At 44.9% G+C, this 530241-nt stretch overlaps 3 protein-coding genes across 6 annotated transcripts; 2 read left to right on the forward strand and 1 right to left on the reverse strand.

The window, feature by feature from the left end:
- Positions 1–36480: 36480 nt before the first annotated feature.
- MYO19 (myosin XIX) lies at positions 36481–301095 on the reverse strand. 3 transcript variants are annotated; one of them, XM_073666532.1, is made up of 24 exons: positions 300635–301095; positions 269222–269360; positions 254236–254384; positions 234339–234452; positions 233329–233461; positions 227829–227898; positions 217897–217999; positions 193437–193533; positions 181372–181448; positions 180116–180206; positions 174874–175039; positions 141515–141588; positions 133884–134005; positions 109401–109514; positions 105035–105211; positions 82891–83034; positions 78343–78450; positions 66793–66863; positions 53847–53944; positions 44672–44811; positions 44441–44570; positions 44262–44347; positions 42839–43171; positions 36481–38514 (listed from the first exon to the last, which is right to left on the reverse strand). In XM_073666532.1, the coding sequence occupies exons 1-24, from the start codon at positions 300674–300676 to the stop codon at positions 38407–38409; spliced, it is 2886 nt and encodes a 961-aa protein (XP_073522633.1). In that variant the 5' UTR covers positions 300677–301095; the 3' UTR covers positions 36481–38406. The 3 variants fall into 3 exon arrangements, with proteins under 3 accessions (XP_073522633.1, XP_073522634.1, XP_073522635.1); XM_073666533.1 differs by lacking the exons at positions 254236–254384; positions 269222–269360; positions 300635–301095 and adding an exon at positions 238752–238876; XM_073666534.1 differs by lacking the exons at positions 36481–38514; positions 42839–43171; positions 44262–44347; positions 44441–44570 and adding an exon at positions 52463–52488 and having other exon boundaries at positions 44692–44811.
- On the forward strand, positions 300344–328132 carry PIGW (phosphatidylinositol glycan anchor biosynthesis class W). The gene is made up of 2 exons (XM_073666535.1): positions 300344–300973; positions 323611–328132. Exon 2 carries the CDS (start codon positions 323611–323613, stop codon positions 325120–325122), a length of 1512 nt encoding a protein of 503 aa, XP_073522636.1. The 5' UTR covers positions 300344–300973; the 3' UTR covers positions 325123–328132.
- A 50043-nt stretch (positions 328133–378175) lies between these two features.
- Positions 378176–424233, forward strand: GGNBP2 (gametogenetin binding protein 2). 2 transcript variants are annotated; one of them, XM_073666537.1, is made up of 13 exons: positions 378177–378378; positions 388451–388531; positions 390250–390503; positions 392248–392346; positions 396134–396247; positions 397335–397544; positions 400179–400353; positions 400531–400725; positions 414036–414189; positions 420288–420413; positions 420519–420664; positions 421707–421913; positions 423626–424227. In XM_073666537.1, exons 1-13 carry the CDS (start codon positions 378286–378288, stop codon positions 423827–423829), a joined length of 2058 nt encoding a protein of 685 aa, XP_073522638.1. In that variant the 5' UTR covers positions 378177–378285; the 3' UTR covers positions 423830–424227. The 2 variants fall into 2 exon arrangements, with proteins under 2 accessions (XP_073522637.1, XP_073522638.1); XM_073666536.1 differs by having other exon boundaries at positions 378176–378378; positions 420288–420664; positions 423626–424233.
- Positions 424234–530241: the final 106008 nt, after the last annotated feature.

The following is a 530241-nucleotide window of genomic DNA, read 5'->3' on the forward strand; positions in this document are numbered from 1 at the left end:
CTTTGGTCTTGATAAAAACACTGTGGACCTACACCAGCAGATGACATGGCTCCCCAAACCATCACTGATTGTGGAAACTTCACACTAGACCTCAAGCAGCTTGGATTGTGGCCTCTCCACTCTTCCTCCAGACTCTGGGACCTTGATTTCCAAATGAAATGCATAATGTACTTTAATCTGAAAACAACACCTTGGACAACAATCAGTCCAGGTCTTTTTCTCCTTGGCCCAGGTAGGACGCTTCTGGCATTGTCTATTGGTCATGAGTGGCTTGACACAAGGAATGCGACATTTGTAGCCCATGTCCTGGATACGTCTGTGTGTGGTGGCTCTTGAAGCAATGACTCCAGTAGCAGTCCGCTCCTTGTGAATCTCCCCCAAAAATTTGAATGGCCTTTTCTTAATCCTTTCAAGGCTGCGGTTATCACGGTTGCTTGTGCACCTTTTTCTACCACACTTTTTCCTTCCACTCAACTTTACATTAATATGCTTGGATACAGCACTCTGTAAACAGCCAGCATCTTTAGCAATGACCTTTCATGGCTTATCCTCCTTGTGGAGTGTGTCAATGACTGCCTTCTGGACATCTGTCAAGTCAGCAGTCTTCCCCATGATTGTGGAACCTACTGAAACAGACTAAGGGACCTTTTTAACCCCTTCCCGACATGCGCCGTACATGTACTGCTCTGCGGGAGTTGCGTTCCCGCAAAGAGCAGTATATGTACGGCGCAGTGATCGGACGGACTCACGATGAGCGCCGCGATCACATGCGGGTGTCAGCTCTGTGTGAGAGCTGTCACCCCCCCCATCCCCAGCACCACCCATGATCAGTGTTAGCACCGATCACGGGCGTTTAACCCCTGTGATGTCGCTGTCAATAGTGACAGCGACATCGCAGAGGGAGTGAGCTCCCTCTGTGATCCCATCAACACAACGCGATGTGATCGCGTTGTGTTGATGGTCTCCATGGTGACCCCCGGTCTCCATGGTGACCCCCGGTCCCAAGATGGCCACGGGGTCCTTCAGGGTCATGCAGGAAGGTGGCCTGTTAGCGCCTGCTCAGAGAGCAGAAGCTGAGACGCCTCCTTCCTGCCTGTCATACGCTGATCTCATGCTCTGCAGTGCAGATGCACTGCAGATCAGCGATCTGCCAGTTTGATGATAATGTCCCACCCTGGGACAATGTAAAAAAGTAATAAAATATTTAATAAAAATTATAAAAATATATTTAAAAAAAATATCACAAAAAAAGAAATTAATCCAATATAATGTATTTATCTGTGTAAAAACAAAACAAAATAAAAGTACCCATATTTGGTAGCGCCGTGTCCTTAACGACCCGACCTATAAAACTGTCCCACTAGTTAACCCCTTCAGTGAACACACTAAAAAAAAAAAGTGAAAAACAAGGCAAAAAAGGATGCTTTATCATCATACCGCCAAGCAAAAAGTGGAAAACGCGATCAAAAAGACGCCTGTAAATAAATGTTACCACTGAAAATGCCATCTTGTTCCGCAAAAAACAAGCTGCCATACAGCTCAGTCTGCAGAAAAATAAAGTTACAGCTCTCAGAATAAAACTATGCCAAAATATTTATTTCCAGTACGTCCCCATGACAGCACCGTAGGAGGTTAAAAGCCCTCCCATCCCCAACCTCCTCAGTGTTTTTCCTGTCCCTACACAGGACAGAGAGTGCAGGAGGAGCGCTGGTACAGGAGCACTGAAGAAAAAGTTTTTACCTCTGGGGATCGGGGGGGCCGTGGCTCTCTCCTTCCCGCCATCAAGCAGGTCCTGGGCCGACACTCCCTGCCGGGAGTCCCTCAGCCCTCCGGTGTGCTGGAGCCTCCGGGTGCCGCTTCCCCATCGCCGGGGCTCTCTGCATCCTGCTCTGGGCGGGTCTGGCTTCTCCCGGCTCCAGGACCGCCTGGCGTCGAAACCGGAAGTCCGGAGATGACGACTTCCGGTGGTGGTCGCTCGGGAAATTCAAACCGCGGTTAGACCAGACGCCAGGGAGCAGGAGAAAATGACTGGACGACCAGGTAAGGGATAAGAAGGGGGGCTGGGGAGCAGCATAGGCAGGTTTACAGCTTTGGCACCCCTGGCAGTACAATGGCTAACGTGTCACACCCTGATACCCACCCTGGATCGTCCCAGAGTCATGTAAGTGTACCATTACCCTTTTTTATATGGCTAATGGGACCTACGCTTACCAGGCCCTCCATATATATATTTTATAGGATGTCCCTGGGCAGTTACCACTTCCTTCTGAAAAAAAGAAGGATATGGGGAAAAAGGCCACAGTAAAATCCAAGAGGTGCCTGGATTGTAACATCAAACTTCCCGACTCGTATACAAAGCGTCTATGTGCTGAATGTAGAGCCTCCATGCTAAAGGAGGAGCACGGGCTTTATTAAATGAAATGCGCAGTATAATTAAAGAAGTAGTTCAGGCTTCTATCACGTCTCTACAGCCCCCAGGTTCAGGAGTCCAGGAAGTTCCGGGACCCAAAAGACCCAGAGAGGATATAGCACCATCTTCTGAGGGTGAAATCGACCCATCTGGCGACTCTGACAGTGAAACCATTAGTCTACCTCAGGGCGGGGAACGGAAAAGATATATGTTCCACTCAGATGGTATGGATATTCTTCTACGAGCCGTCAGAAAGACGATGCAAGTAGAGGAGACGGAGAAGAGCAGTAATATTCAGGATGAAATGTTTGGTGGTCTTAAAACCCAGAAATCCATGGTTTTTCCTGTTAATGCTCATGTGACGGACATGATACTGGAGTAATGGGAAGATGCAGAGAAGAGACTCTCTATACCATGAGACTTCCGCGCCCGACTATCTTTTGACCCAGAGGACACTGTTCCTAAAATTGACGTCCCAGTGGCTAAAGTGGTCAAGAAAACTTCTATCCCCTTTGAGGACTCATCAGGACTTAAAGAACCTATGGATAGGAAGGCGGACGGACTTTTGAAAAAAGCCTGGGAATCTTCGGTGGCAATCATTAAATCTAATATCGCTGCTACATCTATTGCCAGATCCATGAGAATCTGGCTAGAAGAGTTAGAGAGTCACCTACGGGATGGCACACCGAGGGAAACTCTCCTTCAATCATTGCCCCTGTTAAAGATGGCAACAATTTTTTTGCCCGACGCTTCGGCGGAATCGGTCAGATTTGCGGCCAGAAATAATGTGCTTTCTAACTCGGCCCGTAGAGCTGTTTGGTTAAAAACATGGTCTGGAGATACAGCTTCTAAGAACAAGCTGTGCTCTATTCCATTTTCAGGGCTCACAGTATTCGGACCTGTACTAGATGACATTCTAGAAAAAGCGTCCGATAGAAAGAAGGGCTTCCCCGAGGAGAAAAAGAAGGAGCAGCCCTTTCGTAAACCCTTCCCCTCCCGTAAATATAACACTCAGAAAAAAAGGGGGGTCCACAAGCTGGAGTTTTAATAAGGGGAACAAAGATAGGAAATACCAGCCCAGTACTAGCTCCTGTCCAAAACGACAATGACTATGTCAGAGTGGGGGGGCGATTAAAGTTTTTCATAAACAGTTGGCATCGGGTCACTCAAAATCCCTGGATACTAACAACTATAGCACAGGGTTACAGGATAGAATTTTCTCAATATCCCCCGCAAAAATTCCGCCTGACAAAGGGTTCCCCGTCCTCTCTTTCCCGTCTACGGGCAGACATAGAGAAGCTTCTACATCAGAGGGTTATTGTGCCAGTTCCGGAACACGAACAACATCAGGGCCATTACTTCTCTCTGTATTCAATTAAAAAAAACATCAGGGGAGTTCCGTACAATAATCAACTTGAAACCCCTAAACCGGTGGGTCCGTTACAAAAAATTCCACATGGAATCAGTAAGATCAGCCATTCCTCTAATAGACACAGATGCGGTAATGTGCACCCTGGACCTCAGAGATGCATACTACCACCTGCCAATACATTCCTCAAGTCAGCAATATTTGAGGTTTGCACTACCATCAGGCAGTCAGATTCTACACTACCAGTTCCGATGTCTTCCCTTTGGCCTGTCATCTGCTCCCAGAATCTTTACGAAGATCATGGCAGAGGTGGTGGCCTATATACGACTCAGGGATATTACCATCATTCCGTACTTGGACGACTTCCTGGTGGTGGCAGGATCTCCTCTAGGTATGACGCAACATCTCAAAGTTGTCCTATGGACATTTACCAACTTGGGTTTGATTGTGAACAAAGGAAAATCCAATCTTATCCCCAGTACTTCACACATCTTCCTGGGAGTCCAGCTCGATTCCCGAAGGCGAATGTCTTATCTCCCGGAAGACAAAATGCTCTCAATTCCACAAAGGTTTCGTTCCTTTTCAAGAGAGAAGAAACCTTCAATTCAAAAGGCAATGAGTATTTTGGGAATTATGATATCATGCATCACCTGCGTCAGATGGAACCAGTTCCATTCCAGGTCTCTACAGAAATGCATCCTGGAAGTGACAGACGGACATCAAAATTACCTAGACAGGAGGATGTCTTTGTCCAGCGACGCCCAGGACTCCCTACACTGGTGGCTCGACCAGAAGAATCTACAGACGGTAGTGCAGTGGATTCTGGAACCTTGTCTTTTAGTGACCACGGACGCAAGTCTCTCAGGATGGGGAGCTCGAGTGGGAGATTCTTATCTCCAAGGAACATGGTCCACAGAAATTCAGACCCGATCATCAAATTTTCGGGAACTACAGGCGATCTTGGAAGCCCTACAGAGAAGCCGGGCTGTCTTAAGAGACAGACATGTAAAAATCCTGTCGGACAACATTACGGCAGTCTCCTTCATCAGACATCAGGGCGGACCAAGACATCCACTTCTCCAGTCCCTGACCAAAAGGATATTCTTAGGGATAGAGAAAATAGTGAGCTCCATTTCAGCAGTTCACCTTCGGGGATCTGACAATCAGGAGGCAGATTATCTCAGCAGGCGTCAGATGAAGGCTTCAGAATGGAAACTGAAAGAAGGTATTCCAGCAACTAACTCCTAGATGGGGTCAGCCGCACCTAGACCTTTTTGCATCCAGAACGAATGCAAAGACAACATCTTTCTTCTCTCTCGACCCAGGAGATCATCCTCTGGCAGTGGATGCTCTCTCACAATATTGGAGAGAAGGCCTAACATATGCCTTCCCACCTGCCCTTCTAATTCCGAGAATGCTGCGGAAAATTCAGGAAGATCGGGCGACAGTCATAGCAATTGTCCCGTTCTGGCCAAGGAGGAGTTGGTTCTCCCTTCTACGTCATCTAGCGTTGGAAGACTCAATCATTTTATCATTTCAGGAGGAGCTTCTGACGCAAGGTCCACTGTTGCATCGGAATCTTCAGCAACTCCAGCTCTCAGCCTGGCTTCTGAAGGGGAGATCCTGAAGAATAAGGGCTTATCCACCAGAGTGATCCAGACTATGCAGGCTAGTAGAAAACCTGTAACTCAGGCCATATATAAAAAAGTCTGGAAGACCTTTTGTCAGTTCCACAGGACGTTAGACACCTCTCAGCCAGACATCCCTGCGATCCTTGATTTCTTGCAGGCAGGATTTGGCGCAGGTCTTAGACCAAGTACCTTGAAGGTGCAGATTGCGGCACTAGGTGCTTTCTTCGACAGATCATTGTCCGCGCATCCCTGGATAATCAGGTTTGTCAAGGCAATCCAGAGACTTAGGCCTACCCAGAGAATTTCTTCCCCTCCGTGGAATCTGAATCTTGTCCTGAGAGTCCTTTGTAAGCCTGCCTTGGAACAGTTAATGAATTGGGAATAAAGAACTTGACTCTGAAAACAGTCTTCTTGGTGGCAATCACCACGGCTAAACGGTTGGGTGAAATCCAGGCTCTATCTATTGTCGAGCCTTGTATGCAGATTCGGGATGATTGCATCATTCTGAAGCTGGATCCAAGTTTCTCCCCGAAGGTGGTGTCATCAATGACCTTAAACCAAGAAGTGGTTCTTCCATCATTCTGCGAAAACCCTAGGAATCAGAGGGAGGAAGAGTTCCACCATCTCGATGTCCGCAGAGCAGTGTTGGCCTATTTGGAATCCACTCGGAACTGGAGATTAGACTCTAATCTTTTTATACAGTTTTGCTGTGTGCCCACGTAGCGTTTTTCAAGCGTTTATGCTGCGGAATTTCCGCAGCGGAAACGCTTGAAAAACGCTAGGTAATCCGCACCCCATGGTCCCCAAGGGGATTCCGCATGTTCTATGCACATGCTGCGGATTTTTCCGCAGCGTTTATGCTACGTACAAAAATCCGCAGCATGTCATTTAATTTTGCGGAAGTGCAGCGGAACTCCCGCCATTGACTTGCATTGAGACGCACAGAAACCGCGACTGTACATTTGTACAAGCGGCTTCTATGCGTCTCTATGTGCGGATGGTACCCAGTTCTGGAGGAGAGGAGACTCTCATCCAGACCTGGGTACCATTGTACCTGTAAAAAAAGTATAAAATAACAAATAAAGTTTATACTCACCTGTCCGGCGGCTTCTCTCTGAATGCCGGCATCGCTTGAGGACCTGCGGTGACGTCACAGTCATGTGACCGCAGGCCCTTCACCGCTCTGTCTCGCGATATGCCGGCAGCCGGGAACCAGACAGGAAGCAGCGCTGCAGCCACGCCGGGGCCTCGGGGGTGAGTATAGCTTTATTTGTTTTAATTTTTACGGTTCACACTGTATAAATCCATGCTGTTTGCATGGATTTATACAGTGTGACCTAGTTGTCAAGCACTTTCCAAGTGATGCTATCGCCTGGAAAGCGCTTGTCAATCTGCATGCGGAAACGCATGTGAACCCGCATGTGGATCCGCATGTATTCTGCAGGAAAAACGCATGCACAATCTGCATGCGTTTTTTTCTGCCAGGGAGATGCAGAAATGCTGCAGAAATTTTCTGCTTCATTTCTGCATCGTGTGCACATACCCTTTGGGGGGGAAAATAGAGGCAGGAAGGCTTCAAAACCATCCTTAGCTAGATGGGTTACATCCATGATTAATCTAGCATATCTTTCAGAAAGACAGCCTCCCCCTGAAACTATCAAAGCCCATTCCACCAGAGCAATTTCCACCTCATGGGCAACTAGAGCAGGGGCTACCATTGAACAGATATGTACCGCAGCCACATGGTCAGGACAGACTACTTTCTGCAAACACTACAAGCTAGATGTTCTCTCACAGCAGAGATCTGCGTTTGGTAGGAAGGTACTTCATGCAGTTATCCCACCCTAAGCTATGAGTTCTTGGGTATACTCCTATGGTGCTGTCATGGGGACGTACTGGAAAACCGGAATTAGTCTTACCGGTAATGATGTTTCCAGGAGTCCACATGACAGCACCCTTATTTCCCCTCCCTATATTGCTACTGTATGTGATTCTAACATATGTCTAAGCAAGTCTAAAAATAAAAATAAAATTTTGTTGTACCCAGCCAATGTGGTTCTTGGAAAATCACTGAGGAGGTTGGGGATGGGAGGGCTTTTAACCTCTTGTGCTTCCTGTCCCTACACAGGATATGGGATTACTCCTCCTACGGTGCTGTCATGTGGACTCCTGGAAACATCATTACCGGTAAGACTAATTCCGTTTTTTTTCTATAAAATATTTTGTGCAAAAGCGCCAAAACACAAAAAAAAACTATATTAATGTGGTATTGCTGTAATCGCACATACCCAAAGAATAAATATGCCCTATCAATTTTACCACATGCGGAACGGCATAAAAAAATCCCTAAAAAAACAATTCCTGAGTTGCTGGATTTTGTTAACTTGCCTCCCAAAAAAAGCTATAGAAAGCGATCAAAAAGTGGCACGTGCCCGAAAATGGTACCAATAAATATGTCAACTCATCCCGCATAAAACAAGCCCTTACCTGACTCTGCCAAAATATAGAAAAATTATAACTCTCAAAATAGGGCAATGCAAAAACTTGTTTTTACAATAAAAAAAGCATCTTTTAGTGTGTGACAGCAGCCAATCATAAAAACCCGATATAAATCTTGTATCGCTGTAATCGCACCGACCCGAATACTAAAGTTGTATAATCACTTATACCACACGAGGAAAGGCGTAAAAAATAAAACCAATTCTTCACATGCTGTTGACTAATTCTTTGTGCCTCCCAAAAGATTGCAGTAAGGCTTGGCTCACATATAACAGGCGCTCTGCGCGGAGCGCTTACACCGGGGTTTCCGTGTAAACCTCTGAAATATGTGATAAAGACGGAACCCCCGGCGGAAGATTCCCTGTAATGAGTCAGATGGAGGCACTGTGGACGCCGTAGGACCTGTGATCCCACGGTGTCCGTCTTTTTATTGGGCGTGCATAAAAGTGCCGTCGGCCACAGTTCTGTGCACTTCTGAAAAGAAGGACGACACTGAACAGAGGTCAAACGGAGTCCAGACTAACTCTGCTGCCTCATTATAGTGAAGGATCTCTTGGGGATTTCATCTAAATCACCTCACTCGGCGATTTAGATGGAAACCACGATATAAGTGCTCAGCGTAGAGCGCAGGAAAAACATGATCCAAAATGTTGTGTAAAATGTTCCCAATAAAAGCTTCAACTCCTTTCACAAAAAAGCCCCCACTCAGGTCCGTCATCTGTTAATAATATAGGGGCTTCCACATTAATGGTAGCACAAAGGCTCTGGAAAAACTAAATGGCTCCTCACCCTCCAAAAGAAATCCAGCGAATTCTGCGCTCCCAAATCCAAATGTCCCCCTCCATTCTGAGCTCCAGTGTGTGTCTAAACCACAGTTAACGTCCACATGATTGGCATTCCTGTAGCAATGAGAGCCTGCCTAATTTATGGGTGCATGTCTCCAGAAGAACGAGCTGGGCATAATGTACTGGTCACTACAGTGCCAGTTTGCAATCTTCACTTAGCAACATCCACTGCTGCTTGTTTCTGGAAAACACCAATAGAGTCAAAATCGTCAATACACCTGTAGATACCTTCACAAAGGGGTATAATTTCCAAAATCGCGTCACTTGAGGGGGATTCTGCTCTTCTAGCACGTAGGGTCTCTGTATATGGAGTCCGCAAACTATTCTAGGAAAATCTGCGCTCCGTCTCTCCCGACTCTCACAGTGTGGCTAAGCAGTACTGTACAGCCACATATGGGGTATTTCTACATTCAGCAGAAATTGTGGACAAATTTTGGTGCCATTTTTACCCATTTCCCAGTGTGAAAATGTAAAATCTGAGTAAACAAAATTTTTGTGGTAAAAATGTGATTATTTATCGGTCGACCATGACAGAACCACGAGAGAGGTGATCCGCCCACCAAGGCCAGGAAACCTACAGGCTTAAAAAGGGTGGCCCTCTCTTCTCTCCTCAGATTGGCTTCCTGTCCTTGATGGAGGGAACCTCTGATAGGCTTACCTGTGAAGATGTCCGGAAGAAACGTGCTGTCGAGCTGCGCCCCTGTCTGGGATCAGCGGCTCCAGTAACGTCCTGTGCCCTGGGCTGTGGGAGCTGCGCCCCTGTCTGGTGTGGCAGCTCCAGCCAGATGGATCGTGATGACGGAGGCTGCGCCCCTATCTGGGGACGGCAGCCCCAACTTGAGGTGGGCACAGCATTGGGGGGCTGCTCCCCTGTCTGGGGTTGGCAGCCCCAGACCTGCGCGCAGGATGCTGGGGGAGCGGCACCCCGGCCGGGGTAGGGCCGCCCCTAGCAGCAGGTGAACGCTAGCTGGAGCAGGCAGCTGGACGGGGAAAGCGCCTATTACAGGAGCGGTGCCTGTATGATCAGCGCCGCTGGATGCGGCGGCGCTGCTTGCTTCTGGTCTTTGACTAGGCTAGGGCGGGGCCTGATGCCGGGTGGTCATGTGACCAGACAGGAAGTCCGGTCCACATGCATGCAGACGCCGCGTGAGCGCTGCATTCTCCCCTCCAACCAGCAGATGGCGATGTAATAATAAAAAAAAAATAGGGGAAATTAAAGGGAAGTAGATGCTCCTATTTAAGCGTCCAGATATCGCTGCTCTAGGCTTCCCAGCTACTTCAGAACTCTTTTGTTAATAGGTTCTGAAGACGAGCAGCAGCAAATCCAGCGGCCGCCACTTTCTCCATCTCAGCGGTCGTCTGGGGAGCCCCAGGAGACACGACGCCCTCGAGTCACCAGCAATTCTCAAACTGCAGGTAGACTAACCCTGTCTCGCCATCATGGCTCTAACAAGACGGACGAATTTGCAGCCCCTAGGGACGATCCCCGGCTGAGAAAGGTTCTCCAGCTAAACCGGTACTGACTATTTGAGCTCTGTGCAAGTGATCTTCGAGAAAGTTCACTTAGGTAATAAGGTGTCCCTTCTTCTTATCCGTTTAGGGGAAGAAGTGTACCTCCAAAACCAAACACAAGCAATGTGCGTTATGCGAGGCCCTATTGGCGGACTCATATTCCAAAAGACTGTGCCAGTCCTGCATAAACCAAACTTTATCGGATGAGACCCCTAGTTTCGCCTCAGGCTTAAAAACCCTAGTTAAATCAGAGGTGAGCAAACTCCTCTCTAAAAAGTCTAATAGGAAGGAAGCTAACCATGAGGTTTCCCCAACTCCTGATTATTCCCTATCATCGGCCGAGGTGGTGGACTCTGATGATTCATCTTCTTCATCTTCCTGATCCTCGGATAGTGGTTCATGCCAGCACTGCTTTCCATTAAATGAAGTTGACGGGTTGGTTAAAGCAGTCCGCTCAACCGTGGGCATTACGGACCTCAGACCAGAGAAGTCAGTCCAAGACGTCATGTTCAGATGACTGGGGCAGAGGAAGAGAAAATGTTTCCTGTTTAATGATAAACTTCAGGGTCTAATCCATAGAAACTGGCAAAAGCCGGAAAGAAAGGGTTCTCTCCCCTTATTCTTTAAAAGAAAGTACCCCTTTGAGGACTCGGCCTCCTCCCCCTGAGAGAAGGCTCCCAAACTAGATGCAGCCATAACTAAAGCTTCTAAAAAGTCATCTCTCCCCTTTGATGATATGGGGGCCCTTAAAGATCCTCTGGACAGAAAAGCGGATGTGTTTCTCAAAGGCACCTGGGAGACAACCGCTGGGGCTTTAAAACCGGCAATTGCTGCGACTTGCACAGCTAGGTCTTTGATGATATGGCGAGATCAGCTGGAATCGCATTTAGAAAACAACACATCCAGGAAAGAGATCTTGTCTAGTATCCCACTCATGCACGGGGCAGCAGCCTTCCTAGCGGATGCTTCCGCGGACTCTGTTAAGTTAGCTGCTAGATCGGCCGCCATGTCTAATGCAGCCCCCAGGGCTCTGTAGCTCAAGTGTTGGCCGGGTGACATCCAGGTTAGAACTAGACTGTGCTATACCTTGCGAAGGGGAACATCTCTTCAGTCCAGTCCTGGATGAAATCCTAGACAAAGCAAGCGACAGGAAGAAAAGTTTCCATAGCCTGTCCATGCCTGACTATATAAGCGCTCTTTTCGCAGGAGATTTGTGCGCAAAAGGCTACAGAGAGACCAGGATAAATGGGAAGACTGTAAACCAAAAGGTAGAGGTCTTCTGTTCAGTACGTCTTCTTCCACTCGGGAGCCCCAGAAATCAGTCAATGACTCGTAGCCCAGGTAGGGGGTAGGCTGACGGGCTTCTTACCTGCCTGGACAAAGATTTCAGCCAGTAACTGGATCCTTAATTTGATAGGTTCGGGTCTGAAATTCCAATTCCAAGCCATTCCTCGTGGAAGGTTTATCTTGACCCCGGTCCGTTTCTCTATATCAGAACAACTCGCTCTTCAGGAAGAAGTACTGGAACTTGTTCAAAAAGCAGTCCTGGTGGAGGTCCCAGCGTCCGAAAGGGGGTTGGGATTTTACTCCCCTCTCTTTCTGGTCTCTGAGCTGGACGGTTCTTTCAGGTGTATTATACATTTAAAAGCCCTGAATAAATTCCTGATAGTCCCCACCTTCAAAATGGAATCGATAAGGTCAACAATAAAATTGCTGTTTCCAGATTGTTACATGGTAGTTTTGGATTTGAAAGACGCCTATTACCATGTATCTATCCATTCTGATTATCAGAAATATCTTAGAGTGGCCATGGTTATAGATGGGGTCATCAAGCACTTTCAATATAGGGCCCTACCGTTCGGTTTAACCATAGCCCCCCCGGGTATTTACCAAAATCGTCGCAGAGGTAATGGCTCATGTTAGAGAGCATGACATATTAATTATCCCTTATCTGGATGATTTCCTGATAGTTGGTTACTCGGCCCTTCAATGTAGTAAGCATCTAAAAATAGTGATCTCCATCTTAGAAAATCTGGGCTGTGTCCTCAATTTAAATAAATCTAGGTTAATGGCCACAAAAGTTCATAAATTCTTAGGAGTTATGCTGGATTCAGATTCTCAGACATGTTACCTCCCTGAAGCCAAAAAACTAAGGATCAGGGATCAAGTAAGAAGGGCAGTGTCAAACCCAGTCATGTCCCTGAGAGCTGCGATGTCCCTGTTAGGTACCCTGACATCTTGCCTTCCCGGGGTTCTGTGGGCTCAATATCACACCAGGGTTTTACAATGGGATGTACAGCATAATGAAGTTATGTTGAAGGGGCGCTTGGACGAGAGGTTTTCCTTGTCTCCCCGGTCAGTTGAATCCTTACAGTGGTGGGATAATGAAGTGAACTTATCCAGAGGGGTCCCCTGGGTTTTTAGAATAACCCGAACAATTACTACCGATGCCAGTTCCAGTGGGTGAGGGGCCCATCTGGGAGATATGGTAACCCAGGGGTCATGGTCTAATTCGGAAAAGAGTCTCTCCTCCAACGCTAAAGAGTTGCTAGTGATAGACAGGGTAGTCAATTATTTTCTAGTTTTTCTTCAAAATCATGACGTAAAGGTTTTCTCTGATAATAAAATCGCAGTAGCTTACGTGAACCACCAAGGGGGTACACGATCAAGATCTCTGATGAGAGTGGCGGATCATCTCTTTCATGTCTCTGAATGCCATCTTCGTTCGCTAACAGCCCTTCATATAAAGGGAAATGAAAATTCAACGGCTGACTACTTAAGCCGCTATACCCTGAGAAAGGGGGAATGGGAACTAAATCAGGACATATTCTCCCAAATTGTCCAAAGATGGGGACCTCCAGTAGTGGACTTGTTTGCTACAAAGTTAAATCGGAAAACTCAGCTCTTCTGTTCCCTGGATCCCAAAGAAAAACCCCTGGCAGTAGACGCTCTCCAGATACCTTGGGGGTTCAGCCTACCCTATGCCTTTCCCCCGTTAACCATTCTTCCTATTGTTATCAGGGAGGACAAGGCGAGAGTTTTGCTGGTCGCACCTTTTTGGCCCAGGAGGCCCTGGTTCTCATGCCTCAGGAGCATGTCTGTGTCAGATCCTTGGGTTCTACCAGAAGGTCCGGATCTCCTCTTCCAGGGTTCAATAGTCCATCCTCAAGTGTCTGGCCTCCACTTGACGGTATGGAACTTAAAGGGGAGCTATTAAGAAAAAAAGGGATTCTCCCAAGGCTTAGTGACAACCTTAATGTGTAGCTGTAAGCCTATTACAACCAGAATTTATGCGAGAACCTGGAAGAAGTTTTTATCTTTTTCTGGTTCCTGAGTCGGTGAGGAGGCTTCAATAAGTAAAATTCTAAAATTTCTGCAAAAAGGTCTTGAGTTAGGGCTAGCCACTAGCACCCTGAAGGTTCAGGTGTCCGTCTTAGGCGCCTTATATAGCTGTGATCTGGCGAGTAATTATTGGATTTCTCATTTCATTAAAGCCGCCTTTAGGTCCAGGCCCATTGTCAAAAGCAATTGGTACCCTGGGATCTAAATTTGATCTTAAAGTATTAACTGGTCCACCCTTTGAGCCAATAGTTAGCCACTCTTAAGTCCCTCTCCTTTAAAACTGCTCTTCTGATAGCTTTAACATCTGCTAGGAGTGTTAGTGGTATTCATGCCCTGTCTGCAGCCTTGCCCTTCACTCAGATGGTGGATGATAAAATAATTCTTAAACATTATCCTGCCTATCTCCCTAAAGTAGCTACCCGTTTTCACAGACTCCAAGAAGTAGTCCTACCCTCCTTCTGCCCTAATCCGGGTAACGGGAAAGAAGAAGTTTCATACACTAGACCTAAGGAGATGTGTAATTAGGTACCTCTTGTTCACCATAGAGTTTAGAAAAGACAGTTTGTTATTTATATCCTACCAAGGTGTTAGGAAAGGCTCTAAGGTCACAAAGTCCCACCATAGCTAGATGGATCAGGGAGGCTATTTTCCTAGCTTATACATCCAGCGGTGAGGAAATACCACAAGAATTGAAGGCTCACTCCACCCGGGCAGTGACGACCTCCTGGGCGGAGAAGATGGGTGTCTCGATAAAAGACATATGTAAGGCTGCTACCTGGTCTTCTCCGTCTACCTTCTATAGGCACTATAGACTGAATTCAGATGTTTAGTCTGATCTCACTTTTGGGAGAAGGGTGCTCCAAGCTGTAGTCCCTCCCTAAACTTCTTGATCTCTGTAATTCTCTCGTGGTGCTGTCATGGTCGACCGATAGTCATAAGTTACTTACCGGTAACGGGATTTTTCGGAGACCATGACAGCACCCTTATATTCCCTCCCTTCACATTGGTGGGAGCACTCCTTGTTTATTAATTTTCACTCTTAAGTTGGTGATTTATAGAAATGTTGATTTATCATGTTTTGCTATGTCTAATAACCTGGTGTTCCTCTCTATGCTCTGTAATCCAAACTGAGGCGAGAAGAGAGGGCCGCCCCTTTTAAGCCTGTAGGTTTCCTGTCCTTGGTGGGCGGATCCCCTCTCTCGTGGTGCTGTCATGGTCTCCGAAAAATCCCATTACCGGTAAGTAACTTATGACTTTTTTCTTCAATGCCCAATGGTATAAAATTATGTGACACACCTGTGGTGTCAATATGATCACTGCATCCCTAGATGAATTCATTGAGAGGTGTAGTTTGTAAAATGAGGTCACTTATGGGGGGTTCAGCTGATCTGGCACCTCAGGAGCTCTACCAATGTGACATGGCACCCTCAAACCAGTCCAACAAAATCTAAACTCCAATATGGTGCTTCTTTCCTTCTGAGCTCTGCACTATGCCTCAAAAGTAGTTTTTGACCTCATACGGGGTATCTGCATACTCAAGAAAAATTGCACAACAAATTTTGGGGTCCGTTTTCTCCTGTTACCCTTGTGAAAATGCAAAATTTTGTGTTAAACATTCTTGTGGGAATTTTTTTTATTTTAACGACTCAATGTTGTAAACTTCTGTGAAGCACTTGGGGGTTCAAAGTGCTCACCACACATTTAGATAAGTTCCCTGAGGTGTCTAGCTTCCAAAATGGTGTCACTTGTGGGGGATTTCCACTGTTTAGGCACATCAGGGGCTCTCCAAATGCAACATAGCGTCCACTAATTATTCCCGCAAATTTTACATTTGAAAAAGTCAAATGGCACTCCTTCCCTTCCGAGCGTTGCCATGCGCCCAAACAGTGGTTTTTCCCCACATATGGGGTGTTGGCTTACTCGGGAGAAATTGCACAACAAATAGTATGTGACAATTTCTCTTGTTACTCTTATGAAAACACAAAATTGGGGGCTGAAAAACATTTTTGTGGGAAAAATGAGAAAATTTGATTTTTACGGCTCAATGTTATAAACTTCTGTGAAGCACCTGGGGGTTCAGGGTGCTCACCACACATCTAGATAAGTTCCCTGAGGGGTCTAGTTTCCAAAATGGTGTCAATTGTGGCGTGTTTCCACTGTTTAGGCACATCAGGAGCTCTCCAAACGCGACATAGCGTCCACTAATTATTCCAGCAAATTTTACATTCAAAAAGTCAAATGGCGCTCCTTTAGTTCCAAGCCCTTCTGTGTGCCCAAAGAGTAGTCTTCCTCCACATATTTGGTATCTGCGTACTCAGGATAAATTGCACAACAAATTGTATGATGCAATTTCTCCTGTTACCCTAGTGAAAATACAAAATTTGGGGCTGAAAAAAAAACAAAACATTTTTGTGGAAAAATGTGATATATTAATTTTCACGGCTCAACGTTATAAACTTTTGTGAAGCACCTGGGGGTTCAAAGTGCTCATGACTCATCTAGATAAGTTGCCTGAGGGGTCTAGTTTCCAAAATTGTGTCACTTGTGGGGGGTTTCCACTGTTTAGGCACATCAGCGGCCCCCCAAATGTGACATAGCATTCGTTAATTATGCCAGCAAATTTTACATTCAAAAAGTCAAATGGCGCTCATTCCCTTCTGAACCCTGCCGTACGCCCAGTGGTTTTCCCCCACATATTGGGTATTGGTGTGCTCAAGAGAAATTGCGCAACAAATTTTGAGGTCCATTTTCTCCTGTTACTTTTGTGAAAGTAAAAAAAATGGGTCTAAAGTAACATTTTTGTAAAAAAAAAAAAGTTAAATGTTTATTTTTTCCTTCCACATTCCAAAAATTCCTGTGAAGCACCTGAAGGGTTAATAAAGTTCTTGAATGTGGTTTTGAGCACCTTGAGGGGTGCAGTTTTTAGAATGGTGTCACTTTTGGGTATTTTCTGTCATAAAGGCCCCTCAAAGTCACTTCAAATGTGATGTGGTCCCTAATAAAAATGGTTTTGTAAATTTTGTTGTAAAAATGAGAAATCGCTGGTCAACTTTTAACCCTTATAACGGAAAAAAAAATTTAGTTCCAAAATTGTGCTGATGTAAAGTAGACATGTGGGAAATGTTATTTATTAACTATTTTGTGTGACATATCTCTCTGATTTAAGGGCATAAAGATTAAAATTTTGAAATTTGCAAAATTTGCACCAAATTTCCGATTTTTTCACAAATAAACAAGTCATATCAAATAAATTTTAGCACTATCATGAAGTGAAATATGTCATGTAAAAACAGTCTCAGAATCACCGGGATCCGTTGAAGCGTTCCAGAATAATTACCTCATAAAGTGACAGTGGTCAGAATTAAAAAAAAAAAAAAAAAAATTGGCCAGGTCAGGAAGGTGAAAACAGGCTCCAGGGTGAAAGGGTTAAACACATTGGAAGCCTTTGCAGGTGTTTAAGTATTCTAATTTACTGAGATAATGACTTTCGTGTTTTCATTGGCTGTAAGCCATAATCATCAACATTAACAGAAATAAACACTGGAAATAGATCACTCTGTTTGTAATGACTCTATATAATATAGGAGTTTCACTTTTTGTATTGAAGAACTGAAATAAATTAACTTTTTGATGATATTCTAATTTAGTGACAGCACCCTGGAATTAATGGTGCATTAAAATGTTACACATATTGGCACAGTAAAACAGTGTCCAATCTTAATTTTTCACTAGGGTATGTTATCTCTGTGCATGTTAGATTCCCTAACAAGAACAAGAACTAATTGAAGGAAAACAAACATGGTGCTCCATAGCAATTAAAAAAATAACATAATAAAATAGAGGTGCTGGCTGAAGTGCAAAGTCAACTTTTATACTGGTAAGTTAATTTTTAACATTGCCCAATGTATTACTCATACCTTTAAATAGGATTTAGGATTGGTTTGTTCAGATGACTATTTGTTTTGCTTTTTTTTCTCTTTGTATGGACTGAATGTTCATCTGAAAAAAATTTAAAAATATGCACTAGTCTCTTCCGTATTTTGAATGACTTGCGCATCCAGTCCTATGGTTGTGCAAAAAAAAAAATTGATTCCATGCAAATCAAATGGATACATTACAATCATTAACAAGTAAAATAGTTTTTGGTCTAATTTCTTACAAGTTCTGGGGCAAACGTAGAGGATGAAATACTGGTCAGCCATTTTTTGGTGTTCCTCCAGAAGAGGTTAGAACAAGGATCTACCAGTGCTCTTAAAGCGCACCTGTCAGCAGGATTGTGCTCAGTAACCAAATACACTGTCAGGTGGGCGACATTACACCACCAGATAGAGCCCGCCCCACAGGCCGCCCCGAAGCACGAGCATATCATTATCTCCAAACTGAAAGTAAAGATTACACAAGAACCACAGGACGTATTTCATCAACAAAGGTATCATTTTAATCAGTGTAATATTGAAAAAAGGGGTTAATGGGCACTAGTCTCCAGAGTATTGTGACTGGCTGGTTGGCTCAACTGTGACAGGAATTTCCTGATGGTGCAAAAGCCGTCAAATATTCAAGCAAATAAGAAGAAAATAGAAAGGCAGCAACTCACTGATCCTGTTGCAATTAAAAGTCCTTTAATCCAGAAAAACTGCTAATCTAGTAAGCGGTACATTGCAAGGCAAGAGTGAGCAGTGCGGGGAGAGGGGAAGAGGAGGACGGCTGTTTCACACCTCTGTGGTGCTTCTATGGGTCCAATCTGAGGTCAATGAGTGGGTATTTCCTTTTATCAGGACATGACACACGTGCATAATTAAAAACAAAATGTCCATGCAGATTAAAAACATCTCAAGTGCAATAAATACTAACAAGGTCATTATTACTACAGAAAGACTGACATGTCCAATTTGTGTGTTTTATCTGAGACCTTTTTACATGCCTCTTTTAATAACACTAGGGGATACCCACTTGTTCAGCAGCTTGTTGGCAAGTTCTTCCGCTTGTTCATCAAATGTCACATCTGTATTATTGATCTTTCTTAGTCTAAGAAACTGACCGTAAGGCATACTTCTTTTCGTATGCTGTGGATGGGCGCTGTCATAATGAAGCAACAAATTGGTTGCTGTTACTTTCTTAAAAGTTTTGGTGTTAATGTTGCCATTAACAATATTAATTTTCACATCCAAGAATTCTAGTGAATCTTTGCCGAACACTGATGTAAACCGCATATTGTAGACATTATTCATATTTAAATGTTCAACAAATTCCTGAAATTGTTGTTCGTTACCATCCCATATAATAAACATATCATGTACAAAAAGATGGTACGCTTTTGTGTTTTATAAAAATATTATTGGTACTGTAAATGTGATAATTTTCAAAAGCAGCAAGGAATAAATTAGCTAGTGTACATGCTATGGGAATACCCATTGCTGTGCCTGTCGTTTGTAAAAAAATAAACAATCAGATTTACTTTGCTTTTTCTTTTTTACACCGTGTGGTAGCTGGCTTGGCTGAGGAGACTACTGCTCCCCCCAGCCACGCCGCTCTCGCTGTTATCAGCCAGGAGCGGCGGTCGGATGAAAGTAGTAGTAGTCCTCCTCTCCCGACTCTGGTACCACCCACAGCGCGTTTCCGCCGCGAATTTGCCGCCATTGGCTTTAACTGAAACGCATCAAATCAGCAGGTATAAATATTATACCTGCAGATTTGATTCAGTTCAATTATAGTCAATGGGTGTGAATTTGCGGCAGAAACGCCCGCACAATGGTCATGCTGCGGTTTTTACCGCAATGGTAATCCAGAGTGGAAATTTCCACATCATGTGCACAGCACATCAGGATTACCATTGTAATACCTAGCAGACCGATTAACAAGTGTTTTCGCAGTGGAAAAACCGCCACGAATGCACATAGCCTAATCCAGAAAAACTGCTAATCCAGCAAGCGGTACATTGCAAAGCAAAAGTGAGCAGTGCGGGGAGAGGGTTGTTAAAGAGCAAAAGGCAATTAAAGATATCTGCAGTTGGAAAGATACAATTATATGCAAAGCAGACAAGGGCAATAACTTAGTCCTATTAACAAAGGAATAAAGCAAGAAGTTCTCAGACAATTAGCAAATGAAAATACATATGTAAAATTAATTAGTGACCCTATGATTAAATATTTATCTCAGCTTGGAACTTTACTGAGAACACATGTTGAACACAATGCTATTTCCAAAAAAAACAGCAGAGAAAGTGATACCAGAACTCCCTATAAAACTGCATTGGTACCACATCCCAAAAATTCATAAGTCATAACCCACCCGACCTATTGTGTCCAGGATAGGATCGATTACTGAGCCACTTTCAAAGTATACAGACTGGTTATTAAAACCTTTCTTAGACTAAATTCCAGCTTATATTAAACACACAGATGATTTTTTATCAATCCTTGGTGAAATTGATTGGCAAGAGGGATGGAATTTAAAAACAATTGACATAGAAAGTCTTTATACACGAATTCCCCAAAAAACTAGCACTGAAGTAATAAAAAACTTTTTGCAAAATTCTGAAATGGAAAGTAAGATGATAAATTTCATTGCAGAGGCTCTATCCTAACACACAATGCATACAAATTTGATAATGATTGTTTTTTATTAACGACCGGTACAGCAATGGGTATTCCCGTAGCATGTACACTACCTAATTTATTCCTTGCTGTTTTTGAAAATTATCACATTTACAGTACCAATAATATTTTTACAAAACACACAAAAGCGTACCATCGTTTTGTAGATGATATCTTTTATATGGGATGGTAAGGAACAACAATTTCAGGAATTTGTTGAACATCTAAATATGAATAATGTCTTCAATATGCGGTTTACATCAGTGTTAGGCAAAGATTCACTTTGACATTTGATGAACAAGCGGAAGAACTTACCAACAAACTGCTGAACAGCGGGTATCCCCTAGAGTTATTAAAAGAGGCACGTAAAAAGGCAGATAAAACACACAAAGAACTAATTAGAAAACATAGTAATATAAGGGTTAATCGAGACAGAACTGACATAAAATCTAAGAGATTTATCTTTAATTTTAAGTATAATGCCAATACAACCCTCATTCAGAATGCCGTTAGAAAAAAATTGTCATTTCATCGGTGGTGATCATGATTTACAAGAAATAGCTGGGAATAAACTGATTTTCTCCTACAGAAGGAGTAGAAATTTGGGGGACATACTATCGCACAACAGATTTATATCAAACAACAAAAATACATGATTAGATAACCATAAGTTGACTGGGAATTACAAATGCGGTAGTTGTTCGTACTGTAAAATGCATATTACAGGTACAAATATATGAGTAGGTTCTAAACTAAATATGTAGTATATGTTTTATTATGCCCTTGTCAGTTCTTCTATATAGGGAAGACTATACGCCCACTTTTTATTAGGTTCAGAGAGCATTTTAAGTCTATAACAGGAAAGGGATCACTGAAATTAATTAAACACGTCAGAGAATGTAATAATGCTGACCCATTTTGCTTACGATTTGCAGGTTTGGAACACGTTAAACATCTTACTCATGGAGGTAATCACAAATGATTGTTAGTCAGAGAGGGTACGTGGATATTAAATGCCGATGGTCAACTAGGGCTAAACGATAAATTGGACATGTCAGTCTTTCTGTAGTAATAATTACCTTGTTAGTATTTATTGCACCTGAGATGTTTTTAATCTGCATGGAAATTTTGTTTTTAATTATGCACATGTGTCATGTCCTAATAAAAGGAAATGCCCACCCATTGGCCTCAGATTGGACTTGTAGAAGCACCACACAGGTGGGAAATGGCCGTCGTCCTCTTCCCCTTTTCCTGCACTGCTCACTCTTGCCTTGCAATGTACCGCTTGCTGGATTAGCAGTTTTTCTGGATTAAATGACTTTTAATTGCAACAGGATCAGTGAGTTTCTTCTTATTTGCTTTAATCAGTGTAATGTCGCCCACCTGACAGTGTATGTAGTTTACTGAGCACAATCCTGCTGACAGGTGCTTTTAAGGTCCAGATATCAGCTCTGGGTGCTTTATACAATTATGATCTGGCCAACAACTGGTGGGATATCTTGATTTATAAAGTTGAGCTTTAGATCAAGACCAATCCCAATTCCAAAGATTCTACCTTGGGACCTAAATCTGGTGATTACGGCTCTAACCAAACCTCCATTTCAGCCTATAGATTCAGCATATGTTAAGATCGCTACTCTAAAAACTATCATCCTCCTAGCTCTGACTTCAGCACATAGTTAATGATATTCAAGGCTTGTCTGTTTAATCCTCCGTTTACACAGGTCCTAGAGGATAGGGTAATTTTGAAACCATACCCTGTCTTCCTCCCTGAGGTAGCCTCTAAGTTCAATAGAAGTTGGAGAATTGTGCTCCATTCCTTCTGTGCTAACCCTAGGAATCTTAAGGCAGAGCAACACCATGCTCTGGATGTAAAGGGAAGTCTTAAAAAATATATATCTCGACCACAGGAGCCTGGAGGAGATGGCAATCACTTAATTTCCTTCCAGGGCCCTAGGAAAGGTCTTAAAGCCTCTAGAATATACGTGTCAAACTCCAGCCCGTGGGCCAGATCTGGCCCATGGGGTGGTTATAGTTGGTCCCCGACACCAGAACCGCCACCCCTAAATGGGGCTATTATTCTGTATGGAGGACTATGTGGAGCCCATTATACTGTATACTGGTTGGCCCGCGACTTTGCCCAGGTTTTTCATTTTGGCCCTCTCTGTGTTTGTTTAACATCCCTGCTCTAGAAGCACACTAGCTAGATGGATTAAAGAGACTATCGAGTTAGCATATTCCACAATAGAATGGTTCCAGGAGGCCTGAAGACTCATTCTACTAGGACTATTTCATCCTTCATTTTCATCGGACAGCAGACCCGGCGTCAGTACCCAGGCAAATGCCGGGGCCCTGAGCAGGCGAGGGGGCCCACTCACCGTCAGGCACCCCGACACGCTATCAGACCCGTGAGTGGAGGAGAACGGTGCCAGTGCCCGTGCCAGTGCCCGCACCTGCCCCCCCACTTGCTAAGGGCCCCAGCACAATACTTGCATGCCCTGCTGCGGAGGCACGGGGAGAGGTATCTTCCGCGGCTGCTGCACTGTGACGTCTCAGGTCAGAGGGCGCGATGACATCTTTCCACCGCGCCCTCTACTGAGCAGTCACAGCGCAGAGTGGGAAGACTGCGATGCAGCTGAGGAGTCCAGAGCAACGGCAGCAGGTGAGGAGTGGTGTGTATTTTATTTTATGTATGGAGGCATGGGGCATTATATGGGGGCCCAGGAAGCATGGGGCAAAAAAGATTCCAGCTCCAAAAAGTTATATTAAAAATATTCCAAGTTTTTATTACATCATTTTAAAATCTGATGAGGTCATGGACATGGACATTCACATAGCAACGCGTTTCCAATGCCAACTAGTGTTCTTTGTCAAGCTTTAGCTTGACAGGGGCACCCTGCATGGGACATTATATGGGGGCACAGCCTGCATAGAGCATTATATGGGGGCCAGTATTCCGTATGGAACGTTATATGGGGGCCAGTATTCTGTATGGAGTGTTAGATGGGGGCCAGTATTCTGTATGGAGCGTTAGATGGGGGCCAGTATTCTGTATGGAGCGTTAGATGGGGGTCAGTATTCTGTATGGAGCGTTAGATGGGGGCCAGTATTCTATATGGAGCATTTTATGGGGGCCAGTATTCTGTATGGAGCATTAGATGGGGGCCAGTATTCTGTATGGAGCGTTAGATGGGGGCCAGTATTCTGTATGGAGCGTTAGATGGGGGCCAGTATTCTGTATGGAGCGTTAGATGGGGGGGAAGTATTCTGTATGGAGCGTTAGATGGGGGCGAGTATTCCATATGGAGCGTTTTATGGGGGCCAGTATTCTGTATGGAGCATTTTATGGGGGCCAGTATTCTGTGTGGATCGTTTTATGGGGGCCAATCTTCTGTATTGAGCATTTTATGGGTGCCAGTATACTGTATGGAGCGTTATATGGGGGCCAGTATTCTGCATGGAGCATTATATGGGGGCCAGTATTCTGCATGGAACGTTATATGGGGCCAGTATTCTGCATGGAGCGTTATATGGGGGCCAATATTCTGCATGGAGCGTTATATGGGGTCCATTATTCTGTATGGAGCATTATATGGGGTCCATTATTCTGTATGGAGCATTATATGGGGTCCATTATTCTGTATGGAGCAATATATGGGGCCCATAATACTGTATGGAGGACTATGTGGTGCTCATAATACTGTATGAAGGACTATACTGTCCAGTCTGCACTGTGCGCTGCGAGGATTCGCCGGTTTCTGAGCTATTGTAGAATTTACTATAGATATCACTCATGTAATGTAAGAAGTGAAATCTTTGGCACTGTACTATCCATATTTCTCTGCGGTATCCGTGCATCATGAATCGTGGTATGTGTTAAAGGGGCCAATGTGACTTTTTTTGCCCAGGGCCCACAAAGACCTGGAGCCGGCCCTGTCGAACAGATATCTAAGGCAACGATGTGGTCTTCACCTTCCATAGACACCATAGGGCTTGATCTGGGATCTTCTGCTGATCTATCCTTTTGTGAGAAGGGTTCTACAAGCTGTGGTCCTTCCCTAAAATTGAATTTCTCTGTAAATCGCTCCGTGGTGCTGTCAAGGGTGATAGGAAAAGACATAAGTACTTACCAGTAATGGTATTTTCCAGAACCCATGACAGCACCTTTATATTCCCTCCAATCACTGGTAATGGGTGATCACTTATTTCCTTTATGGTGTTGGTTTCACACAGTGCTTGGGGAAGCAATTTATTGTTGATGATTGATGTTGTATATAAAGGCTGTACTCTCATGCTCTGTAATCCAACTGATGTGTGGGAGAGACTTCGCCTCTTTATTCTGTAGGTTTCCTGTCCTTGAATGGGGGATCCCCTCTCTCTGTGGTGCTGTTATGGTTTCTGGAAAATCCCATTACTGGTAAGTAATTACATATTTTCTTGCCAAACCTGGACAACACTTTTGTTTTCAAATATTTGTATTGATTTTTATATTATAATAAGGTAAGAATGGGTTAACATAGGAGAAAAAAATTGGGAAGTTAGGGGGTATTGAGTATATGGGGAAATAATACAGGAAGCAGTATACATAAGTTGGATCAATCAGCATAATAAACATTTTTTAAACAATCTGATTATACAATTAACATTAAACCAGTTTAATCAGTTTTAATCAGTGGACTCATTTATTCTTAGTTTTGGAGTAAACTTATTAATCCATAAATTCCATCTTAACAAATATTTGTTTGTTTATCCCTTATTGCAAAATTGTATTCAAACGTGTTGTGTATCAAAATTCTATCTATTATATCTGTTATATTGGGAAGGTTAGGATCTTTCCATTTGGTTGCGATCAGATATTTAATTGTTAGTTTGTCATAAACTACTATGTGTTGAAGTTTGCTTGGTAGATCCTCTATACCTACTGAGAATAAAACTAATTGAGCAAGTGGGACATTAACATGCATTAATTTAAAGAAGAGATCTTGTACACTGTGTGCAGAATTATTAGGCAAGTTGTATTTTAGAGGATTATTTTTATTACTGATCAACAACTATGTTCTCAATCAACCCAAAAGACTCATAAATATCCAAGCTTAATATTTTTGGAAGTTGGAGTGGGCTTTTTTTAGATTTGGCTATCTTAGGAGGATATCTGTTTGTGCAGGTAACTATTACTGTGCAGAATTATTAGGCAACTTAATAAAAACCAAATATAATCCCATCTCACTTGTTTATTTTCACCAGGTAAATCAATATCAGTGCACAAAATTTAGAAATAAACATTTCTGACATGCAAAAACAAAAACCCAAAAAATTAGTGATCAATATAGCCACCTTTCTTTATGATGAAACTCAACAGCCTTCCATCCATAGATTCTGTCCGTTGCTTGATCTGTTTTCGATCAACATTGCGTGCAGCAGCCACCACAGCCTCCCAGAAACTGTTCCGAGAGGTGTACTGTTTTCCCTCCCTGTAGATCTCACATTTTATGATGGACCACAGGTTCTCCATGGGGTTCAGATCAGGTGAACAAAGGGGACATGTCATTATTTTTTCTTCTTTTAGACCTTTACTGGCCAGCCACGCTGTGGAGTAGTTGGATGCATGTGATGGAGCATTGTCCTGCATGAAAATCATGTTTTTCTTGAACGATACCGACTTCTTCCTGTACCACTGCTTGAAGAAGTTGTCTTCCAGAAACTGGCAGTAGCTCTGGGAGTTGAGCTTCACTCCATCCTCAACCCGAAAAGGTCCCACAAGTTCATCTTTGATGATACCAGCCCATACCAGTACCCCACCTCCACCTTGCTGGCGTCTGAGTCGGAGTAGAGCTCTCTGCCCTTTACTGATCCATCCTCTGGCCCATCAAGAGTCACTCTCATTTCATCAGTCCATAAAACCTTTGAAAAATCAGTCTTAAGATATTTCTTGTCCCATTCTTGACGTTTTATCTTATGTTTCTTATTCAAAGATGGTAGCTTTTCAGCCTTCCTTACCTTGGCCATGTCCCTGAGTATCGCACACCTTCTTCTTTTCGATACTCCAGTAATGTTGCAGCTCTGAAATATGGCACAACTGGTGGCGAATGGCATCTTGGCAGCTTCACGATTGATTTTACTCAATTCATGGGCAGTTATTTTGCGCCTTTTTTGGCCAACACGCTTCTTGCGACCCTGTTGGCTATTTGTGATGAAACGCTTGATTGTTCGGTGATCACGCTTCAAAAGTTTGGAAATTTCAAGACTGCTGCATCCCTCTGCAAGACATCTCACAATTTTGGACTTTTCACAGCCCGTCAAATCTCTCTTCTGACCCATTTTGCCAAAGGAAAGGAAGTTGCCTAATAATTAAGCACACCGTATATAGGGTGTTGATGTTATTAGTCAACACCCCTCCTCATTACAGAGATGCACATCACCAGATTTACTTAATTGGTAGTTGGCTCTCAAGCCTATGCAGCTCGGAGTAGGACATGTATAAAAAGTATCATGTGATCAAAATACTCATTTGCCTAATAATTCTGCACACAGTGTATATCTATCCACATCTTCCCCAAAACAGGACAATTCCAAAAAATATGAGATGTTCCCAATCACTCCACAGTTCTTCCATCAGAGGGGATAATGAGCAGGATAAATTAAACTGAGTTTTTGTAGAGTATAATACCACCTTGAAAAGATTTTATAATGCGTTTCTTGTAGTGTTGTTGCACAAAATGTGTTGGCATATGTGATGTCAAGAGCTTTTAAAAGATGGTCATTATCAAACTTAAAATCTAACTCCTCCCAAGCTAGTATGTTTGATCCTTTAACTAAAGAGGAATCTTCATTGAACTGTTGGTAGATTATTTTCTTTGTTTCCCAGAAAGGTGCAGTTAAAGGATTATTTAGTAAATTAGTAATTGTTAGGCTATGTGCCCACATAGCGCTCTTGTAGTGTTTTTGCGGCGTTTTTACGGCTGTGAAAATGCTTGTAAAACAGTCTGCCATGCAAAGCAATGTGAATTCGGATGTGCTGTGCACATGATGCGCTAATTAGCGCGCCGAATTCGCATTGCGTTGCAAAACGCAGCATGACCATTTCTACCGCAATTACGCAGCAAATTCGCGGCCACTGAGAAAAATTGAAACGCAGCAAACACGCAGGTATAAGGATTAAATTCAATGGCCACGAATTTGCGGCGTAATCGCGGTGCGTGTGGTACCCGGGATGAAGAGGAGACTACAAGAAATAAAGTTAAAAATAAAATAAAATAAAAAAATTAAAAAGTTAAAAATTAAAAAAACCTGTATACTCACCTCTCCGGTCTCCTCCCGGCCGCGTCCTCTCTCTTCGGCGTCCCGCGGCGTACTGGCAGGACCTGCGGTGATGTCATTTAATCAGCTGATGGTCAGCGGTCAGGTGATAGTCGCGTGATCGTCAGCGGTCAGGTGATGGTCGCGTGACCATCAGCTGACTAAATGACGTCACCGCGGGACACCAAAGAGAGAGGACGTGGCCAGGAGGAGACCGGAGAGGTGAGTATACAGGTTTTTTTTATTTTTAACTTTTTAATTTTTAATTTTTTTTTTTTATACTATAGATGCAGCATTTAAAGCATCTAAGTTGGTCACACAACATAAATCCATGCCAGTTGCATGGATTTATATTGTGTGACCAACTTGTCAAGCACTTTTCCAAGTGATGCTCAAAATCACTTGGAAAAGTGCTTGAAAAAACGCATGTGAAAACGCTGAAAAAAGCTTCTCCCTGGCAGAAAAAACGCATGTAAATCTGCATGCGTTTTATTCTGCCAGAGAGGCAAAAACGCTCTGCATCAAATCTGCATCGTGGGCACATAGCCTTAGGGGGAATTTCAATGAGATAACTCTTTTCTTAAAAAAAAAAAAAAAGAAAGATAATGACTTGCCAGTTACCAAGTTCCTTATCCGAGATCTTAAATTCCTGTTGTAAATTTTGAAAGGGAATTAGTGAGTCACCCATGACAATGTCTTTTATATTAGTGATAACTTGTTTTTTTCCATGATGAAAGATTTAATTTAGGGATCAATATTTCTAATACCGCTAAAGGTATAGTATGTAATTAGGAAAAAGTTTGTCCTTTTTTGGGCATTTCTTGAAGTTGTTTCCACCTCATTATGGTTGATTTCAGAAGTGGGTCTTTTAGGAAGGGGAGAGATTTATCAAATGGGCTATAATTAATGCCATAAGAGGTTTATCCTTCATAAGGGACTTTTCAATTGTGACCCAAGCAGATTCTTCATTCTCATTTGTCCATTTTTGACTCAGTTTAACAACACTTGCTAATAGCCATGTAAATTTGGCAGACTAAAACCGCCTCTTTTTTTCTCCTTAACTAATATAGACCTTATTGTTCCAGATAAATCTTACTAGTTGAGTTTGTGGACTCTGAAACCAAATTTTAGGAATAAATATTGGAATGGCTCTCAGTACATATAATAGTTTGGTTAGTACTATTGTTTTGTAGGAAATGATTTTGCCTATCCAGGAAAGTGCAACCTTGGAAATATTCAATAAATCAGATTGAATAGTTTTCTGGGTATTGGAGAGATTTTCTTTGATCAAATTTGAAAAGGGGGAGGTCAGTTGGATTCCAAGATAAGAAATTTTCCCTTATCCCCACTTAAAGGAAAATTCTTTCTTTATGAAATTTTGTAAGTCTTTATCTATTTTGACTTTAAGTATTTGAGACTAAAGTATCTAATAGATATCTAACTGAGTTTAGACGGTCTGTTAAAAAGATTAAGATGCCATCAGCAAAAAGTGTTATTTTATATTGTTTTGAGTTGAAACACACCCCTTTAATTTTTTCATTCATCCTTATACTCTCCGCTAACGGTTTAATAAACATTGCAAATAAGGTTGGTGATATTGGACAACCTAGTCAAACTAAAGTCGCTAGACAAGATCTTATTAACAAAAATCCTTGAAGATGGAGAGGAGTATAATCCAGTAATTTAATTAAATGTATGGCCCTTAAAACCAAATTTTCTAAGAACTTTAAATAGGAAACCCCAATGGACCCTATTGAATGCTTTCTCAGCTTTGAGGGCTAGGAATAATGGTGTCTCTTTCTTCTCCATGAAAGACAAAAGATTTAATGTCTTCCTTGTAGCATCTGGGGTATGCCTACCAGTAACAAACCCTACTTGGTCTTGATGTATTCGGTTAGAAAGGATATTCTGATTTCTAGTAGCTATTGTTTTTGCCAAGATTTTTGTCTGAATTTAGTAATGAAATTTGACGATAGTTTGCTACATCTTGAGGCTCACCGGTATCATAGTAATGATAGCTTCTAACATTTCTTTAGGAAGAACCCCTTCCTTAGATACCTGATTAACTTTGTCAAATATGGGACCAATTGTTGAGCATGTAGTCTATAATACTAATTTTGAAGTCCATCAGGTCCAGGAGATTTGCCTTTTTTAAGAGAATTAATTGTATCTAAAATCTCTAATTCGGAATAAGGGGCATTTAAATTAAGTAATTCATCTTGTTGTAATGATGGTAATTGAATATTGGCCAAAAATTTGTTAATTAAACTTTTGCAAGGTTGTTGAGTATCTGTATCATCTTTTAGATTATAAAGGTTTTTATAAAATAGAGCAAAGGCTTCCGAAATATCCCTTGGATGTTTACATATTTGACCCTTGACGTTCCTAATTGTGTTAATTCTAGTTTTATTTCTCAACTGTCATACTCTATTCATAAATAATTTAGAAGGTTTGTTATTTGAACGATAGAAGTTTGTTTTAGCTGACTGAACAATTTTATCATATTCTTCCGATAAAACCGTTTTAAGTTCAATTCTAAGTTTAAAGATTTATTTATGTAAATTACAAAGAGGGTTGTCAATTAGAGTAGTTTTCAATTCTTTAATTTTTTTCGAAATGGAATCTATTTTTTCCCTATTAAATTTTTTATGTCTGCTATTCAGCTGAATAAATAATCTCCTAACAGCATTATGAGCTAACCATAAAGTATGTTTGGAAATCTCTTGTGTATCATTTTCCTTAGAAAATACCTTATTGAACTATTATATCTCCTTTTTAGATTTAGGGTAGTGCATGATATGTGTTACACCTCTAGTATTTCTCGTTTTTAAAAGGAGGGCCTAATCTGATACCAAAGGGTGACTGGGGAGTGGTCCGACAAGGATCTTGGCTCAATATTGACAAAACTAAATTTAGGTAGCGTGAGTAAGCTTGTCAATACTAGGTCAATTTGGGCAAAGGATTTATGTCTATCAGAAAAATGTGTGTATTCCACTGAGGATGAGTTCAGACACCTGAATACATCGAAAATGTCTTCCTTAGCTAGCCATGGATCAAGCGTCTGGCGAAGTTGCCTTGATTTAGTCGAAGAATCAAGGATACCACTAGGCACAATGTTAAAGTCGCCAAATATCACCAAGTCACCTTTTTGATGATCATGAATTATCTTTAATACCTTATTCAAAAAGGTGATCTGACCATTATTTGGAGCATATATATTTACTAATGTAATAGTATTGCTGTTTATCTTGCATACAAGAATGGTATACCTTCCATCCTTATCATTAATTTCTGATAAGCATTCAAAGGAAACTGAGTTTTTTATACGGATAATAACTCCTACTTTCTTTTTAGTATGTGAGCATGTAAGAGTACGGAAAATTTTTATTAGTAAATTTAGGGGAATTAATTGAGGAAAATTTGTAGCCCAATGATATCAGATTTAGAATTATTTATTACCTTCCATGTCATAAATCTTTTTGGTGGGCTATTGAGTCCATTGACATTAAAGGAAAGAAAGTTAAGGCTCACATCATATCTTATATCGATTATGACTTTCAAATAAATATACATATTGCTCAAAAATGTATAATCTTGTTTATCTCATTCAATGATCCCTACTTTGACCCTACATCTGAAAAAAAACAAAGAAAAAAAAAAACATTGAAACAGTAAGCAAACATACACTAAAGAACAAGTAAACCGCCTCCCCACATTTCCAGAGGATCCTGTTGAAATAAAAGTCTGGTTCACCTCCATTGGTGACGAGAGTCCTGGTAAACCAACATCAGAGCTTTGTGTTGGAGTTGGAAAATTTTTTAATCAACACTCCTAAAGGAGATTTGTAATCCACAACGAGATCGGTTGAGATAGTTTGAGTTAGATCATATAGTATCTATATTCAAATCATTCAGTATTTTTAGTCCTCCTTCTGGACTCAGAATCGGCGTCATTTTCCCTTGATGCATGAGCAGGATTTTGGTGGGGGATTCTCAATGGTAGGATATGTTCTTTTGTCTAAGAATTTGCATAATTTTCCTGAAGGATTTCCTTTTTAGTGTCTCTTTTGAGAGATCTGTCTACACTTTGAAAGCTTGATATGGAGCTGGAAGAGTTTTGTTTCTTTTCAAAAAACTCCTTAGTAGATCTTTTGTTTGAAAGAAATAGATCTTTAGTTCACGTCCCTTGGTATATCAGTAGGCAGAGACTTCGGTTTTGGCAAGCGGTGTGCCCAATCAATGGTAAGGTCCAGTTCAGTAAGTGATGAAATTGCTTTTTTAAATATATTCTTTATGTGAGATTGTAAATCCTCGTTCTGGACAGTTCTGGTATGCCTCAGATCTTCAAGTTGTTGCGCCGGTTACGGTCTTCTAAGTCGGCTATCTTTGCTTTCAGAGTTTGGATATCGTCTTTCATGTACTTTGTCCTTTGAGATTATTTTAGTGGTTTTAGCAAAGTCTGAAAATTCCACTTCAGTACATTCTACCCTATAAACGAAAGATTTAAATGAAGACTTCATTTCGTCTAATTGTTGTTTAATATCCACATTAATTGAGCCCCTAAACGCAGTTAATATGTCTCTGAAGAAGTCTTGAGTTATAGGTTGGTTAGTAGTATGAAAACTTAATAATGGGTCAGGTGTTGGTTCCGATCCTTTAATATCTCGCCTAGGTCTCTGTTTATCCAGACTAGCGTTGGATGAGGAATCAGGATTCGAATCTGAGTCAAAGGTTAAAGCTGTGGTTCCTCTGCCTTGCTGTTTGCTAGACTCCGGTTCCTTTCTTTTTTTGTTTAGGAATAACAACAAGGTAGACCCAAAAGAATCCTCACACTTCTCTGATTGTTATGACTTATCTATTTGGCTAATCTGAGTCACCATTTTTGTCTCACTATTTACACGTAATGTCGTAATTTTCTTATAACCTAAAGGAATTTTACTAAGAGTAGTTAAGCCTGCCTGAAGCAGTTTCTTGTTGGCCAATTTATCTGTTTTTGAGAAGCCATCCTGAGGTAGCATATTCTCCAAACTTTAAAATATTAAAGTTTAAAATCTTAAGTGTATACATCAGAGACTAATATCTGTGACTTCATTTGTATCTATATCAGACTAGGAAATTAAGGATGTGACTAGTGATGAGCGAGTATGTTCGGTTAACCCTTTCGGCGAATGCTTAAGAAACAAGCATTCCTCACAAGTATTAAAGCTGTCAAACAGTCGCAAATCATGCACACAGGAGTGATTCAAACATATCACCGAGTACGCTGAAGATACTCTGTACTCGCCCGAGCATACTCGCCGAAAGGGTTAACAGAACATACTCACTCATCACTAGATGTGACTATATATTTGACCCAATTTAAAAGACTCTTGGTATTTCCTCTTAGCACGCTGCAGATTTCCTGTCGCCAATAGAAATTCTGTGCTTTGTACAAGTTCTGACCAAAGTTTAATAAATAATGTAGCTAACACCTGTGTACTCTGATAACATCCTTTAGGGTGATTATATACGTGCTTAATGCTATATCCGTAAAGTAGGTTTAAATCCAATAGAACTTAGTTGATGGTGTTAAATAGCCTCACTTACTAAGGCTTATAAACTGGTAAACCAGTAAAATCCTTTACAACTTTGTGAGACCAATTAGGAGTAAGTATCCTCTTTTAATAGAGACCATCAATCTGTGCTGCCTTGCTCAAGATGACAATGTCCCACTTGCCAACATAATAGGTTCCACTTCAGCAGACTTAAAAGTGATATCAGAAGAAGTTTGAAATGAGTAGGAATCAAGTCCAAGGAATAATATCCCTTGTTAATGCACCACAATCTATTAGTAATAGTGTCAATATAAACCTTTTTTTTACTCTTTACCAAGCTTAATGTTGTACTATTGATGATGCTGCTAAGAGTTCCTTCAGTGTTCCAGTAATCCCGCCAGGTGTGAATCCCTCCAATGCCCAGATGATCTCTCCTGAGGCATGAAGATGTCCACACTGAGTTCCTGAAGGGCTCAGAGTCAGATGAAAGGTCATTCTCACAGGGCTCACATTCAGCAATTTCTCACCATTCTGTAGTGATGTGCACTGGCAATATCCAGCCGTGATACACTCAATCCATCACTGCAGTCCCCAGCAAGGCAGGCAGAAGTCTCATTGACACTAGGAAGCCACTCAGCAAGAAAGGAAAAAAACCCTCTCCCTGCATAGATTCTGTGCAGAAAGAAGACACTTAAGTCCAGGGATCCTGGTAGTCCACAATCTAGCTTGGGAGATCTTGCTGTGCAAAGGGATCTTTGGTTGGGAAAATGCCACTCACTCTTCACAGTGCAGAAGAGGCCCTGCTTCATGCTGTAGGCCAGAGAGCTGGGAAATGCCATTCCTCCACACTTCCTTCTGTGCTGCTGCTTGTTGTTTTCAGTTATGAGTCATAGGAAAGGGGACCAGAAAGGTCCCAGACTTTCCAAAATCGATCCCAAGGTGGTCCAGGGTAGTTCAGGTGCTTCTTTGGAGATTTTGGTGCCAGTAGGTACCAAAACTCGGTCGCTTTTAAGGCTCTTCAGTGGGAGCTCAGACAAACATGTCTAGCATGTCTTGAAATCTCAACCACGCCCGTGGACAACACTTTTGAATAGTTTATCCAACCACATACAATCATCTTACATGCAGCTGTTAATCATATACAAAGCAGAAAAAGTAGTAATGCCTTACTAACCATCTTCTGCTGTTTTTTCCAGTTTCCATTTCCTGACTGTCCAGTGTCAGCGAAGTTGCATTTACCCAATAGTGTTGAGCACAGTGGCGTCGATATGTTATAGGCAGTAATGTCCTATCACGTTATCACTGGAACTTCGTAAACAAATACTGATGGGTGATCAGAGCATTCTTCACACAAACGCAGGAGGAGATTGGTTAAAAAAAATAGTATCGATTGGGAAAAACCCATTCAATATAAAAAAAAAAATTCTTTGTATTTCAATATAATAATGCAGTGTAGTTGCTTATATTTTTTATTTAGCCCAATAATCTTAATTCATTATGCTTTTATAGAGTTTTTATATAGTAGTTCGCAGCTTCATTGCGCATGTGTAGCGCCCCTGAGGGTTCGACCGCCACAGGGATACTGCACTTCTCTAATGGAGTGTAGTGTTCTTCCTTTGAGGTAAGAACAGTGCGATGGTCAGGACCCTTCTTCCACATCCAACACCACACTTCTCCCACCAGAGGGGGCTAGTAAGCACCAGGTGCTGCCCCTACTGGAAGTTGGAAGACTGGGGAACCAAAAGATAGGGGAACCAATTAGTGGGTGAGGGTGGAGGATTCACATTTTAGTGACACTTTAAATTTCATATTTAATACACAGCCATCTTGGTTCATGGTCCCTTTTGATGGTTCTTTGATCGTTCTTCTATCGTGACCTTCCTCCCTGAGAGTGGATCCTGTGTGGACCTGCAGAGGATGGAGGCACGGCCCTCGTACCCTGGTCTTGGGTCGAGGAGCAGGTTGCAGATAATGAATGTCTCAGCCCGGTCAAGGACCATGACCAAGAAGGCCCGGAGCTTAGGAGTGTAGCTCCACCGCAAATGGATCCCGGGGAGGATGCAGACATAGCGGTATACGCCACCTGTCCTCGCCTATCTGATCTATTCAGAGGGATTCCGGCTGCAAGAGGGGTACCGGCCCCCGACACCTGACCTTGCTACTCTACGTCCTGGTCAGGGAAGTCCGGTAGGCCCTGAGGATCCCACCGGGTATCGGAAGGAGCGGAGCTGCCACCCGTACCCTTTTTCTGAGTGAAGTTCAGAGGGAGACCCGGTCTATCTACACACACAGACAGGAGAGGACCCGGTCTGAAGTCTAGGAACACTCAGGTGCAGGGTCCTGATTGAACACTGGACTTACTCGGAGGTTGTCGGACCCCCCCGTCTCTGGTGACCGCAGAACTCCGCGAGGAGCAGGGAGAAGCCTTTCAACTGCAATCTCCACCGTGAGTAAAAACCCTGGAAGTTAACCCCTATGGCCTCCAGACTCTTTATTCTGCATTACACCGCACTACACAGCACCAGACCTTCTAGACTACAACCCCCTCCATCCTGTCCCTCTGCCCTGAGGCCCTGATCCGCCTGTGGGGAGTAGTAACAACGATGGCTGCAATAACACCCTGCCTCAGCGGACTGCAGCAGCGCTGATGGCCTTCACCAGGTGCCACAGGTGGCATAGTCGAGATCAGCCACTCAACCCGGATAAGCCCATACAATCCTTTTTAGTGTGACAGCCCTGGGCGCGGAGTGGGTCCGGGCCACGGCTGCACCCCATCTACAACACAGGACCCGGCTCAGAGTCCCCCATCTCCCAGGGTAGGGCTTCAGGTGTCACACACATGCGCTATGACTCTTTGTTCCTCACGCCTGCGCAGTGAGGCTGTGTGATTACAAGCTTTACTCCGCATGCACTATGTTCTCGCGCGTGTACAGTGAGTCTGTGTATTTCGCAGCTTCATTGCGCACGTGCGGAGAACATAGCGCATGCGCAGTGAAGCTGGTAACTACACAGCCTCACTGCGCACGCACGGGGAACATAGCACGTGTGCACTGAAGCTGGTAATCACACAGCCTCACTGTGCAGGAGTGGGACCAGCGGCCTGACATGGACAAATGCGCATGCGCCCCACAATAATAGCGCTTGCCGGATGCAATATTCAAATAAATTGGCGGCGCCAGCAGTGAGTGAATGCTGCGCCGGCCCATGACTGAATATGAGAATCACACCCCTATGACTGAACGAGCAGGTAGGATCTAAGTATATTAAACATTATAAAATCATTATAGCTGCACCAATTTTAATGAAAAAAGTTCGTTAGCGATGCACATTCAACACTAACAATGCTATGGGGGCAGTGTAGAGGGTAGCTAGGACCTGACAGGTTCCCCTTTAATTCCAGGATTGTAAAAGTGGTTGGTATTTAGCCACCAAAAAATGTAATATAAAGTATAAAGTTTAATAGTTCCTTTACTTTATCACCAAAAACATTTTTTTTTCTATTTTCATTAGCAGCCTATTACATAAAACTTTTAAAATACCTTTATAAATACTGATATATGTACACACACACTAAGTCGGCAACATTTCAATATGTGTAAAAATCTACAAAGACCTTTGTTCACACAGTATGGTTTTGTTTGGATTTGTTTAGCTCAAAACCTATGATTTTTGATTACTTGTTAGACATACTGGAATACTACAGTATTGCAGTATATAGAGAGGTTTCATAGGATGATTAACATGGCAGCCATATGGGCATTCAACAGGCCCCAAACTGCCACAACAACCCAGTGATTGACAGCAGCATTTAAATGATTAAACAGAAGCGATCAGGGCTAGCACAGGTCGCTATTGTCCATCTTCTAGGCTTTGGCATGGGCTCAGCTCCTGAGCCATTCAATGTATGCAGACCCGATGTAGAATGTATGTCAGAATCTTAGGTCAGAAAGGTGTTAAAATCTATTGCGGGTTTTGGATTAAAAAAAGATAAATATCTGTCATGGATAATAAATTCCCTACTATACAAGTTTCTTAGACTGGAAGAAGCCATATCCAATCTTTGACTCATCACTAAAAGTTCTTGGCCCTGATTCATCAAGACTTGCAAGAATATTGAATTGCAAAAACATGCTTGAGTCAGACTGCTCCTGATTTATCAAGAGGGGCATGTCTCCTAATGAATCAGGAGCATCTGACAAATGGCACACACCTCACCACTTACTGCAGTTGGGGACTGGAGTAAGACAAGCAGCATCTCCAGCCAGAGCTCTGGAGTAAAAGCTTTGATGAATCGGGCCCGTTGTGTTAATACCTGGAGTATTTGCAGTCATCCTGTGTAGCACAGTAAGGTAAATTGTGCTATTTAAGGTGCAATAGTAATTTCAGGACGATATACAGGAAAGAGCCATAAACTCATGGTCCTAAACTGGCAGTGAACTGTTAACAGTGTGTGTAGGCATATGGATTAAAGTGACAGTATATTTACAAATTAGGTTAGTGTTATTAGTACTGCTGTCAATAAAATACAATAGTGTTTAAAGGTTTGCATAGGACAGTGTGCTGCCAAAAATGATTTTTAAGCGAGCTTAAAAATTATTTCATCCAATTAACGCTTCTTTATTGTGTGATTGATATCCTGTTTAGAAAGGCTGATTATTTGGAAACAAGCATTACTAGGAACACTAATTCACAATAATCAGCCTTTGCAAATGCACCCTAGCTCACACTAGCGTATAAAAACATTGGTCCCATTCTCATCCAGAAAAGTGGGATGATTTTTTCTCACTTGTTGTCTGTATGCAATCAGTTTTTTTCTCAGCAGCTATTAATCTTTTACAGGACAATTTACAGTTTCTAATGCTACAGAATTGTAATGTATCCGTAAAAATCGGAGGTCACTCTGATGGTCCGTATGGCATGCAATTTTTTTCTTGCACTCTCCGACTATTGAGTGAAATCTCAGCAGGCTGTGATTTTTTTTTTCTGATGTCGAATATAGCTCAGAAAAAATGTACAGATCTGCATTGCCTCACTGAATATAATTGGTCTGAGTGCAATCCAATTTTTTTTTTTATCGGATTGCACCCGTTTGATTTATATGCAAGTGTGAGTGAGCCCTAAGACTGATCATTAGTGCAACATGATTCATGATAAATTGGATACTAATGTAGTGCAGATTCAAACCTATAACATGGTAGTGTCTTTTCTGCCATACAATGTAGAAAATAAAGCAGTTCTGTGTAGAACACGTCTTTGTACATGACATGGCAGCGCAAGCAAAGATAAAATGATCACTCAAAAGTGCAAAAGCACAGGCTTTAAAATCCTTGAAAAGTACAGGCTATGCAGCAATAGTTTTGTTTCTTCCAATCTTCGTCATTTTACTTTTTCCAACAAAATGCCATTAAATCCACAGTTGAGAGCATCTGGACATACGCTGGCAAACTGTAGTGGAGACCTCTTGTAGTGAAACTTTACAGATCCCTTAGAATAAAAGCAAAAACAATAGTTTAAATTAATAAACGAAAGTTATAGGCACAATAAAGTGATGCACGATAACAGATTTTTATATGATGATAAGGTAGTTATCATGCCTGAATTGCTATAAATAGCATTTAGAGCAACCACGTGGATCATAGCCAGTAATAATCTGGAAATGATTCACTGAATGCTGGTCAGTACAATAACCAACCAAAAATAAGCCTGGTCGTAATATACATGTAACTAGAAGGTAAAAGTGGAAAAAATGAATTCCACAAGATTACCAAGGGTGCTCTGCAGTATCTGTCATCAATATGTTAATGTAACACACTTACCTGTCCTATTCCCCTCAGCTCATAGTGCTGCTCGGTCTTGATGATTGATAGGAGCGTACTCCTCTACTGCTGGATAGGACACACACCATCCATGAAGAAGCCAAACAAAGGCTAGCTTTACACGTTGCGTTTTTGCAGTGTTTTTTTCAGCAGGCCAAGCCTGCTTTTTGGTGTGGATTAATGTGTCATTTGTCTACAGTAGATGTTAAGTTAGTTTTATTCATTAAACATTCTGCAAAAAAGCACTGTTTTGAAAAACTGTGAACAGTGCTGTGAAAAAAAGCTGCAAAAACACTGAAATAATTGACATGCTGCAGATTTAAAAAATGCAGCAGTTTTCCAATTCAGTCAGAAATAAAAAAAGGACAAGTGTGAGTGAGATTTCTGAAATCTCATAGCTTTTGCTGGTACTGGAGAACCAGCTTTCAATTTGTAGAAAAAAAAAGCAACATGTGACCACAGCCAAATAGTTAACATTTTCTGCTGGGTAGTGTGTATAGCTGCCCAGCTGTTATGTGTTTCAATGCTTTTCATTCGGTCATGCTCGTCAGCAGAGTACACCACGTTTAACCTCTGCAAAGTTTATTTCATTTATGTATATTAGAGCAACACAAAAAAAACAGAAAAAAAAGGCAAACTTGACATAATTTCACACAAAATCACAAATATGGGCCAGACAAAATTGTTGGCACCCACAACTTAATATTTGGCTGCACACCTTTGGAATAAATAACTACAATCAATCGCTTCCTATAACCATCAACAAGTTTCTTACACCTCTCAACTGGAATTTTGGACCAGTCTTCTTTTGCAATCTGCTCCAGGTCTCTCATATTTTAATGGTGCCTTCTCCCAACAGCAATTTTAACATCTATCCACATGTATTCAATGGGATTTAGATCCAGACTCATTGCTGGCCACTACAGAACTCTCCAGCGTTTTGTTTCCATCCATTTGTGGGTGCTTTTTGAAGTATGTTTGGGGTCATTGTCCTGCTGGAAGACCCATGACCTAGGTCACAAACCCAGCTTTCTGACACTGGGCACTACAATGCGACCCAAAATCTTTTGGTAATCTTCAGATTTCATGATGCACACAGTCAATGCACCCAGTGCTAGAGACAGCAAAACAAACCTAAAACATCTTTGAACCTCCACCATATTTGACTGTAGGTACTGTGTTCTTTTCTTTGTAGGCCTCATTCTGTTTTCAGTAAACAACAGAACGATGTGTTTTACAAAAAGCTCTCTCTTGGTCTCATCTGTCCACAAGACACTTTCCCAGAAAAAAATTGGTTTACTCATGTACATTTTGGCAAACTGCAGTCTAGCTTTTTTATGACACTGTGTCAGTAGTTGGGTCCTCCTGGGTCTCCTGCCATAGTGTTTCATCTCATTCAAATGTCGGCCGATAGTTTGCGCTGACACTGATGCACCCTTAGCGTGCAGGACAGCTTGAATTTTTTTGGAACGAGATCAGGGAATGCTTGTCCACCATCCAAACTATCTTGCGTTGTAACCTTTCATCAATTTTTCTCTGCCATCCACGTCCAGGAAGATTAGCTTCAGTGCCATGGGTTGTAAACTTCTTGATTATGTTGCACACCGTGGACAAAGGAACATCAATACTCTGGGAGATGGACTTGTAATCTTGAGATTGTTGATATTGTTTACCAATTTTGGTTCTCAAGTTCTCAGCCAGATCTCTTCCTTCCATTCTCCATGCTCAGTGTGGCGCGTACACACACACACACCCACACCCACACCCACACACACCCACACACACACACCCCCACCAAAGATTGAGTCAACTTCTCCCCTTTTTATCTGGTTTCAGGTGTAATTTTCATATTGCCCACACCTGTTACTTGCCACAAATGAGTATGAACAAGAATCACAAGCTTGAAACAACGTTGTTTACCCACAGTTTTGGAAAGGTGTCCACAATTTTGTCCAGCCCATTTTTGGGGTTTTGTGCGAAATGATGTCCGATTTGCCTTTTTTTCTCAGGTTTTTTTTTTGTGTTGCTCCAATACACACAAAGGAATTAAACATGTAATTGCAATCTTTTAGAGAAATACTTCATTTTCTGAAACAATTTCAAGGGTGCCAACACTTTCGGCCATTACTGTATTTTGGGCAGAATCATCTTTAACTCAGTTAAATATGCAAGCTTTACTTGCACTCAACCTGTAACTAACACATCCATATGTTATCCATAGATAACACATCCAAATGAAAAAGGAGAGATGTGTTATCTTGACCATTGATGGACATGTTTTTCAAATTGTACATCTTACCAATGGTAACTGAAGGGCCATAGTTGGCATGGCCTAGAATGAAGTGTTGAAATTCAGATTATATCTCATAATAGAGAAGGATTTGTTGCATTTATGAGAGGGCCTAACCAAGTAAAACGGAATAGTGAATCCGATCCTGGGAAAGAGAACAGGAACAACTTAGGATCTGGACGGTCCAAGTGTGATATGATCCATAGAATAGGTTGAATTGAGAAGATTCTGCATTGTTAAACAAGGTCTATGGTGTTGATCAGCATTTCCCTGAGTTCTCTTTAGTGTATATTAATTTTAACAAGAGCACTAGGCACTTTATTTTATGTTGTTCTAATTAAAAGTTATGTTTTAAAGTTGATTTCTGTGCTGTGGCAGTCACTATGTACTTCCAATTGCTCATTTTGCCTTTCTACCCAGTTAACGTAATTCTTCTCTTTTCTCTGCTTGTGTGAAAACAGGAAGTCTCTTTTCCCTGCAAAAATCATTCTCCTCTTCAACTCCTGACCCATCTGCTCTGCTCCTCCCCCTGCCAGAAACTTTGGCAGTGATGACTCATACATTGAAACTGACCTCCTGTTTCTACATAGAGCCTAGAAGGATTCAGCTAGTTTAATCACATGTGATAGACCTAATGGAAAAAATAATTATTAACTGGGCAGAGGGGCAAAATGAGCAATTGTAAGTGCACAGTGCTATATAATATGATGATTGCAATATATTAAGAGGATAAAAATGTTTTTGAGTGCTTCTTTAATTGATATGTGTAAATGTAGCATGAATCTCTACGATGTCACTTCCATTACCAGTCTTCTAGATGGTGTTTTTGGTGTCTGATGAAAGCAATAGTGCTATTATGTATGGAAAAAGGGTTAAATCGCCAAGATTGAAGGATTGTTTTCTTGTTTCTACAGGAGAGCACAGATTCCCAGCTTCCTGCTTGCGGGAGTATGGTACGCTCCTCATAATTAACAGGTCAGACCTACTGCATGGTTGTGCCACTTGATCCAAACGGTGCTTTCTCACATGCTGCTAACAGATGGAGTTTTGTGTCTGCAGCACCTTAGGAGGGCAGGGGCTCTGACACAGGTTGGATCCAGCAGTGGCTGGTAACCTATGCAACGATAGTAAACTTAGGAACTAAAAATTCCCCCGTTCTTGACAACTGGGGGGATATTTAATAAGAGTTTAATTGAAAGGTTGCTTTTTTTTTTACAATTATTCCCATTTCAGAAGTTGAGACAACACTTTAGTATTTTCCAGCACTTTGTGGTATAGAAGCTCTTTTGTGAGACCAGTTGGCCTAGCCTTCGCTACGCTCAAGCATTAAACCGCTTAAGGCACTCATAATGCTCTCGTTGGTCTACCAGTTGTTCTTCAAAGGACCACTGTATACTTTAAACACCCCTATAGACAATGCTGTTTTGGAGATGCGGTCATCCAGTTGTCTAGGGATTATAATTTGGCCCTTGTCAAATTCACTCAGATCTTTACACTTGCCTATTTTTCTTCCTGTAAACATGTCAGCTTGAAGTGCTGACTTGCTGTTTACCTTATTGTATGGATCGAACCCCTTGAAAGGTGCCATTGCTACAAAATAATCAATATAAAGTCATTAACAGGTGAACTACTTCTGTGCAGCATGAAAATCAGATATTACTATCTTAGTATACATAATGAAATAAATGAAGGAAACGAATACCTGAGGTAGTGCTCGGATTGATGTGATGCCACGCTCGGATTGATTAGCTTTCACGCTGTATCCATTCCTTCTATTCAGTGTATGTAGACATACTAATAACTGAAGATGCCTATTAAACCCATCAGTCACACCCATGTTTCTGACAGGTGGTGCTCGAAACAATGCAAAACCAAAAATCCAAGATTGTGCAACAAAACAATACTCCAGCGGTTTGCTTTGTGCATAGTTTTTATCTGATGAGCCATTGGCTTTTTGTTCCACTGACAATGTTGGACTTTCCATAATATCTAAAATGTCATCCAGCTCGTGTGCAGATAGTACTTCCATCCGTTTCTGTGAAAAAGCCCAAAACAAGAATTATTTTTGCATCATGAGAGCAAATTTTTAGATTCTACTGACGGAAAAAAGAAGTGCTTGACCTCTTCCTGCTACAGCTCTTTTTTGTTGTGTTTTTTTCTCCATCTTCCAAAAACCATAATTTTATTTTTATTTTCCTGTTGACATAGCCAGATGAGGGCTCATGTTTGTGAGACAGGTTATAGATTTGAATGACACCAATTAAATTTACCATGTAATATACTGAAGAACTGGCGAAAAAACTATTTATGGGATAAATGGAGAGAGATAACCCAATTCCCCCTTTGTTGCTCAGGTTTCATTCTTAGTGTTCACTGTGGGGTAAAGATGACATGATAAAGCAGATTGGTCACGAAGATACATAATAGAAACGGCATACATTATTAAATAGATAGAACTCATGAGAATGGTTTATTTACTCTGAAAATCAATGTCAGGATGGCTGCATAAAATGGACTCATAAAATGATCATTTTAATATAAAGCAAGGAAAAATTTCTAAGGGATGCAGACATTTTGACATGGATTTCCAAAGTAAGTACACAAGCATCACCGGGTCTGAGAGATCCAATTAAAAATGTATGCGGTTTGTAAAATCTGGAGACAAATCTGCTTTTTTTTTATTCTGTGGGGCAAAATAAAGTTGGATTGGGCTGCCATATTCTGAGACACACAACTTTATTTTTCTGGTAATTGAGCTGTGTGGGGTCTTGTTTTTTTTTCAGGGTAGGCTGTAATGTTAATTGGCAGCATTTTGAGGTAAATAATGATGATTTGCAGTCATCAGAGTTCATTGTCTGAGATAAATGTTTTTGTTTTTTTTAATAAATCACATTTATGGACATCGCGATACAAAATGTGAGGATTTTTTGTTCATGACATTGGAAAAATTACTTAAATTCTTTTAATTGTAACTATTTTTGAATGATGGACAGAATGTCACCACTGCAGAACTAGCAGGCCCAGTTGCTAGAGCACTGGAGGATGACAACGAGTAGTTATATTGTGGGTTATTTCTGTATTTTGTACACATTCCCTACTCATAGCCATTTTTTTAAAATCCTTACCTTCCACTTTATCCATGCTCGCTTGATGATAGAAGCTGCCTTCTTGATTTTTTCAATGTGCTTTCTTGTAAGCCAGCTTCTAACCACTGTGTGGATGTAGAAGAATAATATAAAGCCAAATTAATAATAATAACCGACAGCTGACTAGCCAAATCCAACCAACCATTACATTACTTTACCTGCTTGGATAGTTATGGCTGCAATTCTTTGTCTACTCAGTTTTCTATGTGTGTATTGTCTCCAACAACACTGAATAGTTAATGCTCTTTCAGAAAGTGCTCTTGCTCTTCGTTTTTCAAGTAAATCTACCTGATAAATATTAAATCGGATTCCTGAAATAAACCGGTCTTTCAAAGCACAATTACAAATCTATTTATTTACATACAAGAGAAGAATGTTTATTTTCTTACCATAAAGTGCGTCAGAAATACTTTTGTGGTACCGCAGTGTGCCAATGTATTACTTGATGGATACAGTTTCGACAAAACCATGTGTAAAATGTTTTGTGATTTCAGCCTTAATTCATCCCCATCAACGACTAGCGGAATACCTGCAAGGAGGAGAAAGTTGTGAGATTAAATAATGAAATAATTAAAGGGGTGGTCTGAAACTAATACTGATTTTAATCCAAAACGTCCGTCTATTTATTTTAATAATATAATAGTTTTTCTAATATGGTTATATTAAAAAGTCCCTACCCCTACCTCTCTTATTTAACCACTTTATTTTATTTTTTTCACCCATTTCCGTTTTGATGATTCATTTGAGATTTCCCAGTGCATGCTGGGATCCTCAAGTGGGATGTCATCAAGGGGCAGGGGCTCCGGTCACCGCGGCAGCTTCTGTCCCCATCATGAATTGAAGCATTATCAGTGACATTCGTTTCAGGTGCTGGGCTAGTCCCTTCTGTACTGAGCATGCGTCGGTTGTCAATTCTTAGCAATCTTAAAAGTCAATATCGACCCTTTAAGAGGGCCTTGCTACATAACTTCAGGAACCCAAACTGGAAACTCCATTTGCACGCATGTCTTTCTGGGTTTTTGCCCCTCATCAGTGCAAAGCAGGAGAACTGACTGGTTGGTTAGGTGAGATGATTTGACAGTTTTTCTAAGGGTTAACATTTCTCCTTATAGAGACTTCTAGGCCATGCAATTCCCCCTGAGAAATTATTTATGCAAATAGCTTCTCCACAGAGGAAGAGAGTAGGGAATCTAGATATTGACTTTTAGGATTGCTATGTTCTTGAAGTTGCACTAGAGTCCCTGCTCTCTTCCTGTATGAAGAGGTTATTGCTAGTGATGAGCGAGCGTGCTCGCTACTACTCGGTACACGCCTGAGCATCTCACTGCTCGAGATGCTCGGCGAGTATTTTCGGGATGCTCGGGTCCCCGCCCTGAATGTTTGATGCTCTTTAGAGCGCCAATGAGCATGCAGGGATTGTCTGCCACTCATTGTAATGCCGTAGCCATGCTGGTTGTGGCATTACAGTGATTGGCTGGCTGCACAGCGTCATCAAGTCTATATAAGACCTGGTGACGCTATGCTAGTCACAGTGTAACCTTCAGAGAGGTAGAGTAGGGAAAGGTGCTGCTGTGTGAGGGACAGAATTGGCGGTGTAATTTTTTTTATTTGTTTTACACGTGGTTGCTGCCAATAACAGTAAACTACAAGGCTGCTATTTAAAACCGTGGTCGTCCGTCAGACGTATCACATATAACTGCTGTACAAATCCAGCCATTTGTAGTGACTGTGCAAAATATTATCTTCCATTTAAAATGGGCAAGGTGCATGGCAAGGGACGGGGAAGTGGACGTGATGGTGCATGCCGAGGCCGTGGGCAAGCTGAACTTGTGCCACAACAAACACTCACATCTTGTCGCCTGACCTTCCTGTCCCAATTAGGCTGCGTGCCCACTATGCGTTTTTCAAGTGTTTTTGCCGCGGAAATTCCGCAGTGAAAACGCTTGGTAATACGTGCCCCATGGTCCCCAATGATAATCTGCATGTGCTGTGCACATGCTGCGGAAATTTCCGCTGCGGATTATCATAGCGGAAAAATACGCAGCGTGTCCATTAATTTTGCTGACACGCAGCGTAATTGCCGCCATTGACTTGCATTGAAACGCATATTATCCGTGTCAACACATTTGCACATACGGATATTATGCGATTCTATGTGCGGATGGTACCCGGGTTTGGAGAAGAGGAGACTCTCATCCAGACTCGGGTACCATAGAACCTGTTAAAAAAAAAAGTTAAAATAAAAAATAAAGATTATACTTACCTTCCGATGGCCCCCGGTGTTTTCTCCGCTCCATCTGGTCTGTTGTATCGGTCGCGGTGGTGTGAAAGGACCTGCCATGACGTCATTTAGTCATGTGACAGGTCATGCGACCGCTGACGTTGGCGGTCGCGTGACCTGTCACATGACTCAATGACGTCATGGCAGGTCCTTTCACACTACCACGACCGATACAACACACCGGACGCAGCAGAGAAAACAGCGGGGGCCATCAGAAGGTAAGTATAATCTTTATTTTTTACCATTTCTGTTCTTTTTTTTTTTTTTTAACTATTACTTAGTCACACTATATAAATCCATGCTGGTTGCATGGATTTATATAGTGTGACCAAGTTGTCAAACACTTTTCCAAGTGATGCTAAAATCGCTTGGAAAAGCGCTTGATAACCCGCATGCAAAAACGCTTGACAAACTCTTCCACCTGGCAGGAAAAACGCATGTAAAATCCGCATGCGTTTTTCCTGCAAGGGAGAAGCGGAAAAAATCTGCAGCATTTCTGCATCGTGGGCACGTAGCCTTACTAGGGGACTGCAGCACACCACTATTGAACCCAGAGCAATGTCAAAAGGTTGTTGGTTGGATAGCAGATAATGCTTCCAGTCACTTTGCCGCTACCACCACGACCCTGTCTTCCACACGGTCAAGTCTCAGTAGCCGTGAGTCTGGACCGCATATTCCTCACCCTGATCCTCCTTCCTCAGACTATGCCGAGTGCCGGAGACAACTGATCCCACACTTGGACACTCCGAAGAACTGTTCACTATTCCATTTATAGATTCGGGCCTCTCGTCCCGCTAGCTTCAAGCGGGGCAAGAGGAGATTGCATGTAGCAATGCCCAAATATTTGAGCAGCCACGGTAACAAGAAGGCGACGGTGGGAAAGTGCAATTACTGTCACAAGAGGTGGATGATGATGAGACACAATTGCCAGAAACTCAGGAGGAGGACCAGAGTGCGGAAGTGGAAAATGAGGTGGTGGACGATGAATTCACTGACCCAACCTGGCAAGGTGACATGTAGAGTGAGGGCAGCAGCACACAGGGGGAGGGAGTTGTAGCACCACAACAGGCAGGAACGAGCAGTGTGGTGGCCTCAGACACAAGGTGGGCAACCGTTCCCCGGAACACCAACACGAAAGATGTTGCCAGTACAACTGTTAGGTCTTCCCGAGTCTGGTTGTTTTTTAAAGACTCTGCAGATAACTCCAAAAAGGCCATTTGCAACATCTGCCAGGTCATCATCAGTAGGGGTAGAAAAACTATCAGCCTGACCACCACCAGCATGCTCAGGCACATGATAGCAAAGCACCCGACTAGGTGAGCCGAATGCCAGGGTCCAGAAACAGTGTCTGCGGGTGACACCACTGCTTGTTCCGCTGTTGTGTGTGCAATTCTCTGTCCATGGCACATGCAAAGATGCCTCCCGCCCTGCACCTGTCGTTGCACACTTGCAACTACCACCATCAGCAACCACGTCTACGTCCTTGTCCCGGGGCAGCGTTCAGTTCAGTCCTTGGAACGCAAGCGCAAATAAGCAGCCAACGCCCCACTGCTAAACTCACACATTGCGCGAATGCTTGCGCTCGAATTATTGCCTTTTAGGCTCAACAAGACGGAAGCTTTCCGCAACCTGATGACGGCGGCCATCCCTCGGTACTCGGTCCCCAGCCGCCACTATTTCTCCCAGTGTGCCGTCCCCCTATTACACAAGGACGTATCCCAGAGCATTAGCCGTGCCCTCAACAATGCAGTTACTGGGAAGGTCCACCTAACCACGCAAACGTGGACAAGTGCTTATGGGCAGGGATGGTACATCTCGCGGACGGCACACTGGGTTAATAAAGTGGAAGCCGGGACCCAGTCGGACCTTGGGAAGGAACACGTCATCCCGGCGCAGAGGATTGCGGGCCCTGGGTCAATCAGGGTTGCCCCCATGTTCTACAGCTCCTGCACCTCCTCCTCTTCAGCCACCATCTCCGAAATTACCACATCAGTCAGAAGCTGTAAGCACTGCCTCGGCCAAGCGGCAACAGGCTGTGCTGAAGCTAATATGCTTAGGTGGCAAACCGCAGCACACCACTGAAGAGTTGTGGACAGCTCTGAAAGAGCAGGCAGATCTGTGGCTGCCACTGCTGAACCTACAGCCAGGCATGGTCGTGTGTGACAATGGCCGGAACCTGGTGGCGGCTCTGAAGCGAGGCGAGCTCACACACGTACCATGCCTGACCCATGTGCTCAACCTAGTGGTTCAGCGGTTTCTCAAAACCTACCTGGATCTGCTTGTCAAACTACGCCGCGTGTGTGCCCATTTTAGAAAGTCAGCTACAGCTCCTGCCGCCCTTGCTGTGCTTCAGCAGCGTTTGCAGCTTCCAGCTCACCGACTGTTGTGCGATGTCCCCAAGTGTTGGAACTCAACCTTGCATATGCTGGGAAGGATTTGTGAGCAGCACAGAGCAGTTGTTGAGTACCAGCTTCAAAATGTCCGTCGGTATTCAGGTCAGACTCCGCACATAAGAGCTCAGGAGTGGACATGGATGTCAGACATCTCTGCCGTCCTCCAAAGCTTGAGGACCAAGATGGTGAGCAGCGATGATGTCATAATTAGCGTCACCATCCCGCTTCTCTGTCTTCTGAAACGCTCTCCGCCTGCAATGAATCCTCTTTGATTGTGAGCAGAGCACAATGAGATGGAGCAAGGAAGCATACAGGGTGATTCCACCCAGCCCAGCCTCATCTCATCCCAAAGTGGATTGGGTGACAATGAGGAAGAGGAGGAGGAAGAACAGGAGCTAGTTTCCAGCGATATAGACGGTACTACCCACACAACTGTCATGCCGTCTCTTCAGTGTGGATGGCCAGAGGACAGGGAGGAGGAGGAGAGCATGGTCAGTCGTCCTCTTGGTGAGGACACGGAAGTCTTGCCTGTTACCAGTCTGGATCACATGGCTGAGTTTATATTACGCTGCCTTTCCCGTGACCCTTGCGTTTTCCAAATTTTGGGAGACAGACATTACTGGTTGGTGACACTTCAAGTCCCACGCTACAAGGAGAACTTTCTATCTCTCATTCCCGCGGTGGACAGGTCTACTAAAATGGTGCCGTACCAGAAGGCCCTTGTTGCAGAATTATTTAAAAAAAATTGCATTTGAAAACGCTGGCGGCAGGGGTCACAGTTCGTTGGCCAAGCAAGGAGTACAGGCGAGAGAGACACAAATACGATCCAACAGAGGCAGGGGAGCACTGTCAAAGGTCTGGGAGAGTTTTCTCAGACCCTCCCATCGCACAGGCCCTGATGCGCAGGGGCTATTCTCACAAGGAGGGATAATTTTACGAAGATCCTGAAGGAGTACCTTGCCGACCGTACCTTGGGTACCCAAGCTGGACCCGTGGCATGAACTTGCTCTCTATGCCTTGGAGGTTCTGGCCTGCCCTGCAGCTAGCATTTTGTCAGTGGGTTTTTAGTGCCGCTGGGGGAATTATAACTGATAGGCGCATCCACCTGTCAACTGAAAATGTTGACAGGCTGACTTTCATAAAAATGAACAAGGGCTGGATTGTGCCAGACTTCTCAACACAACCGAATGATAGCAGCTGGACATAAACTCAAATCCAGTGTCTTTTTTTGGGAGGTCTATTCCCATACACCTCTTGACACCCAGACATGGGTATACACTTCCTGATTTTGTCTATTTTCTGTTGTTCTCCTCAACCACCATATCACCAGGGTGACCGTGATGCAACACCCACATAATTTTTTTAAGGGTGTTTATAATGCCTGTAGGAAATTTTTTTAGAGGCCTATCGCTAACATTCTGTATGATATACATTATGTTCATGTATACACCCCAGGGGTAAATGTTTATCAGCTAATGCACTGGTGAGTGAAGGCCAACTGCTGGCCGTTTAAGAATAGTAAGGGCCTACTGATGAAATGAAACAGGATGTGTCTGATTATGTCTCACGCACCACATGGCCAGATAAGGTAGTAAAATGTTAAAATGACATTTACTGGTAAATGTTTTTTTCACCGTTGAAAGCAATGCAAAAACGCATCAAAAACGCTACGTGTGAACATAGCCAAAGGTGTGGAGGATCATTTTTGTTTTTGGTTATTTATTTTGCCTTATATACAAGTCATTACCCTGGAAAGGATGTTCCTTAACATTTTTCCTAGGAAAATCAATTTTGGTTTCGTTTTTGACTGCTTTATTGTGAGCCCGTAAAAGTGGCGTGATACTCTGACACCATTGTTTACAGCAGTGACCTGCTCGCTCATCACTAGTTATTACCATAATATTAGTCATGATTTCAATTATTTTAAGTATGCGAGTTGTTTTTTAATCTTATATAGATAAATATATCACTTAGGAGATATTTTATATTAGACTTTGCATCACACTACCCAAAAGTGTTAAAAATATGGAAATGAAAACATAGAAAAAGGGATAAGTGTACTTATAGAGGTCCTGTCACTTTCAATAAATGTCATTTTTTTTCCTGGACAAAATGCGTCTGTCCTCCTGAATCTGGAATGATGAGGCACAGGAACAAAAGAAAAAAACACCAGAGACATGGCCCACTCTTCCCTGTATAAAAATCTAGCCTTTTTTAGCCAAGTGGACATGGTTTTCAATTCTTCTCTCTAAGAGTCTTCTTGAGAACCCCTTACCAATTGGCTAAAAAGACTAGATTTACAGTATATACAAGGAAGAGGGGGCCATATCTCAGGAATGGAGAGGCACAGGAACAAAACAAACTATTACAAATTGGGAAGAGCAGTAACATTTACACCAAGTTAAAAAAAAAATATTTATTGCAAGTGCCAAGTCTTCTTTAACCTGTTCATGGCCGGGCCATTTTTGGATTTTTGGGTTTTATTGTACAGATGCTTTAAATAAAATTCCTTGTTTGGGTATTAAAATAATTGTTGCTTTGTTTTTGCAGAACATGAGGCTTAATATTTTGTCATTTTTATATTTTTTGGCTGATATCGGGGGAAAGTATAAAGAAAAAAAATAAATACATATATTTTTCACATTTTTTATTTATTTTTTCTTGATCACAACAGACCACTAAAAACATTATAAATTGTATTCCTCTTTCCATAGAAATTATTTTTATATACTGGACATATTTTTTTTTCAATGGGCGCAGGGCTAGATTCAGACTGTAGGTGTGTCTTTTTTAAGTTTTGTCTTATTTATCTTTTTTTTTTTTTAATTTAGGAATTTATTTTTATTTGTTTTGCACACTGTGCCACCCATAAGGTCTTATAAGACCTATTGGTGGCATTTGAAGACATTAATGCAATTGTTTTATTGTTTATTTCCCCTGTAAAGGGGACTGGTATATTACTCCCAGTTACAGGAAAAGTCTCTTCTCTGCACAGCAGAGCTATGTGGGCTTCCTGGGACCCAGAAGCTCATGTTCTCTTCCTATAATCACAATCTTTGGGTCCAGAGGAGGTAGGTTCCTATCTGTATACACAGCACTTGTTCAGCAATTGAGAAGGTAATAATAAATCATGTCTGCCTTATCTGCAGGGCGCCTTGATGTGTCTGACAGCCAGCTTCCTGCCTATGCAGCAGCTATATTATGCAGTGATATTTTCCAAAGACATTACAGAATAGAACGGGGACTACCTGCACGTTTATAGTCTATGGGTGGTCCTGACGTAGTTAAACTATAACATTTATTCAATTGACCTAAAAACTATTATCTGAACATAAAAATATGTGCCTCTCCCCTCGCAGGATACAAGGGTGCAACTGTGTACCCCCTTACTTAGATCTTCTGGCTGAATGTCCAAGTTTATTCTAACCAATCCAGCCATGACACAAAGTAAAAACGAACAACACCACAATTTACAAGTGTACACTACATATAAGGTAGACAATTACCTTGGTTTAATACACTTTTATAAATTCTAGATCCAGAGTTGCAAACAGTAAAGTGATATACATAGAAAGAGAAAAGGAGACAAAAAGAAATGTGAAGATATGAGAAAGACAGCGGGTAAGATAACAGTTACACAGTATATGTTTAAAGGGGTTGTCCACTACTTTATATGATCCCCCAAAGTATTCTCCCGGGGCCCATAAGTGTTTCTCTAAATACCTTGTGGTGTCTTTTCTGCCTGTGAGCGGCGCTATCGCTGGTTGCTCACAGGCATCATGTGACCCCCGGCTGCAGCCTGCTCTGACATCCGCTGATGTCACATCAAGTTCCGGCTGCAGCTGAGGGTCCCTCTTCCGCATTCCACCGGTGGCTGCTGGGTTGTGGGCGGGGTAACCCCGCCCACAGTCCCACGTCCACCGCGGGGACCGCGTCACTGATGTCACGCCTCACTTGACATGACATCAGTGACGGGTCACGTGATGCCTCTGAGAGGCCAGTGATAGCGCCACTCACAGGCAGAAAAGGCACTGCAAGGTATTTACAAAAACACTTCTGGGCCCCGGGGGATACATTGGGGTGTTCATATAAAGTAGTGGACAACTTCTTTAATCTTCACTTTCTAGTAAATCCTGAATTTTATACATAAAGCTGTGAATATACTATATGTGTGGTCTCCCATATGCATGCCCAGCTGTCAGCAATTTTGACCCTTCAAAACTGCTGACAATGCAATATAGAGGACGAGAAGAACAGTGTATACATACCTGAGGTGATGGCCACGCAAGTATAACTGAGAAATTACGGTCGCTGGCATCTGTAACCCCAAGTGCCAAGGCGGTGTGTGTAGCATGTATGCAGAGTAAAGCTCGCTGCTCATTTACAGCCTTACTTCACACCAAATACTGGTATTTTAGGCCTTGTTTTCACTAACATCACAATGTGATGGTATCCACCATGCAACAAACTCCATTCATTTGTAATCGGTGCCATCGATGGTTCTGACAAGTATTGCGCTACACGCTGCTCTATTCTGGCTATCAAAATGGACAGAAAGCCTTAGTGGCAATATATTTACATTGGGGCTATGTTCATACGATTGGCAAATTAGGAAAATCAACAAAATGGGCAACATTTTTCATACTCGTGGCCTCATATCTGTGCACATAGCTCCTTTTGGCATTCAGTCGTTTTATTCAGTCATCCCCTTACTTTTGGCCCATTCCAGAGAAGTAGGACATCTCACAGTGCAGTCTCCCAATCTTTGCTAGAGTAGGACTATACTAGCAATCTATTCTTACAGCTTCATACTCTAAAGAATAATACTGCAATATGTATACTGCAAGAACTAACATATTAATTTACATGACATCCCAACTGGGAAATTACCGTGACTTGCAGAGTTTTTTCTCATTTGCTTCTTTTCCATAATATGCTTAAAGGGTGTAATTATCTCATAGCGTTTTACAAAGCTTTGGAAGGAAATCCTAAAAGATGAAGGAAGATTGCAAGTGTTAGTACTGTTCAATGTCCAACAGATGGTAAAAGAGAATTTCCATAGAAAGTTCAACTTTTAACCACTTGCAGGGAATTTGTCACCAGGTTTTGCCACCTAGTCTGAGAGCAGCATGATGTAGGGGCAGAGATAATCATTCCAGGAATGTACCATTTACTGTGCTGCTCAGTGTAAGTGGTGATAACTCTGGAATGCGTCAACATATCTGTGATTCGGAGACTGTTTTTTCGTGACATATTGTACTTCATGATAATGGTAAAATTTCTTCGATATGACTTGCATTTATTTGTGAAAAAACTGAAATTTAATGAAAATGTAGCAATTTTCAAACTTTTAATCTTTATGCCCTTATACCAGAGTTATGTCACACAAAATAGTTAATAAATAACATTTCCCACATGTCTACTTTACATCAGCACAATTTTTTAAACAGTTTTTTTTGTTAGGAAGTTAAAAGTTGACCAGCGATTTCTCATTTTTGTAAACAAAATTTCCAAAATAATTTTTTTAGGGACCACATCATGTTTTTTGGTGACTGCGGTGAATTTAGGTTGACATGTTTTGCGTTTTTTTTTATTTGAAAATATCTGAAATTTGACGATTCTTTTTTTAAATAGCAATTTTCAAACATTTCATACTTACCATATTCCCTTAAACAAAATGGTCAAACCACAAAAAAAAATTGAATAAATAACATTTCCCAGATACCGTTATGTACTATTCCTCACCCTCATTTTTCAAATGTCTATTACGTTAGAGGGGTTCAAACTTAGTAACAATTTTTCATTTTTTTTTTTCAAGAAAAATTACAAATTCTATTTTTTAAGACACTACTCGGGTTTTATTTGAGGGGTCTACACATTACAAAATCCCCAAAAGCGATAACATTTTAAAAACGGCAACCCTCAAATTATTCAAAACTACTGTCAGGGAGTTTAATCCTTCAGGTACTTCTCATAAATTAATGCAAAGTGGAATGAATGAAATTATTTTTTTTTTCTGCTAAAATATTGCTTTAATTCCAATTTTTTTTCATTTTCACAAAGCATTGGCTGGCTGGCAAATTTTGGCCTAGGGGACAAGCATACAGCAGTGGCCCATGAGCAGCGGCACAGCCTCACTGCACAGGAGCGGGACCAGCGCCAGACATGTAGAAATGCACATGTGCTCCACAATAATAGCGCTTGCCGGGAGCAATATTCAAATACATGGGCGACACCAGCAGTGACTGAGTGAGACAATCACACTTCTATGACTGAAAAACGAGCAGGTAGGACAAAGAATATATGATGTTATAAAATCATTAAACTACCACCAATTTTAATGAAAAAAGCATTAACAAAGCAATGGGAGCAGTGTTTATAGTAGATAGGACGTGACACGTTCCCTTTAAAGCCAGAGATGTCAAATTCAAATACACAGAGGGGCAAAGTTCAAAGTTTGGACAAAGTCACGCACCAACCTTGATATTTATTAAAAAGTGTCTACAATTGAGGAAGTTTTTCTTTATCAAATATAACGATTAATTTAAAAATTATAGTGGAATATTATGCTTTTTACTGCTTTTACATAACATATTATATGGCCCAATGGCCTAATTTAAATGTGTAATTTAACACAGGATAAAAATCCTTGAATGAAACAGATAATAATGTATGATGCAAACAAAAGTGCCCCCAAACACAGTATGATACCCCACAGTGAATTCCTCCACACTTACAGTATGATGACCCTACTGTACTTCTCTCCCTTAATCCCCCCAACAAAGAATGGGCCCCACATAATCCTCCATACAGTATAATGGGCCCCACATAATCCTCCATACAGTATAATAGGCCCCACATAGTCCTCCATACAGTATAATGAGCCCCACATAGTCCTCCATACAGTATAATAGGCCCCACATAGTCCTCCATACAGTATAATGGCCTCACATAATCCTCCATACAGTATACAGGCCTCACAATCCTCCATACAGAATAATGGGCTCACATAGTCCTCCATACAGAATAATGGGCCCCACATAGTCCTCCATACAGAATAATGGGCCCCACATAATCCTCCATACAGAATAATGGGCCCCACATAGCCCTCCATACAGTATAATGGTCCCCAAATAATCCTCCATACAGTATAATGGGCCCCACATAGTCCTCCATACAAAATAATGGCCCCACATAGTCCTCCATACAGTATACAGGCCCCACATAGTCCTCCATACAGTATAATGGCCCCACATAGTCCTCCACACAGAATAATGGTCCACACATAGTCCTCCATATAGAATAATAGGCCCCACATAGTCCACCATACAGAATAATGGGCCCCACATAATCCTCCATACAGAATAATGGCCCTGCATAGTCCTCTATACAGAATAATGGGCCCCACATAGTCCTCCATACAGTATAATGGCCCCACATAGTCCTCCATACAGAATAATAGGCCCCACATAGTCCTCTATACAGAATAATGGGCCCCACATAGTCCTCCATACAGAATAATGGGCCTCACATAATCCTCCATACAGAATAATGGGCCCAACATAGTCCTCCATACAGTATAATGGCCCTGCATAGTCCTCCATACAGAATAATGGCCCCACATAGTCCTCTATACAGTATAATGGCCCCACATAGTCCTCCATACAATATACAGGGCCCCAAACAGTCCTCTATACAGAATAATGGGTCCAACATAGTGCTCCATACAGAATAATGGGCCCCACATAATATTTCATACAGTATAATGGGCCCCAAATAATCCTCCATACAGTATAATGGGCCCCACATAGTCCTCCATACAAAATAATGGCCCCACATAGTCCTCCATACAGTATACAGGCCCCACATAGTCCTCCATACAGTATAATGGCCCCACATAGTCCTCTATACAGAATAATGGGCCCCACATAGACCTCCATACAGAATAATGGGCCCTATATAATCCGCCATACAGAATAATGGGCCCCACATAGTCCTCTATACAGAAAAATCAGCCCCACATAGTCCTCCATACAGAAAAATGGGCCCCACATAGTCCTCCATACAGAAAAATGGGCCCCACATAGTCCTCCACATAGTATACAGGGCCCCACACAGTCCTCTATACAGAATAATGGGCCCAACATAGTGCTCCATACAGAATAATGGGCCCCATATAGTGCTCCGTACTGTATACACGGCCCCACAAATGGCACTTAAGAAGATCCACATCAATGGGAATTTTTTAATAGAGACTCATAGGTCAATATAAAACCCATGCAATTGATTGTATACGGTGTGGATGCAATAAATGGCAGACCATTCGGATGAGAATCACAAAGAGAAAGGAGAACCACCGAATGTCAGGTCCAAAAATCAATAAAACATTGGCTATATGTAAAGGACCACCCCTGACGAAGGACGCTCCAGTCTGAAACGCGTGTCGAGGTTGAGCCGCGATCCCTCCATTTGGACCCAACAACCAGGTATAGTCAGTTAATTTGGCTTCCTTCCCTGCTATTTTGTATGAGTACTATCCCTTTATACAGCATATCCATATGTGAGGATAGATATTGTCTACATATACCATAGTTGGTTATGTATGGTGCCTGGTGACTCCACTACTTATTTACTTACCTGAAGCACTTTTTATGCAACATTGGTAGCATTATTACTATATCCAGTGTCATCATATATATCATTATGCACCAAGCACTGCCATCTATACGATAATGGTTAGACTGACTCTGACATACTCATTATTATTAGCATACATCGGTTTATTTTGGGATAGAAATTAATCATGTCCATTGCAACCATTGTATATCTATCTATTGTGATCTAATTTGATACTGTCTATTTGATTGTCATATTGATGTTGCATTTACATTTCAGTGATTGCGGACAATCTTGTGCCTGTATTACCACTATGACCATTTTCTTACATATAGCCAATGTTTTATTGATTTTTGGACCTGACATTCGGTGGTTCTCCTTTCTCTTTGTATACACGGCACCGCATAGTGCTCCGTACTGTATTCACGGCCCCTGCATAGTTCTCCATACTGTATACACGGCCCCCCGCATATTCTCTGTACTGTATACACGGCCCCGCATAGTGCTCCGTACTGTATACATGGCCCCGCATGGTGCTCCGTACTGTATATATGGCCCCGCATAGTGCTCCGTACTGTATATATGGCCCCGCATGGTGCTCCGTACTGTATACATGGCCACGCATAGTGCTCCGTACTGTATACATGGCCCCGCATGGTGCTCCGTACTGTATATATGGCCCAACATAGTGCTCCGTACTGTATACATGGCCACGCATAGTGCTCCGTACTGTATATATGGCCCCGCATGGTGCTCCGTACTGTATACATGGCCCAACATAGTGCTCCGTACTGTATATATGGCCCCGCATAGTGCTCCGTACTGTATATATGGCCCCGCATGGTGCTCCGTACTGTATATATGGCCCAACATAGTGCTCCGTACTGTATATATGGCCCCGCATAGTGCTCCGTACTGTATATATGGCCCCGCATGGTGCTCCGTACTGTATATATGGCCCAACATAGTGCTCCGTACTGTATATATGGCCCCGCATAGTGCTCCGTACTGTATATATGGCCCCGCATGGTGCTCCGTACTGTATACATGGCCCCGCATGGTGCTCCGTACTGTATATATGGCCCAACATAGTGCTCCGTACTGTATACATGGCCACGCATAGTGCTCCGTACTGTATACATGGCCCCGCATGGTGCTCCGTACTGTATACATGGCCCCGCATGGTGCTCCGTACTGTATACATGGCCCCGCATGGTGCTCCGTACTGTATATATGGCCCCGCATAGTGTTCCGTACTGTATATATGGCCCCGCATAGTGCTCCGTAGTGTATACACGGCCCCTGCATAGTTCTCTGTACTGTATACACGGCCCCCCGCATAGTGCTCTGTACTGTATATATGGCCCCGCATAGTGCTCCGTACTGTATACACGGCCCCTGCATAGTTCTCCATACTGTATACACGGCCCCCCGCATAGTGCTCTGTACTGTATACACGGCCCAGCATAGTGCTCCGTACTGTATATATGGCCACGCATAGTGCTCCGTACTGTATACACAGCCCCTGCATAGTTCTCCATACTGTATACACGGCCCCCCGCATAGTGCTCTGTACTGTATACACGGCCCCGCATAGTGCTCCGTACTGTATATATGGCCCCGCATAGTGCTCTGTACTGTATATATGGCCCCGCATAGTGCTCTGTACTGTATACACGGCCCCGCATAGTGCTCTGTACTGTATATATGGCCCGCATGGTGCTCCGTACTGTATATATGGCCCAGCATAGTGCTCCGTACTGTATATATGGCCCCGCATGGTGCTCCGTACTGTATATATGGCCCCGCATAGTGTTCCATACTGTATATATGGCCCCGCATAGTGCTCCGTACTGTATACACGGCCCCTGCATAGTTCTCTGTACTGTATACACGGCCCCCCGCATAGTGCTCTGTACTGTATACACGGCCCCGCATAGTGCTCCGTACTGTATATATGGCCCCACATAGTGCTCTGTACTGTATATATGGCCCCGCATAGTGCTCCGTACTGTATATATGGCCCCGCATAGTGCTCCGTACAGTATACACGGCCCCTGCATAGTGCTCCGTACAGTATACACGGCCCCGGCATAGTTCTCCATACTGTATACACGGCCCCGCATAGTGCTCCGTACTGTATACATGGCCACGCATAGTGCTCCGTACTGTATACATGGCCCCGCATGGTGCTCCGTACTGTATACATGGCCCCGCATAGTGTTCCGTACTGTATATATGGCCCAGCATAGTGCTCCGTACTGTATACATGGCCCAACATAGTGCTCCGTACTGTATATATGGCCCCACATAGTGCTCTGTACTGTATATATGGCCCCGCATAGTGCTCCGTACTGTATATATGGCCCCGCATAGTGCTCCGTACAGTATACACGGCCCCTGCATAGTGCTCCGTACAGTATACACGGCCCCGCATGGTGCTCCGTACTGTATACATGGCCACGCATAGTGCTCCGTACTGTATACATGGCCCCACATGGTGCTCCGTACTGTATATATGGCCCCGCATAGTGTTCCGTACTGTATATATGGCCCCGCATAGTGCTCCGTATTGCATATATGGCCCCACATGGTGCTCCGTACTGTATATACGGCCCCGCATAGTGCTCCGTACTGTATACATGGCCCCGCATGGTGCTCCGTACTGTATACATGGCCCCGCATGGTGCTCCGTACTGTATACATGGCCCCGCATGGTGCTCCGTACTGTATATATGGCCCCGCATAGTGTTCCGTACTGTATATATGGCCCCGCATAGTGCTCCGTAGTGTATACACGGCCCCTGCATAGTTCTCTGTACTGTATACACGGCCCCCCGCATAGTGCTCTGTACTGTATATATGGCCCCGCATAGTGCTCCGTACTGTATACACGGCCCCTGCATAGTTCTCCATACTGTATACACGGCCCCCCGCATAGTGCTCTGTACTGTATACACGGCCCAGCATAGTGCTCCGTACTGTATATATGGCCACGCATAGTGCTCCGTACTGTATACACAGCCCCTGCATAGTTCTCCATACTGTATACACGGCCCCCCGCATAGTGCTCTGTACTGTATACACGGCCCCGCATAGTGCTCCGTACTGTATATATGGCCCCGCATAGTGCTCTGTACTGTATATATGGCCCCGCATAGTGCTCTGTACTGTATACACGGCCCCGCATAGTGCTCTGTACTGTATACACGGCCCCGCATAGTGCTCCGTACTGTATATATGGCCCGCATGGTGCTCCGTACTGTATATATGGCCCAGCATAGTGCTCCGTACTGTATATATGGCCCCGCATGGTGCTCCGTACTGTATATATGGCCCCGCATAGTGTTCCATACTGTATATATGGCCCCGCATAGTGCTCCGTACTGTATACACGGCCCCTGCATAGTTCTCTGTACTGTATACACGGCCCCCCGCATAGTGCTCTGTACTGTATACACGGCCCCGCATAGTGCTCCGTACTGTATATATGGCCCCACATAGTGCTCTGTACTGTATATATGGCCCCGCATAGTGCTCCGTACTGTATATATGGCCCCGCATAGTGCTCCGTACAGTATACACGGCCCCTGCATAGTGCTCCGTACAGTATACACGGCCCCGGCATAGTTCTCCATACTGTATACACGGCCCAGCATAGTGCTCCGTACTGTATACATGGCCACGCATAGTGCTCCGTACTGTATACATGGCCCCGCATGGTGCTCCGTACTGTATACATGGCCCCGCATAGTGTTCCGTACTGTATATATGGCCCAGCATAGTGCTCCGTACTGTATATATGGCCCAGCATAGTGCTCCGTACTGTATACATGGCCCAACATAGTGCTCCGTACTGTATATATGGCCCCACATAGTGCTCTGTACTGTATATATGGCCCCGCATAGTGCTCCGTACTGTATATATGGCCCCGCATAGTGCTCCGTACAGTATACACGGCCCCTGCATAGTGCTCCGTACAGTATACACGGCCCCGCATGGTGCTCCGTACTGTATACATGGCCACGCATAGTGCTCCGTACTGTATACATGGCCCCACATGGTGCTCCGTACTGTATATATGGCCCCGCATAGTGTTCCGTACTGTATATATGGCCCCGCATAGTGCTCCGTATTGCATATATGGCCCCACATGGTGCTCCGTACTGTATATACGGCCCCGCATAGTGCTCCGTACTGTATATATGGCCCCGCATGGTGCTCCGTACTGTATACATGGCCACGCATAGTGCTCCGTACTGTATACATGGCCCCGCATGGTGCTCCGTACTGTATACACGGCCCACCATAGTGCTCCGTATTGCATATATGGCCCCACATGGTGCTCCGTACTGTATATATGGCCCCGCATAGTGCTCCGTACAGTATACACGGCCCCTGCATAGTTCTCCATACTGTATACACGGCCCCGCATAGTGCTCAGTACTGTATATATGGCCCCGCATGGTGCTCCGTACTGTATACATGGCCACGCATAGTGCTCCGTACTGTATACATGGCCCCGCATGGTGCTCCGTACTGTATACATGGCCCCGCATAGTGTTCCGTACTGTATATATGGCCCAGCATAGTGCTCCGTACTGTATACATGGCCCAGCATAGTGCTCCGTATTGCATATATTGCCCCACATGGTGCTCCGTACTGTATATATGGCCCCGCATATTGCTCCGTATTGCATATATGGCCCCACATGGTGCTCCATACTGTATATATGGCCCCGCATGGTGCTCCGTACTGTATACATGGCCACGCATAGTGCTCCGTACTGTATACATGGCCCCGCATGGTGCTCCGTACTGTATACACGGCCCAGCATAGGGCTCCGTATTGCATATATGGCCCCACATGGTGCTCCGTACTGTATATATGGCCCCGCATAGTGCTCCGTACAGTATACACGGCCCCTGCATAGTTCTCCATACTGTATACACGGCCCCGCATAGTGCTCAGTACTGTATATATGGCCCCGCATGGTGCTCCGTACTGTATACATGGCCACGCATAGTGCTCCGTACTGTATACATGGCCCCGCATGGTGCTCCGTACTGTATACATGGCACCGCATAGTGTTCCGTACTGTATATATGGCCCAGCATAGTGCTCCGTACTGTATACATGGCCCAGCATAGTGCTCCGTATTGCATATATTGCCCCACATGGTGCTCCGTACTGTATATATGGCCCCGCATAGTGTTCCGTACTGTATATATGGCCCCGCATAGTGCTCCGTATTGCATATATGGCCCCACATGGTGCTCCATACTGTATATATGGCCCCGCATGGTGCTCCGTACTGTATACATGGCCACGCATAGTGCTCCGTACTGTATACACGGCCCCACATGGTGCTCCGTACTGTATATATGGCCCCGCATAGTGCTCCGTACTGTATATATGGCCCCGCATAGTGCTCCGTACTGTATATATGGCCCCGCATAGTGCTCCTTACTGTATACACGGCCCCTGCATAGTTCTCCGTACTGTATACACACCCCCCCGCAGAGTGCTCTGTACTGTATACACGGCCCCGCATAGTGCGCCGTACTGTATATATGGCCCCGCATAGTGCTCCGTACTGTATACACGGCCCCTGCATAATTCTCCGTACTGTATACACGGCCCTGCATAGTGCTCCGTATTGTATATATGGCCTCACATAGTGCTCTGTACTGTATATATGGCCCCGCATAGTGCTCCGTACTGTATATATGGCCCCGCATAGTGCTTCGTATTGCATATATGGCCCCACATGGTGCTCCGTACTGTATATATGGCCCCGCATAGTGCTCCGTACTGTATATATGGCCCCGCATAGTGCTCCATACTGTATACAAGGCCCCTGCATAGTTCTCCGTACTGTATACACGGCCCCCAGCATAGTGCTCTGTACTGTATACACGGCCCCGCATAGTGCTCCGTATTGTATATATGGCCCCACATAGTGCTCTGTACTGTATATATGGCCCCGCATAGTGCTCCTCACAGTATAATGGCCCCATATTAAAAAAATAAATACTCACCTCTGTCATTCCAACACTGATTCCTACTTACCTGTGGGCCCACGGGCCATCCCCCTTTCACTAGTGCCGCGGCCACTCTTCTCTGTGCGCGCCCTCCCAGCAGGCTGCGCTCTCTCCCAGCAGGCTGCGCACCCTGATGGGAGGGCGCATGCGCGTGCAGAGGAGAGTGGCCGCGGCAGTATTGCCGTCAGGTGGTACAGTTTGGGCAACTCGGCCGAGGCGATGGCTGACGGCCGGGTGGCCCAAAATAGCTGCTGGGGGACTAGCCTGAGGGGCAATTGCCGCTCTGCCCCCTGGCCCAGCACGCCCCTGTTACAAGAGGAGTGGACCAAAATTCCTCCTGACATGCGCAAACCTCATCATCAACTACAAAAAACGTCTGACTGCTGTGCTTGCCAAAAAGGGTTTTGCCACCAAGTATTAAGTGGTGTTTGCCAGAGGAATCAAATACTTATTTCTCACTGCAAAATGCAAATAAATTTATCTAATTTATACAATGTGATCTTCTTGATTTTTTTTTTTTTGGATATTCTATCTCTCAATGTTAAAATTAACCTACCCTTAAAATTATAGACTGTTCATGTCTTTGTCAGTGGGCAAACTTACAAAAACAGCAAGGGATCAAATAATTATTTTCTTCACTGTATATACACACACTGTGGCTGGTGTGGGGTGTGAGGGGAGTGGCAGAGGAGTGGGGCACAGGAGGCAGGAGCACTACTGCAGCTCCTGCGTGTGCCCACTTCTAAAGAAAATTAATATTCAGTGCTCCCCACGCCCATAGGTATGGGGAGCACTGAATATTCATTCTCCTCAGTAGCCAGCACACAGTGTAGCTGCAGCGAGGCTCCTGCTGCTGCTGGGTGATCGCGTGTGCCAGCTATTAAAGAGCATGAATATTCACCCCCTCTCCAATCCCATGCTCTTTAATAGCGGGCACACGCGATCGCCCAGCAGGAGCCGCGCTGCGGCTACACTGTGTGCCGTCTATTAAGGTGAGTGAAGTCACTGCTCCCCACGCACACAGTCCCGGCGTGGGGAGCAGTGACTATTCCGGCAGATCATCTCACCTTGTGAGGGCGAATGGCAGTGACGTCATGCGCGGCTCATAAGGTGAGATTAGTGCTGGCAGCAGAGCAGGACGCAGCACTGGAACACAGGAAAGAAAGGGGAGTAGACGTGTTTATTTTTTTTTTGTGTGCAGCGTGATTAGGATGAGGGATACCATGCATATCAGGATGGGGATCAGGGGTACCATGCATACCAGGATGAGGGGTGCCATGCATACCAGAATGGAGATCAGGTTTGCCATGCATATTAGGATGGGGATCAGGGGTGCCATGCATACCAGGATGGAGATCAGGGGTGCCATGCATACCAGGATGGAGATCAGGGGTGCATGCATACCGGGATGGAGGGGTGCCATGCATTCCAGGATGGAGATCAGGGGTGCCATGCATAACAGGATGGGGATCAGGAGTGCTATGCATACCAGGATGGGGATGGGGGCCACGTATAATAGGAAGAGGGGGCCCATATATACCAGGATGGGGGATATTAACAGAATTGGGGGGCATTACCCCTATAACAGTGTCAGCAACAGACCCCCTCCCCCTTAATAGTGCATCATGACCATATTTTTTGCTTACATTTTTTTTCTATTTTCCTCCTCTAAAACCTAGTTGCATCTTATGGTCCGGTGCGTCTTATAGTCCGAAAAATACGGTAATTTATTTTTACATGTAACTTTTTGATAACTTGTTATATATTTTTCTTGTGTAGCAGTATGATGAAAAAAACACCCAGTACTTATGTTTTTTTATTATTTTTTTTGTACGGTTCAAACACAGTTTAAATAATGTCACAGTTTTATAGCTCGGCTCATTTGAGATATGTCAAAACAATTACTGTTATAGGCAGGAATACAGCCGGTATCTGGCGGATATGATGCGGTCTTAATTCCTAAGCCTGTTCTATACTTAGGGACATAACATTGTGCATACCTGTACGTTCAAAGTTGCCAAGAGGTTAATGACCACCATATAAAGGCGGTCATTAGGGGTTAAAATCATAGGGCCAGATTCCTCAAAGATTCATTCATCAGAATTCTGGCATAAAAGTTTTGAAAAGTCTCAAAATTTATGTGCAACTCCCAGTTGCGACTTTTGGCATTTTCACAGCAGTTTATCACAGCTCCAACAAAAATGGGCAGAGTTGAAGTGGGACGGAGGAGCGGTGAGGGCGGGATGCTACAGCTCGTATAATTCATGACAAGTTGTGGAATTCCCTACACCAGAAATCTCTCACTCCAGTACCTGACTGGAGCGAGATTTCTGGCATAGCGCACGTCACTCGTCAGATGCTCCTGATTCGTGAAGATGCGTGCAACTCTCCATAAATCAGGAGTGTCCGACTCAAACATGCCCCCTCATCAAGACCAACGTGAACAATGCCAGTGTTGATGAGTCAGGCCCACAGTTTATTAGTTGTGGCTGAGTCCAATATATTTACGAAATGCAGGCTCCCACAGTCTGACTGACAGTTTTCTTCCCTTTTTGTTAATAGGAACAAATATGACAATAAAAGCTTGGTGAAGCTCCAGTCTTAAAAGGAATCTGTTACCATGTATTTGTCATCTAATCTGATAGCAGCATAATGTGGAGACAGAGACCCTGATTCAAGCAATGTGTCACTAGCTGGTCTGCTTGCAGTACTTTTAATAAAATCACTATTTTATCAGCAGGAGATTATCACTAGAGGACTGGTAAACCTGCTGCCATGTAGTCCTCCATTGTCATAAGCTCTGTATAACTCTGCCTCCACTGTTCATTGGCAGCTTTCTGTCTATGCACAATCTACACAGAAATCGGTCAGTAGGGTGGGTGGGGTTATACAGAGCTCAGCATTCAGAGATAAAACTGTGATTTTATCAAAATGACAGAATGCAGTCCAGTAAGTGACACATAGCTGGAATCAGGGTCTCTGCTCCTACATCATGCTACTTTCAGAAGGCATAGCAAAATCCTGGTTATGGATCCACTTTAATGAATACATGAGACTCCTGCCTTACAATGCTCACATCACACTGCAACTAAAATTGTGAGCTTAGTCAGAATATACTATTTGATTTCAGGAGAAAAGCACAGTGCCGCAATAATTGCGCAAAGATAGCATTACCTGATTGGGAAGCCGGCTGCACTTATATGAATGGTTTCCACAATGCCACATGCTTCTAGTTGACTGAGTACCTAAAACAAATGAATTTAGAGCGTGTTAGAAACAATACAATTATGAACTTATTTTAGAAAATAACTGTCACTACTTAAGTTACAATCAATATTAAATCACATTATGCAATGATGCATTGATCCTATGGAATCTATGAAAGGAGCTTTTACCTATTACTGTATATTTAATGTTGCATAGGGATAAAACCGTTGCGGTTACCATGAAAAAATTCCAAGGATGCTGCACTTTTCCCAATGAGCAGGTATCCAAGTTAATATCAGTAGTCACGGTAGTTAGTCACAGAGAACGCTTTTCAAGGTATCATTAAATCTAAATAGACATAGGTACAACTAATCACAAATTCCACATATTTTCAGTACAGGTCAAAAATGTTTGCAGATACCAATAAGAACATGGAAAACCGTTACATGAACAGGTGTGTTCATTGTGGATTCAGACTGAAGGACGCAAAACCATGAGGGGACACATATGGAAACAAGGAGCAAAGAAATGTGTGAAATAATCCAAAATGTGTGTACGACCTTAGATTCGTCTCTTTTACTCTGATGACAGCTTTAGACACCCTTAGCATTCTCAGTGTCATCAGGTAGTCACCTGGAATGGCTTTCCAACAGTCTTGAAGGATTTCTCAGAGATGCGGAGCACTTGTTGGCTACTTTGCCTTCACTCAGCTGTCCATCTCATCTCAAACCATATCAATTAGGTTAAGGTTGAGAGATTGTGGAGGTGGTGTCATCTGACACAGCACTCCATACCTCCTCACTTTCTTGGTCATATAGCCAAAACAGCAAACACACTCTAAAGGTCGTTGATTCCACACATGAACTCTTGACAAGACTTACCTGTACATTGGATGTCATTCTAGGTGAAGCTGCGTGAGAGAATGCCAAGTAAAGCTGTCATCAGAGTAAAAGGGTGTACTTTCAGGAATTTAAGGTTTAACACATATTCTGGTTTGTTTCACAAATGCTTTTTTACTCCATTTATATACGTGTTCCTTTGTGATTTTAGTCTGCAGTCTGAATCAACAATGTGCAAATTCCAAAAAGAACAAGGAAAACCATTGCTTGAACAGGTGTGTTCAAACTTGTGACCTTGTATACCCCAACCAAATGTGTAAAACACTGCCAAAAACATGGGCAGGGTCAAAGGTTAAACAACCATAAATATTCAAAATGACATAAAAAATGTAAAATAAACACAGTAGAATAAAACACAAACATAGCAAAAACATCTGGTTTGACATTGGAAAATGCCCTTGATGAAGCTGCGCCCCCTACACGCATTAACACCCAACAGAGATGACGGCAACCCTGGCACACGCTGCAAGCACGTTTTCTCCAGTAGTGCTCAGGTGTGCCGAGCATAAGCAGAAGACTTCTTCCACTATAAGTTTGTGCTCAAAACTTATATCTCAGTTCTCCATTTGGCCAAACAAGCCTATTTCACCACCCTCATCACATCAATATCTGACAATCCAGAACAACTCTTCGAAAATTTCCACTCCTTTCTGTGCCCTAAAGCACAGTCCCCTGTCACCATCCTTTGTGCTTACAATCTGGCCAACCATATCAGTCAGGGCATTTTTGTCCAAACCCCTCAGAACTTGGATCCCCTTCTCTCCTGCACCTCAAGTTCACTTTCCACCTTTGAACCTGTCACAGAAGAGGTAGTTACCAGGTTCCTCGCTTCATCTCGCCCTACAACCTGCACCAGTGACCCTATTCCCTCGCATATTCTTCAGTCTCTCTCCTCAGTTGTCACTACTTACCTTAATAAAATATTTAACCACTCTTTTTTCTGCTATCTTTCCCTCCTCATTTGTTGTCATAACCCCTCTATTAAAAAAACATCCCTGGACCAGAACTGTTCTGCTAATTACAGACAGGTTTTTAATCTCCTCTTCATCTCTTAACTACTGGAATGCTTGGTCCACTCTCAGCTAATCTGCTATCTCTCAGATAACTCTCTTCTTGACCCTTTACTATCTGGTTTCTGTTCTTTGCACTCTATTTAATCTGCCCTTACTAAAGTCTCTAATGATCTATTAACAGCTAAACCTAATGGGCACTGCTCCCTGCTGATTCTCCTGGATCTCTCTACTGCATTTGACACTGTGGACCACAAGCTCCTCCTCACTTTGCTCCACTCTATAGGCCTCAAAGAAACTGCTCTGTCTTGGTTCTCCTCATATCTTTCAAACTGCTCCTTTACTGTATCATTTGCCGTCTCTTCTTCCTCTAATCTTCCCCTCAGGTCACGTTCACACGTTCAGTATTTGGTCAGTATCTTAAATCAGTATTTGTAAGCCAAAACCAGGAGTGGGTTAAAAATGCAGAAGTGGTACATGTGTTTTATTATACTTTTCCACTGATTGTTCCACTCCCGATTTTGGCTTACAAATACTGATCAAATACTGAACGTGACCTTACTGTCGGGATTCCTCAGGGTTCAGTTCAAGGCTCCCTCCTCTTCTCCCTATATACTGTCTCTATTGGACAAACCAACAAAAGAATTGGTTTCCAGTGCCATCTATATGCTGATGACATCCAATTACACACATCTTCTCTTGACATTATCCCCACCTAATACAAAATACCAGGGATTGTCTGTCTGTGGTCTCTAACATCATGTCCTCCCTCTATCTGAAACTGAATCTGTTCAAAACTGAACTGTTCATGTTTCCCACCTCTACTAACCTACCTATACCCGATATAGCAATTTCCTTGGGTAGTTCAACCATAACTCCCATGCAGCACGTTCCTTGTCTTGGTGTCATATTTGACACAGAACTTTTCTTTATTCCCTATATCCAATTGCTCGCTCATGTCACCTGCATCTAAAAACATCTCCAGAATCCGACCTTTTATTACCTTTGAAACTGCAAAAACTCTTACTGACGCCCTTATTCATTCTCGTCTGGACTACTGTAACTCTCTACTAATTAGTCTCCCTCTTATCAAATGTTCTCCTCTCCAATCCATCCTGAATGTGGCAGCCAGGATCGTATTTTTGTCCAGCTGCTACCCCAATGCCTCCACTATGTGTCAGTCATTGCACTGGTTACCCATCCAATGCAGAGTACAATATAAAACTTATCGCTCTCACTCACAAAGCTCTCCACAGTTCTGTATCACCACACCTCTCTTCACTCATCTTGGTCTATCACCCCACCTGTGCTCTCCATTCTGCAACTGATCTAAGACTAACATCCTCCATAATCCAAACTTCCCACTTCCGTCTCTAATACTACTCTCATGCTGCGCCAGTTTTCTGGAATGCACTACCCCGGACAATCTGATTATTACCTAGCCCCCACATTTTTAAGCGTGCTTTAAAAACACACCTCTTTAGACAGACTTATCACTTCACTTCACTAATGTAAATCTTCCCTGTTCTCCCTTCTAGTTTTTCTTCTGAATCTAGTCACTCTTATTCATCTGTCTCCACATCCTCCATGCACCCACATTTGGTAACTATACTTAGACAGATGATGGCTGGATCATACATGACAAGCACATCCAACCCTTGGTGTCTCTACCATTTCCTCATAGATTGTACTGTAAGCTTGCCGACAGGGCCCTCACTCCTCCTGTAACTGTTGAACTATGTGTTACTTTGTAATATCTATATTGTCTGTACATGTCCCCATCATTGGTAAAGTGCTGCGGAACATGTTGGTGCTATATAAATATAAAGTTAATATTGTTTGTAAATATTGACTGTATATAATATCAGGGGCGGACACAGACTGTAGTGGGCCCCTGTGCAAGAATTTTTTTTGGCCCCCCCCCCCTGCCCTTCATAGGGGGCATGAAGGGCCCCCCCCCCCCGTGCATCTCTCATCCCCCCGTGCATCTCTGATTCCCCCCACTCCTAGTTAATTAATTGTATTTAAAAAAAATAAAACTTGTTATACTTACCCCCAGGGCCGGCTCCAGGTTTTTGTGGGCCCTGGGCGACAGAGTCTCAGTGGGCCCCTTTAACACATACCATGATTCATGGTGCACAGATACCACAGAGAAATATATATATAGTACAAGGTCAAGGATTTCACTTACTACATTACATGAGCGATATCTATTGTAAATTTTACAATAGCTCAGAAACCGGCGAATCCTCACAGCGCACAGTGCAGACCGGACAGTATAGTCCTCCATACAGTATTATGGGCACCATATAATGCTCCATACAGGATACTGACCCCCTTATAATGCTCCATACAGGATACTGGTCCCCATATAATGCTCCATACAGGATACTGGTCCCCATATAACACTCCATACAGGATACTGGTCCCCATATAACACTGCATACAGAATACTGTCCCCCATATAACGCTCCATACAGAATACTGACCCCCATATAACGCTCCATACAGAATATTGGCCCCCATATAACGCTCCATGCAGGCTGTTCCCCCCTTATAATGCCCCATTACACGAGCGATATCTATTGTAAATTCTACAATAGCTCAGAAACCGGCGAATCCTCACAGCGCACAGTGCAGACCGGACAGTATAGTCTTCCATACAGTATTATGGGCACCATATAATGCTCCATACAGGATACTGACCCCCTTATAATGCTCCATACAGGATACTGGTCCCCATATAATGCTCCATACAGGATACTGTCCCCTATATAACGCTCCATACAAAATACTGACCCCCATATAACACTCCATACAGAATATTGGCCCCCATGTAACGCTCCATGCAGGCTGTTTCCCCCTTATAATGCCCCATGCAGGATGTCACGCCCCCCTCCCTTATAATGCCCCATGCAGAATGTCACTTCCCCCCTTCCCCTCTTATAATGCCCCATGCAGGATGTCACACCCCCCCACCCCCATATAATGCCCCATGCAGGATGTCAATTCCCCCCTCCCCCTCTTATAATGCCCCATGCAGGATGTCACCCCCCCTCCCTTATAATGCCCCATGCAGGATGTCACTTCCCCCCTTCCCCTCTTATAATGCCCCATGCAGGATGTCACTTCCCCCCTTCCCCTCTTATAATGCCCCATGCAGGATGTCACCCCCCACCCCCATATAATGCCCCATGCAGGATGTCAATTCCCCCCTCCCCCTCTTATAATGCCCCATGCAGGATGTCACCCCCCCTCCCTTATAATGCCCCATGCAGGATGTCACCCCCCCACCCCCATATAATGCCCCATGCAGGATGTCAATTCCCCCCTCCCCCTCTTATAATGCCCCATGCAGGATGTCACTTCCCCCCTTCCCCTCTTATAATGCCCCATGCAGGATGTCACCCCCCGCACCCCCATATAATGCCCCCATGCAGGATGTCAATTCCCTCCTCCCCCTCATAATGTCCCATGCAGGATGTCACACCCCCTCCCTTATAATGCCCCATGCAGGACGTCACTTCCCCCCTTCCCCTCTTATAATGCCCCATGCAGTATGTCACCCCCCCATATAATGCCCCATGCAGTATGTCACCCCCCCCATATAATGCCCCATGCAGTATGTCACCCCCCCATATAATGCCCCATGCAGTATGTCACCCCCCCCCATATAATGCCCCATGCAGAATGTCACCCCCCCATATAATGCCCCATGCAGGATGTCACCCCCCCTCCCTTATAATGCCCCATGCAGGATGTCACCTCTCCCCCATATAATGCCCCATGCAGGATGTCACCCCCCCATATAATGCCCCATGCAGGATGTCACTCCCCCTCCCTTATAATGCCCCATGCAGGATGTCACACCCCCCTCCCTTATAATGCCCCATGCAGTATGTCACCCCCACATATAATGCCCCATGCAGTATGTCACCCCCCCATATAATGCCCCATGCAGTATGTCACCCCCCCATATAATGCCCCATGCAGGATGTCACACCCCCCTCCCTTATAATGCCCCATGCAGGATGTCACCTCTCCCCCCATATAATGCCCCATGCAGGATGTCACCCCCCATATAATGCCCCATGCAGGATGTCACCCCCCCCCATATAATGCCCCATGCAGGATGTCACACCCACTCTCCCTCCACCATATAATGCCCCATGCAGGATGTCACCCCCCCATATAATGCCCCATGCAGGATGTCACCCCCCCCCATATAATGCCCCATGCAGGGTGTCACACCCACTCTCCCCCCACCATATAATGCCCTATGCCCCCATACATAAAAAAAAAAAAAAAAAAATCAAATACTCACCTCGCTTCTCACCTGATGCTGATCCGGACTCCAGCATCGCCCGCTGTGTCAGCTCAGGAGAGATCGCGCGCGGTGTAAACATATCACCGCACCCTCTGACCTGAGACGTCACAGTCAGAGGACGCGGAAGATGCTGCGGAGGCACGGGGAGGGGTAAGTATTGTGCCGGTGCCGTCACATGACCGGAGATGTCCCTGCGCTCAGCATGGGGCCGGGAGCCCATGCTGAGCGCAGGGACATCTCCGGTCATGTGACGGCAGGGGGGTCCTGCGGGGGGGCCCCATGAGGAGACGCACAAGAGGGGGGCCCCAACGGGGCTCCGAGGGGGCCCTGACCGGCCGGGCTCCATGCTGGAGTCAGGGCAGTCATGCCTTGATGGCGGCCCTGCTGGAGGGGCCCCCTCTCCCTCGGGGGCCCCCGTTCAATGAACTGGCTGCACGGGCGGTAGGTCCGCCCCTGTATAATATCTTACATAAAACGGTCTCAGTTGTCTGCCCTTATAGCAAATACAAAAATGCTATCTAAAGGGCAAAATTACGAAAGTGAAGGACTGAATAAGGGATGTCATTTCTGCTGTCAATGGCAAATATAAAAATGCCATCTTGATTAAGAGCAAAATTAAGAAAATGCAAAAATGAAACTGTAATGGTGGAATTGACATTACCTAAAGTAACAAAAAATGCTATCCTCATTACAAACAAAAATAAGGGAGTGAAGAAATGAATGGATGAACAAAATAGTGGTATTCATGATGTAACTTGAGCCCTTCTTTTTGGCAGAAGGTGACATACTGAATAAGGGTAAATCTTAGTGGATGGAGCTGCATAAAAATATGGTGATATACTATGGTGAGATACGTTTTCAGGTTGATTCTGAGGCTATGTGCCCACAATGCAGAAATGCTGCAGATTTTTTCCGCTTCTCCCTGCCAGGAAAAACTCATGCGGATTTTGCATGCGTTTTTCCCGCGAGGTAGAAGCGTTTGTCAAGCGTTTTTGCATGCATTTCTGCATGCGGGTTATCAAGCGCTTTTCCAAGCGATTTTAGCATCACTTGGAAAAGTGCTTGACAACATGTTCACACTATATAAATCCATGTAACCGGCATGGATTTATAGTAGTGTGACCAAGTTAGTTAAAAAAAAAAAGAATAAGAATGGTAAAAAAAAAAAAAAAAAAAAAAAAATTATACTCACCTTCCGATGTCCTCCCGGTGTTTTCTCCGCTCCGTCCGGTGTCTTGGGCGGCTCGCGGTGGTGTGAAGGACCTGTCATTGAGGACAGGTCACATGACTCAATGACGTCATGGCAGGTCCTTCATAACACCGCGACCCATAGAGCAGACCAGACGGAGGGAAGAAAACACCGGGAGGACATCGGAAGGTAAGTATAATCTTTATTTTTTATTTTAAATTCTTTTTTTCACAGTTTCTATGGTACCCAGGTCTGGATGAGAGTCTCCTCTCCCCCAGGCCTGGGTACCATCCGCACATTGAACCGTGTGATATCCGCATGTGCAGATGCAGTGATGCGGATGTCACGCGGTCCAATGCAAGTCAATGGCGGCGATTACGCTGCGTGTCCGCAAAATTAATGGATATGCTGCGTATTTTTCCACAATGATAATCTGCAGCTGAAATTTCCGCAGCATGTGCACAGCACATGCGGATTATCATTGGGGACCATGGGGCACGTATTACCAAGCGCTTTTTAAGCGTTTTCGCTGCGGAAATTGCGCAGCAAAAACGCTTAAAAAACGCATAGTGGGCACGCAGCCTGAATGTTACAATTATGGGAAACAATCAAACATGCTGAGGCTCTTAATTCTACAGTATGGACTATGTTCAGGAAAAATCTTGCAGGTAGTTGGGTTAGAAACTTACAAGGGAGGAGGAAATCTTGTGAGGACCGGAGATTATGTGTGGGAAGGTATCGGGAGATTCGTTTGGAGATGTATGGAGGAGACAGATTATGTAAGGCCTTGTAAATCAATGTTAGTAATTTAAACGGTATTTACCATATAATTGAAAGCTGTCAAGGGATTGGCAGAGGCAGAAGAGAAGCAAAGGGAGAGGTGGATTCATTCGGCAACAGATTTGAGTTGGAAGAGGCAGGAAGTGGTAAGGGCTTGAATGTGTGGTTTGAAGGACAGAGCAGATTCAAGGGTTATACCCACACAGCGGACTTGTGATACAGGAGAAAGTGTGATGTTATTTATTTCGGATTTGTCCACATTAAGTTTTGGAAAGCATTATAAGATGGATATAGCTGATATACACTCTGGGATTCTGGACAGCAAGGAGGTGACATCTGAGCCAGAGAGGTAGATGAGTGTTGGTAGCATATAAGTGGTAACGAATGTCATGGCACTTTATAATTTGTATCAGGTTGAAGGTATACATGGAAAAGAGAAGAGGTCACAGGACAGAGCCTTGAGGAACACCAACAGACAGAGGGCGGGATGAGGAGGTAGTGTTGGAATGGGAGATGCCAAATGTGCGGTTACTGAGGTAAGAGAATATCCAGGAAAAGGCAAAATCTTTGAGGCTAAGGGAAGAGAGGATCTCTATTTAATTAGGAGAGATTGGTCAACTGTATGTGGAGTGGGACAGATGGAAGCCATATTTTATCTTGCCAAAGACTGTGTTGGGAAAGGAGCTTAATGTCGAGATACTATTCAAAGAGTTTTAAGGCAAAATGGAGAAATGATTTGGGGCAATATCAGGGTGAAGAGGTTGGATCAAGGGATGGATTCATCATGATTGGTGAGATGGTTGCATATTTGAAATAGGAAGGAGGACCCCCAGAGTTTAATGATAGTTTGAAGTGATGGGTTAAGGCTGGGATATGCATGGTAGTAACATTCGGGAGGTAATGGGATTAGGTCAAACACACAACTGGTGAGGTGTGACTAGTACAGCAAATTAGCAAGCTTTCCTGTGGTGATGGTAGGAAAGACGGTTAAGGGGGAAAAAGATTGGTCTGTTATGTGGAGGGGGTCTCTGATGTAGTTGATATTGTTTTTGAAGTGTGAGGCAAAGTCTTCTGTTGAAATGAGGGATGTGAGTGGGAGTAACAGTGGGTGGAGAAGTGAATTAAAATTATTTAATAATTGTTTGAGGTTGTGGGATAGATAAGATATGAGAGATGTGAAGTAGTTCTGTTTAGCAGAGTTGAGAGCAGACTTGAATTTGAAAATTGCTTGTTTGTGACAAAGTCTTCCTGTGAGTGTGTTTTCTTCTTCCAGGACTGGTCTACGACCTTGGAGGATTGTCGGAGTTTTTTTATGAGGTTGGTGTGTCTGTGTTATACTGAGAAGATATGGTAGACAATGGTTGAAGAGAGTCCAAGAATGTGTGAATGTCTAGGCTTGAGAGGTTTCTGTGGGGGTGTGCTAATTGTTGGGCTTGGGAGGCAGTAGAAGAGCCCTGTTGATGAGAATGAGAGTAGCTGGTGATCAGCTAGGGGAAGAGGTAAGATCATGATGTCAGATAGAGAACAGAGTCGTGTGAAGATCTAATGATGTCTGTCCTTATGGGTGGCTGTGGGAGTCCATTGCATGAGACCAAAGGATGAAGTGAGTGACAAGAGTTTGGAAGCTGCTGCTTGGTGGGTGTCAATGGGGATGTTGTAATCAATCATGATGATGGTGGGAATATCAGCAGAGAAAGTGTAGAATATGACACATATTTTTTAGAGAACTTGTGCACACAAGGCAGTCAAACTGGGGCGTGCACCAAATAAAACAAACAGGATAATGGGGGTGGGACAGACACCATAGTTAGAGTGGCATGTTAGCTCAGATTTTACAGAACCACCGGCATCATATTGTTAGTGGCATGTCACAGTCAGATAATGCTGTACGCGTTTATATCCAAATAAAAGTACCAAACATCAGCAATGAATTATAGACGTCTCACTGAGTGCCTCGTATTGAAATAAAGCAAAGGAAATGTTTTGAAATAGAATAGATCTAGAAGAAAAAAAATAGCTTCACTCAGCGTAAAGTATATTATTTTTAAAAAAAAGGTTGAACCAAACACATATACAAACAATACTTCACGAAAGGATGCAAATAGTAAAATGTTCTTTAGAAGTGACTAATAGTGTTTGAAAAACATTCTGTCTAAACAAGAAAAGCCATTAAAGGGGAATTATCATGTCTTTAAATTCCTTTAAAGGGAATCAGTCAGCAGGTTTTTGCTATGTAATCTGACAGCAGCATGATGTAGGAGCAGTGAACCTGATTCCAGCAACTTAGTTTACTGGGTGCAGCAGTTATGACAGAATCACACTTTTCTCTGTTGCAGATTTAGCAGAGCTTAAATGCTGAGCCATGCATAACCGGGGCCCACATCACTCATTAGCAGCTTTCTGTGTACAATGTATATTGACATAAAGCTGCTAATCAGTGGTGGGGGCATGGTTGGACAAGGAGACACAAGGCAGTTTGTCTCCCAGTGATGATCTCCTGCTGATAAAACAAGGATTGTACTGAAAAAGCAAAATACAGCCTAGTAAGTGACACATCGCTGTAATCTGGGTCTCTTGCCCTACATCATGGTGCTCTCAGATTATATAGCAAAAACCTGGTGACAGATTCCATAGCAAAAATCTGGTGCTAGATTCCCTTTAATTAGCTACACAACATGAAAATAAGCAAGTTTGCAGTTGACTTGCTTTTTTTAGGCAGCTTTTATCTTTTACAGTACATAACTCATTTCCATGGAGCTTGGCCTCCAGACCCTGGCTAGTAGCATTCCAGGAGGGTAGCTCCTAACATACTAGCCACCTCTCTACAGCACACTGATTTCTACACAGCAGTTAGCTGCTCACCTTCCTCTCCATCCCTACTCTCCCTCTCATCTTCTGAAGATATGCAGTTATAAATCACCTGCCTGGCAGCTTTCAGAGCAGGTCTGTTAATCTTGGTTCTCTGCTCTCCCTGACCAGAGCTGTGTGCTCCTTCAAATGTTCAGTTATCTTTATGTGTAAATACAGTGGTAACAGTGCACACACTCCCGAACAAACCACTGATAGCTGAATGTGTTACAGCAGAACTTGTGCTGAGCTTTATACAGTAATTCTAATACTACAGTTCTACATTCATCAGAGCTGTCACTCAAAGAGGGATGCTAGAAACCAGGAAGGAATATGTAAGGAGACTGCAGAGTTGTCTGCTGCTCAAGAGACAACTTGAGAATACCCCTTTAAAGTAATCAAATCAGATACTTTGTTGCTCAAAATAAAATACAACTGCAAGGTGTCTTTTTGACAAAGATTTACCTCTTCATTCCTGAACACCATCGCCTTGCAGTCCATATTTGGTTTAATACATCGAATATAGTGTGGTGTTGTTTCATGCAAAATATTCATCAAATTCTCTAATGAACCCTTAAAGAAATAAATTAGATCACTGGTAAATGAGGTTTAAATATATTCAGAGAATTTAAGGGAAGAAATCTTTCCTTAGCACAATGTTTAATTGTTTCTTCATTAAAAATAAATATTTTTTTTATGTTTAACGTTTTTGTAAAATATTGTAAAACCCCTAAAATATTAGAATGGTCACTGAGAAATCACAAAAGACTGACACTCTAGAACACCTGTTCTCGAAATATTACTTTTTAGCTTGTGCTGGGTAGACTGGGAGCTGGGGAAAATAACACTGGATCATATTACTGACCTCAGATGATGAAGATAGCTTAACACCTCCTCACCTTCCCTGCACAGTGACTGTTACATGTCACAGAGCAAGTCAAATCAGTCATTTTTCAGGTGCTGTGGCCACTGATACTTGGCACTAGTTCAGTATTTGCAAACCGGTGGGGGTTGTTAAGCTGGTAAATATGGGCAGGGTCTTGGAGTGATATCTAAGAAATCATGCAGAAAACCATGTGCTGTGGCAGAATGGGAGTGATGGAACAATGGATTTTTTTCGGTGTGCATCTTTTATAGAGATATATTATTGTTGGTTTAGGTTGATTACATGCATAATCTTCCTGCTTCTTGATTTGTTACTTAGAGAGACTGAAGTACTGAATATTTAGATCACAGGTGATTATTTCTTTAGCGGCTAGTATTTATTCATATATAATGTACTTTGAAAAAGTATTCATACCCAGTGAACTTTTCCACATCACGGTGATGTACAGTGTTAGTTTTCCGAAATACATACGTTTTGCATTTAGCCGAAAAAGTTCTACTGAGACCAAAGTAAAACTTTCTGGGCTAAATGCAAAATGCTATGTGTGGCAGAAAACTTACCATGCCCATCGCCTTAAAAACACCATCCCCACCGTCAAACACAGTGGTAACAGCATCATAGTGTGGGGATGTTTTTCTTCAGTAAAAAATGTAGAAAAAGTTCATGGGGTATGAATACATTTTCAAGGTATTGTACAGTACAGACCAAAAGTTCTCATTTAAAGATTTTTCTGTATTTTCATTACTTTGAAAATTGTACATTCACACTGAAGGCATCAAAACTATAAATTAACACATGTGAAATTATATACTTAACAAAAAAGTGTGAAACAACTGAAAATATGTCTTATATTCTAGGTTCTTCAAAGTAGCCACCTTTTGCATTGATGACTGCTTTGCACACTCTTAGCATTCTCTTGATGAACTTCAAGACCTTCAAGTATTCAGACCCTTTGCTCAGACACTCATATTTAAGTCACATGATGTCCATTTCTTTGTGATCCTCCTTAAGATGGTTCTACTCCTTCATTGGAGTCCAGCTGTGTTCAGATCCTGTGACAGCTGGAAGCAATGAATGATGTGCTGATGGGAGCCAAGTAGCAGTACCCGAGAATGGCTCTGAGACCTCCTTCACATGTCCGTGATGAAACACGTGAAAAAAACGGTACTAGTGCCATCAGTGTGTTCGTGTTTAACATCCATGTGTCATCAGTGTTTTTCCGGCATGGCTAAAGAAAGAATTAAATTACAAAGCTCCTCCTATACTTTGCGATGTGAAACACATTCAGCACATAGATACCATCCAGGTGCTGTAAAGTTTTTCTTGGTCCCATAGACTTGTATTGGCCGTTGTCATCTGTGCCGCCGGAAAAAAATGGGCATGTATCTGTGTGTTTTGCACAGACACATGATTCATGTAAAAACATGGACATGTGCATAGCAGCATAGATTATAATGGGTACGAGTGGTATCTGTAATGCACACGCCCGGACTGACTGGCGTGTGCGTGTATATGTAGTGATTCCACTGGACCGTACCGGAGAGTGAATGCCTGGAGGGGCGTAACTAAGTATCCACCCGATCCAAGGTCGCACGATGGCATACGACGCCAGTTCACCAAGGAGGGACCAGGTGCTACTCCAGGTCAGACCCCGGACACGGCTGTTGACCCACACCGGGGAAAACAGGAACTGGCAGGTTAGGCTGGCACACAGACTGGTGGGTACAGGCAGACACGGCAGGTATGCAGACGGGTGGATGCTGGCAAGCACGACTGGTATCCAAACAGGGAGGTACTGGCAGGTACGGCCGGTATGCAGGCAGGTGGATGTTGGTAAGCACGACTGGTATGCAGGCAGGGAGGTACTGGCACGTACGACAGGTTGGAGCACAGAGTGGATAGGACCCAGTACAGACTGGGACTCAGGAACAGAACCGCAGATGCGGTGGACAAACACAGCAGAGTGAGGCCGCCCGGAGCGGCGAGCAAGAGCAGAGCAAGACGAGATAGCCTGGAGCGGTGAGCGAGAGTAGAGCAGGACGAGGCCGCCTGGAGCGGCGAGCACAGGGTAAGAGCAGAGCGAGACTGCCGGAGCGGCGAGCAGAGGGTCAGAGCAGAGCGAGACTGCCGGAGCGGCGAGCAGAGGGTCAGAGCAGAGCGAGACTGCCGGAGCAGCGAGCAGAGGGTCAGAGCAGAGCGAGACTGCCGGAGCGGCGAGCAGAGGGTCAGAGCAGAGCGAGACTGCCGGAGCAGCGAGCAGAGGGTCAGAGCAGAGCGAGACTGCCGGAGCAGCGAGCAGAGGGTCAGAGCAGAGCGAGACTGCCGGAGCAGCGAGCAAAGGGTCAGAGCAGAGCGAGACTGCCGGAGCAGCGAGCAAAGGGTCAGAGCAGAGCGAGACTGCCGGAGCAGCGAGCAAAGGGTCAGAGCAGAGCGAGACTGCCGGAGCAGCGAGCAAAGGGTCAGAGCAGAGCGAGACTGCCGGAGCAGCGGGCAGAGGGTCAGAGCAGAGCGAGACTGCCGGAGCAGCGAGCAAAGGGTCAGAGCAGAGCGAGACTGCCGGAGCAGCGAGCAAAGGGTCAGAGCAGAGCTAGACTGCCGGAGCGGCGAGCAAAGGGTCAGAGCAGAGCGAGACTGCCGGAGCGGCGAGCAAAGGGTCAGAGCAGAGCGAGACTGCCGGAGCGGCGAGCAAAGGGTCAGAGCAGAGCGAGACTGCCGGAGCGGCGAGCAAAGGGTCAGAGCAGAGCAGAAACCGCAGGAGCGGCGAGCAAGGCGGAGCAGAGCGGAAACCGCAGGAGCGGCGAGCAAGGCGGAGCAGAGCGGAAACCGCAGGAGCGGCGAGCAAGGCGGAGCAGAGCGGAAACCGCAGGAGCGGCGAGCAAGGCGGAGCAGAGCGGAAACCGCAGGAGCGGCGAGCAAGGCGGAGCAGAGCGGAAACCGCAGGAGCGGTGAGCAAGGCGGAGCAGAGCGGAAACCGTAGGAGCGGTGAGCAAGGCGGAGCAGAGGGGACAGGGCCCTGTTCACACGGAACAGACAGGAAGGGAAAGGCAGAACCAGATACACACTAGATACTTGCAATGAAGTAGCAAGTGGACACTAAACTCACAAACGAAAGTACTGCGACTACGAGTAAGAGTTTGGAGCAGGTTCAGACTCTGCAGAAAAAGGGAAGGGACGGACATATAAACAAAACAGGTAAAAGGTAGGAGAGTGTACAGACAGGAACTGAGTGTTCGGACAGAAACCGACACTGCAGCGAGAGACAGGAGCGAGTCTGGGTATGCGGCCCCCAGAGAGGCGGGACAAACAGGCAAGGAGCGTGTTCAGACTGGCCTAGAAATACAGCCTCAGGAAGGCGGACAGACAGGCAAACAAACACAGAAACAGATCTAGGTATGCAGCCCCTAGAAGGCAGGATGAACAGGCTAAGAGCGTGTTCAGACAGGTAGCTGGCTAGAGTGCACAGACAGGACACAGTTCAGACACGGGAACTGATACCGTAAGGCAGGGAACAGGGAAGGACCTGGCACGTCAGCAACCAAAGGCCAACTGACAGAACAAGATGCTCAGGCAAGGATTCCAGGAAAGAGCTGGGTTAAATACCAGGTGACAGACAGCAATAGGCTGAGGACGCACAAGGGGTGTGCCCGCAGCAGCTACAAGAAGCCGGAAGTGATCGGGCGCCGCCCTTAAGCAGAAGAAACAGAGGCAAGCAGACAGCATGGAAGAAAGCCAGAGTGATAGTCTGGACTGGAAATCAAGTGCGCGCTCTTGCACAGTGGGAGATGGACCACTATGCAAGGACGCCGCCAGGTATGTTACAGTATCTGGGAAAAAAAGGCATACCACAGGTACTGGAAACACGGACATGTAAAGGAGGCCTAAGGCAGTCAAACGGTCTGAAAATAGCTGGTCTATGGTGGTGATAGGGGCTGTAAGGTGATCTAAACATGGGTCATCAATAGCCATGGACAACACATTTAAGCTCTCACCCTGCAATTTTAATGTCATATATCTATTCAACTACTTTACTTTTGGTAATAAAAAGTTGTTCTGTTAATTTCCCCATAATTTGCCCTTTCTCAAACTGGCATACTCTGACTGCATAGAATGGAGAATTAATAACGAACCTTAAATTTGGAAACAACTGTCACAGCTGATATTCTGTTGTGTGCACCAACATCAACATGGTTAGTGACTATTGGAAACACCTTTTGAAGTAGTCTGTCCTTCGTCTCGTGCAAAAGTTGAATAAGTTCTGGTGGAACAGGGTCCTAGATAAGGAATACAAAAATTACAGATTTTAAACAGGCTTCAACTACTGTACGGGAATATATTTCAGAGCAAATAATGACTTAAAAAGAAACGTTACTATGAAATTGAAAAAAAAAAATCTGTTTCTTAAAAAAAACTGCCAAAGAATGAAAGAAATACAGCAAGTCGAACAATATGATTGCACAAAGCATCTTCTTGCAATAGCCTTCACAAATCTAGGTGGAAGTTTCCCACAGTAATATAGTAAATTAACAATATCCAGCATTTAAATCCTGAGTACCTGGCTTACTGGAGCAGTGGCTCAGGGCAAAACTAAAATTTTATTCTATCTACAGCCACTCGCTTCCAATCATTGGAGCGGGACAGAGAGTGGTCACAGTCACTACACGGTGAGTGCGGCTGTAATCATCTCCCAGCACTTTGACAGCCAGTTCTGAAGAGTGTGTGCGGTGCATGTGTGCAGAGCTGGCCGTCAATCTAAGTGTAGGAGAGTGCTTACAACTGCCTACACGCCGACGTCAGCGGTCGTGTGACCTGTCACATGACTAAATGACGTCAGGCAGGTCCTTTCACACCACCGCGACTCATACAACAGACCGGACGCATCGCTGAGGAGACCGGGGGCCATCGGATGTATAATCTTTATTTTAAATTCTTTTTTTTAACAGTTTCTATGGTACCTGGGTCTGGAGGAGAGTCTCCTCTTCTCCAAACCCGGGTACCATCCGCACATTGAACCATATGATATCCGGATGGGCACATGTGCTCATACGGATAATATGCGGTTCAATGCAAGTCAATGGCAGCAATTACGCTGCGTATCTGCAAAATTAATGGACATGCTGCGTATTTTTCCGCAATGATAATCCGCAGTGGAAATTTCTGCAGCATGTGCACAGCATGTGCGTATTATCACTGGGGACCATGGGGCACGTATTACCAAGCGTTTTTTAAGCGTTTTCACTGCGGAAATTCTGGGGCAAAAAACGCTTGAAAAACGCATAGTGAGCACGCAGCCTAACAGTTCTCATATTCTCCAGTCACATACACATGTCAAAAATAACCATAATAGCAAAACATTAAGTGCTAACACATGCACAAGGAAAGAGGTCATTACTTATCAGTAATGGGATTTTCCAGAACTCATGACAGCATGATAGAGGGGATCTACACTTCAAGTACAGAAAACCTACAGAATAAAAGGCCCAATCCTCTCCCACACATCAGTTGGATTATGAAGCATGAGAGGACACCCTTTAACAGTTATATACAACTTCAAACATCAACACAAAATTGCTTCCTCAAGCGCTAGTGAAACCAACACCATGAAGGAAACAAGTGATCACCCATTACCAGTGACAAGAGGGAATATAAGGGTGCTGTCATGAGTTCTGGAAAATCCAATTACTGGTATATAATTATGTCTTTCCCATCACCCATGGCACCACGGAGAGATTTACAGAGAAATTCAACTTTAGGGTGGGACCACAGCCTGTAGAATCCTTCTTCTAAAGGATAGAAGAGCAGAAGATCCCAAATCAAAACTATAGTGTCTATAGAAGGTGCACGGTAAAAACCACATCGTTGCCTGACATATCTGTTCGATAGAAATATCTGCTTTCTCCATCCAGGAGGTTGAACTAGGCTTAATAGAATGAACTTTCAGGCATCCCGGGACTGCTCTATTACTTGCAGTTTATGCTAATTTGATAGCCTCTTTAATCCATCTAGCTAGTGTGTTTCCTAGGGCCATGGACGAAAATGAAAAGTGACTGCCATCTTCTCAAAGCTCCTGTGGCTGAGATATATTTTATTAGACTTCACTTAATATCCAGAGTATGGTATTGCTCTTCCTTAGGATTCCTAGGGTTAGCACAGAAGGAAGGGAGCACAATTCCCTGACTTAGAGGCTACCTTAGGGAGGTAGGCAGAGTCCAGTCCTACTCCTACAGGAGGATTTAGATAAATTGGGGAGTTGGGCCAAAAAATGGCAAATGGGGTTCAATGCCGATAAATGTAAGGTCATGCACATGGGAAAGAAAAACAGCAGTCACCCATACATATTAAATGGGAAACCGTTGGGGAAATCTGACATGGAGAAGGACCTGGGCGTCTTGGTTAATAGCAAATTAAATTGGAGTGCCCAGTGTCAGGCAGCAGCTGCGAAGGCAAATAGAGTCATGGCATGCATCAGAAGAGGAATAGGGGCATATGATGAGAACATTGTTCTTCCTCTGCATAAAGCGCTGGTAAGGCCGCACTTAGAATATTGTGCACAGTTCTGGGCTCCGGTGCTCAGGAAAGACATATTGGAGCTAGAGAGGGTACAAAGGAGGGCGACTAAGGTAATAAAGGGAATGGAGGGACTAGAATACCCAGAGAGGTTGTCAAAATTAGGCCTATTTACATTGGAAAAGAGAAGGCTTAGGGGAGACCTCATAAACATGTATAAATACATCAGGGGGCAGTACAGAGATCTCTCCCATGACCTGTTTATACCAAGGATGGTGACAAAGACGAGGGGGCACACTATGCGTCTGGAGGAAAGGAGGTTCCTGCACCAGCATAGAAGGGGATTCTTTACGGTCAGAGCCGTGAGACTCTGGAACTCTCTGGGAGAGGAAGTGGTGATGTCCAACTCACTTAATGAGTTCAAGAGAGGCCTGGATGCCTTTCTTGAGAACAATAAAATTACATCTTATGCTTAGTTAATTAATCCAGGGATTTAATCTGACTGCCAGATTGGTGTCGGGAAGTGAATTTTTCCTCAATGATGTAAATTGGCCTATACCGCATGGTTTTTTTTTGCCTTCCCCTGGATCAACGCTGCGGAATAGCTGCAGTGCACAAGAAATAGGCTGAACTGGATGGACGCTTGTCTTTTTTCGGCCTTATAAACTATGTAACTATGTAAAATCACCCTATCCTCTATGACCTATGTAAATGAAGTCAGATAAGCCTTACCCTAAAAACTATCACCCTGATTAATCTATGAGTTCAAATGGAGGTTTTGTTAAAGCCCTAAGCATCAGATTTAAATCCCAAGGTGGCATATTTAAAATGGGGATTGGCCTTGATATAAAACTTGCCTTAATAGACCAAGATATCCACCGTCTGTTGGCCAGATCATATATAAAGTACCCAGAGGTGAAACCTGGACCTTTAAGAGTACTGGTAGGTAGTCCTTGTTCTATCCCCTTAAGGAGGAACTCCAAAATTTGACCGGTATTCCATGCTCTACGTTTGCCCCTGAGCTTGTCAGAAATCTTCTCTAGGTTCTACTGTAATTTTTCCATGCATTAAAATGTAAGTTAGCCAATTGACAATGCAGAATTGGACCTTGGAACAACAGATCTGGGGTCTCTAGTAAGACCCATGGCTCGGTGGAATGACATCATCTTCATCCATGAAATCCAAGGCCTCTCAGGCTAAAATGGGGGTATCAGGATTACTCTTGCTTCATCTTCTCTGGCCTTCTTCAGAACTGCTGGGATTAACATCAAGGACAGAAAGGCATAATCCAAACCAAACCCCACTCTGAACAGGAAGGCATCCACTACTTTCGGACATCCAGAATCCAACTAACAGAATTTCCTTACCTTCTTGTTCTGCTTATTTGCAAACAGATCTATGACTGGAAGCCCGCATAGGTACACTACTTGATTGAACACTGTCTGATTCAGAGACCACTTCCCCTGCCTTATCTGGGTGTGGCTCAAAAATTCTGCTCTGCAATTCTCTTCACTTTTTATGTGCAGTGCTGCAGAGGTTAGCCTCTGCCACTCAAAAGATCTGATCAGACACTATCATTAGAGAACTGGACCTGGTTCCCCTCTGATGGTTTATGTAAGCAATGGTTACCTTGTTTTCGGACAACATTCTTGTGGTGACCTTGTATGGATGAAAAGAGCTTTTTTTAGGGACAGTTTTACTGCCAGGAGCTCCTTTAGGTTGGAGGATCCTGCGTATTTGAGCCTATGACACTGCTGGAATGCAGGAGGTTAGAGTTCCTAACAATGGCATTGCCTTTCTTAGAGTTGTGGCCAGATTGTTTATTAATTTTAACACCTTTTCCTTCTCCTCTGGGAGATAGCATCTCTGATTCACTAATTTCCAGGAGAAGGCCCAAGAAGATCTGCACTCTTTTGGGTTCTAACCTTGATTTTTTTTTAAAAAATTGAGCAGCCAACGTAATTATGTCAAGGTATCCCTGATCTTCGCCAACTGGGAACTGCAGTGCTTGACTGTTTTGACCATGATCAGAAAAAATGTTGAGGTAAGGTATCACCAATGCCTCGTTCTCCCGTAGATGAGCTGACATCTCTGCTACAATCTTTGCAACCCCAAGGTCTGATTTCCCCTTTATACTGAGAAAAATCCTCATAAACCTATGATGTTCCACGTGAATTGAGATGTGATAGTACGCATCCTTCAAATCCAGGACTACCATATAGCAACCTGAAAATAGAAGTTTTATGGCAGAGCTTCAGGAATCTATTTAGCTGTCCCCCCTCCCCACACCCCGGAGAACTCCAGGCTTTTGTCACCACAAAATTCTGCAGTGGAACAGCCAGAAACTAGCTGCAGGTCAAACTCCACTATACTGACAATCCATATGCACAATAAAATTTGCACCCAGGCAGAAAAAAAGAGAAAAAGCCTTCATCCCATCTGGAGTATAGAGTCACTGTGTGGGTTTTTTGCCATCTGAGGAGCGTCCTCCAAACATGAATCCTCTACTTTTTTTTTTTTCCTGGTCCCCCTACTTGTGTTGGTCTCTCGGGGGCCTTCTCCGGCTGTATCTCTTTCTCCGTAAGGACCTCCTTTATGATGGAATTACTAAATTAGAGAAGCCCTTTTTTATTATCACCTGCTTTCTCCAAGATATCATCCAACACTGGTCCAAACAGTTATTCTCCATGACAGGGAATAGAACAGAGTCTAGACTGAATGTCTCCTGCCCAGCATTTCAACCATAGCACTCTACGGTTCGCACTAGACAGAGCCGCAGACCTAGCCGCCAGCAGCACTGAGTCTGCTGAACCATTAGCCAGGAATGCTGCTGCCCTATACATCACAGGGATAGTGGATAAGATATTTTCCCTCGCTGTTTTATTGTTTAGTTGACCTTCCAACTGGTCAAGCCAAAACATCAGGGACCTGATCTTATATCTAAGGCGAAGTTAGGGGATTCCTCACATATAGTTTTCTCTATACAAGACTGACATAGCTTCTTCTATATGCAAATTGTCTCTTCAGAGAGGAAGAGGACTTGAATGCTAGTGTCACCTATTGTAAGAAGCAATCCTACACTTTGATAACCTTGCCCTGCACAGTGCACATTCCACGTTCTTGGTTTTTGTCATACACTTCATAGACTTTTCTTAACAAGGAAAATGATAAGAAAACTAATTACAAAGTGAACATTCACGAAGGTCACTCACCACTCAGGAGCAGTTAAGGTAGAGGAAGGAGGAATTATTTCTTCTGAATGATCTCCTCTGAAGGCTGTGGATTCATCCATATTGCTGGCACAATCCACCTTCCCGGCACTGCTGCTGCCGCCCTTGACTGCTATTGCCGCTATCAGCTCTTGCTGTTCATAGGCGGATTATAATGAGGGCAATCCGGGCTACCGCCCGGGACCCCGAGCCTGCAGGGGGCCCGCGGCTCCGGGCGGGGTGTCTAATGCCGGATTGCCCTCATTATATGTGCGGGCCGCCGCGACACATACCGGTAGCAGTGGCAGGAGGGGGGGCCCCGGACCGCTCCCCCAGCAGCGGCCGCCGCTACTTCTTCATCGGCCGGGCCAGCACTGCAGCAGTTAACTTCCCTGTGCTGGCCCGGCCGCATCACTGCTAGGAGACACGGCCCTGTGCGCGGCCGTGTCTCCTAGCTGTGACGTCACGCAGTGTGCGCCCGGCCTGCACTGCTGCAACGGAGAAGTCAGAGCAGGCAGGAGGAATGGAGCCGGGGGCTGGTGAGTCAATGTGTGTAGGTGTGTGTGTGTATGTGTGTGTGTGTGTGTGTGTGTGCAGGCAGATATCATTGTGTGATGTCTGTTTATATGTATTTTTGTGTTTCAAATGTGTTTATGCGTGTATGTATATGTCTGTATATGTTTGTGTGTGTGCGTGACTGAGTGCGGCCTCCTGCTGAGTATAGTTGGCGCCGTGCGGCCTCCTGCTGTCTCTGGGGGGGGGGGGCGCCGTGCGGCCTCCCACTATGTATAGATGGCGCCGTGCGGCCTCCCGCTGTGTATAGATTGCGACGTGCGGCCCCCTGCTGTGTATAGATGGCGCCGTGCGGCCCTCTGCTGTGTATAGATGGCGCCGTGCGGCCCCTTGCTGTGTATAGATGGCGCCGTGCGGCCCCCTGCTGTGTATAGATGGCACCGTGCGGCCTCCTGCTGTGTATAGATGGCGCCGTGCAGCCCCCTGCTGTGTATACATGGCGCCGTGCGGCCCCCTGCTGTGTATACATGGCGCCGTGCGGCCCCCTGCTGTGTATACATGGCGCCGTGCGGCCCCCTGCTGTGTATACATGGCGCCGTGCGGCCCCCTGCTGTGTATAGATGGCTCCGTGCGGCCTCCTGCTGTGTATAGATGGCGCCGTGCGGCCTACTGCTGTGTATAAATGGCTACGTGCGGCCTCCTGCTGTGTATAGATGGCTACGTGCGGCCTCCTGCTGTGTATAGATGGCTACGTGCGGCCTCCTGCTGAGTATAGATGGCGCCGTGCGGCCTCCTGCTGTCTCTGGGGGGGCGCCGTGCGGCCTCCCGCTGAGTATAGATGGCGCCGTGCGGCCTCCTGCTGAGTATAGATGGTGCCGTGCAGCCTCCTGCTGTCTCTGGGGGGGGGCGCCGTGCGCCCCCCCGCTGTGTATAGATGGCGCCGTGCGGCCTCCCGCTGTGTATAGATGGCTACGTGCGGCCTCCCGTTGTGTATAGACGGCTACGTGCGGCCTCCCGTTGTGTATAGACGGCTACGTGCGGCCTCCCGCTGTGTATAGATGGCTACGTGTGGCCTCCCGCTGTGTATAGATGGCACCGTGCAGCCTCCCGCTGTGTATAGATGGCTACGTGTGCTCAATATTGAGTCATACAATTAATGTAAGGCTATGTGCCCATGATACAGAAATGTTCCGGATTTTTTTTGAGCGTTTCTGCATCTCCCTGGCAGAAAAAACGCATGCGGATTTTACATGCGGATTGTACATGCGTTTTCCTGCCAGGGACATGCGGATGTGAAGAGTTCTTCACTTGCATTTCCGCATGCGGGTTGACAAGCGCTTTCCAAGCGATTTTAGCATCACTTGGAAAGTGCTTGACAACTTGGTTACACTATATAAATCCATGCAACCAGCATGGATTTATATAGTGTGACCGTAAAAGAATGGTAAAAAATAAAAAATATATACTTACCTTCTGATGGCCCGTCACATGACTAAATGACGTCACGGCAGGTCCTTTTCAGACCATCGCAAGCTGCCGGCAAGCCAAGACGCATCGGATAAAGACACCGGGGGCCATCAGAAGGTAAGTATAATATTTATTTTTTATTTTATTCTTTTTTTACAGGTTCTATGGTACCCGGGTCCGGAGGAGAGTCTCCTGTCCTCCACACCCGGGTACCATCCGCACATTGAAACGCATGAATTCCGCATCTACAGATGCAGTGATGCGGATTCCATGCGTTCTAATGCAAGTCAATGGCGGCGAAAACGCCGCGCTTCCGCAAAATAATTGGTAATGCTGCGGATTTTTCCGCAATGATAATCCGCAGCGGAAATTTCCGCAGCATGTACACAGCACATGCGGATTATCATTGGGGAACATGGCAGACCTTCTACCAAGCGTTTTTTAAGCGTTTCTGCAGCAGAATTGCCGCTGCGGAAACGCTTAAAAAACGCATAGTGGGCACACAGCCTAAAAAAAAATATTATAATTAATATTGTGCCAAATTAATTTCACGTGAACTATCACATGATCTATCACAGGGGATCATGTGACATGTCACGTGATAAATCAGGTGTGTGTGTGGGGTGTGGGGAAGGGGGGGGGCCCGCGCCTTCTAAACTGCCCGGGGCCCTTGCTACTCTTAATCCACCCCTGTTGCTGTTGCCACCACTTCTCCCGCTGCTGCCGCTGTTATCGCTACTCAGGAGGGTTCTAAGAGGCTGTTATCCAGCCGCTTCCCAGCTGCCCCGAGCTCCCCCCATATTGTTTCCGAACTTAGTGTGGACACTCAATCAACATAGCATAGTGCAGCCCAAAACTCCTGGACGCAAGCGATTCGCCAGTCTCAGCCTCACAAGCAGCCGGGATTACAAGCGCACGCCACTGAGCCCAGCCCGATTGGGCGCCTCCCACGGAGTCACCCAGAAGTCACCATCACCGGCACACCTTTCATCAGGGTGCGCCTCCAGACAGGTAGGCCCTAAGGATGTGAAGACTCAGGACAATGCGACGGCCGGCATATGCATATACTCATTATGCCGCTACCAGCGTTCACACATCAGCTGATTTCCCCCAGGGAACCACTGTCGGGCCTCCAGGACCCCCTTCTCCAGCCAGATCAGTACCATACCGCTACCCAGCAGGCCTGAGTAAGTACAAAATCTCATGGGCTTTTTTCTTCAGGACAATTCCAGGATGTAGGTTCCCTTCCTCAAGGACAGGAAACCAACTGATGCGTGGGAGAGGCTCCGCCCTTTTATCCTGTAGGTTTCCTGCCTTTGAAGGGTGGATTCCCTCTTCATGTGGTGCAGTTATGGGTGATAGGAAAATTCAGCTATAATAATGCTGAATATACAGTAAGTGCATATGTCCAACTATTCTTGTATTTTTTCCGAACAACATAATGAAATATTATGGTCAGTCTCAAATTTTTTTTACGAACATAAACCAATCTTCTTTAAATAACCAAACCTCCATGTCACATCATTAACATAATGCCCAATAATAAAAAAGGAAAATCAAAAAGAAAATATACAGAATATATCTGAACACAAAAGCAGAATATGAAACAATATATAGGCCCTTCAAAGTCATATCAAATGAGAAGTTATCCATAAAAAAAATTGATTTTGTAAATTTCCATGAAAAAATAAAAAAATTTGCTGCTAAACTTTTAAGTATTCTAAGATCTAAAAATAAAATATTGTTGAAAAATTATGCTGGTGGAATGAAGACATATAGTAAACAGGGCTGTGGAGTCGGAGTCAGTGTCCATTTTGGTGGATTCAGAATATAATGGACCGACTCCAACTCCTAAAATATATAATAAATTGGGTATAGTGGTACAATGCAGGATGTGCTGTAAATGTTTTCATAAGACTTTGGGAAAGATGAAATGTCCTATAAATGTCTGTCCTATTCCTGATCTAAGGATGTCGGCTTTTAGTTGAGATGAATGTGTGCTGCACTTTATGTACATGCTCAGTAGTGAGGCAGTGTGTAACATACCTGGCGGCGTCCTTGCATGGTGGTCCATCTCCCACTGTGCAAGAGGGCGCACTTGATCTCCTGTCCAGAATGTCTCTCTGGCTTCCCTCCATGCTGTCTGTTTGTGTCTGTTTCTGCTGCTTAAGGGCGGCGCCCGATCACTTCCTGCCTTTTGTACCTGCTGTGGGTCACACCCCTTGTGCGTCCTCAGCCTATTGCTGTCTGTCACTTGGTATATAGCTCAGCAGCTCCCTTCTATCCCTGCCTGAGCATAGTGTTTCCTTCAGTGTGTGCTTGCACTCTGAAGGTGCCAGGTCCCGTCTCTTGTCTCCTGCTTTTTGTATCAGTTCCCGTGTCTGAACTGAGTCCTGTATGTCTCCTGCTTTGCGGTATCAGCTCCCGTGTCTGAACTGAGTCCTTTCTGTGTTCTCTTGTCTGTCCTGTCTGAACACGCTCCTAGCCTGTTCCTCCTGCCTTCTAGGGGCCGATTACCTAGACCCGTTCCTGTATCTTGTCTGACCTGTCTGAACACGCTCCTTGCCTGTTCGTTCCGCCTCTCTGGGGGCCGTATTCCCAGACCCGCTCCTGTATCCCTCTGCAGTGTCGGTCTCCTCCGTACACTCAGTTCCAGTCTGAACTCTCTCCTGTCCTTTACCTGTTTTGCCTCTATGTCCGTTCCCTTCCTTTTTCTGCAGAGTCTGAACTCGTACCTAACTCCTGCTTGTTGTCTCTGCAAGTACTGTGTGAGTATCTGGCTCTGTCTTTCCCTTCCTGTCTGTTCCGTGTGAACAGAGCCCTGTCCTCCCTGCTCAGCCTTGTCTGCACTCTAGCTGTGCTTGCCTGTAACCCTCTGCCTGTATTGTTCCTGAGTCCCGGTGTGTACTGGGTCCTATCCCGCCTGTGTTCCTACCTGCTAGTGCCTCTCTGTCTGCACTCTAGCTGTGCTTGCCTTTACCCCCCTGCCTGCATACCCGCCTGCCTGCATACCAGTCGTGCCTGCCTATACCCACCAGTCTGTGTGCCAGCCTACCAGCCTGTTCCTGTATTCCCCTGTGTGGGTCAACAGCCGTGTCCGGGGTCTGTCCTGGAGTAGCACCTGGTCCCTCTGCTCGGTTCCTCCTTGGTGCACTGGCGTCGTATGCCGTCGTGCGACCCTGGTCGGATCGGGTGAATACTTAGTCACGCCCCTCCAGGCATTCACTCTCCGGCACGGTCCAGTGGAATCACTACCAATCACACGCACACGCCGCTTAGCCCGGGCGTGTGCATAACAGCATGCTCAGGCCATGGTTCCCGTTGAGCCCCACGGCCTTCGCTCTTTGAGAAGTTTTTCCAGCGAATACATGCATTAAAATAAATAAATAAATTTTTTTCCCCCTTTAGCTGAGTTCCAGGCGAATTACGCACCCGTCCAGATGGATCTATCAGCTCTCGTTCCTGCGGATCCGCCACGTTACTATGGGGATCCAAGACAGTGTCGTGCATTTGTGGAGCAATGCATGCTACACTTTAAGGCCTACCCTCTCTATTTTCCTTCCGATTGGGCTAAAGTGGCCTTTATGATTGACTACCTAGCGGGTGATGCCTTGAAATGGGTCACCCCCCTATGGGAAGCATGGGATCCTGTCATCCTTGACCTGCAGGCCTTCCTGGTGGCCTTTCGTATGGTCTTCGAGGACCCTAACTCTGAAGCCCCTGCTGAAGCTTCACTTCCCAATATCCCGGAGCAGCCCCGACGGGTAATGTGTGTGGGTAGCGCAATAGTCCTCCAGCCCAATGAGACTACTGCCCACCCAGAATCCTCACAGGGTGACTACGCTTTCCGGAATACTTCTCTCAACCTCAAGAGGCAGTCCAGACGTGCTAGACTTAGAGGCAAGCCGTCACGCCAGGGTCTGTCCTCCCTGAGACCTCCTGACCCCAACCTTGAAGTCCCTACTGAAGCTTCATCTCCCTGTATCCCGGAGAAACCCCAATGGGTAATGTGCGTGGGTAGTGCACCAGTTCTCCTGGCCGAAGAGACTTCTGCCCATCCAGACTCCACACAGGAGAACTTCCTGCACCCGGCATCAGATGCTTCTTTCTCTTTAACCGGTGTGCATGTCCAAGGATGCTCCAAAGCTGTGGTTACCTCAGAGTCTGTGCACCTCTACTACCTGGCGGAGGATCCCCTGTTGCCTCCTGAACCCTCCGGGATACCACTCGATGACAAATGGAGAGAGACTTCTCTACACCCGGTACTCAATACTTTGTCCGCTTCGTCCTGTGAGCCTGACAATGGGTACCCCAAAGTGGTAGTTACCTCCGAGTCTCTACACCCCTCCGACCAGGCGGAGGATCTCCAGTTGTCTCCTGAACCCTTCGGGGTGCTACCTGGTAGCGAAAGGACAGAGACTCTCCTATACTCTGTACCTGATACCTCGCTCGCTTCGTCCAGTGAGTCCAACCTAGTGTACTCCGAAGCAGAGGTTACTCCTGAGTCTCTACACCCCTCCGACCAGGCGGAGGACCTCCAGTTGTGTTCAGAATCCTTCGGGGTGCCACCTGGTGGTGAATGGACAGAGACTTTCCTATATCCTGGATCTGATACCTCGCTTGCTTCGTCCAGTGAGTCCGACCTAGTGTACTCTGAAGCAGAGGTTACCCGTGAGTCTCTACACCCCTCTGACCAGGCGGAGGACCGCCAGCTGTCTCCAGAACCCTTCGGGGTGCCACCTGGTGGTGAATGGACAGAGACTTTCCTATACTCGGTACCCGATACCTCGCCTGCTTCCTCCAGTGAGTCCGACCTAGTGTACTCTGAAGCAGTTGTTTTCTCTGAGCCTCTGCACTCTTCTGACCCAGCGGAGGACCTCCAGTTGTTTCCTGAATCCTCCGGGATACCACCAGATAACAAAGAGACAGTGACTTTTCCTCATTATGTACCTGATAACCCGTCTATTTCTTCCTGTGAGCTTGACAAGATGTACCTCGAAGCAGAGATTACCCTTAAGTCTCTGTCCCCCTCCAACCCAGTGAACGACTGGTCCTCGAATTCCCTGCGGAAGATTCTGGCAGGCCTGAAGAAGAGGGGGCGTAAGGGGGGAGGTACTGTAACATACCTGGCGGCGTCCTTGCATGGTGGTCCATCTCCCACTGTGCAAGAGGGCGCACTTGATCTCCTGTCCAGAATGTCTCTCTGGCTTCCCTCCATGCTGTCTGTTTGTGTCTGTTTCTGCTGCTTAAGGGCGGCGCCCGATCACTTCCTGCCTTTTGTACCTGCTGTGGGTCACACCCCTTGTGCGTCCTCAGCCTATTGCTGTCTGTCACTTGGTATATAGCTCAGCAGCTCCCTTCTATCCCTGCCTGAGCATAGTGTTTCCTTCAGTGTGTGCTTGCACTCTGAAGGTGCCAGGTCCCGTCTCTTGTCTCCTGCTTTTTGTATCAGTTCCCGTGTCTGAACTGAGTCCTGTATGTCTCCTGCTTTGCGGTATCAGCTCCCGTGTCTAAACGGAGTCCTTTCTGTGTTCTCTTGTCTGTCCTGTCTGAACACGCTCCTAGCCTGTTCCTCCTGCCTTCTAGGGGCCAATTACCTAGACCCGTTCCTGTATCTTGTCTGACCTGTCTGAACACGCTCCTTGCCTGTTCGTTCCGCCTCTCTGGGGGCCGTATTCCCAGACCCGCTCCTGTATCCCTCTGCAGTGTCGGTCTCCTCCGTACACTCAGTTCCAGTCTGAACTCTCTCCTGTCCTTTACCTGTTTTGCCTCTATGTCCGTTCCCTTCCTTTTTCTGCAGAGTCTGAACTCGTACCTAACTCCTGCTTGTTGTCTCTGCAAGTACTGTGTGAGTATCTGGCTCTGTCTTTCCCTTCCTGTCTGTTCCGTGTGAACAGAGCCCTGTCCTCCCTGCTCAGCCTTGTCTGCACTCTAGCTGTGCTTGCCTGTAACCCTCTGCCTGTATTGTTCCTGAGTCCCGGTGTGTACTGGGTCCTATCCCGCCTGTGTTCCTACCTGCTAGTGCCTCTCTGTCTGCACTCTAGCTGTGCTTGCCTTTACCCCCCTGCCTGCATACCCGCCTGCCTGCATACCAGTCGTGCCTGCCTATACCCACCAGTCTGTGTGCCAGCCTACCAGCCTGTTCCTGTATTCCCCTGTGTGGGTCAACAGCCGTGTCCGGGGTCTGTCCTGGAGTAGCACCTGGTCCCTCTGCTCGGTTCCTCCTTGGTGCACTGGCGTCGTATGCCGTCGTGCGACCCTGGTCGGATCGGGTGAATACTTAGTCACGCCCCTCCAGGCATTCACTCTCCGGCACGGTCCAGTGGAATCACTACCAATCACACGCACACGCCGCTTAGCCCGGGCGTGTGCATAACACAGTGGGGTCGGGAGTCAGGGAAATTGAGGAGTCGGAGGTTTGGCTTACTGACTCCACAGCCCTGATTAGTAAATGTTATTTAGAAACTTTGTGTGCGGTATGACAAAGATTAAAAGTTGCAAAAGTGCAAATTTTCATGAAGAAAAGAAAAGCATATTGACCTAAATTGAACAGTAGCAAATCATAATGGCCCCGATTGATCATTTGCAAATTGTATTTTTCAATTCACTTTTCTTTTTTGTCTTGAGGAATTAGTTGCCGTATTTGGTTTCAAATTCATCAACATGGCATACACAATTCATAAATTTGGCACCAAGTCAAAAATTTAATTTCCGGCTTTGAATCGTTTTTGCAACTTTTGACACCAAATTTGCATGTTGACGCCAAAAGTCGCGAAAATCTGGCACACTCAAAAATATCATGACACCCACAGGCCCTGTTACTTCAAACACATAATATGATGGCCTCCCTTTTTTGAGCTGGGCATTACATTTATATAGCTTGCCATTGCTGGGTGTCCAGAGTTCGGCCCCGGTCCTGCTCAGTTCTTATTCACATTGAGGTAATTTTTGACACAAGGTTTTAATACTAGAGGTTAGAACCGTCCCAATTGGGTACACCCTGGCACTGGTGGGATGGCTTTTAAGATTTTTTTTGATCAAAAACAGTGTTTACTAAAGTAATGGCCAGTGTGAACATGCTCCTACACAATGAATGTATAACAATTTAAGGTATGTGCCCTCGGTCAGGAGCCGCCTGCGGCTCCAATGCTGCAGAGTAGCAGTGTTTTATGCAAATGAGCGACAAAATTATTATTATTTTTTTTTACATTTAATCTATGGGGAAAGTCCACTAGCGGACCCACAAGAGAAATTGACATACAGCAGGTCTGAAAGACGTGCCGCATGTCAGTTTCCGTGGGTGATCCGCATGTGCCCAGAGACGCATAGTGGACATGGGATTTCTAGAAATCATATCCACTATGCTATAACATCTGCCCGCTGCAGGTTTGACACTGCATAGACTCGCAGCTTCAAACCCGCAGCAGCTCCTGATTGTGGGCACATAGCCTTAGAGTCCAGTTAATTTCTTTCGGTTTTGCTTTAGGTTCTTACACTCAGTGCACACTAGGGTATGGCCTCCCTTTTTTTAAGCGGGGCATTAAATTTATATAGCTTCCTAGTGCTGGGTGTCCATAGTTGGACCCGGTCCTGTTCAGCCCTTATTCACACTGAAGTAATTTTTGACACATGGTAAGGTTTTAATACTACAGGCTAGGACTTTCCCAACTGGGTAAACCGTGGTGCTGGCGGGATGATTTTTACGTTTTTTTTTTTTTTATATATATATATATATATCTATCAAAAACACTGTTTACGAAGTACCCTATGTTATTTATATGCACTATTGCTTTTACTTACTTATAGTAGGGTATATGTTAATTTTGTTTCTATCTTAGTTTTGTCATAAAGTTTAACAGTTAAAAGTGGCGGTAGCTCTCGGTAGGCCACCCCAATATGTAAGTAGGCCCAGCACGACCGCTCCCTATACCAATACCAGTAGCTGTGCTACTGGCTACATAAGAACATGGCCTCAGAGACACATGATGGACAAGGCTAAAAAAAGCACTGTTGGAGATATGGTTATCAATTCACAGACAAATTATTTGCAAACGAAAACTCCCAAAAGAAGTAGGAACGAACCAAAAGGGTAATAGCTAAAGACATAGTGGTAATTCCACAAGAACTTTGATTTTTATATGCACTATTCCCTGAAAAAGAATCATGTTCATGAAACAATACCAAAAAAAATATGCACAAAACATTGTATCCTGTCTATAGTTTGCCCGAGAACTTCTGGGTGTTGTATAGTTCTTCTTGGAAAGTATTTATAGACAGATGAAACAAAATTGCAACTTTCAGCACAAATGTACAACAGCGCTATGTCTGGAGTAAAAAGAAAACACCTCATCCCAACTGTGAAACACCGTGGAGGACCTGGACTCTGATCGAGGGAACAATGAATTCATGGGTATATCAAAACATTTCACAGGAGAATTTAAACCAATGTAAATGAAAATGTAAAAAACTAAGAAACATAGCGATATATCCTGTCAGAGAGATATGCTTTTTATGGTTCTATTTTCTTATGAGCCACTTCTTCCCTTCTACCTTTCCCCAGCATTCTGAACTCAATCACTCTGAAAAATATCTAAAATCCATCTGGCTCAAAACAAGATAAACTGCCAGCAACTGAGGGCTCAGATTAAGGTTGTGCATTGATGTCTGGGGAAGATAGGAGAGAGGAGCAGAGAGAGAAAGAAGCAGAAAGAAGATGATGCAGCTTACTAATAAGGGTTAAATCGCACCCTAGAACTGGACTCAGAGAAACAATGCTCAGTACTGCTGTATAATGCCACTTCAGAACATGTGTTGCATAAAGAAAGGAAATGCCTCAATTCTGTACTGTTCACTCACTAGTTCCGTAACAACTAAAAATAATAGTGAGAGCATACAGAGGGTGAAAAATGCAGTCTACAAGTCATATAATGGCAAGAAATCGTGTTATTCTTCATATAATAGCTTATTCTGAAAAGTCACATGGAACGATTTATGTGTGCTAAAGAGCACAGTCCATGAACGTACACTGAAGAGAAACTGGGTGATGCAACAAGATAATTACCCAAAGCACACAAGTGAATCAACAATGGATGAAAGAACATTTGTTTTGGAATATACTAATCTTAAAAGGAATCAGTCAACATAATTTCACCCCCCTCACATGTAGCTCTTTGGAAGACAAGTCCAGCATTACCTTACAATGGCCATTCCGTTCCTCCTCTATTGAAAAATCATCATTTGAATTGATCTGCAGATTAGGCTGTAGATCTGGCCTCTGTCACTCCAGCTCTATTCTAGTGCTGCCTCCTCCTGCTTGACTGACGGCCTCTATGCTGTGTGACTTCAGGCAAAGGTGCAGTCAGTCAAGCAGGAAGAGACTGAGCAGGAAACAGAGGTGCAGTGACAGAAGCTTCAGCTCTACCATAGCCCTTCAGCCTCATTTGTATAAAAATTCAAGCACTGATTTCTTTTTATAAAAAATACTGCATCTTTCAAGAAAACCATGATTTTTATGCAGGTCAGTGCTCCATCACATGCATTAAAGTACTCCATTGCTTGGCCAGACAGTAAAGGCCATAAAGATTAAACCTGTCCCGAACCCTACTGAGAACTTTGTGGGCCCTTCTTACACAGGAGATTTAGGGTATGTGCACATGTTAATTATTTGCAGCAGAAATTTCTGTCCCATTTCTGCATCTTTCGTCAGGAAAAACAATGAGTAAAATGTGTGCATTTTTGCCACATTTTTGTTGCTTTTTTAACGTGTGCTTTTGTTGCAGATTTTTCCAAACTCATTAGAATGGGTAAAATCTGCAGCAAAAATGCAGAAAGAAAATTTAAATCTGCAAGGAAAAAATAAGCAACGTATGCTGTGCATGAGAATTAAGGAATCTCATTCACTTTGCTGGTACTAAGATATCCTTCAGGTTTTGTGACAAAACTAAGCAGAAAAAAGTAACAAAAATGCAACGTGTGCACATACCTTTACGGTGAAGAAAAACAATACACCTCTATGAACAGTGTCTGGGAGGCTGGGGTTGGTACTGCCCAAAAAAACTGATCAGCAACAGATTAAGAATCTGACAGACTCCATGGATGGAAGTCTTAAGATGGTATGGAAAAGAAGGGTGGTTATATTGGTCACGGATTTTCTTTTGAAATGTCAGAAATGTATTTTTGTACATTTTGAGTTGCTTGGTTATTATTATAATTTTAACAGATTAAAATAAACAATTGAGATGGGAAAAATAACATTTTTCATTTAGTTATGTAATAATTCTACACACTAATAGATGCACATGTAGATATTGTCCTAAGAAAGACAAAATCTCATTGTTACTTTCTTAAATATACAGGTTCATTAACCTTTTGGATTGACCAACAGCAGTGGCGTTGTTCAATAAGTAAATGAATCATCAAAATTACAAAATTTCCTAAATAATTTTGCACAGCGTAGAACAGGGGTCCTCAAAATTTTTAAACAGGGGGCCAGTTCACGGTCCCTCAGACCATTGGAGGGCCGGAATATAGTTTTTTTTAAAAAAAATATGAACAAATTCCTATGCACACTGCACATATCTTATTTTATAGTAAAAAAAAACAATACAGGAACAAATACAATATTTAAAATGAAGAACAAGTAAAGTTAAATCAACCGGTATTTCAATAGGTAGGTAACTGTACCCAATAGGCAGCATAGGTCCTCAATAGGAGGTAAATGTCCCCAATAGGCTGCATAGGTCCTCAATAGGCAGGTAAATGTCCCCAAGAGGCAGGTAAATGTCCCCAATAGGCAGCATAGGTCCTCAATAGGCAGGTAAATGTCCCCAATAGGCAGCATAGGTCCTCAATAGGCAGGTAACTGTACCCAATAGGCTGCATAGGTCCCCAATAGGCAGCATAGGTCCTCAATAGGCAGGTAACTGTACCCAATAGGCAGCATAGGTCCCCAATAGGCAGGTAAATGTACCCAATAGGCAGCATAGGTCCTCAATAAGCAGGTAAATGTCCCCAATAGGCAGCATAGGTCCTCAATAAGCAGGTAAATGTCCCCAATAGGCAGCATAGGTCCTCAATAAGCAGGTAAATGTCCCCAATAGGCAGCATAGGTCCTCAATACGCAGGTAAATGTCCCCAATAGGCAGCATCGGTCCCCAATAGGCAGGTAAATGTCCCCAATAGGCAGCATAGGTCCTCAATAGGCAGGTAAATGTCCCCAATAGGCAGCATAGGTCCTCAATAGGCAGGCAAATGTCCCCAATAGGCAGGTAGATGTCCCCAATAGGCAGGCTGTTTCCCCCTTATAATGCCATATGCAGGCTGTTCCACCCCTTATAATGCCCCATGCTGGATGCCACCCCCCATATAATGCCCCATGCAGCATGTCACCCCCCCATATAATGCCCCATGCAGCATGTCACCCCCCCATATTATGCCCCATGCAGCATGTCACCCCCCATATTATGCCCCATGCAGCATGTCACCCCCCATATTATGCCCCATGCAGCATGTCACCCCCCCATATTATGCCCCATGCAGCATGTCACCCCCCCATATTATGCCCCATGCAGCATGTCACCCCCCCCCATATTATGCCCCATGCAGCATGTCACCCCCCCCATATTATGCCCCATGCAGGATGTCCCTTTCCCCCCATATAATGCCCCATGCAGGATGTCACCCCCCATATAATGCCCCATGCAAGATGTCACCCCCCATATAATGCCCCATGCAGGATGTCACCCCCCATATAATGCCCCATGCAGGAAGTCACCCCCCCCATATAATGTCCCATGCCGGATATCACTCCCCTGTCTTTATAATGCCCCATGCAGCATGTCACCCCCCCCATATAATGCCCCATGCATTTCACCCCCCCATATAATGCCCCATGCAGCATGTCACCCCCCCATATAATGCCCCATGCAGCATGTCACCTCCCCATATAATGCCCCATGCAGCATGTCACCCCCCCATATAATGCCCCATGCATTTCACCCCCCCATATAATGCCCCATGCAGCATGTCACCCCCCCATATAATGCCCCATGCAGCATGTCACCTCCCCATATAATGCCCCATGCAGCATGTCACCCCCCCATATAATGCCCCATGCAGGATGTCATCCCCCCCTTATCATGCCCCATGCAGGATGTCACCCCCCCATATTAGAAAAAAGAGAGGGGTCGCTCACTGGTCTATTCGGGTGCTCTGAAGAAAAAAGTAATCTCAATTGCAAAAAGAACTTCGGCACTCCATACATGAAAATATAAGAAATATTGTATCTGGACTAATGTCACTTTGAAAAATGAAGGTTTTTTGCGCATAATTTGGCCAATTTATGTGTGCCCATCAACCACGACAAGGTCACCTTCGTATGATGGGAAACTACGCTACGCTACCACTGGATATGCCACTCTTGGGCTGTAAGCCTGTATGGACAATATGTCTCTGCTTGGGCTTTTAACCTACAATGTATGGGCTGGTAGAGCTAGTTAAAACCACCTGTGACTGAATGGGAGGGACACATGGTCAGAAAAAAGGCTGTCAAACTTCTAATAGTGTGAACACGTACCTGCTGCAATGCTCCAGGAGCGGGATCCCAAAAATGATTAATAGAAAAAAGAGAGGGGTCGCTCACTGGTCTATTCGGGTGCTCTGAAGAAAAAAGTAATCTCAATTGCAATTTTTTTTTCTTCAGAGCACCCGAATAGACCAGTGAGCGACCCCTCTCTTTTTTCTATTAATCATTTTTGGGATCCCGCTCCTGGAGCATTGCAGCAGGTACGTGTTCACACTATTAGAAGTTTGACAGCCTTTTTTCTGACCATGTGTCCCTCCCATTCAGTCACAGGTGGTTTTAACTAGCTCTACCAGCCCATACATTGTAGGTTAAAAGCCCAAGCAGAGACATATTGTCCATACAGGCTTACAGCCCAAGAGTGGCATATCCAGTGGTAGTGTAGCGTAGTTTCCCATCATACGAAGGTGACCTTGTCATGGTTGATGGGCACACATAAATTGGCCAAATTATGCGCAAAAAACCTTCATTTTTCAAAGTGATATTAGTCCAGATACAATATTTCTTATATTTTCATGTATGGAGTGCCGAAGTTCTTTTTGCAATTTAGATTACTCTTTTCTTCAGAGCACCCGAATAGACCAGTGAGCGACCCCTCTCTTTTTTCTATTAATCATTTTTGGGATCCCGCTCCTGGAGCATTGCAGCAGGTACGTGTTCACACTATTAGAAGTTTGACAGCCTTTTTTCTGACCATGTGTCCCTCCCATTCAGTCACAGGTGGTTTTAACTAGCTCTACCAGCCCATACATTGTAGGTTAAAAGCCCAAGCAGAGACATATTGTCCATACAGGCTTACAGCCCAAGAGTGGCATATCCAGTGGTAGTGTAGCGTAGTTTCCCATCATACGAAGGTGACCTTGTCGTGGTTGATGGGCACACATAAATTGGCCAAATTATGCGCAAAAAACCTTCATTTTTCAAAGTGACATTAGTCCAGATACAATATTTCTTATATTTTCATGTATGGAGTGCCGAAGTTCTTTTTGCAACCCCCCCATATTATACCCCTTGCAGGATGTCAATCCTCCGTATAATGACCTATGCCTCCATACATTAAAAAAAACCAAAAAAAACCAATACTCACCTCACTTCTCACTTGCTGCCGCTGCTCTACTCTGGTCTGGACTCCAGCGTTGTCGGCGTCTTCCAGCTCAGCGCTCCCTGTGACGGCACTCGGGAGGGCGCGGTGTAAAGACGTCACCGCACCCTCTGACCTGAGACGCCACAGGAAGCGCAGAGCAGGAAGACAGCGGATCTGCAGAGGCACGGGGAGAGGTAAGTATCCGGCTGCCGGGGCCCTGAGCAAGCGGGGGAGAAGGGCGGGCGCTGACACCGCTCCCCTCTCCTCCGCCCATAGCCCGGCGGGCCGGATAAAAGTCCTAAGCGGGCCGCATGTGGCCCGCGGGCCGTAGTTTGAGGACCCCTGGTGTAGAACAATAGCGCTGGTCACTGTGGTTAATGACAGGTGCTGGCTCTATAACAGTGGGCCTCCACTGAGTACAGACCGGGAACAGTGCCTAATCCTGCTTCATAACCCTGAACCTGTAACAAAATAGTTAATTTATAAAAGAAAAAAAAATTGAAACAACAATTACTCATTAAATGTGGCAGCAGAAGATTCGGCATATCGCATAGAAAAATGTGTGTCGTCATACACAAAAGAGGATTATCAAATATTTGGACCTCAAAATGCTGTTTCAAAACGCTCATACTACTTCAGCAAAAGTGTGAACAAGTGTCAATCTGTTGGCATGAAGTATAATTTTTAGAATGTCAAGAGAGATGTATGTGTTGTGTTAAATTTTCCTATTGTTACAATTTATTCAAGTACTGCCGGAACAGTATATAATACCTCAGAAAAAAAAAATCACTGGTGGTTTTGCTCAACAGGGAGACATTCAGTAATTGGTCATATTTTTGGTTCTTTGAATATACATTTATGATTTGACATTTCTGAAATTTAAAAAAAAGCTGACATTTCCACAGTATTCTCACCTTATTTTTTTCTGACATTTCTTCAATTTGATATGTCACTTTACCAGCATAGTGTGATATAACAAAGTTAGGACTTTTACTGAATTTGTCCCGGCCAAAGCACATACTTTGTGAAAGATTTACTTCAAGTCGAGACTGGAGCTGGAGAGCATCTGAAGGCCGATTCAAGCGACATTCCTGGAAAAATGCAAAAACCTCATTTAGCCTTCCTATTCGTATGGTAGACTACCATGCAGCAAAGATGCAGTCACCCAGAAAACGCCTACGTTAACCCCTTAAAAACAAGGTACATTTTGGCCTTAATGATGAGCCTTTTTATTTTTGTTTTTACATCAATGTATTCCAGAAGCCAATATTTATTTTGTTTATTTTAACCAACATAGCCATACGAGGGCATTTTGGAGTACATTTAACTTGCTAACTCTGATTACCAGTTAGATAAAAACAGCAATTCTGTCATTGTTTTTTGACACTTAAATTTATATTAATCACTTGCATCATAATTAAAGTGTAAGCTCTGTGGGTCAGCATGACTATGGCAATATATACAGTTAGGTCCATATATATTTGGACAGAGACAACATTTTCTAATTTTGGTTCTAGACATTACCACAATGAATTTTAAACAAAACAATTCAGATGCAGTTGAAGTTCAGACTTTCAGCTTTCATTTGAGGGTATCCACATTAAAATTGGATGAAGTGTTTAGGAGTTTCAGCTCCTTAACATGTGCCACCCTGTTTTTAAAGGGACCAAAAGTAATTGGACAATTGACTCCAAGGCTATTTCATGGACGGGTGTGGGCAATCCCTTCGTTATGTCATTCTCAATTAAGCAGATAAAAGGCCTGGAGTTGATTTGAGGTGTGGTGCTAGCATTTGGAAGGTTTTGCTGTGAAGTAAACATGCGGTCAAAGGAGCTCTCCATGCAGGTGAAACAAGCCATCCTTAACCTGCAAAAATAGAAAAAACCCATCCGAGAAATTACTACAATATTAGGAGTGGCAAAATTTACAGTTTGGTACATCCTGAGAAAGAAAGAAAGCACTGGTGAACTCATCAATGCAAAAAGACCTGGGCGCCCACGGAAGACAACAGTGGTGGATGATCTCAGAATAATCTCCATGGTGAAGAGAAACCCCTTCACAATAGCCAACCAAGTGAACAACACTCTCCAGGAGGTAGGCGTATCAATATCCAAATCTACCATAAAGAGAAGACTGCATGAGAGTAAATACAGAGGGTTCACTGCACGGTGCAAGACACTCATAAGCATCAAGAATAAAAAGGCTAGACTGGACTTTGCTAAAAAAAAAACATCTAAAAAAGCCAGCACAGTTCTGGAAGAACATTCTTTGGACAGATGAAACCAAGATCAACCTCTACCAGAATGATGGAAAGAGAAAAGTATGGCGAAGGCGTGGTACAGCTCATGATCCAAAGCATACCACATCATCTGTAAAACACGGCGGAGGCAGTGTGATGGCTTGGGCATGCATGGCTGCCAGTGGCACTGGGTCACTAGTGTCTATTGATGATGTGACACAGGACAAAAGCAGCCGAATGAATTCTGATGTATTCAGAGCCATACTGTGTGCTCCGATTCAGCCAAATGCAGCCAAACTGATTGGTCGTCGTTTCATACTACAGATGGACAATGACCCAAAACATAAAGCCAAAGCAACCCAGGAGTTTATTAAAGAAAAGAAGTGGAATATTCTTGAATGGCCAAGTCAGTCACCTGACCTCAACCCAATTGAGCATGCATTTCACTTGTTAAAGACTAAACTTCAGACAGAAAGGCCCACAAACAAACAACAACTGAAAACCACCGCAGTGAAGGCCTGGCAGAGCATCAAAAAGGAGGAAACACAGCGTCTGGTGATGTCCATGAGTTCAAGACTTCAGGCAGTCATTGCCAACAAAGGGTTTTCAACCAAGTACTAGAAATTAACATTTTATTTACAATTATTTAATCTGTCCAATTACTTTTGGTCCCTTTAAAAACGGGGTGGCACATGTTAAGGAGCTGAAACTCCTAAACCCTTCATCCAATTTTAATGTGGATACCCTCAAATGAAAGCTGAAAGTCTGAACTTCAACTGCATCTGAATTGTTTTGTTTAAAATTCATTGTGGTAATGTCTAGAACCAAAATTAGAAAAATGTCTCTGTCCAAATATATATAGACCTAACTGTGTATATATTTGTATATATGTATATTAGAGTTTTATTTATATTTTACTACTTTTTCACAATAAACTTTGAAAAAAAATGTTTTTGTATCATCATATTCTGAGAGCCATAAGATTTATGTTTCTGTCATCAAAGCTCTGTGAAGGAAATTTTTTTGCGTGACAAGTTGTAGCTGTCATTGGTACTATTTTGTGGTACATACAGTCCTGCTCATGGTTATTGGCACCCATGAAGTTTAAGTACATAATGTGGAATATCTCCTTAAAAAAATGAATGAAGTGAAACAGTTTTTTTGTATAGAGCACTCGTGTTAAATACAAAAGAGCAAATGATAATCAATAATTTAAAACAAAAAACAATGGGAGGGAAAAAAAGAAAAACCTAAAGCTTGCTGTGCACTGGTATTGGCATCCTTTACATTAATTTAGAATGGAAACACATTTGACTCCCCTGTGGTAAATCACAAAAGAGCTTTTACTGTGATTGTCGGTGCCCATGTGACATGAATTAACCAATGAAAGATGACTTCAGTGTTTTAAAAAGCCACATGGTAGGCCCTGTTCCTTTGTCACAACGGTGAAGACAAAGGAGCTGTCTGAGGACATTAGAACTGCTATTATTAGCAAACACAAGACTTCCAAAGGGTATAAGGCCATCTCCAAATACCTTGGTATCCCAGTTTCAACAGTGCGCAATGTTATTAAGTTTCCCAAACATGGAACCATCAAGAACCTCCCTGGACGTGGAGGATAAGGAAAATTGACAAGAGAGGTCTTCGAAGGTAGGTGCGAAAGGTGGAAAAAAACACCACGTGAAACATCCAAACACCTGAAGGTCAACCTAGAACAGTCTGGGGTCATGGTTTCAACAAGTACCATACGCCGCACACTAAACCAAGCAGAGCTTTATGGGCGAAGGTCAAGGAAGAAACCATTGCTGAAGAAAAGATATAAAAAGAACAGACTGATCTTTGCCAAAGAGTACCTTGACAAATCACAATCCTTCTGGGAAAATGTTCTGTTGACAGATGAAACAAAAATAGACCTTTTTAGAAATGCAAAGCAATGGTTTGTTTACAGACGGCACAATGAATCTTTTAAGGAAAAGAACACCTTACCAACAGTGGAGGATCCATAATGTTGTGGGGTTGCTTTGTTGCATCTGGTACTGGAGACCTTGACCGTATCACAGGAATCACGAAATCAGATAATTATCAAGAGATGTTAGAGCATAATGTCCTATCCCGTGTAAGAAAACTTGGTTTGAGTGAAAGATCATGGGTCCTCTAGCAAGACACTGACCTAAAGCACACATCCAAAAGTACACCAGAATGGTTAAAAAAAAGAAAAAATGGACTGTTTTAAAATAGCCAGCAATGAGTCCTGGCCTCAATCCCATTAAGAATCGTTGGGGTGAGCTGAAATCTGCCATTGGGAAGAAGAACCCTGCAAACATTCAAGAGCTTGAACAAACTGCAAAGGAAGAGTGGGAGAAAATTCCATCTGAGAACTGCAAGAAGCTTATAGATGGCTGCAAGAAACATTTGGAGGCTGTCATCAATGCCAAAGGGTGTTCCTTTATTAATTAGGGGTGCCTTTATTGCTGCACATACAGTTTATTCTTTTTCTTCTTTGAAATTGCAAAATGGAAGTGGAAAAAGAATGTTTTATTGTTGTATTACTTTGAACCACTAATTAAAAAATCCAGAGGATATAACTTTGGTACATTTCCATTTATTTCTGAATATATTGTACAGTCTATGAAAAAAATAAAGGGGTGCCTATAATGGTGAGCAGCACTGCATGACTTTTAGATCACATTTTATTACATCTTCTGGAATTTGGAATGAACAAATCTAGCATTTTTTTCCTTTTCAAATACCATTCATGATTGGGAATAATTGGCAAGTCAATTTTAATCCATGGATTGATATACTAATGACAATATCAAATGTATACAGTTTTAGTTTTTGCTAATTTTGCACACACAAAAAACAACTTTTTTTTTCTGCACCATATTCTAAGGCCATTACCTTTTTATATTTTTCATAGAAAGCGTTGTATGAGGGCTATGAGGGCCTATTTATTGCTACACTAAAAATCATATAGTCATGTAAGTAAAGAAGAAAAAACGATATGGCATACATAAATAAATGCTTTGTTTTATAATTACCTCATTCAGCAGTGAAAAAATACTAACTGGATTCCCTTCGATAAGTTCCACGCAGCGCTTATTGTCTTGGTAGCTGATAAAAGACCATTCAAGGCCTTCTGATGCATATTCATCCTTTAAACATGACAAAACATAAAATTTAACACTAAAATATTTATTAAAGCAGTAAAACATGTTCTAGATACAAAACCACATATATTTTAAGAACCAGGTACCAGAAAATGATATACTATTCCAAAATGACGCCTAAATATGAGCTGCACAACAATCATTTTCATGTTCCAATAGTTTTTATTATTTTATTTTAAAGGGAACCTGTCACATCCTAGTTGCTATGTACACTGCCCCATTGCATTGTTAGTGCTGCAGAGCCTGCTTTCGCCTTTGTGACCAGGCCAATTTTTTCAATTCTGACTAGTGTCACTTTATGAGGTAAAATAACCTCTGGAATGTTTCAATAGATCCCGGTGATTCTGAGACTGTTTTTTCATCACATATTGTACTTCATGATAGTGGTAAAATTTGTTCGATATAACTCGCGTTTATTTCTGAAAATGACGGAAATTTGGTGAAAATTTGGAAACTTTCATAATTTTCAAACTTTTGATTTTTATGCCTTTAAACCAGAGAGTTATGTCACACAAAACAGTTAATTAATAACATTTCCCACATGTCTACTTTACATCAGCACTATTTTTGAAACATAATTTTTTTTTTTTGTTAGGAAGTTAGAAGGGTTAAAAGTTGATCAGCAATTTCTCATTTTTTCCAGCAAAATTTACAAAACCATTGTTTTTACATACCTCATCACATCTGAAGTGGCTTTGAGGGGTCTTTATGACAGAAAATACCCAAAAGTGACTCCATTCTAAAAACTGCACCCCTCAAGGTGCTCAAAACCACATTCAAGTAGTTTATTAACCCTTCACGTGCTTCACAGGAATTAATGGAATGTGGGAGGAAAAAAATAGCATTTTACCTTTTCCCATAAAAATGTTACTTTAGCCCCAAATTTTTCATTTTCACGAGGGTAACAGGAGAAACATGCAACTATATTGTGCGATTTCTCCAGAGCGCGCTGATACCCCATATGTGGTGGAAAACTACTGTTTGTGCGCATGGCAGGGCTCAGAAGTGAAGGAGCACCGTTTGAGTTTTGAAATGCAAAATAGCTGGAATCGATAGTGTGTTTGAAGGGCCCTGGAGATGCCCAAACAGTGGAAATGTGGCACCCCAGAGGTCTGGTTGCCACAGTGATAGAAATATTACGTCTGAGAGCAAGTGGGAGGTTCCCTGGTCAGGAGCCCTTGAACACGCAACACCTCCTGTCCCAGACCAGATAGGGTAGGAACCTGCCCTATATAAACTGGATCTGGGGCGGGGTTAAGTCAGTCAGAGCCTGGAGTTTGTTCCAGACACAGGGAAAGTAACAGCGAGGAGCTCTGTAGGAGCAGGAGCTGAAGACCAGGGACTTGAGCTAAGCGGAGTTCGTCCTGTCAGAAGACGCCAAGAACCGGACACAGAAGTCCGAGGCTGTGGGACTTATATATACCCAGCAGCAGAAACCCGCTGGTAGGGGATTTCAAGTCCTCTGGCCATAGAAGCCCGGAGGCTCAGTCACGAGCAAGGGACCAGCACCGCCATCGAGGAGAGGGGGCTATCAGAAGGCCCCAAGTCACCAGCCATACGGGTGAGCACCACACAGTACACTCAGGGACGTGGGCTACTTCCACTCGCTTACAGCAAGGTAGCCAGGAAGAGTGCAGTTAGACGGGGAGGCCTACAACTCCACCTGGCCAGGGGAACTCCAGTTTGCTCACAGACTGACCAGGCCTCTTATGCTAGCCAGTACTCCCGGGAGGGTCTGCCTTATCATCAGTAAAGACCCTGAACTGCACTGCAAAGCCTCTGAGTCGTTCCTGCTGCGCCCGTGCACCATCACTCCCATCATCCACACTCACTACCCTGAGGCTAAACTCCTCCCGTGGGGAGTTATACTACACTCTGCTGCCCTCACAACATCAGCCTCAGAGGTCGGTCCAGCAGCGGCGGTTCTTATTGACCGCAATCCACGGGTGGCGTAGTCGGACATTGCATTATACTGATACAAAGACTGCCACAATATTGGTCTGGCCACCCTGAGCCACGGGACCGGGTCGCCACTACTACTCCCAGCATTGCCCTGAAGTCCGGTCCCGGGTGCCCCACGGCCCAGGGGGTGAGTCAGCTTTTTGGCGTAGTCGGCAGGATTGTGACCAACCCGCCACAAACAGGTATTGTGTGCCTGAAAAGGACTTCATACTTACCTGAAAAAGAGTTTTCCCGCCGTCCGGAGCCGTTTCCTGCCATCTTCAGCCGTTTCCCGCCATCCTCGGCCGCTTTCCTGCCATAGGGCGTCATCTTCGGGACGCCGCGTGGGAAGAAGAGGGGCGTGGACGTTCAAACCGCGCGAGACCTGAGGCCCCGCCCTACACACCAACGCTGCGCAAGGTCCTGGAAGGAGAGAGAGCGACGCTGACGTCACCAGGGCGGGATGCAAGGTCCTCGCCCGGAGCAGCACCAGCGGAGCCGCGGCCTACGGAAGAGGATCGACGGAAGGTAGGCCACACTTAACTAGGGGGGGAGGAAGATGACGGACACGGAGGGACCCTCTACCACCAGTGCGGCCACGGCCGCAGTAATGCCCTTCACCATGCCATACATCCCCGGAGCGGCCTGGCTGCCCCAATACTCAGGGGAGTCGCATACCCTAAGTGACTTTAAAGAGAGACTGTACAGCCTATTTAAAGTATACCCCCTGACGGAGGGACAGAAAGTGAGCATATTGATAGACCAGTTAACCGGCGCAGCCCAGCGTGAAGTAAAGTCCTGGTCAGTCCGGGACAAGGAGACCGTAAAGGAGATCTTGGCCCGTCTGAAGGACACTTTTGATACCCGCACCTCAGCCGAGATCAAAATTAGATTTTATGGGTGCAAGCAGCGGGCCCAAGACAGTATAAGAGACTATGCTTTGAGTTTGCAAGAGGTCCTGGGAGCCATTAAACAGGCAGACCCTGACAGTGTGAGGAATTCAGATGAACTGTTAACTGAGCAATTCATTGAGGGTCTGCTATCCAACGCCCACCAAACCCAGTTACGTGCAATGGCCTTGCAGAACCCTGGTTTAGACTTTGCAAAGTTCAAAGACAGGGCCATCCGGGTGCTCCGAGAACCGGCACCGGGTAGCGCTGTAACCCACCGGCACCCTATTACCTATCATCAGGAGGCGGCACCCTTGTCTACAGAGTCTGTAGGAGCTGGTGCGCAGGCTTTGGATAACAACCCGGCTACAGACCTGCACTATCAGGTCCAAGAGCGGACTAAAAGCGTAGCCGCGCTAACCAGAACTGTGCAGTCTTTACAGGTCTCTCCTCCAGGAAAGATCCAGCTGGCGTCCGGACCGGAGGACGTCCCGTGGCGTCGACAGAGGAGGATCCCAACGTCCAGAGGAAGACCCAGCGACAGATACAACGAGGACGGACAACCCATCTGCCGCCACTGCAATCAACCCGGACATATGGCAAGGTACTGTCATTTAAAAGGGCACAACCTGGGGCAGAGGGCCAACCCCCAGGCATAAGATCATCGGGCCCCTCAAACTGGCGTGATAAATATGTAGGGGGACGTCCAGTCTTGCCTGTGGTACTGGATGGCATTCCAATGAGTGCCCTACTAGACACCGGGTCACAGGTAACTACCATCCCTTATGTGCTCTTTAAGCGGTATTGGAATGACTCTGACATAACCCGCTACCCAGATGACGACCTGAGTATCATCGCCAGCAATGGTCAGCCCGTGCCGCAGGTGGGATTCAAAGAGGTGACCATTAAGATCGGTAAAGTCGAACTGGCGGCACAAGGACTGATTATTGTGGACATTGACCGTCATGAGAGTCACCCTAAAATAACCTTGGGGACTAACGTGATTGAAAATTGTCTTGCAGAGATAATTCTCATTTTACAGCAGGTTGCCAAGAACGCCAGTTCCAGCCAGCATCTCCAAAAAGAGATCCGTGCACTGATGAAACGGCAACAAGTGGAACTATCTGGTGGTGAGATTGGTAGCGTGAGAATGTGTGACCCGTTCCCTATTGCCATGCCCCCGAAAAGTGAGATGATGATCTGGTGCCGGGCAGCTATTGGTCTAAGAGGTAGAGACTACCAAGCAATGGTGGAACCTGTTTACTCAGACAGTAGGCCCACCATTTTGACAGCACGGGGGGTGGTCGATGTACGCCATGGGAAGGTACCAGTCCGCATCATAAATATCGGGGAGAGAGAAGTATACCTGCCCCGGTATACCACGCTAGCCAAATTGTTCACCATAAACCAAAATTCTGTAAGGGCCGTGGAACCCTTGCCTCCATCTCAACCAGAGGAAGGTAACGGCTCTAAGAAACAAATGGAGGACTGGTGTCAGCAACTGCATTTGGGTACTGACTCCACTCCCTCACACCAAAAACAGGGAGTCTACCGGGTGGTTCTGGAGTACGAAAGAGTCTTTAGTAAACACCCGCTAGACTTAGGGCGAGTAAAGGGGGTAGAACATCACATCCCCACAGGAGACCATCCACCCATAAAGGAAAGATACCGACCGGTACCCCCTGCACACTATCAGAATGCAAAGGGGATGTTGCGGGACATGAAGGAGGCTGGGGTAATCAGGGACAGCTGTAGCCCCTGGGCAGCTCCACTAGTTCTAGTGAAAAAGAAGGACAACACAATGAGAATGTGTGTAGACTACAGAAAGGTCAACCGTATCACACACAAAGATGCGTACCCGTTACCTAGAATAGAAGAATCTTTAGCTGCATTAAAATCTGCTAACTTCTTCTCCACTTTGGATCTTACTAGCGGGTACTGGCAGGTTCCTGTAGCAGAGGCAGACAAGGAGAAGACTGCCTTCACCACCCCGATGGGTCTCAGCGAATTCAACTGTATGCCGTTCGGGCTCTGCAACACACCAGGAACCTTCCAGCGGTTGATGGAATGCTGTCTGGGACACCGGAATTTTGAGACGGTCCTGTTATACCTGGACGATATCATCGTTTATTCCAAAACCTACGAGGACCATCTGAAACACCTGGCAGAAGTGTTTGACGCCCTGGCAAGCTACGGCCTAAAGGTGAAACCCTCCAAGTGTCACCTCCTGAAACCAAAGGTGCAGTACCCGGGACACGTGGTGAGTGCTGACGGAGTGGCTCCCGACCCCGATAAGATCACCGTGATTAAAGACTGGCCAAGACCCTCCAGCATGAAGGAAGTGCGGCAGTTCCTCGGGTTGGTAGGCTACTACCGAAGATTCATTCCCGATTTCACCCAAATGGCAGCCCCTATGCAGGACCTCCTGATAGGTCAATCCAGGAAGGCCAAAAACCAGAAGCCGCTCTTCAGGTGGGAAAAGCTGGAAGAGGAGTCCTTCCGCCAGCTGAAGATGGCCCTCACGGGGGATGAAATCCTGGCGTACCCTGACTACGGCCAGCCCTTTATCCTCAACACGGACGCGAGTAACATCGGGCTAGGAGCCGTACTGTCCCAGATCCAGCAGGGGAAAGAACGGGTAATCGCTTACGCCAGCCGAAAACTACGGCCCACAGAGAGAAACCCTGAGAATTATAGCTCATTCAAGCTAGAGTTCCTGGCAGTGGTGTGGGCAGTGACCGAACGTTTCAAGCATTACCTTGCCTCTTCCAAGTTCACCGTGTACACGGAAAACAACCCGTTGACACACCTGGACACTGCAAAACTTGGTGCCCTGGAGCAGAGATGGATGGCCCGCCTGTCCAACTATGAATTCACCATCAAATACCGGGCGGGACGCTCAAATGCCAATGCGGATGCCCTGTCCAGAATGCCAAACTTACCGGACGTAGGGGAAGATCCAGAAGAACTGGAAGTCGTCGAACTCCCTGCGTTCCACCGTCATGGGATTACCCAGTATTCCCACCGTGTGAGGGACAGGCGCTCTGCTACGTTCAATCCCTTACCCTACTACAGCTGGGCGGAGACACAAGACAGTGATCCCGCAGTCCGTCTGGTGAAGGAAATGCTGACACAGGCTGATGCCCGTCTTGACCCAGACGCTCCGGAGGAGACCAAGCAACTGTAGAAGGAGAAAAGTAAACTGTTCCTTTACAAGAAGAAGCGGTGTCGGAGAATGGTCAACTCTAGAACACATGAGCTGACCTGGCAGGTAGTGGTCTCAAGACGAGACACGGCTATGTTTCTGGAGGCATACCACGACGGAGCAGGACACTTCGGATGGAAGAAGCTGGAGTTCTTGTTGCGTGGACGGTTCTACTGGGTAGGCATGAGAGGAGCCACCGAGAGGTGGTGCAGAGACTGTGGCCCGTGCAGCCTAAGAAGAAAAGACCGTGCCAGCCAGAAGACTCCCCTGCAGCCCATCATCACCAGGCAGCCACTGGAACTGGTAGCCCTGGACCATGTGAAACTGGCTCCAAGCAAGTCTGGGTACGTCTACGCCCTCACCATCGTAGATCACTACTCCCGGTTCCTGGTGGTGGTCCCTGTCAAAGACTTAATGGCTCAAACAGCAGCCAGGGCCTTCCAGCTGCACTTCTGCCGTCCACACGGGTATCCGGAGCAAGTGCTGACGGACCAAGGACCAGCCTTCGAAGAGGAGGTCTTCCAAGAGTTCTGCAATCTGTATGGCTGCAGGAAGATAAGAACAACGCCCTATCACCCTTAGACCAACGGACTATGTGAGAAAATGAACCAGGTGGTGATAGACTTGCTAAAAACGTTGCCCCTGGAAGAACGCAGTCTGTGGCCTGAAAAACTGCGTGATCTGGTGGACTTGTATAATCACATCCCCGTAGGTTCCACCAACTGTACCCCGGCTTACCTAATGAGAGCAAGACCTGGTAAGCTGCCTATTGACCTGGATATGGGAGTCCTGACACCTGAGGACACCTCGCCAGAGGCAGACTTGGATACAGAACGGCAGCAGCAGTATCGGAAAGTACAGGAGAGCGTCGAGCGAAGTCTGTCTCAAGCAAGAGAAAGGCAAGAGAAGGCTTATAACCAGCATGCTCCCGCTGTTCCCCTGGTACCTGGAGAGCAGGTCTTGAAGAGAAAGAGGCGGCTCCACAAGTTGGACGACCAGTGGGAGAAGGACCCGTACACAGTACTGCCTTCAAGTCATGATAATCCAAAAGTCTGTGTAATCAGTAAGGATGGAGGAGAGACCACAGCCATTGTCTCCAGAGACCACCTGAAAACGTGTCCCGAGCAGCTGCAAAGCCCTGACGAAGATCAAGAGAACCCTCAACCCGCAGAGGAAAGGGAAGAAATGATCAGTACCGTACTCGGAGACTTTCCCCGGTCCTGGACTCAAATCAACAACGCAGTCGTGGTACCCGTCCTCACCTTTCTCCAGCCAGCCCCTCAAGGGCCTACAGAAGAACAGGGAGTGTCAGAAGAGCAGCCAGCCCAGGAGGCAGAAGAATCCATACCAGCAGCCCAGGAGAATCAACCCTCTGCTAGTAGTGAGCCTGCCGTGCCCCTAGTAAGCCAAAGAGTACGCAGAAAGCTGCCAGGCCTACCCGCAACACCTCCTATACACTGTAGTGCAGAACCAGATAGTGGGTTACGTAGGTCCACCAGGAGCACTAGAGGACAGATGCCCGCTCGCTGGAGAAATTAAACTATAATGTGAATTTACCTGTAAACTACAAATGTTGAAAATGGTTTATGTTTGCTGCCGGTTTATTAATTATGTTTCTCTAGTTATCCTGCAGGTTTATTTGGACTGACAGGTTATGGACGCTGAGTAACCGGAACTATATTGTAAATAGTTGCACCTTGTGCCTGTTGCGAAGACGGCCACGGAAGAAAAACCTGTCTGGCGTGGCCCCGTGTGGTCCAAAGTAGTTCGCTTCGCCTTGCAGCCACGCCCAGGGCCAACGTTTGGGGTTTGCTTTGGACAGGTCCCCTACTCTGTTCTAAGACTTCACCTTTGGTGATATGGACACCCGGTTACGGAAATGCCGTGACCATCAAAACAAAATGTACTTTTTCCTGTTATTGTTTATACCCTTGTATTTGTGTTTTTCTTAAAAATGTGTTTAGTCCCGGAGTACTAAATTTAACTAGGGGGGAATGTTGCCACAGTGATAGAAATATTACATCTGAGAGCAAGTGGGAGGTTCCCTGGTCAGGAGCCCTTGAACATGCAACACCTCCTGTCCCAGACCAGATAGGGGAGGAACCTGCCCTATATAAACTGGATCTGGGGCGGGGTTAAGTCAGTCAGAGCCTGGAGTTTGTTCCAGACACAGGGAAAGTAACAGCGAGGAGCTCTGTAGGAGCAGGAGCTGAAGACCAGGGACTTGAGCTAAGCGGAGTTCGTCCTGGTAGAAGACGCCAAGAACCGGACACAGGAGTCCGAGGCTGTGGGGACTTATATATACCCAGCAGCAGAAAACCGCCGGCAGGGGATTTAAGGTCCTCTGGCCATAGAAGCCCGGAGGCTCAGTCACGAGCAAGGGACCAGCACCGCCATCAAGGAGCGGGGGCTATCAGAAGGCCCCAAGTCACCAGGCATACAGGTGAGCACCACACGGTACACTCAGGGACGTGGGCTACTTCCACTCGCTTACAGCAAGGTAGCCAGGAAGAGTGCAGTTAGACGGGGAGGCCTACAACTCCACCTGGCCAGGGGAACTCCAGTTTGCTCACAGACTGACCAGGCCTCTTATGCTAGCCAGTACTCCCGGGAGGGTCTGCCTTATCATCATCAGTAAAGACCCTGCTGCGCCCGTGCACCATCACTCCCATCATCCACACTCTCTACCCTGAGGCTAAACTCCTCCCGTAGGGAGTTATACTACACTCTGCTGCCCTCACAACATCAGCCTCAGAGGTCGGTCCAGCAGCGGCGGTTCTTATTGACCGCAATCCACGGGTGGCGTAGTCGGACATTGCATTATACTGATACAGAGACAGCCACAATATTGGTCTGGCCACCCTGAGCCACGGGACTGGGTCGCCACTACTACTCCCAGCATTGCCCTGAAGTCCGGTCCCGGGTGCCCCACGGCCCAGGTGGTGAGTCAGAAACAAGTGACCCCATTTTGGAAACTAGACCCCTCAAGGAATTTATCTTGATGTGTGGTGAGCAACTTGAACTCTCAGGGGCTTCAAAGAATTTTATAGTGTTGAGCCGTTAACCCCTTTCTGACATGGGGCGTACTAATACTTATCTGTGCCATGGCCCTTATGGACCAGATATGTATTAGTACTCCCTGGCGATTTCGCCCACACAGACTTTGCGTGTGTGATCGCCGCCGGGTGTCAGCTGATTGTCACAGCTGACACCCGGTACTTTGTGCTAGAAGCGGTCCTGCACCATTCCCAGCACATTAACCCCTGAAATGCTGCGATCAAAGTCGATCGTAGCATTGCTGGAGCAAGGGGAGGTAAGCGACGATACTTAACTCCTTTCCTGTATCCAGCACCGTCTCTGCCGGGTCCCGATGGTTGTCAGGGTGACCCAGCTATCATCAAGACAACATCCGTGTCACCAGACAGCAAGAAGTTACTCTGATCGTGCGAAGTGCGCGATCAAAGTAACTTCTCTCTGTGCAGCACTGGGATGCAGCTGCATTCCTATGCTACACAGCCGATCAGACTGAAAAAAGTGAAAGTTCCATAGTGGGACAAAGTATAAAAGTTCCAAAAGTGTCAGAAAGAGAACAAAATTAAAAAAAAAAAAAAAATTGTAAAAATAAAAAAAAAAAGAAAAAAATAATCCCAAAAAATAAAAATATATTCTACCCATAAATAAATATTATTCTGAAAAAAAAAACAATAAAAGTACACATATTTGGTATCGCCGCATCCGGAACGACCTGACGCATAGTTAACTCCTTTAGTGAACACGGTAAAAAAAAAAAAAAATAAAAAAAACTAAGCAAAAAACAATGCTTTATCATCATACTGCCTGTAACGGGTCTGGGAGGCGGAACCTCTGGGCTACTATACAAGGGAGCGGTCCTTGTAAGGGAGCGGGTGGCGACCAGGCAGGCAGTCACAGCAGGTGACCGGGACAGTCTCTGGGTGTACGGGCAGGAGGTCACGGCAAGTGATCAGGGCAGTCTCTGGAAGAACGGGCTGGAGGTCACGGCAAGTGACCGGGGCAGTCTCTGGAAGAACGGGCTGGAGTTCACGGCAAGTGACCGGGGCAGTCTCTAGGTAAAGGGTAGGTACGACCTGTGATGGCTGAACCTCCAGGTAGGCTAGCAAGGCAGATGGAGGATGTGTGCTCCCAGGTGAGCAAGCGAGAGTCTCTGGAATAGCAGGTGGTCACAGCACGTGACGGCGGAGCCTCCAGGTAGGCAAGCAGACAGGTAGCGGAGAAGCGCTCCCAGGTGAGCGGGCAAGAGTCTCTGGAATAGCTGGTGGTCCCAGCACGTGACAGCGGAGCCCCCGGGCAGGCAAGCAGGCAGGTAGCGGAGAAGCGCTCCCAGGTGAGCGGGCAAGAGTCTGGAATAGCTGGTGGTCACAGCACGTGACAGCGGAGCCTCCGGGCAAGCAGGCAGGTAGCGGAGAAGCGCTCCCAGGTGAGCGGGCAAGCTGGTCCATAGACAGACTGACCGGAGTTGTAAGGCAGACCGTCGGACCTCAGGCAAGCAGGCAGGTAGCTGATGTGCGCTCCCAGGTGAGCGGGCAAGTTGGTCCTTAGACAGACTGACCGGAGTTGTAAGGCAGACCGTCGGACCTCAGGCAGGCAGGCAGGTAACAGGAAATCAGGCAGGATTAGGACAGCAAGCTGGCAGGAATCTGGCAGGTAACTGGCAACGGGACCTGAGGGCTGAAGCAGAGTAGAACGGTGCAACAACATTGCTCGGGCACCTCCATTTTGGAGGAGGTGCCTTATATATGGTAAAGTCCTCCGGCCATTGGCCGGGGACTCCTTAGGACGGCGCGCGCGGCCCCTTTAAGAGGGAGGGAGGGCGCGCGCGCCCTAAGCACAGTGGCCGGGAAGGAGCGCGCGCTGCCAGCAGAGCGGGAGAGGGACGCCGGGCACGGAGCAGAGCGGTGAGGGGAACAGCGTCCCTGCCTAGCAGAGGGCAGGGACGCCGGCACTACACTGCCAAACAAGAAATGGAATAAAATGAGATCAAAACTACGAATGTAAATAAAAATGGTACCGCTGAAAACGTCATCTTGTCCTGCAAAAAACAAGCTGCCATACAGTTCCATCAGCCGAAAAATAAAAAAGTTATAGCTCTCAGAATAAAGTGATGCAAAAAAAATATTTTTCTATAAAATAGTTTTCATTGTGTAAAAGCGCCAAAACATAAAAAAAAACTACATAAATGTGATACCGCTGTAAAACTACTGACCTGAAGAATAACGCTGTGTTATCAATTTTACCACACGCAGAATGGCATAAAAAAAAAAAAAAAACAATTCCGGATTTGTTGTTTTTTTTTTATTCTGCCTCCCAAACATCAGAACAGAAAGCGATCAAAAAATGTCACATGCCTGAAAATGGTACCAATAAAAACGTCAACTCGTCCCGCAAAAAACAAGCCATCACATAACTCTGTCAGCCGAAATATGGAAAAATGATAGCTCTTAAAATATGGCGATGCAAAAACTAGTCTTTGCAAAAAAAAAAGCGTCTTTTAGTGTGTGACAGCTGTCAATCATAAAACCAGATATGAATCTGGTATCGCTGTAATCGCACAGACCCGAAGAATAAAGACGTCTAATCACTTATACCGCAAGAGGAACAGAGTAAAAAATAAACTCTAGGGTTAGGGTTGTGCTAGAGTTAGGGTTAGGGTTGCGCTAAGGTTAGGGTTGTGTTAGGGTTGGAATTTTTTCAAAAGTAAAGAAAAAAAATGATGACGATATGGCGACTAGGGTTGAGCGCAAGTGCTCACTACTTGAGTTTGCATCGGGTGCTGGGGTATGCACAGAGTATCGCGGGTGCTCGAGTGACATGCTCGAGTCTCCGCCCCATTTGCTTCGCGGCCAAAAAAACCTTGCGGAGATTGCCTGCCATGCACGAGCGATCCCAGCATGTTTTTTTTTGGGTGTCTAAAAACCGTGAAACATGCGGAGAGGGGACTCGAGCATGTCACTAGAGCACCCGCGATACATGGTGCATACTTGAGTACCCGATGCAAACTCAAGTAGCGAACACTCAAGACTAATGACAACTTATTCAATATAATGACCTAATGTTATCAATTTCTGTGTCGTACCTCTGGGTTTAAAATGTTCACTATACTTCATGATAAAATCCTTGAGGGGTGTAGTTTCAAAAATGGGGTCACTTGTAGGGGGTTTCCATTGTTTAGGCACATCAGGGGCTCTCCAAACGCAACATGGTGTCCGCTAAGTATTCAAGCAAATTTTAGATTCAAAAAGTCAAATGGTGCTCCTTCCCTTCCGAGTGCCCAAATAGTGGTTTTCTTCCACATATGGGGTATCGGCTTACTCAGGAGAAATTGCGCAAAATTGGGGGCTGAAAAACATTTTTGTGGGAAAAATGTGAACATTTTATTTTTGCGGCTCAATGTTATAAATGTCTGTGAAGCTCCTTCACTTCCGAGCCCTGCCGTGCGCTCAAACAGTGGTTAGCCCCCATATTATTGCAAAATTGGAAAATTGGCGTTCTCAGGAGAAATTGCACAATAAATTTAGGGGGCCATTTTTTCCTGTTACCCTAGCTAAAATAAAAAAATGGGGTCTAAAGTAACATTTTTGTGAAAAAAAATAAATGTTCATTTTTTTCTTTCACATTCCAAATATTCCTGTGAAGCACCTGAAGGGTTAATAAATTTCTTGAATGTGGTTTTGAGCACCTTGAGGAGTGCAATTTTTAGAATGGTGTCACTTTTGGGTATTTTCTGTCATAAAGGCCCCTCAAAGTGACTTCAAATGTGATGTGGTGACTAAAAAAATAGTTTTGTAAATTTTGTTGGAAAAATGAGAAATCGCTGGTCAACTTTTAACCCTTCTAACTTCCTAACAAAAAACTATTTTGGTTCCAAAATTGTGCTGATGTAAAGTAGACATGTTATTTATTAACTATTTTGTGCGACATATCTCTCTGATTTAAGGGCATGAAAATTCAAAGTTTGAAAATTGCAAAATTTTCACCAAATTTCCATTTTTTTCACAAATATACGCAAGTCATATCGAAGAAATTTTACCACTATCATGAAGTACAATATGTCTCAGAATCAGTGGGATCCGTTGAAGCGTTTCAGAGTTATTACTTTATAAACTGACAGTGGTCAGAATTGTAAAAATTGGCCTGGTCATTAACGTGCAAACCACCCTCAGGGGTAAAATCTAAAAAAAAAAAAAAAAAAATAAAAATTTTTTTACCACAAAAATGTTGTTTTAGCCCAATTTTTTATTTTCACACAGGACACAGGAGAAAATGGAAGCCAAATTTTGTTGTGCAATCTTTCCCGAGTACACCGATACCCCATAAGTGGTGGAAAACTACTGCTTTGGCATGGCAGGGCTTGGAAGGAGCGCTATTTTGGCTGGGATAGGTTGCGAACACCATGTCACATTTTAAGAACCCCCGACATGCCGAAACAGCACATCCCCCACATGTGACCCCATTTTGTAAACTACACATCTAAAGGAATTCATCTAGGGGAGTAGCCAGTATTTTTAACCCTCAGGCGATAAATAAACTTGTATAACATTGGGCTGAGTAAATTACTCTTTTTTTCCACTAAAATATTGCTTTGACTCCAAGTTTGCAATTTTCCAAAGGGGTAATAGAAGAAAATGTTACGCAATTTCTCTTGAGTACATCAATACCCCATAAGTGGTCGAAAACTACTTTTCAGGCACAATGCAAAGCTCAAAAGGTAAGGAGCGCCATATTACAGTGCAGATTTTACTGTTGTGGTTTGCCGGTGACATGACCCATTTGGGTAATACCTGAGGTCCCAGAACAGCGGAAACCTGAGATAAGGGACCCCATTTTACAAACTCCACATCTCAATTAATTCATCTAGGGGAGCAGTGATCATATTGACACCACATGTGACATTTATACCATGTGAAATGTATACCATTGAGCGGTAAAGAAAAAATAATTATATTTTTACCACAAAAAAATAGTTTTAGCCTCAGATTTTACATTTTCACACAGCGCAATGGGTAAAAATGGTGCTGAAATGTGTCAGACAATTTCTGCTGAAGGTGGCAATACCCCATATGTGGCTGTACAGTACTGCTTAGCCACATGACGAGACTCGGGAGGGACGGAGCGCTATTTGATTCTTGGAGAACAAATTATGGTAGAATAGTTTGCAGATATCATATACACAGCCCCTAAATGCTAGAAGAGCAGAATCCCCCCTCAAATAACCACACTTTGGAAATTAGACCCCTCTGGGAATTTATCTACAGGTGTAGTGAGGATTTTGACTCCATGGGTGTTTTCCCGAAACAAGCAGCAGTGGATAATGCTGAGTGAAAATTGCAAACTGCTGTTGAAGTGACCAGTATGTTGTGCCCAGCTCGTGCTTCTGGAGACATGCACCCGTCAATTAGGCGGGCTGTCATCGCTACAGAAATGCCAAACATGTGGACCCTAAATGTGGTTTAGGCATTCTGTGGGGCTCAGGAGGGAGGGGGCATTTGGATTTGGGAGGACAGAATTTGCTGAATTTCTTTTGGGGGGCAAGGACCATTTTGCTTTTCCAGAGCCTTTGTGCTACCAGTAACGGTGAAGGCCCCTATATTTCCATTAACAGATGATGGACTTTGTGGATTGAGTTGAAGCTTTTATTGGGAAGATTTTACATAACATTTTTGATCACATTTGTTTTCATTATACATCCTCCTTACTTAAATAGGACCCACTTTTTCATTAAAGCCATGCCTCCTGACAAAGCCGTGAGGTGAAACACACGTTGAGGCGCTAAGCAGATGCCTCCCCGAGCTCCATATTTTCACATATCATGACCCAAGGTATTGTTATCATTTATCAATATGAGATCATGACTTTGACCTTGGCAGTCTTATGCATCATTGTAGGGCATGATGTTGTTTGATTATATTCAATTCACTACATGTTGCTTGCCATGTTAGCATATCCTGCATACAGCCATCATTTATGGGTTATACTGTCACTGACAACTAGATTTTGATATATGCATTCTATTTAGGTATCTCCTGTTGGTGCTCCACACTATTATATTTTCTGAATATCACCTCCCTGTGCTATTCAGACATTTCTTGGGGCTATCCATTAAAACTTGATATTATATTGCCAAGTCCTTACTTTTTTGCATTGTCTATAGCCACTAGTTTCTGTTATGTGGTCAGCACTACAGGTTGATATTGCTATGTACATCTGTTATATATGCTACTATTCTATCATCTATTGTTGCTTCATATGTGTATTTTCATACACTAGCCCTCTTGTTTTCTTACTATATAACCTTTTCATATATTTGATGGTCTAGTTATCCTTTGGAGCTCAATTTGGGATTTTCATGTCTCATATATGGGGTTTATTTTACATTTCCCCATATTGCTTTTTAGAAGTACTACTTCCTTATCCATGTGTATTGTCTGTATTATATGATATTTAATATTTTTGTAATAAACTTGAATATATTTCTTCATCCTTTTGGTTAATCGTTTTTTTTTCACAAATTGATATATATAGGATATCTGTGCATACTATTCCTTTATCAGAAAATAACCATTTTCGGTTATGTTGGTTGTTTGAGGATTACCGTATTTTTCGGCCTAAAAGACAAAATTTTGGAGGAAAATGGGGGGTGGGCGGTATATATATATATATATATATATATATATATATATATATACCCCGTGTGGGGTGTCGGGGGAGCGGTAGCGGCAGAGGAGCGGGACACAGGAGGCAGAAGCCGCCTGCTGCAGCCTACACTCTCCCAGCTGCTACAGAAAATGAATATTCACTGCTCCCCACGCCCATGGGCTTGGGAAGCACTGAATATTCATGCTCTTTAATAGTGGCACACATTGTATCTGCAGCGCGGCTCCTGTGGCTGCAGGGCGATCACGTGTGCCCGCTGTTAAAGGGCATGAATATTCACCCCCTCTCCACGCCCATGATATATATGTGAGAGAAGAGAGAAATGATGTCCCCGAGCACACCCCCTTCAGTATTTCCGCCACACCCCCCAGACCTCCTGCTCTGTCCCCCGGCCCTCCGTGTCATCTTTGAGGGAAAAAAAATGGCGGACACACGCGCAGTGCACCCGCCAAAATCTGCCCGGTCAGCACCCGGCAACAACAGAAGTATTTTTCCTATTTTGATCACTGTGAAAGACCCTAACACAATGATCAAAAGCCAATTAGCATGTCACCCCACCTGTGTCGTCCCCTTGGTCAGATTATTTTTTTTTTATTTTAGAATTTTTATTTCTTTCATTTTTTGCCATTAGCGTTAGGCTTAGGGTTTTTGCAAAAGTTTTAAAAAATAAAAAGATGGCGATATGCTTATAAGAAAATGGCTAACAAACTGTGGGTCCAATTTTTGGTGTTTTGTCTTGCAAAAGTGAGACATTTGGGGCTAACGCAAGATTTTTGTGAATAAAATGAGCTTTTTCAATATGACGACCTAATGTTATCATATTCTGTCGCACCTGTGGGTTTAAAATGCTCACTATAACCCTGGAAAAAATCCTTGAGGAGTGTAGTTTCCAAAATGGGGTTAGTCGTGGGGGGTTTCCACTGTTTAGGCATATTAGGGGCTTTCCAAACGCGACATGGTGTTCACTCGAGATTCCAGCTATTTTTGTGTTCAAAAGGTGCTCCTTCCCTTCTGAGCCCTGCCATGCGCCCAAACAGTAGTTTACTCCCACATATGGGATATCGGCGTACTCAGGAGAAATTGTACAACAAATTTTGGGGTCCATATTCTCCTGTTACCCTAGTGAAAATAACAAATTTGGGGCTAAAGCAAAACTTTTGTGAAAAAAAAGTAAAATGTTAATTTTTCCTTCCACATTCCATTAATTCCTGTGAAGCACCTGAATGGTTATAAACTTCTTGAATGTGGTTTTGAGGGGTGCAGTTTTTAGAATGGAGTCATTTTTGGGTATTTTCTGTCATATCACCCCCAAAGGTAACTTCAAATGTGATGTGGTCCCTAAAAAAATGGTTTCGTAAATATTGTTGGAAAAATTAGAAATTGCTGATTAACTTTGAACCCTTCTAATTTCCTAACAAAAAAAATGTTTCAAAAATTGTGCTGATATAAAGTAGACCTGTGGGAAATGTTATTTATTAATTATTTTTGTTTTTTGTGTGGTATTACTATCTGGTTTAAGGGCATAAAAATGAAAAGTTTAAAAATTACGAAATTTTCAATTTTTTGGGTCAATTTTTCAATAATTTCATAAATATACACAAATCATTTTGACCAAATTTTATCACCAACATGAAGTACAATACGTCACGAAACAAACAATCTCAGGATCACTGGGATCCGTTGAAGTGTTCCAGAGTTATTACCACATAAAGTAACACTGGTCAGATTTAAAAAATTTGGCCTGGTCATTAAGGTCAAAATTAGATCCATCACTAAGAGCTTAAATTAGCCCCAGAGTCCAGTGTGAATTTTGCAAGATTTCAAATTTTTATTTTTAATACAGATTAAATTATGAGAAGAAATAACATTATCACGTTTGTTTTTTTAAATACATTTAACACAAAATACTGGATTTAAACAATACCTCATTTTCTGATTACATATTCCCTTTACATAAAAGTGTCCCAAAACAACTCTCTTTACGAATAAGTATCAGATACAAAGCAGTAAAAGGAAAATCTAATTCCTTGTCATACAGTGGTGTGAAAAAAGTGTTTGCCCCCTTCCTGATTTCTTATTCTTTTGCATATTTGTCACACTTAAATGTTTCAGATCACAAAACAAATTTAAATAGTAGACAAAGATAACACAAGTAAACACAAAATGCAGTTTTTAAATGAAGATCTTTATTAGTAAGGGAAAAAGAAATCCAAACAAACATGGCCCTGTGTGAAAAAGTGATTGCCCCCCCTTAAAAGATAAATTAACTGTGGTTTATCACATCTTTGGGAAGCAGAGTTCAATTTCCCTAGTCACATACAGGCCTGATTACTGTCACACCTGTCCTCAATCAAGAAATCACTTAAATAGGACATGCTTGACAAAGTGAAGTAGACCAAAAAATCCTCAAAAGCTAGACATCATGCTGCGATCCAAAGAAATTCTGGAACAAATGTGAAACAAAATAATTGAGATCTATTAGTCTGGAAAAGGTTATAAAGCCATTTCTAAAGCTTTTGGGACTCCAGGGAACCACAGCGAGAGCCATTATCCACAAATGTCAAAAACATGGAACAGTGGTGAATCTTCCCAGAAGTGGCTGACCACAATTACTCCAAGAGCGCAGCAACGACTCATCCAAGAGGTCACAAAAGACCCCACAACAACATACAAAGACCTGCAGGCCTCACTTGCCGCAGTTAAGGTCAGTGTTCATTACTCCACCATAAGAAAGAGTCTGGACAAAAAACGGCATGCATGGCAGCGTTCCAGGACGAAAACCACTGCTGAGCAAAAAAAACAAAGGCTTTTCTCAGTTTTGCCAGAAAACATCTTGATGATCGCCAAGACTTTTGGGAGAATAGTCTGTGGATTGTCAAGAAAAAAGTTGAACTTTTTGGAAGGTGCATGTCCCATTACGTCTGGCATAGAAGCAACACAGCATTTCAGAAAATAAACATCATACCAACAGTAAAATATGGTGGTGGAAGTGTGATGGTCTGGGACTGTTTTGCTGCTTCAGGATCTGGAAGACTTGCTGTGGTAAATGGAACCATGAATTCTTCTGTCTACCAAAAAATCCTGAAGCAGAATGTCCGGCCATCTGTTCGTGACCTCAAGCTGAAGTGCCCTTGGGTTTTGCAGCAGGAGAATGATCCAAAACAAGCCAGCAAGTCCACTTCTGAATAGCTTAAGAAAAACAAAATTAAGACTTTGGAGTGGCCTAGTCAAAGTCCTGACCTTAAACCGATTGAGATGCTGTGGCATGACCTTAAAAATGCGGGTTTGTTCTAGTAATTGGCTGAATTACAACAATTTTGCAAAGATGAGTGGGTCAAAATTCCTCCAGAGCGTTGTGAAAGACTACTTGCCAGTTATCGCAAACGCTTGATTGCAGTTGTTGCTGCTAAGGGTGGTCCAACCTGTTATTAGGTTTAGGGGGCAATAACTTTTTCACACAGGGCCCTGTAAGTTTGGATTTCTTTTTAAATTAATAATAAATACCTTCATTTAAAAACTGCGTTTTGTGTTTACTTGTGTTATCTTTGTCTAATATTTACATTGGTTTTGTGATCTGAAACACTTTTTCACACCACTGTACACAGGACAGATTTATTACAAAAATTACATTCATCCGATTGTGGCTTGCATTAATATACACATATGCTGCAGAAACAACCTCATATACAGTGAAGGAAATCATTATTTGATCCCTTGCTGTTTTTGTAAGTTTGCCCACTGGCAAAGACATGAACAGTCTAGAATTTTAAGGGTGGGTTAATTTTAACATTGAGAGATAGAATATCCCAAAAGAATCAAGAAAATCACATTGTATAAATTAGATAAATTTATTTGCATTTTGTAGTGAGAAATAAGTATTTAATCCCCTACAAACCATTATGAGTTCTGGCTCCTACAGACCAGTTAGATGCTCCTAATCAACTTGTTACCTGCATTAAAGACAGCTGTCTTACATAGTCACCTGTATAAAAGACTCCTGTCCACAGACTCAATTAATTAGTCAGACTCTAACCTCTAAAACATGGGCAAGACCAAAGAGCTTTCTAAGGATGTCAGGGACAAGACCATAGACTTGCATAAAGCTGGAATGGGCTATAAAACCATAAGTAAGACGCTGGGTGAGAAGGAGACAACTGTTGGTGCAATAGTAAGAAAATGGAAGAAATACAAAATGACTGTCAATCGACATCGATGTGGGGCACCATGCAAAATCTCACCACGTGGGGTATCCTTGATCATGAGGAACATGAGAGATCAGCCTAAAACTACACGGGGGGAACTTGTTAATGATCTCAAGGCAGCTGGGGCCACAGTCACCAAGAAAACTATTGGTAACACATTACGCCTTAAACGATTAAAATCCTGCAGTGCCCGCAAGGTCCTCCTGCTCAAGAAGGCACATGTGCAGGCCCATCTGAAGTTTGCCAATGAACACCTGGATGATTCTGTGAGTTATTGGGAGAAGGTGCTGTGGTCAGATGAGACAAAAATTGAGCTCTTTGGCATTAACTCAACTCGCTGTGTTTGGAGGAAGAGAAATGCTGCCTATGACCCAAATAACACCGTCCCCACTGTCAAGCATGGATGTGGAAACATTATCTTGTGGGGGTGTTTCTCTGCTAAGGGCACAGGACTACTTCACCGCATCAATGGGAGAATGGATGGAGCCATGTACTGCAAAATCCTGAGTGACAACCTCCTTCCCTCCGCCAGGTCATTAAAAATGGGTCGTGGCTGGGTTTTCCAGCAAGACAATGACCCAAAACATACATCCAAGGCAACAAAGGAGTGACTCAAAAAGAAGCACATTAAGGTCATGGAGTGGCCTAGCCAGTCTCCAGACCTTAATCCCATAGAAAACTTATGGAGGGAGTTGAAGCTCCGAGTTGTCAAGCGACAGCCTCAAAATCTGAATGATTTATAGTTGATCTGCAAAGAGGAGTGGACCAAAATTCCTCCTGACATGTACGCAACCCTCATCATCAACTGCAAAAAACGTCTGACTGCTGTGCTTGCCAACAAGGGTTTTGCCACCAAGTATTAAGTGGTGTTTGCCAGAGGAATCAAACACTTATTTCTCACTGCAAAATACAAATAAATGTATCTAATTTATACAATGTGATTTTCTTCATTTTTTTTGGATATTATTATGGTGGAGCGGTGGTTACTGCAGGTTGTAGGCTTGTCGGAAGACGTGGGTCTGTAGGTTCCTTTTGAAGGTTTCCACGGTAGGCGAGAGTCTGATATGTTGGGGTAGAGAGTTCCAGAGTAGGGGGGATGCACAGGAGAAATCTTGTATGCGATTGTGGAAGGAGGAAATAAGAGGGGAGTAGAGAAGGAGATCTTGTGAGGATCGGAGGTAGGGCGCAGGTAAGTACCGGGAGACTAGGTCACAGATGTATGGCGCAGACAGGTTGTGGATGGCTTTGTATGCCAAGGTTAGGGTCTTGAACTTGCGTCTCTGGGTAATGGGGAGCCAGTGAAGGGATTGACAGAGGGGGGAGGCTGGGGAGTAGCAGGGGGACAGATGGATTAGTCGGGCAGCAGAGTTTAGGATGGATTGGATGGGTGCGAAAGTGTTAGAAGGGAGGCCACAGAGTAGGAGGTTGCAGTAGTCGAGGTGGGAGATGATGAGGGCATGCACTGGTGTTTTTGCAGAGTTTTTGCTGAGGAATGTGTGGATCCGGGAGATATTTCTGAGCTGGAGTCGGCAGGAAGTGGAGAGGGCTTGGATATGTGGTTTGAAGGAGAGATCAGAGTCCAGGGTTACACCGAGGCAGCGAACTTGTGTTACTAGGGAGAGTGGGCAGGTCAGATGGGGGGGGGGGGTTTGAGTGAGGTGGGTGGGGGAAAGATGATGAATTCAGTTTTATCCATATTAAGTTTTAGATATCTGGCAGAGAAGAAGGATGAAATAGCGGACAGACATTGTGGGATTCTGGTTAATAAGGAGGAGATATCGGGTCCAGAGAGGTAGATCTGTGCGTCGTCAGCATATAGGTGGCACTGAAAGCCGTGAGACTCTATGAGCTGTCCCAGGCCGAAGGTGTAGATGGAGAAGAGCAGGGGTCCTAGAACTGAACCTTGGGGAACACCGACAGATAGGGGCGAGATGAGGAGGTGGTGTGTAAGTGGGAGACGCTGAATGTCCGGTCTGTTAGGTATGAAGAGATCCAAGATAGGGCCAAATCTGTGATGCCAAGAGAAGAGAGAGTCTGTAGTAAGGCAGATGACAGGTCCAGTATGAGGAGGACAGAGTAGTGTCGCTTGGATTTGGCGGTTAGTAAGTCGTTGGTGACTTTAGTCAGGGCAGTTTCAGTGGAGTGGTGCGGTCGAAAGCCTGATTGTAAGCGGTCGAAGAGGGAGCAGGAGGAGAGGTGGGAGGACAGTTCAAGGTGGACATGTTGTTCCAGTAGTTTTGAGGCATATGGGATGAGGGATATGGGGCAATAGCTAGACAGAGAGGATGGGTCAAGGGAAGGCTTTTTGAGAATGGGTGTGATTGAGGTATATTTGAAACATGAGGAGAAGACACCAGTTGTTAGTGACAGGTTGAAGAGGTGGGTTAGGGTTGGGATGAAGACTGTGGAAAGGTTAGGGATTAGGTGGGATGGGATTGGGACGAGGTGGTGAGGTGTGATTTGGAGAGTAAAGAGGAAACTTGATCTTGTGTAATGGTGGAGAAGCTGGTTTTGGAGGAGGAAGGTTGGATAGATACGAGGAGGGGCTGTGGGGACTTAAGGCAAAAGCTTTGTCTGATGCTGTCAATCTTCTTCTTGAAGAATGAGGCAAAGTCTTCGGCTGAGATGAGAAGGAGGAGGTGCTGGGGGACGGAGGAGAGAATTGAAAGTGTTGAATAGCTGTTTGGGGTTGTGAGACAGGGATATGAGAGATAAGAAGTAAGTTTGTTTTGCTGCAGTGAGTGTGGACTTGAAAATAGTGAGGGATTGTTTGAATGCGATGAAGTGCTCGTTGGAGTGGGACCTTTTCCATCTCTGCTCAGCAACCCTGGAGGCCCATCTCTCAATGTTAAAATTAACCTACCCTTAAAATTATAGACTGTTCATGTCTTTGTCAGTGGGTAAACTTACAAAAACAGCAAGGGATCAAATAATTATTTTCTTCACTGTACATGTATAGAATGGATTTTTCAGTTGCAAACATTTCTGATACAAATCTAATAAGAACATACCTGGAAATAGTCCTCTCTACTGACAGCATCTGAGAAGCCATGTGAAGTAATAGAATTTCCTGAATTTCATTTGGTTACACAGTGATATTATATACAGTAACATCGTACTTCTCATTCTTATTCAATTACAGCAAGATAATATACATTGCTGATGGGGGCACATGAAAATGCATGAGTTCTGAGAAAACTGCTTCTTTCTCCACCAGAGCTTAAGGCTGTGTGCCCACTATGTGTTTTTCAAGCGTTTTTGCAGCCCAATTTCCGCAGCGAAAACGCTTAAAAAACGCTTGGTAATACGTGCCCCATGGTCCCCAATGATAATCCAAAAGTGCTGTGCACATGCTGCGGAAATTTCCGCTGTGGATTATCATTCCGTAAAAATCTCCTGCATGTCCATTATTTTTGCGGAAACGTGGCGTAATTGCCGCCATTGACTTGCATTGAAAGAACATAATATCCGCATGACTACATGTGCACATGCGGATATTAAACGATTCAATGTGCGGATGGTTCCCGGGTCTCCAGACCCGGGTACCATAGTACCTGTATAAAAAAAGGATTTAAAATAAAAACATTATACTCACCTTCTGATGGCCCGCGGTCTTCTCTCTGGTGCGTTCTGGCTCCCTGGTGGCTCACGATGGTGTGAAAGGGCCTTCAATGACGTCATTTAGTCAGGAGCCAGGACGCACCAGAGGGAAGACTGTGGGCCATCAGAAGGTGAGTATAATGTTTTTTTTATTATTTTTTACCATTTTTTTTTTTTAACTATTAACTTGGTCACACTATATAAATCCATGCAACCAACATGGATTTATATAGTGTGACCAAGTTGTTAAGCACTTTTCCAAGTGATGCTAAAATCACCTGAAAAAGAGCTTGATAACCCGCATGCAACAATGCATGCAAAGACGCTTGACAAATGCTTCTACCTGGCGGGAAAAATGCATGTAAAATCCGCATGCGTTTTCCTGCCAGGGAGATGCAGAAAAAATAAGCAGCATTTCTGCATCGTGGGCACTTAGCCTCACATTCACTCTCAAAATTATCAATTCACAAGTAAAATATTTAGTGAAGACAGATTGTTAAATTCCTGAGATAGGAGATGACCGTTGCTGCCGATAAGATTCTATGTAGGCGAAAAAGAGCTCAGCTTGTAGCTCTTCTCACCTCTTCTACCCTTCCCTCGACACAGAATCTTATTAGTAGAACCTGCCATCTCCTATCTCAGAAATTTAAATTTCTGTCTTCATTGAATATAGAATATTGAGAATGAATGGAGGAGAAAGAAGCTAATTTCTCTGATAACATATATTACGTTTCTTATTTTGATGTGTACTTTTGATCTATGAAATAAAAATTAAAATGTCATTTATACTTTGAGTATCAGTCTATTACAGTAAAATAGTATTTACCTGTTGGGCCTTCATGTAGTGAGATACAAAATGCTGTTGAAGTTTTTCATTAGCGTAGTTAATGCACAACTGTTCTAAACTGTTTTGTGGAAAAGATTCAAATCCGTATACATCAAGCAAACCTGGGGTGCAAATAAGAAATAACATCATGAAAAGGCTATTTTGCTTTACATCAATTCAGCTTACATAATTAAGTTCCAGGGCGACCACAGTAACCTTGAAAATATTGTAACCAATAACTCTTAAGAAAACTAGTAATTGCTTACAAGTGGTCAATGAATTTAAATATTTGGGTATTAATGTAACATCTAAAGTCATTGACTATGAGAAACTAAACCTGAACCCAATACTAGCCAGATTCAAGTGTAAACTGGACACGTGGTCTAAATTGCCACTGTCAGTGGTGGGCCGCACTAACTTGGTCAAGATGATCTGGATGCCACAATTGCTATATGTATTGCATAATTCTCCAATATGGCTTCCCCAGAGATATTTCCTTAAAGCAAACAGCATGTTCAGGGACTTAATCTGGGGAAAACAAGCTCCAAGAATTAAACTGGAAACTTTGCAAAGAGATAAAACAATGGGATGGCAACTCAGCTCCAGCATATTCGTGGGTGGGACCACCCTGGAGGGGGAGCGGGGGCTCAACGTCTTCTACTCCAATCACATTTTAAATCACTCAGACTCTATGAAGCATTGGAGGCTCACAAATTCAAGACACCCTCTTGTAGAACCCAAACTACGCTGTTAATACACAAACTTTGGTGGGCAGTGAGGAAATTACAGGGGATACAAGGGATCTCACAATTTACATCACTGTGGGAAACGCCATGGCTCCCTAACCTATATAAATTGGAAGGGTTTAAAAATTGGAGTCTAAAAGGACTAGAAAGATTCACTCATGTTTTAGCGGGAGATTCACTCAAGGAGTTTTCACAGATACAAAATGAATATGGACTGCCCAACACCGAATTTTATAAGTACCTTCAGTTACGACATGCATATCAGGCAGAGGGTCTTGTGCTAAATAATGGAGTTCCTCAAAATGCTATAATACAGAGAATGGCTAGCTCACATAATTCTGGGGGGCTAATCTCATTGCTTTATAGGGGTCTGCTGAACCTGGTATTAGCAAAACACCCCATAAGATCAAAAGAAAAATGGGAGGGCTTGATAGGCCCTATTGAAGAGGGGCTGTGGTCTGAAATACTGGAAAGAGTTCCCCAGTTATCTCTGAGTGAGTCCCATAGATTCTCCCACTTACAGGTGCTGCACCAGTCATATAGAACACCCCAATTTCTCCACGATATAGGGCTTCGACCAGACTCCCTATGTGCTAGATGTAAAACATCCCCTGCTAACATGCTTCATATGATGTGGACCTGCCCTGCTCTGGAAAACTTCTGGCGGGATGTAATAGCGATCATTGATAGAACATACTCTGTCGATTCAGATCCCTCACCATTAGTATGTATACTGGGATATATAGAAGATCTGAGCACTGACGAACATGGCAAAATAGCGGTGGCACGCATGTTATACATGGCTAGGAAACTAATAGCCCAACATTGGTTATCAGAGCAGGCGCCCACGGGGACGGAATTTATAAATAAGATTAATTGGTTATTAAATCTGGAAAAAAGTATATATCTGAAAAGGAAGGCCATATCCAAATTTGAAAAAATATGGGCTCCATGGATTGACGGCTCCGGCCTAGCATCCAGAGAAATGCATAGATTTCGACTTGGTCTGCTATGATTGATGTATAGATTACTTGACAGGTGCAAAATCCTACATTGGGCTGCTTTAGACATGTATATAACTGCTCCAAAGCAAGAGTTAGATACCCCTTAATACAATTGCGACTATTCATACTGTAAGATTGTTAATTTGCTGTGGACTGAACTGTGGAACATTTAACTCAAAATGTTTTGTTTGAAAGGGCGATGTGTTGTGGGGGGAGGGATAGAATAGGGACTGGGTCCCTTCTTTGGTTGGGATGTTTTATTTGTTTTACTGTTGTGTTACAAAAAAAGTTTTAACAATAAAAAATATTTGATTTAAAAAAAAAGAAAACTAGTAATTGGATGTCAATCTGTCGAATTGAATGTATGCTGATCGGGGGTGCACCATTCCACAAGCCCATCGGCTACCCTGCAATATGATCTGCTGAAGACCCCTGCGACTACCGTTAAAATACTTCAGTTGAAGGCTAACATGTAACATAGTTTTTAAGGTTGAAGGAAGACTAAGTCCATCTAGTTCAACCCATAGCCTAACATGTTGATCCAGAGGAAGGCAAAAAAAAAAACATGTGGCAAACACTAAGCTCCATATTGGGGAAAAAAATTCCTTCCTGACTCCATACGACAATCAGACTAGTTCCCTGGATCAACGCCCTATCAAGGAATCTAGTATAAATAACCTGTAATATTATACTTTTCAAGAAAGGCATCCATGGCCTTCTTAAATTTTAGTAGTGAATCACTCATTACAACATCATGCGGCAGAGAGTTCCATAGTCTCACTGCTCTTACAGTAAAGAATCCGCGTCTGTGATTATGATTAAACCTTCTTTCCTACAGACGTAGAAGATGCCCCCTTGTCCCCGTCTCAGGCCTCAGAGTAAAAAGATCAGTAGAAAGGTCTTTGTACTGTCCCCTCATATATTTGTACATAGTAATAAGATCACCCCTAAGCCTTCGGTTTTCCAAACTAAATAACCCCAAGTATAATAACCTGTTTTGGTGGTGCAGACCCCCCAGTCCTCTAATAACCTTGGTCGCTCTTCTCTGCACCCGCTCTAGTTCAGCTATGTCTTTCTTATACACCGGAGACCAGAACTGTACACAGTATTCTAAGTGTGGTCGCACTAGTGACTTGTATAGAGGTAAAATTATGTTCTCCTCATGAGCATCTATGCCTCTTTTAATGCATCCCATTATTTTATTTGCCTTTGCAGCAGCTGCCTGACACTGGCCACTAAATAAGAGCTTGTCGTCCACCAATACACCCAGGTCTTTTTCAGTGACAGTTTTGCCCAGTGTTTCACAATTAAGCATATAATTATACATTTTATTTCCTCTGCCCAAATGCATTACCTTACATTTATCCCCATTAAAGCTCATTTGCCATTTATCAGCCTAAGCTTCTAGTTTACATAGATCCTCCTGTAATATAAAATTGTCCTCCTCTGTATTGATTACCCTGCAGAGTTTAGTGTCATCTGCAAATATTGAAATACTATTCTGCATGCCCCCTACAAGGTCATTAATAAATATGTTAAAAAGAAGTGGGTCCAATACTGACCCCTGTGGTACCCCACTGTTAACTGAGACCCAGTCTGAGTGCGTTCCATTAGTAACCACCCTTTGTTTCCTATCACTGAGCCAGTTCTTAACCCACTTACATATATTTTCCCCTATCCCCATTGTTCTCATTTTATGTATCAACCTTTTGTGTGAAACCGTATCAAAAGCTTTTGAAAAGTCCATATACACAACATCCACTGCATTTCCTTGCAACATCCACTGCATTTCCTTGGTCCAGGCCGGAACTTACTTCTTCATAAAAGCTGATCAGATTAGTTTGACAGGAACAGTCCATCGTAAACCCATGTTGATATTGGGTCATGAGGTTATTCTTCTTCAGATACTCTAGTATAGCATCTCTTAGGAAACCCTCCAGGATTTTACCCACAGTAGAGGTTAAGCTTACTGGCCTATAATTTCCAAGTTCAGTTTTTGTCCCCTTTTTGAATATTGGCACCACATTTTCTATACGCCAGTCCTGTGGTACAGACCCTGTTATTATGGAATCTTTAAAGATTAAAAATAATGGTCCATCTATGACTGTACTTAATTCCTGCAGTACTCGCGGGTGTATCCCATCCGGGCCCGCGGATTTGTCAACTTTAGTGATTTTTAGATGCCGCCGTACTTCCTGCTGGGTTAAGTAAGTGAAATTTAATGGAGAATTTTTATTATCACTGATCTGTCATGCGATTTTCTTGTGTAAATACTGTTGAAAAAAAAAATCATTTAGCATATTGGCTTTTTTCTCATCCTCATCCACCATTTCACCCATACTATTTTTAAGGGGGCCAACACTATCATTTTTTAGTTTCTTACTATTTATGTAGTAAAAGAATATTTTGGGGTTATCTTTACTTTCTCTTGCAATGAGTCTCTTTGTCTCAATCTTTGCTGCCTTGATTAGGTTTTTACAGAATTTATTTAATTTTCTGTATTTATTTAATGCCTCATCACTACCTACTTGCTTTAGCTCTCTAAATGCTTTCTTTTTGTCACTTATTGAAACCCTTACAGCTCTATTTAGCCATAGTGGTTTCCTCCTATTTCTAGCATGTTTATTCCCATAGGGTATATATCGTGCACAGGTCCTATTCAGGATGCTAATAAATGTCTCCCATTTGCTTTTTGTAGTTTTATGTCTCAGGATATCGTTCCAGTTTATTGCACTAAGATCATCTCTCAACCGTTGGAAATTTGCCTTCCTGAAGTTTAGTGTCCTTGTAACCCCTCTATTACACATCTTATTAAAGGATAAATGAAAAAATATTATTTTGTGATCACTATTACCCAAGTGACCCCCAACTCGTATATTTGATATGCAGTCTGGCCTGTTGGTTAATATTAGGTCTAGCAGTGCCCCCCCTTCTTGTTGGGTCCTGAACCAGTTGTGAAAGGTAATTGTCTCTCATAGTTGTCAAAAACCTATTACCTTTGCTTGAACTACATGTTTCTGTCCCCCAATGTATTTCAGGGTAGTTGAAGTCCCCCATAATAATGACTTCTCCTTGAGTCGCTGCTTCATCTATTTGCTCTATAAGGCTATTCTCCGCTGCTTCCATTATTTTTGGAGACTTATAACAAACCCCTACCAGTAATTTATTATTTTTTCCCCCTCCCCTTATCTCCAACCACAGGGACTCTACATTTTCACATTAGATTCTCATATATTCTCACGCAAGATGGGTTTTAAGGATGATTTTACATATAAACCCCTCGCTTGTTTGTACGGTCATTTCTGAACAGACTATAGCCCTGTAAATTAACTGCCCAATCATGGCTCAGATATCCCCACCATGTCATAATTATTTTCCACCAAAATTAATTCTAATTCCTCCATTTTGTTGGTGAGGCTTCTGGCATTAGTGTACAAGCATATTATGTACCTTATTCCTTCTTACTATATTGACTTTTCTAACCCCACCCCCAATTTCTTTATTTGTGCCCAGGTCACAATCTGCACTATCTTCCCCACGTATAAAATGAATACACCCCTCCCAATCCCTAGTTTAAACACTCCTCCAACCTTCTAGCCATTTTCTCCCCCAGCACAGCTGCACCCTCTCCATTGAGGTGCAGCCCGTCCCTAGCGTAGAACCTGTAGCCAACTGAGAAGTCGGCCCAGTTCTCCAGGAACCCAAACCCCTCCTTCCTGCACCAATTGCTGAGCCACTTATTTATCTCCCTAATCTCCCGTTGCCTCTCTGGCGTGGCACGTGGTACAGGCAGTATTTCAGAGAATACCACCTTGGAGGTCCGTGCTTTAAGCTTGCAGCCTAATTCCTTGAAATCATCTTTAAGGACCTTCCACCTACCTCTAACTTTGTAATTTGTGCCAATGAGCATCATGATCGCTGGGTCCTCACCAGCCCTTCCCAGTAATCTGTCAACCCGATCAGCGATGTGCCGGACTCAAGCGCCAGGTAGGCAGCACACTGTTCGACGATCCCTGTCTTTGTGACAGATTGCCCTATCTGTTCCCCTAATAATTGAGTCCCCCACTACCAGCACCTTCCTGGCCTGCCCTGCTCTCCTATTTCCCCCCTTACTGGAGCTGACACTCCTCCGGCTTTCAGAGGACATGCCTTGCTGCAGCAGTGCTACCCCTGTACCGACACCCCCCCTCATGTGCCAACTTTGCAAACTTATTGGGGTGTGCCAGATCAGGACTAGCCTCCCTGGCACTCTTCCCTCTACCCCCCACCTTCTGACTGTCACCCAGCTAGCTGCCTCACTGTCCTGCAGCCCCCTACTACCACCGTCCCCCACATCTACCTCAGTGAGCAGCAGACTCCTTTCCATATTGTCAATGGATCTCAGTGTTGCCAGCTGCTCATTTAGATCCAGTACCTGGGCTTCCAAAAGCACAACGTGCACACATCTCGCACAGCAGTATGCACCCACGACTGGCTGTTCAAGGATTGCATACATGTGGCAAGATGTACATTGGATAGCATTGTCAATAATGGAGCTCATTTCCTAATGGGGAACTAGACAGAAATGTTAAGTAAAAAGAAATGTAAAGAATTAATAAAATACAGACAGCAATTCAGTCCAAACTCCTCCCTTCCAAACTCCCTGAATCCAAAGTCACACACTTACTTCCGTTTGCACTTACGCTCCAGTCACACTCAGCTCGTTCACACTCGCTAAGGAAGCAGATTTAAAGAGGTTTTTTTTTTTCCCCCTTTAGCAGCAATCCAACCTACAGCTCAATGCACTTCATAGGAGACTGTGATTTTAGCTATGTACTAAAATACTCCGGGGTTCAGGTCCCCTAAGAAAAATTAAAATAAACACCTTTTTCTCCATTAAAAATAGAAACTTAACAAAAAATGTGGTATTGCTACATCCGTAAAAGTCTGTTTTGTCAAAATCTAAAATTAATTAACCTTATTGGTAAACACCGCAAAGATTAAAAAAAAATTCCCTGTCACTTTTTTGTCAGCTCGCTATGGAATGCACTGCACATAGGGTAAGCTACTTAGCTTATCAGAAGAACTATACTACATTTCTAATTGGAGGTATTTGCTAATATTATTATACTTACTACATATTGGGATAGGATCATGGAGATGCGAATACCATTTTAACTCTAAAATTCATTTCAACAGCCCAAAATCTCCTTGCAGGTGCTGCAATTGATTGCTGCAGAACTACAAAAAGTATCCCTTGATCTACACAGTATGTCTTTACAATTAATTGACAAAACACATATTTCAATTGGAACTGTGCAACAGTTTACTTGTCCAGTGGAGGCACTGCAGAGGAATTCAGGACTTACAGCTGGATTCCCAACTAGCTTACAGAAATTGCTATCCCTGTCGTCATGACTCATGAACCGTTCTAAAAAACGGCATTGCTCAAAGCAGATAACTCCTTTAACGTTACAGAATAAGATGACATCATCACAGTCATGGCCGAAAGTGTTGAAACACTTGAAATTGTTCCAGAAAATGAAGTATTTCTCACAGAAAATTGTGCCAGAAAAGGGTGTCAGCATACTTAATTCTGCTCAATAATAAGTGATACAATTAATATAATATAAAATAAATATAATGAATATATAATATTAATATTGAGCAGAATTAATGTCAGCTTATTGGTTCGGCCTCCACAATAGTCATGGTCTCTCATGTGGCCCCTTGGAAAAATTAATTGCCCACCTCTGACATAGACCATCATAGGTACAAGTGATATCCATGAAAACATAGAACTAGTACTAGGAAAACTGAGGTCTGAATGAGGCTTTAGACTGATACCAGGTAAATGTAATTTGGTTTCAGAATGTTTTCGCATAAATACGGTATACTTTACCTATAAAGTGCTTCCATCTTCCTGATTCAGAACATATGCTTTCATTTATTGCACTCACCAGCCAGTCAAACAATCTGGGAAAAGAAAACAAGACCAATATCTGTTTTTAACAACATTTATATTTTTAAAGCCACATAAAACAATACTGTGCTTACATGCCATTGTAATTATGGTGAATTAATTCCACAGATCCCCAACGCTCAGCAGGTCTATAAGGGCTCATTCAGACAACAGTGATATGTTCACTTGTGCAAAAAAATGGACAGATTTTCATTAGTGTTTTGGATCATATTTTCATCAGTGTTTAGTCAGTTTTTACCATCAGCAGTTTTTTTTTTTGCGCCCAAGAAAGGTTGTCTGAGTTTTTCAGGGGTCCATAGACTTGTGTGAACCGTGACTAGGATCAAAAACTGGGATATGTAAACAACCGCATGGACCTTCATTAAACCAGTTAGAACGCGTACATGAAACACTGTTGTCTGAACAAGCCCTCCGATTCCTGCTTCATTCACATGTTTTATGAGGTACCTGATTGTGTGCACTAAATCTTCTGTTGTGGGCCTCTATGCTGGAGAAACAGGACAGAAAAGGTCTCATTCCACAAAAAAAAGATCCATTTAGCTCAGGCTCATTTTTTTTTATGTCTGGGGCACAAATTAAAACATATGAAAGTTAACCCCTTTCTCCTACAGCCAACTTTCATCTTTCTTCCCACTCTACAAAGAGCCTAACTTTTTTTTAAATTATTTTCCACTGACAAAACTTTGAGAGGGTTTTTTTTTGTTTTGTGGGATGAATTATAGTTTTACATGACAACATTCATTTTACCATACAATGTACTGAATAATGGGGGAAAAATACAAGTGCGTTGAAATGATGTAAAAAAACAAACAAACAACAAAAACACTATTCCGCCATTGCTTTTCAGCCTTTTTTCACCTTCCTGACCAGGCCAAATTTTTCAATTCTGACTAGTGTCACTTTATGTAGTAATAACTCTGGAACGCTTCTATACATCCCAATGACTTTGACATTGTTTTCTCTTGACACATTGTACTTCCTGATACGTGTAAATGTAGGTTGATCTAACTCGCATTTTTTTTTATAAAAAAAAAAAAATTGGGACAAATTTTGAAAAAAATCGTAATTTTTGAACTTTGAATTTTTATTCCCTCAAAACAAATAGTCATACTGCACAAAATAATTAAGAAGTAACATTTACTTCATGCTTACGCTATGGCAGCAACATTTTTTTAAATACTTTTTTTTGCTGTTAGGAAGTTAGAAGGGTTAAAAAAAATAGCAGTAATTTTTCATTATTCCAACGAAATATACAAATCCTATTTTTTTTTTAGACCACTTCACCTTTGAAGTGACTTTGAGGGTCCTATATGTCAGAAAACCCTCAAAACAAGGCCCCACTGTAAAAACTGCACCCCTCACAGTATTCAAACCACATTCAGGAAGGTTGTTAACCCTTCAGGTGCTTCACAGAAATAAAATAATGAAAGAAAATAATGAAAAATTACGTGCTTTCCCATAAATGCGAGATTTTGCTAAATTAAATTCTCACTGCACAATAAATAACGGGGCAGCACGGTGGCTCAGGGGTTAGCACTGCAGTCTTGCAGCACTGGAGTCCTGGGTTCAAATTCCACCAAGGACAACCTCTGCAAGGAGTTTGTATGTTCTCGCCATGTTTGCGTGGGTTTCCTCCGGGTTCTCCGGTTTCCTCCCACAGTCCAAAGTCATACTGATAGGGAATCTAGCTTGTGAGCCCCAATGGGGACAGTGAAGATGGGGTCTGTAAAGCGCTGTGGAATTAATGGCGCTATATAAGTGAGCAAAATAAATAAATAAATAACAATCCTGAAAAAAAAAGAATAATTATAAGCATTTAAAGAGACCAGAATGGGTAAAACACATAACTTAAACACTTGCTAAAAAGGAAAAAAATGTATATCAAATAGAAAGAGGGGGGCTTATCTATAGAAGAATATAATGCTGTCTGCAGGGAATGCAATGTAAGCGTTAGAAGACCTAAAACCAGTAATGGAGTGAGGCTTGCAAGGGAGACTAAAAGCTACAAAAAATGAGGATTTTGGGGGTATGTCAAAAGCAAAAGAAAAGTCAAAAGATGCTATAGGATGTTGAGAAGGCCAAACTTTTAAATTCCTATTTGCATCTGTATTCTCTAGGAAAGCAAATGTTAGATCAACTGATCTTCACTGTGCTATAGAAGGAATAAAATAATTCACGCTATCTATAAATACAGAGATGGTGAGGGAACACTTAGCTAATTTAAATGAATTTAAATCTCCTTGTCCAGATGAATTACATCCTAGGGTACTGAAAGAGATAGCCTAGGAACCACTAGCCAGAATCTTTGAAAATTCCTGGAGAACATGAGAAGTCCCAGAAGATTGGAGAAGGGCAAATGTTGTACCTATCTTCAAAAAAGAAAAGAAGATGGAGCCAGGAAATTACAGACCAGTGAGCCTTACTTCTATACTAGGAAAAATCTTTGAACAAATGAATAAACAGCATGTATATAAGCAGTTGGATAACAATACAGTAATTAACCACAGCCAGCATTGGGTTTGTAGTAAACAATACATGCCAGACTAATCTAATCTCCTTCTATGATGGAATCACTGATTGGGTGGGTCAGGGATGTGGTAGATATAGTATATCTCGACTTCAGCAAAGCATTGGATAAAGAATCTCCTTATTGAATCACCTTATTGAAAAAATGACCAAGCATGGGATTAACACGGCTACTGTTAGGTGGATTCATAACTGGTTTAGGAATCGTACTTCTTCAAGAAATGCAATAAATGGTTGCACATCCAATTGCAAGAGTGTTTCAAGTGTGGTACCATAAGGCTCTGTCCTGGCCCCAGTGCTGGTCAACATTTTTATTAATGATCTAGATAAGGGAACTGAAGGTAAACTAATCAAATTTGCAGATTATGCAAAGCTAGTAGGGATAGCTAATAGTGATGAGCAAACGTGCTTGGATAACGTGTTATCCAAGTATGCTTGGGTGTTATCCGAATAGCTTGTAGAGCTCGGATGATATGTTCGAGTCCCTGCGGCTGCAACACATGCGGGGATTGCCTAACAAACAGGCAATAGAATGGAATTTAACAGGGAGAAATTTAAGTTGCTACATCTGGGCAAGAAAAACAAAAATGACATCTACAGAATGGGAGGAATAAAACTAAGCAACAGCACATGTGAAAAAGACTAAGGTATACTAATAGATGACAGACTAAACATGAGTCAACAGTGTGAAGCAGCAGCAAAAAAGGAAAACATAGTTCTGGGATGTATTAACAGTTGCACAGAGTCTAGATCATATGAAGTAATTATCCCCCTCTACTCCTCCTTGGTCAGACCTAATCTGGAATATTGTGTCCAGTTCTGGGCACCACATTTTAAAGAAGACATGGAAAAACTGGAGCAAGTTCAGGCAAGCGCTATCAGGATGGTGAATCATGATGTTGACATTAGACATAGAAAAAAACTTTGACTCTATTTCATGGCTCTATCGCTTTCAAATACTAAATAGATTTGGGTTTAATCATAGCTTCATTTCAGTTTTACAACTTCTATATGATACCCCCATTACATATTTAAACTACAAAACCATCACCTATATACATTAAAAGAGGTACAAGACAAGGCTGCCCCCTTTAACCTGCCTTATTCGCCATTGCCATGGAACCTTTGGCGGATGCCATTAGAAACCATCCAGACATTAACCCCTTTCTGACGTGAGGCGTAATGATATGTCTCTGCGTTCTGGACCTTAATGACCAGGTACGTATTATTACGCCTCACATTTAATGCGGAGTCGCGGTTATAGTATTAAAATTCCGGCGCCATGTTACCTTAGGGTAGATGGCGTCGTCATCCTCGGGGGTGTCACCGTTCCCAAGCAACTACAATCACTGTGATTGGCTGTTCAATTCTGAACAGCCAATCGCAGCATTTCTCAGGGTTTCAGGAAATCAAATTGCCTGAAACACTAATGTCCAGCCTAGGATCAGTGATTTAACAGCACCGATCTTAAACTGGAGCCTGACAATGCCAGGTATCGCCTGAGCTCGCTCTGATTGGTGCAGTCGATGATGACATCGATCACACCAATCAGAGTGCGTGACCGCCCTGTAACCGCCGTCTGACTGCCCTGCACGTCCTTGTAGTAGCTGAGGATTTGTACAGGGAGGTCACGCAGCTTTTCTTATTTTCTAGAAGCCTGTGACACCATAATCCCTGCTCCTGCTGCCTGTGAAGAAAGGAGAAGAGACATCTGTAAGTAGCTCCCTGCCTGATCTCTCCTCATCCACCCCAATCACCGTTTCCCTCCTCTCCCTCCTTTGTGCCACCGAGCGCTGATCAGTACTTGATTGCTTGATTTTTGGCAGGTTTTCTCTTTTCATGCGTCCTGCAGCAGCCGAGTGATCAGTGATGCAAACCACTGATCAACGTCTGTGCTCGCGGTTTTCCAGGACTTTTTTTTGTCCCTGTCCCTCCCCCCACTTTGCACCAAGTCCGCGCGAGAAACCAGCATTGATGCAAATCACCGATCAGCACTCGTGCTCTCTCTTTTACACTTTTTTTCCCCCACTGTGGTCACGCTGTCCGATCGTGTGCCTTGTGGTGCTACAGAAGCCTGTGACTCCACAATCGCGGCTCCTGCTGCTACAGAAGAAAGAAGACATCTGTAAGAAGATCCCTGCCTGATCTCTCCTCATCCACCACAATCCCCCTCCCACTTCTCTTTTTACCCTCCTCCCGACCTACTCTTTCTGCCACCGAACGCTGATCAATACTTGATAGCTCGATTTCTGGCAGTTTTTTGTTCGCAAGTCCTGCAGCAGCCGAGAGCTGATCAGTGACGCAAATCACCGATCAGCACTCGTTCTCGCTGTTTTACACTATTTTTTCTTAGACTTTTCTTTTTTTTGTACAGGGCGGTCACACTGTCCGATCCTACGCTGTGCTGAGCCTTGCGGTGCCACAGAAGCCTGTGACACCACAATTGCTGCTCCTGCTGTAAGTAGATTTTTTGACCCCTCCTCATCCACACCAATCCCCCTCTCCCACCCGTCCATCCTTCCTACCCCCTATTTCTGCCAACAAGTGATAATCAGTACTTGATCGCTCGAATTTTGGCAGGTTTTTTTTCGTGCTTCCTGCTCGGTGACCACGGAACACTGATCCACACTCGTGCTCGCAGTTTTACACTCCCCTCCCCCCCTTTGCGCCACCTCCGTGCGCTCAGCCAGCAGTCGCCGAGCATTGATCAGTGACACAGTTCACTGATGCGCACTCGTGCTAGCTGTTTGCACCACGTCCGGTTGTTGTTTTTTTCTGAAAGAAAAAGATAAAAAAAGGCAGTTTACACCAAACACACTGACACACACACACAACTGAATAAAGTACTGACATACAAACACACACCACATACAAAAAAATGTCCCGTTCGTTCCAAACCCGCTATTCAGTGGAGGAGGCATACGCTGTCCTTGCCTCCGACACTGACAGTGAGAGAGAGAATTCCCACCTTTCTTTATTTTTTGAACTTATCGTCCTCCTCAGGTGATGCTAAACAGCCACGAAGACACAACAGGACAGAAGATGAAACAGCACCAACCCATTACTGACCCCGTATGGACCTTGTCCCCCAAAACTTGTGAGCCACTGATTCCTGATTTTGTGGCACAATCAGAAATCAAGTTTGACACCACCGGCCTCACAGAAATAGACTTTTTCTAAGTCTTTTTCTCTGAGGATTTTGTAAACCTCATGGTGGGCCAAACTATTTTGTACGCTCAACAATTTTTGCCACAAAACTGCTCTTCATCATTTTCTAACTAGACTCCTGTAGACGCAATAGAAATGATGACGTTTTGGGGCCTGGTCCTTCACATGGGGATACTGAAGAAGCCAGAACATCGGTAATACTGCAGTGTTGTCATTTTGTATAACACTCCAGTGTTCCGAATAGTTGTGACACCGACACGTTTTAAGACCATCCACAAGTTCTTGGTTTACGATAATGCATGGTGTCCTGCACGAGATGACCCAAACTTTGATCATCTTTTCAAAGTTCGGCCGGTCATCGAGCACTTCAACAACATGTTTGCTGAAGTGTACGAGCCCCAAAGAGACATCTGCGTGGATGAGTCCCTAATTCATTTTAAGGGGAGGCTTGGATTATGGCAGTACCTGCCCAGTAAGAGGGCCAGGCATGGAATTAAGCTGTACAAACTTCAGGGTACACCAACAAGTTTAGGGTTTATGAAGGGAAGGACTCCCGGATTGAACCCCCTGAATGCCCCCCTGTCCTGGGAGTGAGTGGGAAAATTGTGTGGGATTTGGTGCACCCACTGCTGGATCAAGGTTATCACCTCTACGTGGATAACTTTTATACCAGCATCCCACTCTTCAAGTCACACTCTGCAGTCTGTGCGCAAAATCAGAGAGGTCTCCCGAAGACACTATTTGGGCAGATGCTCAGAAGGGGTGACAGCAGAGCCCAATATAGCGACCACCTGCTGGTGGTCAAGTACAAGGACAAGAGGGATGTCCTTCTCTTGACCACCATACACAGTGATGGCATAGTGACGGCAACACCCCCCACGCTATACGAGGTTCCTCTGCACAGGTCGCCAAACCAAACTGTGTAGTAGGGTACAACAAGTACATGGGGGGAGTTGATCTCTCTGATTAAGTCCTCCAGCCATACAGTGGTTTGAGAAAGGCCAGGGTGTGGTACAAGAAGCTGGCACATCGTACATATGACAATGCACAACGCTTTCCTGCTATCACGATGTGCAGGCCAGACTTCTACGTACCTTCAGTTCCAGTAGGTAGTGATCAAGGCCCTGATATTTGACAGTTGTGGAGGAGCGGGGCCCAGTACTTCCGGAACTGAAGGACCTCGAATCGTACCAGGCCAGCATTTCCCGGGGGAGATCCCTCAAAGTGGAAAAAAAGGTAAGTCACAAAGGAGGTGCCAAGTATGTTACAAAAGGGGAATACGCAAGGACACCATTTATCAATGTGACACCTGCCCAGACAAACCTGGCCTGTTTATGAAAAAATGCTTCAGACTGTACCACACATCCATGAACTACTAAATTCAGTTCTGACTTACACAACTGACGTACAGTACAAACTAAAAGTTTGGACACACCTTCTCATTTAAAGATTTTTCTGTATTTTCATGACTATGAAAATTGTACATTCACACTGAAGGCATCAAAACTATGAATTAACACATATGGAATTATATACTTAACAAAAAAAGTGTGAAACAACTGAAAATATGTCTTCTATTCTAGGTTCTTCAAAGTGGCCACCTTTTGCTTTGATGACTGCTTTGCACACTCTTGGCATTCTCTTGATGAGCTTCAAGAGGTAGTCAGCGGAAATGGTTTTCACTTCACAGGTGTGCCCTGTCAGGTTTAATAAGTGGGATTTCTTGCCTTATAAATGGGGTTGGGACCATCAGTTGTGTTGTGCAGAACTCTGGTGGATACACAGCTGATAGTCCTACTGAATAGGCTGTTAAAATTTGTATTATGGCAAGAAAAAGCAGCTAAGCAAAGAAAAACGAGTGGCCATCATTACTTTAAGAAATGAAGGTCAGTCAGTCCGAAAAATTGGGCAAACTTTGAAAGTGTCCCAAAGTGCAGTTGCAAAAACCATCAATCGCTACAAAGAAACTGGCTCACATGAGGACCGCCCCAGGAAAGGAAGACCAAGAGTCCTACCTCTGCTTCTGAGGATAAGTTTATCTGAGTCACCAGCTTCAGAAACCGCAGGTTAACAGCAGCTCAGATTAGAGACCAGGTCAATGCCACACAGAGTTCTAGCAGCAGACACATCTCTACAACAACTGTTAAGAGGAGACTTTGTGCAGCAGGCCTTCATGGTAAAATAGCTGCTAGGAAACCACTGCTAAGGACAGGCAACAAGCAGAAGAGACTTGTTTGGGCTAAAGAACACAAGAAATGGACATTAGACCAGTGGAAATCTGTGCTTTGGTCTGAGGAGTCCAAATTTGAGATCTTTGGTTCCAACCACCGTGTCTTTGTGCGACACAGAAAAGGTGAACGGATGGACTCTACATGCCTGGTTCCCACCATGAAGCATGGAGGAGGAGGTGTGATGGTGTGGGGGTGCTTTGCTGGTGACACTGTTGGGGATTTATTCAAAATTGAAGGCATACTGAACCAGCATGGCTACCACAGCATCTTGCAGCGGCATGCTATTCCATCCGGTTTGCGTTTAGTTGGACCATCATTTATTTTTCAACAGGACAATGACCCCAAACACAACTCCAGGCTGTGTAAGGGTTATTTGACCAAGAAGCAGAGTGATGGGGTGCTACGCCAGATGACCTGGCCTCCACAGTCACCAGACCTGAACCCAATCGAGATGGTTTGGGGTGAGCTGGACCGCAGAGTGAAGGCAAAAGGGCCAACAAGTGCTAAGCATCTCTGGGAACTCCTTCAAGATTGTTGGAAGACCATTTCCGGTGATTACCTCTTGAAGCTCATCAAGAGAATGCCAAGAGTGTACAAAGCAGTCATCAAAGCAAAAGGTGGCTACTTTGAAGAACCTAGAATATAAGACATATTTTCAGTTTTTTCACACCTTTTTGTTAAGTATATAATTCCACATGTGTTAATTCATAGTTTTGATGCCTTCAGTGTGAATGTACAATTTCCATAGTCAAGAAAATACAGAAAAATCTTTAAATGAGGTGTGTCCAAACTTTTGGTCTGTACTGTATGACAACCTGACGAACGCTACACAACTGACGTATGACACTACATTACAAAATTCACATATCAGGAATCAGTAGATCAGTTCAAAAAGGGGGCACTTGTTGGGCATTTCCACTGTTTGGGCACATCAGAGGCTCTGCAAACACGACATGACTCCCACAGATCATTTCATCAAATTCTGCATTCCAAAACATCACCCCTTCCCTTCCGAGCCCTAATGTGCACCCAAACAGTAGTTTTCTACCACATATAGGGTATTAAAGTACTCAGGAGAAATTGTACAACAAATTTTGTGGTCAAATTTCTCCTGTTATCGTCGTGAAAATGAAAAAATTGCGGCTAAAAGATCATTTTTGTGGAAAAAAACACTTGGGGGTTTGAAAGTGCTCACCACACAACTAAATAAGTTCCATAAGGTGTCTAGATTCCAAAATGGGGTCACTTTTGGGGGTTTCCACTGTTTAGGCACATCACGGGCTCTCCAAACGCGACATGGCGTCCACTCTCAATTATAGCGAGTTTTGAGTTGAAAACGTCAAAAGGTGCCCTTTTCCTTCCGAGCACTGCCGTGCACCCAAACAATGGCTTTCCCCCACATAGGGGGTATCAACGTACTCAGGAGAAATTGCACAACAACTTTTGGGGTCCAATTTCTACTGTTACCTCTGTGAAAATAAAAAAAATAGGGGTCTAAAGTAAAATTTTAGTGAAAAAAAGTTAAATGTTAATTTTTTTCCTTTCACATTCAATTAATTGCTGTGAAGCACGTGAAGGGTTAATAAACTTCTTGAATGTGGTTTCGAGCACCTTGAGGGGTGCAGTTTTTAGAACGGTGTAACTTTTGGGTATTTTCTGTCATATAGACCCCTCAAAGTGACTTCAAATGTGGTGTGGTCCCTTAAAAAAAATGGTTTTGTAAATTTTGTAGTAAAATGAGAAATCTCTGGTCAACTTTTAACCTTTATAACTTCCTAACAAAAAAAAATTTTGGCTCCAAAATTGTGTTGATGTAAAGTAGATATGTGGGAAATGTTATTTATTAACTATTTTGTGTGACATATCTCTCTGATTTAAGGGCATGAAACTTAAAATTTTGAAAAGTGTGAAATTTTCTACATTTTCACCAAATTTCCGATCTTTCACAAATAAACTCAAGTCATATTGAATGAATTGTACCACTATCATGAAGTACAATATGTCACAAAAAAGAATCAGTGCGATCTGCTGAAGCGTTCCAGAATTATTACCTCATAAAGTGACAGTGGTCAGAATTGTAAAAATTGGCCTGGTTATTAACGTGCAAACCACCTTCAGCGGTAAAGGGGTTAAGGGATTTGCATCTAAAAACAAAAATTATAAAGTAAGTCTATTTGCTGATGATCTATTACTGTCAGTCAAGCAACCTTTAACCTCATTACCTAACCGGTTTTCCTTGCTAAATACTTTTGAGACAATATCTGGATTGAAGGTTAATGTACAGAAGTTAGAAGCTTTATTTTTAACTATGCCTCCTCAGGAACAAGATCATAATATTTCATAATATGGCTTTACTGAAAGAGACCATTATCTTGCCTACTGTATTTAGGCATTAACCTAACCTTCCACAAATCACCCTTATTTAAATGGAACTATACGCCACTAATAGAAAGGTTCATAAATGACCTTGCTAAATCTTACGTCTATATCCTGGTTGGGTAGAATTCACTCAAAAAAATGGTTTCCCTACCAAGATTCTTAGATTTATTCAGATCCCTCCCTATCCTTAATCCCATAAAAACCTTCACTAGATTACAGTCTATGATCTCTAGGTATATTTGGCAGGGAAAAAGGCCCAGAATTCGATTGCGTACTATGTTTTATCATACAAGGACGGGTGTCGTTGTCACTCCCGAATTTTGCTTTATACTATAAAGCAGCTCAATTAACTACAGTAACCTCCTAAAAGAGACCCCCTAGATGGATACGACTAGAATCATCCTTAATACCTCCATGTTCTTTACCAGGTTTGATGTGGTCATTGAGTCCATTCCCAGTAGATATGGCAGAAAAAGCTCCATTTACACATCATTCCTTATATCTTTGAAGAATTAGGTTTCTTTATAAATTGCAAACTAGCCCTTCCCCCTTACTGGCATTATTTAACAATGTTCATTCTGGGACTAGAATCAGGAACATTTAAATGGTGGAAGATGAAGGGAATTAAAAATCTGAAACATATATGGTCATTCAATAACAAGGTCCTAACTAGACAAGAATTCATTCATAAATATAATTCACCAGTTGGAGAGTGTATGCATATAAACCAGGACCTTTAATTTGCTAATATTAATACCCATAGTGACCCTATAAAACTATTCGCACTCTTGGAACGAACATATCTAAATGACCGTTTTGAAGAGGAATAATTTCTTCACTTTACTCGCTTTTCAATTCTCCACCTGGTAATAAGGCTAAATTTATGGAACAATGGGAAGGTAACCTAATGTGCATAATGTCACAAAAAAAATTGTTACCATTGTTGCGACACAATATCGAAGGGAAGTACTCAGACATCGATGTCAGAAACATCTCTTAAGGTCTTACACAGAGCTTATTTTGTACCAGCTAAATTAAATAAAATATATCCTAACGTATCAGATAAATGTTTTAGAGGTTGCAATACTTGAAACATGGTGGCTCTGTCCACATGTAAAAGCCTTTTGGATACAGGTAAAGGACTTAATTTCAAGTGTTGCGTAACGGCCCATCCAGTGTAGTCCTACTGTTATGTTATTAGAGAATAAACCAATGGGGATCTCCAATAAAACTTTCCGCCAAGTAAGTTTTATCACTATGGCAGCTAGAATTCACCAAGCTTTAAAATGGAAATCTACAGCCTTATCAATACATATGGTTAAAGACAGAATCAATAAGAATATGTTATTTGAAAGAATTGATGCTGACAAAACGGACTCACTAGAATCTTTTTTGAATATATGGACACCATGGATGGACTCCCAACCTGATCAAAGCTTAAGTCAGACCGTACTTGTATCTCCATGATGATTACAATTCTAGAGATTTTTCGCTCTATAAATTTATCGACTTATCAAAACTCAATAATAAGATAATTGATTGTTGATACCCTTTTTCCTTTTTGCCCCTCCCCCAAAAAAATAGTTTGTACTGTACTTGTCTATTCTTATAATACGCTTATGTTATACTATCATTTATCTCATTCTCTTATTTTATCATTTACAACACAAAAAATGTACATTTTATATTTAGAAAAATATATTCTGACCCCCTGCGGGAGAATTATGTTTTGCTAATTAGTTAAATTCTTGTTAACATCAATAAAACACTTTTGAAACTAAAAAGATCACGGAGTGAATCAGAAGAGGCATAGATCCCTGGTCAGAAGACCCACCGCTTTACAAATCATTAATAGGAAGCATTAAGTGACAATTTGTATTGCTCCTAACTCAAAAACTGGCATAGAAAGTTGCAAATTATGATGCACATCTTCTAAATTCCAAAATCTGCACTTTTTTAACCCCTTTACCCCCGATGGAGGTTTTAACATTAATGACTAGGCCAATTTTTACAATTCTGACCACTGTAACTTAATGAGGTAATAACTCTGGAAAACTTCAACGGATCCCCCTGATTCTTTGACTGTTTTTTCGTGACATATTGTAATTCATGATAGTGGTAAAATTTCTTCAATGTGACTTGCATTTATTTGTGAAAAAAATGGAAATTTGGGGAAAATGTTTAAAATTTCGCAATTTTCAAACTTTGAATTTTCATGCCCTTAAATCAGAGAGATATTTCACAAAAAAATAGTTAATAAATAACATTTCCCACATGTCTACTTTACATCAGCACAATTTTGGAACCAAATTTTTTTATTGTTAGGAAGTTATAATGGTTAAAAGTGGACCTGACCATTTTTCCAACAAAATTTACAAAACCATTTTTTTAGGGACCACATCACATTTGAAGTGACTTTGAGGGGCCTTTAGGACAGAAAATACCCAAAAGTGACACCATTCTAAAAACTGCACCCCTCAAGGTGCTCAAAACCACATTCAAGAAGTTTATAAACTCTTCTGGTGCTTCACAGGAATTTTTGGAATGTGGAAGAAAACAATGAACATTTAACTTTTTTCACAAAAATGTTACTTTAGACGCCAATATTTTTTTATTTTTGCAAGGGTAACAGCAAAAAAATGGACGCCAACATTTGTTGTGCAATTTCTCCTGAGCACGCCGATACCCAATATGTGGGGGAAAACTACTGTTTGGGCGCACGGCAGGGTTCGGAAGGGATGAAGCGTCATTTGACTTTTTGAATGTAAAATTTGCTTGAATAATTAGAGGACGCCATGTTGCGTTTGGAGAGCCTCTGATGTGCCTAAACAGTGGAAACCCCCCACAAATGACACCATTTTGGAAACTAGACCCCTCAGGGAACTTATCTAGATGTGTGGTGAGCACCTTGATCCCCCAGGTGCTTCACAGAAGTTTATAACATTGAGCCGTAAAAATAAAATTTTCACATTTTTCCCACAAAAATGTTTTTTTTTGCCCCACAATTTTGCATTTTCATAAGGGTAACAGGAGAAATTGCACCATACCAGGTGCTTCACAGAAGTTTATAACATGAAGCTGAGAAAATAAAAAAAATCAAACTTTTTCCACAAAAATGATGTTTTAGCCCCAAATTTTTTATTTTCAAATCAATAAGAGGAGAAAATAGACCCCAAAAACTTTTGTGCAATTACTCCTGAGTATGCCAATACCCCATATGTGGGGAAAATACACTGTTTGGGCGCATGGCAGAAGAACTGTGTGACATTTTGAACGCAAAATTGGTTGGAATTGAGAGCGGACACCATGTCGCGTTTGGAGAGCCGCTGATGCGCCTAAATAGTGGAAACTCCCACAAGTGACCCCATTTTGAAGGGGTATAGTGAACATTTTAAACCCAGAGGAACGACACAGATTTGATAACATTAGGTCATCATATTGAATAAGTTGTCATTAGTCTTGAGTAGAGATGAGCGTTGTTCTACTCGAACTGTTCGCCAATCTCAAATTCGAGCTGTTTTGGGCGGTGTTCGAGCCGTTCGGCGAACACGAACAATTTGAGAAAAATTCGGCTGTTCGAGGTTATGTTCGATAACTGTTCGTGCACCAAAATCATAACTGGATTTTTTCTCAGTAATGATGAAAATTAATGTTAATACGCAGTTTAAGTGTACAGCGGGGTGGGGGGAGGGGCAGGGGATGGATCTCTGCAGGAACAATGAAGATCTCCATTTTTTTTTTCTCTTTCCCGCATTTACAGTGGGGAGGTGCAATCTGTCAGCCTATCAGCAGCGCACACACGGAGCGAAGTGCTTTTTTTCACACAAGCAAGGGCATGTGTCATTGGCAGTGTATGTCACATGTCCTTGCCCTATAAGACCAAGCCATTTTCCCCGTCGCCACCATTTTCTCACTGCTGCAGCTGCGTGTTAGACGGCACCGCTGTTGCTGTGTGCGCTATACCTTGTTAATTTCAAGCCAATTTTCGCACAAATCTACAGATAGCTTGGGAGTAGGGAATAGTTGTGATTGCAGTCCTTTTAAGGACTACGTTACAGCATTTCCTACGACTTTTATCAGGCAGGTTTGTGCTCTTAAATAGATAGATTGTGGGAGTAAAGACTAATTGTAATTGGAGTCCTTTTCAGGACTAGGTTACATCAGTTCCTATCAGTTTTTGCCAGGCAGGTCTGTGCCAGTGCTGTGCAAGTTTTTTTCACAGCACTTGGCTGAATCTAGCAAAGCTAATCCTTTTTGGCCTATTGCAGAGTGTGTTAGTCAGTGGAGTAGCCTATCTGTGTTGCAAGATATACCACCTGTGTATAGAATACCAATTTTTTTACTGCACCTAGTGAAGTAAAATCTTTTGGGCATAGCATCATTCTATTAGTCCATCTATACTGACCTCCATCAGGTTGCAAATTGAATATAATTTTTTTCTGCATCTAGCTCTGAAAAAATATTGGGCTTCTCGCTGTGTGTGGGACTTGTTGTATTAGTCCATCTATACTGACCTCCATCAGGTTGCAAACTGAATATATTTTTTTCTGCATCTACCTCTGAAAAAATATTGGGCTTCTAGCTGTGTGTGGGACTTGTTCTATTAATCCATCTATACAGACATCCATCAGGTTGCAAACTGAATATATTTTTTTCTGCATCTACCTCTGAAAAAATATTGGGCTTCTAGCTGTGTGTGGGACTTGTTGTATTAGTCCATCTATACTGACCTCCATCAGGTTGCAAATTAAAAATAATTTTTATCTGCATCTACAGTACCTCTGAAAAAATATTTGGGCTTCTAGCTGTGTGTGGGACTTGTTCTATTAGTCCATCTATACTGACCTCCATCAGGTTGCAAATTGAATATAATTTTTATCTGCAACTAGCTCTGAAAAAATATTTGGCCTTCTAGCAGTGTGTGGGACTTTCTCTATTAGTCCATCTATACTGACCTCCATCAGGTTGCAAATTAAAAATAATTTTTATCTGCATCTACAGTACCTCTGAAAAAATATTTGGGCTTCTAGCTGTGTGTGGGACTTGTTCTATTAGTCCATCTATACTGACCTCCATCAGGTTGCAAATTAAAAATAATTTTTATCTGCATATACCTCTGAAAAAATATTTGGGCTTCTAGCAGTGTGTGGGACTTTCTCTATTAGTCCATCTATACTGACCTCCATCAGGTTGCAAATTAAAAATAATTTTTATCTGCATCTACCTCTGAAAAAATATTTGGGCTTCTAGCTGTGTGTGGGACTTGTTCTATTAATCCATCTATACAGACCTCCATCAGGTTGCAAACTGAATATAATTTTTTTCTGCATCTAGCTCTGAAAAAATATTTGGCCTTCTAGCAGTGTGTGGGACTTGTTCTATTAGTCCACCTATACTGACCTCCATCAGGTTGCAAATTCAAAATAATTTTTTGTCTGCATCTAGCTCTGAAAAAATATTTGGCCTTCTAGCAGTGTTGGGACTTTCTCTATTAGTCCATCTATACTGACCTCCATCAGGTTGCAAACTGAATATATTTTTTTTCTGCGTCTACCTCTGAAAAAATATTGGGCTTGTAGCTGTGCGTGGGACTTGTTCTATTAATCCATCTATACAGACCTCCATCAGGTTGCAAACTGAATAAACATTTTTTCTGCATCTACCTCTGAAAAAATATTTGGGCTTCTAGCTGTGTGTGGGACTTGTTCTATTAGTCCATCTATACTGACCTCCATCAGGTTGCAAATTGAATATAATTTTTTTCTGCATTTAACCCAGCCAATAGTTTTGGCCTAATACCACAGTTTGGCCACTCAGCTCTGCTCGGTTCCCATCCATTGTTTTTTTGTGCAAACAACTCCAGAGTTGTGAATTAGTTAACCACCAAAATGAGTGGAAAAAGGCCTGCTGCTGGTGGAAAGGGGAATAGGCGTGTTGGGAAGGGGAAAAAAGGTTGTGTCCGTGGGGTAGGTGTTAAAGCAACAGTAACATCTGCAGAAGAAAGACCATCTTCCAGCCAAACTAAAATGTCTACTTTTAGCGGACAATGTGATAAGATCCCTTTCTTACGGCCACGCCAATCGCTACAAATTCCAGATGTGGCACAAAAACAGCAGGTGCTTCAACGGATATCAAGTGCTCCTTTAAGTGGGCTCTCCTCCACATTAACTTCAACATCACAAATACTCCAGTCCTCAAAGGTGTCACCCCAATCGCACTTGCTTCCTCACAGCTCCCAAATCTCCAGCTGCCTGTCTGAGTATGAGGTAGAACAGATGGTTGAGTCTGCAGAGCTGTTTACTCATACTATAGCCTGGGAATCAGAGGTCGACTCCAGCGCTTCTGTGAATCCAGACGAGGAAATGATCTGCACTGATGCCCAGAATCTTTATGAGTCGGATCCAGGACCAGACGCAGAAGGTTCTGACCATAATGTAGATCCTCATTCCCAAACTGTAACTCCTGTTGGTGGAGACAATGAGGAAGACGATGATAAGACTCAAATACCTGATTGGAGCGACAACTTTAGTTTTTTGTCAGGGCAGGAACAGGTTGGCTCTGAGGACGACGGGTGTGATAACGCACAGGGTGATGATGATGAGGTTGGAGATCCCACTTACTGTCAACCCACAGTCAGCCAAGAGATGAGGTCAGCAGAGGAGGTGGAGGAAGATGCTAGTGACGACGAGGTCAGGTTGCGCCTTCCTGGACAGAGACGTAGTACTGGAAGTACGTCAACAACTGCATCCTCAAACACAACTCTGCCTCTCACCACAAGTTGTGGTGGCTCTTCAGGTCGCATGGGTGCTAAGCCTTGCATAGCCTGGGCATTTTTTCAGATCGATAAAGATGACCCAACTCGTGTTATCTGTAACATTTGTCAGCAAAAGCTAAGTAGAGGCCAAAAAATACATAGTTTGAGTACTTCATTCATGAACCGGCACATGGACATGAAGCATAAGTTGCAGTGGGAAGCTCAGTGTGCTACAATGCGGCCTAGCCGGCCGGGCCAACCACTGTCTGCCATGTCTTGTGCATCCGCGGCCTCTTCATCCTCTGTGACTGGGGGGACAGCAGTCACACCTGTTTTGGGGCGCAGACCTGCCACCTCTTTACCCGCAACAGCCAGCGTGATTGGCAGGTCATCATTTTCTTTGGAGGTGGTAACACCAGCTGGTGTTGAGCGCTGTCCGACATCGATAGCACCACCTTTGGATCAAGGCAACCTAACATGTCCGCCTGCATCTTCCTCACAGACCGGCAGTTTGCCGGGGACACCCTTATCAACCCCGTCTAAGCACAATAGCCAGCCCTCGGTCCCTCAGATGTGGACAAGTAAAAGACCATTTCCTCCTAGCCATGAGAAAGCTAAGAGGTTGAATTTCACCATCTGCAAGCTCTTGGCTACAGAAATGCTGCCTTTCCGCCTGGTGGACACAGAGGATTTTCGAGACCTTATGTCCGTCGCAGTGCCCCAGTACCAGATGCCCAGTCGGCACTACTTCTCAAAGAAAGGTGTGCCTGCGCTCCACCAGCATGTCGCACACAACATCACCGCTTCTTTGAGAAACTCTGTGTGTGACAGGGTGCATTTCACCACAGACACTTGGACGAGTAGGCATGGACAGGGGCGTTACATGTCGCTGACTGGGCACTGGGTAACTATGGTGACAGCAGGACAAGGGGCTGCTGTCCAAGTCTTGCCGTCCCCACGAGTTGTGCGTCAATCCTCTTTATGTCAAAGTTCCTCCACTGCTTCTGCCTCCTCAACCTCCTCTCGGTCTTCCACCTGCACCCAAAGCCTGTCTGGTCATGCCACAAGCTTTCTAACTGCGCAGAAGGGATCCTGCACACCTCCTTACTATGCTGGCAGTAGGGCTCAACGTCATCAGGCGGTTTTTACATTGAAATGTCTGGGAAATGTGAGTCACACAGCTGAGGAGTTGTGGTCAGCTCTGGAGAACCAATTTCATGAATGGTTGTCTACACTGGACCTGAAACCAGGGAAGGCCGTGTGCGACAATGCTGCAAACCTGGGTGCGGCCCTTCGCCGGGGCAATGTCACACACGTGCCTTGTATGGCTCACGTGTTGAACCTGGTTGTCCAGCAATTTTTAGCCCACTATCCCAGACTAGATGGCCTTCTGCAGAGGGCACGGTCGCTGTGTGCTCACTTCCGCCGTTCGCATCCCGCAGCTCAGCGACTTACATCTCTACAGAAGTCGTTGGGCCTGCCACTTCACCGGCTAAAATGCGATGTGCCTACCCGGTGGAATTCAACTCTGCACATGTTGCAGCGACTGTGGCAGCACCGACAAGCCCTGGTGCAATACGTTCTGACGTATAGCCTGGGCCAACGAGATCCAGAAGTGGGGCAAATCACGCTGGAGGAGTGGTCTCAGATCAGGGACCTATGCACCCTTCTGCACAGTTTTGAAATGGCGACGAAGATGTTTAGTGCTGACGATGCCATTATCAGCATGACTATTCCGGTGATTTACATGCTGGAGCACATGTTAAACAGAATTCGGAGTCAGGTGGTGGCACAAGAGGAGGTGGAGGAAGTAGAGGAGGAGGAGTTGTATGCGGAAGGGCTAACATCTGCAAGGTCCAGACGGTCGGCAGCACCGAGGCGGCAGGCATGTGAGGGTGGGGGAGATGGTTTTACCAGGGCGCATGGTAGCAGCCAAACTAGTGAGGAAGGTGCAGGAGCCCAGGAAGAAGTGGAGGACGAACTGATGGAAGACTCATCAGATGAGGGAGACCTTGATCACATTTCTGTTGTGCGAGGTTGGGGGGAGAGGACAGAGGAAGGAAGCATGATTGTTACCTCGCCACCAACACAACAGGGACTTGGTGCTCCTGGATGCGCAACACACATGAGTGCCTTCTTGCTGCACTACCTGCAACATGACCCTCGAATTGTGAGAATTAGAAATAATCCTGACTACTGGGTTGCCACACTGTTAGATCCCCGGTACAAAAGTAAATTTGCAGAAATTATTCCTGCCATAGAAAGGGATGCACGCATGCAGGAGTATCAGCAGAGACTGTTGCAGAATCTTACATGTGCTTTTCCACAAAATACCAGTGGTGCACGTAGTGAATCTCACAGTTCCAACTTGCCAACCGTGGGACCGTCAAGTGTTCAGCACTCAAACCGTAACAGAACCACAGTATCTGCTGGTAACATCAATTTTGCGGAATCATTTCACCACTATTTTAGCCCATCCTTTGCAAGGCCACAGGAGACAAGAAGTCTGACACATAGTCAACGCCTAGAGACGATGGTACAGGAGCATCTCCAAGTAAACATTGAAGCCATGACTGTGTCACTGGACCCTTGCTCTTTTTGGGCTTCCAATCTGGATAAATGGCCGGAGCTAGCCACTTACGCCTTGGAGATCTTGTCATGCCCCGCAGCCAGCGTTCTGTCTGAACGTGTGTTCAGCGCTGCTGGTGGTGTGCTGACAGATAAGCGCACGCAGCTCTCCACTGATAATGTAGACAGACTCACGTTCATAAAGATGAACAAATCATGGATCCGAAACGACTTTTCTACCCCTGTGTCATCCTGGTGAGAGTAAAAGCTTGATGATTGGTTAAAATCACCCTACCAACCGTTTTAAGCTTTCAAATTACTAATCATGTTTATCTGTATCTTGGCTGGAAAATAATTTGGGCTTTGTAGCAGTGTGCAGCACTGATTCTATTAGGCCATCTATAATAAGCTCCACCAGATTTAAAATTACTAATCATGTTTATCTGTATCTTGACTGGAAAATAATTTGGGCTTTGTAGCAGTGTGCAGCACTGATCCTATTAGGCCATCTATACTAAAGCTTCACCAGATTTAAAATTAATAATAATTTTTAGCTGCATCTAGCCCGGAAAATAATTTTGGGGCTCCGAGATGCGCAAGATACATAAGTGCCTTCTTGCTGCACTACCTGCAGCATGACCCTCATATTGTCAGAATTCGAAGTAATCATGACTACTGGGTTGCCACACTCTTAGATCCCCCAAACTTTTCGATCAACCTTTTCATTTTAATAAAGACCAAAAAAATGGTCATTTTTGAAATTATAAGCATTAGCAGGTTGTTAGAAACTGAAATCAAACAGTTTTCAACTCAAAACTTTATTCTAGGTGATGTTACATTTTCACATAGGACCCCTTGTTCGAAAGGAGCTTCTGAACTCTCTCGTCCATTGAATTTGTCAGGTTTTGGATGGTTTCTGCTTCAATTGTTTTGCATGAGGACAGAATACCCTCCCAGAGCTGTTGCTTAGATGTGAACTGCCTCCCGCCATCATAGACACTCCTTTTAATGATGCTCCAAAGGTTCTGAATGGGGTAGAGGTCAGGGGAGCATGGGGGTCACACCATAAGTTTGTCCCCTTTTATGCCCATATCAGCCAGAGATGCAGATGTTTTATGTGCAGCATGAGATGGTGCATTATCATGCAAAAAAATGATCTTGCTGTGAAATACACGGTTCTTCTTCTTGAACCATGGCAGGAAGTGCTGTTTGAGAAAATCCACATACATTATGGAGTTCATCTTTAGCGCCTTCAGGGATCCTAAAAGGGCCGACAATCTCTCTCCCCATGATTCCAGCCCAAAACATTACTCCACCTCCTCCTTGTTGGCGCTGTAGCCGTGTTTGCGTGGGGTGTCCATCAACCAGCCATCCTCCACTCCATCCATCTGGACCATCGAGCGCTGCACGGCACTCATCCGTGAACAAAACAGTTTTGAAATCAGTCTTCGTGTAATGTTTGGCCCACTGGAGCCGTTTCTGCTTGTGTGAAGTGGATAGAGGAGGTCGACAGGATGGCGTATGCACAGCTGTAAACCTCTGAAGGACACTGCATCTTGTTGTTCGGGGGACGTTGGAGGCACCAGCAGCTTCAAAAACTTGTCTGCTGCTATGACAAGGCTTTTTTGCCGCTGCTCTTTCAACCTGACGTAATTGCCTGTAGGAAAGAGTCCTCAATTTGCCCTTATCAGCACGCACACGTGTGTACTGTGAATCAGCTACATACTTCTTGATTGCCAAGACACTTCATCCTGATCATCGCACAATGTTGATTGTAGTCATGCCTTGACCTAAACACTCCACAATTTGTTGCTTCTCAGCAGCCGACACATCCTTTTTCTTTCCCATTTTGGCAGAAAATGTAGGCTGCTTAATAATGTGAGACAGCCTTCTTAAGTAGTCTTGCCTTTCATTGGACACACCTGCCAAACTAATTAGCACAGGTGTCTGCAATTGCTTACAGTGATATAAAGAGCCCTGACACACATCACCATCAATGAGTTTAACTGACAAACAAACAAATTCTTCCCTTATCACTCCTAAACACTTTTTGCATAATAATTTGGAACACAGTGTACATGTGCTTTTCCACAAAACACCAGTGGCTCACGTAGTGAATCTTACAGTTCTAACTTGCCAACCGTGGTCTGTATGGAGTTGTTCAATAAAGGGCCCAAAATTAAGATAACATAGATGGGAGAGGTCTCTATGAATAGGAATTCCTAAGTATTTGATACCCTGTGAGGGCCAGGCAAAGGGAAAGTTGGACTGGATGGAATCCTATATGGACTTGGGGAGGGAGACATCGAGGGCCTCAGACTTCGCTGCATTGATTTTAAAATTTGACCATGTAACAAAGTGATCTATTTCAGCCATAACAGCAAGGATGGATATATGTGATTGAGTGATATATACTAGGACATCATCAGCAAATAGAGAGCACTTGTACTAGGTGCCTCCCACCTCAATCCACCTAATATTGGGGTTATGGCGAATTGATGAGAGCAGGTGCTCCGTCACTAGGATGTATAAGAGAGGGGACAGAGAACATCCCTGCCTTGTCCCATTGGTGATTGTGAAAGGTGATGAAAATGTTCTGACGCGCCCCCTGGGCCTTGGGACACCCGGAGCCGGACCCTTTTTGGTGGATGCTGGTGGTTGTAGTCTCTGTGGCGGCGACCCGGTTCCGTGGCTCAGGGCGGTCAAACCAGTGGCGGAACTATTTATGTGGTTTTGATGTTTAAATGTCCGACTACGCCACCCGTGGATTGCGGTCAGAGTGAACCGCCGCTCCAGGGCAGACCGCTGAGGCTGGTGTTGTGGGTGCAGCAGAGCGTAGCATAACTCCCCACGGGAGGAGTATAGCCTCAGGGCAGTGTATGCGGAGGATGGGGGTGATGGTGCAGGGCAGCAGCAGTAACGACACGGAGTCAGTGATGCAGTCCAGGGCCTTTACTCACAGTTCTTATTATCCAGACCACGTCTGCAGGTAACGGCTGCCCACGTCGTACTGTGCTCACCAGGTGAGGGGCTCAGACAACTCCCAGATAACTTTGGAGCGCTTCACAGGACCCCCTTTGTGTGTCCTTTGTCTGGCCTTTCTTACCAACCCTTCTGTCCGGCTGCCTCGGGCCTCCTCTTGGTAAACTTGGCGCCAGTTTCCCTGACCCTATGTGGTGCCTTCCTAGCGGGTGTAGCGAGGGGCTGCGCCACATAAAATGTCACAGCCTCCTGTTTCTAGCTGAGGGTCATTTCCTGCCTCCACTAGTTTCGGGGACCGGTCTCCCCCTTTGGCCTGACCCCTCCACGCAGGTGGATTCGGGCGTGTGGTGGCGACTCGCCCGTCCGCACCCCTGGGATCCCTTCGTTCCTCGTTCCTGGAGCCTTCTCCGCTCCTCTTCCTTCCTTCTCCCTCTTCCAGGCCTGGGCCTCTGTTACTAGGCCCGCCTCCGGAGCAGAGCTCATGCAGAGCCCCTGCTCCCTGCCACTTCTGCTCAGACTTCTCTGCACTGAACTAAGATGGTGCCCACCTTTTATACTCCCTTCTCAATGCACCCAGGAACTGCTTCCTCCCTGCTCCTGCACTACAGGGTTCCCCTTCCTCAGTGTTCCCTCCCCCCACTCCAGCCAGGGACAGGGACTGTCGTGCCCATCTCAGGGGCATATTGGTCGCCCTGCCCCACGGCAATGTGGTGTAATGCATGCAGGTGTCGGGTCCTGATCCACACTACATCCTTACCTGAGAGTGAGATATCACACCTCTGGGTGAGGTGCAATACCTCTGTAGCAACCGAGCCCTCAGGGTGCTACAGTTCCATTTATCTTCAGCCTAGGTGACGTATTGCGATACAGGGCCGTGATTTTGGCTATAAAAGGGTCCCCTAGACCCCTACCCCAAGCTTTTTAAGAGAATCATATATGGCGTGCCAGGAGACTCTATGGAATGCTTTCTCAGCATCCAACGAGAGTATCTAATTACAAATTTTTAACTGCATCTAGCCCAGGAAATACTTTGTGCCTAGTAGCAGTGTCTGCTAGTCAGCGGATTATCCCGGCTGTTAAGCAAGCTACACCACCTGTAGTTTGGACACTTAATTTTTTCAAAGGAAATGCTTCGGGACCACGGGATACTCAGTGAAGAGCATCAGGAGGCACCCCAAGGCATAGGGGCTGGGACTGGCAGTAGGATGCCTTGCGGTGGACAGCCGAGCTCGATCCTTATAAAAGCTTTTTAACTGCAGCAGCTTTAGTGGACGCTACTGGAGCTGGAATTATGCGGCTGCTGGCATGAGACTTGCCCTCCAATAGATCCTTGTAAATGGATTTAAAGTGTATTCATTCAAATTAGAGAGACAATTTAAATTAAAAAGCTTAGAGCTGCCTCCACCACAGGGGGGCTCGCTCGACCCACCAGGGGACAGGCACCAGTATTGGGAGAGGGGGGCTGGCCGTCAGGGTTCACCGCGGCTCTGGCACAAACCCGGCGACGCGGAGGTGGCACGGGCAGGAGCGGACTGAACGTGTCGGCTTCTCACTTTTTGGATTTTAGAAGGGCATGACATGCCTATATCTGTGTCTCCCCCTCCTTTTACTCCTCCACCTCTTTTCTTTTCGCATGACTATATGTACTTGTCACTTTTCCATGTGTTAGTTGTGTCTTCTGAGCAGTTTGTCAGCTTTTGGACACCTTTGAAGGTGTTTTCTATGTGTTTCTATGTGTTTTTGTTTGCCTGCCATTGGTTTTAACGGTGTTCGAAGGTGTTCGACGAACAGTTCGGCGAACACACGGGTGTTCGACGAACCGAACCGAACTCGAAAACTACGGGGGTGGCTCAACACTAGTCTTGAGCGCAAATGCTCGCTACTTGAGTTCGCATCGGGTACTCGGGTATGCATCATGTATCGCGGGTGCTCGAGTGACATGCTCGAATCCCCACCCCACATGTTTCATGGTTGTTAGACACCTAAAAAAAAACATGCGGGGATTGCTCGTGCATGGCAGGCAATCCATGAAATGTTTTTTTGGTCACGAAGCATATGGGGCGGAGACTCGAGCATGTCACTTGAGCACCCGCGATACTCGGTGCATACCCGAGCACCCGATGCAAACTCAAGTAGAGAGCACAAGCGCTCAACACTGGTTACCATATCGTCATCTTTTTTTTTTTCTTTACTTTTGAAAAAATCCCAACCCTAACCCTAGCACAACCCTAACCCTAGCACAACCTTAACCCTAGCACAACCCTAACCCTAGCACAACCCCAACGCTAGCACAACCTTAACCCCAGAGTTTATTTTTATGCCTTTCCTTGTGCGGTATAAGTGATTAGATGACTTTATTCTTCGGGTTGGTGCGATTACAGCGACGCCAGATCGCCCAGCACCGCTTGTTTGCAGGCGCGATCGTAGCGCGCGTAATAGTACGTAGCTGGTCCACAAGGCCCAGGGTGCAGCTACTTACTATTATGGACGTCGCCATAAAGGGGTTAAACTTTCTCCACTGCTCACTGAACTTTTCAAATGCGGGCAGATCTTTTAATCTACTCCAAAAAGTGGCACAAATTATAGTCCAAATCTACATCAGCCCATTCCTAGCATAGGCTTTTATTTCTGGTGCACACACAGAATGCAAAACGTCTAATTTATTAAAAGATATATGCCCTTTAATAAATCAGGCACACCTTACGCCTGTGAGTATTTCATAAAGACTGTGGTAAAATGCTGCACTATAAGAGCAGTGAAACTATGGAAATAACATTATTAGTAATATGTACTAGATTATGAGAGATGGGCTGTTGATCAAGGGATTTATTCTGAATTAGAGTAGAGAATTAATTTTTTGAAAATTGCCACTTGCCGCTCTGAAAGGGAACTTGTCACCGGCAACCATAAGTTAAATCAGGTTTTTATGTTGAAAGTTTTTTGTTTTTCAATTCTGGCAGTTTTTTTCACGTATATCACAATCTCTTATTAAAAAAAAAATTAAAAATAGAAATTGCACATTGGCGACTGGGGCTATTTTAGACTTCAACTTCTTGTTTCAGGAAATTCACATGTACATTAGCAACAATAGACTGACTCAGACCCTCTCTTTTGTATTGACGTGTCTAATGAGCATGTGAAAAAGTCATGTGTTATTTGTCATTGTAATCCTGCTTCTGATTATAATGAGCTTGCTGAAAACTCTTCGTGAAAGGACAAAGAGGTATGAGTAAAATGTAAAAAATTCGCTTGGAAATGGTTTCCAAACCCCTGTTTTACCCAAGTCTATTGGCCTGCCTGTGCTGCTCTAAAGGCCCTGTCACACATAACGAGATCGCTAGCGAGATCGCTATTGCGTCACCAAAACTGTGACTCATTAGCGATCTCGTTATGTGTGATGGGGCCTTAAGTGGTTTTCTTATCATAACAATCTACTGCATAACACTAATCCCCAGAGCTAGTGAGCAAAGGCAGAGCTCCTGTCACATTGCTCGGCGGCTGCTCTAACCTACAGCACTATGGGCCCAAATGCTTATTCCATTCCTATTTTACATGTCGACGCCTGTTTTTTTTTTTGTCTGTTTTTAATGTTCGCCATTTTAACCAGGGTTTATTGCTTCCAGATATTTTCAAACAATTGCGTTTTTTTTTGTTTAAAGATGAAAAATGTTAGCAGAAATGTACTCCACAAACCTCCTGAAATGATTTTATGCACATCTGGATTTTTTGGTGAAATTTTTGCAACATTTTAAACGAACATGTGAGTATAATATGCTAAAAGGGTCACAAAAAAGGTTACAGACAAATACAAAGAGCATTTATGATTTTGAACAAAATTTATGAACTAAGTGCACCATTTTTAAGCATTTGGCACAAATAAATCAACAAATATGAAAAAGAACAAATTATGAATAGGGCCCCATATCTTTACGTGCCAGTAAAGAATGCATTTAATGTGTATTAATAAACAGACTCTAACTGCCCCCTGAATACTATAATGAAAGAATTGGATTTGCATCCATACGCACACTATGTATCACAATAGGGGTGAGGGTGAGAAGGCATAGTGAGAACAGGGTGCTTGTGGAAGTACAGTGATGTGAAAAAGTGTTTGCCCCCTTCCTGATTTCTTATTCTTTTGCTTGTTTGTCCTATTTGATGTTTCAGATCACAAAACAAAATTTAAATATTAGACACAAGTAAGCACAAAATGCAGTTTTTAAATGAAGGTCTTTATTACTGAAAAAGAAATCCAAACCTACAGGGCCTTGTGTGAAAAAAGTGATTGCCTCTCCCCTGAAAACATAAATTAACTGTGGTTTATCACATCTTTGGGAAGCGGAGTTCAATTTCCCTAGCCAGACACAGACCTAATTACTGCCACACCTGTTCTTGTGTTAATACAGCCTGTGAAGATCTGAAGTTGTGGGTGGTAAATAATCATCTAGGCAGGTTAACGAAGCAACAATATTTTAATCCTCACATCCATGGTAATACAACAACTCCAGGTAAATGGCCAAAATACAGTTCTCTCAGTCCTCAAGTTTCCAACCTGGGATCAGTAGTTCCACTGACTTTGTGCCAGGCAAACTCACTGTCTCCCAACTTTTGGTTGGCCCACAGATTTCGTATCTCCAGCCAGTATAGTCTGTTGCCACAGTCCACGATCCTCCAGATGACAGTTAAAATGATGGAAGCACAGATAACCAGTAGCAACAATCCTTTAAGAAAGTTTAAATCCCAGCGACAGATCCCACAACTGTAGCACTTTCATCCAGTCCAGTCGGTACTTATCTCCAAGACTCCATATACCATCAATCCATCCATGTTCTAGGACCTCAGATTAGATACCCTCTCTTCGACATTATTTAACCAACCCCTCGCTAAACATATGTCTTCTTTTCTACTTCACTGGGACCAGCGCTCTGAATGGGCAGAACTGCTCTCACCCTCCCCTCCAAATCTAAGTGTGCCATTAGTGGAGGTATTTTTCTCAGGTCGAACCCATCACCTTGGTCTGCATGTGACGCTCCCTGTGGTGACGACTCGCCTGGATTTACTTTCAACACCCACACAATGGGCTTAGTCGCTGTTTGAATAATGGTTTATGGCCTCTGAGATACTGATGAGATTACTGGAATGCTGGACACTTTACAATTAAAATTAGTGTACATAAGCTGATGAGCGAGCAGTGCATTAATAAAACACAGCAAGCAAATCTCTAATAAAACACAATAATATCGATGGAAACGGAACTCCGTGCTGGAAAACTCTCATAGTCTTTAGTAAGTTGGCAGCTCCTCACACAGTGTATCATCTATCCACCAGGAATGGAGAAAAATACTCCTCAGTAAATCAGTTATATGCAGCAAAAAGTATATAAAACCTAATTTTTATTATTTTTCTGACTAGACAGCACTCTACACGGTCATTGCAAGGTGTAATTGCCATTGCAGCACCTAACGATCTTTTTAGTTTAGTATACCTATTACGGTGTACTTTACCCCTTATATGAAATTGGACTTTGTGTCCTTATATCCCTAAGTACACTCCCCTGATGAGGCCTCGACATTGAGGCAGAAATGCATTGGGATTGAGTTTTTCTTATTAGGGTTATTTTTTGTACATAGGTTACACTTGGGTACTGCTCTTATGAATGCGGGAGACTTACAGGGCACGACAGGGTATGTAAGGAACATACAGTTGTGCTCAAAAGTTTACATACCCCGGCAGAATTTTTGCTTTCTTGGCCTTGTTTCAGAGAATATGAATGATAGCAAAAAAACTTTTTCTCCACTCATGGTTATTGGTTGGGTGAAGCCATTTATTGTCAAACTACTGTGTCTTCTCTTTTTAAATCTTAATTTCAACCTAAAACATCCAAATGACCCTGATCAAAAGTTCACATACCCAAGTTCTTAATACCGTGTATTGCCCCCTCTAACATCAATGACCGCTTGAAGTCTTTTGTGGTTGTTGTGGATGAGGTTCTTTAATTTCTCAGATGGTAAAGCTGACATTCTTCTTGGCAAAAAGCCGCCAGTTCCTGTAAATTCCTGGGCTGTCTAGCATGAACTGCACGCTTGAGATCTCCCCAGAGTGGCTCAATGATATTGAGGTCAGGAGACTGAGATGGCCACTCCAGAACCTTCACTTTGTTCTTTTGTAGCCAATGACAGGTCGACTTGGCCTTGTGTTTTGGATCGTTGTCATGTTGGAACGTCCAAGTACGTCCCATGCGCAGCTTCCGGCCCGATGAGTACAAATTTGCCTCCAGTATTTGCTGATAACGTGCTGCATTCATCTTTCCTTCAACTTTTACCAAGTTTCCTGTGCCTTTGTAGCTCACACATCCCCAAAACATTAGCGATCCACCTCCGTGCTTTACTGTAGGAATGGTGTTCCTTTCATTATGGGCCTTGCTGACCTCTCTCCAAATGTAACGTTTATGGTTGTGGCCAAAAAGTTCAATTTTGGTCTCATCCCTCGAAATTACCTTGTTCCATAAGTTGTGAGGCTTGTCTCTGTGCCATTTGGCATATTGCAGACAAGATACTTTGTGTCATTTGCGCAGTAATGGCTTTCTTCTGGCGACTCGACCATGCAGCCTATTTTTCTTCAAGTGCCTCCTTATTGTTCATCTCCAAACTGCCACGCCACTAGTTTTCAGAGAGTCCTGAATTTCAGCTGATGTTATTTGTGGGTTTTTGTTTGAATCCCGAACAATTTTCCTGGCAGTTGTGGCCGAAATTTCTGTTGGTCTACCTGACCGTGGTTTGGTTTTTACAGAGCCCCTGATTTTCCATTTGTTAATCACAGTTTGAACACTGCTGCCTGTCATTATCAAGTCCTTGAATATTTTTTTGTATCCCTTTCCTGTGTTATACAGTTCAACTACCTTTTCCGTAGATCCGTTGACAATTAATTCTTTTCTTTCTCCATGACTCACAATCCAGAAACGTCAGTAGCTGGATGAAAGATGCAAGAGTCTGTCTGGATCCCAGAAATTCACTCAGCTTTTATGCACACACACTGCTTACAAGCAAACAGGTCACAGGTGAGGATGTTACCTTTAGTAGTCATTCAAACCCATTTGTGTCAAATTATGTGCATGTTATCAGGCCAAAATAACCAGGGTATGTGAACTTTTGATCAGGGTCATTTGGATGTTTTTGGTTGACATTAAGATTTAAAAAGAGAAAACACAGTAGTTTAACAATAAATGGCTTCACCCAACCAATAACCATGAGTGGTGAAAATTTTTTTTTTGGTATCATTCATATTCTCTGAAACTAGGCCAAGAAAGGAAAAATTCTGCCGGGTATGTAAACTTTTGAGCACAACTGTATATTGTACCTCGTTTCTCTATTTTTCCAGTCTATGTGCCGAGGACCCACCTGGAATCATCATAGTAGGCGAGCGCATGATTTTTTTAATGAGCACTGGCACCTTGAGCACTTTATTATGTTTTGTGTGTGGTATAGGATTTGATTATTTTAATACATGTACTAAAAGTTGGTTTTATATACTCTTTGCTGCATATAACACACCTGTAATCAATCAAGAAATCACTTAACTAGGACCTGCCTGACAAAGTGAGGTAGACCAAAAGATCCTCAAAAGCTATACATCATGCTGTGATCCAATGAAATTCAGGAACAAATGAGAAACAAATTAATTGAGATCTATCAGTCTGTAAAAGGTTATAAAGCCATTTCTAAAGCTTTGAGACTCCAGTGAACCACAGTGAGAGCCATTATCCACAAATGGCAAAAACATAAAACAGTAGTAAACCTGCCCAGGAGTGACCAGCCGACCAAAATTACCCCAGTAGCGCAGCAAAGACTCATTGTCGCAGTTAAGGTCAATGTTCATGACCTTCCTATAAGAAAGAGCCTGGGCAGAAATGGCATGCATGGCAGAGTTCCAAGACGAAAACCACTGCTGAACAAAAAGAACATAAAGGCTCGTCTCAGTTTTGCCAGAAAACATCTTGATGATCGGCAAGACTTTTGGGAGAATACTCTGTGGACTGACGAGACAATGGTTAACCTGTTTGGAAGGTGTATGCCCCATTACATCTGGCATTACACAGCATTTCAGAAAAGGAACATCGTCTGGGGCCGTTTTGCTGCTTCAGGACCTGGAAGACTTGCTGTGGTAAATGGAACCATGAATTCTGCTGTCTACCAAAAAATCCTGAAGGTGAATGTTCAGCCATCTGTTCGTGACCTCAAGCTGAAGTGCACTTGGGTTATGCAGCAGGACAATGGTCCAAAACACACCAACAAGTCCGCCTCTGAATGGCTTAAGAAAAACAAAATTAAGTCTTTGGAGTGGCCTTCTCAAAGTCCTGACCTTAATCTGATTGAGCTGCTGTGGCATGACCTTAAAAAGGCAGTTCATGCTTGCAAACCCTCCAATGTGGCTGAATTACAACAATTTTGCAAAGATGAGTGGGAAAAAAATTCCCCCAGAGCACTGTAAAAGACTCATTGCCAGTTTTCAGACCCCTTTAAATTTTTCACTCTTTGCTTCATTGCAGCCATCTGGTAAATTCTAAAAAGTATTTTTTTCTCATTAAAGTACACTCTGCACCCCATCTTGACTGAAAAAAAAACAGAAATGTAGAAATTTTTGCAAATTTATTAAAGAAAAACTGAAATATCACATGGTCATAAGTATTTAGGCCCTTTGCCCAGACACTCATATTTAAGTCGCATGCTGTCCATTTCCTTGTGATCCTCCTTGAGATGGTTCTACTCCTTCATTGGAGTCCAGCTGTGTTTAATTAAACTGATAGGACTTGATTTGGAAAGGCGCACACCTGTCTATATAAGATCTCACAGCTCACAGTGCATGTCAGACCAAATGAGAATCATGAGCTCAAAGTATCTGCCCAAGGAGCTCAGAGACAGATTTGTGGCAAGGCACAGATCTGGCCAAGGTTATAAAAGAATTTCTGCATTAATCAAGGTTCCTAAGAGCACAGTGGCCTCCATAATCCTTAAATGGAAGAAGTTTGGAACCACTAAAAGTCTTCCTAGACCTGGCCGTCCAGCCAAATTGAGCAATCGTGGGAGAAGAGCCTTGGTGAGAGAGGTAAAGAAGAACTCTAAGATCACTGTGGCTGAGCTCCAGAGATGCAGTAGGGAGATGAGAGAATGTTCCACAAAGTCAACTATCACTGCAGCCCTCCACCAGTTGGGCCTTTATGGCAGAGTGGCCCGACAGAAGCCTCTCCTCAGTGCAAGACATATGAAAGCCCGCATAGAGTTTGCTCAAAAACACATGAAGGACTCCCAGACTATGAGAAATAAGATTCTCTGCTCTGATGAGACGAAGATAGAACTTTTTGGTGATAATTCTAAGCGGTATGTGTGGAGAAAACAATGTCCTGCTCATCACCTGGCCAATACCATCCCAACAGTGAAACATGGTGGTGGCAGCATCATGCTATGGGGGTGTTTTTCAGCTGCAGGGACAGGGCGACTGGTTGCAATTGAAGGAAACATGAATGCAGCCAAGTACAGAGATAGAGGATGAAAACCTCTTCCAGAGTGCTCTGGACCTCAGACTTGGCTAAAGGTTCACCTTCCAACAAGACAATGACCCTAAGCACACAGCTAAAATAACAAAGGAGTGGCTTCAGAACAACTCTGTGACCATTCCTGACTGGCCCAGCCAGAGCTCTGACCTAAACCCAATTGAGCATCTCTGGAGAGACCTGAAAATGGCTATCCACTAACGTTAACCATCCAACCTGACGGAACTAGAGAGGATCTGCAAGGAAGAATGGCAGAGGATCCCCAAATCCAGGTGTGAAAACTTGTTGCATCATTCCCAAGAAGACTCAGGGCTGTACTGGCTCAAAAGGGTGCTTCTACTCAATACTGAGCATAGGGTCTGAATACTTATGACCATGTGATATTTCAGTTTTTCTTTTTTAATAAATTTGCAAAAATTTCTACATTTCTGTTTTTTTCAGTCAAGATGCGAGCAAAGTGTACTTTAATGAGAAAAAAAATGAAGTTTTTAGAATTTACCAAAATTGCTGCAATGAAACAAAGTGAAAAATTTAAAGGGGTCTGAATACTTTCCATACCCACTGTATATCTTGTTATTGCCTACAAACACAAGAACATATCTTTTACACTTGAAAGTTAACAAAAAAAAAAGAAAAATAATATCATCATTAGACAGTATATTTACAGTTATCACTCTGATCACAATTCATTACAAAGAAAAAAAAATAGAGTCAAAAGTTAAAAGTTTTTAATAATGTTGGAAATGATTTTAAGGGGTTTTCTGGGAATAACCTTTCCCTCCCCATTACCGTTATATAAAATAATAAAATCATCCTGCCCAGGTCCACCACTATGTCTTCGACAATGCCGTGGACTTTGCTGACAAGCTTCAGTAGAGCCGTAATGACTACAGAGAAAAAAGGTCCTGCAGCCAATCACTGGGCTCAGTCACTCTACGGATGTAGACACCATGAGACATTAAGCCCATGCAGTGGTCATATATGCTGACAACAAAGACCATGGCAGCCCTGGAGACCAGGGGAGGGTGAGTAACACCTTCATTTATTATTTTAACCTAATGAAAGTGGATGTGGAGTTAAAAGTTATTCCCAATAATTTGAGTTTATCGACTTTTTAACTCACCTAGCATAGATCGTTTTGGCCAGACAATCCCTCCTTGTTTCACACTCTGATTTCTTGCATGGCTTCTTGAAAACTTGTTTCCCAGCGGTAATAGTGCGGAAACATAATCTTTCCAGTAGTAGGTCAGGAGGAAGTTTTAACAGGTTTGAAGCTGAGTTTACAAATTCTAAAACAAGAGAAAACAATATATACACATCACATACATGCAGTGTGAAACCTGTATTTTCATGGAAAGCCGTGATGTCAGTAAAAGACATATGAGTATTGCAAATATACACAGACATCTGTAAAGGTAAACCTGCATGTTAGCAAGATAGTTACTGAACGCCAGACGCAAAAAACTTCATGAACTGTTAAGAAACAATACATTGGATGGGGTGCTTGATTAGTGGACACTATTACACATTTAGAGTTATGCAAAAAATCACCTATTTCATCAGGTAGAAGAAATTTATATATAAAAAGGATACATTTCTTTTCTAATTCCAGAAACAATTTTTTCAGGTTATGACTAGTCAGTCAAACAGAAATGTGTGGGTAAACCCCTCAGGTAAGTCCACGTCTCCTGTTTGGTTATAAAGTGATAATGAAGGCCTATTCTCAGGACAGCTCATTAATGTGAGATTGGTGGGGGTCAGTGTATGATAAGCTTATGCCAGGTCTCTTGGTCCAGAAGCACGCAGTGTACAGACACAGTCTACATGTGCGTCTAAACTAATAAGTTCCTTCTTACTTATTAGCCTCAGTTCATATTCATATTTTTGAGTGTTTTGTACCTATATCTTGCTTTAGTAAATGAAAAATTAAGAATACTACCATAAAGTATAACTTATATTAATTTATGATTTATTTAAAAAAGTCAAGTTTTTTTTGTGTGAAAATAAACATCAGTGCTAATCATCAATGAGGTAATCTGGTTATTGGAACATCATTTTTGGAGTTAATTTTCACCTCCTGCGAAATTCTCCTTCCCCTCACAGCACTCAGTTTGTGACATGTAGATAAGTAAATTACATTTCCCCATAGACCTCAGGTCATGGCACAAGACTACATTCATCCATCCATCTAGTGCTGTCCCTTGTTTTCTCAGACAGCACACTGGCCCATAGAGCCTAGACCCTTAGATCAGGAAAACTGCATTGAACTACTCTACCCAATTTATTATATATTTTAGGAGTTGAAGTCGCTCCATTTTATACAGCCTCAGATTCCGACTCCACCAAAATGGGCTCCACAGCCCTGTCCATGAGACACAGACAAAACTAGGAAGCTATACTTTGTACTTGTAGTTTTTTTCTAGTTACCTAACAGATATGTACATTGTTAAAGGTGCATTCACACATCCATGTGTCCGAGTACTGTTCGATTGTTAATCGGACAGTACTCGTACTTGTACATTCAGACATCTGTGAAAATCATGGGTCTGAAAAAAATCTATGAGCTTGTCCTATTCTGATCCGATGTTGAGAATTATAATAGGACACACTCACTGGGTCTGTGTGCGGTCTGATAAAAATAAATTGGGCAGCACCCCGACATTCACATCAATGTGTGAATTCACCCTCAGTTTACACAACTATGCTTTTGATCCGAGTGCAGTCTGTAAAAAAAACATCAGCACCTGACAGCATTAAGACCAATGCTATTCGATGGGGTACTACAGCATGCACTAGTTTTTTCCGTATGTCAGATAAAACTCACCCATTCAAGTCAATGGATTCACAAAAAAAATAATCAGATGCCATACAGAGCCTCAGTATAGCATCCAATTTTACGTATACATTGCAATACGATAACATAAGAAAGTGGAAATGGACTTCTAAATGATTAATAGCTGTTGTAAAAAAAAACAATGGATTGCACATGGATGACAAGTGAGAAAAAAGTCTAAGTCTTCTGGATGAAACTCCAACAATTTTTTATATGCTCGTGTGAACTTAGCCCAAGAGTCAGTGGATAAAAAATGTTCATTCAGTCTACCTGCTTCAATGAGAAAAAAGGGATGAGAAAAAAAGCTGAAGCTACTAGGAAGGTAATAGGATGATACCGGAGAAAAAAAGAGTTCCGCGTCCCTCGTATGGTAACACTCACATGTGTTATGTGGAAATGTAGCCCAAAGCTATGCACACATGATGGTTTCTACCTGAAAAGCACTAAGTAAACATATGCATAACAATGTAAGAATGACTTGCTCTGCATATGTTCAGGATCTATTAACAGCTTCAGGCTTCCAAAGCTGCAAAACGGTTGCATTCTTCTGCCAGCTTCCGCTTGGAGGCCACTCATTATTGATGCATACAATTAAAAAAAAATGCCAGCAGCAAAGCCACTGCAATTTACAATGCAAAATACATATACTTTGGTAATTAATGCTTATTACCTCAAAACGTCGTGTCAGTATGGTATGTGGCTCTATACGCTGAAGATGCTTTAACGTGATCTCTGCTATATCTATCTTGCTGCATAGTGAAACTGGGGAAGGATTCACAATTTTGCACTTAGAGTGACTATTAAATGTGCTATGTTGGCTTGTATTTACATGAAAATAATATAAATCATCATTGAGGAAATAATGCCACATTGTGTTATTTATATTGTGAAAAGAAAAGAGTTTGGAGAAATCCTTATTTACATGTAGTAGTTCCAGTAGTGCTCTATAAGAGTCATTGGCCATTATTGTTGGACTTTAAACTGAATCTGTCAACAGGATTTCACAACTCAGTCTATTTATATGAGAATGTAGTTCTTTCAAAGACAAGTCTAGAAATACCTTTACATGGCCAGACTGTTCCCCCATTACTGACAAATCAGCATTTGAATGGATATGCAAATGAGGCTGAAGATCTGAAGCCTCTGGCACTCCAGCTCTATTCCCCACACAGCACCACAGCATACACTCAGTCAGTAGAATCAACCCTACTAAACCGTGTATATGGGAATGGAGGTTATAGGAAGCTGAATAAAATGATACTTTGATATTTGAAATCCGATGTCTTATTCAAGAGAAATCCATGTTTTTCTTATATGTAAATGAGCTGTTTCAGGCTATGTGCCGGACACTGATCTGCATGAGAATCGGCTTTCAAAAATTAATTTTTAATAAATAAAGATTTTTGGTATGCACCATAAAATCTCTTTCTCATATTCTTCATTGGGGGACACAGAATCCATGGGTTAGTCTGCTGCCACCTGGAGGCTGACACGAATAATACATCCGAACAAAAGAAAATGGTCTCCTCCCCAGCAGACTATACCTCGCCTGGTAGCATCAGACCTTCTCAGTTTAGTGAGAAAAGCAGTAAGATAAGCAAACAGAACTAAAGCATTAAAGGAAAATGATCCAATTACACACCGAGAGAAAAACAGCGTAAATGCATGCCCGACTGGGCAACCAAGGGTGAGTGCTGGGTTCCCCAATGTAGACTACGAGAAAGAGATTCCATGGTGAGTACCAAAAATCTTTATTTCTCGGACACTTCATTGGGGGACACAGAAACCATGGGATGTGCCAAAGCTGTTCCAGGGGTGGGAATGAAAATACAGTTACCACAGAAGTTTTCCACTCCTGCTTAAGGTGGTCAGAATAAGCTCTTTATTGCAAGTTACCTGTAGGATTCGCCCAAGTGGAAGATCTCAGCTGGAGGGTCTGTCCTACTCAGTAGAAAGAGTAGCATCTAGGTTCCAAGGTTCTCTGCTAGCTTCACCCGACTGGTGGTCAGTATATGAGGGACCGGGGGGAAACTGTTAGATGCTTCAAAACTGCAAACCAGGACAATATCACCTTGGCAAACTCAACACCCACTGAGATGAAGTTATGGCCAATTTAGAAATGGAGTGCACAAATGATGACAAAGGTGCAGGCAGTGCCAGAAGCATGAATCACCACGGACCTCTGAAAACCTCTGCTAACCTAGAGGTAATCATGGCAGTCTGGTGAGCACAATCTCTCCCAATTTCGGACATCAGGAAAGGGGGAAAGAGACCGTGATTGCATCCCAGAAGTTACAGACGTTGACCTGGGCGATAAACTGATATAAAACCACTTAGGTAGCCTCTGTAATCGGCTGTGCAGATGCTGTACAGCAGGTGGGTGTAACAATGGGCAGTGGTCATAGTGCTAAGGGTGGTAGAGACCCCTGACAATAGTTTCACAACTGCAACCACGGTCTAGGTACAGAAGAGCTGGGGACCCATGCAGGAATAAGGGGATATCCTCATACCCAGGTCACAGTGATCCCCTGGGCAGCAATCAGCAGAGGATGAGGGAGGTAGCAGCAGCACAATAGGCTAGGCTTGATCAGAGGGAAACCCGACTTTGCAAGAGATGCTAGCGTACTACGTAACCAGGGCAGGCTGGAAAGTTGAGAATGCTTGAGGTTTTCTCTGGACGCCGACCTTATGAGAGACTGAAAAGGCAAATGGAGTACTAGAAAAAGCTAAGTGGCGATAGAAGAGAGGAGCAGTTGCTGGGACATTGCAAGCGTCTGGTTCCCAACATCAAACAGCATACCTGGCTGAAGTGTCGCTAAGTTCTGGGAACGCGATGAGGCCCAACAGTATTGTGACCGCGGGGGACTAGGCTGGTCGGTGCGTAGAGTCGTGCTGGAGCATGCAGAGGACCGATGAAAGAACCATCCTGGGTGAATACCCAAGGAAAATGGCTCTGCCCATATCGCAGGAAGAGGAAGGGGATGCAGCAGGAAGGGGCGGGGTCCATGACAGGAAGGGGCAGGGCACACTGCCTACTTATTGGTCAGAGGGCGGGCACATGCCAACCCCATTGATTGACCAGCGGTCGGGGCCCGACGGCTGCATTGATTGGCTTGGAGTGTGAGAACAATGATCAAGCTGATGATAAAAATATAGAATGTGAATAGAGCAAGACTACACCTAAGTTTGAATAAGTTCGAAATCGCCCATAGCTTGAGCATACACAGGGCTGCGAGAAATCAGAAAAATTGTTAAGTCCTTAAGGGGTCACTCATAAGTCATCAGTAGGGTGCATTCTAACACCTGCGCAGGTCTCGGTAATTGCCATTACACGCTGGAAGGAGTTGTGCAGTTCAGCTCCATTCACAGTTTACATCCCACTACAGCGGGAGCGGACAACAGCTCTAAATCCCAGGGTGTCTGGTGATAACCTGTAACAATCTGATACTGATGATACTAAATATAGGTTAGCAATATCAGAAGTCTGCAAAGCCTCTTTAGGCCACAAAATGTTAAATTAAGAAAATGTTACCTTTTGCAGCAGTTAAAATTTCACATGCTTGGCTTTCATCCAACGATTCAGAAAAATGTAAATTTCCCATATGCAAAAGTCCAGATAAAATCTATGCAAAAAAAAAACAAACAGAATGGTTTGTTTCTTAACTTTAAATAGTTATCTTGACTAACTAAGTCACAGGATATTACTAGAAGATTATATAATTTACTAGCTGGTTGGGGCCTAGATCTGTGGTTACTTTATCCTACGGACCTAGTGATTGGATGATCAACCAAAATAATGCCATTTGCTAGTAATCCCAATTTCAATCTGATCTGCAGGCAACATATTACAGAGCAGGAGGAGCTGAACAGATTGGGAAAAGAATCAGTACAAGGGCAGGTGCAGATGACCGTACGTTCTCCATCTGAGAAAAAAGGTCTGATTATGTTAATTACATTTTGATCAGACTCTGATCAGAGAGGGATCAGTTTTTTGGGACATAGAGATTAAAAAAAAAAAAAGTTTTTCCATCTTTTCCATTTAGGCTGTGCATGAAAATTGGATCACACTCAGATATCACCCAAGTGCAATTCAATGTTATCTACGGAGCCATAGACATTAATGGGCGAGTGGCATCCGATTATCAGATGCAAATAGCGCATGCTTCAATTTTTTTCCTTGTACCAAGGAAACAAATTGGACATGTGCACTGTCTCATTGAATAACATTGGTCTGAATGGAATCCGATGTTTTGACGGATCACATTCGGACCGAAACTACAAATTGTTTGCACGAGCCCTAACTTTTTCTTATTCACTAAAATCCCTGCTCATTGTGGAATTTGCAGTCTCAGAGGTGATCCTAATCAGTGATTGACTGCTATCGCTGAATGCAATTTCAATTAGTAAAATTATGCTGAATCTTTTCATTTTATACATCAATCTGTTCAGCTCTCCAGGCTCTATAGCATGCTGCACATAAACTGCATTGCATTTCCAAGCTAACATGTTCCCTTTAAAAGCATAAAGGGTATTAGACAAAAGCTCATAATGAATAACTTAATCCACAATACATTAATGTTGCTCATTTTGCACTCCTCTGCTGTGGGCCCCATGTTTTAGGACCCCCGTCTGTGTTGTCACAAACTAAAATATTGGATTGGCCCCTCTGCTCAGCAGTTAAGTGTAGAAGTAGGGCACCAGCTAATATTCTTCCATATACACCAACAAATTTTGTCCTTGACCCTCATAGTCCTTTTAGATAAGTTAGTTCATGAAAAAGTCACTAACCTTAAATATGTTATTTTGCGCAGAAAGCTCAATTCCCAAATGTAACATGGCCGTTTTAGTGGATTCAAAGCAATCCTCTGAAAAAATTAGAGAACAAAATGTTAGCCAGACTCCACACAATTACATTTATACAGCTAAAGATTGTTTAGAAAGTTGGATAAAACTCCCCACTAATACAGGGGTCCTGGAAATAGAAACGCAGAAGATGTTTGAGGGTTTCGCACAGACAGGTGTCTTATTCTCCCTGAACAAAATGATAGCTAAGAAAATGGTGCATTAGTGACAATAATCGTATAATAGTCAATCAAGCTCTCTGTAGTCTTTCGAATAAAAGGAAATGCGCATTTAAATGCCTAAAGAGGACCTGTCACCAGGTCAAATGTGGCCAGTTTTATTTGGTGCAAATTTCACAGTCTTTAACAGGGGGGCATGGCTCATACATTTTTAGTTTTCCAACAACAGAGCTTCATGACTTTGTATGGTCTCGTTTTTACAAGAAAGCTTGGAGTTTTCATTGGTAGAATTTTGAGTATTTTTTAATTATAGTGAATCCCAAAGTTTAGGAGGCAGGATAAACAAAAAAAAAAACAGCTATTCTGGCATTGTCACATATTCACTTTATTGTATCGCTCATTAAGGATTCTTAATAGTGGTTATATATATTTGGTCTAGTAACATTACCCTTTTCATATGATGCACAGACGCTTTGTACCTATAAATGTGGACGCCTATTGTGCAGCAACACCAGTAGCATTTACTAGTAACAAAGTTACTAGAATGCAAAGAGAGCAATACTCCAAAATTAATACCACTGGGCAATGTCCAACATGACATCTCAGAGAGCAGTTCCAAGACCCATACCATTTTTGACTTTCCAAGTTGTCCTGTAAAAAATCATGAAGTTCAATTGATAGGAGTTTTCATTGGTAGCATTTTGAGCACGTCAATTCCTTTGAATTCCATATTTTTTGGAGGGAGGGCGAACAAAGAAACTGCTATTCAGACATTTTCATAACACATTCATTTTATCATATCGGTCATCAAAGGTAACCTGTCATGTAAAAAAAAACGCTATTAACCTGCAGATATGGGGTTAATCTGAAGGTTCATAGCCCTCTGAAGGTGGTTGGAGCCCACACTGAGAGCCCCACAGCATTAGAGTCGGCTGTCAGTACGTCCAGAGTTGCGGTTACAGCCACTGCTCATTATGCAGTAAGCAGTGACTAAAGCCGTGCCGGCCGCTGCTCCATTAATTGAAAACCCGAGGCTGCTGGGACCAATGATGTTAATTTCCTTGCGGCAGCGGGGATCTCAGCACGGCAGATACACAGTTTCAAAGTGCTATTAACCTGCAGATGAACCTCCTATCTGTAGGTTAATCGCATTTTTTACACTACTGGATCCCTTTAAGGATGGTACAATAAAATTTATGTACGGTTTCATTTTTCAGTAAAAGAGAGTAAAAATATTTGTTCATGCCTCTGCTTAGTCATCAACTATCTTCGGCTACATTATCACAATGAGTATTGGTGAGCTTTTGATGCGGCAGATTTTCTGCAGCATTTCTGCACCTACTAGGTAAATTCGGTTACTTGTGAATTTTTTTTATCATTGCATTTTTTACTGCATTTTTTTTTCTATTCATTTTTATTTCTGCGGTTGTTGTCTCATCCTTGTATGTCATGTCTTAAATAAAGCTGCTTTGTTTGTGATACCTTCCGGTATTTGGCTTTGACAAAACTTTATTAATACAGTCATGTTGTAGATTTGAAACACACACCGCAGGTGAGTTTACGATGCTAAAAAAACAACCCCAAAAAACAGTGGCTATGGAGATTTCTATAAATCCCATCCAATTTACTGGAACTGTAAGGCGCTGCGTTTTTTATGCATCAAAAATACTCAGCATTAAAAACTCATCATATAACAAGCTTTTATGTATGCCACATGTGTTGGCCCCAACAGCCATAGAAACCAATCGACACATGCACTTGTGTCGCGATGGAAAAATAAAGTTATGGGACTCAAAAAATGGCAATACATCCATTTTTTTTTTTTTTTTTACTAAGTTTGGATATTTTAACCACATATAAAGTGGGGAAAATAAGTATTTGATACACTGTCAATTTTGGAAGTTTTCCCGCCTACAAAGAATGGAAAGGTCTGTAATTTTTATCGCAGGTACAATTCACCTGTGAGAGACAGTCTAAAAATAATAGAAACAGAAAATCACATTGCCTGAGTTTTAAATAATGACATTGCATTTTATTGCATGAAATAAGTATTTGATCACCTACCAACCTGCAAGAATTTTGGCTCTCACAGACATGTTAGTTTTTCTTTAAGAAGCCCTCCTACTCTGCACTCATTACTTGTATTAATTGCACCTGTTTGAACTTGTTACCTGTATAAAAGACACCTGTCCACACAATTAATCACACTCCAACTTCTCCACCATGGCCAAGACCAAAGAGTTGTCTAGGGACACCAAGGACAAAATTGTAGACCTGCACAAGGCTGGGACAATAGGCAAGCAGCTTGGTGAGAAGGCAACAACTGTTGGCACAATTATTAGAAAATGTAAGAAACACAAGATGACTGTCAATCTTAATTTGTCTGAGGCTCCATGCAAGATCTCACCTCGTGGGGTAAGGATGATTCTGAGAAAGGTCATGAATCAGCCCAGAACTACACGGGAGGACATGGTCAATGACCTGAAGAGAGCTGGAACCACAGTCTCAAACATTACTATTAGTAACACACTACGCCGGCATGGATTAAAATCCTGCATGGCACACAAGGTCCCCCTGCTCACACCAGCACATGTCCAGGCCCGTTTGAAGTTCGCCAATGACCATCTGGATGATCCACAGGAAGCATGGGAGAAGGTCATGTGGTCAGATGAGAGCAAAATAGAATTTTTGGCATCAACTCCATTCGCTGTGTTTGGAGACAGAAGAAAGAGGAGTACAACCCCAAGAACACTGGGAAGCATGGTGGCGGAAACATCACACTTTGGAGGTGCTTTTCTGAAAAGGGGACAGGGTGACTGCACCGTATTGAAGGGACGATGGATGGGGTCATGTATTGCGAGATTTTGGCCAACAACCTCCTTCCCTCAGTAAGAGCTGTAGGGGTTTTACTCACTTGGGTGCGACAGGAGGAAAACAGAAAGCATGTTCCTATAAAAGTTCAGGCTGGTTTATTGCTTCATAAATCCAGAAGCCAAAAGGAAAAACAAACAGCCTTTGGTTCAGGCAAACAAAGTAAAGTGTCCTTAGCAGGTCTCTGCTCAGCCAGGCCATTGTGGCACACAAGCAGGGTAGTATCCAGTATCCTGGCTCGGTCTGGAGACAACCTTACACAGGAGGCCTTCTTCCTCCAAACACACAGACCATGTGTCAAACAACCGCAACCATTTTAAAGGCTGTTAACCACAACCAGAGGTGAAGTATGTGTGCAGCTGGACCCGCCCAACTCTCCTAGCTACCCATCACCCGGTCCCATGTGCACCAAACGATCCTCTTAATGCTTACATGCACTAGAAAAACACTCTGGGTTACATCACAGAGAACAGCCATCTCTGTGACACTTACCTCCCATCGACTATGCGACCATTAGCCACTTTATATATCTCCCCCTCTGCCTAAAGCTGTGGGGCTTGGCACCTTCTACCACTAGACAGGAGATTCTCGAGAGGGCATCGGCATTACCATGTAGCTTCCCTGCTCTATGTTCTACATGAAGTTGAAATCCTGTAGAGCTAAGAACCAGTGGGTGACCCTAGCATTTTACCCTTTGTTTCCCTCATCCATCTGAGTGAGGCATGGTCGGATACGAATTTAAACTTACGTTCTAACAGATAGTACCGTAATGTGTCCACCGCCCACTTTATGGCCAAGCACTCCTCCTCTATGGCCGAAAAATTCCTTTCACATAGGACAGCTTCCTACTCAGGTATAGAACAGGGTGCTCCTCTCCAGGAATCACCTGGGAAAGGACTGCTCCCAAACCAACATCTGAGGCGTGAATTTGGAGTACAAATTCTTTCCAAAAGTCGGAGGCAATAAGGACCGGTTGCTTACACAGACCCCCTTTCATTTTTTTGAAAGGCCGTCTCTGCCTCTTCAGACCATTTGGCCATTGCCAATTTCGTCCCCTTAAGGAGGTCAGTCAGGGGTGCGGCCATCATGATGAAGTTTGGGATGAATCTCCTGTAGTATCCCACGATCACCAGGAAGGCTCAAACTTGTTTTTTTGACAACGGTCTCGGCTAGGTTTAGATTGCCTCCGCTTTACTGATTTGGGGTTTGATCTCGCCTCTACCCACTACATATCCCAGGTATTTGGCTTCTTCTTTCCCCATGGCACATTTCTTCAGGTTTATTGATGCCTTCCTTAGAGCATCAAACACCGCCTGGACCTTTTACAGATGACTCTCCCAGTCTGGGCTGAAGATAACAATATCATCCAGGTATGCTGCGGCGTATTTTTTATTGGATGCAAGGATTCGATCCATGGCTCTCTGGAAGGTTGCAAGGACCCCCTGCAGTCCAAACGGCATCTGGACATACTGGAAGCATCCATCCGGTGTAGAAAACGCAGTCTTCTCCTTTGCTCCCTGTGCCATGGGGATCTGCCAATATCCCTTCATCAAATCCAAGGTGGTTATGTACCTTGCTGGCCCAAGTCTCTCAATCAGCTCATCGATGTGTGGCATGGGATATGCGTCGAATTTGGAGACCTCATTCAACTTCCGATAGTTGTTGTAGAATCTCCATCACCCATCGGAATTTGGGACCAAGACAATCAGGCTCGACCAACCGCTCTTGGACTCTTCAATGACACCGAGTTTCAGCATACGAGCCACCTCTTTGGAGATCAACTCTCGTCGGACCTCCGGTATCCGATAGGGCTTCAAGTTTACCCGCACATGTGGCTCCGTCAGAACCTTGTGTTCTATGACCCTTGTGCAGCCTGGCAATTCAGAGAACAGATCCCTGTTCTTCTGCAGCAGCTCCCGATACTGCTGCTTTTTGGGCCTTTGTTACCGTTTCCGCTATTGTGACTCCTCAAACCTCACCTTCTGGTTTGACCAGCAAGCATGGAGCTTCCACAGCCTCTCTGTCTTGCCATGGCTTGATGAGGTTGACATGGTATATCTTGTACGGCTTACGTCGTCTCGGTTGATGTTCACTTCACCAACTTTTTCCACCACCTCATATTCACCAACTTTTTCCACCACCTCATACGGCCCTTGCCATTTGGCAAGGAGCTTACTCTCCACTGTAGAAATTAGCATGAGGACTCGGTCTTCCTGATTGAATTGTCTCACTCAGGCTGACCAGTTGTAGACCTTGGCCTGAGCTTCTTGTGCCTGGAGGAGGAGTCCTTTTACAATGGGCATCACTTTCACAATTCTGCTGCATCAGTGCAACATGCTCGATGACGCTTCTGTGGGGCGTGACTTCGGCTTCCCAGGTTTCCTTTGCTAGATCAAGGAGACACTGCGGACGTCGGCCGTACAGGAGTTTGAATGGCGAGAACCCCGTAGAGGCCTCTGGAACCTCACGGATGGAGAACAACAGATACGGTAGGAGACAGTCCCAGTCTCTACCGTCATTTTCTATGGCCTTCCTCAGCATACTCGGTGGTATACCTAAGATGGTACACTTAAGTCCTCAGTTGGGAGATTTGCAGGACTTTGCATAACTCCCTCATCACCTTACTCATGAAAGGTGTTCCCTGGTCGGTCAGGATCTCCTTTGTTAAACCTGTCCAGGAAAAAAACGTGGACCAATTTGCGGGCAATACTCTTTGCGGAGGAGTTTCCCAGGGGAATTGCTTCAGGATAGCGTGTGGCATAGTCCAGGATAACCAATATATATTGATGCTCACGAGCAGATTTAACCAGGGGACTGACCAAGTCCATGGCAATTCTCTCGAATGGCACTTCAATAATGGGCAATGGCATGAGGGGACTTCGGAAGTGAGAGGTGAGGGCGGTTAACTGGCACGTAGGGTATGACCTGCAATACTTCAATATTTCATGGCGAAACCCGGGCCAATAGAACCTCTGCATGATCAGCTCCTGCGTTTTTTCCGCCCCTAAATATCCCCCCAAGATATATGAATGGGCCATGTCCAACACCTTCCATCTACTGGGACCCGGCACTATTAACTGTTCCACCAGCTCCGACCTCACTTTTGTGACCCGGCAGAACAATTCCCCACTTATCATAAAATAGGGAAACCTTGTGTCAGCCCCCGGCTCCAGTCCATTTATGACCGTGACATTATTGAAGGCTTCCTTCAGAGTTAGGTCCCTATGTTGGGCAGACCCAAAATTCTCGCTGGTCACCCCTAAATCAGGAATGTCAGACTCAGGGGACCCTACCTCCTCATTCCCCACAAGGACACAAAAAGGAAACCTGTCAGACTCTGGGTGTGGTGATACCTCATCAGGGTTAACTGGTTTCCTATCTGAGCCAGCGAAACCGGAACCCTTTCCCCCAGGGCTGTAGTGTCGGAGTCGTGGAGTCTGAGTCGGTGTACATTTTGGTGGCGTTGGAGTCGGTATAAAATGGACCGACTCAAACTCCTAAAATATATAATAAAAATTGGGTACAGTAGTTCAATGCAGTTTGCGGAGAATATTTTTTTCATAAGAATTTGGGAAAGTTATGAAATGTCCTATAAATGTCTGTGCTATTCCTGATCTAAGGGTCTAGACTTTTAGCTGAGATGAACCTGTGCTACAGTAAATTTATCACTTAAACATGAGCCATGTATGAGGGAGTCGGAGTCGGTGTCATGGAAATTGAGGAGTCGGAGGTTTGGCTTACCGACTCCACAGCCCTGCTTCCCCTACAGCTCCAAAAACAAACAAAAGTACCGGCCTATAATAATAGGGTGCAACAAGTCCTGAACGACGCCGACCTCGTGGGACTCAGTACCGTAGGCCGTTTCAATGTCCACCCTGGCCATAGGGTAGTCCTTAGCTTCACCATGAATGCAGCATACGCAGACTTTTTTCCCTCGGATCAGTTGGAGAAGAAAGGAGGCCCTCACAAGGTTCACCAAACTCCCGGAGTCTAGCAGTGCCGTTACCTGCCACCCATTCGTCTTCACGGGACACGCTTGTGGCCCCTTGCTGGGTGGACAGTTCACACTGCAGGCTGGATATGCATAATATGAACAGCGGCGTACCATGCAGCAGTCCATCTGCTCGAGGGTCAGGGGACAAAGGGCTACTATATGGCTGGGCCGTGGCACCTACAGCAAATAACCTCACCCATAGGGACTTTGGCCATTACCTTCCCCTGTTCCTTTGGACCTTGGACACCCCACCCCCTTTTGGACCCCCAGTATAGAGTGGGCTGCCTTCCCAAGGAACCCTCAACCCGCTGGTATCTCTCGACAAGTCCAACCAGTTCATCGGCATTCGTGGGATCACCCTGGGCAACCCAAGTCTGTATTTGCCTCGGCAGGGAGTGCACAAACTGGTCCATCAATCCGCTCTACCATCTGCGCAGGCGTAGAGGGCTCCGGCTGCATCCGCTTCTGGACCAGGTGCAGAAGGTCAAACATTTGGGAGCCAGGGGGTGTGTCCCGGTGATACGCCCAGCGGTTGACCTGCTGGGCCCTGACAGATATAGTCACCCCCAAGCGTGCCAGAATCTCGGTCTTTAGCTTGCCATACTTCTTAGCGTCCTGCAAAGCTAGATCATAGTACGCTTTCTGGGGCTCCCCGTCAGGTATGGCACTAGCACCTCTGCCCACTGCTCTGGCGGAAGTTTCTCCCTCTCAGCAACCCATTCAAATACAGTTAGAAAAGCTTCCACATCATCCCCTGGGGTCATCTTCTGCAAGGCCCGTCTTACCGCCTTCCGGACGTGGGAGTCATCAGCCAGACCTGGCGTTGGGGCGCTCGTCCTGCCCTGGATGGCGGTTGCCAGAAGCTACATCTGCTGCCGTTGCTCCTGCTGGTGCTGCTGGATCCGCTGTAACAACAGCCTGTTGGTCTCCTGCTGGTGCTGCTGAAACTGGTGTTTCAGCAGGCCCTTCATTTTTTCCGGCGTCGCTTGCTAGCTTGTGGCAGACATCACCCAGGACATGCAGTCCTTTTTGTAGCAGTCACACGTATCTGCTGGGAACGCTGCATGCATTCTCCACCAATTGTAGGGGTTTTACTCACTTGGGTGCGACGGAAGGAAAACAGGAAGCAGGTTCCTTTAAAAGTTCAGGTCAGTTTATTGCTTCATAAACCCAGAAGTCAAAAGGAAAAACAAACAGCCTTTGGTTCAGGCAAACAAAGTAAAGTGTCCTTAGCAGGTCTCTGCTCAGCCAGGCCTGTGTGGCACACAGGCAGTGTAGTGTCCAGTATTCAGGCTCGGTCTGGAGACAACAATACACAGGAGGCCTTCTTCCTCCAAACACACAGACCATGTGTCAAACAACTGCAACCATTTTAAAGGCTGTTAACCACAATCACAGGTGAGGTATGTGGGTAGCTGGACCCACCCAACTCTCCTAGCTACCCATCAGCCGGTCCCAGGTACACCAAAAGATCCTCTTAGTGCTTAAGTGCACTAGAGAAACACTCCGGGTTACATCACATAGGACAGCCATCTCTGTGACACATACCTCCCATCGACTATGCGACCATTAGCCACCTTACATACCTCCCCCCTCTGCCTAAAGCCGTGGGGCTTGGCACCTTATACCACTAGACAGGGAATTTTTGAGAGGGCATCGACATTGAAGATGGGTCGTGGCTGGGTCTTCCAGCATAACAATAACCCGAAACACACAAGGCATCAAAACTATGAATTAACACATGTGGAATTATATACTTAACAAAAAAGTGTGAAACAACTGAAAATATGTCTTAAATTCTAGGTTCTTCAAAGTAGCAACCTTATGCTTTGATAACTGCTTTGCACACTCTTGGCATTCTCTTGATGAGCTTCGAGTGGTAGTCACCGGAAATGAGCATCAGCTGTGTTGTGCAGAAGTCAGGTGGATACACAGCTGATAGTCCTACTGAATAGACTGTTAGAATTTGTATTATGGCAAGAAAAAAGCAGCTAAGTAAAGAAAAACGAGTGGCCATCATTACTTTAAGAAATGAAGCTCAGTCAGTCCGAAAAATTGGGCAAACTTTGAAAGTGTCCCCAAGTGCAGTTGCAAAAACCATCAAGCGCTACAAAGAAACTGGCTCACATGAGGACCGCCCCAGGAAAGGAAGACCAAGAGTCACCTCTGCTTCTGAGGATAAGTTTATCCGAGTCACCAGCCTCAGAAATCGTAGGTTAACAGCAGCTCAGATTAGAGACCAGGTCAATGCCTCACAGAGTTCTAGCAGCAGACACATCTCTTCAACAACTGTTAAGAGGAGACTTTGTGCAGCAGGCCTTCATGGTAAAATAGCGGCTAGGAAACCACTGCTAAGGACAGGCAACAAGCAGAAGAGACCTGTTTGGGCTAAAGAACACAAGGAATGGACATTAGAACAGTGGAAATCTGTGCTTTGGTCTGATGAGTCCAAATTTGAGATCTTTGGTTCCAACCACCGTGTCTTTGTGCAAATCAGAAAAGGTGAACGGATGGACTCTACATGCCTGGTTCCCACCATGAAGCATGGAGGAGGAGGTGTGATGGTGTGAGGGTGCTTTGCTGGTGACACTGTTGGGGATTTATCCAAAATTGAAGGCATACTGAACCAGCATGGCTACCACAGCATCTTGCAGCGGCATGCTATTCCATCTGGTTTGCGTTTAGTTGGACGATCATTTATTTTTCAACAGGACAATGACCCCAAACACACCTCCAGGCTGTGTAAGGGCTATTTGACCAAGAGGGAGAGTGATGGGGTGCTACGCCAGATGATCTGGCCTCCACAGTCACCAGACCTGAACCCAATCGAGATGGTTTGGGGTGAGCTGGACCGCAGAGTGAAGGCAAAAGGGCCAACAAGTGCTAAGCATCTCTGGAAACTCCTTCAAGATTGTTGAAAGACCATTTCCGGTGACTACCTCTTGAAGCTCATCAAGAGAATGCCAAGAATGTGCAAAGCAGTCATCAAAGCAAAAGGTGGCTACTGTGAAGAACCTAGAATATAAGACATATTTTCAGTTGTTTCACACTTTTTTGTTAAGTATATAATTCCACATGTGTTATTTCATAGTTTTGATGCCTTCAGTGTGAATGTACAATTTTCATAGTCATGAAAATACAGAAAAATCTTTAAATGAGGTGTGTCCAAACTTTTGGTCTGTACTGTATATACATATATACATATACACACATACATACACACACACAATCTATAAGAGTTTGGTATCACCATAATTGCGCAGACCTGAAAAGCCATGGTGCCAGCTTATTTTTACCACACAGTAACTTGCATTTTCTTCACAATTTCACTCCACTAGAATTTTGTTCCCCTGCTTTTCAACAAATGATATGGTAAAAGTGAATAGTGTCATTTAAAACTACAATTTGCTGCCCCAAAAAAAAGACCTCATATGGCTATATTGATGCATAATAAAAAAAAATGAAAGCACAAACAAGCTGGGTGCTTAAAGGGTTAAGTATAGCCTCTAAGTCTTCCATATACTGATGTCTATTAGAACCTCACAAAAAAAAAAAAAGCTATCAAATAGTTGCATTTTCGCTCAAAATGGTACCTGTGGAAACTAGAGCTTGTCCAGCAAAAAAAAACAGTCCTCACACAGCTCTGACTCCGAAAAGTTAAAAAATTATGGGTTTTGGAATATGGCAACTAAAAAGTGATATGTTTTTCTGCATATATGTACTAAAGCTTAAAACAAATTACATATATATGTTTTTTTATTGTAATGATATTGACCCACAGAATAAAGTTAACATGTCAATTGTACTGAGTAATATAATAATTTTTATTTCTATAGCGCCAATATATTCCACAGCACTTTACATTTGAAAAGGGACTTATACAGACAATAAAGACATTACAGAGTAACACATAGTTCAACAGTTACAGGAAGAGTGTGGACCCTGCTTGCAAGCGTACAATCTATGAGGAAATAGGGTAGACACAAAAAATTGTAAAAAGTGATTGTATTGTATGGTTCAGCCATCAAAATAATAAATAGGGTATTCACATAGCGCTGCATGACCCGGTCACCAGCCAGTATGTGTACAAGTACAGATACAAAGTGCTATTAAGTGCATGGAGGGCGGTGTAAACAGATACTACGAGGGTCCTGGTTTGGAAGAAAATTTTGTAGGGGCAAAAAGGGGATAATTACGTAAGTGTGGTGAAGCAATAGGCCAGTCTAAAGAAAGGCATTTTTAGGCCACCATTAAAACTGTGGGTATTGAGAATCAAAATGTCCTGGGTAGTATATTCCAAAGAATTGACGCAGCATATGAGAAGTCTTGGAGACGGAAGTGGGAGGTTCAGATTATTAAGGATGTTAGAATTAGGTCATTAGCAGAACGGAGTGCATGGGTAGAGTAATAGAGAGCGATGAGGTAGGAGATGTAGGCGGTGAAGTAGGTTTGTTTGGAGAGGTGAAGGGCAGAGTTGTACTTTTAAGAATAAACGTATACTGGATGAAATGATTAATTGTGTTAAAAAGATACCAAATAGTAATTAAAAGTGACCAAAAATGTACCACAAAATTTTGTCAATGAAATCAACAGCTTGTCATGGAAACAATAAGCCGTAATACATCAGTGCCAACAGAAATGTGTAAAAATTATGTCTCTAAAAAAATGGTGCAATAAAACAAATCTTTTTTAATATGTACTTCAAAATAGTGCCTCTGTCTGCTCAACCTGCAGAAAGCATACACCGCTAAGTATATATTCACATCAAGTTTCAGCCACACATTTGTGACTGTTCAGGGCTACGTCTGAATCCCATTAGTTGACGAAAAGGAAACAAAAGATAATGTCTGAATTGCACAACAAATAAAAATAAAATGTTTTGCTATTAATATGTTGCCCTGGTCCTAGTGGGTCAATGGCTCATGTTCACACCCACCAAGCATTGTGGAGACAATCATTAGTCTTACCCTCAAGCAGTTTCTCAGAATGTGGAAGCCAGGAAAACTTTACATCCTCTGGAAGATCCCAGTGTTCTCTTTCATGTTGAGATGCACCTTTCACAATCTGAATGAGATCAATTATTACATATTGTATGTAAGTAAATTTTAATTAGACATTTTCACACACACCTACATTATTGGTTCAAGACTATTTGTATTTCAATCCTATTAGTGGTTCAGTATTTGGTCAAAGAACATTATTCTTTTATGCACTTTTAATGTAGCTTCTTTAGACCTATAAGGGTATGTGCACACGACGTCTTTTAGACTACAGAGTACCTGTCAAGTTTAAAAAGATGCTGCTATAGGAAAACGCTGGCAGTGTTATTCCTGAAGCATCTTTTCTCGCGTCTTCACTGTTGGTTTTTGCGCCAACTTTTTTTTCTCCATGTATAACATAGTGAGCGCGTTCCAAGTAGAAGCTTCCTAAAGAATGATCAGGTCACTTCTTTTAATCGTGTCATGCTTCAAAAGCTGCAAAGCGGTTAAAAGAAGCTCAAATAGACTGTGTTTTGACATTTCAATGCATATGTTCATTCTTTAGCATTTGTAAGTGCTTTTTCAGGAGGGTTTCAGAATGGATCCACCTGTAAAAGACATTTGCGTGAACATATAATAAATGTGAATGACTAACTATAAACGAGTAGCAAGAAATGATTAGCTAGAAATCATCTTAAGAAAAAAATGCATAACAAATGTCATCGATGCAGCAACATCAGTAACATTTACTAGTAGCACAGTTACCAGAATACAAAGACAAAGCAATTCTCCCAAATTATTACCATGGTACAATGTTTTTTTAGAAAAGTTACAAGAAATTGGAGCTTCCACTCTGTCTCCAGGATTCTTCAATATGGTTTATTAAAATGCAAAGATAAAAACACAATGCGTTTCGGCTAGGTCAGGCTTCATCAGGGAAATAGCCAGCTATTTAACTGATGAAGGCTGACCCAGATGAACCACGTTGTGTTTTTATCTTTGCATTTCAATAAACCGTATTGAAGGATCCTGGAGACAGAGTGGAAGCTCCAATTTCTTGTATTTTTTCTAAAAAACAGTTTTGTTGCATTGGAATCTCTTGAAGGACCCTCCACGGTTTATCAAGGTGGCAGCAGACCGCTAACAAGGATTTATACAAAATACACGCTATCCTAGAGTTGTGCCTGTATGCACAACCATATAAGGTGAGTAAAATCTTTAATTTGCTACCAATCATGATATAATCTAATACTACGCTTAGATAGTGCTCCCTTGTCTCCCTTGTAATCTAGGTTACATCCTGTACCACAGTACAATGTCCAACAAGACAGCTCAGTGAACAATGTGTACTCTACATGTGGTGCTCCCAAAAAACCCATAAGCACAGAAATCACACAGGAAATGAAAGTTTTGGGAAAAATTTGCTAAACCTGGTGAATTTAAATTTCAAAAGATTTGATTATTTCGACTGTATCCAACACTTTTTCAATCACTTTAACGCAAACACAGCCTTAGTAATATCAAAGTGCCCTCCAAATATATGGCTATGGTCAAACATGTGGTATACCATGGTAACCAACAGCCTGTTGTCACGACACAGCTGTCGGGTGACCAGGGGCTCCTACCCTGTCCCTAACACTAGGGGGCTCCCTAGCTTGCCCTATTCCCGGGATACCTCTGAAGGTGAGGATGCCAGGGCCTCCACCCTCACCCTAACTCTTGAGTAAGCCCTCAGTCTGTTCACTTTCCAAACCCAGAGATGGGGGCGCTACTTTGCACCGTAGTACACCAACCCTGACAAACAGGGTTGCACAGACAGGGGTAAACAGAAAACTTCAGGCACACGAAATATTCACTCACATATAACAGACGAAAGTACCGAAGTGTGAAGGTAGGGGAATAAACCAAAAATGAAGAAGGATAAGGAATTACCAAGCGTACAAACCAGACTACAGTCACAAATAATTCCTTCAACTCTCCTTCTCATAAGAACTCCTCTCCCTCCGTTAGCCATGCAGCAAAAGCTAGCTCTGACAAGGATTTGTATCAGAGCCCAGATTATAAAGGGAAAAGGAGTGGCTAACCGAGCTCAGCTGTGAGCACAGGGAATTCCAACATGGCCGCTTTGCCCCTGTTCTGCCGGAAGAAATAAACACACATTTAAAATGACGGAGAAGTGCTTCTTCTCAGAGCTGGAGTAGGAGCCATCCGACGCTAAGGTCCTCTGGCTCCAAACTATCGCGGAATCCCCATGACACCTGTTTAATAATGCACAGCACTGACCAACTTTTCATGCATTATAAAATTTAAAAAACAGTCCAAACATGAACCCTTTTAATCAGACCTGGGCAAAGTGCGGCTCGCGGACCGAGACAACTGAGGGGCTGAACACACACCGTGCCCTCCCTTGCCTGTCCACCACCGTCCACTGTCACTGCTGTCCGCATCCTCGGGATGCAAATGAAGTGGTGGAGGAGGGGCCACCGACCTCTTCTTCCACCAGTCTGCGTGTGAAACAGCTGACGCGATGACGTCACTTCATGGCATCAGCTGTGCACTGTGGATAGTCAGTGCATCGGAGAGAGTATAGGCACAACGCCGGGGGAACGGGAGCGAAGCGAGTATGTGGTGTTTTTTTAATGTGTATGGTAGGTTTGGCGGGATATGGGGAGGCTATGGGGCTCTCATGGTGGACATGGGGGGGCTATGGTGGGGTCGTCTCATGCTGGACATGGGGAAGCTATGTGGGGTCTCATGCTGATCATGAGGAGGCTATGTGGATTTCATGCTGTTCATGGGGAGGCTATGTGGATTTCATGCTGTTCATGGGGAGGCTATGTGGGTCTCATGCTGATCATGGGGAGGCTATGTGGATCTCTTGCTGATCATGGGGAGGCTATGTGGGTCTCATGCTGATCATGGGGAGGCTATGTTGGTCTCATGCTGATCATGGGGAGGCTATGTGGGTCTCATGCTGATCATGGGGAGGCTATGTGGGTCTCATGCTGATCATGGGGAGGCTATGTGGGTTTCATGCTGATCATGGGGAGGCTATGTGGGTCTCATGCTGATCATGGGGAGGCTATGTGGGTCTCATGCTGATCATGGGGAGGCTATGTGGGTCTCATGCTGATCATGGGGAGGCTATGTGGGTCTCATGCTGATCATGGGGAGGCTATGTGGGTCTCATGCTGATCATGGGGAGGCTATGTGGGTCTCATGCTGATCATGGGGAGGCTATGTGGGGCTCATGCTGATCATGGGGAGGCTATGTGGGGCTCATGCTGATCATGGGGAGGCTATGTGGGGCTCATGCTGATCATGGGGAGGCTATGTGGGGCTCATGCTGATCATGGGAGGCTATGTGGGGCTCATGCTGATCATGGGGAGGCTATGTGGGTCTCATGCTGATCATGGGGAGGCTATGTGGGGCTCATGCTGATCATGGGAGGCTATGTGGGGCTCATGCTGCATATAGGGAGGTTGTGTAGGGTTCGTGCTATATATAGGGAGGCTATGTAGGGTTCGTGCTGTATATAGGGAGGCAATGTGGGGCTCCTTCTGTACTTATGGGGCTATGTGGAGGCTCATGCTGTATATGGGAGGCTATGTGGGGGCTCATGCTGTATATAGGGGGGTTGTGTGCGAGTTCATGCTGTAGGGGGGTTGTGTGGGGGCTCTTATGGTATATAGGGCCTGTGTGTGCACTCATACTATACAGTGGGGAAAATAAGTATTTGATACACTGCCGATTTTGCACGTTTTACTGCCTACAAAGAATGAAGAGGTCTGTAATTTTTATTGTAGGTACACTTCAACTGTGAGAGACAAAATCTAAAAATAAAAAAACAGAAAATCACATTATATGATTTTTAAATTATTAAATTGCATTTTATTGCATGAAATAAGTATTTGATCACCTACCAACCATCAAGAATTCTGGCTCTCACAGACATGTTAGTTTTTCTTTAAGAAGGCCTCCTACTCTGCACTCATTACCTGTATTAATTGCACGTGTTTGAACTCGTTACCTGTATAAAAGACACCTGTCCACACACTCAGTTAATCACACTCCAACCTCTCCACCATGGCCAAGACCAAATAACTGCCTAAGGACACCAGGGACAAAATTGTAGACCTGTGCAAGGCTGGGATGGGCTACAGGACAAAAGGCAAGCAACTTGTTGAGAAGGCAACAACTGTTGGTGCAATTATTAGAATATGGAAGAAACACAAGATGACTGTCAATCCTCCTCGGTCTGAGGCTCTATGCAAGATCTTGCTTCGTGGTGTAAGAATTCTGAGAAAGGTCATGAATCAGCCCAGAAGTACACAGGAGGAGCTGAGCAGAGCTGGGACCACAGTCCCAAGCATTACCATTAGTAACACACCACGCTGGAATGGATTAAAATCCTGCAGGGACGCAAGGGCCCACTGCTCACACCAGCACATGTCCAGGCCCATTTGAAGTTCACCAATGACCATCTGGATAATCCAAAGGAGGCATGGGAGAAGGTCATGTGGTCATATGAGACCAAAACAGAACTCTTTGGTATCAACTCCACTCGCCGTGTTTGGAGAAGAAGGAGGAGTACAAGCCCAAGAACAGCATCCCAACCGTGAAGCATGGTAAGGAAAACATCATACTTTGGTGTTTTTTTCTACAAAGGGGACAGGACGACTGCACCGTATTGAAGGGAGGATGGATGGGGTCATGTATCACAAGATTTTGGCCAACAACCTCCTTCCCTCATTAAGAGCATTGAAGATGGGTCATGGCTGAGTCTTCCAGTATGACAATGACCTGAAACACACTGCCAGCCAACTAAGGAGTGGCTCCGTAATAGCATTTCAAGGTACTGCAGTGGCCTAGTCAGTCTCCAAACCTGAACCTAATAGAATATCTTTGGAGGGAGCTGAATCTCAATGTTGCCCAACAACAGTTCCAAAACCTGAAAGATCTGGAGAAGATCTGTATGGAGTGGCTCAAAATCCCTGCTGCAGTGTGTGCAAACTTGATCAAGAACTACAGGAAACGTGTGACCTCTGTAATTGTAAACAAAGGTTTCTGTACCAAATATTAAGTTCCGTTTTTCTATTGTATCAAATACTTATTTTATGCAATAAAATGCAAATGAATTATGTAAAAATCATACAATGTGATTTTCTGGATATTTTTTTTTAGATTCCGTCTCTCACAGTTTAAGTGTACATACGATAAAAATTACCGACAACTTGCAAAATCGGCAGTGTATCAAATACTTATTTTCCCGACTGTATGTGAACTTTTTCTATATCAATTTAATCTCTTTCATTCGCGGACTCCAACTCTTTTCTGTAGTCGTTTGAACATATCTGTAACATACCTGGCGGCGTCCTTGCATAGTGGTCCATCTCCCACTGTGCAAGAGCGCGCACTTGATCTCCAGTCCAGTTTGCTAGCCTGGCTTCCCTCCATGCTGTCTGTTTGCCTCTGTGTCTGCTGCTTAAGGGCGGCGCCCGATCACTTCCTGCTTTTTGTACCTGCTGCAGGCATACCCCTTGTGCGTCCTCAGCCTATTGCTGTCTGCCATCTGGTATTTAACCCAGCTGCTCCAATGAATCCCTGCCTGAGCATTGTGTTCTGTCAGTTGGCCTTTGGTCACTGATATGCCAGGTCCTGTTTATGTTTCCTGCCTTCGGTATCAGTTCCCGTGTCTGAACTGTGTCCTGTCTGTATTATCTTCTAGCCTGTTGTCTTCTGCCTATCCTGGAGGCTGTATTTCCAGGCCTGTGTGAACTCGCTCCTGCCTGTTCGTTCCGCCTTCTAGGGGCCGCATACCTAGACCCGCTCCTGTATCTTGCTGCTGTGTCTGTGCTTGTCTGAATACTCTCCTAGCCTGTTTTGTTTTTCTCTATGTCCGTACTTTCCCTTTTTTTGCAGAGTCTGAACTCGTACCTAACTCCTGCTCGTTGTCACTGTACTTCCGTTTGTGAGTTTGTGGTCCACTCGCTACTTCTCTGCAAGTACCCTGTGGGTATCTGGTTCTGCCTTTCCCTTCTAGTCTGTTCCGTGTGAACAGAGCCCTGTCCCCACCGCGTCTGCGGTTTTCTCTTTGCTCAGCTCTGTCCACCGCGTCTGCGGTTTTCGCTTTGCTCAGCTCTGTCCACCGCGTCTGCGGTTTTCGCTTTGCTCAGCTCTGTCCACCGCGTCTGCGGTTTTCGCTTTGCTCAGCTCTGTCCACCGCGTCTGCGGTTTTCGCTTTGCTCAGCTCTGTCCACCGCGTCTGCGGTTTTCGCTTTGCTCTGCCCTGTCCACCGCGTCTGCGGTTTCGAATTTGTCTCCCAGTCTGTACTGGACCCTACCCAGCCTGCGCTCTAGTCTGCCTGTTCCTGTATTCCCCGGTGTGGGTCAACAGCCGTGTCCGGAGTCTGACCTGGAGTAGACCCTGGTTCCTCTGCTCGGTTCCTCCGTGGTGCACTGGCGTCGTATGCCGTCGTGCGACCTTGGTCGGATCGGGCAGATACTTAGTTACGCCCCTCCAGGCACTCTCCGGTTCATGGCACAGTGGAATCACTACATAAACACGCACACGCCAGTCAGTCCGGGCGTGTGCTTTACAATATCTTGCTAAAAATTAACCATTATGATCGGCAATTACAAATCATGTTTATTTCTCAAGAAAAACAGTTACTTTTGTTGCTTGAGAGTTAAATACTTGTTTGATGGCGTCACTTATTATTTGCAGTCCATGAGTGTCTTTTTCGTTCCATCTCCATATCGTACTCGAAACTCCTTGACTACCAACAGCAGAAATGGTTTCTGTTCTTCATTTGTTGTGTGCAACTTGTTATATTCTTCCATCAGTGCTACTCCTCGTTCTGCAGTATCTTTAGTCACTCTCATACCACTGACTGTTTTCTTGGCAGCCTGGTAGCCTTCATCTGCAGACCACAGATCTTATACATATGTGGACAGGAACACCGATGTTATGCCGGTGATGCTAAAGAACCTGTAGGTTTTCTGAGTGACAAAGGTATTCCAGGTTCTTAGTCACAACTGATGCTGAATAGACAGTTATCTTCTTGGGAGGATGTCCTGAAGCTGGTGTTTGTAGGGCTGTCACAATCAGACGTTTTGTGTCATTTAACACAGCATCATCAAACAATGATAGAGTGATCAGTTCCTTGAACAAGTACCATAAGTGTTAGGAACTGACCTGGGTTGGAGTAGTGGTATTGCAACCATTAGGGGCAGCACCTGCAGGTAGCATAGTCAGGAATAGCCAGAGGTCGATACACAGGAACAGTAGTATAGGATTGAAGGATAAGCAGGTTTTGTAGTCAGGAATAGCCAGAGGTCGGGTCAGTACACAAGAACAGCAGTATAGTTTGAAGAATAAGCAGGTTGCATAGTCAGGAATAGCCAGAGGTCGGTACACGGGAGCAGTAGTATAGTTTTGGATGAGGCAGCATGTGAAAGGAGAGCTTGACTAAGGGCTGGGAGTTAAATCTCGTATGGAAGGAGGTGCCAGGCCAGGTTTATATAGGGTGTTCAATCAGGAAATCACAGCTTCAAGCCAATCAGGAACAACACAGGCACTAGTATCTGAGTTGGCAAGGAACTGTCCAGCAAGCTGAATAGTTCAGAGGGAAGAGCTGCCGCCTGGTGCACAAGAGCTGCTAGGTTCGAGTTCTGAGAGTAGTCCCCTCCTTCCAAGATGGCCTCTGGACATTTCAGGTGCTGGCTTCTCTGATGAAAGGCTCTTGTAAGTCTGGGTGCATGGACGTTGCACTCTAGCTCCCATGTATTATTTTCTGGTCCGTAACCCTTCCATTGCACCAAATATTGTAATCTTCCTCTAAATTCAAGAGTCCAGAATTTTATCCACAATGTACACTTCTTCATCATGGACTATTTCTGGTGGAGGAGGTGGCTGAGTTCTTCCTGGAAACGGGTTCTCACTGAATGGTTTGAGCAAAAATACATGGAACACAGGATAAATTTTCAGGCTGTTGGGAAGTTTTAAACGGAAAGCAACTTGGTTAATTTATGCAGAAATTTGAAAAGGTCCTATGAATTTTTGGTCCACTTTCAAAGACGGTACGTTCATTTTCAGATATTTTTGTAGATAGCCAAACCTTGTCACCGATCTGAAGGATAGGAGGGGCTTTGCGATGTTTATCTGCTGTTTTTTATAATCTTCTTGGGCCTTTTGTAACATCTCAGTTAGTTGTTTCTGAGCTTCCTTCAACTTTGTCAGTAACAGCAGGAACCAAAGTATTAAATGAAAGATTAGGAATAAATACGGGATGTAAGCCATTAGCAAAAAATGGACTTTGGGATGTAGAACTGTGTTTGAAGTTATTATAAGCAAATTCTGCTGTTGGTAAATAGTCTACCCAGTCATCCAGCAAGTAAGAAATAAAACAGAAAAAGATACTGTTCGAGAGTTTGGTTGTTTTTTTCAGTCTGGCCATTGGATTGTGGATGGCAGGCAGCAGACAAATTGACAGTAACTCCTAAAACTGTGCAGACGTTTTTCCAAAATCTTAATGGAAACGGAACACCTCTATCAGAATTTACATTGTCAGGAATTCCATGCAGTCTAAATATCTCTCTCACCATTAATACTGCGGTTTGTTCAGCGGTAGAAATCCTTTTAGTTGGAATAAAATGAGCCATCTTTGTGAGCCGATAGATAACATTCATTTCTTTGGAAGGAGGTAGGTCCATGATAAAATCCATTGAGATTGATCTCCAAAGCCTGGACGGAACTGGAAGAAGTTGAAGGAGCCCTAAAAGGAGAAGATGGTGGCGTATTGTTCCGTGCGTATGTTAAACAGGAGGAAACATATTTTCTCACATCCCTCCTACAATAAGGCCACCAAAAAGAACAAAGCAGTAGTTCTTGGGTTTTCATGACTCCAGGGTGTTCAACTAGTTTAGAATCATGGACAAGTTTGAGGACTTCAAGTCGAGAAGATTCGGGGACATATATTTGGTGGTTCTGTATTCAAAACCCCTCCTGAAATGAAAGATCAACATCTTTAGAAGGATGATTAAGAAAAAAGTCAGTTTGGTATCCATCTTTAATCTTCGTTAAAAATTCTTTAGTGTCCAGTATTCCCAAGAAATGTTTTGGATGAAGAATGGTATAGTCAGTGTTAGAACTCTCCTGAGATTCAGTAGATATTCTGGACAGAGAATCATCCTTGCAGTTTCTTGAACCATTCCAATAAGAAATTATAAAATGAAACCTGGAAAAAAATAAGGCCCAACATGCTTGTGTTGCAGACAACCTCTTAGCTGTACGGATTAATTCTAAATTTTTATTGTCAGTAAGGACAGTCACTGGATGATTGGCCCCTTCCAAGAGATGTCTCCATTTGGAGAAGGCGACTTTAATAGGTAAAAGTTCTTTATTTCCAATGTCATAGTTCTTTTATGCAGAAGACATGGTATGAGAAAGGAATGCACATGGATGAAGCTGCATCTTTTCTCCAACAAGCTGTGACAAATCGGCTCCCACCACAGAGTCAGAGGCGTCTACTTCGACAACAAACAGCAGTTCAGGATTGGAATGGACTAGTAATGGTGCAAAAGTAAAAAGAATCTTTAGTTTGTCAAAAGCCACTTGTGCCTCTGGAGACCAGAAAAATACTTTGGTTTTATTTGTGAGTAAAGCAATTGGTAAAATGATTTTTGAAAAGGTTTTAATGAATCTTCTATAGAAATTTGCAAATCCTATAAAGCCCTGGACGTCTTTTAAATTTCTTGGGGTAGGCTAGTAAACTACCGCTCTGATTTTACTGGGATTCATGCTTAAACCTTCTGAGGAGATGATATATCCCAGAAATTGAGTCCTGGTTTGTTCAAATTCACATTTTTCGAGTTTGATATAGAGAGGATTATCCTGTAGATGTTCCAGGACTAACTGGGCATGCCTGTGATGCTCCTCCAAGGTATCTAAAAATATAAGAATGTCATCAAGATAAACTACAACAAATCCATCCAAGAAATCTCAAAAAACATCATTAATGAAGTGCTGAAAGGTGGTTTAGGCATTACTAAGGCCGAAAGGCATAACCAGGTATTCAAAATGTTCATATCTAGTTCTAAAGGCAGTTTTCCATTATCTAAGAGGGGCTAATAATCTCATACAAATTTGCCCCGGGAGATTAGAGTTTGGTAAAAATCTTGGCAGAAAGTAGTTTTTCCAGCAACTCAGGAATTAAGGGGAGTGGGTAGCCATTTGTAATAGTAATCTTATTTATTTCTCTGTAATCAATACATGGCCACAGAGTTGAGTCCTTCTTTTCTACAAAATACAAAGGTGCTCCAGCTGGCGAAATGAAGGTTGAATGAAGCCTCTCTCTAAATTCTTACCTAGGTACTCTTTTAGTACTTTCAATTCTGGTTCAGAAAGATTGTAAATTCGCCCAAATGGAATGAATGCTTCAGGATGCAATTTAATGGGAGAGTCATAAGAACGATGAGGAGGCAGTTGATCGGCTTTCTTCTTACTGCAGACCTCACTGAACTGCTGGTACTGAGGTGGTAGTTTATCACAATTCTGATAAAAAATCTCGGATACTTGAATTTGTTTGAGAACAGGTAAATTAGAATGGCAATTGTTCTTACAGTACTCAGAGGGAAAGGTAATGGTCCTCGATGTCCAGTTGATAGAAGGGTTATGAGTTGAAAACCAGGAAATTCCTAGAATAACTGGAAATTTTTGCAGAGAAAATAAGATGAAAACTAACAACTTCATCCTCAAATTCCCCAAATTTTGGAATGGTATAATGAAATGGTTAATATCTGCAGAATGGAGGAACTTTCTGCTGACTATAATGGATGTGCTGATAAATTCCGGAGTATCTAGAGTGTCTGGATTCTGTTTCAGGACTCATCAGAGTTTCATAGACTGTTTGAGAGCCCGATGAATTGGCGAGCTGGATTCGGGTTGGTGCTGGGAACTAATCAGAGAGTCTAAATGAGCCTTAGTATATGTTCCCCTTTTCCTCTTCCATCCCCTAATCCTTCCCTCCTTTCTTCTTTCTTTCTCTTCTTCATGTTAATATCTATTTCTAACTCAATAAGAAGAAATTATACTAAAACTAACAACTTCATGATGATTTGGTTCAACACAGATTTCAAGCTCAATTGTCTCGTGAGTAACAGGTCCAGAAGATAAAGGTGATCCATACATAGTTGATCCATACACAGTTTCCATATCCATTGACATGGATTTAGTCTTACTTGCAATGTTATTATCAAGTGTAAATTGTAAGTCCATGAAATTCCCTCCTGCTCCAGAATCTAACATGGCAGAGCATTGTATTTTTTGGCTCCCGATTATGACATGTATGGGAACGACAAAATTGCTCTTTGCCTGTATCCTGCATTACAGATGAGATGGTATGCATAACTGGATCTGGTCGTTCACAAAGGTCTAAATTGCTTGCCGTTTTGGCATTTGTGAAAGCTATAGTCCTTTTATTAGGACAGTTAATGGCAAAATGTCCATACCCCCCAAAATAGAGGCATAAAATTTCTGTACACGCCTCTCCTTCTGTACTGCAGACAGAGGTTTTCGAATGACATCAATTTGCATAAGTTCAGGCACACTTTCAATTTCCTATTGTTTTTTTGCTGATTGGGTAAAGGAGTAGTTAGGGTTGTTTCCAAATACTCAGTGTCTTTCCTTCATTCAGTGAGTCTCTAATCAATTCAGATGCACAACTGAATAATGCCCTCTAAATTATCAGGGGTCTTGACCCTTGCAAGTTCATTCTTTATTAGCTCTGATAATACTCGTCAAAATTGACTCCTCTGGGCAGCTAAATTCCATGTGGTGGAATTTTAAGGTATATTCAGATACACAGTGCTGCCCTTGACATAGATTAGGCAACTTGGTTTCAGCTGTAGCACAAAGATTCGAGTCAAACACTCGATCCATAGCGGTGATGAAGTAAACCAAGTAATTTAGGAGGTCACAATTCTTTTCCAAACAAGGTGAGACCCATGCAAGAGCCTCATCAGGCAGGAGATTAATGATGATCATAACCTTTTTACCTATCACTGGTAAACTGAGAAGGTTGCATCTGGAAATAGATACGACATTGGCTAAGGAATCCAGGGTAATGAGGACGATCCCCACTGAACTTTGCGTGCAGTGGCATGCGTGCATTTGAATCTGGGCCTGAGTTGCGCAAATCAAGAAGTTGCCTCTGCAACTCAATCATTTCTTTTTGCTGACTCAACATCTGTGTTTGCAACTTAGAATTTTTTTCTTGGTATGTGGCACCAAAATTCTGAAGTTCAGAAAATTGTTGTCTCAGAGTGCCTGCAACAGACTCCATATTGTGCACGAGATTATTCTGTTAGGAACTGACCTGGGTTGGAGTAGTGGTATTGCAACCACTAGGGGCAGGACCGCCACGTAGTGTAGTCAGGAATAGCCAAAGGTCGGTACACGGGAGCAGCAGTATAGTTTTGGATAAGACAAAAAGGTGAAAGGAGAGCTTGACTAAGGGCTGGCAGCTCAATAATCTCGCAATGAAGGAGGTGCCAGAGCAGGTGTATATAGGGTGTTCAATCAGGAAATCACAAGATGAAGCCAAATTAGGAACAACACAGGGTGGAGCCACTCAGGAACAACACAAGTATTAGTATCTGAGTTAGCAAGGAACTGTCTAAGGAGCTGAATAGCTCAGAGGGAAGAGCTGCCTCCTGGTGCACAAAAGCTGCTGGGTTCGAGTCCTGACAATAAGTGTCTTTTCATCTTATTCATCGTGACTTCTGACACTGAGTTGTTCTGTTCCTTGTACAGATAGATGTCCTTGAGCGGCTGGAGATCAACGCATGGAGCTGATGGTTCTGGAAGCGCCACGCCTTCAGATAGATCAAAACAGTGAACTGACAGATGTCTGTGATAGCCTTTTTTTCCTCATTTGTCAGCATGAACTGACTCCTGAACATCCACATTTTCAATGCATGGATGGCCTCTGCCTTCCATCTGGCTCTGCGCAGTCCAGCTGGAGCGCTGAATTCCTCTAGATGGTACACCACCAAGGAAAATGATTGTTAACTCCAATAATTCTCGGTATTCTTCGCGGGATTGGTACTGAAGCAGTTGCATCTTCGCAAAGTCTATGATTTCAGCTGCAATGTGGAAAACTGCTGTTGGCATGATCTGATCTGATAGTGCTGTCTGAAAGGTAGTCAAGTGAATGATATGGCAGTTGTTCTTGAACCTGCTTAAGATCATTTTTTCTGGACCTTTCGAAGGACCAAGGCAATGAACAACCACTGCTTCCAGCAATATTTCTAGAATATGATGGCGGTATGCAAACCACAGCATGTCTATGCCAAGCTTCTGCTCTAGAAGTTTGCAGGCGCTGTTCCTGAAACCCGTGTTGACAGATGTGATATCAAACACATGCACTTCACATTGTCAGTGACATTCCATGTCAGTGCTGCAGCATAAGCAGCATTAGCACAAGCTTCACCTGATCCTTTGGCAAGCTTTGGAACTCCAAGCAACTGATCAATAACTCCAGATACCAGAATGGGAAGACGATCTACAGTTTTCCTGCCGCTGATGTCTTCTAAGAGCTTTCCATCCTAGTGAATTGTTAAAGGTACAGTTGGCTGAAACTCCGGTTTCAGGTTTAGAGCTATTGTCTGATTGCATTTTATTCTTTCTTTATGAACTGATGAACGATTTACATAGAAATCTGCAGGATCATGGCCAAGGTGCCGAATGGTTTGTGGAGAATTAATGCTGCATTTCTGTCACTAACTTTGACCACGTCAAGGCTTGCTGACAGTTTGTCATTTACTACACTGACTCTTCCTCTTTTGGCTCGTTTTGCTGACAGCAGTACCTCTGATGTTTCATCGTCTTCCATATCTGTATCTACTTCATCAGATAATGACTGCAGCACCACCTTTTCCTCTCTAGCACTTCTTTCTTGTCTCTCTTTCTCAATTATTTTCTTGTAATTTGTCTTTCTTCAAAATGTCTTTGTTTTTTCTCAAACTTTTTGTCAACACCTCCAATTTTTCCATGGCACCCAGTTTGTCTCTCAACTAGCAAAAACTCCTTGTCTTCAGGTATTCTTGTCATGTCCATAGCTAAAGTTTTCTAAACCTGTGTTCCATTCTTCCTCCTTCATCTTCAGACTATCCAAATGTTTAGTTTTGTTTTCTTTGTTTTTCTTCAGCTTGTCATATTCTTTGAAGAGACCTTCCACTTTTTCAACCACGTTTTTTCAGTCTTGTGGAGATGCCTGCCTTTGCTCAAGAACATCATTAGCTGTTAAACTAGCTGCATCACAAACTGTTTAGTCATTTTCTTGTAATAGTAGAACAGTGACATAACCTCTCATAGGTCAGGACTGATTGGCAGAGCAAGCTGGAGAAGGAGGGTGTTATTAAGATCAGGCTATATTCACCAAAATTTGCGCTATTCTGCCACAACCAGATTTTTTAGAAGAGGTGCAAATGGGATTCGGCCATAGCAGAAACACAGAAAGTTTGACGGTTGGTAAAATCCCTAAATCTGTGTGTATCTGGCTGAATTTTTTTCTGCATTTTTAGTTTACATACAGAAATAGAATCAAGGGGTGCCTACTGAAGAAAACACATTTTCGAAAGCAAGGACCACCCTAGTTTTAGGGCTTTCTTCATTTCTCCATTGAAGAGTTGAAAGATCTAACTTATTCTCACTATTCTCAACCCCTTCCTGACCAGGCGATTTTCTATTCTTGTGCTTTCGTTTTTTCTCCCCTTATTCCAAGAGCCATAACTTTTTTCTTTGTCTGTCGACAGAGCCGTGTGAGGGCTTTTTTTTTTGCGGGATGAGGTGTACTTTTGAATTAAATCATCCAATTTATCATGTTATGTACTGGAAAGCAGGAAAAAAAATCCAAGTGTGGCTAAATAGCAAAAAAAGCTCAATTCAGCAATTCTTTTTTATTTTTTTATTTACAGCTTTCATTTTACAGTAAAAATGACCGGGCAATATGATTCACCAGGTCAGTACGATTATGCAGATAGCAAACATGTATAGTTTTTATCTTAACCCCTTTCTGGCCCAAGGCGTATTAATACGTATCTGTGCCCTGGGCCTTATGGGCCTGATACGTATTAATATGCCCTGGCGATATCGCCCGCACACAAGCGGTGCGGGCGCGATTGCCGCAGGGTGTCAGCTGATAGTACCGGGTGTCAGCTGTGACTATGTGCAGGGAGCGGTCCCCCACCGCTCCCGGCACATAAACCCCCGTAATGCTGCGATCGAAATCGATCGCAGCATTCCGGTGGCAAGAGGAGGTAAGCGTTATACTTACCTTCTCTACCGGCGTCCAGTGGCGTCTGAATCCGGTCCCGGATGTTGCCATGGTGACCCAACATCATCATGACAACATCCGGGACACCAGGAGGCAGGAAGTTCCTTTGGTCATGCGCAATGCATGACCAAAGCAACTTCTCCCTGTGCAGCTCTGACAGGCTGCATAGCATAGGGAGCTGCTGCTCTCTATGCCATGCAGCCGATCAAGCTGCAAAAAGTGAAAGTTCCATAGTGGGACAATGTGAACAAGTAATAAAAATGTCAGAAAGTGAAAAAAAAAAAAAAAAAAAAGAAAAATATATTGTACCCATCAATAAATAATCTTATGAAAAAAAACAAAAAAACAATAAAAGTACACATATTTGGTATCTCCGCGTCCGGAACGACCTGACCTATAAAATTGTCCTGCTAGTTAACACGATAAAAAAAATAAATAAAAAATGTCGAGAAGGGCTACAGGAACATTCTTCGCACAGATGAAACCAAGATCAACCTCTACCAGAATGATGGAAAGAGAAAAGTATGGGGAAGGCGTGGTACAGCTCATGATCCAAAGCATACCACATCATCTGTAAAACACGGCGGAGGCAGTGTGATGGCTTGGGCATGCATGGCTGCCAGTGGCACTGGGTCACTAGTGTTTATTGATGATGTGACACAGGACAGAAGCAACCGAATGAATTCTGATGTATTCAGAGCCATACTGTGTGCTCAGATCCAGCCAAATGCAGCCAAACTGATTGGTCGTCGTTTCATACTACAGATGCACAATGACCCAAAACATTGTCCATCTGTAGTATGGACAAAAACTACAGATGGACAAAAAAACGTTCCTGTAGCCCTTCTCGACATTGTTACAGACTGTGGTTCCGTGACCCACAAAATGGGAGGGGTCAAAAACTAGTCACATCCTACAATTTTCGATTGTGATTTTCCTCTGTTTTGGGATTTGTGGAGCAAGAGGTACTGCCTGGTAGCTCGGCTGACAACCAGGTTACAGTGATGCCATGGCCGACGAGTTGCCACTGTCTGTACGGGTTGACAATAAGGATGTGGAAGGATCCTCTAAAGTCAATATCCCTGAGCAGAAGGTGTCTAGAAAAAAATTTTTGGAACCACCCAAACTCAGGGACTTGGGTCAAGAAAATACTCGAGGAAAAGTAAGGGTTGCTTCCCTAGAGCTGGAACTATTTCATGAAAATCTGTGCTCTAGGACGCAAACAGCGCTCCTTCCCTTCCGAGTCTCGCCATGTGGCTAAGCAATACTATTCAGCCACACATGGGGTATTGCCACGTTCAGCAGAAATTGTGTCACAATTGTTGTTGCCACTTTTACCCATTTTCCCGTGTGAAATGTAAAATATTGGGCTAAAACAAAATGTTTGTGGTAAAAATGTAATTATTTTAAATTCATTGCCCAATGGTATAAAATTCTGTGACACATCCGTGGTGTCAACATGATCACTGCACCCTTAGATGAATTCATTCATAAATGTAATTTGTAAAATGGGGTCACTTATGGGGTTCTGCTGTTCTGGCACCTCAGGAGCTCTTCCAGGGGGTCATGGCACCCTCAAAACATAACAGTAAATGTGCCTGAAAACTATTTCCCAATCACATGTAGAGTATTGGTGCACTCAGAAGAAATTGCACAACAAATTGTACTGTCCATTTTCATCTATTCCCTTTTGAAAATTAAAAACTTGAGGCCAAAGAAAAAATTTTAGTGGAAAAAATTATCATTTTCCTCCGACTCAGCCCAATGTCATACGAGTCTGTGAATTGCCTGAGGGTTAAAAATGTTCACTACACCCCTAGATGAATTCCTTAAAGGGGTTGTATCCCCCCGGGACCCCAAAGACTTTTTGTAAATACCTTCCGTTGCAGATAATGCCTGTGAGCGGCGCTATCACTGGCCGCTCACTGGCATCACGTGACCCCCTGGCTGCAGCCTGCTCTGACATCTGCTGATGTCACAACATGTGCTGGCAGCAGCCTGGGGTCTTTTTCTTCCTGGTTCCACGGTGGATGCCAGGCTGTGGGCGGGGTTATCCCCCCGCGTCACGCCTCACTTGAGCGGCCACCTATAGCGCCGCTCACAGGCATTATCTGCAACGGAAGGTATTTACAAAAAGTCTTCGGGGCCCCGGGGGGATACATTGGGGGGGAGTAATCTAAAGTAGTGCACAACTTCTTTAAGAGGTGTAGTTTCCAAAATAGGTTCACTTGTGGGGGGGTTCTTCTGTTTGGTTTGTCAGGGGCTGGTCAGATGTGACATTGGCTTCGCAATCTATTCCAGACAAAATGGCATTCCAAAATACCACCTGTCACATGACTAAATGACATCATGGCAGATCCTTAAACACCACCGCGACCGATACAACAGACCGGACGCAGCGGAGAAAACACCAGGGGCCATCGGAAGGTAAGTATAATCTTTATTTTTTTTACCATTCTTATTCTTTTTTTTTTAACTATCACTTGGTCACACTATATAAATCCATGCCGGATGCATGGATTTATATAGTGTGACCAAGTAGTCAAGCACTTTTCCAAGTGATGCTAAAATCGCTTGGAAAAGAGCTTGATAACCCGCATGCAGAAATGCATGCAAAAACGCTTGACAAACGCTTCTACCTGGCAGGAAAAATGCATGTACAATCCGCATGCGTTTTTCCTGCCAGGGAGAAGCGGAAAAAATATGCAGCATTTCTGCATCGTGGGCACATAGCCTTAAGTCCAGAACCGTCATGAAACAACCCAGAAACAAAATTTTCACAGCTGTCTTTATTGTTTCCATTTTGAAAGTCGGAATTTTTAGAAATTTGTTCAGTCTCTTCAAGTTTATAATAGTCCTGAAAAATTTGCCTGGTTTCCTCCCCCAAAACAACGGGGAGTAAAATTCTTCCCCTCTTTCTTGAAGGGGGACTTCCTGTAGTACGGCATTTATTACCAGACCTAAAACTTCCTGCTTTAGGAATACCTGCTCTATGTTCGAGAATCGTAGGGGAGTCACTATGTAGTTTGGTTTTGGGACAGAAAGAAACTCTAATCTTAGACCTGCCCCTATCAGATGTAAAATCCACGTACTGTTGGAAATCTTTTTCCCAGGCCGGGAGAAACAGGGATAATCTTCCCCCCACCTGGAGAAAAGCCTCATTGCGAAGGCTTTCTGTCGTCACGGGAAGGGTTATTGAACATGAAACCCCTGTTCCGCTGTTTCTTGTCTTCCCACCTATCCTGGTTTTTAGGGGGCTTCCTTCGAATGAATTTATTTCTCCGAAAAGATGATTTATAGGAACGGATAGAGGAGATATGAAATCGTTTTTTATTATCCCCTGCCTTATCAAGTATATTGTCTAGGGTCGACCCAAACAAAAACTTCCCCTCACAGGGAATAGAGCAGAGTCTGGACTTTGCCTGAAGGTCTCCTGGCCAACATTTGAGCCAAAGGGCTCGACGAGTGGCGTTGGAGAAAGCTGCCAACTTGGCCGCCAATCTAACTGAGTCGGCGGATGCATCGGCCAAGAAAGCAGCCGCCCCCCGGAATTAAGGGAATGGTGTCTAGAATTTTTTCCCTAGACACTTTATTCTGAAGTTGAGTTTCCAACTGACCCAACCAGACCATCATAGACCTAGCGGTGCAATTTGAGGCAACTGCGGGCTTTAGACCCCCCCCTGCAGCTTCCCAGGATCCTTTTAGGAAAGTGTAAGATTTTTTATCTAAAAGGGTCTTTTAATATTCCCATATCTTCAAAGAGAAGGTCAAATTTTTTGGACGCTTTAGCAATGACTACGTCTAGCTTCGGGGCTTTCTCCCAGAATGAACAGACTGGACCATCGAAAGGATACTTTCTTTTTGGAATAGATATACTTTTCCTCCCAGGTCTTCTCCATTCCCTTTTAATTAGAGTGAATCTTGTCATTAAGAGGAAAAAACCTACGCTTTTTCTGATCCAGCCCGCCAAACATTATGTCCTGAACGGTTTTCTCTGGCTTAGGGTCAACTAGTAGTGGATCTAACCGCCTTAACCAGGCTATCAGTTTCTTCTACAGGGAAACAATTACGACCTCTGCCTTCCTTTTGGGATGAGAAGGAGGAATCTGAGGAATCTGCATCAGATTGTTCCCCTTCTGGAGTATCAGACCCAGATTCCGGGGATAAATCTCTAGACCTCCTAGTTTTTTTTTGCCTACCCCATAAGGACTTAAAGGTACTTTCCACCTCTGACTTAATTATTGATCGCAGTACAGAGGCAAATCTAGGTTTTTTTTTCCACAGAGTGTCTGCTGTATCCATGAATTGCAAAGCCTCTTCACCCACGTAACAGGTAATTCTTCACTGCAGAGCGCACAGCTTTTATGCATGGTCTTGCTAGCACTTTTCCCATCTAAAAATGAGAGGGAAAGGGGCTAATTACAATATGAGGTTTCACGGAGATCACTTACCAATCCGATGCAAACAGGGGTACTGGTTTAGGAGGAGGGATCACATCCGCCATGGACTTCCCTCTGCTGGATGGGGACTTGATCACGGTGGAATCAGAGGCTGTGCAGGCGTGATCGCCGCTGGGTGTCAGCTGATTCTGACAGCTGACACCCGGCACTCAGTGCCAGGAGTGGTGCCCGCAATACTCCCGGCACTTTGACCCCCTAAATGCTGCGATCGCTGCATTTAGCGAGTGAGCAGAGGGACAAAAGCCCCTCTACTCTTGGACTGGAGACCCCGCAACGTCATTGCAGGATCCCGATGTCATCATGATGACATCCAGGTCACCAGGCACTAGCAAGGTAGTTTGACCATGCGCAGTGCAGTATCGGCAGGGCTGACAGGTTATAGGGTATAGCAGTGATCCTGCACTGCTATACCTTATAACTGCGATCAGACTGCAGAAAGTGAAAGTCTCATAGTGGGACTAAGTAAAAAAATGAAAAAATAGTTAAAAAAGCTGTTATAATATATATATATATATATATATATATATATATATATATATATATATATATATATATATATATATATATATATTACCCATAAATAATTCTTATTATGAAAAAAAAACAAAAACAATAAAATAACACATATTTGTTATCACCGCGTCCAGAACGACCTGACCTATAAACCTATCCCACTAGTTAAGCCTTTTAGTCAACACGGTAAAAAAAAGTAAATAAAAAAACAAGCAAAAAAACAGTGCTTTATCATCATACTGCAGAAAACAAGCCAAGCCGCCATACAGCTCCATAAGCCGAAAAATAAAAAAGTTATAGCTCTCAGAATAAAGCGATGCAAAAAAAATTCTTCTACAAAATAGATTTTATTGTGTAAAAGCACCAAAACATAAAAAATCTATATAAATGTAGTATCAATGTAAACGTACTGACCAGAAAAATAAAGCTGCCTTATCAATTTTACCACACGCGGAACGGCATAAAGCAAAAAAACAACTCCTGAATTGTTGGTGTTTGTTTATTCTGCCTCCCAAAAATCGGAATAGAAAGCGATCAAAAAAGTAATGTGCCCGAAAATGGTACCAATAAAAACGTCAACTTGTCCCGCAAAAAAACAAGCCCTTACATGAATCTGTCGGCCGAAATATGGAAAAATTATAGCTCTCAAAATATGGTGATGCAAAAACTAGTCAAAAAAAAAGTTTTTAAGTGTGTCACAGCTGCCAAACATAAAAACCCAATATAAATCTGGTATTTGGTGATCCCACGGTGTCAGTCTTTTTGTTAGGCGTGCATAAAAGTGCCGTCGGCCACAGTTTTGTGAACCTCTGAAAAAAAGGACACCGCTAAACAGAGGCCAGACGGAGTCCAGAGTAAGGCTGGTTTCACATGTCCTGATATTTCTGGTACCGGAAAAGTCAGTACCGGAGATATCTGTGTCCGTGTGTCCATGTGCACCTGTGTGGAAACTGTGTGCCGCATCAGGAGCACACGTACCGGTGCCTGGGAATCAGCGTGCAAGTAGCGCTGTATGCTATCCTCATCATTGTCCTTTGCTCTAGCTGATTGCAGAGCCGACAGGGGACAATGTTGAGAGTAGTATTCTGCTCCAGCTGTGTCCTGGTGTAAAAATAAGATTAAAATAAAAAAAATCCTTATACTCACCTGTCCGAAGATGTCTCCTGGTGTAACCCATCTGACCGCTCATGCCAAGGAGCTGGGGAGAATGAGGAGCAGGCCCAGGAGTTGAGCTCAGAGAGCGGTATCCTGTCACTCACTTGAGTGAGGATTCTGCTCTTCTAGCATTTAGGGAATCTGCATACTATTCTAGGAAAATAGTGCTCCATCGTGTGGCTACTGCACAGCCACAAATGGGATATTTCTACATTCAGCAAAAACTCTGTTACAAATTTTGGTGCCATTTTTACCCATTTTCCAGTGTGAAAATTAAAAATCTGGGGCCAAAACAAAACTTGGTAAAAATGTAATTATTCTTTCTTCACCGCCCAATGGTGTAAAACTCTGTAAAGCACATGTGGTGTCAACATGCTCACTGCACCCCTAGATGAATTCATTGAGAGGTGTAGTTTGTAAAATGGGGACTCTTGTTGGGGGGGGGGGTTCTGCTGTTCTGGCACCTTAGGGGCTCTGCCAATGTGAAAAGGCACCATCAAACCAGCCCAACAAAATAACATAATATAAACTCCAACATGGCGCTTCTTCTCCTCTGAGCTTTACACTCTGCCTCAAAAGTAGTTTTCAACAACATATGGGGTATAGGCGTGCTCAGGACAAATTGCACAACAAATTTTGGGGTCCACTTTCTCTTGTTACCCTTGTGAAAAATATTTTCTTTGGGCTAAAATAACATTTTTGTGAAAAAAATGTGATTTTTTTTTTACTTTCACAAGTCAACGTTATAATTTTCTGTGAAGCACCTGAGGGTTCAAGGTGCTCACCACACATATACAAATTCATTGGGGGTCTAGTTTCCAAAAGGGGGCACTTGTTGGGCAATTCCACTGTTTAGGCACATCAGGGGCTCTCCAAACGCGACATGACGCCCGCAGACTATTCCGTCACTCCTTCCCTTCCGAGCCCTGACGTGCACCCAAACAGTAGTTTTCGCCCACATGTAAGGTATCAGCTTACTCAGGAGAAATTGCTCAACAACTTTTGGGGTCCAATTTCTCCTGTTACCTTGTGAAAATAAAAAAATTGGGGCTAAAAGGTAATTTTTGTGGAAAAAAAGTGAGCCATGCCATGCGCCCAAATAGTGGTTTTCCCCCACATATGGGGTTATTGGCGTGCTCAGAAGAAATTGCACAACACATATTGGGGTCCATTTTTTCCTCTTACCCTTGTGAAAATAAAAAAAAATTCGGTCTAAAGTAAAAATTTTGTGAAAAAAAAGTTAAAATGTTCATTGTTTTCTTCCACATTCCAAAAAATCCTGTGAAGCACCTGAAGGGTTAATAAACTTCTTGAGGCTATGTGCTCATGATGCAGAAATGCTCTGGATTTTTTCCTGAGCGTTTCAGCATCTCCCTGGCAGAAAAAACGCATGCAGATTGTACATGCGGATTGTACATGCGTTTTTCCTGCCAGGGACATGCGGATGTGAAGCGTTCTTTACATTCATTTCCGCATGCGGGTTAACAAGCGCTTTCCAAGCGATTTTAGCATCACTTGGAAAGTGCTTGACAACTTGGTCACACTATATAAATCCATGCAAACAGCATGGATTTATAGTGTGACCTTAAAGAATGGTAAAAAACAAAAAAATAAATCTATACTTACCTTCTGATGGCCCTCGCAGTCTTTATTCGCTCCGTCCTGGTTTGCCGGCAGCTTGCAATACACTGCGCAGGTCAGTGCAGGTCCTTCAGTCCACCGCGATCTGCCGGCAAGCGAAGACAAGCGCACCACGGGCCATCAGAAGGTAAATATAATATTTATTTTATTCTTTTTTTTTTACAGGTTCTATGGTACCTGGGTCCAGAGGAGAGTCTCCTCTCCTCTAGACCTGGGTACCATCCGCACATTGAAACGCTTGGATTCCGCATGTACAGACCCAGTGATGCGGAATCCAAGCCATCCAATGCAAGTCAATGGCGGCGAAAATGCAGCGCTTCCGCAAAATAATTGGTAGTGCTGCATTTTTTTCCGCAATGATATCCCGCAGTGGAAATTTCCACAGCATGTGCACAGCACATACGGATTATCATTGGGGAACATGGCAGGCCTTCTACCATGCGTTTTTTAAGAATTTCTGCAGCGTTTTTGCCACTGCGGAAACGCTTAAAAAACGCATTGTGGGCACACAGCCTAAGTGTGGTTTTGAGCACCTTGAGGGGTGCAGTTTTTAGAATGGTGTCACTTTTGGGTATTTTTTGTCAAAAATGCCCCTTAAAGTCACTTTAAATGTGATGTGGTCCCTAAAAAAATGGTTTTGTAAATTTTGTTGGAAAAATGAGAAATCGCTGGTCAACTTTTAATCCTTCTAACTCTCTAACAAGAAAAAATGTGATCCTAAAATTGTGCTGATGTAAAGTAGACATGTGGGAAATGTTATTTATTAAGTATTTTGTGTGACATAACTCTCTGATTTAAGGTCACGAAAATTCAAAGTTTGAAAATTGCAAAATTTTCAAAATTTTAACCAAATTTCTGATTTTTTCACAAATAAACGCAAGTGATATCTAATAAATTTTAACACTATCATGAAGTACAATATGTCACGAAAAAACATTCTCAGAATAAGTGGGATCAGTTGAAGCGTTACAGAGTTATTACATAAAGTGACACTGGTCAGAATTGTAAAAATTGGCCTAGTCATTAACGTGCAATCAGCCTTTGGGTGTAAAGGGGTTAAAAGCAGTGACCTGACCATTCTATAGGTGTTTTAAGGTCTGAAGACATTCTATTCTTTATAATACAAGTCAATGGAAAAGTTCAAAGGATGCCTGAAAGACACCAGTAAAAAAGACCCTACAGAAGCGCTGGAGATAAAGCAGGCTGTCGAAAATGTTGAAAAAAAATGCTACGGAAATGAACAAAAAAAAGTCACGTGCATTTACCTTAATATTTCTTTCTAAGCTTGTTTTAAGATCAAACCAACCTTACAATCTTAAAAAAAAAACGAATTCACAAACCTGATAGAAGATATGAAAGTTCCTTTCTGAAACGTTTTGATGCGCTATACGTGTACTCTCTAGAAGGTAGGTCTGGATACTGGCACCAGTAATTTGTTGGAGGCTTAAAAAAATAAATAAATAGCAGATTATTTCCCGTTGTACAGGATATTTAGTGATATGAAAACATCTGAAGTAACTTTAGAGCAAGAAAATGGCTCATACAAGATCAGACCTTTAAGGAGAAGTTGTCAGCTTGAAAATGCTGTACAATCCAGGGGCAGCATGTCATAGAGCATGGAAAGCTAAGCAGTGATAATCTATTTGCTGGAAAAGATTTAGGATTGCATCTTGTTTTTCCCACTTAAATCCCTGCTCATTTTGAGCTTAGCAGCCAGTGGGTGACAGCCTTCCGTGTACGCACACTTACACAGAAAATGCTGTCAGTCACTGATTAGGGCCGCCCTATTGACTGCTATGAGGCAGGGATTAAATAAATAAAGTACACGTTATCCTGAACCTTTGCTACAAAACTTGACATCACTCCGCTCAGCCTTTTGGGTTGAGTCACATGCTGCCTATAGATTGCACAGCATTTCCAAGCAGACAGGTTCCATTAATAATTCACTGTTACACCTGCACTAACAAATGGTTCAGAGCAGACTAGATCAACAACTGCAATATAAATATGGAAGATCTTTACTGCTGCGCGAGAAGCCGGAATCAGCACATTATTTAGCTCAAGCAACTCCCAAAATATATTTAGGTTTCTGTTTGATTTCTGACAATTTAAAAAAAGTGAAAGTTTTAGGCTATATTCACACGCAGCATACATCTGCATTTTTTCTGCAGGTGTCTGTCCCAAAATATGCAATAACATCTTCTATGATTATTGAGTTTTGCTATGTTTCTTTTACACATTATCCACTTTATTTGATACACTTTTTGTACATTTTTGTAGTACAGAAAAGACTTAATTCTCCACTTATAAAAACAACTGCTTTTTTACATGCATTTTTAGGCTCCCTAGAGAAAAAAAACTACAGAATTTAATAGCGTCTCATAGGCATGAGTTTTCATGAAATCACATCCCCTTTGCTTCGGACAGTTAAATGCAGCAGATTTGCTGCACAATAAAAAAGCAGCTAACACTAGTTAGGAGCATGGCCTTAAACCTTAAATCAGGTAAATCTCATTCATACTCAATAAACATACCTTCGTTCCCAATGAGCCTTGCTATTGTCAAAAAAATCACAGTATATGGTGCTATTACATTTACACATGCAGCCACAGCTAATAATATATGGAGCAACACTTGCAAAATAATGTTTTCTTTGTGCATCTCCAAATGAATCTGGTGCATCTTTGGCGGTACATGCTGCAGGCATTACAATCGTCACCTCCTATGAGCAGGCATACATTTGTGTAACAATTTGCACAATTTTCTAGAGCAAGTATTAAAAAAATATATATATATATATATATATATATCAACCAGACTGATGGCGAACCCATCCTTTCTGCTTAGCCATGCCCATTTTTAGGTGTTACATGGCAACTTTGTCAACTACACAGATCGCATGGCCAAAGATCACAGAATGCTGTTGTAGCGTAATGCAAGTGAATGGAGTCGCCTAGCAAGCCACAAGGTGGGGCAATAAGCAAGCTGCAGAAGGACAACTGGATCCAACTTGATGTCGCGGCACCTTGTAAGCCACAAGGAGTCCCTATTCACTTGCTTTATGTGGTGATTAGTGTTGAGCATTCCGATACTGAAATATCGGGTATCGGCCGATATTCGCGGTATCGGAATTCCGATACTTAATTCCGATACTTTTACAATATCGAATACCGGAATCGGAAGTTCCCATAATGCCTGCGCTCTGCAGTGTCTCTGAAGGATGACAAGCTGGATGGCAGCGCTCAGCTGCGATCCAGCCTGTCATCAGAATGCCATCCCAGCGTGGGAGAATTCTCCTGATTGTTTAAAAGCCGGCGGGCGGTAAAAAGCCGCCGGCTTTTAAACAATCACACAGCCCCATACTGCTTCCCCGCAGCCTCCCACTCCGATCCTCCGCTCCCCTCGCCACCTCCCATCCCGATCGTAAGTTAGGACCGGGTGGGGAGCGCAGCACCAAGGAGCGGGGAGCGAAGGACCCGGGCGGGGAAGCAGGCAGTGAAAAAACTTCACCGCCGGCTTTCCCGTTCTGTGCTGCGCTTTCCCGCCGGTTATTTCAAATGAACAGCTGAGGTATCAGGTGATGCCGATCAGCTGTTCATTTGAAGTCGCCGCGGTGCCCTCGGAGGGTTCATGTGAGTTCATGCTTCACTGCATTGCATGAACTCACATGAACTTTCCCACGGTCGCACAGGTCAGCCTCACCTCCCAGACCGGTCATGATTGGTGTGTGTGGGTGTCTGTGCGGGTGTGCGCGGTGTGTGGGGTGTCTGTGCGGTGTCTGCGGGTGTGTGCGGTGTCTGTGCGGTGTCTGCGAGTGTGTGCGGTGTCTGTGCGATGTCTGCGCGTGTGTGCGGTGTCTGTGCGATGTCTGCGGGTGTGTGCGTGCAGGCAGACATAGGCCGATGTGACACTACTACTCCCATCGGCCTATGTCTGTCCCCCGTCCACTCGTGCCAGCAGGATCAGCTCAATGGGAGCAGTAGTTCCCATCAGCCTGATCCTGCTATTTAAATTGCCCTACTGTGTCCCCAATAAATTTTAAATACATGTCATTGGTGGCCAGTGGTTACCTACAATAAATTAGTTCATACATTACCTGTCCCCGCCGATCGCCACCTAAAATAAAGTAAAAAATAAAAAACTACACCTATACTCACCTAGACACCTAATTCCCCGAAGCCTTCGATCTCCTGTAATAAAATATAAAATTATAAACCACAACCTTATCCTTACCCCTCCGTAGTAGTCCACGAGTGTCCCACGATGATCTCCAGTTTAGAGCAGCCACATAGAATGTGACCGCTCTGAACCGCTGCCGCCGCTAGAATGATGGGGCCGTAAAGCAGCCCCGTCATTGCATAAGTGGGTTCGCCGGAGTTCAGGCAGCGCTGCTCCGGTTAGCTCCTTTACGGCCCTGCTGTATCGTGAGAAATTCCCACGGTACAGCAGTGCCGTAAAGGAGGTCTCCGGAGCTGCGCTGCCTGAATGCACTCCGGTGACCTCAGTCAGTGGCTCCCGCTGCCGGGAGCGGACGTGTTCCCGGCAGTGTGAGCTTACAACAGCCATGCACAGCTGTCACAATCTCCAGATGTGACAGCTGTGCATGGGAGATCAGCGCAGGAACGTGGACAGTTAACTGTAGTGTGTTTTTTATTTTTAACACTTTGTAGGTTAGTAATGGGGGTGTCTTATAGACGCCCATCATTACTAACCTGGGCTTCATGGCAGCTGGCGCTGACATGAACCCCAGCCCCATTACCCCCTGCCACCGCACCAGGGCAGCGTGGAAGAGCGAGGCTAAGTGCCAGAATTGGCACATCCTATGGATGCGCCATTTCTGGGGCGGCTGACGGCTGGTGTTTCTAGCCTGGGAGGGGGCCAATATTCATGGCACCCTTCCTGGGCTATTAATATCAGCCCCCAGCTGTCTGCCTAGCCTTTGCTAGCTATTAAAATAGGGGGGACCCCACGTCATTTTTTTGGGGGGGTCCCCCATTTTAATAGCTAGTAAAGGCTAGGTATTCAGCTGGGGGCTGATATTAGTAGTCTGGGAAGCTCCGTGGGTATTACCCCCTTCCCAGGCTTCAAACATCTGCCCCAGCCGTCTGCTTAACACTAGGACTACTGGACTCGTGACCCCGACTAGAACTACTGAAAGGAGTCATTTTGACTCCTTGCTTGTTTTCGTTTATTTTTAGAGTTTCATTTGTGGTTATTTATTAATAATTATATTTTTTGTAATGTATTATTATTGTGAGATCCAACAGTAATGCTTTTGATTGTTTTTTTTCTGCTTTTCTTATTTTTCTACAGAAAATAACAATAATTATAATAGACGTTTTTCAAACATTTTTTTTTATTCAAGTGCACACATATAAACAACAACTGAAGAACAAAAAGCAGAGAAAATGTAGGTGGAGGAGCATAAAAATGAAAATATGGCGCAGAATTCACCTTCTAAACATTTGGTGTTTCGCATTTTAGGCATTGCCTTTGATTTATGGCAGTACATTGCCCACACAAAGACTTACCACAAGTCTTACAATTTACGACAGATCTATTTTTCTTGCACTTTTCTTTGATCTGGCAAAATTTTGTTTGAACCATCACTTCTGAGCATGTAGAAACTTGGGACGTGGAACCCTTTTCCCTATCTGTGACATAAGGACCACTCAACTCTCTCACAAGCGTTTGCAAAAATGCCTTGCGTGACATTTTTTGGTGGGTAATCTCCTTGAATATTATCCATGCATTTATACCCGCAAAGTCTAAGGCATTTTCAAATGCATGAACAGGCCATCTCCTTGTGCATGTTCGTGTGGTATATTTTCGTGCCATCTGATCCACTACATCTACTCCATATTTTGTTTCATTGTAAAACTTTACCGTTTCTGGAGTTTTTTTAGCGGAATCAGACGCAACAACAACATCTGGATGTATGGAACTCAAAATGACAACATTTTTGTTGGGCTTTCCTTGATATACTGTAAGTGTAAAATTGTCTTCATTTCTAAACACTTTAGTGTTGTACAATTCCTCTTTCATGGATTTTATTTCTTTAGGCACTTCTCGCCTTATCTTGTTCAGTGTTCCCACGATGGTTGTTCCTTTGCTTTTTAGCTGTTTAGCTAATTTTACTGAAGTAAAATAATTATCGGTTGTAACCTTGCGACCTTTTTTCAAAAACGGGTCCAATAACTTCATTACCACATGGTCAGCTAAACGGTCCTCAGCACGGCGTGTGTCATCTTTGCCTAGAAAAGGGAAGCCATTTGCCAGATATTTGCTCCTCTTATCAACAGCTAGCCAATATTTGTGGCCATATTTATCTGGTTTGGAAGGCATGTACTGCGTGAATGGACACCTAGTTTTGCTTGGGAAAAGTTGCTCATCCACCGTTATGTATGGGCCAGGTTTGTAACACGCAATACAATTTTCAATAAACCTGTCCCACACAGTAGAAAATAGAGCAAACTTGTCCGTTTTCAGTCTCTCCGATCGAGTAGATTTCTCATCAAATCTGAGAAACCTCATAATTTCAACAAAGCGGTCCCTAGACATTGTCGCTTTGCAAAACGGTATTCCCCAGTCATTACACCAAATACTGCTAATCGAGTGACGGTTCGTGCCAGATATTCCACGAGCATAGAATATCGCAATGAATGCATCTAGCTCCTCATCAGATAGAGTAAACTGTAAATTATTGTTCCTGCATGCTTCTGCAAGCGTACAGTTCTTTATATGTGTCAATACACATTACACAGTAATACAAGCAGGTAAAACACAAGGAAAATGTGAAAAGTTGACATGTAAATTGAACTACATCTATATGAACATCAGGGTAAATAAGACAGAGTGAAAAAATTATGCACAAAACTTTATAGCAACATTTAGTGACAAAAGGACCTCAAAATATAGTAGGGAGTCAAAATGACTCCCTTCAGTAGTTCTTGGTAAATTTTGAAAAAAACGCGCAAATTTTTCACCAAAATTATTTATTCTCACAAAATCTTTTTTCACATCATATTTGAGGAAAAGTCACCGAGTTTCAAGCCGGAATTCTGAAAAATGTAGTCACAGAAGAGAAATAAAAAACGAAAGGAGTCAAAATGACTCCATCAGTAGTTCTAGTGTTAACCTCCGCTAGAGACTAAAATTATGGGGCATCCCACGCCAATTTTTTTTTTAAATAAATCCTTTATTTTAACACTAAATGACATTTGAGGAGTTAATAAAGATGCAGTCCCTAAATTATTATTTATTTTTTAATTAATTTTTCCCAAAAATTTTGACGTGGGCTTTGCCATATTTTTGTATGCCAGCCAGGTACAGCATCCAGCTTCTATGAACGCGCCATTTTCTGGGGTGGCTGCGGACTGCAATTTGCAGTGGGGGGGGGGCCCAGAAAGCTTGGGTCTCCCTGCGCTGCAGATTCCATCCCCCAGCTGCCTAGTTGTACCTGGCTGGACACAAAAATAGGGAGAAGCCCCACGTATTTTTTTTTTTTTAATTATTTCATGAAATATTTTTTTTAAAAAAGGGCTTCCCGATATTGTTGTGTCCGGCCAGGTACAAATAGGCAGCTGGTGGTTGGGGGCAGCCCGTTCCTGCCTGCTGTACCTGGCTGGACACAAATATAGTGCGAAGCCCCACGTCAATTTTTTTTTAATTATTTCAGGAAATTCATGAAATAATTAAAAAAAAATTGACGTGGGGCTTCGCACTATATTTGTGTCCAGCCAGGTACAGCAGGCAGGAACGGACTGCCCCCAACCACCAGTTGCCTATTTGTACCTGGCCGGACACAACAATATAGGGAAGCCCTTTTTTTCTTAATTATTTCATGAATTTCATGAAATATTTAAAAAAAAAAATACGTGGAGCTTCACCCTATTTTTGTGTCCAGCCAGGTACAACTAGGCAGCTGGGGGCTGGAATCTGCAGCACAGGGAGGCCCAAGCTTTCTGGGCCCCACCCGCTGCAAATTGCAGTCCGCAGCCGCCCCGGAAAATGGCGCGTTCATAGAAGCGCCATCTTCTGGCGCTGTACCCAACTCATCCAGGGCCCTGGTGCGGTGGCTCACTGGGTAATAAAGGGGTTAAGGCCAGCTTGGCATTATCAGCTGGCCCTAAGCCCGAAATTCATGACCACCATGAATTTCTAGTAAAGTATTTAAAAAAAACACAACACCCAGAATAAAGTCCTTTAATTGAAATAAAGACACAATTCTTTATTGTTCTAAATTAAACTATACTTACCATCACGCCCATTCCAGCTGAAGCCAACGATCTCCTGAAATAAAAGAAAAATAATAAACCAACCTCATCCTTACCTTCCCATGGATCCCACGACAGCTTCAGCTCTGCTACATCGAGATGACAGGCTGGACCGCAGCAGAACGCTGCCATCCAGCCTGTCATCCCGCAGACACTGAGAAGCGCAGACACTGAGAAGCGCAGGCATGCTTGCGCTCCTCAGTGTCTCTCTGTGACGTCATCCAGATGAGCCGAGTTCATGTCCAATGAACTCAGCTCACCTCATGCACGTCACTGACAGCGTGGGAAAATTCTCCTGCACTCAGCGCTTCAGCGTGAGAATTCTCCCACGCTGTCAGTGACGTGCATGAGGTGAGCTGAGTTCATTGGACATGACCTCACCTCATGCACGTCACTGACAGCATGGGAAAATTCTCACGCTGAAGCGCTGAGTGCAGGAGAATTCTCCCACGCTGTCAGTGACGTGCATGAGGTGAGCTGAGTTCATTGTCGGCTCATCTGGATGCCGTCACAGAGAGACACTGAGGAGCGCAAGCATGCCTGCTCTTCTCAGTGTCCGCGGGATGACAGGCTGGATGGCAGCGTTCTGCTGCGGTCCAGCCTGTCATCTCGATGTAGCAGAGCTGAAGCTGTCCTGGGAACCATGGAAAGGTAAGGATGAGGTTGCTTTATTATTTTTCTTTTATTGCAGGAGATCGTTGGCTTCAGCTGGAATGGGCGTGACGGTAAGTACGGTTTAATTTAGAACAATAAAGAATTGTGTGTTTATTTCAATTAAATGACTTTATTCTGGGTGTTTGTGTTTTTTTTTTTAACTTTGACTATGGGGTTAGTAATGGGGGTGTCTTATAGACGCCTCTCCATTACTAACCTGGGCTTGATGTCAGCTGGTATTATAAGCTGACATCAACCCCAACCCTATTACCCCACTGCCACCGCTACAGGGCAGTGGGAAGAGCGAGGCTAAGTGCCAGAATTGGCACATCCTATGGATGCGCCATTTCTGGGGCGGCTGACGGCTGGTGTTTCTAGCCTGGGAGGGGGCCAATATTCATGGCTCCCTTCCTGGGCTATTAATATCAGCCCCCAGCTGTCTGCCTAACCTTTGCTAGCTATTAAATTAGGGGGGACCCCACGTCATTTTTTGGGGGGGGTCCCCCATTTTAATAGCTAGTAAAGGCTAAGTATTCCGCTGGGGGCTGATATTAGCAGCCTGGGAAGCTCCGTGGGTATTACCCCCTTCCCAGGCTTCAAACATCTGCCCCAGCGGTCTGCTTAACCTCCGCTAGAGACTAAAATTAAGGGGAACCCCACGCCAATTTTTTTTTTAATAAATCCTTTATTTTAACACTAAATGACAAGTACAGTAAGCAACACTGTCACTGTACTTCATATATATGTGACTGACATGTTTCTATCTATCTAATCTATGTATGATTCTCTATTCCTTCTATTCTAAATTGTCGGGTACAGATGCTGAATTGCCGGCCGGCTTTCTTAAAGAGACGGTGCATTAAAACACTATTATTTTTTTAAATAAATCCTTTACACTAAATGACAAGTACAGTAATCAACACTGTCACTGTACTTCATATATATGTGACTGACATGTTTCTATCTATCTAATTTATGTATGATTCTCTATTCCTTCTATTCTAAATTGTCGGGTACAGATGCTGAATTGCCGGCCGGCTTTCTTAAAGAGACGGTGCATTAAAACACTATTATTTTTTTAAATAAATCCTTTACACTAAATGACAAGTACAGTAAGCAACACTGTCACTGTACTTCATATATATGTGACTGACATGTTTCTATCTATCTAATCTATGTGTGAAGCTCTATTCTGTCTGTTATAAATTGTCGGGTACCGCTGCTGAATTGCCGGCCGGCTTTTTTAAAGAGACGGTGCATGAAAACACTAATATTTTTTTTAATAAATCCTTTGCACTAAATGACAAGTACATTAAGCAACACTGTCACTGTACTTCATATATATGTGACTGACATGTTTCTATCTATCTAATCTATGTGTGAAGCTCTATTCTTTCTGTTGTAAATTGTCGGGTACCGGTGTATGCGCTTTTCGCGTAATACATTCTACATTATTCTTAGTTGTTTTACTTCATGTAGAATTAACCTACAAGGAAAGAAAGGGTTTATTTTCATTCCGATATTTCTGTCCCATTGACTAGCATTGGTTTCCGGTATCGGAATCGGCGATATCCGATACTTTTTGGGTATCGGTTCGATCCAATCCGATACGATATTTCCTGATATCGGAAGGTATCGCTCAACACTAGTGGTGATGTAAGAACAGCAGACAGCAATCTTTGGCCGAGCGACGTGTGTCATGGCCAGCAGTGCTGTGCAGTCCCAACCTTAAAGGGGTTGTCCCAGGAGTAAAGTATATTTTAATGAATAGATCTTGAAATAAGTTCCACAATTGGATGTGATAAAAATGTTTTTCCTATGCTGATATACTCTTATACATGTGCCTCTGCTGTGTACTGTGTGATTGCTGTGTCTGATCGTACCACATCTGGCCAGGGGAGAAAGCATAAGCCACTTATGATAATACAGACGGCACAGCAAGGGCTCGCAGCTGCTGCTTTCTGAGTTAACTATGTGAACAAATGCTTAATTTTTGAAACATATGCTTTATGCTGTTTTGAAGGCCAAGTATTGATGTGATTTTAGATTTCTCTTTTGTTCATTCACTATTTTGCTAATTGATCAAAAATAAACCAAATAACATTTATTTTTTAATGCGGTTTCCAATTCGCAAAAGTGTATATATAAATATGTGCAAACGTTTTAGGCAGGTGTGGAAAAAAATGCTTTAAAACAAAAAAAATAGAGCAATAAATAAATGACAATATAAAAAAAAAAACTCCAAAATGATAATTTCTCTAGTCTTAAATGGATTAAAAGCATATACAATGATAATTATATACCGTAAGTTTTATATATTATGCAAAGAGAAGTTGAATTACCTATTCAACTGAAGCTGAATATATTTTCCAAACCGGCTGCTGTTATTGTTCCTTAAGGTGCAGGCATTACCTAGACAAAAAAAAACACAAGAGGAAATTAAAACTGGTGAACTTTCCATTACGTCAAGAAATCCATCTTTAACTCAGGATCATGATAACACAGTCTTACCCTATGTATGTGCTAGTAGCAGGGCATAAGAGCTGTTTGCAGTGGCTCTATTAACTCCTTACATGCTGTGGTCAAGAGTGAACGTGACATGTAAGGAGTTTGACAGAGGGAGATCACTCTGCCTGTCACGCCATTCGCTCCCTGCAATGTGTGAGGAGCTATGTGTTATTGCCATAGCAAGCAGAGCCCAAACACTGGCCTTCAGACAACCTGAAAAGTCGTGCCGGAGGAGCAAGCTGGATAATGCACTGCACTACATACATGTCACCCCCTGGGAGATATCAGACCTCTACTATGGGCATACAGGGTATAGAAAAGTAAATCGATACATACCTGTATGGCCCATAGTAAAGGTCTGATTGCAAGGAAATGTAGTTTTATAAAATCGCTTTTCACATGCTTGGCGTCCGCCAGACGCCAAAAAATCCCCGCATATCTATTTAGTAAGCCCAGAAATCCCCGCCTATCATAAACTTTATGTTTTTTACAAGTTTATGCTCATAAACTTGTAAAAAAACTCATGAAAGAATAAAGTTATGTTGAAACCAAGCACACCATTGTTTTTCTTATGATATTATCAACAAATTTGATGTGTCACATGACCCTCTTCCCATTGAAAAAAATAAAGTTGGATCCAAAATGGCCGCCGTGGTCACCACCCATCTGGAAAAGTTTTCCCCCTCCCATATACTAATGTGCCACAAACAGGAAGTTGATATCACCAACCATTCCCATTTAATTTAGGTGTATCCATATAAATGGCCCACCCTGTAGTGACAGTTAGCTAGATGCCAGTGGACGTAACCATGGATATCTAAGGTCCTGCAATGCCTGCACATAAGGAAAGAGACATTGGGAATCAGAAAAACTATACTACATTTCTAATTATAGGTATTTGCTAATATTGTTAATGTTATATCTACTACATATTGGGACAGGATCTTGGAGATGGGAATACCCCTTTAACAAACAGTGGACCCTTGACAATGTGTCAGCATTGCCATGCAATTTTCCCGGCCTATGCTCTACATGGAAGCTAAAATCTTGAAGGGCTAGGAACCACCTGGTCACTTGGACATTGTTCCCTTTCTTCTCGCTCATCCAACACCCACTTGATGGCCAAACATTCCTTCTTCACTATGGAGTAATTCTTCTCACAAGATGTCAGCTTCCGGCTTAAATACATTATGGGGTGCTCTTCCCCGTTCATCTCTTGTGATAGAACAGAACCCAGCACAGTATCTGATGCATCCGTTTGGACCACAAACTCTTTAGAGAAATCTGGTGCTAACACTGGCTGTTTACACAGGGCTTGTTTTAGTTATTGGACGGCAGTCTCAGCTTCTGGAGACCACTTAGCCATAGCCGATTTTGTCCCTTTAAGGAGGTCTGTCAAAAGGGACGCTATCATGGCGAAGTTCGGGATGAACCGGAAGTAATGGCCCACGATGCCCAGGAAGGCTCTGACCTGCTTTTTTTTTAGAGAGGTTGTGGCCAACGCTGGATTGCTTCAACTTTATTTATTTGGGGCTTTATCACGCTTCTGCCTACGACATAGCCCAAATATTTGGTTTCCCTCATGCCCATGGCACATTTCTTCGGGTTGATGGAACACCCCACCTTCCACAGAGCATCGAATATCGCTTGGACTTTACTCAGATGGCTTCTCCAATCCTGGCTGTAGATCACGATATCATCCAGATAGGCTGCTGCGTACTTCTTGTGGGGAGCTAGGATCCGGTCCATGGCTCTCTGGAAGGTAGCTGGGGCTCCTTGCAACCCAAATGACATCCTTGTGTATTGGAAACATCCATCTGGCATTCAGAAGGCAGTCTTCTCCTTGGCATCTTGGGACATGGGTATTTACCAATATCCTTTCATGAGGTCAAGGATTGTAATGTACCAGGCCGGTCCTAACATATCAATCAGTTCGTCTACCCTGGGCATTGGGTAGGTGTCGAACTTCGAGACCTCGTTAAGTTTCCTACAGTCATTGCAGAACCGCCATTCTCCATCTGGTTTCGGCACTAAGACTATGGGACTGGACCAGCCACTCTTGGACTCTTCAATGACTCCTAGATCCAGCATGCGCTTAACCTCCTTATAGATTACCTCTCAGTGGGCTTCAGGAATCTGGTATGGCTTCAAATTTACTCGGACATGAGGCTCTGTAAGCACCTCATGCTCTATGATCTGAGTACACCCTTGCAGATCCAAGAACAGGTCCCTGTTCCACTGTAGCAACTCGTGGCACTGTTGCTTTTGGGCACGTGACAGCGACTCTGCCACCTTGACCTCTCCCATATTGGCTTCCGACTTCGCCACCAAACACGGAGCTTCCACGGGCTCCCTATCTCGCCATGGCTTAATCAGGTTGACGTGGTACACCTGGTAGGGTTTCCTTCTCCCTGGTTGGTGGACTTTATAGTTGACATCACCAACTTTTACCACTACTTCATAGGGGTCCTGCCACTTAGCCAGGAATTTGCTCTCCATTGTATGTACCAGCACCAGTACCCGATCTCCAGGGTTCAAGCATCTCACCCTCGCCGACCTATTGTACACCCTCGACTGTGCCTCTTGTGCTTTGAGGAGGTGTTCTTTTACAATGGGCATCACCTCTGCAATCCTCTATTGCTTTTGGGCCATATGTTTGATCACACTCCTGTAGGGTGTAGACTCCGCCTCCCAGGTCTCCTTGGCTACATCCAGGAGTCCGCGGGGGTGTTGGCCATATAACAGCTCAAACAGAGAGAATTCAGTAGAGACCTGTGAAACTTCTCTAATGGAGAACAGAAGGTACGGCAGTAGACAGTACCAGTTTCTACGACCTTCTTTAACATGGCCTTCAAGGTTTTATTAAACCTCTCCACTAAGCAATCTGTCTGGGGGTGGTAGACTGAGTTGTGTGATCTTCAGGGTCCTGCATAACTCCCTCATCACCCTTGACATAAATGGGGTCCCTTGGTCCGTTAGGATCTCCTTAGGCAACCGGGGAGGTCAGTTGGCAAGTGGGACATGACCTACAATAATTTACAATTTCTTGGTAACAACCGGGCCAATAGAACCTCTGGAGGATCTTTTTCTGGGTTTTCTCTATAACCAGATGAACACCCAACACATGTGTATGGGCCATATCTAACACTTGACGTCTGTACAGCCATGGCACTAGTAACCAGGGATGTGGAGTTGGTGGTGGAGTCGGTGTCCATTTTGATGGAGTCGGAATCGGTATAAAATGGACCGACTCAATCTCCTAAAATATATAATAAATTGGGTACAAGTAGTTCAATGCAGTTTGTGGAGAATATTTTTTTCATAATAATTTGGGAAAGTTATGAAATGTCCTATAAATGTCTGTCCTATTCCTGATCTAAGGGTCTAGACTTTTAGCTGAGATGAATCTGTGCTACAGTAAATTTATCACTTAAACATGAGCCATGTATGAGGGAGTCTGAGTCGGTGTCATGGAAATCGAGGAGTCGGAGTTGGAGTCGGAGGTTTGGCTTACCGACTCCACAGCCCTGTTAGTAACTACTCGATTACCTCCCCTCTGAGCTTGGTGACCCAATATAGTAACTCCCCATTTATGGCAAAGTATGGATATTGGGTGTCAGCCCCCAGTTCTTGAGCAACACCATTAAAAACTGTTACATTATCAAACGCCCCTTTTAGAGTTAAGTCCCTGAGCTGGGCGGTTCCAAAGTTTCCTCTGGACACCTCCAATTCAGGGTTGTTGGCTTCCGGGGATGTTGCCTCATCCTCATTCCCAACCAGCACACAAAAGGGAAACCCATCTGCTGCGATAAGGTTTCTTTTGGTGCAACCTGGTTGTTGTCTGGACAACCTGGCTTCCTCCCTCTCTCCCACAAGTCCCAAAACTAAGCAAAGTCCAGCCCTATTATAACTGGGTGTAACAGGTCCTTGACTATGCCCACCTCATGGGACTTGGCGCCACACATTTTGTCTCTATAACCACTCGGGCCATGGGTACAACGGACGCCGACCTTTTTCCCCAGAACCAGCCAATGAGGAATTGTGACTCTTACTAGGGTTACCAAACTCCCCAAGTCTCCAAGTCCCCAAGTCCCATTCACTGACACGAGGCATGCTTGCGGTCCCTCGCCTGGTTGAGGGACAACACTGCAGGCAGGATATGCAAAGTACGAACAGCGCCGTGCTGTGCTGCAGTCCATTGGCTCGTTTGTCATAGGTCAATGGGCGGCTATGTGAACTGGGGTGTGACATCTGCAACATACTATGTTATTGGGTGGGACCTTTGGCAGCAACTCAGACCTTTCCTGGGCTCTAGGACACCCCCAGATGTGGCTCTAGTTCCCCTCTTTTGGGTGTCCGCCCCCTTTGGGAACCCCAGTATGGAGAAACTACGACCCCTGGCTTTCCCAACTCTCCACTGCCTGGTACCTTTCCACCAACCCCACCAGGTCATCGGCCTTACGGGGATCTCACTGGGCCACCCAGGCTTGCACCGACCTCGGAAGGGAGTGGATGAACCTGTCCATGACGACTTTCTCCACCATCTGTGCTGGGGAGGAAGATTCAGGTTGCAACCACTTTTGGAACAGGTCTAGGAGGTCGAACATTTGGGACCGGGGAGGTTTGTCACTGCAATAAGCCCAGTGGTGCACCTGTTGTGCCCTGACAGTCACACTCACTCCCAAGCACACCAAGATCTCCGTTTTTAACTTGGCGTACTCTTTTGCGTCCTCATGAAAGAATAAAGTTACGTTAAAACCAAGCACACCATTGTTTTTCTTATGAAATTCTCAACAAGTTTGATGTGTCACACGACCCTCTTACCATTGAAAAAAATAAAGTTTGATCCAAAATGGCCGCCGTGGTCACCACCCATCTGGAAAAGTTTTCCCCCTCCCTTATACTAATTTATCACAAACAGGAAGTTGATATCACCAACCATTCCCATTGTATTTAGGTGTATCTGTATAATATAACCAATGTAACCTGACGGCAGGCTGGGCTTTATAGGTGCACAAACATAGTAGACAATGCCATCAGCACACCACGATTCATCCTGTTGCTGCAAGACCTGCTCCATACACACAGCGCAGTTTCCCATGTAGAGAACTTACAAAGTATTTGCCTAAGTTCAGCAGATGATACTAAACGTATTGCTTACAGCTATTAACACATAAGAAAACACAATTTCTTTGGTGTTACTTTGCTTTACCTTGCATTTCTTAGGAGTTAATATAATACTGAGCACAAAAGTATTACTAATATAAATTACCATAATTTATTACATTCACTGAAAAATATATACACACAAAGCCAAGATAAATGCTTGTTTACCGAAAGCTTCCAAGACAGGATTAGAATCAAGCACTCGACTCTCTATTCTCTCCAACATCTTGTGTGATCCCTGTAAGATGCTAGGAGGAGCAACTGCTGTGTAGAACTTCATTAGGCATCGAGTTGTCCATGTCTATAACACAAAATACAAAACATTGCAAACATTCCATTTAATCTTACTTACATAATTTGATTTTATTAGATGTAGGGGGATGTAGGGAGCTCCAAAAGAGAGCCAAAATGTATATTATAGATTTGAAGGGGTTGTCCGGTCCACAACAATAAGTCTGCAGTTACTCTGTGTGACTGCAGACTTATGAATCCCCCCAGGGCAAGCACTGTGCGCTGCGGGGATTTGCCGGTTCTGAGCTGGGACCGGTCGGTATGTATGTACTTGTATGGAGCGAGGCTGCGTCGTCTAGTCGGCCACGCCCAGTTGTGCGTATGGAGCAATGCCACGCCCACTAGACGGGGCCTGGCAAGGAGTATGTATAACACATACATACCCTTCGGTCCCAGGTCTGAAACCGGCGAATCCCCGCAGTGTACAGTGCATTCACTGGGGGGGGGATTCGTAAGTCTGCAGTCACACAGAGTAACTACTGACTTATTGTTTTAGACAAGACAACCCCTTTAACTCTTCCTAACATTTACGCCAAGTGTATTGACCAGCACTCTCCTTTAAAAGTGTCCTTTACAAGTATTCCAGCACTGCATTATGCTTGTCCCTGACCGCCCTGCTGCTTGCAATGTGAGGTACTTCATACATGTGACTATTACATCCATCAACTAGTCTTAGCAGTCATGTGTTGTACATACCAGTATTACTGCTAAGGCCTGTGATTGGCTGCAGCAGTAACTTGAACTATGTAAATGAAGCCAACAAATACCACCTTGGTGACAGGCCTGGCACAGCGGGGGATTTGAAAGGTTGAGTTATTTTAGTACACTATACCAATCAATGGCTGCTAATAAATATATTTCATAAAATCCTTTTAAAGTTATTTTACCTTTCCTGCTCCACTTTCTCCAGTAACAATAATAGACTGGTTTATGGGATTTATCCGATTTTGGACATTTCGGTAAGCTTGTTCTGCAACAGTAAAGATGTGTGGTTTACTGTTCTGAAAGAAATTAAAAACGGACCATTAGATGGTGTAAAAATCTCAAATTAACAAACCATAAAAAGAGTTAAGCTAAAAGTATATATAAAATATACATACAGTGCCTTAAAAAAGTACCGTACTTGTACTTAGAGAACTTTTCCACATTTTTTCATGTTACACCCACAAACTTAAATGCATTTTATTGTGATTTTATGTGATATACCAACACAAAGTGGAAAGTATTTGTAAAGTGTAAAGGAAATGATGCCTGGTTTTCTAATCATTTTAAAAATATAAATCTGAAAATTGTGACGAGCATTTGAATTCAGCCCCCTGTAGTCTGATACCACTAAATAAAATCCTCAGTGACCAATTGCCCCCAGAAGTAACATAATTAGTAAATGGAGTCCATCTGTTTGTAATATATTCTCAGTATAACTACAGCTGTCCCGTGTAAGCCTCAGAGGTTTGTTTGAGAACATAAGGGAAAAAATGAAAGAAATTAACTGGAACATAAGTTGGTATGCATGCAACATCTAGGGGCATGTTCAAACTGACCACTAAACAGACAAAACCTAAGATAAAAGCAAAATGAGCAAATACCCTGCAATAATTAAATAAATACCAATAGTGCATGAAAATAACATAGGGTACTTAGCTAACTTTGTGTTGCTAAAAAAAACGTAAAAGCCATCCAACCGCGTCCAGGTGACCCTACTTGGGATGGTCCTAAAGTCTAGTATTTTTTTGGACACCAGAAGGTAATATATGTCTGCATTATAGCACTGAATTATGATTAATACATATGGATATAAGTAAGATCTATATTATTCAGGGCTTATGACTACCATATCTGAGGCTATATGCACATGTAGCGTTTTTTATGCGTTTTCGCGGCGGTTTTCCAGCGGCGAAAACGCTTGTTAATAGACCTGCCATGCATAGCAATGCTAATCCAGATGTGCTGTGCACATGATGCGGAAATTTCCGCTCCGGATTGGTATTAAAAAACGCAGCAGGGCCATTTACAGCACGATCTCGCGGCGAATTTGCGCCCATTGAGGTCCATTGAAACGCAGCAAACCCGCAGGTATATGTGGACTTGCTGCGTTTCAATTAAAGTCAATGGCCGCGAATTCGCAGCGGAAATGTGGTGCAGGTGGCACCGGGGTTGGGGAGAGGGACTACAACTCCTCTCATCCCGACCGCCACTCCCACTGCGTCAACCCTGCAGCGGCTCCTGACTGTGGCCATGTACCCAAACTCACCCGCAGAGTGTCAATTTCTGTAGCGGACACGCTAGTCTCCACTGCAGATTTTGACCGATTGAAGTGTCATATGAGGTGGATTCACATGTACGGACAACAAAAGTGCGGCATTAGAACACTGCATTTTGGACGCAACAAAAATACACTGTGTCCAAATTGCTGCTGAGTGCTGATCGGGGGGACCGAAAGGCTAAGGAACCAGCTCTGAGATGTTAATTATGGCCAGGGACCATGTTTGCAAATGGCACCTTCCCAGGCTAAAAATAGCAGCTCACAGCAGCCGCATAAATTACATGAATAGAAATGCTAATGAAGATTGGGTGAATGGGACTAGCTGACACCTAGCTCTTTTGTTTGGTTATGACAACGTGTCAATCAGACCTTTTCATGACCAAACTTAATTAAAGTAAAGTAAAGAGTTAAATAAACACACAGACACAGAGTAAACACTTTATTTGAAACACAACAGACACATTCTTTAATCATTCAAATTAACCAATATACTCACCCCAGTTCTGATGGTAATCCAAGGTTTAAGCAATGTCCCACCAAATAACTTTATTTAGCTCCAAAAAGCATTCATTGATGTACAAAAACGCTTCAAAAAACGCATTAAAAAATGCATGTAAAATCAGAATGTGTTTTTCCTGCCAAAGGAGATGCAGAAACGCTCAGGAAATTTCTGTTTCAAGTACGCATCATGCGCACATAGCTTTAGAGGTATTTTTAAATCTATCCCTATTACTCAGCACTATGCACAATCTATGTTTGGGATATATCTTTTTTTTCTATTTCAGGTCTGATGGGTCAAATATACAGTCATATGAAAAAGTTTGGGCACCCCTATTAATCTTAAGCTTAATGTTTTAAAAAAATTGGTGTTTTTGCAGCAGCTATTTCAGTTTGATATATGTAATAACTGTTGGACACAGTAATGTTTCTGCCTTGAAATGAGGTTTATTGTACCAACAGAAAATGTGCAATCTGCATTCAAACAAAATTTGACAGGTGCATAAGTATGGGCACCTCACCAGAAAAGTGACATTAATATTTAGTAGATCCTCCTTTTGCAAAAATAACAGCCTCTAGTCGCTTCCTGTAGCTTTTAATGAGTTCCTGGATCCTGGATGAAGGTATTTTTGACCATTCCTCTTTACGAAACAATTCCAGTTCTGTTAAGTTTGATGGTCGCCGAGCATGGACAGCCCTCTTCAAATGATCCCACAGATGTTCAATGATATTCAGGTCTGGGGACTGGGATGGCCATTCCAGAACATTGTAATTGTTCCTCTGCATGAATGCCTGAGTAGATTTGGAGCGGTGTTTTGGATCATTGTCTTGCTGAAAGATCCATCCCCTGTGTAAATTCAACTTTATCACTGATTCTTGAACATTATTGCCAAGAATCTGCTGATACTGAGTGGAATCCATTCGTCCCTCAACTTTAACAAGATTCCCAGTGCCGGCATTGGCCACACAGCCCCAAAGCATGATGGAACCTCCACCAAATTTTACTGTGGGTAGCAAGTGTTTTTCTTGGAATGCTGTGTTTTTTTGCCGCCATGCATAACGCCTTTTTGTATGACCAAACAACTCAATCTTGGTTTCATCAGTCCACAGGACCTTCTTCCAAAATGAAATTGGCTTCTCCAAATGTGCTTTTGCATACCTCAGCCGACTCTGTTTGTGGCGTGCTTGCAGAAACGGCTTCTTTCGCATCACTCTCCCATACAGCTTCTCCTTGTGCAAAGTGCGTTGTATAGTTGACCGATGCACAGTGACACCATCTGCAGCAAGTTGATGCTGCAGCTCTCTGGAGGTGGTCTGAGGATTGTCCTTGACTGATCTCACCATTCTTCTTCTCTGCCTTTCTGATGTTTTTCTTGGCCTGCCACTTCTGGCCTTAACAAGAACTGTCCCTGTGTTCTTCCATTTCCTTACTATGTTCCTCACAGTGGAAACTGACAGGTTAAATCGCTGAGACAGCTTTTTGTATCCTTCCCCTGAACAACTATGTTTAATAATCTTTGTTTACAGATCATTTGACAGTTGTTTTGAGGAGCCATGATGCCACTCTTCAGAGGAGATTCAAACAGGAGAACAACTTGCAAGAGGCCACTTTAAGTAGCTTTTCTCATGATTGCATACACCTGGCTATGAAGTTCAAAGCTCAATGAGGTTACAAAACCAAAAAAAGCGCTTTAGTAAGTCAGTAAAAAGTAGGTAGGAGTATTTAAAACAAGAAAATGATAAGGGTGCCCATACTTATGCACCTGTCAAATTTTGTTTGAATGCAGATTGCACATTTTCTGTTAGTACAATAAACCTCATTTCAAGGCAGAAACATTACTGTGTCCAACAGTTATTACATATATCAAACTGAAATAGCTGTTGCAAAAACACCAATTTTTATAAAACATTAAGCTTAAGATTAATAGGGGTGCCCAAACTTTTTCATATGACTGTATGTAGAAATAATGACTAATGTAACATTGATACCTCTTATTCTATTGCCCTAGGATATTGAGTTTTATGTTATATTCCCTTTATTTGTAATGTTATCACCTGCTTTTATTATATGTGTATATTTTATATGGATTAAATAAAAATAAACTTTTTAACATATGGTAAGTGTGGTCATACTTGTAAGTTTTGCATCATATCCTGTTGGTGACCACTTTTTTGTGATTATTATTCCTCTAGCCTACTGGCTTGCTGACATTTTTTGTAGGTTTTCAGGTAAAATGAAGGCCAAAAAACCCCAAAACATAAAATGATGAGATGGAGAACGAAGATCTTGATGCAGTAAGAAAATATGTAATTTAATTTTGATCCGGCAAGAAAAGGTCCAACAGTTCGACCAACATCAGTCTTTATCAAGGACACAATAGGCATAAATCAGATTAGAACAAACAAGCCAGCAAATTTTTCAAAGGATATCATGTAGTCAAATGCACTAAGGTATGTGGAGTGGAGACTTGTATTGTAGAGGAGCCAGGTAGCCGTGGGTAGGTAAAAACATTTTAAATATGTGAGAATAGGTAGTTACCTGGAAGTTTGGCTGCAGGGACAAAATGAAATTGGATTCTTCTGGCTTCTTGACTGACATCCTACTCCATACACACTGCAGGACAGAATGTCAGTCAAAGACCAGGATTAGAGCGCGGACTGTTCATAGCAATAGTCTTAATGACTGGAAGCAGGGAGAATATAGCTTCATTTTATGCCTCTAGCCAATTTTGCACTAAGATAGTCAAATAAACATAAAATTATATTTACCCGTAGATTACCACTATGCCTGTGGGAAAATACAGTTTTCTCAATCGCCTCATTGGGTAACACAGAAACCATGGGATAGGCTGCTGCCACCTAGAGGCTGACTCTTATTATTACATCATGAATGAAAATTGGCTCCTCCCTAGCAGACTATACCTCGCCTGGTAGCATCAGACCTCCTCAGACCTGTTCCAAAGGTTTTGGCACGTTACGCTAGGGTTTTTTAACCTTCTCTTTTTGCATTTCAGATGGATCGAAGGGGTAACAGTGTAATTGTGCAGTTTGTTTTACCCCGCATAGTGACGAAGAGTACAGCCTGCAAGGTGAAACCTGTGTCCTCTTTCATCGAAGTGGCTGGACCTTGTACCAATCGGCGATCATGTACTGGGGCAGTGGTCCGCTAGCCCAGATGTCTCCTGCCCACCAGCTCCTCATAGCACGTATGTTGCATGGAGCCAAAGATGGAAGTTCCTAGATCTTCAGGACGGTATGAGTACGTCCCTTTGAGGCATCCCATCCTTCCTCCATCCTCCTACTTTCCTTACAAAAATTAAATAAATAATAAAAGAAAGAAAGGGGAGGAAAAGGATATCTCCTTGTGTTGAGAAGAGGTGGGTGAGGTGACTCGAAGGTTAGGGGAGAGAAGGCCATGGTTTGGGGTCAGATTGGGGCTGGCAATCCGGCTGCAATGATTTGGGCTATAGCTGGGCTTAATGTAGGTGGATATGTGCAGCATGTTTTGTGCTGCTTACCTAGGCAGGTGTGTGTGGCAGGCTGTAGGGCCACAGCGTGTTCAGGGCAGTACAGCCAGTGCTTCAGCTGGCCATTCTCTGTTGGCTGAGGTTGCTACCACTCTGCGTTGATGTCAGGGAGGGAGTGCAGCTTCCGGTTTGAGCAGGCTCGCCCTCCAGGCTATTAGCTTCAGGCGGTCTGTCAGTGGGAGCTCAGCCAATCCAGATGTGAATGCTGCGCCCACCCTGCTAGCCCCACCCCTTACAGTTCCGGCTGCGCCATCTTTTGATAATTTATTCTCAGAGGGATGCCGGACATTGCCGCCCTGCATTCCTTCCTCTCCCTTGGACTGAGGCGTTGCTACTTTCCACTTAAGGAGACTCCTAATGTCACCACCAGCTGGTGTTTTATGTGGGACTTCGCCTAGGAAGCAGGTCTAGGTAGTCTGTTCAATCTGTAGCCTATTGAGTCACCTACAGTATACCCTCCCCGGCTTCTCTTGCTGATGTTTGCACAGGGGACCCCTGTAGTGGGTAAGGGGAGTGTGCCACCACCTGGAAGGGGCGCATTCAGTGACAAAAATAACCAGGGCTTCCCAGACTCTGGCTATAGTTGTGGAAAGGTTACCAAGGACTACTGCTCCCAGGATTGAGACCGTTGCGAGTGAGTCAGACCCACCAGCATGGCTGATCACAAAGGCGATCCAAGCAACATCGATTCAGTTCATCGTCAAGATCTCGGTCCATTCCACGGGGAAGGCGCATGCTATCTCTCACCCCCTCTCAAGGGTTACATTCCCCTCAACAGTCAGACCCTAGTTCAAGCTCTGAATCTGTTCGGGATCCCCATCAGGTGGGTAAGTTAAGGTAGATGGTAGAGAGTCTTGTTTAAGCTGTGGACTTGTTGTCACGGGTGTGTCAGAGGTGACAGACAGTCGCCCAGCAGTGGTTTGCAGGAGATCTCCACGTTTGGCAATGCAGACAGCTGAAGCAGCATCACGTCCTCTCGGAGTCTTGAGGCCGTGTGACCAGTTGAAGTTCTTCTAAAGCTAAGTTGTTATTCCCCTGTGTTGTCTTCCCCTTTTGTCTCTAGAGTGCTAGCGAAGGTTGACTAGTGCTCATCTCCTTCCACCCCCAGCTATAGCCTTACACCAGGGACAGTAGGGCGAGGCACGTGATCGGCGACAGCTGCGGAGGCTGCATAGGGAAGTTAGGGGCAGACAGGGTGACACTTGTACAGATTAGGAAGTCACTGCTTCCCCCTTTCCCTAGTGTCTGGGCTCCCTTTCCCCTCTGTGTTGCATTCACACCTGGCGTGACATTATAACCGGCCGAGCACGTTTTGGAAAAAAAAAAAAAATGACACAAGATTGACATTTTTTTTTTTCCTTTGGGTGTTTTTGGGAGTGCACCTTTTCTTCCGTACTCCCTTTAGTATGGGATCAGTTGCAGAGCTCGCAGAGCAGTTCCGCTGTCTGTCTCTGGAGGTGAATGACCTCCGCTGTGAGGTTCAGCAGCAGTATCACCGGTTACAGGCCGCCAATGTAGGGGTTTCAACTGGTAGACCTGTCCAGTCTGAACCCAAGGTTGACCTCCAGGACAGGTTTTCAGGAGGTAGAGACAGGTTTTTTGTGTTTAAAGAGGCATGCAAATTGTACTTCAAACTTCGTCCCTACTCCTATGGTAATGAGGAGCAACGGGTTGGTATTGTAATCTCTCTACTGCAGAGCGATCCTCAGTCATGGGTGTTTTCGTTACCGCAGAATGACTTAGCCCTTAAAAGTCAATTTTGTGAGGGGCTTACTGAAAGGTTGAAATATGCCTTGGCTGTATATGATACCCCTCAGTCCTTGGAGGCTGCCATGTCTTTGGCCATACCTCTGGATAGGAGCCTTCGGGATAGACGGGTGCAACCTTCTTCTCTGGGGCCTTCTTGTCGGGGTTGTATACCTTTGCCAAGGGAGCGGTCTGGGGATGAACCAGTACTGGGGGAGGTGGAGGAACTTATGCAGTTAGGGGGTGTCTCTACATCATATATCTCCACGGAGATTCACAAGAAAAGAGGCGTATGTTTTTATTGTGGGAAAAAGGGACACTTTGTTGGGACCTGTCCTTCAATTTCTTTACAAAAGAAGACTCGTTTAACTCTTAGTAGTCTGGAGTTGGATAAACAAGGGGTGCATTTGTGGCCAAACTGCAGTTCCCACTTTGTCCTGACAGCAGAGGTGGTGCTAGAGAGCAAAACAAAAAAAATGTCTGTGTTTGTTGATAGTGGAGCCGGGGTCAGAATGGTTGATGCTGAGTTTGTGAAAACTCATAGTCTTGCTTGCTGTGCTTTAGCTGAACATATTCCCATCTTTGCCATTGACTCGGCACCATTTTTGCAGAACGCATTTACTCCGATTGTACATAATGTAAAACTGAGGGTGGGGTCAGTTCATTGTGAAATCATCCCTTGCTATGTTCTGGAAAATCTCCCTACTCCGTTTGTTTTAGGTATCCCCTGGCTTGTTAAACATAATCCGCTGGTGGATTGGCAAACCGGGTAGATTAATGAATGGGGAGATTACTACCATGAGAACGGTCTGAATGTTTCTATTGCTGCTGTCTCTATGGGGATACTGCCTGCTTTTCTGTCTGGTTTTGAGAACGTTTTTTCTGAAAAGGGGTGTCAGGATTTGCCTCCTCATCGTTCATATGACTGTCCTATTAACCTGACCCCCAGAGCTAAACTACCAAAGTCCAGACTACATAATATTTCTGGCCCTGAGAGACAAGCCATGAAGGTTTTCATTGCGGAAATTCTGGAGAACGGACATATCAGACCCTCATCTTTGCCCATGGTGGCAGGGTTCTTCTTTGTGAAGAAAAAAGATGGCGGTCTACGTCCCTGTTTAGATTTCCGGGAATTAAATCAAATTACCATCCGTGATCCATACCCTCTTCCTCTGATTCCTGATTTGTTCAGGCAGGTTGTGGAAGCTAAGGTATTCTCCAAGTTGGATTTAAGGGGAGCCTACAATCTGGTTAGAATCAGAGAGGGGGACGAATGGAAGACAGTGTTCAATACCCCGGAAGGTCATTTCGAGAGTCTGGTTATGCCTTTTGGCTTGACCAATGCACCTGCGGTATTCCAGCATTTCATAAATGATATTTTTCATCATTTGGTGGGGAGGTTTGTGGTAGTCTATCTGGACGATATTTTGGTTTATTCACCTGATTTTGAGACCCATCACGGGCATGTTAAGCTGGTGCTCCAGATATTAAGGGATAACAAACTTAATGCCAAACTAGAAAAATGTGTTTTTGCTGTTCAGGAGGTGCAGTTTTTGGGGTACTTGTTGTCATCTTTAGGTTTTCGGATGGATCTGGAGAAGATCCGTGCAGTCCTTGACTGGGAACGTCCAGAGAACCTGAAGGCCCTACAACGTTTTTTGGGCTTTACTAATTTTTTACAGGAAATTCATCCAAAATTACTCGGTGGTAGTGAAACCCCTTACTGACATGACTAAGAAGGGGTCTGATTTTTCCAACTGGTCAGGGGTTTCCCTTCAGCCTTTTTCTTCCTTAAAGAATCATTTTGCTACTGCACCTATTCTCAGTCAACCCGATGTTTCTCAACTCTTTATTGTGGAGGTCGATGCTTCGGATGTCGGGGTTGTGGCTGTGTTGTCTCAGGGTCGTCCCCTGGTAAATGGCGTCCATGCGCCTTCTTTTCTAAAAAATTGTGTTTGGCTGAGAGAAATTATGACGTGGGTAATAGGGAACTTTTTCCGATCAAATTGGCGTTTGAGGAATGGCGACACCGGCTGGAGGGGGCTGTCCATCCTATTACTGACCATAAGAACCTGTCATATCTCCAGTCAGCTAAACGTCTCAACCCTAGGCAAGCCAGATGGTCCGTTTTTTGACTATGTTCAATTTTGTTGTCACTTTTCGTCCAGGGGTCAAAAAAGTCAAGGCTGATGCTTTTGACGCGCCCCCTGGGCCTATGCTGTGCTGCTGTGCAGGGGGAATACCCGGAGCCGGATCGCTGGGGGTTGTAGTTCTCCGTGGCGGTGACCCGGTCCGTGCCCAGGGCGGTCAAACCAGTGGCAGTCTTAATGTTGTAATAAGTGTCCGACTACGCCACCCGTGGATTGCGGTCAGTGGGGACCGCCGCTGCGCTGCCGACCGCTGAGGCTGATGTTGGTTGCGCAGCCGAGTATGGGATAACTCCCCACGGGAGGAGTATTGCCTCAGGGCAGCTAATGTGAGAGATGATGGGAGTGATGGTGTGAGCGTCCCAGTACTAATGGTGCTGGTGCGGCGAGGAATCACAGAGACGTGCAGTTGCAGTTTTCAAAGCTTTACTCACGGTTGTTATTCTGGTCACTTGTGCACATGAGGGACAGCCTGAGCCGTGCTGCGTTCACCAGGCAAGGGACTCGGTCAACTCCCAAGCAATTCCAGAGTGTGGTTCAGAGCTCCCCTCTCTTCCTTTCTACTGGCCGTCCCCACCAGGGACCCACCTTTGTCCAGCTTCCTCGGGCCTTCTGTTGGCGAAACTTCTCTCCGGTTTCCCTGACCCTATACGGTATGCCTTTCTGGTGGATGTAGTGAGGGGTCGCACCAAGATGTGGTCACAACCTCCGGTTTTGGCTGAGGATTAGTCGCCTCCACCAATTTGGGTTCCGGTACCCTGCTCTGCCAACCCTTCACCCTGTATCTCCTGGGCATATGGGGTTCCTTCTGCCTTCGTGTCTCTGGGCCTTTCTCTGTGTTCCTTGCTTCCTTTCGCCTCTGTTCCAGTTCCTTTCTTACTTTCCTTTCTGTTCCTTCTCCTCTCTCTCTTTCTGCTGTTCCTGGCCTCACTCCAGGCCTGGCTCTGGAGCTGGGCCCAGACTGAGCCACAGCTCCCTGTCAGCCCTCTCTGGCTGAGCTCCTCTCTGAACTGACCACTGACCTAAGATGGTGCCCACCTTATATACCTCCTTCTGACACCCGAGCCCAGGTGACTAGCAACCAATGGGCTCCTACCTATGCCCAGAAACCCACCCCTATCTGCTCCTACACCACTGGGTTTTCCTCCCCCTCCCCACTCCAGCCAGGAACAGAAGCTGTCGTGCCTGCACTCTGTCTAGTGGGAGCACCGTTGGTCTGTTCCTCGGAAATGGGGTGTGTGTGGTGCATGCAGCTAACTGAGCCCTGGTCCACACTCCATCCTTACCCGGGAGTGGAATACCACACCTCTGGTTCGAGGTGCAATACCCCTGTAGCAGCCGAGTCCTCGGGGTGCTACATTCCCCCCTGGTAAATCACAGCACGTCCTCGGGCTGGAAAAGAGCAAAGACAATTTAAACATACAAGTTTTTAGAATGCATTCGTATATAAGACAATAACTTTTCACCCATCCCTTTATGGGAGGTATTCTTCTCTTTTTAACGTTACTTGGTACTCCTTTTCATAAAACATCTTGCTAATGCCACTGGAACTCTTTTAGCATATAAAACATCACATAAAACATTTGCATTATTATTCTAGCAGCATATAAAACTTTTCAATATAAAACTTTTCCAAGTAGAACATTCTTGAGCTCTGGCCGCTGTGCAACTTGTGACCAGAAAAAGGTGCAACAGTCCATTTAATCCTGAGGTAGACGTTGCGGTTTTTGTATAAAACCAGTAGGGGGCGCTTTAAGAAGCGCAACTATTTACAAGGGATTGGCCGCTCTCAGTCCTCGGCCAGTGGGGATAAGGGAGTGGCTGCTCACAGTCCTCAGCCTGGTAAAGGATATTGGGGTAACACGCACACAGGAAACTTTTTATCAAGAAACAGTTCCACACTAGTCCCAACGGGGACCACACTTCAATCTAGTAACAGTTCTTGTACCCTAACGGGTAACTATATACAGTTCCACTTTACCGTTTACTGGTAACGGTGTCCTCCTCGCTCTTCCGGGTAATCTTCTGGTCCGTCCGGATCCTCAGTGTATTCCGTGTCTGGGCGGTACTGCAGTTCCTCCTCTGTGAGCCGGTGAACATGGAGAGCATACAGTCCCTTTGCGCCCTTGTGCCGGGTGTAGGTGACCACGTCGCCGGGGTACAGGTCACGTCCGTGATGTCCCTCTGGCAGGTGGCTTTCGACGTCCCTTCTCGTGACGAAGACGTCGGTGTCAGCCTCCGGGTCTCTGATGAAGCCCCAGCCATGCTCCAGCTGGAACTTGACTACGTTCCCGGTGGCTCTGGGTCCGCGGATGGCGTGGGTGTCTTGTCAGGCCCTGCGCTTCTGCTCCGCGGTCCTGGCCTGGAGTCGCTGCTCCCTGATGCGCCTCTGCCGCCGCTCTCTCTCATACGTAGCTAGCTGCTGACGGCAGCACTCCAGGCGCTGGGCTTCTTCTGCCCGGGTCTCCTGGGTGAAGCCCATGAGGTTCTCACCAGTGGGGTCCCATGCAAACTGGGCATCCTCCGGCAGGGGTGGAGCGATGTTGGCAGGCTCCGGGGCCGGGATCAAAAGCTCACTCAGGGGTCGCTCTTTCCGGAGACGGGGGTTGGCGAACTCCGGCGGCCATTCAAAGGGTAGCCCGTCCGGGCTGGTATGTTGGGCATACAGGTCCGCGCCCAAGGATGGCACTATGGGCTTCGGACGGGTGGCAGCGCCCGGGGGTACTCGGCCTTGCGACCAGGCCGGTGGTCGCTTGTTGGTCGCGCACGGGGGTGGCACCGCCAAGGTAGGGGGCGCTGGTGAGGCAGCGGCGCCCGGGTGTGCTGGGCCTTGCGTCCTGGCCTGTGACGTCTCACGCTGTACGGCGCCAGGGTTCAGAGGGCACAGCGCGGGGCGGGGCGTGACGACGGTGCTTGCTGCCTGAGGCCTAGCTGGTGGCGGTGGAGGCGTGGTGTCAGGTACGGTCCCCGGGGCTTCGGGTCCCGCAACGGAGGGTGAGCGCAGGCTGGTGTTCCCCGGGCTTGGGGTGGTGGCGTCCCCATTACCTGCCTCGGTCTCCGTGGCCTCCTCCGCGGCGTCATCTGCAGCTGCCGGTCCCTCTTCTCCGCGCCCAGGGGTCAGCGCGCTGCCCGGTCCCGGCGGAGTCCTCTGCTGGTCACCTCCGTGCTGCTGGGCCATCTCCTCTCTCCACCCGGCAAACACATCCCGCTGCGCCCGGACCATTCTCCTGTTCAGATCTTCCAGCGCTGCGCGCACACGGTCCGGGTTTCTAGGCAGCTGGGCCAGCAGTTCCGTCAGGCTGCAGGGTGGTTCAGCTTGCAGCAGGCTGCGGGCCAGGGTGCTGGTGGAGTTTTCTGCTCCCTCCATCTCCGGGTGCAGCAGGTCCAGACTGATCCAGGCCGCACCCAGCCCCTCAGTTTTCTTTCCTATCCGCCCCCATGGGGGTTGGTCTTGAGGGCATCTGCTGACAATCACCTTCAGGGGCAGCCCCCCCACGTTGATGGACATCTCCATTGCTGCATTCATGGCTGGTGGGGGCGGGCTCCTTCTTTGGCGCCACTCTGGGACCTGGCCCACGATAGGAGGCGGCTTCCTGCTGTCCTTTGGTGCGCACATAATGGCGTCCGCTCTGCCAGGGCGGGAAAAACGGATGAAGATGGCGGGAAACAGTCCAAGATGGCGTCCGATGGCGGGAATCGGCTCCGGATGGCGGGAAACGACTCCGGACGGCGGGAAACTTCTGGAAATGGCGGGAGACTTCTTTTTAAGGTACATGTGCAGTTTTCTTCAGGCACGCAATACCCGTTTGTGGCGGGTTGGTAATGATCCTGCCGACTACGCCAAAGTTGACGCGCCCCCTGGGCCTATGCTGTGCTGCTGTGCAGGGGGAATACCCGGAGCCGGATCGCTGGGGGTTGTAGTTCTCCGTGGCGGTGACCCGGTCCGTGCCCAGGGTGGTCAAACCAGTGGCAGTCTTAATGTTGTAATAAGTGTCCGACTACGCCACCCGTGGATTGCGGTCAGTGGGGACCGCCGCTGCGCTGCCGACCGCTGAGGCTGATGTTGGTTGCGCAGCCGAGTATGGGATAACTCTCCACGGGAGGAGTATTGCCTCAGGGCAGCTAATGTGAGAGATGATGGGAGTGATGGTGTGAGCGTCCCAGTACTAATGGTGCTGGTGCGGCGAGGAATCACAGAGACGTGCAGTTGCAGTTTTCAAAGCTTTACTCACGGTTGTTATTCTGGTCACTTGTGCACATGAGGGACAGCCTGAGCCATGCTGCGTTCACCAGGCAAGGGACTCGGTCAACTCCCAAGCAATTCCAGAGTGTGGTTCAGAGCTCCCCTCTCTTCCTTTCTACTGGCCGTCCCCACCAGGGACCCACCTTTGTCCAGCTTCCTCGGGCCTTCTGTTGGCGAAACCTCTCTCCGGTTTCCCTGACCCTATACGGTATGCCTTTCTGGTGGATGTAGTGAGGGGTCGCACCAAGATGTGGTCACAACCTCCGGTTTTGGCTGAGGATTAGTCGCCTCCACCAATTCGGGTTCCGGTACCCTGCTCTGCCAACCCTTCACCCTGTATCTCCTGGGCATATGGGGTTTCTTCTGCCTTCGTGTCTCTGGGCCTTTCTCTGTGTTCCTTGCTTCCTTTCGCCTCTGTTCCAGTTCCTTTCTTACTTTCCTTTCTGTTCCTTCTCCTCTCTCTCTTTCTGCTGTTCCTGGCCTCACTCCAGGCCTGGCTCTGGAGCTGGGCCCAGACTGAGCCACAGCTCCCTGTCAGCCCTCTCTGGCTGAGCTCCTCTCTGAACTGACCACTGACCTAAGATGGTGCCCACCTTATATACCTCCTTCTGACACCCGAGCCCAGGTGACTAGCAACCAATGGGCTCCTACCTATGCCCAGAAACCCACCCCTATCTGCTCCTACACCACTGGGTTTTCCTCCCTCTCCCCACTCCAGCCAGGAACAGAAGCTGTCGTGCCTGCACTCTGTCTAGTGGGAGCACCGTTGGTCTGTTCCTCGGAAATGGGGTGTGTGTGGTGCATGCAGCTAACTGAGCCCTGGTCCACACTCCATCCTTACCCGGGAGTGGAATACCACACCTCTGGTTCGAGGTGCAATACCCCTGTAGCAGCCGAGTCCTCGGGGTGCTACATTTTGTCCAGGAGTTTCCCTGGTGGAGGTGACCATGAGAACCCTGCCCCGATATTACAGAAAGGGGTAGTTATTTTGGCTCTTTATCCTGAACTGGAGGGTGAGGTGCTGGAGGCTCAGGGGGACGCCCCTGCCTCCTGCCCTTCAGGAAAGTTATTTGTACCATCTGATCTGCGCCGTAAAGTAATCAAGGAACATCATAACTCTGTGCTTGCTGCGCATCCAGGTGGTAAGGCAACTGCGGACCTCCTCTCTCGTCATTTTTGGTGGCTGGGGTTGCATCGGGATGTAATTGAACACGTAGCTGCTTGCACATTGCGCGCGTTCTAAGGTTTCGCACACACGTCCGTCTGGTACTCTTCTTCCGCTACCTATCCCTAGCAGGCCATGGACACACTTGTCCATGGATTTTATTACTGACCTACCAGTTTCTGCAGGCAAAACGGTGGTTTTGGTAGTAGTAGATAGGTTCAGTAAAATGGTTCACTTCATCGCTTTACCTGCATGCACTTCCCAATGCTAAGACACTTGCTCAGGTGTTCATAAATGAGATTGTGAAGCTTCACGGGGTTCCCTCCGATGTGGTGTTTGATTGGGGGATCCAGTTTGTTTCCAAGTTCTGGACGGCATTCTGTTCTCGACTGGGGGTGCAGCTGTCCTTTTCCTCTTCCTTCCACCCTCAGTCGAATGGCCAGACCGAGCGGGTCAATCAGAACTTAGAGACATTCCTCAGATGTTTCGTCTCTGAAAATCAGGAGGATTGGGCATTCTACTTACCGCGGGCAGAATTTACCATCAATAATCATCGTCAAGAATCCACTGGCAGGTCACTGTTCTTCGGTGCATACGGTTATCATCCACAGTTTGGTACTTTCAGTGGAGGAGGAGCTTCAGGTGTTCCTGAAGAGGAACGGTTTGCTTCGTCTCTCTCCTCGGTGTGGCAGGGTGTTCTGTGTAATTTGAAGACCATGGGTGACAGGTATAAACGTATGGCTGACAGAAAACGCTTGCCAGGTCCGGACCTGAATGTGAATGACTTTGTGTGGTTGTCTACCAAGAATATAAGATTGAAAGTTCCTTCTTGGAAGCTGGGGCCTAGGTTTATTGGTCCTTACAAAATATCCGCCGTCATTAACCCAGTAGCGTTTCATCTTGAACTTTCTCGGGCCCTTAAGGTTCACAATGTGTTCCACAGGTCCTTACTCAAAAGGTACGTAGAATCTCTTGAGCTCTCACCTCTACCACCGCTCCCAGTAATGGTTGATCGTAATTTGGAGTTCGAGATTTCGAGGGATAGTAGATTCTCATCTCTAACGTTGTTCTCTGCAATACTTGGTGCACTGGAAAGGCTATGGTCCGGAGGAGAGGACGTGGGTTTCAGCGTCAGAGGTGAACGCTTCCAGATTGGTTCGCTCTTTTCATACCTCTTTTCATGAGAAACCCGGTCCTGAGTGTCCGGAGGCCACTCGTAGAGGGGGGGGGGTACTGTCATGGGTGTGTCAAAGGTGACAGACAGTCGCCCTGCAGTGGATTGCAGGAGATCTCCACGTTTGGCAATGCAAACAGGTGCCTAGATAGGAGGCTGTGTTTAGAACCCAGTGACTACCTCCCTTTAGTCTGGGTGTATATATACCCGGTGTGTCTAGGTGGGCATCGCCGGTTATACTTATTTCTACTTGGAACTTGGCTGAAGCAGCATCACGTCCTCTCTGGAGTCTTGAGGCCGTGTGCCCTGTTGGAGTTCTTCTACAGCTAAGTTTAAGTTGTTATTCCCCTGTGTTGTCTTCCCCTTTTGTTTCTAGAGTGCTAGCGGAGGTTGACTAGTGCTCATCTCCTTCCACCCCCAGCTATAGCCTTACACCAGGGATAGTAGGGCGAGGCACGTGATCGGCGATAGCTGCGGAGGCTCTATAGGGACGTTAGGGGGAGACAGGGTGACGCTAGTCCAGATTAGGAGGTCACCGCTTCCCCTTTCCGCAGTGTCTGGGCTCCCTTTCCTTTTCCCCTCTGTGTTGCATTCACACCTGGCGTGACACTTGTCTCTAGAGGTGACGAAGGTGGATTCACCTCCTACCGCTGAGATAGGATTTTTCAGGCGGGATAAATGTGTGGCTAGATCATTTTCTTATCACGAGGAGTTTGTGCAGGTGTTGCAGAAAGCTAAGGAACACCCAGACTAACGTTTTAAAAATAAAATGTAGGTGCAGGAGGTGATGGATCCTTTCTCAGCGAAGTTGGTAACATCTTGGTCCTCTCCGCCAGTGGTGGGTATGCCTGTGTCCCGCCTATCTAGAAACACCACCCTTCCTGTCACTGAGATACAGAACTTCAATTCCTTACTTCTATCTGTAGGATCTCTATGTACAAATATGCCTTTGAAGTGGCAGGCTTTGCCTTGTGCCCAGCTTTTTCTGCCACGTGGTTATTTAAGGTAGTTACCACGTGGGCGAAGCACCTACGTCAGGGTATCCTCTCTGGATCTCAAAGAACAGAGTTGGCTGAGGTAGCTGACCAGATTGCTCAGGCCAGCAGATACTTGTGTTCTGCATCCTCGACTGCTGCAGATTGCTTGGCTCATGCTGCAAGCAATTGAGTGGCCATCTGCTGGATTTTATGGCTGAAGGCATGGAGGGTAGATCTTGAATCAAAAAGTCAAACAAGCCTGCTGATTCAGGGCTCACGTCTTTTTGGAACTATATTAGAAAAGAAAAAGGAGTTTTATCACAGCATTTTTCACTGCCACCAATAATCTCATATATGAAGAAAAATTTCTCTTGGTTTCGACCAGACTCCCTGGACTACACAATCTCTCAGATGTGCTCCCCATCCATCGGAGATTGTGTCTGTCGTAATTATATCCCTGATCTGATGAGACCAAAGGACTCCCTGCGACAAGGTCTATAATTTCAACCACCATGCCATGGAATTGAGTCATCGGGGAAACTTATCTTTCCCTCTAAAAAGCCCTTGCGTCTTCTCTCTGCTCCTAGAATGTCCTCCTGTAAATTGCCTGGAGTGTATCTGAGCCCACGGGACTGCTGGGATACATGAAGTCATTGTCCCTAGTAGAGACATTGCCTTATTTGTTCTCTGGGGCCCCTGGGAGATGATTCCTGAAGGTTTGCCGAGGAATAGAAATGAACTCCAGTTCTAGTCCTGATTGTATTATTCCCAAAATCCAAGCGCTGGAAGTATTCTTCTCCCAAGCAGGTAGGAAGTGGGTCAACCTTCCTCCTACTGGGGGAAGCCCGTCACTTAGAAGCCTTTCTACTCTCAGAGGAAGAACCACCAAACATGAAGCCTCCACTTTTTGGCTTCCTCTCCTTCCATCTCCCATGGTCTCTGGAGAACTTGTTTTGGTTATACCTCCTCTTATGAAAGGAACTTTTATACTGTGGCATGGACATACTGGGAAATCCCTACTTTTTGTCTGCCACTTTGTCCAGTATATCGTCAAGTGCTTGTCCGAACAGAAATTCTCCTTCACATGGGACCGAGCATAACTTGGTTTTGGGCTGGACGTCTCCCAGCCAGCTCTTGAGCCATAGTGCTCTACGGGCAGCATTTGATAAATTTGTTGAGGGGGAAGGCAGCAGTTCCTTACAATAGTGGGAGATTGGCTAGGTTTTTATCCCCAGGAATGTTGTTTTTAAACTGATCCTCTAATTGCTGCAACCAAATCATCAGAGATCCGGCCGTGCAAGTTGCCACAATTACTGGCTTCAATGCCCGCACTGAGGACTCCCATGTTTGCTTCAGATAAATCTCTGCTTTTTTTATCTAGATGATCTTTAAGAGAGCCCAGATCCTCAAAAAGCAGGATGAATCTTTTGGAGGATTTTGCCACTGCCATCTCAATTTTAGGGGATTTATCCCACTTGGCTGGTTCTTCTTCATCAAATGGGTGATGGTGATCAAATTTGATGATGATGGTAGCTGCCCCTTCCTTTCAGGTTTCTTCCATTCCCCATCAATGAGTATTTGAATATTCTCATTGACAGGAAATGTGCGCCTCTTCGTTTGTTCCAGTCCCCCAACCATGATGTCCTGGACTGTTTTAGGGGTTTTAGCATCTGATATGCCCATGGTTGTTCTGACGGCGTTATAGTCACTGTAAGTATGTGATCCCCCTATACAGTATAGATGGATGGGTGAATTACCCCGCTATTTCCCCATGGGTGAGCATCTATACATGTGATTGAAGTGTTTTCTAATAGTCACCTATAACCTTAGGCATATGTCCTGCACTTGTGATATTCATACTGAGAACAGGGATTACTTTAGGTGATAGACACCGCTATTTTCCCTATGGGCGAGCATCTATACATGTGATTGAAGTGTTCCCTAATAGTCATCTATAACTCCAGGCATATGTCCTGTACTTGTGATATCCATATTGAGCACAGGGAGTACTTTACGTGAGTCATCTTTTTAGGTTTCATTTATGTTTGTGCTTGTATAGTACGTATACATAATTGTTATTTACGAGGCATTATATTTAATCTGCTCCCACTGTGGGGTTTATATTATGTAATGGATGTGTGAGCTATCTCTTTATGATCTATGCTGTAAGTGCTCTTATCATATTCACATATGATCAATTTCTATGCGGCCATACATGCAATGTTGTCCTTGCTTCCTAGCTCCTCCACTGTTTTTAATCTTATGTCTCTGAGTGATCCATATATGTTTCCTTAAAACTTTTTCTTGTCAATAAAGAGTTTCTACTTTCATAAACTGGGACGTTTTTCGAAGTCTTTCTTTGCTCTCTTGTCCTTGTCTTTAGTTTGTAGTGCTCACCCCTCCCTATCTAGGGCTAAGCTCTAGGGACATACAGGATTTAGGGTCCTGCTCGGCGATAGGTGTGGAACCTATATAGGGATGGTAGGGTAGGCAGGGTGTTATTAGATCTGCCTAGGGGTCTCCACCCCCCCTTTCACTAGTGTTTGGGCTTCCTCCCCCTCTTCCCTTCGTGTTGCACTTAGTCTTTCTCACACCTTGCGTGACACTATCCTCTAATATTACTGATTCATCCAAATCAGATGTCTGCTGTTTTTTTTTCCCCCTTCTTTTGTTTAATCAAAGATCCAAGGTAGTCTTTAACCACTGATTTAATTATGGATTTTGTTGTTTTTATGTTGTTCTTCAGACGGGGTGTAATTGAATTACTCTTCTGTTTCTTGATTTAATACGTTCATACTTTTTTGCGTCTCCTACTGCTTTTTCACTAAATTGAGGAGGCCTGATGCTAGTAGGCGAGGTATAGTCTGCTGGATTGAGACAATTTTCAATTATGATGTAATACTAACTATTAACCTACAGGTGACAGCAGCATATCCCACAGTTTCTGTGTCCCCTAATAGAGACTATGAGAAAGAAATTTTACAGTGAGTAAAAAATCTTTATTTTTTCTAGGACAGGTTCCCTTTAGTGAATTTTCCCATTACCTGAGGGTGACTTGCAGTGTGATACTCTTTCATAATCTCAACACTATATAATTTATCAACCGGTTGAAAAGGATTAACTGCAACCACAGTGCATCCAGCATTTGTGTAGAAAACATCTGCCGTATATCTTGCTTGAAGACATTTCAAAACTGTAATAAAAGAGAAAATTAATCTAAACAGCCAAAAATGCATGAAAATAATACATGAAATACAAATTACAAATTACCGGGACAAAGGGTATCAAAGTATGTATAGGAGTGGGCACACACCTTGTCTGGAGGCTGACAATTTTGGTCATCACCATAAAACTCAGACATTTGTTATGTACTGTTATATTATGATGATGCCGTTATTTTAACCACAGTTAGAGGATATTATCTCAAAACCCTCTGAACTGGTATTGATACATTTATTACTGTATATAGCACCATGCTGATGTAATATAATCATCTTACCATTACCTTATTGTTTTTATCATGAAATGGTTGTATACCTTTGTAGGATAGGGTCACACAACCATATTTTCTCTCATCTGAGAGAGTAGTATCGATTATGCTAATCACACTCTGATCAGATTATCTCGAAAGAGGAGAAGATAGAAAATTATTTTCTCTATTCTATCAGTCCATGAAAATTGGACAGCACTCGAATGTCATCGGAGAGCAGTTTGATTTTTTCCACGGATTCTTGGACTTGCATGGCCGAGTGTGATCTGAATATCAGATTGTGCATGCTGCAATATTTTTCTTTGGACAGACTTGGTCCAAGGAAAAAAATCAGATGTGTGCACGGCCCCATAGACTAACATTCGTCTTAGTGTGATCCTATGATTTCTCAGATTGCATTCGGACCGAAATCAAGGTAGTCTGCATGAGCTCGTGTAGTGAAGCAAAACACGATAATTTGGAGCGTTGGACTGATATGCTATTAAAAAGTCTATAGTAAAAAAAACTATTGCCATCCGAACAAAAAGTACATTTTCTAAGGTAGAAAAAAATATATAGAAATTCTTTACTAAAGATTTACTAACACTTTATGGGAGGTATATTCTGCATAGTTTCCAAATAGATATTTAGAAAAAAATGACAAAAACAGGGTAATTCTTTATTTCCTCAACCAGAGGAGTTGGGTTAAGAGAATCTGTCACCAAGTTTTTGCTACCTTTTGCAACTAACAGCAGCATGAAATATGAAATAGGGGCATAGATACTGATTCAAGCGATACATCACTTACTGGGCTGTTTGCTGCAGTTATTTATAAAAAAAAATTATATATTAATTTTTAAAAAACAGCTGGAATAACTCTGGAATGTACTCAACAGGAAGATGGATAGTCACAAGCCATCAAACAAAGAAAAACTGCTTACATTTTTGTGCCAGGAGTGGCATAAGGTCACCCAAAAGCAGTGTGAAAGACTGGTGGAAAGCATGCCAAGACGCATGAAAGCTGTGATTAAAAATCATGGTTATTACCCCAAATATTGATTTCTGAACTCTTCCTGAGTTAAAACATGAGTATTGTTTATAAATGAATAAGAACTTATTTTCTTTGCATTATTTGAGGTCTGAAAGCACTGTTTCTTTTTTATTATTTTGACGATTTCTAGTTTGCTGTAAATAAATACAACATTTTTAGCTTTGAATTTCGGAGACATATTGTCAGTAGTTTATACAATAAAACAACAATGTACATTTTACTCAATTTATTTATTTATATTATTATTCTCTGAATGCTGAGCTCTGTATAACCCACTGATTGTGAATGGGCAGAAAGCTGTCAATGTAAAATCAGTGGTGGGGGTGGGGTTATACAGAGCTCATGGATATGGAGGACTACAAAGCAGCAGTTAACTAATGCTCTAGTGATAATCTCCTACTGATAAAACAATTATTTAAAAAAAAACTACAGCAAGCAGCCCAGTAAGAGATGCAGTGGTGTGAAAAGTGTTTGCCCCCCTTCCTGCTGATTTCTTATTCTTTTGCATGTTTGTCGCACTTCAATATTTCAGATCACAAAACAAATGTAAATATTAGACAAAGATAACACAAGTAAACACAACATGCAGTTTTGAACCCCTTTACCCCCCCCCAAGGATGTTTGCACCTTCATGACCAGGCAAAATTTTTCAATTCTGACCAGTGTCACTGTAATTACTCTGGAACGCTTCAGCAGATCCCACTGATTCTGAGACTGTTTTTCGTGACATATTGTACTTCATGATAGTGGTAAAATTTCTTCGATATCACTTGCGTTTATTTGTGAAAAAAACGGAAATTTGGCAAAAATTTAGAAAATTTTCAAAATTTGAATTTTCATGCCCTTAAATCAGAGAGATATGTCACACAAAATAGTTCATAAATAACATTTCTCACATACCTACTTTACATCAGCACAATTTTGGAATTAACTTTTTTTTGTTAGGAAGTTATAAGGGTTAAAAGTTGACCAGCGATTTCTCATTTTTCCAGCAACATTTACAAATCCATTTTTTTTTACGGACCACATCACATTTCATATCACTTTAAGGGGTCTATATGACAGAAAATACCCAAAAGTGATACCATTCTAAAAACCATTCTAAAAACTGCACACCTCAAGCTCAAAATCACTTCAAGAAGTTCATTAACCCTTCAGGTGCGTCACAGGAATTTTTGGAATGCAGGGGAAAAAATGAACATTTAACCTTTTTTCACAAAAATTTTACTTTAAACTCAATTTTATTTTTATTTTAGCAAAGGTAACAGGAACAAATGGTCCCCAAAACGTGTTGTACAATTTCTCCTGATCATGCCGATACCCCATATGTGGGGGAAAACATATGTTTGAGAGCACAACAGGGCTTGGAAGGGAAAGAGCGTCATTTGACTTTTTGAATGCAAAATTTGCTGGAAAAATTAGCGGACACCATGCCACGTTTGGAGCCCCTGATATGCCTAAACAGTGGAAATCCCCCACAAGTGACACCATTTTGGAAACTAGAACCATCAGGGAACTTATCTAGATGTGTGGCGAGCACCTTGAACCCCCAGGTGCTTCACAGAAATTGATAACATTGAGCTGTGAAATAGAAAAATCAAATTTTCCCCAAAAATGTTTTTTAACCCCAAAATTTTGCATTTTCATAAGGGTAAAAGAAGAAATAGCACCATACAATTTGTTGTGCAATTTCTCCTGAGCACTCCGATACCCCATATGTGGCCGAAAACTACTTTTGAGGCACAGTGCAAAGCTTAGAAGGGAAGAAGCGCCATAATGGAGTTCATATTTTGCTGGGCTGGTTTGATGGTGCCATGTCACATTTGGCAGAGCCGCTGAAGTGCCAGAATAACAGAAACCCCCCACGTGACCTCATTTTACAAATTACACTCCCCAATAAATTAATCTAGGGGTGTAATGATCATATTGACACCACATGTACCTCAGAATTTTATACCATTGGGTGGTGAAGAAAGAATAAAATTAAATTTTTACCACTCAAATATTGTTTTAGCCCCAATGTTTTAATTTTTCTAAGGGCTAGTAGGAGAATTTTTACAGCAAACTGAGGTCCATTTTTTCCTGAATGCGCCAATACCCTACATGTAATCCGGAAATACTTTTCAGGAACAGTGCAAAGCTCAGAAGGGAAGGAGCATCATATTCTAGTGTAGATTTCACTGTTATAGTTTGAGGGTACCTCAATATAAGACATATTTTCAGTTGTTTCACACTTTTTTGTTAAGTATATAATTCCACATGTGTTAATTCATAGTTTTGATGCCTTCAGTGTGAATGTACAATTTTTATAGTCATGAAAAAACAGAAATATCTTTAAATGAGAAGGTGTGTCCAAACTTTTGGTCTGTACTGTAGGTCTTATATTCTAGGTTCTTCAAAGTAGCCACCTTTTGCTTTGATGACTGCTTTGCACACTCTTGGCATTCTCTTTATGAGCTTCAAGAGGTAGTCACCGGAAATGGTCTTCCCACAATCTTGAAGGAGTTCCCAGAGATGCTTAGCACTTGTTGGCCCTTTTGCCTTCACTCTGCGGTCCAGCTCACCCCAAACCATCTCGATTGGGTTCAGGTCTGGTGACTGTGGAGGCCAGGTCATCTGGCGCAGCACCCCATCACTCTCCTTCTTGGTCAAATAGCCCTTACACAGCCTGGAGGTGTGTTTGGGATCATTGTCCTGTTGAAAAATAAATGATGGTCCAACTAAACGCAAACCGGATGGAATAGCATGCCGCTGCAAGATGCTGTGGTAGCCATGCTGGTTCAGTATGCCTTCAATTTTGAATAAATCCCCAACAGTGTCACCAGCAAAGCACCCCCACACCATCACACCTCCTCCTCCATGCTTCACGGTGGGAACCAGGCATGTAGAGTCCATCCATTCACCTTTTCTGCGTCGCACAAAGACACGGTGGTTGGAACCAAAAATCTCAAATTTGGACTCATCAGACCAAAGCACAGATTTCCACTGGTCTAATGTCCATTCCTTGTGTTCTTTAGCCCAAACAAGTCTCTTCTGCTTGTTGCCTGTCCTTAGCAGTGGTTTCCTAGCAGCTATTTTACCATGAAGGCCTGCTGCACAAAGTCTCCTCTTAACAGTTATTGAAGAGATGTGTCTGCTGCTAGAACTCTGTGTGGCATTGACCTTGTCTCTAATCTGAGCTGCTGTTAACCTGCGATTTCTGAGGCTGGTGACTCGGATAAACTTATCCTCAGAAGCAGAGGTGACTCTTGGTCTTCCTTTTATGGGGCGGTCCTCATGTGAGCCAGTTTCTTTGTAGCGCTTGATGGTTTTTGCAATTGCACTTGGGGACACTTTCAAAGTTTGGCCAATTTTTCGCACTGACTGACCTTCATTTCTTAAAGTAATGATGGCCACTCGTTTTTCTTTACTTAGCTGCTTTTTTCTTGCCATAATACAAATTCTAACAGTCTATTCAGTAGGACTATCAGCTGTGTATCCACCAGACTTCTGCACAACACAACTGATGGTCTCAACCCCATTTATAAGGCAAAAAATCCCACTTATTAAACCTGACAGGGCACACCTGTGAAGTGAAAACCATTTTTGGTGACTACCTCTTGAAGCTCATCAAGAGAATGCCAAGAGTGTGCAAAGCAGTCATCAAAGCAAAAGGTGGCTACTTTGAGGAACCTAGAATATAAGACATATTTTCAGTTGTTTCGCACTTTTTCATAGTCATGAAAATACAGAAAAATCTTTAAATGAGGTGTGTCCAAACTTTTGGTCTGTACTAATATATATATATATATATATTTTATTTTTTTTTTATTTAGTCCCTCCATGGGATTTTCACTTTTAGCAGTCTGATTGCAGTTATAAAGTATAGCAATGCAGGAGTACTGCTATGCCTTATAACTGCCAGTTCTGCACTGACACAAGTTAGTTAGATCATGCACTTTGCATGATCTAACTAACTTGCTAGTGCCTGGTGACCTGGATGCTGATGATGAAGATGGGAATAACCCTTTAAACTCTTCACGGCTGTTTATTGCTGTACGAAGGATAAAAGATGTAACGCCTTCATTAAAGGGAATCTATCACCAATTTTTTGCCACCTCATCTAAGCGTAGCATAATGTAGGGGCAGAGATCCCGATTCCAGCGATGTACAGTGGTGTGAAAAAGTGTTTGCCCCCTTCCTGATATCTTATTTCTTTGCATGTTTGTCACACTTAAATATTTTCAGATCACAAAACTAATTTAAATATTAGACAAAGATAACACAAGTAAACACCGAACACAATTTTTAAATTAAGGGAAAAAGAAATCCAAACCTACAGGGCCCTGTGTGAAAAAGTGATTGCCCCCTAAACCTAATAACTGTTTGGGCCACCCTTAGCAGCAACAACTGCAATCAGGCATTTGCGATAACTGGCAATGAGTCTTTTACAACGCTCTGGAGAAATTTTGGCCCACTCATCTTTGCAAAATTGTGTAATTCAGCCACATTTGAGGGTTTCCGAGCAAGAACAGCCTTTTTAAGGTCATGTCATAGCATCTCAGCTTCAGCTTGAGGTCACGAACAGATGGCCGGACATTCTCCTTCAGGATTTTTTGGTAGACAGCAGAATTCATGGTTCCATTTACCTCAGCAAGTCTTCCAGGTCCTGAAGCAACAAAATAGCCCCAGACTATCACACTACCACCACATTTTACTGTTGGTAAGATGTTCCTTTTCTGAAATGCGGTGTTGCTTCTACGCCAGATGTAATGGGACATACACCTTCCAAAAAGTTCAACTTTTGTCTCGTCAATCCACAGAGTATTCTCCCAAAAGTCTTGGCAATGATCAAGATTTTTCTGGAAAAATTGAGAAGAGTCTTTATGTTCTTTTTCCTCAGCAGTGGTTTTCGTCTTGGAACTCTGCCATGCATGCCATTGTTGCCCAGTATCTTTCTTATGGTGGAGTCATGAACACTGACCATAACTAAGGCAAGTCAGGCCTGCAGTTCTTTGGATGTTGTTGTGGGGTCTTTTGTGACCTCCTGGATGAGTCGTCACTGCGCTTTTAGGTAATTTTGGTCGGCCGGCCACTCCTGGGGAGGTTCACCACTGTTCTATGTTTTCGCCATTTGTGGATAATGGCTCTCACTGTGGTTTGCTGGAGTCTCAAAGCTTTAGAAATGGCTTTATAACCTTTTCCAGACTGATAGATCTCAATTACTTTGCTTCTCATTTGTCCCAGAATTTCTTTGGCTCGCAGCATGATGTCTAGCTTTTGAGGATCTTTTGATCTATTTCACTTTGTCAGGCATGTCCTATTTAAGGGATTTCTTGATTAAGAACAGGTGTGGCAGTAATGAGGCCTGTGTCTGGCTAGGGAAATTGAACTCAGCTTCTCAAAGATGTGATAAACCACAGTTAATTTATGTTTTAAGGGGGGTCAATCACTTTTTCACACAGGGCCATGTAGGTTTGGATTTCTTTTTCCCTTACTAAAGATCTTCATTTAAAAACTGTACTTTGTGTTTACTTGTGTTATCTGTGTCTAATATTTAAATTTATTTTGTGATCTGAAATATTTAAGTGTGATAAACATGCAAAAGAATAAGAAATCAGGAAGGGGGTAAACACTTTCACACCACTGTATATTACAGTGTCAAGGTAAAATATATATTATAGAAAATCAATTAGTTTCTTTTAATAGATTACCTAATCAGTGTGAATAATCTATGTGTATGTATGTATGCAAATGTGTATATACACATTTCCTGGGAATGATGTATGCATGTGCATGGCTGATAAAAGAGAAATTCATGTCGAGTTGGCAAAGAGAGACGAACTCACCCCCTCCCGTCGGAATTCCTAAGGCGTTACTCAGACCAAGAGATACATAGTGTAGCATCGGCGTCTCTGCCCCGTTCTAGGCAGAGACGCCGTCCCTCTCACCTCCCCGCTCCTGGCGCGGCGTCCTCCAGCGCTTCTCTCCCCGCTGCTTTCGGCACGCGCTCCTTCCCCGGCAGTGTGCTTAGGGCGCGCGCGCGCGCGCTCCCCCTCTCTTAAAGGGACCGCGCGCGCCGTCCTAAGGAGTCCCCGGCCAATTGCCGGAGGACCTCCCATATAAAAGGCACCTCCTCCAAAATGGAGGTGCCCGAGCAATGTTGTAGCACTGTTCACTACTCTGCTTCAGCCCTCAGGTCCCGTTGCCAGTTACCTTGCCAGATACCTGCCAGATTCCTGCCAGTCTGCTGTCTAATTCCTGCCTGATATCCTGCTACCTGCCTGCTAGCCTGAGGTCCGACGGTCTGCCTTCCAACTTCTGTCAGTCTGTCTAAGGACCAGCCTGCCCGCTCACCTGGGAGCGCACATCTTCTACCTGCCTGCTTGCCTGAGGTCCGACGGTCTGCCTTCCAACTCCTGTCAGTCTGTCTAAGGACCAGCTTGCCCGCTCACCTGGGAGCGCTCATCTGCTGCCTGTCTGCTAGCCTACCAGGAGGCTCTGCCGTCACGTGCTGTGACCACCCGCCTGTCCAGAGACTCCTGCCCGCTCACCTGGGAGCGCTCATCTGCTACCTGTCTGTTGGTCTTCCTGGAGGCTCCGTCGTCACATGCTGTGACCACCCGATTATCCAGAGACTCTCGCCTGCTCACCTGGGAGCTCACGTCTATCATCTGCCGCCACAGGTCGTACCAATCCTTTACCCAGAGACTGCCCCGGTCACTTGCCGTGACCTCCTGCCCGTTTATCCAGAGACTGCCCCGGTCACTTGCCGTGACCTCCTGCCCGTTCATCTAGAGACTGCCCCGTTCACTTGCCGTGACCTCCTGTCCGTTCATTCAGAGACTGTCCCAGTCACCTGCTGTGACTGCCTGCCCGTCTACCCTGGTCGCCACCCGCTCCCTTACAAGGACCGCCCCCTTGTATAGTAGCTCAGAGGTTCCGCCTCCCAGACCCGTTACAGTTTGCTCAGGCCATGGAACCCGGTGGCACCCAAGCTCCCTCGCTCTCGGACCTGTGTCATGAACTGTCCCGTCAGAGGTCCCAACAGGAGTCCATCCTGGGTCACCTGCGGAATGTCAATTCTCGCCTGGACACTCTGACTGCTCTGCCTGCAACCACCGCCAGTGCCATGACTCGCAATCCGGCAGCTCCAGTGCCCACTAATAACATGGTATCCTACCCCGGCTTTCTGCACCTCCTCGTTTCGGAGGCGACTCCGCCCAGGCTCGGGGCTTCATAAATCAGTGCACCCTGCACTTTGAACTCCTGTCTCACCAGTTTAACTCCGACCGGGCCAAAATTGCCTTCATCATGTCCCATCTCACCGGAGAGGCCCTGGCCTGGCTAAATCCTCTATGGGAGAGAGGAGACCCCCTGGTGTCCGACTTGCCTGCCTTTCTCACGGCTTTCCGGAAAGTCTTCGACGAACCCGGACGGAAGACCTCATCCGCATCATCTCTGCTACGCCTCCGTCAGGGAAGTCTCACCGTGGGCCAATATGCCATACGGTTCCGTACCCTTGCCTCGGAGCTGGCCTGGGATAATGACGCTCTGGTTTCCGTCTTCTGGGAGGGTCTGTCCGGCCGTATTAAAGATGAACTTGCCGGTCGGGACATTCCTACCACTCTCGATGACCTAATAACTCTTGCCACCCGGATTGACCTGCGGTTCCAGGAGCGTGCCAAAGAGGTCACCCGTGAGAGGAGGTTTCCACGTCTAGCTCCTACTTTTCAGAAACCCGTCACTCCCTCCGTCTCTCCTCAGCTACACTCTCCTGAGCCTATGCAGGTCGACCAGACCAAGATGGTCGGTTCTCGCCAAGAATCTCGCCGAGCCGAGGGAAGCTGTTTCTATTGTGGCAGTATGAAGCACTTCATCCGTTCCTGCCCGGAAAAGCCGGGAAACGCCAGTGTCTAGGACCACTCGGAGAGGTCGTCCTAGACAAAAGTAAGCCCTCTCCGTCTCTGACCTTACCGGTCTCTATTGCTTGGGGAGAAAACCGTCTCTTTGAACTCGCCCATCTGGATTCTGGAGCTGCTGGAAACCTCATCTCCCAGTCTCTGGTAGAGAGATACCATATTCCCACCAAGTCCCTGGCTGAACCATTGTCAGTCGCCTCCGTGGATGGAAGACTTCTCTCGGAGACCATCCTGCTCGTCACCGAACCCATAACCCTGCAGGTGGGAATGCTGCACTCTGAGGAGATCTCATTCCATGTGCTGTCCGGACTTTCTCACTCCCTGTTGCTAGGTCTACCTTGGCTCCAGACACATGAACCCGTATTGAACTGGCGGTCCGGTGAAGTACTCCGATGGGGTCCTGACTGCCATAGGACCTGCCTGGTCCCGGTCCGTCCACTTCGCCCTCAGCCTACTCCAGCTAACTTACCTGGTCTCCCGGCTCCCTACTGGCCCTATGCGGACGTCTTCGGTAAGAAGGAAGCTGAGACGTTGCCACCCCATAGGCCATACGATTGCCCGATCGACCTGGTACCTGGCACCACTCCTCCCCGTGGGCGTATCTACCCGTTGTCTGCAGCCGAGACCCGAGCCATGTCTGAGTACATTGAAGAGAATCTGGCTAGGGGATTTATCCGAAAATCTACCTCCCCGGCTGGAGCCGGATTCTTCTTTGTCAAAAAGAAAGACGGCTCGCTACGTCCCTGTATTGACTACAGAGGACTCAATCTCATCACGGTAAAAAACAAATATCCCCTGCCACTCATCTCCGAATTGTTTGACCGTCTCAAGGGCGCCAGGATCTTCTCCAAGCTGGATCTACGAGGAGCGTATAATCTGGTCCGTATCCGTCAAGGAGACGAGTGGAAGACGGCATTCAATACCCGGGACGGTCACTACGAGTACCTTGTGATGCCCTTCGGTCTCTGTAATGCTCCCGCGGTCTTTCAGGAACTAGTCAACGACATCTTCCGTGACCTCCTGTACTCCTGCGTAGTGGTATACCTGGACGATATCTTGGTCTTCTCTCCGGATCTCCCCACACACCGGAGGGATGTTCGTCAGGTCCTGCTTAGGCTTCGGCAGAACCACCTTTACGCCAAATACGAGAAGTGCCTCTTCGATCAGACCTCCCTTCCGTTCTTGGGCTATGTCATCTCCCAAACAGGTCTGCAAATGGATCCCGAGAAGCTCTCTTCCGTTCTAAAATGGCCTCGTCCTGAAGGTTTGAAGGCGATACAGCGATTCCTGGGCTTCGCTAATTATTATCGTCTTTTCATCCCACACTTCTCGTCTCGGACTGCTCCCATATCTGCACTTACCCGTAAGGGGGCTAACCCCAGGACATGGTCGCCTGAAGCCGAGGAGGCCTTCCTTTCCCTAAAGAAAGCCTTCGCCTCTGCTCCCGTCCTGCACCGTCCGGACTGTAATAAACAATTCTACCTGGAGGTTGATGCCTCCTCCTCCGGAGCCGGAGCGGTGCTCACCCAGAAGTCTTCTACCGGGAGAATGGTAACGTGCGGCTTCTTCTCCAAAATCTTCTCCTCGTCGGAGCGCAACTACTCCATTGGAGACCGGGAATTGCTAGCCATCAAATTGGCACTGGGAGAGTGGCGCTATCTGCTTGAAGGGGCTCTCTACCCGGTAATTATCTACACGGATCACAAAAACCTGGAATATCTCCAAAATGCCCAGAGACTCAATCCTCGCCAGGCCCGGTGGTCGTTGTTTTTTGCCCGCTTCGACTTCATTCTTCATTTCCGTCCGGCGGACAAGAACGTCAAAGCTGATGCCTTGTCCCGGTCCTTCCTGTCCTCCGATCAAGAGGAGGAACCTACGCACATCATCGACTCCTCCAAGGTGATGAATGTGGCCCCCTTGGATCTGACTCGTCTTCCACCCGGTAAGACGTTCGTAGCTGTGCCAGATCGGGAGAGGGTTCTTCGCTGGGGACATTCTTCTAAACTAGCTGGCCATGCTGGCCAAAAGAAGGCCTTCCAACTTATTACCCGGCATTACTGGTGGCCTACCCTGCGTAAGGACGTGGTAGACTTCGTCGCGGCCTGTTCATCCTGTGCCCGTAACAAAGTTCCCCGACATCTACCTGCCGGCCATCTCCTGCCCCTTCCCGTACCTGCTGCTCCTTGGCAACACATCGCTATGGACTTTATCACCGACCTTCCAGTTTCTGCCGGTTGTACTGTCATTTGGGTTGTCGCTGACCGTTTTTCTAAGATGGCCCACTTCATTCCCCTGCCTGGTCTTCCGTCTGCACCCGAGCTGGCTAAAGACTTTATCCGCCACATCTTCCGTCTCCATGGTCTGCCCCTCCACATCGTGTCGGATCGTGGGGTTCAGTTCACCTCTCGCTTCTGGAGAGCCACATGTAAGCTGCTGGACATGACCATTGGACTGAGGGTGGTAAGCGGAGGAGAAATCCAGGGTAAAGTGGAGCGGATCAATCAGATCTTGTCCAGCTACCTCCGGCACTTCGTTGATGCTCACCACTCGGACTGGGTGGATCTCCTACCATGGGCCGAGTTCTCTTATAACAACCATGAGAGCGAGTCCTCTTCCAAATCCCCGTTCTTTATAGTCGGTGGCCAACATCCCCGGATTCCACTTCCTGTCTCCGTTTCTGTGGACAACCCTGCTGCGGAGTCTCTTGTCAGCGAATTTTCTACTATTTGGGAAAGCACCAGGTCCGCTCTTCTTCTCTCCTCTGAGCGGATGAAGAGATATGCTGATAAGAGACGTCTGGATCCGCCCCAATTCCGTCCGGGAGACAAGGTTTGGCTCTCATCCAAACATGTGCGGCTCAAAGTACCCTCCTACAGGTTGGGTCCTCGATTCATTGGCCCCTTCGAAGTCCTCAGGCAAATTAACCCTGTGGCCTACAAATTAAAACTCCCGGCCACCCTACGGATCCCCAACTCCTTCCACGTATCTCTCCTCAAACCCGTTGTCTTTAACTTTTTTTCCAAAAATCCAGGTGCCCCTCCTGCTCCGGTTTCCGCTGATGACATCTTTGAGGTAGAGAGTATTCTGGCCTCCAAGAGGGTAAGAGGAAAAACCTTTTTTCTGGTAGATTGGAAGGGGTTTGGTCCTGAGGAGAGAACTTGGGAACCCAGGGAGAACATCAACGCCCCGCTTCTCCTTGAGAAATTTCTTTCTGACCAAAAAAAGAGGGGGCCTAAAGGGGGGGGTACTGTAGCATCGGCGTCTCTGCCCCGTTCTAGGCAGAGACGCCGTCCCTCTCACCTCCCCGCTCCTGGCGCAGCGTCCTCCAGCGCTTCTCTCCCCGCTGCTTCCGGCACGCGCTCCTTCCCCGGCAGTGTGCTTAGGGCGCGCGCGCTCCCCCTCTCTTAAAGGGACCGTGCGCGCCGTCCTAAGGAGTCCCCGGCCAATTGCCGGAGGACCTCCCATATAAAAGGCACCTCCTCCAAAATGGAGGTGCCCGAGCAATGTTGTAGCACTGTTCACTACTCTGCTTCAGCCCTCAGGTCCCGTTGCCAGTTACCTGCCAGATACCTGCCAGATTCCTGCCAGTCTGCTGTCTAATTCCTGCCTGATATCCTGCTACCTGCCTGCTAGCCTGATGTCCGACGGTCTGCCTTCCAACTTCTGTCAGTCTGTCTAAGGACCAGCCTGCCCGCTCACCTGGGAGCGCACATCTTCTACCTGCCTGCTTGCCTGAGGTCCGACGGTCTGCCTTCCAACTCCTGTCAGTCTGTCTAAGGACCAGCTTGCCCGCTCACCTGGGAGCGCTCATCTGCTGCCTGTCTGCTAGCCTACCAGGAGGCTCTGCCGTCACGTGCTGTGACCACCCGCCTGTCCAGAGACTCCTGCCCGCTCACCTGGGAGCGCTCATCTGCTACCTGTCTGTTGGTCTTCCTAGAGGCTCCGCCGTCACATGCTGTGACCACCCGATTATCCAGAGACTCCCGCCTGCTCACCTGGGAGCTCACGTCTATCATCTGCCGCCACAGGTCGTACCAATCCTTTACCCAGAGACTGCCCCGGTCACTTGCCGTGACCTCCTGCCCGTTCATCCAGAGACTGCCCCGGTCACTTGCCGTGACCTCCTGCCCGTTCATCCAGAGACTGCCCTGGTCACTTGCCGTGACCTCCTGCCCGTTCATCCAGAGACTGCCCCGGTCACTTGCCGTGACCTCCTGCCGTTCATTCAGAGACTGTCCCAGTCACCTGCTGTGACTGCCTGCCCGTCTACCCTGGTCGCCACCCGCTCCCTTACAAGGACCGCCCCCTTGTATAGTAGCTCAGAGGTTCCGCCTCCCAGACCCGTTACACATAGATGAACAAATTAAAGTGTGCCGAGTTATCAGAAAAGAGCAATAAATTTTACTAATCCCACCTAGAAGGAGAATACTATATAACCCCATGTCTACGTAATAAAGTATGCCATTTGCGTGATTCAGTCTCTGAATGAAGTTTTTCAACCAGATTAGCAGATTTGGTTAATTAGCTTCTCTGCATGCACTCGGACATCTTTAATTTGGAGGAGAGCAGTTACCTGGTGCATCTTAAATTGGTGAAACCTCCACAACAGCACATATAGTTGAAACCAGAAGTTTACATCCACTATAGAAAAAGACACAAATGCATGTTTTTCTCAATATCTGACATGAAATCAGAATAAACCTTTCCCGTTTTAGATCAATTAAAATTACCATAATGTTTAATATTTTTCCATTGCCAGAATAATCAGAGATAATGTTTAATGCATTTTTATTACTTACTGCAAAGTCAAAAGTTTACATACACAAAACAGCCTAAGAACATCATCCCAACTGTGAAACACAGGGGGTGGCAGCATCATGTTGTGGGGTTGTTTTGCTGCATGAGGGACTGGTGCACTTCACAAAATAGATGGCATCACGAGAAAAGAAGATTATGTGGCAATACTAAAGCAACCTCTCAAGATATCAGCCAGGAAGTTAAAGCTTGGGTGGAAATAGGTCTTCCAAATAGACAATGACCTGAAGCATACTGCCAAAATGGTAACAAAGTGGCTTAAGGATAACAAAGTCAATGTTTTGGAGTGGCCATCACAAAGTCCTGAATTCAACGCTATTGAAAATTTATGGGCAAAGCTGAAAAGGCAGGTGCGAGCAAGGAAACCTATAAACCTGGATCAGCTACACCAATTTTGTCAGGAGGAATGGGCCCAAATTCCGACCAACTAATGTGAGAACCTTTTTGGAAGGATATCTGAAATGTTTGACCCAAGTCATTCAGTTTAAGGGCAATGGCACCAAATACTAATGAAATGTATTTAAACTTTTGACTTTGCAGTAAGTAATAAAAATGCCTTAAAACATTCTCTCCCTCTCATTATTCTGGCATTTGGCAAATATTAAAAATTATGGTAATCCTAATTGACCCAAAAAGGGAAAGGTTTATTCTGATTTCATGTCAAATATTGAGAAAAAACATGCATATGTGTATTTTTATATAGCGTACGTAAACTTCTGGTTTCAATTTATATTCTAGTTTAAAAACATGACAATGTTTACAGCTTAACAATATAAAATAAATGATTACTTTACCAATTTCAGGCGTCACGGGGTTTACTTTGGTCAGATCATCATACAAATGAAGACATTCTTCATCAGTTAACAACGCCTTTACCTCTTCAACAAGTGACTTCTCCAAATCAACAGAATGCTTTCTCTTAAATCCATTAAACTGAAAAATAAAGAGCAAGAATAAAATAATATAATTTTTGTTCAAAGTGTGTATGCTGTAACCATAGTAGTGACACTCTGTGGACAGAGCAGACTGAAAATCTGCTCTATGGAGGTGAAGCTAAAGGAAGCAGGAGGATTGCTACCCAAGCCAGGAGAGATTGTCGCAGGACAGGTATGTAGTTAGCAACTGCCGGTAAGTTCCTAACCCATAGGGAAAAAAAAAAAGTCCCAGATAAGCCCTTTAAAGTGTCCCTCTCCCCATCCCACGGTATACAGTACAGACCAAAAGTTTGGACACATCTTCTCATTTAGAGATTTTTCTGTATTTTCATGACTTTGGAAATTGTACATTCACACTGAAGGCATCAAAACTATGAATTAACACATGTGGAATTATATACTTAACAAAAAAGTGTGAAACAACTGAAAATATGTCTTATATTCTAGGTTCTTCAAAGTAGCCACCTTTTGCTTTGATGACTCCTTAGCACACTCTTGTCATTCTCTTGATGAGCTTCAAGAGGTAGTCACCGGAAATGGTTTTCACTTCACAGGTGTGCCCTGTCAGGTTTAATAAGTGGGATTTTTTGCCTTATAAATGGGGTTGAGACCATCAGTTGTGTTGTGCAGAAGTCTGGTGGATACACAGCTGATAGTCCTACTGAATAGACTGTTAGAATTTGTATTATGGCAAGAAAAAAGCAGCTAAGTAAAGAAAAACGAGTGGCCATCATTACTTTAAGAAATGAAGGTCAGTCAGTCCAAAAAATTGGGCAAACTTTGAAAGTGTCCCCAAGAGCAGTTGCAAAAACCATCAAGCGCTACAAAGAAACTGGCTCACATGAGGACCGCCCCATGAAAGGAAGACCAAGAGTCACCTCTGCTTCTGAGGATAAGTTTATCCGAGTCACCAGCCTCAGAAATCTCAGGTTAACAGCAGCTCAGATTAGAGACCAGGTCAATGCCACACAGAGTTCTAACAGCAGACACATCTCTACAACAACTGTTAAGAGGAGACTTTGTGCAGCAGGCCTTCATGGTAAAATAGCTGCTAGGAAACCACTGCTAAGGACAGGCAACAAGCAGAAGAGACTTGTTTGGGCTAAAGAACACAAGGAATAGACATTAGACCAGTGGAAATCTGTGCTTTGGTCTGATGAGTCCAAATTTGAGATCTTTGGTTCCAACCACCGTGTCTTTGTGCGACACAGAAAAGGTGAACGGATGGACTCTACATGCCTGGTTCCCACCGTGAAGCATGGAGGAGGAGGTGTGATGGTGTGGGGGTGCTTTGCTGGTGACACTGTTGGGGATTTATTCAAAATTGAAGGCATACTGAACCAGCATGGCTACCACAGCATCTTGCAGCGGCATGCTATTCCATCCGGTTTGCGTTTAGTTGGACCATCATTTATTTTTCAACAGGACAATGACCCCAAACACACCTCCAGGCTGTGTAAGGGCTATTTGACCAAGAAGGAGAGTGATGGGGTGCTATGCCAGATGACCTGGCCTCCACAGTCACCAGACCTGAACCCAATCGAGATGGTTTGGGGTGAGCTGGACCGCAGAGTGAAGGCAAAAGGGCCAACAAGTGCTAAGCATCTCTGGGAACTCCTTCAAGATTGTTGGAAGACCATTTCCGGTGACTGCCTCTTGAAGCTCATCAAGAGAATGCCAAGAGTGTGCAAAGCACTCAAAGCAAAAGGTGGCTACTTTGAAGAACCTAGAATATAAGACATATTTTCAGTTGTTTCACACTTTTTTGTTAAGTATATAATTCCACATGTGTTAATTCATAGTTTTGATGCCTTCAGTGTGAATGTACAATTTTCATAGTCATGAAAATACAGAAAAATCTTTAAATGAGATGTGTCCAAACTTTTGGTCTGTACTGTATGTGCAACAATTACCTGATAATCTTCCTTTTTTATTGGTGTTTACAGTACAGTGGTTACTTGAACTTTAAAAACATTTTACTCTTATTGTACTGGCAACTAACTCTCCGTGGACTGACTTGATTGCCTGTGATAGAACTGTATTTATACACAGCAGCCAAGAAGAGGAGGCAGAGCTACAGGGAAGTGGTGTACAAAGCAACAGCTTGAACCAATGATGAAACAGTAGGTATGTGTCTGACTATGCTAGACTTCCTGTAGGCATACCTCCCAACTTTTGAAGATCAGAAAAAGGGATAAATGATGTGGTACTTTGGCCACGCCCCTGGCCACACACCAATGCACGCACATTTACCATTTCTTTCTCCCCTGGAAAGAGGAGATGTTAGTGGGGTGGTGGCGGCGAGGGACATTCAGCAGATGCTGAGACTGCAGGGCACAGAGACAAACATGGGACTGTCCGCTGTATCCATGACAGTTGGGACTAGTGATGAGCGGATCGATTCACGGGACTCCAGTTCAGTGATGCCTGGACTGGAGGCTGCGAATCTCTTACTTTCCAGCGTCCCCAGCATGGCATTTCATTAGCCCAGGGCTGGAGCGATGTCATCTGTGCGTCCTGCTCATCTCTAGTTGGGACCTGAGGATTATTTTTTGTTCCCTCATTCACAGTTGGAGAACTTTCTCATCTTTATGTAGCTTCACTATACAACATCTGGCATTTTGGGGTCTGTAGTGTTCACACGTAGCGTAAATACTCTGTTTTTTTTTTCTGCAGGTGTCTAAACCAAACTACATAATAACAATCTTTTCTGATGCATTTTTTAGGACTTTCTCCCTTAACTGATGCGTTTTTAGTGCAGATGTGAAGCCTCATTTTTAAGTGCTTTTTACAGTACAGAAAAGCTTTGATTCTGCACTTAATCTGCAGTTTTTTACATGCGTTTTCTTTAAGACTCCACATAGAAGACAAGTGAGAAAAAAACACCAAAACCGCACAGTTCCGCAGAGTCTTTAGGCGCACAGTTAGCTCAGTTTTCATGAAAACACATCCACATTGCTTGAACAGTTAAACACAGCAGAGTTTCTGTGCAAAAAAAGCAGCAGAAAATACTAATCATTTACGCTACATATGAACACGGCCTAAATGTTCAAGCAAAGTATGAATTTCATGAAATCTCCACCCTCGGTGAGTCTAAAGACGCTGCTGAACTCTGCGATTTTGGTGCATTTTTTCTTTATAGGCCACGGCCCCACTATCAGTATTCGGTCAGTATTTTTTCTCAGGAGTGGGAGCCAAAACCAGGTGAGGAACAATCAAAGAAAAGGTATAATAGAAACAAGTCACCAATTCTGCATTTATCACCCACTCCTGGTTTTGGCTCTTTCTTTATGGAAGAGTGGCAAGAAGAAAGCCATTTCTCAAAGATATCTATAAAAACTCTCGTCTGAAGTTTGCCACAAGCCACCTGGGAGACACACCAAACATGTGGAATGGTCAGATGAAACTAAAATCTAACTTTTTGGCCACAATGCAAAACGATATGTTTGGCATAAAAGCAACACAGCTCATCACCCTCAAAACACCATCCCCACTGTCAAACATGGGGGTGGCAGCATCATGGTTTGGGCCTGCTTTTCTTCAGCAGGGACAGGGAAGATGGTTAAAATTGATTGGAAGATGGAGCCAAATACAGGACCATTCTGGAAGAAAACCTTTTGGAGTCTGCAAAAGACCTGAAACTGGGACGGAGATTTATCTTCCAACAAGACAATGATCCCAAACATAAAGCAAAATCTACAATGGAATGGTTCAAAAATAAACGTATCCAGGTGTTAGAATGGCCAAGTCAAAGTCCAGACCTGAATCCAATCAAAAATCTGTGGAAAGAGCTGAAAACTGCTGTTCCCAAACGCCCTCCATCCAACCTCAATGAGCTTGAGCTGTTTAGCAAGGAAGAATAGGCAAGAATTTCAGCCTCTCGATGTGCAAAACTGATAGAGACATACCCCAAGCGACTTGCAGCTGTAATCGCCGCAAAAGGTAGCGCTACAAAGTATTAACTCAAGCGGGGCGAATAATATTGCACGCCCCACTTGTCATTTTTTATTTTTTTAAAAAAGTTTAAAATATCCAATAAATTTCGTTCCACTTCACGATTGTGTCCCACTTGTTGTTGATTCTTCCCAAAAAAATTAGAATTTTATATCTTTATGTTTGCAGCCAGAAATGTGGCAAAAGGTAGAAAAGTTCAAGGGGGCCAAATACTTTCACAATGCACTGTATGTATAGATTTACATTTCTATCACTTATATGCCCATATTAGAAGTCAGATAAGTGCCAGGGGGAGAGATTCCCTTTAAGTGTTTTCATTATCTTTTAGTAATTTTATAGGATAAAAAAAGTCTAGAATACAGAAATGTAAAATACAGAAACATAGAAATACACTGCTGTGTACAATTTATCAGTATAGTCTGCCTGTGGAGTCAGAGCCTCCAATACAGATCAAGTACACAAAATTCTCACAATTACATCACCAGAACTTGTGGCTCAATTGCTTTAACTCCTGCATGTAATGTTGAAGGTTGTGTGTTCGAGTAAAGGGGAGACTCTCAAAAAATAAAAGAATACTTTTTTTTATAATTGATTTTTATTATTTTTAGCAGTTTTATAGGAACAAAAAAATATGGCTTTTTTTTCACCTCAGTATACAGGGAATATAAAAATACATTGAAATATACAATGTATCTCTATGTACATTCATAATCTGCTTCTGGGTTCACTGCCTGGAATACAAGTTAAGATTACCAATTATCCTGTTCATTGTTCATTGTGAGCTGTCACTCATAGATAAAGCTACTGTCTATGAACATTGAGATGCAGAGTTTGAGTCCCGGGGAGACCGATCGGAAACAGGATAAGAAGCAGTGAATATATAATGTAATTTATACACTGAACAGAGATGCGGCCCCACCCCCTGAGGAGGAGGAGCTATGGAGCGATGAAGACGTTAAAGAGTAGTGAATAGTTAGAAGCTGGGACAAAGCGCTGACGTAGCGGGGCAGTCCCGCTGAACCCGGGTTGGGAGCTATGCTGTAAGCACTATTGTTAAACTATAGTCAAAGTTCTGTTCTAAAGGATCTGTGTAAAAAAAGAAGCCAAGCAACATGTCCTCCCAATACTTAGCAGGTAATCCTCCACAGTAACTACTAAGTCACACATCACTTTTGAGTATTAGGTTGTTTTTTTTCTTTTAAATTATTTCTCCTGGCACCACAAATTGCTGAGCTCCAATGCCGATACACACATATACAGCCAGCCTGTCAGATGCACGGTTGTGTCACATAATGAAACAATGTCCTGGTGTCCATTACATTGAACAGAGTAAAAAGAAGGACAATGGGATGTTGCTGCAATGTCTACATGGAGTGGTGCTCAGCATTGTGGGACGCTACATAAGGGGGCTTAGATATAATACCAGAGAACATACTGTATTTAAACATTACCTAAACTAATTTCCCCCATATGTATGCTAGAATAATAAACTTTTACAGATCTTAAACCTGATGAGGATTATGTACTTACCGTACTTTAACATTCCATGTTAGAATGGCTGTGTAATCCTTATATTAAAATAAGCATTTCAGGAGAGCAGCTCATATCTGGACTCCTAAAATGCTCACTGTGAAGAATATGAGCAATACTATTTCACTAGATATTGAACCTGTTCTACGCCCGGGTGGCGAGTATTTTTATTGGTACAGTTCCGGGATCATTTTATTGAAGCAACGTACTACAACGTTGTGTAATGACTTGTGCCAGTCATTACATTGGTTACCCATTTGTTACAGGGTCCAATGTAAACTCATCTCTCTCACCCACAAACCTCTCCACAGTTCTGCACCGCCTTATATCTCCTCTATCATCTCTGTCTATCGCCCTACATGTGCCCTCCATTCTACAAATGACCTAAGAACAACATCCCCCATAATCCGAACCGCGCACCACTGTCTCGAAGACTTCTCTCGTGCTGCGCCAGTTCTCTGGAATGCACTACCCCAGACAATCCGACTGATGCCTAGCCACCACGTCTTCAAGCGCGCTTTAAAAACCTCTCTTTAAACAAGCCTACCACTTCTACTCAGTAAACTAACTTTCCCCTGTTCCCTCCTTCTAAATATTATTCAGAATCTGTTCCCTCCTATTCATCTGTCTCCACACCCTCCATGCACACGATAACTGCACTCGATACTTGATTATTGCACTTAAACATACTGGCTGCTGACCGGATCATGCAGTTCTATATGAAATTCCCTATTTATTATTATTGCTATACCTGAAATAACAAGCACTTTTCACCTATTGTGTCCACCCATTTCCTTGTACATTGTAAGCTTGCGAGCAGGGACCTTACTCCTGATGTAACTGTTAAACTGTCTCACCTTGTATTGAATTTATTGCATGTACATGTCCCCGCTTAATTGTAAAGGGCTGCGGATTATGTTGGCACTGTATAAATAAAAATTATTATTATTATCATTATTACAACGTCAACATAGCAGTGTGCATGCACTGGCCATAAGGATAATGGCAATGGGTGGTGCATAAGCACTGCTTTGATGATGTTGTAGTACATTACTTCAATAAAATGGCGCCGGAGTCAGCGCATGCCGCGTTATATGGTGCCATTTTATTAAAGATGCTGTGTGTGCGAATTCGCAGACACAGTGTCTTCAAAAAATGGCGCGGGATAGAGCGGTATGCGCATGCGCTCACTTGTACTACAAAATAAAAGGAATCTGTCATCGGAAATAATAACACTATTAACCTGCAGATATGCGTTTAATCAGCAGGTTAACAGCGTTATTATGCCGCCCGGCGTCTGCATGTAGCTGCATGCAGCGGGGAGAAAATTAATTTAAAACTTTATTCTCCCCGCCAGTATTTGGTTTCAATTATGTAGGAGGGGTTGGTGCCGGTTCAGTCACCGCTGAGTATACAGAGCGGCCACTGGAACCGCGCACCTGGCAGTAACTTACATTGACTCTACATTGAGGCCGGCTGTCAGTCAGGGCCGGGGCACGGTTACAGCAGCCACTCTGTATTATCAGAGCAATGACTGAACAGACGCCGCTCCCGATCCCATGACTGAAACTGAATGCTCACCCATCCTGGTATATGCTGCCCCATCCTGGTCCCCAATCTGGTTATATGCTCCCCCATCCAGGTCCCTCATCCAGTTATATGCTCCCCATCCTGCCTATGCTGCTGTTGATCCATCCATCCATCCATCCATCCAAATAAAAAAACATTCCCACTCACCTTTCCTCAATATTCCTGCAACGCGTCGTCTGCGTTATTTAAATAAAATGGAACTGGAATCAGAATCTGCACATACCACGCTATCTGGTGCCATTTTGTTGAAGACACTGTGTGCAAATTTGTCTTCAACAAAATGGCGCTATTCACAGGTGCCGACTCCGGCACCACACTCCTCCTCCAGCTTCACTGGAGATCGCAGTATGTCCTCATGGAGCTGGAGATTGCAGCATGCAGTCAGCGCCTATGCATACCGCGATCTCCAGCACTACACTCCTCCATCCTCGTCCTCCTCCCTGTCACCTCTGGGATGCGTTCTTTTGATTCGGCCACACTGCGCAGGCGCAGTCTATAGAGGCTTCAGACAGAAGGACACATCCCTGGTTATATTATAGATGCCAATGGACTATATTATATCCGACCCAAGATTATAGACCTCCTTCAAAATGTGAAACTGAAACTGGACATCTGGCTCAGCTGATGAATCAGCTTCAAAAGCTCCAAGTGGAAAAACTCTCACCCCTAGCAGCCTAGCTTGGCCCAAGGCCTTTCTAGAATGACAAACCCTGGGAGCCCAAGCTGCAAGTGGTTATGTCTCACTTGCTATGAGCGCCACCTAGTGGTCGGCGCTCATAGCAAGAGCATTTCTGCTACACAGAGCCGATCAGACAACTGCAGCTTCTAGTCTCCTATGGAGACTATAGAAGCATGCAGAAAGTGGAAAAAAAATATGTTTTTAAAAATATATAAAAAGTTTAAATCACCCCCCTTTCGCCCCATTCAAAATAAAATAATAAAAAAAACACATACACATATTTGGTATCGCCACGTTCAGAATCGCCCGATCTCTCAATATAAAAAAAAATCCGAATCGGTAAACGGCGTGACGAGAAAAAAAAATTCTAAACGACAGTTTTTTTTGGTCGTCGCAACATTGAAATAAAATGCAATAATGAGCGATCAAAACATGACATCTGCCCCAAAATAGTATCAATAAAAACGTCAGCTCAGCGTGCAAAAAATAAGCCCTTACTTGGCCCCAGATCTCGAAAAATGGAGACGCTACAGGTCTCGGAAAATGGTACCATCTTTTTTTTTTTTTAGCAAACTTTGGATTTTTTTTTCACCACTTAAATAAAAAAATAACCTAAACATATTTGGTGTCTAGAAACTCGTAATGACCTGGAGAATAATAAAGGCAGGTCAGTTTTAGCATTCAGTGAACGTGGTAAAAAAAAACAACAACTGTGGTATTGCATTTTTTTTGCAATTTCATCGCACTTGGAATTTTTTTCCCTTTTTCCAGTACACGATATGGTAAAACTAGTAATGACGTTTAAAAGTACAACTCGTCCCGCAAAAATTAAGCCCTTACATATCCATATTGACCGAAAAATAAAAAAGCTATGGCTCTGGGAACAGGGGGAGCAAAAAATGAAAACGCAAAAATGGAAAATGCTCCGGTCATGAAGGGGTTAATTCAAACACTGATATTTTTTTAGGAACAGAGGAACAGAATGGCCATGAGATTGTCTGGACTTGTCTTTGAAAGAGCGTCATGCAAGTATACCGTGAATCGTTTGGGATGTGAAATCTTGCTAGTGGATTCCTTTTAAGCGGTCATACAAGGAAACATTAGGATCACGTTTATCTGCATTTGCTATAAGATGGAGAAAGCATAAATCTGCATATGAAAAAAACCATAAAAAGGCAAAGTGAACCAATCCTTAGTAATGTCTGTTTTAAGGGACTTAACAAGCTGACAATTACGAGACATAGGACTTGAAGGTGAATGTTTTATGTGAAGGTGTCTAGAAACATTGTGCTTAGTGGATGGTAAGGGGGCATGCTAGTGCTTGCTTAACACATCACATAAACCACCAGCAAGCAAGAAACCAGGTCTACAAATAACACTCAAATGAATTCATCAGCCTTGATGCAGGGACTAGTTCTGGGGCTGTCAACACCTTTAACAATATTTGTGAAGAAAAAAAAATTAAAGGGCGTTTTATTTATGATTGGTGTGTGCGCGGTGTCTGTGCGATGTGCGCGATGTGTGTGCGCGATGTGTGTGCGCACAGGCAGACATAGGCCGATGTGACACTACTACTCCCATCGGCCTATGTCTGTACCCCGTCCACTCGTGCCAGCAGGATCAGTTTGATGGGAGCAGTAGTTCCCATCAGCCTGATCCTGCTATTTAAATTGCCCTTTAAACTGGCCCATATGTTATTTTGTCCCCCATAGTTTTCTATTTTTGCCCCTATACATGTTTTATTTAGGCCCCCATATTTTTTTTGGGGGGTTGTTGGTCCCCAATAAATTTTAAATACATTTCATTGGTGGCCAATGGTTACCTAAAATAAATTAGTTTATACATTACCTGTCCCCGCCGATCTCCACCTAAAATAAAGTAAAAAATATAAAACGACACCTATACTCACCTAGACGCCTAATTCCCCGAAGCCATCGATCTCCTGTAATAAAATATAAAATAATAAACCACAACCTTATCCTTACCCCTCCGTAGTAGTCCACGAGTGTCCCACGAAGATCTCCAGTTCAGAGCAGCCACATAGAATGTGACCGCTCTGAACCGCTGCCGCCGCTAGAATGACGGGGCCGTAAAGCAGCCCCGTCATTGCATAAGCGGGTTCGCCGGAGTTCAGGCAGCGCTGCTCCGGTCAGCTCCTTTACGGCCCTGCTGTACCGTGAGAAATTCCCACGGTACAGCAGTGCCGTAAAGGAGGTCTCCAGAGCTGCGCTGACTGAATGCACTCCGGTGACCTCAGTCAGTGGCTCCCGCTGCCGGGAGCGGACGTGCTCCCGGCAGTGTGAGCTTACATCAGCCATGCACAGCTATCACCATCTCCAGATGTGACAGCTGTGCATGGGAGATCAGCGCAGGAACGTGGACAGGTAACTATTTTTTTTTTAGTAAACTAAGAATTAAATAAAATTGTGTGTTTTATTTCAAATAAGTTATTTTTTTCTGGGTGTAGTGTGTGTTTTTTCTTTTTAACACTTTGTAGGTTAGTAATGGGGGTGTCTTATAGACGCCCATCATTACTAACCTGGGCTTCATGGCAGCTGGCGCTGACATGAACCCCACCACTATTACCCCCTGCCACCGCACCAGGGCAGTGTGGAAGAGCGAGGCTAAGTGCCAGAATTGGCGCATCCTATGGATGCGCCATTTCTGGAGCGGCTGACGGCTGGTGTTTCTAGCCTGGGAGGGGGCCAATATTCATGGCACCCTTCCTGGGCTATTAATATCAGCCCCCAGCTGTCTGCCTAGCCTTTGCTAGCTATTAAAATAGGGGGGACCCCATGTCATTTTTTTTGGGGGGGGTCTCCCATTTTAATAGCTAGTAAAGGCTAGGTATTCAGCTGGGGGCTGATATTAGTAGTCTGGGAAGCTCCGTGGGTATTACCCCCTTCCCAGGCTTCAAACATCGGCCCCAGCCGTCTGCTTAACCTCCGCCAGAGCCTAAAATTATGGGGGATCCCACGCCAATTTTTTTTTTAATAAATCCTTTATTTTAACACTAAATGACAAGTACAGTAAGCAACACTGTCACTGTACTTCATATATATGTGACTGACATGTTTCTATCTATCTAATCTATGTGTGATGCTCTATTCTTTCTGTTCTAAATTGTCGGGTACCGGTTCTGCTGAATTGCCGGCTTTTCATGTTTCATTGTGAGCACTGTTCCCATCGATTTGGGCAACCACCTCCCCCAATACATTCTACATTATTGTTAGTTGTTTTCCTTCATGTAGAATTAACCTACAAGGAAAGAAAGGGTTTATTTTCATTCCGATATTTGTGTCCCATTGACTTGCATTGGTTTCCGGTATCGGAATCGGCGATATCCGATAATTTTTGGGTATCGGCCCGATCCAATCCGATCCGATATTTTCTGATATCGGAAGGTATCGCTCAACACTAGTATTAAGCATGTTTTTTCTCGCATAACTATGTAGATAGCTTTGTTTTGCTCTCGTGTCTATTTAGTAAGCTCGGTTGTTGTATTATGCAGCAGCCGGAGGTAAGTAGGTTAAAGATGGGCCGCCGCAACCGGTGGGCCACTGCTGTGTGCTTGCTCCCCAGGCTAAAATTTGCCAGCCAGCCCCTACTAACAAGTGTTTTCTTCGTTCATCGGGGACTTGATGGCTTGTTTAGACAGGTTGATAATTGGGTAACAAGCGTCCCTTGGAATGCTTGTTTCCAGCGTATCTCCCTGTCTAAATGGGCTCATAAAAAGAACAACTGTTACTCAATTAGGGCTCCATAACCACCTGGATAAAAACATCTTTTATGGCTGTATTTTTTATGGCCTACATCACTTTTACTTATTGAAATTAGATATGTTGCAAAGTTGAGCTAGACTTTGCGGCAATGCAGTTCAAAACCCAATTCCTGCTTGCACACTACCTCTTAATCCGGACAAGTCCACACATAGTTGCTGCCCATCTCTGTGGCTGACCAAGCTACACTCCTATAAAGGGATCTGTTGCACAGCTTGTACCTTTCCACAAGTGGAAAAAAAACACAATTTAGAGTCACTATGGCCATTGCCAGCAGTTCAACACTAAGTAGTACAACAGGAGGACTAAAAATCCCCCACACAACACATTGCAACAAAATTCCTACATTTACGTAAAAGAGGTCTTGCTCTTCTGAAATCTAACAGGTAACATACCATCTTCTTCCCTAACCTATTTCATGGCATACTATGAAAACTACCTATCCTAGACAAGTTATGAAACAAACACATGTGCCGCCGTGCACCATGAAATTATGTGACAAATTTTGGTGCAATTTTTACCCATTTTCCTGTGTCAAAATGTAAAATCTGAGGCTAAAACAATTTTTGGCTAAAAATGTAATTATTTTTTGTTCACTGCCCAATGGTATAAAATTCTGTGAGGCACATGCGGTGCCAACATGCTCACTGCACCCCTAGATGAATTCTTTCAAACATCACTTATTGGGGGATTTCTGATCTGTGACCTCAGGGCTCTGCCAATGTGACATGGCACCCGCAAACCATTCCAGCAAAATCTGAACTCCAATATGGCGCTTCTTCCCTTCTGAGCTTTGCACTGTGCCTCAAAAGTAGTTTTCAACCACATATGGGATATTGGCGTACTCAGGAGAAATTGCACAACAAATTGTACCATTCATTTTTTCCTATTAAACCTTTTGAAAATTGAAACCTTAGGGCCAAAGCAACATTTTAGTGGAAAAAAATGTTGGGTCCATTTTCTCCTGTTTCCCTTGTGAAAAGGAAAAATTTGGGGCTAAAGCAACATTTTCGAAGGAAAAATTTATTTTTCCACTTTTACGGCTCAACTTTATAAAATTCTGTGAAGCACCTGGGGGTTGAAGGTGCTCATGACACCTCTAGATAAGTTCTTTGAGGAGTCTAGTTTCCAAAATGGGGTCACTTGTAGGGAGTTTCCACTGTTTAGGGATATCAGGAGCTCTCCAAACCAGACATGGCGTCAGCTATCTATTCCAGCTAATTTTGCACTCCAAAAGTCAAATGATGCTCCTTCCCTTCCGAGCCCTGTCGTGCACCCAAACAGTAGTTTTCCACCACATATGGGGTATCAGTGGACCCAGGAGAAATCGCCAACAAATTGTCTTTTACTCTCATGAAAATGAAAAATTTGAGGCCAAGGCAACATTTTTTGTGGAAACAAAGTAAATTTTCAATTTTTTTTCTTCCACATTGCTTTAATTCCAGTGACGCCCCTATAAAGCATTAATAAACTTCCTGAATGTGGTTTTGAGCACTTTGAGGGCTGCAGTTTTTAAAATGGCGTCACTTTTGGGTATTTTCTATCATATGGGCCCCTCAAAGTCACTTTAATTGTGATGTGATCCCTAATAAAAATCTGGTTTAACGGCATAAAAATTCAAAGTTTGATTGCAAAATTTTCAATTTTTTTTGTCAAGTTTATCACATTTTCACAAATAAATGCAAATCATATCAACCAAAATTTACCTCTAACATAAAGTACAATATGAACAGTAATAAATTTCCTAAAAGAGAAAAAATGTGGCACTATCTAAGTGTAGTAAGATTTGATCAATTGAAAGGGTGAGTATCAATAGGAAATTGGTCACCTGATGCGGTTGTGCAAACAGAGAAACAACTCCCACTTGAAATATGTATGAATTTGAGAAAGACTGTGGCCAACCTGCTGAAGTAGGATTGAACCTTTATACAGGAGTATCCCACAGCGAGGATCCCAAAATGGAAAATCATGGAAAGGCTCTCATGGGTGTGTAAGGGTTGACAGACAGTCATATGGTGTCCGGTTCTAGAAGGTCACTGCTTTTGGCCTTACAAACATCTCCCTGATCCTTTTATGATTCCAGTGGTGATCCTCACCTTGCTTGGGGATTATACCTTTCCCGTTAGGACCCTGAGGTATCCTCACCTTTCTGCTGTTAATCAGCACTTCCTTGCAGTGTCCTTAAATACACTGAGATCCTCAGATAGTTGCTGGTGATAGCGTGTTATACCTATTCAGGCATGGGATTCTGGTAGTCGACTAGAATTACCTTGGAGTTCCTTCGTGGAGTGTTACCGTGCTTTCTCGGGTGTCATCTTGGAGCTAAGGGTCTTCTTGGAGCTAAGTGTATTCCCCTGTTTGCTTCCCCTGTGTGTACTTTAGTTTGTAGTGGGGCTGACTTAATGCTCACCACTCCAGCTCCCTACCTAGGGCCTAGCCTTAGGGTCTGCTAGTGCCAGGTTCCCTGCTCGGCGATAGGTGTAGAACCTATTTAGGGTCTATAGGGGAGTCAGGGTTTGTCATTAGATCTGTTTAGGGGTCTCCACGCTCCCTTTTCCCGTCGTTATACACTGGTTTCTCCTTATACCTAGCGTGACAAAGGCGCAGTCTTTGCCACAGTGTGTGATCAAGGTGCAGGAACTTCAGGTTGCTTGTAAATAATAAAAAAAAAAAAGTTATTCACACTAATATAAAACAAATAAAAACTATATACACAACACGTTTCGGCTGTTTGCAGTCTTCTTCAGGTGTATGGAGAAAAATGAATTTGACCCTTCTTATATAGCCCTTTCCCAGAGTGAGAGAGGGAGGAGATACAAAAGAAGAGTGAATCATCCTGCATTGTTCTCAGTTTTTTTTTATATGTATAAAAAAAACACCACATATAAATGTTATATAAAATAACAAGCCTTTTTTTGTAAGAAACAAACATCCCATAGCTTGAAAGCTAAAATGTATCAATTCAACATAAAAGTACACAGCCGTTCTTTTTATATAAAAAAAAATAAAATAGAAAAAAATGCAGAAAATGTAAAATAGATACAATAAATATTGGGAAAAGATATATAAACAGGGGAATAGTATATAATATATATTATACACACACACGTGCATCTCTTTTAATTTTGTGAGATACACCCATATATACATACACAGGTGCATGTACAGTGCTGTGCAAATTAATTGGGACAAAGCAAAAAAAAACACATTTTTGAATATTTAATAATAAAATGTTATAATGCACTGTTACATACTAATTTTAGTAAGAAATATGTCCTCTTTTAGCAGATATGAGATTTTCAATGTGTTTTGGCATTGATTCTACCAAGTTTTTGTATAAATTCTTCAATTCTTCATCATGGAACCACACTTGTATGGCACTGTTTATCATGCGTTCTTTGGTTGTACAGTCCATTTTGCCAAGACGTCTCTTCACAATGCTCCACAAATTTTCTATAGGATTTAAGTCTGGTGAATTGCCAGGCCAGTCCAGCACTTTTACTTTCTTTTCTTCCAGGAATTTCTTCACACATTTGGAATTGTGGCATGGCGCCAAATCTTGTTGGAATGTCCCTTCAAATTTACGCATGAATGGCACAATAAAACTTTTTAAAACGACTATGTATTTGGATGAATTCATCATATCAACAGGAAATAAGCTCCCTGTACCATCAGCTGTAAAAAAGCTACAAAACATTTGTTTTTTTGGGTGTTTTACGGTTTGTTGAATATGATCAGATCACAATGGTTCATTTTTGCATCTTCTAACAACACTTGCTCTGTACTCTTGAACAAAAAGATGGGTTCCATCACTGAAAATTACCTTTTTCCACTGGCTAGCTGTCAAAGATTTATATTTTTTTGCCCATGCGAGTTGTTTTGCCTTCATTGGAGATGTCAGAAGTTGTTTCTTTACTGTCTTTGTTGCCCTCCGACCAACTTCCAGAAGCCTGCGCCGTACAGTCGAATCGCTAATATCAATACCTGCAGCGAACAAGTCTCTTTGGAGGTCTTTACTTGTTTTTCTTGCATTCATTTTACTATTTCTGATAAGTGTTTTATCAGTTCTTGGTGTCGTTTAACTTTTTCTTCCACATTTCTCCATTTTGGAGAAAACGATCCAGTTTCATTGTGTCTGCGAATTATTCTTGAAACGGTAGATTTTCCAATACCAATGGTGGAAGCTATTTCTCTTAGGCTATGTGCCCACGATGCAGAAATGAAGCAGAACATTTCTGCAGCATTTCTGCATCTCCCTGGCAGAAAAAAACGCATGCAGATTGTGCATGCGTTTTTCCTGCCAAATACATGCGGATTTGAAGCGTTATTCACATGCGTTTGCGCATGTGGATTGACAAGCGCTTTCCAGGCAATTTTAGCATCACTTGGAAAGTGCTTGACAACTAGGTCACACTATATAAATCCATGCAAACAGCATGGATTAATATAGTGTGACCGTAAAAGAATGTTTAAAAATAAAAAAATAAACCTATACTTACCTTCCGATGGCCCGGGGTGTGCTGCTGCGCTCGTTCCTGGCTGCTGGGATATCGCAGGACACTGCACTGAAGAGCCTGCGGTCACATGACTGTGACGTCACCGCAGGTCCTTCAGTCCTGCCCGCAAGCACAGGGAAGGAGACCGGGGCCGTCAGAAGGTGAATATAATCTTTATTTTTTATTTTAATCTTTTTTTTACAAGTACAATGGTACTCAGGTCTGAATGAGAGTCTCCTCTCCTCCAGAACTGGGTACCATCCGCACATTGAAACGCATATAATCCGTGAGTACAAAAGTACTGACACGGATTATATGAGTCTCAATGCAAGTCAATGGCGGCGATTACGCCGCGCTTCCGCAAAATTAATGGACATGCTCCGGATTTTTGAGCGCAGCATTAACGCTGCGGAAAAATCCGCAGCATGGGCATTGACAGTGCGGCTTGTCATTGGGGACCATGGGGGGCGGATTACCAAGCGTTTTTGAAGCGTTTACGCTGCGGAAATTCCGCAGCATAAACGCTTGAAAAATGCATCGTGGGCACGCAGCATTACAGTCAGACTTGTATGTTCATTAAGAGTAATAATTCTAGACCTCTTCTGTGGAGTAACATCCATTTTTACAGGCATGAATCACACTGAGAGAAAGAGTACACTAAACCACTCCTCACAGAAACAAGCTCTCAACTGAAGCTGAGGGGGCAGCTAGTTGTTATTTTCTGACTAAAACCAATCAAACCACATTTTGTTACTCAAGGTTGTACACTCACACCTGTTCAAAGCACTTAAAAATGGTTTTAATCACTGACTGGTAACCAACTTACGATTTTACTTAAAAAAATGCTTTGTCCCAATTAATTTGCACAGCACTGTATATATGTGTGTGTGTGTGTGTGTGTGTGTGTGTGTGTGTGTGTGTGTGTGTGTGTGTGTGTGTGTGTGTGTGTGTGTGTGTGTGTGTATATATATATATATATATATATATATATATATATATATATATATATATATATATATATATATATATATACGCTGTTCAAAAAAATAAAGGGAACACTTAAACAACAGAGTATAACTCCAAGTAAATCAAACTTCTGTGAAATCAAACTGTCCACTTAGGAAGCAACACTGATTGACAATCAATTTCACATGCTGTTGTGCAAATGGAATAGACAATAGATGGAAATTATTGGCAATTATCAAGACACACTCAATAAAGGAGTGATTCTGCAGGTGGGGACCACAGACCACATCTCAGTACCAATGTTTTCTGGCTGATGTTTTGGTCACTTGAATGTCGGTTGTGCTTTCACACTCGTGGTAGCATGAGACGGACTCTACAACCCACAGAAGTTGCTCAGGTAGTGCAGCTCATCCAGGATGGCACATCAATGCAAGCTGTGGCAAGAAGGTTTGCTGTGTCTGTCAGCGTAGTGTCCAGAGGCTGGAGGCACTACCAGGAGACCGGACAGTACACCAGGAGACATGGAGGGGGCCGTAGGAGGGCAACAACCGAGCAGCAGGACCGTTACCTCTGCCTTTGTGCAAGGAGGAACAGGAGGAGCACTGCCAGAGCCCTGCAAAATGACCTCCAGCAGGCCACAAATGTGCATGTGTCTGCACAAACGGTTAGAAACCAACTCCATATGGGTGGTATGAGGGCCCGACGTGTTGTGCTCACAACCCAACACCGTGCAGGACACTTGGCATTTGCCACAGAACACCAGGATTGGCAAAGTCGCCACTGGCGCCCTGTGCTCTTCACAGATGAAAGCAGGTTCACACTGAGCACATGTGACAGACGTGACAGAGTCTGGAGATGCCATGGAGAGCGATCTGCTTTATTTTTGCTGAAGTATGCAGTGCTTTATGCTGACATAATAAACCTGCAGACGAAACCGTTCCTGTGTCTACTTCTGACTGCAGCCGAGTGAGTCGTCTTTCCACAAATATATATATAGTACAGACCAAAAGTTTGGACACACCTTCTCATTTAAAGATTTTTCTGTATTTTCATGACTATGGAATTGAAATCTGTGCTTTGGTCTGATGAGTCCAAATTTGAGATCTTTGGTTCCAACCACCGTGTCTTTGTGCGACACAGAAAAGGTGAACGGATGGACTCTACATGCCTGGTTCCCACCGTGAAGCATGGAGGAGGAGGTGTGATGGTGTGGGGGTGCTTTGCTGGTGACACTGTTGGGGATTTATTCAAAATTGAAGGCATACTGAACCAGCATGGCTACCACAGCATCTTGCAGCGGCATGCTATTCCATCCGGTTTGCATTTAGTTGGACCATCATTTATTTTTCAACAGGACAATGACCCCAAACACACCTCCAGGCTGTGTAAGGGCTATTTGACCAAGAAGCAGAGTGATGGGGTGCTATGCCAGATGTTCTGGCCTCCACAGTCACCTGACCGGAACCCAATCGAGATGGTTTGGGGTGAGCTGGACCGCAGAGTGAAGGCAAAAGGGCCAACAAGTGCTCAGCATCTCTGGGCACTCCTTCAAGATTGTTGGAAGACCATTTCCGGTGACTACCTCTTGAAGCTCATCAAAAGAATGCCAAGAGTGTGCAAAGCAGTCATCAAAGTAAAAGGTGGCTACTTTGAAGAACCTAGAATATAAGACATATTTTCAGTTGTTTCACACTTTTTTGTTAAGTATATAATTCCACATGTGTTAATTCATAGTTTTGATGCCTTCAGTGTGAATGTACAATTTTCAAAGTCATGAAAATACAGAAAAATCTTTAAATGAGAAGGTGTGTCCAAACTTTTGGTCTGTACTATATATATATATATATATATATATATATATATATTATATACACATATACACATACAGTGGTGGCCAAAAGTATTGGCACCCCTGCAATTCTGTCAGATAATGCTCAGTTTCTTCCTGAAAATGATTGCAATCACAAATTCTTTGGTATTATTCTCTTCATTTAATTTGCTTGCAAGGAAAAAACACAAAAGAGAATGAAGCAAAAATCAAATCATTGATCATTTCACACAAAACTCCAAAAATGAGCCAGGCAAAAGTATTGGCACCCTCAGCCTAATACTTGGTTGCACAACCTTTAGCCAAAATAACTGCGAACAACCGCTTTCGGTAACCATCAATGAGTTTCTTACAATGCTCTGCTGGAATTGTAGACCTTTCTTCTTTGGCAAACTGCTCCAGGTCCCTGATATTTGAAGGGTGCCTTCTCCAAACTGCCATTTTGAGATCTCTCCACAGGTGTTCTATGGGATTCAGGTCTGGACTCATTGCTGGCCACCTTAGAAGTCTCCAGTGCTTTCTCTCAAACCATTTTATAGTGCTTTTGGAAGTGTGTTTTGGGTCATTGTCCTGCTGGAAGACCCATGACCTCTGAGGGAGACCCAGCTTTCTCACACTGGGCCCTACATTATGCTGCAAAATTTGTTGGTAGTCTTCAGACTTCATAATGCCATGCACACGGTCAAGCAGTCCAGTGCCAGTAAAGCAACCCCAAAACATCAGGGAACCTCCGCCATGTTTGACTGTAGGGACCGTGTTCTTTTCTTTGAATGCCTCTTTATTTTTTCCTGTACACTCTATGTTGATGCTTTTTCCCAAAAAGCTCTACTTTTGTCTCATCTGACCAGAGAACATTCTTCCAAAACGTTTTAGGCTTTCTCAGGTAAGTTTTGGCAAACTCCAGCCTGGCTTTTTTATGTCTCGGGGTAAGAAGTGGGGTCTTCCTGGGTATCCTACCATACAGTCCCTTTTCATTCAGACGTCGACGGATAGTACGGGTTGACACTGTTGTACCCTCGGACTGCAGGGCAGCTTGAACTTGTTTGGATGTTAGTCGAGGTTCTTTATCTACCATCCGCACAATCTTGCGTTGAAATCTCTCGTCAATTTTTCTTTTCCGCCCACATCTAGGGAGGTTAGCCACAGTGCCATGGGCTTTAAACTTCTTGATGACACTGCGCACGGAAGACACAGGAACATTCAGGTCTTTGGAGATGGACTTGTAGCCTTGAGATTGCTCATGCTTCCTCACAATTTGGTTTCTCAAGTCCTCAGACAGTTATTTGGTCTTCTTTCTTTTCTCCATGCTCAATGTTGTACACACAAGGACACAGGACAGAGGTTGAGTCAACTTTAATCCATATTAACTGGCTGCAAGTGTGATTTAGTTATTGCCAACACCTGTTAGGTGCCACAGGTAAGTTACAGGTGCTGTTAATTACACGAATTAGAGAAGCATCACATGATTTTTCAAACAGTGCCAATACTTTTGTCCACCCCCTTATTTAGGTTTGGTGTGGAATTATATCCAATTTGGCTTTAGGAGAATTCTTTTTGTGTTTTTTTCATTGAAGACAAATTAAATGAAGATAATATTACCAAAGAATTTGTGATTGCAATCATTTTCAGGAAGAAACTGAGTATTATCTGACAGAATTGCAGGGGTGCCAATACTTTTGGCCACCACTGTATATATATATATATATATATATATATATATATATATATATACACATACACACACACACTTTACATGACAAATACTCATATATAAAAAGACACCTAATAGAACTCATTTGTAAAGTTACTGATCAAACTTGTTCTAGTTTATCGTTAAGACTATCCGGAAATAAACTTTGCAATTTAAAATATCCAAAATGATTCTTTAGCAGTCAGTGTCTTTTTTCTGTTTAGTTATGCTATATTTGTTACAGTGGTGTAACTTTGACCAAATCAAAGTTTTTATTGTGCTTCATCACTATATGTCTAGATAGGCCATTTCAAAAACACATTTTTTACATAGTTTGTGGCCATTCATGCATGATCTCAGAGCCTGGGTCGTATGACCTACACAGACACAGGTTACCACATAAATCACGTGATCAGAATTGCATGTTAGATTTTGTGACATCTTATGTTTTTCTCCCGTACTATTAGAATTAATTTCTTAAGCTCCATGATTTACAATTTTACAGCAGCATTTAGAGACTCCCCCCTCTTTATAAACTGATGGATCAACATTGATTTTTTGGGGTTTCCTTTTCTTCAATTTACTTGGAGCCATCATTTTTTTTACCGTTGTGCCCATTCCAACAATTGATTTGTGGTTCATTAGGCAAAATACTTTTTAATATAGGGTCCTTTTTAAAAAAGTATCAATATTTCTTTAAAGTGTTAGGCTGTGTGCCCACGATGCGTTTTTTAAGCGTTTCCGCAGTGGCAAAAACGCTGCAGAAACGCTTAAAAAACGCATGGTAGAAGGCCTGCCATGTTCCCCAATGATAATCCGCATGTGCTGTGCACATGCTGCGGAAATTTACGCTGCGGATTATCATTGCGGAAAAAAACGCAGCACTACCAATTATTTTGCGGAAGTGCTGCGTTTTCGCCGCCATTGACTTGCATTAGAACGCGCCAATTCCGCAAGACTGCATCTGTACTTGCGTAATTGGCGCGTTCTAATGTGCGGATGGTACCCGAGTGTAGAGGAGAGTCTCATCCACACCCAGGTACCATTAAAAAAGCTGTAAAAAAAGAATAAAATAAAAAATAAATAAATACTTACCTTCCGGTGGCCCGCGCTGTGCTCCTCCTTGCTTCCTGGCACTTCGCGATGGAATGAAGGACCTGACGTCAGAGTCATGTGACAGGTCACGCGACGCTGACGTCGGCAGTTCCTTCAATCCAGCGCTGCCGGCAGCCGGGACGGTGAAGCAAGACAGCGCGGGCCATCAGAGGGTAAGTATATATTTATTTTTTGACATTCTCTCGGTCACACTATATAAATCCATGCCGGTTGCATGGATTTATATAGTGTGACCAAGTTGTCAAGCACTTTCCAAGTGATGCTAAAATCGCTTGTCAACCCGCATGCGGAAATGCATGTGATGAACGCTTCACATCCGCATGCCCCTGGCAGGAAAAACGCATGTACAATCTGCATGCGTTTTTTCTGCCAGGGAGATGCAGAAACGCTCAGGAAAAAATCCTGAGCATTTCTGCATCGTGGGCACATAGCCTTACAGATATACTGATTACTCTGGTTATATGCCGTAATAAAATTGTGTCTCCATAGGTTTTTATCCTCCCTGCCCTTCTTCTTCCTTCTTATTTTGTTTATTGAGACAATCAATTTGTGTTAAATTTAAATTTTTTTGAAAAGCTATTTCCACAATTCCCATGGGATATCTTTTACTTTAAGAATTTGATTGATTTATGTAATCAGACATTAAAATGGTTGTCCACCACTATTCAAAATAGCCCAATGTATTTTTATGATGAAAAGAAGCTTCCTTCTTACCACCCGCTGCTGTTTCTGCCTGTGAGCGGCGCTATCGCGGGCCGCTCACAGGCAGCACGTGACCCCCCCACTGACGTCACGTCAAGTGAGGCGTGACTCAGCGCTGGGGTCCCTGTGGTGGCTGCTGTGTTGTGGGCGGGTTACCCCACAGCATCACACCCAGCATCCACTGCGCGCTTTCCCAATGAATGGGGAGAGGAAGAGCACGTGGTGGATGCCGGGTGTGACGCGCGGGGTAACCACACCCACAACCTAGCAGCCACCGTGGAACACAGAAGAGGGACCCCCGGCTGCATCTGGAATTATGACGTGACATCAGCGGATGTCAGTCGGCTGCAATAGGAGGTCATGTGATGCCTGTGAGCGGCCAGTGATAGCGCCACTCACAAGCAGAAACAGCAGAGGGAGGTAATTAGAAAGAAGATTCTATTCAGCATAAAAACACATTGGGCTATTTTGAATAGTAGTAAACAACCCCATTTAAGGTACAATTTCTCCTGATTGGTGAAATTGACTTGATGGGATATTCTTTTTTTCCAATTCGGGAAATGAGCAGTATTGAAGTCTAAATACCCATTTCCATCGATTGTTTTAAAGTGTGTTTGGCTCATGATGGTCTTATCCATAAGGAATAATTCCAGATCTAGATATATAATTTTATCACTCGCACTACGAGTCGTGAATGTAAGGCCCCATTCATTGTCATTGAGTCCTCTCACAAATTTTATAGCCTTCTATTCCGTACCATTCCATATAATAATCAGTCAAAGTTATACCACTGGAACAAATCAATACAGAATCACTAAATTTAAAAAAAGACATTGAATGCTAAAGAATCATTTTGGATATTTAAAGAGTTTGTCCACTACTATAAACAATGCCCCCATCAATTTAAAGAGTGGAAAGAAGTGTTTTTGTATTTTCCTTGTCTTGTCCTTCTTGCCTGTGAGCGGCGCTATCGCTGACCGCTCACTAGGCATCGTGTGACCCCGGCTGTAGCCGGCTCCGGCATCCTCTGATGTCACATCAAGTTCCGGCTGCAGCCGGGCGTGACCCAGTGACGCGCTCCCAGCTAATTGATGGGCTGTGGGCGGGGTTTCACAGCACGTTACAGCCCAGCATCCACCGCGCGCTTTCCCTCTCCTCTGCATTCATTGGTAAAGAGCACACTGGATGCTGGGCTGTGACGTGCTGGTCACATGATGCCTAGCGAGCGGTCAGCGATAGCTTCAGATAGCTTTTTTGGCAACATCTGAGGTAGAGACACATCTGTGGATGTATTTTAATGCACACCTGAAACACACTGCTTCTTTGTGTAGCATCATGGGAAAGTCTAAAGAACTCAGCCAAGATATTAGGAAGAGAATTGTGGACTTGCACAAGTCTGGCTCATCCTTGGGTACAATTTCAAGATACCTGAAGGTGCCTCGTTCATTTGTACAAACAATTATACGCAAGTACAAACAAGATGGGAATGTCCAGCCATCATACCGCTCAGGAAGAAGATTGGTTATGTGTCCCATAGAAGAACGTGCTTTGGTCCGACATGTGCATATCAAGCCAAGGACAAAAGCAAAAGACCTTGTGAAGATGATGGTGGAAGCTGGTAAGATTGTGTCAATATCCACAGTGAAACGAGTACTGTATCAACGTAGGCTGAAAGGCCACTCTGCCAGGAGAAGCCATTACTCCAAAAGAAACAAAAAAAGCCATATTAATGTTTGCAAATGCACACAAGAACAAAGACCTTAATTTTTGGAGACCTGTCCTGTGGCCTGATGAAACTAAAATTGAACTTTTTTGGGCATAATGACCATCATTACGTTTGGAGGAAAAAGGGAGGAGCTTGGAAGCCTAAAAACATCATCCCAACTGTGAAACACGGGGGGTGGCAGCATCATGTTGTGGGTTTGTTTTGCTGCATGAGGGACTGGTGCACTTCACAAAAAAGGTGGCATCATGAGAAAAGAAGATTATGTGACAATACTGAAGCAACATCTCAAGACATCAGCTAGGAAGTTAAAGTTTGGGCGGAAATGGGCTTTCCAAATGGGCAATGACCCGAAGCATACTGCCAAAATGGTAACACAGTGGCTTAAGGATAACAAAGTCAATGTTTTGGAGTGGCCATCACAAAGCCCTGAACTCGATCCTATTGAAAATTTATGTGCAAAGCTGAAAAGGCAGGTGTGTGCAAGGCGACCTATAAACCTGGATCAGCTACACCAATTTTGTCAGGTGGAATGGGCCCCAATTCCAACCAACTATTGTGAGAAGCTTGTGGAAGGATATCGCAAACGTTTGACCCAAGTCATTCAGTTTAAGGGCAATGGCACCAAATACTAATGAAATGTATGTAACCTTTTGACTTTGCAGTAAGTAATAAAAATGCCTTAAAACATTCTCTCTCATTATTCTGGCATTTGGCAAATATTAAAAATTATGGTTTTAATCCTAATTGACCTAAAACGGGAAAGGTTTATTCTGATTTCATGTCAGATATTGAGAAAAACATTCATATGTGTCTTTTTATATAGTGTATGTAAACTTCTGGTTTCAACTGTACCTGAAGAGGGCTGCAAACAGCCAAATGCGATGTGTATTTAAGTTTTGTTTTATATATTACAGTGTGTCATAGAAAATTTTAAGAATTTCTCTCTCCCTTTGAAATCGCTCTTCCCTCCTCCCCTATCTACCATTTGTCAGAGTAGAAGAGCTGACACTTTAACCAGTTGCTTCTATGCAAATAGCAGTTCAGGCCAGAGGTGGCAAACTCATTACCATACCAATGTTATCCTAGTAGCACAGGCCTGTGATAAATATACACCTGGGTGAGGAGGATGCTGCTCCTAGCTTCAAAAAGAATTTTCTCTCACCCCCAGGGCATCCCCATTTGTTCAACAGTCTCTGCACCGACATGAAATATGGAGTATTGGAAGTTCTATACTTCCGATAATAATGGGACACATATTTTTAGCGGCAGGGTCAGCTAAGGAACCATATGCATAATTTTCTGAATTTGAACGCCCTTCCAGTGAGCTGTAATGCAAAAGTACAAAATAACAGACCGCAGCTATGCCATGTGTGGTCTCTAAAGAAAGGTAAATTCGTAATGGAAAATATGGTATCACTCGCGGGCTTCTGCACTCAACCAGCGAGGAGTTATCACGGAAGTTAGATATCTTAATAAAAACATGAAGGGTAAAGCCCCGCCCAAGTGATGTCATCACAGGGGGTGTGTGGGCAGGTCCCCCACTCAGCATAAAAGACCCAGCTGAAGATGGGTCCATACTCCTGCCGGAAGTTACATATTTTGTAGCAGGGGTCCCGTTCGATAGCGGTCCATTGGAGCGCCTTCCCTCCAGCTAAACTGAATCGTCTCTGCGATTGGTATAGTACGTTTCTTATATTAATCCCGTTAATTTTCATGTAACTGCATATGTATTGTATTGTCTCTCTTTGTAAAACCTTTTGTATATTTTTCATAAAACCTGCCTCCCTTTTGGATTAAATATAAAATTTAATATTTCTGTTTCTTTTGCTCTGTTATCGTTCCCTCCTCCGAAGCCACACGCTACCAGAAAGCAGGAGTCCAATCAGGCCTGTATTATATTTCAAATCTGATCGGTGGTGGCAGCGAATATTAAGCAGGTTATTGTGAGGCTATCAGTGATAGTACGAGGGTATATACACATATTCCATGCGGTGGAAGGGGGTGTGTATGCCGTACGCTCACTGTTAGCTTGCCGATAACTACTTAATGAGAACAGCCTGCAGCCTCCTATATTGATCGTCGGCCCATTTGTTCAATTGTCCAGACGATAGGGGCAGCAGAGAGCTGTTCGCTCAAGAGATCACAGTGGGTGGTCTCTGTGAGTAATCGGGACCCTGTGAATCCCTGACAGTGTGAATAAAAATGTTTTACTTACAAGCAACCTGAAGTTCCTGCACCTTGATCTCACTCGGTGGCAAAGACAGAGTCATTCCCTGGTTCTCCATTTTGGTATGGAGTAAAATATGTCATGAAAAAAACTCTCAAAATCACTGGGATACGTTGAAGCGTTCCAGATTTATTACCACATAAAGTGACAGTGGTCAGAATTGAAAAAAAATGGGCCAAGTCATGAAGGGGAAAACAGGCTAGGATGTGAAGGGGTTAAAGAAACAAAAACTATGCTTTATTCACCCTCACTGGGTCCGAGTTTAAATTTCTGCCGCTGCTCCAGGTGTCTGCTATTGTCTGCAGCGCTAATGTTACGTTGAAAAAGCAGCAGCCAATCACTGAGATCAGCGGCTCTAAGCAGCTTGTGCTGTCCACTTGGGCAGAGCTGTTTAGCTCAATTACTGTCTGCAACGCTGTCGAGGTGACATCACTGCTGCAGACAATAACAGACACACAGCGGACGTAAAGGAGGAGCCCGGGCACCCTGGAGAAGCCAGGGCACAAGGAGGAGCCCGGGCACCCTGGAGAAGCTAGGGCACAAGGAGGAGCCCGGGCACCAGGAGAAGCCAGGGCACAAGGAGGAGCCCGGGCACCCGGAGGAGCCAGGGCACAAGGAGGAGCCCGGTCACCCGGGAGAAGCCAGGGCACAAGGAGGAGCCCGGGCACCCTGGAGAAGCCCGGGCACAAGGAGGAGCCCGGGCACCCTGGAGAAGCCCGGGCACCCGGAGGAGCCCGGGCACCCGGGAGAAGCCAGGGCACAAGGAGGAGCCCGGGCACAAGGAGGAGCCCGGGCACCCTGGAGAAGCCAGGGCACAAGGAGGAGCCCGGGCACCCGGGAGAAGCCAGGGCACAAGGAGGAGCCCGGGCACCCTGGAGAAGCCCGGGCACAAGGAGGTGCCTGGGCACAAGGAGGTGCCCGGGCACCCGGGAGAAGCCAGGGCACAAGGAGGAGCCCAGGCACCCGGGAGAAGCCAGGGCACAAGGAGGAGCCCGGGCACCCTGGAGAAGCCAGGGCACAAGGAGGAGCCCAGGCACCCGGGAGAAGCCAGGGCACAAGGAGGAGCCCGGGCACCCTGGAGAAGCCAGGGCACAAGGAGGAGCCCGGGCACCCTGGAGAAGCGAGGGCACAAGGAGGAGCCCGGGCACCCTGGAGAAGCCAGGGCACAAGGAGGAGCCCGGGCACCCTGGAGAAGCCAGGGCACAAGGAGGAGCCCGGGCACCCGGGAGAAGCCAGGGCACAAGGAGGAGCCCGGGCACCCGGGAGAAGCCAGGGCACAAGGAGGAGCCCGGGCACCCGGGAGAAGCCAGGGCACAAGGAGGAGCCCGGGCACCCTGGAGAAGCCCGGGCACAAGGAGGAGCCCGGGCACCCTGGAGAAGCCCGGGCACAAGGAGAAGCCCGGGCACAAGGAGGAGCCCGGGCACCCGGAGGAGCCCGGGCACCCGGGAGAAGCCAGGGCACAAGGAGGAGCCCGGGCACAAGGAGGAGCCCGGGCACCCTGGAGAAGCCAGGGCACAAGGAGGAGCCCGGGCACCCGGGAGAAGCCAGGGCACAAGGAGGAGCCCGGGCACCCGGGAGAAGCCAGGGCACAAGGAGGAGCCCAGGCACCCGGGAGAAGCCAGGGCACAAGGAGGAGCCCGGGCACCCTGGAGAAGCCAGGGCACAAGGAGGAGCCCAGGCACCCGGGAGAAGCCAGGGCACAAGGAGGAGCCCGGGCACCCTGGAGAAGCCAGGGCACAAGGAGGAGCCCGGGCACCCTGGAGAAGCCAGGGCACAAGGAGGAGCCCGGGCACCCTGGAGAAGCCAGGGCACAAGGAGGAGCCCGGGCACCCGGGAGAAGCCAGGGCACAAGGAGGAGCCCGGGCACCCGGGAGAAGCCAGGGCACAAGGAGGAGCCCGGGCACCCGGGAGAAGCCAGGGCACAAGGAGGAGCCCGGGCACCCGGGAGAAGCCAGGGCACAAGGAGGAGCCCGGGCACCCGGGAGAAGCCAGGGCACAAGGAGGAGCCCGGGCACCCTGGAGAAGCCAGGGCACAAGGAGGAGCCCGGGCACCCTGGAGAAGCCAGGGCACAAGGAGGAGCCCGGGCACCCTGGAGAAGCCAGGGCACAAGGAGGAGCCCGGGCACAAGGAGGAGCCCGGGCACCCTTGAGAAGCCAGGGCACAAGGAGGAGCCCGGGCACAAGGAGGAGCCCGGGCACCCTGGAGAAGCCAGGGCACAAGGAGGAGCCCGGGCACCCGGGAGGAGCCCGGGCACAAGGAGGAGCCCGGGCACAAGGAGGAGCCCGGGCACCCTGGAGAAGCCAGGGCACAAGGAGGAGCCCGGGCACCCTGGAGAAGCCAGGGCACAAGGAGGAGCCCGGGCACCCTGGAGAAGCCAGGGCACAAGGAGGAGCCCGGGCACCCTGGAGAAGCCAGGGCACAAGGAGGAGCCCGGGCACCCTGGAGAAGCCAGGGCACAAGGAGGAGCCCGGGCACCCTGGAGAAGCCAGGGCACAAGGAGGAGCCCGGGCACCCTGGAGAAGCCAGGGCACAAGGAGGAGCCCGGGCACAAGGAGGAGCCCGGGCACCCTGGAGAAGCCAGGGCACAAGGAGGAGCCAGGGCACCCTGGAGAAGCCAGGGCACAAGGAGGAGCCCGGGCACCCTGGAGAAGCCAGGGCACAAGGAGGAGCCCGGGCACCCTGGAGAAGCCAGGGCACAAGGAGGAGCCCGGGCACCCTGGAGAAGCCAGGGCACAAGGAGGAGCCCGGGCACCCGGGAGAAGCCAGGGCACAAGGAGGAGCCCGGGCACCCGGGAGAAGCCAGGGCGCAAGGAGGAGCCCGGGCACCCGGGAGAAGCCAGGGCGCAAGGAGGAGCCCGGGCACCCGGGAGAAGCCAGGGCGCAAGGAGGAGCCCGGGCACACGGGAGAAGCCAGGGCACAAGGAGGAGCCCGGGCACCCTGGAGAAGCCAGGGCACAAGGAGGAGCCCGGGCACCAGGAGAAGCCAGGGCACCCTGGAGAAGCCAGGGCACAAGGAGGAGCCCGGGCACAAGGAGGAGCCCGGGCACCCTGGAGAAGCCAGGGCACAAGGAGGAGCCCGGGCACAAGGAGGAGCCCGGGCACCCTGGAGAAGCCAGGGCACAAGGAGGAGCCCGGGCACCCGGGAGAAGCCAGGGCACAAGGAGGAGCCCGGGCACCCTGGAGAAGCCAGGGCACAAGGAGGAGCCCGGGCACCCTGGAGAAGCCAGGGCACAAGGAGGAGCCCGGGCACCCTGGAGAAGCCAGGGCACAAGGAGGAGCCCGGGCACCCTGGAGAAGCCAGGGCACAAGGAGGAGCCCGGGCACCCTGGAGAAGCCAGGGCACAAGGAGGAGCCCGGGCACAAGGAGGAGCCCGGGCACCCTGGAGAAGCCAGGGCACAAAGAGGAGCCCGGGCACCCTGGAGAAGCCAGGGCACAAGGAGGAGCCCGGGCACCCTGGAGAAGCCAGGGCACAAGGAGGAGCCCGGGCACCCGGGAGAAGCCAGGGCGCAAGGAGGAGCCCGGGCACCCGGGAGAAGCCAGGGCACAAGGAGGAGCCCGGGCACCCTGGAGAAGCCAGGGCACAAGGAGGAGCCCGGGCACCAGGAGAAGCCAGGGCACCCTGGAGAAGCCAGGGCACAAGGAGGAGCCCGGGCACAAGGAGGAGCCCGGGCACCCTGGAGAAGCCAGGGCACAAGGAGGAGCCCGGGCACAAGGAGGAGCCCGGGCACCCTGGAGAAGCCAGGGCACAAGGAGGAGCCCGGGCACCCGGGAGAAGCCAGGGCACAAGGAGGAGCCCGGGCACCCTGGAGAAGCCAGGGCACAAGGAGGAGCCCGGGCACCCTGGAGAAGCCAGGGCACAAGGAGGAGCCCGGGCACCCTGGAGAAGCCAGGGCACAAGGAGGAGCCCGGGCACCCTGGAGAAGCCAGGGCACAAGGAGGAGCCCGGGCACCCTGGAGAAGCCAGGGCACAAGGAGGAGCCCGGGCACCCTGGAGAAGCCAGGGCACAAGGAGGAGCCCGGGCACAAGGAGGAGCCCGGGCACCCTGGAGAAGCCAGGGCACAAAGAGGAGCCCGGGCACCCTGGAGAAGCCAGGGCACAAGGAGGAGCCCGGGCACCCTGGAGAAGCCAGGGCACAAGGAGGAGCCCGGGCACCCTGGAGAAGCCAGGGCACAAGGAGGAGCCCGGGCACCCTGGAGAAGCCAGGGCACAAGGAGGAGCCCGGGCACCCTGGAGAAGCCAGGGCACAAGGAGGAGCCCGGGCACCCTGGAGAAGCCAGGGCACAAGGAGGAGCCCGGGCACAAGGAGGAGCCCGGGCACCCTGGAGAAGCCAGGGCACAAAGAGGAGCCCGGGCACCCTGGAGAAGCCAGGGCACAAGGAGGAGCCCGGGCACCCTGGAGAAGCCAGGGCACAAGGAGGAGCCCGGGCACCCTGGAGAAGCCAGGGCACAAGGAGGAGCCAGGGCACAAGGAGGAGCCCGGGCACCCTGGAGAAGCCAGGGCACAAGGAGGAGCCCGGGCACCAGGAGAAGCCAGGGCACAAGGAGGAGCCAGGGCACAAGGAAACTCTCAAGCAAGGACAGCTGTAGTTAAAGGATGGATCTCAGGGGAAGGACAGCTCTGGCCATAGGAGATAGGGGGAATGGCCTGACACCAGCGGGTTCTGGGGTGGGAGTGGCCTGACACCAGAGGGGTCCCGGGGTGGGAGTGGCCTGACACCAGCGGGTCCTGGAGTGGGAGTGGCCTGACAGAAAATCTGACTGGAAGGCTGGCATAGAGTATGGATGCAGTGGCCTGGCAGGCACCCGGAAAGTGTCAGGGGAAGGACAGCACAGACATAAGTATGGGATCAGAGGTCTGGCACATGGGGGTCTCCGATAAGCCGGACAGCAGCAGCAGCAGCAGCAGCTGTGACATCAGTGCTGTCCTGCGGAGACGCGGCCTCGCCTGCAGTTCTCCAGCTCCATCCCTGCTGAGCGCCACTCACCTGCGGCGGCGGCTCCTGCCGGGCACAGCGGGCAGCACTCATGGCGGAGTCCAGATGCTGCAGGTCCTCACAGTCCCAACACACCGAGCGGCTGAAGGACAAGGGAAGTCATTCTGGAGATCAAACCCAGCCCGCCGTCAGCTGCGTCACAGCAGCGCCCTGTCCTGACTGGCCCGCGTCACCGCCAGGAATCCCGGAACACGGCGGCTTCTGAGGGAACTGGTCCGGCCACCGGGAGCGGCGATGAGTCACTGCCCCGCACCCAGCTCCCCTGCCTGTCACAGCGCGGCGCTCCCTCCGGTGCTGGCAGTGTAGACCGCCCGCTGTCTGTGCGCAGTGGTGAGTACTATTAACATCTGGTCTGAGGACGTAAAGCCGAGGGACGTGCGACTGCGGAGACACGTGGGGGCTCCGAGCTCACTGCCATGTGTGCTGGTGGGTGGCTTCTACGCGTTTGTGTCACACTCTTCCAGTACGTCATTGTGGCCGCTAGAGGGCGACAGCATATGATACAATATTTTGTGCTCCTATTTCTAATTGATGGATATTGGGGGGAAAAGTAGTGACCCTGGCTCATTCTGAAAGGCTATGTGCCCACGATGCAGAAATGAAGCAGAAAATTTCTGCATCATTTCTGCATCTCCCTGGCAGAAAAAACGCATGCTGATTGTGCATGCGTTTTTCCTGCAGAATACATGCGTTTCCACATGCAGATTGACAAGCGCTTTCCAGGCGATAGCATCACTTGGAAAGTGCTTGACAACTAGGTCACACTGTATAAATCCATGCAAACAGCGTAGATTTATACAGTGTGAACCGTAAAAATTAAAACAAATAAAGCTATACTCACCCCCGAGGCCCCGGCGTGGCTGCAGCGCTCGTTCCTGTCTGGTTCCCGGCTGCCGGCATATCGCGAGACAGAGCGGTGAAGGGCCTGCGGTCACATGACTGTGACGTCACCGAAGGTCCTTCAGCGCTGCTGGCATTCAGAGAGAAGACGCCGGACAGGTGAGTATAAACTTTATTTGTTATTTTATTCTTTTTTTACAGGTACAATGGTACCCAGGTCTGGATGAGAGTCTCCTCTCCTCCAGAACTGGGTACCATCCGCACATAGAGACGCATAGAAGCCGCTTGTACAAATGTACAGTCGCGGTTTCTGTGCGTCTCAATGCAAGTCAATGGCGGGAGTTCCGCTGCACTTCCACAAAATTAAATGACATGCTGCGGATTTTTGTACGCAGCATAAACACTGCGGAAAAATCCGCAGCATGTGCATAGAACATGCGGAATCCCCTTGGGGACCATGGGGTGCGGATTACCTAGCGTTTCACAAGCGTTTATGCTGCGGAAATTCCGCAGCATAAACGCTTGAAAAACGGTACGTGGGCACACAGCCAAAGGGTTAACAATATGCTAATGTTCATCCTACAACCTACCATGAGCACTAGCATCTCGTTAACCCTATTAACAGGGGTGTACATAGGAATCATGCGGCCCCATAGCAGAAGTTCTAATTGGGCGCCCCCCCCCCCCCCCCCAAAAAAAAAAGTAAATAAAAGTCAGGGTCACAGAAGAGTAGATCTCACAACATTCCAGGCTTTATATAGTAATTTTCCTCCTGCTGAAGTCCTAGATCCCTCTTTCATTGCCCCATAAAGTGTGATGTCTAGAAAAGTGCCCCCCCCCCACCCCCAAACACAGTATGATACCCCCATGGTTAATTTCTCCACACACACAGTATAATGACCCTACTGTACCCCACCTCAACTCCCAAGGCAAAGTATGATCCCCCAACTGTGACCCCCACACCTCTCCTCCACACCACAGAGTATAATACACTCCCCATAGTCCTCCACACTCCACAGAGTATAATGCACTCGCCATGGTCCTCCACACTCCACAGAGTATAATGCACTCGCCATGGTCCTCCATACAGTATAATGCACTCACCATAGTCCTCCACACAGTATAATGTACTCACCATGGACCTCCACACAGTATAATGCACTCACCATAGTCCTCCACACAGTATAATGCACTCACCATAGTCCTCCACACAGTATGATGTACTTACCATGGTCCTCCATATAGTATAATGCACTCGCCATAGTCCTCCACACTTTATAATGCACTGGCCATGGTCCTCCACTCGGTATAATGTACTGGCCATGGTCCTCCACTCGGTATAATGCACTGGCCATGGTCCTCCACTCAGTATAATGCACTGGCCATGGTCCTCCACTCGGTATAATGCACTGGCCATGGTCCTCCACTCGGTATAATGCACTGGCCATGGTCCTCCACTCGGTATAATGCACTGGCCATGGTCCTCCACTCGGTATAATGCACTGGCCATGGTCCTCCACTCGGCATAATGCACTGGCCATGGTCCTCCACTCGGCATACGGCACTGGCCATGGTCCTCCACTCGGTATACGGCACTGGCCATGGTCCTCCACTCGGTATACGGCACTGGCCATGGTCCTCCACTCGGTATAAGGCACTGGCCATGGTCCTCCACTCGGTATAAGGCACTGGCCATGGTCCTCCACTCGGTATAAGGCACTGGCCATGGTCCTCCACTCGGTATAAGGCACTGGCCATGGTCCTCCACGCGGTATAAGGCACTGGCCATGGTCCTCCACGCGGTATAAGTCACTCGCCATGGTCCTCCACGCGGTATAAGTCACTCGCCATGGTCCTCCACGCGGTATAATGCAGCCCCCCATAGGGTAAAATGCTGCTTTCCCCCCACCATAGGGTAAAATGCAGCCTCAGTCCTCCAGTATTATCAGTACTCACTGATTTATAAATAAATACATACTCACCGCTCCTCATTCCCCGCTGCTTCAGTCTCTGCAGCACGTCTCTGTCATCACCTCAGCAGCTGCCAGCTCCACTGTCTAACACAGCGTGGCGCGTCATCACACCGCTGCGTCAGAAGAGGAATGATGGGAGAGGGAGTGTCACATGACGTTCCCTCCTCCATCATTGCTATCAACCAGGGCCGGCTCCAGGTTTTTGTGGGCCCCGGGTGAAAGAGTCTCAGTGGGCTCCTTTAATACATACCAACATTCATGATGCACAGATACAGCAGAGAAATATAGGTATACAACACAGGGCCCAGCCTGCCCCCTCATCCTTCACATATACACAAATATACACACACAGTACACAGACACACACAGTATGCACACACGCGCGGTACCTAGGCAGGCGCGCGGTACGCAGACAGGCGCGCGCACGGTAAGCAGATATGCACATACACAAACAGATAAGTATACATACAGACATGCGTACATATTTGAACACATTCTTAAAAACACATAAAACAGATGTGTGTGTATGTATATATATATATATATATATATATATATATATATATATATATATATATTACATACACAGTCAAACACACTGACATACACACAAGACACATTAGAAATATATTTAATATGGGGATTGGGGAATCTGGCGACAAGCCTCACTCACTTGCCACTTGGCCTGTGTCCAGTCCAGCTGTGCAGGGCCGCTGGCTTGTCTGATGGCCATCAGAGGGGCCCACTCGCCATTGGGGCCCACACCGTTTCCCCAGCATCTCCGCAGGGGGGACCTCCGGCGGTGTTGGATTGCCGGCACTTCATCAGGGCCCCCCTCCTGCTCCACCGGCGCTGCTTAATTGCCGGCACTTCATCAGGGCCCCCCTCGGGGCCTCCCTTCGTCGGTACCCCCCCTCGGGGCCTTCCTTCATCGGGACCCCCCTCCTGCACCCCCCCGCTCCGTTGCTTGATTGCCGCCGCTGCCCCCCGGCACTGTTTTCAGGCACGGCCGTGCGCTGTGCGGCTGTGTCTGCTAGTAATGACGGCAGGGGCGACACAAGCACAATTAAAGGCGCAGTGTTGCCCCTGCCGTGTCATTACTACAATACACAGCCGCACTGCGCGCGGCCATGCCTGAGGACAGTGCCAGTGGGCGGCAATCAAGCAGCTGAGCGGGGAGTGCAGGAGGGGGCCGACTGCTATGAAAGACCCCCAGCTCACGGTCCCCATAGCAATCGCGTGGCCTGCTGCCATTGGCGGTACGCCACTGCCTTTTAGCATGGCTGTGGAGTCAGTAAGCCAAACCTCCAACTCCACAGCCCTGCCTCACTACTGAGCATGTACATAAAGTGCAGCACACATTCATCTCAACTAAAAGCCGACATCCTTAGATCAGGAATAGGACAGACATTTATAGGGGACGTACTAAAAAGAATGAAGAAAAATAATAAAGTATGAACATAATAACTTATAGGTCCGAACATATGGAGAGGTATTAAAGATTTCTTGTGCATCTTGGACATGGAGTGAATATGAAATACATGTAGATACTAGGGGAATGAACACATATCCCATATAAACAGGTGTATATTATATTCCCTGTGCTTGGTAGGTGGTGAATGAACATGGAATATATGCAGATACTAGGGGAATGAACACATATCCCATATAAACAGGTGTATATTATATTCCCTGTGCTTGGTAGGTGGTGAATGAACATATAATATACAGTTAGGTCTATATATATTTGGACAGAGACAACATTTTTCTAATTTTGGTTCTAGACATTACCACAATGAATTTTAAACAAAACAATTCACATGCAGTTGAAGTTCAGACTCTCAGATTTCATTTGAGGGTATCCACATTAAAATTGGATGAAGGGTTTAGGAGTTTCAGCTCCTTAACATGTGCCACCCTGTTTTTAAAGGGACCAAAAGTAATTGGACAGATTAAATAATTGTAAATAAAATGTTCATTTCTAGTACTTAGTTGAAAACCCTTTGTTGGCAATGACTGCCTGAAGTCTTGAACTCATGGATATCACCAGACGCTGTGTTTCCTCCTTTTTGATGCTCTGCCAGGCCTTCACTGCAGTGGTTTTCAGTTGCTGTTTGTTTGTGGGCCTTTCTGTCTGAAGTTTAGTCTTTAACAAGTGAAATGCATGCTCAATTGGGTTGAGATCAGGTGAATGACTTGGCCATTCAAGAATATTCCACTTCTTTGCTTTAATAAACTCCTGGGTTGCTTTGGCTTTATGTTTTGGTTCATTTTCCATCTGTAGTATGACACGACGACCAATCAGTTTGGCTGCATTTGGCTGGATCTGAGCACACAGTATGGCTCTGAATACATCAGAATTCATTCGGCTGCTTCTGTCCTGTGTCACATCATCAATAAACACTAGTGACCCAGTGCCACTGGCAGCCATGCATGCCCAAGCCATCACACTGCCTCCACCGTGTTTTACAGATGATGTGGTATGCTTTGGATCATGAGCTGTACCACTCCTTCGCCATACTTTTCTCTTTCCATCATTCTGGTAGAGGTTGATCTTGGTTTCATCTGTCCAAAGAATGTTCTTCCAGAACTGTGCTGGCTTTTTTAGATCTTTTTTAGCAAAGTCCAGTCTAGCCTTTTTATTCTTGATGCTTATGAGTGGCTTGCACCGTGCAGTGAACCCTCTGCATTTACTTTCATGCAGTCGTCTCTTTATGGTAGAATTGGATATTGTTACGCCTACCTCCTGGAGAGTGTTGTTCACTTGGTTGGCTGTTGTGAAGGGGTTTCTCTTCACCATGGAGATTATTCTGCGATCATCCACCACTGTTGTCTTCCGTGGGCGCCCAGGTCTTTTTGCATTGATGAGTTCACCAGTGCTTTCTTTCTTTATTTCTCAGGATGTACCAAACTGTAGATTTTGCCACTCCTAATATTGTAGTAATTTCTCGAATGGGTTTTTTCTATTTTTGCAGGTTAAGGATGGCTTGTTTCACCTGCATGGAGAGCTCCTTTGACCGCATGTTTACTTCACAACAAAACTTTCCAAATGCTAGCACCACACCTCAAATCAACTCCAGGCCTTTTATCTGCTTAATTGAGAATGACATAACGAAGGGATTGCCCACACCCGTCCATGAAATAGCCTTGGAGTCAATTGTCCAATTACTTTTGGTCCCTTTAAAAACAGGGTGGCACATGTTAAGGAGCTGAAACTCCTAAACACTTCATCCAATTTTAATGTGGATACCCTCAAATGAAAGCTGAAAGTCTGAACTTCAACTGCATCTGAATTGTTTTGTTTAAAATTCATTGTGGTAATGTCTAGAACCAAAATTAGAAAAATGTTGTCTCTGTCCAAATATATATGGACCTAACTGTATGTAGATAATAGGGGAATGAACACATAACCCATATAAACAGGTGTATATTATATTCCCTGTGCTTGATAGGTGGGGAATGAACATGGAATATATGTAGATAATAAGCGAATGAACACATATCCCATATAAACAGGTGTATATTATATTCCCTGTGCTTGATAGATGAGGAATCAGCATGGAATATATGTAGATAATAGGGGAATGAACACATATCCCATATAAACAGGTGTATATTATATTCCCTGTGCTTGGTAGGTGGGGAATGAACATGGAATATATGTAGATAATAGGGGAATGAACACATATCCCATATAAACAGGTGTATATTATATTCCCTGTGCTTGATAGATGGGGAATCAACATGGAATATATGTAGATAATAGGGGAATGAACACATATCCCATATAAACAGGTGTATATTATATTCCCTGTGCTTGATAGATGGGGAATCAACATGGAATATATGTAGATAATAGGGGAATGAGCACATATCCCATATAAACAGGTGTATATTATATTCCCTGTGCTTGATAGGTTGGGAATGAACACAAAATATATGTAGATAATAAGCGAATGAACACATATCCCATATAAACACGTGTATATTATATTCCCTGTGCTTGATAGATGGGGAATCAACATGGAATATATGTAGATAATAGGGGAATGAACACATATCCCATATAAACAGGTGTATATTATATTCCCTGTGCTTGATAGGTGGGGAATGAACATGGAATATATGTAGATAATAGGGGAATGAACACATATCCCATATAAACAGGTGTATATTATATTCCCTGTGCTTGATAGGTGGGGAATCAACATGGAATATATGTAGATAATAGGGGAATGAACACATATCCCATATAAACAGGTGTATATTATATTCCCTGTGCTTGATAGATGAGGAATCAGCATGGAATATATGTAGATAATAGGGGAATGAACACATATCCCATATAAACAGGTGTATATTATATTCCCTGTGCTTGATAGATGGGGAATCAACATGGAATATATGTAGATAATAGGGGAATGAACACATATCCCATATAAACAGGTGTATATTATATTCCCTGTGCTTGATAGGTGGGGAATGAACATGGAATATATGTAGATAATGGGGGAATGAACACATATCTCATATAAACAGGTGTATATTATATTCCCTGTGCTTGATAGGTGGGGAATGAACATGGAATATATGTAGATAATAGGGGAATGAACACATATCCCATATAAACAGGTGTATATTATATTCCCTGTGCTTGGTAGGTGGGGAATGAACATGGAATATATGTAGATAATAGGGGAATGAACACATATCCCATATAAACAGGTGTATATTATATTCCCTGTGCTTGATAGATGGGGAATCAACATGGAATATATGTAGATAATAGGGGAATGAACACATATCCCATATAAACAGGTGTATATTATATTCCCTGTGCTTGATAGATGGGGAATCAACATGGAATATATGTAGATAATAGGGGAATGAGCACATATCCCATATAAACAGGTGTATATTATATTCCCTGTGCTTGATAGGTTGGGAATGAACACAAAATATATGTAGATAATAAGCGAATGAACACATATCCCATATAAACACGTGTATATTATATTCCCTGTGCTTGATAGATGGGGAATCAACATGGAATATATGTAGATAATAGGGGAATGAACACATATCCCATATAAACAGGTGTATATTATATTCCCTGTGCTTGATAGGTGGGGAATGAACATGGAATATATGTAGATAATAGGGGAATGAACACATATCCCATATAAACAGGTGTATATTATATTCCCTGTGCTTGATAGGTGGGGAATCAACATGGAATATATGTAGATAATAGGGGAATGAACACATATCCCATATAAACAGGTGTATATTATATTCCCTGTGCTTGATAGATGAGGAATCAGCATGGAATATATGTAGATAATAGGGGAATGAACACATATCCCATATAAACAGGTGTATATTATATTCCCTGTGCTTGATAGATGGGGAATCAACATGGAATATATGTAGATAATAGGGGAATGAACACATATCCCATATAAACAGGTGTATATTATATTCCCTGTGCTTGATAGGTGGGGAATGAACATGGAATATATGTAGATAATGGGGGAATGAACACATATCTCATATAAACAGATGTATATTATATTCCCTGTGCTTGATAGATGGGGAATCAACATGGAATATATGTAGATAATAGGGGAATGAACACATATCCCATATAAACAGGTGTATATTATATTCCCTGTGCTTGATAGGTGGGGAATGAACACAAAATATATGTAGATAATAAGCGAATGAACACATATCCCATATAAACAGGTGTATATTATATTCCCTGTGCTTGATAGATGGGAAATGAACAGCTTATAGCTCCCTAACAAAAATAATTGTTTCAAAATTGTGCTGATGTAAAGTAGACATGTGGGAAATGTTATTTATTAACTATTTTGTGTGACATATCTCTCTGATTTAAGGGCATAAAAAATAAAAAAAAATTGCATTGAATACCGTATTTTCCGGCATATAAGACGACTTTTTAACCCCTGAAATTCTTCTCAAAAGTCAGGAGTCGTCTTATACGCCGTAATTTAATTTATAAGCCCTCCCTGTCTCCAAGACTATCAGAGCGGTAGCACATCCCTCTGGCCCGCCCTTGTATCCTATTACTGGTACCTCCTTCTCTGCCTCTCAGATCTCGCTCCTGGGGACTGCAGTGACGAGGTGAGGGGGCGCCTCACCGGGAAAGTGTAAGTGAAGCAAGCTGCAGGCATCCGGGACGCCCTTGATATGGAAAAAAGAGAAAGAGCGGTGCTGTGCCCAGAAAACACGCCTCTTTCACTCGTCTGGCCCGCCCTTGTATTACCTCCTTCTCTGCCTCTCAGATCTCGCTCCTGGGGACTGCAATGACGAGGTGAGGAGGCGCATGTGGGAGATCTGAGAGGCAGAGAAGGAGGTAATACAAGGGCGGGCCAGAGGGATGTACTACCGCTCTGATAGTCTTGGAGACAGGGAGAGCTGACCAATCCAAGCAGGATTTGTATACAACAACCAGCCAATCGCCGGTAAGGTTCATCACTTGCCGTGATTGGCTGGTTGTTGTATACTGGGCACCACATCCAGTACATCACCAGTATCTGTACCTGTTCATACAGTATAGCACCAGTACATACAGTACAGTATACAAATGTCCAACAGTCAAAACCCCATCATGGCTTCACCTTCAAGAAGAAAGAAATATGAAGCCAGTTTCAAACTTAAAGTTGTAAACTTTGCCACTAAACCTAATAACTGCGCTGCTGCAAGACAATATGGAGTAGCAGAAAAGATAGTTCGGGACTGGAAAGCAAATGAAAAAGCATTAAAGAGTATGCCAAGGAGTAAGTGTGGATTAAGAAGAGGCACCCCACATTGGCCAGAACTCGAAAAACACGTAGCAGACATGGTGAATGAGCATCACCAAAACGGTTATGTAGTGACCCGAAACAAAATCCGTTTGCACTTCAGTGGGCCACATCTAACCCATCACAGCAACAGATGTAAGGCCACTGTATCCTGCTGTACTAGATTCATGGCAAGGCATAATATAGTACTGAGGCAAAAGACGAAAATTGCCCAAAAATTACCTGCAGATCTTGACAGCAAAGTAAATAGTTTCCATCGATACGTAATACAACAGCGCACTAAACATGGCTGTCCGTTTAGTATTGGAAATATGGATGAAACTCCCAATGAATTTTGATATGGTTGGAAATAAAACTGTCCATCAAAAAGGTGAAAAAACAATTTTAATTAAAACAACAGCGCATGAGAAGTCCAGTTTTACAGTGGTATTAGGATGCATAGCTGATGGCGCCAAACTGAGACCAATGATTATTTTTAAAAGAAAAACAATGCCGAAACTCAAGTTCCCTGTTGGTTGTTTTGTACATGTGAATGAAAAAGGCTGGATGGATGAAGACGTGGTAAAGCTATGGCTTGATAATCTATGGCGCAGGCGACCAGGTGGACTTATTCAAAAATGTAGTCTACTTGTGTGGGATATGTTCAGGGCTCATTTAACTCCCGGCACCAAGCAAAGGCTTGCAAGACTAAACACAGATGTGGCAGTTATTCCTGCAGGATTGACATCGTTGGTACAGCCACTGGATGTGAGCCTAAACAAGCCATTTAAAGATCGCATTTGAGAACAGTGGAATGAATGGATAGTTAGCGGCGAAAAGTCATTCACAAAAGGAGGAAACATGCGTGCTCCCCAGTTGGATATTTTGTGCAAGTTTGTCATAAAAGCCTGAAATGATATTGATGCAGAAACAGTAATCAAGGCTTTCAAGAAGTGTGGCACATCAAATTCATTAGATGGTATGGAGGACGACTACTAGTGGCAAGAGGAAGCCGAAGTTGAGACCACACCATGTTGTTCCGGAATTCGATTCATAGGATGACTGCCTTACAAATGTATCACAAGGTGTCATTGATGTACTTATGATATCAGATGACGAACAGGAGCATTTTGAAGGCTTTTAAAGGGAAATTTCACGCCAGCAAAACCTGTAAAAATACCGTAGCTTGCAGTTATGATGGGCGTTGCTAACTTTCCAGGGACTTGCCCAGCACTTGCTCTCTCTATTGTTTGTTATCTTCCTCCTATCATCATCAGTTCCAGTTTGGTTGACAGCTTAGAAAACAAACAGCATGGCAGCTCCCATGGGTTTATTGTCTTATCCTTTGGAGTGAATTAGGAAAAGTTTCATCCACTTGCACTGTTTTATGTTTACATGTTTGAAGACAAACAGCTTTATGTTTATAAGTGACAGTTTTCCTGCTAAGTACCTGCATGTCATAAGCATTTAAACTAAAATTACCATATTGACATCAAATCTGTTTTTTTTTGTTTTTTTTTTTTGTTTTTTACCGTATGTGCGTTAGAAGAGGGGTAGTCTTATACGGTGAGTATATCCCAAACTCTCTATATTTTAACTGGAAAAGTTGGGGGTCTTCTTATACACCCAGTTGTCTTATACTCCGGAAAATACGGTATTTAGAAAATTTTGCACCAAATTTCTGTGTTGTTTTTTTTTAACAAATAAACGACATTCATATGAAGAAATTTTACCATTCTCATAAAGTACAATATGTCTTTTCAGAATCAGTGGGATCCATTGAAGCGTTCCAGAGTTATTACCACATAAAGTGACACTAGTCACTGTTTATATGGGATATGTGTTCATTCCCCTATTATCTACATATATTCCATGTTGATTCCCCATCTATCAAGCACAGAGAATATAATATACACCTGTTTATATGGGATATGTGTTCATTCCCCTATTATCTACATATATTCCATGTTGATTCCCCATCTATCAAGCACAGGGAATATAATATACACCTGTTTATATGGGATATGTGTTCATTCCCCTATTATCTACATATATTCCATGTTGATTCCCCATCTATCAAGCACAGGGAATATAATATACACCTGTTTATATGGGATATGTGTTCATTCCCCTATTATCTACATATATTCCATGTTGATTCCCCATCTATCAAGCACAGAGAATATAATATACACCTGTTTATATGGGATATGTGTTCATTCCCCTATTATCTACATATATTCCATGTTGATTCCCCATCTATCAAGCACAGGGAATATAATATACACCTGTTTATATGGGATATGTGTTCATTCCCCTATTATCTACATATATTCCATGTTGATTCCCCATCTATCAAGCACAGGGAATATAATATACACCTGTTTATATGGGATATGTGTTCATTCCCCTATTATCTACATATATTCCATGTTGATTCCCCATCTATCAAGCACAGAGAATATAATATACACCTGTTTATATGGGATATGTGTTCATTCCCCTATTATCTACATGTATTCCATGTTCATTCCCCACCTACCAAGCACAGGGAATATAATATATACCTGTTTATATGGGATATGTGTTTATTCCCCTAGTATTTACATATATTTCATATCCTATTCATTCCATGTCCAAGATGCACAAGAAATCTATAATACCTCTCCATATGTTTGGATCTATAAGTTATTATGTTCATACTTTATTTATTCTTTTTCTTCATTCTTTTTAGTACGTCCACATTTATAGGACATTTCATAACTTTCACAAATTGTTCTGAAAACATTTACCGCACATCCTGCATTGTACTAATGAACCTAATTTATTATATATTTTAGGAGTCGGTCCATTTAATACCAACTCAGACTCCACGAAAATGGACACCGACTCCACACAAAATATATATATCGCACTTTCTTTTTTTTTTTTTTTTCCCTACCATTCTTCCAAGAGCTATAGCTTTTTTTTTTCTTCTGTCCATGTAGCAAGCGACTTGCTTTTATGCGTGATAAGAAGTTTTGAATGTTTCATTTATTTCACCATACAAAGTGGGGGACAGTGATTGGAAAAAAAAATACAATTCAACCTATTTTGTGTGGGGGTGGGGGAGGGGTGGAAGCATTTGCTGAGTAGTAAAAATAAAATGACTTATAAACCTTACACTCCAGGTCAGTCCAATTGTTACAATATCAAAGTTATGATTTATTTAATATTTTGTGTGTGTGTATATAGATATAATAAAAAATATATACACTGCTCAAAAAAATAAAGGGAACACTCAAATAACACATCCTAGATCTGAATGAATGAAATATTCTCATTGAATACTTTGTTCTGTACAAAGTTGAATGTGCTGACAACAAAATCACACAAAAATCATCAATGGAAATCAAATTTATTAACCAATGGAGGCCTGGATTTGGAGTCACCCCCAAAATGAAAGTGGAAAAACACACTACAGGCTGATCCAACTGTGATGTAATGTCTTTAATACAAGTCAAAATGAGGCTCAGTATTATGTGTGGCCTCCACGTGCCTGTATGACCTCCCTGCAATGCCTGGGCATGCTCCTGATGAGGCTCAGTATTGTGTGTGGCCTCTACGTGCCTGTATGACCTCCCTACAATGCCTGGGCATGCTCCTGATGAGGTGGCGGATGGTCTCCTGTGGGATCTCCTCCAAGACCTGGACTAAAGCATCCACCAACTCCTGGACAGTCTGTGGTGCAATGTGACGTTGGTGGATGGAGCGAGACATGATGTCCCAGATGTGCTCAATCAGATTCAGGTCTGGGGAACAGGCGGGCCAGTCCATAGCTTCAATGCCTTCATCTTGCAGGAACTGCTGACACACTCCGGCCACATGAGGTCTGGCATTGTCCTGCATTAGGAGGAACCCAGGGCCAACTGCACCAGCATATGGTCTCACAAGGGGTCTGAGGATCTCATCTCGGTACCTAATGGCAGTCAGGCTGCCTCTGGCAAGCACATAGAGGGCTGTGCGGCATTCCAAAGAAATGCCACCCCACACCATTACTGACCCACTGCCAAACCGGTCATGCTGAAGGATGTTGCAGGCGGCAGATCGCTCTCCACGACGTCTCCAGACTCTGTCACTTCTGTCACGTGCTCAGTGTGAACCTGCTTTCATCTGTGAAGAGCACAGGGCGCCAGTGGCGACTTTGCCAATCCTGGTGTTCTGTGGCAAATGCCAAGCGTCCTGCACGGTGCTGGGCTGTGAGTACAACCCCCATCTGTGGACGTCGGGCCCTCATACCACCCTCATGGAGTCGGTTTCTAACTGTTTGTGCAGACACATGCACATTTGTGGCCTGCTGGAGGTCATTTTGCAGGGCTCTGGCAGTGTTCCTCCTTGCTCAAATACTGAGGTAGCGGTCCTGCTGGTAGGTTGTTGCCCTCCTACGGCCCCCTCCACATCTCCTGGTGTACTGGCCTGTCTCCTGGTAGCGCCTCCAGCCTCTGGACATTACGCTGACAGACACAGCAAACCTTGCCACAGCTCGCATTGATGTGCCATCAGGGTCGGACTGGGGTGACTAGGGCCCACCAGGGGAACTGACTCTAGGGGCCCACACTACAGCCCACCATAAATGGTTTTATTACTTGTTATGCTTTTCTATAATGTACTATAATTACATGATTGGCTGCGCTGTGGAGCACCAAGCGGCAGGACTTTGTTCGAACAGTCATTCCGTACTGCCAGAGTCCCTTTAATGGTAACTTGTCACCTTGAAAAACGCTATTTATCTGCAGATATAGGGGTAATCTGCAGGGAAATAGGGTTTAAAGCCTTGTTAGACGGCTTATTGGAAAAGCGTTGGCTACACGGAGAAAATTACATTTTATTCTCCCTGCCGCCACTCGCTTCCTGTTATTGGGTCGGTGCAAGGAGGGAGACATTCCAGTCACCGCGAACTACAAAGTGAGCGTGCTGCAATAACGTCCAGCACCTTGATTGTAACACTTCCATGGAGCCCAACCTCTGGCTGAGCTTCATTGAATGACTAACATGGCAGCAGCACCTGGCAACTAGTGCTGAGCCAGCGTGGTCAGATAAGGTGTGATCCCAGCATGCTCGGGTGTTATCTGAGTATCTTGTAGTGCTCTGCTAATATGCTCGAGTTCCCGGGGTAGCATGTTTTGTGGCAGTAGACAGACGCAACACATGCAGGAATTGCCTGTTTGTTAGGTAATCCCTGCATGTGTTGCTTCTGTCTACCGCCGCAAAACATACTACCTCGGGGACTCGAGCATATTAGCAGAGCACTACAAGATACTCAGATAACACCTGAGGATGCTGGGATCACACCTTATCCGACCACGTTCACTCAGCACTAGTTGCCAGGTGCTGCTGCCATGTTAGTCATTCAATGAAGCTCAGCCTGAGGTTGGGCTCCATGGAAGTGTCACAATCAAGGTGCCGGACATTATTGCAGCACGCTCACTTTTTGTAGCTCGCGGTGACTGTAATGTCTCTTATCTGACCACGCTCACTCAGCACTACTGGCAACCCATCAGCAACCTGCAACTGCGTCACAGGGGGCTGAAGGGAACAGGTGACTGCATGCACCGGCCATTGTGCTATCTAAATGCCGCTGTCAGTGATTGACAAGGGCACTTAAATACTCAAAACAGCAGCAATCAAGGCGAGCTCTGATCACTGCTGTTACAGGCAGACGCCGGCTATGTAACACAGCCGACATCTGCCCGGTATGGAGCAGGCTCAGCTCCTGAACCCGCTCCATACAAGCACATCCCAATGGTGACAATTATGACAAGGTTAGCAAATTTCACTTGTCTGTTCCTAAATGTGGAAAGACAAATGGAATTCCCTAACACATGTGAAAGAGACCTAATAGATTTAGTAAAGGTGCCTCAGGCATATGAATGTTATTACACACCACAATGCACAGTTACATACACGCATCTTACAAAACTACATATTATTCCAGATACGCAGACGCGCGCAAACACGCAGACGCGCGCAAACACATCAGTACATGAATACATCATCTGAACCACCATCAATTGTAATGTCAGGTCAGACCCATATATCCTTGTATCGCATAAACCTACAACTCCCAGTATGTAATTAACTCCCAGTATCTCTATTGTTATCAGTCATCATCAGACTGCGGACCATACAGGAACCACAGTACTGATGAGACACAGGCAGGATCACAAATGAACATTTACATCCAGGTACCTTACCCGAGACGTCTTCTCTGATTAAAGTCGTTCTCTTTCTTTTCTTCCACTTGTCCAGACTCCATGATGACTTTTCTCATCCACAGCTCATCTCTGCAGACTTCCATCTTCTCCGGTCTTCTGCAGCTCATCCCCACACGATGCCCTTAAAGATAGCAGAATCATTATAATGCTCCTGAATAAAAATATCTACACTGAGCCCCTGAATAAACCTAACTCTTACAATGCTCCCTGCACAAAACATGACATACACTCTACCCCTCTTATGGTACCTGCTCTCCAGACTGTCCTCTCCTTACTATACTGGGCCCCCTCTTCACACTGTCCTCTCACACTGTATCCCCCCTATACTGCCCAGTCTCTATACTGTGCCCCTTCATCACACTCCCCCTCCTCAGCATACTCTTCCCTCCTTGCTGTGCCCTCACACTGTTTCCCCTATACTGCCGCATCTCTATACCTTCCCCCTCACTACCTAGTCTCTGTGCTGTGTCACCTCACACTTTTCTCCATACTGTCTCCTCACACTATTCCCCCACTCTCCATACTGTTTCATCATACATCCCCCTTCCCCATTCTGTTCCTGCACTCATTCCCACCCTTCCTCTAGTTCACCATACCATTTCTTCACCCATCTCCCCATTCTGTCTCCTAAAATTTCTCTCCCCAAATATAATAAATCTTCGGAAGACCACACAGACATGCAGAAGCGCGCTTACACACACGAAAACAAGCGCACATAGACACATACTAAGGGCTCTTTCACACGTCAGTATATGCAGTGACAGTTTCCACATGTACCAGAGACATTATTACACGTAGACCCATTCAAATGAATGTGCACACGTCAGTGTGTTTCCACTTTCCACAGACCATGTGGTGTCCGTGGGCAAAACACGCTGACATGTATGTTTTTTACTGCTGCACAGGCCGCAAAACGTCCCGCACACTGATGACAGCGCTCTTCCCAAGCACCGGGTGCTGAGCGCTGCCCTCATCATCCCTGCCAGCGCTGCGATCAGCAGCAGCAGGGTCAATGATGAGAGTAGTAGTCTACTCCCGCCGTGGCCAACTGTAAAAATAGGAATAAAATAAAAAAAATCCTTATACTCACCTCTCCTAAGTGTCACCCGCTGTAATCCGTGCGAGCGCTCACGCCCACGCCGAGGAGAATGACTCCTGCAGCGAGTGGACCCAGGAGCTGCGCTCAACAAGCGGTGCCCTGTCAATCACTGAGCGCAGCTCCGAGGCCCGCTCGCTGCAGGAGTCATTCTCCTCGGCGTGAGCGCTTGCACAGATTACAGCGGGTGACACTTAGGAGAGGTGAGTATAAGGATTTTTTTATTTTATTCCTATTTTTACAGTTTGACACGGCGGGAGTAGACTACTACTCTCATCATTGACGCTGCTGCTGATTGCAGCGCCGGCAGGGATCTATGATGAGGGCAGCGCTCAGCACCCGGCTCTTGGGAACAGCGCTAATTGTACACTGATTCCCAAGCGCCGGTACGTGTCACATGGATGACACACAGGTGGACACGGATATCTTCAGTCCCGTAAATATCAGGACATGTGAAAGAGCCCTAATATACACACAGATACACATACTCACAGAAATGGAGACACGTACACACGCAGGCAAGCACACACAGAAATGCACTCACAATCATGCACAGACACACTCCGACAATCACACACAAAAATGCTGACACGCAGGGAAGCACACACACACGTGTGAAGACACGTAGACATGCAGGCACTCAAATACATACACGCGCAGGCAAGCATGCACACACGCAGGCATACACACATACACGCAGGCATATACACACACACAGGCATAGACACACACAGGCATATATACATACACACACACACACACACAGGCATATATACATACACACACACAGGCATATATACATACAGGCATATACACACGCAGGCATATATATATATATATATATATATATATATATATAATATACACACACAGATATATATTCACACACACAGGCATATACACACGCAGGCAGCATATACATAAAAATTCATACACACACAAATATTACACTATCTGTACAGTACAGACGCGCTCCTAAGGCGGGAGATTGCAGTGCAGGGCGCTCTGTGTGCTGTCACTTTCAGCAGACGTACGGCCCTGTCTGCTAACTGTGATGCTGCAGTGCAGCCCTTGCTCTGCTCTTCGGCTCTCCTGCTCCCAGGCCCCTCCCGCTACTGTCCTGAGCATCACGGCGGTGAGAGTGCGTACACGCGCCCTTAAAGGGCCCGCGACCACTTTTTTAAAAAAAATTCTCCTCTGTCTTATCTGCAGGGGGCCCGGGGCCCACCGGGAGATTTCCCAGCACCCCGCCAGGCCAGTCCAAGCCTGTGTGCCATCCCGGATGAGCTGCACTACCTGAGCAACTTCTGTGGGTTGTAGAGTCCGTCTCATGCTACCACGAGTGTGAAAGCACAACCAACATTCAAAAGTGACCAAAACATCAGCCAGAAAGCATTGGTACTGAGATGTGGTCTGTGGTCCCCACCTACAGAACCACTCCTTTATTGAGGGTGTCTTGATAATTGCCAATAATTTCCATCTATTGTCTATTCCATTTGCACAACAGCATGTGAAATTGATTATCAATCAGTGTTGCTTCCTAAGTGGACAGTTTGATTTCACAGAAGTTTGATTTACTTGGAGTTATATTCTGTTGTTTAAGTGTTCCCTTTATTTTTTTGAGCAGTGTATGATGCTGCTCCCCCCATCCTTGTATATATGATGCTGCTCCCCCATCCTTGTATATATGATGCTGCTCCCCCATCCTTGTATATATGATGCTGCTCCAACATCCTTGTATATATGATGCTGCTCCAACATCCTTGTATATATGATGCTGCTCCAACATCCTTGTATATATGATGCTGCTCCCCCATCCTGGTATATATGATGCTGCTCCCCCATCCTGGTATATATGTTGCTGCTCCTCCCATCCTTGTATAAATGATGCTGCTCCCCCATCCTTGTATAAATGATGCTGCTCCCTCATCCTTGTATAAATGATGCTGCTCCCCCATCCTTGTATACAGTACAGACCAAAAGTTTAGACACACCTTCTCATTTACAGATTTTTCTGTATTTTCATGACTATGAAAATTGTACATTCACACTGAAGGCATCAAAACTATGAATTAACACATGTGGAATTATATACTTAACAAAAAAGTGTGAAACAACTGAAAATATGTCTTATATTCTAGGTTCTTCAAAGTAGCCACCTTTTGCTTTGATGACTGCTTTGCACACTCTTGACATTCTCTTGATGAGCTTCAAGAGGTAGTCACTGGAAATGGTTTTCACTTCACAGGTGTGCCCTGTCAGGTTTAATAAGTGGGATTTCTTGCCTTATAAATGGGGTTGGGACCATCAGTTGTGTTGTGCAGAAGTCTGGTGGGTACACAGCTGATAGTCCTACTGAATAGACTGTTAGCTGCTTTTTTCTTGCCATAATACAAATTCTAAGTAAAGAAAAACGAGTGGCCATCATTACTTTAAGAAATGAAGGTCAGTCAGTCCGAAAAATTGGGAAAGCTTTGAAAGTGTCCCCAAGTGCAGTTGCAAAAACCATCAAGCGCTACAAAGAAACTGGCTCACATGAGGACCGCCCCAGGAAAGGAAGACCAAGAGTCACCTCTGCTTCTGAGGATAAGTTTATCCGAGTCAACGGCCTCAGAAATTGCAGGTTAACAGCAGCTCAGATTAGATACCAGGTCAATGCCACACAGAGTTCTAGCAGCAGACACATCTCTTCAACAACTGTTAAGAGGAGACTTTGTGCAGCAGGCCTTCATGGTAAAATAGCTGCTAGGAAACCACTGCTAAGGACAGGCAACAAGCAGAAGAGACTTGTTTGGGCTAAAGAACACAAGGAATGGACATTAGACCAGTGGAAATCTGTGCTTTGTTCTGAGGAGTCCAAATTTGAGATCTTTGGTTCCAACCACCGTGTCTTTGTGCGACACAGAAAAGGTGAACGGATGGACTCTACATGCCTGGTTCCCACCGTGAAGCATGGAGGAGGAGGTGTGATGGTGTGGGGGTGCTTTACTGGTGACACTGTTGGGGATTTATTCAAAATTGAAGGCATACTGAACCAGCATGGCTACCACAGCATGCTATTCCATCCGGTTTGCGTTTAGTTGCACCATCATTTATTTTTCAACAGGACAATGACCCCAAACACACCTCCAGGCTGTGTAAGAGCTATTTGACCAAGAAGGAGAGTGATGGGGTGCTACGCCAGATGACCTGGCCTCCACAGTCACCAGACCTGAACCCAATCGAGATGGTTTGGGGTGAGCTGGACCGCAGAGTGAAGGCAAAAGGGCCAACAAGTGCTAAGCATCTCTGGGAACTCCTTCAAGATTGTTGGAAGACCATTTCCGGTGACTACCTCTTGAAGCTCATCAAGAGAATGCCAAGAGTGTGCAAAGCAGTCATCAAAGCAAAAGGTGGCTACTTTGAAGAACCTAGAATATAAGACATATTTTCAGTTGTTTCACACTTTTTTGTTAAGTATATAATTCCACGTGTTAATTCATAGTTTGATGCCTTCAGTGTGAATGTACAATTTTCATAGTCATGAAAATACAGAAAAATCTTTAAATGAGATGTGTCCAAACTTTTGGTCTGTACTGTATGTGATGCTGCTCCAACATCCTTGTATATATGATGCTGCTCCAACATCCTTGTATATATGATGCTGCTCCAACATCCTTGTATATATGATGCTGCTCCAACATCCTTGTATATATGATGCTGCTCCAACATCCTTGTATATATGATGCTGCTCCAACATCCTTGTATATATGCTTCTGCTCCAACATCCTTGTATATATGCTGCTGCTCCAACATCCTTGTATATATGCTGCTGCTCCAACATCCTTGTATATATGCTGCTGCTCCAACATCCTTTTTATATATATGCTGCTGCTCCAACATCCTTTTTATATATATGCTGCTGCTCCAACATCCTTTTTATATATATGCTGCTGCTCCAACATCCTTTTTTTATATATGCTGCTGCTCCAACATCCTTTTTTATATATGATGCTGCTCCAACATCCTTTTTTTATATATGATGCTGCTCCAACATCCTTTTTTTTATATATGATGCTGCTCCAACATCCTTTTTTTTTTATATATGATGCTGCTCCAACATCCTTATCTATGCCCTTCATTTTGGTACATGCCCCATCCATAAATATGCTCCCCCCCAAATCCTGGTATATGCTCCCCTATACTTGTATATGCGCCGCTGTTCATCGCTTAGTAAAAACATAATAAACATTCCTACTCACCTTCCTCTCCCGCGCTGCGTCCTCTACTGAAGCCGGCAGCTGATTTCAGTGTCCTAGCTACGGGGACTCATGACGTCACTGGCATGCGCCCAGTCGCGTGTACGCTGACCCAGGCTGCTGGCAGCATGTATTGAAGCGCACGGGCCTGGCAAGTTCATGCGCTGCAGTACACTTCAGCTAGATGTGTGTCCGAGAACGCACATCTAGCTGAAGTAGGGACTGGCGTCTTCGGGCTCAGAGTACTCACCCGCCGGTCCAGGTCTAGGAGCGCGAGTGCTCAGGAGATGACACTCGTGCCCCCTCTGGCACGCGTGCCCTAGGTTCACCAGTACTGGACTAGACTGTTTCCAGCACGCTCAATACAAGTGTATTGCATGAGGCCAGAAACAGTCTAGTTGGGTTGACTGGAAAAGCATTACATATGGTATGCACATTTTTAATGTGTTTTTTCGTGGCTTTGTACGTGCATTTTTTTGCCCGCATAATTACCGTATTTTTTGCATTATGAGACACACTTTTTTTTCCCAAATATGGGAGGAAAATGGGGAATGCGCCTTATAATCCGAATGTAGCTTACCGACTTTGTTGGATTGCGGTCCCAAAGTCGCTGATGCAGGAAGCTAGCGGCGGCAGGAGTGGGGCAATATTGCGGGTAAGAGGGGGTGTTAGGTGGTGCGGGGGCTCCGCCGATATTTTGTGAAAGCCCAGAGCCCCTGCACTTTCCATGGTTTTCAATTCGGTGGGCCTCGGGAAAATGGCAGCCGGAGGCAGCGAATGTGCAGATTGAGATACCAATCTGTGCATGCACTGCAGAACACCCCATCCTACCAGCCTGGGGCCCGCAACTTTGCCCCACTTCTGCCGCTGTCTTCCTGCAGTAGCGATCCTGCCTCCTTGGACCCCGCTCCACCACCGCCGCCCCCCAGGTAAGCTACTGTACAAGCGGACTATGAGACGCACCACTATTTTATTTAAACATTTTTTTTCCTATTTTCCTCAACAAAATTTGGGGTGCGTCTTATAATCTGCAAAATACTGTACTTACATTTCATTTCTATTTATTTGAATGGGTGAAAAATGCTGAAAGAATTGACATGTTGGAAATTTCTAAATGTGCATGGAATAAAAAATGCAATTTTTTGACATTTACATTTAATTTACTAGTACTGCAAATTGCATCTTTTTTCCAAACAAAACAAACGTGCAGAAAACTGCAAAACAGCCACATGGGAACTACTCTTACTGTTGCTGTAAAGTACTTTCAAAAAATGTTGCGTGAAAAGTGAACAGTAAAAAATACATTTGTCAGAAAACCTTGTAAAAATCACAAAAATCTAACATAGACGTTTCATTGCTCACCGCAATTTTTTATTCCTATAGTGGCACATTGAAGCTGCCTGCAGTAATGCCATGCTTTTTCTGTGAATTACAAGTAATTATTTGTTGCCATTGAAATCCCAGGGGTGTTTTTTGTTGTTGTTGTCTTTTTAGTTTTTTAAAGACAACAGCTATATTATAGTTTATTTTTTGCATTTTTGTATTCCTGTTCTGTAGCTTCCACCAACTCATTGTGTCTTAATACAGGTGCCAACATTGCTGGAAAAAGGGGAGTATTTGAATTTTGATGAATTTGTGTCTTTCTCAGTGCTTGTCAAAGATGCACAAAAATCTTGACAAAAAAAGTAATTTTTGAAATGTATTTTTTGTTTCATAAACTTTAATTTGTGTTAACACAATTTATTTTTCTACCATAGATGTCTGGAAAGCAGCTAAAAGAAACCTTTGTAAGAAACCTCAATGGGACCAGCATAGAGGAGATCTCGTTAGGCTTAAGTATAACCCCTCTTTGCATCCTTTGCAGGGGTTTGATATTTATTTCCCTCTATCAAAAGTTTGGTGTAATTATTTACTCATGGAAATACAGCCTTTTTCTGGATTTTTCTCTGTTAGTGCTTCCACAAGTATTGTCCTGCACAGTCCTCTCGGATTTCTTACACCTAGTGGTGGTTTGTATTTCATTAACGTGTGCACTGGGGATTTACGTGATATACAGGAATACGGTTTCTTACAAAAACACATCTTTTACAAATGTCTGCCAGACCTTCTTAAATGCACAAATAGAAGACCGGAATGTACCTTCAATTACAACGTTTCGCGTTTTCATTAATTTGCTTACAGCCATTTCTATTTTAGCTGTGGATTTTCCTGTGTTTCCAAGGCGTTACGCCAAAACAGAAACATATGGCACTGGTGTAATGGATCTTGGTGTGGGATGTTTTACTTTTGCAAATGCCCTTATTTCCCCGGAAGCGAGATCAAAACATGACGAAAAAGCGTCTGCATTTCACAGAGTAAAAAACCAACTTATTGCTGTGTGGCCATTAGTCTTTCTTGGGCTTGGACGACTCATCAGTGTGAAAGCTATAGATTATCATGAACACGTATCAGAGTATGGAGTTCACTGGAACTTTTTTTTCACTTTGGCAATTGTTAGGGTGTTTTCATCATGTCTACTGACTTTAATTCCAGCTCACAAAATCTGGCTTGTGGCTACAATTATTATTTTCAGCTATCAAATACTTCTGGAAACAACTAATTTAAAGACTTTTATCTTATATGGCAGTGATGAAAAAGGCACAAGACATGGTTTTCTTAATGCAAACCGAGAAGGAATATTCTCTGTAATTGGTTATATTGGAATTTATATGATTGGAGTTCAGATTGGATCTTACCTTTTAAAGAAAAGAAAATTTGTGAAAGAATGGATAGAATTATTTCTTAAGTTCACCATTTTATCTGTTACGATCCTAATTAGTATGGTCATAGCTCAAATGTATGTTGAGCTCATTTCCCGTAGATTGGGCAACTTTCCATTTTGTATTTGGACTGTTGGCCAGTGTATGGCTTGGCTATGCTTAATATTTTTATGTGATCTGATTCTGGTGTTTGTTAAGCATTTGACTCCTGGAAGCAGTATTCCTAGTACCTGGAATATAAGCAGTGCTATGCACGGCCATCAAAGGAATGTCTTGCATCTAAAAGACAAAAAGAAAGTCATTCATTTCTGTCTAATTGAAGCTATCAATAGGAATCAGTTGCTGTTCTTCTTGCACTCAAATATACTGACTGGTGTAGTAAACCTATTAATTGATACTATTCACAGTAACTGTGTATTCTCGCTCATTGCACTTCTTATGTATATGTTTTCAAACTGTTTGATTTCTTATATTTTACACGTAAATAATATTACTGTTAAGTGGTGGTGAGTAACTGGGGATTATTTAGTGATTACGCATTAAAATGTTTTGATGGAAAAATAATATATTTGTCTTCCTCAGGGTTAGTTGAATTTAATTGCATTAAAGGGGTTTGCTAGTGCTATGATAATAATGACCTACCCCTAAGAGGTCCTACGTATCAGATTGTCAGTGTATTGTCAAAACACCAAGATGTCAATGTATTCATACTTTTTACGAGGGATAACTGGAATGGTGCAATGCAAAATTCTAAGAAAATATGCACTGGATTTTTTACTTTATTAGCAAGTAATTACTAAAATAATCATGTAATGACAACTTAACATGTCAAATTTTATTGTCCTAATTATCTGTATATTTTATAGTATAACTTTGACTGAGTAATAGAGAAAGGAGCCATTTTGCAAATCAGATATTTTTCTTGCCATTCCTTTATCTCTATCATTCATATACACTACATACTGTATCATCATGTAATATTGGGCCTCCTACTCACATCTAGAGAAAAGTAAAGTACAAATGACAAATCCTACCTTCTCGGGGCGGCTCTCCTATTGAAATGACTTTTAGAATAATTCAGAAGCCATGAATGGGTAAAAAAGAGTAAAATGATTTATAGTCACCCACGCTAACCCCTGTGGCTGCTCTGCGAACAACCACAATGACAATCCATTAGTTGTTCACCTTACCGCCGAGGCCCATGATTGGCGGCAGCAGTTATGCTTTTGATTACAAACCATTCTAGTCATTGGACCTTTGCAACCAATCATGGGCCTGGGTGGTCAGATTACCGAAGGACTGGAGTTGATTGCTTACTTCTCTGCCATAGATCACCATAGCAGCCTGTCCTGGAGGCATAGGGTATAGAGTGTCGGTGAGAATAATAAAAAGACACCCTCTCCTTTTGACAACATAATTTTAATACACTATCTGGTGTCTGCTTCTACAGGCTACTGAAACTTCCCTTATTAATGTCTCTAACAGCTAAATCTAATGGTAACTACTCTTTTCGATGCTCCTGGATCTCTTTGCACTATTTGAGTCCGTGTATTACCAATGTTTTACTAAGCGCCAGTCTAATTACTTAAAGGGTAATGTTTTCTCCCAGCCTCTGACATCTTTCATTGAATCATTTTCTGGCACTTCTTCCTCTCCTCTTCCCTTTTACTGTTGACGTTCCTTAGGGTTTGGTCCTAGTTCCCCACGCCTTTCTCACTATATGACTTCTTCTTAAACAAACTATAAGCAAATTTGACTTTCAGTACCATCTCTATGCTGTTTACTCCTAATTAAAGACCATTTCTCGTTACATCACCTCTGCACAGCTACGAAACACCAGTGATTGTATGTTCACTGTCTCTAATTTTAATGTTCTACCTATATTGCAAACAGGATCTTTTCCAAAGCTGAACTTCTTTTGTTTCCGCCCTATATTGTCTATGGCATTTACATTATAATTCATAATACTTTTAAAGATTAAATAGTTGGTAGTGGAGGTTTCTGTGATCTCTTATCTGTGCAAAAGTGTACAAATTGTGCTCCAAAACTCACATGCAAAAGATTCATTAGTTATTTGAATAAGCTTATTTTTTAATTTAATGGGAAATACATCTATAATGCACATGGTATTGGGTTGTTTTTTTTTTTTTAAAAAAAAATAGGTAGATTTTTATGTACTTCTTGCAGGTGTCTGCCTTTTCTTGTTTGTTTTTTATTCTTCTCATCCATTCCTGGCTTTGGCTTCAATAAATCTATAAAAGAAAAATTAAATGTGGAAATATGGCCTTAGTGGCCAGACTGGGAAAGTATTGTTATGAATGTAACAGACACTCACGAGTAATGGGGAAAAAGGGAAAACCAATTACAGGGAGACGTCGCACCCACACCCAACTGGTCTCTGTACAGACTAGAAATACCCTAGCTGCACAATTCAAAAACACTACCTCATACATGGCTCCCTAAGAGGCCATCGAGGGGTTTCTCGTACCTTCTGAGGTACAAGAGGGGAGGCTGCAACTCACTGCCAACAAGAGGAGAGGAAAATGTGCAGGAAGGTACAAAAACCCAGGGTGAGAAAATTTAAAACATGTTCATATAAGGTAGGGTAAGGAGAGAGGGAAAGCTAAGGAAAGCCGTAAGTCAACAGATCCAGTATAACCTTCCAGAAATTTGTGGAGGAAAACAAACGGACTCACTGCAGGAATTCAACTGGTGTTTACCATGCAAGTTAAACCTCTTAGCTGAAGGATTGGAACTTCTAAACTCAAGTCCACCTAGAGGTATAGCCAGCAAAGAAGTGTAGAGAAGGGTGAACATATAAAATCCAACTCAGAATGTAATAGGGCAAACCAAAATGGGAAAATAGAAAACATCGGGACAGGACCAAACCAAAAAGGGGGAACAAAGACAATTGGATCCATCAGCATTTGGACAGGGAAGAAAAGGCAATAGCTCAGCAAACAGAGGAACTGACCACGAAGCAACAGGTCAGCGGATCGAATCCCCCCAAACCGAGCCATGACAAGTATTTTGTATTTCCTAGTTGATGGGATTATTTAACTTTTAAAAGAAAAGTGAAGCTATTTGTGGACAGTTTAAAATGAAAAACTGCTGTGTTGGAATGAAAGTTCTCAAGTTCTCTGTGTGTCAGCCATTTTTCCCAGAAGATTGTGATTCTTTTAAGCTAAAAATCCTCACAAGCTGTCACAATTGTTAAGTTTTCCTGGTGTACAAATATAGCTTTACATTATTACACTGTTCAGGGATATTTACAGATATTAAGCAACATGCATCTCAGTGAATTCTGTGTGATGTAAATCAGCAGTCTCTGTCTGTTATGTGATGTATATACAGCCGTCTGCATATCCTATGTAAATTTTATAGCAGTCTCTGTGTTTCCTATGTGATGTATACAGCAGTCTGTGTAATACAGCTGTCTGTGTACTCTAAGTGCTGTTTATACTACTGTATCAGTGTATTCTATGTGATGTATACTGCAGACCTCCCACTGCTTGAGTTATATAAACATTGTGATCTGTGATAAATTTCCCACTCTAAGGAGTCATGCAGTGCAATGTTATGCATCTGTGTTTGAAACTACTTACTGTTGCGAGCAGTTCTTATCTTCACAAACCGTCGCCTGTGCTCCAGACCAATGCAGATCTGGAAAAGCAGTTACAAGTAGCAACGTCATCATCACCACCTAGAACCATAAGCATCACCAAAGAGAAGCAGTTCCAGTCATCATATCAGGAGTGAGTTATTTAAATGTTTGACCAAATATAGCAGGATCATTTTTAAGTTAATTATTTTGTATGGTTTAAGAATGATGGTATAAATATCCAAATAGCCCATGGCAGTTAAAAGGTACCACACCCCTGTTCTAGGGACACATCTGTTTTTTTGTGTTCAGCCTTAGAGCAGGTAGTGAAAGAGGCTCAACAGCACATGAAAGCTCTGCTCTGGTGGTGGTCACGAGTCCTATGTGCAGTCATCTCGGGTGTGGGAATATTTTTCTAATTGCCAGTCAACTAATCTTTTGCAGTGGACAGGCACTGCAAGAGGAAAATAGGTTATGGATTTCCAAGTACATAGAGACTAGGAGCTACTGACCTTTATCAACACATGAAATTGCACCAATTGCTCATATGTGAAAGGCAAACTGCAGCCCTTCTCATGCTCTTCTTTTTGATAGTGTCACGCAAGGTGTGGGAAAGACTTAGTGCAACACAAACGGAAGAGGGAAAAGGAGCCCAGACTCTAGGGGAAGTGGAGACCTCCTAGGCTGGTCTAATGTCACCCTGTTTCCCTTAACGACCCTATATTGGCTCTTCACCAATTGCCGCACTCGTGCCTCGCCCTGTCTTTCCCTGGAGTATGGTTAAGGCTATGGAAGGGAGGAGATGAGCACTAGTTGATCCCCACTGCACACTAAAGACAACAAGGGAGGACAAACGGGGAAATTGCTTCGCTTTAGATGACTCCAGACAAATGCACACACGTCCTCAAGCTCCAGAGAGGAAGAGGTACTTCTCTTGCTAAAGCCTTCACAAGGAGTAATGAATATCGCTGGCACAACCCTCTGGAACACAGCAGGTATTTATACACCCAGGCCAGGGTGTTAATTAGCCAGAGGAAGGTAGCCGCTGAGTCCTAGAGACAGCCTCTAAGAAGATGTCTGTAATGCCAAATGTAGAGATCTCCTGCAACCCACTGCAGGGCGACTGTCACTTCTGACACACCCGTGACAGATAGCCAGGCCCCATCCTCATGTGTAGTTTCTGGTAAGGAAAATACATCACCGCACACAGGTCAATGTTCTAGGTAGCTTTGATGCACCACACCAACCAGGACAGGTGGTGAAGCCTCCATGTTTGAGCGCTATGTCTGGTTGCAACATCACGTGGTGCTTATCCACATACTTTTACATCTCCATATCGTCTTGATGGGAAGTTGGACATGACACCAAAAACCACAAACCAAAATATTGCATCGATTCCCTGCTCTCAGCCTTTTCATTCTTGTAAGATTAAGCTTTGCCAAGCTCAATTACAGGTCATGATCAGGGTTGGACTGGCCCACCGGGTGACCGGTTGGCCCAGGCACTGACATCAGTTGAAACAGTGAAAATACATCACATATGCCAGTGATGCATGTACTAACCGTTCTCTCATGTTGTCTAACTCGGAGGAGCTGTAACATAATAAGCTATCAGGGCGCAACAGCACTGTTACTTACCACTAGTGAGCTGCAGTCTGCAGCAGGCGAGCGTGTCTTCCGTGTTATCAGTGATGCGCGCACTGCTTTCCCGTGTTGCCTAACTCTGGGAGGAGCATTGAGGCAGTACATGAATAATCCTCCATGCCTGTACGTCGCTACTCCTCGCAGCTCCTTCCAAAGTTAGACAAACCGGGAGAGCAGTGCGCTCGTCACTGATAACAATGATGACTGATGACACGCTCGCATACTGCAGGCTTCGGCTCTCTAGTTGTAAGACAGTGCTGTTCCTCCCTGATAGTTTTTATGCCACCGCTCTTCCCTGCACTGAACAAGCAGGGAGAGCGGTGCAGCTCTTGATAAAGCTAACATTGATTGGCCGCAGCGCAGCCAATCAGTGTTAGCTTTGTTTGTGTCCTCCCCTGCTCGACAGCATGGCTCAGGTAATGAGCTGTACTGTGATTCACAAAGCGCGCTCCTCTCCCCCACAGTGTAAGCAGCAGAGGGAGATATACGACTCACCCCTGACTGCACCCCCACCCCCTATATCACTCCTGACTGCACCCCCTCTCCCTATATCAGTCCTTACTGCACCCCCTCCCTGTATCACCTCTGACTGCACCCCCTCTCCCATATCACCCCTAACTGATCCCCATCCTCCTATAATACCCGACTGCAACCCCTCCCCCTGTATCACCCTTGACTGCACCCCTTCCCCCGTATCACCCTTGACTGCACCCCTTCCCCCTATATCACTCCTGACTGCACCCCCTCCCTGTATCACCCAAGACTGCACCCCCTCCCCCTATATCACCCCTGACTGCACCCCCTCCCTGTATCACCCCTGACTGCACCCCCTCTCCCATATCACCCCTAACTGATCCCCTTCCTCCTATAATACCCCTGACCACCCCCTCCTCCTGTATCACCCCTGACTGCACCCCCTCCCCCATTATCACCCCTGACTGCACCCCCTCCCCCATTATCACCCTTGACTGCACCCCCTCCCCCTATATCACCCTTGACTGCACCCCTCCTCCTATATCACCCCTAACTGATCCCCATCCTCCTATAATACTCTAGATTGCACCCCCCCCATATCACCCCTGACTGCACCCCCTCCTCCTGTATCACCCCTGACTGCACCCCCTCTGCCTGTATCACTCCTGACTGAACCCCTCTCCCTGTATCACCCCTGACTGTGCCCCCTCTCCCTGTATTACCCCCGACTGACCGAGCATCTTCCTGTATCATCCCTGAGTGAGCCACTTTTCCCTGTATTACCCCTGACTGTGCCCCCTCTCCCTTTATCACCCCCTCCTGTCTGAGCTTCTTCCTGTATCACCCCTGACTGCACCCCCTCTCATTGTATCACCCCTGACTGAGCCCCCTCTCCCTGTCTCAACACCTGCTGACTGAGCATCTTCTCCCTGTATCACCCCTGATTGAGTTCGCTCCCCATGTATCACCCCTAACTTACTAAATGGTTTCTTCCCCCACTACAAACAAAATGAGGCCTTTCATAAAAAGTTATGGCGTTAAATGTGGCAGAGAGATTTCTGTAAAAAAGTGTATGGACGGATGTGGGGGAAAGCTCTTTCAATATCACTCCAATGTCATGCATAAGTGATTTATACTATTAGAGGGTACATTCACATAATGATTTTGCTGCAATTTCTACATTGGAAATCCCACAGAAAATTAACAGCAGTAATATCCAAACAGATATTGTGCAGATATTGCCGTGTTTATTGCTGGTGCACCTTTACCACTGGCTTGATCCTTTGTATTGCAAAGGATGAAATCGGTGGTGAATATCAGCAGTATAAATTGACAGATTGTTTATGTGAAATCTGCAGCATCTGTCAATCCACGCTGTAGATTTTCTCAGCGTATGGAGGAGATGTCATAAAAACTCATCCACTATGCTGGTGCTGTAAAGCATTGGTTTAGTGGTTAATACACATTTATCATTGAGTTTGAACTAAAATGTGGGCGCCAGTCTTTCTAGAACAATTAGAAGTGTACTGCATTATATTATACCCTGATATCAGCATTTGTTACCACACAATTGGTGGTCTTGTATTTATTTCTTTGTAGCTACATAGTGGACCCCAAAAATGATTTTCTCTGGTGGGCCCAATGTACTCCAGTCCAACTCTGGTTATGATTATGATTCTACAAAAGCCATTACAGCGGACGAGGACATTCTTGGACATCAAGAACATTCTTGAACTTACCCCAGAGGATGACATACTTCAAAGGTGAAAGATTTTGAATATGGTGACATAGAGATCCCTGGATGTATTTTATAATATTGATAAAGTACATTGACTGCATCATATATGATGTAGAGCATTAATCTACCACCAAGTAGTTAACACTTCAATCAGAAGTTAGACTCTTTTCAGATATGTCCAGTGGAATACACTCAGTGACAAGATGTCCACAAGCAGTGTTCTCGAAGATGATCTAATGATAGATGGAGCTATCCATTCCATCTAATTGTTTTTAAGTAATGATCTAATTTTTACCTTAAAAAGCACAGTGACATGCACAATCTTTTCACTTTTCTTGAGTCGACCCAGACTTAATCTCTAACTGCCTTTCTCAGAACAGCTACCACAGCAGCTACAATTGGCAGCTTATATCCAGCAGAATGAATGAATCTACTCTTGGAAAGCCAACATGATCCTTCTCTCCCCCAATATAATCTGTCAAGGGAGGCATTCATAAACCATAAACTGTCCACTGATATTGGTAGTTCTGGCAAACTTTAGTCTAATGTGTATGGGTGCCTTAACCCCTTTCTGACATAAGACATATCTATACGTCCCTGTGCCCTCGGCCTTAAAGAAGTTGTTCACTACTTTTTCATTGATGCACTATCCGTAGGATAGGGCATAAGAGTTTGATCGGCCAGGGTCCGGCACCTGGCACCCCCGCCAATCAGCTGCTATCGATGCTGGCGGCACTTACCTCCAATTGAATTGAATAGGAGGTGGATGTGCAGTACCCCGCGACAACCACTACAGCTAGATGGCTAAGCTCCGCAACTAAGTACTTCCGTCTGGAAGCTACCACCGCCGACACTGATAGCAGCTAATCAGCAGGGGTGCTGGGTGCGGGATCCCAGGCCAAACAAACATTCATGCCCTATACTTTGGATAGGGCATCAATGAAAAAGTAGTGGTCACCTTCTTTAATGACCAGGTACGTATAAATATGGATTGCGCTCGCACAGAGGCTGTGTGCACCCTATCGCCGCCGGGTGTCAGCTGATTCTGACACCCGGCACTCAGTGCCAGGAGTGGTGCCCACACCACTCCCGGCACTTTAACCCCCTAAAGTCACAGCATTTAGCGAGCGAGCAGAGGGACAAAAGCCCCTCTGCTCTTGGATTGGAGACCCTGCGACGTCATCGCGGGGTCCCGATCGTTGCCATGGTGACCTGATATCGTCATGATGACATCAAGGTCACCAGGCACTGCCAAGCTAGTTAGATCATATGCAAGTGCATGATCAAACTAAGTTATGTCTGCAGGGCTGACAGCTATGAGGCATAGCAGAGCTCCTGCACTGCTATGCCTTATAGCAGCGATCAGACTGCAGAAAGTGAAAGTCCCATAGTGGGACAAAGTAAAAAAAGTTATAAAAATATAAAAAAAAAATTATATATATATATATATATACAGTTAGGTCCATATATATTTGGACAGAGACAACATTTTTCTAATTTTGGTTCTAGACATTACCACAATGAATTTTAAACAAAACAATTCAGATGCAGTTGAAGTTCAGACTTTCAGCTTTCATTTGAGGGTATCCACATTAAAATTGGATGAAGGGTTTAGGAGTTTCAGCTCCTTAACATGTGCCACCCTGTTTTTAAACAGACCAAAAGTAATTGGACAATTGAGTCCAAGGCTATTTCATGGACAAGTGTGGGCAATCCCAATTGTTATGTCATTCTCAATTAAGCAGATAAAATGCCTGGAGTTGATTTGAGGTGTGGTGCTTGCATTTGGAAGGTTTTGCTGTGAAGTAAACATGCGGTCAAAGGAGCTCTCCATGCAGGTGAAACAAGCCATCCTTAAGCTGCAAAAACAGAAAAAACCCATCCGAGAAATTGCTACAATATTACGAATGGCAAAATCTACAGTTTGGTACATCCTGAGAAAGAAAGAAAGCACTGGTGAACTCATCAATGCAAAAAGACCTGGGCGCCCACGGAAGACAACAGTGGTGGATGATCGCAGAATAATCTCCATGGTGAAGAGAAACCCCTTCACAACAGCCAACCAAGTGAACAACACTCTCCAGGAGGTAGGCATATCAATATCCAATTCTACCATAAAGAGAAGACTGCATGAGAGTAAATACAGAGGGTTCACTGCATGGTGCAAGCCACTCATAAGCATCAAGAATAAAAAGGCTAGACTGGACTTTCCTAAAAAACATCTAAAAAAGCCAGCACAGTTCTGGAAGAACATTCTTTGGACAGATGAAACAAATATCAACCTCTACCAGAATGATGGAAAGAGAAAAGTATGGCGAAGGCGTAGTACAGCTCATGATCCAAAGCATACCACATCATCTGTAAAACACGGCGGAGGCAGTGTGATGGCTTGGGCATGCATGGCTGCCAGTGGCACTGGGTCACTAGTGTTTATTGATGATGTGACACAGGAGAGAAGCTGCCGAATGAATTCTGATGTATTCAGAGCCATACTGTGTGCTCAGATCCAGCCAAATGTAGCCAAACTGATTGGTTGTCGTTTCATACTACAGATGGACAATGACCCAAAACATAAAGCCAAAGCAACCCAGGAGTTTACTAAAGCAAAGAAGTGGAATATTCTTGAATGGCCAAGTCAGTCACCTGATCTCAACCCAATTGAGCATGCATTTCACTTGTTAAAGACTGAACTTCAGACAGAAAGGCCCACAAACAAACAGCAACTGAAAACCACCACAGTGAAGGCCTGGCAGAGCATCAAAAAGGAGGAAACACAGCGTCTGGTGATATCCATGAGTTCAAGACTTCAGGCAGTCATTGGCAACAAAGGGTTTTCAACCAAGTACTAGAAATGAACATTTTATTTACAATTATTTAATCTGTCCAAATACTTTTGGTCCCTTTAAAAACAGGGTGGCACATGTTAAGGAGCTGAAACTCCTAAACCCTTCATCCAATTTTAATGTGGATACCCTCAAATGAAAGCTGAAAGTCTGAACTTCAACTGCATCTGAATTGTTTTGTTTACAATTCATTGTGGTAATGTCTAGAACCAAAATTAGAAAAATGCTGTCTCTGTCCAAATATATATGGACCTAACTGTATATACACTGCTCAAAAAAATAAAGAGAAAACTCACATAACACATCCTAGATCTGTATGAATGAAATATTCTCATTGAATACTTTGTTCTGTACAAAGTTGAATGTGCTGACAACAAAATCACACAAAAATCATCAATGGAAATCAAATTTATTAACCAATGAAGGCCTGGATTTGGAGTCACCCCCCAAAATTAAAGTGGAAAAACACACTACAGGCTGATCCAACTTTGATGTAATGTCCTTAAAACAAGTCAAAATGAGGTTCAGTATTGTGTGTTGCCTCCACGTGCCTGTATGACCTCCCTACAACACCTGTCATGGTCCTAATGAGGTTGCGGATGGTCTCCTGTGGGATCTCCTCCCAGACCTGGACTAAAGCATCCGCCAACTCCTGGACAGTCTGTGGTGCAACGTGACGTACGTGGATGAAGCGAGATATGATGTCCCAGATGTGCTCAATCGGATTCAGGTCTGGGGAACAGGCGGGCCAGTCCATAGCTTCAATGCCTTCATCTTGCAGGAACTGCTGACACACTCCGGCCACATGAGGTCTGGCATTGTCCTACATTAGGAGGAACCCAGGGCCAACCGCACCAGCATATGGTCTCACAAGGGGTCTGAGGATCTCATCTCGGTACCTAATGGCAGTAAGGCTACCTCTGGCGAGCACATGGAGGGCTGTGTGGCCCTCTAAAGAAATGCCACCCCACACCATTACTGACCTACTGCCAAACCGGTCATGCTGAAGGATGTTGCAGGCAGCAGATACCTCTCCATGGCGTCCCCAGACTCTGTCACACCTGTCACGTGCTCAGTGTGAACCTGCTTTCATCTGTGAAGAGCACAGGGCACCAGTGGCGAATTTGCCAATCCTGGTGTTCAGCGGCAAATGCCAAGCGTCCTGCATGGTGTTGGGCTGTGAATACAACCCCCCATCTGTGGACGTCGGACCCTCATACCACCCTCATGGAGTCGGTTTCTAACCGTTTGTGCAGACACAAGCACATTTGTGGCCTGCTGGAGGTCATTTAGCAGGACTCTGGCAGTGCTCCTCCTGTTCCTCCTTGCACAAAGGCTGAGGTAGCGGTCCTGCTGCTGGGTTGTTGCCCTCCTATTGCCCCCTCCACGTCTCCTGGTGTACTGGCCTGACTCCTGGTAGCGCCTCCAGCCTCTGGACACTACGCTGACAGAAACAGCAAACCTTCTTGCCACAGCTCGCATTGATGTGCCATCCTGGAGGAGCTGCACTACCTGAGCAGCTTCTATGGGTTGTAGAGTCCGTCTCATGCTTCCACGAGTGTGAAAGCACAACCAACATTCAAAAGTGACCAAAACATCAGCCAGAAAGCACTGGTACTGTGATGTGGTCTGTGGTCCCCACCTGCAGAACCACTCCTTTATTGAGTGTGTCTTGATAATTGCCAATAATTTCCATCTAATGTCTATTCCATTTGCACATCAGCATGAAAAATTGTTTGTCAAACAGTGTTGCTTCCTAAGTGGACAGTATGATTTCACAGAAGTTTGATTTTTTTGAGCAGCAGTGTATATATATATATATATATATATATATATATATATATATATATATATATATATATATATATATATATATATATATACAGTGCTGGCCAAAAGTATTGGCACCCCTGCAATTCTGTCAGATAATACTCAGTTTCTTCCTGAAAATGATTGCAATCACAAATTCTTTGGTATTATTATCTTCATTTAATTTGTCTTCAATGAAAAAAACACAAAAATAATTGTCCTAAAGCCAAATTGGATATAATTCCACACCAAACCTAAAAAAGGGGGTGGACAAAAGTATTGGCACCCTGTGAAATATCATGTGATGCTTCTCTAATTCGTGTAATTAACAGCACCTGTAACTTACCTGTGGCACCTAACTGGTGTTGGCAATAACTAAATCACACTTGCAGCCAGTTAATATGTATTAAAGTTGACTCAACCTCTGTCCTGTGTCCTTGTGTGTACCACATTGAGCATGGAGAAAAGAAAGAAGACCAAATAACTGTCTGAGGACTTGAGAAACCAAATTGTGAGGAAGCATGAGCAATCTCAAGGCTACAAGTCCATCTCCAAAGACCTGAATGTTCCTGTGTCTTCCGTGCGCAGAGTCATCAAGAAGTTTAAAGCCCATGGCACTGTGGCTAACCTCCCTAGATGTGGACGGAAAAGAAAAATTGACGAGAGATTTCAACGCAAGATTGTGCGGATGGTAGATAAAGAACCTCGACTAACATCCAAACAAGTTCAAGCTGCCCTGCAGCCTGAGGGTACAACAGTGTCAACCCGTACTATCCGTCAGCGTCTGAATGAAAAGGGACTGTATGGTAGGATACACAGGAAGACCCCACTTCTTACCCCAAGACATAAAAAAGCCAGGCTGGAGTTTGCCAAAACTTACCTGAGAAAGCCTAAAACGTTTTGGAAGAATGTTCTCTGGTCAGATGAGACAAAAGTAGAACTTTTTGGGAAAAAGCATCAACATAGAGTGTACAGGAAAAAAAAGAGGCATTCAAAGAAAAGAACACGGTCCCTACAGTCAAACATGGCGGAGGTTCCCTGATGTTTTGGGGTTGCTTTGCTGCCTCTGGCACTGGACAGCTTGACCGTGTGCATGGCATTATGAAGTCTGAAGACTACCAACAAATTTTGCAGCATAATGTAGGGCCCAGTGTGAGAAAGCTGGGTCTCCCTCAGAGGTCATGGGTCTTCCAGCAGGACAATGACCCAAAACACACTTCCAAAAGCACTATAAAATGGTTTGAGAGAAAGCACTGGAGACTTCTAAGGTGGCCAGCAATGAGTCCAGACCTAAATCCCATAGAACACCTGTGGAGAGATCTCAAAATGGCAGTTTGGAGAAGACACCCTTCAAATATCAGGGACCTGGAGCAGTTTGCCAAGGAAGAATGGTCTACAATTCCAGCAGAGCATTGTAAGAAACTCATTGATGGTTACCGGAAGCGGTTGTTCGCAGTTATTTTGGCTAAAGGTTGTGCAACCAAGTATTAGGCTGAGGGTGCCAATACCTTTGTCCGGCCCTTTTTTGGAGTTTTGTGTAAAATGATCAATGATTTGATTTTTGCTTCATTCTCTTTTGTGTTTTTTCCTTGCAAGCAAATTGAATGATGAGAATAATACCAAAGAATTTGTGATTGCAATTATTTTCAGGAAGAAACTGAGTATTATCTGACAGAATTGCAGGGGTGCCAATACTTTTGGCCAGCACTGTATATATATATATACACTGTGTGCAGAATTATTAGGCAAGTTGTATTTTAGAGGATTATTTTTATTATTGATCAACAACTATGTTCTCAATCAACCCAAAAGACTCATAAATATCCAAGCTTAATATTTTTGGAAGTTGGAGTGGTTTTTTTTTTAGATTTGGCTATCTTAGGATATCTGTTTGCGCAGGTAACTATTACTGTGCCAAATTATTAGGCAACTTAATAAAAAACAAATTTAATCCCATCTCACTTGCTTATTTTCACCAGGTAAACCAATATCAGTGCACAAAATTTAGAAATAAACATTTCTGACATGTAAAAAAAAAAAAAAAAATTAGTGATCAATATAGCCACCTTTCTTTATGATGACACTCAACGGTCTTCCATCCATAGACTGTGTCAGTTGCTTGATCTGTTTTCGATCAACATTGCGTGCAGCAGCCACCACAGCCTCCCAGACACTGTCCCGAGAGGTGTACTGTTTTCCCTCCTTGTAGATCTCGCATTTTATGATGGACCACAGGTTCTCTATGGAGTTCAGATCAGGTGAACAAGGGGGCCATGTCATTATTTTTTCTTCTTTTAGACCTTTACTGGCCAGCCACGCTGTGGAGTAGTTGGATGCATGTGATGGAGCATTGTCCTGCATGAAAATCATGTTTTTCTTGAATGATACCGACTTCTTCCTGTACCACTGCTTGAAGAAGTTGTCTTCCAGAAACTGGCAGTAGGTCTGGGAGTTGAGCTTCACTCCATCCTCAACCTGAAAAGGTCCCACAAGTTCATCTTTGATGATACCAGCCCATACCAGTACCCCACCTCCACCTTGCTGGCGTCTGAGTCGGAGTGGAGCTCTCTGCCCTTAACAGATCCAGCCTCTGGCCCATCCATCTGGCCCATCAAGAGTCCCTCTCATTTTATCAGTCTATAAACCCTTTGAAAAATCAGGCTTAAGATATTTCTTGGCCCATTCTTGACGTTTTATCTTATATTTCTTGTTCAAAGGTGGTCGTTTTTCAGCCTTCCTTACCTTGGCCATGTCCCTGAGTATCACACAACTTGTGCTTTTTGATACTCCAGTAATATTGCAGCTCTGACATATGGCAAAACTGGTGGCGAATGGCATCTTGGCAGCTTCACGCTTGATATTCCTCAATTCATGGGCATTTATTTTGCGCCTTTTTTGGCCAACACGCTTCTTGCGAACCTGTTGGCTATTTGCCATGAAACGCTTGATTCTTCGGTGATCACGCTTCAAAAGTTTGGAAATTTCAAGACTGCTGCATCCCTCTGCAAGACATCTCACAATTTTGGACTTTTTAGAGCCCATCAAATCTCTCTTCTGACCCATTTTGCCAAAGGAAAGTAAGTTGCCTAATAATTAAGCACACCGTATATAGGGTGTTGATGTCATTAGTCAACACCCCTCCTCATTACAGAGATGCACCTCACCAGATTTACTTAATTGGTAGTTGGCTCTCAAGCCTATGCAGCTTGGAGTAGGACAACATGTATAAAAAGTATCATGTGATCAAAATACTCATTTGCCTAATAATTCGGCACACAGTGTAAAGTGTACTATGCACATTTAGCCCTTCTCTCCCACTCTCCAATAAATTTTAAGTCCCTGATAGTATCATAATGAATTGTGAGATGGGGGAGGACGCTATCAGGGACTTAGCACCCTCCTCCACCACCCAATTCATTTTACATCCATATCTAACATACCCCTACCCCTGTTCATAAGTCCATTATAAGTCCCCCTTACTGCCATCCCAATCCCCCACCCCCCTCACTGTCCTCTTCCCCACATCCCTCATTGTCATCTCCCCCACCCCTTTCATTGTCTTCTCCCCCATATCCATCATTGTCCTCTAGCACACCTCCATCATTGTCCTCTCCAACACTCCCCTCATTGTCCTCTCCCCTACATCCCTCGTTGTCATTTCCTCCACCCCCTCATTGTCCTCTCCCTACCCCATTGTCATCTCCCACACCCCCCATCATTGTCCTTTCCCCCACCTCCATCATTGTCCTCCCCCACCTCCATCATTGTCCTTTCCACCACATCCATCATTGTTCTCCACCACCTCCATCATTGTCTTCCCCCACCTTCATCGTTGCTTTTCCCCACCTCTATCATTGTCCTCCCCACCTCCATCATTGTCCTCCCCCACCTCTATCACTGTTCTCCTCCACCTCCATCATTGTCCTCTCCCCTGCATCCATCATTGTCCTCCCCACCCCATCATTTTTCTCCCCCACCTCCATCATTGTTCTCCCCCACCTACATCATTGTCCTCCCCCACCTACATCATTGTCCTCCCCCACCTCTGTGAGGACCTGGCCACTTTCTAAATACTTTTCCAGCACTGAGCACCCCTTTTCGTCAATCTTAATTTTGTGTTTTGTTAGAAATTTGCTGGCTGTGTTTTGTTAGTGATTTGTTTGCTCATCAGTTCAACCTCAGGTATCTATTCCATTCAGTGACCATATCTCCGAGACCTTGGGCCATTGTTCTCTCTGTCACCAGAGGTAGTCTCACATGCAAACCCAGGGGATGGGTTCCACCTGAGAAAATATCTCCACTAAGGCACAATTAGCTGGGGGAGGGAGGGGTGAGCTCTTCTGCCGATTCAGGGGGCTGAACGCTGAGCAGGAGAAAGGGAAGATTCATTTCTAGTCGGACTGAGAGCTGGGTGGTATCACGGGCTGCGGTCGTGATATCCATCATCCGAAGGAGCATATGCTGTGACTGCCAATTTACCGGCGGGAGATACAAAAAGCTGTGGGCCAACCAAAACTTGGGGGACAGTGGGTATCACCTGGTACGGGGCAGTGGAACTATTGATCCCAGGTTGGAAACTCAAGGACTAAGAGAATTGCCTGTTGGACATTTACCTGGAATTGCTGTTCACCGTGGTCGGAAGGAATAAAACTAATTACATCGATAACCTGCCTAGGTGATTATTAAAATCCACAACCGCACATCTTCACAAGTGGTGGCAGAGGTGGGATCACCTATCTCCTGACAGCATACCAGGGAAAGTTACTGAGCGGTGACTTGGCAGAAGAGATGGCAGACTCCATCTACAAGAGGCTCAAAAAGGAGGAGCTGAGAACTCTTTGCTCTGGGAGAGAGCTAGAGTGGTTGCCAGAGGATAACCGTGCGACCCTAATACAACACTTGGACGATTGGGACCGTGAACAGCCACAGGAAGAGGTCAGTTCAGACGTGGAGGAGGGCATCTCCCTGGAGGGACCACAGCCCAGGGCTGTCATCCAGATGGCAGAGGATCAACCAACTGAGTTGAGGCGGCTGCTGGACGCGCTAGGAGAGCGGGCCACAGTTATGGAGCAGGCGGCAGTGCTAAGCAAATATCTGGGTGTGCATGTAGCGATACCCCCACCCGCCTCAGTGCAGAGGACAATGGATAACAGGAGAGAGGGGCCTACATCTTTAAGGTACCGAGATATACCACAGTTTAATGAGGACACCTCAGATATTGATGAACATCTCTGGTTATTTGAAAACCTCTGCCTGCTGCATGAGGTGTCAGTAAGTGACTGGCCCAGATTTTTGAGCGTTGGCCTGACTGGAAAAGCAAGAGAAGCTTTTAATAACATGTCTTCGGTGGATCAGAGATGTTACTCTACCATTCGCAGTGCATTGCTAGAGAGGTATGCCATCACGCCGGAAACCTACCAGAAGTTTCGGGAGACTGACAAGCCCACTGCACACACACATCGGAAGTTTGCCAGCACGCTACGTACGGCATGCACTCGGTGGATAGAAGGACTGGGGGCTCGGGAAGCAGAACATGTAATGGACATAATCATGCTGGAACAATTTATGTCAAAGCTCCCAGGTAATTTAAAAGAATGGGTGGCAGATAGAAAACCACTCAGCCTGGATGAAGTTGCCAGATTGGCTGATGATTGGTCTGCCAATCGACCCGGGCAACATGGAAGTACAGCCCCAGTGAGTCGGGAACCAGGGCTTACACGGAGGCCAGTGAGACCCATGGACCACCGAGAGGAGGCACTGCGGGCATTTTGTACTTCACAAAGAGGAGGAGGTTTCCCAAGCCCCCAAGTATGGCCCACGTCAGGACGACGAGGGTTAAGTTGCCATAACTGTGGACGCATGGGACACTTTGCCAGGGAATGCCGGAAACGTTTTAGCTGACATCATCCACGTCCCCAGCAAGTGAACACTGTACAGCAATGGGGCTGGAATGCCGAGGGAGAGAGGATCCCACTACCCCGACCAGAAGAGGAAGAGGCATATGTGGTACAAGGACAAGTGTCTCGGACTAGATGGGACACCTCAGCGTCCTTGAACCAGCATCTGCAGCCTGTCTGGGTAGAGGGCGTGGAGGCTGCGGGGCTCCTTGACTCCGGAGCCTCAGTCACATTGATCAAAGACTGCCTAATACCGGACCATTGTATTGTTCCCGCCAGCCGGATGTTAGTCCATGTAGCTGGGGGAGAATCTCTGAACATTCGAAGGGCCCGACTACATTTAGACTGGGGTCACAGTCATGGAATAGTGGATGTAGGAGTAGTTCGGCAACTACCAGTAGATGTGTTGCTGGGAAACAACCTAGGAGCAGGTTTGGTTTGCCACTGGGCCAATGTTGCAACCCTAAGTCAAGGACCAGTTCACACTGCATCAGCCGAGAGGGAACAGAGCGATCTCGACATGCTGACAACCCCCTCGCCAGTGGTGAGTAATGCACAAAATACAACACCTGTTAGCATGACAGAATGTGATCTGGGGGAAGTAAATGACATCAGGGAGGAGTTACAGGGAGATTCATCCCTAGCGGGATTGAGGAGTGCAGAGGCTGCCGAAGGGTCTGAAGAAGAGGGGGTCCGCATTATATGAGAAAGAGGGTTGATGTATCGGGTGACACGAGACACAGCGGGGCGAGATAACAAGCAGTTGGTGGTGCCGGAGAAATACAGAAGGGAGATTCTGTCCTTAGCCCACGAAGGCCCATTAGGGGGACACTTGGGAGTGAGGAAGACCCAATGAAGGGTTATGAGCAGGTTCTTCTGGCCCGGGGTGACCCTTGAAGTAAAATTTGTAAGCTCCTGTGAGACTTGTCAAAGAGTGTGAGACCCCCGCGCAGAGCTCCTTTACAACCCATGCCGTTAATAGTAGAACCTTTTCAACGGGTAGGGGTGGATTTGATAGGTCCCCTGCCTCGACCCAGTCACTCAGGGAAGAGATATATATTAACTGTTGTAGATTATGCCACCCGATACCCTGAGGTGGTAGCTCTCCGAGGAATAGATGCAAAAAGGGTGACCCACGCATTAGTTGAAATATTTAGCAGGGTGGGTTTCCCGAAGGAGGTTGTTCCGGATCAGGGAACCCAATTCACGGGTGAGGTATTGCATACCCTGTGTAGTCGGTCCGGAGTCCGACCAGTGTTCATCTCTGCATACCACCCACAAACAAATAGACTCTGTGAGCGGTTCAATGGGACCCTGAAACGGTTGATCTGCGCATACTTAGAGGCAGAGGGGGGGGGGGGACTGGGAAAAAGCTCTGACCCAGCTGCTGTTTGCCTACAGAGAGGTGCCACAGGCTTCTACCAGTTTTTCACCATTCAAACTCTTATATGACAGGCAGCCTTGGGGCCCGCTAGACTTGGTGCGAGAACACTGGGAAGACCGATCCGATTCTGGGGGGTGCCAGTGCTTCGCTATGTGAGGCAGTTGCGAGAGAGGATACAACACCTTGGGCGTCTTGCACGGGTACATCTAGGGGGGGTACAAGGGCAACAGAAAACCTACTATAATAAGGGCACCCAGCCCCGAGAATTCACAGTAGGCTAGCAAGTGCTGGTGCCATCTCCCGTCCGCCATGACAAGTTACAGGCCAACTGGGAGTGTCCTTATACCATAGTCGACAAAAAGGGTGCAGTCACCTATCGGGTAGCATTCGACACACACCACACCCAAACAAAGATTATTCATGTTAACCGATTAAAAGCGTACCAGGCCAGAGATACATGTGCGATAGCTATATGCTGTCCCCCTCCAGATGCCTCAGAACCTGATCCCCTGCTGGACTTATTACAGCACACCAAAGAAAAGGGAGGGGTGGAGCCAGTCACCTTAGGGGATCATCTCTCCCCTGCCCAATCCAGCCAACTACGGGAGTTATTAAACCAGTATTGTGGGCTCTTCTCTAACCAGCCTGGCCGGACCACTCTGACTGAGCATCGAGTGGACACTGGGACAGCAAGGCCGATTCAGCCGCTGTACCGAGTGGCACCCGAGGTTCAGCAGATGATTCGGAGCGAAGTGGAAGAAATGTTAGAGTTGGGAGTGGTGGTTCCCTCGTGCAGTCCCTGGGCGGCCAGCGCAGTCCTTGTTCTGAAAAAAGACCAGAGCACAAGGTTCTGCGTAGACTACAGGAGGCTGAACGAGATAACCATCACTGATGCCTACCCCATGCCTCGAATAGATGATCTGTTAGACCAAATGTGGGGAGCGACATTTGTGTCCACCTTAGATCTCAGTAAAGGATACTGGCAGATCCCTTTGTCACCAGACGCCCAGGAGCGTTCAGCTTTCCTCACTCCCTTTGGTCTGTTCCAATTTACGGTCATGCCATTTGGGATGAAGAATGCACCATATACCTTTCAACGAATGGTGGATGTCATGCTTGCAGGCTGTCAGGAGTTCTCCCAGGCTTATCTGGATGATATTGCCATATTCAGTAAGAACTGGAAGGAGCACCTGCAGCATGTGAGGGAGATACTCCAGCGCATTCAGCTGGCTGGGTTAACCATCTGGGCAGACAAGTGCCAAATGGGGATGGCTGAGGTCCCGTACCTAGGACATAGAGTAGGGGGTGGTATGATAAAGCCTGACCCAGCCAAAAGGTGAAGCAATAACTCAGCGGCCCCGACCACGCAACCAAAAGCAAGTGAAAGCCTTCTTGGGTACCACTGAGTATTACCGAAAAGTCATTGCGGGGTACAGTACTATAGCAAAGCCTCTGACTGACCTGACGACAAAGAAATTCCGAAGACAGATAGAATGGGCTGAACCATGTGAACAGGCTTTTGTGCAGCTTAAACAAGCCTTGGCAGGGGCCCCCGTGCTGGCTGCAGCCGATTACACCAAGAGGTTCCTGGTGCAGACTGATGCCTCAGACAGTGGGTTGGGCGCTGTCCTTAGTCAGGTGGATGGCACAGGGCAGGAAAACCCAGTGGTATACCTTTCAAGGAAACAGTTAGACCGAGAGAAAGCATATGCCACCATAGAAAAGGAATGCTTGGCTATTGTCTGGGCACTGAAAAAACTATTACCCTATGTGTATAGGAGGGAATTCACCATAGTAACGGATCACAATGCACTGACCTGGCTGCACCGGGTGGCGGGGGAGAATGGGCGATTATTACGATGGAGCCTGGCATTGCAACCGTTTAACTTTACCATTTCTCACAAAAAGGGGAGAGACCATGGCAACGCTGATGGCCTATCGAGACAAACTGAGGAAGCCCTGAACCCCGGTAATTGCCGCCAGAGGAAGGTGGATAGTCAATCCCAGGAAATGGAGACCAGCGCTGGCCGTGCTGGAAAAGTGGGGGAGGAGTGTGAGGACCTAGCCAGTATCTAAATACTTTTCCAGCACTGAGCACCCCTTTTCGTCAATCTTAATTTTGTGTTTTGTTAGAAATTTGCTAGCTGTGTTTTGTTAGTAATTTGTTTGCTCATCAGTTCAACCTCAGGTATCTATTCCATTCAGTGACCATATCTCCGAGACCTTGGAACATTGTTCTCAGGGCCGGCGTCAGCACCCGGCGCACCCGGGCAAATGCCGGGGCCCTGAGCAGGCAGAGGGGCCCACTGGCGGTCGCGCACCCCGCTGGGCTATGGGCGGAGGAGAGCGGTGTCAGCACCCGCCCTTCTCCGCCGCTTGCTCAGGGCCCCGGCAGCCGGATACTTACCTCTCCCCGTGCCTCCGCAGATCCGCTGTCTTCCTGCTCTGCGCTCCCTGTGACGTCTCAGGTCAGAGGGCGCGGTGACGTCTTTTCACCGCGCCCTCCCCTGAGCCGTCACAGGGAGCGCTGAACGGGAAGACGCCGACAACGCTGGAGTTCGGAGCTGAGCAGCGAGCAGCGGGCAGCGGGCAGCGGCAGCAGGTGAGGAGAAGGGAGGTGAGTATTTGTTTTTTTTTTTTTTAATGTATGGAGGCATGGGGCAGTATAAAGAGAAGGGGGGGGCATCCTGCATGGGGCATTATAAAGAGGGGGGGTGGCATCCTGCATGGGGCATTATAAAGAGGGGGGGGGACATCCTGCATGGGGCATTATATAGAGGGGGGGGGCAGCCTGCATGGGGCATTATATAGAGGGGGGGGGCAGCCTGCATGGGGCATTATATAGAGGGGGGGGGACAGCCTGCATGGGGCATTATATAGAGGGGGGGGGACATCCTGCATGGGGCATTATATAGAGGGGGGGGCATCCTGCATGGGGCATTATAAAGGGGGGGACATCCTGCATGGGGCATTATATAGAGGAGGGGGGGGGAACAGCCTGCATGGGGCATTATAAAGAGAAGGGGGGGGCATCCTGCATGGGGCATTATAAAGGGGGGGACGACATCCTGCATGGGGCATTATAAAGGGGGGGCAGCCTGCATAGTGCATTATGTGGGGGGGAACAGCCTGCATGGAGCATTATAAGGGGGGGGCAGCCTGTATGGGGCATTATGTGGGAGGTAACAGCCTGCATGGAGCATTAAAAGGGGGGGGCCTGTATAGGGCATTATGTGGGGGGTAACAGCCTGCATGGAGCATTAAAAGGGGGGGCCTGTATGGGGCATTATGTGGGGGGTAACAGCCTGCATGGAGCATTAAAAGTGGGGGGGCCTGTATGGGGCATTATGTGGGGGGTAACAGCCTGCATGGAGCATTATAAGGGGGGGACAGCCTGTATGGGGCATTATGTGGGGGGTAACAGCCTGCATGCAGCATTATATGGGGGCCAGTATCCTGTATGGAGAGTTATAAGGGGACCGGTATCCTGTATGGAGCGTTATAAGGGGACCGGTATCCTGTATGGAGCGTTATATGGGGGCCAGAATCCTGTATGGAGTTTTATAAGGGGACCAGTATCCTGTATGGAGCATTATATGGGGGCCAGTATCCTGTATGGAGCTTTATAAGGGGACCAGTATCCTGTATGGAGCGTTATATGGGGGCCAGTATTCTGTGTGGAGCGTTATATGGGGGCCAGTATCCTGTATGAAGCGTTATATGAGGGCCAGTATTCCGTATGAAGCCTTATATGGGGGCCAGTATTCTTTGTGGAGCGATTCACCGGTTTCTGAGCTATTGTGGAATTTACAATAGATATCACTCATGTAATGTAAGAAGTGAAATCTTTGCATTGTACTATATATATATATATAAATATATATATATATATATATATATATATATTTCTCCGCTGTATCTCTGCATCATGAATCGTGGTATGTGTTAAAGGGGCCCACTGAGACTCTTTCGCCCGGGGCCCAGAAAAACCTGGAGCCGGCCCTGATTGTTCTCTCCGTCACCACAGGTAGCCTAGCATGCAAACCCAGGGGATGGGTTCCACCTGAGAAAATATCTCCACTAAGGCACAATTAGCTGGGGGAGGGAGGGGTGAGCTCTTCTGCCGATTCAGGGGGCTGAACACTGTGCAGGAGAAAGGGAAGATTCATTGCTAGTCGGACTGAGAGCTGGGTGGTATCACGGGCTGCGGTCGTGATATCCATCATCCGAAAAAGCATATGCTGTGACTGCCAATATACCGGCGGGAGATACAAAAAGCTGTGGGCCAACCAAAAGTTGGGGGACAGTGGGTATTACCTGGTACGGGGCAGTGGAACAACTGATCCCAGGTTGGAAACTCAAGGACTAAGAGAATTGCCTGTTGGACATTTACCTGGAATTGCTGTTCACCATGGTCGGAAGGAATAAAACTAATTGCATCGATAACCTGCCTAGGTGATTATTAAAATCCACAACCGCACATCTTCACAACCTCCATCATTGTTCTCCCCCACCTCCATCATTGTCCTCTTCCCCACATCCAGCATTGTTCTCCCCACCTCCATCGTTGCCCTCCCCCACCTCCATCATTGTCCTCCCACACCTCCATCATTATCCTCTCCCCCACACCCATCATTGTTCTCCCCATCTCCATCATTGTCCTCTCCCACCTCAATCATTGTCCTCTCCCTCACATCCATCATTGTTACCTCCCACCCTCATCATTGTTTTCCCCCACCTCCATCATTGTCCTCCCCCACCTCCATCATTGACCTCTCCCCACATCCAGCATTGTTTTCCCCCACATCTATAATTGTCCTCCCCCACCCTCATCATTGTTTTCCCTCACCTCCATCATTGTCCCCCCCCACCTCAATCATTGTTCTCCCCCACCATCACTCATTGTCCTTGACCTCTCCTCAGTGAATTGGTAAAAAAAATACAACACTCACCTCTCCATCTGTTCCCCTGCAGCATCGTCGTCGCTGGCAACTTTCTCTCTGACACAGGTGCATGCTGCATGCTGACGACATAAAGCCGCGCGCCTGTGTCAGATAGAAAGGTCAGAACGGATTCTACATCTCCGCTGCTATTTTCTCCTGTAGGCAGCGGAGCTGCAATGATCATTCCCTCCCCGCCGCACATGATGAGGGTAATCTGGCCATGGGCTCCAAGATACATGCCAGATTGTCCTCAATATTAGCCGCCCTGCAAGGGCCCCCCTGCACTTCCAGGCCCCAATGCAGCTGCATCGGCTGCACCATCAGTATATCTGCCATGGTCTTAGTGTATCTGATGTGATGTATATACTGCAGTGTCAATGTATCCTATGTGATGTATATAACGCAGTCTCAGTGTTTCCTATGTATTGTGTACTGCAGACCTCTCACTGCTTGAGGCTATGTGCGCACGTTCAGGATTTGAAGCAGAAATTTCCTGAGCGTTCCCGCAGTTTTGCCGCGTTTTTGAAGCGTTTTTTTAAGCGTTTTTATACATCAATGAATGCTTTTTGGAGCTAAATAATGTTATTTGTTGGGACACTGCTTAAACCCTTGGATTACTGTCAGAACTGGGGTGAGTATATTGGTTAATTTAAATGATTAAAGAATGTGTCTGTTAGGTTTGGTGATGAAAGGGTCTGATTGACACCTTGTCATCACCAAACAAAAGTGCTAGGTGTCAGTTAATCCCATTAACCCAATCTTCATTAGCATTTCCATTCATGTAATTTCTCGAGCTCCTGTGAGCTGCTATTTTTAGCCTAGGAAGGTGCCATTAGACAAACATGGTCCCTGGCCATTATTAACAGCTCACAGCTGTTTCGTTAGCTGCCACGTTCCCACGAACAGCAACAAGCAGCACTTTGCACGCAGCGTGTTTTAATGCTGCACTTTTGTTGTTGGTACATGTGAATCGGTCAAAATCTGCAGCGTAGATTAGCGTGTCCACTACAGAAATTGACATGCTGTGGGTGAGTTTGGGTATGTGGCCACAGTCAGGAGCCGCTGCAGGTTTGACGCTGCGTGTTTATACAGCGTCAAACCCGCAGCGTCCAGATGTTACAGCATAGTGGATGGGATCTCTAGAAATCCCATGTCCACTATGTGTGCATCTGAGATTGTGTGAAGCCCAGCTGTGCTTGGTATCACAAGTCCTAGAAGGGTGTATTGAAGGATTCCTCCACAAGAGGCCACCATAACCATTCACATATCTCCACCTTCCACCTCAGACCACCAGAGGGAACCCGTTAGGGATATATAAGGGAAGGTGGAGCCAGGCAGTTCAGTTCCTCTGGAGAGTTCAGCAAGTACAAACCTGAATACAGAGTCGAGCTCAGTCAGTCTGTTGAGAGAGTTCCTGCAGAGCGAGAGACAGAAATAGGTCAGTCTGCAGTGGAGCACAGTCCAGGCTCAGTTGTAGCTCAGAGAGGTGAGCTTTAGGTGTGCCAGCGCCATAAGATCGGTGAAGCGCGGCAAGTTGCCGTTAGTGTGAGTAGCCTATTGAGGGCCCGAGTAGGCCGAAGGCGAGTAGAGAGTTAGTTCATAGGGGGCAGAGGAGCTTAACTAGCTCATCCCGAAGAAGAAGCAGTTACTGGACACCGGGTCCGAAGCTTACCGGGATCTCCATGACCCAGTAAGATAAAACCGGAATCCCTGGAGAACTACAAGTCCCAGGATCGCTAAAGTGCTGATACGTAACAGAGCCAGGAGACACATAGGCCCCGTAAGTCGGGAGCGTGTAATCCAAGAAAAGGCCCTACCACAAGGTCAGCCAGCGCAGGACAGAGACAAAGTTAGGCCTAGCTCCAGGCAGGTCAGAAACTTACTACGCAGAGGCAAGAAACAGGAGGCCCAAAACCCGCTCATTGGGGAGGATCCGGACATACACCCTTCACCCTACAGTGCTCCGGGAGTGCCTAAATTTCCATCAGTAAAAGGTACTGAAGTGACTATCGTGTCTGTCCCTGTTCTTGCTCTGACCCGGCGGGGTCTCTTCGTCCTGCTTTCCCCGTCATACACTGCCCTGAGGACTAGCTCCTCCTGTGGGGAGCTATACCATCAAGCTACCTTATCACCGGTCTCAGTGGACTGCGCAGCGCTGGTGATCCTCACCAGAAGCCACAGGTGGCGTCACGAACTCTTTTATAAACTTAACAAATCACCAACCCTTTTAAAGGAGCGGCCCAGGGTACGGGCCCGGGAGCCGACCACCGCGACATCCCTAAAAGCCAGGCTAAAGGCCCGGGTACCGAGGTTCCCCATCCCCCTGGGCTAGTCATCTCCAACTTGGCGTCACGAACAGGATTACGTGCCTCTGCAACGACGCCGTGTTTTGCCCGTTGCCACCAGGTACTGTGCGCCTTTATTCTGAACTGTGTACGTAAAGTTGTGGTGAAGAGTGCTGCCATTGTTGGGCCGTTGAGCGAGAAGAAGGGCGTAACCGTGGGAAAATAAGGGGCGTACCTGCAAAAGAGCGTGAAGCATCGGACACGCCCCACGCCTCGACGTCAAAGCGAGAAGCGCCAGGTCCTGTAAGGAGCGTCGCTGAATGCTCTGACGTAGGACGCAAGTGACGCAAGGTCCTGAAGACGACCGTCACCTGCAGAGCTGCAGCCTACCGGAAGAAAAACCAGAAGGTAGGCCACGGTTAACTAGGGGGGCGCCAAGATGTCCGACGAGCAACAGCAGAACGCCGACATGCCGGCCAATGTCCCTGAAGTTGAGCCTGCACCCGATGATGAGCAGGCCGAAGCCGCCGCTCCACCGGCAGCGCCTATAACACCCGTCATTCCCATGACTTTACCGTACATTCCTGGAGCAAAGTGGCTCCCCCAGTACAACGGCAAACCAGATACCCTGTCTGGATTCAAACGGAAGATATGTGGTATCTTAGATATGTACTCCAAACAAAGAGCCGCCGTTGTATTAGGACAACTGACTGGTGCTGCGGAACGGGAAGTGGAAACATGGTCTGCCTCAGACCAGGAGTCAGTGTCCGCAATATTCCAAAAACTACAGACTGTCTTTGAGGACCTTACTGAGGCGGACCTCCGGATGAGGTTTTACAGCTGCTCCCAACAGCCGGAGGACAATGTTCGGGACTACACCTGGCGTCTACAGGGGGCCCTGAGGGCTCTGAACCAGGTTAGTCCAACCAGCATCGAGAATGAGAACAATATGCTGAAGGAACAGTTTGTCCAGGGACTGAGGTCTCCAGAGGAGAGCAGGACTGTGCGTTGGTGGTCCCTGGATCATCCGGATGCCACCTTTGACAATCTTAAGGACATGGCTATAAAAGGACTGCAGCCCCTGGAAACAAATGCCATCCAACGTTACCAGGGTGGGGCTACCCCAGAGCCTGCAACACCCACCTTTTCCCCGGTGACTGCTGAAGCTAAGTTTCCAGCAACGTTCCCTAGAGAGCTGGACAGTTTGCGCTCTGAGGTGTGTCAGTTGAGCAAAACCTTGACCACTGTGCTGAGTGCTCTGCAACTGTGGACGGAGCCTGAGGAAGGAGGGAAGATCCTGCTAGCCGATAGCCCTGAGGATGTCCCCTGGATGCGCAGGAGGAGGAGGCCAACACCGCCCTCGCCAAGGATCAGTGATCAGCGCCGTCCACCGAAGGACCCAGCCTGCTACCGCTGCCGCAAGACCGGACACATCGCCCAGAATTGTCCTTTAAACGAGAAAACCCTGGGTCAGAGGGCCGACACCCAGGAGTAGACTCACCAGGCCCATCAGACTGGTACAACAGGTTCGTCGTCGGAGGACCTTTCCTGTCCATTGTGTTAGACGGGATCCTGACGCATGCCCTGCTGGACACAGGATCTCAGGTAACCATCATGCCTGAAGTTCTCTACAAGAGATTCTGGTCCATGGACGACCTACGTCCGCCAGCTCCAAATTTGTCTGTATATGCTTCAAATGGACTCCCCCTTAACCTACTCGGGGTTAAGAACGTGACTGTAAAGGTGGGGAGAGTGGAGCTGAAGGACCAGGGGCTAATTGTGGTAGAGACCAATCCTGATGACACTAACCCGTATATGGTACTTGGCACTAACATTGTTGGTAACTGTTTGGGAGAGGTTGTGTTCTTGCTCCAACAGATCACTGACACTGTCAGGCTGAGACAGAGACGAGCACTGCAGAGGGAGATCCGCGTCCTGATGTATCAACAGCAAGTAAGGTTAACAGACGGTGAAATCGGTAACGTGCGGGTAACAGACCCTATACCCATTGTCGTCCCCCCTATGAGTGAAATGCTCATCTGGTGTAGAGCTGCTATAGGTCTTAGAGGACAGAGCTATCAGGCGGTAGTAGAACCCCTTTGCTCCGAACATAGACCCACGCTCTTAACCGCCAGGGGAGTGGTAGACGTACGTAATGGGAGGGTGCCTGTCCATCTTCGCAACTTAGGGGAAGACGAGGTCAAACTGCCACGTTATGCCACTGTTGCCAAATTACATACTGTCAATAACAATTGCATCCATGAGGCGGAGTCCTTAACCTCACCAGATAAAGTGGAGGATAATGACCCTGCAACCCAGGTGGAGGATTGGTGTCAACAGCTCCATGTTGGGACAGACACCACTCCTGCCCATCAAAAACAAGGTGTACACCGGGTGGTTCAAGAATACTCGCAGGTGTTCAGTAAACATCCACTAGACTTCGGGAGGGTTAAGGGGGTTCAACATCATATCCCCACAGGCAACCATTCCCCAATCAAAGAACGTTATAGGCCTATACCCCCAGCTCACTACCAGAAGGCAAAGGAAATGCTGTATGACATAAGGAAGGCGGGAGTGATAAGGGATAGTTGTAGTCCCTGGGCAGCTCCCGTAGTGCTAGTGAGGAAAAAGGACGGGAGCATGAGAATGTGTGTAGATTACTGTCAAGTAAATCGCATTACACATAAAGATGCATACCCTTTACCACGCATAGAGGAGTCCCTAGCTGCCTTAAAGTCTGCAAATTACTTTTCCACCCTTGACCTCACTAGTTGGTACTGGCAAGTAGCTGTGGTTGAGGAGGATCGGGAGAAGACAGCCTTCACCACCCCGATGGGACTCTGCGAGTTCAACAGTATGCCGTTTGGACTCTGCAATGCCCCCGGGACGTTCCAGAGATTGATGGAGTGCTGCCTGGGACACTGCAACTTCGAGACTGTGTTACTTTACCTGGACGATGTAATTGTGTACTCCAGAATGTACGAGGACCACTTGAAACACCTGGCAGAGGTATTTGAGTCACTGTCCCGGTACGGGATTAAGTTGAAACCCTCAAAGTTCCAAGTGCTCAAGAGAAAGGTTCAGTACCTGGGGCACATTGTCAGTCCGGAAGGGGTAGCACCAGACCCGGAAAAAGTCACAGCCATCCAGAAGTTACCGGAGCCGAAAAACCTCAAGGAGGTGCATCAGTTTTTGGGACTAGTAGGATACTACTGCAAGACCTCCTGGTAGGACAGTCCCCCAAAGGCAAAACCCCCCCATTCCACTGGGGTAAGGAGCAAGCCGAGTCGTTTCAGGAGATGAAGGAGATCCTGACAGGTGATGAGATCCTAGCCTACCCTGACTACAGCCAACCTTTCCTGCTGTATACGGATGCCAGCAACGAAGGCCTGGGAGCTGTCTTAAGTCAGAAGCAGAATGGGCAAGAGAAAGTGATCGCATACGCAAGCAGGAAGCTCCGACCGACTGAGAGGAACCCAGAGAACTATAGCAGCTTTAATTTGGAGTTCCTGGCCTTGGTCTGGGCCATCACTGAAAGGTTCAAGCACTACCTGGCCTCCAGCAAATTCACTGCCTTTACTGATAACAACCCCCTGACCCATCTTGAAACAGCTAAGTTGGGAGCTCTGGAACAACGATGGATGGCTCGGCTGTCAAACTATCAATTCACAATTAAATACTGGGCGGGCCGCAAGAACGCCAACGCCGATGCCCTGTCTAGTATGCCTCACCAGTGAGACACAGAAGAAGAAGTGGATGACTTGGAAGAGATCGAGCTACCTGCCTTTCACCGGAGTGGGATGATCCATGAGCAACGAGCCTCCAGGAAGCAGCGTGGAAAGACGTTAAACCCCCTGCCTCACCACAGCTGGAAAGAAACCCAGGACAGCGACCCGGTTGTCAGCCGCATCAAGGAGCTGATAACCCAAGAAGGTGCCTCCCTGGAGAAAGATGCATCTCTGCAAGCAAAACAGCTGTGGAACGAGAGAAGCCGGCTGTTTATCTACCATGAGAAGCTGTGCCGGAGGTACGTCAATCCAAAAACTCATGAGATGGTATGGCAGATAGTGGTCCCGAAGACATACATCCAAATGATATTAGAAGCTTACCACGATCAGGCGGGGCACTTTGGCTGGAAAAAGCTAGAGACCCTGCTGAAGTGTCGATTCTACTGGGTATGAATGCGCAGCTCCATTGAGAGGTGGTGCCGGTACTGTGGACCCTGCAGCCTAAGAAGGAAAGACTTCAGCAGCCAGAAGGCGCCCCTGCAACCTATCAAGACGACTCGACCCCTGGAGATCGTGGCCCTGGACCATGTCAAACTCTCCCCCAGCAGGTCAGGGTACTCCTATGCTCTGACCATGGTGGATCACTACTCACGTTTCCTGGTGGTCGCCCCTGTCAAAGACCTGATGGCAGAGACAGCAGCAAAGACGTTCCAAGCGTATTTCTGTAGACCCCATGGTTACCCTGAGCAGGTGCTGACGGACCAAGGCCCGGCCTTTGAGGCTGAGTTGTTTAAGGAGTTCTGCCATCTCTACGGGTGTAAAAAGATAAGAACTATACCGTACCACCCACAAACTAACGGTCTCTGCGAAAAGATGAACAACATCATTATCGACCTGCTAAAGACCATACCACTTGAGGAGAGAAACCAGTGGCCAGACCTACTACCTGACCGAGTGGATCTGTATAATCATATACCAGTGAGTTCCACCAATTGCAATCCGGCGTATCTCATGCGGGCAAGGCCAGGAAAGCTGCCCATGGATTTGGAGCTTGGTGTTGTTGAGCCTGAAGCTGATATGACCACTGAGGACTGGGACAAGACCAGACAAGAGCAGTACAGAAGGGTACAAGCTTGTGTCAAGGACAGTCTTACTCGGGTGAGAGAAAAGCAGGAAGTTCAATACAACCAAAACGCACCCGCAGAACCTTTCACACCAGGTGAAACAGTACTGAAAAGGAAAAGACGTAACCACAAACTTGATGACCAGTGGGAAAAAGACCCCTACACTGTGTTACCGTCAAGGTTTGACAACAAAAAGACATGCATAATCAGTCGTGATGGAGGAAAAACATCTGCTACAGTGTCCAGGGACCACCTGAAATTGTGTCCAGACTTACTGAAACCCCAAGAAAAAGTGCCTCTCACAATCCAGGAAGAACCTGAAGAAGCAGTGATACACACTGACTTCCCAGCTGATTGGCCTCAAATAGGAGGTGCAGTAATTATTCCAGTACTCCAATTCTATGAACAGCCAGAAAACCCTCCACAGCAAGTTGTACCTGTAAGTGCTGCAGAAGAGCCAGCTCAAGAAGTGTCCCTGGATAAAGGATCCTCGGCAGGAGCAGAGCAAGAGGGCCCAGCCAATGGTAGACTAGCCAGTCCAAGAGAGAGGTTAAGGCAGTTTTACAACTTGGTCACACGTAGAGCTGGTAGAGTAACTGAGAATACAGACACTGACACCCCATCAACCATTGCATTACGCAGATAAATACGCAGCACGAGAGGTAAACCCCCTGCTAGGTACACTGAATAAAATAGTACAATTCCTGAGAGTGTAGATAGTTACCCCTGGGGTATTGTATACTAAATTGTAATGTATTGCATAGTTATATATTTTTGTGCATGCTTATCAATTTGTGCTTTTTTCCTATTAATTCTTAATTGCCTACATAATGAACTTCGTGGCTGAGGACTGTGTGCAGCCCAAAAACTCTTATTGTATATAATTGCGCTCCCTGGAGTGCCCTTTTAGGTGACCTCAGAAGAAAAACCTGTCTGCAGTGGCTCTCTTGGAGGTCCAACTCGGGATCTTCATGCCCTGCAGCCACCCCAGGGCCAACGTAGAGGGTTTAGGACAGGTCCCCCAAAACCACCAAGTACTCTACCCTGTGAGATGGACATCCTTCTTGGGAACCTCACCACAAGAGACTTGGATTCTGAGGACACTCTGTATTTGTTTTGTTATGCAACATTTAAGATTCATGCCTCCCATAAAGGGAAGATTGTTCTAGTATTGCTTATATTTCCTATTGTTACTGTTTTTATAAAATGTACTTCAGCCCGGGAGTGCTGAGTTTAACTAGGGGGGAATGTGAAGCCCAGCTGTGCTTGGTATCACAAGTCCTAGAAGGGTGTATTGAAGGATTCCTCCACAAGAGGCCCCCATAACCATTCACACATCTCCACCTTCCACCTCAGACCACCAGAGGGAGCCCGTTAGGGATATATAAGGGAAGGTGGAGCCAGGCAGTTCAGTTCCTCTGGAGAGTTCAGCAAGTACAAACCTGAAAACAGAGTCGAGCTCAGTCAGTCTGTTGAGAGAGTTCCTGCAGAGCGAGAGACAGAAATAGGTCAGTCTGCAGTGGAGCACAGTCCAGGCTCAGTTGTAGCTCAGAGAGGTGAGCTTTAGGTGTGCCGGCGCCATAAGATCGGTGAAGCGCGGCAAGCTGCCGTTAGTGTGAGTAGCCTATTGAGGGCCCGAGTAGGCCGAAGGCGAGTAGAGAGTTAGTTCATAGGGGGCAGAGGAGCTTAACTAGCTCACCCCAAAGAAGAAGCAGTTACCGGACACCGGGTCCGAAGCTTACCGGGATCTCCACGGCCCAGTAAGATAAAACCGGAATCCCTGGAGAACTACAAGTCCCAGGATCGCTAAAGTGCTGATACGTAACAGAGACAGAAGACACAAAGGCCCCGTAAGTCGGCAGCGTGTAATCCAAGAAAAGGCCCTACCACAAGGTCAGCCAGCGCAGGACAGAGACAAAGTTAGGCCTAGCTCCAAGCAGGTCAGAAACTTACTACGCAGAGGCAAGAAACAGGAGGCCCAAAACCCGTTCATTAGGGAGGATCCGGACATACACTCTTCACCCTACAGTGCTCCAGGAGTGCTTGAATTTCCATCAGTAAAAGGTACTGAAGTGACTATCGTGTCTGTCCCTGTTCTTGCTCTGACCCGGCGGGGTCTCTTCGTCCTGCTTTCCCCGTCATACACTGCCCTGAGGTCTAGCTCCACCTGTGGGGAGCTATACCATCAAGTTGCCTTATCACCGGCCTCAGTGGACTGCGCAGCGCTGGTGATCCTCACCAGAAGCCACAGGTGGCGTCACGAACTCTTTTATAAACTTAACAAATCACCAGCCCTTTTAAAGGAGCGGCCCAGGGTACGGGCCCGGGAGCCGACCACCGCGACATCCCTAAAGGCAAGGCTAAAGGCCCGGGTACCGAGTTATCCCCATTCCCCTGGGCTAGTCAATTGCAGATCACGGGACGCTTCTTTCAGGACCGCAGCATGTAAAATTCTCTTGCGGAGTAGCTAGTCTTCGCAACAGAAATTTGACCACTAGAATGTATTGAATTCAGTAAATACGCATGGTTCAGTGAACACATGTGGATTTACCTGCGTTCAATAAAATGCAACGTTTTGGATGCAGCAAAAAATATGCGTCAAAAGCACGGCTACGTCCAGATCATGGGCACAGAGCCTAAAATTAAAAAAATAAATGGCTTGGGCACTCACGTCATTTTTAAAACCAGCAGAGGGAAAGCTGACCGCTGGGGGCTAACATTTGTAGCCGGGGAAGGGGCAATTAGCCAACAATGTTCCCTGGCTATTAATATCAGCCCACAGCTCTCTGTTTAGCCTTTACTGGCTGGATTACAGGGGATCCCAGAAAAAAATTGACGTCGGGTCCCCCTATAAAATCTAACCAGAAAAGGCTAAACAGACAGTTGCGGGCTGATATTCATAGCCAGGGAAGGGCCCATGGATACTAGCCCCCTCAGCGACTATTAATATCACCCCTCATCAGTCCCAGAAATGGACGCCCCCATTACTAGCCGCGTAGTAAAGTTATCGCCGCCTTTTCAATAAATACACAGCCAGAATAAAGTATTTTAATTAAATAAAAAACACACGGTTTTAAAAAATTTTTTATTGCACTGTCAGTCCCCGAAGCCTTTGCTCTTCTGAAAAAAACGTAAATAACAAACAACCATATTCCTCACCTGTCCTCCGTCACGATGCAGTCCACGATTACCGCCAACGATTGTCCCTCGGCGATCCGGGCCACTTCTACAGCAGTGACATCAGCAATCACCGATGTCAATGCTGTAGAAGACAGCAATGTATACTGACAGGAGTGTAAAATCACTCCTGACAGTATACATTGCTGCTGGAGTGAGGTCACTGGGGTTCATCAGCTGAAGATCAGCTGATCAACCTTGGTGAGCTCACCACCAGTTCTGGTGGGAACATTCTTGAGAATGTTCCCATGGTGAGGTCACGTGATGTCAGGAGTGTGTCAGAGGTGTCAGACAGTAGCCCTGCAGTTGGTTGCAGGAGAGCTCTACTTTTGGCATTACAGACATATTCTTAAAGGCTGGCTGTCTCTAGGACCAGGCGGCTACCTCCCTCTGGCTAATTAGCTCCCTGGCCTGAGTGTATAAATACCTGGTGTGTCTGAGAGGGAGGCGCCAGCGATATTTATTACTACTTGTGAGGCTTTAGCAAGAGCAGTACTTCGTCCTCTCTGGAGCTTGAGGCCGTGTGCGCATTTGACAAGAGTCGTCTAAAGCTAAGCAATCCCACCCTGTTTGTCTACCCTTGTTGTCTATAGAATTTAGTGGAGATCGACTAGTGCTCATCTCTTCCCTTCCCTAGCCTTAGCCATATGCCAGGGAAAGTCAGGGCGAGGCACGCGTGCGGAGATTGGTGAAGAGCCAATATAGGGACGGTAGTTCAGACAGAGTGACACCAGACCAGACTAGGAGGTCTCCACTGCCCCCTTTACCTAGTGTCTGGGCTCCCTCTTTCCTCTGTGTTGCACTAAGTTTTTCCCACATACTGCGTGATACATGAGCAATCAGCTGATCACTCACGTGACCGAATGTCCCGGCAGCGCAGTACACTGCTTGGAGCAGTGTACCGCCGGCCGCTGGGCTGAATACATCGCCGGAGAACGAAGACCAGGAGGACACCGGGGGGCGCCGGACAGGTGAGTATAGTGTTTTTGTTTTTTTTTACTTTTCTTTTTTTTAACCGCGTGGTACCAGGCTTGGCTGAGGAGACTACTGCTCCCCCCAGCCGCGCCTCTCTCGCTGTTATCAGCAGGAGCGTCGGTTGGATGAGTAGTCCTCCTCTGCCGACCTGGGTACCACCTGTAGCACGTTTCCGCCGCGAATTTGCGCCCATTGGCTTTAATTGAAACGCAGCAAATCCACAGGTATAATGTTTATACCTGCGGATTTGCTGCGGTTCAATTCAAGTCAATGGGCGCGAATTCGCAGCGGAAACGCACGCACAATGGATATGCTGCATTTTTTTCCGCAATGGTAATCCTGAGCGGAAATTTCCGCATTATGTGCACAGCACATCAGGATTACCATTGCAATACCTGGCAGATGGATTACATAGCGTTTTCACTGCGTTTCCGTGGCAAAAAAATGACGCAAAAATGCATCAAAAACGCTACGTGTGCACATAGCCTGAGTTCAGTAAATGTTACGCGAGCTGTGATGGAATTTTCCACTTTGAAAAGACATGCAGTGTAATATACATCTGTGTTCAGAACAACTTACTGCTGCAAGCCATTCTTTACAAAACTTATCATCGCCAAGAGTCGACTGCACTCCAGACCAATGCAAGCCTGAAAAAGCAGTTGTCAGTAGCAACATCATAAATATCCCTTACATCTCATGTCTCACCAAAGATCCATCCGAAACCATCCGTTTGACCTACTCCTTTGTCTAGATCCACTATTTTCTTGATCCTCTGACCTCGGACTGTTACCTGATGTTACGGATCCGGATGGTGGAACCACTGTGCCGTGGTACAAGGAGGGACCAGAGGGGCGTGACTAGGGACCAACCCGGACCGACCCTGGCTACACGGCGGCTTAGTCGACTCCATGAACCAAGGAGGGACCGAGAGGGTGGACCAGATGGCACTCTGGGGCCAAACTCGTGTGAGAGCAGGCGGGGCCGACCTCGTGTGAGAGCAGGCGACTCCCACGGGACTGGTGACAGGTGTAGAGTGGCACGGTAGATAAGCTCGGTAGTAGGCTGGCTGGTGGGAACGGCAGATAAGCAGGAGGGCACGGCTGGTAGGCAGGCTGGCGGGCATGGCTGGTAAACAGGCTGGTGGGAACGGCTGGTAGACAGGCTGGCGGGCACGGCTGATAGATAGGCTGGCGGGCATGGCTGATAGACAGGCTGGTGGGCAGCACGGGGACCTGAGAACTGACAGGAAGCTTAGGAAACCAAACACGTTACACAGGCACCTCCATGTTGGAGGAGTTGCCTTATATAATACCTGTTCTCCAGCCATTGGTCGGGGACATCTTAGGATGGCGAGTGGCCCCTTTAATAGACAGGGAGCACGAGTGCGTCCTAAGCACACTGCTCGGGGATCTGCGCACACCCCGGACACAGCCGGCATGGGAGAAAACCGGCGGCGCAGGAGACACCGGCCGAGGCCGCGGTGGTAAGGAGGTTGGCATCTCTGCCGGGCAGGAGGCAGAGACGCCGGTGCTACACCTGACTACACTTTTGACTTTTCCCTTTGTCTATTATGAGCCCTCTTGGTACTGACCCCAGACCACTTGACTATCCAGGTTCACGGAAAGTCCGTGAGTAGTGACTAGCTTCACATTTTGTAGTAACTGGCGTCACAATCACACCTACAGTACAGACCAAAAGTTTGGACACACCTTCTCATTTAAAGATTTTTCTGTATTTTCATGACTATGAAAATTGTACATTCACACTGAAGGCATCAAAACTATGAATTAACACATGTGGAATTATATACTTAACAAAAAAGCGTGAAACAACTGAAAATATGTCTTATATTCTAGGTTCTTCAAAGTAGCCACCTTTTGCTTTGATGACTGCTTTGCACACTCTTGGCATTCTCTTGATGAGCTTCTAGAGGTAGTCACCGGAAATGGTTTTCACTTCACAGGTGTGCCCTGTCAGGTTTAATAAGTGGGATTTCTTGCCTTATAAATGGGGTTGGGACCATCAGTTGTGTTGTGCAGAAGTCTGGTGGATACACAGCTGATAGTCCTACTGAATAGACTGTTAGAATTTGTATTATGGCAAGAAAAAAGCAGCTAAGTAAAGAAAAACGAGTGGCCATCATTACTTTAAGAAATGAAGGTCAGTCAGTGCGAAAAATTGGAAAAACTTTGAAAGTGTCCCCAAGTGCAGTTGCAAAGACCATCAAGCCCTACAAAGAAACTGGCTCACATGAGGACCGCCCCAGGAAAGGAAGACCAAGAGTCACCTCTGCTTCTGAGGATAAGTTTATCCGAGTCACCAGCCTCAGAAATCGCAGGTTAACAGCAGCTCAAATTAGAGACCAGGTCAATGCCACACAGAGTTCTAGCAGCAGACACATCTCTTCAACAACTGTTAAGAGGAGACTTTGTGCAGCAGGCCTTCATGGTAAAATAGCTGCTAGGAAACCATTGCTAAGGACAGGCAACAAGCAGAAGAGACTTGTTTGGGCTAAAGAACACAAGGAATGGACATTAGACCAGTGGAAATCTGTGCTTTGGTCTGATGAGTCCAAATTTGAGATCTTTGGTTCCAACCACCGTGTCTTTGTGCGACACAGAAAAGGTGAACTGATGGACTCTACATGCCTGGTTCCCACCGTGAAGCATGGAGGAGGAAGTGTGATGGTGTGGGGGTGCTTTGCTGGTGACACTGTTGGGGATTTATTCAAAATTGAAAGCATACTGAACCAGCATGGCTACCACAGCTTCTTGCAGCGGCATGCTATTCCATCCGGTTTACGTTTAGTTGGACCATCATTTATTTTTCAACAGGACAATGACCCCAAACACACCTCCAGGCTGTGTAAGGGCTATTTGACCAAGAGAGAGAGTGATGGGGTGCTACGCCAGATGACCTCGCCTCCACAGTCACCCGACCTGAACCCAATCGAGATGGTTTGGGGTGAGCTGGACCGCAGAGTGAAGGCAAAAGGGCCAACAAGTGCTAAGTTGCTCTGGGAACTCCTTCAAGATTGTTGGAAGACCATTTTCGGTGACTACCTCTTGAAGCTCATCAAGAGAATGCCAAGAGTGTGCAAAGCAGTCATCAAAGCAAAAGGTGGCTACTTTGAAGAACCTAGAATATAAGACATATTTTCAGTTGTTTCACACTTTTTTGTTAAGTATATAATTCCACATGTGTTAATTCATAGTTTTGATGCCTTCAGTGTGAATGTACAATTTTCATAGTCATGAAAATACCGAAAAATCTTTAAATGAGAAGGTGTGTCCAAACTTTTGGTCTGTACTGTATATTCTGGGATTATGGTGTGGAGTGTCAAAGTGTATGGTAGTCGGACCCCTCTAGTCTTCATCACAGGTAAGCTAACAGCTCAGCGTTACATAGATTTGGTGATGAGACCATGGTACCGCCTTTTTCTCAAAGTGTCCCAAGAGTCGTTTTTCAATGGAACAACACTAGACCGCATGTTGCTCCTGCTGCTGTCAGCAGCCTGTATGGCCTAAATATGCTACCATCGCCTGCAGCGTCTCCGGACTTGTCTCCCATTGAGCACATCTGGGACGTCATTGGGCGGAAATTGCAAAGGGAGCTGTGAGTAGCAGATCTTGATGTTTTGTGTGCCCATGTGTATTCAGCGTGGCATAATAGTCATCAGATAACCATGAATAACCTCACTGACATCATGCCAAGCGTGCGCTCATACTCAATACTGAATAAATTGAGATGTTTTGAAAATTTTGTTTTCATTTTTCAATCACTTGCATATTTATAACATGTCTATCAATCCTGTTATTTCCATAATTCCACGACTTTTCCTTTTAAGTGTTACAATTTCAATGTTGAGGAAGGTATTTAACTTATTCTCAATGCCATCTAGTGGATTATTGGCCAATTACCTATAATAGCATTGATTTAATTGTCTTTTTGCCTCACTAACACATATAAAATACAATTGATATTCTGGAATATACTAATTTAAAACCTAAATGAAAAACTATGCCCTGGTGTCCTCTAATAGATATATTAAGGCTTTTTTTAGGCAATGCAAAACAAGAAAAACACACAAATATTAATTTGCAGCCAATTGGTTTGGATAAATCGACCCCGAATTTGCCACATAGGTAAATCAGACACTTTGGAAAATTTTACACAGGACCTACCATTACATTTGTCAAAAAATAGAACACAACAGCAGATATTCTCCAAAAAATGTAACTCGAATTAAAATATTAATTTACAGCTGAAAGTCTTGATAATTACCAATAATTTCCATCTATTGTCTATTCCATTTGCACAACAGCATGTGAAATTGATTGTCAATCAGTGTTGCTTCCTAAGTGAACAGTTTGATTTCACAGAAGTTTGATTTACTTGGAGTTATATTCTGTTGTTTAAGTGTTCCCTTTATTTTTTTGAGCAGTGTATACAGCTCTGGCAAAAATTAAGAGACCACTGCAAAATTTTCATTTTCTCTGATTTTTCTCTTGATAGGTATTTTTTTTGAGTAAAATGTACATTGTTGTTTTATTCTATAAACTACTGACAACATGTCTCCAAAATTCAAAGCTAAAAATTTTGTATTTATTTGCAGAAAATGAGAAATCGTCAAAATAATAAAAAAAGAAACAGTGCTTTCAGACCTCAAATAATGCAAAGAAAACAAGTTCTTATTCATTTAGAAATAACAATACTCATGTTTTAAGTCAGGAAGAGTTCAGAAATCAATATTTGGTGGAATAACCATGATTTTTAATCACAGCTTTCAGCTGGCATGCTTTTCACTAGTCTTTCACACTGCATTTGAGTGACAAAAATTTAAGCAGTTCCTCTTTGTTTGATGGCTTGTGACTATTATTACGGATCTGGGTGGTGGAACCTCTGTGCTGCGTTGCAAGGAGGGACCAGAGGGGCGTAACTAGGTATCAACTCAGACTGACCAAGGTCGTACGGCGGCTCAATCGACTCCGTGACCAGGGAAGGACCAAGCAGAGGGACCAGGTGCTACTCTGGGCCAGACCTTGTATGAGAGCAGGTAACTCCCACGGGTCAGAAGTCAGGAACCTACCCGGTACAGCAGATGAGTACGGCAGGCAGGCTGACGGGTGATCCGGATAGGCGGACTGGTAGACACGGCAGGTAACAAGCAGGTGCTTCCAGGTAAGCGGGCTGGCAGGCACGGCAGGTAACAGCCAGGTGCTTCCAGGTAAGCAGGCGGGCAGGGCCCATAGACAGACTGGCGGACTGGACTGTAGACAGACTGTCGGGCTGGAGAGTAGACAAGCTGGCGGACAGGGCTGGTAGTCAGGCTGGTGGGCTGGACTGGTAGTCAGGCTGGCGGACTGGACTGATAGTCACGCTGGTGGACTGGACTGGACGGGTAGTCAGGCTGGCGGACTAGACTTGTAGTCAGGCTGGCGGGCTGGACTTGTAGTCAGGCTTGCGGGCTGGACTGGTAGTCAGGCTAGCAGCGGGACCTGAGGGCTGAAGCAGAGTTTAACACACAAAGCTAGGAGGGTATTTTGAGACGAACATGTTTGGAGGAGAGCCAAACCTTGTCTCCCGGACGGAATTGAGGCGGATCCAGACGTCTCTTATCAGCATGTTTCTTCATCTGCTCGGAGGATTGAAGAAGTGTGAATCTAGTGTCCTCCCAAATAGTGGAAAATTCGCTGACTAGAGACTCCGCGGCAGGGTTGTCCACTGAAGCGGAAACGGGAAACGGAATCCGGGGATGTTGACCGTAGACCATAAAGAACGGGGACTTGGAAGAAGATTCGCTCTCATGGTTGTTATAGGAGAACTCGGCCCATGGCAGGAGCTCCACCCAATCGGTATGGTGAACGTTGACAAAGTGCCAGAGGAAGCTGGTAAGGATCTGGTTGATACGTTCCACTTGGCCATTGGACTGTGGATGGTAGGCAGAGGAGAAATCCAGGGTGACATCCAGCAGCTTACACGTAGCTCTCCAGAAGCGCGAAGTGAACTGGACCCCAAGATCAGACACAATGTGGAGGGGTAGGCCGTGGAGACGAAATATGTGATGGATGAAGTCCTTGGCCAGCACTGATGCAGGAGTGAGACCAGGCAGAGGGATGAAGTGGGCCATTTTAGAAAAGCGGTCAGCGACCACCCAAATGACCGTACAACCGGCAGAAACAGGGAGATCAGTAATGAAGTCCATAGCAATGTGTTGCCACGGGGCAGCAGGTACGGGAAGAGGCAGGAGACGGCTGGCTGGAAGATGTCTGGCAACCTTGTTGCGGGCACAGGACGAGCAGGCTGTGACGAAGTCTACCACATCCTGGCGCAGGGTAGGCCACCAGTAATGCCGGGTAATGAGCAGGAAGGTCTTCTTCTGGCCAGCATGGCCGGCTAGTTTGGATGAATGACCCCTTACCAGGTGGGAGACGAGACAGGTCCAAGGGGGCCACTTTCATCACTTTGGAGGGATCGATGATATGCATAGGCTCCTCCTCTTGATCGGAAGACAGGAAGGATCGGGACAAGGCGTCGGCTTTAACGTTCTTGTCCGCCGGGCGGTAATGTAGGGTAAAGTTGATGCGGGCGAAGAACAAAGACCACTGGGCCTGGCGCGGATTGAGTCTTTGGGCATTCTGTAGATATGCCAGGTTTTTGCGGTCAGTATAGATGACCACCGGGTGCAGAGTCCCCTCGAGCAGGTAACGCCACTCCTCCAGCGCCAATTTTATGGCTAGAAGTTCTCGGTCTTCTATGGAGTAGTTGCGCTCAGACGAGGAGAACAGCTTGGAGAAGAAGCCACAGGTTACCATTCTCCCGGACGGAGATTTCTGGGTGAGCACCGCTCCGGCTCCGGAAGAGGAAGCATCAACCTCCAGAAAGAACTGTTTGTTGCTATCCGGACGGTGCAACACTGGGGCAGAAGAGAAGGCTTGTTTTAAGGAGAGGAAGGCCTCCTCCGCTTCAGACGGCCATTCCTTAGAATTTGCTCCCTTTCGGGTGAGCGCAGAGATGGGAGCAGTCCGGGAAGAAAAATGTGGGATGAAGAGACGGTAATAGTTGGCGAAGCCCAGAAATCACTGAATCGCCTTCAACTCCTCCGGACGGGGCCACTTTAAGATGGCAGAGACCTTCTCGGGGTCCATCTGTAGACCAGTCTTAGAGATAATGTAGCCCAAGAACGGAAGAGAGGTCTGCTCGAAGAGACATTTCTCAAATTTTGCATATAGGTGATTCTGCCTGAGCCTAAGCAGGACCTGACGAACATCCCTCCGGCGTGTGGGAAGATCCGGAGAGAAGACCAAGATGTCGTCCAGGTACACCACCACGCAAGAATATAAGAGGTCACGGAAGATGTCGTTAACTAATTCTTGGAAGACGGCAGGAGCATTACAGAGACCGAAGGGCATCACACGGTATTCATAGTGGCCGTCCCGGGTATTGAATGCCGTCTTCCACTCGTCTCCTTGGCGGATCTGGACCAAGTTATACGACCCACGAAGATCGAGCTTGGAGAAGATCTTCGCACCTTTAAGGCGGTTGAACAGCTCTGAGATGAGTGGCAGGGGGTATTTGTTTTTGACAGTAATCTGGTTGCGTCCTCTATAATCGATACAGGGGCATAGTGAACCGTCTTTCTTTTTTACGAAGAAGAATCCGGCTCCAGCCGGGGAGGTAGATTTCCAGATGAATCCCCTAGCCAGATTTTGTTCGATGTACTCTGACATGGCTCGGGTCTCGGCCAACGACATCGGGTAAATACACCCACGGGGTGGAGTGGCACCGGGTACCAAGTCGATAGGGCAATCATATGGCCTATGAGGTGGCAGTGTCTCTGCTTCCTTTTTGTCGAAGACATCAGCATAGGACCAGTAAGGTGCCGGTAGACCAGGTAAATTAGCCGGAGTAGACGGAGGTCGAACTGGGCGAACCGGGACCAGGCAGGTCTCATGGCAATCCTGCCCCCAACGGAGCACCTCACCGGATTGCCAATTCAGAACGGGTTCATGTCTCTGTAGCCAGGGTAGACCAAGCAAAAGGGAGTGAGAGAGTCCGGAAAGCACATGGAAGGAGATCTTCTCTGAGTGCAGCATTCCCACCTGCAGGGTTATGGGCTCTGTGACGAGCAAGATGATCACCGGAAGGAGTCTTCCATCCATGGAAGCAACTGCCAATGGTTCAGCCAGAGGTTTGGTAGGAATCTGATGCTTCTCTACAAGGGACTGGGATATGAGATTCCCAGCGGCTCCGGAATCCAGATGTGCGGTTTCAAAGAAGCGGTTCTCTCCACAGGAGATGGAGATGGATAAAGTCAAGAACGGAGAGGATTTACTTTTGCCTAGGACGACCTCTCCGAGCGGTCCTAGACACTGGAGTTTACCGGCTTCACTGGGCAGGAACGGATCAGGTGCTCCTTACTACCACAGTAGAAACAGCTCCCCTCGGCTCGGCGTGTCTCTTGGCGAGATTTGACCATTTTGGTCTGGTCGATCTGCATAGGTTCGAGCGAGCGTGCCCGGGGAGTTGCAGGCTGGGAAGCAGGTTTCTGGAAAACAGGAGCAAGTCGAGGAAATCTTCTCTCCCGGGTAGTCTCCTTAGCACGTTCTAGGAAACGGATGTCAATCCGGGTAGCTAGTGACACCAGGTCATCCAGGGTGGTAGGAATGTCCCGGCCGGCTAACTCGTCCTTAATCCGACCAGAAAGACCCTCCCAGAAGGTGGACACCAGGGCCTCATTGCCCCAAGCAAGCTCAGAAGCGAGGGTACGGAACTGTATGGCATACTGGCCCACGGTGAGACTCCCTTGGCGGAGACGGAGCAATGAGGAAGACCCTCCGGAAAGTAGTAAGGAAAGCTGGAAGATCGGACACCAGGGGATTCCCTCTCTCCCATAGAGGGTTTAGCCATGCCAATGCTTCCCCGGTGAGGTGAGACATGATGAACGCCATCACACCTTGGCCCGGTCGGAGGGAAACTGATGTGCCAGAAGTTCAAAGTGCAGCGTGCACTGGTTCAGAAAACCCCGACATAAGACGGGGTCACCTCCAAAACGAGGAGGCGCTGAAAGCCGGGGCCCTAGGCTGGGTGCCGTGGTATTGGTAGGCCGTGGCGCCGCCAGAGCGGGTGTCGCCCGAGTCGAGGCACAGGTAGGACAGACAGCGTGTCCAGGTGAGAGTTGACAGACCGCAAGTAGGTCAGGATGGTTTCCTGTTGGGATCTCTGACGAGAAACCTCCTGGTATAGGTCAGCAAGTGAAGGAGCTTGGGGGCCACCGGGTTCCATGGCCCGTGCAAACTGTTACGGATCCGGGTGGTGGAACCTCTGTGCTGCGTTGCAAGGAGGGACTAGAGGAGCGTAACTAGGTATCAACTCGGACTGACCAAGGTTGTACGGCGGCTCAATTGACTCCGTGACCAGGGAAGGACCGAGCAGAGGGACCAGGCGCTACTCTGGAACTGACCGGTAGAGCAGATGAGCACGGCAGGCAGGCTGACGGGTGATCCGAGTAGGCGGACTGGCAGACACGGCAGGTAACAGGCAGGTGCTTCCAGGTAAGCAGGTGGGCAGGGCCCATAGACAGACTGGCGGACTGGACTGTAGACAGACTGTCGGGCTGGAGAGTAGACAAGCTGGCGGACAGGGCTGGTAGTCAGGCTGGCGGGCTGGACAGGTAGTCAGGCTGGCAGACTGGACTGGTAGTCAGGCTGGCGGACTGGACTGGACGGGTAGTCAGGCTGGCGGACTGGACTTGTAGTCAGCCTGGCGGGCTGGACTTGTAGTCAGGCTGGCGGGCTGGACTTGTAGTCAGGCTGGCGGGCTGGACTGGTAGTCAGGCTGGCGGGCTTTTTTCTAGCTTTACATGACTTGAGGCCTGCCTCTTGGAGCCTGTTATGAACTGCTCTTGCCGTGCACTTCAACCCAGCTGCCATTTGCCATTCCTTTTGTAGGTCACTTGATATCATCCTGCGGTTGCTGAGTGACATTCGAATAAGATGACGGTCATCCCGGTCAGTGGAGAGTCTCTTTCGCCCTCTGCCGCTCTGTAGCTTTGTTGTCCCCAATGTCTGCTGCTTGACCTTGTTGTAATGGACTGCCGTCTTCGAAATTTTAAGGATCGAGGCAACATGATGCTCACTATATCCCTCTGCTAGTAAAGCCAGAATTGAGCCCTTTACTTGAGGGGTCTAGTTTCCAAAATGGGGTAATTTGTGGGGGGGGGAGGGTTAACTGTTTAGACACATCAGGAGCTCTCCAAATGCAACATGACACTCGCAGACCATTACATCAAAGTCCAAAATGGGGTCACTTATTGGGCATTTCCACTGTTTAGGCACATCAGGGGCTCTGAGAACATGACATGACGCCTGCAGACCATTCCATGAAAGTCTGCATTCCAAAGCGTCACTCCTTCCCTTCCAAGCCAGGCTGTGCACCCAAACAGTAGTTTTCCCCCCACATATGGGGTATCGGCGTACTGAAGAGAAATTGCACAACAGATATTGGGGTCCATTTTCTCTTGTTATCCTTGTGAAAATAGAAAAACGTGGGTCTAAAGTAAAATTTTTGTTAAAAAAAAGTTAACTGTTCATTTTTTCCTTCCACATTCCATCATTCCATTAAGTCCTGTGAATCACCTGAAGGGTTAATAAACTTCTTGAATGTGCTTTTGGGCACATTGAGGGGTGTAGTTTTTAGAATGGTGTCACTTTTGGGTATTTTCTGTCATATAGGCCCCCCAAAGTCACTTCAAATGTGATGTGGTCCCTAAAAAAAATGGTTTTGTAAATTTTGCTGTAAAAATGAGAAATCCGGAGGCATGGAGAGAGAACTTTTGGGAAAATATGGTCCGCATGGATGGCGGTAATATGATTGTCAATGTTCCCAGGTATGCCCGGCATAAGGAGTATTGGCGGGAGGGGGGAGGGGGGAGAGGGTTTTGACTGTATTATTACACGTTATGTGAATTGTTATATGTATATTGATAACTGTTTGCTGTAAAATTTTTGAAACCTAAATAAAAATAATTGGTTTAAAAAAAAAAAAATGAGAAATCGCTTGTTAACCCTTCTAACTTCCTAACAAAAAAAATAATGTTTCAAAAATTGTGCTGATGTAAAGTAGACATGTGGGAAATGTTATTTATTAACTATTTTGTATGACATATCTCTATGATTTAAGGGAATAAAAATTAAAATTTGAAAATTGCGACATTTTTACAATTTTCGACAAATTTCCAATTTTTTCTCAAATAAACGCCAGTCATATCGAAGAAATTTTACCATTTTCATAAAGTAAAATATGTCACGAAAAAACAGTCTCAGAATCAGTGGGATCTGTTGAATTACCATATAAAGTGACATGAAGGTGAAAACAGGCTCAGGGGTGAAGGGGTTAAAGCCCTCCTTGCTGAGAGTTTTGGTGGGCAGCCCTCTCTTGGCAGGTTTGTTGTGGTACCATGTTCTTTCCATTTGGCAACAATGGATTTGATGGTGCTCTGGGGTATCATCAGAGATTGTGATATTTTTTTATAACCCAACCCTGACTTGTACATCTCAACAACTTTGTCCCTGACTTGTTTGGAGATCTCCTTGGTCTTCATGGTGTTGGTTTGTTAGTGGTGCATCTTGCTTAATGGTGTAGTAGCCTCTGTGGCCTTTCAGAAAAGGTGTGTATACACTGACAGACCATGTGACACTTAGATTGCACACAGGTGGACTTCCTTTCACTAAGCACGTGAGTTATGAAGGTAATTGCTTGCAGCATAAATTGCTAGGGGCTTCATCACAAAAGGGGTGAATACATATGCACATGCCAATTTTTAGTTATTTGATCCCATAAATTTAAAAAGGTTGTCCACTACTTTTACATTGATGACCTATGCCTGGCATAGGTCATCAATGTCTGATCAGCCGGGGTCCGGCACACGGCGGTCAGCACTTACTTGCCGAGCTTCTCCGTCTACTTGTAGTGGCCACCGCAGGGTACTACACATCTGCCTCCTATTGATTTGAATAGAAGGCAGATAAGCAGTACCAAGCCCTGGCCACAACAAGTAGATGGAGCAGCATGGCAACTGAGTACTTAATGCTGCCCGCCATCAGACTCCGACCGATTAGTCACTGATGACCTAAAAGTAGTGGACAACTTTAATTTATGCCTATATTTTTCTCACTTCACCAACTTAGACTATCTAGTGCTGATGCATCACACACAAATCGGATTACAAAAATATTTAAACACAGGTTGTAATATAGCAAAATAGATATCAGCCAGGTGGGGGAGGTGAATACTTTCGCAAGCCACTGTACATTATATATAAATATATATATATATATATATATATATATTTATATATATATATATATATATATATATATTGTGACAAAGTCACTGGTATTGTTTCAGAAGGGAGGTATGTGTCGCTGAGACTCTTAGCCTCAGTGATGTGAAAACATGCAAGTTCTCCTGCACAAGTAGTTGCAGAGAGAGTTAATAGGACCACATTTACAAGGGAATGTTTTCAGTGAATAACGAAGTGCAGGGAGGGACGTTATCCACCATCCCTCCCAATCAGGGGAGTGTCTGGGCTTTAAATAGCCAGCCCTGACACTCAGGTGTGGTCAGTACCTGGGGAAATTTTGCTCCAGGAAGGAGTTAGCACGTGCTGTGCTGAACCTGTATGTGGCTAATTGTGAGTGGCCAGACCTTGGCCAAGATATGGACTGCGCTGCAAGTTTTGCCATTTGTTTTCTCTCTTTAGCCAAATGGGCTGTGTCTTCTTTATGGACTCCAGGGTAGTTTATGACTGCTAAATAAACTAACCCGAAAATGTAAAGAGACAGTATCCCGTGTTTTACCTCTGCATACAGCCGAGCTACATATACAGTCATGGCCAAAAGTGTTGGCACCCTTGTTCCAGAATTGTTCTAGAAAATTAAGTATTTCTCCCAGAAAATTACTGCAATTACACGTTTTTTTTCATATACGTTTATTTGTTTTGCTTGTATTGGATCAACACACAAAAAAAAGAAAATTGGGCATAGTTTCACACAAATGGGCTGGACAAAATTGTTGTCACCCTTCCAAAAATGTGGGCAAACAACTTTGTTTCAAGCATGTGATGCTCGTTCAAACTCATCTGTGCCAAGTAACAGGTGTGGGCAATATGAAAAACACACCTGAAACCAGACAAAAATGGAAGAAGTTGACTCAATCTTTATATTGTGTGTCTGTGTGTGCCACACTAAGAATTCAGAACAGAAAGATAAGAGAACTGTCTGAGGACTTGAGAACCAAAATTGTTTAAAAATATTGGCAATGTCAAGGTTACAAGTCCATCTCCAGAGATCTTGATGTTCCTTTGTCCACGGTGTGCAACATAATCAAGAAGTTCAAAACCCATGGCACTGAAGCTAATCTCCATGGACATGGACAGCAGAGAAAAATTGATGAAAGGTTGCAATGCAGGATTGTCCGGATGGTGGACAAGCAGCCCCAATCAAGTTCCAAAGAAATTCAAGCTATCCTGCAGGCTCAGGGTGCATCAGTGTCAGCGTGAACTATCCATCGACATTTAAATGAAATAAAACGCTAAGGCAGGAGACCCAGGAGGACCCCACTGTTGACACATAGACATAAAAAAGCCAGACGGCAATTTGCCAAAATGTACGTAAGCAAAATTCCTTCTGGGAAAGCGTCTTGGACAGAGGAGACCAAGATAGAGCTTTTTGGTAACGCACATAATTATACTGTTTACTGAAAATGGAATGAGGCCTACAAAAAAAAGAACATAGTACCTACAGTCAAAATGGTGGTGGTTCAAAGATGTTTTGTGGTTGTTTTGCTGCGTCTGGCACTGGCTGCCATGACAGTGTGCAAGGCATCATGAAATCTGAAGATTACCAAAGGATTTTGTATCGCAATATAGTGCCCAGTGTCAGAAAGCTTGGTTTGCATCCAAGGTCATGGGTCCTTCAGCAGGACAATAACCCCAAACATACTTCAAGGAACAGCCAGAAATGGATGGAAGCAAAGCGCTGGAGAGTTCTGAAGTGGCCAGCAATGAGTCCGGATCTAAATTCCATTGAACAGCTATGGAGAGATCTTAAAATTGCTGTTGTGAGAATACATCCTTCAAATATGAGAGACCTGGAGCAGTTTGCAAAAGAAGACTGGTCCAACATTCCAGATGAGAGGTGTAAGAAGCTTGTTGATGGGTATAGGAAGTGAGTGATTATAGTTATTTATTCTAAAGGGTGTGCAGCCAAATATTAATTTCAGGGTGCCAACAATTTTGTCTGACCCATTTTTGAGATTTTGTGTGAAATTATGTCCAATTGGCTTTTTTTCTCTATTTTTTGTGTTGGTCAAATACACACAAAGGAAATAAACATGTGTATAACAAATCAGCCATGTAATGGAGCTGGTACTTATCTTCCCCTGCTTCAGCATTGGCTCTCTGGCTGCTGTGATGTGCACTGTACTTATGACCTGAGCAGCGTCATTCAGTGAGCTCAAACAGATTGTGCTGTCTACATTGACCAAGCCGCTGAGGTCAGTGGACAGAGTCTGTATCGGTGATGTCACTGCTGCACCCTTTAAACCAGGGATGGGGAACCTCAGGCCCGAGGGACATTTACGGTCCTCGATTACCTTTTTCCCGGGGACAATAGTGCTTGGGCCGGCAGCTGTGTTTTGATGGTCACCGGCCTTTTAATTTCTTCTTGGTCTGTGAGCATGCACACGTAGTGTTCACTACTGAACCCTGAGGCGCGTGCAATGAAAGATTACGTCCTGACATCAGTGCCAGCATCAGGACGTACTTTCTGGGCTGAGTTAGCGTGCAATTTGGACGGCCCCCAAAGGATGGCTTAAATATCAAAATGACCTGGGCAGAAAGAAGGCTCCCCATCCCTGCTTTAAACAATCACTGGAGCAGCAGAGGAGAGCTGATGATGGAGCAGAGGAAGGCAAGCACTAGCTCAGTTTTGTTATTTTATACCTCCGCTGGCCAATGAACAAAATAAATCTTTGAACCCGGAAAACCCATTTAAATTTCTTCAGCTGAAGTCAGTCAGTAATTGCCGGCCTCTTATGATAATCACAAGTACACAGCTCCTATTTCCACCCAATCACCATAACATACTTGTACCTCCCACCTAAGATGTACATATACATCAAGTATGGGGAAGAGGTCTTCCCAAAATAAAAACATATCACTTTCAATCCCGGCATAGACCGTTGGAGCGGCCTGCGCTGGAGTTTCCAGCTTGTGAAGACTCCTTCTTTTATTACTCTACAACATGCCCTGCCTTTTGAAACAATTTTTGAAAGTTGCAAAAGATTATGCAATATGATCATCACAGCCCACTGTGCCGGTGGGAAGTCAATTATAGCACATTCACACCTTCAGGTTTTTGTCAGGACTGAGGAGTAGATTCTGCTCCTGAGGCCTCGCTCACATGAGCGCATAAATCGGATTTTTTATCGGATAGCACGCTGACACGTTATTCAGTGAGGCAGTGCACAAGCCTGATTTTTTCATTGACAGAATCTGTGAAAAAAATGATTAGTACACAAAAAAGGATATATAAACTCATTTTCATTGTAGTCATTAATTAGAGATAATGAAGGTACCCAATACATCACATATTAATCCTAATACCAACATTAGAAAATAACCATATACAAATATATATAATGTTGATTAAATATATTAAGTTTATTGTATCAGAAAAATTACACGCAAACATACAAAACCCTATAAAAAAGCCCCTAAAAAACCCAATTTAAAAAAGTTTTCCCATACAACATACCAATTTTAAATTACATTGGGAAGAGGCAAGCAAAAACTGCTCCCGTGTAATGCTTGAACTCTTGTTTGGCATAGATAAAAAACAACTTGACACACAAGAAGCAGAGATTGACAAAATACAAAAAGAACTTAAAAAAATCACTGTCTAAAGAGGCCTAGGACACTCTTGATAGAGAACGTATGAAAGATCTTGATAAATGGGAATCAGAAATTAAACAATATAAAATGAAGAAATATCAACATGACGTTTCTGATTACCAAAATGGTGGTGTCTATAAATGGTATCATAATCAATAATATAATCAGAGATCTCTCTCGCAGTCTAGACAAGATTCATTTTCCTCCTGCAATAGGTCTTCTGTGGTCCGTTTTTCAGACAAACGCCAAACTCCAGAGGACGAGCCAGGTCCAAAACAGGGAAGTAGAATGTAAACTCATCATACCACTTCCAACAACATCAGAGAAAAGACCAGTCCGACATGGAAAGATCGGTAGATCAAGACGAATTAAAGGTAATAAATAGTGTTGAGCGAGTATGCTCTGTCCGAGTATGCTCGGGCCGAGCTCCGAGTATTTACAGCTGTTCGGTGATATGGTTGAATCCCTCCCGTGTGCATGATTTGCAACTGTTTGACAGCTATATTACATGTGAGGAATGTGTAAGAAATAGACATTCCTCACATGTATTAAAGCTGTCAAACAGTCGCAAATCATGCACACGGGAGTGATTCAACCATATCACCGAACAGCTGTAAATACTCGGAGCTCGGCCCGAGCATACTCACCGAAAGGGTTAATAGAACATAGTCGCTCAACACTAGTAATAAACCTTTCTGACAAAGTCAGTCAAAAAATCTGTGAAAAAAATCGCTGAATGCTGCGACTTCACTCTGTATTCGGCTGCGTGCAAGAAAGAAATCGGATTTCATGCAGACCGTCAGTATGGTGTCCGATTTTTATGGATACATTACAATTTTGTAAGATGGGAAACTGTAAATGGTCCTATAAAAGAGTAATAGCTGCTGAGTAAAAAAAAAACGGATCGCATACAGACAGCACATGGGTGACAAGTGAGAAAAAAATCATCCCACTTTTCTGGATGAGAATGGACTGATTTGTTATATGCTCGTGTGACCCCAGTCTTAATGGTAGCAGCCGCCAACTTTCAGAGGCTGGTGGACGAGTATAGGGTCTTTTATGCCCCATTCACATACCGGAAACAAAGATCTGTGCGGAATAACGAGCGCACTGCAGATTTGTAAAGCTATTTGTGACAATGAGGCTGAGTGACAATGGGGTGTGTCCGCGAGTGGGTCACCTGGAACAAGTGCTGGTCAGCATCAGACCAGTAAGGAGCGCCAACTGACTTTATTCTAGCTGTTTGGCTCTTGTTACCAAGGAACGGCTAGTACATAACCGTCACTAATACAATAGTTGTGTTCCCACCCCAGTATGCTATCGGCAGCATGTCACCTATTTACGAGGGGTGATGCGCTGTTCATAGCGAGCATTCATGCATGTATAGAGTGAGCGATTCCCGTGTTCCTACAAACACTTGGTCCCTAATTATCGGTAGGGTGGAAAAAGACCATCCGATTCAAATTACACATTATTTTCCTTCCTGAACTTTAGGACATAACCTAAATGTCAAGTGAACGCCTTGGTCACCGCTGCGCCCAGTCATTGGCTGCAGCGCTCTCGTGCCTGTCCAGACCAACATGAAGCATGGAGCCTGCTAGTATTGTGACACACTATGGTGGCTGGGGGGACGGTGTATTTTATTGCTTTACAACATGCTGGATGTTTTTTTATTAATCAGAGTGGTCAATTCAGAGCTTGTCATGTGATCAGGACACAACTGTCACTGCACGAGAGCTTTCTGTTCGTGTCATCTATAAGCGCTAGCAATAAAGTTTGATTTGTTTCAGCCGTTTCATTTCGCTCTGGCAGATTCGACAACGGCCGCCTCGCGTGCTGTCCACGTGTGACAAGTCGCTGGCTCACTAACCGTCGTTTATAAAAAAAAAAAAAAAAAAAAAAAAAACGTCTATTCCTCTTCAGCCGCTTGACGGTGCCGTGACCGCGCAGGGCCACGGAAGGACAGCGGAGGGGCCGGAATCTGCGGCCTGCAGCACCAAGGCTCACTTACACGGAGCCGAGGGCGGGGTCCGCCTACTGTTTACGACAGTGTACGATACTGGTTCATGCAGGAGCTGCGAAAAGTGACTGCTAGAGATGGCGCGGCTGGTGGCAGTGTGCAGGGACGGAGAGGAGGAATTCCCTTTCGACACCAGGCAGATTCCGCTGTGCATCGATGACACGCTGACCGTGAGTGTCCTGTGCGCTCCGCACTCTAAGTTTCTCCCGTACTCTGCTGGCGAGGCAAAGGTTAACGAAGGGGCGGGGGACGTGAGCAGTCCCACAAGTCGCTCGCCTGGCTGGGCCTAGGCCTGTGCGGCGAGCTACTAAGCCTGGCTCAGCCGCCATGGCCGGCGTCCTCCTGCCGTGAGATTAGGTCTGCCCTCTGCACAGGAGAGTGGCGAGGCGCACGGCTGGGGCGGAGGCCCTGTGCTGGCCCGGGTCTGGGGCGCTGACGGACCGGCATTTCCCCCGCTCTCCGGTTACACCCAGTAGGGAAGACGTCTTTGCTGTTCTGCTGTCTGGATCAGTAATACACAGCCCTCTCCCTCTATGGGGACCACCTGATCATTAGGATGGCTGTGGGGTGACCGGACTGGAGACAGCCCAGCCTTTAAAGGAGTTGTCCAGTGAAGATAACATCAGATCTGCAGGACCTGGGATATCGGCCATGTCAGGAATCTGCGAGCCCCGAGAACGGCTTCCTACCTGTTGGCCTTCTTTTGAGGAGCCGGCCTGGCGCGTTGTGTGCCACACTGCCACTGTGACATCTAGCAAGGCCGGCTCATCAAAAGCGGAGCTGTGGATGCTAAAGGTAGGAAGCCGTTCTCAGGGCTCCCTACCAATGACCACAGTCTACTGACATGACCAATAACCCGGTTCCTGCGGATCGATTTGCACCAACTCTAATGATGATGTGTCCACAGCATAGGTGATCGCTTCTAGTTCGGTGGGGGTCCAACTGCAAGGACCCACACCAGTCTGATGAATTATGAGTTTAGATCCATTCTGCAAAATGGCAGTGCCCTTTTCATTCTCTTAAGGGCCTGCCAGAAAACACAGCTTCAGCAGCCCCATAGGGAATGATGGGAGCGCTGGTTGAACATGCACACTGCTGCTCAACTCTGAGGATAAAAGGTCCCACGTTCGCTGGTTGAGGCGAGTCCCTGTAAGCTGACCCCCCACTGATCTGTTATCACTGGATAACCCATTTATTTCTGACAACTGTCAAATTATCATGTCTGTAGAGGAAAAAGCCCATAGAATGCCAAATACTATAATTCTTGTCTCCTGGTTATAGAGCAATTTTATATAAAATTCCTTAAATTACAATATCAAGAATTAAGTCTGGGAATTATGAAAATCACAGGATGGGTAGACATGTTAATGATTTGCAAATGATGACAAAAATGGAAACCTTTTCAAAACCTCTTTATTTATTCAGTGTAGAGTGCAAGCTCCATGCTCAGAAATGCATGCACTTTCCACCTTGGTTGCTATTAATGAGGTTATTAATGAGGAATGTTCTGCCAGGATAATTGCAGTTAGGCATGTAAATCATTAAGATCCGCTCCTGGCAGCTCCCTCTCCAATTGCCGACAAATATCCTCCATCTAGCACATCTGGGACGTCAAAGTCCGGAGATACTGTAGGCCATGGGAGCACGTTTAGGTCATGCAGGTTTCTCACAGTAACACGAGCAACATGTGGCCCGAATTTGTATTGAAAAATGCTCCCTGGGACCGAAATGACCATACAACTGGTTCCGCAACCAAATCTATGTAATGCTGAGCTGTTAATGTTCCTGGAGTGAAGACTGATGGGCCAGACTACTCTACATTATTAAAGGGGTTTTCCGGTACTTTTTTTTTAAGTTGTGCAATGTATTCAACATGGCAAGACCATTCCTCACTTATTAATATAACCTCAGTGACAGCATGTCAAGGTGTGTATTTATGCATGTGACGCCCATACTCAATAATGAATAAATCAAAATTGAAAATTTCTTTCCATTTTTTTCAGAATTTGCAAATCATTAACACGTCTATCGATCCTGTGATCTCTATATTTTCTTCTTTGTGTTGTAATTAAAATCTTAAGCAGTGTATATATGCATTTTTGCAGTTGACCCCTGTTTGCACAGTAGAGCCATCCATCAATCCTGTAATTGCATCTGTGGATTAACTGAATTGGACTAAACATGGCATCAGAGAGGTTAACGCATGCAGGACACGTCAGTGGGATAGCAAATCTGGACAAGGGGTGTAAAACCTGATTTGTATTGACTTGCGTGTTATAGTGCACTGTGTGTAGTTACTGTGTTGCCCGTCTCTAGCAGGTGATGTCATGATAACTTTAGCTGTAGATGATAATTTAAAAAAATAAATAAATAAAAGGAATGATTTTTAAAATAAATCTGTCATCAGGATTTCACTCCCTAAGCTAGTTATATGCGCATGTGGCTCTTTCAAAGACAAGTCCCGTAATATCTTTACTGGCCAGTCCATTCCTCAGTTACTGAGAAATCAGTGCAAATTAGGCTATGTGCCCACCATGCAGAAATGAAGCGGAAAATTTCCGCTTCATTTCTGCATGTCCTTGCCTGGAAAAAACGCATGCGGAATTTCACACGCGTTTTGGACATGCGGATTTGTCATGCATTTTTCTAATGCATTGAAGAAGGAAATGCCGCATGCTTAAAACGCACAAATAATGGACATGCTGCGGATTTTTCCGCACATCAAAAACGCTGCGGAAAATTCCTCAGCATGGGCATTGAACTTGCGGATTGTCATTGGGGACCATGGGGGAAGGATTACCAAGCTTTTTACAAGTGTTTATGCTGCACAAATTCCGCAGCAAAAACGCTTGAAAAACGCATGGTGGGCACACAGCCTGAAGCCTCTGTCACTACAGCTCAATTCCCTGCTCGGCTCTGCCCCCTGCTCGAGTGACAACTCCTTTACCTGAAGTCACACAGCATAGAGGCTGTCAGTCGAGCAGAAGTAGACTGCGCTGGATGGGGAACAGAGCTGGAGTGACAGAAGCTTCATATCTACAGCAGCTCTTCAGTCTCAATTGCATATCAGTTCATATTCTGATTCTCAGTAACGGAGGATTGGACTGTCTTGGTTAAGGTATTGCTGTACTTGTCCTTGGAAGAGTTACATGCACATATAGGCTTGAGATCCTGCTGACAGATTCCTATTAAATCCAAGGTCACACTTCTGGATGGTCTAAGGTGTAGACCAGAGTCTACATACTGGTGCTACTGTTGGCAGGATTATTTAGCAGGAATAGAGGGATAAAAAATTAACTTTTATTCACTTACTCTAAAAATAACTATGTGAAGTCAGTGGTAAAAATTAGTAATGCATAGCAGTGGCAAAAACAAGGCTGGCTACTATAATTACTTCATATATCATGCAGATCAATGACTGTGTATTGGTATGTGCAGACTATCCAGAGCTGGCCACAGAGAAGCCGCCTCCAGTTTACGCTCATTATACAAATGAGCACTGGCCTCTTTTTTTTTTTTTTTCCCTCTCACACATGCAGTCTTTCACCATGGAGATTAGGTCTATGGGGAAAGCCCGCATGCGGACCCACGAGAGATTGACATGATGCGGTCTGGTAAGACACGCCACATGTCAGTTTCCACGGGTGTGCCGCAGACGCATAGTCGACATGGCATTTGTATAAATCCCGTCCACTATGCTGTAACATCTGGCCTCTGCGGATTGCACGCAGCGCACTTGCGCTGCGTCCAATCTGCAGTGAACACTGATCGTCTGCACATACCCTAATAGGCTTATGATTGGCAGATGGATAGTATGTCTTACTCCCTTAGGATTGGTCACTAGACACCATGGTCCATATATATTAGAGAGAACACTTAAAGATCAGTAACATGGAGATTACATACCGTATATAAGCTGAGTTTTTCAGCACATTTTTTGTTCTGAAAAAGACCCCCTCAGCTTATATCTGGTATATACAGTCTGTAGTCTCCATATTACTGATCTTTGAGTGTTCTCTCTAATATATATGGACCATGTTGTCTAGTGACCAATCCTAAGGGAGTAAGGATTATAGAAATTCCGTTGGTGGATAGAGGAAGGGTGGAGGAGCTGAGTACACGCAGTAGCCGCTGCTGCAGCTCCACGTGTGCCCGCTGCTAAAGGGAAATTAATATTCCCCTTCTCCACACCCACGGGCGCTGGGCCACGGCTCCGGACAGTGCCCGCTACTAAAGAGAATGCATAGTCACTCCTCTCCACGCCCATAGTCCCAGCGTCGAGAGGAGTGAATATGCCGGCAGCAGCTCACATCAGCATCTGAGAGCACATGGCAGTAACGCCATGCGCTCTCAGATACTGACATGAGCTGCAGTGCTGAAGCAGAGGTGAGTAATTAAGGTGAATGAGTGTTTGTTTATTTTTCATGTGTGCAATGATGGGACCATTAATACCAGGGGTGAGGGGTCCTATACATACCAGGATTGGGGGGTAAGGAGTCCTATACATAGCAGGATTGAGAAATTTACCAGTAGCTGCTGCATTTCCCACCCTAGGCTTATACTCGAGTCAATACATTTTCCCATTTTTTTGTGGTAAAATTAGGTGCCTCGGCTTATACTCGAGTATATACGGTACTTATTTCTCCTCTGATACAGAGACTTAAATTGGCATATACAGTGGGGAAAATAGGTACTGTATTTTTCGGACTATAAGACGCACCGGACCATAAGACGCACCTAGGTTTTAGAGGAGGAAAATATAAAAAAAAAATTAAGCAAAAAAGTGGTCATGATGCCCTGTTAAGGGGGAGGGGGTCTGCTGCTGACACTGTTTATAGGGGTAATGTCCCCCAATTCTGTTAATATCCCCCATCCTGGTATATATGGCCCCCTCCTTCCTGTTATACGTGGCCCTCAGCCCCATCCTGGTAAGCATGGCCCCCCTCAACTCTCTTCCTTGTATGTATGGCCCCCCTCACACCCATCCTGGTATGTATGGCACCTTTATCCCTCTTCATCCCTGTATGTATGGCACTCTTCATCCCTGTATGTATGCCCCCCCTCATGCCTCTTCCTGGTATGTATGGCACCCTTCGTCCCTGTATGTATGTTCCCTCCACCCCCCCTTATCCTGGTATGCTTGGCACCCCCTGATCCCTGTCACGCTGCACAGAAAAAAAAGAAACAATTATACTCTCCTCCTCTTGCGCTGTGTCCCGCTCTGTGCCGGAATAGTCACTGCTCCCCATGCCGGGACTGCGTGCGTGGGGAGCAGTGACCATTCATTATCCCTAATAGCGCGCACACAGTAGCCGCAGCGCGGCTCCTGCTGCGATTGTCTGTCAGCTTGCTCACTATTAAAGTCCATGAATATTTACTACACCCATGGGAGTGGCGGTTCGCGATGCTGTGAAAGGACCTTCCATGACATCATTTAGTCATGTGCTGGTCGTGTGACCTGTCACATGACTAAAGGACGTCACAGCAGGTCCTTTTACACCGTCGCGCGCCGCCGGGGAGATTGACAGTCATCTTGTTTCTTCCATTTTCTATTACTTGTGCTAACAGTTGTTGCCTTGTCACCAAGCTGCTTACTGTCCTGTAGCCCATCCCAGCCTTGTGCATGTCTACAATTTTGTCCCTGGTGTCCTTGGACAGTTCTTTGGTCTTGACCATGGTGGGGAGGTTGGAGTGTGATTGAGTGTGTGGACAGGTGTCTTTTATACAGGTAACGAGTTCAAACAGGTGCAATTAATACAGGTAATGAGTGCAGTGTAGGAGGGCTTCTTAAAGAAAAACTAACATGTCTGTAAGAGCCAGAATTCTTGATGGTTGGTAGGTTATCAATTAAATTGCATGAAATTAGTATTTATGTAAAAATCAGACCTCTCTCTCTCTATTCTTTATAGGTGGGGAAAATTGCAAAATGTGCAGTGTATCAAATACTTACTTTTCCCACTGTACATGTAGCACCAAATACAAGGCTAGGTACTACCTTATGATATTTCATGTCTTCCAGATGAGTATAAGGCAAGTTTCTGATCTGCCGATGAACAGTATGTCTTCTTACCTTAGTCAAAAATCACTTATACAGAGAGTGCATACTTATTTCTCCTCAGATACAAGACTTTGAATTGTCATACATTATCGCTCTTTTGACATTTCTAGGACAGTAATACCATGTCCACCTAAAGAAATAATCAGCTGCTGTATAACCAATACACAGCTTCTAATGTGTACTGAGCGATAGAGCCTAGCGCAATGAAACGGATATAGTGATAAATAGTAAAATAAAAAACAAAGAACCAAAACAAAACAAAAAAAATAGTAATATGCACATTTATCTGTACACAAGGTGGGAGAGCTGAGAGGATTTATAGCTTAACTGATTGTTTGTTTGGTGCAAACCTGTGATGATTCCTTTTTCGGCAACAACGCAAGCATCGCAGGAGACTTTGGAGCAAACTGTGCAGGTGTTGGGTTATCTGAGGATTACTGCAAGTACAGAAGCCTAATGTGAGAACCTGGATTCTGCCGTCAAGAATAAACGGAATGGTCTCACACATTGCTTGTGGCTCATCCACGTGTCAATGTCCACAATACAGTATATGGGTAGGATGAGGGTCCCTTATGCCCCATCTCCCTAAACTACTGTTGGGAGGAACAGTGAATTATGGATTTCCTATCAGATTCCTTTGCTATAGGCCTCATCTAGATGTCCGTAAATTACGTACATGTTCTGAGCGTGACTTTCGCTGATAGAGCACATACCAATTATAATCTATATTGCTTTTTTGTGATTCCTGCAAAAAAAATAATTGAGACGTGTCTTTTTTTTTTTTATTGCCGTCATGGATGAAAACCTCCCATACAAGTCTATGGCTCTGCGAAAATCATGGAGAGCACAAGGATGCATCAGTGTACTGTCAGTGATTAGCATTGCAATGTATAGGAGAAGCTTTGTCATGATTTATACAGCTCTGGCAAAAATCAAGAGACCACTGCAAAATTTTCATTTTCTCTGTTTTTTCTCTTTATAGGTATATTTTTGAGTAAAATGTACATTGTTGTTTTATTCTATAAACTACTGACAACATGTCTCCAAAATTCAAAGCTAAAAATGTTGTATTTATTTACAGCAAATGAGAAATCGTCAAAATAATAAAAAAGAAACAGTGCTTTCAGACCTCTAATAATGCAAAGAAAACAAGTTCTTATTCATTTAGAAACAACAATACTCATGTTTTAACTCAGGAAGCATTCAGAAATCAATATTTGGGGTAATAACCATGATTTTTAATCACAGCTTTCATGCGTCTTGGCATGCTTTCCACCAGTCTTTCACACTGCTTTTGGGTGACCTTATGCCACTCCTGGCACAAAAATTTAAGCAGTTTTTCTTTGTTTGATGGCTTGTGACTATCCATCTTCCTCTTGATTACATTCCAGAGGTTTTCAATGGGGTTCAGGTCTGGAGATTGGGCTGGCCATGACAGGGTCTTGATGTGGTGCTCCTTCATCCACACATTAATTGACCTAGCTGTGTGGCATGGGGCATTGTCCTACTGGAAAAACCAGTCCTCAGAGTTGGGGAACATTGTCTGAGCAGAAGGAAGCAAGTGTTTTTTCAAGGATAACCTTGTATGCGGCTTGATTCATACATCCTTCGCAAAGATTAACCTGCCCAATTACAGCTTTGCTGAAGCATCCCAAGATCATCACCGATCCTCCACCAAATTTCACAGTGGGTGCAAGACATTGTGGCTTGTATGCCTCTCCAGGTCTCCGTCTAACCATTAGACGACCAGGTGTTGGGCAAAGCTGAAAATTAGACTCATCAGAGAAGATTACCTTACTCCAGTCCTCCTGATCCAATCCTTATGGTCTTTGGCAAACTTCAACCTGGCTCTCCTTTGCTTCTCATTGATGAAAGGCTTTTTTCTAGCTTTAGGCTGCGTGCCCACGTTGCGGATTACAAGCGTTTTTGCTGCGGATTTTCCGCAGCGGAAACGCTTGTAAAACGCTTGGTAATCCGCATCCCATTGTCCCCAATGAGAATCCGCAAGTTCTATGCCCATGCTGCGGATTTTTCCGCAGCGTTTATGCTGCGTTCAAAAATCCGCAGCATGTCCATTAATTTTGCGTTTCCGCATGCGGAATTGCCTTGTGCAATGCATTAAAAACGCAAGGCAATTCCGCATGTGGAAAACGCGCGATAAACGCGCAATAAACGCGTGCGGAATTCCGCATGCGTTTTTCCGGGAGAGGACATGCGGAAATGAAGCAGAAATTTTCTGCTTCTTTTCCATAACATGGGCACATAGCCTTACATGACTTGAGGCCTCTAGGAGCCTGTTACGAACTGTTCTTGCCGTCCACTTCACCCCTGCTGCCATTTGCCATTCCTTTTGTAGGTCATTTGATGTCATCCTGCGGTTGCTGAGTGACATTTGAATATGATGACGGTCATCCCGGTCAGTGGAGAGCCGCTTTCGCCCTCTGCTGGTCTGTAGCTTTGTTGTCCCCAATGTCTGCTGCTTGACTTTGTTGTAATGGACTGCCATCTTCGAAATTTTAGGGATGGAGGCAACATGACGCTCACTGTATCCCTCTGCTAGTAAAGCCACAATTGAGCCCTTCTTTTCCTCACCCAAGACTTTTCTTTTCAACTCCTTTGGCATGGTTAAAAGTTATTTTTTTCATTCAAATTACTTTTGGGCTATTCCTAGCACTTGTTTTGCCATCCAGCTTGCCCTATTGCAAGAGGATTGTGAAGACCACAGCAGCGTTTTTCATACTTTCCCGATAAGATTTGGTTCAGGTGATCACCTAATCAGAAGCACATTAAGTAGAATGAGGTGGACTTTGGTTGGAATTCAGCTGACACTGGAATGGAATGGCTGTCAGACATGTAGAGATGGTGATTTTTAGAAAACTGTGCAGCGTCTCTCAATTTTTGCCAGAGCTGTGTGTGTATATATATATATATATATATATATATATATATATATATATATATATTAATCGCTTCTGAAGCAGATAAAATCTGACGCTCTAATGAGTAACACTGATGACACTTAGACCATTTTTGTGTATCTGATAAATCTCTGATGCCTGAATGAAGATGAGCATTGCTAGATGTGCTGCGAGTGTGACGGGCTTCTAAGGTATCCATTGGATCGCTCTGTATCTGTACATATCCTTTACCGTTTGTGGCTGTACAGGGTGTAAGGCAATGTACACACAGTTTGTTTTTTCGTGGATGTTCCACAAACTCTTCCTCAAACTGCTTCAAAACTCTTCCAATTGGTTGCTATAGGAAATCCACTTTGCTATACATATGAGTTTATTTTAGCTTTTTTTTAAAAAAAAAATGCATGTTACTTCTTTGAACTGAATCCTGAAGAAAACTCCTCCAAAAACCACTTTATGTGAAGACAAATTCCCCAGCAAAGGAGGGTTTTGTAACCACATGTTTTTTTGAATGCCTCAAACTCCCTATGCACGAACCCTTATATTTCATATATGCTCAGGCTTCAGGCAGCAGAAAACTAATGACTGCTACAGGCCCATGACTAGCATACGCCATCTGACTGACCGCACTCTTTCTCAGCTCTCTCCCTTCACTTTTGTAGTGGCGCGGTAACAGGCAGGGAAGAAGTTGGCCCCATCAGAGTATAAAGAGGAAGGTAAGCTGTTACCGCTACAAGGGGAGTGCTCACACACGGTCAGCCATAAGGTAATGAAGCTGAGACAGTACGTGAGAGCTAGTGCAAGCAGCAGCTCTATGGGTGCCCTGGACTCCCATCAGGCATGTATTACTGCAAGGGCCACACTCCTGTGAAGCAAGTGTGAATCTGGGAGCAGGTTACAGACTGCATATCAGGGAATCTAAAGATGAACAAAGGAGCGGAAATGGTTGCCTGAAACTTAACTTGCATATGTAATGATCAGTTTCAAATATTATACACAATTTTGTAAGGGTGCTTTCACATTGTACTTATCTTCACGTTCGTGGAACCTGTTGGGGCTTGCGTCCAAACTCTCCCACAAAACAGGATTCGGCCATATGTGCCGACGGGGCCATAGACTACAATGGTGTCGACAGTAGTTATTGTATTATCATGTTTGATGCTTGATGAGTAACCCTAATAGTTGGTTAAAGTTCTGTGAAAGATGTATATAATTTTTAATTCATAGTAGCCTTTTTTTAACTTTTTTTTTTTTTTTTTTCATTTTTAGATGGTGATGGAGTTTTCAGACAGCATGTTGACGCTTGACAAACAGCAAATAGACCCCATACAACTTAAAAAATTTACACAGGTACCATGTTCTCTAGATGTTTTCAATTTTACTATAAGTTGTTGTTTTGCAAATTTAAAAAATATATATCTATCTCTCTCTCTCTCTAAGATGGCTTGATGACAACTGTGATGAATTGTTCTGGTGCAACTAATGATGCGTAGGACTTTGCCTTAAATGACTTTAGTTCCCCTAAAGCCGTGTTTCATACTTATGTACACCTCAACATTATTGATCAACTTTTGTGTTTGAAAGATGGTAGAAATACTGATGTCAATACAGGGTACTTGACAATGAAAGACAGAATAGTGACAAATGCAGAGCTACACGCTGATAAAATGTTCCATATGTCTTGTCCACGTTTAATCTCTAAAGGGGTTGTCCACTACTTGAACATCCCCTTCTGATTCCTTATGTTTGGCCCTGTTAAAATAAAAAAGCCTATACTCACCACTTGCACCGTTCCAGTGGTGTCAGCACTTGCGTTCCTGGGGCTCACGTGATGTCATGTCACATGAGCCCTTCGCCCAATCTGTGCCGGTGTCTCTGTACTCACCTTCGGATAAATTGAATATTAAAAAGAAATTAGAGAGCAGCCGCAGCCCTGACTTACTGATGATATTCCATACATCTGAAGGTGGGGACAGTGATGCTGGCACTGATTGGGCACAGGGCTCACGTAACATGACATCATGTGAGCCCTGGGAACTCGAGTGCCGACACAACTGGAACTGCGCCGACACCAGGGGGTGAGTATGTGTTTTTATTTTAATTGGGCAAACATAAGGCATGAGAAAGTGTAGTAGACAACCCCTTTAGTTATGGCTTCGCAGATTAATGAGTCCTTGGGTCTTGTCAGTCAATTTTTAACTAGCTAGGCTATATTTATGCACAGTTTTCAGATGAGTATTTTGGAGCTGGTCTGCTCCCAAAGGAGCCTGAAAGTCTATTTGGCTTCAGGTTTCCAAAAAACACCATGCATTTTCAATTATGAAACCACTCCATACATTACAATCGAAAATGGTCCCCACGCAAAGCAGTTAAATGTTTCCCCCGCACAAAGGGCCTAAAAAAAAGTTAAAGAATATGTTCATAGAAAACTCCTCCATACAAATATTTTTTTTTTTTTAATAAGAATTTATTATATTATAATCTTCCCATATTTCCTGAGGAATATATATTATTTTCTTCTATTGTTAATTTTTCTTCCTAGAGTAACTGGGGCATCCATAGAAGCCCCAGTTACAGAGGAAAAACACTACCTGTTATCAAAGTCACTGGTAAATGATGGCCAGGTCCTATTAAAGCCTTGGCAATGCTGATGCTTCTGCTCCTTGCACGGTGCCCACTGAGTACTGTGTAGCCATCAAATGAGAATAGAAAAGTGGTAATAAACCTCCTGAGTCTTCTTTGCAGGGTCCCAGGCCTATATCCAAGGTTTCTGCTGGATTGCAGGAGCTTTAACCCTGCATGGTAAATTTTCAGTGTTGTGGTGTTAGGTCCAGGAGCAAGTGGCATAGATTCTCGCATTTGGTCGTTAACTGGTTAATTATTTTTTTTTTTAACTTCTCTTCCCTCTCAAGTTGAGTTTTGCCTTTCCTCAATTTGTTTATCAGTTTTCCTTTTTTCCATCTGAACTTCCATGATATTTATGTAAATTGTGTAAATTCAGTTTTTGTTGGTGTTCTCTGAAGAACAGCAAAGGCCCAAAGTAATTTATGTACACATTTTTTTTTCAGCGCCATACCATGCTGAAAGAACAAGATTTGAGTATTGCCATGATGGTTACCTCCCGAGAAGTCTTCAATACCCTTTCTCAGTTGGTTCCATGTGTTGGTTGTCGGAGAAGTGTGGAGCGTCTATTCACTCAACTTGTTGAGTCTGGAAATCCAGCTTTGGATCCATTGTCAGTTGGGGCTAAAGGCATACTTACTCTTTCGCGCAGTTGCATGACTGATGCAGCAAAGCTGTACACACTATTTTATGTTTGTGGGTAAGTTGCTTTCTTGTTCTTTTTATGACTGACGATTGTATTATTTTAAGAGACTGTTTAGTATTGAATTGCCATTTTTAATTACCCTTCTAGTACAGAATTCTGAATGAAGAGTTTTCAGGAAAGGGAAAATAAGTCATTTATAAATAATTTTTTAAATACCTTTCAGTTAGCAACCCATTTTTAGGTAGGTAATCACTATAGTGCATTAAAATGGCCGCTTTTTTTTGTTACTCTGACTGAAACCTGTCCTAGGATCGTAATAGGATAGGTGACTGCCTGCAGAAGGAAGCGCCGATGCTGTGACCTAGAAATCGGAAATACCATATACTATCAAGCTATTTCCAGGTTACAGCAGCCACTCCGCATTCAGAAAGGTTGGACAGCAGTGTGAGCAGCCTCTTCTTACCTCAGCACCCCTGGTATCTCCAGTATTAGATCAGATAGACAAGATGGACAGCAGGGCGATGACCAGCCTCTCCTTACCTAGGCCCTCTGGTTTGTCCATGATTAGATCAGAAAGACAGGATGGACAGCAGGTGTGAGCGGCCTCTTTTTACCGCCTCACCCCTGGCATCCCCAGTATTAAATCCAAAAGAGAGGGTGGACAGCAGTGTGAGTGGTTCGCCCCCAACCCCTCCAATTCCCCTCCCCTTCTTCTTTTTTTTTTTTTTTTTAACCTCCGAAACCGTATTATCTCAAGCATTAGATCTTAGGGACATGGAGGACAGCAGTATGATCAACCTCTTCATACCTCAGACATCTGGTATGTCCATTATTAGATCAGAATACTTGGAGCTCATCTTTCCTACTGCCCATGCTCAAAGGCACCTGTCTTATTACCATTTAATGTCATTGTAAAGGCTTATGCAGACATCCTCAAAACTTAGTCCCAGCACATACATCAGTGCACGGACTGGCTGCGGGTCTCCTGACCTGAACTCATTAGCCTCACACGCAAAAATGAGGTTGCTGAGTTCAGGTCAGGAGACCCACAGCCAGTCCGTGCTCAGTCGGAGTTTCATGGACATCCGAATGAGCCCTAACCAGTGCAGCTACTTTGATGTACTATAGAGATTACCTCTCTAAACAAGTATAAGGCCGGTTTCACATGTCTGGATATTTCCGGTACCAGAAAAACCAGTACTAGAGATATCCGTGCAGCATCAGGAGCACACGTATCGGTGCTTGGGAATCAGTGTACAGTTAGTGCTGTTCCCAATCTCCAGGTTCTGAACGCTGCCCTAATCATAGTCCCCTACCGGCGCTGCGATTAGCACCAGCAGGGCATAATGATGAGAGTTGTAGTCTGCTCCTGTGAGAATAAAATAAAAAAAATCCATATACTCACCTCTCCTAAGTGTCCCCTGCTGTATTCCATGCGACCACTCGGCAGAGGAGCCGGAGAGAATGACTCGCTCCAGCAAGCGCGCCCCTGACCTCCTCTGTGCTCAGTGAGTGACAGGACACCGCTCGCTGAGCATAGTTCCGGGGCCCACTCGCTGCAGGAGTCATTTTCCCTAGCTCCTCTGCTGAGCGGTCGCATGGATTACAGCAGGGGACACTTAGGACAGGTGAGTATATGGACAACGGGAGCAGACTACTACTCTCATCATTGTCCCTGCTGGTGCTGGAATCTGGGTCTCTGCCTCTACATCATTCTGCTCCCAGACTTCATGGCAAAAACCTGCTGACAGATTCCCTTTTAATAATTCAGGTCCTAAATGTATATTTTATTTTATAGGACTAAGCTCAGCTGTATGATAGAAGCAATTCCAAAAAGTAAGAAAAATAAAAGATGTCAACTGCATTCTCTGGACACACACAAACCAAAACCTTTGGGGTAAGTTTTTAGCTCGTCATTATATAGAATTGCTGTAATGAAGTGTAAAGACATGCTCTTAAAGTGCACCTGTCAGTAGGATTGTGCTCAGTAAGCTACATACACCTTCAGCTGATGTGACGTCATGGCAGGTCCTTTTAGACCAGGGGTCTCAAACACGCGGCCCGCGGGCCGCATGCGGCCCCTGAGGCTGCTTTATGCGGCCCGCAGGCACAGACCCCTTGATGATCCCGACCTGGTCCAGGAGGAGCCGCCGACAGCAGCGCTGCATTGCCGCACAGAGACCGTCTCCCAGCACAGCATTTCCAATGTCAGCCGCCGGCCAATCAGAGGCCAGCAGCTGATATCTGCGTGTCGGCGCAGCGAGTATGATGTCATTGCCATATGCAGATGTCAGCTGCTGGCCTCTGATTGGCCGGCGGCTGACATTGGAAATGCTGTGCTGGGAGACGGTCTCTGTGCGGCAATTCAGCGCTGCTGTCGGCGGCTCCTCCTGGACCAGGTCGGGATCGTCAAGGGGTCGGACTCTGTGGTGCCTGCGGGCCACATCTGCAGGAAGGCCGCCGAGGGAACGGAGGACAGGTGAGAATCATCTTTTTTTTTTTCTATTTTATGTGTGTGAAGAACAGCACAGGGGGCACATAGCCACAAGAGGGGACCTGGATGGGGCACAGAGCCACAAGAGGGGACCTGGATGGGGCACATAGCCACAGGACGGGGACCTGGATGGGGCACATAGCCACAAGAGGGGACCTGGATGGGGCACAGAGCCACAAGAGGGGACCTGGATGGGGCACATAGCCACAAGATGGGGACCTGGATGGGGCACATAGCCACAAGAGGGGACCTGGATGAGGCACATAGCCACAAGAGGGGACCTGGATGGGGCACATAGCCACAGGATGGGGACCTGGATGGGGCACATAGCCACAAGAGGGGACCTGGATGGGGCACATAGCCACAAGATGGGGACCTGGATGGGGCACATAGCCACAAGATGGGGACCTGGATGGGGCACATAGCCACAGGATGGGGACCTGGATGGGGCACATAGCCACAAGAGGGGACCTGGATGGGGCACATAGCCACAGGACGGGGACCTGGATGGGGCACATAGCCACAAGAGGGGACCTGGATGAGGCACATAGCCACAAGAGGGGACCTGGATGAGGCACATAGCCACAAGATGGGGACCTGGATGAGGCACATAGCCACAGGATGGGGACCTGGATGAGGCACATAGCCACAAGATGGGGACCTGGATGGGGCACATAGCCACAGGACGGGGACCTGGATGGGGCACAGAGCCTCAAGATGTGGACCTGGATGGGGCACATAGCCTCAAGATGGGGACCTGGATGGGGCACAGAGCCACAAGATGGGGACCAGAGCCACAAGATGGGGACCTGGATGGGGCACATAGCCACAAGATGGGGACCTGGATGGGGCACATTGCCACAAGATGGGGACCTGGATGGGGAACATTGCCACAGGATGGGGACCTGGATGAGGCACATTAGTACAAGATGGGCGCCAGGATGGGGCACAGAGCCACAAGATGGGGACCTGGATGGGGCACAGAGCCACAAGATGGGGACCTGGATGGGGCACAGAGCCACAAGATGGGGACCTGGATGGGGCACAGAGCCACAAGATGGGGACCTGGATGGGGCACAGAGCCACAAGATGGGGACCTGGATGGGGCACAGAGCCACAAGATGGGGACCTGGATGGGGCACAGAGCCACAAGATGGGGACCTGGATGGGGCACAGAGCCACAAGATGGGGACCTGGATGGGGCACAGAGCCACAAGATGGGGACCTGGATGGGGAACATTGCCACAGGATGGGGACCTGGATGGGGCACATAGCCACAGGATGGGGACCTGGATGAGGCACATTAGTACAAGATGGGCGCCAGGATGGGGAACGTTGCCACAGGATGGGGACCTGGATGGGGCACATTAGTACAAGATGGGGACTTGGATGGGGAACATTACTACAAGATGTTTTCCATTATTACTATATGATGCTAATTGTAAGACAATATTACTGTATGTGGCCAATTGGGGGAAATAAAATTGTAAAAAAAATAAAATAAAGCATGAAAAAATATTGGGCACTAAAAATGCTGTTTTATATGTAAACTAAAGTAAACACAAAAAAGTGCACGTTTATTATTGCCACATCCATAACGACCCAAGCCATAAAAAATAAACACGGCAAAAATGTTCAAAAGGTGTATACAAAAAAAATGGTATCACTAAAAATGTCACATTGAACAAAGAATGCGGCCCCCCAAATTCAAATTTTTTCCATGTGCGGCCCATATACCCAGCCGAGTTTGAGACCCCTGTTTTAGACCATCGCGAGCTGCCGGCAAGCCAGGCCGGATCGGATAAGGACACCGGGGATCATCAGAAAGTATAATGTATATTTTTTACAGGTACTATGGTAACCCGGGTCCGGAGGAGAGTCTCCTCTTCTCCAAACCCGGGTACCATCCGCACATTGAACCGTATGATATTCGCATGTGCATATGCAGTGATGTGGATGACATGCGTTCCAATGCAAGTCAATGGCGGCGAGAATGCCGCAATTCCGCAAAATAATTCATAGTGCCGCGGATTTTTCCGCAATGATAATCCGCAGCAGAAATTTCCGCAGCATGTGCACAGCACATGCGGATTATCATTGGGGAACATGGCAGACCTTCTACCAAGCGTTTTTTAAGCGTTTCTGCAGCGGAATTGTTGCTGTGGAAACGCTTAAACGCATAGTGGGCACACAGCCTAAAGAATATATTTTATGTGTAATATGCATAAATATTGCAATAAGGCCATGTAACATTTTTTGATGCAAAAAAAATTAAGTTTTTGATTTAATTTTTCATTTGTTTATGAACAACCATGTTCACATATAGTATAATAATGCAACAGGTATTCAAATAAAACACTTCAATTAGCTAAAAATCAAGACTTTAATAGGTGCGGTCAAAAATGACCAGAACATTAGAAGTGTATAGTAGACCCGAACAGAACAGCAGGGTTAATACATCCTTACTATCTAGTTTCTATCAGGACTTTAGCGGATCACCGTTACTTAGAATACATACTAATTTATTAACTGTGATCCAATATACATCCTTAATTGGATGAATGTACAATGTTGTTCAGAAATTATTAATATTTTATTTCGTTATTAATAAAAGTTAATTTTTTTTTATTCACCTCCTTTCCCCCTCTTTTCCCAATTGTCTGGAAAGTAGTGTTGCCAACCCCTGCCGAACACACAAAGGTCATTCACGTAACGCACCTATATTTCAATCCTCTCCGTGTCCTGGCTGATGCCATTCCCAAAGAGGTCATTGACAATGGCACAGGAATTTTGGAACTGCGTGGTTAGTCAGTCAGCAGAGCATTGGCAAATGTTTGCTCTAAGCACCTTAGCGTTCAGAGACCCTGTTCTGGAAATGTACGTGGTCTGCCATTTTGTTGCAACCCATTAAAGTACCATCCATGAATCCAGTGAGCTCTTAAGAAAGCCATTCTCTCACAAATGTGGCTACATTAACACTCAATAGCCTTGTGCCGCTGTGATCTTTTTACTGCTCCACTGCACAATCACTTAATTTTGCATGGAAACAACTGTTTTAATTGCTTAGCAACTATATTAGATTTATGCAAATTTCACCATATATCTGTAAGCGATGTTAAATCTTTAACTTGTGTTTGGAGACTCTTTTGCAAGCAAATAGTTTTTTTTTAAATATTTTCTCTTCTTACAGGGGAAACTGGATGGATATCTGGGAAATAATGTCCCAGGAATGCCGTGATGAAGTTGTTTTAATTGATTCCAGTTGTCTTTTGGAAACTTTGGAAAACTACCTTCGTAAGCACAGGTATGTAATTGTTCTTTCAACACTTCTAGCACAAAAATTAAAATATTTTGATAAGTGCTGTAAATGGGCTCTGTTATGTTGGTTACCCTCTAGACTAGCACGTAACAAACTGCAGGTGTAAATACACAGTACAGCTAAAATCTAAGTATACGGTCATCTTTTAGTGGCTGATCTAGCTGTATAGCTCTGCCATTAGACATATCAGACTGACTCAGCACTAGTGTAAGCCATCTCCTTAAGAGAAATGATCAGTCCCATGTCACAACAAGGTGTGATTTCACATGCGGCTCTGTGTCCACCTAGCAGTCCTGTGTATGGCGATCACTGCCCGTGGTCAGCACCAATATAATGACACTTTTGCTACTACATTGCTGCAGAATAAAATTGAATAACATCACATTGCAATCCTGACAAGCAAGTTGCAATTACGGTCGCAGTACCCTGGAGGTCTAAATTCACTTTTATTGCTCTATGTAGCAATGACACCTAACAATTTTTAGCCAGGCTACATGTGTCGCAACCAGAGTCCCTTTGCAACCTTTTTATAATCAAAAAATTATACAGTCCAGAAGAAAAACACTTGTTTTTTGTTTCTTAGTAAACTTATTTTTATTTTCATTTTTTCCCCAAGCTGTACACTATTTTGATCTCTTTAGTAATAATCATCAATACGCCTGTATTGCAGCGTATTATTGCCAGTCAAAGGTTTATCTGACAGGAGGCCTTTTGAGCGTATATATCTGGCAGGCTGCGTCTTTGTTAGGTCATTGGCTGCCATAACAACCAGTCGACCCTGTGCCGTCACTTCATGCAGGCACTGATGGAGTTCAGTGGCTGACATCTAGGGGTTCAGTGGCATGGATTGGAGTCATCTGCTATTAGTTACACCTGAATCCCACTGATGAGGGTGCGGGCACAGCTCCTGTGCCTGCATAGTCGTCATTGTCATGATAGTATGGTAGTTTGTGGGTATGACCTTCTTAATGTGACTTTCTTATGGTAGTGGAAGGGGGTAAGGCATGTATTATACTTTTTCAATGGTTATACGGTATTTTCATTATAGTCACAATTTCCTTTCCATCAACAGGTTTTGTACAGACTGCAAGAACAAAGTACTTAGAGCGTACAACATTTTGATTGGTGATCTGGATTGTAGTAAAGAAAAGGGCTACTGTGCAGCACTTTATGAAGGTCTTCGCTGCTGCCCGCATGAGCGTCATATTCATGTCTGTTGTGAGACTGATTTCATTGCTCATCTTCTCGGTAGAGCAGAACCAGAATTCGCCGGAGGATATGAGTATGTAACGTGCTAGAGTTGGCGTCTAGCGTTTACTATTTTTATCTTTATCAGCCATTGTAAGTTTTATCATGACTTTACCCTCCGTCAGGGGCAATATGTTTCATAACGAGTTTAGGGGCATTGCGCCTGTCAGGCACAGGCTAGAAAATTGGCTATATTTTCCTTTTTTTTTTTAAATTTCAATGCTCTAAAAGTGATCAGTTACCTTAATAGGAATGTAATAAATGGCTTCTCAGGTTTCACACAGCCTTTAAAGTTAGGAAGGTACTGGGAGGAGGGTGTTTCCCAGACAAACCACTGAAAATAGAGAAATGAAACTAAGTGAGCTGCGCCTGTCAGATCAGTTGCCCCTGACGGAGGGTTAATACATTGGTTTTAGGAGTGTGTGGAGCATCTTGTTGGTTCCCTTTGATTAATACAGTTATAGTGAATCTTTCTACTCCTTAAAGGGAATCTGTCACCACATGTGACGTATCTAAATTATTAATATGGGCATACAGGTAATAGACTGCTGGGGAGAGCGATCCCTGTATGTCTCATATCAGATGCCTTGTTGTGGATAAATCATCTTTTATCACTTTATATAAATGCCCTCTTCTGGGCTCTGGGGGGGGACGCTGCCTGGAAGATAACTCTGCCTCCACAGCTTATTATACATGAAGGGGAGTTACAAGTGTGAGACCAGTAACTAACACAAAACAGGAGAAATTAACTTTTTCATCTTGCAAACACACTTTTTGCAGCTCTTGAGCTCTGCTGTATTGTAACAATATTATAATCCTATCTGCCTATGATATGGAAGCTGGAGCTGAGATGAACCTGCAGATGTGTCAGTTATAATCACGCACAGCTCTGCTGTGAGATCAGGAGAGCAGAGAACGGCCATCACACATCACATTGGTAACACTGGTAACCATTACACGTCACACTGGTAACGTCCCTTCATGTAAATAATGCTCTGGAGGCAGAGTCCTCTTCCAGGCAGCGTCCTCCCCAGAGCCTGTAAGAGGGTACTCGTATAAAGTGGGGAAAAAAGGTGATTTCTCAACAAGGCATCTGATATGAGACATACAGGGATCTCTCCTCAGCAGTCTATAACCTGTATGTGCATATTAATAGCTTACATAAGTCAAGTCAAATGTTGTAACAGATCCCCTTTAAAACTTCAGCAACACTTATGGAGATAATAGTCTGAAAGGGGTTCTCCAGTTTTCATTGTGCTCTTTTCCTAGTAGGGTCCATTGATGCTAAGCTGGCTAGGGATTGCCCCTTGAAGTAGGCAATAATCTTCTGAAAACCTGGCAACAAATGCTCATTCCCTGTATAGTAGACAAATGACACAATACACTGTGTCCATAAAAATCAATGAGTAGTCCATGTACAGAACAGATCATTCAGAGAAAGGGATGCTCTTTGTAGTCACTGGCTTATAAATCAAGGTCACAAATGTTGGACTTCCTTCAGTGAAAGGTTTTGTAAAGCTGGCCAGTAGACCTTTTCAGGCATGCGGAATTGCTCAATTTGGCAAACGAGTCCTTTTTCTATGGTATCGGGAGACACTGCCTTTTGTGAAGTGTATGGAGGTCAGTTTTTAAGTCCCCTAACCTGACATTTTAAGTTTCTAATTGACCTGTCACATGACTTACAGGCTTGTACACTACTAGACAATCCCAGCGTAATCAATTCAGGACCCCAGTTAATATAAACCCTGTATACTGGCCTCCCACAGCCATGCTATTCCAGTTATGCTGGCACCGTTGTTCCCGGCTGACCACAACGCTGGTGCGGTACCACTGTGGGAGGTGAATGTTCATTGTTTTCTTTCAATTTGGTTCCTGAATTGATTAAAGCTGAGGTTGACCCAGTAGTGGACAACCCCTTTTAAAGGGAATGTATCGCCTATGTTTTGTTAACAATATCTAAATTCAAATAGTATAAAATATTCTGTTTTTCTAACTGTTTTATTATTAAAGAAAAATTAGAAAATGAAAAAAAAAATGGCTAAAGTATATAAAACATGTTTCCCATAAATACTTAATGTAAAGGAGCACTCCAGTGTTTTTTGTTTTGTTGGCGACACCTGTTACCAGTCAGTAATGAGTGCAGTATTCTACTTAATGGTTGCCTTTATCTGCCGTTTCCAGTGCTTTTCCAGTCCTTTCCTGCATCCCGGGCTGCGTTTATGACCAGCCAGGTGACAGCACCTTCTGTGTGGATTACCACAGCTCCCTTTCTGAATGTAAGACGATGAGACTTTGAATAAGGCTCTCATTGGCTTATGTTAAGAAAAGAACGAACGGTCCATGGTGTGAGCTGGCCAGTCAGGGCTGAGGTGACCTAAAGCAGAAGAGGACCGGAGCAGTGCTGGAGGCGACAGAAGATGGTGAAGGAGAAGTACTTTACTGCACTCAGTACACACATTACCAGTTTACTAACAGAGGACACAATAAAAAAAAAATCACCATAGTGCTCCTGTCCATTCCCTTTACACTTTTCTATGCCTTTAACACTAGGTAGATTTTTTTTGTCCGTTTTCTAAATATTGTAACTTTGTTTTTTTCAAATTTTTATCTGTGAAAGCATCTATTGGTAAATGTATTAACTTTTTGCCTCCACTTCCTTTTGTCTTAGACGTAGGGAAAGACATGCAAAAACTATTGATATAGCACAGGAAGAAGTGTTAACCTGCCTTGGCATCCACCTGTATGAGAGGCTCCACCGAATATGGCAGAAGCTACGAGCTGAAGAGCAAACATGGCAGTTGCTTTTCTACCTTGGAGTTGATGCATTACGCAAAAGTTTTGAGGTAAATAATAACGCAAAAACCAGTACCGCCAAAAATGGGAAATAGACCTCTGGTATACATTATACAGCAGTGCGTAAGACCACCCTAATGGAAGCCATCATTCTTGTGTCAAGCACGGACTGAAAGCTATATTTTTGGTAAAAAGGTGCATTGTGTACAACCATTTCTGTTTTGCAGATGGCTGTGGAGAAGGTGCAGGGAATCAGTCGGCTAGAACAGTTGTGCGAGGAATTTTTGGAAGAGGAGAGAGTGCAAGAGCTCAAGCAGGAAAAGAAGCGTCAGAAGAAGAAAAATAGGAGAAAAAACAAGTGTGTTTGTGCTATACCAGCATCAGCAGACATTAAAGAATTAACAGTTGAAAGTGAAAAAGATGTAAGTAATTATTTAGGAAAATGTATAATGTCTAGAAATTTTACTTAGGACCAAATACTTGTAAGGGCTATGTCTATTAAAAAAAGGCTTTAACCCCTTCACCATTTCCCATTTTTACGCTTTTGTTTTTTGCTCCCCTTCTTCCCAGAGCTATAACTTTTTTATTTTTCAGTCAATATGGCCGTGTGAGGGCTTATTTTTTGCGGGACAAGTTGTACTTTTGAATGACACCATACCATTACCATATTGTGTACTGGAAACGGGGGGAAAAATTCCAAGTGCGGTGAAATTTCAAAGAAGTGCAATTCCAGTTGTTTTTTTATTACCACATTCACTATATGGTAAAACTGACCTGGCATTATGATTCCCCAGGTCATTGCGAGTTCATAGATAGAATCTTTTTTTATTTACGTGATGGGAAAAAAAAAAATCGCCATTTTCCGAGGCCCGTAGTGTCTCCATTTTTCGGGATCTGTGTCTGGGTGAGGGCTGATTTTTTATTTTTTTCCTTATATACCAATTTGGGGTTGATATGATGTTTTGATCTCCCGTTATTGCAACGACCAAAAAACCATGTATATATATTTTTTTTGAATGAGACAAAAGGGGGGGGGGGGTGATCATCAGATCGCCTGTGTGTAGCAGAAATGGTTGCTTGCTATGAGCACAGACCGGGGCACTCAGCATCCCGACAATGACAACCGCAGGGGTCTCCTGCAGACTCCGAGTTGTCATGGCAATCCATCGGCGACCTGTGGTCATGTGACACTGGTGCCGATGGACGGGACTTATGACGTATTTCTGCCATGACCATGTTAAATTCCTCTGTCAGAGATTGACAGCGGTATTTAACATGTTAACAGCCACTAGTGGATCACAATTCCATCCGCGGCTGTTAGGGTCATATTACAACTGATCAGATCAGCGTCATGTCCCCGAAAGGGTGAGGGCTACTCGCTGGAGCCCTCACCAAAGGGAGAGACATGACATGTGCCGTACATGTACGGCACATATTGGAAAGGGGTTAAAAGGCACATATTGGAAAGGGGTTAAAAGGGTGTTCTCATCTTGAACATATAATTATCTGATAGGTGTTGGTCGCAGAGGTGGGACCTGTGGCTATTTTGAGCATAGTCTTTTTGCATTTACACCACTATGTACACTTTCTTGGCTATTTTCAGAACTCTGATACACTCTGCGTTGCAAATTTTTATTCAAAAGCTATTTTTCTCTGATTTTTCTAAATGGTCAATGCAAATGAGTCAATACTGTTCAAATCATCAACCGTTAAAAGTCTACATCACATTTTACTGGATAAATGATAACAGTATTTTTTTTCAAAACTCAAAAATTCAGAATGCCAAGAGTGTGCAAAGAAGTCAAAGCAAAAGGTGGCTACTTTGAAGAACCTAGAATAGAAGACATATTTTCAGTTGTTTCACACTTTTTTTGTTAAGTATATAATTCCACATGTGTTAATTCATAGTTTTGATGCCTTCAGTGTGAATGTACAATTGTCATAGTCAAGAAAATACAGCAGAATCTTTAAATGAGAAGGTGTGTCCAAACTTTTGGTCTGTACTGCACACACACACACACACACACACACACACACACACACACACACACACACACACACACACACACACACACACACACCTACACCTTTTCAGTTGTTCTGCGTCTCACAAATGTTCTGTGTGATCCAAACACCTCAAACTTTGATTCGTCTGTCCATAAAACTTTTCTCCAATGTCTGTGTTCTTTTGCCCATATTAATCTTTTCCTTTAATTAACCGGTCTCAGATATGGCTTTTACTTTGCCCTAAAGGCCAGCGTTTTGCGTGTACTATTTAACCCCTTAATAACATTTGACGTACTAATACGCGTCTGTGCCCTGGGACTTAAGAGCCAGACCCGTATTAGTACGTCATGGCGATCGCGCGCGCACACAGGCTGTGTGGGCGCGATCGCCGCCGGGTGTCAGCTGATTGTCACAGCTGACACCCGGTACTATGTGCAGGGAGCGGTCCTGCACCGCTCCCAGCACATTAACCCCCGCTATGCTGCGATCGAAGTCGATCGAAATCGATCGCGGCATTGCGGGGGCAAGGGGAGGTGATCGGCGATACTCACCTCCTCTTCCGGCTTCCAGCGCAGACTGCAGCGGCTTCCCGGGTGTTGCCATGACGACCCGATGTCGTCATGACAACATCCGGGTCACCAGAGAGCAGGAAGATTGCTTGGACATGCGCAGTGCATCTCCAAGCAATCTTCACACTGTGCACTTCTGACAGCCTGCATGGCATAGGGATGGTGCTCCATTCCTATGCCATGCAGGCGATCAGAAAAAAAAAAGTGAAAGTCCCAGAGTGGGACAAAGTAATAAGGTGTACAAACTGTCTGAAAGTGGGGAAAAAAAAAAAAAAAAAAAAAATGTGCAAAAATATTATAAAAAAATACACCAAAAATAAAAATATAATGTACCCATCAATAAATATTATTATAAAAAAAATAAAAAAAAAACAATAAAAGTACACATATTTGGTATCGCCGCGTCCGGAACAGCCTGACCTATAAAACTGTCCCACTAGTTAACCCCTTCAGTGAACACGGTAAAAAAAAAAACGCAGCAAAAAACAATGCTTTATCACCATACCGCCAAACAAAAAGTGGAATAACACGCGATCAAAAAGACGCATATAAATAAAAATGATACCGCTGAAAACGTCATCTCGTCCCGCAAAAAACAAGCCGCCATATAGCTCCATCAGCCGAAAAATAAAAAAGTTATAGCTCTCAGAATAAAGCGATACTAAAAAATATTTTTTTCTATAAAATAGCTTTTATTGTGTATAAGCGCCAAAACATAGAAAAATGATACAAATGTGGTACCGCTGTAAACGTACTGACCCGAAGAGTAAAGCTGCCTCATCAATTTTACCACACGCGGAACAGAATAAAAAAAAAAAAAAAAAAAAACAATTCCTGAATTGTTGGTTTTTGTTTATTCTGCCTCCCAAAAATCGGAATAGAAAGCGATCAAAAAATGTCACGTGCCTGAAAATGGCACCAATAACAACGTCAAGTCATCCCGCAAAAAACGAGCCGTCACATGACTGTCTGCCAAAATCTGGAAAAATTATAGCTCTCAAAATATGGCGATGCAAAAACTAGATTTTACAAAAAATGCGTCTTTTAGTGTGTGACAGCTGTCAGTCATAAAAACCCCATATGATTCTGGCATTGCTGTAATCACACCGACCCGAAGAATAAAGTCGTCTAATCACTTATACCGCACAAGGAACGGCGTCAAAAATAAACTCTTGGGCTAGGGTTAGGGCTGGGTTTGGGGCTAGGGTTAGGGCTGGGTTTGGGGCTAGGGTTAGGGCTGGGTTTGGGGCTAGGGTTGTGCTGGGGCTAGGGTTGGGGTTGGGATTTTTTTCAAAAGTAAGAAAAAAAGATGACGATATGGTGACTAGTGTTGAGAGCAAGTGCTCGCTACTTGAGTTTGCATCGGGTGCTCTGGTATGCTTTGAGTATCGTGGGTATTTGAGTGACATGCTCGAGTCTCTGCCCCATATGCTTCGCGGCCAAAAAACTTTACGGGGATTGCCTGCCATGCACGAGCGATCCCCGCATGTTTTTTTTTGGGTGCCTAATAACCGTGAAACATGCGGAGCAGGGACTCGAGCATGTCACTCAAGCACACGCTGTACATGGTGCATACCTGAGTACCCGATGCAAACTCAAGTAGCAAGCACTTGCGCTCAAGAATAATGACAACTTATTCAATATGATGACCTAATGTAAACAAATTCTGTGCCGTACCTCTGGGTTCAAAATGTTCACTATACACCTTAATAAAATCCTTGAGGGGTATAGTTTCCAAAATGGGGACACTTGTGGGGGAGCTCCACTGTTTAGGCACATCACGGGCTCTCCAAACGCGACATGGTGTCCGCTAACAAATTGAATGGAAAATCGGCTCAAATTGTTAGCGAACGCCATGTTGCGTTTGGAGAGCCCCTGTGTGCCCAAACATTGGAGCTCCCCCATAAGTGACCCTATTTTGGAAACTAGACCCCCCAAGGCACATATCTAGATGCATAGTAAGCACTTGGAACCCCCAGGTGCTTCACAAATTGATTCGTAAAAATGAAAAAGTGAAAAAAAAAACACTTTTTCATTTTTATGAATCAATTTGTGAAGCACCTGGGGTTCCAAGTGCTCACTATGCATCTAGAAAGGTGCCTTGGGGGGTCTAGTTTCCAAAATGGGGTCACTTGTGGGGGAGCTCCAATGTATGGGCACAGAGGGGCTCTCCAAATGCAACATGATATCCGCTAACAAATTGTCGGCTCAAATTGTTAGCTGATATCATGTTGCATTTGGAGAGTCCCTGTGTGCCCAAACATTGGAGCTCCCCCACAAGTGACCCCATTTTGGAAACTAGACCCCCCAAGGCACCTATCTAGATGCATAGTGAGCACTTGGAACCCCTAGGTGCTTCACAAATTGATTCGTAAAAATGAAAAAGTGTTTTTTTTTTCACTTTTTCATTTTTACGAATCAATTTGTGAAGCACCTGGGGGTTCCAAGTGCTCACTATGCATCTAGAAAGGTGCCTTGGGGGGTCTAGTTTCCAAAATGGGGTCACTTGTGGGGGAGCTCCAAAGTTTGGGCACACAGGGGCTCTCCAAACAGAACATGGTGTCCGCTAATTATTCAAGCAAATTTTACAATCAAAAAGTCAAATGGCGCTCCTTCCCTTCCGAGCCCTGCTGTGCGCCCAAACAGTGTTTCTTCCCCAAATATTGGGTATCTGCGTGCCCAGGGGAAATTGCACAACAAATTTTGGGGTCCATTTTTTCTTGTTACACTGTGAAAATAAAAAAAAAATGGGTCTAAAGTAACATTTTTGTGAAAAAAGTTAAATGTTCATTTTTTTCTTCCACATTCAAAAAATTCCTGTGAAGCACCTGAAGGGTTAATAAAGTTCTTGAATGTGGTTTTGAGCACCTTGAGGGGTGCAGTTTTTAGAATGGTGTCACTTTTGGGTATTTTCTGTCATAAAGACCTCTCAAAGTGACTTCAAATGTGATGTGGTCCCTAAAAAAAATGGTTTTATAAATTTTGTTGGAAAAATGAGAAATCGCTGGTCAACTTTTAACCCTTATAGCTCCCTAACAAAAAAAAAATTTTGGTTCCAAAATTGTGCTGATGTAAAGTAGACATGTGGGAAATGTTATTTATTAACTCTTTTGTGTGACATATCGCTCTGATTTCAGGGCTTAAAAATTCAAATTTTGAAAATCGCAAAATTTTCGCCAAATTTCCATTTTTTTCACAAATAAACGCAAGTGATATCGAAGAAATTTTTCCACAATCATGAAGTAAAATATGTCACGAAAAAAACAATCTCAGAATCAGGGGGATCCGTTGAAGCGTTCCAGAGTAATTACCTCAAAGTGACAGTGGTCAGAATTGTAAAAATTGGCCCGGTCATTAACGTGCAAACCACCTGCGGGGCTTAAGGGGTTAATGAAGCTGCCAGCTGAGGAGCTGTGAGGCGTCAATTTCTCAAACTACAGACTCTAATGTCCTTGTCTTGTTGCTCAGTTGTGCAGCAGGGCCTCCCACTTCTCTTTTTACTCTGGTTAGAGCCTGTTTGTGCTCTCCTCTGAAGGGAGTAGTGCACACCGTTGTAGGAAATCTTTTGTTTCTTGGCAATTTCTCGCATGGAATAGCCTTCATTTCTAAGAACAAGAATAGACTGTCGAGTTTCATATGACAGTTCTCTTTTTCTGGCAATTTTGAGAGTTTCATAGAACAAACAAATGTAATGCTCCAGATTCTCAACTAGCTCAAAGGTCAATTTTATAGCTTCTCAAATCAGCCAAACCGTTTTCAGCTGGGCTAACATACTTGTACAAGGGTTTTCTAGGGTTTTCTAAACATCCTTTAGCCTTCTTACACAGTTAGCAAACACATTGTACCATTAAAACACTGGAGTGGTGGTTGTTGGAAATGGGCCTCTATACACCTATGTAGATATTGCAATAAAAACAAGACGTTTGCAGCTAGAATGGTCATTTACCACATTAACAATGTATAGAGTGTATTTCTGATTCATTTAATGTTAGCTTCATTGAAAAAAATGTGCTTTTCTTTCAAAAATAACGAAATTTCTAAATGACCCCCAAACTTTTGAACGGTAGTGTGTGTTTGTGTTTATAATATAATAATGCATGCACACACTCACAATACTGTCTGGTTCTCAACTTGGAGATGTTGGTTGTTTTGAGGAGGCGTTTGGGGTGTTCTAAAGAGCGCTGCTTGGTGATTAGTCTGTGTGTGTATCCTCATCGTCTCCTTTTTTGTTTTTTCCTTCTTATTCTTCCCGGTGTTCCACTCTTTGTGAGTGCGTGTTTGTAAGATTGGTATTTTCATTTAGCCCTGTACTTCTTCCCTTGTTAGTCTGGTTGTGTATATTTATACACAACTACTCTCCACTTCCTTGGGTGGGGGAGGGGACAGATGAGGACTAATTTTAGGAGCGCAGCATGTGGCCCAGCATCTTCACCATTAGAAGTAATCTGGGGAGCAGGAATAGTTAAGGCACCCCTAGTTTAGGGATAGGGAAGGAGCCCCTAGCCCCGGGACATCCGACAACAGTGTTGTGGCAACATGACTCCACCACTTCCTTGCTGATGTTGCAGCCTTTTTGAGACATGGTGGCCATCCACTACTCCATCCATCTGAACCATCCAAGGGTACATGGTACTCGGTAAATAAAACTGTTTTAAATTTAGTCTTCATGTATGTTTGGGCCCACTGCAAGTGTTTCTGGTTGTGAGCACTGTTTAGGGGTGGCCGAATAGTAGGTTTATAAACTACTTCAAGTCTCTGGAGGTTCCTACACCTTGAGGTTTGTGGGACCTCAGAGGCACCAGTAGCTTCAAATACCTGTTTGCAGCTTTGTAATGGTATTTTAGCACCTGCTCTCCTAATACAATGAATTGTCTGGCAGAGACCTTCCTCCTTATACCTTTTTCTGCACAAGCCCATATGTGGTCTGTATCTGCCACAAATCTCTTCACCGTATGATGATTACGTTTAAGTTTTCATGAAATATCTAATTTTTTTTTCATACCTTGTCCAAGACATTGCACTATTTGATGCTTTTCAGCAGCAGAGAGATCCTTTTTCTTTCCCATATTGCTTGAAACCTGTGGCCTTCTTAATAATGTGGGATGACTCTTCTTAAGTAGCTTTCCTTTAATTGGGCACCTGGCAAATTAATCACAGGTGTTTTGAGATTGATATCCGTGATCCAAACAGACCTGAAACACAGTAGCATCCATGAGTTTATTTTGAAAACAAAAAATTACATCTTTATTACACTTAATTCCAAACTGCATAATAATTTGGAACGCTGGTAAGTGAATGGAGAAAGCCTTCATTTATTGTAGCTCGTGACCACCTTTCCATTCTATTATGTATGGACTTCCAAAGTGGGACAAAAAGGGGACCTGTTTTTCCAGGTCAGTTCAAGTCAGAGGTGGGATCCACCTCATCAGACATATATAGCATATCTTGTGGATATACCATAAATGTTTGAGATGGTAATGCTCTTAAAGGGAGTCTTGGCATAAAATGACTGTTCAAACCAAGCACAGGTGCTTGTTGCACCCTTTAAAGGGATTCTCCGAGAATGAGATTAAATGGCGTCCTTGATATAATTCAAACTACAGCCCATCCTAGTCGCGTGTCAGTACAGGCTGCAAACGGAAGACATAGAGCTCCAGAGATGTTTCTCAATTGACAAGCACTGTGTCACACATACCTCAGTCGGCGGCTGGGAGCATGGCTGTGATGTGAAGAAATGTATGTTTTCTTTATCACTTCATTGGGGGACACAGGAAACCATGGGTGTATGCTGCTGCCACTAGGAGGCTGACGCTATGCACAAAAAAAGTTAGCTCCTCCCCAGCAGTGTACACCCCACTGACTGGCATTAACTTAGTCAGTTTAGCTTCGTGTCAGTAGGAGGTGGACACGGATCTTTTACTAGACCCAGATCTACCTCGGTTTTCGGCATTTCCTTGTAATCTCCCTCTTTTTTCTTTTTCAGAAGCTGCTTCTCCTGGACTTCCTTTGGAGGAATACAGTGTGCGACAGTCACACTGTATTCCCACGTAGAGGCTAGGAGTACAGCGTGTACTGCCACCCCGTATCCTCATATGCCTATCGGCCAGGACCCGCAGCCCCTAACACTTTAAGCGTGTTCAGATGATCTGATTGTCGGTCCTCGCCCCCCTCTCCTGCCCACTCGCCCACCAGAACCTGACGGTATCAGGAGGGACAGACGTCCATCACCCGAAGAGGCTCGGATGTCTTTGATTTCATCGCATCTTCAGGGATGAAGAGGTGGTACTTCATTCTTTCCATCAGGTCACTCCAGAGGCGACAAGGAGAAGATTAAGAGAGCGAGGTAGATGAGGATGGAAGAAGACAGAAGATTCAAGTGTTCATGTTGGGCTGCCCTTTTATTGTGTGTTTGTAACAATGTGTCGGATGGTGTGTGCGTGACTCTGCGCCGCACCTCCCCCCTCCGGCGGCCTCACGTTTCAATTTAGGCCCCGGCTTCAGCGCGGCCCAGCTGCGGCGGTTAGCCCCGCCCCCTCCCGTCTCTTCATCGCGCGGGCTCCTCTCCCGCTCCCGAAGTAGCCACTCCTACCTCCTCTACAGTCAGTGTTTTGCCCCGCCCCTACAACCGGCCTCATTGTACAGGACGTTGGTTTCTATGCCTCTATAACGCCTCTCACTGGCGTGAACTCTGCGCGCTCTTTTTACAGGAGGAAGCCTGTCACCGCCATTTGCCGGCACCCGAACACTCTGCTGGCCCCCTGAATTCTGCGACCTCCCTGAGCCCTGCTGTCGCCCTGACCTCTCCCAGAGCAAGAGGAAAACGTCTTGGCATCCTGTATCCCTTTGCTTCTGACCTTACTGAGAACTGGACCGCATCCACTACGGTAGCCTAGAGACTGGAGGGTCCATCTATCTACACGGTGCTTCCTTTTACGGATGGAGCTTCCCTTAAGGACTCTAATGTTAGGCTCATAGAGTAGTTTTCTAAATCCGCCTTTGAAGCGGCTTCTTCCACGTTGTGCCCTGCCTTTGCCACCACATGGGTGTCAAACTCCATATCTGCATGAGCTAAGCAACTCCGTTAAGGCATCCTCACTGGAGCTCAGCCTCCGCAGTTAGCTGATTTGGCAGACCAGAATGCTCATGCTGGAATGTACGTGGTTTTGGCCTCCTTGGACGCCGCTTCATATGCCGCACAAGCGGCCATTTATGTGGTGGCCCTTTGCAGAACCATCTGGCTAAAGGCGTGGCAGGCGGACTTGTCCTCTAAGAAGTCCCTCACTAATCTGCCCTTCCAGGGATCAAGATTCTTTGGTACCAAGCTGGACCAGATTATTAAGGAGGCCACAGGAGGGATGAGATCTCTATTTCCACTGGCAAAACATAGTCGTCCTCCCCCGAAACGTAAATTTCGGCGTTTTTCATCCGCGGATGAACCCCCACGCTGGAAAAGGCCGCAGACACGCCAGGTTCAGAAAAGGACTTCATTTGAGCAAACCTCGTCATGGCGCAAGCCAGATCTTCCGGGACTTGATCTGGTAGGTTCTCCGCATGACTCGTTACCTCCCAGGGACTCCCCCAAGCTGGGCGGTTGTCTTCTGTATTTCAGGGACGTCTGGCTGGCTTCCGTCAAGAACGCCTGAGTCACAGAAGTTGTATTTTCTGGATACAGAATAGATTTTGTTTCACGGCCCTGAGACCGTTTTTTCTAATCCAGTCCCCCAAGGGATCCTTCCCTGATTCCAGGTTTTCTTGCAGCCATTGCTTCTCTCCTCAGATCAGGCGTCATCGTTCCTGTCCCTCCACAGGAACGTTTTACAGGCTTTTATTCGAACTTCTTCGTGGGTCCAAAAAATTACAGGTCCGTTCGACCTAGACATAAAATTACTAAACAGAAGGGTCCATCTTCGACATTTCAATATGGAATCCTTAGTTCAGTAATAGCTTCCATGGAGTCACAAGAGTTTCAATGCTCATTAGACATCCAAGACGCCTATCTCCATGTTCCCTTCTTCCCATCAGGACCATTTCCTTTCTACCGCTCCCAGAGTCTTCACAAAGATAATTGCAGCGGCTATGACCCTTACCATATCTCGACGACATTCTTGACAAGGCTCCATCCTTCTTCCTCACCCAGAAAAGTCTCACCATCGCTCTCGATACTGACTCGGCTGGCTAGTCAACCGGAAGAAATCTTGTCTTGTTCCTACCCAGCATCTAGACTTTCTCAGTATTTTATTCAACACTTCAGACTAGGATCTTTCTTCCCATGCAGAAGATGACAGCCTTCCAGCTCGGGGTTCGCTCTCTTCAGGCCCCTTGACCTTCATCCCTACACTCGGCTATGGCTGTCCTGGGAAGGATTGTGGCGGCGTCTGAGGCGATTCCCTTCGTGCAATTTCACACCTGGCCGCTTCATCAAACCATCCTATCCCAATGGAACAGATTGGTTCTCTCTGAACCATCCAGTTCTGATCCCACACCGGATCAGGGCGCAGGGCTGTGGAGTCGGTAAGCCAAACCTCCGACTCCTCAATTTCCATGACACAGTCTCTGACTCCACGACTCCGACTCCCTCATACATGGCTCATGTTTAAGTGATAAATTTACTGTAGCACAGATTAATCTCAGCTAAAAGTCTAGGGATGTTAACCTGGTCTTGGAGGCTCTTAGGAGTTCCCCTTTTGAGCCTCTACGGGAAGTGTCTGTCCCTTGTTTCTTGGAAGGTGTTTTTTCTCGTGGCAATCACCACCTCCATCCAGCGCGTGTCATAGTTGGCGGCTCTCTCCTGACTATCTCTTTTTCTAATCCTCCACTAGGACAAGGTAGTCTTGAGACCAGTGCCTTCCTTTCTTCCCAAGGTGGTCTCTGCTTTTCACCTCAATGAGGATATCATACTTCCTTCCTTTTGTCCGACTCACCCTCTGGAACGTTCTCTAAATAGGTAGGACCTTGTCATAGCAGTTCGGGTTTACCTGGCTAGGACTGCCCCCTTCCGCAGGACTGATTCCCTCTGTTATTCCTGAGGTAGTGCGGAGTGGCCTCCCAGCTTCCAAGGCTAAAATTGTTCTCTGGATTCGGATGGCAGTCCTGGAGGCGTACCGCTGTAAGAACAGGATTCCTCCTTCCGGGATTAAGGCCCACTCTACCAGATCGGTGGGCGCCTCCAGGGCGGTTCGTCATCGGGCATCCACCCTACAGCTTTGCAAAGCGGCAGGCAACCTGGTCCTCTATCCACACGTTTGCCAAGTTTTACAGGGTTCATACCTACGCTTTGGGACGTCCCATGGTTTCCTGTGTCCCCCAATGAAACGATAGAGAAAACAGGATTTTTGGTTACTCACCATAAAATCTGTTTCTCAGAGCCTTCATTGGGGGACACAGCACCCTCCCATTTTGAAAGCTTTACTAACTGTTATGTTACAGTTTAATTCTGGTATTTCTCTGTTTTAATGTTGCTTCTCCTACTGCTTGTACACTAACTGATTAACTCAATGCCAGTCAGTGGGGTGTACACTGCTGTGTAGGAGCTAACTATTTTTTGTGCATTAGTGTCAGCCTCCTAGTGGCAGCAGCATACACCCATGGTTTTCTGTGTCCCCCCCCCCAGTGAAGGCTCAGAGAAACAGATTTTACAGTGAGTAGCGAAAAATCCTGTTTTAACCCAGGTTATGGTCAGTGAGGAGATCTCCAGCTTCATCCTTCTCCTCCGTCAGTCTGACAGCTTTATAGCCGTGCAGAGAGACTGACTGCACCCAACTCGAAAACAAACATTGAGGAGGGTGAAGCTGGAGATAACCTCCTTTGTGCTCAGTTAGGCAGAGATATATTTCTTCACATATGACAGCTGTGCTCCTGACCACCAACTGATTTATGTGTGATATGGGTCTTGTCAGTTGAGACAGACATCTCTGGAGCTCTGTGTCTTCAGCTGCAACCAATACTGACATGAAATTAGGACGGGCTGCAGTTTGAATTTATACCAGGGACACCATTTTATACTTTTTTTTTCTCTGAGACCCCCTTTTAAATTCATGTCTTGCAGTCTGCTGTAATACCAATGACAAGTAGTTTGTCTGGGCTGGTTCACCCTTACAGCCATAATGTATGTCTTAAGGCAAGCTTAGGAAACTGAGCCTTTCTGCTCCATGGAAGGTTTCTCAATTTACTGGCCCCCTCACTCATTTGGAGCCGCTCAGTGATCTGGCACTTATGGCTCATTATAAGAGCTGAATAAAATACATTTTGTAATTAGAGGTATTAAGCCACCATCGGGAATGTGCATAATTTCAAAGTAGATTGATGCCTTTCCTGAAGTTGATAGCTATAGGGCTGTTAAGACTTTCCCTTGTAACAGACTGAACACTACTGGCACACTGTGTTGGGGCTCTTTCAGATGTCTGTGATAATCGGTCTGATGTCGGATTGCAATGCATGGACTGGCCACACATCTGACCCGAGTATAACAGCTTCATAAAAATATGTGAAGTTGTCACGCTTGGGTCAGGAGATGTGCGGGCAGTCCGTGCATTGTGATCCGACATTGGACCAATTATCACGGACATCTGAAAGAGTCTTTAGATACATACAAAATATAGCCATTTTTATGCCTTCTGGGCTGCCCCTAGACTTTAAAGGACCGCATGGTCCCCTCCTATTCTGCAGTGACATTATAAAACATTACTGGATAGTGGCACAGCTAAACACGTTTGTGTAGCTGCAGAACTGGGAATGGCAGGATATCTGACAGCCTGAGTACCCATAGAGTAGGCACATACTGTTTGCCATTTGTGGAAAACTGACAATTATTTTCTTTTCTTTCCATCGATTTGGCCCCTATCCGAAAAGAAAGAATGACATAAAAATGACTCCTCACGTATCATGAAAAGGAGGCAAAAATCACTTGAATATACGAGGGAAAAATGAATAGCTCTTTACACCGCATCTCCAAAAGTGTGCCTGGTCAGGAGCGGGGGTAAATAGCCTGGCTCAAATCTTACAGTATACAGTGACACCTCCCCAGAATTTCACCCTGTTATGTAAACCACCACAGTCTATGGACCATCCTCCTGGAAGTCTAGTTTTCAATGCAATTTTGCGTAGTCCGTTCAAGAGCTTTTACTTGAATGAACACTAATGTTTTCTTTTATCCCAAGGACCCTTCCGGATATATGGAACTGGGCTGTAATTCCTGCAATGGCTCAGAAGATGGCAATGGTTTTGCAATAGCAAGTGAAAATTCTCCATGTTCCTCGTGCACCTGTCCAAGTCGCAGTGGCCTGTTGGCATCCCCCCCAAACATGAAAAAAGGTATATATGTGTAGTAAAATTGGGTATGGTGGCAATTCTAGTGTTTTCGGTAAATGTCACTCTACCTGTAGAGATTTACGAATGTTTGTGGCTAGACTATGACATAAATTGCACATTTATGTCCTAGTGTTTTGACATATTCAAGAAGCAAATGCTCCAAAAAGAATAATCCATTGCACTTAGCTTGCCTGTTTTCGCAGCTCGACACAGGCGGCCGGTCTTAACATGCATACAATTTTTGGCACAATGTAAGCTAAATAAAATATATGGAGTATTGTTCACCAAAAGTGCAATATGCACCAAATTTTTCATTCCTCATGAGCCACTGTGATAAATGTGGCTTATCCTTAGAATGATTGGTTTAAATAGTAGTAAAATCTCTACACTGCTCTGCACGTAAGATTATTTTAAAGATTCCCACTGCAAGGCCAGTTTTCATATGTTAAATGTTAACGAGAATTATCCCAAACTTCCATGTTGCACTTCAGGGACCGCTTTTTGTGAGTAAGGGGTAAGGTCAGCAGGATGGCAACCCCCACAAATTATTTTATATGTGTAGGTAGTTCTTTCAAAGAAGTCCAACAATACCTTAACCTGGACAGTCTATTTCTCCATTACTGAGTAATAGGCATTTGAATTAATCCACAAAGGGCTCTTTCATTCGTATATCTATTCCCTGTGCAGCATTGCTGCCTCCTGCTTTACTGATGGCATCTATGCTGTGTGACTTCAGGCAAAGGAGCAGTTGGTCAAACAGGAGGAGGCGGCACTGGACGAGGAAAAGAGCTGGAGTGGCAGAGGCTTCAAATCTACATATGGTTTTTTAGCTTCATTTGCAGATCAGTTCAAACACTGATTTTTCAGTAATGGATGAACAGATTGGCCATGCAAAGGTATTATGGGACATTTTTGTGAAAGAGCCACCTGCGCCAGCCATACAATATCTATTTCTTAGACATGGCAATTGACAATATAATCTTAGTCGAGAGATACAGGTGCTTCTCACTAAATTATAATATCATCAAAAAGTTAATTTATTTCAGTTCTTCAATACAAAAAGTGAAACTCCTATATTATATAGAGTCATTACAGAGTGATCTATTTCAAGTGTTTATTTCTGTTAATGTTGATGATTATGGCTTACAGCCAATGAAAACACAAAAGTCATTATCTCAGTAAATTAGAATACTTTATAACAACAGCTTGAAAAATGTTTTTAAAATCCGAAATGTTGGACTACTGAAATGTATGTTCAGTAAATGCACTCAATACTTGGTCGGGGCTCCTTTTGCATCAATTGCTGCATCAATGCGGCGTGGCATGGAGGCGATCAGCCTGTGGCACTGCTGAGGGGTTATGGAAGCCCAGGTTGCTTTGATAGCAGCCTTCAGCTCATCTGCTCTGCATTGTTGGATCTTGTGTCTCTCATCTTCCTCTTGACAATACCCTATGGGGTTAAGGTCAGGAGAGTGTGCTGGCCAATCAAGCACAGTGATACTGTTGTTTTTAAACCAGGTATTGGTATTTTGACAGTGTGGACAGGTGCCAAGTCCTGCTGGAGAATGAAATTTCCATCTCCAAAAAGCTTGTCGGCAGAGGGAAGCATGAAGGGCTCTAAAATTTCCTGGTAGACGGCTGCGCTGACTTTGGTCTTGATAAAACACAATGGACCTACACCAGCAGATGACATGGCTCCCCAAACCATCACTGATTGTGGAAACTTCACACTAGACCTCAAGCAGCTTGGATTGTGTACCTCTTCACTCTTCCTCCAGACTCTGGGACCTTGATTTCAAAATGAAATGCAAAATTTACTTTCATCTGAAAACACCTTGGACCACTGAGAAACAGTCCAGGTCTTTTTCTCCTTGGCCCAGGTAAGACACTTCTGGCGTTGTCTATTGGTCATGAGTGGCTTGACACAAGGAATGTGACATTTGTAGCCCATGTCCTGGATATGTCTGTGTGTGGTGGCTCTTGAAGCAATGACTCCAGCAGCAGTCCGCTCCTTGTGAATCTCCCCCAAAAATTTGTATGGCCTTTTCTTAACAATCCTTTCAAGGCTGCGGTTCTCCCGGTTGCTTGTGCACCTTTTTCTACCACACTTTTTCCTTCCACTCAACTTTCCATTAATATGCTTAGATACAGCACTCTGTGAACAGCCAGCTTCTTTAGCAAATGACCTTTTGTGGCTTACCCTCCTTGTGGAGTGTGTCAATGACTGCCTTCTGGACATCTGTCAAGTCAGCAGTCTTCTCCATGATTGTGGAGCTTACTGAAACAGACTAAGGAACTATTTAAATGCTTAGGAAGCCTTTGCAGTTGTTTTTTGTTAATTATTCTAATTTACTGAGATAATGACTTTTGTATTTTCATTGGCTGTAAGCCATAATCATCAACATGAACAGAAATAAACACGTGAAATAGATCACTCTGTAATGACTCTATATAATATGAGTTTCACTTTTTGAATTGAAGAACTGAAATAAACTTTTTCATGATCTAATTTTGTGAGAAGCACTTGCATATTCATTGTAAGTGTGCAAATTCTGTCAAGCAGCACAAATTAGTGCAAATCCAAGCTGTACACTTCTGGGACAAGCCCCTTTATACCTGAGAAAGGGTGGGTCTCCAAAACATCCAGATGTGGGCATGCTAAACCTACTCCATGCGATGTCTCCATAAAAACTTGGGTTTGCACTAATCAGTGTTGCCTGTTGATGGTCTTGATTGTGCTGACCATTTAATGCCATTACCGAACCGTGTAATTGGTAAAATGTGAAAGCTGCAGTCACACATACACAAAATAGAAATAAATCCTGATTTATAAAATTTTAAAAAACTGCATATTATACCCGCATAAAGGTAGATTTTTCTGAAAATAGACACCTGGCGCACATATAAAAAATACTACCCGACACTTGAAATTCATGGGGCACCTTAATGCCTTTTTGCATCAAAGTTTAATGTTTTGTAAGCCAAAAATGCTTAAAAATGTATGTTGTAGCTAAAAGTCTAACCCAAGCTGAGCCTGAGAAACACAACAATTCCTAAAAATGGAAAAAGTCAAGATGACTGTCTATATGCACATACCATACCTTCTCTTATGACCTAGAGCCAAAAGGACATTGAGTCATTTGAGAAAACGGTCCTGAATTTAGGAGCCAGATGATGAGGTGGCTCCCCAACGTAACGTTCCTGTTTATATTAAAATTGACAAGATAATGGTTTTCACATAAATGATGTACTGATGACAAAAATAAGACCTAATTTGGGGAGTGTGGCTTCTTCCACTGAAAGGTTACAGTATTCTCCAAAACCAACTTATTTTATTAGTCCTTGTGTTCTATTCCTCACTTTAAAGGGTTTTTTCCATGAACAGAGTTAATTTTTAATCCAATAGATCTTTAAATAATAACTTCCACAATTGGATGTGTTTAAGAAAAAAAAATGTTCCTGTGATGAGATAATCTTGTATATGTTCCCCTGTGTAATGGCTGTGTCTGACATTGTACGGACATGGTCTGATCATACCACATCTCCTGGGCAGAGGGGGAAGCAAAAGAGTATACAGACAATACAGCACAGGATCACAGCTGATTCTTTCTTTGAGGTAAAACTTTGTTTAACCCCTTCATGACCTTTTGCTGAATAGGTACGTCAAAGTGTCCCTTCCTTTGATGCGAGATCCGACGCTGAGCCCACATCTTTCCCCGCGCATGATGCAGGTGGAACTGAGATCCACCCACGGCTGCTGAAATGTGGCTTTCAGTTACTGACAATGGCGTTTAACATGCACTGGCTGAAAGCATGTCAAAAGTCCCGCCCGTCTCATGATCGTTGGGCGTCGATGGGTTGTCATGATGACCGAGGGCATGCAGAAGACCCATAATGCATGCCATCACGATAGGTCCCATGGCCGGCATTCATAGGAGATTGTGATTTCTGCTACACAGAGCGCCGGTTGTAGAATGATGGCAGCTTTAAGTCTCCTGAAGGGACTATTAAAGTCTGTAAATTTATTTATTTATTTATTTATTTATTTTTAAAAAGACATTAAGTTCACAACATCCCCCCCGCCCCCTTTTTGACCCATTGAAAATGTGCATTTTTTTTTTTAAAAAATTTCATCTGGTATCGCTGTATTCAAAAATGTTAGATCTATTAAGAAATAAAGGAAATTAATGTGATCGGTAAATGGGGAAACAAGAAAAAAAATGGAACCACCAGAATGACATTCTTTTGTCGCAATAACATGTGATCAAAACATTGTATTTACTGCAAAATAATATCAATAAAAACGTCAGCTCGGCATGCAAAAATTAAGCCCCACCAAGCCCCAGATCCCAAGATGTGGTACAATCAGACCATGTTCCTGTATGGTCAGACACAGCCTTTAGGCTATGTGCCCATGATGCAGAGATGCTCCGGATTTTTCCTGAGCGTTTCTGCATCTCCCTGGCAGAAAAAACGCATGCGGATTGCACATGCGGATTGCACATGCATTTTTCTTGCCAGGGACATGCGGAAGTGAAGCGTTCTTCACATGCATTTCCGCATACGGGTTGGAAAGTGCTTGACAACTTGGTCACACTATATAAATGCATGGATTTATATAGTGTGACCATAAAGAATGTTAAAAAATAAAAAAATAAATCTATACTTACCTTCCGATGGCCCCCAGAGTCTTGATTCGATGCGTCTCGGCTTCCCGGCAGCTCATGGTAGACTAAAGGACCTGCCATCACATGACTAAATGACGTCATGGCAGGTCCTTCAGTCCACTGCGATCTGCTGGCAAGCCAAGACAAGCACGCCGCGGGCCATCAGAAGGTAAATATAATCTTTATTTTTTATTTTATTCTTTATTTTACAGTTTCTTTGGTACCTGGGTCCGGAGGAGAGTCTCCTGTCCTCCACACCCAGGTACCATCCGCATATTGAATCGCGTGGATTCCGCATCTACAGATGCAGTGATGCGCAATCCAAGCGTTCCAATGCAAGTCAATGGCGGCGAAAACGCCGCACTTCCACAATATAATTGGTAGTGCTGTGATTTTTCTGCAATGATAATCCGCAGTGGAAATTTCCGCAGCATGTGTACAGCACATGCGGATTATCATTGGGGACCATGGCAGACCTTCTACCAAGCGTTTTTTAAGCGTTTCTGCAGCGGAATTGCGCTGCGGAAACGCTTAAACGCGTAGTGGGCACACAGCCTGACCCAGGACACAGCAGGGGCACATTTATAAGATTATCTCAGCTCAGGAACTTCTTTTTTTCTTTTTTTTTTTAAACACATCCAATTGTGAAACTTATTTTTAGTCCTAGATCTATTAATGAAAATGTATTTTGTTCAAGGGAAAACCCCTTTAAGTCAAGTGAGTAGCTGGTCTTTTATACCAGATGATTGTTCCCATTTTTATTACAACAGTTATGTTCCTTTGTTATGGAATAGTCTGATCCATCACTTCCAGGCACTTTTTTGTTTTTGTGGGTTTTTTTTCCCCCTCTCACAAAAGCTGTAATTTTTTATTTTTCTGTTGAAGTAGCTGCATGAGGGCTTGTTTTTTTTACGGGACAAGTTTGTAGTTTTGAAAGCCACTATTAATTTTACCATATAATGTACTGAGTAACAGGAAAAAATTCCATGTAGGGTAACATGGTGAAAAAATATGCAATTCCGCCATTGTCTTCAACACGTAGGCTATGAACCTCTGGTGTATTGTTTGGGAACGAGATATGCAGTAGAGATGGACGTTGACTTCAGCACAGCAATTTGTAAAGGAGGGGATTGGCTCATGTGTTGTAAAGACTACGCTTAGAAAAGGCAAATCCCCAAAACAAACTATTTGCAGACACTATGGTAACATACGGTGGTTCACATTAGGAATCTGGCAGAATTGCCATTGCTGCGGGGAATCAGAATGGACAGTGCTACTTACTGTGACTGGGTATTAATACAAATCGTTGCTAAAGGTACACATTATGGTTGAGAACATATTTCAGGAATTTACTCTCATTTTGTAATATCTGATATATTGATTTGTTGCAAAGTGTTTACTGGTGTTTCCCATTAATTCATTATTTAATATCAGGCTTAACTGCTCGTTCCAATGGCAGCGATTGTGGGTATTCATCTAGTATGGAGGGTAGCGAGTCTGGCTCTCGAGAAGGATCCGATGTGGCCTGTACTGAGGGCATTTGCAACCACGATGAAGCAGGTATTAATTTGAAAATTTTCTTATATATTTTTATGCGTGTCCTATATAAATATAAATATATATTATATAATATTTTAAGCTTAAACAATTTCTTTTTTTGTGCAGGGGAGGATCAGTGTGTCATCTGTGACAAGGAGGAAGAAGATGGTGACAGTTGTGTGGAATGCTGGGCCAATTCAGCTGAAGACAGTCTGAAAGATACCAATAGAAAGAAGAAGAAATGCAAGCCATTTAAGTGTGGGAATGAGAGTGTGAGTGTAAAACACTTACCAATTATTAGGTTTTTATTCCTAGTGACAAATGTAGATTTAGTTTTAGTCCTATAACATGTTCTGTTCTCATGTGTTACGTGTGCATGTATGTATGTGTGCGTGTGTGTGTATGTGTGACACGATGGGGGATAACCCTGCCCACAACCCAGCCAGGAGAATGGAGCCTGAATCCTCAGATATTCCAGTCGCTGGTAGCAAAATGGGGTCTCCCCGAGGTAGATCTCTTTGCCAGTCAGTTGGCTGATATTTACTGCACTATGATTATTTTGCTTGCATACTCCAGACAGGGATTTATTTGTATCTGCTTATGATTTATAAAGGAGTGTCCCTTTGTCTACATTCACATTGCCTGAGTGTTCAGGCTTTTTACTACCCTCTGCTGATTTTGGCTAACAGTATTTGAATAGGAGGGTTGTTGGCATCAGGAGGGAGATAACTACAATAGTATCTTTATGTGTATAGATGCATCTGCCTCCAATTATATTTGCTGTCTTGCTAATGGACTTGACGGTGTTAGACTTAAGTGATAAAATTACAGGATATATACCAGGAGTTTAATGTATAGTGACATGGTGACCATGATTTTTGTGTTTTGGTATTAATAGTGTCTTCTACTAGGGAGATAATGCAATAGTGGGGTTATTGCTTTTTGATCTGGATATTTCCTCCGTAATTGTATATATATGGTGGCATAGCATATCTTCTACCTGTCAAATATATTGCTGGTTACTGCACTGTGTCTCTTTAAAGCACTGCATTTTTTGAGATTTTGTTTTGTGTGTAATTGAAGTATTTTAACATATACCGATTAAAAGTTAACAGATTACAGACAAGAAAATACCTGAGAGTAATTTTTCTGTAAACGCTTAGCCATAATTATTACTTACGAAGCCTCTGCCACTTCTTTGCCACCATTTCGCTACACCTGGGGTAATGTGTTGTGCAAGGAATGTCACCGTTGTAGAAGAGATGTAAATGCTAAGATATTGTTTTTTCTTGTTTGTGCCATTTTTCCTTTTAGACTTTAAAACCAGGAATCTGTCTGAGAGACGCTTCAGGCAAAGTGCACATTGATCAGTTGAAAATTACCAAGGTTGACAGATGCTGTTCTACTTTGGAAAGCCCCAGACAGCGATGTACAGAGCACAGAAGAGGAGTATCAGAATCTGCACACACCTTACACACTTCTGAAGTAGCAAAAGTACCAAAAAGTCTAAAACAGCTGCTGGTTAGTATTTTTTTTTCCAAAAATCAAGACCAAATACATTTTCTTAAACTAAGAATTGATTACTCTTTTTGCCAATATCAAGAGTAGGTGCAAAAGAGAAGTATAAGTATGACTTTCTTTTAACGTTTTCTTCTACTCAGATCCAATCTTGGCTTTGGTTCAAGAGGCCTATGGAAAAAAAAAAAGCGTGTATAATTTCAGCCTAAAAGGCAGTAATTCAAGGGGAAAATACAATCTAGAGGTATTTTTCCCTAGATGTACTGCCTTTTGGGCTGGAATTACATGTGAGGTGTTTGATATGCCTTAAAACATGCTACTGTTTATAGAAACTTTAATAAAAAAATCTTTATGAAAAAAACAAATCACAGGCACGGGATAGACAAATGCTGTACATTATTATACCAAACGAGTGCAATACAAATCTATACTACACATTTATGAGTTATAATATTTTTTTAACCTCTCGTGCATATTGTTTAGCATTGCAGTTGGCCACATTCATTTGAAGAGGACCTGTCACCAGGTCAAGTGGCGAGTTTTTGCTCTTATTTGCATAAGGGCCCACTTCCCCCTCTTAAAGAATTTTGCATCTTGATGACTTATTAGACTGTGAAGGACTCTTCTTGCTCAGGGACCCTCTTATGTCTGTCTCCACCCCTGCCCAGTATGCTAATTTTTATTCTCCTTTACCACAAGGGCATTGCCCACAACATTCTATAGAAGGGTGTTTTTAGGTTGCTCTGCACAATAACCTTATGCAGGTTTTGTTCTGTTTTTTATTTATTTAGCTGATGAGAGATGTAAGATTAAAAATAAAAAAGACAAATAAAAGTTGTTTTTTTTTCTCCCAGGGAAAATCTTGCTTCCTAGAGAGGATACAACTCTCTAAATTCTAGAATGTAGCATAAGTACATGTGTTTTGGATATACCGTATTTTTCAGACTATAAGATGCGCTGGACCATAAGATGTACCCCAAATTTTGGGGTGGAAAATAGGAACAAAAATATTTTTTATAAGATGGGGGTCCGTCTTATAGTCCGAATAGGTATCTTACCTGGGGCAGTGGAGCGGGGGTCACAGGAAGCATGGTTCCTCAGGAAGCCAGCAGCGACAGAAGCGGAGCAATGCTGAGGGCCCCTGGGTGGGAGAAGAGGTTGACCCAGTAGCGAGGGTGCGGGGGGCCATCTTCCTGAAGCCGTGATCTACAGGGAAATGGCCACCCGAGGTGGCATATGCGCAGACTGGGATCTCGGCGGCCCCCTTCCTGAAGCCGTGGGCCTCAGGGAAATGGATCCCAGTCTGCGCATGCGCCGGCTCGGGTGTCAATTTCCCTGTAGATCACGGCTTCAGGAAGATGGCCATCAGAAAAGCAATGTGCTCTGCCTGACTGCCGACACCGGCCCCGCAGCATCTTGTCGCTTCTGCCGCCGCTGGGTTCCTGAGGGAGGGTGGGACCCTGTGACCACACTCCACCGCAACTCCCCGGTAAGCGACGTTCGGACCATAAGACGCACCCGCCCATTTTCCTCCCAAATTTGGGGGTGGGGGGAGAGTGCATCTTATAGTCCAAACAATACAGTAACTGGTTTCATAACAATGTGCATTTCCCAGTGTAGTAAAAATGATGGTTCTTTATTGGTTGATGAATTGCAGATATTGTTGACATGCTTTAAATATTTGTGATTTAATTATATTTAATGTTTGTCATCAGGATGAATCAGAATGCACTTCAGAAGAGGAAGATGGGCTTTCTCAGGATGAAATCCAGACCTTTATGGCAAACAACCAGTTATTTTACAGCAAGCGTCAGCAGTTCAGACAGTATCTGAAGGAAAAATTTAACAAATACTGTCTCCTACATGATCACAAGAATGCTTTATGCAGTAGCTTGTTGGCAACAGCAGGAGCATTTTAAAATAACAAAAATAAACCACTGCTGTCTTTTGTTATGTCAATTAAAACGACTCCCTTGCTTTGTCTGTGTTTTTGATTATATTTTTTTAATAATTTGATCTGCAAGTTAATTTTTACCAGATTTTTTTTCCCTTTAATTTTTTTCTGTTAAGGTTATAGGTCAGAAGTACATTTTGACTTGTAATTTCTTAAGTCTCTTCACAAACTTAACCATGTCACTGGTTTTTCTTGGTTTATCTTAAAAGTTTTCTGGTTTATTTCAAAGTTTTCCTTAATACCTCATGCTTTCAAAGTTTAGCATACAATTATTGTAATAGTAAGTTTTATTCCAAACAGCAATGAGCAGAGTATACAGTTTAATAAAGCAGACATCCAGTTGCTGAATGTTTTGGATGTGATAATGTTTAAGTGCAATGTGCAGAACCGAAAAATAAAGAATATTTATTAATATGCAAAGGATAGTGTTTGATTTTTTTTTTTTGTCAGAGGTTAATTTTACTATACCTCTACAAGAACTCATTAATGAGGCCATCTTCACCTACCCTAAGAACAGGAAGCTGGAGAATAACAAAAGTTAACTTCTTTACACCCAGCCTATTTTCACTTTCTTGACAATGTCAATTTTTTTTTTCAATTCTGACCAATGTCACTTTGAGGTAATAATTCCGGAACTCTTCAAGATATCCCAGTGATTCTGCTTTTTTTTTTTTTTTTTTTGTGACCTGTTGTACTTCATGTTGGCGATAAAATTTGGTCAATATAATTTTGTGTTTTATTTATGAAAATATTGAACATTTTAACATTTTCAAACTTTGATTTTTTTTTTAGATAGTTATACCAAACAAAATAATTAATAACATTTCTCACATGTCTACTTTACATCAAAATTTTTTAAACATTTTTTTGGAGAAATTAAATTTTTAACCCTTCTATCAGCAATTTCCTATTTTGCCAACATAATTTACAAAAACAGTTTTTTTGTTTTTAAAACCACATTCCATTTGAAGTGACTTTGGGGGGCCTATGTGACAGAAAATGGCCAAAAGTGACACTATTTTAAAAACTGCACCGCTCAAAGTGCTCAAAACCACATTCAAGTTTATTAACCCTTTAGGGGCTTCACCAGAATTAAAGCAATGTGGAAGGAAAAAATGAAAAGTTTTACTTTTTCCCATTAAAGTGTTGCTTTAACCCCAAATTTTTGAAAATTAATTTTCAAAAGAGTAATAGGAGAAAATGGACCATGCAATTTGTAGCGCAGTTTTTCCTGAGCACACTGATACCCCATATGTGGTGGAAAACTACTTTTTGGGCACACAGCAGGGCTTGGAAGGCAAGGAGTACCATTCAACTTTAGGAACTCCAAAATTATAATATATAGATAGGGGACACCATATCGTGTTTGCAGAGCCCTTGATGTGCCTAAACAGTGGAAACCCCTACAAATGACCCCATTTTAGAAACACCATCTCTCAAGGAACTTATTTAGAGGTGTGGTGAGCACCTTGAATCTGCAAAATTTTATAACTTTGAGCCACAAAAATGAAAAAAATTTTTTCCCAGAAAAATGTTGCTTTAGCCCCCAATTTTTTCTTTTCACAAGGGTAACCGGAAAAAATAAACCTCAAAATTTGTTGTGCGATTTCTCATGTGTATGCCGATAACCCCATATGTGGCGAAAAACTACTGCTTGGGTGCACGTCAGGGCTCAGAATTCAATTGGTGCTCCTTCCTTTATGGAGTGCAATTTTGGCTAGAATAGATTGCGGATGCCATTATCACATTTGAAGAGCCTCTGACGTGCCAAAACAGAAGAAACTCCGAACAAGTTACCCTATTTTGGAAACTGCACCTCTTGAATTCAATTCACAAAATTGTATAACATTGAGCTGAGTCGATGGAAAATTCCCATTTTTTTTCCACTAAAGTTGCTTTGGCTCCAAGTTTTCAATTTTCAAAAGTATAATAGGTGAAAATGGACCTCACAATTTGTTACTATATGGTCGAAAACTACTTTTGAGGCACAGTGCAATGCTCAAAGGAAGGAGCGCCATATTTAAGTTCAGATTTTGTGGAATGGTTTTAGGGTGCTATGGCACATGAGCAGAGACCCTGAGGTGCCAGAACAGCAGAACCCCCCCTCCCCCATAAGTGACCCCATTTAACAAATTACACCTCAATGAATTTATCTAGGCTTGCAGTGATCATATGGACACCACGGGTGTGTCAAAGCATTTTATACCATTGGACAGTGAAGAAAAATAGATTTTCTCCATTAGAGGATTAGATTTTCTCTGCATTAGATGATACAGGAAATCATGGGTGTATGCTGCTGCCAATAGGAGGCTGACACTATGCACAAAAAAAAAAAAAAAGCTCCTCCCTAGCAGTATATACTACCAACTGGCATGAAACCATGAAACTACTCCGTTTTAGCTTAGTGTCAGTAGGAGGTGGACACTCGGCTGCACCCAGCCTCGTTTCTACCTTTTTAGGTTTTGTTGTTTTTTATTAATGAGCCCTCTTTTTCAGATACAGCTTGTGATTTTGGGCAACAGAGTGAAATTGTGTCACTCTTATCTACCCCTTCCCCATGGAGACCGGGAGCCCAGTGTGGGATTGTGTCACTACTGTACCCTCTCGTGTCTAACAGGCAGGCCCTTAACACATCAAGAGTGTTTGGGGCATCCGCACTGAGTACAGGCGGACTGGTCCTCGCCATTACACCTGGCCTGTTTGCCCTCCAGAGCCAGACGTGCAGGATAGGAAAACGGATCCATTACCTGCCAGCTGCCAAAAGGTCTGCATCCAGGTCACTTGATGACCGCTGTCCAGAGGTCTGTATCCAAATCCTTTGTAGTATCCTATCACCGAATAAAAGAAATAGGTCCCGGAACTCACGTATGGAAAATCAATTCTTTTATTCCGCATAGAGAAGTTACAAAACTTTGCAGCCCCTTACGAGTTTTTGTCAATTGACAAAAGCTAGTAAGGGGCAGAAACATTTTGTAACTTCTCTATGTGGAATAAATGAATTGATTTTCTTACACGTGAGTGCTGGGACCTGTTTCTTCTATTAGATTTTCACCTTCCACCTGCACCACAGAGGACTTGAGAAAACGGAATACCGACTATATCTTCTTTGTGTATTCCATCACCGGTCTGTGAAGAAGGATTCAGGTTCTTCAGGACAGGTATTTCCATTGCAGTGACGGGGGCTTCATATATTAAAAAAAAAAAATAGATTTTTCTATAGGGAATCTTAAAATCAGTCCTGCCAATAATACAGACGTACCAAGGTAAAATTCCCCTTCCCTCATTGGCCTGTGACGACCTCTGCGCTCCCCACATCCCCCTGTGGCCTTCAGGTGCAAAATTTAGCCCCCGCCTCCGAACTGGGCTCTCCACTTGGCTGGGCCATATCTCCAACAGCTCAGCCAAATGCGTGTGCCGTCTCTCCCGTGAGCCCCCGCCACTCCACCGGCCAATCAGAAAGTCCCTCTCTCCCATCGTGCGGGAATACTGCATGCGTTCTTCTGACGACGCCTATCTTCACTGACTCTCCGAGCAGGAAATTGCACGTGTCTTCAGCCTCCGCCCCTCTTGCCTGGCGCCATCTTCCACGCTCTCCACTGCGCAGCACCTCACTGCAGACTTGGCCCTCCAGTCCCCAGCGTCTCCAAGACACAGGGCCACCGCAGGCTCAGTCCTCCAGAACTCAGCCAGGATCCCGGTTCTGAGTAAGCTCTGCTACTGGGGGCAGCTCTCATCCTCGGCAAGCTCACCATGGCACACACACTCTACCTGTCTATGCCTAACCTCAGGGAGTCTCACTCCCATCCTATCACTTGTCCTACACTTTGCTTGCTCCTCCTGTAATAAAAAGTTACCTTCAGGTCAGACCTCGCCCCCCTGCCTAAATTGAAATTCAGACCACGCCCCACTGCCCGCAACGAGTGGGCTGCATCACTCTCTCAAGCTATAGCTGACTTAAAGTATCCCACACTTTGGTCTTGGTCTTGGAACGCCTACCCAATCCTGTGTCTGCCACAGGGCCCCCGTTAGCTCACCCTGGTGTTTCGGATCTCCCCATTTCCCATAGCCGTAAGGGTACCCCTTGCAGGAGCTCCAGCAGTTCGAAAAAGCATGCTTGATTCCATCTCTCTCACTCTCCCCTTCCTCCGACTCTCCAGCAGCGCAGGCATCAGATCCACATTCTGAGTCGGTTTCTGATCTATACTCCGAACATCCAAACTATGTGAGACAGTGGATAGTCTGATTCTAGCTGTTAAGGGTCTGATTAACAGAGACCTCTTTCTTGCAGCTGACTGTATCCTTCAGAAGAATGAAGCGCCCTCCCCGTAGTTTTGCCAATCACGAGGAGTTCAACAGAGTCTTCGCTAAGGAATGGGAGCACCCAGAAAAGTGCTTCCAGAGAAGAAAGCTGATGAACATTCTGTATCCTTTTGCAGCTTACCTGCTTCAGAAATGGGTCTCCCTCGTTGGATCCCCCGGTCTCCCAGCTTTCCAGTAGCACCATTCTCCCTCTGTGTGACGGGTCTTCCTTAAAAGAGCCCTCTGACAGGCACGCTTAAGCCCTCGCCAAACCAGCCTTTGAGGCTGAGGGTTCAGCCCTCTGCCCGTCATTCGCTGGTACGTGGTGGCCAAGGCAGTTTTGGCCTTTGCAAAACATCTCTGACAGGATATCCTTGCTGATGTTCCTGCCGAACTGGCGGACCAAATCAGTCACGCATGGAAGTATCTCCTGATGGCTTCCTTTGACGCAGCCGCCTGTTCAGCCCTGGCAACTGGCAACATCAGCACTATCCGCAGGGTTTTATGGCTGAAAGCACAGAATGCAGACTCAGCGTCAAAAAAGTCCCTAACCGGCCCACCTTTCCAAGGTTCTCATCTTTTTGGAGAGGAACTAGATAAAATAATCTCAAACACCACTGGTGGTAAGAGCACTTCTCTCAACAGAGGGCTAAACGCCTGCCCAGTCGTACAATCCAATTTCATTTCTTTTTGTGGTTTTCGCCCTAGAACAATGTCTGACAGGACAAGTCTCCAGCTCCTCAGCAGAAGAAGAGACCTTCCTTCAGACCAGCTCCCACCTGGCATCCAAAAACACACCAGCACCGGCCATCCAGAACCAAATCTAACAGATTCTCCTCAGCATGACTGGTCGCTCCCACCTGGGAGGACTCTCATGGTGGGCGCCATCTCCTTAAATTTCTGGACGAATGGCTCGCAGTATTCGATGACGCCTGGGTCCGGGACGTCGTCTCCTACGGTAATAAAATTGTCCTCCTCTGTATTGATTACCCTGCAGAGTTTAGTGTCATCTGCAAATATTGAAATACTACTCTGTATGCCCCCTACAAGGTCATTAATAAATATGTTAAAAAGAAGCCGGCCCAATACTGACCCCTGTGGTACCCCACTGTTAACTGAGACCCAGTCTGAGTCTGTTCCATTAATAACCACCCTTTGTTTCCTATCACTGAGCCAGTTCTTAACCCACATACATATATTTTCCCCTATCCCCATTGTTCTCATTTTATGTATCAACCTTTTGTCTGGAACCATATCAAAAGCTTTTGAAAAGTCCATATACACAACATCCACTGCATTTCCTCGGTCCAGTCCGGAACTTGCCTCCTCATAAAAGCTAATCAGATTAGTTTGACAGGAACGGTTCCTCGTAAACCCATGTTGATATTGGGTCATGAGGTTATTTTTCTTCAGATACTCTAGTATAGCATCTCTTAGAAAACCCTCCAGGATTTTACCCACAGTAGAGGTTAAGCTTATTGGCCTATAATTTCCAAGTTCGGTTTTTGTCCCCTTTTTGAATATTGGCACCACATTTGCTATACGCCAGTCCTGTGGTACAGATCTTATTATTATGGAGTCTTTAAGATTAAAAATAATGGTCGATATATGACGTTACTTAATTCCTGCAGTACTCGTGGGTGTTTCCCAACCGAGCTCGGGGATTTGTCAACTTTAGTGATTTTTAGACGCCGCCGTACTTCCTGCTGGGTTAAAAAAGTGACATTTAATGGAGAATTTTTGTCATCACTTATCATGTTTTTTTGTCATGCGATTTTCTTATGTAAATACTGTTGAAAAAAAATCATTTAGCATATTGGCTTTTTCCTCATCCTCATCCACCATTTCACCCAGACTATTTTTAAGGGGGCCAACATTATCTTTTTTTAGTTTTTTACTATTTGTGTAGTTAAAGAATATTTTGGGATTATTTTTACTTTCTCTGGCAATGAGTCTCTCGGTCTCAATCTTTGCTGCCTTGATTTGGTTTTTACAGAATTTATTTAATTTTCTGTATTTATTTAATGCTTCATCACTACCTACTTGCTTTTGTTCTCTAAATGCTTTTTTTTGTCACTTATTGCGCCCCTTACAGCTCTATTTAGCCATAGTGGTTTCCTCCTGGTTCTTGCATGTTTATTCCCATACGGTATATATTGTGCACAGGTCCTATTCAGGATGCTAATAAATGTCTCCCATTTGCTTTGTGTAGTTTTATGTCTCAGGATATTGTCTCAGTTTATTGCACTAAGATCATCTCTCAACCGTTGGAAATTTGCCTTCCTGAACTTTAGTGTTCTTGTAACCTCTCTACTACACATCTTATTAAAGGATAAATGAAAACTTATTATTTTGTGATCACTATTACCCAAGTGACCCCCAACTCGTATATTTGATATGCGGTCTGGCCTGTTGGTTAATATTAGGTCTAGCAGTGCCCTCCTTCTTGTTGGGTCCTGAACCAGTTGTGAAAGGTAATTGTCTCTCAAAGTTGTCAAAAACCTATTACCTTTGCTTGAACTACAGGTTTCTGTTCCCCAATGTATTTCAGGGTAGTTGAAGTCCCCCATAATAATGACTTCTTCTTGAGTCAGTAATTTATTATTTTTTCCCCCTCCCCTTATCTCCACCCACAGGGACTCTACATTTTCATTAGATTCACATATATTCTCACGCAAGATGGGTTTTAAGGATGATTTTACATATAAACACCCCCCCCTCGCTTGTTTGTACGGTCATTTCTGAACAGACTATAGCCCTGTAAATTAACTGCCCAGTCATGGCTCTCATCCAGCCATGTCTCAAATATCCTCACCATGTCATAATTATTTTCCAACAAAATTAATTCTAATTCCTCCATTTTGTTGGTGAGGCTTCTGGCATTAGTGTACATGCATTTTATGTATCTCTCTGTACCTCTATTGCTTCTTACTATATTGACTGTTCTAACCCCACCCCCAATTTCTTTATTTGTGCCCAGGTCACTATCTGCACTATCTTCCCCACCTATAAAATGAATACCCCCCTGTTAAATATTAATTATGGATATTCATTTTATTCTTAATTCTGAGTTCTGTACCATACATTACATAAGAATGCATCAGCCATCGTTTCTAGATGACATGCGCTATTTGTGTGTGTATTTTTAGTTCACTACCATATGCAGAATGACAGGTGCAATAAAAGCCCATGTTAGAGACATTCCACAGGACACGGGACGAGGGTCTGTGTGTAAACCAGCTGCTGATGTAGGCCCAAGGAAACACGTTCTTTACCCGGACACATGGTGTTATCCGGACGCACGTGCTGGACACAGACAGACGCAATCTACCATCCAGGATCCCAGGGAAAGATGGGTGAATCTCAACAATTAAGCTAATTATGGACAAATGGACAATCACTTTGTAACTAATTATTGTATGTACCTTCTGCAATAATTCTTTTTAATGGACAACCCGAGAATAAATAGATACATATTTTTATAAGAATATCTTGATATTGATACTTTGAGAAGTCCTCGATAGAGAAAAAATATAGATAGAAGTATTTTTTTTACATTTCTTCCCCACCTATAAAATGAATACCCTCCCAATCCCTAGTTTAAACACTCCTCTAACCTTCTAGCCATTTTCTTCCCCAGCACAGCTGCACCCTCCCCATTGAGGTGCAGCCCATCCCTAGCGTAGAATCTGTAGCCAACTGAGAAGTCGGCCCAGTTCTCCAGGAACCCAAACCCCTCCTTCCTACACCAGTTCCTGAGCCACTTTTTTATCTCCCTAATCTCCCGTTGCCTCTCTGGCGTGGCACGTGGTACAGGTAGTATGTCAGAGAATACCACCTTGGAGGTCCTTGCTTTAAGCTTGCAGCCTAATTCCCTGATATCATCTTTAAGGACCTGCCACCTACCTCTAACTTTGTCATTTGTGCCAATGTGCACCATGACCGCTGGATCCTCACCAGCCCTTCCCAGTAATCTGTCAACCCGATCAGCGATGTGCCGGACTCGAGCGCCAGGTAGGCAGCACACTGTTTGACGATCCCTGTCTTTGTGACAGATTGCCCTATCTGCTCCCCTAATAATTGAGTCCCCCACTACCAGCACCTTTCTGGCCTGCCCTGCTCTCCTATTTCCCCCCTTGCTGGAGCTGACACTCCTCCGGCTTTCAGAGGACATGCCTTGCTGCAGCAGTGCTACCCCTGTACCAACACCCCCCTCATCTGCCAACTTTGCAAACTTATTGGGGTGTGCCAGATCAGGACTAGCCTCCCTGGCACTCTTCCCTCTACCCCCCCCCCCTTCTAACTGTCACCCAGCTAGCTGCCTCACTGTCCAGCAGCTCCCTACTACCATCCCCCACATCTACCTCAGAGAGCAGCTGCTCAGTGAGCAACAGACCCTTTCCATATTGTCAATGGATCTCAGAGTTGCCAGCTGCTCATTTAGATCCAGTACCTGGGCTTCCAAATGCACAACGTGCACACATCTCGCACAGCAGTATGCACCCATGACCGACTGTTCAAGGATTGCATACATGTGGCAAGATGTACACTGGATAGCATTGTCAATAATGTAGCTCATTTCCTAATGGGGATTGCCCTATACAGAAATGTTAAGTAAAAAGAAATGTAAAGAATTAATAAAATACAGACAGCAATTCAGTCCAAATTCCTCCCTTCCAAAGTCCCTGAACCCAAAGTCACTGAAAAACAAGTCACACACTTACTTCCGTTTACACTTACACTCCAGTCACACTCAGCTTGTTTACACTCAGCTCGTTCACACTCGTTCCTTTTGCACTTACGCTCCGGTCACACTCAGCTCGTTCACACTCGCTAAGGAAGAAGATTTAAAGAGGTTTTTTTTTCCCCCCTTTTAGCAGCAATCCACCCTACAGCTCAATGCACTACCAAAGGAATAAATAAATAGTTAATAATAGTTAAAAAAAAAAAAATAAAGAATAAAAATGGTAAAAAATAAAAAATAAAGATTATACTTAACTTCCGATGGCCCCCGGTATTTTCTCTGCTCCATCTGGTCTGTTGTATGGGTTGCGCTGGTGTGAAAGAACCTGCGATGACGTCATTAAGTCATGTGACAGGTCACGCGACCGCCGACGTCAGCGATCGCGTGACCTCTCACATGACTAAATGACGTCATGGCAGGTCCTCACACCACCGCGACCCATACAACAGACCGGACGCATCGCTGAGGAGACCGGGGGACATCAGAAGGTAAGTATAATTTTTATTTTTTATTTTAAATTCTTTTTTTAACAGGTTCTATGGTACCTGTGTCTGGAGGCAATTACGCTGCGTGTCCGCAAAATTAATGGACACGCTGCGTATTTTTCCGCAATGATAATCCGCAGTGGAAATTTCCGCAGCATGTGCACAGCACATGCGGATTATTATTGGGGACCATGGGGCATGTATTACCAAGTGTTTTTTAAGCGTTTTCGCTGCGAAAATTCCACGGCAAAAACGCTTGAAAACCGCATAGTTGGCACGCAGCCTTAAAGCATAAAAAGGGTTTTCTTTGATGTTGAAGTTAAGAAAATGGAAGAAATAGTAGTAGTAGTGAGGGGGGCTGCCTCATCTTGCAGTAGACCAGGCAAATCGAGTCCCCAGTTAATTTTAATCAGCTAACGTTCAGAGACTAGATCTGAGCAGACGAGGCAACCAGCAGGGGGAAAGAGAAGAAAACAACGGTGGAGAAGTTTGTGTATGTCCCCCTCTCTGGGGCCCCCCGGTCCCGCTGTGCGACACCCATTACCCTCCTCGGCTCGGGCTCTGTTGTGGGTCTGCAGCGAGGGAGTGGGGAGAGTATAACCTGTGGTGTGCAGGATGCGTCTAGACCTGTAGTAACAAAGGGGGTGATAATGGTATTGGGCATGCGGCTGTGATGTCGGATAGAGACATGGAGTAAGGCACGGAGGGCGGCCCGGCAGCGGGCATTGTTGAGAACAGTGGTGGTGCTCAGGCTGGGTCCCCTGTGAGAGGGGGACAGGCCAGGCACTTGGGGATGGCGTGCGTAGCTGCCTCTGCCTCCTGCGCTGCTGGTGGTGATCTGGCAGTTGGGGCCGCATCTCAGACGGTGTGTGCTGGGGTGTCTGGGTCCCCCAAGCATGGATCCGTTGCTGGATCACTTTTGGGGACCCAGGGACCCCTACGTCATAATACACTTCAGCTGCTGCAGAAGCTCGTAATACGCTTTAGCTGCTGCAGAAACTCATTATTCACACCTAAGCTGCTACAGAACCTCACAATACATCTTAGGCCTCCTTCACATGTACGAGTGAAAGTGTAGCCCTATCCATTTTTACCATCTGTGTGTACATGTGTGCTGTCCGTGTGACACGTACCAGAATAAAATGCATTCAAGAAATTGCTGATTCTTATGTGTTAAAGGGAACCTGTCACCAGAAATCCATATCTGCAGGTTAATAGCGTTTTTTTCTGGTGATAGGTTCCCTTTAAAGATGTACAAAGATAATGATGCATAGAGAGATAGATAATAAATATCTGGCAGATATATAACTTCACAACCACACAAGACATTATAAAATGGCACCCTTTAGTGCCTGGTATGTGGCGCTTATTGTCCAGCTTTGTATTAACCAAATAAATAGAAAAAAAGATGTGGGATTCACTCTATTTTTTAATAACCTGCCCAAGTAAAGCAGACAGCTGCAGGCTGATATAATGAACCACAGACAGTATAGGGCAGGGGTCATCGACTGGGGATATTTGTCAGTGATTTTAGCTTGGGATGTTTCCCCCCATCATTTTTTATTCTCATCCCTTGCACTATATTCAGTAGGTCAGTAACTTGAGGGGTTAATCCCGGCTGTACCTTTCAGTTTATCCACAGGGGTGAAGGTTTTTCATAGGGCAGAAGTTAATTCCTGATTTACATAGGCAGCTGCTCTACCTATATGTGCTTCCCTCACTCCTCCTGCTCCCCCCGCCCCTCCTTTTTCTAGTGGTAAACCTCAATGACTGTAATAAAACCCCCTCTCCCTGTTTCCCCCTCCTCTTCTCCGGCACCTGCTGTGCAGGAACTTCCATCCCTCCCTTAATTATAATGATAATTATAATATTATTTAAAAAATAAGTAAATAAATAAAAAATTCATATAAAAAAAAAAAGAATAATTGTGGTTTATATTGTTATATTAAGCCACAGCTGGCGGTAAAGAATACATGGTTAGAGTTTTGAACGAACTGAAGACGGACTTGCCCACCGGGAGTCCACTGGTGCATTCCGTTTCAGCTCGAGTGTTTGATTAAAGTAAAAGAGTTACAGTGTTGGTTAACATTCATATGAATAAAGCTGTGGCCAACTCTGTCCACAAAACAGTTTCATGGTGTCAGTGTTTTTTTTAAAGGGGGGGGTTATGTTTATGGGCTACATGTGTTCATATCAACAGTCTTATCAGGCTTCAAAGATCCATGGCTATTGGGCCCTTCCCTGCCTAAAAATATAAGCCCACAGCCACCCCAGAGGTGATACATCACATTAGATACATCAATTCTGGCGCTTTGCCCACCTCTTACCGATTGCCCTGGTGTGGAGCCTCGTTCTCTCACTCCATAGACTTTGCCAACAGCCACTTCCGGGTCACACTGCCCTGCGCGTGACTCAGCAACTCTAGACTAGATAGACGATGGATGAGTGAGTGAGGAAGGTATGGAAGGATTGATGGATGGATTGATGGAGGCATGAGGGATGGATGGATGAGGGAGGGATCGATGGATGAGGGAGGGATGTATGAGAGAGGATGGATGGATTGATGAGGGATGGATGGATGAGGGAGGGAGGGGAGGGATGGATGGATGAGGGAGGGATGGATGCACACAGCATATTATACTTCCCTATGTAGAAGCCTCTTTCTTCCTGCCTGATTAGTTCTACCAGCTGAGTCATTCCCCTACTGCCCCATACTGTGTTCTGCATCTGAAGGCTGGAGCAGGAGGCAGGGTAAGGGTCTGTCAGAGACCGGGGGTGTGGTGTCTGTTGTAATATTATGATCAGTCTCTGCCAGACAGGAAAACTCTAGTCAGGTTGTGATCAGCTCCTCCAGAATTACAAGAGCGCTGCTCACATGACTAGGTGTGATATGTAGGCAACCATGCAGAATGCTGATAAGGAGTATATTATAAACTGTCAGCATTCTGCAGCCTAGATACACACACAAATTATACAGAAAGCCCAGACGACCCCTTTAAGGTAGAAGAAACAGTCATCGTGAATGGTACAGTCTCTATATGGGATAATCAGCAGTGGGGACCACTAGGATCTGTGCTAGGGCCAATTCTTTTTATTCTCTTTACTAAATGACCTTGTGGATAGGATTGTAAATACAGTGTCAGTATTTGCTCATGACAAAAAACTTTGTAGAATAATATAAAATGATCTTCACTGTGTAATATTACAAAATGATCTGGATAATATGTCTGAATGGGCAAACACTTAACTTAAAGGGGTATTCCCATCTCCAAGATCCTATCCCAATATGTAGTAGGTATAATAATAATAATATTAGCAAATACCTCCAATTAGAAATGTAGTATAGTATTTTTGATTCGCTATGTCTCTTACCTCATGTGCAGGACCTTAGGGATCCATGGTTGCGTCCACTGATAAAGTGACAGTTAGCTAGCTGCTAGTGGTCGTAACCGTGGATACCTAAGGTCCTGTATTGCCTGCACATGAAGTAAGTGGCATAGTGAATCAAAAATGCCATATTACATTTCTAATTGGAGGTATTTGCTAATATTATTATTATTACACCTACTACATATTGGGATAGGATCTTGGAGATGGGAATACCCCTTTAATGTTAAAACATGCAGAGTAATTCACCTAGGACATAGTAATCCTATTGCTGCATACACAGTGGGGAAAATAAGTATTTGATACACTGCTGATTTCGCAAGTTTTCCCTCCCACAAAGAATGGAGAGGTCTGTAATTTTTATCATAGGTACACTTCAACTGTGAGAGAAAGAATCTTAAAAAAATCCAGAAAATCACATTGTATGATTTTTACATAATAAATTTGCATGTTATTGCATGAAATAAGTATTTGATACAATAGAAAAACAGAACTTAATATTTGGTACAGAAACCTTTGTTTGTAATTACAGAGGTCAGATGTTTCCTGTAGTTCTTCACCAAGTTTGCACACACTGCAGCAGAGATTTTGGCCCACTCCTCCATACAGATCTTCTCCAAATCTTTCAGGTTTCGGGGCTGAGCAACATTGAGTTTCAGCTCCCTCCAAAGATTTTCTATTGGATTCAAGTCTGGAGACTGGCTAGGCCACTCTAGGACCTTAAAATGCTTCTTACGGAGGTGTTCCTTAGTTGCCCTGGTTGTGTGTTTCGGGTCCTTGTCATGCTGAAAGGCCTAGCCATGACCCATCTTCAATGCTCTTACTGAGGGAAGGAGGTTGTTAGCCAAAGTATTGCGATACATGACACCATCCATCCTCCCTTCAATATGGTGCAGTCGTCCTGTCCCTTTTGCAGAAAAGCACCCCCAAAGTATGATGTTTCCCCCACCATGCTTCACGACTAGGATGGTGTTCTTGGGGTTGTACTCGTCCTTCTTCCTCCAAACTCGGCGAATGGAGTTGTTACCAAAAAGTTCTATTTTGGTCTCATCTGACCCCTTGACCTTCTCCCATGCCTCCTCTGGATCATCCAGATGGTCATTGGCAAGCTTCAAATGGGCCCGGACATGAGTTGGCTTGAGCAGGGGGGTCCTTGGGTGCCCTGCAGCTTTTAATCCATGACGGCGTAACGTGTTACTAACGGTGATGTTTGAGAATGTGGTCCCAGCTTTCTTTAGGTCATTGATCAGGTCCTCCCATGTAGTTCTGGGCTGATTCCTGACCTTTCTCAGAATCATCCTTACCCCATGAGGCAAGATCTTGCATGGAGCCCCAGACCAAGGAAGATTGACAGTCATCTTGTGTTTCTTCCATTTTCTAATAATTGTGCCAACAGTTGTTGCCTTCTCACTAAGCTGCTTGCCTATTGTCCTGTAGTCCATCCCAGCCTTGTGCAAGTCTAAAATTTTAAACAACATATTACCCAGAGGGTAAATAAACCCTATTTAAGGGATACACTAAAATATGACTTTTATTTATTCTCATTAAAAAGTGATCTAAAAATTACTATAGTGGATCTGTATTTTTCAATATATAGGAGGGTTACCAACTGGAACACCCCACCAAATGGCTACAAATATTCAACCCTTTTATGTATACATGCTTTCCTATCTGTATCCATTTGGTGGGGTGTTCCAGTTGGTAACCCTCCTATACACTCCCTGACAGAAGTTATGTCGCTTATTCATGTTATGTAAATAAAAGCTTATAACCTGACGTTAAATTCATCCATTGGTTTTATAAATTACTCTTTTGAAAGCTGAAACCCTCCCAAATTTGGTTTAGGTTAAGAAAATAAATTGGCATCAATGCTGAAATATTGATCATTGAATGAACACAGAATGGTCAGATTTTGGCAAGACAAAAGTTTTGTCGCCTGGTCATATAATGCACCCAATCCTAGTTTACATCCTCACCAGTGCTCAGTAAATGATCAGTTAATTAGTGGGTGTGTATAAAAAGAAACCCAGCACCCCAGACTTTCACTTGAACTGCAACTTGAGCTCTGACAACATGCCAAAAATCCACCCTGCAACTAAAGCCTTGATTATCAAGAGGCTGAAGACCAGATCCACTGCAGAGGTGACTGGCACCTTTAATGTGTCTCAGCGTCAAGTACTAAGAATTAAAAAAAGATTTGAAGAGACTGAAGATGTGTTTGACAAGCCCAGGTCCAGCAGTTGGTTAGAAAATCCAAAGCAAGCCCCTCTTCCACTGCAGCAGAGCTCCAACAGGCCTGGTCACCTTAAGTCCCTGTGTCAACTAGAACAGTTTGTAGGATTCTGTCTCGAAATGGCCTCCATGGTCTAATCAGTGCCCAGAAGCCAGCACTAAACAAAAGGCAAATAAAAAAAAACAGTGTGGCATTTGCAAAGTCCCACAGCCTGCTAAACAGATGGATGCTGGAAAAGTGTCAGAAGGTGGATTTCTCTGATGAATCTTCAGTAGAATTACACCACAGCCGCCGCAAATACTGCAGGAGACCTACTGGAGCCCATATGGATCCAAAATACACCCAGAAAACGGTTAAATTTGGTGGTGGAAAGATCATGGTCTGGGGTTACATTCAGTATGGGGTGTGCGAAAATTTGCAAGGTGGAAGGCAATATCAATAGCCTAAAATATCAAGAAGTATTAGCTACCTCTTACATTCCAAATCATAAAAGGGGTCAAATTCTGCAGCAGGATGGTGCTCTATCTCATACATCCATCTTTACAACAAAGTTCCACCAGGCAAAAAGATCAAGGTGCTCAAGGACTGACATGAACATCAGTGAGCATGTTTGGGGTAGGATGAAAGAGGAAGCTTGGAAGACAAAACTAAAGAATCTAGATGACCTCTGGGAGGCATGTAAGACTGCATTCTCTGCTATTCCTGATGACTTCATTAATAAATTGTATGAATCATTGTTGAACCGCATGGATGCAGTCCTTCAAGCTCATGGAAGTCACACAAAATATTAAATATGACTCTAATAGCACCACAACTTCATTCACCAATGTTATGCAACATATAATTGTATTTTAAGATAATTATTTGTTTGAATATCACATTACTTTCTGTGGGCGACAAAACTTTTGTCTTGCCAAAATCTGACCATTCTGTGTTCATTCAATGATCAATATTTCAGCATTGATGCCAATTTATTTTCTTTACCTAAACCAAATTTGGGAGGATTTCAGCTTTCAAAAGAGTAATTTATAAAACCAATGGATGAATTTAATGTCAGGTTATAAGCTTTTATTTACATAACATGGATAAGCGACATAACTTCGGTCAGGGAGTGTATATTGAAAAATACAGGTCCACTATAGTAATTTTAAGTATATACCACTTTTTAATGAGAATAAATAAAAGTCATATTTTAGTGTATCCCTTAAATTAAATAGGGTTTATTTAACCTCTGAGTAACAGGTTGTTTAGAATCTCTTATCCCTAAAGGGTTGCTCACACTTGTTGTATTATTTTATACAATTTTGTCCCTGGTGTCCTTAGACAGCTCTTTGCTGTTGGCCATAGTGGAGAGGTTGTGTGATTGAGTGTGTCGATAGGTGTCTTTTATACAGGTAACAAGTTCAAACAAGTGCAATTAATATAGGTAATGAGTGCAAAGTAGGAGGGCTTCTTAAAGAAAAACTAAGATGTCTGTGAGATACAGAATTCTTGCTGGCTGGTCGGTGATCAAATACTTATTTCTTGGAATAAAATGCAATTTAATTATTAAAAATCATACAATGTGATTTTCTGTTTTTTTTCTTTTTAGATTCTGTCTCTCACAGGTGAATTGTACCTACGATAAAAATTACAGACCTTTCCATTCTTTGTAGGCGGGAAAACTTGCAAAATTGGCAGTGTATCAAATACTTATTTTCCCTACTGTACATTACATTGAAGCATACTCTGAATACAGAACAGGAGAAGGACCTGGTATTCTGGTTAGAAGGGATGGAAGACTTCTAAAATGAGAGATTGTAAAAGTTGGACTTGTTTACTTTAGAAAAAGGACACCTTAGAGGAGATCTCATTTACTTGTATAAATACATGTGTGGTGAATAAAAAGGACTGGCACATGATTTATTCTTTACAAATTCCTGGTTTCTAGCTTCTGCACTACCATACCGCTTCTGCCTATAAAAAAAGTGCTGACTGATTCCCATTAAGACCCAAGGGTTTTATATGGATGATGTCTATTTATCCAGAAAGTAGGAAAGATGCCTGCTGCCTGGAATACCTTCTGCTACCAGAGGCAGATGCTGATCACACCTTGTGTACAGTTCCATTTACATTAGCTTCTAACAAACTGCTGATCAGCTATATATCTAATACAATAGAAATCCCCCAGGTAGGTAATATGTAGGGCTTTATGTAGGGTCTTGTTTTATTATATTTAACTTTTGGCAGTCTTATTATTCTTTGTGCATGGGTATACCTTTTTTGCCCTGAGGCCTACGTAGGTGTATTTACACTAATCTTTGCTAATAATATCCCTCTTTACATCATTGTGTGATATTTAATGATGTATGGGGACGTAAATGAGCGTTTTTAAAAATATTTTTGATAAACTTGTTTTTAGGGAGGGGTGAGTTCAATTTTATTTTTCGATACGTCAGACCCACTACCTATATATTTTTGAGCCCTTTCTTCTATGTTTGCTAAGTGGCGGCCATTTAACAGGATGTTAATGCGCAGCCAGTGCTTAAGATGTGCACTGAACGAGGCAGTGTGCATTGACCGCCATTGTTCTTGGCAGCACAGGTTCTAGTTACACAGAGCATTGTGCTGCCCAGGCAAGCCAAAAGATAATTTCACCAGGTGACCAGCAGCCATTGTAGACTGCACATTTATCATGAAATGAGCGTTCACGGTAATTGTCCAGTATAAATGCACCTTAAAGGGAATCTGTCAGCAGATTTTTGCTATGTAATCTGAGGACAGCATGATGTAGGAATAAAACACTGAATTCAGCAATGTGTCACTTATCAGACTGTGTGCTGTTGTTTACTTGAAATTAAGGTTTTATCAGCAGGATATTATCATTGCTGGTCTGGGTCTGATGTACCTGCTAGACTGACCACTCCTCCTACTCTGATAAGCAGCTTACTGTCAATAGACAGTGTACATAGAAAGCTGTGGTGTGGGCGGGGTTAGCTTTCTGAGCTCTGCTATGTGCCCAATCTAAGGACTCTGATTGTATCACAACTGCTCCGCCCAGTAAACTTAGTGATTCAATGTTGGAATCAGGATCGCTTTTCCTGCTCTGAAATGAGGTAGCAAAAATCTGGTGACAGATTCCATTTAAAGAACTCTTGCTTCTTACCTTTATTGACACCATTAGGATGCGTTTGGCTCTGATTTGGACAAACTCATGGAGAGAGAGAAACATTCTACCTGGCTCATAGGGAAGGGATGGCCACACAGGTTTTATTCAAAAGCATTGTTAGCCTCACAGGGCTTGAGCTGAAAAGACCACCTTCCTCAGCTTAACGGGAAGCAATCTTCTTGGAAAAAGACCTATTATTTAAATTGAGTTTCTATGTTACATATATAAAAAAATGCAGTTTTTTTTCATATTATCTTTATTTATTTTAAAAAAAGTAATTTTTACACTGGCCAGTGGGGCTTTTTCAGATTGCTACTTTGTCTTTTCAGGAAAGGTTTATGGCAAGGCTCCATTTTATTACAGGCATGATTACAATGACTGATAACACATTTATACACAGGATCCACCAATCACAATGGGTGATGTCACAGCTGACTCTCCTTTCACAGTGACATTTGCACATGCTTATTAGATGCTCCAGTACAAAAGATAAGGTCAGGATCTGACCATTGTGACTATATACACACACTACCGTTCAAAAGTTTGGGGTCATTTAGAAATTTCACTATTTTTGAAAGAAAAGCACATTTTTTCAATGAAGCTAACATTAAATGAATCAGAAATACACTCTATACATTGTTAATGTGGTAAATAACTATTCTAGCTGCAAACGTCTTGTTTTTTTTATTGCAATATCTACATAGGTGTATAGAGGCCCATTTCCAACAACCACCACTCCAGTGTTTTAATGGTACAATGTGTTTGATAACTGTGTATGAAGGCTAATGGATGTTTAGAAAACCCTAGAAAACCCTTGCACAAGTATGTTAGCCCAGCTAAAAATGGTTTGGCTGATTTGACAAGCTATAAAATTGACCTTCCTTTGAGCTAGTTGAGAATATGGAGCATTACATTTGTTTGTTCTATGAAACTCTCAAAATAGCCAGAAAAAGAGAACTTTCAAGTGAAACTCAACAGTCTATTCTTGTTCTTAGAAATGAAGGCTATTCCATGCGAGAAGTTGCCAAGAAACTGAAGATTTTCTACAATGGTATGTACTACTCCCTTCAGAGGAGAGCACAAACAGGCTCTAACCAGAGTAGAAAGAGAAGTGTGAGGCCCCGCTGCACAACTGAGCAACAAGACAAGTACATTAGAGTCTCTAGTTTGAGAAATTGATGCCTCACAGCTCCTCAACTGGCAGCTTCATTAAATAGTACACGGAAAACGCCAGTGTCAACGTCTACAGTGAAGAGGCGACTCCGAGATGCTGGCCTTCAGGGCAAAGTGGCAAAGAAAAAGCCATATCTGAGACTGGTTAATTAAAGGAAAAGATTAATATGGGCAAAAGAACACAGACATTGGACAGAGGAAGATTGGAAAAAAGTTTTATGGACAGGTGAATCAAAGTTTGAGGTGTTTGGATCACACAGAAGAACATTTGTGAGACGCAGAACAACTGGAAAGATGCTGGAAGAGTGCCTGACGCCATCTGTCAAGCATGATGGAGGTAATGTGATGGTCTGGGGTTGCTTTGGTGCTGGTAAAGTGGGAGATTTGTACAAGGTAAATGGGATTTTGAATAAGGAAGGCTATCACTCCATTTTGCAACGCCATGCCATACCCTGTGGACAGCACTTGATTGGAGCCAATTTCATCCTACAACAGGACAATGACCCAAACACCTCAAAATTATGCATGAACTATTTAGGGAAGAAGCAGGCAGCTGGTATTCTATCTGTAATGGAGTGGCCAGCGCAGTCACCAGATCTCAACCCCATTGAGCTGTTGTGGGAGCAGCTTGACCGTATGGTACGCAAAAAGTGCCCATCAAGCCAATCCAACTTGTGTGAGGGGCTTCAGGAAGCATGGGGTGAAATTTCTCAAGATTACCTCAGCATATTAACCGCTACAATGCCAAAGGTCTGCAATGCTGTAATTGCTGCAAAGGAGCATTCTGTGACCAAAGCAAAGTTTGAAGGAGAAAATTATTCTTTCTAATAAAAATTGTTATTTCTAACCTTGTCAATGTCTGGACTATATTTTCTATTCATTTTGCAACTCATTTGATAAATAAAAGTATAAGTTTTCATGGAAAACACAAAATTGTCTAGGTGACCCCAAACTTTTGAACGGTAGTGTATGTTATTACCTGAAACAACAGGAAGCTAAAATCCCCCCAAAAAACAGATACTAGTGTGAAAATAGCAAGATTTCTATTTCTTTTAATATTAAATACAAATTGTGATATGTAAGTCAACATTTTAAAAAATACATATAATACAAAAACCTGATTTTAAATATAGGTAATTTTCTGTTGACACATTCACCTGCTGAGATAAGCTTCCTACAGGAAATTTGAAGCTAGATATTAACACTATGGTTCTTATTTATCAATACTGGTGGTGTTCAGGGGCATCTGAAAAGGGGCGTGCACCTCACCACAGATCTTACTCCTTTCGGGAACAGGAGTAAGTTTTCTAGCATAAGGTACACCACAACTTGTCATGAATTAGATGAACTGTGCTGTCATGTCCCTGTTACACCCCAGCTCCGCCTGTTTTGGTAGAGCTGGCCAAAAAGGGTTGGGGATTGAGCCGCCAGCCACTTCCTCAACACCATCTTCTCCGCACAATATAGAGATTCTGTCAAAAAGATGTGCAAGTATCTTGACTCACATGCTTCCAAATCAACATATAGTGAACATTTTTTCAAGCTGAGAGGGATGGGGATTTCACTGTGTAATTAAGGACTGAATCACCTACTCCCAGAACCCAGTATCCGTGGACAGTTCCAAATGCGGTGGGAGTAAGTGTCAGTAGCTGTACGACATTTGAGGCATTCATTTAGGTAAACCGGTTTAAACCTCGCTAGTTGTAAAGTAGTGTAATACGCCCTTGGTAGGATATACAATTGTAAAAGACGTTTATTGTAATTTGAAGAAAGTAATTTAGGTGAGGTTATTGCCCCCTCCCACTCCTCCTCTGTTAAATGTATCACATCTGCCTCCCACTTCTCCCACAAGGGAAGACTTATTAAGGAGTATTTCATAAAAGGTGGACATCAATTTGGAAATGGGAGGGTTGAGCACCAGTTTCAACACAATAAAGGTAGGCAAGTTCCATCATCTTGCGTCCATCTGTGCATTCATTGCGTGTCTGAAACATAAGTGTCAAGGATACACAGCTATGGGGGTTATGCAGAACCTACCACTGTTATCACTTTGTCACAGATGACACCAGTGAGATCACCCAGATCCCACCAATAGTCAAAGGAATGCAACTCCACTGCCTCCAATCGTCAAGACAATTGCACAATTGACTGATGAGTGATGGACGAGACCATAGCTGCTTTCACTACTAAGCTGGTTATTGAGGAACTAACAGTGAGTGTATGATATATACACCTCCAATTCCAACGACTGGAATATATGTATATACCCTCTGTATGGTTATTGTCAGCTCCAAAATAACAAAAGAACTACTAGTTACCGTTGCCAATCGTTTATACAGGTCGATTGGATACGAGGAACCGAGCTATTAAATTTTATATATTTAATCCAGAAAGATAGGCAGTTTTTATTAAAAAAATATAAAAAAGATTTTACAAAATTGGAATAAAACAATACGATATATACAATTACATAAAATAAAAAAGCAAAACAAAAGAGAATTACTAAACCTGGTCACGGAAATGGCTCAGAGCTTAGCGGAGGGAGGTACTCCTGGAAACCAGACAGAATCTACAGCAAGCTGCACCTTCCAAGTACTGAAAAAGGACTCAAACCCAACTACTGCTTTTTATTAGCTCAAAGTTACGCCCACACACCTCCCATTGACAAGCTCATGTGGGGGCTTATTCTGGGATGTATTGGGTCTTTTAGATTTTTATGAGATCCCCAATTTACAGGATATCTTCAACTCTGAAGGTTCCAGGTGGTAGATATTGACGCCATATTTCTTATCCTGATTTTACCATTACATAGAGATCAAACATGGCCTGATTCACGTCATCTATAGGACCCGTTATTTCGTTGAAGGGGTCCTAGTGGCCCCACTGCGATGTGAGTGAATACATCACATCCATCCATTCGCTACGATGCTGAAAATCTATATCCCATAAATATTGGATCGATACAAAACCCCAGTATTCATATCTGGACAATCGAGACACAAAGGCTGCAACATTCTCATCAAAATCCTATGAACGCAAGATGCTCCTTCTTTGGAACAAAGGAGCCCCTGCACTTCTCCGCCTCTGCATAAACAAATCTCATTTTGGTATGAGGTTCACAGAAAAGATCTTTCCTGTTTAGTTACCTGGCTACTGCAAGGGGCCGTTGCTTCAAAGGAGATGAGGTATTAGCACTCTCTTCCTAACATCCCATTTTTAATTATTTTTTCCTCTTCCCTAGTTGTAATTAATTCCCAGATGTTCAATGTGAGGGGAGGGGGGGCATGTCCCCTTCTTGGAGATGTCTTATGGATTTTAATTTTTCTCTATGACAATAGGTAGTTAAAAATCTGGGCATGTGGCAGATCATAGCTTGTCTGCGAAACAGGAAAGTCTGTTATCCCTGATTCTTTACAAACCTGGGATATACAGTACAGACCAAAAGTTTGGACACACCTTCTCATTTAAAGATTTTTCTGTATTTTCATGACTATGAAAATTGTACATTCACACTGAAGGCATCAAAACTATGAATTAACACATGTGGAATTATATACTTAACAAAAAAGTGTGAAACAACTGAAAATATGTCTTATATTCTAGGTTCTTCAAAGTAGCCACCTTTTGCTTTGATGACTGCTTTGCACACTCTTGGCATTCTCTTGATGAGCTTCAAGAGATAGTCACCGGAAATGGTTTTCACTTCACAGGTGTGCCCTTTCAGGTTTAATAAGTGGGATTTCTTGCCTTATAAATGGGGTTGGGACCATCAGTTGTGTTGTGCAGAAGTCAAGTGGATACACAGCTGATTATCCTACTGAATAGACTGTTAGAATTTGTATTATGTCAAGAAAAAAGCAGCTAAGTAAAGAAAAACGAGTGGCCATCTTTACTTTAAGAAATGAAGGTCAGTCAGTCTTAAAAATTGGGAAAACTTTGAAAGTGTCCCCAAGTGCAGTTGCAAAAACCATCAAGCGCTACAAAGAAACTGGCTCACATGAGGACCGCCGCAGGAAAGGAAGACCTAGAGTCACCTCTGCTTCTGAGTATAAGTTTATCCGAGTCACCAACCTCAGAAATCGCAGGTTAACAGCAGCTCAGATTAGAGACCAGGTCAATGCCACACAGAGTTCTAGCCGCAGACACATCTCTTCAACAACTGTTAAGAGGAGACTTTGTGCAGCAGGCCTTCATAGTAAAATAGCTGCTAGGAGACCACTGCTAAGGACAGGCAACAAGCAGAAGAGACTTGTTTGGGCTAAAGAACACAAGGAATGGACATTAGACCAGTGGAAATCTGTGCTTTGGTCTGATGAGTCCAAATTTGAGATCTTTGGTTCCAACCACCGTGTCTTTGTGCGACACAGAAAAGGTGAACGGATGGACTCTACATGCCTGGTTCCCACCGTGAAGCATGGAGGAGGAGGTGTGATGGTGTGGGGGTGCTTTGCTGGTGACACTGTTGGGGATTTATTCAAAATTGAAGGCATACTGAACCAGCATGGCTACCACAGCATCTTGCAGCGGCATGCTATTCCATCCGGTTTGCGTTTAGTTGGACCATCATTTATTTTTCAACAGGACAATGACCCCAAACACACCTCCAGGCTGTGTAAGGGCTATTTGACCAAGAAGGAGAGTGATGGGGTGCTATGCCAGATGACCTGGCCTCCACAGTCACCAGACTTGAACCCAATCGAGATGGTTTGAGGTGAGCTGGACCGCAGAGTGAAGGCAAAAGGGCCAACAAGTGCTAAGCATCTCTGGGAACTCCTTCAAGATTGTTGTAAGACCATTTCAGGTGACTACCTCTTGAAGCTCATCAAGAGAATGCCAAGAGTGTGCAAAGCAGTCATCAAAGCAAAAGGTGGCTACTTTGAAGAACCTAGAATATAAGAAATATTTTCAGTTGTTTCACACTTTTTTTGTCAAGTATATAATTCCACATGTGTTAATTCATAGTTTTGATGCCTTCAGTGTGAATGTACAATTTTCAAAGTCATGAAAATACAGAAAAATCTTTAAATGAGAAGGTGTGTCCAAACTTTTGGTCTGTACTGTAACTCACTTCCCTTATTTCTCCCATTCCAGTTCCCTAGAGAGGGACAGCAGTTCCAAGACTCTCATTGTCCTAGAGGGGTGTATGTGCATAAATCTGAACTATCTTGAAAAGTCCTTCAATCGCCCTCCGTGCCAGTAATTTCTGCCTATGGACTGGGTGGGCATCCAAAGATGGCCTTATTCCAACCACATTACAAATAAGAAAATGCACTGGGTGGGAATATACCCTGTAAAAGGGATGTATGAAAAGTGTTTGTACCCTCAAAGCTTCTGATGTCTACCACTTAGTGAGATGTGTTAATTGACTCACCAAATAGTATAACCTAATGTCCGGTAATAACATGCCCCCAGCCTCCCACGGTTCCACAGTGGAAACCCTGAGTCAGGTGTTATTCCACACAAATGAGGCTATAATGCGTTAATAATGGGAGTTTACTCCATTCTTTAATGTTAGACTGTAGGTGGGACAAAAGTAGTATTACATTTAACTGCGTGTATTCTGTCACAGATCAGGAGACCATATAATTATAGAAAAACATCGGCACTCAAGAGCGTAAAGTGAATAGAATTTTAATAGCAGTCCACAGCAAAAAATGTTTCCGTCAACACGACCTTCATCAGTGTACTGCAATATACAAGAAGGGTGAAACAAGAAACATAAACATATTGAGGCAGGTATGTACACAAATAAACGACATTATGATTATACAGTGGTCACAGTGTCAAGTTTATCTATCTAATTCAAATATATTGCAGATAAAAAAGAAAAGGAGGGAATAAAGGACGCGACCTACCCAAATGCTGGGAATGGTATCAAAAGAGGAGGGAGGAACGCGCTGTCTCCGCAGCGTAATTTCTGTGAATATGGTAGTTAATGTGAGACAGATATGTTCAAAGCCAGAAAACCATGCTGATCTATAGAACAGTTTGGGTGTCAAGGTGGGTAGACGTGGTAGTAAAATCACGTCGTCCCATCCCCAAATATGTTGAAGCTGAGATCCCACATAATATACCCATTGGTTAGGAAACTCAAGCCCTCCCATTGTTTTGTTTCGGTGCAATGTTTCCAGTTTAATTCTCGGAGTCTGTTTGCCCCATATTAATTTTCTAAACTCCTGACTGACTTTAAAGAAAAACCTCTGATTTATCCATATTGGGGAGTTGTGTAGAACATACCGCAATTGTGGCATCCAGATCATTTTAACCAGATTAGCACGGCCCACAACCGACAACCGTAACTTAGACCAGGCGCCTAGTTTACCTCTAAATTTAATTAAGACTGGATTAAGATTCATCTTCTCATAATCATTTATTTTTGCCGATATATCTATGCCTAAATATTTAAACTCCGATACCACTTGTAAACCCGAGTTAATGTAGTGGGAAGCATTCTCATCTGTATTATCCAGTGGAAGTATAACTGATTTGCTCCAATTTATCTTCAGACAATAGTATTTTCCAAATGTTTCTATCGTTTCCATTGCTATAGGAAGGGACTCAAAAGTTTTAGCCAGAAATATAAAGTGTTATCAGCATATAACGCGACCTTCTCTTCACTATTCCCCCTACGAAACCCAACTATTTCTGGATGCTACCTGATAACCGATGCCAGAGGATCAATGGCCAGTGCAAAGAGCAGGGGGGACAACGGGCACCCCTGCCTTGTATCTCTACTCAGTCCAAAATCTGGGGAGAGGTGTCCATTTACCCATATTCTAGCCATCGGCCTACCATACAGCAATTTAACCCATGAAATAAAACTAGGTCCTATACCAAACTTTTCCAACACCGCCTATAAATATTTCCACTCAACAGAATTGAACGCCTTAGCGGCATCCAGAGAACATACAGCCCTGTCCCCATCACCATCCACCGACAATTGAAGATTAAGAAGCAATCTCCGGATATTAACAGCTGTGGATCTAGCAGGCATGAAGCCTGACTGGTCAGTATGGATAACTGTAGAAATTACTGTATTCAATCTAGAATCTTCGCAATAATTTTAACATCAGTTGTCCATAAAGATATGGGCCTGTATGAGTCAGGGATTATAGGGTCTTTACCTGACTTAGGTATGACTACTATCACCGCCTCTTGCATTGAATGAAGTAGGGTTCCCCCCTCACCGCCTCCGCAAAGGTAGCCAGTAAGTGGGGAAGTAGAATATTTCCAAATTTCTTATATATTTCTGTGGGAAGGCCGTCTAGTCCTGGCGATTTGTTATTAGCCATAGAGGCTACTGCCATTTGTAACTCCTCCAGCTGTAGTGGTCTATTTAATAATTCTTGATCTTTACCGCTGAATGTCGGTAGTTTGATTTCCCTCTAGTAGGATAAGATCTGTTCTATATTAAATTGCAGTTTGGATGTATATAGATCTTTATAAAATTCTAGCAGAGTGTTTGAGATATGGTCAGTCTGGTTTACTACCACTCCTTCCCTGTCCTTCAAAGCACCAATAAAAGAACTCTTCATCTGGGCTCTTGCTATCACGGCAAGTAAGTGTCATGCCTTCATATTCCACTGTTCTTACCAAGGGAGAAATATGTTCTGTGCCCAATACCATATTAATATGCGAAAATGTTGTATGTGTCTTAGAATAGCAAGAAAATTGTCTAGTGTTAGGATATTTAAGACCCCATATGTCCACTAATGATAGTTCTGATAGTATTTCTCCCAACTTAGTTATGTGTTACACGCACACCGCCTAAGTTCAGATAGGGGCGAGTCTGGTTACATGAATTTGTTGGAATGCTGGGGGAACCATTATTCCGTGCGACCATAGGCTGCAGCTTCTCTCAGGCACAGGACAGATTCAATTGCTGATCAGACACATTTGACAAGAGTCCTCACGGTAGAACAGTAACATTTAATGAGGCACTGCCAGTGCAATGCAAATGTGTCTTTGGCAGTCCTGTATTATCTGTAGCTGTTTATCCTCCAGATCACTGATTCTGCCTCTGTGTATTAAATTTGACTCTTAACCCCTTGACCCGACTAATTTTTTAAAATCTGACCAGTGTCACTTTATGTAGTAATAACGCTGGAATGCTTCAACATATACCAGTGACTTTAAGACTGTTTTTTTTTGTGACACTTGATACTTTATAATAATGGTAAATTTAGGTTATGTTTTGGATTTATTTATAAAAATATCAGAAATTTTACAAAAATGTTTTAAAATTGCAATTTTCAAACTTTGAATGATTATCCCTTTAATCCCAATAGTCATACCACACATAACATTAATAAATAACATTTCCCTCATGTCTGCGTTACATCAGCACCATTTGTAATGTTGTTTTATTTTTTTAGCATTTTAGAAGGTTTAAAAATGCAGCAGTAATTTTTCATTTTTTCAAGGAAATTTACAAAACGTATTTTTATAGGGACCTGTTCAGTTTTAAAGTGACTTTGGGGGTCCTATATGTTGGAAACCACCCAAAATCATACCATTTTAAAAACTGAACTCCTCAACGTATTTAAAATTGCTTTCAGGTAGTTCATTAACCCTTCTGTTTCTTTTCAGGAAGTAATGGAAAGTGGCATGACAAGAATCAAAAAGTTTATTTTTACCACCTAAATTTTGATAACTTCTGAACAGGCCGCTTATAGCCGGCAGACCCTAAGGCCGTTATTTGGCCATGAACTGCCAGGGCAAACATCAGGACCACACGATCAAGATCTCAGGGTGCCAATGGGGCTAAAGAGGGAGACCCCACACTCTGCTAACTACTTAGATTCTGTAGTCACTATTAACTGTAGAATCTAAGGGGCTAAATGTCCATGGTCAGTGCCAACACTAATCGTGTCTGATGCAGCAAGTTGTCAGCTATAATGTACAAGTGACAGGTACAGGATTGTCACCTGTCGGGGAACGCTAGTCTCTTATATCGCAGGTCAGTAAAAAGACGTCTGGTGGTCACTAAGGTCTTTTAATCATGTTTTCTTTCAGCAACTACCAAACATTGCAATAACGCTCAGAAGATATGTTTTGCCATTACAGATAATAATAATAATAATAATTTTTATTTATATAGCGCCAACATATTCCACAGCACTTTACAATTAAGTAGGGACATGTACATACAACATAAACAATACAATGTATCACATTTCAACAGTTACAGGAGGAGTGAGGGCCCTGCTTGCAAGCTTACAATCTATATGGAAATGGGGGGAACATATAGGCACCTGCTACAAATATTAACTATGTGTTAAGAATATGACAACATGCTGTGGGGACACCGCGTCCTGGTCGCTGTTCCAACATATCCGGGCTCCCAGGTGGGCTTTTCCATTGCTTATGTTGTAGTTACGGCTTATTACTATGACTGTTCATGTCACTTTAACACCCCTTTACCATCAAATCAGTACTAATAATAGTAAATGTGATTTTACTACCAAGTCTACCCACCTTGACACCCAGGTGGACTCTACCACTAACTCAATTGACTGTTCTATAGATCAGCATGGTTTTCTGGCTTTGAACATACAGTGGTGGCCAAAAGTATTGGCACCCCTGCAATTCTGTCAGATAATACTCAGTTTCTTCCTGAAAATGATTGCAATCACAAATTCTTTGGTCTTATTATCTTCATTTAATTTGCTTGCAAGGAAAAAACATGAAAGAGAATGAAGCAAAAATCAAATCATTGATCATTTCACACAAAACTCCAAAAATGGGCCAGACAAAAGTATTGGCACCCTCAGCCTAATACTTGGTTGCACAACCTTTAGCCAAAATAACTGCGAACAACCGGTTCCTGTAACCATCAATGAGTTTCTTACAATGCTCTGCAGGAATTGAAGACTATTCTTCTTTGGCAAACTGCTCCAGGTCACTGATATTTGAAGGGTGTCTTCTCCAAACTGTCATTTTGAGATCTCTCCACAGGTGTTCTATGGGATTCAGGTCTGGACTCATTGCTAGCCACCTTAGAAGTCTCCAGTGCTTTCTCTCATACCATTTTATAGTGATTTTGGAAGTGTGTTTTGGGTCATTGTCCTGCTGGAAGACCCATGACCTCTGAGGAAGACCCTGCTTTCTCACACTGGGCCCTACATTATGCTGCAAAATGTGTTGGTAGTCTTCAGACTTCATAATGCCATGCACACGGTCAAGCAGTCCAGTGCCAGAGGCAGCAAAGCAACCCCAAAACATCAGGGACCCTCCACCATGTTTGATTGTAGGGACCGTGTTTTTTTCTTTGAATGCCTCTTTTTTTTTTCCTGTACACTCTATGTTGATGCTTTTTCCCAAAAAGCTCTACTTTTGTCTCATCTGACCAGAGAACATTCTTCCAAAACGTTTTAGGCTTTCTCAGGTAAGTTTTGGCAAACTCCAGCCTGGCTTTTTTATGTCTCGGGGTAAGAAGTGGGGTCTTCTTGGGTATCCTACCATACAGTCCCTTTTCATTCAGACGCCGACGGATAGTACGGGTTGACACTGTTGTACCCTCGGACTGCAGGGCAGCTTGAACTTGTTTGGATGTTAGTCGAGGTTCTTTATCTACCATCCGCACAATCTTGCGTTGAAATCTCTCGTCAATTTTTATTTTCCGTCCACATCTAGGGAGGTTAGCCACAGTGCCATGGGCTTGAAACTTCTTGATGACACTGCGCACGGAAGACACAGGAACATTCAGGTCTTTGGAGATGGACTTGTAGCCTTGAGATTGCTCATGCTTCCTCACAATTTGGTTTCTCAAGTCCTCAGACAGTTCTTTGGTCTTCTTTCTTTTCTCCATGCTCAGTGTGGTACACACAAGGACACAGGACAGAGGTTGAGTCAACTTTAATCCATGTTAACTGGCTGCAAGTGTGATTTAGTTATTGCCAACACCTGTTAGGTGCCACAGGTAAGTTACAGGTGCTGTTAATTACACGAATTAGAGAAGCATCACATGATTTTTCAAACAGTGCCAATACTTTTGTCCACCCCCTTCTTTAGGTTTGGTGTGGAATTATATCCAATTTGGCTTTAGGACAATTCTTTTTGTGTTTTTTCATTGAAGACAAATTAAATGAAGATAATAATACCAAAGAATTTGTGATTGCAATCATTTTCAGGAAGAAACTGAGTATTATCTGACAGAATTGCAGGGGTGCCAATACTTTTGGCCACCACTGTATCTGTCTGACATTAACTCCCATATTCACAGAAATTACGCTGCGGAGACAGCGCGTTCCTCCCTCCTCTTTTGAAACCATTCCCAGCATTTGAGTAGGTCTCGTCCTTTCTTTCCTCCTTTTCTTTTTTATCTACATTATATTTGAATTAGATAGATTAACTTGACTCTGTGACCACTGTATATTCATGATGTCGTTTATTTGTGTATATACCTGTCTCAATATGTTTATGTTTCTTGTTTCACCCTTCTTGTATATTGCAGTACACTGATGAAGGTCGTGTTGGTTGAAACGTTTTTTGCTGTGGACTGCTATTAAAATTCTATTCACATTACGCTTTTGAGTGCCGATGTTTTTCTATAATTATATGGTATTGGACCCTACTCGAGCACCTGGTCCAATAGTGCGGCGACTTATATTCTAGATCTGGAGACCATGACCTCTAAGTACGTGATAGTTGCTTCCCTTAATAATGGTACCTGCGCCACCAATCCAGAAGGAGTCATTGTATCTACAGGTACAATTTGGTATTAAATACCCGGAACTCCTCTAGCACCTCTATCTGATTAGACTCTATTGTTTCTGAAGACCTTAGAATCATACGTATTACCTTTGGGGCATTTTGAACTTTGGCTATGAAGGCCAGAAATCTACTGCATTTCTTCCATTGCTCATAGAGCGATTGTTTAGAAAAAAAGAGCTGACTGGATGGACTTAAATAACTTTTTTGATATTTTCAACTGGAAAATGTCAGAATTCCAGTTGTCTTTCTACAGTTTGACCACTAGTGGCTGCAATTGATCACTTTAATAATTGTTCTGCAATCCCACTCCTTACCACTGGAGGCTGCTGTTGTGTTCTGCAGCTGTCCTTTACTAAGATGGCAGATTCTGAACCTGTGGAATCCATCTTGTTTCCTGTTTGGGCCTACTTAAAGCTGCATTGGTCTCTCACTCATTGCTTAAGTTTTGTGTCTAGCTGTTAGCCTAGTTTCCATTCTTAACTAGATTGTTCTCACCTATCTACGGATTGTTTCCTACAACTCCTTTTGCTGACTACAAGAACTTCTACTACCGCTTGCTGTTTCTGCTCGTGCTCCTTCGACCACTGTTTGACAGCAGTACTACACCAGTATCGGACCAGTAAGACTTTTCTACCAAAGATGATGACATTGCTTCGTCGTACTATTTTGGAATTATCCTTTAATGACTTTTTTTAGGGCTAATAACAAAATTGACTCCTTAAAGGGGTTGTGCAATACTTCTGCACATGCACCCTCTGAAGACCCTGTTATTGTGTTTTATGTGGAATGTATTTTAATCCCTTGTGTGCTGCAGTGTCCTTACAGGGACAGGTTTAACTGTAGGACCGGACCATAGTTGGGGAGGAGTGATAGGGACCTGTGTGTTAGTTCCTGGTTGAGAGTCAGTTGGTAGTAAAATTGGTAGTAAACTAGAGAAGATAAAGTATTCTGAGCTGTATCCGGGTGTGTGCTGAAGATAACCAGTATTGCAAAGAAGTAGCAAGCATTACAAAAGCCAAGCAACAGGGAAGGCAGAATTACTTCTCAGTAAGGAAAGTTGGGAAGCGTAATAGAAAAGTCTCAGAGTGCAGGTGAAGTGTTAGCCAGACCTGGAGATTGGAGGCGAAGGAATATGGGGTCAGCCAGGCTGGAGCCCGTCAGTCAGGTGGTAGATAGAGAGATCTCCCTTACACCGTTCACACACAGTGCAGTTAGGGTACAGTGGCACAGCAAAACACATTGACCTATGTAGCCCTGTACCAGGAAGATGGAGATCCCCAGCATAACAGGCTGGTAATTTGTGGTGAACGTTGTTGGTTATGTGCCGCCGTCTATAACCGCGACGTATGTGCCTCTGTCCTGCGAAACAGAAGAAAATGTATTAAAGAACTGTACATTCTACTATCTGTATATAGTTCTAACACTTAGTAAATAAGAGTTTATTTTTCCAAAACTGTCTGGCTTAATCACCGAGTATGCGAAAGGTTCCCAGCTCCATCATGGCACGGCAGAGTCCATATTGAGAGCGACATTAAAGGTAAAGAACGTTAGTGCACACACCCATCTGGGACCCATCTGTTTGGTGTTTAGTGCTTCCAAAATAAACCTCGGTGAGGGAAGTTCCTTACAGTTCAATAATGAATACCTATCCTTAGGCTTGGTAATCTATGAGGCCTTGTTCTAAAGATTATTGGACCAATGCACGTAGAGCGGAATCCTCAGCTTTAAGGGAAGCAGACTTTTTCCAGCACGGAGTACCGATTACGTCGATCTTATTGTTGTGTTTTATTAGAGATTTGCTTGCTCATCAATTCAGCCTCAGCAATCAATGTTTCCATTCAGTTACAGTAAGCAGAAGACATATGGGCTGGATCTTATGTATACATAAGGCCAGACCCAAGATTAGTAATCAGGTGAAGCAATCATTCTACCATTCTTGTTAGTGTCTCAGGGGTCAAGCCATTATTCTCCCAGTCACTAGTCCCATTGTGTGTATGGGGATAGTAGACACAGTAGAGCCATCACCACAGGGGGTCTCACATGCAGTCCCAGGTGAGGGGACTCTGCCTGAGGAAAATACCTCCACCAATGCACAGTTAGCTTTGAAGGAGGGGGTGTTTCCCTAGGGCTGGGCTACGGGGGCGCGGATTGGGTTATTTAGGACACTGACAAGCAGATGGAGGGGTTGTTGCTGGCTGGAGTGGGGCACATGTGCTACGGTCGTGATATCCGTTATCTGGGGGGACATAGGCTGTGACTGCAGACTATACCAGCGAGAGATACCAAAAGTGTGGAGACAGTGGTATTAAGGCAGTGTAACTGCCGATCCCAGGTGGAGATTTTGTGGACTGAGGGCATTGTATTTTGGCCATCTACCCTGGAGTTGCTGTACGATCATGGACGGAGGAAATTAAAACTAACTGCATCGTTAACTTGCCTAGGGAGGTTACAACCCACAACCTCAGATCCTCACTATCAATGCCGAGTTCGTGGAGGTCTGACATGGAGCACCCCCCACTAATCAACTGTCTTCAGTTCCAATTGTAGACAGATGTAAACTGGGTATGGATGAGGAATAGCATGGCTCTGTACATTGTACACTTTGTAGTGGCTGCTTCATTGTGCTTGGTTGAAAATACCACAGCCTATGAAGCTGCCCAGGTGACCATATTACAGCCGGTTAAGCTGCACAGGGTTCTGGTACTTGGGTAACAGTTTTTGATCCAAAAGTACAGTACATAAGCCATACAACCCTGACAAGGTATACCTACAGATAGATAAGGCCTCATGCAGTGCTGCTCACCATTATTGGCACCCCTTCATTTTTTTCATAGACTTTACAATATCTTCAGAAATAAATGGAAAGTTATATTCTCAGGATTTTTTAATTAGTGGTCCAAAGTAATACAACAATAAAACATTGAAATTGCAACATGGAAGTAGAAAAACAAAGAAGGAACAGAATAAATATTTCTTGTAGCCATCTATAAGATTCTTGCAGTTCTCAGCTGGAATTTTCTCCCACTCTTCCTTTGCAGTTTGTTCAAGCTCTTGAATGTGTGCAGGGTTCTTTTTCCCAATGGCAGATTTCAGCTCACCCTAAAGATTCTCAATGGGATTGAGGTCAGGACTAGTGATGAGCGAGCACTAAAATGCTCGGGTACTCGTTGTTTGGGTCGAGCAAATTGGAATGCTCGAGTGCTCGGTCCGAGTAACGATCCCAATGTAAGTCTATGGGAAACTCGAGCCTTTTTCCGGTGGCTCCCCCCGGCGGTCTGCAAAGGGCCTAAAAATTGCCCAAATCAATGGGAACAGTGCTCAAATGACATGAACAGCATGGGGAAGAATCCTGGAAGCATTTCTGACTCCCAGGTCACTGCTGTCAACAGTGTTGTCAGAGGTATTACACCACTTTTACGGACTCACAATAAAACATATAAAAACTAAACCAAAATGGATTTTCCTGGGAAATAAGTTAAAGAACATCCTTTCCAGGATAATGACTTGTATATAAGGCAAAAACAAAAATGCTCCTCCACACTTTGGGCTATGTTCACACGTAGCTTTTTGGATGCATTTTTGCACTTTTGCATTGCTTTCAACCAAGACAAATGTATTCACCGGGAAATGTCATTTTAACATTTTACAACCTTATCTGGCCATGTGGTGTGTGACACATCATCAGACACATCCTGTTCCATTTATGAAGGAGGGATTGTGAAAGTCACAAACAATATTTTTACAGCCTTACTATTCTTAAAGGGCCAGCAGTCGGCTATGCTTTGTTGTTCCCATTATTAAAGAGTGGGTCTTCTATACTGTTATTGTGTATGCAGTGACTGCAAGGGTTGCCAAAAATTTGGACGCACCCCAATACCCCTTTGAAGAGACATAGAGGAGGGTTTCAGTAAAAAAAATGTTCCCATTATAAAGGAGTGGGTCTCCTATAGTGGTAATGCCCATGCTGTGACGGCAAGGGCTGCCAAAATGTAGGAAAAACCCCACTAACAATTTAAACACACATAGAGCTGGCCCAGAGTAACAACATGTTCCCATTAGAAAGGAGAAGGTCTGCTATACAGTTATAGGGTATGCAGTGAGTCCAACGGCTTATCAAATTTAGCTTCCAAAATTTGGGAAAAACCCCACTAACAATTGAAGACACATAGAGCTGGGCCACAGTAACGATTACGACATGTTCCCATTAAAAAGGAGTGGGTCTCCCATACTGTTTGCCTATGCAGTGAATGCAACGGCTGCCAAAAATTTGGAGGCACTCAAATGCCCCTTGCAAGAGACGTAGAGGTCTCAGGGCCTCCTGAAAACAATGTTCCCATTATTAGTAAGTAGGTCTTCCATACTGTTTGCCTATGCAGTGAATGCAATGGCTGCCTACAATTTGGAGGAACTCCAATGTCCCTTGCAAGAGATGTAGATATGGTGATATGGTAGATATGGAGGAGGATGTGGAGGATGAGGAGAAGGGTGAGGACAAGAGCAAATAGACAAAATGAGGAAGCATATACCCACGTCTGGGTGTGAAGACAGAGGTGCATGGGAATAGAGTTAGACCTCCCCAAAAAAAACACTGTATTTGAGTTTATGTCACGCTGCTATCATTCGGTGGTGTTGAGAAGTCTGGCCCAATCCAGCCCTTGTTCATTTTAATAAGAGTCAGCCTGTCAGCATTTTCAGTTGACAGGTGGATGCGTTTATCAGTTATAATTCCACCAGCGGCACTAAAAACCCGCTCTGATAAAACGCTAGCGGCAGGGCAGGCCAGGACCTCCAAGGCGTAGAGAGCCAGTTCATTCCACGTATCCACCTTTGATACCCAATAATTATGAGGCACAGAGGAATCACGGAGGATGTTGGTACAGTCGGCATGGTACTCCCTCACCATCTTCCCAAACTTTGCACTCTTTGTAAGAATACCCCATGCCTCAGGGCTTGTGCGATGGGAGGGGCTGAGAAAATTCTCCCAGAACTTTGACAGTGTTCCCCTGCCTCTGCTGGATTGGAGTTGTGTCTATCTCGCCTGTAGTCCTTGGTTGTCCAACGAGCTATGACCTCTGCCGCCAGTGTTTTTAGATGGGAATTTTTTCAACAAGGACCTTCTGGTACTGCCCCATTTTTGTAGACCTGTCCGCCTCAGGAATAAGTGATATAAAGTTCTCCTCGTAGCGTGGTCTAGAAGTGTCACCAACCAGTAATGACTGTCACCAAATATGTGGACAATGCGAGGGTCACGGGAAATACAGTGTAACATAAACTCAGCCATGTGTGCCAGACTGCTAACAGGCAAGACTTCCGTGTCCTCACCAAGAAGATGACTGACCATGCTCCCCTCCTCATCCTCCTCCCTGTCTTCAGGCCATCCACGCTGAACAGACGGTATGACATTTGTGCAGGTAGTACTGTCTATAGTGCAGGAAACTAGCTCTTGTTCTTCCTCCTCCTCCTCTTCCCCATTGTCACCCAATCCACATTGGGATGAAATGAGGCATAGCTGTGTGTAATCACCCTGTATGGTTCCTTGCTCCATCTCATCGTGCTCCGCCTGCAATGCATCCTCTTTATTTGTGAGCAGAAAGCGTTTCAGAAGACAGAGAAGCGGGATGGTGACGCTAATTATGGCATCATCGCTGCTCACCATCTTGGTGGAGTCCTCAAAGTTTTGGAGGATGGTACATATGTCTGACATCCATGTCCACTCCTGAGGTCTTATGTGTGGAGTCTGAACTGAATACCGACGGCCTTGTTGATGCTGGTAGTCAACAACTGCCCTCTTCTGCTCACAAATCCTTCCCAACATCTGCAATGTAGAGTTCCAACGTGTGGGGACATCGCAGATCAGTCGGTGAGCTGGAAGCTGCAAATGCTGCTGAAGCACGGCAAGGGCGGCGGAAGCTGTAGCTGACTTTCTAAAATGGGCACACAGGCGGCGTACTTTAACAAGCAGATCCAAGTAGGTTTTGAGAAACCGCTGAACCACGAGTTTAAGCACATGGGCCAGGCATGGTACATGTGTGAGCTAATCTCACCTCAGAGCTGCCACCAGGTTCTGGCCATTGTCACACACGACCATGCCTGGCTCTAGGGTCAGCGATGTCAGCCACAAATCTGCCTGCTCTTTCAGAGCTGTCCACAACTCTTCAGTGTTGTGCAGTTTGTCACCTAAACATATTAGCTTTAGGACAGCCTGTTGCCGCTTGGCTGAGGCAGTGCTGCAGTGCTTACAGCTTGCGACTGATGTGGTCATTTTGGAGATAGAGGCTGAAGAGGAGGTGCAGGAACAGTAGAATGTGGGGGCAACCCTGATTGACCCAGGGCCTGCAATCCTTGTCGTCGAGAGGACGTATTCTTCCCAAAGTCCGACTGGGTCCCGGCTTCCACTATATTAACCCAGTGTGCCGTCAGCAAGATGTACTTTCCCTGCCCACAAGCACTTGTCCACGTGTCCATGGTTAGGTGGACTTTCCCAGTAATTGCGATGTTGAGGGCACGGCTAATGTTGTGAGACACGTGCTCGTGTAATGCGGGGACCACACACTGGGAGAAATAGTGGCGGCGGGGGACCGAGTACCGAGGGACTGCCACCGCCATCAGGTTGAGGAAAGCTTCCGTCTCCACGAGCCTAAAAGGCAACATTTTGAGTGCAAGCATTCGCCAGTGTGTGAATTTAGTAGTGTGGCCTGTGGGATGTTGGCTGCGCACTTGCGTTTGCGTTCCAAGGACTCGGGTAGGGACAACTAAACGCTGCGCTGGGACAGGGTTGTGCTTGCTGATGGTGCTAGTTGAGCGTGTGCAACGACAGGTGCTGGGCGGGAGGCATCGTGTCATGCGCCATCCAGCAGTGGTGTCACCCGCAGACACTGTTACTGGACCCTGGGGTTTGACCCACTTAGTCGGGTGCTTTTCTGCCATGTGCCTGATCATGCTGGTGGTGGTCAGGCTGCTAGTTTTGCTTCCCCTGCTGATGCTTGCCTGGCAGGTGGTGCAAATGGATTTTTTGGGGTTATCTGCAGAGTCTTTTAAAAATGACCAGACTCGGGAAGACCTAACAGTTGTACTGGCAACTTCCGTCATGTTGACGTTACAAGGAATACTTTCCTGCCTTGTGTCTACAGCCACAACACTGCTTCTTCCTGCCTGTTGTGGAACTACGCCTCCCTCCCCCTGTGTGCTGCTGTCCTCACTCTGTATGTCACCCGCCAGGTTGGGTCACTTACTATATCATCCACCACCTCGTCTTCCACGTCCGCACCCTGGTCCTCCTCCTGACTTTCTGGCAATTGTGTCTCATCATCATCATCATCCACCTCTTGCCACAGTAATTGCACTTTCCCACCGTTGCCTTCGTGTGACTGTGGCTGCTCCAATATTTGGGCATCGCTACACGTGTACTCCTTTTGACTCATTTGAAGCTGGCCGGACGAGAGGCTCAAATGTACAAATGGAAAAGGGAACAGCTCTTCTGAGTGTCTAAGTGTGGGATCAGTTGTCTCCGGGCACTCGGCATGGTGGGAGGAAAGAGGATCAGGGTAAAGAATATGCGGTCAAGACTCACGGCTACTGAGACTTGACCGTGTGGAAGACAGGGTGGTGGTGGTGGCAAAGTGACTGGAAGCATTACCTGCTATCCAACCAACAACCTTTTGAGACTGCTCTGATTTCAATAGTGGTGTACTGCGGTCCCCTAGTTATTGGGACAGGAAAGTCGAGCGATGAAATGTGGGTGTTTGTTGACAGGAAAGTCGAGCGATGAAATGTGGGTGTTTGTTGTGACATAATTTCAGCTTGCTCACGGCCACGTCCTCGTCCTCTGCATGCACCATCACTATCACGTCCACTTCCCCGTCCCTTGCCACGCACCTTGCCCATTTTAAATGGAGGACAATATTTTTCACGTTGACGAGAAATGACTAATTTTGGAACGCAGTTATATGTGATACGTCTGACTGAGAACCACAATTTTAAATAGCAGGCCTGTAATTTACTAATATTATTCTACACAGAGACCTAGTGTGAATGGCTTGACTGACACACTGCAACGAAATGAAAATGGAAGAAATGGCTGATTCTGAATCACTCTTATAGGTGATAGGTCTGACAGAGAACCACGGTTTTTAATATCAGGCCTGTCATTTACTAATACTATTCTTCACAGATACTTAGTGTGAATAGCTTGACCGACACACTGCAACAAAATGAAAATGGAAGAAATGGCTTATTTTGGAACACTCTTATAGGTGATATGTCTGACAGAGAACCATGGTTTTAAATAGAAGGTCTGTAATTTACTAATACCATTCATCACAGACACGTAGTGTGAATAGAAAAAACTGACCGGCACTTCCAAAACAAGAAATAGGTGTGAACAGGTGCTTACTAGGAGCAGCCATCTCCATATACAACTAGCAAAAAAGTAGCACTCTGTAACGCTAAGTATGCAAACATGAAATATATGAAATATGAACAGCATTACTGCTGTAGAAAATAGAAATAAATGAGAAATTTTAGCGCATAAATTGGCCAATTCATGTGTACCTGGTAGCCGCGGTAAGGCGTTTCTCAAAATAACAGGACCCTATCAATGTGAATTCCTCCCTAAGAGACATCCGTCAGCTTATGTGTGGGATAATAGGGTCCTGCTGTAATTAAAATCACCTGTGGCATAGAGGGAACGTAGTGTGAATAGCTTGACCGACACACTGCAACAGAATGGAAAAGGAAGCCAATATTTTGCACGTTCAGTTCAAATTTCTGAATTTTTATCTCTGAAATATGGAACAGATCTGGCTTTATTCTGCAGTGAGAGCAAGCAAATGGAGCAGAAAAATGGTGTACTCTGGATTGCTTTTTAAGCAAATAACCAGGATTAAGATAAAAAAAAATTGTCCTGGCCCCTGATATCTGGGGCTAAGTCTAAAAATATCTGTAATTATTACAGCAGCCGACAGGATGTTCAATAGACTCTCTTGTGCTGTATGCTCTGCAGTCTGCCACATACACTGCCTGTCTGCAAGCCTGAAATGAATGCAAATTTCCATTGGCTGGATAGAAAGAAAAAGTTACTCCATGGGTATGAGTTCATGTCTTCCTGTTTACAAGACAGGCACATTAACTCAGCAAGCCACTAGAACAACACAGCTGCAAAGTGCTGTCAAGAAGGACAGTTAACATTGAATCGCTAATAGGTACGTTCAAAAAGAAATCCATTGGTTTTACTATGCTATTCTTAATGCCAATCTATACGGCGTATCATGACATCTTGTTCTTTATGAACGCTTAATACAGATTTTATATCTCACAATTGTTTTACTATGTTATTCTTAACCCCTTTACAACCCAAGTTGGTTTGCACGTTAATGACCAGGCCAATTTTTACAATTCTGACCACTGTCACTTTATGAGGTAATTACTCTGGAACGCTTCAATGGATCCCCCTGATTCTGAGATTGTTTTTTTTCATGACATATTGTACTTCATGATAGTGGTAAAATTTCTTCGATATTACTTGCTTTTATATGTGAAAAAAAATGGAAATTTGGTGAAAATGTTGAAAATTTAGCAATTTTCAAAATTGTAATTTTTATGCCCTTAAATCAGAAAGATATGTCACACAAAATAGTTAATAAATAACATTTCCCACATGTCTACTTTACATCAGCACAATTTTGGAACCAACATTTTTTTTTGTTAGGAAGCTATAAGGATTAAAAGTTGACCAGCGATTTCTCATTTTTCCAACAAAATTTACAAAACCATTTTTTTTAGGGACCACATCACATTTGAAGTCACTTTGAGGGGTCTTTATGACAGAAAATACTCAAAAGTGACACCATTATAAAAACTGCACCCCTCAAGGTGCTCAAAACCACATTCAAGAACTTTATTAACCCTTCAGGTGCTTCACAGGAATTTTTGGAATGTGGAAGAAAAAAAGGAACATTTAACTTTTTTCACAAAAAATGTTACTTTAGACCAATTTTTTTTTTATTTTCGCAGGGGTAACAGGGAAAAATGGACCCCAAAATTAGTTGTGCAATTTCCCCTGGGCAGCAGGGTTTGGAAGGGAAGGAGCGCCATTTGACTTTTTGATTGTAAAATTTGCTTGAATAATTAGTGGACGCCATGTTGCGTTTGGGGAGCCCCTGATGTGCCTAAACAGTGGAAACCCCTCACAAGTGACACCATCTTGGAAACTAGACCCCTCAGGGAACTTATCTAGATGTGTAGTGAGCACCTTGAACCCCCAGGTGCTTCACAGAAGTTTATAACATTGAGCCGTAAAAATAAAATTTTCACATTTTCCCCACAAAAATGTTTTTCAGCCCCCAATTTTGCATTTTCATAAGGGTAACAAGGTAAATTGCACCATGCACTTTGTTGTGCAATTTCTCCTGAGTAAGCAGATACCCCATATGTGGGGGAAAACCACTGCTTGGGCATACGGCAGGGTTTGGAAGGGAAGGAGCACCATTTGACTTTTTGATTGTAAAATTTGCTTGAAAAATTAGTGGACGCCATGTTGCATTTGGAGAGCCCCTGATGTGCCTAAACAGTGGAAACCCCACACAAGTGACACCACTTTGGAAACTAGACCCCTCAGGAAACTTATCTAAATGTGTGGAGAGCACCTTGAACCCCCAGGTGCTTCACAGAAGTTTATAACATGGAGCCGTGAAAATAAAAAAATCAAACTTTTTCCACAAAAATGATGTTTTAGCCCCAATTTTTTATTTTCACAAGGGTAAGAGGAGAAAATGGACCCCAAAAACTTTTGTGCAATTTCTCCTGAGTATGCCAATACCTCATATGTGGGGAAAATACAGTGTTTGGGCGCACGGCAGAGTTTAGAAGGGAAGGAGCACTGTGTGACTTTTTGAACGCAAAATTGGCTGGAATCGAGAGCGGACGCCATGTCACATTTGGAGAGCCCCTGATGTGCCTAAATAGTGGAAACCCCCCACAAGTGACCTCATTTTGGAAACTACACCCCTCAAGGATTTTATCAAGGGGTATAGTGAACATTTTGAACCCAGAGGTACGACACAGAATTTGATAACATTAGGTCATCATATTGAATAAGTTGTCATTAGTCTTGAGAGCAAGTGCTCGCTATGTGGCGCCCCTGAGGGTTCCGCCACAGGGGTACTGCACCTCAGACCAAGGTGTGGTATCTCCTCTCCGAGGTAAGGAAGGAGCACCCTTCAGGACCCTACCTCTGCATCCAACACTACACCTCTCCCACCTGAGGGGGGCTTATATGCACCAGGGTGCTGCCCCAGTCGGGATAAGAGGAGATGTGGGGAACCAAAAGATAGGGGGAACCATGTAGTGGGTGAGGGTGGAGGATGCACTTTAGGTTACACCACAAAATTCATATTTAATAAACGGCCAACTTGGGCTCATGGTCTTTGATTGTGATCTTCATCACTGAACGTGGCTTTCTGTGTGAACCTGCAGCTGATAGAAGATACACGGTCCTCGTCCTCTGGCCTTGAGGCGAGGAGCGGGCTAGAGTTAACGGCTGTCTCTACCCGGTCAATGTCCCTACCTAAGAAGGCCTTGAGGGGAGCAGAGGAGACAAGCTCCACAGGCAAAAGGATCCCAGGGGGATGCAGACGGAGCGGCATACGCCACCTGTCCTCACTATTCTGGCCTAGTCAGAGGGATTCCTGCTGCAAAAGGGGTACCGGCCCCCGATATCTGACTCTGTCACTTCAAGTCTTAGTCACAGAAGCCCGGAGGCTTGGAGGATCCCTCCGGGTAACGGATGGAGCAGAGTCGCCACCCGTACCCTTGTTCTGTGCATAGTCCAGAGGGAGACCCAGCCTTGTAATACGCACCACATACGGACAGGAGAGGACCTAGTGGGAAAGTCTAGGAACATTCTGGTGCAGGGGGTCCTGATTGATGCACGGGAACTACCCGAAGTGTGCTGAACCCCTTCCTGGTGGCCGCAGCGCGCCGTGAGGAGCAAGGAGAAGCCTTGCAGCTGACACCTAACAACGTGAGTAAAGCTTGGAAGACTGCATCCATTGCCTCCGGTCCCTTATTTTAGCGCGACACCACACCGCACCACCCACTACGACCCCCCTGATCCGTCTTCTCTGCCCTGAGGCCCTGCTCCGCCTGTGGGGAGTAGTACCATCTTCTGCTGCCACGACATCCCGCCTCAGAGAACTGCCGCAGCGCTGGTGGCGAATCACCATGCACCACAGGTGGCATAGTCATTACATCCACTCGATTACCACCAACCCTGAAAGCCCATTAAATATTTTATGTGACGGCCCTGGGCATGGAACGGTCCAGGCCACGACTGCAACCCCCAACATCTGACTCGGCTCCGAGTACCCCCATCTCCCAGGGAGGGCTGAGAGCGTCACAACTTGGCATAGTCGGCAGGATTGCGTGCCCGCAGCAACAGAAGAAGATTCCCCATTGCTACCGGGTACTGTGTGCTTTTACTAAAAGACTGTCGTTTCACATTCCATGTGGCGCCCGCCTAAGAAGAACGGACGCCATAATGTGCAAAAAGGACAGCAACCCGGAACCTCCCATCGTGGGCCTGGCTCCCCAATGGCGCCAAAAGTGCAGACCGCCCCCTCCAGCAGAGACAGTCCACGCAGGGATGTCCATCAAAACAGATGGGACGTCCCTGTGAGTGCCCGTCAGCCAGCCGCCCTGGAGCCGCCCCGAAAAGAGGAGGTGACAAAAGCAACAACAAGGTGTGGCCGCAACAATCCTGGTCACTCCGCATCCTGCAGCAGTGATGGACGCCGCTGAGGAGAGTTCCGCTGAGTCCTCCGGAGCTGTTCCACGAGCTGCCACCTTCCTCAGAGTGAAGGGAATCTGCCTAACCCCAGAGGAGGTCGAGTTCCTCCGAGGAGAAACCCCGGACTTGACCCGGAGGGTAGAGGAGGCACAGAGATTGGTCGCCGCGGAGTGGAGGGAGTCGGTGCTGCAAAGGATCCAGGCCCGCCGCCAAAGCTCTTCATGTCGGTCCGTGGAGGCCGCAGCCCGGGCGGAGGAAACCCAGGAGGCCGTGCGTGACCCAGGAGCGGGTAAGATGGAAATCCCCAGCCCGCGCGCGGGACGCACTGAATCCCTCATAAGCGTCCTGCTAGCACCCCCATCCCCGGCCGCCATCATATGGGAGCAGCTATCGGCTCTGGATGCTGAGGCCCAAGCCACCGCCGTCACCGGAGACCTGCTGTGCCTCCCGACTCCTGTCCCAGGGAGTCCTGAGTTTTACGGGGAATCCACCTGCCCCAACCCGGACTGGTCCGTACTTACAGAGGACCTGCATCAACCTCTGATGACGCCGCTTCCTGCGCCCCTGGTTGCCTGCCCGGCAGCGGAGGAGATGGCCTGGGACTACCAGGGGGGAGGACCTGATGGGCTTCCCCCAGGAGACCCGGGCTGATGCGCGGAGGAAGGAGTTCTGTAAAAAGCAGCTCCTCCAATACGACAAGGAGCGACGGGAGAGGAGGATCTGCTGCGAGCGCCTGGAGGTGCGCTCCAAAGCCACAAAGTCCAAGGCCCGCCAGGCAGAGGCCGCCCGTCCAAGCCCTCGGGAGGAGGGGCTGATAGTCCGCTTTCACCAGGAGGCGGGATGGGGCTTCATACGGAATCCCCAGTTTGAGCAGGACATCTTCGTCAGCCGGCGGAACGTCGAGTCACAGCTGAAAGAGGGACACCCTGGTCGGAACCTCTACCCGGGCGATTTAGTATCGTACACTCGCCATCATGGAGTGCGTGGCTGGTACGCCCTGGACGTCCACAGGGTGTTCAGCGGTGACGCCCCCACGCACCTGCCAGTAGAGGACCGGTCAGGCTCCGTAGGGAGAAACTAGCCTTTTCACCGGTGGGGATACCTGGACTAAGCGGCCCCGGAGGTTGCACATCCCTGTTGTTTGATTACCGTTTTATGTTCATTATGTTATTTTTCCTCCCGGTTTAAAGAGACATTTGTCCCTGTGGACTGACAGTAGACAGACTCTTCTACTTTTTGTATATAGTTTGCATCTATTTAGGTGCTCCCTATTGGTTTTATGAAAAACCGCTACTACTTCTACCTCAGACCTCAGAAGCAAAACCTGTCTGGAGTGGCTCTCCTGGAGGTCCAACTCAGGATCTCTATGCCCTGCAGCCACCCCAGGGCCTACGTTGAGGGTTTGGGACAGGTCCCTCAAGCTGCTGAACTGACTCTTTTTCTATTGTACTTTCTATCAGTATGTCTATATGAATAATGTCTCTGATGTTTTTATACCTTTGTACTATTTAAAGTTTGCAACGTTCAAGAAAAAGTACCTCCCATAATCGGAAGATTGTTATGTTGTTACAAAAGCATAAAAAGTCTGTACCATGTTTTGCTCTATTCCAGCCCACGGACGTGCTGTGTTTCACCAGGGGGGAATGTGGCGCCCCTGAGGGTTCAGTCGCCACAGGGGTACTGCACCTCAGTCCAAGGTGTGGAATCTCCTCTCCGAGGTAAGGAAGGAGCACCCTTCAGGACCCTACCTCTGCATCCAACACTACACCTCTCCCACCTGAGGGGGGCTTATATGCACCAGGGTGCTGCCCCAGCTGGGATAAGAGGAGAGGGGGGGAACCAAAAGATAGGGGGAACCATGTAGTGGGTGAGGGTGGAGGACGCACTTTAGGTTACACCACAAAATTCATATTTAATAAACGGCCATCTTGGGCTCATGGTCTTTGATTGTGATCTTCATCACTGAACGTGGCTTTCTGTGTGAACCTGCAGCTGATAGAAGATACACGTTCCTCGTCCTCTGGCCTTGAGGCGAGGAGCAGGCTAGAGTTAACGGCTGTTTCTACCCGGTCAAGGTCCCTACCTAAGAAGGCCTTGAGGGGAGCAGAGGAGACAAGCTCCACAGGCAAAAGGATCCCAGGGGGATGCAGACGGAGCGGCATACGCCACCTGTCCTCACTATTCTGGACTAGTCAGAGGGATTCCTGCTGCAAAAGGGGTACCGGCCCCCGATATCTGACTCTGTCACTTCAAGTCTTAGTCACAGAAGCCCGGAGGCTTGGAGGATCCCTCCGGGTAACGGATGGAGCAGAGTCGCCACCCGTACCCTTGTTCTGTGCATAGTCCAGAGGGAGACCCAGCCTTGTAATACGCACCACATACGGACAGGAGAGGACCTAGTGGGAAAGTCTAGGAACACTCTGATGCAGGGGGTCCGGATTGATGCACGCGAACTACCCGGAGTGTGCTGAACCCTTTCCTGGTGGCCGCAGCGCGCCGTGAGGAGCAAGGAGAAGCCTTGCAGCTGACACCTAACAACGTGAGTAAAGCTTGGAAGACTGAATCCATTGCCTCCGGTCCCTTATTTTAGCGCGACACCTCACCGCACCACCCACTACGACCCCCCTGATCAGTCTTCTCTGCCCTGAGGCCCTGCTCCGCCTGTGGGGAGTAGTACCATCTTCTGCTGCCTCAGAGGACTGCCGCAGCGCTGGTGGCGAATCACCAGGCACCACAGGTGGCGTAGTCATTACATCCACATAATTACCACCAACCCTGAAAGCCCATTAAATCTTTTATGTCACGGCCCTGGGCACGGAACGGTCCAGGCCACGACTGCAACCCCCAACATCTGACCCGGCTCCGAGTACCCCCATCTCCCCGGGAGGGCTGAGAGCGTCACAGCTACTTGAGTTTGCATCAGGTACTCAGGTATGCACCATGCATCATGTGTGCTCGAGTGACATGCTCGAGTCCCCTCCCGCATGTTTCACAGTTATTAGACACCCAAAAAAAACATGCTGGGTCGCTCGTGCATGGCAGGCAATCCCCACGAGGTTTTTTTGGCCATGAAGCATATGGGGCGGAGACTCGAGCATGTCACTCCAGCACCCGTGATACTCAATGCATACCCGAGCACCCGACGCAAACTCAAGTAGCGAGCACTTGCGCTCAACACTAGTTGCCATATCGTCATCTTTTTTTTTTTTACTTTTGAAAAAAATCCCAACCCTAATCCCAACCCTAAGCCAACCCTAACCCTAGCACAACTCTAACCCCAACCCCAACCCTAACCCTAGCACAACCCTAACCCTAACCCGAGAGTTTATTTTTTATGCCGTTCCTCGTGCGGTATAAGTGATTAGACGACTTTATCCTTCGGGTCGATGCGATTACAGAGATGACAGAATAATTTTGGGCTTTTATGATTGACAGCTGTCACACACTAAAAGATGCATTTTTTTGTAAAATCTAGTTTTTGCGTCGCCATATTTTGAGAGCTATTATTTTTCCATATTTTGGCCGACAGAGTCATGTGACAGCTTGTTTTTCTGCGGGACGAGTTGACATTTTTATTGGTACCATTTTTGGGTACGTGACATTTTTTGATCACTTTCTATTCCGATTTTTGGGAGGCAGAATAAACAAAAACCAACAATTCAGGAATTGTTTTTTTTTATTTTTTTATTCTGTGTGCAGGCGCGATCACAAATACGTATTAATACGGGTAAGGCTCTTAAAGCCCAGGGTGCAGACATGTATTAATACGTCTTGGGCTTTAAAGGGTTTAATGCCAATCTATACAGCGTATGATGACATCTTGTTCTTTATGAACACTTAGTACAATTGTCAGATATAGAATCTGTATTATCTCAAGCCCAAAACCAATGCAAATTTACATTGGCTGGATAGAAAGCATCTTTGTGAGTAAATGAAAAAAAAAAAAGCATTCTATGGATTTGAGCTCATGAACTCCTGTTTACAAGAAAGGTGCATTAAGCCAATAAGCCACTGGAACATCACGTCTGCAATGTAATGTCAAGTAGGGCAGTGAACATTGAATCGTTAATAGGTATGTTATTCTTTATGCCAATTTATACAGCGTATGATGACATCTTGTTCTTTATGAACACTTAATACAAATTCTATATCTCACAATTGTACTGTCTCAAGCCCGAATACAATGCAAATTTACATTGGCTGGATAGAAACCATTTTTGTGAGTAAATGAAAAAAAAAGCACTCTTAATTTGAACTCATGTACTCCTTTTTACTAAATAATTGCATTAACTCAGTAAGCCACTGGAACATCACAGGTGCAATGTGATGTCAATAAGGGCAGTGAACATTGAATCGCTAATAGGTATGTTAAAAAATAAATCCATTGGTTTCACTATGTTATTCTTAATGCCAAGCTGTACATCGTATGATGACATCTTGTTCTTTATGAACACTTAACACAGATTCTATATCTCACAATTGCAATATCTCAAGCCCAAAATCAATGCAAATTTCCATTGGCTCTATAGGAAGCTAATTAGTAAGTAAATGAAAAAAAAGCTCTCCATGGATACAAACACATTCTGTTTACAAGCCAGGCACATTAACCCAGTAAGCCACTGAAACATCACAGGTGCAATGTTATGTCAAGAAGGGCAGTGAACATTGAATTGCTAATTGGTAAGTTCAAAAATAAATCCCTTGGTTTTACTATGTTATTCTTAATGCCAATCTATACAGCGTATGATGACATATTGTTCTTTATGAACACTTAATACAGATTCTATATCTTACAATTGCACTATCTCAAGCCCAAAATCAATGCAAATTTCCATTGGCTCTATAGGAAGCTTATTAGTAGTAGTGGTAGTAGTATTGCGGCCTTTGGGTGGGTGGCTAGCTGCATTCTTGCACTTGCATTCCAAGTAACAGAAAACTAAGGAGATGGATGGCCTCATCATCACAACCTGAAAAATTTGCGCTATGAACTCTCCTGATGGAGAAGCTGGTGGGCCCGTACAACCCTCCCAAGAAGCACACCTAGCAAGGAAAATTGTGTGGGAAGGTTCCCGGACACTCCGTGGTGGCTTTTTTTACTGAGGGAGATACATACGCAAACATGGAGAGAACATACAAAATCTTTGCAGATGTTGTCCTTGGTGGGATTTGAAAACTGGATCCCAGCTCTGCAAGGCTTCAGTCCTAACCATTGAGCCACTGTGCTGCCATTCACCCTTTGATATCTAACATGCTGGATAAACTTGCACCTACTGCCACTCTGTATCTTTAGCTTCTTTGGGAGAAACTAATGGATTTGGGCCGCAACTCAGTCTACCAAATAAAATTCCTGAGAAGGAAATTATGGATAGCTTCGCTACTGGTACTGGGGGCAGTGCTAATACCATTGTGTCGTACCATAGTTCACTGTAAATATTCCATGCTGTTCAGGGACCTGTGCTTGTGGAAGGCGGGGATGAGAAATAGTGGCGGCTGTGGATCGAGTATGGAGACCCGGCCGCCGCCATGAGGTTGTGAAAAGCTTCCACCTCCACGAGCCTAAAAGGCAACTTTTCAAGTGCAAGCAGCTGTCCAGAAATGTGGCAGTATATTATTGTGGCCTGTGGATGGGTAGGTGGCTGGCTGCATACTTGCGCTTGCATTCCAAGTAACAGAAAACTAAGGAGATGGATGTCATCATCATCACAACCTGCAAGGTTTGTGCTATGAAATCTCCTGATAGAGAAGTCGGGGCCCACCGAAGGGTTCTCTGGTGGGCTCGTCCAACCCTGCCGAGAAACATTCCTGGCTAAGAAAAGCGTGTGGGATGGTTCCCGGACACTCTATGGCTGCTTTTTTACGGTGGACTGGCTCCAGCAATCCATAAGATTGCAATCTATAAGATCCCTTCACTGGCTCTTAATTGCCCAGCGTATCCAGTTCAAACTACTAACACTGACGTTCAAAGCCATCCATAACTTTTCTTCTCCATACATTCCTGAACTAATCTCCCGATATATTCCCTTATGTAATCTCCAGTCCTTCCAAGACCTTCTTCTTTCCACACTTATTTGTTCCTCACCCAATCACCTCCAATACCTCTACGAAATATCCTCCATCCTCCAGAATTCTGTGCCTCAAAACGTCCGATTAGCCACCACATTCGAACCCTTCAGACACAACCTGAAAACCCATCTCTTCAAGACAGCCTACAGCCTGCCATTGCTCGCTCCCACCTCACCTCAACACCAGCAGAGCTAATGCAACTTCACGAACTACTATAAGACTTAAGATGCAGTATGGCACCTTGGCAAAGTTATGTTCTCCCTCTGATATCTAACAATAACAAACAGGTCATGCTGAAGAAACTTGAACCTGTGGCACCCCAGGGGTCTGGTTTCCACAGTAATAGCAATATTACGTCTGTGAGCAGGTGGGAGGTTTCCTGGTCAGACATCCTATGCATGCCACACCTCCTGCCCAGTCCTGGGAGGGGAAGAACTTCCCCTATATAAAACTAGGGCTGAGGCAGGGTTAGAGAGAGAAAGAGCAGAGAACAGAGACAGAGACACAGTCTGGTCTGTAGTGGAGCAGCTATAGGAAAGAAAGATCAGGAGCTCAGTGGGAGCAGTGCTAAAAGAGGTCAGGGCTGGAAGCTGTAGAGCTCGCCCTGATTGAAGAATTCTTACCGGACCCGGAGTCCGAGGCTGTGGGGACTAATCCTTACCCAGCAGCAGAAACCGCCCGGCAGGGGATTTCAGGTCCTCTGGCCAAGAAACCCGAAGGCACGGTCACACGCAAGGGACCAGCACCGCGACGTGGAGCAGAAGCTACCAAAAGGCCCCGAGTCACCGGCCATACGGGTGAGCACCACACGGTACACTCAGGGACGTGGGCTACTTTTACCAGCCTCTAGCAAGGTAGCCAGAAGAGTACGATTAGTTGGGGAGGCCTACAACTCCGCCTGGCCAGGGGAGATCCCATCTGCTCGCGGACTGACCAGGCCCCGATCGCTAGCCAGTACTCCGGGAGGGTCTACCTTTGCCACCAGTAAAGACCCTGAACTACACCGCACCGTCTCCGAGTGTTTCATCATCCACGTCCGCTGCCCTGAGGCCATACCCCTCCCGTTGGGGGTTATACCATCCCCGCTGCACAACCGTATCACCGGCCTCAGCGGTCTGCCCTGCAGCGGCGGTCTCATGACCGCATTCAACGGGTGGCGTAGTCGAACATTCTAACATCTACTGCTAAATACTGCCGCTCAGTTTGACTCCCTGGGCATGGACCGGGTCACCGCCACGAAACTACTACCCCTCTCAGATCCGGCTCCGGGTAGGCCCCTGCGTGCGCAACGCTACTCAGCACAGGCCCAGGGGCGCGTCAAACCTATTGTCACTCAGTGTCTTCAACTCCTTTGTGAGAAACTAATGCTAGCTCAGCCAGTCTACCAAATAAAATTCCTGAGGTATGGAAACTGTGGATGGCTTTGCTTCTGGTACTGGGTGCTAATACCAAACTGTGGCTGGTTGGAGGCAAGCTCAATCCCATAGAAAAGTACCAGTAAGCTAAGGAGATGGTGGCCTCTATCATCATGGAGGAGTTTACTTGTTGTCTAGTAGTCTGGCTTTTATACTAAAAATCCTTCTCATTTTTATAGTTTTAAGTGAGCACACAGAGACCGTGGTTTCTGCAACAGTGCATCCAGGCCGGGATAGTGGCGGAGAAATTGCTGTAACATTAGGTTGAGGATGCGATCCATGCAAGGCAGGTGTCTGAGGTTGCCCCAGCATAGGGCCGCCCCCAGATTTGAACCATTATCCCATACAGCCTTCCCTTGCTCCAGTGGAGACAGCCATTGCTCAAACTCGGCCTGGAGAGCTGTCCACAACACTTCAGCTGTATGACTGCGATCTGCAAGGCATATTAATTTTAACACTGCCTGATGCGGTTGTGACGCTCGCAGCCCTGCCCTGGGAGGATGGGGGGTACTCGGAGCCGGGTCAGATGTTGAGGGGATGCAGCCGTGGCCTGGACCCGTTCCATGCCCAGGGCCGTCACATTAAAAAGGATGTAAGGGCTTTTCAGGGTTGAGTGGTATTATCGACTACGCCACCTGTGGTATCTGGTGATGCGCCACCAGCGCTGCTAGCAGTCCTCTGAGGCTGGATGTAGTGGCAGCAGGCGATTTTATAACTCCCCACAGGCGGAGCTGGGCCTCAGGGCAGATGAAACAGGAGGATGGGGAGAGTAGTCCTGGGTCACTCAGGTGCTGTGTGGTGCAGTGCAGAAATGAAGGAACTAGAGGCCATAGGGATAGTCTTCCAGGTCTTTTACTCACAGTTCTTTTAAGCAGCGGCAAGGCTTCTCCCTGCTCCTCACGGATCACTGCGGCCACCAGGGATGAGGGCTCAGCGCATCCTGGTGCTTCAGGTGCCTGGATCAGGACCCTCAGAGTGTTCCTAACAGTCCCCTTCGAACCTCTCCTGTCCGTGTGTAGACTAAAGGCTGGGTATCCCTCTGGACTATGCACAGATATAGGGTAAGGCGGCAATTCCGTTCCGCCTGTCACCCGACGGGATCCACTGTAGCCTACCGGGCTTCTCTGACAGAGACGTGAAGTGGCAAAGTCAGATGTCGGGGGCCGGTACCCCTCTTGCAGCAGGAGTCCCTCTGGCAGGGCCAGAATGGAGAGTACAGGTGGTGTAGCCGCTCCGTCCGTGCTCCCTGGGATCCTTTTGCTTGTGGAGCTCTCACTATAGCTCCCGACCTTCTTAAGCAAGGGAACTTGACCGGGGTAGAGACACTGTTAACTCATACCCGCTCCTCGTGTCAAGGTCAGAGCACGAGGACCGTGCATCTTCAACATGCTGCAGGCTCCAACACATGGCCGCTGCCAGCTGTCAAGATCACACTCCAAGAACTAACAATCAAGAACCTTGTGCTTAAGATGGCTGGCTGTTATATATGAAATTATGTGTGTAAACTAAAACTGTGTTCTACACCCTCCACCCACTACATGATTCCCCTAACTTTTGGTTCCCCCCACTCGTGATCCTACTGAGGCAGCACTATGGTGCATACTTGCCTCTCATAGGTCAGGAGTGTGTAGTGTTGAATGTAGATTCGGGGTCCTGACCAGTGCACCTTCCTTACCTGGGTGAGGAAACACTACACCTGCTGACAGGCTGCAGTATCCCCCCTTGTGGCGACCGAACCCTCAGGGGCGCCACATGGTGAGACCTGGCTGTGCTGTACGGAGGTGGGGTGGATTCTCTTTGCACTGTTGGAACATGTGTCTCAGTAAGGCAGAGTTTGAGGGTGCAGTTGGAGGCCCTAGAGGAGGTGGGGGATGCAGAAGCACTGAAGGAAGTGTTAGATAGAGACGTTAGTCCCGCAAGCCTTGGGGATTCCAACACTTGCTGTCTTGTGACACTTTGGTATCTAGTGATTTATTTCTCCATCCCCTGTTGTGCAGTGGTTTAGTTCTCCAACCCTAGCTGTTTAGAAGGTTACTTTTCCACCCCCTGTTGTCTTATTAGTTTAGTTTAGTTCTCCAATCCCTGTTTTCTATTAGTTTAGTTCTCCATGTTCTGGTGTGTATTTGTTTCATACTCTCAATCTTAGTTGTTTAGTAGTTTAGTTCTCCAACCCCTGTTGTATATTAGTTTAGTTCTCCATGTTATGGTGTGTATTTATTTCTTCCTCCAACCCAGGTGTTATCATCTGGTGACGAGGGTTTGGATTCTTCTCGGACCCTACTTCGTCCAGGCCCGGATCAACTGAAAAAAATTTGGACATCGCTACACATGCTTTCCACCCCTTGAGTCTGTGAAGCTTTGGATCAGACCTCTGATACCCCGGAATAGAATGTGTGAATGGCTCTGCAGACTCGCCCATCTGTGCTTCCCCATAGTCAGTTGGCCAGTTGGAGAGTTGTGACGTGTGTGAAAACAAATTAATTGGGGTGGCATCTCTGAGGACTGTACTGTGTGTCATGTTAAGGTGGAGGAAGAGGAGCAGAGGCCACTTGATGCAGCGCTTGTCATCTATTGGAACACATGTTCTTCCTGCCCCTCATCTACAAGGCATACCGCTCTGCGACTGCCAAATAAAGGGAGTGAAGTCCAGTAACAGAAGTTTTAAAAATGTTTCACAATTGCTCACTGCAGCAAAACAAACCTACTTCTCATCTCTCATATCATACATGTCTCAAAACCCTAAACAGCTATTCAGTACTTTCAAGTCCCTCCCCTGTCCATCAGCTCCCCCTCCCTCTCCTCTCATCTCAGCTGAAGACTCAGCCTCATTCTTGAAGCAGAAAATTGACAACATAGAGCAAAGCTTTTGCTTAAAGTCCTAACAGCCCTCTCTCATAACGCCTCAAATCTCCTCCTCCAAAACCAGCTTCTCCGCCATCACGAAGATCATCTTTACTCTCCAAATAACATATCACCTACTGTGAACTTGACCTAATACCATCCCACCTCATTCCAAACCATACCACAGTCTTCATCCCAAGCCTAACCCTCCTCTTCTACCTGTCACTAACAACTGGCGTCTTCCCCTCATCATTCCAACATACCTCGATCACACCCATGCTCCAGAAGCCCTCCCTTGACCCACCCTATGTTTAGCTATTGCCCCATCTCACTTCTCCCCTATGCCTTTAAACTACTGGATCAACACATCTATTTAGCTGTCCTCCCACCTCTCCTCCTGCTCCCTCTTTGACCGCTTAGAATCAGGCTTCCGATATCTCAATTTCACTGAAACTGCCCTGACTAAAGTCACCAATGACCTACTAACTGCCAAATCCAAGTCAGACTACTCTGTCTTCCTCCTTCTAGAACTGTCATCTGCCTTCGACACAGTAGACCATACCCTCTTGCTACAGACTCTCATCTCTCGGCATCTCAGACTTGGCCCTTTCTTGGATAGTTTCATACCTAACCGGCAGGACATTCAGTGTCTCCCACTCACACACCACCTCCTCATCTCACCGCCTATGTGTCGGTGTCCCATAAGGTTCAGTTGTAGGACCCAGGCTCTTCTCCATCTACACCTTCGGCCAGGGACAGCTCATGGTCCCATGGCTTTCAGTATCACCTCTATGCTGATGACACACAGATCTACCTCTCTGGACCTGATATCACTTCCTTACTAACCAGAATCCCACAATGTGTGTCCTGTATTTCATCTTTCTTCTATTCTAGATTTGTAAAAATGAACATAGTTAAAACAGAATGTATCATCTCTCAACTATCTCATTCACGCCCACTCTCCCCAGTCCGGCAAGCTTGACTCTGATCGGTCCTTCAAATGAATGTCGGATCCAAGCCCTTTCCACTTGCTGCTGACTCCAACTCCAAAGTATCTTGGGGATCCACACATTCCTCAACCATGAATTTAGAAAAACACCAGTGCACGCCCTCATCATCTACTGCCTCGACTACTACAAGCTTCTGTTCTGTGGCCTCCCTTCTACCACTCTCTCACCCCTCCAATCTATCCTAAACTGTGCTGGCCGATTAATTCACCTATCACCCCGCTGGCTCCCTGTTGCCCAGAGACTCCAATTGAAAAGGCTGACTTTGGCATACCAAAACATCGAAAACCTGTTTCCTCCATACATATGTGACCTAGTCTCCCTGTACTAGTTGCCTGCACGCAGCCTCCCATCCTTCCAAGATCTCCTTCTCTACTTCCCTCTTATCTCTTCTTGTCACGATCACATACAAGATTGGTCCCGTGCATCTCACCTACTGTGTAACTCTGTACCTCAACACATCAGACTCTAACCTACCATGCAAACCTTGAAAAGTAGCTGAAGACCCACTTCTTCTGACAAGCATACAATCTGCGGTAACTCTCTCTCCAGCATACCGCTGCACGACTAGCTGTACCCTGACCTACTGTAACCTCACCCATCCCTTGTAGATTGTTTGTGCGCCCACACGGGCTGGGTCCTTACTCCTCTTGTACAAGTCGGTGACCTTTTTTGACATGTAAAGCGCCAGGGAATAAATGTCACTGTAATAATAATTATAGTACTGGTACTCTGGGTCAATTGATGGCACTTTCCAGGTGTCTACCCCTAATTTGATGTGTTTTGGTAGCTTTTGGGCCAATTTGTTTCATATGCGTTTTTTTTTTACTCCCATTGAATCCTATAGCGTTTGGCAACGTTCGACGAATAAATTGGTGAAGGTTGCAAATTCAGCATTCGTAATCCGAATTGCATATTGAAACATTTACTCATCTCTGTGCACAAACAGTCTATAAGAGATGTGTGAGGATACAGTAGGTGAGGGTAGCACTGGTCATGCAGAGGTATGGTGGGCCGAGAGTTACTGCAGGTTTTACACTTGTCGGAAGAGGTGGCTCTTCAGGTGCCTTTTAAAGGTTTCAACAGTAGGCGAGAGTCTAATATGATGGGGTAGAAAGTTCCAGAGTAGGGGGGGATGCACGAGAGAAATCTTGTATGCAATCGTGGGAAGAGGAGATAAGAGGAGAGTAGAGAAGGAGATCTTGTGAGGATCGGAGGTTGTATGCAGGTATGTACTGGGAGACTAGGTAACAGATATATGGAGAAGACAGGTTGTGGATGGCTTTGTATGCCATGGTTAGGGTTTTGAACTTGAGTCTCTGGGGAATGGGGAGCCAGTGAAGGGATTGACAGAGAGGAGAGGTCGGGAAATAGCGGGGGGACAGGTGGATTAGTCAGGCAGCAGAGTTTAGGATAGATTGGAGGGGTGCGAGAGTGTTAGAAGGGAGGCCACAGAGCAAGAGGTTGCAGTAGTCAAGGCGGGAGTATATGAGAGCGTGTTTTTGCAGATTCGTGGTTGAGGAATGTGCAGATCCGGGAGATATTTTTTACTTGTAGTCGGCATATTCCTCACCTTCCTCACACCATTCCGAGTGCACTGAGACAACTGATCCCACACTTGGACACTCCAAAGACTTTTTTTGTTAATCTATCCATTTATAAAATCTGGCCTCTCATTCCGTCTGCTCAGAAGTGGAAAGAGCTTGGATATGTGGTTTGAAGGAGAGGTTAGAGTCCAGGGTTACCCAAAGAGCTGTTCATTTTTCCATTTATAGATTCAGGCCTCTCGCCCAGCCCGCCTCAAGCAGGACAAGAGAAGATCGCATGTAGTGATGCCCAAATATTTGAGCAGCTATGGTCATCCAAAGGTGCCGGTGGGAAAGTGCAATTACTGTCGCAAGAGGTGGATCATGATGAGACACAATGGACAGAAAGTCAGGAGGAGGACCAGGGTGCAGAAGTGTAAGACGAGGTGGTGGATGATGAAGTCGATGGGCCGAATGCCAGGATCCAGAAACAGTGTCTGTGAGTTACACCAATGCCTCTTCCCCTATTGTGCGTGCACGCCAATCCCCCCGTTCGTGGCGTAGTCGAAGATGCCTCCCACCCTTCACACTTGCAACCATCACCATCAGCAACTATGTTCACGCCTTTGCCCCAGCGCAGCGTTCAGTTGTTCCTACCCCAGTCCTTTGAACGCAAGCACAAATACGCAGCCAACCACCCACCTGCCACAATACTAAACTGCCTCATTTCTGGACTGCATGCACTGCGTCAATCAAGCTTCAACACAATGTTCACAAGGACAGCAGAAGTAGTCGATCTCCTAGTCAACGAGCAAATTATTCATTATGATAGAGGCTATCATCCCCTTAGCTTTCTGGTACTTGTCTGTGGAAATGAGCTTGTCTCCAACCAGCCAGGAATATTTCCAGCGAATTATGGCCCAGACTTTTTTTTAGCCAGGGCTGCTTCTCGGCAGGGTTGGACAGACTCCTCCGGTGGGCCCTGGATTGTCCTTCAGGAGTGTTCATAGTCCAAACCTTGCAGGTCTTGATGATGATAGAGGTCACCATCTCCTTAGCTTGCTGCTGGTACTTTTCTGTGGGAATCAGCTTGTCTCCAACAAGCCTGGAATATTTCCAGTGAATTATGGCACAACGCCATGGTACTAGCAGTGTCCCCAGTACCAGAAACGAAGCCATCTACAATTTCCTTCTCAGGAACTTTATTTGGTAGACTCAGTGGCTGTCCAAATACATTAGTTTCTCACAAAGGAGCTGAAGATACTGAGTGGCAATAGGTGCAAGTTTCTCCAGCATGTTAGACCGGAGATTATGTAAGGGAATATATCGGGAGATTAGTTCAGAGATGTATGGAGGAGAAAGGTTATGGATGGCTTTGTAGGTCAGTGTTAGTAGTTTTAACTGGATACGCTGGGCAATTGGGAGCCAGTGAAGTGATCTTATAGATTTGCAATCTTATAGATTGCTGGAGCCAGTTCACAAAAAAAAGCAGCCATAGTGTCCAGGAACCTTCAGACAGACTTTTCTTAGCCAGGGCTGCTCCTCGGCAGGATTGGACGGGCCCACCAGAGAACCGAAGAATCCTCTGGTGGGCCCTGGCTTCTCATTCAGGAGAGTTCATAGCGCAAACCTTGCAGCTGCTAAAGGGTTCTTGAGCCGGGGAGAAAGGTGGGCCCTCAGAATCAAATCCTCTGGTGGGCCCAATGTTCTTCAGTCTGACACTGCTTCTCGGTGACAGTTGTATTTCACCACAGCCATATTCTTTAGCTCGGTGAAAGGACTGGCATAGAGGGAAACCGTATCTACTCCGGCTGTCATTTCTCCACCACCAGAGGTTCCGGACATTATCACACATGACCATGCCTGGCTGTATATTCAGCGGTGAAAGCCACAGATCTGCCTGCTGTGTTCCAGCTTTCAACAACTCTGCAGCGGTGTGCGGTTTGTCACTTAAGCATAAGCATATTATCTTCAGCTGCAGTGCTTCCAGTTTGTTACTGGTTATTTCGGAGATGGAGGCCGAACAGGAGGAGGAGGAGGTATAGAAGCTGTACAATATGATTACATTGAGGTTATATTGGCGAGTATGGTTTTTATACTAAAGATCCTGCTGTGTTTTTAAATATTTTTGCTTTTACGTCTCTTCAAATGCGTATTGGAGTGTGTCCTAATTTTTGCCAGTCCTAATTGCTGCATATACGGAATAAAAGATTTTTTTGTGTGACAAACGTCATACACTCTGCTATATGTCAGCTACTACGTTAGTGGCGGTCAACTTCAGCTGTTTTCAGAGTAAACAAATATATTTTTTCTGTTTATAGCCACAGTCCATGAAAATTTTTTTTGTGTCGCAAGCGTGATACACTTTGCTAAAAGCCACCTACTATCTTAGTGGAAGTGAACCTCAGCTGTTTTCAGAATGAAAAATTTGATTTTTTTGTCTAGCTAGGCAGAGTCCATAAAAGATTTTTTTGTGTCGCAAACGTAATGCAATCTGCTAAAAGCCACCTACTATCTTAGTGGTGGTGAAATTCAGCTCCAAAGTAAATTCAGTATGCAAAGTAAAAAAATCTATTTTTTACTGTGACTAATGTTATACAGCAGGCTAGATCTGAGTTTGAAATATCTTGGAGCAAATATTCTATGTTATTAAGGGCCTCATCCACAGTCAATACTTTCTTCGATTCCTAACGTTGTACAGCAGGAGAGATCACTGTTTGAATTAGTTTGGAGAATATCTCATATGTTATACAAGCCTCATCCACAATAAAAAAAATACTTTCTTCTGTTACTAACGTCATACACTAGGGGACATGACAGGTTTCCAAGGGAGGGTGCTTCACTGCGATCGAGGGGGGTTGGGGATACCAGAAAAACTGTTAGTGAAGGTGTTAGTGAAGGCGAGGAACAAATGGAACAGGAAGAGGTAATGGGCAAGTAACAGTCAGAACATGAAGAGGATAATCATCCCCTCTCTGTTCATGTTTGGCGGGAGGGGATGGAGGAAACAAGCATCAGAATTACCCAGCTACCAACACAGCATGGGCTTTGACCTCAGGAAAGAGGCCGTTCTTGCTGCACTATCTGCAACATGATCCCTGTCTAGTTATGATTCGATTCCTTTATAGTTATGATTCGAAATAGTGCTGACTACTGGGTTGCCACTCTGTTAGATCCACATTATAAGAGTAAATTTTGCCAGATGCTTCCCGTCCTGAAATGGGACCCGCGAATGCTGGAGTATCGAAACACGCTTTTACACAACCTTAACATAGGTTTTCCCCAAGCCAGCAGTGAGGCACACAGAGTTCATTGCAGCTCTACACTTCCAACCTCCGGCATGTCAATTTGTTAACGCAAAATATTAGCAGAAGCAGTAGTGTAAGTGGCAAAACCAATTTCTGAGTCCTTTCACACATTTTTTAGACCAGGTCGTGCACCTGCACAACAGAGTACAAGTCTGACGCTTGAACGACTGGAGAGGATGGTGCACTCCTGATTGAGTCTCCATCTGCTGGGTTGGCTGCAGTGGAAGAAGTTTTGGTTCCTAATTGTACAATTTCTACTGTAGTGAAATTGATGCCACTTTGCTGGTGTCTGCCCCTAATTTTTGTAAATGTGGAGAATCCTGTTTGGGTCTCCATCTATTGTGTTGACTGTAGTGGAAGAGATCTCTGTCTCCATTAGACTACTTCTACTCTGGTTAAATTGATGCCACTTTGCTGGTGTTAGGTTCTAATTTAGGGAAATATAAACATGTCTGAGTATCCATCTACTGGGTTGGCTGTACTGGAAGAGGTTTCAATCCTAATTACACTATTTCTACTGTAGTAAAATTGATGCCATTTTGCTGGTGTCTACCACCATTTTTTGGAAATGTGGGGAATCCTGATTGGGTATTCATCTATTGGGTTGGCTGTAGTGGAAGAGATTTTGGTCTCCATCCATTAGTATAGTTATACTGTAGTGTAATTAATTATTTGGTGCAGATATTGTTCTCCACAAAGGGGTACACAAACATGATAAACTCAAAATTGGTTTTCAATAAACAACCATCAGCCGAACCATCAAACGCATCTGCTGCTTCTTCCTCCTCCTCTGTTACTGTGCCAAGTATTGTCACGCAGGTCTCCGACCGCAAAACCTATGGTTGTATACACACTCCAGTCAGGCTGTAACAGAAGCGGACATGCCTGCTGTGTTTGTTTCACTGAGCACACCACATATTTCTCAATCCACCGTAACATCTCCACCTGCACATCACTCACGGTCTAGCAGTTTGTCTATTTCACCGTACTCCGCCCTCTCTCAGCACTGCAGCCAGCCTTCGCTCCTGCAGTTGGGGTCACATAAAAGATTGCTTACTCCTACACATGACAAAGCTAAGAGGTTGAACTCCACCATGTGCAATCTGTAGGCCACGAAAATGGTGGTCTTAGGCCCAAAGTTTTTTTAAATGTGAACAGTTCTGTTTGTGTCTCCATCTGCAGGGTTGTCTGTATGAGAAGAGGTTTCTCTTCTCATACACTTTGCTGGTGTCTGCCACTAATTTTTGTAAATCCTGATTGGGTCTCCAATTAGTGATGAGAGAGCAATAAAATCCTCAGGTACTCAGTGCTCGGGATGAGCAAATTGGAATCCTCGGTCCGAGTAATGAGCCCTATTTAAGTCTATGGGAAACTCGAGCATTTATCCGGCGGCCCTCCCACGGCGGTCTGCAGAGGGCCTAAAAATTGAAAAATCTATGGCAACAGTGCTCAAATGACGTGGGAAAACAATGGAGAAGACCCCTGGAAGCATCTCTGACTCCCAGGTCACTGCTGTCGACAATGATGTCAGAGGTATTACGCCACTTTTACAGACTCAGAACAAAACATACAAAAACGAAACCAAAATGTATTTTCCTGGGAAAAATATTAAGGAACATCTGTTCCAGAGTAATGACTTGTATATAAGCCAAAATAAATAACCAAAAACAGAAATGCTCCTCCAAACCTTGGGCTATGTTCACATGTAGCGTTTTTGATGCGTTTTGCACATTTGCATTGCTTTCTGAGGTGAAAAATACATTCACCGGTAAACATTTTACTACCTTATCTTGCCATGTGGTATGTGAGACAAGATCAGACACATTCTGTTTCATTTATGAAGGATGGACTCTGAAAGTCACAAACATTATTTTTATAGGGCCATCAGGCAGCCCTTACTATTCTTAAAGGGCCAGCAGTCGGCTATGCTTTGTTGTTCCCATTAAGAAAGAGTGTGTCTCCTATACTGTTATTGCATATGCAGTAAAAAAAAAGGTTGAAGAAACCAGCTTCCAAAAGTGCAAATATTTATTGAAGCAAATCCACGCAGTTTAAAAATTTCCAAATTACATCGGGGAATCTCACATGGAAAAAACGCAACGCGTTTCGAACACAGAGCTGTGTTCTTTGTCAAAGCTAACATGCATATGACACTCTATAGTATTATATCCAATAACAACCAATCAGATCGATATGCTTGGTCACATGAGAGTGAATAAGGTGCATAATTAGTGTGAGCCAATCACATAAAATGGAAGAAACAATAAAACCATTGTAAAGAGAAAGAAAAAAAAAAAAAAAAAAAGGAAGATAAAATTCATTTTAACATGGAATGTTACATGAAATGAATAAAATAAACTGACAGAAACATGAAGTAGAATCAATAATGAAACATGATTTCACGGCGTGCATTGAGTCCGTCTGGGAAACGGGATCCAAGGTTGTAAATCCAGAATGCTTCTCTGGTGAGTAAACGGTGTCTGGAATCTCCTCCTCGATGTGCAGGTTTAACCCTCTCTATACCAATGACCTGTAGAGAACTGCACGATCTCTGGTGAAATTGAATAAAATGCCTAGAGGCATGTGAAATATTACGGTTGGTACTAGAAAGAGAAGATATATCAGTTAAATGTTCTGAAATGCGAACTTTAAGATTTCTTGTTGTGCAACCAACATATATAAGATCACAAATTTTGCATAGAATTATATAAACCACATTCGTGCTGTTACAATTTATGTGTCCTTTGATTTTGAAAGTTTCAGTGTGGTTATAATTGAAAAATTCTTTAGTAGCTGATGTATGTTTGCATGTCCGACATCTATTTTGGCCGCACTTATAGAAATCAGAGTAATTTAACCAAGTATTACTTTTTGAATTATTAGAGGAGAAAAAAGACGGTGAAACGATATTACCAATAGTGACACCTCTCCTTGCTACTACAGAGCAATTGGATTGTAAAATTTTGGATAAAGTTGCATCCTCATACAAAATGGATATGTGTTTGAAAAAAATAGATTTGATTATATTAAACTGAGGGCTATACTGCAATGACAGGACTAGTCTATTAGAATTATTGTGAACAATACGTGGTCCCAAATTTTGGTGTCTCTTGTGTTTAATTATATGTTTGGCTCTGCTCAGGGTCCATTTAGGATACCCCCTTTCTGAAAGTTTGGACCATGTATGTGTAAGTTCTGTAGATAGAGTGTTTTCATCATTGCAGTTCCTTGCAACACGTGTGAATTCACCCACAGGTAATGCTTTGATAGTATGGGGCGGATGACTACTACTTGCATGCAAAATAGTATTTCCAGACTGTGGTTTACAGTAAGTACTAGTCAATATGTGTTGATCTGGAATGCCCCGCAAATTCAAATCCAGAAATGAAATGGCAGAAATTTCAACCCTATACGTAAATGTCAGATTGCAATGATTGACATCTAAATATTGAACAAAGTCGGGTATGGCAGACACATCGCCCGACCAAACAAACAGTAAGTCATCTATGCACCTGCCATACCAAACCAGGTGTTTGGTAAAGGGATTATCAGTACTGTAAAGATAACCTTCCTCCCAATAGGCCATAACTAGATTGGCTAATGATGGAGAGTGTTTAGCACCCATTGACACGCCTCTCGATTGTAAATAATATTGGCCATCAAAAGAAAAATAATTACATGTCATAAGAAAATTGACCACTTGTATGATAAATGTACATAGGTCTTCCGTATAATCACTATATTTTTTCAGATGATATGAGAGTGCTTCCACTGCAATTTCCCGAGGGATTGAGGTATATAATGCCGTTACGTCACAAGCAATCCATGCAAAATCTCGTCTCCAAACTATATTAGAAAGTTGTCCCAATACATCTCCAGTATCTTTGAGAAAACCAGCTGTTCGTTGTGATAATGGTTGCAAAAGCGAGTCAACCCACTCACTTAATCGTTCAGTGACTGATCCTATGCCCGAGATGATGGGCCTCATAGGGGGCTCTGTGTTTGAAACACGTTGCATTTTTTCCATGTGAGATTCCCCGATGTAATTTGGAAATTTTTAAACTGCGTGGATTTGCTTCAATAAATATTTGCACTTTTGGAAGCTGGTTTCTTCAACCTTTTTTTTTCCTGCAAACACGTGAGGCCACACGTACCCGTGCTTCCCTCCAAAGCCTACAGCAATCAGGTGAGCTGAATCTACTCTCCTTTTTTTTCATTGCATATGCAGTGTCTGCAACAGCTGCCAAAATTTGGGAGAAACCCCAATAACAATTTAAAAACACATAGAGCTGGGCCACAACGGCATGTTCACATCAGAAAGGAGCGGATCTACTATACAATTATAGGGTATGCAGCAAGTACAGCAACTGTCAAAATTTAGGAAAAACCCCATAACCATTTAAAGACACATAGAGCTGGGCCACAGTAATGACATGTTCCCATTAGAAAGGAGCAGGTCTGCTATACAGTTATAGGGTATGCAGTGAGTCCGGCAGCTGTCAAAATTTGGGAAAAACCCCAATACTAATTTAAAGACACATAGAGGTGGGCCACAGTAAAGAGTATGACATGTTGCCATTAGAAAGGAGAGGGTCTGCTATACAGTTATAGGGTATGCAGTGAGCACAGTGGCTGACAAGATTTACTAAAAACCCCAGTAACAATTTAAAGACACATAGAGATGTGCCACACTAACGACATCTTCTCATTAGAAAGGAGCAGGTCTGCTTATACAGTTATAGGGTATGCAGTGAGTCCAATGGCTGCCAAAATTTTGGAAAAACTCCAATACCAATTTAGAGACACATAAAGGTGGGCCACAGTAACGACATGTTCCCATTAGAATGGAGTGGGTCTGCCATACTGTTATAGGGTATGCAGTGAGTTCAATGGCTTCCAAAATTTTGGAAAAACCCCAATACCAATTGTGGTGCCATGAAAGGTGTATATTTCTCCCATCAAAATAAAATGTGGCCTGGATTTTCCCTAGTTCTGTGGGTTTTCAGCGCAACACCTGACATACACAGCTGCAGCAATCAAGCCTGCATAAGCCAGTTAGTGGGGAATCTCTGGGTGTGAGGAGCTAGGTTGGAGGGAGCCTGAAAGTGTATTGTTGTTGGGATACTTGCTAAAAAGGTCGGTGACAAGATTCAAGCAACCCTGGGAATGGCACCTGGTGGTCGCCTGTGGCCTGCAACTAACCACATCATTAGTGGTAACCATGCGGCCGCTTAGTTAAGCCCGCCCCATGCAAGGGTGAGTCTGAGACCGGTGGATTCTCCAAGTTGGAGTATATTTACATTGTTTAGTTTTTCTCTCCTTTTCTGCCTCCTGTTTTTTTAAAGTGTTAATAAAACACTGAAGTTTGGACTTTAAGCCTATGTGTGTTGCCTTGTTACTACGTCCCTGCCGCTGCCTACCAGAGCAAATGCCTACACAATTTAAGGACATATAGAACTGGGCCACAGTAACAACATGGTCCCATTAGAAAGGAGTGGGTCTGCTATACAGTTATAGGGTATGCAGTGAGTCCAACGGCTGCCAAGATTTAGGAAAAACCCCAATACCAATTTAAAGACACAGAGGTGGGCCATAGTAACGACATGTTCCCATTAGAAAGGAGTGGGTCTACCATACAGTTAAAGGTAGTGATGGGCAAGCACTAAAATGCTCTGGTGCTCGATGCTCGGGTCGAGCAAATTGTAATGCGCGGGTGCTCGACCCAAGCAACAACCCCAACGTAAGTCTATGGGAAATTCAAGCATTTTTCAGGCGGCTCCCCCGGGCGGTCTGCAGAGGGCCAAAAAATTGCCCAAATCGATGAGAACAGTGCTCAAATGACATGGGAACAGCATGGGGAAGACCCCTGGAAGCATTTCTGACTCCCCTGTCAACAACGTGGTCAGAGGTATTACGCCACTTTTACAGACTCACAATAAAACAAACAAAAACGAAAACAAAATGGATTTTCCAGGGAAATATGTTAAGGAACATCCTTTCAAGGGTAATGACTTGTATATAAGGCAAAATAAATATACAAAAACAAAATTGCTCATCCACACCTTGGGCTATGTTCACATGTAGCGCTTTGATGCGTGTTTGCACTTTTACTTGCTTTCAACCAAGACAAATGCATTTACTGGGAAATGTCATGTTAACATTTTACAACCTTATCTGGCCATGTGGTGTGTGACACATCATCAGACACATGCATACAGTGCTGAAAAGACATGGGAAGAGCATGGGGAAGACCTCTGGAAGCAACTCTGACTCCCAGGTCACTGCCTAAAAGTGTGCCCATCATAAGTGATCCTTGCCGCATGCGAAGATGCCTCCTGCCATGTACCTTTCATTGCAGACTTGCAACAATCACCTTCCACGTCCTTGTTCCAGTGCAGCGTTCAGTTGTCCCTACCCCATTCCTTGGAATGCAAGCGCAAGTATGCAGCCAGCCACCCACCCACATGCTGCAATACTATACTGCCAAATTTTTGACAGCTGCTTGCACTTGAAATCTGGCCTTTTAGTCTCGTTTAGGTGGAAGCTATCCACAACCTTAGTGGCGGCTGGGTACCGAGTATGGATACCTGGTTGCCGTCGCCATATTTGTCCCGGTGTCGTCTCCTCCTTCCACAAGCATGGGTCCTACAACATTACCCGTGCCCTCCTCAGTTTATTTACTGGGAAGGACGGCCTAACCCCAAACACATGGACAAGTGAATGTGGCCAGGGACGGTACGGAGCCAGTCCACAGCTTGTCGGTGAGTTGTAATTCACCACAGCCATATTCTTTACCTTGGTGAAAGGACTTGGGAAACAGGACCCACTCCAGCTGTCATTTCTACCAGGAAGTCCTCTAAAGCTGCTTGCACTTGAAATGTGGCCTTTTAGGCTCGTGGAGGCGGAAGCTGTCCACAACCTTATGGCGGCGGCGACCGGGTATCCATACTCGGTCCCCAGCCGCCACTATTTGTCCCGGTGTCGTCTCCGCCTTTCACAAGCACAGGTCCTACAACATCACCCGTGCCCTCCCCAGTTTACTTACTGGGAAGGACCGCCTAACCACACACATGTGGACAAGTGAATGTGGCCAGGGATGGTACGGAGCCAGTCCACAGCTTGTCGGTGAGTTATATTTCATCACAGCCATATTTGGGAACCCGTATCTACTCCAGCTGCATTTCTTCAAGGAAGTCCTCTAAAGCTGCTTGCACTTGAAATGTGGCCTTTTAGGCTCGTGGTGGCGGAAGGTTATCACAGTCTCATGCCGGCGGTGGCCGGGTGTCCATACTCAGTCGCCACTATTTGTCTGGGTGTCGTCTCCGCCTTCCACAAGCATGGGTCCCACAACATTACCTGTGCCCTCCCCAGTGCACTTACTGGGAAGGACCGCCTAACCACAAACACGTGGACAAGTGAATGTGGTTAGGGACGGTACGGAGCCAGTCCACAGCTTGTCGGTGAGTTGTATTTCACCACAGCCATATTTTTTAGCTTGGTGAAAGGACTTGGGAAACCGTATCTACTTCAGCTGTCATTTCTCCCAGGAAGTCCTCTAAAGCTGCTTGCACTTGAAATGTGGCCTTTTAGGTTCGTGGAGGTGGAAGCTGTCCACAACCTGATGCCGACGGCGGCCGGGTGTCCATACTTGGTCCCCAACCGCCACTATTTCTCCCGATATCGTCTCCGCCTTCTACAAGCAAGGGTCCCTGAACATTACTGCTGGTACTTTTCTGTGGGAATCTGCTTGCCTCCTACCAGCATGTAGTATTTCCAGTGAACTATGGTACGATGCCATGGTATTAGCACTGCCCCCAGTACCAGTAGCGAAGCCATACCCAATTTCTTTCTCAGGAATTCTATTTGGTAGACTGAGTGGCTGCCCAAATACATTAGTTTCTCACAAAGGAGCTGAAGATAGAGTGGCAGTAGGTGCAAGTTTCTCAAGCCTGTTAGATATCACAAGATGAACAGCAGCACATTGGCTCAGTGGTTAGCACTGAAGCCTTGCAGCGCTGGGATCCTGGGTTCAAATCCCAGCAAGGAAAACATCTGCAAAGGATTTTGTATGTTCTCTCCATGTTTGCGTGGGTTTCCACTTCAGTAAAAAAGGAGCCATAGAGTGTCTGAGAACCTTCCCATGCACTTTTCTTAGCCAGGACTGCTTCTCAGCAGGGTTGGGTGGGCCCTGGCTTCTCCATCAGGAGAGTTCATGGGGCTCTTGAGCAGGGGAGAACGGTGAGCCCTATTAATCAAATCCTCTGATGGACCCAATGTTTTTCAGTTTCAAACTGCTTCTCAGTGGGAGTTGTATTTCACCACAGCCATACTCCTTAGCTTGGTGAAAGGACTGGCATAGAGGGAAACCGTATCTACTCTGGCTGTCATTTCTCCGTCACCAGGTTCCGCCCATTGTCACACACGACCATGCCTGGCAGTATGTTCAGCGGTGAGAGCCACAGATCAGGCTGCTGTGTTACAGCATTCAACAACTCTGCAGCGCTGGGCGGTTTGTCACCTAAGCATTAAGCATGTTATCTTCAGCACAGCCTGTTGCCTCTTGGCCAAGGCAGTGCTGCAGTGCTTTCAGCTTGTGACTGATGTGGTCATTTCGGAGATGGAGGAGGAGGTGCAGGAGCTGAACAATGTGATTACATTGAGGTTACATTGGCGACTCTGTCTTTTATACTAAATAAAGACACTACTGTTTTTTTTACGTTATTTTTTTAAGACAAATGCATTCACCGGGAAATATCATTTTTACATTTTACAACCTTATCTGGCCATGTGGTGTGTGACACATCATCAGACATATCCTGTTTCATTTATGATGGAGGGACTCTGAAATTCACAAAGCCTATTTTTATAGGGCCATCAGGCGGCCCTTAGTATTCTTAAAGGGCCAGCATTCGGCTCTCGCTATTGTTAGAGAGCCATCAGCCGGCTATGCTTTGTTGTTTCCATTATTAACGAGTGGGTTTCCTATACTGTTATTGCGCATGCATTGACTGCAAGGGCTGCCAAAAATTTGGACGCAACCCAATACCCCATTGAAGAGACGTAGAGGAGGGTCTCAGTAAAAAAAATGTTCCCATTATAAAGGAGCGGGTCTCCTATAGTGGTAATGCCCATGCTGTGACTGCAAGGGCTTCCAAAATTTGGGAAAAACCCACTAACAATTTAAAGACACATAGAGCAGGGCCACAGTAATGACATGTTTCCATTAGAAAGGAGCGGGTGTGCTATACAGTTATGTAGTGCCGGCGTCCCTGCCCTCTGCTAGGCAGGGACGCTGCTCCTCTCACCGCTCTGCTCCGTGCCCGGCTTCCTCCCCCCGCTCTGCTGTCAGCGCGCGCTCCGTCCCGGCGTCCTCCTCCTGCTCTGTTCTCAGCGCGCGCTCCTTCCCGGCCCCTGTGCTTAGGGCGCGCGCGCGCGCGCTCCCCTCCTCTTAAAGGGGCCGCGCGCGCCGCCCTAAAGAGTCCCCGGCCAATGGCCGGAGGACTTCATCATATATAAGGCACCTCCTCCAAAATGGAGGTGCCCGAGCAATGTTGTTTGCACCTGTGTCTCACCTGTGCTTCAGCCCTCAGGTCCCGTTGCCAGTTACCTGCCAGTTTCCTGCCAGTTTCCTGCTAGTTACCTGCCAGTACCTGCCAGTTACCTGCCTGATTCCTGCCTGAATACTTGTTACCTGTCTGCCAGTCTGAGGTCCGACGGTCTGCCTTACTACTCCGGTCAGTCTGTCTATGGACCAGCTTGCCCGCTCACCTGGGAGCGCTTCTCCGTTATCTGCCTGCTTGCCAGCCCGGAGGCTCCGTTGTCACGTGCTGTGACCACCAGCTACTCCAGACTCTTGCCCGCTCACCTGGGAGCGCATCTCCGTTACCTGCCTGCTTGCCAGCCCGGAGGTCCCGTTGTCACGTGCGGTGACCATCAGCTATTCCAGAGACTCTTGCCCGCTCACCTGGGAGCGCTTCTCCGTTACCTACCTGCCTGCCAGCCCGGAGGTTCCGCCGTCACGTGCCGTGACCACCTGCTATTCCAGAGACTCTCGCTTGCTCTCCTGGGAGCACACATCTACCACCTGCCTGCTAGCCTACCCGGAGGCTCTGCCATCACAGGTTGTACCTACCCCTTACCCAGAGACTGCCCTGATCACTTGCCGTAACTCCCTGTCCGTTCACTCAGAGACTGCCACCCGCTCCCTTACAAGGGCCGCCCCCTTGTATAGTAGCTCAGAGGTTCCGCCTCCCGGACCCGTTACAGTCCGCCTCCCGGACCCGTTACAGTTTGCTCGGGCCATGGAACCCGGTGGCACCCAAGCTCCCTCGCTCTCGGACCTCGGTCTTGAACTGTCCCGTCAGAGGTCCCAACAAGAGGCCATCCTGGGTCACCTGCGGAATGTTAATACTCGCCTGAACACTCTGTCTGATCCACCAACAACCTCCGCCAGTGCCATATCTTGCAATCCGGCGGCTCCGCTGCTCACTAATACTATGGTATCCTACCCCGGACCCCGGCTTTCTGCACCTCCTCGCTTCGGAGGCGACCCCGTCCAGGCTCGGGGCTTCTTGAATCAGTGCACCCTGCATTTTGAACTTTTGTCCTACCAGTTTAACTCCGACCGGGCCAAAATTGCCTTCATCATGTCCCATCTCACCGGGGAGGCCCTGGCCTGGCTGAATCCTCTATGGGAGAGAGGAGACCCCCTGGTGTCCAACTTGCCTGCTTTTCTCACGGCTTTCCGGAAAGTCTTCGACGAACCCGGACGGAAGACCTCATCTGCATCATCGTTGCTACGCCTCCGTCAGGGGAGTCTCACCGTGGGCCAATATGCCATACGGTTCCGTACCCTTGCCTCGGAGCTGGCCTGGGATAACGACGCTCTGGTTTCCGTCTTCTGGGAGGGTCTGTCCGGCCGTATTAAAGATGAACTTGCCGGTCGGGACATTCCTACCACTCTCGATGACTTAATAACTCTTGCCACCCGAATTGACCTACGGTTTCAGGAGCGTGCCAAAGAGGTCACCCGTGAGAGAAGGATTCCACGTTTAGCTCCTACTTTCCAGAAACCCGTCATTCCCTCCATCTCTCCCCAGGTACACTCTCCTGAGCCTATGCAGGTCGACCAGACCAAGATGGTCAAAACCCGTCAGGACTCACGCCGTGCCGAGGGGAGCTGCTTCTACTGTGGCAGTAAGGAGCACCGGATCCGTGCCTGCCCGGAGAGGTCGGGAAACGCCTGTGTCTAGGTTCGCTCAGAGAGGTCCACCTAGACAAGAATAAATCCTCTCCATCCCTGCTGTTGTCAGTTTCGATCATCTACGGGGAGAACCGTTATTTCGAACTAGCCCAACTTGACTCTGGAGCAGCCGGGAACCTTATTTCACAGTCCCTGGTTGAGAAATACCGCATCCCCACCAAACCTCTGGCTGTACCCTTGTCTGTCGCTGCCGTGGATGGGGGCCTCTTACCTCGCCCCATTCAACTCATCACCGAATCCATTACCCTGCAGGTGGGAATGCTGCATTCTGAAAGTATCTCCTTTCATGTTCTGCCTGGACTCTCTCACGCCCTCTTGCTAGGTCTGCCCTGGCTCCAGAGACATGCACCCGTGCTAGACTGGCAAACCGGAGAGGTCCTTCGCTGGGGACAAGACTGTCATAAAACCTGCCTGGTTCCCGTCCATCCCGTCCGTCCCTCTCCTACCCCAGCTAATCTACCTGGACTTCCGATTCCTTATTGGTCTTATGCAGATGTCTTTAATAAAAAGGAGGCAGAGACATTACCACCACATAGACCATACGACTGTCCCATCGATCTGCTACCCGGTACTACTCCTCCCCGTGGGCGTATCTATCCTTTATCCGCTGCTGAGACCCGGTCAATGTCCGAATATATTGAGGAGAATCTGGCCAGAGGATTCATCCGGAAATCTACCTCCCCGGCGGGAGCAGGCTTCTTTTTCGTCAAAAAGAAGGACGGCTCTCTCCGTCCCTGTATAGACTATAGAGGCCTAAACCTGATCACGGTGAAGAATAAGTACCCCCTTCCGCTCATTCCAGAATTATTTGATCGTCTGAGGGGGGCTAGGATCTTCACCAAACTGGACCTTCGTGGGGCGTACAACCTGGTTCGTATTCGTCAGGGGGATGAATGGAAGACGGCATTCAACACCCGGGACGGCCACTATGAATACCTGGTAATGCCCTTTGGTCTCTGTAACGCTCCTGCCGTCTTTCAAGAGTTGGTCAATGACATCTTCCGGGACCTTCTCTACTCCTGCGTAGTGGTGTACCTGGACGACATCTTGGTCTTCTCTCCGGATCTCCAGACTCACCGGAGGGACGTTCGTCAGGTCCTGCTCAGGCTAAGGCAGAACCATCTCTACGCTAAATTTGAGAAGTGCCTCTTTGAGCAGACCTCGCTTCCGTTTCTGGGCTACATTATCTCTCAGACCGGCCTTCAAATGGATCCTGAGAAACTGTCTGCCATCGAGAAATGGCCCCGACCGGAGGGGTTGAAGGCCATTCAGCGTTTCCTGGGCTTCGCCAACTACTACCGCCTCTTCATACCACACTTCTCTTCCCGGACGGCCCCAATTTCTGCGCTCACCCGTAAAGGTACTAATCCCAAAGAGTGGCCACCCGAAGCAGAGGAGGCCTTTCTTTCCCTTAAACAGGCCTTCTCTTCCGCCCCGGTGCTGCATCGCCCAGATGGCAACAAGCAGTTCTTCCTGGAAGTTGACGCCTCCTCCTCTGGAGCCGGAGCGGTACTTACTCAAAAAATCATCTTCCGGGAGGATGGTAACTTGTGGCTTCTTCTCTAAACTCTTCTCCTCCTCTGAGCGCAACTATTCCATAGGAGACCGAGAGTTATTGGCCATCAAACTGGCATTGGAGGAGTGGCGTTACCTGCTCGAGGGGGCTCTTCACCCGGTAATAATTTACACTGACCACAAGAACTTGGCTTACCTCCAGCATGCCCAGAGACTTAACCCGCGCCAAGCCCGGTGGTCCTTGTTTTTTGCTCGTTTTGATTTTGTCCTTCATTTTCGCCCGGCTGACAAAAACGTCAAGGCGGATGCCTTGTCTCGATCCTTTCTGGTGTCTGATCTCGAGGAGGATCCGAAACATATCATCGATCCCGCCAGAGTAATGCAGGTGGCTCCTGTGAGTCTAAATCGTCTTCCTCCTGGTAAGACGTTCGTACCAGTACCTGATCGGGAGAAGATTCTACACTGGGGTCATTCGTCTAAACTAGCTGGCCACGCCGGTCAGAAAAAGACCCTCCAGCTTATTACCCGGCACTACTGGTGGCCTAACCTGCACAAGGATGTAATAGACTTTGTTTCTGCCTGTGTGTCCTGCGCCCGCAACAAAGTTCCGAGACACCTGCCGGCCGGCCGCCTCCTACCTCTGCCAGTACCTGCTGCCCCCTGGCAGCATATAGCGATGGACTTCATTACTGATCTGCCCGTCTCTGCCGGTTGTACGGTCATTTGGGTGGTCGCTGACCGCTTCTCCAAGATGGCTCACTTCATTCCACTGCCAGGTCTTCCGTCTGCACCCGAGCTGGCTAAAGACTTTATCCGCCACATCTTCCGTCTTCATGGCCTGCCCCGTCACATCGTGTCGGATCGTGGGGTACAGTTCACTTCCCGTTTCTGGAGAGCCACTTGTAAATTGCTGGACGTCACCCTGGACTTCTCCTCCGCTTACCACCCACAGTCTAATGGTCAAGTGGAGCGGATCAATCAGAACCTGACCAGTTACCTTCGGCACTTCGTTAATGCCCACCATTCTGACTGGGTGGATCTCCTGCCATGGGCCGAATTCTCGTACAACAATCACGAGAGCGAGTCTTCCTCCAAATCCCCGTTTTTTGTAGTCTACGGTCAGCATCCTCGGATCCCGTTTCCCGTCTCCACCTCGGCGGACAATCCGGCTGCGGAATCTCTTGTTAACAAATTTTCCTCCATATGGGAGAGTACCCGGTCCGCACTCCTTCTGTCATCCGAGCGTATGAAAAGACACGCTGACAAAAAACGTCTGGACCCTCCTCAATTCCGCCCTGGGGATAAAGTCTGGCTCTCGTCCAAATATGTCCGGCTCAAGATCCCTTCCTATAAGTTAGGGCCTCGGTTCATCGGCCCACTGGAGGTCATCAGTCAGATCAACCCGGTGGCCTATAAATTGAAACTCCCGGCCAACTTACGGATCCCTAACTCCTTCCATGTGTCTCTCCTCAAACCTGTGGTACTTAACTCTTTTTCCAAGTCTACAGGTACGCCTCCTGCTCCGGTTTCTGCTGAGGACGAGTTTGAGGTAGAGAACATTCTTGCCACCAAAAGGGTAAGAGGAAAGACCTTTTTCCTGGTAGATTGGAAGGGGTTTGGTCCTGAGGAGAGAACGTGGGAGCCCCGGGAGAACATCCATGCCCCTCTCATCCTAGCTAAATTTCTGTCTGGCCTAAAAAAGGGGGGGCCTAAAGGGGGGGGTACTGTAGTGCCGGCGTCCCTGCCCTCTGCTAGGCAGGGACGCTGCTCCTCTCACCGCTCTGCTCCGTGCCCGGCTTCCTCCCCCCGCTCTGCTGTCAGCGCGCGCTCCGTCCCGGCGTCCTCCTCCTGCTCTGTTCTCAGCGCGCGCTCCTTCCCGGCCCCTGTGCTTAGGGCGCGCGCGCTCCCCTCCTCTTAAAGGGGCCGTGCGCGCCGCCCTAAAGAGTCCCCGGCCAATGGCCGGAGGACTTCATCATATATAAGGCATCTCCTCCAAAATGGAGGTGCCCGATCAATGTTGTTTGCACCTGTGTCTCACCTGTGCTTCAGCCCTCAGGTCCCGTTGCCAGTTACCTGTCAGTTTCCTGCCAGTTTCCTGCTAGTTACCTGCCAGTACCTGCCAGTTACCTGCCTGATTCCTGCCTGAATACTTGTTACCTGTCTGCCAGTCTGAGGTCCGACGGTCTGCCTTACTACTCCGGTCAGTCTGTCTATGGACCAGCTTGCCCGCTCACCTGGGAGCGCTTCTCCGTTATCTGCCTGCTTGCCAGCCCGGAGGCTCCGTTGTCACGTGCTGTGACCACCAGCTACTCCAGACTCTTGCCCGCTCACCTGGGAGCGCATCTCCGTTACCTGCCTGCTTGCCAGCCCGGAGGTCCCGTTGTCACGTGCGGTGACCATCAGCTATTCCAGAGACTCTTGCCCGCTCACCTGGGAGCGCTTCTCCGTTACCTACCTGCCTGCCAGCCCGGAGGTTCCGCCGTCACGTGCCGTGACCACCTGCTATTCCAGAGACTCTCGCTTGCTCTCCTGGGAGCACACATCTACCACCTGCCTGCTAGCCTACCCGGAGGCTCTGCCATCACAGGTTGTACCTACCCCTTACCCAGAGACTGCCCTGATCACTTGCCGTAACTCCCTGTCCGTTCACTCAGAGACTGCCACCCGCTCCCTTACAAGGGCCGCCCCCTTGTATAGTAGCTCAGAGGTTCCGCCTCCCGGACCCATTACAGTCCGCCTCCCGGACCCGTTACAAGTTATAGGGTATGCAGTGAGTCCAACGGCTGACAAAATTTAGGAAAAACCCCACTAACAATTTAAAGACACATAGAACAGGGCCACAGTAATGATAAATTCTTATTAGAAAGGAGAGGGTCTCCCATACTGTTTGCCTATGCAGTGAAACAACGGCTGCCAGAAATTTAGAGGAACTCCAATGCCCCTTGCAAGAGACGTAGAGGTAAAAGGGCCTCCTGAAAACAATGTTCCCATTATTAGGAAGTTTGTCTCCCATAGTGTTTGCCTATGCCGTGAATGCAAAAGCTGCCAAAAATTTGGAGGCACTCTAATGCCCCTTGCAAGAGACGTAGAGGTCGGAGAGCCTTCTAAAAACAATGTTCCCATTATTAGGAAGTGGGTCTCCCATGGTGTTTGCCTATGCATTGAATGCATAAGTTGCCAAAAATTTGGAGGCACTCCAATTCCCCTTGGAGCAGATGTAGAGGTCGGAGAGCCTTCTAAAAACAATGTTCTCATTATTAAGAAGTGGGTGTCCCATAGTGTTTGCCTATGCAGTGAATGCAAAAGCTGCCAAAAATTGGGAGGCACTCCAATGCCCCTTGGAAGAGACGTAGAGGGCCTCCTGAAAACAATGTTCCCATTATTAGGAAGTGGTTCTCCTATAGTGTGGGCCTATGCAGTGAATGCAAGGGCTGCCAAAAATTGGGAGGCACCCCAATGCCCCTTGGAAGAAACGTGGAGGAGGGCCTCCTAAATAAATGTTCCCATTATTAGGAAGTGGTTCTCCCATAGTGTGGGCCTATGCAGTGAATGCAAGGGCTACCAAAAATTTGGAGGCACTCCAATGCCCCTTGGAAGAGACGTGGAGGACGGCCTCATAAAAAAATGTTTCCATTAGAAAGGAGCGGGTCTCCTATACTTGTAATGCCCATGCACTAAGTGTATGGGCTGACAAACATTTACCCAAGGGAGTATACATGAACATACTGTATAAAAAATTTTTTTTACGGGCATCATAAACACCCTTTAAAAAAAATTATGTGGGTGTTGCATCACGGACCACGGTCACCCTGGTGATATGGTGGTGGAGGATGAGGATGAGAAGAAGGAGGACAAGAGCAAATAGACAAAATCACGAAGCGTATACCCATGTGTGGGTGCGAAAAGGTGCATGGGAATATACCTCCCAAAAAAAGACACTGGACTTGAGTTTAAGTTACGCTGCTATCATTCGGTGGTGTTGAGAAGTCTGGCCCTATCCAGCCCTTGTTTAGTCAGCCTGTCAGCATTTTCAGTTGACACGCGGATGCGCTTATCAGTTATAATTCCACCAGCGGCACTAAAGACCCGTTCTGATAAAACGCTGGCGGCAGGGCAGGCCAGGACCTCCAAGGCGTACAGAGCCAGTTCATTCCACGTATCCAGCTTGGATACCCAATAATTATAAGGCACAGAGGAATCACGGAGGACATTGGTACGGTCGGCAAAATACTCCCTCAGCATCTTCCCAAACTTTGCACTCCTTGTGAGAGTACCCCGCACCTCAGGGCCTGTGCGATGGGAGGGGCTGAGAACTTTCTCCCAGAACTTTGACAGTGTTCCCCTGCATCTGCTGGATTGGAGTTGTGTGTCTCTCACCTGTAGTCAATGAACTGTGCCCTCTGCCGCCAGCGTTTTCAGATGGGAATTTTTTTAATAGTTCGCAACAAGGGCCTTCTGGTACAGCCCCATTTTTGTACACCTGTGTCCGCCTCAGAAATAAGAGATATAAAGTTCTCCTTGTAGCATGGGTCTAGAAGTGTCACCAACCAGTAATGACTGTCACCCAAAATTTTGAGAACGTGAGGGTCATGGGAAAGGCAGCGTAACATAAACTCAGCCATGCGTGCCAGACTGTTAACAGGCAAGACTTCCATGTCCTCACCAATTCTCTCCTCCACCTCCTCCTCCTCTCTGTCCTCTGGCCATCCACGCTGAACAGACGGTATGACAGTTGTGCAGATAGTACCATCTATAGCGCATGAAAATAGCTCCTGTCCTTCCTCCTCCTCCTCCTCTTCCTCATTGTCACCCAATCCACGTTGGGAAGAGATGAGGCTGGGCTGTGTGCAATCACCATGTATGGTTCCTTGCTCCATCTCATCGTGCTCTGCCTGCAATGCATCCTCTTTGATTGAGAGCAGAGAGCTTTTCAGAAGACAGAGAAGTGGGATGGTGACGATAATTATGGCGTCATCGCCGCTCACCATAATGGTTGGGTCCTCAAAGTTTTGGAGGATGGTACATATGTCTGACATCAGGGCCGGCTCCAGGTTTTTGTGGGCCCTGGGCGAAAGAGTCTCAGTGGGCCCCTTTAACACATACCACAATTCAAGATGCACAGATACGGCCTAGAAATATATATATATAGTACATTGCCAAAGATTTCACTTCTTACATTACATGACAGATATCTATTGTAAATTCCACAATAGCTCAGAAACCGGCGAATCACTCCATACAGGATACTGGCCCCCATATAACGCTCCATACAGGATACTGGCCCCCATATAACGCTCCATACAGGATACTGGCCCCCATATAATGCTCCATACAGGATACTGGCCCCCATATAAAGCTCCATAAAGGACACTAGCCCCCTTATAACGCTCCACACAGGATACTAGCCCCCTTTTAACCCGCCATACAGAATACCGGCCCCCTTATAACGCTCCATGCAGGCTGTTCCCCCCCCACATAATGCCTCATGCAGGCTGTTCCCCCCACATAATACCCCACGCAGGCTGTTCCCCCCAAATAATACCCCACGCAGGCTGTTCCCCCCAAATAATGCCCCACACAGGCTGTTCCCCCCACATAATACCTCATACAGGATGTCACCTCCCTTATAATGCCCCATGCAGGATGTCACCTCTCCCCCCCATATAAAGCCCCATGCAGGATGTCACTTCCCCCCCCATATAATGCCCCATGCAAGATGTCACACACCCCCTTCCCTTATAATGCCCCATGCAGGATGTCATTTCCCCCCCTTTTAATGCCCCATGCAGGATGTCACCTCTCCCCCCCCATTATAATGCCCAATGCAGGATGTCACCTCTCCCCCCATATAATGCCTCATGCAGAATGTCCCCTCCCTTATAAAGCCCCATGCAGGATGTCACATCCCCCTCATATAATGCCCCATGCAGGATGTCACTTCCCCCCCATATAATGCCCAATGCAGGATGTCACTCCCCCCCCATATAATGCCCCATGCAGGATGTCACACACACCCTTTCCCTTATAATGCCCCATGCAGGATGTCACTCCCCCCCCCTTTTAATTCCCCATGCAGGATGTCACCTCCCCCCCTTATAATGCCCCATGCAGGATGTCACCTCTCCCCTCTCCCTTATAATGCCCCTTGCAGGATGTCACTCCCCCCCTTATAACGCCCCATGCAGGATGTCACAACCCCCATCCCCCCTCCCTTATAATGCCCCATGCCTCTATGCATTAAAAAAAAAAAATCAAATGCTCACCTCACTTCTCACCTGCTGCCGCTGCCCCGGACACCAGAGTCGCCAATATCTTCCCACTCTGCGCTGTGACAGCTCAGGAGAGAGCACGGTGTAAAGACTTTACCGCGCCCTCTGATCTGAGACGTCACAGTGCAGCAGCCGCGGAACAGACCGGAGCTGCTGCGGAGGCACGGGGAGAGGTAAGTATTGTGACGGGGCCCTGAGCAAGCGGGGGGGAGCGGACGCTGACAACGCTCTCCTCCGCTCATGGGTCCCATAGCGCGGCGGGGTGCCAGACGGCGAGTGGGCCCCCCCGCCTGCTCAGGGCCTCGGCACTTGCCCGGGTACGCTGGGTGCTGACGCCGGCCCTGTCTGACATCCATGTCCACTCCTGAGGTCTTATGTGTGGAGTCTGAACTGAATACCGACGGCCTTGTCGATGCTGGTATTCAACAACTGCCCTCTTCTGCTCACAAATCCTTCCAACATCTGCAGTGTAGAGTTCCAACGCGTGGGGACATCACACACCAGTCTGCGAGCCGGAAGCTGCAAACGCTGCTGAAACATGGCAAGGGCGGCGGAAGCTGTAGGTGACTTTCAAAAATGGCCACACAGGCGGCGTACTTTAACAAGCAGATCCGATAGCTCCGGGTAGGATTTGACTAACCGCAGAACCACGAGGTTAAGCACATGGGCGAGGCATGGTACGTGTGTGAGCTTGCCTCGCCTCAGAGCCGCCACCAGGTTCCGGCCATTGTCATACACGACTATGCCTGGCTGTAGGTTCAGCGGTGTGAGCCAAAGATCTGCCTGCTCTTTCAGAGCAGTCCACAACTCTACAGCATTGTGCAGTTTGTCACCTAAGCATATTATCTTCAGCACAGCCTGTTTCCGCTTGTCCGAGGCAGTGCTGCAGTGCTTCCAGCTTGCGACTGACGTGGTCATTTCGGAGATGGAGGCTGAAGAGGAGGAGGAGGCTGAGGAGGTGAGGTGCAGGAGCTGTAGACTGTGGGGGCAACTCTGATTGACCTAGGGCCCGCAATCCTTTGCGTCAGGAGGATGTGTTTCTTCCCAAGGTCCGACTGATTCCCGGCTTCCACTATGTTAACCCAGTACCGTCCCTGCCCACAGGCACTTGCCCACGTGCCCGTGGTTAGGTGGACTTTCCCGGTAACTGCGTTGTTGAGGGCACGGCTAATGTTTTGGGACACGTGCTTGTGTAATGCGGGGTCGGCACACCGAAAGAAATAGTGGAGGCTGGGGACCAAGTACGAAGGGATGGCCGCTGCCATCAGGTTGCTGAATGCTTCCATCTCCACGAACCTAAAAGGCAACATTTTGAGCGCAAGCAGTCGCGAAATGTGGGAATTTAGTAGTGTGGCCTGTTGGGCGTTGGCTGCGTATTTGCGCTTGCGTTCCAAGGGCTGAGGTTATGGACAACTGAACACTGCACTGGGACAACGACGTGGACGTGCTTCCTGATGCTGCTACTTGAGAGTGTGCAACGACAGGTGCAGGGCAGGAGGCATCTTCGCATGCACCATGGACCGGGGAAAGACTTGCATACACAACAGTGGAAGAAGCAGTGGTGCCACCTGCAGACACTGTTTCTGGACCCTGGGGTTCGGCCCACAAAGTCGGGTGCTTTGCTGCCATGCTTGTGATGGTCAGGCTGGTAGTTTTGCCACCCCTGCTGATGCTGGCCTGGCAGATGGTGCAAATGGCCTTTTTGGGGTTATCGGCAGAGTCTTTAAAAAACAACCAGACTCTGGAAGATTTAACAGTTGTACTGGCAACTTCCTTCATGTTGGTGTTACGAGGAACAGTTGCCTTCCTTCTGTCTGCGGCCAACACGCTGCTTCTTCCTGCCTATTGGGGTGCTCTGCCTCCCTCCCTTTTTGTGCTGCTGTCCTCGTTCTACATGTCCTCCTGCCAGGTTGGGTCAGTTACTTTATCATCCACTACCTCGTCTTCCACTTCCGCCCCCTGGTCCTCCTCCTGACTTTCTGGCAATTGTGTCTCATCATTGTCCACCTCTTGTGACACTTTCCCACCGTAGTGTTCGTATGATCGTGGCTGCTCAAATATTTGGGCATTGCTACATGCGATATCCTCTTGCCCTGCTTGAAGTGGACTGGCGAGAGGGCCAAATCTATAAATGGAAAAGTGAACAGCTCTTCGTAGTGTCCAAGTGTGGGATCAGTTGTCTCTGGGCACTCGGCATGGTGGGCGGAAGGAGGTTCAGGGTGGAGAATATGCGGTCCAGACTCAAGGCTACTGAGACTTGACCGTGTAGAAGACAGGGTGGTGATGGTGGTGGCTGAGTGACTGGAAGCAGGACAGGAAGGTCGAGGGAGAAGATGAGGGTGTTTGTTGTGGCACAATTTCAACTTACCCATGGCCTCGGCCTCTGCATGCACCATCACGTCCAGTTCCCCGTCCCTTGTCACGTGTGTTGCCCATTTTAAATGGAGGATAATATCTTCCACGCTCACTACAAATGGCTGAATTTGGAGTGAACTTATATGTGATCCGTGTGACGGAGAAATCACAGTTTTAAATACCTGGCCTGTAGGTAACTATTTTAAACAGCAATCTGGTGTCAATTGCTTCACTGACACGCTGAAGCAAATTTTTAATGGAGGCCAGAAATGGCAGTATTTTCTGAAAGCGTTTATGTGATCCGTGTGATGGAGAAAACAGTTTTAAATACCTGGCCTGTAGGTAACTATATTGAACAGCAACCTGGTGTCAATAGCTTCACTGACACAAAAAAAATTTTTTAATGGAGGCCAGAAATGGCAGTATTTTCTGAAAATGTATATGTGATCCGTGTGACGGAGAAAACACAGTTTTAAATACCTGGCCTGTAGGTAACTATTTTGAACAGCAAACTGTTGTCAATAGCTTCACTGACTCGCTGAAACAAAATTTCAATGGAGGCCAGAAATGGCAATATTTTCAGCGCAATTATATGTGATCCATGTGATGGACAAACCACAGTTTTAAACAGATTTTTAGCGCTGCAATATTTAAAGGACCTGGCTGTATTCTGCAGTGCCAACAAGCAAATGGCGCAGAAAAACGGCGTTCCCTGGATTGCTTTTTAAGCAAATAATGAGGATTAAGATCCCAACAAAAAATTATTCCTGGCCCCTGAGACCTAGGTAGTCTGCTATATACACTGCCTACCGCCTATACACACTGCCTGCCTGATATCTCTGCAGATGGATTAGTCCTCAGAACGACTGTTTGTTGAGATGGATATGTGTAATATACTTCTGTTCTACCTACACTACCTAATAAACAAGCAAATCTCTCCCTAGCTCAGGAGCACCTCTCTCTACACTCTCTGATTCCGGAGTGACTGTGACGAGCACGGCGGCGCCAGGTCTGATATAGACCTGATGACGCTTTGCGGCCAGTCAATCACTGTAATGCCACAACTAACATGGCTGCAGCATTACAGTGGGTGGCAGGCAATCCCTGTATGTTCATTGGCTCTGTAGAGAGCACCAAACATGCAGGGAGGGGACCCAAGCTCCCGCCGAGCAAGCCCGGAAATACTCGGCGAGCGCCGAGCATCTCGAGCACCGAGCATGCTCGCTCATCACTAGTTATAGGGTATGCAGTGAGGCCAACGGTTTATATTACAGTAGGATCTATGTAAACTAGAAGCTTAGGCTAATAAATGGCAAATGAGCTTTAATGGGGATAAATGTAAGGTAATAAAATGTATAATTATATGCTTAATTGTAAAACACTGGGCAAAACTGTCACTGAAAAAGACCTGGGTGTATTGGAGGACGACAAGCTTACGTTTGGTGGCCAGTGTCAGGCAGCTGCTGCAAAGGCAAATAAAATAATGGGATGCATTAAAAGATGCATAGATGCTCATGAGGAGAACATAATTTTACCTCTATACAAGTCACTAGTGCGACCACACTTAGAATACTGTGTACAGTTCTGGTCTCCAGGGTATAAGAAAGACATAGCTGAACTAGAGCGGGTGCAGAGAAGTGCGACCAAGGTTATTAGAGGACTGGTGGTCTGCAATACCAAGACAGGTTATTACACTTGGGGTTATTTACTTTGGAAAAACAAAGGCTTAGGGGTGATTTTATTACTATGTACAAGTATATGAGGGGACAGTACAAAGACCTTTCTACTGATCTTTTTACTCTGAGGCCTGAGACGGGGACAAGGGGGCATCTTCTACGTCTGGAGGAAAGAAGGTTTAATCATAATCACAGACGTGGATTCTTTACTGTAAGAGCAGTGAGACTATGGAACTCTCTGCCGCATGATGTTGTAATGAGTGATTCACTACTAAAATTTAAGAAGGGCATGGATGCCTTTCTTGAAAACTATAATATTACAGGTTATATATACTAGATTCCTTGATAGGGCGTTGATCCAGGGAACCAATCTGATTGTCGTATGGAGTCAGAAAGGATTTTTTTTCCCCAATGTGGAGCTTGGTGTTTGCCACATGGTTATTTTTTGCCTTCCTCTGGATCAACATGTTAGGCTATAGGTTGAACTAGATGGACTTAGTCTTCCTTTAACCTTAAAAACTACACTTCTCAAAAAAATAAAGGGAACACTCAAATAACACATCCTAGATCTGAATGAATGAAATATTCTCATTGAATACTTTATTCTGTACAAAGTTGAATGTGCTGACAACGAAATCACACAAAAATCATCAATGGAAATCAAATTTATTAACCAATGGAGGCCTGGATTTGGAGTCACCCCCAAAATTAAAGTGGAAAAACACACTATAGGCTGATCCAACTTTGATGTAATGTCCTTAAAACAAGTCAAAATGAGGCTCAGTGTTGTGTGTGGCCTCTACGTGCCTGTATGACCTCCCTACAATGCCTGGGCATGCTCCTGATGAGGTTGCGGATGGTCTCCTGTGGGATCTCCTCCCAGACCTGGACTAAAGCATCCGCCAACTCCTGGACAGTCTGTGGTGCAATGGTGGATGGATGGAGCGAGACATGATGTCCCAGATGTGCTCAATCGGATTCAGGTCTGGGGAACAGGCGGGCCAGTCCATAGCTTCAATGTCTTCATCTTGCAGGAACTGCTGACACACACTCCAGCCACATGAGGTCTGTCATTGTCCTGCATTAGGAGGAACTCAAGGCCAACCGCACCAGCATATGGTCTCACAAGGGGTCTGAGGATCTCATCTCGGTACCTAATGGCAGTCAGGCTACCTCTGGCAAGCACATGGAGAGCAATGGGGCCCTCCAAAGAAATGCCACCCCACACCATTACTGACCCACTGCCCAACTGATCATGCTGAAGGATGTTGCAGGCAGCAGATCGCTCTCCACGGCGTCTCCAGACTCTGTCACGTCTGTCACATGTGCTCAGTGTGAACCTGCTTTCATCTGTGAAGAGCACAGGGTGCCAGTGGCGACTTTGCCAATCTTGGTGTTCTGTGGCAAATGCCAAGCGTACTGCACGGTGTTGGGCTGTGAGCACAACCCCCATCTGTGGACGTCGGGCCCTCATACCACCCTCATGGAGTTGGTTTCTAACCATCTTTGCAGACACTTGCACATTTGTGGCCTGCTGGAGGTCATTTTGCTGGGCTCTGGCAGTGCTCCTCCTGTTCCTCCTTGCACAAAGGCAGAGGTAGCGGTCCTGCTGCTGGGTTGTTGCCCTCCTACGGCCCCCTCCACGTCTCCTGGTGTACTGGCCTGTCTCCTGGTAGCGCCTCCAACCTCTGGACACTACACTGACAGACACAGCAAACCTTCTTGCCACAGCTCGCATTGATGTGCCATCCTGGATGAGCTGCACTACCTGAGCAACTTCTGTGGGTTGTAGAGTCCGTCTCATGCTACCACGAGTGTGAAAGCACAACCAACATTCAAAAGTGACCAAAACATCAGCCAGAAAGCATTGGTACTGAGATGTGGTCTGTTGTCCCCACCTGCAGAACCACTCCTTTATTGAGGGTGTCTTGATAATTGCCAATAATTTCCATCTATTGTCTATTCTATTTGCACAGCAGCATGTGAAATTGATTGTCAATCAGTGTTGCTTCCTAAGTGGACAGTTTGATTTCACAGAAGTTTGATTTACTTGGAGTTATATTCTGTTGTTTAAGTGTTCCCTATTATTTTTTTGAGCAGTGTATGTTACTATGTATTACTTGGTCACACTATATAAATCCATGCCGGTTGCATGGATTTATATAGTGTGACCAAATTGTTAAGCACTTTTCCAAGTGATGCTAAAATCGCTTAGAAATGCGCTTGATAACCCGCATGCAGAAATGTATGCAAAAACGCTTGACAAACGCTTCTACCTGGCAGGTAAAACGCATGTAAAATCCGCATGCGTTTTTCCTGCCAGGGAGAAGCGGAGAAAATATGCAGCATTTCTGCATCGTGGGCACTTAGCCTAACACACATTCACACCCATACCCCTAGTATAACACCTTTCTTTTTAAAGGAGAAACCAACCTCTGGCCCACTGCTCAAAAAGGAAAAATAGGCCTTCTGGCCAAAAATTAAAAAATCTAACCGCACACATTTTTTTTACATTTTTATACAAAAAAAAATTTAAATTTTTAAAACTTTTTTTTTCCCCTCACACACCTAAGCCTAGGATGCACCCTGCATACCACACCAAAAGGTCCCATGAAAGTTTATGGCCTTAGAAAATACCCCGCATACTGCACGAAAAGGTCCCATGAGAGTTTATGGCCTTATTTCTTCGAAAGGTCCCACGAAATACAGGTCCTTTTTGCCTTACTGCATCCTGTACGACGTCCATTGTTTAGAAAAAAAAACACCGCTCCCCATACTCCCCACCCCACCTAAAGCTAAAACCCATCCAAAAAGATTTTTTTTTTTTTAATACACTCATACCGCATCACGACAAAACAATAACAGCAACATTACAACATTACAACGTAACAAACCTTATGCGGAAATCACCATAACCCAGACCAAAGTTTGGTGCCTGCAAGCCCTATATCCAAGACTTTAATACTATAAAACAAAAAACTACATGTGAGGGTAACAGCCCACCACCAGGTACTGGAGACTAAAGAGGCTCTCACCCTAACGTACTACTTATCACCTTGTCCCTCTATCGGGAAAAACGTTTATCCCTACCGGCTTACCAACCTTTCCCTATCTCTCCCTATCTGTCCCTCACTGACTCTCACTATCAAGCCTACTGCTAACTACCTATCCCTAGAAGCTGTCCCTACCTGTCCCTGACTGTCCCTACGCATCTACCTGACCCTACCAAAATAAAGAAACGAAAAAAAAAAACCTAAACTCACCCTATCCCATTCATGCAAACTAACTCTCCCTAGGGTACGCTGAAAGCGAACCCCTTCCACAGAAGGGAGGCTCTCCCTGTACCCAGCCTCTCGAACTCCACAGAGAGTGCACTTTCACCAGGTCACCCAGGATGTTCTTAATCACCTCTTCCCGGGGGAGGGCTTTCTGCTGTGTGGACACTAGACACAGTGCATTCCAAGTGTAGAATCTAGTCACTAAACTAAGTAAGAAAACAATGCCCCGATCTCAGCCACCAAGGGACGTGAATGCCCCATAAGCCCACTCTGCATAGGAAAGGCCTGCCAGCCTGGGCCAGCCTATGGAAGCACCCACCCTGCTGTAGACCTCTGTATTAAAAGGACACCGAAGGAGGAAGTGCTCCATGCTTTCAAGCATGCCGCCACACTCCTAGTGGGGGCGATCTCCGTCATCAGAGTTCCTGTACTTCAGGTTGTCACTCACATACAGTCTCCCATGGAAGCAGCGCCAAGCCAAGTCCCAAAACTTCAAGGGGATCCACAAAGAATTTAATAACCCGAGCCCAACCTCCAGATCCCGGCTTGGGCAATCTTTGAGCTCCAGAGGCTTCTGAAAGTGGGTCAACAAGACCTTTCTGTCAAAAAACTTCCTCGACATGGTCTTGATCTCTAGCACTCCCAGACTCCACCGGTGGATCACCTTCAGAACCGGGGTAGCGTAAGCCGGAAGATGTCCATGAGGCGTTCGAAGGTCCTTCACCTGCCCTCCTGTCTCCCATTCCTGGAAGAAAGGCCGAAACCACCCCCTGCAGGAGAATACCCACGGAGGAGCCCTCTCTAACCAGAGGTTAAGAAAGGTGTTTACTAAAAACACCACTGGGTTCACCATACCTAACCCCCCTAGTCTCCTCGTGCGGCATGTGACATCCCTCTTGATTAGGTTCAGCCTATTCCCCCACAATAATTGGAAAAACAGCTGTAGACCCATGTCCAAAGAAGTTCTGGCAAGATGCAGACACTGCCCAAGTATATTAACAAAAGGAGCAAATACCCCTTGGCCAGGCTAACGCTTTCTCTCAGGATCAAGGACCAACCCTTCCTCTGATCCACCTTCTGGGCAGCGATCTTGAGTCTGCCTTCCCAATTTTTGCTGGGGATAGTCTCCCAGGCCGAAATCGATGCCTAGAATTTTTGCTGTGGCCAGAGGACCTGGAAGGGTGTCCGGGAGATCAAAGCTTGGATCTCTCCCTTCCAGCGAGAGACTCTCACACTTATCCCGGTTGATCATGGACCCGGATGCCACCGAGTAGCGTTCGACCTCAGACATGACACAATCTGCCTCCTCTCTTGAGGATACAAAAAGAGAAACTTCATCGGCGAACGCCACTACCCTCAAGGTGGCCCCTGGCTCCGACTGGTCCATCCCGACTCCCACCAATGGTCTGCGCTCTATCCTCCTTAAAAGGGGTCGATCGCGAACACGTATAACAGTGGGCTCAGAGGACAGCCCTGGCGGACACCAGACCTCACCTCAAAAGGGTGCCCGACCCAACCGTTCACGAGTGGAAAAGTCTCTGCCCCATTGTATAATACTCTCAACCAATCAACAAACCTCCCAGGCAGACCGTACCACAGAAGGACGGACCAGAAGTACTCATGGTTAACCCGGTCAAAGGCCTTCGCCTGGTCTAAGGACAACAAGTACCCCTTCCAGTGACCCGCCTTGCTCCGCTCCACTGCCTCCCGGACACCGAGCACAGCACTAAACGTACTGCGGCCTTGAACAGAGCAGTGCTGTGCCCCCAAAAGGAGCCAGGGTGCAAACTTCACCAACCGATTAAATAGCACCTCTGCCAGAACCTTTCGGTCCGTATTGAGAAGCGCTATGGGACGCCAATTTTCAATACGGGATAAGTCTTTACCCTTTGACAGAATAATCAGGGCCGACTTCCTCATTGAACTGGGCAGAGTGTCCGAGGAGAGACACTTATTAAACACCTCAGTCAAGAGGGGGACCAAGGAGTCCCTAAAAGTCTTGTAAAATTCGGATGTTAAGCCATCTGGCGATTTTTTTGGCCGGAGCCCATCAATTGCCAGTCTCACTTCCTCTTCCCTGATTGCCTCTGCCAAAACATGAAGAGAGTGGTCATCTCCTGGCTCAGGGATGGTTTCAGCCGGGAAAGCCGACATCTCATCCCGATCAGGATCCCTCCTCCCCAAGAGATGTGAGTAGAAGGATTCCTGATTTGGACCCGTTCAGGGAACCTGTACCGTTGACCAGTCCTGTTACCACCTTACAATGCACTGACATCCTGCAGTTTCTGTAAGGGTCGGGCACGCGGTACCTCCCAAAGTCCCATTTAAAAACTAAGGATGTGTGCCTATCATACTGAAATCCCTTGAGCAAAGACTTCACCCTGGAGATTTCCTCACGGTCACCCCCAGTCGAGACTAGCTGCTTGAGTTTCCTCCCCAGATCCAGATACAGCCGATACCTGTTCAGGCCTCTAAGGCTCGAGAGCTGACGGAAGAACCTTTCAACCCTTTTTTTGAAGATCTCCCACCACTCAGACTTACGGCTACAGAGACCCAAGAGCGGTACCTGGCTCTGAAGAAATTCCTCAAAAGACTGTCTTACTTCCACTTTTTCCAGAAGGGACGAATTCAGCTTCCATAGGCCTTTCCCCATCTGGGGAGTCTCTGCAACATTTAAGGTAAAGAAAATGAAACAGTGATTGGAGAACTCCACCTCAACAGCGGACACTGCTGAAGAGATGGCTACCTCCTTTAAAAAAAATCTATCTATCCTAGACCTACTGCTACCCCTATGAAAGGTGAAACCCCCGTGACCTGGGGTGTGTCGGATGTGGACATCCACCAGGCGAGCTTCGCTTGCTATGCTATTCAGGGCTATGCTATCACAAGCCAGCAGGTCTCCGGGGCCTTCCTATCACGGGACCTAGATATGGTATTAAAATCCTCACCAAAGACCACCTGCCGGCTAGTAAAAAGATAGGGCTTGATCTTCAGGAAGAGACATCTACGGTCCCACTTGGATTGTGGGCCGTAGATATTAATGAGCTGAAGCCCCTGTCCCCTCATGAAGACGTCTAAGACCAATCACCTCCCCATTTCTACCGCAATCACCCGTCGACATTCCACCGAAGTGGCCTTAAAAAGGACCGCTACCCCGTTATACGGCTCAGCCGCAAGAGACCAGTATGAGGTCCCACACCTTCACTCCCTCTTTGCTTTATAAATGGAGCCCATGTCCATTAGTCTGGTCTCTTGCAAAAATAAAATCTCAGCCTCAACTCGGGTGAAAAAATCAAAAGCCGTAAATCTAGCTGCATCTGACTTTATGCTGGCGACATTAATCAACGCCAGAGTCAAAGGGGTAAGTTCCGCCATCATGAGTTAGATGGTCTTCTTCTTTACCGTACCCCCCGATTTCTTTTCCCCATCTGAGAGGAGCCGACCCACCCCTCCTCTTCAGGGACACATAGGTATCCATGCCCTCATTCCCAGCAGTAGAAACCTCCTTTCCAGCACTGGATTCCTTGCCTCTGGGCCCCAAGGTGATCCCCCCCAGAGGGATGTACATTCCCCCGAGGACGAACTGCACCACCCCCCGAAGGCACCCCAGATGTTTCCTTCGGCCCCTCACCCCCAACCTCCGGCACAGCAGAGTCATCGAGGGCTTGGTACCGGTTGGAGAAGGGGATCAGAGGGGAGCCAGTGAGCCCCTCCGTAGGCACCTTAGCGGTCAGGGGGGGGCTTAGATTTTTTAGCCCTGTTCTTCCTCCTCTGATTCTTATGGGTACTATTGCCACCCGTTTTTTAGGCTGCTCCACAACCTCCTCATCCAGACTTTCATACTGGGAGGAGTCATCAGAAGCAGCCAGCTCCTCCCTCTCCATCCTCCTGATTTCCTCACACACCGCCTTCTCCCCCAGGGCCTCAGAGGCTCCACCACCGGGGAGGGGACATACATCACCCCAGTTACCTGAGGCTTAACCTGCCCCCTGTCCCCACGGTGCCTCACCTGTTGCCACTGGTGAGCAGATGTTCTAGCCTCGTCATTACTCACTGACCCCTCAGCTCCCCTCCCACCCCCACCTCCAGCCACAGCAGAGGTTGCACCGCCGGGGACCCCCCCACGGCTCTCCCCTGCCTGCCCTGAGATGGTGTTGGAAAAGGAACGGGGGCAGCGGCTGTACGGGTGACCTAAATCACCACACAGGTGACACCTAATGTCACCACAGGCCGCGGAAAGATGGCCTACTCCACCACACAAGGCACATTTCTGTACCTTGCAGCCTGCGTTGAAGTGGCGGGGATCGCTGCACCTGTGGCAGACCTTCGGTTGTCCCTTGTAGAAAATCAGGATCCTGTACCTCCCCAGGAATGCTAAGGAGGGGATGTGGGTGACCGTACCACCTGAAGCCTTCAATTTCATCATGAAGGTCCAGCCCCCTGACCAAATGCCAAATTTGTCCCTGTTCTTCTTTGAGACCTCTGTGACCTCCCCATATTGGGAAAGCCACGTCATAATGTTGACGCCAGAGAGTGACTCGTTACTTGTTAGCACGGTCACTCTCTTTAAGCCATTCTGACGAGACACCGACTGCACAGCAAAGTCTTGCCAGCCAGGTTCCCCCTTCACCAGTTCAAAATTTGACCAGAAGAGCTCTAGGCCCTCCGGCCGAACAAAACTGATGTCGAAGACATGGGTACCAAAAGGATGTATTACGGAAAAGATGTCTGTCGCCCTGAAGTGCATCTTCAGGAGGAGCTCCACAACCCTAGCTCTTGGTGGGAACGCTTCACTGCCCCTCCACTGAAGACAGACTACATTCCTCCTGGTCGCCCCCAGCCCGGCTGTCGGGAAGGACCATACAGTTTCCCCCTCTCATTTATCTTGGAAGGCGGCCAGGCCATGTCTATCCAGCCAGAAGGCCAGATCCACATCTCTTCCCTCTACCTCGATCATCCGTTCTCCCTTTTTGAGGGCCTCCAGGAAATGGCGCCGCGAAACGCCATCCCTGAGGTCTAGAGGCGAGGAGGCCCCCCAAGAAGTCCCCGAGACCCCAGTCACGACCCCCCGGAAAACTCCGGGGACTCGCGGCCGGGGGGGGCAGATGGACCAGCCCCTCCTGACGCCCCCCTCCTCCACCGCTACCTGTCGCACCACCACCTGTACCTTCCGCCTCAAACACACCACCACTTGCATCCCCAGAACATTAACATTATTACTATCAACATTAACATTACTGCCACCTTCTGGTGGCACCTTCCCTGCTGTGGGATTTACTGTACTGAGCACCGCGACCCCTTTAAGAATGACGCTGCAGGGCTTGAGCAGCACGCTCTCCACCAGGGGCGCAGCGCTCATAACTGAAGCAGGAACAGAGCCAGGAGCAGACACTCCCCCAGCTCCGTCCTGCACTGATGACAAGCTCCTGGATGCCAGCGCTGCCAGGGCCCCTGCCGCAGGTAAGCACTCAGAAAAAGGGGACCCCGGAAGCCCAGCACCCCCTCCGCTCACCACCACAGCTGCGGCCACAGATCCTTCTCCTGCGGCTGTGGCCGATGCCGCACCCAGGTGGGCGGGCATTTGGGAGGCCACGCCCCCCCGGAGCCAGCAGCGCCGAGATCCACGGAGCCGACCCAGAGCTGTGTCTACTCACAGGGCTCCCTGTCTGGCGGCTCCGGCTCCCGGGGACACAGCACCCCCCACAGAAACACCCCTGGCCACAAAGAAATCGGCAGTGCCCCCAATGCTGACCCATTACTGGATCTTTGCACAGGGGACCCCGACCTAGCCGCGGACACCGCCAGGGGAGCAGACCCCACCACTTTTTTTTTAGAGGCCGGCTCTGCCAAAGCTGCTGGCTCAGCCCCCTTCACTCTTCCAGGTACCTGGGACCCCAAAAGTGAACCAGCAATGGATCCATGAGTGGGGGACCCATACACCCCAGCACACACCGCCAGAGATGCGGCCCTGGCTGTTAGCACACCACCGGCAGTGCAGGAGGCAGTTGCAGTTACGCTCGCCATCCCCTGCACGCCAGTGGGCGCACCAGGTGCCAGGCCTGCCCCCTAACTCATAGGGGACCCAGGCGGGTACTGCCACCGTTCTTGCTCGCTGTGGGGCCGCCCTCCTAGTCATGCTCCATGTCAGATACCACAGCCTCACCTTCCCCTCAGTTACCACAAACAGAAACGGCGCTCTGCGTACCATGAGCTACACTCTCCCCGCTCCCTTGCTGCGGACCCACAACAGAGCCCGAGCCGGGGTGGGTAGAGGGTGCCGCACAGCGGGACCGTGGGGCCCCACAGAGGGGGACATACACAAACTTGTGTGCAACAGATGGTTTATTTTTTCCCTTTGTTCTCTTCTTAGCTTTCCTCTTCATCCCCCTCCCGGTTGCTTCGTCCACGCAGATCTCATCCCTGAACGTTAGCTGGTTAAACCGTGCCGGGGACTCAATCTGCTGGATCTGCTGTAGGACGAGGCAGCCCACCTCACTGCTGCTACCAGCATCCTCATCCTCCCTCTCGCTCCCGCTAACCTCTTAAGGGCCAGAATCTGACGGGAGGGTCACCTGCTCAGGGGCTATCCCACTGTGTGACGCCTGGAGATCTCTTACCAGGCCTCCAGGCGGTGGGTAGGGTGCGACCTCCTCCTCGCATTCCTCTTCATCCTCCTCTCCATCTTCCTCCACCACCTGGCCGGGGCTCTGTGACCCCTCCAGAGCCCCACCAGTCATGGCTCTGTTGGCCAGGATCACACGCCTCCGGTTTTCCAGCTCTTGGATGGATTTTTTTATCCGCCTCACTGCGGCGGATAGCTCAGTTTTTTTTTTTTGCTGGAGGCCCTGTCTGACCTCTCCTTAGCTACCCTGAAATCCCACCAGAGGGATTTTAGCTGTTTTGAGGCTTCCTCGTACTCGCAGAGGTACGCATGGATGCGGGAGCCATAGCTGACCGTGGACTCCTTCTGACGCGCCCCCAGGGCCGTGGGGTACTCGGCAGCCGGGCCTCTGGTTGCCGGTAGGGGATATCACGGTGGCTGGCCCGGTCCATGGCCCAGGGCAGTCACTAAAAAGGGGAATATTTATAGGGGATTTGGAAAGTTCGTGACGCCACCTGTGGATTGCGGCTAAAGGGTGCCGCCACTGCGGAGCAGTCCTCTGGAGCTGGTGTTACGGCAGCAGGGATGGTGTGACTCTCCACAGGTAGAGCTAGCTCCAGGGCAGTGTAGGTAGTGTGAGTTGCGCTGGGCGTTGTAGTGCAGGGAGGGAAAGATGGCGCCGATGAAAGAAGGGACGGAGGCAGTGCAGTGCAGTCATCCGAGTTTTTACTCACAGTTCTTATGACAGTTCCACTGGTGCACTGTACAGGTGTCAGCCTCCCAAGTCACGCTGCGTTCACCAGGCAGGGGTTCAGCACTTTCTCAGGCAGATTAGGAGTACCTGGCAGAACGCCACTTTCTTGTGTTCCTAGCTAGACCGTCTTCACGCTGGGTCTTTCTCCCTCCTGCCCTGCGCTGCCCACTCTCAATTCCGCTCGGGTGCTCTGAAGTCCCTCCTGTACGTTGGAGTTCCCGGACCTGCTTGACCTTCACGGAGATTAGAATGCGGCTTCGGCAACTGACTATATAAGCCAGAAGCCTCCGGTTTTCCCAGCCGAGATCTGGAGTAACACGGCTGGACCAGGGGCCGGTCCCCTTCTTGCGGCCTACGATCCCTCTGTCTTCTGACAGATTCGGGGCGTACGGGTGCCGTCCTGCACTCGCCGTACCCCCTGGGATCCCTTCCTTAGAACGGAGCCTACTCCTCTGCCCCCCTCCTGGGCCTCTAGGACTAGGCCCTACTTGTGGAGCAGAGCTCCTAAAGAAACTCTGCTCCCAGACTGTCTTCCACTGACTGTCCTACTGTCTGAACTGCCACCCTAAGATGGCTTCCCATTATATATCTCCTACCATGGTGCTCCACTAAACTGCTTCCTCCACCCACACCCACTACTGTTTCCCCCTACCTTTGATTCCCCCCCACTCCAGTCAGGGACAGGGCTCAGCAGGAAAACACATTGCATCTTGCCCTTCCAGCCGGCCTGGAGCAGTGTAGTGTTGTATGCAGGTGTTGGGGTTCCGGGCAGCACTCCCTCCTTACCTGAGAGAAGGATACACCACACCTCTGGGTGAGGTGCAGTACCTCTGTGGCGACTGAACCCTCAGGGGCGCCACACTTCGCAACCTTGGTGCCCCAGTCAAAGGGCACAGCTGCTGCACCTCTGCTTGCACTCTGCCTACAACCAGGGGGAGGAGCCGCCGCGGCCATGGTCTCAGGGGTCCTGTGGGTCCTAGCACTGGATCCTTGACCCGATCTTGTGTTGACCTTAGCCAGTTCGGAATTCCTCCCACCCCCCGCTGGCCTGGACCGGGGGGAGGGGGGAGCCAGGGGCCAAGCCCCAGAGGCCAGTCCCAGAGCAAGCCTTCTTTCCTGGGAAGGGGGCAGACAAATAGTCCTGGGTGTAAAATTTACCTCTCTTTCCAGGAGCTCCTCCACACGCAGCAACTGCTCAGCACATGGTAGGCTCCTCCCCTTTCACTTCCTGCTACCGCGGGTGCTGGCAGCAGACTTGCCCTCCAATAGATCCTCGTTAAAGGATTTAAAGTGTACTCATTCCTATTACAGAGCCTCGAAAGAGTCCCGTATTGTTATTGTTCTTCACTACCTCACTGGGTCGGGAGTGGGTAATTTGCTCGTCTGCTGCCTTCCTTGGATGTGATAGCAGTTTCTCACGCTCCCTCTCTGGAATCGAACCCTGATTCTCTGTTACCCATGGTCACCATGGTAGGCACAGAAAGTACCATCGAAAGTTGATAGGGCAGACACCCCAATGGATCGTCGCCGTCACAGGGACATGCGATCGGCCGAGGTTATCTAGAGTCGTAACACTTACGGGGAGAGTGCGGCAGGGGGGAGGCGACGGAGGACCGTCCCGACGCCACGCCCAGGACCCCGGATTGGTTTTGGTTTGATAAATGCATGCATCCCTGGTGGTCAGCGCTCGTTTGCATGTATTAGCTCTAGAATTAAGACAGTTGTCCGAGTCAACGGTTCGGAGCGATCAAAGGAACCATAACTAATTAAATGATCGATTCGCAGTTTCACTGTACCGTCCGTGTGTACTTACACGCGTAATCTTTGAGACAAGCATATGCTACTGGCAGGATCAACCAGGTAGCCCTCCAACACGACTGGACTGTGTCGAGGTTTGAGAGAGAATAGATGGAGAGAGGAGAAGCCCATGGCGGCAGGACACCCGGAAGGATAGGAAAAGTCAAGGCGTAAGACAACGGGGGGAGGATTCAGGAAGGCATGGGGCCACCCTCGGGCCAGGGAAGGGAGCCCATACGGCATGCAGAGAAAGTGGAGAAGAGCATCTCGATGTACGGTGCATGGTCCCGAATAAGCAGGCATCTGGAAAACACCCCTTGCACAGGGAGGGCAAGGTGACTGGCCTCAGGAGGATGCCACGTCCACCCCGCTTTGTCACCCACCACACTCAGTGTCGCTCTGAAGAGGGGCGAGGGCATGGGGGCCTATGCGGCGCCGCCATCTGGCTTAGACCTGCCTCCTAAACCCACTGGCGGACAGGCACGAGGATTGGGAGAGGGGGGCTGGCCATCAGGGTCCACTGTGGCTCCGGCACAAACCCGGCAACACAGAGGCCGCGCGGGGGAATCGGCGGGGCCGTGTCAGCGTCACCCTCCAGCGTAGTCCCTCTGCTCACTCTCGCCCACAACCTCAAAGGGATGCCTGAATGACTTTTCTTCCCAGGGCTATTCCCAGCCTGGTGGGAATGTGGGGGGCGCAGGGTGGCCTTTCACCATATTCCCTACCTCTTGCCCTCTTTTTTTTCCGTTCTCCATCTAACCCCTCCGCTCTGGGGATTTCGCTCTCTCTTTCTCCCTTTCTAGATGCCTCGGAGGACGACAGTCAAGGGGGAAGGCGATGGCGGTTGGGCAGGGACACACCACGCGATGAGAACCACTTCGCCTGCTCCACACTTCTGTTGTCGTCCCAATAACATAGGGGCTCAGAAAAAAATGGAAAACACAAAGCTCGGCAGTGGCGCAGAGACACCACCCACCACCATCGCGGAGGCCGCCCTTCAGGCGCGAGAGGCGGCGCGGGCCTCTGCTGGCCGGGTGCGCATCTGTAAGAAAAGGGCCGCCCTCAGAGAACATCATTGTGCTTCCATATACAGTGAGTGATTCGGACGACAGGCCCCCACGCCAGGGTGGGTGGGCACCACACCGTTTGCCCGTGCGGGCGGGAGGCGCAGCCGGTGTGCGTGCCCAAAGATAGGTGTTGGAAGCCCAGGGGTAGAGGAGGAATGGGAGCGCTCACCTTAAACCAACACGGGCTCCAAAGCCCGGGCTGAGCGAGCGACGCCACCTCCCCACAAAGGAGCACAGCGCCAGATCGATCAGAGAAAGATCAGGGGTGTATGTAGGGACACATGCACACACACACACATGCATATAGAGGCTGTGAACCCCTGTCGTCTCCACTCAGGGAGACGGGAGAAACGTGCCCACAAATCCTGGAAGAGCAAATCCTTGGAGTAAGCAAAGCACATTTGACTATATTAAAACTACTGGATGTTGGAAAATAGGCAAATGACCAGGAAATAGAAATGTTTCTGGCATCAATGGGATTCAAACTCAACTCAAATCCATACTGGATGTTGGAAAATAGGCAAATCACCTGGAAAAGGTAATGATTCTGGCACTAGCGGGATTTTAATTAAGCAACTGAGCAAAAAATATATAGACAGGGTCTAATTAACACAGAGAAAAACAGTGGGATTTTAAACCACACTTCTAAAGAGACTGGAGCCTTAAACCAGCATATTAGTCCACTCAGCCATGTTACTGTTAAAGCATTAAAGTACTGCATTTGCTAGTTTCCTTGGAGTAAGAGAAGGACATTTGACTATATTAAAACTACTGTATGTTGGAAAATAGGCAAATCACCAGGAAATAGAAATGTTTCTGGCATCAATGGGATTCAATCCCACATCTGGAAAAAGACTGGAGCCTAAAATCAGAAAATTAGACCACTCAGCCATGTTATCATTAATGACATGCACATGCTACCTTCCTTAGAGTAAGTGAAGCACATCTGACCATCTGAACTGCACTGGATTTTGGAAAATAGGCAAATCACCAGGGAAAAGTAATGATTCTGACACCAGTAGGACACCTTTGACACCTTCAAAAAGACTGGAGACTTTAACCAGCGTGTTAGCCCACTCAGCCATATTACCGTTAAAATCTTGCTCTTGCTAGTTTCCTTGGAGTAAATGAAGCACCTCTGACTATATTAAAACTACTGGATGTTGGAAAATGCGAATCACCAGGAAAAAGAAACAATTCTGACACCAGGGAGATTCAAACCCACACCTCCAAAGAGCTTTGAAACGGCACAATAGCCCACTCAGCCATTAAAAACTTGCACATTCTAGCTTCCTTGAAGTAAGTGAAGCACATCTGACGATATCAAAACTAGTGAATGTTGGAAAATATGCAAATAACCAGTAAAAAGTACTGACTCTAGCAACAGTGGGATCCAAACCCACACCTCCAAAGAGACTGGAGGCCTTAACCAGAGTATTAGGCCCCTCAGCCATGTTACCGTTAAAAGCTTGCATATGATAGCTGCCTTGGAGTAAGTGAAGCACATCTAACTATATTTAAACTACTGAATGTTGGAAAATAGTCAAATCAGCAGGAAAAAGCAATGATACTGGCACCAGTGGGATTTCAACCCACATCTCCAAAGAGACTGGAACCTTAAACCAGCAAAATAGCCCACTCAGCCATTTTACCATTAAGTACTTGCTCATGCAAGTTCCTTGAAATAAGTGAAGCACATCTGACGATATTAAAACTACTGGATGTTGTAAAACAGGCAAATCACCAAGAGAAAAGTAATGATTCTGGCACCAGTAGAATTTGAACTGACACCTTCAAAAAGACTGGTGCCTTAAACCAGCACATCAGCACACTCAGCCACATTACTGTTAAAGGCTTGCACTTGCTAGCTTCCTTGGAGTAAATGAAGCACATCTGACTATATCAAAAACACTGGATGTTGGAAAATAGGCAAATCAGCAAGAAAAAGTAATGATTCTGGCATCAGTGGGATTTGAAGCGACACCCCCTAGAGACTGGAGCCTTAAACCAACAAATTAGTCTACCCTGCCATGTTACTGTTAAAGACTTGCACTTGCTAGCTTCCTTTGAGTAAATGAAGCACATCTGACTATATCAAAACACTGGATGTTGGAAAATAGGCAAATCAGCAAGAAAAAGTAATGATTCTGGCATCTGTGGGATTTGAAGCCACACCGCCCAATAAACTGGAGCCTTAAACCAGCAAATTAGTCCACCCTGCCATGTTACTGTTAAAGACTTGCACATGCTAGCTTCCTTGGAGTAAGTGAAGCACATCTGACTATACTGAAACTACTGGATGTTGGAAAATAAGCAAATCACAAGGAAAAAGTAATGATTCTGGCAACAGTGGGATCCCAACAAACACTTCCAACGAGACTGGAGCCCTAAACCAGAAAATTAGCCCACTCAGCAATGTTACCATTAAAAGCTTGCACATGCTATATTCCTTGGAGTACGTGAACCAGATCTGACTATATTAAAACTCCTGCACTTTGGAAAATAGACAAATCACCAGGAAAAAAAGAACAATTCTAGCACCAGTGGGATTCAAACCCACATCTCTAAAGACAATGGAGCTGTAAACCAGAGGATTAGCCCACACAGCCATTAACCCCTACGCAACCTTGGGTTTTGTCGTTTTTGCTTTTTCGTTTTTTGCTCCCCTTGTTTCCAGAGCCATAGCGTTTTTATTTTTTAGACAATATGGCCGTGTGAGGGCTTATTTTTTGCGGGACAAGTTGTACTTTTCAACGCTATTACTAGTTTTACCATATTGTGTACGGGAAAACGGGAAAAAAATTCCAAGTGCGGTAAAATTGCAAAAAAAGTGCAATACCACAGTTGTTTTTTTTTTTTTTTTTTTTTTTTACCACGTTCACTGAATGCTAAAACTGACCTGCCATTCTTATTCTCCAGGTCATTACGAGACACTAAACATGTATAGGTTATTTTATATTTAAGTGGTGAAAAAAAATTCCAAAATTTGGTAAAAAAAACCTAAAAAAAAATAGCGCCATTTTCCAAGACCTGTAGCGTCTCCATTTTTCGTGATCCGGGGCTGGGTAAGGGCTTATTTTTTGCGCACCGGGCTGACGTTTTTATTGATAACATGTTGGGGTAGATATGATGTTTTGATCGCCCGTTATTGCATTTTATTGCAATTTTGTGGCGACCAAAAAACGTAATTCTGGTGTTTAGAATTTTTTTCTCGTTACACCGTTTACCGATCGGATTAATTCTTTTTTTATATTGATAGATGGGGCGATTCTGAACTCGGCGATACCAAATATGTCTATGTAGGTTTTTTTTATATATTTTATTTTGAATGGGGCGAAAGGGGGGTGATTTAAACTTTTATATTTTTTTTATATTTTTAAAAACTTTTTTTTTTTCACTTACTGCATGCTTCAATAGTCTCCATAGGAGACTAGAAGCAGCAACTGTCTGATCGTCTCTGCTACATACAGGGGACGAGCAGATCCCCTGCATGTGTGTCACCCTGGCCTGGATGCCACAAGTATAATAAAGCTGTGTCTGAGAGCAAGGGGGAGGTTCTCTAGTCAGGGGAACATTAGCATGCAATACCTCCTGTCTCAGGCCAGTAGGGGGAGCAGGCTGCCCCTATAAAAGCTAGAACTGGGGGCAGGGTTAGAGAGAACTGGACGACCTGTCTCAGCACTGAGAAGTGTCCAGAGCAGAGAGGGACAGCTGTATTGCACCCTAAGAGGAAGTGTGGCAGTAGAAGAGCCACAAGCCAGAGACAAGAGGCGAAGTGAGCCTGTCTTGGCAGATAAAGGACTTAATTTACCAGACTTTGGTGTCTGAGGCTGGGAGGATTTCACATCCCACAGCAGATAACCAGTCCGCAGGGGACTGTATGTTCCTTGGCCTAAGAAACCTGGAGGCTCTGCCACAACAGAAGGGACCAGTAAAGCCGTACCAGGCCAGGGGCAGAAAGGAACCCACGTCGCAGGCCATACAGGCGAGAGTACACGGAAAGCTCGGAAACGTGGGCTGCTACCCTATAAGGAGGAGATAGCCAGAAGGAGCGCAAAAAGCACGGTAGACCTACACCCTCACCCTGACCAGGGCCAATTTCCCCATTGCTCTCAGACATCCAGGTCCCCTCCTAGCCGGGACTGTTTGTGGGTCAGTTTACCTGTTCTAGTAAAGACCCTGGACTGCAACCTGTTGTCTGTGTGCTCCTTGCTCCTCCAGCACTAACGGCACTGGGACTCTCACCACCATCACTCCCACCATCCATTATACTGCCCTGGGGCCGCACTCTTCTCGTGGGGAGTCACACCATCCCAGCTGCATACATCATCAGCCCCAGCGGTCTGCCTTGCAGCGGCGGTTCCTAATGACCGCAAATCCACGGGTGGCGTAGTCGGACATAATCATCAGCACATAACGGACTACCACTGGCCTGACCACCCTGAGCCAAGGAACCGGGTTGCCACTAATACCCCCATCATTCCCCTATTGCCCGGATCCGAGTGCCCCACGGCCCAGGGGGCGAGTCACATGCAGCAGAAATGGTCCTGTGCTATGAGCGCCGACCACTAGGTGGCGCTCATAGCGACAAGATCATGACAACCACAGGCGTCTGCTGCAGACCCTGGGTTGTCATGCCCACCCATCGGTGACCCGCGATCACGTGACGGAGTCGCCGATGGGCGGGGCTTATGACGCGCAACCCGGAAGCGCGCGTTAAATGCCGCTGTCGGAGATTGACAGCGGCATTTAACATGTTAACAGCCGCGGGTGGATCGCGATTCCACCCGCGGCTGTTGCGGGCACATGTCAGCTGTAAGAATCAGCTGACATGTGCTCGGTTCAGTGAGGGCTCAGCGCAGCAGCCCTCACTGAACGGGGGGTACGCAAATGTGCGTACTAATACGGCAAGGGTTGGAAAGGGGTTAAAGACTAGTACATGCTAGCTTCCTTGGAGTAAGTAAAGCACAGCTACTTGATATTGAAAAATAGGCAAATCACCGGGAAAAAGAAAGGACTCTGGCACCAGTGGGATTCGATCCCACACCTCCAAAGAGACTGGAGTCATAAACAAGAGCATTAGCCAACTCAGCCACGTTACGGTTAGGACAAAACATGTAAGAATAGTCAGCACTCCGTTTCGAAAAGGGTGGTGCACGTGGAAAAGCCAATGTTTATCAATAGAGTAAAATCACGGCACTCACATATGTTTTCAATGCTTCCTTTAATGAACAACCACGAAAGACGTTTCAACTCATCCCGAGCTTTTATCAATTGTGGACTATTGTTAACAACATACTTTTATAGGGAACAACCCTGGAAATACCAAACAAATATAAAACAAATATATGACAGAAATTAAATAAGATAAAAATAAATTAATCACATGGATTGTATAAAGCAACAAATATGTATAACCATATAAATATATACAAAAATATACAAAAAAATATATATATAGAAAAATCAATCTTTAAGTTTAATATAGATCTCATACATTTTTTGATATTTAATGGCAGCAACAATAAATACAATTATGTACCACTATTAATTGTATCTATAAAATATTAAATTTATTAACCGGGTATCAATCTTCTAAATATATCAAATATGCATAATAATAAATACTAATATAAAATTTTTCATTTTTATTTTAACCTTTTTGATTTGTATTATATCTCTGTCAATTATTTGTATAGTTTTAAATTTTTAATTTTATTACATTTTTGCTCATTATTAACCCCTTTACCCCCGAGGGTGGTTTGCACGTTAATGACCAGGCCAATTTTTTCAATTCTGACCACTGTCACTTTATGAGGTGATACCTCTGAAACGCTTCAACAGATCCCCCTGATTCTGAGACTGTTTTTTCGTGACATATTGTACTTCATGATAGTAGTAAAATTTATTCGATATCACTTGCGTTTATTTGTGAAAAAATCGGAAATTTGGCGAAAATTTTGAAAATCTTTAAATTTTCAAAATTTTAATTTTTATGCCCTTAAATCATAGAGATATGTCACACAAAATAGTTAATAAATAACATTTCCCACATGTCTACTTTACATCAGCACAATTTTGGAACCAATTTTTTTTTTATTAGGGAGCTATAAGGGTTAAAAGTTGACCAGCGATTTCTCAGTTTTACAACAAAATTTGCAAAACCATTTTTTTAGGGACCACATCACATTTGAAGTCACTTTGAGAGGCCTTTATGACAGAAAATACCCAAAAATGACACCATTCTAAAAACTGCACCCCTCAAGGTGCTCAAAAGCACATTCAAGAAGTTTATTAACCCTTCACGTGATTCAGAGGAATTTTTGGAATGGGGAAGAAAAAAATGAACATTTAACTTTTTTGACAAAAATGTTACTTTAGACCCCAATTTTTTTATTTTTGCAGGGGTAACAGGAAAAAATGAACCCCAAAATTTGTTGAGCAAATTCTCCTGAGCACGCAGATACCCCATACGTGGGGAAAAAAACACTGTTAGGACGCACGGCAGGGCTCAGAAGGGAAAGAGCGCTATTTGACTTTTTGAATGTAAAATTTGTCTGAATAATTAGCGGACGCCATGTTGCGTTTGGAGAGCCCCTGATGTGCCTAAAAAATGGAAACCCCCCACAAGTGACACCATTTTGGAAACTAGACCCCTCAGGGAACTTATCTAGATGTATGATGAGCACCTTGAACCCCCAGGTGCTTCACAGAAGTTTATAACATGGAGCCGTGAATATAAAATTTGTTTTTATGGGTTTTTTTATGCCGTTCCGCGTGTGGTAAAATTGATAAGGCAGATTTATTCTTCGGGTCAGTACGTTTACATCGGTACCACATTTATATAGTTTTTTTATGTTTTGGCGTTTTTACACAATAAAAACTATTTTCAAGAAAAAATTATTTTTTTGTATCGCTTTATTCTGAGAGCTATAACTTTTTTTATTTTTTTGGGATTATGGAGCTGTATGGCGGCTTGTTTTTGCGGGACATTTTCAACAGTACCATTTTTATTTACATAGGTCAGGTAAATATGTGTACTTTTATTGCTTTCTTTTTTTTTTCATAATAAATAAATATTATGGGTTCAATATATTTTTATTTTTTGGGGATTATTTTTTTCATTTTTTTTTTATATTTTTACAATTTTATTTTAATTTTTTTTTTTCACTTTTCTACTTTTTTTTTTAACTTTTACACTATGTCCCACTATGAGACTTTCACTTTTTGCAGCCTAATCGGCTGCATGGCATTGAGAGCAGCAGCTCCCTATGTCATGCAGCCTGTCAGCGCTGCACACAGGGGAGACATTACTTTGGTCATGCACTGCGCATGACCAAAGTAACATCCTGCCTCCTGGTGACCCGGATGTTGTCATGACGACATTGGGTCATCATGACAACATCTGGAAGCAGCCGCAGACACCGCGGGACGCCAGCAGGAGAGGTGAGTATAGCGATCACCTCCCCCGTTGCCACCGCAATGCTGCGATCGACTTCCATCGCAGCATTGCGGGGGTTAATGTGCAGGGAGCGGTGCGGGACCACTCCCTGCATATAGCACCGGGTGTCAGCTGTGACAATCAGCTGACACCCGGCGACGATCGCCCTGCACCGCTTGTGTGCGGGCACGATCGCCGCACGCGTAATAGTACGTAGCTGGTCCATAAGTCCCAGGGCGCAGCTACGTACTATTACTGACGTCATCGGAAAGGGGTTAATTTAACTATATATATATCAAATATTTAAAGTCATGTTCTTTCATTCAACCTGACATCATTGGATGCCCCCTCTAACATGCTTGTCATACCTGGAGAAAGAGGAAAAAGAGAAATCCATCAATTGCTAAGTGCAGGATCACATGAAGCAGCTTGTCTCATACTCTCTAGTCTAGCCATGGGGGGTTAATGTATTTAGAGTGTAGATCCAATAAGCTTCTCTTTGCCATAGGATTTTCTTAATGTTACCCCCACGTCTGGGTAGTTTAACATGTTCCAATATTTGATATGTAAGTTACACTATGGAATGTTTTTTCCCATTGAAATTATATAGTAAAGGTAACGCCAAATCATTGCAATGAATGGTAGATTTATGTATGTTTATTCTATTTCCAGCCTGCTGCATTGTCTCCCCTATGTAAAGTAAGCCACATGGAAGGGAGTGCCAACTATTCATACCTGTTTTGTGCTACTACCAGGTACGAACACACGCTTTACCTTCAAATGGCTACTTTGGGTCGAGTATTTGATGAAGAAGAAGCTGCAAGAATTATTACTCAATCGACCATTTCAACAGATTTCCTAAAGATCCCCACGAGTGATTTTAAGAAGCAGGATCTGGAAAAGGAGATCAGGAGACTCATTGCATACGAGCTACATGCAGCTAGCTACTCTTTCTGAATACTACCGAGAAAGAAGAATCCCCAGAAATTTGAGAGTTAATTTGTACCCGACTTTGTTTGCAGATGATCCCATATGCTGTGATGCATTTGAACATATCATGAATGAGTGTTCTGATTCTCTTAACTGTTGATCGCTTGCAACATGCTGTTACTGACCTAAACGTTCAGATAGATAACATTGAACAGCAGTTACAGGCATGTATGAAAACTGAGGAGTTATCCTCTTTGAAAGAGACTCTGAAGTCAACAATGGACACTTTCTGTAAGGACATACAAGATAAAAAACGTCTAAAATTCACACCTGATGCAGAGGATTATTTATTGAATAAAGTATATAGATGGAGAGATACTACCTCTGGGCGTGATATAAACTCTCGATTCAATAGAAGTCATTATTCTTCGGATTTCGGTAGTGATTATTCAGGATCGTTGCAGAATCAGCGTCATTTTTTCAGAATAGGAAGGGGGCAAAATCCCCCAAAAGAGCGAGGAGAGCAGTTTGCCACCATCGATGGAACTATTACGTCCATAATAACATGCTCGCAGGTATTGACACCTCGTTGATGATAAATATTTCGGCAAAAATTTTGGACTATATGCAAATTCAGGTTTTACAGAAAGGCTTGTCTTAGGCTGTGTGCCCACGATGCGGATTTAATGCGTTTCCGCGGCACCATTTCCGCCACAAAAACGAATTAAAAATGCATGTTAAGTTGTCTGCCATGTTTCCCAATGATAATCCGCATGTGCTGTGCACATGATGCGGGAAACTTCCACTGCGGATTATCATTGCGGAAAAATCCGCAGCACAACCATTAATTTTGCGGAATCGCAGCGTTTTAGCCGCCATTGACTTGCATTGGACCGCATAATATCTGCATGAGTACAGGTGCACATGCAGATATTATGTGATTCAATGCGCGGATGGTACCCGGGTCTGGAGAAGAGGAGACTCTCCTCTGGACCCGGGTATCATAGTACCTGTATAAAAAAAGAATTAAAATAAAAAATAACCTTATACTCACCTTCTGATGGCCCCCGCTCTGCTCCCAGCGTCGCTCCTGGCTCCGTGGCGGGTACCGGTAATGTAAAAGGACCTTCTATGACGGGGGCTATCAGAAGGTCAGTATAAGGTTATTTTTTATTTTTTACGTTCTAATTCTTTTTTTTTAAAAGTTATGTTGGTCACACAATCCGGTTGCATGGATTTATATTGTGTGACCAACTTTCAAGCACTTTTCCAAGTGATGCTCAAAATTGCTTGGAAAGCGCTT

The sequence above is a fragment of the Phyllobates terribilis genome, unplaced genomic scaffold, assembly GCF_046119375.1.
Source record: "Phyllobates terribilis strain yellow unplaced genomic scaffold, ASM4611937v1 Scaffold_2__4_contigs__length_985480577, whole genome shotgun sequence".
Classification (NCBI taxonomy): domain Eukaryota; kingdom Metazoa; phylum Chordata; class Amphibia; order Anura; family Dendrobatidae; genus Phyllobates; species Phyllobates terribilis.

What these genes read in the sequence shown, in the direction of transcription:
- MYO19 (XM_073666532.1), bottom strand. Translation starts at nt 300,676, where the DNA reads ATGAGTGCTGCCCGCTGTGCCCGGCAGGAGCCGCCGCCGCAG. An exon ending in TGGTGTTCAGGAATGAAGAG is followed by an intron (nt 66,864 to 78,342) that starts GTAAATCTTTGT and finishes CATTTGTTTTAG; the next exon opens with GTACTCAGTCAACTAGAAGC. An exon ending in AGCCATAACTATCCAAGCAG is followed by an intron (nt 44,348 to 44,440) that starts GTAAAGTAATGT and finishes ACATCCACACAG; the next exon opens with TGGTTAGAAGCTGGCTTACA.
- PIGW (XM_073666535.1), top strand. Translation starts at nt 323,611, where the DNA reads ATGTCTGGAAAGCAGCTAAAAGAAACCTTTGTAAGAAACCTCAATGGG.
- GGNBP2 (XM_073666536.1), top strand. Translation starts at nt 378,286, where the DNA reads ATGGCGCGGCTGGTGGCAGTGTGCAGGGACGGAGAGGAGGAATTCCCT. An exon ending in CATTACGCAAAAGTTTTGAG is followed by an intron (nt 400,354 to 400,530) that starts GTAAATAATAAC and finishes TCTGTTTTGCAG; the next exon opens with ATGGCTGTGGAGAAGGTGCA. An exon ending in AAAGTCTAAAACAGCTGCTG is followed by an intron (nt 421,914 to 423,625) that starts GTTAGTATTTTT and finishes GTTTGTCATCAG; the next exon opens with GATGAATCAGAATGCACTTC.